The 514185-nt window shown below is 38.7% G+C and overlaps 2 protein-coding genes and 1 non-coding gene across 3 annotated transcripts; 1 reads left to right on the top strand and 2 right to left on the bottom strand.

Annotated features, from left to right (window-relative positions):
• Positions 1-28256: 28256 nt before the first annotated feature.
• On the top strand, positions 28257-28439 carry LOC150082348 (U2 spliceosomal RNA). Its single transcript, XR_016547331.1, has one exon. It is a non-coding gene; the product is annotated as a U2 spliceosomal RNA (small nuclear RNA).
• A 13495-nt stretch (positions 28440-41934) lies between these two features.
• On the bottom strand, positions 41935-60700 carry LOC150082347 (zinc finger protein 593). Its single transcript, XM_090379231.1, has 3 exons — positions 60449-60700; positions 51283-51345; positions 41935-42124 (listed from the first exon to the last, which is right to left on the bottom strand). Exons 1-3 carry the CDS (start codon positions 60643-60645, stop codon positions 41986-41988), a joined length of 399 nt encoding a protein of 132 aa, XP_090235357.1. The 5' UTR covers positions 60646-60700; the 3' UTR covers positions 41935-41985.
• A 24284-nt stretch (positions 60701-84984) lies between these two features.
• On the bottom strand, positions 84985-342024 carry LOC150082346 (protein O-mannosyl-transferase TMTC3-like). Its single transcript, XM_090380488.1, has 21 exons — positions 341759-342024; positions 275966-276159; positions 274332-274468; positions 261884-261965; positions 261442-261541; positions 226002-226117; positions 202781-202953; positions 195439-195694; positions 173104-173252; positions 163030-163113; positions 159902-160039; positions 149900-149993; positions 145908-146042; positions 138968-139050; positions 130117-130189; positions 109686-109772; positions 106219-106292; positions 104346-104466; positions 96678-96779; positions 88045-88128; positions 84985-85398 (listed from the first exon to the last, which is right to left on the bottom strand). The coding sequence occupies exons 1-21, from the start codon at positions 341790-341792 to the stop codon at positions 84985-84987; spliced, it is 2730 nt and encodes a 909-aa protein (XP_090236614.1). The 5' UTR covers positions 341793-342024.
• Positions 342025-514185: the final 172161 nt, after the last annotated feature.

Here is a 514185-nt window from a genome sequence, read left to right as displayed (position 1 = left end):
CAAACAAACAACTTTATCTCCAGATTTATTTTTCTTCATTGTAGTGACATGATTGATTAGCATTAGCAGAGGCATATGATGCAAGAAAGCAAGCTTATTCAGCATCAGCCAAAAAAAAAAACCACACACCACTCCCATTTCATCCCTCCGTTCGTTCGAAATACCTGTCCAGTTGAGCTTTAAATTTGTTTAGGCTATCAATTTCAACAACAACTGATGGAAGTCGGTTCCACCAACCAACCACCCGCTGACCAAAGGCAAATTTCCGCACATCTATCAGACATCCGTCCTTCCTCAATTTGAATTTATGCCCTCTGAGGTGATTATTCTGAGCAAGATGAAGAATCCCATTGGCATTGAGCATGCTCAAACCATTCAAAGCCTTATACACCTCTATCAGATCACCTCGCCAGTGCCTAGTCTCCAGACTGTAATTTGCAAAACTTAAGCCTTTCTTCGTAAGAGCACCCCTTTGTCCCATTCACCAATCTAGTTGCCCTTCTCTGTACCCGTTCCAGCAGCTCTAAATACTTCTTGAAATAAGGCCTCCAGACCTGTATACAGTACTCAAGGTGTGGTCTGACCATTGCCTTATACAAGGGAATAATCACCTCCTTATCCCTGCTAGAAAAATTCCTGTATATCATTCACAAGACACCATGAGCTACTCTTGCAGCTCGTCTGCACTGCTCAGAGAACTTCATATCTGCCTGCACAATTACCCCCAGGTCCTTTTCATTCTCCACCACTGTCAGTGTAGTACCGCAGAGTTGATGCGTTGCTCTGGGGTTACTGTTTCCCATATGTAGTACTTTACATTTGTCAATGTTAAACTTCATTTGCCACCTCTCAGCCCATCTGTTCAACCTTTCCAGATCCTGTTGCAGCAGCACAGCGTCAGTAGTGTCCTTAACGACCCTGCCAACCTTTGTATCATCTGCAAACTTGGACATTAAACTTGATATCCCATCATCAATATCATTCATAAACACCGAAAACACCAACGGACCCAACACTGAACCTTGAGGAACTCCACTAATAACATTAGTCCACGTTGAGCAGTGTCCATTGATTACCACTCTGTCTTCTGCCACTGAACCAACCCCTTATCCATAGCAGCAATTTGCCTCCAATGCCACACTGCTCCAATTTGTGCAGCAGTCTTCCATGTGCAACAGTATCAAAAGCCTTTCTAAGATCCAAATATATAATATCAAAGTTATTCCCTGCATCCAGTTCTTTTGTGACTACATCATAGTATCCAATCAAATTGGTCAGGCAAGACCTGCCCTTAACAAAACCATGCTGCGTCTGAGCTATAACTGAATTCTTGTCTAGATGATCCTGCAGTGCTTCTTTAACCAGTGCCTCCATTAATTTACCTGGAACAGAAGTTAAACTAACAGGTCTATAATTACTTGTGTCAGCCTTTGATCCTCCTTTGTGAATTGGGGTTACATTTGCACATCTCCAGTCTATGGGTACCTCCCCTGAGTCCAGAGGAGCTCTCATAATTATGGCTAGGGGTTTGCATACTTCCTTTGCTGCCTCCTTTAATATAACTGGATAGATCCCATCCACCCCAGGTGCCTTTTTTATGTTTATCCTCAACAATCTCTCCTCCACTTTCCTCTCAGTTATTACAAAATCATCCAGCTCACTGCCAATGTTTACTTTACCTACATCATTCTCCTTCCTGAATAACTCCTCATGCGTGAATGTAGATGCAAAATACTCGTTTAGATTGTTAGCCACCTGAGCAGGATCCTCAACTGTTGAACCATCAATATCCAGTGGACCAATCTGATTCATCCCTTTCCTTCTCGAGTTCAAATATGTAAAGAACTCTTTTCTGTTTTTCTTTGCATCCTTTGCCAAGGATTTTTCGTAGTCTGCCTTTGCCTGTCTAATCTCCTTTGTGACTTGGTTACAGACCAACTTATATCTATCATAGGCTTCCATGTCACCCATTAATTTGTATGTATCCCATGCATTTTTCTTCTCTGCCACATGTCTCATTAGTTCATCTGACAACCATTTAGGCCTAAACCTTGAACAATATTTCTTAGTTGGTATGTAAAGCCTGGTAGCCTCCAAGATTAGTTCCTTGAATGCTTCCCATTTTGAGTTTGCTGTTGGTAACATCATCAGTTGGTCCCACTGTATAGAATTTAAATACTGTCTCAGACCATCATAGTCGCCTTTACGAAAACAAAAACCCTTCCCTTTACCTCTGATGGTAGTTACCTCCTTGAGTAAATCCCACTTCAACACACTGTGATCACTGCCACCTAGTGGTTCATTTATCTGCAGATTCTTAATGCATGAAGAAATTGATTAGTTGTGTATAAGGCACTCACAAAAGGACACACTGTGCTTTCACTTTATTAGGTACACCTACCTAGTAGCGTGTTGAGCCTCCTTTAGCTTTCAAAACAGCCTGAATTCGTATAGGCATGGATTGAAAAAGATGCTAAAAACGCTGTGCAGAAATGGAGTACCATGCAGACATGAGTGCGTCACGCAGTTCCTTGAGATTCAACGGAGGTGTAGGCGAGCACCGAACAGCCCTTTCCAGCTCATCCCAAAGATGTTCATTAGGATTGAGATCCGCGGACTCAGCGGGCCACTGCAGAAAAGAAAAGTCATTGTCATGTTCCTGAAACCATTCCATAGTGATTCGTGCACCGGCGCATTATCCTGCTGTAAGTAACCATCTGACTGAAGATAAACTTGGTTGCTGACCAAGTGCATCCGTTCATCAACATGAACGGATGCACTTGGTCAGCAACGATGTTTAGGTACGATGTGGCATTCAGATGTGAATCTATGGGTATCAAAGGACCAAACGTGTGCCAAGAAAACAAACATTCCCCACACCATAACACTGCCCCAACCACTTTGCACAGTAGTCGTCAGACATGACGGGTCCATGGATTCATGTTGTTTTCACCAAATTCTGAACCTTCCATCAACATGATGCACCAGAAACTTGGACTCGTCAGACCAAGCAACTGTTTTCCAATCTTCGATAGTCCAGTGCAGGTGTTGCTGTGCCCACAGGAGGCGTGCTCTCTTATTCTTCATTGATAACAAAGATACGCGATGTGGCCGTCGGCCGCTGTAGCTATTTCGCGACAAAGTGCATCTAGTGGTCCGTTGCGATATTTTGTTCTGCGCACTAAGGCTGTATTCTGACGTGATGTTTGACATTGTGGGCCGTATGTTTGCTTGAACAATTCTAGCTATCCTCCTCTGACTTCTCTCATCAACAAGCGATTTTCTTCCACAGGAGTGCCGTTTAGAGGATGTTTTCTCTTCGTTGCACCATTCTCGATACACCCTTGAAACTGTGGTGCGTGAAAAGTTTAGGAGAACTGCCGTTTCAGAGATGCTTTGTCCAGCACGTCTTGCAACTACTACTACCATGCCACGTTCGAAGTTCGTTTGGTCACTCCTTTTCCCCATTATTGGACTAATTTCCCCATTAGTTCAGGAAAGAGAAAAACTTTTCTGACAGTGCAGACAGTCTACAAGAGTAGCTCACGGCGTCTTGTGAATCATATACAGAAATTTTGCTAGCAGGGATAAGGAGGTGATTATCCCTTTGTATGAGGCAATGGTCAGGCCACACCTTGAGTACTGCATACAGGTCTGGAGGCCTCATTTTAGGAAGGATGTAGAGTCCTGGAACGAGTACAGAGAAGGGCAATGAGATTAGTGAACGGAACAAAGGGTCGCTGTTACCAAGGCTCAAGTTCTGCAAATTACAGCGTCTACAGACTAAGCAGCTGGGAAGGGATCTGATTGAGGCATATTAGGCCTTGTATAACTTGACCAAGCTCCATGCTCATGAGATTCCAACTCTTGCTCAGATTACTCACCTGAAGGGACATAAATTCAAATTGAGGAAAGACAGTTGTAGAATAGATGTGCTGAATTTGCCTTTAGCCCAGGGCTGGTGCAAGTGGGTAGGCAAAGTAAGAGTTGCTTACAGGGGGCAGTTCAGGAGGGCGCCGAAAATTTTTTTGTTACATACAAGTTGGACCTCTGTTTAACAACTCCTTAATAGCGAAATTTCTATTTAGCGATTTTTTTTAAAATTCCCTTTAATAATTATATTTAATAAATATTGACCCAATATGTTAGTATCAACTGATTGAGGTCATTGGCCAGAAAACCTGTCAATGAAACAACGCGATTATTTGATTGAAAATTATCCTACTAAAATTAAAAATAGAGAATATCCTTCCGATTAAAATCTAAGAAAATTTTAAGATGTTTATTATAGGGAAATTCTGATAAAATAGAGAAAAAGGTCGATGGTCAAATTCTTTATCGCCAAATTCTGTAGTTTGCTTTTGTTGCAAGATATTTTGGAGATTGTGAAAACCAATTAAGTGATCAATTTGAATTCAGTAATTGGAAAAAATTTATCTGCTATTATTATTATCATTAGCCATATGGTGCAAGGAAGCCTGAGGCTTATCCAGCCAAAAAAAATTCCTATTACCCTGAGAGAGAGAGAGAGAGAGAGAGAGAGAGAGAGAGAGAGAGAGAGAGAGAGAGAGAGAGAGAGAGAGAGAGAAGTAGAAAGGAATCACCAAGAAAGAGACTCAGGGCCCTGGGTGTGCCAAGCCCATACTCTCCAGATGTGAGCCCCGGGGGGTGTTTTAGGTAAGAATGATACAAGTGCAGTACATATTAAAAATCATAAAAAATGGTTAGATCTGGCACAGTCACTAAAGATAAACAGTACAATCTACGCTACAGAACAGCGATTATATGATAAAGAAAAAAAAGGTATTGTATTCGGTAATTGAAAGAATAATATATATGATACTATTTTTAGCAAGGCAGGTGTATACCGTTCGTGGGATTTTCAAAAGATTAATACGAAAATAACAATGGTAACTTTTTAAAACTTACTGAAACAATTGCTAAATTTGTTTCAGTTATGGCCGAACATATCAGCCGTATTCAGAAATCTAAATCGAAAAATATCAGCATTATTTGGGTGATCAAATACAAAATGAAATTATTGAAGTAATTTTCACAAAATGTTATAGATAAAATACTAGAAATTACTAGATATTTTGCTATAATTTTGGATACAACGTCCGATTTAATTCATATCCCAGGGGGCTCACGTCTGGTGAATATGGGCTTGGTACACCCAGGGTCCTGAGCTGGATATCATCACTATTTTCTTCTTTGGTGATACTCTTCTACTTCTGACTCTCTCTTTCTCTCTCTCAGGGTATATATATATATATATATATATATATATATATATATAATGTTGGAAAAGAAATATTACTTAAAAAATAAAAAGGAGGGTACAGCACACATCAGAGGCAGCAAAAAGCATGGACTCCTCTACATGACGCTTGAAATATAGTCATACAAATTAGAATAAGGTTTAAAATAATGCCAGCAGTACGGCAAGACAAGAGCGAAAAAACAAAATTAAACCTAAATTCAAATCTAACAGGGAGGGAAGAGAAAGGTAACGAAGAATAAAAATATTGCAACAGAAACTCTAAATTAATTTAGAAAATCAAATTATACGAATAATTCATAAAAATTTAAAGCCAATTAAATAGAAATTTAGCGGTGCCCCCTCTGATGGGCACCAGGTCCAAATTTATGTGAAATATCACCCAACAGAGATTTAAACCATTCACAATAAAACAAAACAAAACAAAAATAAAAAATAGACTGACCATTATGCCCCATCTCAACAGAGGACCACAAGGCCAATAATGGTCAGGGAATCGCTGCATTTCGAACACTGAACAAATCGCCGCAAAGGCGAAACGATCGCAAGATCAGTCCGCCACACCGATCCCCAGATCGAACCGCCAATGCAGAGAATTGAACAGCGGTGGTCCTGATGCAGCGAAAATAAAAAATAGGACAGACAAGAGCACTCCAGTGCAAAGCCACACTACTGACAAAAATAAACTTAACCCGTTTATATAGCCCCAAGGGGTTAATCTTGGGGACTTGACTAAGTGACTTATCTAAAGTATAATTAGTGAAGTTTGATTTAAATTTCTTATTGATTTGTTACGTTTCAAGTTTTCTGTTGCACGAAGTGCATAGATTAGCTGCCCTACGTTCTCGTCGTCTGGGGTGAGCGGTTAGGGGTTCACCCCCCTAACCGGCTAAACGGGCATTGATTAGGTGGGGTAGAGTGAATTTGGTTAAATTGTATTTGTATTGTAAAGTTAAAAGTTGTAAATAGTTGGCAATTACAGCCCTTTAATGTTCGGTAAAAAGTCGAGCGCTAGCTCTCTTTCCAAGAAGAAAGCACATACTGAGATGGATGTGGATAGTGATTCAGGAGATTCAGAGAGTGAAAACTCTGAAGTTCAGGAAGAAGTGGAAGAAATAGTTCCTGAAGGGACACCACAGGATACAGCTTCTAAAAAGGGAAGGAAGGAGGTATGGACACCAGAAAAGAAAGTTGAAATGATATGCAATATGAAGAAGTTGTTGAACTCTATGATTAAAAGTTCAGGACAAAGACCAGTGGAAACTAGTATGGAAAAAATAGTGAAGGCACGAGAGAGATTAAGGGCTCTCCTGTTACAAAGAGAACACCGAGTAACAGGTAATGTGGCAACGAAGATAATGGAAATATGGGATGACTTAGAAATGGTTATAGTAAAGTTGGAGATAGATCTACAAGTGAGCAAAGTTGAAAAGGAAGGTACTCAAGAACAAAATAAAAAGGAATATGCCACCGTATTAAAAGAAAAGTGTGTTGCAAAGCCTCGGGTAGCAATTATCACCACTAAGAACAAAAAACATAAATGTAGTGAAGACATTAAAAAAGACCTAATTAGAAATGTGAGACCTGAGCTACATAGTGACATAGTGTTTTTTGACAAGCGGCACCGGTGCTTTCGCACAACTCCGCATTTGAATCTCTTGTGAAGTAAGACAGTACAGTACTGTCAAGGCCAGATATCATATGTTAGTGTATGTTCATGTTTGCTTAGTGCGGGTTATGTTGTTCATCTGGCCGCTTAGCCTAGGGTCTGTGGAACACCACAGACTGCTAGTTACCGTCACTGGCACTGGGAGCCGGACCAGGTATGTGGAAAGAGAACTCTGGCTGGCCGACCCTGGGGTTAGCCTGAGCTTCCCAGGGAGGGCCGAGAAAAAAAAAAAAATAATAATAAAATAAAATAAAAAAGAATAATAATAAAATAAAATAAAAATAAAAATAATAAATAATATAAAAAAAATAAAAATAATAATAATAAAAAAAAAAAAAAAAAAAATTAATAAAAAAAAAAAAAATAATAATAATAAAAAATAATAAATAAATAAATAAAAATAAAATAAATAAATAAAATAAAATAAATAAAAATAAAAAAATAAATAAAAAAAAAAAAAAAATTTTTTTTTTTTTTTTTTTTGAAATAGGAGAAGGGGTGAGAGATTGAGGAGAAGAAAGAAGGTAAGCAAAAGAGAGAGGGTGAGGTAGGGTGGGCTCCCCCCTGGGGGGAGCCCACCCTACCTCAGGAAGAAGAGAAAAGGTTGTGAGGTCAAGTGACCCACAAAGTCAGATTGCCTAATAGCATGATCCTGCATTTGAAAGTCAAATGCCAGCCCCACTTCCAGAGGAGTATTTATATGAGTTCCTGCACAAGTAGGAAAATCAGATATTGTCATACACCTTGAAGAGAAGAGGTGCCAGCAAGTGAGTGGGTCCCACAATGGGCAAGGGGCCCAGGGTCAACAATTTAATCTTCTTCATCCAAGGGTGACTTGTAGGCAATGGGCAGTGTCCCACACTGGGACTTGGATAATCTTCTCTTAGGGGATGAGAGGAGGCACATGGATTCATGAAACTCAAGGATTGCTTGGAGTTCTTGTGGCTATTGTAGAAAAGTCCTTTTTGGGTTCGTGGGTTTGTCAGATAGCTTCCTTTGTGAACGTCGAGAGATTCCTGTTAGGTCATGACAAAGATCAATATTCTGTTTGTGTTTTCTTTGATTCCATTCAGGATATGTTCTGTGAATTGAGTTTTGGGTTCATTATAAGATGGGGGTGCGTTGAACAGTTTGCTGTAGGTGAATTTGACGCATTTCAAATACAGTCTGGGCAAAAGTAGTGAAGGCTTTGTAGTTGGTTTCGTCAATTATGTAGAGGTGTTCCTGCCCACTGGGTATATTTCCAGTTTTGGTAATTAGGAGACTTCTGGGTAAATCATAAAGAGGGCAATTATACATGAGGTGAATCCAGTCTTCATTGTCACCGCATGTGCAGAGAGGAGAATCGGTGAGACCCAGGGCATGCAGCTTGGCCCGAAACGATCCATGACCAGTGAGGAAGAACGAGACGTGAAGGCCTGGTGAGTACCACGGAGGAGGTTTTGGTGCGGTTATCATAACTTGTGGAAGAAATCTTTTAGTTGTTTCACCTTTGGTTGTTTGCTCCCAAGATCTTTGCCAATGCTGGAAGAGCTTAGTGTAAATCTGTTTCATTTCGTTTTTTGGATCATTAGCTAGATCGAGTGTTATATCCAGAATGGTGGTGGCAATTCCTCTCTTTATGCGGTATGCAAGGCCGCGACGAATAACCTCCAGGTCCAGAGGAAGAGTGCCTGCTAAGACCTGCAGGGCAGGATTACTGACTGTGCGGCATGCTCTAGTCACAGTGAGTAGGATATTGCGTTGAATTGTATGTAGCTTTGCTTTATTACGTGCAATGATGGCACGAGGGAACCATATGGCTGCACCATAGCACACAGCTGGTAAGAAGATGGTTTTATAAAGTAGCATGAGAGTCCTCCTCTTCAAACCCCAGTCTGCTCTGCTAATTCTTACGATCATGGCAGTATAACGACGTATTTTATTGGAGAGGTAATTAAGATGAGGTAAGAATGTTAATCGGGAGTCAAAGGTTACTCCTAGATATTTTAGTTCTGTTTTGAGTTGCAATGTCTGCCCAGAGATTTTAATTTGGGGTGGTCTTCTTATGTCCAAGGATCCTTTGAGGAGGATTGTCTTCGTTTTTTCCCCAGAGATGACTAACTTGTGGTTGTTTGCCCAATTTTGGAGGATCGTTAAGGCAGGGGAGGCAATTTGCTCAAGCTGAGTTCTAGAATCAGCTTTGATAAGGAGGATGAGGTCATCTGCATAGGCCATGCAGTCCACAGGACCCAAATCCATAAGAAGAAATTCATCTAGTATCAAGTTCCAGAAGTAGGGCCCAAGAACCGAGCCCTGTGGACACCCTCTAACAACTGGTCGGGAGGTTTTCTGAAAATTTGTTTGAACAGTGACTGAGCGGTTGAAGAGGTAGTTCTGGAGACAGCGGTAGAGGTTGAGTGGAATATTGATTTGACGTAATCTCCTGACAATGCTGGGCCACCAGATGGAATCGAAGGCACCAGCAAAGTCAATGGAAATAGCCAGTAGATATTTTTCTGTGGTTGAGTTTGCTGTGTTGAGCAGATTGTTCATAGCATCTTCAGTGGAGCATCCTGGCTTAAAGCCATACTGCTTTGGAGAGTCTAAGTTGGCTGTCTGGTAGTAGGTGGATAATCTGGATTGAAGCAGCCGCTCCATTACCTTTCCCAAGACCGGGAGAAGAGCAATGGGGCGGTAAGATTTGGGTAGAGTAGGATCTTTATCTGGACCTTTTAGGATGAGTCGAAGCACTGCCTGTTTCCAAGAATCAGGGAAAATTCCTTTCGCAAGGCATTTGTTGAATAGTGCTAATAGGTGGTTTGGGAGATGTGTTGCTGCTTTCTTGATGACCTCAACCTCAATATTATCATGACCAGGGCATTTATTCATTTTTGTTCTGTCAAGTGCTTTGTTCATTTCCTCAGAGGTGAAAGGAGGTTCTATTTTATTGTTGGAGAAGGCCTGGTTGTCTTGTTTAATTTGCTTTTGTTCATCATTGAGGGGACTCTCATCTGTCTGAAGTAGGGCATTCAGAATATTATTCATGGATTCAGCCCATGTGTGTGTTGGATTGCCATCAGGAGTCAGGGTTGCATTTAACATCTCTCCCCTGGGCAGCTTGTTCATAACAATGCGATAAACGACCCCCCAAGGATCTGCGTTACCAGTGGTTGTCACAAGGTTCTGCCAAAACACTTTCTTTTTCTGCCGAATGAGGCTTGTGTAGTCGTTACGATATCTTCTATATGCTTCCCGTAGAGCCTGGACCTCAGCAGGAGGCCAGGAGTGCCTCGCTCTCTGGAAGGCTTTTCGGGCAGTGTGGACTTGCCGCCTTAGGTTTTCTAGTTCCTTGCACCACCAAGGGACAGCCTTTAGGTGCTTCTGACGTTTTTTCATAGTTCTCTCACATGCTTGTTGGAGTGTGCTTGTTAGGAGGGAGAGGTGCTCCTGTGGATCAAGATGGTTTAGTTGGGATGTATCCATTTGTAGCTTTGATTTTATATTGTCCTTGAAGGCATTCCAGTCAGCTGTTTTGGTGGAGTATCTGATGATATCGTGGTAGGTGGGAGGAGTACTATCAAGTTGTCTAGATAGATGGAAGGAGATGGCCCTGTGGTCTGAGGTGGTCCAGGCCTCATGAACCATCCATGATGAGAACTTTTGTGCTATGGACCGTGTGGCGAGCGTAACGTCAATGTTGCTTTCCCACAGGGTATTGCTGAAGGTAGAAAGGTGATGTGGTTTGTTAAGGACTTCAAATGGGGAAGATGAAAGGAAATCTTCTAATTGCTGTCCATTCTGGGAAACTATGTGGCCATCCACACGGCTATGCCACAAGCGAGATCTACAATTGGCATCCATCGTTACTAGGATTTTGCTGGAAGGTAAGAGGGTTATGACTGACTGGAGATATTCAATATATGTTGCGATATCAGTTCGTGGTCGGCAGTACAACGAGACTACGTGCAGAGAGCCTTGTTGGCAGATAATGTGTGCACAAACACCAAAGGGGGTGCATAAGGAGTCGATCTTTGTGACTGTAATTGTTGTATTCCTAATAATGATGGCTGCCCATGGAGTATCTGTGGTTGTCTCAATGATCCTATAAGCGCGAGGGTAGCCCTGTACCCGTCCCTTGTGGGTGTAGGGCTCTTGAACACAAAGGATATCAATTTCTTCTTCATCCATTTTCATTCTAATTTGTTCGACAACATTTCTAGCTCTTTGGGCATTCAGTTGGAGAATTTTGAGGACGTTGGTGGAATGGCGATTATGGTGTACAGCCATAGTCGGTTTTGTTATGGATGGTTCTCAATACCCTTAAATAGATTGGACATTTGACATCCCGGACGGAGTGATTGGGATCCATTTTTGCTGCTTTGCAGTTGGCGCAGTTAGGGGCTCGATGTTTGTTTGGACAATTGTTGTAGGTGTGTCCGCGTTCAGCACAGTGGCCACAGGTGAAGTCTTGTCGGGCACAGACATGGGATGTGTGTCCAAATCGGAGACATTTAAAGCACTTGATGGTAGGTATGTGCTCCTTGAACCGGCAAGAGCTCCAGCCAATAAATATTCGTTGTTGTTGGAATAATATTTGCCATATCTTCGGGGAGAGTTCGACTACCCAGTTGCAACAAGTACCCGATCTGGATTTGGTGGAGTACTTGACTTTAAGTTCACTTTGAATTTCATGTCTAGTGATATGATCAGCAAGGTTCCTGTCATATATTTCCTCAAGGAGGTCATCTTTGGAAATTCCTTTTTCGACATCGAAGATTACAATTGATGGGCCTTTTGGTTTGGGTATCTCAGCGCTAAGACCCAGTTCATTTATCTGTGGGATTTGAATAATGTTTTCTGCATCTTTTTTGGAAGCAGTCTCAATGATGATTCCAGAATTACGGATTTTTCTGAGGCTTTTAATTTTTATGGTTTTCATTTGAGGTTTCAAGTTGGTAGTAACAACCTCCTTGACAGCCTCGCTTGAAGTAAAGCAACCCTCTTGGGTCGCACGAAGGATGACTAGGTTTTGTTCTCTATTCTGTCTGGTGTTGGGAGGGGCAAATAGCTTATCTGCCATTGGTTGGATCCTCTGCGCATCTGAATAGGACCGGGGGCGCTGTGGCATTTCACTTGGTTCCCGGTTCTTGGTCTGGTGATAATCATTAACTGTGATATTCGGTTCACTGTCCATAAGGTGGCAGTCAGTGTGATTGGGAGGATGGGCATTAATTTTTGGCCGCTGTACCATAGCAGCATAGGTTGATTCTGGGATAGGTGTAGGGAGAAGTGCTGGTCGTGTCTGGCGGTTTGATTGTGCTGTCAGATCTGGGAGGAAAGAGTTCTGAGTGCTATGGCTGGTCCAAGCTGGACTGCTGAGGGCCTTTGTCAAAGTATAATTTGTTTCCCTCAGTTGTTCATTGATTGCAATTAGTTGTTCATTCTGTAGTATTAGGTCATGTAACATTTTCTCGAGGGTACCCCAGCAGCCTGTAACTTTTTGGGCAGCTGGCTTGGTTACTCTACTTCCTTCAAAGCGAAGGCAGCATTCCATCATGGACCTGAGGATCATAATTTTCTCCAAGTGAGAGCAATCCTTATCTAGTGAGGACTGCATGGAGTTCAGTTCTTCTTCTAGGTTCTCCCAGAGAGTAGCTGAAGGAGAACAGGTTTTAGTGGATTTCTTGACCTTTTTTTTGGGTTTTAGCCGTTTTCGCTCAGCTGGAGGGGTGGGGTTATTCATATTGGTGTCCACACCCGCGACCTCCTCATCAATAATAATATTGCTATTATTTGGATCCCGTTGCGAGGAAACATCAGTGCCTAACTTAGCTGGTTGTTTGTTGAGCTGTTTAATCAGAGCTGAGTTTGGGCAGGTGTTTTCAAGTAGTTCCTGGTTGCTTGAGGTGTGCCGTGCTCTGCATGAAGGGCGCAATAGCACAACTACGGGAGTACTGTTTCCCGTTTGGGATTCGATTTTTGACATATTTTCTTTAATTTTATTTTTGTTTATTATTACTATTTTATTTATTATCAATTATTTATTATTATTCACCTATTATTATTTATCCATGTATTATAATTATTACTCATTTATTTATTATTATTATTTTTTGAAGTTGTTCAAAACAGCTAGAATTTATAGCCAATTAGCAGGAAGCTTCTTAATGCCAACTCGAAAAACGTAGGTTCGCTAAGTGAAACAATATGGTGGCGAACAAAGGAGACTGGCGATAAACATGGTAAAAGGTAAAATAAACTGCTAGGATCTAAAATAAAGACGTTGTATGTGAGGTGACCAGTTTAAAAGTTTCCTGGGAGAACTCCGTTCCCAGTCAGTTTCACAGTTTACAGGTTTCACTGCCTCAGTGACACTATCTCTACGGCGACCACGTGGGTTTCCATAGGGAAGATACGACGATATATTTCACTTGCTTGTAAAATGGCCTTCCCACATCAAATAAAAGATAAAATTTTACCTGCAGGTAGAGAAAGCGATGCTGCATCCACTGAAATGGTCGTCACAGTCCAGGGAATTGATAATCCAAAGTAGAATCCGTATTTTATGGGAACACTCTAAACATCGTTGCAACACAGGGAATGAACAGTAGCGCCACCGACCTGAGCTACAACATGTTAAAGTCCAAAATCTAAGAACTGTTCTGGATAATAAGATCGTCCTCGAAGTAGAAACAGAAAAAGATATAGATATGCTCGCAGAATGTCCAAAGTTCAAAGAACTAAAATTATGTGTAGAAAAGGTACCAAAGAGAAATCCTAAAGTTTTGATTTACGATGTAGATCTAGATGTGAATGAAGATGAGTTAAAAGAACAATTATGGATCAAGAACTTAAAAGACTATGGTGTAAACCAAGAAGTGTACCAAGAAGGGTTCAATGTGGTATCCGTGAACAAAGCAAAGAGCAAGAAGTTAAATAACTGGATAGTGCAGATAACAGGTCCTGTCCACAAACAGTTGATCAGAAAAGGAAAAGTGTTCATCAATTGGTCCGCTTGTCGGGTCCGTGACATTGTCACGGTAACCCAGTGTTACAGATGTATGAATTATGGCCATATTGCGAAGACCTGCAAAATGAAAGCGTTCTGCGGACATTGTTCAACCGAAGGTCATTCATATAAAGATTGTGAGAACAAGGAAAAGTCACCGTGCTGTATAAATTGCAACCGTAAAAAACAGACAGCTGAACATAGTGCCATAGACCATGCCTGTCCTGAATATGAAAAGGCTATAGCCTTAAATCGAAGAAGAACAGATTATGATTAGAGATAGTGCTGTGCTTGGAGAGAGACCTAGTGTGAGACTACAATTTTATTATGAAAAATTTTTTAGCCGCCTTACGAGTAGAGGTCTTCCTCCACGAGGAAGGGGCGGTAACTGTGGTCACACGGGATATTTGCTTATCTCTGTGTGACCACAGGCTGAAGACCGAGAAAAAATAATAAACTGTTTAATCAACAGAAACGTTAGAACAATTTTGGCCTAATAACCATAGTAGTGATGATAATTCACACAAATAATAATTGTAATAAAACTAAAAAGATTAAGACTTTTGCGCAGATAGGCTATTGCCTGGGTGGCGCACTGAAGGTTATGTTGCTTAAATGGAACCCGTTTATATAAACGAACAATAAACTATAGATGGCAGTACAGGCGCAGCGCTAACAATTCGCCCAATACTATCATGTGACATAATTATATTTAAATAATGTTGGAAAAGAAATATTACTTAAAAAATAAAAAGGAGGGTACAGCACACATCAGAGGCAGCAAAAAGCATGGACTCCTCTACATGACGCTTGAAATATAGTCATACAAATTAGAATAAGGGTTAAAATAATGCCAGCAGTACGGCAAGACAAGAGCGAAAAAACAAAATTAAACCTAAATTCAAATCTAACAGGGAGGGAAGAGAAAGGTAACGAAGAATAAAAATATTGCAACAGAAACTCTAAATTAATTTAGAAAATCAAATTATACGAATAATTCATTAAAATTTAAAGCCAATTAAATAGAAATTTAGCGGTGCCCCCTCTGATGGGCACCAGGTCCAAATTTATGTGAAATATCACCCAACAGAGATTTAAACCATTCACAATAAAACAAAACAAAACAAAAATAAAAAAATAGACTGACCATTATGCCCCATCTCAACAGAGGACCACAAGGCCAATAATGGTTAGGGAATCGCTGCATTTCGAACACTGAACAAATCGCCGCAAAGGCGAAACGATCGCAAGATCAGTCCGCCACACCGATCCCCAGATCGAACCGCCAATGCAGGGAATTGAACAGCGGTGGTCCTGATGCAGCGAAAATAAAAAATAGGACAGACAAGAGCACTCCAGTGCAAAGCCACACTACTGACAAAAATAAACTTAACCCGTTTATATACCTGGTGCCCATCAGAGGGGGCACCGCTAAATTTCTATTTAATTGGCTTTAAATTTTAATGAATTATTCGTATAATTTGATTTTCTAAATTAATTTAGAGTTTCTGTTGCAATATTTTTATTCTTCGTTACCTTTCTCTTCCCTCCCTGTTATATTTGAATTTAGGTTTAATTTTGTTTTTTTCGCTCTTGTCTTGCCGTACTGCTGGCATTATTTTAAACCTTATTCTAATTTGTATGACTATATTTCAAGCGTCATGTAGAGGAGTCCATGCTTTTTCCTGCCTCTGATGTGTGCTGTACCCTCCTTTTTATTTTTTAAGTAATATTTCTTTTCCAACATTATTTAAATATAATTATGTCACATGATAGTATTGGGCGAATTGCTAGCGCTGCGCCTGTACTGCCATCTATAGTTTATTGTTCGTTTATATAAACGGGTTAAGTTTATTTTTGTCAGTAGTGTGGCTTTGCACTGGAGTGCTCTTGTCTGTCCTATTTTTTTTATTTTCGCTGCATCAGGACCATCGCTGTTCAATTCTCTGCATTGGCGGTTCGATCTGGGGATCGGTGTGGCGGACTGATCTTGCGATCGTTTCGCCTTTGTGGCGATTTGTTCAGTGTTCGAAATGCAGCGATTCCCTGACCATTATTGGCCTTGTGGTCCTCTGTTGAGATGGGGCACAATGGTCAGTCTATTTTTTATTTTTGTTTTGTTTTGTTTTATTGTGAATGGTTTAAATCTCTGTTGGGTGATATTTCACATAAATTTGGACCTGGTGCCCATCAGAGGGGGCACCGCTAAATTTCTATTTAATTGGCTTTAAATTTTAATGAATTATTCGTATAATTTGATTTTCTAAATTAATTTAGAGTTTCTGTTGCAATATTTTTATTCTTCGTTACCTTTCTCTTCCCTCCCTGTTAGATTTGAATTTAGGTTTAATTTTGTTTTTTCGCTCTTGTCTTGCCGTACTGCTGGCATTATTTTAAACCTTATTCTAATTTGTATGACTATATATATATTATGTAAGGTAAAAGTTAGGCAAAAGTAACAAAAATAAATAAATATGGCTATGTAGCTATCATTAGAGGCAGCAAATGTATATATATGTGTGTATATATATATATTTGGCTGGTGCAGGATAAGCCTCAGGCTTCTTTGAACCATATGACTAATAATAATGCTCAATAGATGACAGTAAAACTTAGATTTATATTTAGAGACATAACCACTATGAAAGTTGAAATAAACGAACATTTTCTTGGATTTTGTCCTGCGCATGATTCTTGAGCAGGACACCTTCTACCAGAGAGGGATTGTTTGAATGTATACCAAATTTAATTATTGAATAAATGCAAATATTCAGAGTTTACGTGGCTAGGGTTCGAATGTGCACGGAAAACGCAAAGGTTTACAAAAAAAAAATTACTTGAAGTTTATCCTAGACCACTTTTCATTCCGTGTGCCACCACACCTAAATCTTGTTGAAAACGACGCCACTGAGACTCCTTTGAAATGCAGTAGTTGATTATTTTTTTCAGATTTGTCCAGGAATTATATGTTTTTTTTTTTCTCATCATCAACCCATCGTTGGAAAGTACTTCAGAAATATATATCTAATTAACACTTAAATCTTTGTCTGACACTCAGTTGGAAAGTAGAACAGAGGCCAAAACTGCTGAGAAACCAAATAGAAGAAATTTACGATGCTTTGCTTGAAATCACTGAAAATAAAAATAGATATGGATACAAGGAATCATGCTAAATCAATAGCTTACAAATAACATCTTATGTTTCTTTATTCAATTATAATTTGGCATGATATTTTAAATAAAATTAATCCGGTAAGTAAAATGCTCCAAAAAAGGAATTTTGATATAAATGTAACTTTTGAATGCCTAAAAATTATTACGGAATATTAAAAAAAAAAAAAAAAAATAGAACACAGGAAGCATTCCAAAAAATTCTCGATTCGTCTAATAATATGGCTACTATCATTAGCATCGATGCCAAACAGAATTTCAACATTAATTTTTTTCTTTCAAATTATGGACCAAACAATTTTCTCGTTAACTACAAACATGATTACATTACAAATATGTTAACTACAAATAGGATTACAAATACGAAGGAGCATGTGGAAATATTTACATATTAAATTAAGTGACATCGATTGTAATTATTATTATTATTAGCTATATGGTGTAAGGAAGCCTGAGGCTTATACTGCACCAGCCAAAAAAAGAGAGAGAGAGAGAGTCAGAAGTAAAAGGGAATCACCAATATTATTCCATTTGAAGCATTACAATACATTTTTAAAAACCATTTTACAGATACTTTTCCAAATGTAGCAGTTGTAAGAATTTTTCTAACTTTACCAGTTTCAGTTGCCTCAGTTGAACGGAGTTTTTCAAAGTTAAAAATTAATCAAGAATTATTTAAGATCGATAATGTGTCAACAACAAATCTCTAATTTGACAATAATTTCAATAGAAAATGATCATTTGGAACAAATAAACATAAATGGAATAATTAATAAATTCGCATTTCTTAAAGTAACAAAACATAAATTTGTATATATATATTTTTTCAATTCATAATTTTCCTTTAATTTTATTATTGTGATACTTTTACGTGTGTACGATTACTATGATTTAGAATTTAAAGTTTATTTCCAGAATTTCAGAATGATTTTGTTATTTTTGTTTGTTACTTCATTATATTATATTATATTATATTATATTATACTTTTTAAATAAAATAATAATTATTATTTATGCCTTATTTTATTTTTTAATTTAAATATTTCGGGATGACAAATTTGATTTCGCTTACTCGCGGCACAAAAGTCATCAGTCGTACTGCATGATGGAAGAGATGGGGTAGGGTTGACAGGAACTTAGCTCTGGAGACTAAACATGGATTCCACCACTTCAAGGCTCCAATAAGCAAAGTGGTGGTATTGTCAAACTAATAGAGTAAGCTTATCTGCGAAAAGATCTAAACCTCCCAAACACTTCCTAGTTCATTTCGCAAATATACGTGGTCTCAATTCTAATCTCAAAGACGTCCATTTCCACTTGCAGTCTGCCAAACCTCATGTACTTTTTCTGACAGAATCTCAGTTATCGGTTGATTCAACTACAACACCTACAAGATTTCTACATGAATTCTTGTCCATTCCTAAAAGAATAATTTCATTGACACGATCTGAGTGAACATTGACATCAGAAGTTTTGAAAGAGTAGTCCGACCAATGGTTGCATATGGTTTCAGCGGCCTGCTTTAGCCAGCTGGTGGTTAATTGTTGGAACAAACTTCCACCTATCGTAGTCTGCGCGGGTAGCAAAGTGGTATTGTCACCTTCCTCCCCACACCAGGTGGAAAAGGCCAGGGTTCGAATCCCGTCGATAACGCGAGGAACTTTAGTGGGCTTTTTTCACTCCGTGGCTGAGTTAGTCGGTCTGAGGCGTAGATAGCAAGGTTTTTCCCCCAGAACCTGGAGTTTTTTCGTCCAGCAAACAGGCAAATCGACCAGAGAACACACGCAATTCACAGACAAAATAAATATATGGGTAGAGGTAATCATTTAAGGTTGACTCTCACATCATAAAATTCCACCGGTCATAGTGGAGGTCGAGAAGTTAAAGGAAGAACTAGACAAACATGGATACTTACCTGGCGCTGGGGGTCTCTTTGATCAAAATAGACAAACATGGATGAGTGAAATGGAACAACGATCGACGGCCATACCCTCCTTCATGTTTTTTGTAGGGGTACCCTAACTGCGCAAAGGTACCGAGAAGAGATCACGAACCCAATGTGCGACTTCATAGAGGTGCAGTTGACCTAGATTTTCTTTTCGCTCACGGTAACGTCACAGTACATAGGGCTCAAGTGGTGGAAGAAACTGAGGGACCCATCAAGCTCTCAGCTGCCCACATCAATGCCAGAGCTTGTACTTGAACATCACGCAACACAGCGGCAACCCACAAGGCAGAATGCGCTGATCCCAAAGGAACTAGTTGTTGTACGTGACTCTCTTGTCAGGGAAACGGGAAGCATATTGTGCAGAAAGGATAGATGGAACAGGACCAGGGTATGTCCGCCAGGGGCAAAGGTTGACGAAGTTGTAGGGCAGATATCATCCTTCAAGAGCACAAAGGGTGATATTCCCGTACACGATAGCACTAATGATATTAAGATTAGGAGACCGGCGGAATTACTTACAAAGTACAAATCATTGTTGAAAAAAAGCTGTGAGTTAGGGTTGAATTTGAAAGTGTCTGCAATTCTGCCCAGACTCGATAGGAGGGAGTATATGATGAGAGCCTTATCGATCAATTCGGCCCTGGACAGATTATGCAAGGCTCAAGGGGTAGAATTTTTCTCAATCTGGTCTGTGCTTGTTAACAGGAGAGACTGCTTCTACAGGGATGGGATACACTTAAATAAAAAGGGTGCAAAAATATTTGCTGATGCTATCGAGGCAGAGTTAGGTGGGTCGGAAAACTGCTAGCTTGGGGGGGAATACACGGACTAATAGATTAACAGTAGCCGCTGGGAGATCTAAAAGTGATTCTTGCACTACTTCTGTTGAAATGCAATTGAGCAGCAGCCTGGATAGCAAGGCAATGGGGATTTCCAGGACTGCTGGTAGTCATTGTGGAACAAGTCAAAGTGAAACATGGACAGTGTTAGGGTAACTAAGAGTAGAAACAGGAGCATGTATACTTGCATGCACACCAATGCTAGGAATATAGTTAATAAATTCGATGAGCTTGAAGTGCTAGTCAAGACATCAAAGGCAGATCTTGTTGGGATATCAGAGACATGGTGTCACACAGACATAAGAAGTGCACAACTCGAATTTGGGGAGTACAATGTGTATAGAAAGGATAGATAGGACAGGAAAGGAGAGATTATGCTATTAGTTAAGAAACACATAAAATCTAAGGAAGTGCATCCAACTGATGTTGGTGGACAACGCAATGTTGAGTCTGTTTGGTGTGACATAAGCATTGGGAAAGGAAAAATGAGAATAGGTATGTGCTATAGGCCTAATGAACCTGATGAGTATAATGAGAACTTGTGCAGAGAAATAGAGTAGGCCAGTAAATTAAAGTGCCTTATAATGGGGGATTTTAATTTCCCGCATATTGACTGGAATTTGTGGGTTGGTCACTCGGCTTTAACAAGGCTTTTGTGGATTTATTGTATGATCGTTTTCTACATCAGCATGTTGGGGAGGCAACTAAAGGGAGTAATACTCTTGATCTGATTATCAATAGTGATAATCAGATCAAGTATGATAATCAGATTCTTCATGTATCAAGAATCTGCAGATAAAGGAACCACTACGTGGCAGTGCTCACAGTGTGCTGAAGTGGGATTTACTCAAAGGGGTAACTACCATCAAGGGGAAAGGGAAGGGTTTTTGCTTTCGTTAAGGTGACTACGGTGGTCTGAGACAGTATTTAAATTCTATACGGTGGAACCAACTGATGATGTTACCAACAGCAAATTAAAAATGGGAAGCAGTCAAAGAATTAGTCTTGGAAGCCACTAGGCTTTTCATACCAATAAAGAAATATTGTTCAAGATTTAGGCCTAAATGGATGTCATATGAACTAATTAGACATGACAGAGAAGAAAAGTGCATGGGATACATATAAATTAACATGTGATACAGAAGCCTATGATAGATATAAGCTGTTCTGTAACCAAATTACAAAGGAGGCTAGTCAGGCGAAGGCAGATTATGGGAAATCTTCGGCAAAGGATGCAAAGAAAAACAGCAAAGAGTTCTTTACTTATGAAACTCTAGAGGGAAGGGGATGAATCAGATTGGTCCACTTGATATTGATGGTTCAACTGTTGATGATTCTGTTCAGGTAGCTAACAAACTGAATGAATATTTTGTATCGACATTCACACATGAGGAGTTATTTAGGGAGCGGAAAGCCGGAGATATATTCAACTCTGGCAATAAGCTATATAATCTTGTGATAACTGAGAGTAAAGTGGAGGAGAAATTGTTGAAGATAAACACAAGAAACAAAAGAGACGGCAAAGGAAGTAAGCAAACCCTTAGCCATAATTATGAGAGTTCCCTGGACTCAGAGGAGGTACCTATGGACTGGAGAAGTGCAAATGTGACCCCAATCCACAAAGGAGGATCAAAGGGAGACACATGCAATTACAGACTTATCAGGTTAACTTCTGTTCCAGGGAAATTAATGGACGCACTGGTTAAAGAAGCATTGCAGGATCATCTAGACAAGACTTCAGTTATAGATCGGACACAGCATGGGTTTGTTAAAGGGAAGTCTTGTCTGACTAATTTGATTGGATACTATGATGTAGTCACAAAGGAACTGGATGCAAAGAATAACTTTGATATCATAGATTTGGATCTTAGAAAAGACTTTGATACTGTTGCACATGGAAGACTGCCGCACAAATTGGAGCCGTGTGGCATTGGAGGCCAAATTGCTGCTATGGATAAAGGGATGGTTGAGTGGGAGGAGACAGAGAGTGGTAATCAATGGACACTGCTCTTCGTGGACTAATGTAATTAGTGGAGTCCCTCTGGGTTCAGTGTTGTGTCCATTATTGTTTTAGTTATTTATAAATGATATTGATGATGATGGTATATCAGGTTTATGATGTTGATTGTATATGAAGTTTTCTGACAGTGCCAACGGTCTGCTAGAGTAGCTCATGGTGTCTTGTCAATGATATACAGGAATTTTTCTAGCAGGGATAAGGATATGATTATGCCCTTGTATAAGGCAATGGTCAGGCCACATTTTGAGTACTGTATACAGGTCTTAAGCCTCATTTTAAGAAGGATGTAGAGCTCTTGGAGCGAGTACAGAGAAGGGCATCAAGATTAGTGAGTGGAACAAAGGGTTGCTCTTACGAAGAAATGCTTAATTTTGCAAATTACAGTGTCTGGAGACTAGGCACATGCGTGGTGATCGGAATGAGGTGTATAAAGCCTAGTTTGTGCTGCTTTGAGTAATTGTTTGAGCTGCTTTTTTGTGAAAAACCATTTTGTGCAATGGCTTGAGCTGCTCAATGCTGATGGGATTCTTCCTCTTGCTCAGAATAATCACCTGAGAAGGCATAAATTCAAATTGAGGAAAGACGGTTTTAGGATAGATCTGCGGAAGTTTGCTTTTAACCAGCGGGTGGTTGATTGCCGGAACAAACTTCCATCTGTCGTTGTAGAAGTTGATAGCTTAAATATAATACTAATGCTAAGAATATCTTGAAACTAAAGATATCCAATGGCTGCCATAGCCAGCGCGATCACAGACTTAAATCCGATAAACATGTGTGGAACGCCCTTCGTCGTCGCATTACACGGCGACAGCCAATCTCTTGGTCACTTGGGGATTTGTTTCACAGGATCTTACAGATACCCTTATATACTCTCATCCGTGTTTTCGGCAATTGTAATCTTTTTCTTGCACCCTCACAAAAAACATGCAAAGAGAAAAAGGCACATTTTGTGAAGGGACAACAACAAGATTACAACGACTGAAGAAAATATAAGCAGAATACGTTAGTTTTATATTTTATTTAATAATAAATATATTCTAATACCTCATGTAGGTGAAGCCCTTTCATTTTCGGCATTTAGATGAAAGATAATCTAAGCATGCCATTCAAATGTTAAAGCAGGTAGGTTAGTAAGTTTTTGCAGTTGCAAGATTTAAAATTTCTTTTAATTATTTAATTATCGAAAATGTTGTTCAATATTTTTATTCAAAAGTTCCCTTCTTGCCACGTTTTTCCCTGTGTCTGCATACCTGCGTAGTTTCCACATTGCAGTTCGGCCTTTTTTTTTCTCTTTTTTTTTTTATCTAGTATGGACGGACGTAAATAACTTTACTAGTTAAGAAGCAAGGAAATTAAGAAATACAATTTTTTTTTTGGTTTCACCAAAAAGTTAATTCTTAATAAGTTTAAAACATCATTACAAGAAATTTTAGGTTCAAAATAATTTAGAAGTTATGCACAGCATCCATTAAAACGAGTTTTCAGAATCAACAATATATATATATATATATATAGAAGAGGAACATACCACTGAAGTGTAAGATGACTATATATCAAACCTATTACGTACTAATTGTGTATGCATCTGAAACTTGGACTATGAGGTAAAAAGCTGAAAGCAGAAAGCAAGGGGTAGAAATGAGATTCGTGAGGAGCATAGCCGTAAAGACAAGATGTGACAAAATCAGAGATGATGTGATTAGGGAGAGAATTCAGGTTGAAAAACTCCAGAATAGGACTGAGAGGTCCCGTTAGAAATGGTTTGGACATATCAAGAGGATGAACGAGATGCGTTTGCAAAGAAGAATGTTTTATTTACAAAAGCCCAAGGATGAGGTGGCAGGACACGATAAAGACCGACGTCATTAAGAAAGGAGGAAACTGGGGTGAAATCAATGATGTATAGAAGTACACGGTCAGCGCTTGGTTGCAAGGCTTCATACGTCGACTCGTGGAATAGTGGAACGATGATAGATGATGATATATTCCAAAACCTGATAATAACGCTTAAGGATTGTAAATTAATCACAAATTTCATAATCGTGAAATGATCACAAATTTCATAATCGTGAAATGATGGAGAATATTAATTATAATAGTTAATATATATTTTTATTATATATATATATATATATATATATATATATATCTTCTTCCAGTCACATAGTTCCCTGAGGAGCTGTTGTGGTCACCAACAAAATCCTCCAACTGCATCGATCATATGCTATACGAGCGGCATCGCAAAATGTCACGCCCAAAAGTTCACTGATCCCGTCCTTCTACCTTGTTGCAGGTCTTCCTTTAACAGCAGTTTTTGGAGTTGGTTTTGTTATGGTCTCTGTGGCATCAGATAATGTGGTGGTATGCCATTTCCTACCACATGGCCGATTTTGAAAGGGGCCGGGGCTTTACTCATAGGAAGAGTCATCATGCATCCCACGAGATGCTCTTGAAGAGGAAAGGTGACTACAGCAGAGCCCCACTTAGTGCAGGAGGCTGATTACAACTGGTTTTCGCCTGATTTCCAGAGGTCGTCTGACTGTATTATATCAAAGCCTCTTTCCCTTCAATATTTCTTCTGCTGAAATCTGTTGTTTGTTCATCTTTTGATGCCGTCTCGTATTGGAGGTTGGTGATCACCACGCTGTACTTCTCTCTGTCTTGAGCGAAATGAAAAGAACCCTCAGCTGATCTTCTAGTCCACTACTAGCCATGGTGATTATTCTTGGGAAGCATAATGCAGTAGATTCCCCTTACTTACTGCACCGCAATAATTCAGCTGTGTCCGCTGGTTCAACTACGCCCGAAGTAATCTGAAAACGATTCGGAATATATATACATATGTATTATTCAATTAGTTTTGCACTATTTATTTTATTATTATTATTTTAATCTTCAGTGAAGTGGCACATTATCCCTCTTCCCCTCTCAATCTCTAGCTAATAATGTCCAATATTATATATATATATATACAGGGTGTTTCAGTTAAACGTTTCAGAACTTCTAAGAGGGGTAGGGTACATCCTGACAACTCGAAATCATATAGCAATGTGGGGTCGGAAATGCTTTCCTGAAGCGGTGTTGTACACAGAAGCACCATAAAGAAAAGAGACCGTAAGTGAGAAATCGTTTTAATAATACATGAAAAGAAGCAAAAGGTACATGGATTAAAGTAAGTGTTCGAAGTTTCTTCCACAGGCTACAATGCACGCCTCACATCTCCGACGCATGGACATCCGAACATTCTGGAATACTCCAGGCAGCGTGTCCAGACACAGCAACCGGAGGATTATGCACCTCGTTTTGCTTTCGCACAGTGGTACCTTGGAAAATGTGCTACAAATCCCCTTTTTCCTGCTGAAGTGTTGTTTTCCGATGAGGCATCCTTCACAAGGGAAGGAATTTTCAACACGCATAACGACCATATCTGGGCGGTCGAGAACCCGCATGCAATACGACGTCGTGCAGCACAGATTCGATTTTCGGTCAATGTATGGGCCGGTATTATGGGAGATCACCTCATCGGACCTTACCTGTTACCGTGTCGTCTAACCGGACCTATCTACTTGATCTTTCTGCAGCAAGTATTGCCACAACTTTTGAGAGATGAACAGATTTCTGCATCGACGCAACAGACAATGTGGTTCCAACACGATGGAGCCCCTGCCCATTATAGCGGAGATGTTCGTAACTACCTGGATGTCACATTTGGTCAACAGTGGATCGGACGTGGTGGTCCCGTGCGTTGGCCTGCTCGGTCACCTGACCTATCATGTCTTGATTTTTATTTCTGGGGTCATATGAAATCGCTAGTTTATGACACCCCTGTTGACAATGCTGAGGAGCTGGTTGCAAGAATCGCAGTAGCTGCCGAAGAAATTCGAAATTCGCCTGGAGTATTCCAGAATGTTCGGATGTCCATGCGTCGGAGATGTGAGGCGTGCATTGTAGCCCGTGGAAGAAACTTCGAACACTTACTTTAATCCATGTACCTTTTGCTTCTTTTCATGTATTATTAAAACGATTTCTCACTTACGGTCTCTTTTCTTTATGGTGCTTCTGTGTACAACACCGCTTCAGGAAAGCATTTCCGACCCCACATTGCTATATGATTTCGAGTTGTCAGGATGTACCCTACCCCTCTTAGAAGTTCTGAAACGTTTAACTGAAACACCCTGTATATATATATTTTTTTTCATAGTTTCTTATAATTATTATATTTATATAATTTTTATATAATATTTATAATAAAGCACAAGTTTTACTTTTCTGTTATCCTGGCGGTTAATTATTTTTATTAGTGAAGTTTTAAATTCAGACGATATATTTGACCAGCGTTCTATGCAACATTTGAAAGCGTGCAGCCATGGTGAATAATAATTAGTGTTATAATTTACTTCCGTTACTTTTTTTTTTTTTTAATTCAAGGGATATGATAGTTAATAATTAATTTATTTGTTTTCAGTAGCGGAATTATGTTACTAAGTAAGTAGTGAAATTATGTTACTAAATAAGCTTGACAGCCAGTATGATGTTGACATCTCTGAAACAAGCGAGGATGATCTAGACATTTGCAGTTTACCTGGAGAACTTTGGGACTCTCACGAAGATAATACTTTTATTAAAGAAATAAGATACACAAGCAGTGTATCAGATATATCCCGTTATATAAGGTACTACAATCATATTGACGAGCAGTACAAACGTTACGGAAAGCGCTTTACTTGGGCAGAATATGTTTCATCACATCTTAAACTTTTTGATTACTACGATAATTTTAATTCTGTTAAGCCAAAATTTGTTTCACTAAATCGCTCTGACAACAGTGTGTCTAGTAATTCTACAGAAGGCCTCAGTGAAGTTAATTTTGCAACAGATGAACAAAGAGAGGAAACTTATAACAGACAAAAATCTCCGATACGGTTTTCGTTGAAGAAGGATTTCATTAAGAATGAAAAAGCGGATTTTTCGAAACCCGAACTCGACCTCACAAATGTAACTCTTTTGGATTGTGACTCAGAAGACACGAACTCTTTCGCTACAGCAGCAACTACTTTGCACGGTTCATCGTCTTCTTCGTCATCTTCTTCCTCCAGCTTCTCCAGCTTGTACTTATCGGACAGATCAAATGAATTAGCGCCTCATAAAATGGGACATGTAGGAGGAGTAGGATTACTTGGTGGCAGGCATATCTCAGAAATAATTAAATGTCCTCACTGCGGATTAGACATCGAAAACGAAAGAAAAAATCACCATCGCACCACAAAGTATCGGCATAGCAGGGTAAGGGACATTGTAAAATCTCTTACGTTTCCATTTCAACGGATTTCTGCACTGAGAGGTAAAGGGAAAAAAAACTCTGGTATGATAATCTGCATTTAGAAATAGTAATTTATTGTCTATTCTTTTAACGTTCTTTATTCTAAAGTCACAATAAGAAAAGATGCTGTAGTTAAAATTAAAAAAAAAAAAAAAAAAAAAAAACTTTAATACAAGTTTTCGTTTATTTGATGATAATATAGCATGGCTTCCCAAAGTCCCAGCATTCCCAGCGAGCGTGAACCTGTGATTGCACTGCAAACTGGCTGTGACAAGAACTTGTTATTCTGAGCTGAATTGCTCAATGTGGTGCATAAGAGATTTTGTTGCATTTTCAGTAATTCATGATTTGCCATATTTTCAGTCATTTTGACTCGTTCACAAATAGGTAAAGCGCCTAATGCCCATCTATCCGCATGGATTTTCATATTTTATATTTAGGTTCTTTAGATAGATTTATTGGAACCATGCGAAATTTCATTAAAATAGTACCAATCGGCTCTTTTTTTTTTTAATTTCCAGTTCAAATCTATGTACATAAATGGAAAATATGTTTCGGATGTTTGAACCATTACTTCCTTAGCAAAAATCAGGTCGCCCCCCCCCCCCCCCAAAGAAATGCTGAAAATTAGGTGTCGATCTGACATTTCTTCTAGGATTATTTTAGTAAGAAAAGTCAAGAGCCATACAATTTTCAGAATGTTTTACTAGTCTCCGGAATGCCCTTAAGCCAATTACCATTCAATGTCTTCCCATTCTCCCCCCCCCCCCTTCCCCAAGGAAATGTCTATGTATATGTGAAGCTTTCGGGAACTATTTGGGAGGGGAAAATAACGAAAATCGTAAATTACTTAGCTTATTAATGGATTATCATTAAGAAATAAATTTCTTACTAGAATATCATCGAATCATGTATCAGAATAATATTTTTTACACAACTGGCAATAGCTTCAGTTGGTTATCGTTAGTGTTTTTTTTTTTTTTTTTTTATATAATTCATCCATGCTGGATTCTATTTATCGATATTCATTTTTTTTTTTTTTAAGTATTATCTGTTATCAGCTTAATATCTGATACGAGGTCCAATGGGCCCTGAGATATTAAACTGATTTTTGGAACCTGGCGAAGAGACCGGGGCTTACACCACCTTTGCCACGAGTTGACTTGGTATGGCACTACTTCCAGTGTCAGCTCTAAACATTAATTCAAGAATAAGTAATTATTTGGGTTATTGTAGTCAAATAATTTATTATGGCCGGCTATTGTTTATATATTACAACATATATATAATTTCGACCCATAACATTTATGCCTTGTGCATTTAGTCTAAATACAACAGACTCTCGATTTACCGGGATCGGATTAACCGGGACCTTCAAGACTCCAAATTTTTTAACCTGAGGGCAGCCCCTAGTTACATATCTTGTGACAGAACAAAATCCTGAAGTGACTGTGATGCTGCGAGAATTAAAATATTTCGAAAGAAGGTGGTAAATGGGAGCAGAGACCCCAGCCTCTCTGGACCTCTCAGGACACAGCCACCAAACAGCATTGAAATTCCCCTTTGAAGTCAACAAAGAGACTCAGGACATATTTAGAAGTGGAATTTTGAACAGTATTCAGAACCTGACGAATAGCATCAACAGAAGACCTTCCATGGGTAAACCCGAATTGAAGTGGAGAACTTAGATTTCTATCTAAATAGTAATTTAGAAAACGAGAAACAATTAATTTTTCTAGGACTTTGCCAAGGATGGGCAGCAGAACGATGGGCCTGTAAGAGGACAGATCATTGGAGAGTTTGTCAAAGGACATAAGCAGAAGTTTAAGTCTGGCCTGTTTCTAAGGCAACGCGAAAAACCCCGAAGACAGACAAGCATTCATAAGATTTAATATTATTAATGGGCAATTTTTCTAGAATCTCTTAAGAACAGAAACCTCAAGGAGGTCCAGGACACTTTCCATCCTTTAAGGTTGAGATAGCAGATTCCAGCTTAATATCCGAAAACGGAGCCTCGGCACGGGGCCCTTGGTATGATAAATGATCTAATCTCATTGTAATTTGGATAGTGTTTTCACAGGGGGCAGTGTGCTCATGGAGCAACCCGTCCAAAATGGCATTAATTAACAAGCTCCAGTCCAGGGTTTCATTACATTCACAATAATAGATGAGAAAACATCACCGGGATGAATCTTGTTTGTAGGGTAATCCCCATGGATCTTTTATGTTGCGCTGGACAAACCTTGCCCAGGCGAGTTTTTTCTCGTGGTATATGGTATTGAAGTAACTCCTTCTGTTGGATTTATACAACTCACCAAATCTGTCAATCTCAGCCCTGAGCCTGTTAGCTCCCTGAAAAATACGACAAGCATTTTATAAGTTCCTTTTGAGAATAGTGAGATTTGGGGTCCACCATGGAACACAGTTCATTTTTCGTTTTTTTCTTTTTTAGAGTGGTCTCACAGACCGTGTTTAGAATCTCTTGGACCCTGGTAACCTGCATATCTGCAGGAAGAGAGCCAAGTTGGACGATTATTTTTTCAGAAATAAGCTCACTAATCTTTACATCTAAGCTATTCCAATCAACATGTTTTGTTTTAAACCATGGGAAGTCAAAACAGCACCTGATAGCCCTAGGACTGTTGCTGTGACAGATCGTAAAGGTGATGACATTGTGGTCACTCGAGCACCATGATGTATGGCTAAGCCAGCTGGAAATGCCCTTACCAAAAGCAGAGTTTGAATGGGTAATGTCAATATAGGATTGACCAAGAGACGAAACGAAAGTTGGCGGATGTCCTGGGGTATTCCACAGAGTGAGGTTATTGGACTGGATAAGCTCTTCCAATACCTCCCCCTTTTAATCTGTAGTATCCCAAAGCTGATCTTTTTTTTTATTATTATTAGTTTTGCTTTGTTTGCTGGCATCAGTAGAATTTACTGAAGCGGAATTATTCCCTGCTGGCTGGTTAAAGAGAGGTGGGGATTTGCGGAGAATAAATTTTTATTTATTTATTTATTTTTTATTATTATTTTATTATATATACTGTATATATATATTTGTTTGCTCTTAGGTTTGGGCAGCCTAGAAGTGGGAGACGCTGGCACCCATCAGACTTGCACAACTGCTGGTGGGTGCGGGATTTTTGTGTTACTTACACATACAATATAGTAGACCCGTGTGCGGGGACGGACCGGGATGTACTTGCCTGTGTGTTGCCTACTTCCTGGTGGATAAGTGGTCTGCCTACTGTTTTTAATATATACAGGGTGTCTCAAAAATATTGGTACAAACTTTTAGGGGAGATAGGTAACATCTAAAGGAATTTGTATCGTATAGGAACCCATAACCTGAAACGTAACCGTAAGTCGATAGACAGCACTGTTCATCAGTTCGCGAGAGGGAAAATTTCTGGTTTACTCATTCAAGCAGTAGTCGCCGCACGAGGAGCATGCATCGATATATGAACTGTGAGCTGGCAGACATGCACCTAGTGTATGAATTAGCAGAGGGCAATGGACGAGCCGCTCAACGAATTTATGGAGAACGCTTCCCAGACAGACATGTATCGGACCACCATTTGTTTGCGCATGTGCATCAAAATTTGTGCGATTATGGGTAATTTAGAGGTAACAGGAGTAGTGCAGGCAGCCACATTCGACGTAAACTCCCGCCATGGAAGAAAGTGTGTTGAATGCCGTCCAGAATAATCCTACTACCAGCACACGTGCCGTTGCCTCTGCCTTAGGAGAGTCTCGTTGCAGTGTACAGCGTGTCTAGCACGACGATTCCTTACACTCCTTTCATCTCCAAAGGGTTCAGTTACTGCTCCCCCAAGATCATCCTGCACGTGTGGCTTTTGCGCAGTGGTTTATCCAAGAAAGTGTTCAAGACTTGAATTTTCCAGCCTATGTTTTGTTCACGGATGAGGCTTATTTCACTCGGGAAGGCTTATTCAATCAGCACAATGCTCGTGTGGGCTCACTACAACCCACACGGTGTGCGCCCCCATGCGGCACAACATCGCTTCGCAATAAATGTGTGGGCAGGTATGGTCGGTGACTGCTTAGTCGGTCCATACCTGTTACCATCCCGCATGAACTCTGCTAAATATCGTCTCTTTCTTGAACAAGTTCGATCAGGGTTACTTGACGATGTTCCAGCAAATGTGAGACGCAACATTTGGTTTCAACATGATGGGGCGCCCGCCCATTATGGAAGGTGTGTTTGTGACCATTTGAACAGGCGTTTTGGGCGTCAGTGGATTGGCTGTGGTGGACCCGTTGTCTGGCCCCCACGCTCACCTGTTTTATCGAGCCTTGATTTTTCTGTGGGGGGGGACCCTCAATTCTATCGTATATGAATCACCTGTGGAGACGGAAATGGATCTCGTGGCGAGACTCGTCTGCGCTGCTGCTACTGTCAAAGAAACTCCAGGTGTGTTCGACCATGTCTGCCAATCCATGCATCGCATCTCATGGTGGAACCTTGGCGCATCTGTTGTAACATCATGAAATACATCCATGTCGTACTCCATTGTTAATATTATGTCAAATAAATGTTTGCCACTAATTACTGTCGTGTCATTTTTGCTTCTTGTGCGTCTGCTACTACTTTCCCGTGACGTTTACGGTTATGGGTTCCTATGCGATTCACATTCCTTTAGCTGTTACCTACCTCCCCGAAACGTTTGTACCAGTATTTTTGAGACACCCTGTATATATGGGGTTAGCGTTTTTATTGTTTTGGCATGAAACGTTTACAGCCGGATGCTCTTCCTGACACTAACCCTCACCCTTCATCCGGGTTGGGGATATGCGGTGGTCATTCGCTGACCTTCCGCATCCTCCGTATTTGATGGTCACGGGCTGGAACCCCGGTTTAATCAAGAAGCGTGCTACGTACTACTGCCTAAAAACAATGATTTCTACTGGTAATAGTCCAATAATGGTTTATTTCAAAGTGGAGAGTTGGTGTTATAAACCAATTTATTTATCGTAGTTTTGTAGGTGAGATGTACATGACTTGTATTCTGTAGGCAGTGAAGAACTCGCTGTGCTTATTGATTAATTTTGTCTGCTCTGTATTCTGTTAAGTCTCGACTTATAAATTCACAAATAAGTCCTTATAAAATTAACCTTAATTAGATTATCTGAAATGTGGAAAAACAGTTTACCCTGTTAACGTTTGCATTTTGGAGTACACACTGATATTACTAAAATAAGTAATTTAAAGGATTTTTTAAAATACTTTTTTTTTCTGATAAAGATATTTTTTCTGATATTTCTCACTAAATATACTGATTTAGTGAGACCCCTCTGATCATGCACCACCATTACAGAAGTCAATGTGTTATTTTGGCTACTAAATCTATAACTGCAATTTCAGAATCACTTGCATCTAAACAGAGACATTCTGAACTTCTCTTGCTTGTGAATGTGAAATTTACATTTTCTTCCATACGCACGTCTATTGTGGGGTATAAAGTCCCATCCGCATATCCCCGGAGCAATATGGCCTTAGTTGCTAATGTTCCTAAAAACCAAAAAAATAACAACAGCCTCTCCTGTGCCGTAAACTCTTTCACAAATTGTAATTACAATGTTTTTTTTTTAATGAGAATTCACTTTGGTTTTATGAAGAAGGCCTACACTAATTACCAGCATTTTGGATGAAATATCAACCGATTTTGAGAAGTGCCCATTACGTGAAAATTTCATCTGGGTTTATTCTGTAGGGGTTTGTATACGGATATTTCTCCTTAAGTAGGAGGAGCAAAGCCGGGATTGACACGGCATCAAAGGCTGCGCTTATGTCTAGATACGTGGTTGCTAGCTCAGCTCTTTGTTCGAATGCTGAGAGAATGCGTTCAGTGGTGGCTGCCAAGTTAGTGATTGATGATTTTCCTGCGATGGCATAGTGGATTTCAGGTGGTTTCGTCTGGAGGATTTGTTGAGTGATTGTGGGTAGCAAAGCCTTTTCAAGAGTTTTTAACAGACAAGAGGCAACTGATATGGGTCTGAACTGGCTGACGTTTGTGGCAAATTGGTTTTTAGGGATGGGGTACACTCTGTACTTATTCCACTGGGGTGGGAAATAATGCTCCTCGAGGCATCTGTTGTAGATCGAGAGAAGAGGGTCTATGATGAATGTGCTTAAGCATTTGATCATAAATTGCAGAATTCCATCCTCCCCAACAGTGGCTGTTGTGGGAAGGGAATTGATGGCACGTATGAGCTCCTGTTTCGTGATCTGGATAGTCCCTAGGACATCTGAAGGGTTTTCATAGTCGGGCTGGACAACTGTAGATGGGACTGTGGTTATATTTGAAAACCTGGCGATGTATTTGAGCCATTCTTGAGGATCAAGCATGTGATTGAATCCACCATGTGGGGCAGCATAGAATGGCTTTCCTTTCCTCAGAGTGCGGTTAAGATTTACTTGGATTGCAGCAGCTTTCTTTCGATTAAAGTGGGCCCTGGCGCGGGAAAAGGCGATTCTGTCTTGACTGCCATTCGTTTGCTTCCATTTCTTATGTAAGACTTGTTTCATTTTGAAGCTGTTGTTGAGGTCAGCGGTCCACCACGATCTGGAATGGGGAGTTACTGTTACTCGTTTGGTGGCAGCATAGTCGGTGACGGATTTAATCCAGTTAGACAAGAGTGTCACTGCGAGGCTGAGGTCACAGTCAATGAGGACATCCCAAGGAATGCAAGATGCTGCTTCTACACAGAGTTGAGGATTAAGGTATTTAGGTGCTGAAACGTATTTGACTATTTTGTTGTCGGGGATGTTGAAGTTTGGCACCTGCAATGACCATGTCAAAACTATGGGCTGGTGATCAGACAGGAAGAATGCGATGGGATCATCCTCAGCTGTGCATGGTGTTGAAGCAAAAGCGAGATCCAGTAGGTTCAATCCCCTGGTGGGGTTCTCATTGACCCGTGTCATGTTGATAGATTTGAAGAACTCGCAGAGCCTGATAAAGAGGTGATGTCGGTTTGGAGGCAGGTTAAAATCACCACAAACAAGGCGTTGTGCAGACGGACGAAGATGATTTAAGAGCCAGTTCCCTAGATCTTCAATAATTTCAATTGTAGGCCCTGGGGGAATATACACAGATGCGATATCAATGCGGCTGGAGTGGAAGCATAGCGAGACTATGATCGCTTCGAAAGCTTGAGTTGTAGTTGAGGTCGAATTCTCATATGAGAATAGGGAGGTGTTGTACAGTATGGCTACTCCATCGCCTCTAGATTGCTCCCTGGAGGCAGACAGCATGTGGTAACCAGCAATAGCTGAGCAGAAGAGTGTGTCTTGATTAGGTTGAAGCCCTTTTTCTGTGAGGCAGACCACGTCAGCGACCTGGGAGAGGAAGATCTGTTCTGCTGAGTCTAGTTTGTTCCTGATGGACCTGATATTTTGGAAGTAAACCCTGATGACAGGTGTTCGACGAACTTCCGTCCTGATTGGAGGTGTTCTGATTTGGCCTGTTCGCAAGCGAACGCCACGACTTCCTAACGAAATATGGACTGGTATTTTATGCGGTCCATCACATAGGGGACTCACGATACTCTTATCATGGCGGGATGGTGCTTTAACTGTGGGGCTTGGCAGAGCAGTGGTATGAAAGGAGGACTGTTGAGATCTTTGAAAGTTGTCCGGGAATGAGTCCAGTCAGCTGTCGGTGGTGATGTTGCAGACTTGGTTTTGGTGCAGAGGTGGAGGTTGGTGAAGGTGACTGGTTCTCCTATTATAGAAGGGTCAGATAATGGTGCCAATAGGCCAGATAGATTCGGTTCCAATTAAATTGAACAGGTCCTGTGCGCATTCAACCCTGAACGATGCGCAGCAGGGGTTCCTGGTGTGAAGTTGCTGCACCTTTAGTCGAAGGTTTAGTTGATCACGTAGAGCCTCAGAAACATGATTTGCTGTGGTATTTGGGGCTAAGCGAGATATGAAAAGTCCACTAGAGGATCTGGACTTCTGCCGTCTGGGAGGTGTGTGGGAAGGCTGCAGTTTGGAGTTGGTCGATGTGCCAATTCGAAGCCATTCACGTGAAGCCGTACTTGTTCGTTGGCTCACTCTGAAGTTCATACTTGTTCTTTCCTCTGGTTGCATGGGGTAGGATGGATTTGCAGTGGGGTGAGCTGGGAGTGGAAATTGTAATGTGGAAGAATCCGCTGGTTCGAATATTGAATTCGCTCCGACACTGAGTCCCAGGCCTTGTGAAGATGAGAAGTGCGAGTGAGGCATGACAGGACAGGCATTGCGAGAAGTTGGGTGTGAAGGTGGAAATAATGACTTTTGCCTCATTGGCATAGAGGTAGAGAATTCGTTATTGCAAGTAAGAGAGTTTATACATGCGGTGCCATTGACCGTTGGTGGAGCCTGCTTCTGTAATTGTGGAAACCTCTGTTTCGTTGAGTGGTGATTAACATCAGTTGCCCTTTTCAGGTTCTTCTTGAGGGTACGTGAGTGATGAGCTTTTGTGGGTGGTTTTTGCCCTTTCCCATCTGTTTTTAGAGGCTGGCTGGGACGAGGAGATGGCGCTCGACGATGTCCAGTGTTTGGCCGTTTTTCAGATTCGTTCCTGCCTGGAGCTTCTGATGGAGGACTGGGGATCGATTTTTTGCTACATTCGGGGAAGACTGATACTGTAATGGCCTTTTGGTAATTTTTTATAATCTACGAAGATCGTCTGAGTTCAGAAGGTTAGTGAGTTTGCTCGGATCTGCTAGCTTACTCATTTCGATCTTATTATAGATATCAAGGAGTATAAATTTCATTTCCTTGTTTCTTTGTGTAGCACTATGATGTCGTCTTGTAGCTCTGCCAGTTGTGCTTTTGAGATTTCATTTCCATGATCTATTTTTGCTATTGCTTCTGATGGTGTCCTGAAGTTTAATAATTCATTTTCAAGCTGATTAATTCTGGAGATCAACCGCTCGGTACCCTCAACAACTGCGTACGTGGTTCCTGAACATGACACACCTGGTTCAGGTATCGTCAGTTCTAGAAGTTCATCAGGTTTAGCACCTGTGATGTCGGTTCTCTGTTGCCCTGAGTCCTTTAACTTTGTAAACTCAGCAGAAAGTTGAGAGATTGCGATCTGAATTTCGTTGACAGAATCCCTTAGCTGAATAAAATCATGGCGGGATACGCACTCCGGATCAGTTTGTAAATTAGGTGAAGTGTCATCGACATTCCTCGAGTCATTTTCTGCTTGTTTGCAAAGTTGACATTTCCAAGAATTTTTGATTTTCTTTGCGAGTCTTTTCAGTTCAGCGTATGGGCTACATGGCCCACAGAGGCGAACGGCTTTGAACGAAGTGCACACGAGGACATAGTCAACTTGATAACCACACCCTGTGCAGGTAGTAGGTTCGCTCATGGCTGCAGAAACCGTAGGTATTTGCGATTTAAAGGATTAGCAGCGTCCTTGAAGACAGCGAAAAACTGAACGGCAAATACAGAATACGTGGAAAGTCGCTGAAGGCAACGTGAGTGAGTGAGGAGTGGGTCAATGAGCCCTGAGGCGTAAATTCCAGGAATGTTACGGACAAGCTTAGTGTCGGCAGCTCGTGCAGGCAGGGAGTTCTGTATGTCGTCATACAATCCGGAAAAGCAACGGACAATTGCCTTTATCACTGAGACCAAAGTAATATTCAAAATTCCTAAGTTAACCCGAATCGAATTAAGAGCTGCTTGTAGTTACAGGTATAAGTGCGCTTTACTCTCACAGAAAGTTACGGCTCTCTTTCAGCCTGGATTTAGCATTGATGGGGCACCCTCCCCAGTCAAGTGCAGGGTATTTACGTGGCAACTGCGAGATAGCGACGCCTCTCTATATCCCTGCTGCCAGCCACATGGTGACCACTGCAGTCTGGCAAACAAAGGATACAGATATTAACGCAAATAAACTGCGAATTTCCCAACAGAAATTTCAAATTTTCTTACCGGAGAAGTCCACTAGCTGACATCATTGAGTGAGAACACATTTTGAGACAAGAACTGAAGTTAAAGCACATTTTTTTAAACAAATTTCTACGGAGCGTTAAACTGCACGTCTTCACTATACGTTAACAAGAGAGACTGCTTCTGCAGGAATGGGATACATTTAAATATAAAGAGTGCAAGAATATTTGCTGATGCAGTTAGGTGGGTCGGAAAACTGCTAGCTTGGGGGGGGGGGATACAGACTAATAGATTAACAGTAGCCGCTGGCAGAGGTAAAAGTGATTCTTGCACTACTTCTATTGCAATGCAATTGAGCAGCAGCCAGAAAAGCAAGGCAATGGGAATTTCCAGGACTGCTGGGAGTCATAGGGGAACAAGTAAATACATGGGCTGTGTTAGGGTAACTAAGAGTAGAAAAAGGTGCATGTATACCAATGCTAGGGGTATAGTTAATAAATTCGCTGAGCTTGAAGTGCTAGTCAAGACAACAAAGGCAGATATTGTTTGGATATCACAGACATGATGTCACACAGACATAAATGCAGAACTGGAATTTGTGGAGTACAACGTGTACAGAAAGGATAGACGGGACAGGAAGGAAGGAGGGGCTATGCTGTTAGTTAAGAAACAAAATCTAAGGAAGTGCATCCAATTGATGTTGGTGGACAATGCAATGTTGAGTCTGTTTGGTGTGACATAAGCATTGGGAAAGGAAAAATGAGAGTAGGTGTGTGTGTGTTATAGGCCTAATGAATCTCATGAGTATAATGAGCAATTGTGCAGAGAAATAGAGTGGGCCAGTAAATTAGTGTGTCTTATAATGGGAGATTTTAATTTCCCGGAATTTGTGGGTTGGTCACTCACACACTAGCAAGGGTTTTGTGGATTTATTGGATGATCGTTTTCTACAGCAGCATGTTTGGGAGGCAACTAGAGGAAGTAATACTCTTGATTTGATTATCAGCAGTGATTCTTCATGCATTAAGAATCTGCAGATAAAGGAACCACTATGTGGCACTGATAAGTGTGCTGAAGTGGGATTTACTCAAAGAGGTAACTACCATCAAGGGTAAAGGGAAGGGTTTTTGCTTTTGTAAAGGTGACTACGGTGGTCTGAGACAGTATTTAAATTCTATACGGTGGAACCAACTGATGATGTTACCAACAGCCAATTCAAAATGGGAAGCATTCAAAGAATTAATCTTTGAAGCCATTAGGCTTTTCATACAACCAAGAAATATTGTTCAAGATTTAGGCCTAAATGGATGTCAGATGAGCTAATTAAACATGTGACAGAGAAGAAAAATGCATGGGATACATATAAATTAACATGTGACACAGAAGCCTATGATAGATATAAGCTGGTCTGTAACCAAGTTAAAAAGGTTAGGCAGGCGAAGGAAGATTACGAGAAATCTTTGGCATCAAGAATCTGCAGATAAAGGAACCACTAGTTGGCACTAGGCAGATTACGTGAAATCTTTGGCAAAGAAAAACAGCAAAGAATTCTTTACTTATGTAAACTCTAGAAGGAAGGGGATGAATCAGATTGGTTCACTTGATGTTGATGGTTCAACTGTTGATGTTCCTGCTCTGGTAGCTAACAAACTGAATGAATATTTTGCATAGACATTCACACGAGTCGTTATTCAGGGAGGGGAATGCCAGAGGTGTATTCAACTCTGGCAGCAAGCTAGATAATCTTGTAATAACTGAGAGTAAAGTGGAGGAGAAACACAAGAAATGCACCTGGGGTGGACGGAATCTATCCAGTTATATTAAAGGACGTGGCAAAGAAAGTAAGCAAACCATTAGCCATAATTATGAGAGCTTCCCTGGACTCAGGGAAGGGACCCATGGATTGGAGATGTGCAAATGTAACCCTAATCCACAAAGAAGGATCAAAGGGAGAAACAGATAATTACAGACCTGTTAGTTTAACTTCTGTTCCAGGGAAATTAATGGAGGCACTGGTTAAAGAAGCATTGCAGGATCATCTAGATAAGATTTCAATTATAGCTCGGACACAGCATGGTTTTATTAAGGGGAAGTCTTGCCTGACCAATCTGATTGGATACTATGATGCAGTCACAAAACAACTGGATGCAGGGAATAGTAGTAGTAGTAGTGGCACATGATGCAAGAAAGCAAGTGTAGGAGCTTATGCAGCATCAGCCAAAAAAAAAAAAAAAAAACACACCATTCCCTCCAAATGCCTGTCCAGTTCCTCCTTAAATTTATTTAACCTATCAACTTCCACAACGACAGATGGAAGTTTGTTCCAGCAATTAACCACCCGCTGGCTAAAGGCAAATTTCCGCACATCTATTCTACATCTGTCCTTTCTTAATTTGAACTTATGTTCCCGTAGGTTCGTAATCTGAACAAGTGGAAGGATCCCATCAGAATTCAGCGTGCTCAACCCATTCAAGGCCTTATAGACCTCAATCAGATCACCGCACAGGTGCCTAGTCTCCAGCCACTGCAATTTGCAGAACTTAAGCCTCTCTTGGTAAGAGAATCCCTTCATTCCCCTCACCAATCGTGTTGCTCTTCTCTGTACACGCTCAAGCAAATCTACATCCTTCCTAAAATGAGGCCTCCAGATCTGTACGCAGTACTCAAGGCGTGGCCTGACCATTGCCTTATACAGAGGGACAATCACCTCCTTTTCCTTGCTAGCAAAATTCCTATATACCATTGACAAAACCCCATGACCTGCCCTAGCAGCCTGTCTGCATTGCTCAGAAAACTTCATATCTGACTGCACAATTACTCCCAGGTCTTTTTCATTTTCTACTACCTTAAGTGTAGTACCACACAGTTGGTACGTTTCTCTGGGGTTACTTCTACCCATATGCAGTACTTTGCATTTGTCAAGGTTGAACTTCAGTTGCCACTTCTTAGCCCATCTGCCCAAATTATCTAGATCCTGTTGCAGTAGCACACTGCCATTAACAACCCTGCCAACCTTTGTGTCATCTGCAAACTTCGACATTAAGCCTGATATACCTTCATCAATATCATTGATAAATACACAAAACAACAGTGGACCCAACACCGAACCCTGTGGGACTCCACTAATAACATTAGTCCACGAAGAGCAGCACCCATTGATTACCACCCTCTGTCTTCTCCCACTTAACCATCCTTTTATCCATTGTAGCAACTTACCCTTAATACCATTCTGCTCCAATTTGTACAGTAGTCTTCCATGCGCAACAGTGTCAACTTTGATATTATATACTTGGATCTTAGAAAGGCTTTTGATACTGTTGCACATGGAAGACTGCTGCACAAATTGGAGCAGTGTGGCATTGGAGGCAAATTGCTGCTGTGGATAAAGGGGTGGCTGAGGGGGAGAAGACAGAGTGGTAATCAATGGACACTGCTCTTCGTGGACTAATGTTATTAGTGGAGTCCCTCAGGGTTCAGTGTTGTTTTCTGTATTTATAAATGATATTGATGATCGTATATCAGGCTTAATGTCAAAGTTTGCAGACGATACGAAGGTTGGCAGGGTTGTTAATGACAGTACACTACTGCAACAGGATCTAGAAAAGTTGAGCAGATGGGCTGAGAGGTGGCAAATGAAGTTTAACATTGACAAATGTAAAGTACTACATATGGGAAGCAGTAATCCCAGAGTGACGTATCAACTCTGTGGTACCACACTGACAGTGGTAGAGAATGAAAAGGACCTCGGGGTATTTGTGCAGGCAGATATGAAGTTTTCTGAGCAGTGCAGACAGTCTGCAAGAGTAGCTATGGTGTCTTGTCAATGATATACAGGAATTTTTCTAGCAGGGATAAGATGATTATCCCCTTGTATAAGGCAATGGTCAGGCCACACCGTGAATACTGTATATAGGCCTAGAGGCCTCATTTCATGAAGGATGTAAAGCTGTTTGGAAGAGTACAGAGAAAGGCAACAAGATTAGTGAATGGAACAGAGAGTCGCTCTTATGAAGAAAGGCTTAAGTTTTGCAAATTACAGCGTCTGGAGACTAGGCACCTGTGAGGTGATCTGATTGAAGTGTACAAAGCCTTGAATGGTTTGAGCATGCTCAATGCTGATGGGATTCTTCCTCTTGCTCAGAATAATCACCTGAGAGGGCATAAATTCAAATTGAGGAAAGATGGTTGTAGGATAGATGTGTCGAAGTTTTCCTTTAGCTAGCAGGTGGTTGATTGCTGGAACAAACTTCCACGTGTAATTGAAGTTGATAGCTTAAATAGATTCAAGGCAGAACTTGACTAACATTTGGAGCGAGTGGATGGGTGAAATAAGGGTTTTTTTTTTTTTTTTTGGCTGATGCTATGTAAGCTTGCTTTCTTGCATCATGTGACTTTGCTAATGTAAGATAGTACAGTAAGATATGCTGAGAAGGAACATTTACCTAGTAACTTTAAATGAGAGAAATTATTTTGGTAATATATATTGAAGTTGTACAAATGCATGTTAAGATGACATTCATTTTACAATCAGGGCAGCCGTATGACCAGAGTTTGTATTAATCAGTTGCCAAGCAAAATTATTTACAAACTCCAGAAATTGCAATTTTAGCACTAACATGACATTCTTTTCTTGAATGCTACCATTGGAATCATCTTTGATTTTAATTTTATCTGTTATAGATATATAATAAATATGTTCTAAAGTTCATTTCATCTGAAACATATTTCTAAAGACATGTAATGAGTACCATAAACAAGAAATCATGTGAAAAGGAATATGTTTTAACTATTTTATTTTGTAAATGGAGTCTGTACAAAATTTTACATTTATATCTTGCTCATAGAGGTTGCAGCCTTTGGATGAAGAGTTTCCACCTTCCTTCGCTTAGGTGCAACATAATTACCAATCCCAGCAGCAGCTTCCGCTTCTTTTTGGCTATAAGGTTCCAATTCTAATGCTTTTAACCTGTTTAAAAGTATTCAGATATATGATAAAGGTTTAGTTATACGTATTACAGTATACAAAATTCATTATTTCTGTTAATATGAAATTCAAAAAAAAATACTTAATTTTCAATCATCTTATCAAGCAAAAAATTCAAAAATTGAATTTTTTGAATTGAACTGAATACAATTAAGACTAGCATTTCACAACTTTTTAAACCACAATGACCCATTGCCTAAACTTTGATAAATTTCTTTGTCTACCTACAAATCATATCACAACCCAAAATTATTTTAATGCATTAAAGATTATTACTGTAGGGGGAAGACGTACATCATAAACAACCTAAATATTATTTTTAATTATTAAGGTACAGTGTACAATGAAATTGTACTGAAGAATAATAAAACCTTTTGGGAACTCACCTCATTATCAAAATAATATACCGTATTATGGCAATAATGAAATCAACAAAAAACTTAGTTGATACTACAGCACAATATACAAGTATACTGCACTCTACTTTTACTGTAATGTAGTATTGATGTATTTTATTTCAACTAAGGGTAGTAAATTTCACCCCAACAACCTCACTACTCTCACTGAAAAAGATTTTGATATGCTGTTTAACTGTTTGACACCACTGCTCTTAAATTTCTCTGTGGCTATTTCAACCCTTCATTTCTCAACATCAACATGGATTAAGGCAAATCAGTTATTACCAATTTAATGCCCTACTGTCAATTTATCTCGCAACCTCTGGATCCACAAGCCAAAGTCTATGTTATCTACACCAATATCTCCAAAGCTTTAGTGTTCCTCAAAATCCTATATAAATTTAAGGTCTATGAATTGCATGGTCCCATTCTTTCCTAGCTTCTAAGTAACATCAAAAATCATGCCCTGACATTTATTATTAATCACTATTCAATGTGGAGTCCTCGAGTGGATCTTCTCTGGGCCTGCTTCTCTTCAAATTTATGCTTAAATAAAAAACAAAGAGGATGCTTCAAAGCATCAATTTTTCCTCAATAAGTTCTGTCACTGGTCTAGTTTGAACGGAATGACCATAAATTCTTCCAAATGCCAGTTTATCTCTATTTCAGCAAGTGGCTCATTCTTTATCAATAATACTTACTTCACTAACTTCCAGTCTATCTGCAGGTGTGATCATGTGAAGGACCTGTGCATTACTTTCTCCTACAATGGCTATTTAATCAACATATTAGTGAAATTACAACCAAGACTTTAAAAACTACAATTATACTGTTATTTTATACAAATCCCTTTGATTTGTACAAAACATCCTCAATAACAAAACTGAAGCTGTCCAAAAGAATTTTGGGCTAAGGTAAGGAAAGCCAATGCTAGAACTACCGCAAATTTCGAGAAACTTTCTCAGAGAAACTGGTTTGCTGCTACTGCAGTCTCGGTAAACAGACGGTGTATGTTATCGGTAGTGGCAGCAGAAGTCGATAACGATGTATCAATTAGTTTTTTCTCATTATTAAAAGCAGATTATTGGAGTTCATGAGTGTTTTCGTGGCTGAAATGTACTTACAGGTACACCCTCCAGACTGCTCCAGTCTTAGGATGTTTATCACCCCCTTCACTGTTTTAAAATAGGAAAAAATGACTTCTACTGACAATGCGCACTGTCTGTTTGCCGAGAATGCAGGCAGAAATTGTGGTAGTGGCAAACCAGTTTTTCTGGGTAACTTTCCCGAAGATTGCGGTAGTTCTCGTGTTAGCTTTCTTTACCTTCACTGAATTTTGTATGCTGCTTAATCTTCTGGAATCCCCCACTATTACCACAACATTTATTATGAATTCCTCTGTGTATATTTCAATCTCCAGCCACTTCACTCAATATTTCCCATCAGGAATATGTCACCTGATATCTTGCAAAGTATAAACACTGATGCTCCACCTAGAACCAACAGGAACCACAACTCTTCACGCCTCCAAGTCAAATATGGATGTTATAAAATATTCTCCGCTAAACAGGCTCTTCCACCTTGCAAATGAAACAGATTGGAAAAGAAGTCAACATCAAAGATATACTGACCTCCATCCAGAAATACACCTGTTCTCACTCTCACTCTCTCTCAGATTCAAAGATATAGGGCATATATTCGTAATAGTCTTTTTTTTTTATTCTAATTTATTTTTCTCAGTATCCTAATTATCCCTATTGCCCTATATTACTTATTGTATTCCATAATTTTTATTGTCAGACCACTGCATATATTTTTGTTATCATACACTATGATTGGTTTTGATATTGTGTATCTTTGTTTTCAATAAAAACATATATAAAATAATTTTTTTTATTTAATGCAATACATCCATTAAATAAAAAATGCATCATTTGTCCATTTTAACACTACCAATATGTAATAAAGTTGCAAAAAGATTTTCCTCTCTTACTACACCATTCTATGTATGGGAAATTCCTCTCAATTTAAAAACTATTTTTCAGGAATTCATAGATTTTGCAAATTGTGTTCTCCCTATAACACTTATCAACCATGTCTGAGATTTCAGATAAATGTTTTAAGATTTTAAAAATTAATTCCATTTATTCACTGATCAAAATGCAGTATGTACAAGGATAGTTCAAATGAAAATAAACAGCTGCTTGATAAGCCACAATAGCAGCAGGCTCTGTTGTAAAAAAAACTTCATTACTTTTGTTTGTTGGAGGGGCTTAATTAAAGTTACATTATGGCACCAGATTGTTAGGGGGGGGTGAAGAGTTATGTCACCAAATGTTGGGGAGAGAAGTTAAAAACTCTTCAGGAATACCCCAGTGTTTTTTTTTTTTTTTTTTTTTTGGGGGGGGGGGGGAGAAGAAATCCCTGAAACTCAATCCTGGGTATGTTTTGGAAAAAGGACATGATTCCAGAAAATGACCTCTTCCTTTACATTATCAAATTATTTAAGTAACATTGTTGAGTTATTAAAGTTTAGCATTATCATATTAAATTAGCTATTAGACCAATACGACAAAATATATTAAAGTTATTACTTTCTTTAGTTCACTGTCCTTAACCACATTTGGATCCAATAAAAAAGTCTATTTATCCCACTTGCTTCAGCCTTGATTCTGTGTTAGTGTTTGTTCTGTGTTATACTAGTCCATGGGCATACATCTTTGGTTTCACAAATCACTTTCATTGTCTTCCAATTGACTCAGAATGTACAGTTCGTGTAAAAAAAAACAAACATTAGTATATGTTCTTTCAGCACATATATAAGCAATGAATCATAGAATTACAAAATCCATTTAATGCTAAATAACAGTAACTACTAAATACTCAGCTTAAATTTCACAAGGTTAATACATCTCCACACACTACTTTACTTTTCTAAGTCTTTTGATCTAACATAGGTTTCATTAATCTAAATAAATTTTCATATTACTAACAAGTCTTCCTAGGCGGTCCAAAGTTCTAAATATGGTAATTCATTTGAACATTTCTTCTTTTTCCTGTGGCGATGAAGTTTAACATCGACAAACTTTTCATCCTTCACATAACCAAAGTCGAAGAAAACACATCACGACTGGCGAAACATCCGATGATTCTGGTAGATCAGAATTGAAGATCTTTGTAGCATAAGGCACGTAGCATAACACTGTGTTATGAGTATTATGTGGGTACACAAAGAAAAACACCAGACCATGCCTTATTAGTAGGACCAGTGACTAAGATCAAGATACTCACAGAATCAAAATGATTACTGATGAAGTGGCAGTCCATTCTGTCCAAAATGAACACTCCCTGTCACAATATAAGGTTCCTCTTCTTCTATTCTAAGCTATTGATGCTTTCTTTGTCAATGTCGTTTCCATTATAATATATTTGGTATGTGTTGTGTGTTTGACTTGGGTCTTCTGTGTTGACATAGATAAATGCAGTTTCCATAACACAACTCCTAAGGTTATAATGATCAACAATATGGATGGGATTCCTAATGTGAAGTAGACTGCTTCCTTTGACCAGTCTCTTTCTAACTGTATGGTCAGTTTCACATAACCCCATGGGTTTCACGCATGACACTGATAATAGCTAAAATCTTTAACTCGCACTGATTCAATCATAAGAGAACTATTGAGATCTCTTAGTCCTTGTACTTCTATATGTGTTGTCAAATTAATCATAGTTGGTCCTTTCCAAGTTAAATTTCCTATAGGAGGAACATTCTTGAAAATGCACTGGAGTCAAACATCGTCTCCTAGGCTTGCTAGCTGTGTTTTGCAATTACCCTCTGGTGGTCCTTTCACATAAATCAATGCCTCATCCTTCACAAACAGATAACCCAGAATTGTTCCTACACAAGTATGATGTCTGCGGTGACATCTTAGGGATTGTTAAAGTGGAGATAATGCCATCTTGAATAAGCTTATCTTCAAAATACTATTTCACTGTAGGTAGTGGAAAACCTCTGACATCGCACTGTAGCAAACCTGGGTTTCCAATCGTTGTTGCAAACTCACTAAGTTCAGTTTTCAAGGAAGGACCATAAGATACTGTCATTAAAAAAGAAGCTTGGGCTGATCCCAATTCATTTTGTACCATACATGTGAAGTTGTTGTTATGGTTTTCCCTTCAAACATTTTTAATTACAAGCGGCGTTTCTTTCCTTCATTAACTGTTCTCCTCCCTTAAACCGCTGATATATGAAAACGTCTGGATTTGCTATCGCCTCACACTTCAATTTAAATTCATCATACTCACGTGCAATTTTTGAAGTTGCTTTCGTGGTAACTCTTGGTTTGTATTTCATAATAACTGTTACTGAAATCATCATGGGATGAGAATAAGTTACATGATTAGCAATATGTGTGAATGCCTTTTTGTCATATTCAGGTATCAAAGTACCCATTTTAAATATGAATTTATCCTAATTCTGTCTGACCATAATTCTTGGCTAGATTGAATTAACCCTTTTATAGTACAACCATCATAACTAATCCAGCCCAATAAAGCAGGTGGTTTCCCTGCTAGAGATCTGCATATAAGAGTAGCTTGATCTCCTTCATTTCCGCTGAGAAATGAACCTTCTCCTATCAGAGGCGGTAGGGGTGTGACATAGACTGTCAGCTTAGCTGTATTGGACCGGAACTGATGTTCATCCTCTGTACAGACCTGACAACAATATTCACCCTGATCCGTTAACTGCAACTGAGTAATCTGTAACAAAAAATCATTCTCTCTAGGGGAACCAACAACTTTATAGTCAGGAAGCCCCCGGGGTCTGAAGTAACTGTCTATGTTCTTTCCATTGAAAAACCATACTACATAAACGAGTCTGCATGGGAAAATCACAGTCTGCCCTGCTATGGCCTCTCTATCAAGTGGCTGAAGAAATATGGCCTCTCTATCAAGTGGAAAGAGAATCTTCCAGTCAGAAGCTGGTTTCTCTTTGGGCAACCCAAATCATCCAGGTTTACTATAGTTTTGTTAGGCAACCAATATTTTTGCCAATTCGTCTTCTCCGATCCCTTTACAAAAATGTAAAAATATGGCCAGGTAAGGGGCCTTATTTATTACTATTAATGCCATTAAGCACATTGTACACTAGCAGAGAGTTAAGCTAGATGCATAGCTTGACTTTGAATCTCATCTATCAAAGCATTTGCCAATTACAACACTTAATTAATAATTAAAATGCTTAATGAAACCATACCTTATTTAGGGCTATCATGTAGCCATAACAGCATAAAAGAAATTGCAATAAGTATGATAACATGCTTTTATTTGGGGAAATTTTATAAAAACAGTTTGAATAATAAATAAATAATACCTATTAAACTAGTTTTGTCTAATTTATTATACTCTTGTAACTTAATGCCAAATTAGCACTTATGATGCCATTATTTAAAAGCATCACTGGGGAACGAGAACCGTAACGCTTCTCTAGTAGAGAAGACTGCTGTTCCTATCACTTAATTCAATTTCCTCAACTTCTGGATCAGAATTTGAGAAATTAAAAAAAAATTTTTTTTTATTTTCAGTTTTTTGGAAGTAAAAATTGGACAACAATGGCTGACAGGGTATAATATCAATCTCTTGATTTTAGAGAGAACTTTACTGTTGCTGCCTAAACTGTGTACACTATTAGAAATATAAGTAAGAGATAACAGCAAGTACAGGTCGAGTATCCCTAATCTGAAATGCTTGAGGCCAGAAATGTTTTGGATTTTGGAATACACGGTATGGTGGAGTTGAAGCAAGGTGGAAATAAAATTTAGATTTCGTGCAAAAAATTCATTTAACAAAAAAAAAAACTGCTTCCAAAAGAATATAAATGCAACAAACAAAAAATATAAATGCAACAATTACTAATTCAAAATTCATATTTCATCCATAAAAAAAATTCATTTTTATCTACCATCTTGAGGCGGAACATCACAAGCGGTTGAGGGACCAGGAACTGGGTCCTTCAGGGATGAGGAGACATTGTGCTGAATGGCCTTTTTAAACGTTTCTTCCAGGTCATTTGCCTCATTAACAAAGATTTTTGTTGTAGAAGTCTTTCTTATATTTTATAAACTGACATTATTTCTTGTTCTGTTATAAAAGCATGCTGCTCTAGTCCTTCAATGAGTTCATCACACTTTTTCACCATATCATCTATAGGCATTTTTACTGCAGTTCTAACAATGTCATCTTCGTCACTTATCATGACCGTCTTGATTTGGCATTTGGCAAATTAACCATTTGATTTGGCATTAACCATTTCAGCAATTTCACCATCAGTCATTAAATGGATAACTGGAGCCTCATTATCAATGTTAAAGTCTTCTTCAATATCCACTTTTTCCAGCTTACTGACAGACTCTGAAGGCACTGTTTTTGCATATGTAAGGAGTTCAGACATATTTTTCTCGAAACCATAAGCTTCTTCATAATCATCACTCAGCATAGTCACTGAGGTCCAAACTTTTGCAACAGCATATATGGTATCCTTCAGGTTAAACTCCTGGAAATCTTCTACATCCATGCCTCTGTTCACTGCTGCCAGCATGCTGTTCAAGAAAGTGTTTTTATATTTACACTTCATTGATCTAAGGATATCCTGGTCACATGGCTGAATTAATGAAGTCAAGTTTGGGGGAAAGTACATGGCATAAACATTATTTTTGATGAGCATTTCAGCTGGATGATGAGCAGAACAGTTGTCAAGAAATGACAAAATCTTGCAGTCATCATCCAGTCCGGCTTCCCTGCAGTGAGCACGAGCTGCTGGTACAAAATGTTTGTGAAACCAATGAGAAAAGATGTACTTGATGATCCATTTCTTTTTGTTAGCATAATAATGGATTGGTAAGAAATCTACTCCTTTAAAACAGCGAGGATGCAAGCTTTGGCCTATCAAAGCAAGTTTACATGTGTGCCTGCTGAATTAGTACATCCCAGCACAGTTAATCTGTCCTTGGCATCGTTAATTCCTGTTGTGACTGTCTCATCAGTTAAAGTTAGTGTCTTCTTAGGGCAATAATGCCAAAACAATGTTTCATCAGCATTATAGACTTGTTCTGCCATCAGATTTTCATCAACAATGACCTTGGCAAACTTGTCAATGAATTTCTCCACTGCCTCGTGATCAGCAGATGCTTTATCAACACAAATCTTTAAAAATTTAATGCCATGTCTTTTCTTGAATTTCTATAACCAGCCTGTTGAATATTCACAGTTCACTTCAATTTTCAGTTCTTTATGATAGATCTTTGCTTGTTCCATGATCAGCTGACCAGTAAGTGACATGTGTTAACCGTGATGCTGATGGATCCACTCTTTTAAAACACAATCGAGATCTTCATTTTTAGCTTTATGCAGTGTTTTTCATTAACTTGTGTTCATCACTTTCCCGCTGGGGCTCCCGGTTTCCAGAACTTTTGAGTATTTTTCAAAAAGTTTCAGTTTTTGGAATTTCGGATCGGAGATACCTGTATTGCACAATTTGAGTCATTTGTATATGAAAAACTTGAACAGTTTATCCTTCTCTTTCTTCAGATCACAGACGGCTATCACTCCAACACCAGACTCTTCTGTAAGATGTCTCACACTTACACTGCTGCCAAGTTTCTTCAAACAAATTCACTTTCTGTTCTATAGATAAATTTAGATACCCGGGGTATCAGGTTTTTTTTTTTCCTTTTTTTTTTTGACACCGCAGAGCAAAGAATAAACTAAACAAACAGTGAGTAATGGACATAGACATCTTGCGCTGATGATAACTGGTTCTTTACTGACGTCAGCACACCACTTCACAGCTTTCTTGCCAGGGCTCCCAGTTTCCAGAACTTTTGGGTATTTTTCAAAAAAAAAAGTTTCGGTTTTTGGAATTTCAGATTGGGGATACTCAACCTGTATTGCACAAATTTCAAGTCAACTTATATATGAAAAGATGTTATTTTGAAATATACCTGAAAAAATAATATCTATGTACATTGGAAACCCATATATGAAAAATTTAGATTTACACATGCACTCTAAATATATTTCTTGACTAAATGTCAAAGAGTCCGATAAGGCTGTTTATGCATTTCCATCATTTCTACTACCCAGGTAGTATACATGCATCGTTTCATTATAATCTCATATTGCAATACCTAGGCAACTTGTTGTGAATACCTTCACAACAAGTTGCCTAGGTATTGCACTACTTTGAATAAGTAACGCTTCTCTAGTAGAAGACTACTGTTACTTATTCTCAGATGGGCACCACCACCTAGATGGCAACATTTCAAAGGGTGGCTTCATCATCGGTGGGTGGGCAGGTACTCTGTTGCTATATTGACAACCCAGTTATGAAGTATATAACTTCGATTAAACCATGCTCCTAAAACTCTAACCCTACTACTACTACTACAGAAACTTATGGACCAATGTAAGCTCAAGGCAATTTTGAAGGGGATAACTTGTAAAGTACAAAATATTCCATTATATTGCAACAGTCTCATTATTTAATAGCCACACCTTGTACATTAACACTAACCTTATTTTTTTACAACTGATTGAACAATTTTTAATTTTAATAAAGTTAACCCTATAAAATAAATTCTCATAATTTTTGGCTGTCAATAAAAGCTAATCTGGATTATTTGCTCTAAAAGTTTAATATAAATTAAAAGCATACTTGCTCAAATGCTCTGAAATTAAACTTACCTCCTTTTATGAACTTTACTCTTGAAGTGATCACTCAAAGCTTGGTTATCAACAAAATGCCTCCTAAAAGGAAAAATATCTTTGGTGAAAATTCAAAATAACAAAATTATAATAGAGTAAGGCTCTGATAAAAGTTGCAGAAATATTAACAGCTGCTATTTTTAATAACTGAATAACTGGTGCACTTGCCTCATTATTAACTATTTGCACATATCGTAGCATACTTGCTAATAAATGGATTACTATTTCGATTTTCCAAAGTTATGGTTCAGAAGGTTTCAAATTATCCAAACACTAATAAGAAATATGTTTAGAAACTTCTTTTTAAACATATTTCTATCCCATTTTCTAAATTATAGCCAGTATTGACTATAATGTTCTAATAATAGATAATTATATGGTAGCAATATCTTAAGTGGTCAGGACAGACACCTCACATTTTAAAACAACCTCTTCAGAGCATTTTCTCGGGTTAAATATAATATGCACTAGACTAAACCGAGAGATAGATGCTTGTCTTGAGGTATGCATTTTTTTCTAGAATGCTACATTTAGCTAATCTCCAAATCAAAATGTCTGACAAGATATCATTAAATTCCTAAGGCTGAGGAACTATCAATATTCCCAAAAATATATTCCACTCAGTCTCAAACATTGATGTACAGTTTTTCACTTTTCAGCTCAACCAAAAAGTTGCCATTTTCAGTGGGGCACATGATGTTGGCCCTTCTGGATATCTGATATTTCCACGCAAATACAAAATGTAAAAATCTGAACCTATATCGTTCTGTGAAATTTTATGATGAGTATCCCTTCGCATATTTCTTCAGGTAATAGAAACCTAGCCTTTTCAACTTTTCTTTACGGAAGTTTAGGAATCATTTATCATTCTATAGTATTTATTAAGTAAAACGTACAGTACATATAGAAAGTGATTATAAAATAACTTCCAGGATTTGAGGCCTTACATCACATAAGAATGGTACATTTCCCAAGGTACTAGGGTTGAAATTTTGGAATATTCCTATATTAAGCCAGGTTTACACCAGAAAGACAAAACAAGAATGCTGTCTTTTCTAACAAAACTGACAAAATGCAGTGACATTAAGAGACATTTGGAGACACAAACGTTGGCACCAACAGTTGCTAATAATCTTGTACCTTCAAACTTTCTCTCACTAAATAGTGATGTTGCACCTTCTTTGCCATGGAAACAGCAATAACAATCTGCTCAGAACCATTAAAAAAAAGTATTGTCACTAGAACTAATTTCAGTACTTGTGCTTCAACTACAAAATGCAACTGTCTTTTTAGTACAAACAGAAAAACAAAATGACAAATCTGGGACCTTAGTGCAAACTAGTCTCCCTTTTGTTGGCTATTGAAATTGTCAAGTGGTTTCAGTTTTTGGAGACAAAAAAAGTCAGTCATGTCTCTCTGGTGTAAACCTGGCTTTCGGATTATGTTGGAGAAGTATCCTATCCTAAACTTGCATTATTACATACTTTTGAATTTGTGCTACCAGGTACACAATGACTATTATTAGAAAAAATAAACAAAAAAGAACAAAACTGTCAGAAAAGTTTACAATACTCCTCCATTATGGCTGCCACCACTAACACCCACAACACTGCTAATGAAACTATTTCATCTGGAATGTTTGTTATATCTTTAAAGCTGTTTTCAGTTCTCATACTGGGCACACCTAAAACTGTGTTTTAGGGATCCTATAACCAGAAATCTTCTGGTATTAGGTCTGGCTAACTTAGAGTTATATGTATGGAGAAGGCCAGGATATTACCCTACCAGGGAAATATTAATTAAGAATTTTCCTGAGTCGTCAGCCAACGTGTGGTGGAGCACAAAGACAGCTTGTGATACCATGCTTGTGATGTACATGTTTCTATTTCCTTGCAGTGTTAATTCCACAATAAAGCATGGACAAGAATGAAACAAAAAAACTTAAGCCGAACTTACTTCCATTTCATGGTGAAAAACTTTTATGAATGAAATTTGGGTTTTATTTTGATCAAATGACAAAATTATGTGTCCACTTGATAGAGTAGAGTAAAAGCAATGTTTAGGAAAATGGCAAATCCTGGAAACCACTGGAAAATCAGCAAATTTAATTCTTGGATTGAGATTTCACCTCAGTATTTGATATCTACACTCTCCTAGGATATCAAAAAATTTGTGGATCAGGGTTGCCTATTTGTGAACAAGATTAGCAAATCATTGATAATAGATGAAGCTTTACTCATTTTCTGAGTTTCATGATTCATATATGAAGCATGAGACTGAGAAAATGATTCACTAAACATGTTTACAGTTTCATCAATGCTTTTAGACATTCTGTACTCTTCTCTGAGGCAAAAAAAAAATCGCTTGCATGAACGGCACCATGAAGCAGAACCCAGACCCCTCCTTTCTACTATAATATGACAACCAAAATCTGGAAAATTTCAAGATTCAGTAAGAATCACGTCCTCAGGTTGCCGGATTTGGGAGATTCCACCATATACTTCATTCATCCACATAATGTGGCTATCCTTCGATCTTTTCCAACATGTGAAGACATTATAGCAAAGTCAAGGGCCATGCTACAATCATCTGCTTGAACCTAGGAAATCTTTATAAAAAAATAAATTTCAGGCTACATGTTTCACAAAGAGCTTTCATACCATGAATAGATGTGCCTCCAGTTTATTAATTTTTTCTTGCTCTTATATAGCAGACTTTGGCAACAGTTTCTAAAGGTTATCCTTCACGTGCCGGTTGTGCCCCCAAATTTCTTTATGAAATTAACTGCTCACAGCATTACTGGAATATGTATCACAATGGAATTATGCCTACATCAATATCCCTACAGTGCAGCCTCAACACCATATACCTGTATGTACCAATACCATCTTTACTCTTTGAAGATATTAACAAAGAGTCATACTACACTCATATAATGCTGCATACAGACTGTAATAGTATTTGTCATATGGGGGGGGAAAACCCAAGTAGCTAAAAAATACAAATTATATGCTTCTCTTCTTGTATAGGTAACTATACAGCTGATCTGAATTTATTCAAACTGAAAACCTCAACTACCTGTGAGGACAACTTGTTCCAACAATCAGTGACACTCTGGCTAAAAGAAAACTTCCTACAATCTAATCTAAATCTCAACCACTGTAATGAGAATTTACCCCAGAGTTCTAAAATTTTCTATAACAGTGAAAATGCTACCATTCATTTTACTAACCCCTCTCAGAAGCCTTACAAACCTCAATAAAGTCACTTCTAAGGTGGCCTGATTGCCAAGCACTGTAATTCACATAATTGGAGTTTTTCTCGTATGTTCATTCTTTATGTGTGTGTGTAACTAACATTAGCATTAGTAAAGGCATGATGCAAGAAAGCAAACTTATATAGCTTCAGCCAAAAAAAAAAAAAAAAAATCTAATTTCACCCATCCACTCGCTCCAAATGTTTGCCTAGTTCTGCCTTGAATCTATTTAAGCTATCAACTTCTACAATGACAGATGGAAGTTTGTTCCAGCAATCAACCACACACTGGCTAAAGGCAAACTTCTGCACATCTATCTTACAACTGTCTTTCCTCAATTTGAATTTATGCCCTCTCAGGTGATTAGTCTGAGCAAGAGGAAAAATTCCATCAGCATTGAGCATGCTCAAACCATTCAAGGCTTTACACACCTCAATCAGATCACATCGCAGGTGCCTAGTCTCAAGACACTGTAATTTGCAAAACTTAAGCCCTTTCTTCGTAAGGGCAACCCTTTGTTCCATTCACTAATCTTGTTGCCCTTTTCTGCACTCGCTCCAGAGCTCTACACCCTTCCTAAAATGAGGCCTCCAGACCTGTATACGGTACTCAAGGTGTGGCCTGACCATTGCCTTATACAAGAGAATAATCACCTTTTTATCCCTGCTAGAAAAATTCCTGTATATCGTTGACAAGACACCATGAGCTACTCTTACAGATTGCCTGCACTGCTCAGAAAACTTCATATCTGCCTGCACAATTACCCCCAGGTCCTTTTCACTCTCAGTATAGTACCACACTTTTGATACATTACTCTGGGGTTACTGCTTCCCATATGCAGTACTTTACATTTGGCAATGTTAAACTTCAGTTGCCACCTCTCAGCCCATCTACTCAACTTTTCTAGATCCTGTTGTAGCAGCATACTGTCAGTAGTGTCATTAACAACCCTGCCAACCTTCGTATCATCTGCAAACTTGGATATTAAGAATGACATACCATCATCAATATCATTTATAAATACAGAAAACAACAATGGACCCAACACTGAACCCTGATGGATCCACTAATAACATTAGCCCACGACGAGCAGTGTCCACTGATTACCACTCTCTGTATTCTCCCACTCAACCATCCCTTTATCCATAGCAGCAATTTGCCTCCAATGCCACACTGCTCCAATTTGTGCAGCAGTCTTCCATGTGTAACAGTATCGAAAGCCTTACTAAGGTCCAAATATATGATATCTGTGTTATTCCCTGCATCCAGCTCCTTTGCAACCACATCATAGTATCCAATCAAATTGGTCAGACAAGACTTCCCCTTAATAAAACCATGCTGTGTCTGATCTATAACTGAAGTGTTGTCTAGATGATCATGCAGTGTTTCTTTAACCATGCCTCCATTAATTTCCCTGAAACAGAAGTTAAACTGACAGATCTGTAATTACTTGTACCGCCCTTTGATCCTCCTTTGTGAATTGGGGTCACATTTGGACATCTCCAGTCCATGGGTACTTCCAGTGAGTACAAGGAAGCTCTCATAATTGTGTCTAAGGGTTTGCTTACTTCCTTTGCTGTCTCCTTTAATATAGCTGGATAGATCCCATCCACCTCAGGTGCCTTTCTTATGTTTATCTTCAACAATTTCTCCTCGACTTTGCTCTTAGTTATTACAAAATTCATCTAGCTCACTGCTAGAGTTTAATTTACTGCTGGTATTCCCCTCCCTGAATAACTCCTCATGTGTGATGAGTGCTTACTAAGAGTGCATGCATTAAGTTTGAAATTAATTGTGCAAAATTCTGTCATTCTTTTACCATTATCGATAAACTTACTGTTCTCCCAAACTAAAAATCTCTGTAATTTCCTAATTTACTATTTAAATCTCGAACCAATACTAATCTTTCTTTGTCATTAGTTTCTACTACTCTTAAGTAAATTAAAGGCTTCTTCTATTTCATATTTTTTTGTGAGTTCAGTTTAGCCATAACTGGAATATCATCAGCCAACTTTCTATCTTAAATAGAAGAATTGCACAAAATATGCAATGAATGCATTAAAACATCAAAGCAACTAAGGCTATGGCCATCAGCATGTTTATACTCCAGAATGATCACATAGAATCAGAGCAATACTGGAAAGTCATGTAAAAATTTCCAAATTTTGGGAATTTTGCAGTCACTTGCAGAATGATTAAAAAAAAAACAAAGAATAAGTGACGGCAGTAGAGCAAAATATCTGATTGTGATGACTAAACAATGCAAATGATAATTTGGTATTTACCACTAAAATCAGAAGCGAATTTGCATCCAATCAAACAATCAGAAAGGCAAATTATGCATTCACAGTAATCATTCAAAAAGAGAATTTGACCGGACGATCATTCCGTTCTTTGGCCACGCTAGCAAAGCAATGACAAGGTGTCCCTGTAATCTGGAGTTCAGCCCTATTTTTATTATTATTAGCTATATGGTGCAAGGAAGCCTGAGGCTTATGCTGCACCAGCCAAACAAAAAAATTCTGAATTACCGAGATAGAGAGGTCAGAAGCAGAAAGGAATTACCAAGAAAGAAAGAAGAACGATGATATCCAGCTCGGGACCCTGGGTGTGCCAAGCCCATACTCACCAGATGCGAGCCCCTATTTTTATCTGGAATATACCGAAAAACAAGAAGTACAAAAGTTCAGGAAATTTACCAACAAATTTTAGATCCATCTCTAAATCCTACCTTTTGTTTCTAAAACGTGTTTTGCAGCAATTCAGCAAGTTTATTGCTTTGTTTAAAGATAAATATTTTAATTTATTGCCTAAAAACTGAGTATCAAGAACTTTTTAAGGAAGTTTCTGGTAACTACCTGCAAGCAAACATTTTGAATGGAGAGCTCTCAAAGATAAATCTCTATAATTCATCTTTTCTCTTTTTTTTTTTTTTTTTTTTTTTTCTTGCCTTTGAGAAACATACATACTGGTCCAGAGAGCCAACAGTGTCTTTTGTCATTAGATCAACATGTATCAATTGAGATAAGAAAAACAATCCAAGATGTATGGAGATGCAGCAAAAACTTTCCATCACACTTGGGGTTTTAGCAGAGACATCATTTCATTTCTTGATCCACTGTTGGCTCTAAATGCATCTGTACCCACTGGAGAAAAGGAGATAAAAAAAAAGCTGTGGTCTACTTTTTTTCTAACAAGGTGGCGCCTGCATTTAGAATTAGAATGAAGAAATTAAAAATTTATGAATTTTGGTGTGAGTTTATTAGCATTAGCATTAGTAGAGGCATTTGATGCAAGAAAGCAAGCTTATGCAGCATCAGCCAAAAAAAAAAAAAAAAAAAAAAAAAAAAGTAACATAAATAAATAAAAATAACCACTTCCACTTCACCCCTCTGTTCGTTCGAAATACCTGTCCAGCTGAGCCTTAAACTTATTTAGGCTATCAACTTCCACGACAAGGGATGGAAGTCTGTTCCACCCACCAACCACCCGCTGGCTAAAGGCAAATTTCCGCACATCTATCCTACATCTGTCTTTCCTCAATTTGAATTTATGCCCTCTCAGGTGATTTTTCTGAGCTAGAGGAAGAATCCCATCAGCATTGAGCATGCTCAAACCATTCAAGGCTTTGTACACCTCTATCAGATCACCCCACTGGTGCCTAGTTTCCAGACACTGTAATTTGCAAAACTTAAGCCTTTCTTCGTAAGAGAACCCCTTTGTCCCATTCACCAATCTAGTTGCCCTTCTCTGTACTCGTTCCAGCAGCTCTACATCCTTCCTGAAATGAGGCCTCCAGGCCTGTATACAGTACTCTAGGTGTGGCCTGACCATTGCCTTATACAAGGGAATAATCACCTCCTTATCCCTGCTAGAAAAATTCCTATATATCATTGACAATACACCATGAGCTACTCTTGCAGCTCGTCTGCACTGCACAGAGAACTTCATATCTGCCTGCACCACCACCCCCAGGTCCCTTTCATTCTCTACCACTGTCAGTGTAGTACCACAGAGTTGATACGTTGCTCTGGGGTTGCTGTTTCCCATATGTAGTACTTTACATTTGTCAATGTTAAACTTCATTTGCCACCTCGAAGCCCATCTGCTCAACCTTTCCAAATCCTGTTGCAGCAGCATAGTGTCAGTAGTGTCCTTGACAACCCTGCCAACCTTCGTATCGTCTGCAAACTTGGACATTTAGCCTGATATACCATCATCAATATCATTTATAAATACAGAAAACAATAAAGGGCCCCAATACTGAACCCTGAGGGACTCCACTAATAACATTAGTCCACGATGAGCAGTGTCCATTGATTACCACTCTCTGTCTTCTCCCCCTCAACCACCCCTTTATCCATAGCAGCAACTTGCCTCCAATGCCACACTGCTCCAATTTGTGCAGCAGTCTTCCATGTGCAACAGTATCAAAAGCCTTTCTAAGATCCAAGTATATAATATCAAAGTTATTCCCTGCATCCAGTTCTTTTGTGACTGCATCATAGTATCCAATCAAATTGGTCAGGCAAGACTTCCCCTTAACAAAACCATGCTGTGTCCTAGCTATAACTGAAGTCTTGTCTAGATGATCCTGCAGTGCTTCTTTCACCAGTGCCTCCATTAATTTTCCGGGAACAGAAGTTAAACTCACAGGTCTATAATTACTTGTGTCAGCCTTTGATCCCCCTTTGTGAATTGAGGTCACATTTGCACATCTCCAGTCAATGGGTACCTCCCCTGAGTCCAAGGAAGCTCTCATAATTATGGCTAAGGGTTTGCTTACCTCCTTAGCTGCCTCCTTTAATATAACTGGATAGATCCCATCCACCCCAGGTGCCTTTCTTGTGTTTATCTTCAACAATTTCTCCTCCACTTTGCTCTCAGTTATTACAAGATTCTCTAGCTTACTGCTAGAGTTGAATACACCTCTGGCATTCCCCTCGCTGAATAACTCCTCATGTGTGAATGTCGATGCAAAATATTCATTTAGTTTGTTAGCTACCCGAGCAGGGTCATCAACAGTTGACCCATCGATCTCAAGTGGACCAATCTGATTCATCCCCTTCCTTCTAGAGTTTACATAAGTAAAGAACTCTTTGCTGTTTTTCTTCGCATCCCTTGCCAAGGATCTCTCGTAATCTGCCTTCGCCTGCCTAACCTCCTTTGCAACTTGGTTACAGATCAACTTGTATCTATCATAGGCGTCCGTATCACGTGTTAATTTGTATGTATCCCATGCATTTTTCTTCTCTGCGATATGCCTCATTAGTTCATCTGACAACCATTTAGGCCTAAACCTTGAACAATATTTCTTAGTTGGTATGTAAAGCCTAGTAGCTTCCACGATAAGTTCTTTGAATGCTTCCCATTTTGAATTGGCTGTTGGCAATATCATCAGTTGATCCCACTGTATAGAATTTAAATACTGTCTCAGTCCATTGTAGTCGCCTTTACGAAAGCAATACCCCTTCCCTTTACCCCTAATGGTAGTTACCTCTTTGAGTAACTCCCACTTCAGCACACTGTGATCACTGCCACCAAGTGGTTCATTTATCTGCAGATTCTTAATGCATAAAGAATCACTACTGATAATCAAATCAAGAGTATTACTCCCTCTAGTTGCCTCCCGAACATGCTGATGTAGAAAACAATCATCCAATAAATCCACAAAAGCCTTGCTACTGTGTGAGTGACCAGCCCCCAAATTCCAGTCAATATCTGGGAAATTAAAATCCCCCATTATAAGACCCCCATTATCAAAGTTAAGGACTTCAATAGACAAGAATTCAACTTAGCCAGATGAGAAATGTTTCCCAAACATTATATTTTTATATCATACAAACACATTTGAACTCAGACTAGCAAAATGACGGAAAAAATACTTACGCACAGTGAACGCAATAAAACTGAGCACTTCCAGGAAGGTCATAATCGATAGGTTGGTTTAAGAGTTTCTCGGCATTTTCTGGTTTCAGATCTTCACTAATCTCATCTAAATCCCGTTTTCTTTTTTTGGTTTTAAGCTGTTTACTACGTGCGGTATTGCCAGAATTCTGCCCTTTCTTTCTTGAGTATCGAGTCATTTCTTATACAGTATTTTCAATCAGCAACAGTACAAATCGACCACACGTGCACGTCTCTGATTTAAAAGACGTGAATCGACACTAGGTGGCATTAGATAGAAACAAAAAGCTAACAAAAATCTAAGAAATTAATGCAATATAAAAAATTGCTCGGACAAATCTCTTTGAAATAAGATTTCATTACTTTACCAAACCAAACAGTACACAGATTTAATAACCTTACACAAATAGTAATTAAAGAGAAAACAAATTTCAGCAACCATCTTTTCACACTTCTAAACCAATTTTACTCTCACACCCATATGCTCTATTTTAAGGAAGACATCGTTCTCCCTATTTTTAAAACCATCTGACTACTTCTATTGAAATGCAATTGAGCAGCAGCCTGGAAAGCAAGGCAATGGGAATTTTCAGGACTGCTGGGAGTCATAGTGAAACAAGTAAATACATGGGCTGTGTTAGGGTAACAAAGAGTAGAAACAGGTGCATGTACACATGCTAGGAGTATAGTTAATAAATTCGATGAGCTTGAAGTGCTAGTCCAGACATCAAAGGCAGATATTGTTGGGATATCAGAGACATGGTGTCACACAGACATAAGCAGGGCAGAACTGGAATTTGGGAAGTGCAATGTGTACAGAAAGGATAGACAGGACAGAATGGGAGGAGGGGTTACACTGTTAGTTAAGAAACATATAAAATCTAAAGAAGTGCATCTAGTTGACATTGGTGGACAGTGCGGTGTTGAGTCTAGTATGACGTGAGCACTGGGAGGGGGAGAGTAGGTGTGTGTTATAGGCCAAATGAATCTGATGAGTATAATGAGCAATTGTGCAGAGAAATAGAGTGGGCCAGTAAATCAGTGTCTTATAATGGGGGATTTTAATTTCCCAGAGATTGACTTGAATTTGAGGGTTGGTCACACACACACTACCTAGGCTTTTGTAGATTTATTAGATGATTGTATTTTACAGCAGCATGTTTGGAAGGCAACTAGAGGGAGTAATACTCTTGATCTGATTATCAGTAGTGATTCTTCATGCATCAAGAATCTGCAGATAAAGGAACCACTAGGTGGCAGTATCACAGTGTGCTGAAGTGGGATTTACTCGAAGAGGTAACTACCATCAGGGGTAAAAGGAAGGGTTTTTGCTTTTGCAAAGGTGACTACGTTGGCCTGAGACTGTATTTAAATTCTATACAGTGGGACCAACTGATGATGTTACCAACAGCAAATTCAAAATGGGAAGCATTCAAAGAATTAATCTTGGAAGCCACTAGGCTTCCAAGATTAATTCTTTGAATGCTTCCCATTTTGAAGAAATATTGTTCAAGATTTAGGTATTGTTCAATATTTCTTCAAAATGCTTCCCATTTTGAAGAAATATTGTTCAAGATTTAGGCTTAAATGGATGTCAGATGAACTAATTAGACATGTGACAAGGAAGAAAAATGCGGGGGATACTTATAAATTGACATGTGACACAGAAGCCTATGATAGATATAAGCTGGTCTGTAAACAAGTTACAAAGGAGGTTAGGCAAGCAAAGGCAGATCATGAGAAATCTTTGGCAAAGGATGCAAAGAAAAACAGCAAAGAGTTCTTTACTTATGTAAATTCTAGAAGGAAGGGAATGAATCAGATTGGTCCACTTGATATTGATGGTTCGACTGTTGATGATCCTGCTCAGGTAGCTAATAAACTAAATGAATATTTGGCATCTACATTCATACATGAGGACTTATTCAGGGAGGGGAATGCCAGAGGTGTATTCAACTCTGGCAGTAAGTTAGATAATCTTGTAATAACTGAGAGTAAAGTGGAGGAGAAATTGTTGAAGATAAACATAAGGAAGGCACCTGGGGTGGATGGAATCTATCCAGTTATATATCAAAGGAGGTGGCAAAGGAAGTAAGCAAACCCTTAGCCATAATTATGAGAGCTTCCCTGGACTCAGGGGAGATACCCATGGACTGGAAATGTGCAAATGTGACCCCTATCCACAAAGGGGGAAAAAAGGGAGACAGGTAATTACAGACCTGTTAGTTTAACTTCCGTTCTAGGGAAATTAATGGAGGCACTGGTTAAAGAAGCATTGTAGGATCATCTAGACAAGACTTCAGTTATAGCTCGAACACAGCATGGGTTTGTTAAGGGAAAGTCTTGTCTGACCAATTTGATTGGATACTCTGATGTAGTCACAAAGGAACTGGATGCAAAGAATAACTTTGATAACATATATTTGGATCTTAGAAAAGTCATAGATACTGTTGCACATGGAAGACTGCTGCACAAATTGGAGCAGTGTGGCATTGGAGGCAAATTGCTGCTATGGATAAAGGGATGGTTGAGTGGGAGAAGACAGAGAGTGGTAATCAATGGACACTACTCTTCGTGGACTAATGTTAGTAGTGGAGTCCCTCAGGGTTCAGTGTTGGGACAATTGTTGTTTTCTGTATTTATAAATGATATTCATGATGGTATATCAAGCTTAATATCCAAGTTTGCAGACTATACAAAGGTTGGCAGGGTTGTTAAGGACACTACTGATGCTATGCCACTGCAACAGGATCTGAAAAGGTTGAGCAGATGGGCTGAGAGGTGGCAACTGAAGTTTAACATTGACAAACGTAAAGTACTGCATATGGGAAGCAGTAACCCCAGAGCAACGTATCAACTCTGTGGTACTACACTGACAGTGGTAGAGAATGAAAAGGACCTGGGGGTAATTGTGCAGGCAGATATGAAGTTTTCTGAGAGTGCAGATGGGCTGCATGAGTAGCTCATGGTGTCTTGTCAATGATATACAGGAATTTTTCTAGCAGGGATAAGAAGGTGATAATTCCCTTGTATAAGGCAATGGTCAGGCCACACCTTGAGTCTGGAGGTCTCATTTCAAGATTAGTGAATGGAATAAAGGGTTGCTCTTACGAAGAAAGGCTTAATTTTGCAAATTACAGTGTGTGGAGACTAGGCACTGGCGAGGTGATCTGATAGAGGTGTATAAAGCCTTGAATGGTTTGAGTATGCTCAATGACGATGGGATTCTTCCTCTTGCTCAGAATAATCATCTGAGAGGGCATAAATTCAAATAGAGGAAAGACAGATTTAGGATAGATGTGCAGAAATTTGCCATTAGCCAGTGGGTAGTTGGTTGGTAGAACAGACATCCATCCCTTGTTGTGGAAGTTGATAGCCTAAATAAATTTAAGGCTCAGCCGGACAGGTATTTCGAATGAACGGAGGAGTGAAATTGGAGTGGATTTTCTTTTTTTGGCTGATGCTGCATAAGCTTGCTTTCTTGCATCATATACCTCTACTAATGCTAATGCTAACAGAGAGTGGTAATCAATGGACACTGCTCTTCGTGGGCAAATGTTATTAGTGGAGTTCCTCAGGGTTTGGTGCGGGGCCCGTTGTTGTTTTGTGAATTCATCAATGATACTGATGAAGGTATATCAGGATTAATGTCCAAGTTTCCAGATGATCCAAAGGTTGGCAGGGTTGTTAACAACAGTAAAAACAGTATGCTGCTCAACTGGATCTACACAAGTTGAGCAAATGGGCTGAGAAGTGGCAACTGAAGTTTTTTATATTGACAAATGCAAATTACTGCATATTTGTAGCAATAACCAAAGAGAAACGTACCAACTGGGTGGTACTACACTCAGGGAAGTGGAAAAGACCTGTAGGTAATTGTGCAGTCAAATATCAAGTTCGCCCTACAGTGTAGATGGGCTTCTAGGGCAGGTCATGGAGTCTTTTCAATGATATATAGGAATTTTGCTAGCAGGGTCAAGGAAGTGATTATCCTGTTATACAAGGCAATGTGGAACATTGGATAAAGGAATGGTTGAGTGGGAGACAACAACTGTTGTCTCCCACTCAACCATCCCTTTATCCAATGTAACAACTTACCTTTAATGTCATACCTCTCCAATTTTTACAGTAGTCTTCCATGTGCAGTAGTATCAAAAGCTTTCCTGAAATTGAAGTATATGATATCAAAATTATTTTTGACATTCAGTTCCTTTGTGACCACATCATAGTATCCAACCAAATTGGTTAGACAAGACCTCCCTTTAACAAACCCATGCTGTGTCTTATCTATTACTGCAGTCTTGTCTAGATGATCCTGTAATGCTTCTTTAACCAGTGACTCTATTATTTTTCCCGGAACACAAGTTAAACTAACAGTTCTATAGTTACTTGTGTCACCTTTTGAACCCCCTTTGTGAATTGGTGATACAATTGCACACCTCCAGTCCATGGGGACCTCCCCTGAGTCCAAGGAAGCTCTCATAATTATGGCTAAGGGTTTGCTTACTTCTTTTGCTGCCACTTTTAATATAACTGGATAGATCTCATCCACCCCAGGTGCCTTCCTTATGTTTAACTTCAGCAATTTCTCCTCCACTTTGCTCTCAGTTATTACAAAATCACTTAGCTCCCTGTTAGAGTTTGATAAACTTCTGGCATTCCCCTCATTGAATAACTCCTCATGTGTGAATGTAAATGCAAAATACTCATTCAGTTTATCAGCTATCTGAGCATGATCATCAATAGTCAACCCATCTATGTTAAGTGGTCCAATCTGATTTATCCCTTTCCTTCTAGAGTTTACATAAGTAAAGAACTCTTTGCTGTTTTTCTTTGGATCCTTTGCCTAAGATTTCTTGTAATCTGCCTTCACCTGCCCAAACTCCTTTATGACTTGATTACAGATAAGCTTATGTCTGCCATAGGCTTACATATGATAGACATGCATCCTATACATTTTTCTTCTCTGCAATTAATTCATCTGACATCCATTTACATTTTTCTTCTCTGCAATTAATTCATCTGACATCCATTTACATTTTTCTTCTCTGCAATTAATTCATCTGACATCCATTTAGGCCTGAACATTGAACAGTATTTCTTAGTTGGAATGAAAAGCTTAGTAGCTTTCAAGATTAAGTCCCTGAAGGCTTCCCATTTAGAATTCAATGTTGGTAACATAATCAGTTGACCCCACTGGTCAGAATTGAAAAACTGTCTGAGACCCCTGTAGTCACCTTTACAAAAGCCCTACCCTTTAGCCTTGATGGTAGTTATATCTTTAAGTAATTCCCATATCAGTACATTGTGGTCACTGTCACCCAGTGGTTTCTTTATCTGCAAATTCTTAATTCATGAATAATCACTGCTGATAATCAGATAAAGAGTATTACTCCGTCTGGTTGCCTCTCGAACATGCTGCTGTAGAAAACAGTCATCCAATAAATCCCAAAAATTCTTGCTAGTGTGCAAGTGACTAACCACAAGTTCCAGCCAATATCTGGAAATTTAAAATCCCTCCATTATAAGACATTCTGATTTACTGGCTCTTTTCTCTGCACAATTGCTCATCAGATTCAATTGTCCTATAACACATACCTACTCTCATTTTCCCTTTCCTAGTGCTTATTTCACACCAAACAGACTCAACATTGCATTGTCCACCATCAATTGAAAGCACTTCCTTACATTTTATGTGTTTCTTAACTAACAGCATAACCTCTCCTCCCTTCCTGTCTTGTCTATCCTTTCTATACACATTGTACTCCCTAAATTCCAGTTCTGCACTTCTTATCTCTGTGTGACACCATGTACTCCCCAATCCCAACTCTGATAATCTCTGATATCCCAACAATATCTGCATTTGATATCTTGACTAGCACTTCAAGCTCATCAAATTTATTAACTATACTCCTAGCATTGGTGTACACGCACCTGTTTTTATTCTTAGTTATCTTAACACAGCCCATGTATTTATTTGATTAGTTCAACTGTATTACTTCAACTCTATCATACACTTGTTCATTCTAAACTAGATTATGCATCCCTGGTGTCCGCATCGACTAGAAACTGCATGCTTGATAGCTTGACCCAGTCAATATCAGGCTATTCGTATTACTACTGGAGTATTTTGAATATTTCCTGTCCAGACTCTATACATCGAATGGACGTATAGACTATGTGGGAAGCAACCAAACCATTTTTGCAATTTTTATTACGGTACACGTTTAAACTAAAATCCCTGCCAGGATGACCCTGTTCCACATGGACATCCATTTTTCAGCAACATAAGGAAAACTGCTATAATAGATATAAGATTGCCAACTGTCCCTTTAGTATTCATGTCCAAGAGCTATTAAAAGATTTGAACATCATGGTAGACAGTGTTTTGGAGTCAAGGCAACCTCTTCTGCCATGGCATGCTTGAGTACCATCATTCAACTTCTGTATTAAAAATTGGGGAAAGGTCACAATCCACCTTCTGTCTACTTACAACTTTATGCTACCTGTCGAGCTGAATACTCTGACCTTGACCTTACCTCTGAGAAGAGGCAAGATCAAGCAGCAGAGTTGTATGCTGTGTGATTAGTCTTGGACCATATTAAAACCCACAATTACTACACAAAAACCCACAATTACAAAGGTGTACAATGTACACCTTCGTAATTGTGGGTTTGATTATGATTATAGGACTTATTAAGGATGAGATGTAATCCTCATTCCATTGTGACCTAGATACAGTAGATGGGACATTGTTTCTGAACATTCATTCAACGTCCATTTCTATTGGATTACGAGCCATTTTGAGATGAGGGTGGAAGGGATAATGAATTGTCAGACACTGCAGCCAGACCAACACAACCCCAGAATAATTGCAGCCCATAAGTCTCCTATGTGGACTACAGGAAATATTTGCAGTAGATTACTCTCCCAGTGGCAACAACCATGATAGGGATAGGTCACAAACAAGCCATATCAGATAAAGCTTGTAATCAAATGCTGGTGGTCTAGAGAGGAAGTTGTTCTTCCTTGCCTCCATGTAGGACATTATTATTATTATTATTAATGGCCATATGGTACAAGGAAGCCTGAGGCTTATGCTGCACCATCCAAAAAAATATAGTCATCTTACACATTAATTTCTGCTGAGAGAAGATGACTCCCCTATGTGAGAGAATTATGATAGCTTTTTAACCATTCAACATACTTTATATATATAATATGACCACTCAACATATTTGAGTGGTCATATTATAGACACAAATGTGCTTTATATGAGGGCTGTTCAAAAGTTGATGACGCTGTAGAGTAGATATCTTTTAAGGACACAAAAGATGTTCTACACGTTGGCACTAATGAGTAAGAGATCTGCAGATTTAGTTAACAAATACCAGTCAATGTTGAAAAAAAGTCGCAAGTTAGAATTAAGAATGATCATAATTTTTTTTTAAAAACACACATTTATTAATCATCCATATTTTGATGGTCCTTTTCAAAGTAGTCCCTCCCCATTTGATGAAATGCACTTACTCCAATGTTTCTGTCATTCTTCAAAAACATGGTAGAAGCCATTTTTTGATATGCATTTGAGAATTGCCTCTGATGTCTTTATAACTCGTTCTGATGACTAGAAACTTTCCTCACAGCTCCTTCTTTACCTTTGGAAATAAAAAAAAAATTGCAAGGTCAGAGCTGTAGGGTAGATGAGAGACACATTTGACTTTAATGCTATCTAGGTACTTGTTGACAGTATGAGCAATGTGAGGTCTTGCATTGTTGTGATGCAGCAATCACTCTTCTGTGTACAGTTGTGGTCGTTTTCTATGAATGTGATACTGCAAAGTGAGCAGTACAGTTTTGTAGTAAGGTCCCGTAACAGTTGTATGATGCAGCACAACATGCTGGTAAATCATTTCTTGATGTCAAAAAAAAAAGAGATGATGTAATGTTTCTTGAAGAAGCCACAACTTTTGCTTTTTTGGCGTTGCCGATGACATAGACTTACAGAGTTTTGTTGCTTACTCTCTGGGTTGAAATGATGAAGGCATGTCTCATTCGCCATTATCACCTAGTGCAGAACCTCACTATCTTCAGTAACCATCCATTACAGCTCCTGATAAACTGGCCTGCAAAATTGCTGTGGCTGTGAGTAGGCTTGGAACACAGCATGCACAAATGTGTCATATGCAAATGGTCATGGAGAATGCTGTGTGTGTGCTTCCTACTGATATTCTCAACATCTCTGCCAGTTGCCTTACTGTTATACAGCAATCTTCTCTCACAATTATAGATGCAGTGTTTATGGTTTCTGTGGTGACAGCAGTGGTTGGAACTCCAGTCCATCTTTAAAGCACCTGTGAGCTGTACTATATAGAAGCATAGATTCATCATAAGCCTCTTTTAACATTTCGTACACTGCAGCTGATGTTTTTTTGAGATAGAAACAAAATTTGAGAGCAGCATACTGTTCCTTGCATGTCACATCCATTGTTATGTAGGTGAAACTGAACAGGCATAAACTTGACTGACTGCCAGGGTAACATCATGCACACAAGTCAACTGTTCAGTTGCTATGTGATGTAGCTTGGTTTGGTCTTAAATTCTGCAGCTCACCTAGAAATAGCAAACAGTATGGTCATTCATGAAAAATTATGATCATTCTTTATTGAACAGCCCTTGTATTTTACTGCTTTTAGTCATCTGAGCTTTATACACTTAGATTTTATCTAACAGAGACAAAGTGTCAGCTGTTCTTTGTTATTTAAAAACACTAAATCTTTTCACTCTTATTTCAAATGTACCTTTTTTAAAGTATTTTTATCGTTATACATTTTTGTGTGACTTAATTCATTTGGTCACGGAAACGTTTTCACTGTTGACCTGGCTTTTGCACATCAGCCTTAGTTGGGAATTTGTCAACAAAACTCAAATCAGATATTCAAATGAGTGACAGTGGTGAAACCTCCATACAGTCATTAATAAAGCAACTTTCAGAAAAATATATTTAGAATCAGCTGATAGGGGAGTGAAATGATGTCTTCTTCCTACAGTTAGTAGTTCGTCGAAGATACCTCCTTTTATACCTATTCGTGACATGAGAATGATTTCATTTTTCTGAGTTTCCCCGGCATGTTTTTTGTAGGACTTTGTGCTAGGCAGTGTAACTTGCCTAGCACAAAGTCCAACAAAACTCAACCCACTTGTAAACATGTAAAATTGATATTATTTTACACTTGAAAAATATTTGTTTTGAAGTAAATGACACAAATAAGGATAAATAAATAAATGAAACTGTGGTGGTTGGTATTATTTTGTTCCCCCCCACTAGTTCTAAATATATGTGTGGCATCAATGGTGGAGTGGTGAGCAAGAATACTTTTTGAGACAGATCAGCAAGGCTGTCTTTGGTGAGAAGAGTGGAGCAATTGCAGCAGTGCCCTAAAACTTTTCAGGGTTCCAGAAAAATCAAATTGTTCATTAAATTAAATATACCTTTTGTTTTTGAGTGTTGGCAAAAAATGTGTACCAGATTGTATGGGACCTTAACCTGGAATTTTCCATGTAGTATAAAAATACACAATTATACACACTATCCTCCAAAAAGTATCTGGACATATTTTGGTTTCACTTTGATGTCATTGCCATGCACTTTAATAGCATGTACTCCTCTTTGACTACTACGGCATACTCATGCTTTATGCTTTTCATCAATGAATGATAGATTGCAGCAAGAACAGTCCTCCATTCCTTCTGGAGAACAGGGACCAGTTGAATTACTTATGTGGGAAGTGTTAATCTGGCCCTCACCCAACAGTACAAAATTACTATATCTAAGCCATATTGTGTCTTAGATATGGTAATTTAGGAACCCTTATAATCTTAAAACCCTTAAATTAGATTTTAGAGTTCGTGAGTTCATTGAAAGTCAACAATCTCAGATTGACTTTCAATGGATGAAATTTAATGACTTTCAATAGCCATGATAGATTGCTGTGAGGTTGTTCACATCCACTTCCCCAGACAAAATCATCACTACAATTCCCTTCTGTTATGTGTGTACTTTTAATTTTGTGTTCCTGTTTTATTTCAAGAGTCTGTGGTTATTTTTGTTAAGAAGTATATGCATATTTCTATCTCACTATCTGATTACTATTAAAGTAGTTATAGCCTTTCAGTTATACAGAGAGTAAGGGAAGCCCTAAATTTTTTTCCAGAAACTGGTACTTGAGGCAAACCATGAAATTGATACCCAGGGGAAACTATGGAACTTGCTGTTGTTATGGGGGTTTGATGGCGCATAAGCTATGTTGGCTATAATGTGCCACTATGGAACTGGAATTCCCCCCAAACCATAAGGACATATATAGGCTGAGGTTTTTTATAAACCAGGAAACATTTCGCTGAGTGGCGATTCATTATGACTGAGTTATTGCTTATAAAAATTGTGGAGTGGGTCTCCTTGACTTCATTTCACCAATTAAAAATGAATCTTGCTAAAATCATTTATCTTTGCAGTAAATAAAAGAACTGAAATATTTATAAATTCTAAGAAATGTAGAGAAATGAATCAAGTCATATTCCCTCCACTGATGATTAGGAATTGAAATAAGGACATCTTTATTTTATTTGTATTTTTTTATTTAAATTTTTTTAAAAAACCAACATCCCATAGTGGTTAAACAGAATCCCATAGTGGTTTAAAACCAACCACTATGGCAGTGGTTTTCAACCTTTTATTAATAACGGCACCCCTAAATAATTTATTTTATTTTGCGGCACCCTTGCTCAATCTACTCAATACTCAATAATCTGTCTGTTAGACTCTCTCTCTCTCTCTCTATATATATATATATATATATATATATAAAATATTAAAAAAATATATGTTATATGATAGTTATTACAATAACATAATTATAAAAATTACATTTCATAATACAAATTATATATATACAGTATATAATAATTTTATTCTTTTTATAGAGGTACTAAGTAAACATCAATTATAGATCACCACAAAATTAAAACGATACTGTACAACTTTTTATAATGAAATAAACATATAAATTTTAAAAAATAATAAGTTTAAGTAATTTAAACCCAAATTACATGGCACCCCTGGAATGTTGTTGCAGCACCCTAAGGTGCCGCGACACTGAAAACCATTGCACTATGGGATTCTGCAAACAAGAACATAAAAGTCAGCTGGAAACAGTCTCCTTTTATTCAGAAACACCTGTAAATAAATATTTATGTATTCATGGCAATTGCAAACATCTGAATTAATTATTAAGGTCAGCCAGTTAAAAAAAAGAAATGTTCTTGTTTATACTCCGACATGACCACCAGGTCAGTGGAGTTTACAATAAATCAAATGTTAATCGTATTTAGTAGTTACAGGCTTGAACCCCAGCCTACTCAAAGAGCATATGCTACTGCACTCGTGCTGCTGACAAAACACCACAGTTCACAATGGGTCATACATTTTCCATGGCAGCCCCTTTACTTGTGGCCATGCTCATTGAACCATGACTGGCCAGTATTCAACATACTTAGCATTAGCATTAGCATTAGTAGAGGCATATGATGCAAGAAAGCAAGCTTATTCAGCATCACCCAAAAAAAAAAAAAAAAAAAAACCCCACTCCCATTTCACCCCTCCGTTCGTTCGAAATACCTGTCCGGTTGAGCCTTAAATTTGTTTAGGCTATCAACTTCAACAACAAGTGATGGAAGTCGGTTCCACCAACCAACCACCCGCTGGCCAAAGGCAAATTTCCGCACATCTATCCGACATCCGTCCTTCCTCAATTTGAATTTATGCCCTCTGAGGTGATTATTCTGAGCAAGATGAAGAATCCCATTGGCATTGAGCATGCTCAAACCATTCAAAACCTTATACACCTCTATCAGATCACCTCGCCGGTGCCTAGTCTCCAGACTCTGTAATTTGCAAAACTTAAGCCTTTCTTCGTAAGAGCAACCCTTTGTTCCATTCACTAATCTTGTTGCCCTTCTCTGTACCCGTTCCAGCAGCTCTACATCCTTCTTGAAATGAGGCCTCCAGACCTGTATACAGTACTCAACATATGGCCTAACCATTGCCTTATACAAGGGAATAATCACCTCCTTATCCCTGCTAGAAAAATTCCTGTATATCATTGACAAGACACCATGAGCTACTCTTGCAGCTCATATCTGCACTGCTCAGAGAACTTCATATCTGCCTGCACAATTACCCCCAGGTCCTTTTCATTCTCCACCACTGTCAGTGTAGTACCGCAGAGTTGATACGTTGCTCTGGGGTTACTGTTTCCCATATGTAGTACTTTACATTTCTCAATGTTAAACTTCATTTGCCACCTCTCAGCCCATCTGTTCAACCTTTCCAGATCCTGTTGCAGCAGCATAGCGTCAGTAGTGTCCTTAACAACCCTGCCAACCTTTGTATCATCTGCAAACTTGGACATTAAACTTGATATCCCATCATCAATATCATTCATAAACACCGAAAACAACAACGGACCCAACACTGAACCCTGAGGAACTCCACTAATAATAACATTAGTCCACGTTGAGCAGTGTCCATTGATTACCACTCTCTGTCTTCTGCCACTCAACCATCCCCTTATCCATAGCAGCAATTTGCCTCCAATGCCACACTGCTCCAATTTGTGCAGCAGTCTTCCATGTGCAACAGTATCAAAAGCCTTTCTAAGATCCAAATATATAATATCAAAGTTATTCCCTGCATCCAGTTCTTTTGTGACTACATCATAGTATCCAATCAAATTGGTCAGGCAAGACCTGCCCTTAACAAAACCATGCTGCGTCTGAGCTATAACTGAATTATTGTCTAGATGATCCTGCAGTGCTTCTTTAACCAGTGCCTCCATTAACTTACCTGGAACAGAAGTTAAACTAACAGGTCTATAATTACTTGTGTCAGCCTTTGATCCTCCTTTGTGAATTGGGGTTACATTTGCACATCTCCAGTCTATGGGTACCTCCCCTGAGTCCAAAGAAGCTCATAATTATGGCTAGGGGTTTGCTTACTTCCTTTGCTGCCTCCTTTAATATAACTGGATAGATCCCATCCACCCCAGGTGCCTTTTTTATGTTTATCCTCAACAATCTCTCCTCCACTTTCCTCTCAGTTATTACAAAATCATCCAGCTCACTGCCAATGTTTACTTTACCTACATCATTCTCCTTCCTGAATAACTCCTCATGCGTGAATGTAGATGCAAAATACTCGTTTAGATTGTTAGCCACCTGAGCAGGATCCTCAACTGTTGAACCATCAATATCCAGTGGACCAATCTGATTCATCCCTTTCCTTCTCGAGTTCAAATATGTGAAGAACTCTTTTCTGTTTTTCTTTGCATCCTTTGCCAAGGATTTTTCGTAGTCTGCCTTTAGCATTAGCATTAGCATTAGTAGAGGCATTTGATGCAAGAAAGCAAGCTTATGCAGCATCAGCCAAAAAAAAAAAAAAAAAAAAAAAAAAAAGTAACATAAATAAATAAAAATAACCACTTCCACTTCACCCCTCTGTTCGTTCGAAATACCTGTCCAGCTGAGCCTTAAACTTATTTAGGCTATCAACTTCCACGACAAGGGATGGAAGTCTGTTCCACCCACCAACCACCCGCTGGCTAAAGGCAAATTTCCGCACATCTATCCTACATCTGTCTTTCCTCAATTTGAATTTATGCCCTCTCAGGTGATTTTTCTGAGCTAGAGGAAGAATCCCATCAGCATTGAGCATGCTCAAACCATTCAAGGCTTTGTACACCTCTATCAGATCACCCCGCTGGTACCTAGTTTCCAGACACTGTAATTTGCAAAACTTAAGCCTTTCTTCGTAAGAGAACCCCTTTGTCCCATTCACCAATCTAGTTGCCCTTCTCTGTACTCGTTCCAGCAGCTCTACATCCTTCCTGAAATGAGGCCTCCAGGCCTGTATACAGTACTCTAGGTGTGGCCTGACCATTGCCTTATACAAGGGAATAATCACCTCCTTATCCCTGCTAGAAAAATTCCTATATATCATTGACAATACACCATGAGCTACTCTTGCAGCTCGTCTGCACTGCTCAGAGAACTTCATATCTGCCTGCACCACCACCCCCAGGTCCCTTTCATTCTCTACCACTGTCAGTGTAGTACCACAGAGTTGATACGTTGCTCTGGGGTTGCTGTTTCCCATATGTAGTACTTTACATTTGTCAATGTTAAACTTCATTTGCCACCTCGAAGCCCATCTGCTCAACCTTTCCAAATCCTGTTGCAGCAGCATAGTGTCAGTAGTGTCCTTGACAACCCTGCCAACCTTCGTATCGTCTGCAAACTTGGACATTAAGCCTGATATACCATCATCAATATCATTTATAAATACAGAAAACAATAAAGGCCCCAATACTGAACCCTGAGGGACTCCACTAATAACATTAGTCCACGATGAGCAGTGTCCATTGATTACCACTCTCTGTCTTCTCCCCCTCAACCACCCCTTTATCCATAGCAGCAACTTGCCTCCAATGCCACACTGCTCCAATTTGTGCAGCAGTCTTCCATGTGCAACAGTATCAAAAGCCTTTCTAAGATCCAAGTATATAATATCAAAGTTATTCCCTGCATCCAGTTCTTTTGTGACTGCATCATAGTATCCAATCAAATTGGTCAGGCAAGACTTCCCCTTAACAAAACCATGCTGTGTCCTAGCTATAACTGAAGTCTTGTCTAGATGATCCTGCAGTGCTTCTTTCACCAGTGCCTCCATTAATTTTCCGGGAACAGAAGTTAAACTCACAGGTCTATAATTACTTGTGTCAGCCTTTGATCCCCCTTTGTGAATTGGGGTCACATTTGCACATCTCCAGTCAATGGGTACCTCCCCTGAGTCCAAGGAAGCTCTCATAATTATGGCTAAGGGTTTGCTTACCTCCTTTGCTGCCTCCTTTAATATAACTGGATAGATCCCGTCCACCCCAGGTGCCTTTCTTGTGTTTATCTTCAACAATTTCTCCTCCACTTTGCTCTCAGTTATTACAAGATTCTCTAGCTTACTGCTAGAGTTGAATACACCTCTGGCATTCCCCTCGCTGAATAACTCCTCATGTGTGACTGTCGATGCAAAATATTCATTTAGTTTGTTAGCTACCCGAGCAGGGTCATCAACAGTTGACCCATCGATCTCAAGTGGACCAATCTGATTCATCCCCTTCCTTCTAGAGTTTACATAAGTAAAGAACTCTTTGCTGTTTTTCTTCGCATCCCTTGCCAAGGATCTCTCGTAATCTGCCTTCGCCTGCCTAACCTCCTTTGTAACTTGGTTACAGATCAACTTGTATCTATCATAGGCGTCCGTGTCACGTGTTAATTTGTATGTATCCCATGCATTTTTCTTCTCTGCCATATGCCTTATTACTTCATCTGACAACCATTTAGGCCTAAACCTTGAACAATATTTCTTAGTTGGTATGTAAAGCCTAGTAGCTTCCACAATAAGTTCTTTGAATGCTTCCCATTTTGAATTTGCTGTTGGCAATATCATCAGTTGATCCCACTGTATAGAATTTAAATACTGTCTCAGTCCATTGTAGTCGCCTTTACGAAAGCAATACCCCTTCCCTTTACCCCTAATGGTAGTTACCTCTTTGAGTAACTCCCACTTCAGCACACTGTGATCACTGCCACCAAGTGGTTCATTTATCTGCAGATTCTTAATGCATGAAGAATCACTACTGATAATCAAATCAAGAGTATTACTCCCTCTAGTTGCCTCCCGAACATGCAATCTGATTCATCCCTTTCCTTCTCGAGTTTAAATATGTAAAGAACTCTTTTCTGTTTTTCTTTGCATCCTTTGCCAAGGATTTTTCGTAGTCTGCCTTTGCCTGCCTAATCTCCTTTGTGACTAGGTTACAGACCAACTTATATCTATCATAGGCTTCCATGTCACCCATTAATTTGTATGTATCCCATGCATTTTTCTTCTCTGCCACATGCCTCATTAGTTCATCTGACAACCATTTAGGCCTAAACCTTGAACAATATTTCTTAGTTGGTATGTAAAGCCTGTAGCCTCCAAGATTAGTTCCTTGAATGCTTCCCATTTTGAGTTCGCTGTTGGTAACACCATCAGTTGGTCCCACTGTATACCCGGCAACCCAAAGGTCGCGGGTTCGATTCCCGCCTCGGGCTTGGATCAAAGTACTGCAAAAAACCTTGGGAGGTGCAATATGGCCACAGAAGCCGATGCGCCAACAACTACCAAATCAATCAATCCCACTGTATAGAATTTAAATACTGTCTCAGACCATCATAGTCGCCTTTACAAAAACAAAAACCCTTCCCTTTACCTCTGATGGTAGTTACCTCCTTGAGTAAATCCCACTTCAACACACTGTGATCACTGCCACCTAGTGGTTCATTTATCTGCAGATTCTTAATGCATGAAGAATCACTACTGATAATCAGATCAAGAGTATTGCTCCCTCTTGTTGCCTCACGAACATGCTGATTAGTTACTTAGTTTAGTATACTGAATGACTGATTTCTCGACATTAGTTTAGTACATTGGATATGTAGTTTCCGAACATTAGAGTGAATTAAGAAACTGTTGCTTTTAAAATGCAGGGTTAACTTTACCAATAAACATATTGGTATACATGTATACTTGCATATATACCAATGCCAGAAGTATAGTAAATAAATTTGATGAATTTGAAGTGTTGGTCAAGACATCAAAGGTGGATATTGTTGGGATATCAGAGACGTGGTGTCACACAGATATTAGGAATGCAGCATTAGCATTAGTAGAGGCATATGATGCAAGAAAGCAAGCTTATGCAGCATCAGCCAAAAAAAACAAAAACAAAACACACTCCCATTTCACCCCTCTGTTTGTTTGAAATACCTGTCCAGCTGAGCCTTAAATTTGTTAAGGCTATCAACTTCCACAACAAGGGATGGAAGTCTGTTCCACCAACCAACTACCCACTGGCTAAAGGCAAATTTCTGCACATCTACCTTACATCTGTCTTTCCTCAATTGGAATTTATGCCCACTCAGGTGATTATTCTGAGCAAGAGGAAGAATCCCATCGGCATTGAGCATGCTCAAACCATTCAAGGCTTTATATACCTCTATCAGATCACCTCGACGGTGCCTAGTCTCCAGACACTGTAATTTGCAAAACTTAAGCCTTTCTTCGTAAGAGCAACCCTTTGTTCCATTCACTAATCTCATTGCTACTCTCTGTAGTGGTTCCAGCAGCTCTATTTCCTTCTTGAAATGAGGCCTTCAGACATGTATACAGTACCCAAGGTGTGGCCTGACCATTGCCTTATACAAGGGAATAATCACCTCCTTATCTCTGCGAGAAAAATTCCTGTATATCATTGACAAGACACCATGAGCTACTCTTGCAGACCATCTGCACTGCTCAGAGAACTTCATATCTGCCCCAGGTCCTTTTCATTCTCTACCACTTTCAGTGTAGTACCACAGAGTTGATACATTGCTCTGGAGTTACTGTTTCCAATATGTAGTACTTTACATTTGCCAAGGTTAAACTTCATTTGCCACCTCTCAGCCCATCTGCTCAATGTAGTGTCCTTAACAACCCTGCCAACCTTTGTATCGTCTGCAAACATGGACATTAAGCTTGACATACCATCATCAATATCATTTATAAATACAGAAAACAACAATGGACCAAACACTGAACCCTGAGGGACTCCACTAATAACATTAGTCCATGATAAGCAGTGTCCATTGATTACCACTCTCTGTCTTCTCTCCATCCCTTTATCCATAGCAGCAATTTGTCTCCAATGCCAAACTGCTCCAATTTGTGCAGCAGTCTTCCATGTGCAACAGTATCAAAAGCCTTTCTAAGATCCAAATATATAATATCAAAGTTATTCCCTGCATCCAGTTCTTTTGTGACTGCATCATAGTATCCAATCAAATTGGTCAGGCAAGACCTTCCCTTAACAAAACCATGCTGTGTCCGAGCTATAACTGAAGTCTTGTTGAGATGATCCTGCAGTGCTTCTTTAACCAGTGCTCCATTAATTTTCCTGGAACAGAAGTTAAACTCAAAGGTCTATAATTACTTGTGTCAGATTTGATCCTCCTTTGTGAATTGGTGTCACATTTGCACCTCTCCAGTCTATGGGTACCTCCCCTGAGTCCAAAGAAGCTCTCATAATTATGGCTAAGGGTTTGTTTACTTCCTTTGCTGCCTCCTTTAATATAACTGGACAGATCCCATCCACCCAAGGTGCCTTTCTTGTATTTATCTTCAACAATTTCTCCTCCACTTTCCTCTCAGTTATTAGAAAATCATCTAGCTCACTGCCAGAGTTTACTTCACTTCTGGCATTCCCCTTCCTGAATAATTCCTCATGTGTTAATGTAGATGCAAAATACTCGTTTAGTTTGTTAGCCACCTGAGCAGGATCCTCAACTGTTGAACTATCACTATCCAGTGGACCAATCTGATTCATCCCTTTCCTTCTACAGTTTACATAGGTAAAGAACTCTTTTCTGTTTTTCTTTGCATCCTTTGTCAAAGATTTCTCGTAATCTGCCTTCGCCTGCCTAACCTCCTTTGTAACTTGGTTAAAGATCACCTTATATCTATCATAGGCTTCCATGTCACCCATTAATTTATATTTATCCCATGCATTTTTCTTCTCTGCCATATGTCCCATTAGTTTATCTGACATCCATTTAGGCCTAAACCTTGAACAATATTTCTTAGTTGGTATGTTATTGTTTGTTATTTGGTTTTTAGGAGCATTAGCAACTAAGGCCATATTGCTCCGGGATATGCGGTGGTCATTCCTTGACCTTTCTGCATACTCCGTATTTGGTGGTGACGGGCTCGAACCCCGGTCTAATCAAGAAGCATGTGCTACGCACTGCTGCTCCTTCCCACCTGGCTACGGAGGCGCCCAGTTGGTATGTAAAGCCTAGTAGCTTCCAAGATAAGTTCTTTGAATGCTTCCCATTTTGAATTTGCTGTTGGTAACATCATCAGTTGGTCCCACTGTATAGAATTTAAATACTGTCTCAGACCACCGTAATCGCCTTTACGAAAGCAAAAACCCTTCCCTTTACCCCTGATGGTAGTTACCTCTTTGAGTAAATCCCACTTCAGCACACTGTGACACTGCCACCTAGTGGTTCCTTTATCTGCACATTCCTAATGCATGAAGAATCACTACTGATAATCAGATTAAGGGTATTACTCCCTCTAGTTGCCTCCCAAACATGCTGATGTAGAAAACAATCATCAATCCACATGTCTTGCTAGTGTGTCAGTGACCAACCCACAAATTCCAGTCAATATGTGGTAAATTAAAATCCCCCATTATAAGACTCTCTGATTTACTAGCCCACTCTATTTCCCTCTACAGTTTCTTATTATACTCATCAGAGTCATTAGGCCTATAGCACACTCCTACTCTCAATTTTGATCTCCCAATGCTTATGTCACACCAAACTGACTCGACACTGCACTGTCCAGCGATGTCCACTCCTACTCTCAATTTTGATCTCCCAATGCTTATGTCACACCAAACTGACTCGACACTGCACTGTCCAGCGATGTCGACCGTCTTCACTTCCTTGGATTTTATGTATTTCTTAACTAATAGCATAACACCTCTTCCCTTCCTATCCTGTCTATCCTTTCTGTACACATTGTACTCCCCAAATTCCAGTTCTGCATTCTTTATATCTGTGTGACACCACGTCTCTGATATCCCAACAATATCTGCCTTTGATGTTTTGAGCAATATCTCAAATTCATCAAATTTATTTACCAAACTCCTAGCATTGGTGTACACACAAGTATACATGCACCTGTTCCTGTGTTTACTTGTACCGCAATGACTCCCAGCTGTCTCTGAAGGTGCCTCCATAGCCAAGTGGGCAGGAGCAGCAGTGCGTAGCACACGCTTCTTGATCAGACCGGGGTTCAAGCCCTGACCACCAAATACGGAGGATGTGGAAAGGTCAAGAAATGGCCACTGCATATCCCCGGAGCAATATGGCTTTAGTTGCTAATGCTCCTAAAAACCAAATAACAACAACAACAACAACAACATTCTCTGAAATACCCTGCTTCTTGTTTTCCAGGCTGCTGCTCATTCCAATAGAAGCAGTGCAAGAATCACTTTCACCTCTGCCAATGGCTACTGTTATTCTATTAGTCCTTGTATCCCCCCCAAGCTAGCAGTTTTCCGGCCCACCTAATACTGCCTCGATAGCATCAGCAAATATTCTTGCACCCTTTCTATTTAAGTGTATCCCATCCCTGTAGAAGCTTGTTTGTTTGTTTGTTTTTTGGAGCATTAGCAACTAAGGCCATATTGCTCCGGGATATGTGGTGGTCATTCCCTGACCTTTCCACATCCTCCGTATTTGGTGGTGATGGGCTTGAACCCTGGTCTAATCAAGAAGCGTGTGCTATGCACTGCTGCTCCTTCCCACCTGGCTACGGAGGCGCCTCCTGTAGAAGCAGTCTCTTCTGTTAACAAGTACAGATCAGGCTGAGAAAAATTCTACCTCTTGAGTCTTGCACAATCTCTCCAGGGCCGAATTGATCGACAAGGCTCTGATATATTCCCTCCTATCGTGTCTAGGCAGAACTGCAGACACTTTCAAATTCAACCGTAACTCATGGCTTGTTTTCAGCATTGACTTATACTTGTTAAGTAATTCTGCCGGTCTCCTACTCTTAATATCATTAATGCCATTTGGTTTCATAACCATTAGTATCATTTGGTTTTTAGGAGCATTAGCAACTAAGGCCATATTGCTCCGGGGATATGTGGTAGTCATTTCCTGACCTTTCCACATCCTCTGTATTTGGTGGTCATGGGCTCGAACGCCGGTCTAATCAAGAAGCGTGTGCTATGCACTGCTGCTCCTGCTCACCTACCTATGGAGGTGCCCTCAGCTATGTATCGCAAAACAAAACTGAACTGACAGCACTGAATCCAACCACTAATCACTCACTATGCTGAGCAACGAGTGGATGATTAATGGTTGGATTCAGTGCTTTTATATTGCCAATGAAAAAGTTGGCAGTCTTTGTCCGGCTTTTTCTTCTTCAGTCTTCCAGCTGGTAGCATTTTAAAATTTGGTGATATGTCTAGTTTTTCTTTCTAGAAAATGCATTGATGGCTCCTTCTATATATTACATCAGCGGTTCCCAAAATAGGGGTTCCAGGGGGTTTGCACTAAAAATTCTGTAATGGCATCTGCTTAGATTTACATAGGTATATTTTTGTAAACTACAAAATAGTTTAATATTAATTTATGCAATTCAGTTCAAAATTTATATTTAGTTGTGGTTTGGGTCACCCTCCCTTACATAGCGAACATTTGCGACAGGATTTTAGGGGGGGTGCAAAAATGCCGATATGTATTGCACCATTTGGCTGTGGTAAAAGGGTTATGAAAATTATAACAAATAATAAACAAATATAGAGTGAAGTAAAATAAAATTAAATATAAAGTAAAGAATTGCCAACGAAAGAAACCACATCTCCCACAATTTCTTATAATTAGTTTACTATCTTACAGTATATAGTGTTAAATAAATGTTTTCCATACAATTTTTTTTTCATTCTTAAAGACCATTATTATGTATAGGTACTTAATAATTTTATATTATTATAATATCACTTATAAAACATAATACTGGAAATATTTTATAATAAAAATTCGGAACTATTATATGATTTCAGAGAATATAAGGCTTAATGGTTCGCGACAAAAATATTGTTGAGGGGGTTTGTGAGGCAAAAAAGGTTGGGAACTGCTGTATTACATTAATATTTATCACTTAAACATGGTTGAAAAGCTGGTATACAAAAGGTAGGAGAGTTCTTTCAACAATCACTTCCACTCTGAAATTTCCATACAAGGTATACCAACCATTGAATGCCTATTCTTGGTGGGATGTTGTAAGTTTTTCTCTACTGGGTGGCTCTGTAGAGTAAATTTTTTCATGAAATTTCAAAAATTAAAACTTTATATATAAATGCTTTCGTTTTTACCTGATTTCCCAACATTACAGTGATATTATTGCCAAAAAAGCAAATCAGAATTTTACCTCCAATGTTTACATGGCCTCTGATAGACCATTTAAATTTCTGCTTATTTTATTTTAATTCAAAAATAAAATAAAATTCGGCAATGTGTTTTTTTTACACCGATATTTCTTTAAATCAGGGGTGAGCAACCTTCTTCCTGCAGCCATTTAGGCAGCCCAATGTATCCCCAAGTCTAAAACTAGCATACCACAAAATGTCTAGAAAATAAACTCATACACCGACCATTGAACAAAATTTTACTGTAACTAAAATTTAAGGAGATGTTGCAGAAAGTCATATTACTGTTGAAGAAGAGAGCTGACGCTCTCGAAAGCTCCAGGTTTTTAGCGCTTTTAATTTTATATTTTAGCTTATTTTATGGTAAACGATCTTTTATTACAGTTTTTAGTATTTCGCAATATATAATTATTAGTTTATTGTAAATAATTTGTTTTTATACTATTTGTAAAAATTTTAGTTACAGTAAAATTTTGTTCAATGGTCGGTGTATGAGTTTATTTTCTAGATATGAGTTTTCCCGACCTCAGAGGCCTCTTTCAGGATATACCACAAAATGGTTTCACATCAACCTTTGGAAATATCTATTATTAGTAATACTGAATTTTTCTGTATTGCTTTCTTATGTATCTTCCTCAGTATATAAAAATATCGTTACAACCATAAACTGTGCTAAAAATGGCATTGGTGTTATGTAATAATTTTTTAGTGTCTTCGTCTTCAACTTCTTCAACTATTAAATGTAAAAAAAAAAATTAAATATAAAAGTCGATAACAAAAATTAAATTCTATTTTGTAAAAATGAGCAATTAGCAGTAATGAACTGTCTCGTGGCCTGTGATTACTTTCCCACAAGAACCCATACTGCCTGCAACCTACAACATTTTATCTGTTTTTTAACTCCCCTAACCAAAAAAGATTGCGCACCTTGCTCTTTTATACAGTATTTTCTGTTTTCATTTCAATATACTATGAATTACGAGAAATAAATTTTTGTCTGTCATTTGACAGATGCCAGCAGAAGCTGCCTAATCTTGCTGTTTTATTTTTCCAGCTTTGCAGAAACGAACTTGAACAGGTGGCAAAAAGATACTCAAGGCATATGGCAGATGACGTGAGATTCATTTCAATTCGGGGGAAAATGAATGACCTTGAAAATTCTAAGAAATAATGATAAAAACATTAACTTTTATTATTATTATTATTGCTCTTATATTATTTCTCCCTGATTGGGGGGGTTCCACCCCATGATGGATATTGCTACCAAGTACACAGGGTCTTTATTATATCTGGTGTTAATGTTGGTTGAAGAACTCTCTGACTATTCTACAGGTGTTCAAGGATTGCGACTTTCTGGAGTTCCTTGTAGGCTTTGTCTGGGAGACCTAATGCTGCGAGGCTGTTATGTAAGGTCTTTGTCACCGCACTGGTAATTGACATGATGATCAGGATGGTCATTATTTGTTGCTTGTTATTATAATAATTATTAGCCATATTGGTGCAAGGAAGCCTGAGGCTTATGCTGCACCAGTCAAAAATAAAATAAAAAAATCCTGCGTTACCCTGAGAGAGAGAGAGAGAGAGAGAGAGAGAGAGAGAGAGAGAGAGAGAGAGAGAGAGAGAGAGAGAGAGAGAGAGAGAGTCAGAAGTAGGGAATCACCAAGAAAGCAAGAAAGAGAAGAATGATGATAACCAGCTCAGGACCCTGGGTTTGCTAAGCCCATACTCACCAGATGTGAGTCCCTGGGATAAAATGCCACATCTCTCATTATTATTATTATTATTAGTTTTTCTTTTGTAATCTTATTATTAGATTACAAAAATTTGTAATCATAAAAAAATCATTAAAAATTATAAAGAACTTGTGATTCACATTGTTTTTTTTTATCAGTAATCTCCTATATATCTATTTATTTATTACATAATTCAATTTCATCAATTTCCAGATTTAATTTGAGAATTTCAGCTATTTTAAGCTCAAATCATACAACAATGATGAAAAGCTATGATCATCTGCTTTGATTTTCAAAGCTATTTTTTGCAGTGCCATCTATTAAAATTGTGTCTACTTATTAGTTGAAAACAAATAAAAGATGGTATCATGAACTCAAAGATTTCAAGGTGATCTGTATGTTACCATACACACATTATTTTGAAATGTACTTAAAAAGATCTTGAACAACATAAATATATGCACATACTCCCCAGAGCTGGCATACAAAAAACAAATTTATGTATGTGTTCTGAAAAGTGTTCAAATTATTGAAAATAACTTCCTATTAGTGATAAGATTGGTGTGTTTGTTTATATTATGAGATAAAAGGCATGGCAGATAAGGAGATCTGACATTAATAAACTTATAATCCTGAATGTTTGTCACCAATTTATTAAATTATTGCTATCACTATCTACAATGTGGTCCCGCCGTGGTTTTGGATGTCTGTCGAGTTCTTTACTGGTTTTCCATTTGCCATTTGGCTGTAATATGCCTTGATGGGTTTTTGTACACCTAGTCATATCAAAAGTACATTCAGTATTTTGTTGAACAAATTCACTATGTTCGTTGGAGGATTCAGAAGACTGAAATTTGCCGATAACAGTTCTTTGCATTGCAGGATGTTGGTAGTCAGATTGAGGTGCAAGTAAGTTTTCATTGGCAGAGGTGAGGTAAGTGGCTTGAACTAGACACTGCTCCGCTTCTTGCAGATATCCCTGTTGCATGTAAACTGCACACAAATTGTGGAGAGCCTGGAAGTTTGGTGGCTCCACCTCAATTATTTTTTCATAACACTAGAAAAGAAAAGAAAAAATGACTCCGTTATTGTTTATTATACAACCTGACAAAGTAATAGTCTCCATTAAAATTCCTTATGTTTTTTTTCCTCTAATCTTAATGCAGTGAAGGAAACATTGTCCCCCCCCACTCGAAGTGCTGCTATGCCAATAAGTTGAGTGGTGGGATAACATCAGACCAATGCTACAGGTGGGAAATCTAAAAGTTTCTACTTTAAAAATAAATTTTTTTTTCTGATTGGTAATGCAATATATTAGACTGATTTATTTATTAATTTATAGAATCGAATTAGAGTTGACCATTCTTACATTAACCCTCTGGCAGGCATGCCTGTTTTCTTCAAGGATTACTCAAGCACTCAAGAAATAATTCAAAATTTTAATTTTTGATGGTACCTTTTATTTTCAATCTATTAAGAACATGACACTGAAAAATCCATTTTTATATTAAAAATGTATATTTTTAATTTTTTAAAATAAAATTCCTGTAAGCATGTTATTATTTTTTTTAATAGGCAAACTTCTTTAATAATAAAACTAATGACATAGATCAAAAGACAAACTAATAATGAAGGAAAACTAAAACTGGCATCGATGTTACTCATATATATATATATTATTATTTTTTAAAATTTAAATGACACTGCATATGCTCCTGAGGTGCATCCATCACTAGGTTAAGTATACTAGTCAAAATTACACATTACTCATATCTAATTTATCATATAAAAAGTTACCTCAAATTAATTGTTCTTATGTTGCATTGCACTGCACTGCATTGAATTTACAGGAAATTATGAGAAGAACATGAAAATAAACAATAAATACAACTGTAATTTCTGCATATTGCCCTCTTCAGTATATGCAGAAATGTTTATACAGCAGAGCATCAATAATCTGAACTAATTGGGACTGGGAATAGTTTGAACTTCCGATTTGTTTGGATTTTCGAAATTATCTTTTTTTTCTTTTTGTTTTTTGTTAGTTATTGGTACATCGGCTTCTGTGGCCATAATGCACCTCCCAAGGTTTTTGCAGTACTTTGATCCAAGCCCGAGGCGGGATTCGAATCTGCGACCTTTGGGTTGCCAGGCAGACACTTTACTCACCTGGCTAGCCTGGTCGGCATTTTGAACTTATCAAGAATACTGTTCTGGAGACTAAAAAAAAATGGTTTAGTAACTTTAGAAATAAAAACACTAAGTTGTACTTACATATTTTCATTCATTGGTAACAAAACAAGAAACTTTCAGCCACAATAACACATATGTATAGGCATTTAACAAAAATAATTACTTATTTTTTACTGCACAGTTTTTGAACTTTGTTTCTTTGGTGCCTGATCTCTTAATCTTTTCAGCAAGAGTAGTTGAGTTGGAACTTGGACAGCATTATTCAGTTTGTTTATCGATTTTCACATATCATTTAATTTTGTTAATTGGTGAGGTAATAAAAGTATAAATTTGTGCTTTATATCTTCATCCTCAGATTTTCACTTATTAGAATTGCCATTTAATAGAATCAAAATTCAATTTGGAAACACGATCACAATAACTGCCCCTTACTGTAATTATTTTATAGCACCAGCATAAAAAAAAATAATTGCTGGCTCGTTCGGATTATTGATGTTTTGAATTATTGACGTTTGGATTTTCAACACTCTATTGTATATCCAAAATTAAGTTTTATGTTATGATGGCTTCACCAATCATTGGTCACATGCAATTGCAACCCTGACTGCAGCAGATTAGAGAGCTTATGAACTACCTCTGTGGAATTACTGCATGTGTTTTTGCAGATGTGCATCAGACATTTCTGAAGCTGCACAATTATAAGATGGAATAAGAAGTTCAAAAAGGTTATTTGTATACTGAGAATCATTAGTGCCTGATATAGTCTGAAATAGTTTCATACTTCTATATTTAAAATACTTTATCATATTTTCATTCCATATTCTTATATTTGTCATTCAAATTCATTATCATTTTTCTTTTGGCTGATGACTTTCTGCATTCAAAATGGCTGGAATCCAATACTGCAGAAAGTGAATCTTACATTCAAACTAGGTAACCAGATAATTCCCAGTGCAGTGCTCCATGAATTTGTTTTCTTGGTAAACTCATCTCCCCAGAAGGTGAGTTTACCAAGAAAACAAACTGGGGAAAGGTTTAATGCAGTTTATTCTTGGTAAACCCTTCTTCCCAGAAGATGAATTACAAGCACAAACTGCCTTAAACCTTTCATAAATGAGTTTCTGGACCATATGCATGTGACTTGGGGAGAATTTTTTTTGAGGAAATTGAAATTTTGTAAAAGTTGAAAAACTACATACAAAAATGCTTTTAAATATTTTTTTCCTATTTTAACTTTATAGTCAAACATCAGATAGGATTATTATAAAAATAAAAATCAAAATCTCGTAAAAAAAATTAAAAGAAAGAAAAGAAAAAAGAACCTTCAAAACATATACAATTCATATTCTATTGGTTCCGTTCCTTACATGAAAAAAATGCATGTTTTCATAGTTTTTTTTATAACAGGACTTGGATACTATGCTTATTACTCATGTTGGTCCAAACAAAAAAAAAAAAAAAAAAAAGAAAAGTTAATAACGAAACCACCAAAAAAAAAAAATTGTCTTACCTCTTTTGCTGCTGTATAATTCTTGAGAATGGTGAAATAAGTGTTCCCTAGCAACATAAGGCCCTTTGTGTGTTGAGGATGGTACTGCAACAAAAAAAAAAAGAGGTAAGAATAGCTGATCCAGCTTGGCAACAGAATAACAATTTTATAACTAGCATTTGGATATTTATACTTGACTATCTCAGGACAAATTATTTGTCTTTAATTTCTTTAATCAAAAATGAGAATTTGATCTAAGTGGCAATTGGATCATTTAATCTCAACTATTAGTTTTTTATAAAAAAACTAAATCTCTTGAGTCATTTAACTGTTTTGGTTAAAACATCTATCCTGGCTAGTCAAAATACACTGAAGTTCGGTTTCTAATAATTAAATTCAGGACTTCCATAGGACTGAATTACAATTTGAATCAATGAGATGATCTTTTGTAAGTATAGTGGTTGAAAATTTTTGTATCTATACAAAAATTTTCTACTGCTATAACAACAATATTATCAATATAATATAATATTACAGTATATAGATAACATTATAATACAATATAATTTTATCTATATTATATTGTAAGATGTTGATCTGAACAGATTTCATTAAAAATAAGGGATCTTAAATGGGAAGGAGGCAAAGAGAAGGGTCCTTAGAGCAGTGGTTCTTAGCCTTTTTTTTTTGGGTTACAGAACCCCCTTTCAGACCATTCTTTTTTTGGATCATGGAGCCCCCTTTAAGAATCTGATGAAAACTAAGAACCTCCTCCCCAGAAAAATGTGCAAACACATACACAAAAAATTTTGCATCCACTTTATTTTATTACGTAGGAAACTGATTTCCTTCTCATAGACAAAATATAAAAAGATTGTTTATAAAAAATTGTTTCTCTCATAATTGTTTTAAATCTTGTTTTTTCATGCAAAAATTAATGACCACTTATTTAAAAACAAAACGCATTATGAAAACGAATCTAATAAATAAAAGCCAAAAAACACCCCCAATATTTTAACCCTGTGGTGGTGGCACTGTCCCTGAGAGAGTCCCTTTAAGAAGCCTGTATTAATTGATGGTTGAAGATAAAAATCTGTAATTTTCTGTGCATTTCTAAATATTAACAAATTCTACTTGGTAGTTTTTGAAATTATTTTTATGGCTTTCCCAGAGTTATTGCACATGAGAACTTGTTTGGGCCATTGTCTGCATTCAAGCTGTATTGTCCTAGCACAAGTTTTCTTTACTTTTAGGCTGTATGTAGTTATTTAATAAATGGGAGATTAACCTTTTGGAGATTAACCTTTTGGAGATGTCATTTATTTGAAAGTAGTGCAATACCAGTGCAGCTCACTGTGAAAGCAAAGTTTTTATGCTACGAGTATAAACATCATTGCATTAACACTACAAAGCCTGCAATTATGTTTGTCTGTAGTTCAAGTTTTACTTTCTTTGATGCTGCTCATAGTTATTTATTAAATGTGAGATTAACCTCTTTTTCATGAGGCCATTCTTTAGAAATTAGCGACATATAACAACATCATGAAGGCAATATTTTTTTTCGCTGAGTGAAGGAAAAAAAAATTTTTTTGTCCAGTTCTCAGACCCCCGGAGCTCATCCAAAGAGTTCCTGAGTCCCATGCACCATAAGTTAAAAACCCTGCCTTAGTGGTTGATATGTTGAGTGAAAGGTATGGCATGAGAATTAACAAATTAAAATTAAACGGATAAAGTTAATTCCACATTTTAAATGTAACAAACTGTTTACTGAGACTGTAATGAGGAGAAATCCTATATCCAGAATATTTAATAAACTAGAAATAAATATATGAAAATATTATATAATATATGTAAATACTATATGCAGGAATTAACTATTATTGTACTTATTTACATATAACATTCCTAAACCTATTTTGGGATTCTGTTTCAAGACAATTCAAAACTCTAAAGGTGACTACACCTTTTGTCTTTATCTGAAAACAGTCATACAAAGGAGTTTATAATTAATGAAATTGATTACAGAATCCCAAAATGGATTCAGAAACATTGTCTATAAATAAGTAACTAATGGCTTGGTAATAAGTAATACTGAATGTTATGGATGTAAGATTTCTCAATATTACAGTCAATAAATGAACTGCAGCATTCAAAAATTCCCTTTTTTAATTTTTTAATAAACTAATAATATTTATATTAAATGTTATTTAATTTAATTAATTTTAATCTTAAGAGATTTTTTAAATATAAAAAGCATAGGACAGAAAGTCATATTGGTATACTGAGCTAACAGAGGGGAGAGTTGACAACAAGAATTGAGAAAATAAGACAGAAATATTCTTAATTCTAAATATTCTTATTCTTATTATAGCCAAACTACAGGTTTTGCTTTCTATAGCCGAATTACCTGATTTAAACAGCACTGTTATAAGCTTAAAGGAATTTATATTCTATAAATTACAAATTTGAGTGCATTTACCAACAATATTCATCTAATTAACATTACTAGACAGTAAGCTTATTTTCAGGAATATAACTTGTATTAGGACTGTCTGTAGAGGACACCAAACATTCAAAAAATGGAATAAATTAAGGTTATTACTATATAAATGGGTGTAATGGCACCCATTCTGTGGGATGCCACTACATCTATATTAGTATTAGCATTAGTAGAGGCATATGATGCAAGAAAGCAAGCTTATGCAGCATCAGCCAAAAAAAAAAAAAAAAAAAAAAACACCACTCCCATTTCAGCCCTCCGTTCGATCCAAATACCTGCCCAGCTCAGCCTTAAATTTATTTAGGTTAACAACTTCCACAACCATAGGATGGAAGTCTTCCACCAACCAACTACCTGCTGCCTAAAGGAAAACTTCCGCATATCTATCCTACATTTTTCTAGCAGGAATAAGGAGGTGATTATTCCCTTGTATAAAGCAATGGTCAGGCCACACCTTGAGTACTGTATACAGGTCTGGAGGCCTCATTTCAAGAAGGATGTAGAGCTGCTGGAATGAGTACAGAGAAGGGCAACAAGATTAGTGAATGGAACAAAGGGTTGCTCTTAAGAAGAAAGGCTTAAGTTTTGCAAATTACAGTGTCTGGAGACTAAGCACCGGCGAGGTCATCTGATAGAGGTGTATAAAGCCTTGAATGGTTTGAGCAAGCTCAATGCTGATGGGATTCTTCCTGTTGCTCAGAATAATCACCTGAGAGGGCATAAATTCAAATTGAGGAAAGACAGATGTAGGATAGATGTGTGGAAATTTGTCTTTAGCCAGCAGGTAGTTGGTTGGTGGAACAGACTTCCATCTCCTGTTGTGGAAGTTGATAGCCTAAATAAATTTAAGGCTCAGCTGGACAGGTATTTCAAACGAACGGAGGGGTGAAATGGGAGTGTTTTTTTTTTTTTTTTTTTTTGGCTGATGCTGCATAAGCTTGCTTTCTTGCATAATATGGCTCTACTAATGCTGAGCAAGAGGAAGAATCTCATCAGCATTGAGCATGCTCAAACCATTCAAGGCTTTATATACCTCAATCAGATGACCTCGCAGGTGCCTAGTCTCCAGACACTGTAATTTGCAAAATTTAAGCCTTTCTTCGTAAGAGCAACCCTTTGTTCCATTTACTAATCTTGTTGCCCTTCTCTGTACTCGTTCCAACAGCTCTACATCCTTCTTAAAATGAGGCCTCCAGCCTGTATACAGTACTCAAGGTGTGGCCTGACCATTGCCTTATACAAGGGGATAATCACTTCCTTATCCTTGCTAGAAAAATTGCTGTATATCATTGACACAATACCCCAAGATCCTTTTCGTTCTCTACCACTGTCAGTGTAGTATGACAGAGTTGATACATCACTCTGGGGTTACTGTTGTTGTTGTTGTTTTTGGATTTTAGGAGCATTAGCAACTAAGGCCATATTGCTCCGGGATATGCGGTGGTCATTCCCTGACCTTCCAGCATCCCCCGTATTTGGTGGTGACGGGCTCGAACCCCGGTCTAATCAAGAAGCGTGTGCTGCGCACTGCTGCTCCTTCCCACCTGGCTACGGAGGCGCCTGGGGTTACTGCTTCCCAAATGTAGTACTTTACATTTGTCAATGTTAAACTTCATTTGCCACCTCTCAGCCCATCTGCTCAACTTTTCTAGATCCTATTGCAGCAGCGTACTGTCATTAGTGTCCTTAACAACCCTGCCAACCTTTGTATGGTCTGCAAACTTGGACATTAAGCCTGATATACCATCATCAATATCATTTATAAATACAGAAAACAACAATGGACCTAACACTGAATCCTGAGGGACTCCAGTAATAACATTAGTCCACAATGAGCAGTGTCCATTGATTACCACTCTCTGTCTTCTCCCCCTCAACCATTCCTTTATCCAAAGCAGCAATTTGCCTCCAATGCCACACTGCTCCAATTTGTTCATATGACATCAAAGTTATTCCCTGCATCCAGTTCCTTTGTGACCACATCATAGTATCCAATCCCTTTCCCTTAACAACACCATGCTGTGTCTGAGTTATAACTGAAGTCTTGTCTAGATGATCATGCAGTGCTTCTTTAACCAGTGCCTCCATTAATTTTCCTGGAACAGAAGTTAAACTAACAGGTCTATAATTACTTATGTTGCCCTTTGATCCTCCTTTGTGAATTGGGGTCACATTTGCACATCTCCAGTCTATGGGTACCTCCCATGAGTCCAAAGAAGCTCTCATAATAATGGCTAAGTGTTTGCTTACTTCCTTTGCTGCCTCCTTTAATATAACTGGATAGATCCCGTTCACCCCGGGTGCCTTTTTTATGCTTATCTTCAACAATTTCTCCTCCACTTTCCTCTCAGTGATTACAAAATCATCTAGCTCACTGCCAGATTTTAACTCACCTCTGGCATTCCCCTCCCTGAATAACTCCTCATGGGTGAATGTAGATGCAAAATACTCATTTAGTTTGTTAGCCACCTGAGCAGAATCATCAACAGTTGAACCATCAATATCCAGTGGACCAATCTGATTCATCCCTTTCCTTCTAGAGTTTACATAAGTAAAGAATTCTTTGTTGTTTTTCTTTGCATCCTTTGCCAAGAATTTCTCATAATCTGCCTTTGCCTGCCTAATCTCCTTTGTGACTTGGTTATAGACCAGCTTATATCTATCATAGGCTTCCATGTCACCCATTAAGTTGTATGTATCCCATGCATTTTTCTTCTCTGCCATATGTCTCATTAGTTCATCTGACATCCATTTAGGCCTAAACCTTGAACAATATTTCTTAGTTGGTATGTAAAGCCTAGTAGCTTCCAAGATAAATTCTTTGAATGCTTCCCATTTTGAATTTGCTGTTGGTAACATCATCAGTTGGTCCCACTGTATAGAATTTAAATACTGTCTCATACCACCGTAATCGCCTTTACGAAAGCAAAAATCCTTCCCTTTACCCTTGATGGTAGTTACCTCTTTGAGTAAATCCCACTTCAGCCCACTGTGATCACTGCCAGCTAGTGGTTCCTTTATCTGCAGATTCTTAATGCATGAAGAATCAGTACTGATAATCAGATCAAGAGTATTACTCCCTCTAGTTGCCTCCCAAACATGGTGATATAGAAAACAATCATCCATTAAATTCACAAAAGCCTTGATAGTGCGTGAGTGACCAACCCACAAATTCCAGTCAATATCTGGGAAATTAAAATCCCCCATTATAAGACTCTCTGATTTACTGGCTCACTCTATTTTCCTGTACAGTTTCTTATTACATTCATCAGTCATTAACATACTCCTACTCTCAATTTTGATCTTCCAATACTTATGTCACACCAAACTGACTCGACACTGCATTGTGCAGCGATGTCGACTGGCTTCACTTCCTTGGATTTTATGTGTTTCTTAATTAATAGCATAACCCCTCCTCCCTTCCTATCCTGTCTATCCTTCCTGTACACATTGTATTTTCCAAATTCCAGTTCTGCATTCCTTATATCTGTGTGACACCATGTCTCTGATATCCCAACAATATCTGCCTTTGATGTTTTGAGCAATACCTCAAATTCATCAAATTTATTTACCAAACTCCTAGCATTGGTGTACATGCAAGCATACATGCACCTGTTCCTATTCTTAGCTATCCTAAAACCACCCATGTGTTTACTTGCACTGCAATGACTCTCAACAGTCTCTGAAATACCCTGCATCTTGTTTTCCAGGCTGCTGCTCATTCCAATAGAAGTAGTACAAGAATCACTTTTGACTCTGTCAGTGGCTACTGTTAATCTATTAGTCCTTGTATCCCGCCCCCCAAGCTAGCAGCTTTAGCAGCATATATACTAATTTAAAAAAATCTGTATATACTTCCATGTCCACTCAGTTAGAGGAGCTTAAAATTAATCATTTTGACAATGAATAAAATCATTAATGTATTTAGCAGTCACACTGGCTTCAACCACTGCCACTGAGATGTGTGAAATATGTGCTGTACACTCTTTCACTTGACCACTTAGCTATATCAGGCTATAGATAGCCCTTACTTATCATAAAATGAATCCTTATTGACAGTACTAGCTGCCAGAAACTCCTCTTACTAAGCTTTATGTCTAACTAACTTATAAGTACCTGACTGAATTTTTCATGTAAATGAAAAATGTCAATTTATAGATGTATTTTTAAACATATATGGGCCACTGCTCTACTGTGACTAGTACAGTTTGGCCACAGTATTCCTCATGCAATGAAAAATCTATAACAATGCATAAAGACTCAATAATTTATGGTAGCATTTCCCAAACTGTGGTCCATGAAATGGATGCTCTGGAACTGGTCAAATTATTCATTCTATGTATAGCAAATTGATGATAAATGAAGTTATTATTATATATTTATGTAAAAATAAAAATGAAGTTGAGTTGTTTTAAACATAAAACTTTGAATTTTCTTTTCAGAAAACTGAGTGTTCACACAGACACAGGCACACAGACATACACACACATATATACATATATATATATATATATATATATAGGAGTCTGCAAACTTTTTCGATTTTTGAAAGGGTCCGTAGATCTGAGTAGTTTGGGAACCACTGATCTATGGTAAACAGAACCAGAGATAGCTGAAACCATATAAATTTATTTATTAAAATGCCTAAAAAAGCCTTTAAAATTTTATTTTCTATATAATAAAATTATGTGATTATTGAAAAAAACATATTTTAATCAAAGTAAAAATGGATACTTTAGCTCTATGACAAGTTATACAATTAAAAGGTGTTTCAAAATTTCTTCAACAAGTGTTAAAATAGTTTTAATGAAAAAAAAAAGCTATTTATTTTTGAGATAACCTTGGATTAAGTAGAATTTTGGTTAGCAATGTTCAGCTTATCAAGTACTTTGCTGTATAGGATTAGTAGTGGCAATTGATTCAAGAAAGCAAGCTTATATATCATCAACTAAAACAAAAAGAAAAAAAAAAATCCCATTTCACCCATCCATTCCCTCCAACAGCTTGTCTAGTTCTTCCTTCCTATCAACTTCCACAACAACAGATGGACGTTTGTTCCAGCAATCAACCACCTGCTGGCTAAAGGCAAACTTTCATTCATCTACTCTGCAATGTCCTTCCTCAATTTGAATTTATGCCCCCTCATGTGTATAGTCTGAACAAGAGGAAGAATCCCAACAGCACTGAGATTGCTCAATCCATTCAAAGCCTTAAACACATAAATCGGATCATCTCACAGGTGCCTAGTCTCCAGATGCTGCAATTTGTAGAACTGAAGCCTTTCTTGGTAAAAGTATCCCTTTGTTCCCCTCACCAATCTTGTTGCGCTTCTCTGTACTCATTCCAGCAGCTCTACATCCTTCCTAAAATTAGGCTTCCAGACCTGTATGCAGTGGTCACAATGTGGCCTGACCATTGGAACCTTATACAATGGAATAATCGACTCCTTATCCCTGTTAGAAAAATTCCTGTATATCATTAACAAAACCCCATGAGCTGTCCTGGAAGCCTATCTGCATTGCTCAGAGAACCTCATATCTGACTGCACAATTACTCCTCCCCTTGGTCTTTTTCATTTTTCACTGCCCTGAATGTAGTACCACACAGTTGGTGTGTTAGTCTGGGTTACTGTTATCCATATACAGTACTCTGGATTTGTCAATGTTAAACTTCAATTGCCATTTCTCATCTCATGCTTATCTGCCCAATAGATACTGTTGCTGCAGCATACAGTTATTACTGCCATTAACCACCCTGCCAACCTTTGTGTCATCTGCAAACTTGGACATTAAACTTGATATGCAAAGCATCATTTTAGTTCATAGTAAATCACCAAAGTAGGTGAAATGGCATTGTTTTGTTGTATCTCATATTATGAATGCTTTCCAAGCCCCAAACCCTTTTATAAACTGACATGCCTTCATCAATATCATTGATAAATATAGAAAACAACAATGGGTCAACACCAAAATCTGAGGGACTCAATTAATAACATTGGTTGAGTCCCCTAGGGTCTGGTGTTGGGCCCATTGTTGTTTTCTATATTTACAAGAAGGCATATCAGGCTTAATGGTATATTAAAAAAATGGTATATCAGGTATATTAAAATAAAATATTTGTAAGCTTTGTTTTACTTTGTCATTAACAAACTTACCATTAGAAGCCTATGAAGTAAGGGAATGGCCTCCAGAGATCGCCTTGTATCAGTAAGTAACAAAGCAAGGTTGAAAAGTGCACTTTTGAAATCTTGTTTTAGCTAATAAGTAAAATACGCACATTAAAGTTTGAATTAAAAAATATATATTTTTTTATATTATTCTGAACATATAGTGAACTTATTCTACACAATGAACATGTAGAAAATACAGCAGCTGAATTTTTAGTTTTCTGCTGCCAGCAAACTAAAAAAAAAAAAAAAAAACACTGGCACCTTCAATATTCTTTTTTTTTCAGTACATCTCTTAAATAAATCATACAAATTCTAAATATTAATGTAGATAATGTTGCTCATATAACTGATCAAGCAGAATAGTTCTTCAAATGTTGGAAATGGACACTATCCTACAAACTCTAAGGGCATAATCTCAGAATAGGACTCATGAATATCTCAGAAGAGAAAATCTGACAAGAATTAAGATTAGCGAGTTACCAAAATAAAAGTATTCACATCACACAGGATAGTATTCTAGTTCCCACTTGTAGCATTATCCTCGGCATTAACAAATGAACTCTGCAATGGCTCATTACAAAGAATAAGCCTGCAGCACTATGTTACTAATCACTGCAGTAACATCCCAGGTGCCAAGAAATTTATGCAATTAAGTGATTCTTAGTGACTTATACAGAGTGTTTTGTACAATAAGTAGACTTCTTGTTATGAGATCCAGTTACTTGCATTTAAGCTGCTCTTTACTTTCAAAGCAGTAAGTAAAAGTCCAAAAAGGAAAACCCACCTTTCTTTTTAATTGCTATCTGGACATTAACTTCTGTTTCCAAGTGGTGGGACTGGAAACCTGGGCAACAGAACCAACTCCCAGGGCAAAGGATGAAAACAAAGATCATGAAAATTACTCTTCATTTGAGTGTAGGGACTTTTTATACTTTGAATTTGACCAAATTGATTAAGGCACATCTCAGTATGAAAACAATGTAAAGACATAAGGCAGCTCAATCTATGAGTATTCTCCCTAATTCATTCAAAATGCTTAGAAAATGCAGGATCCACTCAAAATAGTGAGATGATTGCAATCTGGACACAAAGTTACCAAAACTACAGTCACAATCATTCAGAATCTATGTTTTTGATATTTGGCAGAGTCCTCATACAGGTTATCCCAATACCACACTAAATACCTCCAAAAGGGGATCTGTACAGAATGGGACAACTAATGATAAAGTGCACAAAAGTGCTAGCATCTCATAAACTTCATAGAACACAAGTTTATCTTGTATGATAAACTTGTGATATATATGAGAACAATTAATAATTACAGGAACACCAAGTCAGCCAGACTATTGAAAGATGACTATTAACTAACTTATGAAAAAGTTTTACAACTTCCCTATGTAGCCAGTTCAATGCTGATTGGCACCTCCTCAATGGGGAGATAGCTACTCTTATATGGAATATTGAATCTACAAATTAAAAAAAACTTTCCTTGACAATGACCTTTCTAATGACATTTCCTTTTAAATATTCCACATACATTTTCATACATTTTCTGCCATTGATCTTTCTTATCTGCTTTCTATCTGGAAATCAAATTGACCCATATCTGTTGATCTACTTTGCAACCTGGACAATATAAACACATTCCCTTCAAACACAATAGTGTTCTTCAATATACTGGGCATAGATCCAAGAAGATTCCATGATGAGAAATCATACAGAACACAAATATTGTATGTGTGCATGTGTGTGTGTGTGTGTGTGTGCATGCATGCATGCTCGCGAGCGCAGTGGTGAACTATACTGGGCTCGCGAGAGCCCACTGTTATTTTTTTTTAAAATTTGCAAGCTCATTGTTGAAATGATCATTTATTTTACAAATGAAATCCTGAATTCAATTATTGAATATCCAGAGCCAGAACTACGGTGGGGCGAGCGGGGGCCCCATCCCCAGCATTTTAATGGCACAATTAACCAATTATGTATTTTAAAATTGCTTCATTTTTGAGTTAATTACAGTAAGACGTCTGTTTAATGAACTTCTTTATAACAAATTTTTTTGAATGCCCCTTGGTAATTTGATTTAAAACAATTTCCGCAGAACAAATGGATTAGAGAGACAACTTTGTACACATTTTCACCTCTGACCTTTAGGCAATTTAGGTAATTATAAAGCGCAAATTAAGGGTGAAAGGGATTACCGTTCCACAACGTTAGTGGTGTCTGTAAAACCTATGGAGCCACATTCCAAGAAGTTGCACTAGTTAATATGCTTTCCATATCCATTCAGAGGATTAAGAAGAACCCTGTCACGGATAATAGCCTCTGGTCAACCTGTGTTGTGGTTCCCCTTTACTCCGACAAGAAGTCATATGTTTTTCGGAGAAGTGAGTGATCCATGCTTTCCAGTAAATTTCTCCTGTCTATGTTTATATGGTCACAGTAGCTGAATATCCGAGTAATTCCAATATTTTTCACAATATTCAAAGAACTAGCGACGTCAAAGGGGGAGATGAGGCAACTAAGAAACTTTCCGAAGATGAAATGTTGGCAGATTTGGAAACTGGGTCGAGGCTTTCAATATGAATAAAATGTTCCAAAATATAATGGCATAAAGGCAATAATTAAAAAAAAAAACTGTATGCATTATATAACCAATCTCCAAAAAACCAGCGCAAATTACGGATTATTGCTAAAGAACTTGATGTCAAAACTATAAAGATCGGGCGTGTGTTCGGGCCATGATGGGCAGCTTATAGCTTGCAGATGGCAATTGGAGGTTGGAGGAATCATCCCGCTTTGTGCAAACATTTTAAATCAGAAAGCTTAATATTCTAGATTATTAAACTGACTTTTTAATCTGGAATTTCTTAAAGATTTAACACTTATGATCGATAACCTGCAGGAGCTCTCTTACCATTCAGAACTTTACAAAGTCACAGCATCACTATAGTAAAAGCAGATAAATTAATTATTCTAACTATCAATGCTATCGCTAATTTGAAAAATTCTGAAGGAAATTATGAAGCTAAAATTGAGAGCATGTTGAAGTTGAAAGAATGTGAAGGAATCAAAATCGAAAGTAAGAACACATTTAAAAAAATTACCTTGTGACAAGTTATTAACAGAGTAATATGCAACAGAGTAATTTTAAATTAAATAAAGAAAATAATGATACTATTGACGATGAGGAATTGAAAGAAATTTTAAACATATGGTACCCGGAATCATGGAATGTGAAAGAACTTTTGTCTCCGTGGTAAGACGGTGAAAAATGAATAAGAAATTTAAGTTTTCTGATAAAATACAAAATAAAAATGAATGATTTTAGAGATTTTGTCGAAGATAGTTTATCTTTAAAATCGAGTGAGATTCACTTTTCAATTAAGAAAGCCAGAAATATCTTTGAAACCATTGCGGTTAGCAGTGCTGAAGCTGAGCAAGCTTTTGGCATAATGAATAATATTGTGACAATTAAACATGTTGCAGATTATGTTGATCATACATCTAAATGGAAAACCATTGCTTCAATTTGATCTGGATCAATACGTCAAATCATTCCTCTGTAATCATCGCTATTGAGCAAAGCAGAAGATCGACAACAAATATTAATAAAGAAGTAAATTCTATATGGCAATTTTTAGAATAAATTTTTCTTGAATATTTGTATAATATTTTTTTCATGTAATCTGATTTTTGTACCTTTTCTAGAAGAGTGCATTTTTTATGTAATATTTGTTTTTATATTGTAGAATGTTTTGTGATAGTTTTTGGTATTTATGATATGGAAAATATTTCACGTTATTTTTTATTTGAAATATTAAAATTTTATCATGAAAAAAAAAAAAAAAAATTTATCCATTATATTTCCATAGTTGTTAAAAAAAAAAGAAATATGAATAAAAAAGTGGCGCATATGCCGAGAACGTGCGGTAGATTGTTTTATGTGAATCCTTTGCGTTTCTTTTAGATATTTTGATTTGTATATTGATTATGAAATAAAAGAGTTTTTGTATTGTAAATATTTTATTGAACATTTGCAAATTCATAATTTCTGAAAGACAAGATACAATGGATTTATGATAACTAAAGTAAAAGATGTATATCTGGAGACTAGGCACCGGAGAGGTGATCTAATAGAGGTGTATAAGGCTTTCAATGGTTTGAGCATGCTCAATGCCAATGGGATTCTTCATCTTGCTCAGAATAATCAGCTCAGAGGGCATAAATTCAAATTGAGGAAGGACGGATGTCGGATAGATGTGCGGAAATTTGCCTTTGGCCAGCGGGTGGTTGGTTGGTGGAACCGACTTCCATCACTTGTTGTTGAAGTTGATAGCCTAAACAAATTTAAAGCTCAACTGGACAGGTATTTCGAACGAACGGAGGGGTGAAATGGGAGTGGTGTGTGTTTTTTTTTTTTTTTTTTTTTTGGCTGATGCTGAATAAGCTTGCTTTCTTGCATCATATGCCTCTGCTAATGCTAATGCTAATGCTAATGCTTGCAATTGCAACGTATCTAAATGTCTCTAGAAAACAGTGTCGATTGAAGTACCGATCTTGTAGTTGAAACAACATACGCAGCTGTTAGGGGCTCCTAACAATGGAATGTTACAAAAATGCAAGGCAAAAAAATAAATTGCTGACAAATATTTGTATTGTTGCAGTCATATGACTGTATTATTGCAATCATACTTACTTCAGGAAGTATGATTGTGACATCATACTATTCAAAAATTCTAAAAAGTTAGAACTCGAGACACTATCGTATCCAGGTATCATTGTAAAAGGGGGAGGGGGGATATGATGAAATCAGGCTGACTTGCAATATCGGTCATGAAAAATGCATCACCGCTCTAATCACACTACTAGTGAGTGCTTGGCAGAGACTAATAGCGTGAACGTGGGAAGTGCCTCTGGCAGAAGCCATGGATAATGTCACTTCCATGACCAATCAGATTTACTCAGCAGGAATCCCCAAGGATGTTTCACATTATAAAGTTGGAAAAACTGTGAGCCCATTATTAAAATATTCACAGTTCATCACTCTCTCTCTCTCTCTTTCTGTGTGTGTGTTATTTATGATCAACCCCTTTTACTTTACCTTATTTGTGCATCTTTATTTACAAATAAGGTAAAGTGTTATTTGTGCATATTTATGGTTTTCATGCTATTTGTGCATTTTCTTACATCTGTCTACTAATAAAGCTGCCCTGATGTAACCACTTTATATAAGTTGGGAGTATTTATGTACATATTTCTAACCTTGTGTAAGATAGTCGTCACAGAAAATGTTATATTTCTCTGCACACTCTCCTAGCCAGATGGCTGTATAATGGTGAGACCAAATGTTGGCAATAAACAGACATAAAACATGTGCATCTTTTCATTTAGAAGTAAAGCGGAAGGGAACTGATACATAAGTGATCAGTCCCTTTTGATAACCAGCTTAGCAGTGTTCTTCAATATGCTGGGCATAGGAAGATTCCATGATGAGAAATCATACAGAACACAAATTCTGCAAATTCTGTGTGTGTGCATGCGTGCGTGCGTGCGAGTAAGCGAGCGAGCGAGAGAGAGAGAGAGAGACCATGAGAGGCAGTCATGATCCCAGGATTTTTTAAAGAAAGAGCTAAAGCTGTTAAATGGAGGGTCTAAAATAGTGTTTGGTTAAAGCTTGGGATTAAGCTTTAATCATTGTGCAACAGTAAAAAATTGCACATTATTTTGACCATGAGGAGAGCTACAGTCCCTTTAGTCCCTACTTGCAAATGCTACTGATGGCACCTACTCAGGATATCACAGGAAGATCGACCAGACTGGAACACCTGCAAACACCTTCAGTGTGTGTGTGTGTTAAGCACCAAAACAACCAAGGCTATGAGGTGTCTATTGTGTCTAGAAACTGCATGTATTCTATGGATGATTTTTTTTGTTGGACAAAAAAAGCCCGAGTTTAGGAAAATCTACGTAAACCTTGACTGAGACTGCTAACTCAGTCACTTTGTGAAAAAAGCCTATAAAAATGAACCCAGGCCTTTTCCACCTGGCGTGGGGAGCTTCACTGCACTACCTGTAAGGCCTGCAAATACCTTTTTGTGTTTAAATATTACCACTGTCAATTGGAGCCTATTAACGATGCTGCAGCAGCACATCTCTCATTCCAAAACACCTACCATTTTTCTGAAACTGTAGTGGAATGCAGAATACACAGCGGCAAATAAAAGAAAGCATAAAACAAGGGGGATATTCTGATGATATCCCACCAAATATGACCTCAGTGACCACTTTAAACCAATACCACTTTAAACCCCCTTCGTTGAGCCTTAAACAATGTTTTCAGATAAAATCTGCTTCAAGGTGTATGAAATTTTAAAATTTTTACAAACTATAAACCAGTATCAATGTATATAAATTAGTTTTATGTTATTTTAAAATATTTGCAAATACAAACATTTATTCTTTGTCTTGTCACATCTTGTTTTAATTAATGTTTACTGCCTAATATTTTAATTCACATTCTTCTTGGACCTGATGCAATAATAATGCAAGGTTGCCAATGTGCCATTAAATATCAACTCAACCAAAACATTAGAGCAAGATGTTTTGGTTAAACATTTAGTTAAAGCAGGAGATATCATTACTAGAGTACACATTGGTCATACTCATAGTGTACTTTTTCTTACCAACAGGAGATGACCCTCCATAATGCTTACCCTATGATCACCTACTTCCCAGAATATACTTATAAAATGTGCAGATTATCAAAATAAAAGACTAATAGCCTTAGGGGCTCACATCTGGTGAGTATGGGCTTGGCAAACCCAGGGTCCTGAGCTGGACATCATCATTCTTCTCTTTCTTCCCTTCTACCTCTCTCTCTCTCTCTCTCTCTCTCTCTCTCTCTCTCTCTCTCTCTCTCTCTCTCTCTCAGGGTAACATGGGAATTTTTTTTTTTTTTTTCTTTTTTGGCTGGTGCAGCATAAGCCTCAGGCTTCCTTGCACCTTATGGCTGCTAATAATAATAATAATAATAATAATAATAATCTATTTTCGGCCTCCTTGAAAATAGCCAACAACTCTTTACACAACATATCTCGGAGAATTCTGCAAATGCATTCAATTACATTTTATATTAAAAGATGCTTACATCAGCAGTTGGTTGTGTTTCAGTTCAGGAGATGTGACCTTGAAAATTCTAAGAAATACAAAAAATATTCTTTATTATTATTATTCTATTCTTGGTTTCCCAATTTATTTATTTTTGATAATTTGTAATTGAGTTTGGCAAATCATAATTAGTAGAACACTGTTTTCACTTTACTGAAAAAACTAAAAATTTATTTTTTATAATTAAAAAAGTGTTTCTCACAGACATGATTGATTTGTTCCATTTAGAGTGCGAGAAATGAAGATTAATATAAAATTATGACCTATAAAAATATACTTAATGTAGAATACATTGATAAGTGTAATATGGCCAAGTGTCCCTTGCATTAATAAACTCCAAAACAACAAAATTAATAAATCACTAATGAATAGGATCAAAATGATCCTCTGCAAACTTGTGGTTTTAAATGCAAATACCACTAGTTATTTGTTTTCCTATGTCATGATAGCAGTGTCATATAGGAGATATTGTGCTACACTCACCTCTATTGCCTTTTTGAAGCAGAATTCTGCTCTGTAAATATCCTTGTCTTCCATAGCTATCATCCCCATATTGAAAAAAATTCGTTCATTGGCTCGGCCTTTTTTCTGCAACATATCTAGTCTGAAATGTATGCATAAGATAAGAAGTGCGGTAAGTAATATTATACTGAGAGAATCTGAAAACTGATTATTATTGAAATGTAGAAACTTTCAAACAAATTCGTTTCATAACTCTCCTGATTCTTTCAACCACTCTTATATCGGGCTCTAAATGGCAAGTGATAGCAATGATTTTAACATCAACAGTGATTATAAGTACATACCTTTTGTACATAAATTTTTTAAGGTGTTTTGAAAGTCCTTAAACTGACAAAATTTTCTCTCTCTCTCTCTTTCTCTCTCTGTCTCTATATATATATATATATAATTAAAATGAAAATAAAAGTAAATGAAACAAGTGCCAGTGGCATAGCAAACCAGTAGAGTGAAAAATAAAAATAAAACACTACATAATGAAGTAAAAGGGGGAGGTGGGGGGTAAAGGGTATTGCAGAAGAAACACTTCTAAAATAATTCAGAGAAAGCCAATTAATAAAATACCAAATAACATAAATTTATAAAATACCAATTAATTGTCATTTTATAAAATAGTCAAACAACTTTTATAAAATAGTTAGACTATTTTTTTGACTAAAATAATCAAATGACTTCAGGAGATTCCTTGTGGAAACATTTCATCTCATTCATTTGAGGCAGCTTCTGAAGCAAACAACCTTTGGAAGCCTTTCCATTTCTGCAACCCCACACAGAACTTGAAACATTTCTGAAGGGGTCATTTCAAAATGAGATGTCCCTAATATTCCCAAAAAAGAAATTACTGAAGAAATTAAAGCAAAACATGTCATTAATGCCAAAAGAATAATGACCAAACAGGATGGTGCTCTTACCTCCCACAAGAAACATTATTCTTACCTTCGGCATTCCAAATTGCCCTGTAATTATAGCTGGCCACCTTTTTTGTAAGATGTGTCCATAAATCCCAAATCTATTTAGATGTTTCAAATGCCAGAAATATGGACACTCGCAAGCAGCATGTCAAGATATGGTTATTTGTCCCTTGTATGGCTAAAAAGATGACTTCCAATCTGAATCACCTTAATGTGGGCACCTGTGCCTGGTGAGGGGACTTCCCAGTGACCCTGCTGGATTTAGAAATTAGCATCACTGGATCCAATGTCCACACCTTCCCTTGAAAACTTTCACTAATGGCATAAGAGAAAACCAAGAATGTGAGGAGGGGAGAGGGAGGCAGAATAACTAACAGACAATATGAAGCAGTCCAATGAAATCTGTAGTAGGGAAGCTGGACTGTGGATGTCTCTGCCGAGAATTCTAACTGTTTCTCTCTCAGTTCAAGTTATTGGTTCTAGATCGCCATCACTAGAATCTGACATGTTTGCCATGTGCTGCAACCTGTGGACTTGCCAGTAAGGGGTAGCCTGGTGGTTGAGGAGCCCAGCCTTAATACACCATTTTAGTTCCTACTTCGGCCAAGACAGGAGGTTCAGTGTTGACCCATTAATTTTCGTATTATATTTTGTACCATTTTTTATTTTTTAACTACTTCATTATGTTAATATATGTATATATATATATATATATACCTAAGTAATATAAAAAAAATCCAATATTCACACATTAACTTTCTCTTTAAAAAATGTTTTTGGTATTTTTGTAGCCAGTCCTCTAAAATTTCTTTTATAAATTACTGTGGCATTCTTCTTATGTAAAACTAAGAAGTAATATTTGCTGTTAGTCTTGCATAAAGATGATTTCTGTTAGTAAGGAAGTTATTTTTTACAAAATATCTTACCTTTGGTATGCTAATTTTCTTAATCCAGCATTTCCAGTTTCCTGAGAAAGAATGGCAAAATTGACCAAGGATTGCTGTTAAAAAAAAAAAAAAAAAAGTAAAATGTTAAATGAAAATATAAATCACCTATATAGACTAAAAGTTCAAATATATATAGACTATATAGACTAACAGTTTTCAGTGTATGATATATCTAAGGTAATGAAAAATATTCAGCCATTTTTCTGTGTGATGCAGAAATACTTTCATTGCAAGCCCCTTTACTTGATTCTAGTTTGTAGTCAACGTTTCTTTCAAATATATGTTGGATGGAAGTACTGCAGCGGAGTTACTGATATGATATTCCAGTTAGCAAAATACAACCTTGAAAATATCAAATATTATTATTATTATTATTAGTTACATGGTGCAAGGAAGCCTAAGGCTTATGCTGCACCAGCCAAAAAAAAAAAATATTCCCCAAATAACACTGTGAGAGAGAGAGAGAGAGAGAGAGAGAGTCAAAAGTAGAAGGGAATCACCAAGAAACAGAAGAATGATGATATCCAGCTCAGGACCCTGGGTGTGCCAAGCCCATACTCACCAGATGTGAGCTCCTGGGTTAATTTTTTATTAGAAGCATGTTATTCAAGCCAAAGGCTCGCTATTCTGCCATATATATTTCCATTCTGTAAACAGATATGGCAGAATCAAATCTATAACAAACACTTTTAAATCAAGCAGGGCCTCCAACCTTGTATATCAAATCCAGTATATGATTAAATGCACAGCAAGAAGTTCTTGCTATACTATAAATTGGATGAACTCACTCCTATCTACTTAGGACAGATCTGACACACTGCAGTACTCCTCATGATACAAATCAGGACCAATCTATGATACTTGGCACCTGTATGCAAATAAAATCAATGTCCCCAACCTCCAATTCTCCAACAAAAATTTTGCATACCTCACATTTATGTGTGAGTAAGAACATGAAAATTACATTTTTACTATTAATTGTTAATGCAATACTTAAATTATTTATTAAATTACTTGAAAATGTTACTTAAATTACTTGAAACATATAAATATTATAATATATGTATTACTAATGATAAGAAAAATACTCAGATATGAAGTTCTCTGAGCATTGTAGACTGGTTGCAAGGAGGGCCCATGGTGTCCTTTCGATGATTTATCGAACAATTGAAAGTAGAGATAAGGACGTCATAATTCCATTATATAAGGCTATTGTTAGACAACGCTTGGAATACTGTGTTCAAGCATGGAGATCGCACTTAAAGAAAGACATTGTGCTTCTTCAAAGGGTCCAAACACGAGTAACTCGTCTGGTGAGATTGGAAAAAGGGCATCCATATGTGGGTTACAGAGCTTGGAAACTAGGCACCTTAGAGGAGACTTGATTGAGGTGTTTAAGTCTCTGAGAGGCATAAGCAAAATGAATAAGGTTGAAATTTTCACAGTTATAAATGATTCTAGAATAGGGGCCATAATTTCAAGTTACAGGGGGAATAGTTTTATTTTAACCAGCGAGTTATAAATTACTGGAATAAGTTACCTACAAGGGAGGAGGGAAATGCATAGCTTGTCCATATCCTTTTCTCTTATTAATTATTATTATTATTATTTTTTTTTTTTAATTTCTTCTTTTTATTATTATTTTTAAATTTCTTCTTTTTATTATTATTTTTAAAATTTTCTTCTTATTATTATTTTTGTAAAATTTTCTTCTTATTATTTTGTAAAATTTTCTTCTTATTATTATTAATTTGTTTTTATTATTTTTATTTTATTTTATTATTTTTATTTATTATTATTATTTTTTTGGCTGGTGCACCATGTGGCCATTACTAATACTAATACTAATTAAAAAACAAATTTTACAAAAATTGTATTTTTCTGGTTTTTTCAGTAGCAAACATTCTTATTATATTATCTACTTCCATTTCATCTAATACTTCATATTCAATAATTATCTACATCAATTTTGTCTAATGCTTCATGCATGCTAGACCTAGACATCCGTGGCAGCCACCGCAGACATCTGGGTCTGGCATGGCCAGATGTCCTTATTGCCTAGTAGTGTCATCACACATACCTTGAACCAGCCCTGATACATATCTTACCTCTTGAGAGTGATTATATCACTACATTAAATTATAATACAAGCCATTCAAATATGAAAACAAAGAAATATTTTTTTTCGTATTCCTCATTAATTGCTCTCACATTTCAGATCTTTCTCTACTGTAAGATCATCAAACGAATGGTTGTCATATCATAGACCCATCAGCTCTTTTTGAATTTTTCACTCTGCTTGAAAAATTCAAAAATCCCTTTCTTTATAGAAGCAGCTGACTAAGAACTTGATTGCAAAACAGGATGAAGGTCTGAACTCAAGTGAGATTTATGTCTTAAATTCCAAACATTGCTAAATTATTGTTAACAGAAGGGCAGGCTATGCCTGGCTCTCAGCATTTCAATGTCTATCAATTACAAAGACAGTAGAAAGGACAATAGACAAATACATGGAGACATTCTATCTTTACAGACCAACACACATACAAAAAATTTATTTTCTCTGTGGACAAAAAAATAAAAGGTTAAAATATACAAATTATGGCATGAAATACAAATGGAAAACATTTAAGATAGATATGGCAAGGTTAAAGAGGGCTGTCCAGGTGCAAATTAATATTATTTTCAAGTTGTCTGTAAATGTTGTCTGAAACTGCCTGTCACCAATTGTGACAGGCAGTTGATATTAACATGTGCTTTTGTTTATTGTATTTATTTTGCTTTTGGTAGTAAACCTGTTACAAATACCAATATAGGGACTACAATTTGTAAGGGCTTTTTCCAGTGTTTTTTTCCCTACACATTAATTTTCCATGGACAACTACATTAGATCTAAGCAATAGTCAACTTCACAGATATGTTGTTACTTGGTTTTTTAGGCTAATATAAAAAACTTGGTTTTTTACATTAGCAATTAAGGACATATTGCTCTGGAGATATACGGTGGTCATTACCTGACCTTTCCGCATCCTCCATATTTGGTGGTCACGGGCTCGAACCCCGTTGTAATCAAGAAGCGTGTGCAATGCACTGCTGCTCCTGCCCACCTGGCTATGGAGGCACTTCAACTTCACAGATATAATTATATTTTGATATGTGTATATAATTTTGTATTAGATAAAATCTCCACTCAGAATTAGATGACCAGAACATCCCACTGAAGCTACAAGTGTGTGTAATTTTTAGCATTAATACTAGACCAGAAGGTCAAACTTGGTATATGGTTAAACTGCCTAGTAAATTAAAAAGGAAATAAATAAAATAGGGTTTTTGATGTGTATAATGTTTTTTTTTTTTTTTTTTCAAAGCATGTGTAACTTTTAATTATATTTTTATTGACAGATGTATATTACAAACCATTTTTATGAACTATTCATTCAATTTACCTCATGGTCTGGATCCATTCGAAGAGCTTTATCAAAGTAGAACAATGCTCGATCTGTTCTTCCTCGTTCTAAATATATTACACCCAGCTGAAAGTTTTAAAAATAAAAAAATAAAATAAAAATAACTATCTTGACCTCTAAAGAATATATATCTTAATACAAAATTTAAAAAGTCTTTTTTATATAGTTTAATTACAATGACCCATACTATTACAAGAATGCAAATTCAAAGTTTTTTTGGAAGTATATACAATTTTTTTAATATTTCAGACAAATTTACAATTAACAACCTGAACTTTAGGGTGTTAAAATCATAGGCAGGGACAGGAGATATGGTTGACTACCAATGACAAAACTCTTTCCCACTCTTCAAGATCCAGCTGCCAAGTATTTAGTGACAACAATGGATCTTTACATTGATCAACTAATGCTTTCTGTGTATAAATAAACAGTATAATCTATGAAAGTACACGTACTAAGTTTCTTTTTTATATATAATAACTGTAAAATTTATATATAACACATATATTTTCCACTAACTAAGAAAGAAAACTGTAAAATTTATATATAGCACATATTTTTCACTAATTAAGAAAGAAAAGCCATCTTTCTTTCTTTCTTATTTTATTTTTAGTCACCTTTTCTTCTGTGATTGGGTCAGCAGTGGTATTGCTTTTGGCTCCAATAGCAGAAAGGAAATCTGGGTGGGAAAGACTGTCCCTCTGGGCAAAAAAGAGCATAACTTGATTTTTGCAACACTAACAGTCCTTGGGTTGCAGTCCAAACATTCAGGAAAAAAAGAGGAACTGTGCAGCAATGCAGTTGTAAAGTGCTAAAAACAGGACATGAAATGAACCCAATTTCAACCTTTATCATTATTTGTAGTAATAGTGAGCAATCCACCATAATTTTTATTCTTATTACAGTATTTGTAGTTCTTTAAGAATGAACATGTAAAGAACACTTCTCTGAGAACATTTCGTGTTATTATTTGTCCAAGGAGATTTTGTTCTACTTTGCAATTTAATTGAGGGGGGTTTCATCCAAGTTGGTTTTGTCCTATGGGGGTTTTGTCTGGACCAAGCTGCTCCCACATCCCCACTTATAAAGAGACCTGACACTAACAACTGATACAATTACTGTAAAAAAACACCAAATTGTCATGAACAAACTTGAGAGATAAAAAAAAAAAACTCACCTCATCAGTCCTCACACGCCCACTGGTACACTTCATCAACCATCCACACCGAAAACACTTGTATTACGAAATTATAAAATTCACACTTGTACACCATTCAATTACAGCCTTACATCCATCCTTTTGCAAATGGAACAACAGCACGATAATTTCATATTTCCCACTAAAATCAGAACCGAATTTGCATCCAATCAAACAATCAGAAATGCAAAATGAGATAAATTACATGTTCCCAATAATCAGCCAATCGCAGAACTTGATCGGACAATCACTCCGTTCTTCTGACACACCCCCAACGGAGATACCCATGTTCTGTAGTACAGTGAGAATAATATATATGATACTATTTTTAGCAAGGCAATACATAGCATTCAGGGGATCTTCAAAAGATTTATATGAAAATGACAATGGTAACTTTTTAGAACTTAGTGAAACAATTGCTAAATTTGATTCAGTTATGGCAGAAAACATTTGCCGTATTCAAAAATCTGAATCGAAAAATATCGTGCATTATTTGGGTGATTAAATACAAAATGAAATTATTGAAATAATTTCACAAAATATTACAGATAAAATACTAGAAATTACTAGAGAAGCTAAATATTTTGCTATGATTTTCGTATAATCACTGAAGATGAAAATAAAGATATGGATACAAGGAAACATGCTAAATCAATAGCCTTAAAAATAACATCTTATAAATTTCTTTGTTCGATTATAATTTGGCATGATATTTTAAATAAAATTAATCCGTTAAGTAAAATGCTCCAAAAAGAAAAAAAAAAAAAAAAAGGATTCTGATATACATGAAGCTCTTGAATGTCTACAAAATATCACGGAATTTTTAAAGAAAATAGAACATAGGAAGCAGCTCAAAAAAATGTCCAAAAAATATGGCTACTATAATTGGCTAATTGGCATTGAAGCGTCATTTTCAGAAGTAAGTAAGTAAGCACTGTAAGAAAAAGATTGAAAAATGTCATTTTGATTATGAAAGTAGAGATGAAGCTATTCATGATCTGCAACAAAATTTCAAAATTAATTTTTCTTTCAAATAACAATTTTCTCCTTAACTGAAAGGTTTACAAAAATGAAAGAACATGGAGAAATATTTAAAATGTTTATCAGTTCAAGGCACGAACCGAGCAAGGGACTGGACAGTAACTGGAACCAGCAAATTCCACCAGAACTGGCCATAGATCAGCAACCCTGACAACAATCAGCAACCCTCTGTGACAAAGGTGCAAAGAATAAGTAAAAGACAGTGTTCCCCCCCCACACTCGCTCCTGAAATCCTGAAGGAACCTGATCACTGCATTTGATATGGATCCCGGACTTGACATTTATCAACACAGACCTTCACTGACTTGACTAAACTGGACGGGACCTGGTCCCATGAGTGATATCCCAAATGGGAACACCAATACCACTGAAGACCAACAGCAGCTTGCTGCTTGCCATTTTGGCTCTCCAACCATGCTCCCTTGCATGGTCCTATATTTTCTCCTCTCCCCTGGCAGGGAAAGGGGAGGGGACGGTCTTTTCCATCCTTTGCCCTCCTTTCCACTCCTCTCTTCACCTGGTGGGGCATGGGCTTGCCCCACTGATTATCTGGGGTCACCTTCTCTATCATTCCCATATTTCTGTATTTTCCCTTAGCTTTCTGTCTCCTCCCCCACTCTACCTAATACACTAGCATATACCCCACATAACTTGAAAAATTTAATAACGTCTAAATTTAATTGCATTCACACTAAACTCATATGGCATTTCTACTCAATTTTCGTAACCCCCACCGAGCGAGAATTTTTTTTTTTTTAATTAATTAATTTATTTTTTATTTTTTTTAGGTCCAAGCCACTGAAATCTCAGGAAATTAGGTGGCCGAACCTACCAGAGTAAATATCTAAATACTAGTGTACTTGGTCTGCCTCCACGAGGCATAGTGTGGACAACATTGGGCCCCAGCAGGGGTTTAGCGGCTAAATGGCCAGAATGATACACAACACTACACTTACAAAATTCATACACTTTTAAATCTCTGGCCTTTACAGTGAACTGTCACACCCACAATGAAAGAAACACGGAGATGGAGGACACCCCTGGTGCTGTTAGACATGAATACACTATACACTATACCAGTTGTTTTCAACCTTTTTTTAATAACGGCACCCCTAAGTCAATTATTTTATTTTGCGGCACCCCTACTCAATTTTCTGCCTGTTAGATCCGATTCTCTCTCTCTCTATATATATATATATAATATTAAATATATATATATATATATATATACAGGGCTTTTTTTGTGAGAGTACGCAACGGTATGGCGTACCGGCACCTTTTTTACAGCGTGCCAGCAGGGGTGACATGCCTGGCACGCAGTCGGTGTCAGCCATGCTAGCTGCTTCCATCTATTAAGGAGATCACGTGACAATGGGCAGAGTCAGCACCCGTCAATCACGGCTGTATCGCTAGCAGTCTGGAAGGGGCACCTGTTTCTGAATCTCGACCAAAACTTCATTATGAAATTATTTTTACTTATTTTTTTACTTGGTACTTACCGTATTTTTACATTTTACTTATTTATTTATTAAATAAGACTCACCTTTGACTTATTTTTAATATACTTGTATAATAAATTTATGCTTAATAAAATGTGTGTTAATAAAATTAATGGTCGAGATTCAGTATCGGATATAGCGTACCAACTGCTAGCGATACGGCCGTGATTGACGGGTGCTGACTCCGCCCAGTTGTTGTTGTTGTTTTGGTTTTAGGAGCATTAGCAACTAAGGCCATATTGCTCCAGGATATGCGGTGGTCATTCCTTAACCTTTCCGCATCCTCCGTATTTGGTGGTGACGGGCTCGAACCCCGGTCTAATCAAGAAGCGTGTGCTACGCACTGCTGCTCCTTCCCACCTGGCTACGGAGGCGCCTCTCCGCCCAGTGTCACGTGATCCTTAACAGACGGAAGCATGGCTGACACACACTGCGTGCCAGCCGTGTCACCCGTGCCGGCACGGAATTTTTCTTGATAGCAAAGAATGAGTACCGGCACCTATTTTTTTACAAAAAAAGCACTGTATATATATATATCATATTATAGTTATTACAATAATATAATTATAAAATTACATTTCATAATACAAATTATATATATACAGTATATAATAATTTTATTCTCTATATATAGAGGTACTAAGTAAACATCAATTATAGATCACCACAAAATTAAAAAGGTACTGTACACCTTTTTATAATGAAATTTTTTTTTTTTTTTTTTTTATGAGAACCCCAAACACGAGAGGTATTAGAACCTATAGTACTTAGTACCGTGCTTGGGTTGGAGGTTGAGAAGACGAAAGAAGATATTTGTTGATATTGGACTTGAACTTCTGTAGATTGTAATTTTCAGGAAATACGTATGAAGGAAGGTTGTTCCAGAAAACGGCAGTTGAATGAATAAATGAGGAAGATGAAAAGTTGGTTCTGTGGGTTTGAAGTTGGACAGTAAATGGATGTTGGCTGGTGGCAGCACGTGTTCGGACTGTTTTGAAAGAGAGAACAGGAATTATAGAAGCCAATTCAGAAGAACAGTGCCCACGGAAGTATCTGTAGAAGAGGCATGCAGCAGAAACAGTGCGTCTATGAGAAAGCGAGTGGAGAGACTCTGTTAGAGATGAATCATTAATTAACCTAACTGCCCTCTTCTGAATGGAATCAAGAAGCCTGAGAGAGGTTTTGGGGGCACCACCCCAGATGTGGGAACAATATTCCATGGCAGGGCGGATTTGCGATTTATACAGAGTGAGCAGCTGTTTGGAAGAAAAGTAACGCCGAGAGCGAAAGAGAAAACCAAGTTTTTTAGATGCAGAGGAAGCAATATTTGTAATGTGCTTGTGCCAAGAGAGATTAGAAGTCAGGGTAATCCCCAAAAGAGATATATCATTTTGCCTAGAAATCGGAGTGTCACTAAAGATAAGCATAGGAGCAGAAGAATCCTTTTTGCGAGATATGACAAGATTGAGTTTTAGAAGGGTTGAAATCAACTAAGTTGTCTTTGCCCCACTGGAGAATTACCTGAAGATCAGCATTTAAGGAATTGGCAGCAGATTTTCGAGAACTTGAAGCTGATTGAGCTGGACAAGGTTTCTCAAAATGGAAAGTTGAATGCAATGTGCTATCATCGGCAAAACTATGGATAGGATTTCCAGTCAATGGAAGAAGGTCATTGATATACAAGAGGAAAAGAGTGGGGGAAAGAACTGAACCTTGGGGGATGCCAGCATTAGTGGAGAAGTTAGAAGACAGAGAGCCATCTACCATCACCCTCAGTGAACGATCAGAGAGAAAACTGGATAACCAATTACTAAAAACAGTTGGCAAACCATAAGATGGAAGCTTGTATAGAAGACCTTTATGCCAAACACGATCAAAAGCCTTTGAGATGTCAAGAGCAACTACTTGTGTTTCACCGAACCTTTCCATTGAATTAGTCCATAAATGGGTAACATAAGCCAGAATATCACCAGTGGATCGACACCGACGGAATCCACACTGGCGATCGTTGATCAGATGGAAGGTTTCTAGGTAGTTTAAGAGTTGGCGGTTAATTGATTTCTCCATTACTTTAGAAAGAGTAGAAGTAATTGCAATGGGACGATAATTGGATGGGAGGGATTTGTCACCCTTTTTAGGAACTGGCTGGATATGAGCAAATTTCCAAGCAGAAGGAAAAACACCTTTGGAATAAGAAAGTGAAAAAAGGCGGCAAAGAATAGGAGTAAGTTCAGGAGCACAGGTTTTGAGAACAAGTGGAGAAATACCATCAGGACCTGGAGCTTTCTTAGCATTAAGATTCATCAAAATCCTTCTGATATCCTTTTGACGGAAGACCACAGGAGGCATTGAATGGAGGTGTTAGGAATGGTGGGAGGTGTTTTACCAAGATCATTAATACATGAGCTGGAAGAAAAATGGAATGCTAGCAGGTCAGCTTTATCCTTGGCTGAAGTGACAACAGAACCATCTGGTTTGGACAGAGGTGGGAGCAGAGATGGGCAAAAGTTGCGGCCAATAGCTTTGGCAAGAGACCAGAATGCTCGGCTGCCATTAGGGCAAGAAGCAAGTTTTCTACTCTTAGCCTGTTCAAACTCTAGTTTGGACTGATTAATAACTGCTTTACAATTGTTGCGAGCTTTGGTGTAGGCAGAAAATGAAACTGAAGAATTAGCAAGAAGCCAATTACGATATGCAACATTCTTCTCTTGGACAGCCTTAGCACATTTATTGGAAAACCAAGGTTTAGATAAAGGACGAGATTTTAAATTGGAGTGTGGGATAAAGGATTCCATTCCTGCAAGAATAATTTCACTGACACGATCTGAGCAAATGTTGACATCAGAAGTTTTGAAACAGTAATCAGACCAAGGAAAAGAAGAAAAGAAGTCTCGCAGGTCATCCCATTTTGCATTCTTGTAATGCCAAACAATATGAGGTTGGGAATAGGCATGAGATAAAGGTTCCATTGGAGAAGAGACAATCACCAAGTTGTGATCTGAAGTGCCTAAAGGACCTCTCACTTCAACCTTGTACTTAGAAGGGTTGTTTGTGAGAAAAAGATCAAGCGTATTGGCTGTATGATTAGGATTGTCCGGTATTCTTGTAGGTAAATGAACAATCTGTGCTAGGTCATTAGTAATTGCAAAAGCCTCAGCATCTCGACCTGCTGGGTCGGTGTGACTAGAAAACGGAAGCCAGCTGGAGTTGTGAACGTTAAAATCACCAAGGAAAATTACCTCACTGTTAGGAAAGTTGGACTGGAGAAAGTCAAGTTGAAAAGAGAGGAAGTCAAAGAGCTCCAAGTGATTAGTGGAGTTGGGAGAACGGTAGAGACAACAGATGAATTTTACACAATGAGGTAGAGAGATTTTAAGCCAGAGAAGATCAAAGAGAGGAGATTCCAAATTGCTAAGTCTCTGACAGGGAATATCAGAACGGACATATGCACAAGTACCACCTTTGAGGCGAAAGGAATCATACAGAAAATAATTTGGACATCTGAGATGAGCAGTAGTTGAATCAACTGATAACTGAGATTCAGTCAGAAAAAGTACATGGGGTTTGGAAGACTGCAAGTGGAAATGGACATCGTTGAGATTGGAATTGAGACCACGTATATTTGTGAAATGAATTAGGAAGTCCTTGGGAGGTTTAGATCTTTTCGCAGATAAGCTTGCTCTATTATTTTGACAATTCATGGTATATTCAATAGTAAGAAAAAGTGAGTGGGACATGCTGTATGAAGTAATGAAATTTTTGGATATGGCGTACATGTGGTAAGAATATACCCAGATCCTTGACATAATGTGGCCTCGACAATGCTCCCCGCATACACACTACTCGGACTCCCTCCAGTCACTATCTGGCAGAGTAGAGGTAGCAAGATTATACACTAGCTGATCCGGAAGCCTCCTAGAGAGTTACCAATAGGTTTGGTCCAGTGTACTATCTAGCGGCCGGCCTGCGAACACCATTTTAGAGCTGTACCCTCGAAATGTAAGGAATATTGGATCTCGCCACGACATTCATCATAACCTCAAAAATCATCAATCATACTGCATGATGGAAGAGATAGGGAAGGGTTGGCCGGAACTTAGCTCTAGAGACTAAACATGGGTTCCACCACTTCAAGCCTCCAATAAGCAAAGTGGTGGTATTTCACCGGTTGATGAGTCATCTACCACCTAGTACTGCCTGGTAACATAGAGGGGCGGCGTTCCTCCATGTGGTGTGGGCGCCACACCTCGACCCCTGCTTACGTTGGTTCACACCTGGGTGGTCACCCACCATGTACTTGTGCATGAAGGTTATACCCAGGATTACTAACAGTCCCACCATCGTGAAGGTGCAAGCAGAGGATTTGGCTGTCATAGACCGTCCGGACTTCGCTGAAATTGGGTCCACTTGACTTGAGTGTCACCCGAATATCAGTTCCATCAGCGTTTTAGACTCCCAGGTAGCAAGAACAGCTTGTCTGGCATATCTGAGAGAATGTCTGAGACAACCTCAAGGACCAATAAACATATAAATTTAAAAAAATAATAATAAGTTTAAGTAACTTAAACCCAAATTATGTGGCACCCCTGGAATGTTGTTGAGGCACCCTGGTTGAAAACAACTGTACTATACCATACCTTGAATAAACTTCCCCAAGGGGAAGTCATTGCCGCCACCACCACCATATTGCCCCAAGGAGGCATGTCCACAACCTGGGATCAGACCATTTCCAATTTTCTGGACAGTCTTCCTCCTGGCTATACAACCACTGACAATGGAGCAGATCCAACTCTGCTTAGAAAATTAAAGCTATCAAACAGTAATGACAGAATCTCACTTCACCATGGAGGAGCTCAACAGTACTGCCACCCTCATTAGGGGGAAATAAATGTTCTGGACCAGACCTTTTGGAGCCAGAAATCATCAAAAAGACAGTAGAGTGTGCCCCGAACCTGTTGCTCAACCTCTTCAACCTCTGTCTTCACTCTGGCACCTTCCCAACCTCATGGACGAAAGCAAACGTCAAACTAATTCTGAAAAATCTGACCAAACCACCATACCTCCCGGACTCATACAGACTGATCACACTTCTCACAGTTGCAAGTAAACTACTCGAACGCCTCCTCTATGGATGAATACAGCAATATTATGACAGGGCTGGCCTGGCCTCACCCAACCAATTTGGTTTCAGGTGGGGTTGCTTAGCCATGGATGTCTTAATGCACCTACAAGAACAAGTAAGAAGATGCACCAAGAAGTATTTCCTCATGATTGCCGTGGACTTTGCTGGAGTGTTCAACTCACTTTGGTGGCCAAGTGTCTTGGTGAGGTTTCAGGTTGCTGGGATCCCAGGCAACCTCTACAGCGTCAAGAGCTACCTCACAAACAGATCTATCAGGATTGTTGCTCCCTATGGGACCCTCTCCAAGAATACATTTCGTGGCTGCCCACAGGGTTCAGTCCTTGGACCACTACTGTGGAACGTAGTAATGAACTCCTTCCTAGCCATAGACCTTGACAAGGTAAAATCACAGGCCTTTGCTGACCACCTCATACTAACAGTGTCAGCGGACTCAAAGGTACAACTGGAAACATTGGCAAACCAGGCTCTGGCCACCCTTCAGGAATGGGCAAAGCAAAATCAACTTAGAATATCCCCTGCAAAGACAAACTCCATCCTACTCAAGGGATGCCTCAACCTCAGGCAGCCTCCACAAATCAAGATTGACCAGAAAACAATCGAATTCTCAAAGCAGCTAAAGTATCTAGGCATGATCCTAGACCTGAACCTATCATTTCAGAACCACCTGAAATACTTGCGCAAAAAAGTCAGACGGTACACCGCACTGGTTGCCAGAGTCACTCGCAGAGGCTGGGGCCCTAGACAAATGGGTGCTACGTCTTTTCTATAAAACCATCTTCACCCCAATAGTCACGTATGCATCTGGCATGTGGTATCACAAAGCCACAACTGTTGTCAATAAACGAATCATTGACTCGATTCACCGATCAATCCTTCTGACCATTACTCGAGCTTGCAGCACAGTGTGCATGAATGCCCTGCAAGTCCTTGCTGGCATCCTTCCACTGGACTTAGGGATCATTCAATGGGGCCTTACGCACCACTTGGAGAAGGGTATCCCACAGACATGTTTGGGATTCACCACCAACATCACCAATAGCAAGACTATGGAGAAGAAAAAGCTGCATGCTCACCTGCTGCAGGTGTGGTAGGATAGATGGACCACCTCGCAAAAAAGGCAGAATCACCAGAAAGTTTCTGCCCAACACTGGCTGGGTTTTTACAAACTCCCCACCCTGGTTCTCCCTGGGCCTATAAGTAACATACCTTCTGACAGGACATGGAGCTTTGAATGCAAAACTATCCCTACTCGAAATACAGGAAGATCCCACGTGCACCTGTGGGGGGCTGGAGAGTTGGTAGCACCTGATGCATGATTGCCAGCTCTATGACGACCTCCGCAGTGCATTCATCACCAAAATACAGTATCTACCATATGGACAGGAGCACCACATCTTGGACACAAGGGAGGAATATTAGGCTTTCTCCAACTATGCACTGACTTTGTTCACAAGATGGAGAGCTCTGATTGCAGCGAACCGCAACCAACCACTGACACAATAAGGAACTGAACAAACTTGGAAGGCAATCGTCCCACAGAAGATGCCTGGAACCCAATGGCCTCCGATGATCAAGGCACAAAACCCTGAAGTGGATCTAAAGTCGAATCAATGAGAAATGACTCTATAAACAAAAGTGACGCAAATACTACATGGATGGGAAATGACACAAGGAAGACCCCCACAAAATGCCAACAAGCGAACCTGGACCTTTTGACTGTAAAGACTGCAGAACGGATGGGAACCATCCCATGAATGATCCCACTCTGGTCTGAATGGCCTCCGATGATCAAGGCACAAAATCCTGAAGTGGATCTAAAGTCAAATCAATGAGAAATGACTCTATAAACAGAAGTGACGCAAATACCACATGGATGGGAAATGACACAAGAAAGACCCCCACAAAATGCCAACAAGCGAACCTGGACCTTTTGACTGTAAAGACTGCAGAACGGATGGGAACCATCCCATGAATGATCCCACTCTGGTCTGATCTCTGCTGGGAATAGTCTAGGACCACCAGCAGTTCTGCTGCCAAATGCTATATGGCGATCTGAATGGGGTAGGTACCCTAACCCTATTCATCTTTAATTCCCTATCACAGGCAGGAGGGAGAGGAGACAGATGCTCTGTTTCCTCCCTTCCCTGCCGACCCATCTCTTTGCCTAGTGAGGCATGAGCCTGCCTCACTGACCACCTGGGGGTTGCCTTCTCTATAATCCCCATACTTCTGCCTTTCATCCCCCAGTCTTCAGCCTCTCCCCCACTCTACCTGTATACTCTATCCATGGCAGGGGGAGGTAACTTTCCTTCGTCTCCCCACCTGCCATCCAAACAAACTTCCCTCTGGTGTGGCATGGGCATGCCACACTGCCTAGCAGGGGTCATCTCCTCTATTAACCCTTTACTTCTACTTCTACCTCCAGTCTTCAGCCTCACCTACCTCCCTCCCACTATTATCTTTCATCTAGCCCACACGTCTAAATTTAATAACAACAAAATTTTGCCTGGCCTATTAGGCCTTTTAACACATCTCTCTAGCATTCAACCCCAACCAGCGATTTCCTAACAGCAATCTCATTAAGAATTAACGTCAAACATGTGGAATTTTTCTATTTTTTTTTAGGTCCTAGTCACTGAAATCCCAGGAAACTAGGTGGCAGGACCTACCAGAGCAACTTGTTGTGATTCTGGACACACCCGGCTAGCCTCCACATGGCAAGGTATGGGCAACGTCGGGGCCCACTAGGGGCCTGGCGGCCAATAAGCCGGACAAACAATGGGCACAACGCATCACACTGCACAGACATGGCCTGCACAATTTCAAGTTTGGCTTGACAGTGTACTGTCCTCAATACAGTGAACACACGGGGAGATGGGAGAAATCCCAGGTGCTGTCTGACACAAACATACCTTATACCTTATATACCATACCTTCCTTGATCCTTGGGGGCCACACTCCTGACATTACACCTATTTGAAGAATATCCGTTAATCACGACACTCTGCCTTCTGCCTGCAGCCACCCAGCAATCCATCTGAGAATTTTTCCAGTAATCGCGACATGTTCCAGCTTATACAGTAACCTCTCATGAGGGACCAAGTCAAATACCTTGCTAAAATCCAAATAAATTATGTTGAAATTGTTCCCTACATCCAGTTCATGAGTTACTGTGTCAAAATAACTAAGTTAGTTAAACATGATTTTCCCTTAACCAAACCATGTTGTGTATTATTCAGAATGCCATATCTATCTAAATGTTCCTGGATTGCACTTTGAATCATTGCCCCCTAAGATTTTCCCTACCAATGTAGGGAAAATCTGTAGTTTGCTCTTAGAACTGCCTGTATGTATTGGTGATATGTTGGCACTTCTCCAATCAAAAGGAATCTTTCCCAAGTCCAAAGATGCCCTCATAATTAATTTCAATAGTTCAATACACTTCCTGGCAGCCTCTCTCAAAATTACTGGGTATATGCCATAAGCTCCAGGAGCTTTACTTGCCTTTATGCTTGAAAGTTTTTTTCAAGCATAATAAAGAAAATTTCTACAATTTCTAATAAACAGTCATCTGTAATTTCTAAATCACTAATTTCATATGACTCAGCCTCACTCACAACAGCCTCTTCTCAGTATAAAGGGCCTTTCTTCAGTAAAGAGAGATGCAAAGTACCTGTTCAATTCATCTGCAACATCAGCTAGGTTGTCTAAGACTTTTCCACATTCAGTGCACAAGGGTCCAATCTGATTCACTTTCATCTTCCTTGTATTCTTGTTGTACATAAGGTAAAACTATTTATTCCGAACCGATACAGTGTTACAAATGTCAGAAATTTGGTTACTCACGGACAACACATGTGCCAGCTGGATTAACAGAGAATGTTAATTCAGAATTTACTGTGTCTCAGTCAAAATGTCCAAACCAAAAAAAAAGGAGCATTTGGCCTATTCCAGAAATTGTGAATGGTGGAAAATGAAAAAACACATTCAAAAATATAAAGTTGAAAGCAATGTTACTTACCAGGAAAACAAGGAAGAAGACTCCTGTTACTATCTTCAAACCACCTATTTCCAAATCATACACAAATAATGAGTGAGATGTAACAATAGCCATTATGGAACCTTTCTCTCTCTCCCCCCTACAAACAAATCTAGAAGTTGTAGCTGCTCAGTTATTTCTGCATTTTACTGTTACCATAACTGCTTTATGTCTTCTCCATAATCAAAAAATTTCTTGCACTGACCTTGAAAATATATTATCTCGAACCTTTTCTCCTTTCTGCATTATTAGAGACTTTAATGCACATAATCCCTTATGGGACAAGCAAGGACTTGACAAATCAGGGCAAGTTTTAGAAAAGTTTAACAAAATATATCTTGTTCTGTTGGATCTTCAGCCATACTGCCAAGGAAAATGAAACAACCAATAAAGCCATAATATCAACAGTACATTCCAACATCCAAAACCCTCTTAGTCCACTACAACAAAACAATTCAAAAACTACTATTTAACACAATGCAATTTTCTGTTACATTCCAACATCCAAACCCTATCAGTTCCACACATGCACTACAGCAAAAAAATTCTATTTCACACAATGCAATTTTCTGTTACATTGCAATTCTAACAGAGAAGAATAATACAAGTTTTATTAAGTTCATAAATTTATTTATGTTACACTAGTCTTTATAATATTGGCAGGGTTGTTAATGACAGTATGCTCCTGCAACAGGCTCTAGAAAAGTTAGGCAGATGGGCTGAGAGGTGGCAACTGAAGTTTAACATTGACAAATGCAAAGTATTGCATATGGATAACACCAACCCCAGAGTAACATACCAACTGTGCTGTACTGCACTCAGGGTAGCAGAGAATGAAAAAAACCTGGGGGTAATTGTGCAGTCAGAAGTTTTCTGAGCAGTGCAGATAGGCGGCAAGAGTAGTTCATAGAGTCTTGTCAATGATATATAGGAATTTTGCTAGTAGGCATAAGGAGGTGATTATCCCCTTGTATAAGGCAGTAGTCAGGCTACACCTTGAATACTGCATGCAGGTCTGGAGGCCTCATTTTAGGAAGGATGTAGGGTTGCTGGAATGAGTACAGAGAAGGGCAACAAGATTGGTGAGGGGAACATCTTGGTGCTCTTACCAAGAAAGGCTTAAGTTCTGCAAATTGCAGCATCTGGAGACTAGGCACCTGCGATGTGATCTGACTGAGGTGTATAAGGCCTATAATGGTTTCAGCGAGCTCAATGCTGGTGGAATTTTTCCTTTTGCTCAGATTATGCACCTGAGAGGGCATAAATTCAAATTAAATATCCATCTGAGGAAAGATGGTTGTGTGAAACTTTTCCTTTAGCCAGTGGGTAGTTGACTGCTGGAACAAACTTTCATCGGTCGTTGTGGAAGTTGATAGTTTAAATAAATTCAAGGAAGAACTAGACAGACTTTTGGAGTGATTGGATGGGTGAAATGGGAAGTTTTTTTTTTTTTTTTTTTTTTTTTTGCTAATGTTTTTTGGCTGTATAAGCTTGCTTTCTTGTATGATATGCCTCTACTAATGCCAACTGCATAATGTATAACTGTATAATTGTGTTAAAAATGAAACTTGGTGAACTTTGTATGTGAGAAATTTAATTTATCCATATAAATAATTTTTGAAATGAGCTACCCTTTTACCATGTGGTTAGTGCAAAATTAGTTTATTAAGTGCTTTTACTTAATTCAGAGACTGCTGGGAGTCTGCTGGGAATTCAGAGATTTCAGAGACTGCTGGGAGTCTGCTGGGAATTCAGAGATTTCAGAGACTGCTGGGAGACATTGTGGAACAAGTAAATATGGAACATGGGCTGTGTTATATATACAAGGAACATGGGCTGTGTTAGGGTAGCTAAGAATAAGAACAGGTGTATGTATACTTGTGTGTATACCAAGCTAGGAGTGTAGTAAATAAATCTGATGAATTTGAGGTGCTGGTCAACACATCAAAGGCAGATATTGTTGGGATATCAGAGATGTGGTGCCAGAGAGATATAAGGAATGCAAAATTGGAATTTCGGGAGTATATTGTGTACAGGAAGGACAGGCATAATAGAAAAGGAGGAGGGGTTATGCTATTAGTTAATAAACACAAAAATCGAAGGAAGTGCATTAAGCTAACATGGGTGGGCAGTATAGTGTTGAGAGTATTTGGTGTGACATAAGCACTGTGAAAGCAAAAATGAGAGTAGGTGTGTGTTATAGGCCTAATGAATCTGATGAGTATAATGAGCAATTGCACAGAGAAATAAAGTGGACCAGTAAATCAGATTGTCTTATAATGGGGGGTTTTAATTTCCCAGATATTGACTGGAACTTGTGGGTTAGTCATTCGCACACTAGCATGGAGTTTGTGGATTTATTGGATGATTGTTTTCTACAGCAGCATGTTCGGGAGGCAACCAGAGGAAGTAATATGCTTGATTTGATTACCAGTAGTGATTATTCATGAATTATGAATCTGCGGATAAAGGAGCCACTAGGTTGCAGTGATTACAGTGTGCTGATGTGGAATTTATTCAAAGAGGTAACTACCATCAGGTGTAAGGGGAAGGGTTTTTGCTTTCATAAAGGTGACTACAGAAGTCTGAGACAGTTTTTAAGGTCCATACAGTGGGACCAACTGATGATTTTACCAACAACAAATTCTAAATTGGAAACAATCAAAGAATTAATCTTGGAAGCTACTAGGCTTTTCATGCCAACCAAGAAATATTGTTCACGGTTTAGGCCTAAATGGATGTCAGATCAACTAATGAGACATGTGGCAGAGATGAAAAATGTATGGGATACATATAAATTAACAGCCTACGGAAGATATAAGCTCGTCTGTAATCAAGTTACAAAGGAGGTTAGGCAGGCAAAGGCAGATTACGAGAAATCATTGGCAAAGGATGCAAAGAAAAACAGCAAAGGGTTCTTTAATTATGCAAACTCTAGAAGGAAGGGGATGAATCAGATTGATCCACTTGATATCGATGGTTCAACTGTTGATGATCCTGCTCAGGTAGCTAACAAAGTGATGAGTATTTTGCATCTACATTTACATATGAAGAGTTATTCAGGGAGGGGAATACCAGAGGTGTATAAAACTATGGTAATGAGTTAAATGATTTTTTAATAACTGAGAGCAAAGTGGAGGAGAAATTGTTGAAGATAAACATAAAAAAAGGCACCTGGGGTGGACGGGATCTATCCAGTTATATCATAGGAGGCAGCAAAGGAAGTAAGCAAACCCTTAGCCATAATTATGAGAGCTTCCTTGGAATCAGGGGAGGTATTCATGGACTGGAGATGTGACCCCAATTCACAAAGGGTGACAAGGGTAGATTAAGATCAGTTTAGGCACTGCCTAAACTGATCTTAATCTACTACTCAATGTATATTTTAGCTTTAGCATTAGTAGAGGCATATGATGCAAGAAAGCAAGCTTATACAGCATCAGCCAAAAAAAAAAAAAAAAAAACCCTTCCTATTTCGCCCATCCATTTGCACCAAGTGTTTGGTCTAGTTCTACCTCGAATTTATTTAAGCTGTCAACTTCTATGACAATATATGGATGTTTGTTTCAGCAATCAATCACACACACACACTGGCTAAAGGCACACTTCTGCAAATCTATTCTACAACTATGTTTCCTCAATTTGAATTTATGTCCACTCAGGCAATTAATCTGGGCAAGAGGCAGAATCCCATCAGCATTGAGCTTGCTCAAGCCATTCAAGGTCTTATACACCTCAATCAGATCACCTCGCAGGTGCCTAGTCTCCAGACACTGTAATTTGCAAATCTTTAGCCTTTCTTCATAAGATCAACCCTTTGTTCTATTCACTAATCTTGTTGCCCTTCTCTGTACTCATTCCAGCAGTTCTACATCCTCCCTAAAATGATGCCTCCAGACCTAAAATGATGCCTCCAAGGCGTGGCCTGACCATTGCCTTATACAGAGGGACATGACCTCCTTTTCCCTGCTAGCAAATTCCTATATATCATTGACAAAACACCATGAGCTACTCTTGCAGCCCATCTGCACTGCTCAGAAAACTTCATATCTGCATGCACAACCACCCCCAGGTCCCTTTCATTCTCTACCACTGTCAGTGTAGTACCACAGAGTTGATACGTTGCTCTGGGGTTGCTGTTTCCCATATGTAGTACTTTACATTTGTCAATGTTAAACTTCATTTGCCACCTCTCAGCTCATCTGCTCAACCTTTCCAGATCCTGTTGCAGTAGCATAGTGTCAGTAGTGTCCTTGACAACCCTGCCAACCTTCGTATCATCTGGAAACTTGGATATTAAGCTTGATACATCATCATCAATATCATTTATAAATACAGAAAACAATAATGGACCCAATACTGAACCCTGAGGGATCCACTAATAACATTAGTCCACGATGAGCAGTGTCCATTGATTACCACTCTCTGTCTTCTCCCCCTCAACTACCCCTTTATCCATAGCAGCAATTTGCCTCCAATGCCACACTGCTCCAATTTGTGCAGCAGTCTTCCATGTGCAACAGTATCAAAAGCCTTTCTAAGATCCAAGTATACAATATCAAAGTTATTCCCTGCATCCAGTTCTTTTGTGACTGCATCATAGTATTCAATCAAATTGGTCAGGCAAGACTTCCCCTTAACAAAACCATGCTGTCTCTGAGCTATAACTGAAGTCTTGTCTAGATGATCCTGCAGTGCTTCTTTAACCAGTGCCTCCATTAATTTTCCAGGAACTGAAGTTAAACTAACAGGTCTATAATTACTTGTGTCGCCCTTTGATCCGCCTTTGTGAATTGGGGTCACATTTGCACATCTCCAGTCCATGGGTACTTCCCCTGAGTCCAAGGAAGCTCTCATAATTATGGCTAAGGGTTTGCTTACTTCCTTTGCTGCCTACTTTAATATAACTGGATATATCCCATCCACCCCAGGTGCCTTTCTTGTATTTATCTTCAACAATTTCTCCTCCACTTTACTCTCAGTTATTACATGATTCTCTAGCTTACTGCTAGAGTTGACCTCTGGTATTCCTCTCGCTGAATAACTCCCCATGTGTGAATGTCGATGCAAAATATTCATTCAGTTTGTTAGCTACCTGAGCAGGATCATCAACAGCTGACCCATCGATATCAAGTGGACCAATCTGATTCATCCCCTTCCTTCTAGAATTTACATAAGTAAAGAACTCTTTGCTGTTTTTCTTTGCATTCTTTGCCAAAGATTTCTCATAATCTGCCTTTGCCGGCCTAACCTCCTTTGTAACTTGGTCACAGACCAGCTTATATCTATCATAGGCTTTTGTGTCACATGTTAATTTATATTTATCCTCCGCATTTTCTTCTCTGTCACATGTCTCATTAGTTCATCTGACATCCACTTAGGCCTAAACCTTGAACAATATTTCTTAGTTGGTAGGTAAAGCCTAGTAGCTTCCAAGATAAGTTCTTTGAATGCTTCCCATTTTGAATTTGCTGTTGGTAACATCATCAGTTGGTCACACTGTATAGAATTTAAATACTGTCTCAGTCCATCGTAGTCGCCTTTACGGAAGCAATAACCCTTCCCTTTACCCCTAATGGTAGTTACCTCTTTGAGTAAATCCCACTTCAGCACACTGTGATCACTGCCACTTAGTGGTTCATTTACCTGCAGATTCTTAATGCATGAAGAATCACTACTGATAATCAAATCAAGAGTATTACTCCCTCTAGTTGCCTCCCGAACATGCTGATGTAGAAAACAATCATCCAATAAATCTACAAAAGCCTTGATAGTGTGTGAGTGACCAGCCCCCAAATTCCAGTCAATATCTGGGAAATTAAAATCTCCCATTATAAGACTCTCTGATTTACTGGCCCACTCTATTTCCCCGTACAGTTTCTTATTATACTCATCAGAGTCATTATGCTGAATAAGCTTGCTTTCTTGCATCATATGCCTCTACTAATGCTAATGCCTATAGCACACTCCTACTCACAATTTTGATCTCCCAATGCTTATGTCACACCAAACTGACTCGACACTGCACTGTCCAGCAATGTCGACTGGCTTCACTTCCTTGGATTTTATGTATTTCTTAACTAATAGCATAACCCAGATAAGCACTGACCTTGAAGTGTTGAACAATGAGGACTTATACCCAAAGTTTGATGCATTTTTTCGAAATACTGGCTATAATGATATAAAGAATTACTCCAGAGCTCTGCATGCATTTAGATGGTATCACATTTTGTGGTACCTTCTAGTTTCTGGTAATTGCAAGCAATCATGCATGCCACTTTTCTAAGAAGATTCATTCAAGTGGGCAACATGCAACTGCACGCTGCTCAATATTTCTTAGAAAAGTGGCATAATGCACAAAAAGTGATACCATCTAAATACACCTAAATACAACTTCAAATATGTCACAGTCCCCTTATTCGTAAATACCTTTTAAGAGTAGAAGAACCCGTTCCCGCCACCAACTCCCAATGTGGAAAATGCATGCTTTTCTGACAGTCCAACATATATTAATTGGATGCAGTGACAGATTAAGGATAGTTGGGGCCCCTAGGCAAATTATATTTGGGGGCCCCCAAAAAATAATAATAAAAAAAAAAAAGAATAAAAAATAAATAAAAGTTAGGTGGCAAAAAAATGAAATTTTGTACTTTTGAATTTTTGCTTAAATTAATCAAGATTTTTATGATGTTTACTGAAAACATTAATCTATTTTAGAACACTATAGGAAAATGTCTTGGCTTGGGGCCACCAAAGCCTGGGGCCCCTAGGCACGTGCCTCATTGCCTTAATGGGTAATCCGCCACTGATTGGATTCCCAGTTTTTGATAATGACTATGTAACCACTGATGGTCAAACCATATATACTGAAATGAGTGTTAGCAAACAAAACATTATCGACCAGAGATCTTTAGATTTACACAGAAAATTATTTTATTTCATGCCTTTTAAAGGATACAAAAATTACAGTACCTTGAGACCTCAATAATTCTTGTACAAATTATTTTCTTCAAATAAATAAAAATCAAAACTAAATCCAAACTCACTCAGACTTCTCATTATGGGACTCAGTGAAGAATGTTATCTTATATGTGCATTATATGCCAAACACTATTGAATAGCTAAAGATTTGGATTGCAAAAGCTATAGCTATAACCAGAACCTGCCAAGATGGCCCTAAGGCAGCTACAAGTTGGTTGAAATACAGATGTTAAATGATAATATAAAGTTAACTATGGATGCTTCATGATAATGTTGTACATATAGAGTAAGTGGGCAAGGACATGACTTTCAGTCCGAAAAACTTAAATACCACTGGGATATTTGCTTACAATCCTGCCTTGAACAAAACAAGCTTGAATAAAATCAGAGCTATAAATCTTTTAAGTAAAGTAAGTTTATAATCACTCTGCACATTGCAACTTGTACATGAATTGTAATATAGTGGCTTATTTATACATATTGGTAAACAAGATAAACTTTAAACTTACATTGTAAAAGATGTCTGGATTACTGTTGTCATAAAGTAAGGCTTTGTGGTACATATTTTGAGCTTCATCTGATCTGAAATATATAAGGAATATAATTAACAGATGTAATTAATTAACATTAATAAATATGGGATGAGCATAAAATGACTTCCTATGATAAATTAAAATTTTTTAGGTTGATATTAGCTAATCATCACAAAACAACTCATGAAAAGCTTTTTTTCTCTCTCTTTTTTTTTTTTTTTTTGTGGGGATGCATACAGAGAAAGCTGAGTGACAGATTTGATCAGCATTAATTCCCACTATTTGCAAACTGGCAATCACGGAAAGAGCAGACAAATATCAGTTTGTTTTGTCAGATATGTTCATGAAGACTAAAGGAAGATTGGATTAAGAGTAATTTTATAAATTTTATTTAATTTTGTGAAGTTATTTTCTATAATATTTTGCAAATTAATTCTTATCTTTTCAAAAGCTAATATTGTTAAGCTACATTCTTTTCAGAATCATGTAAGCTTGAATTTAAGTTCAGTAGTAGATAAAGTTTTGGTAACCAAATTCCTCTTCCGATACTTCCTCCAAAGACATCATGATTCAGATGGAAATGGCCACAGGCAATTCCCATATTAGTTATGAGGGCACATCTTGTATTTTACACCAGGGGGCTCACATCTGGTGAGTATAGGCTTGGCAAACCCTGGGTCGTCCTGAGTAGGATATCATCATTCTTCTCTTTCTTGCTTTCTTGGTGATTCCCTTCTACTTCTGATTTTCTCTCTCTTTCTCTCTCAGGATAACACTGGAATTTTTTTTTTTTTTGGCCGGTGCAGCATAAGCTTCCTTGCATCATATGGCTAATAATAATAATTATTATTATTATTATGCCGCTGTTATGGAGCAAGTTTACAAGAAGTGCTGCAACACGTACACAGCCTACATCGATTACCGAAAGGCCTTCGACTCAGTGCCTCATAGCTGGCTAATAGAGGCGCTGAACATCTACAAAGTCAATCCGATAGTGACAAACTTCCTAGGAGAAATGATGGCAAAATGGAGTACCACCATTAAGGTCGAAAACATCACAACCAGGCCAATCCCCATCAGGAGAGGAATCTTTCAGGGAGAGGCCCTGAGCCCATTGTGGTTCTGTCTAGCACTTAACCTGCTATCCACAATGCTCAACAGTAGCAAGTACAGATATAACCTCAAAGAAGGAAGGTAGAACCTGTACACCTCATGATGCACATAGATGACATCAAACTGTACGCGGGAACCGAGCAGCATCTCCAGCAACTACTCCAGATCACCGAAGAATTCAGCAATGATATTAGGATGGAATTTGGTATAGACAAATACAAGACCCATGGATTGCACCAGGGAAAATTAGTCAACCGAAACTATCAGCTGCAGACTGGTAAAGAGATCGAAGCCATGGCAGAGGGAGAGGCCTACAAATACTTAGGGAGAATGCAGCCTCAGCAGTTACAGCACAAGGAAATTAAGGCCTACCTGACCGAAAAATACCATCAGAGGCTCAGAAGCCTGCTGAAAGCAAAGCTGAATGGAGGGAACACAGTTAAAGCCATAAACACCTATGCAGTCCCAGTGCTAACATACTCCTTCGGGGTCATTGATTGGATTAACACCGAGCTGGAGGATATCACAAGAAAGACAAAGACAATGATGACCAAGAGCCACCAACACCACCCAAAATCTGCAGTGAAGAGACTGACAATTGCCCAGGAAGAAGGAGGAAGGGGCCTGATAGACCTCACTGAGCAACAGATTGTTTGTTATTTGTTATTTGGTTTTTAGGAGCATTAGCAACCAAGGCCATGTTGCTCCGGGGATATGCGGTGGTCATTCCCTGACTTTTCCGCATCCTCCGTATTTGGTGGGCACGGGCTCGAACGGGCTCTAATCAAGAAGCGTATGCTACGCACTGCTGCTCCTGCCCACCTGGCTACAGAAGGCAGTGATAGTTAACCTGAAAGATTACTTCCAGAAACACACAGCAGTACTCCACTAGGCCATAAGCAAGATAGATAAGTGGTATACCCCTCAAACTAAGCAAGGAGTCCACCCCAAACAGGAGGTACAAACGAAGCTAGAAAGATGGGCAGAGAAGACACTGCAATGAACTCTATCAAGATCACAGATAAAATTGCTTCCAATGCATGGCTCACGCGTGGAACGCTCCTCCCCGAGACTGAAGGATTCATGCTCGCCATCCAAGACCAGGTAATCAACACCAGAAACTATAGAAAATACATCACCTAGGAGCCTGGAGTGTCCGATGACACATGTCGACGATGCCACCTGGCTTCAGACATGACCAGGTAGCTAGAATAATACATCAAAAGCTAGCAAGGAAATACCAGCTGATTGAAGAAAGTGTACCGCACTACAAGTGCAAACCCCAGGCAGTACTAGACCCAGACCCGAACCCACAAGCTGTACTGGGACCGCGCCATAATAACGGATAGGACAATCCCGCACAACAGACTGGACATAACACTTATGGACAAGAAGGAAAAGGCTACCTATCTGATTGACATAGCGGTATTCAACACTGGCAACCTGCAGAAAACCCATGGGGAAAAAATCAGGAAGTACACAAACCCAAGACACGAAGTCAAAGAGATGTGGCATATTCAACAAGTAACGACCATCCCAATCATCGTGTCAACCACAGCTATGGTGCCAAAGACCCTACACAACAGCATAGCAGCAATAGGTCTCCCAGCGAACACGTACAAGGAACTCCAGAAAGTTGCAATCCTGAACACCTGTAGGATAGTGAGAGAGTTCCTCAACCAACAGTAACACCAGACATAACAACAACCACCCTGTTTACTTGGTAGTGATACCTGTCACGAGGTGGAATCCCCAATCAGGGAGAAATAAGATGATAATAACAACAACAATAAGGGGGCACGATGGCCCAGTGGTTAAGACACTGGACTACCAGCCTGATGGACCCAGGCTTGAATCCCGCCTTAGTGGAACAAACGCGGCTCTATTACACTGAGAGACTGATATAATAATAATATTAAATGGTGATTAAAAAACAAAAAAATATCGCGCAAGTTACCTCATTGGACTTACCTTCCCCAAGGTTGGAGCAACAGCTGAGGGAGATAGCGGCACCATCTGGTGTCACTTGCGAGAACTAAAAAAATAAATTAAATAAACCACTGGACATAAGCCGAAGCTAAAACAAGTCCACCTCCATAGATGGATGATGTCGCAGAGAAATATTATTCATACTGCATCGAGTGTGGCGCAGGATAAAGTGACTTGTGTTCAGGCTTTAGGCATAAGGGTTGGTTCGAAAAGTTGGAGACAGTCTCCCGAGCAAGACAGTGGAGAAAGTGGTGCTGTTCCCTGTAAGGCTACCACAAGAGAAGGGCAAGACCATCCAGCCCCACCAACTGGAAGTGTTTCCTGTGCAAGTGCGCTGGTGATCACCCAGGAAGGAAGAAAACACCAATGCATGAAGTGGAGCATTGAAATGAATACATACATCATGCGAGCATACTATGAAATAACCAGGCTAGAGACCAATATGACAATGTATAGGTCACGACTACATACCAAGTGGTTGGAACAATACCTGGATATTCAGGTTACTGAACAGTGATTAGCAGACCAAAGAAGGATCATTGTTACGAAGAACATAATAGCGTCTGCCATCTTGGAAAAAATCAAGCAGGATGTCAGCAATCAACTACAAAGCACAAAGAATATGGTCAATATGGAACCAGAGGAGGAACATCATACCATGGAACAAGAGGAGGAACAGCAAGAAGAAATACAACCCAGAGTAGCTGAAGTGGAAAGAGACGAAGCCATGATATCTAGAATAGAAGACTAGTGGAAGAAAGCCCCAACAGAATTCGAAGGAATGGAACCCCACAAGAACCCATGTGATACCTAAGTAGAAGCCAAATAAAATCCTGTGGAGAGTAACAGACCGCCTCAATCGGCAAATAATGCCACATTACCTTGACAACAATGGTGCAATGCTGGAGGCTATCCACACAGCCATATACTGTGCTGCCATAGCAGCTACTAGGATTAGTGGAAAAGAAACGAGGGACCAGCAGCAGAAGAACCGAAAACAGAAGGAATCGCCAGCTTTGGAAAGAAGACTTGAGCAGAAGATAGAAGAATTAAGAGTCAAGATAGGTCAGTTGACCCAGTACCAACACGGTAATAGAAGTAAGAAATTGATTGGAAAGGTGAAGAGCATCATCAAGAGAGACAACGTCCACAGCAAACATGAGACCAGAAATCAGAGAAAAGGAGAATACTTGGACACATTGAAGCAGAACCTCCTCGCATTCAGAAAGAGACTATGCAGATACAAAGAGAGCTCCCAGAGGAAAATAAACAACCGAATCTTTGATGAGGACCAAAGAGCCCTGGAAACTGGGTGAAGATGATAAAGCAGGAAATGGACCACCCGAGAAGAAGACGATTGAGGAGTTCTGGGGAAATATCTGGAGCAGTGAAGTAAGACATAATAGCAGAGCACCCTGGATAGAAGTAGAACAGAAGAAAACCAAGGACATACAAGAGATGAGAGGTTGGGAGATTTGAGAAGAAGAAGTAAAACAGTCGATCAGGAACACCCACAACTGGTGAACCCCAGGAATTGATAACATCCACAACTACTGGTACAAGAAGCTCACCTGCACACACAAGCACCTAGCAGAGCAGTTCACTCAAATGATAAGGCACCCGGAGACAATCCTGAAGTTTCTCACCAAAGGAGTCACATATCTGAAGCCTAAAGACAAAGATACAAGAAACCCGGCGAAATACAGGCCAATCACCTGCCTCCCAACGATGTACAAGATCCTAACCAGCTGCATAACCAAGAAGATATCAGAACACTTAGAGAGTCAGAACATAATGGCCAAAGAGCAGAAAGGATGCAAGCGGGGGAGCAAAGGATGCAGGGAGCAATTAACCATAGATTCCGCAGTTATGGAGCAAGCCTACAAGAAGCACCGCAACATGTACACAGCCTACATCGGTTACCGCAAAGCCTTCAACTCAGTGCCTCATAGCTGGCTAATTGAGGTGCTGAACATCTACAAAGTCAATCCGATAGTGACAAACTTCCTAGGAGCAACAATGGCGAAATGGAGTACCCACTATCCACCATGCTTAATGGCAGCAAGTATGGATATAATCTCAAAGAAGGAAGAAAAAACCTGTACACCCTCACCCACATGATGTACATGGATGACATCAAGCTCTATGTGGCAACCGAGAAGCAACTCCAGCAACTACTCCGGATCACTGAAGAATTCAGCAAGGTCATCAGGATGGAATTTGGTCTAGACAAATGCAAGACCCACACACTGCACCAGGGAAAGTTAGTTAGCCGAAACTACCAGCTGCTGACTGGTAAAGAGATCAAAGCTATGACAGAAGGAGAGACCTACAAATACCTAGGGATGATGCAGGCTCAGCAGTTAGAACACAAGGAAATCAAGAAGTGCCTAACTGAAAAATATCATCAGAGACTCAGAAGCCTGCCTAAAGCAAAACTGAACAGAGGGAACACAGTTAAAGCCACCTATGCAGCTCCAGTACTAACATACACCTTTGGGGTCATAGATTGGTCTAACACCGAGCTAGAAGATATCATGCAAAAGACAAGGACAATGATGAACAAGAGCTGCCAACACCACCTGAAGTCAGCAGTGGAGAGACTAACAATAGCTTGGAAAGAGGGAGGAACCTGATAGAGCAACAGAAAACAGTGATAGTTAACCAGAAGGATTACTTCGAGAACAACACAGCACCACTCCACCAGGCCATAAGGAAGATAGATAAGTGGTATACACCACTCAACCTAAGCGAGGAACCCCCACCCACCCAGACGGCACAAGAAACAAAGTTAGAAAGATGGGCAACGAAGACACTCCATGGCAGACACTACAATGATCTCCATCAAGATCATATCGATAACACTGCTTCCAATGCATGGCTCACAAGTGGGACACTCTTCCCCGAGACTGAAGGATTCATGCTGGCCATCCAAGACCAAATAATCAACACTAGAAACTACAGAAAATACATCGCAAAGGAGCCCAGAATGTCAGATGACACATGTCGACGATGCCACCTGGCCTCAGAAACGATCCAACACATCACTGTGGGTTGCAAGGTGATCACCCAGACTGAGTACACTCATAGACATGACCAGGTAGCCAGGATAATACATCAGAAGCTAGCAAGGAAATACCAGTTGACCAAAGAAAGTGTACCATACTACAAGTACGAACCCCAGGCAGTACTAGAGACCTGAACCCACAAGCTGTACTGGGATTGCGGCATAATAACGGATAAGACCATTGCGCACAACAGACTGGACATAACTCTTGTGGACAAGATGGAAAAGGCTACCTACCTGATTGACATAGTGGTGCCCAACACTAACAATGTCCAGAAAACCCATGAGGAAAAAATTAGGAAGTACACGAACCTGAGACATGAAGTCAAGGAGATGTGGCATATGCAAGAAGTATCGACCATCCCGATCATCGTGTCAACCACCAGTATTAGCATTAGTAGAGGCATATGATGCAAGAAAGAAAGCTTATGCAACATCAGCCAAAAAAAAACACCACTCCCATTTCACCCCTCCATTCGTTCTAAATACCTGTTCAGCTGAGCCTTATTTATTTAAGCATTTATGAGCATTTATTTAAGGCTCAGCTGGCTATCAACTTCCACATCAAGGGATGGAAGTCTGTTCCACCAACCAACTACCCGCTGGCTACACGTATGGTGCCAAAGACTCTACATAGCAGCCTAGCAGTAATAGGTCTCCCAGAGAACACCTACAAGGAACTCCAGAAAGTCACAATCCGAACACCTGTAGGATAGTCAGAGATTTCCTCGAGCAACAGTAACACCAGACATTACAACCACCCTGTGTACTTGGTGCAGTACCCATCATGGAGTGGAATCCCCCAATCAGGGAGAAATAATAATAATAATAGCCTATTACATGTATTCAAAAGTTGGTCTAGTAGATAAGCCTAGCTCAACTGGTGATTCCTTTTCCTGTTCCTGATACAAGGAAATGTATTGATCTCAAATTAAAACTTGGTGCATTATTAGTGAATTTAAGTGAACAACATGAATACTGAACAAAAAATACACAAAAAAGTTTTTAATCACTCAGAGAAAAATTTAAAGAATAATATTTGAAATCACCATTCAAGATTAGAAAACAATTTGAAAACCATTAAAGATTAGAAGTGTGTGTGCATGTGTGTGTGTGTGTGTGTGAGAGAGAGAGAGAGAGAGAGAGAGAGAGAGAGAGAGAGAGAGAGAGAGAGAGAGAGAGAGAGAGAGAGGGGGGGGGGCAATTGGGACAAAGGAGATAGTAGAAAAGATTAAAAATGGAGATGAGCCGGACACATAGTAAGAATAGTAGACAACAGGTTAACATGAGGAGCAATAGAATAAACACCAAGAGGACTAAAAGGGGAGAGAGAGAGAGAGAGAGAGAGAGAGAGAGAGAGAGAGAGAGAGAGAGAGAAATCAAATGGTAAGATAAAATCCAAAGAATAGCAGGACTATACAATAGATAAGAAAGACAGAAAGCAAATCATGTTGGAGAGACCTGAATCCTGAAATGGATTCAGGCTTAATTATGACCAATGAGGATGACTAAAGAGTTGTTCAGAAATTACTACCACTAATCAAATATATATTTTAAAATTCCTCGAGAAAGCATTGCTTTGTATTCCTAAATACATCAATTACATGAGATGTATGAGATGTATTTATGGATACAAAGAATATAAAAAGAGCCTCTCATATGTTTGCACAATAGTGCAAAAATTACAGCAGTACAGTATCGTTAATAAATTTGAAGTACTGGTTAAAATAATAGGGATATCAGAGGCACAGCATGGTTCCATTCTGATATATGGAAGAAGAACTTGAATATGGTATGTAAAATGTTTACAGGAAAGACATCATGACAAAAGGGGGGGGGGAGACGGAATTATGCTTCTGATCAGAGAGCACTAGATTCAAGAAGCATGAATCCAGAGAATGGAGATCATCAGAATAACATAGAATATTATTTCAACAGGTTTAAGAATGATCAGATACAACAGGAGTGTGCAAGAAAATCATAATGTTTTATGGGATTTTAGCTAACTGGACATAATTCAGAATTGTGAGAAGGATACTTGCCTAGGAGCGCAATATTCTTGGTCATCTAGATTACTGCTTCTTACGTCAACTTATTAGAAATGCCACTGATATTGGGGGAGGGATGGTATCACTATTCTTGACTTGGGCATGACTAAAGATTCATTAGCTAATAAAAATCTTTGAAGTACAGAATTAGCAGTTTCTTTCTAATGGTGTTCATTAGTATAAGAGATATCCAAGGAGATTACAACTAACAGTAAAGGGAAGGGTTTTTACTTTCTTAAAGTAGATTTCAGAGGAGATATGGAAGTTCCTATGATATATGCTTGCTAAGTAGGAAATGTTTCAGAAAATAATTTTATATGCTATACACCACTTTATATCTTTAAAATGACATGTCACAAGGTAAGAAGATATAAAAATACTAAAACAAAAAAAACAAAAAAATTTTAAATATTTAATGAATTTTATAATAATTTTTCTTTGCACTGTGACATGCACTCATCGATTATTTATTAATTTGTAAGGAATGTTCTGGAATGCTATTCTGATGTATCTCAACTAGAAGATGGATGTGTATTAAAAGTTTTTTGGATTTAAATTTCTAAAAGTTGTCAAGAATGCTTATGCTTTCTTTATAATGCAAACATATTACCTGTTAAGTTTGATGAGTAGATCAGCCCGACTCATATAGGCAGGAATGTAATCCACTTTCATACTAATAGCTTGTCGAAAAAGCTAATAAAATTGAAAACACTGTAATCCTTTTAATCATTGTCCAATGATAGCATAATTAAAAAAGCATGATTCAACTAAATTATTAGAGTATTACAAAAATTAAACACTGAGTTATTTTAGTATTTAATTCATTTTCTGTTTATACTGCCCATGTTACAACAAGCTTACAGAATTGTAATATGCATAAAAGTTATATTATTAAAAGAGTAGTGGCTAACACTAAGAACTGTACAGAAGAAAAATGACCTCATTATATGCAGTTTAATGAGGCACATAAAATGAGAGACTGAAAAAAAGGGTAAGCAGTTTGCAAACTGAAAATGTATAAACTAAAAACTATAAAATCCTAAAACTAAAATTTTGCCATAAGACTATGACAAATATATTATATTATATTTCATAAATATATTAAAAAATTATATATTTTATTTTAGAAATAAACAAGGAGTTATCTTTTATTCAGTCAGTAGGATTTATTCTTTACCAATTCTCCTTATGCAAATAAATTACGAAATTATATGTTAAAACAATATTACATAATTTAAAACTCAATGTATTCCTCACTATTGACACACGGGCAGTCCAACATACCAGGATCACAGTGGTGAACCCCAACCCCAAAAATATCAAACTCTCCATGCAACCTTTAGAGAAGGAAGACATTTTGTCATAAACGTGAATTTGAAATATGAATGAAATACTATTAAAATGAGATAAAAGTATGATAAAACAACAAATTTAAAATCAAGACATAACAAGAAATAATTTAAAATAACGACAGACATGTTTCGTTAGTTTCATTCCACCCTGTGAACAACACTTGTTTTCAACACTTGTTGAAAAGTTTTAGTCCATTTAAGGGAGGAAATTTTAGTGGATTTTAAATTCATTATTTTATCGTACTTTTATCTCATTTTAATAGTATTTCATTTGGACAAAATGTCTTCCTTCTCTAAAGGTTGCATGAGGATTTGATATTTTTCGGGTTGGATTGGGGTTCACCACTGTGATCCTGGGGTGTTGGACTGCCCATATGTCAATAGTGAGAAACACATTATGAGTTTTAAATTATTTAAAATTATGTAATATTGTTTTAAAGTAACATTTCGTAATTTATTCACATAAGGAGAATTGGTAAAGAAGAAATCCTACTGACTGAATAAAAGGTAACTCCTTGTTTATTTCTAAAATATTAATAGAACATAGGAAAAATTGAGCATATGTAAGCCCTCATTTATGTATGATATATTTTAGGAAATTCTTTATTAATAGATTCTTTATTATTAATATATGGTATTTAGAATGCTAACAGTGAGAGACCTGTTTGTAGCCAAAAATGTTATGCAATTATTACACTGGTATACATTTTACACTATTTATATATCTTTTTGAGTTAAAAAAAGAATAAATTGATATTCATTATTTAAATATTATTTCCATTTTTTAAATTAAAATAAATTGTAAAGCAGTTGTATTGTAGTATTTCACACATATCAACAGTGAAAGATACGGGTTTTTTTATAGCCATGCTGACTGAATGCATAGATATTATTCAGATTGAAAGCAAAAATTATAAAGGAATATGAAACTTGATATGGTGATAATTTTATTTGTAAAACTATTTTTTAAATAATTTGATTTTCTGGGCTATCTGTTCTCTGAAATGCTAAGGGAATAAGCAATATAGGCATAATTTCCTCCTTTGTACATAAAATTTTAATTTATTTTTTTTCAGTCGATAAATTTCACTAATAGCATTAGCATTAGCATTAGCAGAGGCATATGATGCAAGAAAGCAAGCTTATTCAGCATCAGCCAAAAAAAAAAAAAAAAAAAAACCCACTCCCATTTCACCCCTCCGTTCGTTCGAAATACCTGTCCAGTTGAGCTTTAAATTTGTTTAGGCTACCAACTTCAACAACAAGTGATGGAAGTCGGTTCCACCAACCAACCACCCGCTGGCCAAAGGCAAATTTCCGCACATCTATCCGACATCCGTCCTTCCTCAATTTGAATTTATGCCCTCTGAGGTGATTATTCTGAGAAAGATGAAGAATCCCATTGGCATTGAGCATGCTCAAACGCCCAGTTTGCAGTTAATCACACTGATAGAATTAACTGCAATTAGCATTAACATTAGTAGAGGCAAATGATGAAAGAAAGCAAGCTAATACAGCATCAGCCAAAAAGAAAAAAAAAAAAAAACCCTTCACATTTCACCCATCCATTCGCTCCATTTGTTTGTCTAGTTCTGCCTTGAATTTATGGCTAAGGTAAAGAAAGCCAACACAAGAATGATGAGAAACGTCGGATAACTTATGCGGAAAATTAGTTTCCGAACACTGGACTCTAGCGCTGCTCGCTTGGTAAACAGACGGTAGGTTTTATCGGTCTGGAGCCGAAATCGAGAAGGATATACTGATTGACAGGTAGGTGTGGCTTATTGTTTGTTATTTGGTTTTTTTAGGAGCATTAGTAACTAAGGCCATATTGCTCCGGGATATGCAAGGCGCCTCCGTAGCCAGGTGGGAAGGAGCAGCAGTGCGTAGCACACGCTCCTTGATTAGACTGGGGTTTGAGCCCGTCACCACCAAATACGGAGGATGCGGAAAGGTCAGGGAATGACCACCGCATATCCTGGAGCAATATGGCCTTAGTTGCTAATGCTCCTAAAAACCAAATAACAACAGCAACCGGGATATGCGGTGGTCATTCCCTGACCTTTCCGCATCCTCCGTATTTGGTGGTGATGGGCTCGAACCCCGGTCTAATCAAGAAGCTTGTGCTACGCACTGCTGCTCCTTCCCACCTGGCTACGGAGGCACCGGTAGGTGTGGCAAACGATGAAATGATTGGTGGTGTGCAACAGACGACAAGCTACTGTGTAGTCATTGGTTGGCATTATAATGTGTATTTATGAGTAAAGAACGGTGCATAATAGTTTTGTGATGAATGGTAAACAGGTAATAGTAGCAATGAATCTTTTAAAGATGGAAGAAATTTGTAAGGAAAATAAAACGTTGGTTGATTTTTTGATGAAAACTAAATTAATAAAAGTTTCATTCTGTTCATTTTTATATTCTTCATTATGTTTTTTTCTCATTATTAAATGCAAATTTTTGGAGTTCATGAGTGTTTTTACTATATTGTTGATTTAGGTTTGGTTATGAAAAAGGAAAAGGTTTCTTTATTTTTCGTTATATTTCGTAACCTGACCTTAAATGGTAGGTTAGGAAATATTAGAAAAGGTTCAATTATATTTCATGACCTAACCTTAAATGTTAGGTTAGGAAATAATAGGAAAAGAAAGAAAGATTCTTTATATATTATATATATATGTATAGTGAATAGCTATTGACTATATATATATATATATATATATATATATATATATATATATATATATATATATATATATATATGAAATATGAAAACAAAGATGTGGAAAAACAGGAAAAATAAGGAAAAAACAAATTGGAACTCGAACATTTCGATTAAGGTTCATAAAAATATTATCTGCACACAGATTATCCGTTTAGCTAATATTAGTAGCAATCAATCACTTTTCGCTGGTGCATTAAATGATCTTTATACCAAACTTCGCAATAATGACATTCCTATTAATTTCTTAAATTTTATTATAAAAATTCTCTCTGATTACATTAAAGAAAAATTCGGTTTCACCATGTTCCACCTTGATTAGGGTTAATTCGATACTTGTATAGTTGTATAGTTGTACATTTGAATGGTGGTATTTCCACCACTTGGAAAGTGATCACACATAATGACTTCTATTATAACTTCTATTAGAACGATGTTCGTGTTCTTTCACTTCCTAAGTTTTCTTTTCATTTTCGTAATTTAATATCAATAATTATTTATGTCCAATCTTTTATTTTCTCTATTTTATTTTGACCACAGAGGGCTCCCATAGTTCTTCTCTTCTGAGCAACTCCACCATCGTTGTCATAGTTTTCCCTCTGTTTGCATTCCATTCTTATTAATCATATTCACATAATTGTACCTTATTAATCATGATTGCATATTTTATTGTCATTTCTTAATTATATTTCACTCAACTTGTTTCTGCCAGTTATCGTATGTATTTAATTTTCCTCCTGTTCATATTTTTATTTTATTTTATTTCGTAAAATATACAATACAAGCTAGCGGTATTAATTTCCACTTCTACTAACACTCTCACAGCCAAGGCCCTCTCTATAAGGTTGGGTACTTACACCCCCAGCTTGCCTAGTATCCTTTAAACTCTTTTCCTTCTCTTTACATCTTTCTACTTTCTACTCTTCGTTTTTCCGTCCGTTGAACTATTAGTGTAATACGAGGGTGATTCGGACATTCTCACTTTCCTCTTTCTCACTATCTTCGCCTCTGTATTTTTAACTTCTTTTCCCTCCCCTACCTTGCATTGCTTCCTTTTTCTATACAGCTACCTTGTTATTTATTTATTTATTACATACTTTCGATTTAAACTGGCGTTCTTACATACTATCGACTCAATTTATTTCCAAATACACTGCGTTACTCAATTTTCTTAATTTATTAATCTAAATACACTGCGGTTGCGTTATTCAATTTATTTCCAAATACACTACGTTACTTAATTTATTAATCTAAATACACTGCGTTGGGGCTACCTCACTCATGTTTCTGGAGCTATAAAAATTTTTATAAAAAAAAAAAAAAAAAAAAATTTTATATTTTTTATTTCCTTTTTATTTCCTTTTCATTTCTTCAGCTTCTCCATCAACATGAGTTTGCATAGAAACACAGTGTTTGGTACATGATCAGGTGTAGCCCCCTGATGAAATACCTGATCTATGTACCAATTTTTAATTTTTATTTTATAATTTTTATTTTATAATTTTTATCTCTATCACCCTCCCCTCTTTTTCTTTCAGCTTTTGTACATATAATTGGCCTGTTAATTCGGCATTAATTCGGATTTAATTCTACTTAATAATTAATTTTTTTTTTTTTTTTTTTTATAGGATCTTAACATTCTTTTTCTCTTTTTTCTTCAACTAGGCTCGGCATTTTGTGTTTAATAACTTCTCCATCTATATTTTTATTTTATTTTTATATATTTTTATTTTATATTATTTATATATATATATATATATATATAGTGAATAGATATTGACGTTATGATATGTGTGTATCTGCACGAGTGTCTTTAAAAATAAAAGTACAGTAATAAAAGATTGATATTTTCTTAATAAACAATTCATGCACTAGTCCACCCATGATTCTAAAAAAAAAGGTTGGGTAATCCCCGCCATTTTGGGAGGGGTTCAAGCTCCCATGGGATTCAAGTGTTTGTGAATCCCATGGAAAAAAGGTCAGGTATAACCTGACCTTTTTTCACCATTAGGGCATATTATTGAACAAGATAATAAAAATACAGTCTTAAAAAAATTATTTTTTATGACTGTATTTTCCTTTCTTTACCTGCGCCCTAATGAACGCTTTCCCAATATATATATATATATATATATACAAGCATTCATTAGGGCAAGTTACCATTAGTGCTAAGTGCAACTAAAGTGATACTAAATTGATGTTATCGTGTGTTGTCTTCGCACACCAATCAGCACATCATTTTCCACGCCTGCCTGTCAATCAATATATCGTTCTTGACTTTGCTCCAGACTGATAACATCTACCATCTGTTTACCGAGCGAGCAGCGCTAGAGTGCCGTATCGGCAAACTAATTTTCCACGTAAGTTATCTGATGTTTCTCATTGTTCTTGTGTTGGTTTTCTTTACCTTTGCTGAATTTATTTAAGTTGTCAACTTCTACATCGACAGATGGACATTTCTTCCAGCAATCAACCACCTGCTGGCTAAAGGCAAATTTCCACTCATCTATTCTACAAACTGTCTTTCCTTAATTTGAATTTACATCCCCACAGGCAATTAATCTGGGCAAGAGGAAGAATCCCAACAGCATTGAGCTTGCTTAAACCATTCAAGGCCTTATACGACTCAATCAGATCACCTCGCAGGTGTCTAGTCTCCAGACACTGTAATTTGCAAAACAAACTTTTCTTTGTAAGAGTAACCTTTTGTTCCATTCACTAATCTTGTTGCCCTTCTCTGTAGTCATTCCAGCAACTCTACATCCTTCCTAAAATGAAGCCTGCAGACCTGTATACAGTACTCGAGGTGTGGACTGACCATTGCCTTATACAAGGGAATAATCACCTCCTTATCCCTGCTAGAAAAATTCCTGTATATCATTGACAAGACACCATGAGCTACTCTTGTAAACTGTCTGCACTGCTCAGAAAACTTCGTATCTGTCTGCACAATTATCCCCAGATCCTTTTCATTCTCAACCACCCTGAGTGTAGTACCACAGTACAATTGATATATTACTCTGGGGTTACCCCATATGCAGTACTTATGCAATAATCAGGAACATATCACAAGTAAAATTATTCTCCTCAATAATTGTCTCTGTAACACTGTAGCCAGCAACAAACCACCAAGTTATAGAGTTTGTTCTGTACGTATTATCAGTGACACTGATACAGATGCACATTGATACAGTCTTGAGTCAATTCTGCTTAAGCTGTTGTCCATAATTAGAACACAGAAAGCTAAAGATGGATTCAATACAGCAATTCAAAATGTTGCCATATTTTTTTCTTATTTTATGTGGAATGAAGTTTATTATTAACTTATGTTTTCATTATAATCACTTAATATATATTAGCTGAAAAATCACATATTAATGAAATCTTGTGATTTTGTATGTTTAGCAAACTTTAATTAACTAATCGATTTTAATTTATTAGTATAGTACATATAAAGTTTTTGTACTAATACTTACAGCATCAGCCTCTTCTAAACGAGATATATTACGGGATAGTAGATTTCCTAGATTCAGAAAAACATTGAGATGACTTGGAGCTATTCTAGCTTTATACACCTCTCCCTGCCGAGGATTTGGTAGTAGTTCCTTTGCCTGTGGATTATAAATAAAATTAATGCAAACAGGTAACAAAATAATCTCATAATTGTGATAACTGACACTTTTCATTTTTCAAGAGACAAATTTTTAAGTGATAGACAACAGAGACCTTCTGTAGTGAGAATATGTATATGCTGTAAATGTATAAAGTCCAGTTCTGATGAAAAAATGTGCTGCAGATAATGACATTTACATAATAATTCAGGCAACATAACAGTGGTTTTAATGTTGCAAATTTTAATGACCTTACTGCACTGCTCAACTGGTAAAATGTGAATTATTGAAAATTATAGTGGATCCTGTTTAATAACTGTAACATTTATCTGTAACATTTAATAACTGTACCAATATCGACAATGCCTTTTGGTGAGGTGAAATTAATATTACAGAGATTGTAATCTCAGCTCTAATTCTCTTGATATTCCGTAGACTGGACATTCCATAGATTACAGTGACTTTAGGCTTCACAATAACAAAGTAAAGTCACTCACTATTAGCAGTATAGGAGTAACTGATTTACGCAGATTATAAGCATACTGACTTACTGAATTAACAGTGTGTGACTGGATAAATGGGAATTAAAGAATATTGCAGTGGATTTTGTTTCATGAGGTTTTATTAATGCTGACTGTTTACCTGACAGTGGCTCTGACAAGGAGAAATTAATATTGCATTGGTCCTCACTTTGGTTAAAATTCTCTACACATTTCAAATAAGAACTACGGTTAATTTGCTCACATGGGTTGCAGTTGTATTTAATCTCAAGTACTTTCAGCTTTAATTTTGAAATGTGTGTTAATAATCACCTATTTTGTTGACACAATAACTTGAGCCATCACTAAATGTTTTGAATGAACTTTAGTCACTGCAGTCATCATAACAATATGCAGAAAAGCATATTACTCAGAGGTAGACTGGCCATAAGACTTACCGGAAAAACCCCGGTGGGCCAAAGGCCGGAGCCGATGAAGGCTGGTGTAATTTTGGCCATAAACACTAGTATGAGGCCACTACAAGTTTTCCCTGGTACGAATTTTTTGCCAAGTCCACCTCTGATATTACTCAACTAAACATATCCAATAATTTTATTCCCATTGAGTGCAAAAATGTTAATATTATTTTCTTCATATAAATTATAATCTCATCAAATTGTACATAAATTGCTACTGTTTCTTCTGAATTCTCCTTAATGGATGCAGAATTTATATAAACTATGTTATCTAGCATTCCAAATAGGAAACTCTGGTTAATCTGCTCTCATGGCATGCAGTTGTATTTAATGACAACCTCATTTCATCTGTTCCACAGATTGTAACAGTGACTTTTGTTGCTGTCGCAAAGTATAGTATGTGTTCAAATAAATAGGAGGAAGTAAAACTTGTAAGAGTCAGAACTGTGCATGCATATTTAATTCACATGTATATCTGACTCTTGATGATTTTCCAGCTTACTTCAGCTTTCCTACTCCATCTACAGTCAAACATATTTTTCTTGACTGTTCTCACTACCAACAAAGGCAAACAGCATTTCCTTTGCTCAATAACATGTACATAGTTTGACCTAACAACAAATATAACAGGAATGATTTTGATATTCATTGTATGGTCTTGTCACTATTAATACTAATACTAACTTCAACCTTTATCATGTATTTCTTCTGGTACACTATGAATACAGAAACCAATGCATCTCTAAACACCAAACCAAACCTATGAGGTGTGGGTTATTAAATAACAAGACTGCACACAGCTACTACATTCCAAGTGCCACCTATGAAACAAAGGCACAGCAGTTGACCTTGAACCTTTTCCTACTTGTCTAACAAGTTCCAACACACTCATTTGCTTTGTAGTGACACAGGTTTTCATTACTTTGTGTTTTTGCAGTTTGCCAGAAAAATGACAAAAGGATTGAACAATGAATCAATGTCAAATTTCTAACAAAACTGAAAGTTATGAGTTGTTAAGCCAAGTTTTTTGTGAAGATACCATCTCAAGAGCTTGCATGCTTGAATGTCATAAAAGATTTTTAGAAGGAAGAGAAAATGTGGAAGGTGAATGACCAACCTGTCTGATATCCACGAAAACTGGTGAAAATGTAGACTGGGTAAGGACACTGATTAGAAGTGATCATCATTTAAGCATTGGAATGGTGGCATAAGAACTCAATATGGACAAAGAAACAGTTAGACAAATTTTAACTGAAAATTTAAGCATGAGAAAAGTGTGTTCCACGACGGTGCCAAAACCTTTGAATGAACATCATAGAATGAGAAGACTCCAAATTTGTGAAGAGGTTCTGAAAAAAACTGAAGGAGATCCACACTTTCTGAGTACTGTAATTACTTGCAATGAAAGTTGCTGTTCCAGAATGACCCAGAAACTAAAATGACATCAATGCAATGGAAGGCAAAACAGTCTCCTAGACCAAAAAAGCAAGAATGTCGAAATCAAATATGAAAACCATGCTTCTTGTTTTCTTTGATATTAAAGGAATTATTATGGCTGAATATATCGTACCAAATCAGGCTGTCAATCAAACATACAATGCTCCAGCACACAATGCACACTCTGTTCACTAGTTTCTGGCCAAAAAACAAATAACTGTATGTGAACTTGCATCCTACTAGCCATACCTAACCCCTTGTGAGTTTTTTCTCTTCCCTAAACTGAAAAGTATACTGAAGGGAACTCATTTTCAGTCCATTCTAGATATTCAGAAAAAAAATTACCAAAGTGTTAAAAGAATTTACAGTAGATTTCCAGAAATGTTTCTGTATTTGGAAGAAATGTATGGAATAGTGTGTATAAGCCCAATGCAATTATTTTGAAGGGGATAACTCGTAAGGTACAAAATATTTCGTTATATTTATTTTATTGCAACAGTCTCCTTACTTAATAGTGACACCTTGTATTTCTGCTTTGTATGTCTGTTTTTCTTCTATGTTCTGTAACCTCTGTAATCTACAAATATGCTAGCATTATTCAGAGCTGGCTATCTACTGTAGATAAATCTCTATATTATTTATACCCTGTAGAGAACTCCCATAAAGAGGTTAAAATGTTAGTTTGTTAAAGCAATCTTTTTTCACAGTGACGTATTCATTTCATTATTATTTGTTACTTGTGACAATGCCTTTTGAACAGGCATATATTACATATGCAAATGATTCTCACTTATGGATACTGATATAAAATAAAACAAATTCAGATTTTATAAAAATTAATTTCAGTTCAATTGATTTTAATATAACCATGATAGTTTAATCAGATTTTGCTAAAATTTTATTATTAACATCTCATTAAAGGGCAGTGTTTCATAAGTTGCTGAAGGTAGAGGAGAAGCAAGATTCATGATACCAGATTACAGAGTTTGGAAAATAAAATGTTAAGGAAAATACCACATGTAAATGGACTGCCAAAATTGTTAGGGAGAAAAAAAAAAAAAAAAAAGGAATACCATTGATTTTTAATTAACTTAATAAGACTCCTACCTCAGCCTTTATTTAAAGACTGGAAGGTTGGGGACTATGGTATGGAAAAAAAAATCTAGAAAAGGTAAAGAGGGAATCCTATCCTATCCTAGATACTTGAATAAAAACAGCAGAGATGATCTAGAAAAACTAAATATGACTAGAAAAAAGCACAAATTAAAGCAAAGCATGGTCACTTGGTCTATTGTGTGAAATAAATAAGTAATAATTATTTTAATATTTTCCAGAAAAGTTATTTATTTCTTCCTTTGTACAAGGATATTGGTTTAAAAAAATTATCTTCAATTTTGTTTATTTATTACTTTTATAGGAGTTTAAGGAGTCATTCAAGGACATTATTAATAAATGGTAAAATTACCTTCCAGAAGGCTTTCTCTGCTTCTTTTAGCATTCCCAAATTGGTATAGGTTCGTCCAACATTTAAATATGCTCCAATATCATCTTGCTGAATCCTGAGCAAGTATAAGAAATTGGTTTAAGATAAAAAAAGAAATGAAATAAAGCTAAATGACACTAAAAAAAATAGAATGTAAATAAACATTTAGTTATTAAAAGAAATTATTACACACACACACACACACACACAGAGAGAGAGAGAGAGAGAGAGAGAGAGAGAGAGAGAGAGAGAGAGAGAGAGAGAGAGAGAGAGAGAGAGAGAGAGAGAGAGAGAGAGAGAGAAATAGAAATATACAGAAAGAGAGAAATAGAAACACAGCATACAGTGCAAGGTAGCTGCAGGTTTTTGCAGCAATAGCTATATAGACAAACAAATAAGAAAATAGACAAATTATGCATTTCCCTTTTCACATAGGTAACTATCCAGTTGACTTTTGAATTTCTTCAAATTGTCAGCTTCAACCACCTTGTTAGCTAAAATAAAACTTTACAGAATCTAGTTTAAACCTCTTCCCCTGTAATTTGAATTTATGATCTTTAGTTCTGGAATCCTTTATAACAGTGAAAATTTTGGTTCCATTCATTTTACTAACCACTCTTAGGGCCTAATAAACCTCAATCAGGTCTCCCTCTAAGGTGCCTTGTTGCCAAGCTTAGCCCACATAATTAATCTTTCTTTGTATGGTAATTGTTTTGCCAATCTAACCATGTTGACTTTGGAGCCATTTAAGAAGTGCAGTGTCTTTTTTTAGATGAGGTTTCCATACTTGGACACAGTATTCCAAGTGTAGTCTTACAATTGCCTTATACAGTGGAATTATGACTTTCCTATCACTATTGGATATTTTTCAATAAATCACCAATAGGACACCATGGGCTTTCCTGGCTGCTCAGAAAACTTCATATTTGACCATATGATAACTCCCAAACATCCCTTTCTTTCTCTACAGTTTTTAATTCAACCCCACCAAGTATATAAGTTATTTTAGGGTTTGCTATTCCCCAAGTGTAAGACCCTGCATTTTGCTGCATTAAAATGCAGCTGTCACTTTTCTGATCAATCTTTAGCTTGTTAAGGTAAAAAGAATAGATGGAACAGGAGCAGGGTATGTCTGCCAGGTGCAAAAGTTGATGATGTTGTAGAGCAGATATCATCTTTTAAGGGCACAAAAAGGTGATATTGTTGTACATGTTGGTACTGATGACCTTAAGAGTAATAGATCTGCAGATTTAATTAACATGTACAGGTCAATGTTGAAAAAAAGTCGCAAGCTAGGGTTGAATGTGAAAGTGTCTGCTATTCTGCCCAGACACAATAGGAGGGAATATATGATAAGAGCCTTATCAATCAATTCAGCCCTGGACAGATTGTGCAAGGCTCATGGGGTAGAATTTTTTTCAGCATGGTCTGTGCCTGCTAACAGGAGAGACTGCTTCTACAGGGATGAGATACACTTAAACAGAAAGGGTGCAAGGATATTTGCTGATGCTATCGAGACAATGTTAGATGGATCGGAAAATGGCTAGCTTGGGGAGATTCACAGACTAAAAGATTAACAATAGCCGCAGGCAGAGGTGAAAGCAATTCTTGCACTGCTTCTATTGTAAGGAGCAGCAGCCTAGAGAGCAAGTTGCTGGGGATTTCAAGAGCTGCTGGGATTCATCATGGAACAAGTAAATACATGTGCTGTGTTAGGGTAACTAAGAGTAAGAACAGGTGCATGCATACTTGCACTTACACCAATGCCAGAAGTATAGTAAATAAATTTGATGAATTTGAAGTGCTGATTACGGCATCAAAGGCAGATACTGTTGGGATATCAGAGACATGGTGTCACACAGATATAAGCAGTGCAGAATTGGAATTTAGGGAGTACAATGTGTACAGAAAGGATAGAAAGGAAGGAAGGCAGGAGGGGTTATGCTGTTAGTTAAGAAACACATAAAATGTAAATAAACAAATTTTCTGTTTATACTCCAGCGCGAAAACCAAGTCAGTAGAGTTTACAATAAATCGTCAATACAAATATTTATCATATTTAGTAGTCACGGGCTTGAACCCCAGTCCACTCAAGGAACGCGTGCTATGCACTCTCGCTCCTGACCACTGGGCTACGTCAGGCCTAAGGAAGTGCATCCAGTTGATATGGGTGGACAGTGCAATGTTGAGTCAGTTTGGTGTGATATAAATTCGGGGAAAGGGAAAATGAGAGTAGGAGTGTGTTATAGGCTTAATGACTCTGATGAGTATGAGAGGCAACCAGAGAGGGTAATTACTCTTGATCTGGTAATCAGCAATGGTCATTCGTGTATTAAGAATTTGCAGATAAAGGAACACTAGGTGGCAGTGATCACAGTGTACTGATGTGGGATTTAGCTAAAGATATAATTACCATCAGGGGTAAAGGAAAGGGTTTTTTCTTCCGTAAAGGTGAGTACAGTGGTCTCAGACAGTTTTTAAATTCTGTACATTGGGATCAACTGATGATGTTACCAACAGCAAATTCTAAGTGGGAAGCATTCAAGGAATTAATTGTGGAAGCTACTAAAAGTTTCATACCTATTAAGAAATATTGTTCAAGGTTTAGACCTAAATGGTTATCAAATGAACTAATAGACTTGTGACAGAGAAGAAAAATGCACAGGATGTATATAAATTATCAGGCGACGCAGAAGCCTATGGCAGATATAAGCTAGTCTGTAATCAAGTCACAAAGGAGGTTATGCAGGAGAAGGCAGATTACGAGAAATCTTTGGCAAAGGATGCTAAATAAAACAGCAAGGATTTCTTTATTTATATAAACTCTAAAAGGAAGGGGATGAATCTGATTGGTCCACTTGATGTTGATGGTTCAACTGTTGATGGTCCTGCTCAGATAGCAAACAAACAATGAGTATTTTGCATCTACATTCACACATGAGGAGTTATTAAGGTTTGAAAATGCCAGAAGGTTATCAAATTGTAGCAAGGTGCTTAATGATGTTGTAATAACTGAGAGCAAAGTGGAGGAGAAATCGTTGACGTTAAACATAAGAAAGGCACCTGGGGTGGATGGGATTGATCCAGTTATATTAAAGGAGGCGGAAAAGGAAGTAAGCAAACCCTTAGCCATAATTATGAGTGCATCCTTGGACTCAGGGGAGGTCCCCATGGACTGGAGATGTGCAAATGTATCCCCAATTCACAAAGGGAGTTCGAAGGGTGACACGAGTAATTACAGACCTGTTAGTTTAACTTCTGTTCCGGGTAAAATAATGGAGTCACTGGTTAAAGATGCATTGCAGGATCATCTAGACAAGACTGCAGCACTAATTCAGACACAGCATGGGTTTGGTAAGGGAAAGTCTTGTCTGACAAATTTTATAGGATATTATGATGTGGTTACAAAGGAACTGGATGCAAAAAATAATTTTGATATTATTATTATTATTATTAGCCATATGGTGCAAGGAAGCCTGAGGCTTATACTGCACCAGCCAAAAAAAAAAAATTTCCTGCTTTATCCTGAGAGAGAGAGAGAGAAGTAAAGGGGAATCACCAAGAAAGCAAGAAAGAGAAGAATGATGGTATCAAGCGCAGGACCCTGGGTTTGCCAAACCCATACTCACCAGATGTGAGCCCCTGGGGTATATCATATACTTGGATTTCAGGAAAGCTTTTGATACTGTTGGGCATGGAAGACTTCTGTATAAATTGGAGTAGAATGGTATTAAAGGTAAGTTGCTACAATTGATAAAAGGATGGTTGAGTGGGAGAAGACAGAGGGTGGTAATCAATGGGTGCTGCTCTTCGTGGACTAATGTTATTAGTGGAGTCCCACAGGGTACGATGTTGGGTCCACTGTTGTTTTGTATATTTATCAATGATATTCATGAAGATATATCAGGCTTAGTGTCAAAGTTTGCAGATGATACAAAGGTTGGCAGGGTTGTTAATGACAGTAATGGAGTGTGCTACTGCAACAGGATCTAAAAAATTTGGGCAGATGGGCTGAGAAGTGGCAACTGAAGTTTAACCTTGACAAATGCAAAGTACTGCATATGGGTAGAAGTAACCCCAGAGAAACGTACCAACTGTGTGGTACTACAATTAAGGTGGTAGAAAATGAAAAAGACCTAGTAGTAATTGTGCAGTCAGATATGAAGTTTTCTGAGCAATGCAGACAGGCTGCCAGGGCAGGTCATGGGGTTTTGTCAATGATATATAGGAATTTTGCTAGCAGGGAAAAGGAGGTGATTGTCCCTCTGTATAAGGCAATGGTCAGGCCACGCCTTGAGTACTGCGTACAGGTCTGGAGGCCTCATTTTAGGAAGGATGTAGATTTGCTTGAGCGTGTACAGAGAAGGGCAACGAGATTGGTGAGGAGAATGAAGGGATCCTCTTACCAAGAGAGGCTTAAGTTCTGCAAATTGCAATGGCTGGAGACTAGGCACCTGCATGGTGATCTGATTGAGGTGTATAAGGCCTTGAATGGTTGAGCACACTGAATTCTGATGGGATTCTTCCACTTGTTCAGATTATGAACCTAGGGGAGCATAAATTCAAATTGAGGAAAGACAGCTGTAGAATAGATTTGCGGAAATTTGCCTTCAGCCAGCGGGTGGTTAATTGCTGGAACAAACTTCCATCTGTCGTTGTGGAAATTGATAGGTTAAATAAATTTAAGGAGGAACTGGACAAACATTTAGAGGGAATGGTGTGATTTTTTTTTTTTTTTTTGGCTGGTGCTGCATAAGCTCATACACTTGCTTTCTTACATCATATACCACTACTACACTAGCAAGACTTTTGTGGATTTATTTGAGGATTGTTTTCTACAGCAACATGTTCAAGGGGGCAACCAAATTCCGAATGCATGAGTCATCAGCAGTGATGACTCGTGCATTCGGAATTTGCAGATAAAGGAACCATTAGGTGACAGTGATCACAGTCTATTGATGTGGGATTTACTTAAAGTTGTAACTACCATCAAGGTTGTTGTTGTTGGTTTGTTATTTGGTTTTTAGGAGCATTAGCAACTAAGGCCATATTGCTCTAGGGATATGCGGTGGTCATTCCCTGACCTTTCTGTATCCTCCATATTTGGTGGTCACGGACTTGAACCCCGGTCTAATCAAGAAACGTGTGCTATGCACTGCTGCTTCTGCCCACCTGGCTACAGAGGCACCATACCATCAAGGGTAAAGGGAAGGGTTTTTGTTTTCATAAATGTGACTACAGTGTTTTCAAGCAGTTTTTAAATTCTATTCAGTGGAATCAACTGATGACATTAAAAACAGTAAATTCTAAATGGGAAGCCTTCAAGGAATTAATCTTGGAAGCTACTAGGCTTTTCATACCAACTAAGAAATAGTGTTCAAGATTTAGGCTTAAATGGATGTCAGATGAACTAATGAGGCTCTTGGCAGAGAAGAAAAATGCATGAGATGCATATTAATTAGCAGGTGACATAGAAGCCTATGGAAGATATAAGCTAATCTGTAATCAAATCACAAAGGAGATTAGGCAAACGAAGGCTGATTAGGGGAAATCCTTGGCAAAGGATGCAAAGAAAACCAACAAAGAGTTCTTTACTTATGTAAACTTTTAAAGGAGGGGGATGAATCAGATTGGTACACTTGACGTTGGTGGTTTGACTGTTGATGATTCTGCTCAGATCACTGACAAACTGAATGAGTATTTTGCATTTACATTCACCCAGGAGGAATTCTGTAAGGAAGGGGAGGCCAGAAGTTTACTAAACTCTAACAGGGAGCTAAATGATTTTGTAATAACAGAGAGAAAAGTGGAGGAGAAATTGTTGAAGTTAAACATAAAAAAAACACCTGGGGCAGATGTAATCTATCCAGTTATATTGAAGGAGTCAGCGAGGGAAGTAAGCAAACCATTAGCCTTAATCATGAGAGAATCCTTAGATTTGGGGGAGGTCTCCATGGTCTTGAGATGTGCAGATGTATCGCCAATTCACAAAGGGGGTCAAAGGGTGATGCAAATAATTATAGACCTGTTAGTTTATCTTCTGTTCTGGGGAAAATAGTGGAGTCGCTGATTAAAGAAGAGATGCAGGATCACCTAGACAATACTGAAGTAATAGTTCAGACACAGCATGGGTTTGTTAAGGAGAAGTCTTGTCTGACCAATTTGATTGGATACTACAATGTGGTACAAAGGAACTGGATGTAAAAAATAATTTGATATCATATACTTGGATCTTAGGAAAGCTTTTGATACTGTTGAACATGGAAGTACAAATTGGAGCAGTATGGCATTAAGGGCAAGTTGCTACAATGGATAAAGGGATGGTTGCATGGGAGATGGCAATAAATGGACACTGCTCTACGTGGACTAATGTTATTAATAGAGTCTCCCAGGGTTTGGTGCTGAGTCCATTGTTGTTTTGTGTATTTATGAATGATATTGATGAAGGTATATCAGGGTTAATGTCCAAGTTTGCAGATGATACAAAGGTTGGCAGGGTTGTTAATGATAGTAAAGACAGTATGCTACTGCAACAAGATCTAGAAAAGTTAGGTAGATGGGCTGAGAAGTGGCAACTGAAGTTTAATATTGACAAATGCAAAGTACTGCATATGGGTAGCAGTAACCCAAATGTACCAACTGTGTGGTACCTTTTGGCAAAATTTTCATATTCATCTGCACAATTACCTCAGATGGAATCTGAGGTAATTGTGCAGTCAAGTATGAAGTTTTCTGAGCAGTGCAGGTGGGCTGCCAGAGTAGGCCATGGAGTTTTGTCAATGATATATAGGAATTTTTCTAGCAGAGACAAGGAGGTGATTATACCTTTGTATAAGGCAATGGTCAGGCCACACCTTGAGTACTGCATACAGGTCTGGAGGTCTCATTTTAGGAAGGATGTAGAGTTGCTAGAATGAATACAGAGAAGGGCAACAAGATTGGTGAGAGGAACAAAGGGGTGCTCTTACTAAGAGAGGTTTAAGTTCTGCATGTTGCAGCATCCAGAGACTAGGTACCTGCGAGGTGATCTGATTGAGGTGTATAAGGCCTTAAATGGTTTGAGCAGGCTCAATGCTGATGGGATACTTCCACTTGCTTAGATTAAGAACCTGAGGGGCATAGATTCAAATTGAGGAAAAACAGTTATAGAATAGATGTGCGAAAGTTTGCCTTTAACACCAGCGGGTAGTTGATTGCTGGAACAGAATTCCATCTATTGTTGTGGAAGTTGATAGCTTAAATAAATTTAAGGCTGAACTAGACAAATATTTGGAGTGACTGGGATGGGTGAAATGGGAAGGTTTTTGGTTTTTTTTTTTTTTTTTTTTTGGCTGATGCTCTATTAAGCTTGCTTTCTTGCACCATATTATTATTATTACTAGCCACATAGTGCAAGGAAGCCTGAGGCTTATGCTGCACCAGCCAAAAAAAAATTCCAAGTTACCCTGAGAGAGAGAGAGAGAGAGAGAGAGAGAGAGAGAGAGAGAGAGAGAGAGAGAGAGAGAGAGAGAGAGAGAGAGAGAGAGAGAGAGTCTGAAGTAGAAGGAAATCACCAAAAAAGAGAAGAATGGTGATATCCAGCTCAGGACCCTGGGTGTGCTAAATCCATACTCACCAGGTGTGAGTCCCTGGGGGTAAATATGCCCCAATCAACTAATGCTAATGCTAACTACTTTACTAATCTTTATGACATCTGCAAATTTTGACACGAAGCCTGCTATTCGTAGTGGTGGTAGGTGGTATTAGTAGGTGGTAGATGACTTTCAGCAACCGGTGAAATACTACCACTTTGCTTATTGGAGGCTTGAGGTGTTGAAACCCATGTTTAGTCTCTAGAGCAAAGTTTCCGGCATCCCCCTTCCCCATACTTCTCCTTCAACCCATGCACGGTACTAAGTACTATAGGTTTTGATACCTTTCGTGTTTGGGGTTTTCATAAAAAAAAATTCCATTGTCGATGTTGTTTATGAAAATCAGAAACAGTGGTTTTCCAAGAAGTGATCCTTGGGGGACCCCACTTCTGATTTTACATCAATCTGAAGAATATCTATTTATAACAACTCTCTACCGTCTGCCCTGTAACCACCCAGCAATCTATGTTTGAATTTTTTCACTAATCCCCCCAGCATGTTCCAGCTTATACAGTAGTCTTTCATGACGTACTGAGTCAAATGCATTGCTAAAATCCAAATAAACAATGTTGAAATTGTTCCCTAGTTCAGTCAACTCATGAGTAACTGTGTCAAAATAGCTTACAAGCTGAGTTAAATATGATTTTCCTTAAAAAAACCATGTTGTGTGTCTTTCAGAATGCCTTTTCTATATAAATGTCCTTTGTTTGCACTCTTAGTCATTGCTCTTAAGATATTCCCTACCAATGAAATCACATTAACTGGTCTGTAGTTACCAACTTGGCTCTTAGAACTGCCTGTATGATAAGATTGGCAAAGCTGTGCCACTCAAAGTGATGGTGGCATGTGGTAAATTTTTGAATTTCTTTGTGGCACACTGCAGAAAATGGTTGGCTACCACTGAGCTAGACAATGTATTCCAAACTCCCATTGCATACAGATGGATCGAAAACAGAAATGACTGTAGGTACAGCAGTTGTCTTTCCTACTTTCACCATATCTACATCATTTTCATGCAGCGTGTACTTAATTGCATACAGTTCAAGCACTGCTGAACTGTATGCAATGAATTAGCCCTTGATCATATCATCGATTCTCTTACTCCACAGATCATAATTTATACAGGCTCCCTGACTGCAATGACTGCACTACAATGCAAATCTCTACCTTCCCATACCCTTATGAAACAAATCCAATCTTGGTTCAACATGATGCAACTTCCCAATCAGTGAAATTCTGTTGGATTCCAAAGTACAGTTGAATTCCTGGAAATGAAAATGCAGATGAAGCATCTAAACTGCTAAACATCCTATCAGCCAGTATTATACAAAAGCACAAGTCCCATATCCAGATTATAAATCTCTTGTGCAACAAGCATGCCACAATTAATGGAAGCAACTATGGTTATCTCAGAGAAACGATAAACTGTTACAACTTAAATACAAATCACAACTGTGTAACTCCAGTTTTGGAAAAATCAACATGGAGAAGTTGTTCTTACTAGAACATGGATTGGCCACACCTACCTAATGCATCTCTTTCTGCTTGCAGAGGAAGATCCTACACAGCATGTACACTATTATTAACTGTGAAATACATCTTTATACACTACCCTCATTACCATTCTGACAAGACTGTAGCCTTCAAATCTTTGTCAACCTTATCTAAACTATTAATACTGTATCACCCTATAAGAAACAGTGCTAACTTTGACAGAATTCTACAATTATTTGAAATGAATTCATTATATGACTGCTTTTAATTAACTTCCTATATCAGTTCCTACCAATAAAATAATGAACAAGCCTTGTGCCATTAAATCCTATTAACAATAGCCAAAAGTATTAAGGATGAATTCTCTAGCCTGCTCAACCACCAGATCTCAACACAATTGAGCATTTGTGGGATGAGATAGAATGTGCTATTTTGCAGCAAGGATCTGCTGTCAATCAGAGGCAAATGTCTGCATGGGCCAGCACCACTGTGGAAAGCTTTTGATACCATGAGTAACAGCACCACTGAATCTGCAAGATCTAATAAATCTTGCAGATTTATCAGATCTTATAGATCCAGTGGTGCTGTTACTGGGAAGAATTATCATGAAATGTTAAGAAATTATGCAGTACTCAATAACAGAAGCATGTTTTCAGATATGATGGTGCTTTTCAACAGGATGATGCACTTCCAAATGGTGCTTCTAAGGAGTAAAGGAGGTGTAATTATAGGTCAGTGTACCTAATAAACTGTTCATTCAGTATATATTGATATGTATTTAATTTTTTTGCATTGCCATTTTTATCATCATTAAGTTAATTATGCTTTATTTTATAATCAGCATATTTCTGCAACTTACCTCACAGCTTGTACAAAGTATTCCAAAGCCATATGGTAATTATTCTGTGTTTCAAATACATGACCTAAATTGTTATAGAGTTTTGCATTCCTTTGATTTACTTTGACACCTGCTGTGAAAAGTGTGTAGTCAGATTTCCTAAATATACAAAAAAAAAAAAAAAAAGGGAGTCAATGAATTCATTTTAAAATAAATATACTTATTTACATTTGATAGCTGTACATGTACAATTAAGAAGAGTGGAAAATCCATTATTATAAGTACTGCCTATAATATATACTATAATATTATAGTATATGCTATATATAGTGCCTATAGCAAAGTCTGCTGTAACAATCATTATTACTCTTCTGTCAGTTTAATAATATTAAATGTAGGGAAATACTTTAGATAAAAATGGGAAATGCATAAATGTGAAACTTTTTTGCTATGATGAGTAAGTTGCAGCAATAACTGTAATTTTAATGCCACAGAGTTCTGTGCTAACACATTTATGAGAATTTCTGGAGTGGTGCCAGTGACAGGTTTCTGCCACTACCCAAATTACTTAGCAACTTTCCTCGTGGATGAATGGTACTAGATCCCTGTAGAGCAGCTCCAGATTCCTTTAGATTTCATGCCATCTGGTTACACAAGGAACCATACAATGCCATACAAACTGACTTTTAATAGGTATTTCCATTATTCTATCCACCACCCTAAACTGCTCTTTTGGATATTAGTAGTGCAATACCAATAAAACTCATTTGGTAGATTCACTTTATGAGACATTAATAACATTGTATGAAGACTGTGCTAATTGACCAAACAACTACTTTAAGAGATAACCAAAAATTAATACACTATTACACCAAAATTATTACCTTTGTTAACAGCAACATGTTCGGGAACAAATCCCAGTCCCTGGTCACATATACCACTCCTCTCAGTGATCAGGATGTTCAGTTTACTGAATCGGTGGAAATTCTCACCTCACTTTGCAGAAATATGTTAACTTGCAAGGGATAACTGTGTGGATGGCAATTTCCTCTTGTGGATTTATCAGATCTTATAGATTTAATGGTGCTGTTACTGGGAAGAATCATCATGAAATGTTAAGGAATTATGCTTGCTGGTTGTTTGGGAATTTTTTAGGTGCATTGGTGTCTATGGCCATAGTCCGCCAAGGAATTATGCAGTACTCAATATAAGAAGCATGTTTTCGGATAAGATGGTGTTTTTCAACAGGATAATGCACTTCCAAATGGTGCTTTTGAATATCCTCCAAGGTCTCCAGACCTAATTCCCTTAGATTTTTTGCATGGGTGTTAACTGAAAGATAAGGTGTGCTCAAAAACCATAAACACTGGTTGATTTGTAGATGAAGATACAGCAAGAAACACACAGAATTTCAACTGACTTAAGCACCTACAATGTATGTAGGAGCATTAAAAAAAGATCATTTATGCATGCATACCAGAGGATGACATTTTGAACATCTTAATGAGTTTCTTTTAAACAAAAGTCAAATATGCAATTCAGTTGTTAAATAAAAAATTTATTTAAATTTATTATCAAATTTGCAAATTATGGGATACATAATTTTGACTTACCTTAATTAACTTACCCTGTATATATAAAAATACATTTTTTCACTCAAGGATTAAAATCAATGTATACAATCACTAGAGAACTGATCATTAGCAGGTCGGGTGGAGTCAGTGGACCTCTCTGCATAATCAGGGATCAATTACCCTTAGGATGTTATCTCCCTTCTCTTACTATCTTGGACACTAATTTGTTTCCAAAATTAAATTTTTATAAACAAGAACTGTGTTGCTTAAATTCACCCAGTTAATCAGAATGACCATGGCCAGAAGTGTGTTAGTTGTCTGACGACACCGGCAAAAGGGCATAAAGCTGTCTGACAGCAAAGGGCATAAAGCTGTCTGACAGCAAAGGGCATAAAGTTGAATCTTTTGAATGTTGACTGGAAGTCTAATAAAAAAGCATGGATGACACGAGATATCATGAGCGAATGGATAAGTCACTTTAACCAAAACATGATTCGTCAAAACAGAAAAATTATTCTTTTCATGGATAATGCTGCATCTCACCCGCACATTGAATTGTCCAACATTCAAATCGTTTTTCTGCCACCAAACACATCTGCAGAATGTCAGCCCTTGGATCAAGGGATAATAAAAAATTTTAAACTTCACTACAGAAAACGTGTTTTAAGACATATCATTGCAAACATGAACGATGTAACATGTGCGAGTGACCTTGCAAAGAAAATCAGCATCCTAGATGAATTAGCATTAGCATTAGTAGAGGCATTTGATGCAAGAAAGCAAGCTTATGCAGAATCAGCCAGAAAAAAAAAAAAGATGCGATTCAATGGATTTCCTCTTCAGTAAACGCAATTAGAAAACAAACTGTCGTGAACTGTTTTGTAAAGTCTGGCTTCTCAAACGCAAAAATTGAAGTTGTGAACAGCAATGTGGAGCACCAAGAAGAACAAGAACTTCAACATCTATTGATAATGTACGATACTTCAGCTACAGTGGCCCTGGGGGGGTCCCCCATCTCCGCATTGTATTCTTTGTAAGTGACACAGAACTCTTTGGAGGCCAGAGATTTAAAAAGTGTGTGGGGAGTGGTTTGCTGTGTAGTATTACATTCTGTTGTTTCTCTGACCATTTAGCCATTGGGCCCCTATTGGGACCCACAGTTGCCCACACTTTTCCATGAGGAGGCAGGTCAGGCACCCAGTAATTATTTAAGTACTCTGGCCAGAAGTGTGATGGTATCTGAAGTATAATTTTAACACAGTTCTACTCATTTCTAATATTTTAATATTACTTTTAATATTTCTCACCTGAGGGTTTCCACATCTTAAAGGCTCAAAAAGGTTTTATAATTTTCAATAATGCTGTTGGCTGAGTCACTGGGCTATATTTGGGTCAAGATTTAACCAGATGTGGCCTGTAACCCCCTCCCTTCCCCTCCCTCAATCTTTATTCCTACCATAACCTTGGAAACTAGTTTATCTACTGTATAAACAAATATTTCCTGCTATTAGAAATATGATAAACACAGTAATAAAAATTAGTATTATAGTAGCTTTTACTTCTGTTTACACTTACCAATCTAGATTCCGGAGTATGGTTTTCATTATATTAAGGCACAAAAGGAGAATGAGTCCTGCAGCTAGCATTGGTTTTTGTTTCCTGAGAGAAACAAAATGTCATGAGCCAGACTAATAGTTTAACAAATACATATAAAGATCAACAGTGGCAATCCCAGACAGGAGTTAAACGGGCTGCAGCCCTCTTATGATAAAAATAAGGATTTTTATTAGCATTAGCATTAGTTGAGGCATACGATGCAAGAAAGCAAGCTTATAGAGCATCAGCCAAAAAAAAAAAAAAAAAAACCTTCCCGTTTCACCCATCTGGTCACTCCAAATATTTGTCTAGTTCAGCCTTAAATTTATTTAAGCTATCAACTTCCACAACAACAGATGGAAGTCTGTTCCAGCAATCAACTACCCACTGGATGAGTTATCATAAGGAGGCTGCTACATGATGATTAAAACTCAATAATTCCTCAATATGCTGCTGTAGCCTTCCTTCAGACAATCTTGGGACTGCCACTGATGATAAGGTACTATTCATAATGGGCATATCTGTAAGCAGTATTACAAAATAATACTGAGTAGTATAAAAGAATGAAGAATTTTCATGTGTTAAGAAATATCCTCAATCAAGATACAAGAGTTTTTTGTATACATATAGTAGATGGTGACAAGTAAAAATGACCACAATATAACTTATGATAAAATTAGTTATTCAAAAAATAGTGTCTTGGTTTGAACCAGTTCACTCGGAATTGCTGGATTACTATGGCAAATAACACAGGCCTGCAAACTAAAACTTATAGAATGGAGTCTCGATTCTAGTACGTTACCTTCTGTAAGTTTGCTACTTTTTTTTTTTTTTTTGTATCATGTGATGACTGTCTGCTTATTGGGAAAAAGTAAGTATGTTTTTCTGCAATTTGTGCAATTTTTTGTATCATGTAAGGATTGTCCACAAACAACTGGGAAAAAGCAAACACATTTTTTTTTTTATTATTTTGTAAATTTTATTTTATTTATGCAATTTTTTATAACACAACAACGAATACTCAATTATAGAAAATAGAAGGAAAATAATACAAAAGTAAATTTCTATGCAGATTCATCAGATTACTTTAAATAAGTTCAAAGTCTCTTGATCTCAAATGACTGCTTTGTGGTTTTTTTTTCTTTTATTTGTTATGACACATCTTTTCAAAAACTAACAGTAACTTTTCACACTTTCTTTGGTATTGTCTATCCATCTCCTTTATATCTTGGCAGAATCATTTGCCATTTTTAAGTTCATAGCTCCTCACTGACAAATGAAGATCTTATGGAAAAAAGTGAAATAAATTAACCATCAAGCTTATCTTTATTGTCTTTATTTATAATGATAGTTTAAATCATTGTAAATGATTTAAACTATCATTGTAAATGATAGTTTACAATCTAACTGTACCATTCATCATAAAATATTCTTTCAATGCTAAAAGACCTAAAAGAGAAAAATATAAGGAATACAATGAACGTCCAAAGAAACCAACATTGATAAAATAGAGGAGAAAAGATTGGAGTAGTTTGGCCATGCAAAGAGAATGGAAGATGACAGATTGCCCAGAGGACCCATGGAGAAGGAAAAAGAGAGGGAGTTCAAGAAGGACGTGGATAGAGGATGTGAGAGCAGCTATGAGTAGAAGAGGACTAGTGGACTATTGGGAAGATAGAAGAAAATAAAATAAATAAATCAGTCAACTACTGAGTGCTAGGCACTCAGGATGAAGGGTCCATAGCCACAAATGGTCATTAGTGTAGTATCTCAAATAGAGAGCTTTATGGTAATTGAAAAAAGTTTCTAGACCCCCGGCTTGGCCTAAAACTGAGGAACTAATGAAAACATCTATTTGATTCTTTCCAGTTGTTGTGAATGACATGGGTGGGAGAAGCGACTGGCAGGTGAGGGCCATGCAAGACTCCGTTCAGGTGCCTCCCCACCATCGCTGCCTCAACACTGGCTCTCTGAGTACTTCCTTGCTGGGACAACTCCAGCTTTGAAAATTGTTAAAAAATACTTCTCATCACAAAATTTATAAATGACCTTTATAAATTATTAACTAACTATTTAGCAACCTTTTTATCACCAAAAGGAGAGTTACTTAGTACAAAGAAGCATGCTATTGAAGTGCAATAAAAAATTGTTTTTTTAATTTTAACACAAAAAGTAAATGATAGATTTCAATTGGAATAGTTTTTCCTATATAAGCATCGAATAATGCATAGCTAATGTGATTTTTAAAATTTTAGCTCCATTAGCGACGGAAATAAAAGGGGGACACGAAAATTACTCACATTTTCCTGTCTGGCGCCGCTATTTTTAATTTTAAAAATATTTTAAACCTACTCGTTGAGCTCTTTCCAACGATGTATAATAAGCTATTGGTTGTTCAACAACATTTTTTGTCCATCCCCCCCAATCAAACAAATTTTTGTCAACAACGATCAATATGCCGTTATGTTGGCGCACATGATTTACAAACCCATGCAAAATTTCAAGTCAATATGTTGAGTAGTTCCAGAGATACAATGCTGTGACAGACAACCGAGTGACATTATAAGGGTCCTTTGTTAGACTACGGACTCTAAAAAGAATAAAGGAATGACTTTTTGATAGCACACTTGATCTTAGCCAAAGGCCGAGAAGGGATAACGTAAACTGGTTACGATATTATACAATTCAAATATGTAATAATTTGGTAGTTTAAATACAAATTCATTAAACATCAATAGTTTTGAAAGCTATGAAAAACATTTAGCTATTATTTGCTTTAAAACTATAGTTCTTCAAATTTTCTTAAGAAATTACTTAGGAGAAAGGAAGGCAGATTTTTAATGTCATAAGAAATTATTAATTATGGTGTATACATTCTATCCAAGGCGAGAGAATGGGATAACTAAGGAATTAGCGCCATTCTAAATTCTACATTCTAAATTTCCAACTACCCAAATATAAGTTCAAGACTTTTGGACTTCTAACATCCTTACCCTCAACAAATGGTCGCCAACTGAAGCTTGGGAAATGACGTGATATAAAAATATTAATAAATAAAACCCAATACTGATGAATCATAGAAACAAAAAAAAAAGAAAAAAAATTAAATATAATCGACCCAAGCAAATCCAATTGCGTGCAAAATTTCAGTCTTATTATCTGACGTTATGGATCGTTATTTACTTTAAATAACAATTTAAATAACAATTTTATTTAAATAACAATTAAATATGAATTATAGGCTACTGAATTTGCCATGATTGGTACGATATGTTAAATTAAAAATAAGTGCTCAAAAAGTTAGTCCAAAGATTCCCTCTCATAATAGTTTAAGAACCTTTAATTTAGCCACTGTGCGTAAATTTAAATTATAAATAAGTTAAATTAGAGACAGTTTAAATCTCTTCTCTTCGATTTCTCAAACAAAATGGTGCAGTGCAATTGTTTCAATTATTTAATGTTTTTTTTAAAATTTATTTATTCAAAATTCGAGATCAGTAAATAATTACAAAACTTCGCGGTTATTTAGTTTTAAAATGGCTCGGATTTGATTCCCATCTCATGTGTGTACTTTATACGTTGTAGTATACAGAGTTGTATGTATCCGTGTACATACTCTGTATGCGGAACTGAATGCATTCGACTGTGATGTGCTGCCATCTATACGAAAATGTGAAGTATTTCCAATATCGAACCCATAAGGCTTCCAGGAATTAACATTTGATTTTTTATTATTTTCCTTGCTTTCAATTAAAATATAGTGGTACGAATTTAAAGAGACGGGACCCCCACTCCCAACACTCCACTTAAGAAGATTTTCCGATTTTGAAAAATAAGCAAACGTACACCTAGTATGAATACGCATTTTACCAGTTATATGTCTGCTCATTCTTATTTATTAGTTTCTCTTATTTTAAACTTTATTATTTTATATTTTTTATTTTATTTATTATTTTGATTATTTTTGTATTATTTTATTATTTTTACCATTGAAAACTACATAGCCGCCATGTATTTAAATTCAAACAGCCATAGTTCTGCAACCTTTTAGAATTGGACACTTGTTCATATATTTACAATTACTATAATTTTTAGGCCGCCCGAATAATTAAATTCATTTACAGTGCTGTGTGTCTTATGTCCGTTAATTGTGTGTGTTCGATGGTCGATCTGTCTGTCTTTGCTGGACGAAAAACCCCAGTTTCTGGGGGATAACCTTGCTTCTACGCTGAGACCGACTAACTCAGCCACTCCAGTCTCAGCGTAGAAGCAAGGTTAGCCACGTAGAAGTCGGTCTAAGCCACTCCGTGGCCGAGTTAGTCAATGGACTTTTTTCAAGTGAAAAAAGTCCATTAAAGTTCCTCGCGTATATAACACTGATCCTAAACGCAATCGACGACGCACTGCACCAGAAATCAGACTTGATTTCAATAGGAAACAGAGAAACTCCCGTGTCTGTATCCACTCTAAAACTTCGTCTTAAAGAAGCAGCACTTCATGGTCGTGTAGAAGTCCCAAAACCCTTATTAAAACCGGAAAATCGAAAGAAATGGTTGGCTTGCTAAGAGTCATCAACATTGGACAATTGAAAAGTGGAAAAACGTGCCGTGGACGGATGAATTCAAATTTGAAAATTTTGGATCCAAGCGTAAGAGAGACAATTAAAAAGTAAAAAAAGTAAAATGCAGCTATTATCAACCCACTGCAGGATGGAAGCCTCCTCAACTTTTCATACTGAGGGAAATGGACCATAATCTGCCACGCTGGTCCAGTGCGGGTTGGCAGATCGACCGTATGCAGCAGTCAGGGGCTTGAACCCAGGTCGACTCAAAGAGCGTGTGCTACTACACTCCCGCTCCTGCCACGTTGTTTGGTGCCTACAGTGGTGGTTGTTCCATCATGATCTGGAGTTACTTCTTGTTTTCTGGAGTGGGCAACATCATCAGAATTGAAGAAATTTTAAGAAAAGAAAGTTATAAAGACATAATGCGATGTCCCCATGGACTTCGACTTTGTGGAAGAAATTTTATATTACAACAAGACAATTAACCGAAGCTAGCAACTAAAAGCAGGAAGAAACGGGTATTGCAGATTTGGTGTAGTTACCTCAACTGCTTGACTAAAACCCAATAGAGCTTTTATGGGACCATCTAGACCACAATCGGTGAAGTCTGCCCATCTTCACAAAATTTATGGGAAACCCTGCAGATTGCTTGGAATAATGTCAAGACACTGTTATAAAGTTAAACGCCCGAAGACCATGCCTGTTTAAGGCAGTGATAAAATCTTGTGGAGTATATTTTGATGAAAAATTCAGTATAGTTGTTAATATTAATCATTTCAATATTTTTTGCTGTAAATTTTTCAATGCTTAATAAAAAAATCTTAAAATACTTTGTAGTGTGTTGTTTGTTTTATATTAAAACTTACATTATTATAGCTAATTTCAAAAATAGTTTTTGTCATACTCTGTGATTCCAAACTTTTAGATGTGAGTGTATGTTCATTTCCACTTACAAATTTTGCCTCTGTGAAAATATTCCGGAACTAGATTCAGAACTGTAATTTGGGTGGAGAAGGCAGCAAATTTTCTCCAGATCAAAACCGGGGATGTAAAAACATACGGTGTTTTAAAATAATATATTTATTATTATATTTTTATCTATAAAATAACGAAAATATGAATGAGTATGACGTTTGTAATGTCTATTTATGAGGGGCTGGTGGATGAAACACTACATTGTTTTCTCGGGCTCAAGGGTTCATTATTATTATATTAGGGTTACCCGTAATTGATTACATTAACCCATGTTTGTGTCTGTAAATTGTGTGTGTGTGTTCTCTGGTAGATTTGCCTGTTTTGCTGGACGAAAAACCCCCAGTATCTGAGGAAAAAATCTTGCTATCTACGCCTGGGAGTGACTAACTCAGCTACGGAGTTAAAAAAGCCCATTAAAGTTCCTCGCGTCATCGACAGGATTCTAACCCGGGCCTTTTCCACCTGGTGTGGGGAGGACGGTGATGATATCACTGTGCTACACGCGCAGACTGGGGTCAAGAGTTGCAGCTTTGAATCAAAAGTTTTAGGTCAGAAGACTGTCCAATCCACAGACTATAACCCTCGTAGGTAGCACAGTTGGTAAGATCGCCGTCCTCCCCACACCTGGTGGAAAAGACCTGAGTTCAAGTCCCGTCGATGACGCGAGGAATTTTTAGGGGTCTTTTTCACAACATGGCTGAGTTAGTCGGCCTCAGGTGAGGGTAGTAGGGTTTTTCTCCCAGAAACTCGGGTTTTTCGTTCAGCAAACATCGACCACAGAACACATGCAATTTACAGACAATATGGCCTTAGTCGTTGATGCTCCTGAAATCCTAAAACAAAACAACAACAGACTATAGTAGTTGGCACGAAAGAGTGGAAACGGCGTATGCGTAACTCAAAAACTTCAACCACCAATCAGGCAGTTGCAGGACTCATTTCTTCCTGAAATAGAAATAGCAAGTTGCTATTTCTATTTCAGGAAGCGATTTAAAACAAAAATGTGTAAGTTTATTTTACGAAAAACAGTTATGTAAAATCACTCACATTTTAAATGAAAAGAAATAGTAAAAATTACGAACAAGGTTATTAAATCATTAATTAATATTTACAGTTATTTTCGAATATGTTTTGGTCAATTAAAAGTATACCAGCTCAAAGCTTTGTGCTAGTATACTAGCACTAAGCAGATCATATTTAGAGATCGGCATAATTTGTATTAAAAATCCGTAATCCGATTTCTACATAAAAGAAATCGTCCTGAGAAAAGTTAGAAAAGTCAAAAGTGAAAAAAAAAAAAAAAAAAAAAAATTGAAGGTATACAGTATGTCCACAGGGACAAACAAACAAACAAAAAAAAAAAAAACATGCTATGAAAATCTAATGTCTATCCGACTTTTCCTTCTGAAGAAAGCATGAAACATATTTTAGGTGGAAGGTTCCCGAGAAACAACAACAAAAATTTATGGGCCTTTTTCACAATGGGGCTGAGTTAGTCGGTCTCAGGCGAGGGCAGCATGGTTTTTTCTCCCGGGGACTCGGGTTTTTTGTCCAGCAAACAGAAAATCTTCAGAACACACGCAATTTACAGACAATATACAAAGAGCAACATGGCCTTAGTCGCCGATGCTCCTAAAACCCAACGACAACAACTCCCATTTATGGATAGGGATGACTGTATACTGAAAAAAATTGTCGAATTTCTATTGTCTGATTTTATGAAATTTTATGTTATTTTAATTCGATTGGTCCGATTTTGCAAAATTTTATGAAAATCTATCCATTAAGAACTTTATGAGTGAAGTTCAAAAAGTTCGTGGCCTGAGTATAAAGCGTTTATTTGAGGAGTCTGGTAACATATTACTTTTCAACACAGTTCCCTTTGGAGTCAATACACTTTTGCCACCGATGCTGCAATGCGATTCCAGCTGCGAAGAAAGTTTTCTCTTCGGCCTCCAGGAAAGCATCCATCGCAGAAATGACATCACTGAAGATGGGAAAAATGATCCAGCCAGGTATTTTTTTTTTTTTCCAAATTAGGAAATAGGGGAAAGTCCGATGGCGTTAGATCCGGTGAATGTGGAAATGGTCCAAGATTTCAAAGACGCACTCATGCAGCGCAACCAAGGCAATGAGAGGCTTGTGAGCAGGCGTGTTGTCCACGTGTAACAAGACACATTTGCTGAATTTTCCTCATCGCTTGCCTTTGAGTTTCGCGAAAACGTCTGACAAGGTCTGCGTAATATGACCCTGTGACTGTCTGACCTTTCTAAAGGTAATCCACTAGCAACACTCCATCAGCATCCCAAAAATCAGAGGCTATCACCTTGCCAGCAGAAGCAATCGATTTGGTTTTCTTTGGAGGGAGGGAAGAGCTGTGCTTCCACTGTTTGGATTGCTCCTTTATCTCTGGCTGAAAGTGATGGACCTATATTTCATCCATGGTCAAAAACGTCCAAGGAAATATCCTGGATCTGCTCCAAAACGATACAAATGTTCACTTGACGTGACAACTCTTTGCGTTTTTGATCTGCTGTCAACAACTTTGGGACCTGTCGTACTGACATCTTTTCTCATAGCAAGAACTTCTGTTGTTATGTGGTGCACGTGGATGGGATGTTCAATACTGTGGTATTAGATGCTGGCAATACTGTCACACAGTATTGCCAGCATCTTGGGCATCTCAGTATTGCTCAGTAATATCATTCATTACTGACTGTACCAAACTGTCACTCATCGATATCACTAGACCAGGCACACTGTCAACAACTTCTGAAGCGATGGAAGTTTCAGGTCTCTGACAACATGGGTCATCGTTTAAATTCTGCTGCCCATTTCTTAAACATGGTATAAGAAGGGACATGCTCCCCCAATGTTATAACCATATCCTTATGAACTGCATCTGACGTCAGTCCTTTTCCCTCCAAATATTGCATGACTGCACGGTGATTGATTTTTGTCCATCTTTCCTCATTCACACAATTTTGTTGACTCCAAGTCCTGTAATTACAAAAAGACCTCATTGAAACTGCATGAAACTTGATGGGTTATTATTTGAAATGTTAAGTACAGAAATTTTTAACACGGTACTACTACGCTTTCATACTCAGGCCACGAACTTTTCAAACGCTCCTCGTATGCTTATCAAAAATAAAAATAGTTGCTACTGAACAAAACTAACCTGACTATTTCGGTGAAATATGGGAAATTTTAGTTGTTTTTACTTCATCACAATAGAAGATTTCTAACCTCCCCAAACAGTTCCTCTTCTAAATAATTCAGCCCTTTACTATACTTTTGAGCATATGCCATTGCACTTGGGTTATAATTTTAATCCCCTCGTTTAGAAAATTAAAACTAAATATATATTCCACCAACCTAAGATTGGCATTGAAGATGAATAGCGCATAGTCACTGGCATTGAAGATGAATAGCGCAGTGAACGTCCGTCAGTAGCAACCACTCCAGAAAATATATCAGTAAAGTTCATGTCATGGTGGTGGATGATGGCCGATTAACCGTTAGAAAAATGGTAGAGGCTATAGTCATTTCAATTGAAAGGATGCAAAATATTCTGTCAAATTAATTAGGCATGATAAAGGTTTCTTCAAGATGGATCCCCCACCCTTTGACAATCGATCAGAAAGGTCGTCGATTCAGATTTTCAAAGCTTATCGCCACAGAAACTGAAGTGTCAACAACTAACAAAGAATAAAACTTCAAAGAAACTTTTTGCTGGTTATCAAACAGACACTGAAAACCTTCTGGGTGGATATGTAACTATGGATGAAACATGGCTTCATCAATACCAACTGGAGCTCAAGATACAATGGAAGCATGGTAATTCACCACCCTCCAAGGAAGGCCAACTCAGTCCCATTGGCAGGCAAGGTCATGCATGCCATCTGGGACTCAAAAGGGATAATAACATTAAATTATCTTCCAAAGACACAGACAATAAATGGGCAATATTATGCCAACTTAGTAACTAAATTACGAAATGCAACGAAGTCAAAGAGGTCAGGAAAGCTTATTTATTTCCACCAGGACGATGTACTTGCAATTCATTAGGCTGACTGTCAACTATGGCTGCACACTTTTTTTCAGGACATTCAAGGAAGCTACTATAAAACTGGGATAATGAATCTGATCATTGCTGGAGAAAATGTATTGAGTTACAAGGAGAATACATCGAAAAATAGTGCAAAATCACATCATATAAGAATTTATTTTATGCTAGGCTAGAAACTTATCGAGAAATTCTCGTATTTACTGCTACCATCTTTTACCATGCATTCTCAATACTTCTGAAAGGTTCTCAGTTTATAATCATACTAGAAAAATTGGTATGCGGTTCTCATGAATCAAGAAACAATATCAGAACACCATCAGTGAATGAACATTTTAATGAATGCATTCATTATACTCCCATTAAAATATGCGTGGTTATTAAACATTATCTCCAAAGCCATCTATTTCATAAATTCTTTATTTCGTTTATGATTTGAACATACCTTCTAGTCCAAAGAAGGTCCCAGCCATATGATACTAGGAGGCAGAAACCCATGCTGGGGAGATAGAGAAGTCTTTCAGCCACCACCAGTCCTACTGGGAAGAACAAGTTGGAGGCAGGTAAGAAGGGAAATGACATCAGGGATAGACTCTATCAAGGGGGAAAAACATGCACACTATTAAATGTTTAATTTAATATTTCCTAAATAAGAATTTATTTAAAAAATTGGTTTATCCAACATATAGCATTTACGAAGTCTAATTTTTTTTTTGTATTTATATAAAAATAATAAAAAAACAAAACGGCATAAAATGTTATATAAAATTACGGGTATTAAAAGCATTATTCAACAAATTGGTTAATTCATTGATTGGCCAATTTGTTGAAAATTCATTGAAATTCAGCTCGCATTAATTATTTGACTATGTTTATATGTAATTCTATGTGTTTGTTATAGGAGTCTCAAAATTAATTAACATGGAAATAGTCAGAATACATCTTGCATACTATATACACTGCATTTTCATTAATATACGGACACCTGCACCTCTACAAATAATTTTTATTTACAGGAAAACTATTAACGAGTGCAAAACTTTGGCCTTTAGGACAGCCTTTGGTCTCCTTGGAACATTCTCCATAAAGTTTGTAAATGTCCTCCGATATTTTCCACCATTCGGCCTTCAAAGCGGAGACCAGTTCAGTTCTGTTTCTTGGGCAGTCTCTCTCACAAATACCCGAAGATCCAAATGACTCCACACATCCGTCTGGGATGATTTGGATCCATCCACCAGAATGCGAGCAGTATGACATGGAGCGTTGTCCTAATACAGGTATGGGCCTTCAAAGCGGAGACCAGTTCAGTTCTGTCTCTTGGGCAGTCTCTCTCACAAATACCCAAAATCCAAATTTTTTATTTTATTTTTTTATTTTTATTTTTATTAATAACAAGATACACAACAGGTAACCATTAACAGTGTATCTGAGATCAGAACAATAAACATAATAACAATAATATGAAATCCAACAGGAAGATAGACATTGATATAGATTCAAACATTAAAATCATATGTACAAAAGAGGATTGCATTATGTTAAGTTACCGGTAAAACAAGTAATAATTAATCAGTTAGAGAATAGAAAAATAATAAAACACATAATAATAATAAACTACAATAATTAAATGAGAGCTAGTCATTTGGCATTTGAAGTGAAGAGGCAAACTTGTGGATGGAGTTCATCAGTGACTGGGAGTTGTCAAAGAAGTCAATGAGAGAGTGATTTGCTGATTCTGTTCAGTGGACTGAACTTCATAAAGTCCGTTGTGGCAGAGTCAAGGCGAAACGGTGTAAGATTCCTGACTTGTCTACAAGGAGCACTGAAGTTTATTTTACTCAGGATATCAGATGCTTCATAAGTTCCAGTGATTACTTTGTCTAGAAGGGTGATGTCAGCAGTAACTCTTCTGGTGCACAGAGGCCTCAGATGAAAGTAATCACACAGCGATTCATAATACACTGAGTGATAGAATAGAGGATTGCGGTACGTAAGGTAATGGATAAATTTTTTTTGGATTGCTTCAATTTTGTTAGTTAAAGTCTTTATGTGAGGATTCCAGATGGGTGAACTGAATTCAAGGATTGGCAGAACAATAGTTTTATAAAGGATATCCGCATATCTGTAGTTTTTGAACTTGTATGTGTTCCGTTTGATTAATCCCAGTGTTTTGAATGCTTTGCTGGTGATTTTAAGAACATGAGCATCGAAATTAGCACTGCTGGAGAAGAGAATCCCCAAGTCGTTAACTTGGTTACACCTTTCGATGATCACAGAGTTAATACTGTACTCCGTATTTATTAGTTGTGGAGATCTGCCGGATGAGAAAGAGATTACTTTGCACTTAGAGGGATTAGCAGACGAGCCATTCAGAGATAGCCACAGAGAGAATTTATTGAGAGCACATTGAAGCTGTTGAGAATCGGTAATCTCCTTCACTGTAGAGTAGATCTTAAGATCATCTGCATAGAGAGCAACTTGAACATTGGAGGTGTAGATGAACGAAGGAAGATCATTTACGAAAACAATGAAGAGAAGGGGACCTAAGGGGGAGCCTTGTGGTACTCCACTTAGTGGTATAAAACAGTCTGAGTTCACTTAATTGATGATAACGCTGAAGGGACGATGCGTAATATAGCTGCGTAGCCATGAGAGCAAAGGGTCACGGATACCATATAGCTTAAGTTTTTCCAGAAGTTGTTCGTGCAGGACTTTATCAAATGACTCCAGACATCCGTCTGGGAAGATTTGGATCCGTCCGCCACAATGGGAGCAGTATGACGTAGAGCGTTGTCCTTCTGATACAGATATGGGCCTTCCCCAACCTGCTGCCACAACGTATGTAGCATATTATTGTCCAGAACGGCTAGATAAACCTCAGCATTCATGGTTTTTCCCCAAACAACCAACCAATGGTCTCAAGCCAAACCACGAAAAACAGCCCCCGATCATCACGTTTCTTTCAGCAAACTACATTGTCGGGACGATACAGCCCGGCATACAGCTCGGCTTTCTCCAGGCATCTGCGACACCCAGTCACGATTGTCAGTTTGGAAGATCATATACAGTGACTAGTCACTCCAAAGCACGGCGTAACATTTGTATACGGCATAAGGATGGCGGGCAATATACAGGGTGTTTCAGTTAAACGTTTCAGAACTTCTAAGAGGGGTAGGGTACATCCTGACAACTCGAAATCATATAGCAATGTGGGGTCGGAAATGCTTTCCTGAAGCGGTGTTGTACATAGAAGCACCATAAAGAAAAGAGACCGTAAGTGAGAAATCGTTTTAATAATACATGAAAAGAAGCAAAAGGTACATGGATTAAAGTAAGTGTTCGAAGTTTCTTCAACCTCGTATTGCTTTCGCACAGTGGTACCTTGGAATATGTGCCACAAATCCCCTTTTTCCTGCTGAAGTGTTGTTTTCCGATGAGGCATCCTTCACAAGGGAAGGAATTTTCAACACGCATAACGACCATATCTGGGCGGTCGAGAACCCGCATGCAATACGACGTCGTGCAGCACAGATTCGATTTTCGGTCAATGTATGGGCCGGTATTATGGGAGATCACCTCATCGGACCTTACCTGTTACCGTGTCGTCTAACCGGACCTATCTACTTGATCTTTCTGCAGCAAGTATTGCCACAACTTTTGAGAGATGAACAGATTTCTGCATCGACGCAACAGACAATGTGGTTCCAACACGATGGAGCCCCTGCCCATTATAGCGGAGATGTTCGTAACTACCTGGATGTCACATTTGGTCAACAGTGGATCGGACGTGGTGGTCCCGTGCGTTGGCCTGCTCGGTCACCCGACCTATCATGTCTTGATTTTTATTTCTGGGGTCATATGAAATCGCTAGTTTATGACACCCCTGTTGACAATGCTGAGGAGCTGGTTGCAAGAATCGCAGTAGCTGCCGAAGAAATTCGAAATTCGCCTGGAGTATTCCAGAATGTTCGGATGTCCATGCGTCGGAGATGTGAAGCTTGCATTGTAGCCCGTGGAAGAAACTTCGAACACTTACTTTAATCCATGTACCTTTTGCTTCTTTTCATGTATTATTAAAACGATTTCTCACTTACGGTCTCTTTTCTTTTTATGGTGCTTCTGTATACAACACCGCTTCAGGAAAGCATTTCCGACCCCACATTGCTATATGATTTCGAGTTGTCAGGATGTACCCTACCCCTCTTAGAAGTTCTGAAACGTTTAACTGAAACACCCTGTAGATGCTCGAGCTAGATGACGACTGATAATAGTCGGGTGATTAGTAGCTTTTGGACAGCTGCACGACCGTGGTCATCCATATCATGCAGCGTTTTGTGCACGGTACTTGTGCTAACATACATCCCGATCTTCTCACTGAGGACCTGTGCGTGTGCTGCGACAAAATCGACTTCGGTTCCGAACGGACGATTCTTTCCAGGACTCTTCTCTCACGTTCCATCAGCTCGGTGGTTTTCCGGACCGCTTACATGCAGATCTCTTCATCAGTCATTGAACTAGGTATCATCAGCGCCGTTGAAATGTCACGTACAGACCAATTATTAATATGACACCCTATTATCAAGTGTGTTAACTCTGTAGATTGCGGCATCTGGTGCCGCGAGCGGCAGAGTTAAAAAAAAAGGCAATAAAAAAAATAACGACGCAACTTTTAAATAAACAGCAAACATGCTCCTTCAAGAAGAGTGCTTTTTACAATATCGAGGCTACCCGTGATGATTACTGTTAATTTTTTTCTGATGAAATAAAAATGAATGATAGCTATATCGATGTCAAGTAACAAAAAAAAAAAAAAACACTTCGTCTAATATAGTGGCACATAAAGACAAACTTTTCTGAAAAATAGCAGCACCAGGTCGGTCTTCTGTTAGTAATTAATTATACTGAGAGGTTTTGTAAAAGTAGTAGTTTACCAATAGGATTTAATGTAATGGAAGACGGAATGGGCTTAATGGATTTAAAAGCATAGGAGTAATTAAATGTAATTTCTCCTAAGCGCCTAAATTATCTCATTAACCTTCTCCAAACAATTACATTAAGTTAAAAAACAAAAACTAAGAAAAAGGTTCATTAATGTGTCCCAAAGTCTTAAAGTAAACATTTTAGTTTAACAGGGGGTGAGGGATTTGAACGGTGCGGGGTCCTTATGTGCAACTTAGTCACGATTATGGAGGAATTAATACGTAGAGAACAGGACACCGATCTCTACCTCCAAGGCAACTCGTGTCGAAGTGCCTTCACAATATGGGATCGATGCACTAAGTAGCAAATCCAGTTTTTTCATAGCCATGTACAGAAAAGGCTATAGGAAATATGTACAATAACTTGCTCTCTCACCTTGGAAAAGTGTTAGAGAGACTAATCGCTAATAAAATAACCACACTGCAGGAAGCTACAAGCTCCACATCCTCTCTTCAATATGGTTTTAGGCAAAGGCTTGGATGCGAACACGCCTTCACTGACTTATTGAAAGCTCCATTTCCAAGTACGTTATGGCTATCTTTATCGACTTTGAGGGCGCTTTTGATACCTTATGGTGGGAGAGCGCTCCAGTAGACTTCATTCCAATCATTGCTCTCTTCAGTTTTAAAAACTTGTTAGAAATTACTTTACTGATCGCACTGTCACCGTCATCACTAAAAGTAAGAAGATTCACAGATCTGTCTCCCGTGGTTGACCCCAAGGATGAATTTTGGGTCCCTTAATTTGGAACCTAGTTCTTGATGATTGGCTGCTTAGGACGACTGAATTTCAAAATGTGCAACAACTTGCATTGGCAGATGACCTTGTCATTTTGGTGAATGGAAATTCAAGATATGATTTAGAACTCTATACCAATAAAGTATTCCTTGAACTATCGTCCTGATCCTGTAAGAATAAATTGAAATTATCTCCAATCAAATCGAAGATTATGGTTTTTAAACACAAATTAGACTATGGCCGACGACCGGTTGTAAAACTTGACAAGAAATCACTTCCACTTGTCCGAAACAAAATTTTTAGGGGTCATCATCGACAACCGCTTTTCCTTTACTGCACATATTCAACACCTGTCTGTCAAAGTTAAGAGTTTTACTGCAATGCTGCTCCGAATTACCAGACAAGACTGGGGATTGAACACCAAAACCCTACATCTATTTTATAATGCTGCCATAATCCCAATTACAACCTATGCTGCCAGTCTTTCGTTTAGACCTACTGCACTCAAAACTGTACAAACCAAGTTATCCGCTGTTCAATGTTGTTTTCTCCTTGGCCTACTTCATGTTTGCCAAACATTATTATTATTATTATTTTTATTATATTAGTTTTACCCGTAATTGATTACATAAACCCGTATTTGTGTCTGTAAATTTCGTGTGTTCTTTGGTCGATATGCTTGTTTTGCTGGACGAAAAAACCTTGCTATTTATGCCTGAGATCGACTAACTCAGCCACGGAGTGAAAAAAGCCTATTAAAGTTCCTCGCATCATCGACGGGATTCGAATCCGGGCCTTTTCCATCCGGTATGGGAAGGACGGTGACGATACCACTGCGCTACCGCGCTGACACGCTTATCGAACGGTATCAACTCCAGCTCTACAGACTTGTGGGCACTATACCATTTGGCCTGCATGTTGTGTTTAGAGGTCTTTGTTTTTACATCCGCAGAGGCATTCTACGGAATTTTAGGGAATCATTATTAACTCTCAGGCTGATCCCAAAACTGAACGAACCCGATGCTGGAATTTGTTAGTCAACACTTGGCAGAGTAGATGAAATTCTACGGAAAAAGGAACCATTACAAAAAAATTAGTTCCTGACGTAACTACACTACTTTCATCATCCACCAGAAAATGCTTTTCACCCTCACTGTTTACCTCCTATATACTAACTGGACATGGTTCTCTTAACGCAAAACTTTACCAATTCAGACTTTCTAATACGGTCTCCTATCGATGTGGGCTACCGGAAGTCTCTTCTCACGTCCTTTTTGAATGCTCCATTTACGAGCACCTAAGATTGGCTCTTAAGGCAACAGTTCCAAACTTGTCACCTGGATGTGAGGAGATACTCATATCTATCAATAATTTCCAGGCCCTTCAAACCTTCTGCAATGCTGCTTTTAATCGCAGGAAGGCTTTCAATCTCAATGTTAATTTAAGAAATCAAACTGAAAACACATGATAAATCATAATACAGCCTCTTACTTGTCTGTCGTCCTGATGACGTCATATACTAAATTTTTGTCGTATTCAAGGACATGCAAAGGTTTTAACAGATGCTGCACTTTTCTGGCTCATCCTTTATCAAGACTCTCTACAACTAAATCCTTCCTCTGCTCAGTGATACCGTCATCAACCAGTGACTTCTGATACCACTCTAGATTAACAGAACAAATTTATATCTAGAACTTGTGCCTTGCTGGTCTTGGTTTTTTGGATGAGATTACTATTGCTGTTTGACTACACACCTTTTCTTTTGTGGAGTACCTTGAGCGGCACTGGATAAGGACATGGACAAAGACATGGATAAAAACATTTATATTTTAATTAAATTTTTTTTTTCGGAAATGTGTGTGTGTGTGTGTGCTGTTGCCGGCACGGGAGTTCTTTTGAATGATTCCAAACTCGCTGTGGACATTCAGTGCCCGACTGTTGAGGTTGGCCATGGTACATGCGTAATTGGGGCCTACTTTCCCGTGATGTAGACAGACACTGGACAGGCTTTCCAGATGATCGCCTGCCTGGTGGCAAAACGGCCAGAAACAACTAAACAACACAACAACACGCACGATGCACAAACATACACTGGTGTGCAAAATATAAGGATCAGTCAGGTTTTCACATGTAGCTTCTCATAAGAGTGGCCTGTATATGGAAAAAGCATACCAAAGGAACCCTGTGAAGTACAGAAATGAAGAAGGAACCAACACCGACACAACAACGGAAACAAAACGGTACAGAGGGATTTTATTCAAAAATGGCAACATAGCACTGGCTACCATGATACAGATGCATCACTGCCAAAGATGGAACAAAGGGAACAGGTGGTCCTCAGTAGGAGATATGGCCACCCCTAATATCGATGCAGGCTTTGCAATGCCTGTTCATACTTAGAACAAAGTTGTTGATAAGTTCTTGGTAACATCGTCCATTCCTCTGTCAGCGCCATCTTCAGCTGGTGAACATTTTCTGGTGGGTATGGACGTGCGGCTAGGCGTCTCCCCAGAGCGTCCAATATGTGTTTGATGGGATTTAGACCGAAAGAACGGGCAGACCAATCCATACGTACAATGTCCTCACTTTCCAAAAGCATATCGACAACTGTAGTGCGATGGGGTGTGGCGTTATCATCCATAAACACAAACTCGGGGCCAATGGCACCTCGGAACAGACGCACATGGGGAAGGATTACCTCAGTACAGCAGCTTGAACCGGTTACAGTACCGCCTTCCAGTATCTGGAGTTGTGTTCGTCCATCCAAGATATCGCCTCCCCAGACGAGAACACTCGACCGCCATATCGATCCCTTTCAGTGATGTTTGCGGGGTGATACCGTGTGCCAACCTCTCTCCAGATTAGCTGACATCCAGAATCGCTGCTGAGACTGAATCTACTCTCATCAGTAAAGAGTACCTTAAGTAAAGATTTTGTGGTTGTAACCTTCAGAAACAGTGTTGGTCCTTAGGTTTTGCACACCAGTGTAATATTATACACATTTTTGGCCTTTTACAGTGCTCTGTAATCATCACAGTGTACAAAGGCGAAATTGAACTTTCGTTCAGGTGCCGTCCTACATTAAATACTATACATGTCAACACGTACACTGGTCTGAAAAACTTAAGGACTAACACTATTTCTAAAGGTTACAACCAAAAAATATTTACTTAAGGTACTCTTTACTGATGAGAGTAGATTCAGTCACAGCAGCGATTCTGGACGTCAGCTAATATGGCGAGAGGTTGGCACACGGTATCACCCGGCAAACATCACTGAAAGGGATCGATATGGCCGTCGAGGTTTTCTCGTCTGGGGAGGCGTTATTTTTGATGGACGTACACAACTCCAGATACTGGAAGGCGGTACTGTAACCGGTGCAAGCTGCTGGACTGAGGTAATCCTTCCCCATGTGCGTCCGTTCCGAGGTGCCATTGGCTCCGACTTCGTGTTTATGGATGATAACGCCATACCCCATCGTACTGCAGCTCGATATGCTTTTGGAAAGTGAGGACATTGTTCGTATGGATTGGCCTGCCCGTTCAACCGCTCTAAATCCCATCGAACACATATGGGACGCTCTGGGGAGGCGCCTATTTGGCACGTCCACACCCACCAGAAAATGTTCACCAGCTGAAGATGGCGCTGACAGAGGAATGGAAGATGTTACCACAAGAACTTAACAATATTGTTCTAAGTATGGACAGGCGGTGCAAAGCCTGCATCCACATTAGGGGTGGCCATATCTCCTACTGAGGACTACCTGTTCCCTTTGTTCCATCTTTGGCAGTGATGCACCTGTATCATGGCAGCCAGTGCTATGTTGCCATTTTTGAATAAAGTTCCTCTGTACCGTTTTCTTTCCGTTGTTGTGTCGGTGTTGTTTCCTTCGTCATTTCTGTACCTCACGAGGTTCCTTTGCTATGCGTTTTCCATATAAAGGCCACTCCCATGAGAAGCTACAGGTGAAAACCTGACTGGTCCTTAAATTTTGCACATCAGTGTACAATAACTTTATATTTTATGCATATTTAATGGCCAAAAAAATTAGAACTCTATTCATTATCTAGTAGGGTTGCATTTTGACTGAATTACAGCCTGTGCACGTCGTGGCCCGAAGTGTCTCAGGAAGTCCAGCGTTATATTTGATCATTCTTCCATCTGGATATTTGCCAGCTGCTGTATTGTGGTCGGTAGGGAATATGACGCCGAATTGTATTTTGCACAATATATCCCAGACATTCCCAACTGAATTCCGATCTGGAGAATTAGGCAGCAAGGGTAGACGTTGGAAATCTTGGGAATGTTTCACGAACCATTCACATACAATTTTTGCGCAGTGGAAAGTCAAAAAATGAAGCATTGCAAGGTGAAGTTCGTCCGGTACGACAGAAAGATATTTAGTGGAGGTAACATGACCTTCTAACGGTATTATTATTAACTATATGGTGCAATGAAGCCTGAGGCTTATGCTGCACCAGCCAAAAAAAATTCCCGACTGCCTTGAGGAGAGAGAGAGAGAGAGAGAGAGAGAGAGAGAGAGACAGAGAGAGAGAGAGAGAGAGAGAGAGAGAGAGAGAGAGAGAGAGTCAAAAGTAGAAGGGAATAGAAGAATTGTGATATACAGCTGAAGACCCTGGGTATGCCAAGCCCGTACTCACCAGATGTGAGCCCCTGGGGTTATCAGCGGATCCAGTCTGTATCAAGGGAACATACCCAAAATAATCCTTCAGCCGCTTGAATGGTGGATACCAGACAGTCTGGATATATGGTTTCATGAAGTTCATGCTGCACTTTTACTTTATTATTGGTGCAAAAAATTGTAAATCGAGACTCGGCAGACCGCATGATCCTTTTTCGATTGGTCTTCGTGTTGGTGGCATCACTCTAGTTGAATTTTTCAAATTTTTACAGTAAGAAGTGGCTTTCTAATGTTGTTGTTGTTGTTTGGTTTTTAAGGAGCATTAGCAACCAAGGCCATATTGCTCCGTGGATATGCGGTGGTCATTCCCTGACCTTTCCCCCTCCTCCGTATTTGGTGTTCACGGGCTCGAACCCCGGTCTAATCAAGAAGCGTGTGCTACGCACTGCTGCTGCTGCCCACCTGGCTACGGAGGCGCCCCGGCTTTCTAATAGTACTCGATACCAAATCACAGATTCTTCAACTTCCACCCTATAGTTTGATTGTAAATGGGTCATTCTTTGCCTAAATTGAATTTTTAAGTCATTTGCTGCACACTGGATCTTCTATTATCACACAATTTGCTTTAAGCTCCTGCTATCTCGTTCTTGGAGTATCGATTTCTGCCGCATTTCTTCCTTTCAGGCCCTTGTGGGTAGCAAAGTTGGCAGAATCTCCGTCCCCCCCAACACAGGTGGAAAAGACCTAGGTTGGAATCCCGTCGATAACAAGAGGAATTTTTATAGCCTGGCCACGTTTTTCAAAACGTGTTTAAGTTAGTCGGTCTTAAGCGAGGGTAGCATGGTTTTTCTCCCGGAAACTCGGGTTTTTCGTCCAGAAAACAGAAAATCGATCATAGAACACACGCAATTTACAAACAGTATATGCAGAGAAATATGGCCTAAATCGTTAATGATTCTAAAACCCAACAACAACAACAAAAACTTCCTTTTAGAGTTGCTTTCTCATTTTGTCGTCTTCTTCTTAACCCTCGTGAGTAGTACAGTTGGCATAATCATCGTCCTTCCCACACCGAAGGAAAAGACCCGAGTTCGAATCGGGTCAATGATGTGAGAAATATTTATAGGTCTTTTTTCCCAAAGTGGCTAAGTTAGTTGGTCACAGGCGAAAGTAGCAGGTTTATCGTTCAGCAAACATCAAAGTGGCCATAGAACACAAAATTTAAAGAACATAATACAAATATATGGTCTAAGTCACTGATGCGCCTAAACTCGACAATAACCTTTCATCTTCCAATCATTAAATACTTTTGAAATGGCTACTTTCAACACACCAGTGATTTCCTTTGTTTTCTCAATTATGGCTCTTGCTAAATGTGCTCCAAGAATAACTTCTTTTTGAAAACTGAAAAGATTACATTTTTTTCTCCATTACTGGATCAACTAAGAAGCCCCACGAAAGTGTACAATATTAATATAACACTAAGGAACTTCTGATCATAGTGTGTATCAACTTATATTTGCATATCGTACGTTTAATCATCTGTTGAAGCCAATTGCAAAAGGTTTTTAATATTTAGGCCTAACCTATAATTATAATATATAATTATTGTTTTAAATTATACTTTATAATATAAAACTATACAACATAATACGTTGGCATTCGAGGTGAGCGGACGCGCTTAGACAGGGCTCCTCAGTTAAGTGGTTTACTTTTGGATAGTGCTTTTAAATATTTGATTTATTTAAATATTGTTGGATTATTTTGTTATAGGTTTTCCTGTAACTGTTTGATTTTAATAATATTATAGATATAATTTTTTAAAGTTACTTTCATTGATATTTATTTAATTTTATAATGGTTGTTACGAGATCTGCCTTAAACACGTCACAGGGTATCGTGAGTCACACGGAAATAGCAGATGGCGATTTACGGGTGAGTCATGATTTAATCCTTTGTGGAACCTGTGGAATGTTTTCCAAGGTCGACCTGGTGACTAATCCTACCTCACCTGGGGATTCTTTTCTTTGTGATCGATGTAAGGAGTGCACCGATCTTAAATTACAATTTGGTGCACTGATGGAACAATTTGAGTCCCTGAAAAAACGAGTGCTTGCCCTCGAAAATAATGCTTCTGGGAGCTCGTCAGGGACTCAAAACTCCAGCAATCTACCAAGTGATGCACACCCGATTCGAGCCTCAAAACAGAAAAACCAAGTGCAAACTACCCTGGTTAGAAAGGACATTGTTTTATTAGGAGACTCCATTGTCAGGGAAACGGGGAATATTTTTTGTAATAAAGATAGGTGGAGCAGAACCAGGGTATGTCTGCCGGGAGCAACTATTGATGATGTCACCAACAGAATGTCAGATTTTAAAGGGGGTAAAGAAAATATTATTATTCATGTGGGGACAAACGATATTAAACGTACACGATCTGACGATTTGTTGGAAAAATACAGGACCATGCTGAGGAAATGTCGCGAGCTAGGCCATAATGTCTATGTGTCTGCAATTCTGCCCAGACACGATAGGAGGGATTATATGTTAAGAGCCTTGTGGATTAACTCAAGACTTGAAGGAATCTGCAAGGCTTTAGGGGGTAAATTTCTATCAGCATGGCCCACACTTGTAGGTAGAAGGAATTTGTTTTGTAGAGACGGGATACACTTAAACAAAGGTGGTGCAAAAGTTTTTGCCAGTATTATTGAGGATACCTTAAAGGCTCAGGGAAACTGCTAGTTAGGGGGGATGTGGGTAATACTGACACGCGTTTATCTGATAATATTGGTCAATGTAACTCTTGCACATACCTTAAGAGTTCTTATCTGTTACCCCAACTGGACGTATTATCTAGATGTTCTGGGGGCAAAGACGTTTCACGTGAGCAGGTAGCTAATATCAGGGAAGAGAGCCTAAATAACTTCAAGGGTTGTGTTAGGGTTGTTAAATATACAAGAACAGTAAATCTTAATTGTTTATACAGTAACGTTAGAAGTGTCGTCAATAAAATGAGCGAATTCGAACTGCTGGTTAAAACAAGTAACGCGGACATAATAGGGCTTACGGAGACGTGGTGCCACCCGGAAATTGGGGATGATGAGTTTCAGTACGGCTTGTATAATGTATTTAGGAAGGACAGAGTAGATAGAAGGGGTAGTGGGGTAATGCTTCTTATCAGAAGCAGCCTGAGTGCGACGATAGCTTTCCCAGATTCAGACATTTCACATGCTAGTATAGAGTCTGTATGGTGTGAGATAGTTGGAAACAAAGGTACAATGCGAGTAGGCGTAATCTACAGACCAGGTGATTGTGAAGACTATGACAAAAGCCTCTACATGCAAATGGAATGGGCAAGTAAGCGTCAATGCCTTATTATGGGTGATTTCAATTTGCCTCTAATTGATTGGAGTAAATGTGAAGGAAACTCGACATGGGGAACAAAATTTTTAAATCAACTAGATGACTGTTATTTGTATCAACATGTCAGGGAAAGTACTAGAGAAAAGAATATCCTAGACCTCATCATCACACATGAATCAGATGACATAACAGGGCTGACAGTAGAGGAACCAGTAGCAGGAAGTGATCACGGAGTTCTACGGTGGATGATGACGAGAGAGGTAGCAGAAGTAAAAGGCAAAGGAATGGGTTTTAATTTCAGAAAAGGAAATTACAATGCCTTAAGGTACTACATGGCCTCTATTAACTGGGTAGATATTGCGCAGAGAATGAATACAGTTGAACTGTGATACGCTTTTAAAACATTAATCACAGATGCCTTGAATGCGTATATACCATTAAAAAAATACTCCACGAGAAGGGTTCCAAGTTGGATGAATAGTGAAGTTGCCACATTACTTGAGCAGAAAAAGGTGGCATGGAAACGTTACAGAGCAATAAAAAGTACTGAAGCCTATAACAGCTACAAGGTGGTGTGTAATAGAGCCACAGAAAAGGTTCGACAGGCAAAGGCAGTTTATGAGAAATCACTAGCAAACAGAGCAAAGAGGGGGGATAAAGAATTCTTCACATATATAAATGCCAAGAAGAGCAGGACAAACCAGATCGGACCTTTACGTAAGGGAAAGGGGATAGTAATAAATACACCAGCTGCCGTTGCAGATGAACTCAACAGTTATTTTGCATCGATATTTACAAATGAAAAGCCTTTTGTGGCAATGGGAAATTGTGGGAGCAAAGTTAAAAAATATGTAATTAATGATATTGAAATTTCGCAAGATTATTTAATGAAAAAACTTTCAAGCCTACAGACTAGTAAGGCTCCTGGAGTTGATGGAATATACCCTATAATCTTGAGAGAGGCGGCAAGCGAGTGCATTGAACCACTGAGGCTGGTTATGCGAGCATCACTAGACTCTGGGGAGATTCCCTTGGATTGGAAAAGTGCAAATGTATCTCCCATACATAAGGGTGGCTCTAAAAGTGAAGTGGGAAATTATCGACCTGTCAGTCTGACTTCAGTAGTAGGGAAAATCATGGAGACATTGATCAAGGGTGGAATTCAGGATCATTTGGATAGAATTGAAATTCTCAAGGATACTCAGCATGGTTTTGTAAAGGGAAAATCATGTTTAACAAATCTGGTTCGCTATTTCGAAAGGGTCACTCACGAGCTGGATTTAGGGAATAATTTCGACATTGTTTATTTAGATTTCAGCAAAGCTTTTGACTCAGTCCCACATGAGCGGTTGCTTTATAAGCTGGAACAGGTTGGAATCACTGGGAAAATCCTTAGATGGATAGAAGGATGGCTTCAGGGCAGGAGGCAGAGGGTTGTGATAAATGGCTATTCCTCAGATTGGGTTGATGTAAGAAGTGGGGTTCCCCAAGGATCAGTATTAGGACCACTGTTGTTTTTAATTTTCATAAACGACATTGATGAAGGGATAGAGGGCGTGATGTCTAAATTTGCAGATGATGTTAAAATTGGTAGAGTAGTTAATGATCACTGTCAAGCTGAGCTTCTTCAGAGAGACCTAGATAGACTTCAAGAATGGCCAGAAAAATGGCAGCTGTGCTTTAATCCAACAAAGTGTAAGGTATTACACCTGGGAAACAGTAATCCCAAAATAACTTATTCACTTGGTGGAGTTCAACTAAACCCAGTACTGGAGGAAAGGGACTTGGGTGTTACGATACGGTCAGACATGAAATTCTCTGAGCATTGTAAACAGGTTGCAAGGAAGGCCCATGGTGTCCTATCGATGATCTATCGAACTTTTGCAAGTAGAGATAGGGACGTGATAATCCCATTATATAAGGCCTATGTTAGACCACACTTGGAATACTGTGTTCAAGTATGGAGACCGCACCTAAAGAAAGACATCGAGCTTCTTGAAAGGGTGCAAAGAAGGGTAACTCGCCTGGTGAGATCGGCAAAAGGGCGTCCTTATGAAGAAAGACTTCGAATATGTGGGTTGCAGAGTTTGGAAACTAGACACCTTAGAGGAGATTTGATTGAGGTGTTTAAGGCTCTGAGAGGCATCAGTAAACTGAATGAGGACAAAATTTTCAAGATTATAAATGATGCTAGAACTAGGGGACATAAATTCAAGTTACGCGGGGAAATGTTTAGATTGGACTGCAGGAAGTTTTATTTTAGCCAGCGAGTTATAAATTACTGGAATAAGTTGCCTTCATGGGTGGTAGAGGCCGACAGTTTGGGGAAATTCAAAGGTCATCTGGATAGTACTTTCGGGTAAGGGAAGCGCATAGGATGATAGGATTAATTTCCTTTTTATTTAATTTTTAATTTCATTTTATTATTTTTATTTCTTTATTAATTATTATTATTTATTTATTTAATTTTTGTTTTTATCATTGTTTTGTTCGGATTTTTTTTTTTTTTTTTTTTTTTTTTTGGCTGGTGCAGCATAAGCCATAGGCTTTCTTGCACCATACGGCCGTTACTAATACTAATAATACTAATACTAATACTATAATGCAAAATAATAATTGAATAATTTTTATAATAATTTCTCAGTTACTACAAAAAACTCTAATTTTATTATCGGAGCTACAAACAACTGAATAATATTTTAAATATTTATAAACCAAAAGATTTGATTATTTTATAAATATATCAATATATTTATCAAACAAACAAACCAACCCCGTTTAATCTCAATAAGACCAAATAGCACCAATGCTATTTGGTCTTATTGAGATTAAACGGGGATTATTGGATTACTGTAATTCACACCTGTTGTGTGAATTACAGCAATGTACGTGGTGGTATGTATTCCATCAGGTGTCTGAGGGAGTCTAGCTCCAGGTGTGACCATTCTTCTATCAGGATATTTAGCAGCTGCTGTATTAATGTCGGTAGAGTACTGCAAAGCCAAACTACCCTTCCCGGCATATCTCGGACATTCTCAACTGGATTCAGATTTGGAGAATTAAGCAGCCAGGGATTATGTCAGAAATATTTTATGAATGTTCCCCGAACCATTCGTATACAAATTTCGCACCCTGGACAGTTGCGTTGTTGTCTTGAAATAATCCATTGCAACCACGGTAAAAATGAAGCATTACTAGGCAAAGTTGCTCCAATACAACCGAAAGATATTTAGTGAGATAGCACGATCTTCTAATGACATGAGTGGATCCAGTACATATTAACAGAACATACCCCCATACAACGATACCACCTCCAGTCGTTTGAGTGGTGGATACGAGACAGTCTAGATGTGTGGCTTTATGTGGTTCATGCCACATTTTCATTTTACCATTGGTACAAAAAAAGATAAATCGAGACTCGGCAGATCACATGTTCTTTTGCCATTGTTCCACAAGCCAGTCTTGACCTTGGCAGCATCACTCTAGCCGCATCTTTCGATTTTTTACAGAAAAAAAGAAAGAAAGGCTTTAGTATATGCATTTCCTATGCGCAATTACGAAATCTCAGATTCTTCGACTCCTTTCGCATAATTAGGTTGGAAATGGGTGTTTGTTTGCTAACCTAAAAGTTCATTGTGCAGTCACTTGCTGCACACTGAACTTTCTGTTCTGATACAAAATTTGCTTTATTTCTGTGGTTTCATTCTTGGAGTACCGACTTTCTGTTGTATTTCTTCCTTTTAGAGCTGCATTCTTCTTTCCTCTTCCATTCATTGTAAACTTTTGAGATGGTTGCTTTCGACATCCCAGTTATTTCTTTAACTGGACAATAACATGACAACTTAAAGTTATTTAAAAACCTCTTTATTTATGCTTTGTATTGTAGTAAGGTTTTAGGAGCATCGGTGACTAAGGACATATTGCTCCATGTTTGCTGTTTGTAAATCGCGTGTGTTCTGATGTCGATTTTCTTTCTTTCTCAGTTGTGGATCTTGCTAAACATGCTCTATCAATAACACCTTTCTGAAAATCCATGGAAAGATCACCTGCCTTCCCCATGATCGAAACGATCGAAGAAGCTCCAGGGAAGCGTACAGTATTTATCTAATACCAAGGACCTTGTGATTATATCATGTGGAAACTTATATTTGCATATAAGTTTAATTGTCTGCTGACGCCAGTTGCAAAAGGTTTCTAAGTTTTGGCCAGTGACTTATTCCTGGGCCTCTTGAGTTGACGTGTGAAATTTGCATTAACAAAGTTTGATGCCCCACTAATGAAAGGTTTTGGTTTTATGTTCGAACAGTCCAATGCTGATGTACGCATACATAAAGTGCTAGTGACTTATGCAAGTCACCCTACAGTTTAACACGTTACTTAAATGCTTTCTGACTTTGTCTTGATTTACATGGTCCTACATGTCGAATTCATAATGTCGTTCGTTAATAATTGGACATGTCATCCTCTAATTCCGCTTTTAAGGAAGAAGCTGTGGTAATTTTACCGAAGTATTTTTATTTTATAGGCAGCAGTAAGTTTAATAAACCGATTCCATTTTATAGATGATTAGGAAAAAAAAAAATAAATAATAATATTTCGGAGTTTTCTGTAATGCGTAACTGGTTTGAGGGTAGCAGGATTTCAATGCACATGCGCCAAAGCCAGAACATCTTCGTGGGTTTCAAACACGAAAATTCCCAATAAGAAAGTTCAATAAAATGCTGTCGGTTGATATTTACCACCAGTTGAGAAATCGCTCTTTTGTGTGCGTAGTAAAAAATTTCTTTCTTCCTTTCATAGCGCATTTCAATAGTAACTTATAGATGCCTTTTCAATTTTTTTCCCTTTTTGTTGAGAATGTCTTTTGTCCCACTGTTTCTAAGTTTCCTGTTTTTTTTTTTTTTTCTTTTTCTTTTCTCTCCTTCGTACGCTTCCCATATTTTGTCTTTATCTCTCGTGCTTTCCGTGCAACCTTCATTCCCTTCCTTATCTTTTACTTACTAGCTTTTGGGATACAGACTACAGTTCGAGTTTTAAAATATTCATCACTTTTACCAATAGAGTTTCTTATATCATCACGATACTCGGCCATCCATGCTATTAAAAAAAAACAGAAAAAAAAAAAAGCAAACTTTTGTGATTATAGAAGCATTTCAAACTCCTTTTTATATTTTGTTACGTCATTAAGGTTCTCCCCAGGAGCTATTTTTATCGATAAATGTGAACAGCTCCGTTGCCAACTTAACAACTTAAGTTGACATGACAACTTAACATGACAACTTAAAGTTATTTAAAAACCTCTTTATTTATGCTTTGTATTGTAGTAAGGTTTTAGGAGCATCGGTGACTAAGGACATATTGCTCCATGTTTGTTGTCTGTAAATCGCGTGTGTTCTGAGGTCGATTTTCTTTCTGTTTTACTGGATGAAATTCTCGGGAGAAAAAACCACGCTACCCTCGCCTGAGATCGACTAACTCAGTCACGTTATGAAAAAGGCCCACAAAAATTCCTCACGTTATCGATCAGACCCAAACTCGGGTCTTTTCCACCCGGTGTGGGTGGACGCCGATCCTACCAATCATTCTTTTCCTCATAACTATAGACTGATTTCACCTACCAGCTGCTTGAGTAAAAACACTAGAAAAAATAATACAGCACCTGGTATCCTGACTTCCGAAACGTGATCAATAACAATCAGTTGGCTTTAGAAAAAATAGGTTATCTTTAGATCTCATGATAAAGGCTGAATCAAACATCAGAAACAACCTCTAGTCGTGGTATGCCTTGATATAGAGAAAGCTTTTGATTGATGCTACGTAGCGCTGTAGCATCATAAGAGATTTCCATTCTGTTGATCCGAGAGATCATTTACCATATTTTATTCAAAACTTCCTTCAACTAGGTCCTTCCAAGTTCGCCATCGGAAGATTCTCTCCCAAACCTATATACAAAACGAAAAATTTCGTCTTTATTTACAATAAGAATAACCAATATTACAAACTCTATTCATACCTCTCTCCTGACGATCTTACCACATCCTGTCAATCCTATAATATGAACCAAATCGTAAGGCAACTGCAAATCTCAATAAATTATATTGAACGATACAGATTATCTCACTAGAAATCTAGGACCATACATTTCTGCAAAAAGCGCAAGGTACATCCTACAATTAGCCAACCATCTTTTGTAGACAGAGTTGGTTGCTGTTGTAGAATTTTAGGCGCATCAGCAACTTAGGCCATATTGTGCCGTGTATAATATCTGTAAACTGCGTATGTTCTGTGGTCGACTTGCAGTTTTCAGAACAAAAAAAAAAAAAAAAAAAAAAAAAACGAGTTTTCGGGAGTTAAAACCATGCTACCCTCGCCTGGGACCACTGACTCAGCCACATTATGAAAAAGTACTTTCCTCCTTGGTCTACTATTGACAAGTTAAACTTCTAGACTATGGAGCAGTTCTGTGCGTTTTCTTTAAACTAGTTCTTGTTTACTTTTAAAGGTTTTCATACGTTTACATACCAATAGTAAACTTAGTCGTACGAATTGTAAGTTTCAGAAAGGAAACTACCTTTCCTTTTTTCCCATTTAAATAATACACTAATTATGGAATACAACGATTATCCTCCACTTGAGCAGACTAGGCGCTCATCATGCACGGGCAACAAAACTGATCATGATACATCACAGTCCAGAAGATTACGCACTTCCAACAACAGGAACATCCATCGTTCCTCATCTTGCATTCGCTATCGGACAGATCGATGAGTATTCTGTCTCCATTTGTTACACAGCAATGTTTAGAAAATACGTGGGATTCATTCAAAATGGTGAGAAAACTCAGATCTGGCGGTTTATTGGTCGAAATTGCGAGTCGTAAGCATTCTGAGTCCCTGCTAAACTATCAAGCTTTGGTGAAATAACCGTACAGGTTGCTCCACATGCAACGTTAAATACCTCGAATGGGGTAATTGCCAAAATAGGACCTGATGAAAGTCACAGAAGATGAGCTGCTCCAGGAACTGAAAATGCCAAAAGGTTATACAAGTAAACGCATCATGATTAGGAAAGACAGATTTTACTCCCACACGAAACATGATTCTTCCATTCGGTACATCTATCTTACCATCCAGTGTTAAAGCCGGCTATTGTTCACAATTTGTTCACACTCACTTCACTCATCTGTTTTTGCTAAGAGGAAATGATCCTCCGCAGTGATTGACACCGCTCAAATAGTGCGTACACTGCGCACTGTTTGAGCGGCGCTCGACACTCTTCATTCAGTACCTTGTCAGATCTACAACAACCTTTGTCATTCTCCCATTTTACAAGACTGCTTCCCTAGCAGGCATCTATGTATTTTCAATTATTTAATCGGCGCAATATGAGTTAATACAATATGAGCTAAAACTAGCCATTGCGCCAGAAAATCCCATAACAATAGCTCTCGTGGGTAGCACAGTTGGTAGAATCGTCGTTCTCCCCACACCTGGTGTATAAGACCTGAGTTCGAGTCTCGTAGATAACGCCAGGAATTTTTATGGGCCTTTTTCACAACGTGGCTGAGTTAGTCGGTCTCAGGCGTAGCATGGTTTTCCTCCCGGAAACTCTGGTTTTTCGTCCTGCAAACAGAAAATCGACTTCAGAATACACGCAATTTACAGAAAATATATACGGAGTAATATGGCCTCAGTCGCTGATGCTCCTAAAACGTTACTACAACAACCCATAACAATAACTGTGGTCGATTTTCTTGGTTGCGGCTGAAACCAGATTTTTTGGGAGAAAAAATAATGCCAGCCGCGCCTGAGATCGACTAACTCAGCCACGTTTTCAAATTAAGAGGTAACAAAAACATCTTCCAACTTCCTCCTGTTGCAGACAGCAGTGCTGTTCGACCTCATTCCATTTCGTCCGGATTTTTTTCCTTATTCAATTTTTATTTTCGTTGCTCATACAATTGTTCTTCAAGTTTTCCTCATTCAGTTTCTTTTGGCCACCGTTTTCAGTCTGGGGAATGGGTGCATAGCACCTGACTCCTAAACCTCAACGAATGAGAAGAGAGGTATCACTTTATTCAGGCAAGAACTGCTCCTGCTGTCGCTTTCCCAACATTAATTATTTCATCCGGTTTCCCCTGAACTCTAGAAACCTAATTGGCATTTATAATCGCCATCATTACAAAATTTCCCACTGCGGCCGACTATGACAGTCTCTCTCCATCCCCCGGACCAGGATGGGCAGGATTTTCATCCAGCGAATCAGAAGACTGTTTGTTTGTTGTATCGTTTTAGGCTCATCAGCGAGTAAGGCCATATTGCATCATATATATTGTCGGTAAATGGCGTGTATTCTGGGGTTCATTTTCTGTTTTGGAGCTTCTGGGAGAAAAAAAATTATGCTCCCCTCGCCTGAGAACGAATAACTCAGCCACGTTGGTGAAAAGGCCATTAAAAATTCCTGGCGTCATCAACGGGATTCGAACTCAGATCTTTTCCACCGGGTTTGAGGAAGGGAGCAATTCTACCAACTGTCCTACCCGCGAGGATTCGAACCAAACGAGTTGACATGAAGCATACACAATTTAAAGACAAAACGTACTGAGCCCCCATTGTTTTAGTTACTTCAAGCAAATTGAAAACAAACATGTTTCAGGGGATGAAAAACCCAGTGTTCCTCACCGGAAAGCAGCTTGTGACTGTGGCAAGTTAATTGCAACTCAACTGAAAATGTCTTAGAAATTTCTTCAGACATTATTGGATTTGAGTCCAGAGTTTTCCAAACGAGTGGCCTGGAGTTGGAACTTGGACTGTATAGTGTTCAAGTCACCCAATCGCTCGTGAGCATCACATAAAGCTAAGTAATTTAATGAGAATTAACAGTTTTATATACAATTTATATAAAAAAAGTAGGACTAGACTAGGACAAGCAATGGATAAACCAACCAACAGAACAATGTACAGTGTTTGTACATTGCTCATGAAAAACTCCATATACTTTATAACGCTTCATTGTTTCCAGTTATAGAATGATAAGTTAAACTTCTAGAATCCTTACCATAAACACAACTTGACAATGAGCTTGATTCTCTGACCGAAGTCCACTGTAAACTAAGGCACCGATGCAGGTATAGAAGGCTACAGTTGCTAAGTTTCTAGGATCCCTGAAGGATTCTACTAAAGGTATGGTTCCCATTGTCCAATCGCAACACAGATCACAGGGAAACAAAAGGAGCCAGGCATTGACTGGCAAAAGAAAGTTGTAAGTCAGCTGACGGGTAGGGCTTTTGGCTACCGCTGCCGGATTGTCAAACCTTAAATGGAAGAAAGAAGAAGAATTCAATATGAGCATATTTTAATATACAGTATTGCGAACAAAAAGTATAACAAAATTGACAAGTGATATGTAAATGTTAAATAACGTATATCTACATTCATTAATACGTATGTCTACAGTAATATGCAAGTAAAAAGGTATCTGTCTGTACGATGAACCCAGTCGTCGAAGCGTTTCCGGAAGCTACTCCTTAAAGTTTCTGTGAGTGGTCGTTGTGGCCACAGATTCTCGACCTTGTTTGACGTCTCTGTTCCATTTGAAAAATTGCAGTCTTCTTATCTCCGTAAACTTTTGACCTTTAAATTACAGTTTCTCTAGCATTCATACCACATTGAACATGTGGTTGTATCGTGGTCCTGCCGTTCCGCGAATTAAATGATTAGCCCGTGTATTTTCTGTACTTTCTGTCTGACAACTTTAATGGTTTTGAGTTTTGCAGCATCTAACACTGAATGAATCTCTTCGTCCTTTCTGGTTTAGTTATATGATGTCAAAACGTTGGTTTGACTCTAAATGCTGGAAACCGTGATCCTCCAGTAGCTATCGATATAGTTACCATTTTAGTTCTCAGTTGCGCCGACCGGGCTAGACAGGTGGGTAAAGTGCCTGTCTGGTAACCCAAAGATGAATTTTTTTAATTGTAGTTGTTCGACGTTAAGGTTGCATTGGAGTTTGTGAACTATGCCATTGCTTGGGACATCTGTGTTTGTACGCCCTCTGTTGCATGAGCAACATTCCTCTGAGAAAAATCCATTTAGTATCCGTGACTACTGATCCTGCTGGAGGAGAGTTAGGATTCAACTCTTCCTTCTGTTTACTTTTCAGATGAGAAATGGATGGAAGGAAGAGTTGAAGTTCCGATTTCAAATAACAATTACGGTCCCAGAACTTTACAACGTCCCTCGTACATTTTTCATACTGTACAATACAATATAATATCCATATATTAAATCATATCTTTGAAACTTATATCTTTTCCAACGCTATCAAACTGTGCTTTAATACTTCAGCAGTTTGTTGCACTACACCTCTTACGTGTGACTCATTCCACTCATGATCATATAAAGCAATAACTGTCAAAAACCGTAGTTTTCAAAGGGAAATGTGGTTAAGTGTCCTGTCTTTCTAACATCGCTTTTAAAAATTAATTTCGTGTCAAACGTTGTCCTAAATTAGTCTCTGAAATGAATAATAAATATTAGATTAATCTTAATGGTTGTATAACCATTGTGGGAATTCTTATGTCTGTTTTTTGTGACTCATCGGAGAACCACATTGCCATTTATTGAAGTCCATTAACTCCAGAAATATCTCCGAAAAATTCCCTCAGTGCGGTAAGAACACGACATGGCTGTCAACCAACCTAGTGCCGACAAGGACCACAGTAATCTTAGCGAATTATATAATTAAATTTCTCTAGATTACCTCACTTTTGCTTTTCAACTTATAAGATCCGTAGAGAGTTTGATAGAAATGTAAATAGCTACTGTGGTAAGTAATTTGCGAAGTATGGCCCTTCATTTTAATGCTAATTGATTTGTGCAACGTGTGCTTCTTCCTTAGTGAATAAGGAACGCCTTATCGAAATCTTTGAAAGTGGAACCCTTCCCCCCATTCTGGACTCCTCCCCTTTTCCAACTCCGGCAAAGTTGTCAATTACATTTTAATTAAAATCCATGCCATTCATGGTTCCTAAGGAAGTTCCAAGAATTCAGCTTTTGTTATGTGTTCGCCATCGCTGCTATGATGGTCCACTGGAGTCAATAAATACTCTCAGATTATGCGTACGAAATTTATTGTTTGATTGTAACGTTAGAAATGTCTTTCATGGACACTTTGCACAACGTGATTGAAAATACTTTTCCCAAATAAAGGAGAGGGGATGGATGGAAAGATATTTAATAACGGATGAAATTAGTAACAAATACTATATAAAAGGAAGAAATTAAAAGGTGGGGAAATCTGCAGCTTTATTCAAAGACATACAATGCATGATGAAGGTACTTATAAATTACAGGGTTTGGAAAAATACATTGCAGTTTACGTCAATAATAACACTATTTACGTTAGATAATCGAGGAGGGGTGAACGTTAACTTACACGCTTGTTCGTTTGTTGTAATAGGATTTTAGGAGCCTCAGCGACTAAGGCCATATTATTATCTGTAAGTTGCGTGTGTTCTGTGGTCGATTTTTCAGTTTGCTGGACGAAAAACCCAAGTTTCCGGGAGGAAAAACCACGTTACCTTCGCCTGAGTCCGACTAAATCAGCTACATTGTGAAAAAGGCCCATAAAAATTCCTCCCGTCATCGGCGGGACTTGAACTCAGGTCTTTTCCACCCGATGTGGGGAGGACGACGATTCTACCAACTGTACTATCTACGAGGGCAATATGGTGATGGACGAAGTAATATGAAAACGTGGCTTAGTCCGACTAACTCAGCCACATTATAAAAGAGACCCATAACAATTCCTCGCGTCATCGATGGGAGTCGAACTAAGGTCTTTTTCACCCGGTATGGAGAGGATGGTGGTTCTACCAACTGTGCTACCCATTAGGGCAACTCTTACTCTAGTTAGTTTGTCTAACAGTAAGTTAAGCATTAGTAAGGCCAAATGAGGTAAAGAAACGGCCGTTTTCTGCATCATCCAAAAAAGAAAATCCAAATATTCATACTACTCCCATTCTCATAAGGTAACCATTCGATTTCACTTTGCACTTAGCCCGATTTTGCACTGCTTTAGCCACTTTGGAAGTAGCTGATTCCAGCTTTCGATTCCAGCGTTCGACAAATCGCTGCCCACAAACGAGATCAGTCTTCTGTTATTCTCAACGGTTTTATATTTGTACCTCCCACGAGGGAGAATGTGTATTTTGTGTCAGGGCGGCAAGCAGAACGTTGGTTCAATTCCGCCTCGTGTCACTGTGAAGATTCAATACACTGTAAAAAAGGCCAGATTTGTGAATAGCATTGTATTTGTCCCCCACCACGGGAAGGTAGACCAGTTCTACTATTTGCGCCACTGTTTCAAGATGAGACACTACCACGTGTGGGTAGCACAGTGGTAGCGTCACCGTCCTCCCCACACCGGGTGGAAAAGGCCCGGGTTCGAATCCAGTCGATGACGTGAGGAACTTTAATGGGCTTTTTTTCACTCCGTGGCTCAGTTAGTTGGTCTCAGGCGTAGATAGCAAGGTTTTCTCCCCAGAAACTGGGATTTTTCGTCCAACAAAACTGGCAAATCGACCACAGAACACACGCCATTTACAGACATAACACATAAACGGGTATATGTAATCTTTTACGGGAGACCCTAATATAATAATTTGAGACCCTACCACAGGAGGGGGGGTAGTGCTCAACTAGTGACAGAGAAACAGAATCTGGTGGCCTAGCCAGATACTGTGAGAAAAAAAAAAAAAAAAAAAGATGATGATGATGACTGTGTACATAGCAATAACACTGGTCGGCATCAATTTCCTCCCTGAAATAATTTCAACAGATTCTCGTAGGAAATATGTTCAAAAACTCAGATATTAGAAAGTTCTCATCACTCTCAGTTTTCAAATATCGTAGGTTAAATCGAAAACCAAGACCGGTAGTTGGTTTAATAATCTTTTCCATCTATTTCATCTATTATTTTATTTTATTTTTTCTAGAATATTCGGGGGGTTTCTAGAGCACTAGGGAGATTTCTAGAGCACTCGGGGGATTTCTAGAGCATTCGCGACTTCTATTAACTTTTCTACACGAGTGGCTTTTACATCAAGCAAGAATTTTCGTATTTCAAAAAGTGTATAAGTTTCAGAGAGTGGTGAACAAAGTGAACTGCTGTTTGTAAACAAGTGTTAGGCGCATTAGTGTAAATCGTGAACTTTAAATTAGAATATGTAAGGTCGAAGATCAAGATAAAGTAAGGGTTCCAAAGAGTTCTTGTAGCTCATGTTCAAGGAAATTAACAGGCTGGCTTAGAGGTAGTCACAAATCGATGCCTTTTGCTGTTCCAGTGATATAGCGGGAACCTCGAGATCACATAAACGATTGTTACTTTTTGCATGACCAATATTTCTGGTTTTTCTGGGAAATCCAAGCATAAAGTAAAGTATCCCACCATACCTTCTGCTCTAAGTCCGTTTCCTCACGATGATACAATGCCAGTGTTAGAGCCACCAGAAACTTATTTACTTGACTCTGATTCAGGATCGGAAAAGGAGTCTTCAGAAGTTGCAGCACCCAGAACGAGTACAGATCCAGACTTTTCAACTCTTGATACTGCAAAGCTGCATCTAATCACTCGGGCAGAATCGAGCGATTTAGTCAGAGATTTGGACCTTTCCAAACCAAGGCTGAATTACTAGGATCGCGGTTCAGCAGTGGAATCTCCTTGCAAAGGGTGACGAGAGGTTTCTTTTTATAGGAAAATGCAATCTGACGTAACGACCTATTACTCCATGGATGGTGCTTTGGTTTATTGTAACAATATCCAGGAATTAATGACAGAGTTGCATCGGGAGCACGTTCTCGAGCAGTGGAGGCCTTTCATTGATTCATACAAGATCAGTTTCAAAGCTGCTTTACTCCATAATGGAAATAAGTATCCATCTATGCCATTGCAGTTCACATGGAGGAAACGTACGAGAACCCACAGGTTCTTTAGCAAAAAATATGCTATCAAGAATACAAATGGAATATCTGTGCCGACCTGTGGTCGGCTTTGCTGAATGGGTTGCAAGGTGGATACACCAAATACTGCTGCTTTTTATGCGAGTTGGACAGCCGATCGAAGGATTGCCACTACAGGGTAAAAAAATGGCCAGATCGTTCAGAAACTACACCAGGCCAGAAAAATGTAGCACCTCCTTTGGTGGATAAGTAAAAAAAAATCTATTTACCTAAATGGCACACCAATCTAGGTTTGATAAAAAAAATATTTGTGAAAGCGATGGACAAGAAAGGAGAAGGATTTTCCTGTTTGAAGCAAAATTTTCCTCGAATCAGTGAGGTCAAGATAAATGAGGGAGTTTTGTGGGTCCTAAAATCAAACTGGTATTCCAAGATGAGGAATTCACTAAAAATTTAACTGCTACAGAATAAGAGCCTGGAAAGCATTCGAAACCGTCTGCCGGAATATTTTAGGCAATGAGAAATCACAAAATTGTTTGAAATTGTGGATGAGCTAATTTTAGCATACAGAGAGATTTGGTTTGCAACATGTCGTTAAAGCTTCATTTCCTATATTCCCCTTTAGACTTTTTTCCTGAAAACTTGGGAGGGGTCTGTGATTAACACGATGAAAAGTTTCACCAGAAATTTCTCAAATGGGAAAAAGATACCAGGGAAAATGGAGTTCAAATATGTTGGCAGACTATTGTTGGAATCTCGTACGGAGGGCACCAATGAACGATTATAAAAGGCAAAAAAATATGACAAATAAGTATTTTGTTATCAGATAAACATTTTTGAAAATAAAATATGGTTAACAGACCCATTGTTCAATATTTAGTACTGTCTGTAACATTTTCTTAAAATATATGAAATCTTTTTTTACTAGAAATTTAGTGTTTGCCTTTAATCCCTTCTTCCTTGAAACTGGTGGGTGTTACAGCAATACGCTTGCCATATTTGAATTCAGCAACGTCAAATCTACAAGAATCATCCTAAATGTTAACAGGGAGCGAAAAAAAAAATGATTTTTTTGCCGACCAGTGAATTAGATCTAGAGACTGTACACTTCTAGTTGTTGGCGTTATTATTCTAGTGAGGGCAAAGGTCCGAAGTGTGACCTCATAGTCCACCAGAGCATCCTCATGCTTAGGCAGTGACAAGGTGAAGTTTCCCTCGACCTTAGTCGGAATTTCTGATACCAAATTTGTTGCTAACCAAGTGAGGAGCTCATTTCTGGCATCTTTATTGTGATCTGGAGGTGGGGGGGGGGGTATGAATTCCAGGCAGCATCCTATTCGATTTGTGCTTCTCAGCGTGGTACTGACTGCTTCGATTGTCTCGCTCGTATCCTGGTCGGCAGTAAGGGATCATTAAAGAGTATTTCAAAATCCTCATCCCGTTGACTGCTGTCTCTAAAATTTCCAATGTGTTTGTAGAAGGTGTTTATAGGAATAAGATCCAGCTGTCCATCCATTGAAAACTATGTTTCGGTGAGACAGATGATATCGAACTCTGCAAGAAATAGGAGGAACTGGAGAGAGTGAAGCTTATTTTTCAGGCAGCAGACATTCTGCATAAACCTGAGAAATTTCCTTCATGCGATCTTGATTGCAAGAGATCCTTTTGTTGCTATGCTTGTATATCCCGACTGGGTTTGCATGTAGCTTAGTGCTACCCACGAGGGCTAATGTCCTTAGCCCTCGTGGGTAGCACAATTGGTAGATTCGCCGTCCTCCCCACACTGCGTGGAAAAGACCTGAGTTCAAGTCCCATCGATGCCGTGAGGAATTTTTATGGGTCTTTTTAACAACGTGTCTGAGTTAGTTGGTCTCAGGTGAGGACAGCACGGTTTTTCTCCCCTAAAGTCGAGTATTTCATCCAGCAAACAGAAAATCGACCAGAGAACACACGAAATTTACAGACAATATACACGGAGCAATATGGCCTTAGTCGCTGATGCTCCTAACATCCAATAACAACAACTGATATCCTTAGTGTTGAAAATGTGGTGAGGCAGGTTCACTACCTGAGCACTGGATTTTTCCTAATCCCTTCCGCTAGGTTGGCAGATTATTATGATCATTGGGAGTCGTGCCTCTTATCCTGGGTACAGGGATTAATAACACCCGACAAATGGTTACCCCCGGAGGATAAGTTTGGAACAGATGCATGCCTAGTAGATTCATCATCTATGTCTGCAGATTAACGCTGCATGCAAATAGTAGCGAACATTTTGTATAAAAATGTTTGTATTTGTATAGTCATTTCATCATTACTCGGGGTAATGCTGAAATTGTACAAATCATTACCCAGTATAATCTGGTCATACACAAAGTATTAAAACTTATTTACAACATTTATGTGTTAATTAAATGAATATATAAATATTGACGTACTTGTTAAACACTGGAAGCTGAGAGCCCATTATTTTAAGTCTGACAAGAAGCAAACACAGAATTCCCCCAAATAAAAGAAGCAGTCTCACAGACATCTCCCGTAGTGCTGGCTGAGACGGGCCCTTAAATGACGTCCACCACCTTTGAAGACGAAGTACTTTGGAGATCTTGAGCTGGAATAAAAACAATTTTTTAATAACTCGAAATGTATTCCGAAAAATACTGCCAATATAGTAGTAGCAGTGGCATGTGATGCAAGAAAGCAAGTGTATGAGCTTATGCAGCATCAGCCAAAAAAAAAAAAAAAAAAAATCACACCATTCCCTCCAAATGCCCTGTTCAGTTCCTCCTTAAATTTATTCAACCTATCAACTTCCACAACGACAGATGGAAGTTTGTTCCAGCAATTAACCACCCGCTGGCTAAAGGCAAATTTCCGCACATCTATTCTACATCTGTCTTTTCTTAATTTGAATTTATGCCCCCTTAGGTTCGTAATCTGAATAAGTGGAAGGATCCCATCAGAATTCAGCGTGCTGAACCCATTCAAGGCCTTATACACCTCAATCAGATCATCGCGCAGGTGCCTAGTCTCCAGCCACTGCAATCTGCAGAACTTAAGCCTATCTTGGTAAGAGGATCCCTTCATTCCTCTCACCAATCTTGTTGCCCTTCTCTGTACATGTTCAAGCAAATCTACATCCTTCCTAAAATGAGGCCTTCAAACCTGTACGCAGTACTCAAGGCGGGGCCTGACCATTGCCTTATACAGAGGGACAATCACCTCCTTCTCCCTGCTAACAAAATTTCTATATATCATTGACAAAACCCCATGACCTGCCCTGGCAGCCTGTCTGCATTGCTCAGAAAACTTTATATCTGACTGCACAATTACTCCCAGGTCTTTTTCATTTTCTACCACCTTAAGTGTAGTACCACACAGTTGGTACGTTTCTCTGGAGTTACTTCTACCCATATGCAGTACTTTGCATTTGTCAAGGTTAAACTTCAGTTGCCACTTCTTAGCCCATCTGCCCAAATTATCTAGATCCTGTTGCAGTACCACACTGCTATTACTGTCATTAACAACCCTGCCAACCTTTGTATCATCTGCAAACTTCGACACTAAGCCTAATATACCTTCATCAATATCATTGATAAATATACAAAACAACAGTGGACCTAACACCGAACCCTGTGGGACACCACTAATAACATTAGTCCACGAAGAGCAGCACCCATTGATTACCACCCTCTGTCTTCTCCCACTTAACCATCCTTTTATCCATTGTAGCAACTTACCCTTAATACCATTCTGCTCCAATTTGTACAATAGTCTTCCATGCGCAACAGTGTCAAAAGCTTTCCTGAAATCCAAATATATATCAAAATTATTTTTTGCATCCAATTCCTTTGTAACCACATCACAATATCCTATCAAATTTGTCAGACAAGACTTTCCCTTAACAAACCCATGCTGCGTCTGAATTATTGCTGCAGTCTTGTCTAGATGATCCTGCAATGCACCTTTAACCAGTGACTCCATTATTTTACCCCCGGAACAGAAGTTAAACTAACTCGTCTGTAATTAATCGTGTCACCCTTCGATCCCCCCTTTGTGAATTGGGGATACATTTGCACATCTCCAGTCCGTGGGGACCTCCCCTGAGTCCGAGAAGGCTCTCATAATTACGGCTAAGGGTTTGCTTAGTTGCTTTGCCGCCTCCTTTAATATAACTGGGCAGATCCCATCCACCCCAGGTGCCTTTCTTATGTTTAACTTCAACAATTTATCCTCCACTTTGCTCTCAGTTATTACAAAATCATTAAGCACCCTGCTACAATTTGATAATCTTCTGCCATTTTCAAACCTTAATAACTCCTCATGTGTGAATGTAGATGCAAAATAGTCATTCAGTTTGTTTGCTATCTGAGCAGGATCATCAACAGTCGAACCATCGATATCAAGTGGACCAATCAGATTCATCCCCTTCCTTTTAGAGTTTATATAAGTAAAGAAATCCTTGCTGTTTTTCTTAGCATCTTTTGCCAAAGATTTCTCGTAATCTGCCTTAGCCTGCCTAACCTCCTTTGTGACATGATTACAGACTAGCTTATATCTGCCATAGGCTTCTGAGTCGCTTGATAATTTATATGCATCCCATGCATTTTTATTCTCTGTCACGAGTCTCATTAGTCCATTTGATAACCATTTAGGCCTACACATTGAACAATATTTCTTAATAGGTACGAAACTTTTAGTAGCATCCACGATTAATTCCTTGAATGCTTCCCACTTAGAATTTATTGTTGGTAACATCGTCAGTTGATCCCACTGTACAGAAACTAAAAACTGTCAGAGACCACTGTACTCACCTTTACAGAAGCAAAAACCCTTTCCTTTACCGCTGATGGTAATTAAATCTTTAAGTAAATCCCACATCAGTACACTGTGATCACTGCCACCTAGTGGTTCCTTTATCTGCAAATTCTTAATACACGAATGATCACTGCTGATAACCAGATCAAGAGTATTACTTTCTCTGGTTGCCTCTCGAACATGCTGCTGCAGAAAACAATCATCCAATAAATCCTCAAAAGTCTGACTAGTGTGTGAGTGCCCAACCCACAAGTTCCAGTCAATATCTGGGAAGTTAAAATCCACCATTATAAGACATTCCGATTTACTAGCCCACTCTATTTCTCTGTACAATTGTTCATTGTACTCATTCAAGTCATTAGGCCTATAACACACTCCTACTCTTATTTTTGATTTCGCAGTGCTTATGTCACACCAAACTGACTCAATAGTGCACTGTTCATCTATATCAACTGGATGCACTTCTTTTGATTTTATGTTTTTCTTAATCAACAGCATAACACCTCCTCCCTTTCTATCCTGTCTATCGTTTCTGTAGACATTGTACTCCCCAAATTCCAGTTCTGCTTTCCTTATATCTGTGTGACATCACGTCTCTGCTGTCCCAACAATATCCGCCTTTGATGTCTTGACCAACACTTCAAATTCATCAAATTTAATTACTATACTTCTAGCATTGGTATACATGCAAGCATACATGCTCCTACTCCTAGTTACCCTAACACATCCCATATACCCACCTGTTTCATGATGACTGCCATCAGTCCCTGAAATCCCCAGCACCCCCTCGCTCCAGGTCGCTACTTATTCTAATATAAGTTGTGCAAGAATCACCTTCACCTCTGCCTGCGGCTACTTTTAACCTTTTAGTCTGTGAATCCCCCCCCCCAAGCTAACAGTTTTCCGACCGACCTAACACTGCCTGGATAGTATCAGCAAATATTCTTGCACCCTTTCTATTTAAGTGTATCCCATCCCTGTAGAAGCAGTCTCTCCTGTTAACAAGCACAGACCACGCATATAAATGTACCCAGGTAGGACATTTATATGCTAGGAGTCCTCTGACTTCTGGCAGTGATGAGTCAGTTGCAACACCCTCTCTCTTTCCTTTTCTATCTATCTATGTACACTTAATATATATAGGTTGGCTAGTTTCAATGTTCTGCTGAATGTCGTCTTCGTATTCTAAACAGCCACGGGCTGCTGGTATTGTTGGATCAGTTCGAGTGCCAACAGCAGCCATTTCTGCTTATATCTGAAGACGAGGGCTCAGCAGAATCTTAACCAACCTTCATTAAGTATAGATTAACGTGGTAACAGTTCAATAAATAACTTGAAACAAATTCTATAGTGTTATAACCTTTTCTGTAGTTTTAATTTAACTTCTAAATGCTAATTTAAGAAAACAACTAAAGTATTCCTATATGTTGAGTGGCCACTATTAGGTATACCTACCGTTTTCTTGAAATAGAACGGTCCGTCAGTGTGAGAATAGGCAAATCGAAAGATGGTTTTGAACGTGCGCATAGTAGTCGGTGCAGACGCGACGGTGTAATTATCTCGGACCCTACAACCCTGATAGTGTTTTCATGTGCGAATGTGCCTCGGATGTATCAAAATTGCACCAAACAACATTCAACCAACGACGATCTAATGGCTAGAAACAGCTCGTTGATGCTAGAGGCCAAAAGGAGACTTAGAAAACTGGTGTAGGGCAACAAAAGAGGCTACAAGTTAGTTAAATAACAACTTAATTCAACGGTTCAAATCAAAGAGGCTTTTCAACGTGCGAATCGTAGTACCATTTTACGGATGAGGTATTACAGTCAACGATCGAAGGGTTCCACTCCGCTTAGCAAAAAACAAGGTAGTATAATGGGCCTAGTTGTAAGATTTTAGGCGCAACTCAGGCCCTATTGCACCATACAATGTCTGTAAATTGCTTGTGTTCTGTGATCGATTTGCTGTTTGCTGGACGAGAAACCGGGAGAAAAAAATGCAATCCTGGCCTGACACCGACTAACAAGGCATTTTAATGGGCCTTTTTCACGTTGTGAAAAAGGCCAATAAAATTCCTAATCTCATTGACGGGATTCGAACTCAGATCTTTTCCATGCAGTAGTGGAAAAGACGGCGATTCTATCCACATTGCTACCCGCGAGGGTCTCCTGTTACTCTTCATCCTTCCATATCTTTCTCCCTCAACCTGCCGGTTAAACGTTTATCAACAGCGACCATACTCCGGTTTGTATGCACCCTTTTGGGGGAAGCCCAGCTGTACTTTTACTTCATAAACAGGAGAAAACCTGGACATAATACTTTTTGTTGTTGTTGTTGTAGGGTTTTTAGGAGCATCAGCAACTAAGGCCATATTGCACCGTGTATTCGAATTTCCGGGAGAAAAAACCATGCTTCCCTCGCCTGAGACCGACTATCTCAGCCAGTTGTGAAAAGGTCCATAAAAAGTTCTCAAGTCATCGATGCGACTCGGACTCCGCACATCGGGTGGAAGACTTTTCCGCCTGGTGTGCGGAGGACGGCGATTCTACCAACTGTGCTGCCCACAAGGGCTGACTTGATACTTGACTCTGGATTTGACAAACCTGGACACTTATCTTCATGGATTCTTTCCTCTACATTCAGCTCCATGGACTCTCTACATTCAGCTCCATGGACTGTGGCTCTTCGTACCTGTCATTGACTTGTAACTGCTACCCGGCTTTTGCTGGGTGGGATTTCTGTTGCCAGCAGTCTCTGACCATTCATGCCACTGGCGATCTACACAGCAAACTTGCTGTGTAACTTTCATACCCATCCCTTGGGGTTCCCCCAACTCTGGGGCCTCCATCCTTCGCTTGGTGAAATGTTCGGGTCTTCATTGTTAATTGTGGATATGTTCCTCTACATCCACCAGTTTCTCTTCCTTTTACTGGCCTTTTCTTTCACTGTTTCCTCCCACTACTGTAACTTTTTTTTTTTTAACTTCGTCGCCGTGCAGGACGCTCAGGCGACCCTGGCGGAGACCAGCCAGAGAAGCAATCTCTACTGCTTGGTTCAACTCTTTATGGTGTGTATAGGCGTCTCGGTCCCACCAGGGGACAAGCGGCTGAGTAGCCAGAAGAACTACAAAACACGACACAAATCTACATAAACTCCACAAGCACACACACACACTTCTGGCATTTGCGAGTACTGTTTTCTTCACAAGAGCTGATAAGTCAGTTATGGGAAACCACCAATTGCGCTTTAGCAGAACACCATGTATACTATGTACTCCGGTTTGTAATAATTACTCTTCATGTCGTAGCTTCGAACCTTGAGATTTAGGCAGCGTAGCTAGTCAAGAGCCAAATTAAGCAACTGGAGTACATAACTCGCTATCGTCGATCTGATGTATTTGGTATAACCAAAATTTTGTACTAAGATGTCCTTTACAAAAAAAAAAAGTGAAGAATCTTCCTCCTTTTAATCATTAAGGTAGTCTGCGCAGATTTTTCTACATCTATTTCAAGCCTGATTAGCTGAAAGTAATTGCCATTATCTCAGATTCATCTAATTACACACTATACTGCCACTTTATTAGGAACACTTACCTAGTAGGGTGTTGAGCCTCCTTTAGCCTTCAAAACAGCCAGAATTCGACTAGGCATGGATTAAACAAGATGCTGAAAACGTTGCGCAGGAACGAAGTACCATGCAGACATGAGTGTTTCACGCATTTCCTTGAGATTCGACGGAGGTGTCGGCTTGCAGCAAACAGCCCTTTCCAGCTCGTCCCAAAGATGTTCAATAGGATTGAGATCCGTGGACTGAGCGGGCTACTGCAGCAAAGAAAAGTCATTATCACGTTCCTGGAACCATTCCATAGTGATTCTGGCTTTGTGCACCGGCGCATTATCCTGCTGGAAGTAACCATCTGACTGAGGATAAACTGTCAACATGAACTGATGCACTTGGTCAGCAACAATGTTTACCTACGATGTAGCATTCAGACGTGAATCTATGGGTATCATTGGACCCAACGTGTGCCAAGAAACATTCTCCACACCATAATACTGCCCCCACCACCTAGCACAGTAGTCGTCATACATGACAGGTCCATGGTTTCATGTTGTTTTCGCCAAATTCTGAACCCTCCATCAACATGATGCACCAGGAACTTCGACCCGGCCCCGAGTGCCAAGCGTTTCTAGTGATCAGGCGATATCTCTGCGATTATAAAGCGATTTATAAAGTGATAGTGATACACATTTATAGAGTTTAAAGAAAATTCTATATTGTACATATATATATATATAGTTGCTGAAAAGTACCAGGACAAAGAATCCTAAGAAAGGAAAGACATCTTTCTTTTATTTATTTTCTAGTTCTACTAACTACTAATCAACTTCTGCTTGGTCACTAGGTGGCACCGCTCCTGCCTCCCCGTGGCGGGGCCGGAAACCTGGGAGGAAAAGCTCTCACTCCCAGGGCTAAAAGGAGCAAACATGAATGATCCAAATATCACAACCACAGATCCCAAAGATCCGACTCCTTTGAGTCGGAAAAATGAATATAATGAGACAAATGTTACCAAAAGACAAAAAAAGGACATAACATCGCTTCATGCACCTACCTTTCTAGTCCTCCATTCAACATCAGAACAGCCATTGGGAAAACTGTCGCCATTTGTATAATTAAATGCCTAGAAAGTGTAGCTGGAACATCAAAAAATGTCGAGACTGAAATCAGGCGACATTTTAGTCGAGACAGCCAGTGCCAAACATGCAGAAAGACTGCTTCAGATGAGAACTTTTGGAGGGATCCCAGTAGCAGTCTCTCTCCATAACAGCCTAAATACATCAAAAGGAGTAATTTCTGAATGGGACCTTATTAGTGTCTCAGAAGAAGAAATTAAAAATGAGCTAGAAGATCAAGGTGTCATTGCTGTGAGAAGGATTAATGTAACTAGAGATGGTATACTTACTCCAACCAGAAATTTGATACTGACCTTTAACACTCCCAAACCACCTACATCGGTAAAGGCCGGATATCTAAATTGTAACATCAGACCATACATTCCGAATCCTTACAGCTGCTTTAAATGCCAAAAGTATGGTCATTCACAAATGGCATGCCGTGGAGTTCATATCTGTTCCAACTGTGGATCTCAAGATCATACCAATCAGAACTGTCCAGCCGAGCAACTGAAGTGTCCAAATTGTAAGGGGGATCATTCCGCCTATTCTAAGAACTGCGAATTCTGGAAAAGAGAAAAGCAGATTCAACGATATAAAGTAGAACACTCCGTCACATACCAAGAAGCTAAGAGAACTGTACTGCCGACTATTTTAAACAGACCTTCCTATGCACAGGTCATAAAGAATCGGCGTACAATAGAGACGCAAACAGATTTCACGATTCCCCCAAAGAAGTCTATTTCGGATTGGGCACGAGGTCTTCTACTTATCACATCCCAGCCAAAACGAAAAGAGAAAGTCACAAACACACCACTATCTGTATCTCCAAATGCAAAACACTCAGAAACAAAAGCCACAGAAAAACGTAATATCATAAGCCAGAAGCCAACGGAACAAATGGATACAGAATTGACCAATCAAGCAGAGGAATCAGTACTAGAGATTTTTGCGGAAGAAGAGATGGATACCGGCAAACCATATTTTCCAAAGGAAAAACATAAACTTGAAAAGCTTAAAGCAACAGCTAAGAAACAGTCTGACACTTTCTCCAAAACCAAATAATGGGGATTATAATCCAATGGAACTGCAGAGGTTTCCGCAATAATATACATGATATATATGATCTGATTGCACAGCATACCCCGCTGTGTCTTTGCCTGCAAGAAACATATCTCAGACCTCAAGACTCTCCCACAGTAAAGAACTATATCACATACCGTAAAGACAGAGTAACAGGTGGCACGACCCATGGTGGTGTGGCAATTTTGGTAAATTCACACATTCCTTCCCAAGTTCTTCCACTAAACACAACCCTTGAGGCGGTTGCAGTACGCATAGCCATTAAATCTCTCATAACCATTATAACAATTTACGTTCCCCCAAACCAAGAATTACAACAACAAGACTTGGAAGATATATTAACTCAGTTACCTCCACCCTTCTGTATACTGGGAGACCTCAACAGACACAGTCCTATGTGGGGAAACACAGCCATAGACCGGAGAGGAAAACAGATCGAAAAATGGATAGAACAGAATGACTTAACCCTGTTGAATGATGGCACACATACATACACGCATCTTCCATCGGGAAGCAGCACAGCTATCGACCTATCATTATGCTCCCCAACATTATTTCCAATACTTGATTGGTCTGTACACAGAGATCCTCTCAGCAGCGATCACTATCCAATAATCATTTCCATGATATCAGGAACCACATGTCAGTCACGTAGAAATCCCAAATGGAAAGTAAATGAAGCGGATTGGGAAAAGTATAAATCCATTGTAAAATTAGATGCAGATATTATCAAGCAAAAACCGTTAGATGCAGCAGTACAATATGTAACAAATAAACTAATCCAAGCTGCTGAGCAGACTATTCCAAAAACATCACCACACCTTCCAACACATCCAAAACCATGGTGGAATGAAGAATGTTCACACGCTAAAAGAGAGAGAAATAAAACCTGGAATAATTTCCGAAGATGTCCCACTACAGAGAACCTAGTATTATTCAAAAAGGCACGAGCGCGAGCCAGGTATGTTAGAAGAGCCAGTAGCAAAGCATCCTGGATAAAATTTGCATCCACTTTAACAAGTTCCACACCATCTCAAACTGTCTGGAATAAAATCAGCAAAATGAATGGCAGATACCAGATTAATCCACCTCCAATCCTAAACTGGAATGGACAAATCACCGCACAGCCTTCAGAAATAGCCAATGCACTGGGCGAAACCTTTGCCAAAATATCAGCAACCACATCATATACTCCTAATATATCAAATATACAAGGCAAGAATAGAAAAACACAAACTGAATTTTTCCACAAGAAATGACGAACAGTACAACCTTCCGTTAACTTTCCATGAATTAAGAACAGCTCTGTCGCAGACAAAGCAAAGCGCTGTAGGACCAGCCTAAATTCACTACATGATGATAAAGGAACTTGACCACCAATCCCAAATGGCATTACTTGAACTGTTCAACAAAATCTTTCTAGAAAACCAGTTTCCAGATAGTTGGCATCAGGCAATAATTCTGGCCTTCCCAAAACCGGGAAAGGATCTTTCTAATCCACGCAACTACCGTCCAATTGCTTTAACAAGTTGCCTAGGCAAAGTTATGGAAAAAATCATCAACGCTCGCTTAATGTGGTATTTGAACAGTAATAATCTTCTCGACTCGGCACAGCATGGTTTCAGGAAAAATCGCTCAACACTAGACCTACTCATAAAATTAGAAAACAGTATACGGAATGCCTTCATCCGAAAGGAACATCACGTCATGATCTGCTTTGATATAGAAAAAGCTTACGATACGGCATGGCGTTATGGAATCCTTCAAAACCTATACCTCCTTGGTTTACGTGGAGATCTTCCTAAATATATCCAAAATTTCTTGCAACACAGGACATTCCAAGTTAGGCTGCAGACAATCCTTTCAAAGGTTTTCATCCAAGAAGAAGGAGTGCCTCAGGGGTCTGTGCTTAGCACGACCCTGTTCGCTATTAAAATAAATACAATAACCGAGCAAATTCCAAGAATCGTTGACACAGCTTTATACGTTGACGATTTCAGCATTTCCTATCACTCTCAGAATATGCGAAGTATAGAACGGCAGCTACAAGGAACAGTAAACAAAATAAGCAAATGGGCTCAAACAAATGGCTTCCGGATTTCCACACAAAAAACTGCGTGTATACACTTCTGTAGAAAAGGAAACCTACACCCTGATCCTGAATTGAAACTTGACGGACATATTATCCCAGTAGTACCAAGCATAAGATTCTTAGGACTTCTTTTGGATAAGAAACTAACATTCCTTGATCACATTAAACAACTCAGGCTTTCTTGCTTAAAGAAATTAAACATTCTCAAAGTTCTTTCCGCACCAACTTGGGGAGCAGATCGATATACACTTCTCAAACTTTATCGATCTATAGTTCGTGCCAAACTAAATTATAGAGCAGCTGTTTACGACTCAGCTAAACCAAGTGCTTTGAGATGGTTAGACCCCATACACCACAGTGCACTCCGTATAGCACTCGGCGCTTTTCGAACTTCACCTATACAAAGCCTTTATGCAGAAGCCCATGAACCTTCATTGGAGCTTAGACGACAGAACTTGTTATTGCACTATGCCGTCAAGATAAAATCTATCAGTGATCATCCAAATAGAGATTTTCTGTTTTCATATAACTGGGAAAACATATACCAAGCCCATCCACGGATGAATCGACCTGCCAACATCCGTCTGATAGATTTACTACTAAGCCGAGAGCTTGATTATGACAACGTAGCTACTGCAATTACACAGACCATTCCACCATGGTGCATAGTTCAACTCATATATGATATGTATTTTCAAACCCTGGGGGAAAAACACTCTATCCAGAAAAAAACTACCAGCAGTTATATGCAGCATACAAAGAACAATATCCACATCACACTTTCATATATACAGATGGGTCTAAATCAGAGACTTGTGTAGGCGCTGCAATTCATTTTGAGGATCGTACCTTCATCCAACAACTCCCAAAAGAATGCAGTATTTTTACTGCTGAATTACAAGCCATTTCAATGGCTATAAACCAAATCAAACATAAACAGATAGCAAACAGCATTATTTTCACGGACTCGCTTAGCTCTGTTACTGCCTTGCAGAACGCAAATACCAAAGGACACCCAATCCTACATCATATCCAATTTTCAGTATCAAAGGTATTACAAAGAAATCACAATATCAGAATCTGCTGGATCCCAGGCCACACAGGAATAACTGGAAACGAAAGAGCAGACAAAGCAGCAAAAGAAGCTTCCACATCTGATTATGCCTTTCATACAATGCCATATACAGATTACAAGTCCTTGATCCACCAAAGCAGTATAAAACAATGGGAAAAACACTGGCTAGATCAGACTAACAACAAACTTCGCCTAATAAAAGAAACACTTCGACCATGGTCTACTTAGCTTCCGATCGAATAGACAGGAAGAAGTGATCCTCGCTAGATTGCGAATCGGGCATACACATATGACTCACTGTTATCTACTCAGAGGTGAAGACCCCCCCTCAATGCCAAAACTGTCAAGTTCCGCTGACTATACAACACTTCATGGTGAACTGTCCAAAATTTCATAGAGAACGTCAAAGAGCCTTTCAATCAATAATGAATAAACAAAACAATCTAATGCTTAAAACAATTTTAGATGACCAGCCAAATATAACCGAAGTTTTCTACTTCCTTAAGTTAACTGGATACTTTCAAAACATAAAATTAATAGTACACCTTTTATAGAGAAGCTACACAAATATATATAGCAAAGTCTTGGTTCTGCCATAACCCACAAGTAAAGTAAAAAATGCTGATATACAAAACTCTCCTACCTAGGCTAGGCGCATTATAGCCTAAGCTGCTCTTGCGCCAATAGCTTGCAAATAACAACAACTTCGACTCGTCAGACCAAGCAACTGTTTTCCAATCTTCGATAGTCTAGTGTTGGTGTTGCTGTGCCCACAGGAGGCGTGCTCTCTTGTTCTTCATTGATAACAAAGATACGCAATGTGGCCGTCGGCTGTTGTAGCCCATTCGCGACAAAGTGCGACTAGTGGTCCGTTGCGATATTTTGTGCTGCGCACCAAGGTTGTATTGTGACATGATGTGTGACATTGTGGCCCGTCTGTTTGCTTGCACAATTCTAGCTATCCTCCTCTGACCTCTCTTCAACAAGCGGTTTTCTTCCACAGGAGTGCCGTTAAGAGCATGTTTTCTGTTCGTTGCACCATTCTCGATATACCCTTGAAACTGTGGTGCGTGAAAAGTTCAGGAGAACTGCCGTTTCAGAGATGCTTTGTCTAGCACGTCTTGCATGTTACTACCGTGCCACGTTCGAAGTCCGTTAGCTCACTCCTTTTCCACATCCTTGCTACGGTTTGTACGCTTAACTGATACTAGAAAGGTTGTTCTGCTGCATTTATATCCACAACTGTGGTTATGTGACTTGTAACGTTATGTGACAAACCGTGTCCACATCAGGGGTGTATAAAGTGGCAGCACAGTGTATTTTAGAAGACATCTGAACGCCTGTACTGATGAAAACATGCAACTTTGTTTACTTCCATATCTTTCTCCCTCAACCACCTCATAGATCTTTGGCAGTTTTGCATTTCATTGCATTGATACCCCCCCAAACAGGTGAAATCTGTATAGATTTCCTGGAATATTCTCTTGCAATTATTATTTAATAACCTTTGAAAAAAATAGGGTGCTGTGACGATTTCAATCCCTTTTATACTGGACAAATACTGTTTGTAAAAGTTCAGGGTGTTTTTTGTGTAAATTCATAAACCGGGATGAAGATTACTTAGTTTAATGATTCCTGTAATGTTTTTACTGCTATAGTACACTGAGTGGACATAAATCATGGAATACCTACCTACTAACGGGTAGGCCCAACTAGCGCCCGGATAAGGGCAGTCACACGGCAAGGCATTGAGTCCAGTAGTTCACGAAAGCGTTCCACAGGTATTTCCATCTATGGTTGCTTCCCCGCTGTCCATAATTCGTCGCATTCCTGGATGAAGGATCCAAAGTTCGAACGGACCTTTCCACAGCATCTCAAAGATGCTCCACAGGTTCATGTCCAGTGAACAGTCAGGCCATTCCATGGTGGTAAAATCTACGGAATGCTCTTTGAACCATGTTCTAGTCACCACTGCTCTGTGGGGAGGAGCATTGCACTGTGGGTGCACGATGACCATGAAGGGATGCAGATGGTCTGCAAGGATGGATACCTAACCTGGACCGTTCAGAGATGCGTCTAGACGTATCAGAGGTCCCAACAGGTGCCAGTTCAATACGCCCCAGACCATTACCGACTATCCACCTGCCTGAATGACGGGTGCATAGCTTCGTGCGGTTTCCGCCAGATACGCACCCTCCCGTCCGCTCGAAATAACTGGAAACGGGACTTATCGGACCAGGAGACCAGTCTCCAATCATCCAAGGTCGTCCAGTGCTGATGTTCTTTCGCCCAGTTGAGGCGTACAGTGCTGTCGTGGTGTTAGGAATGGTACTCTGGTGTTCGGCAACTCCCATAACCAATTGCGGCTAATGATTGCCTGGTGGTCTTGGTGGAAATGTTTCTGGCACCTCCCTCGTTGAAGTCGGCGGTGATTTGTGCCGGTGTCACTCTCCAGTAGGCTATATATATATATATTTTTTTTTTTTTTTATTATTATTTTATTATTATTTTTTACTTTTATCATTATTATTATTTTAAATTTTTTTTTATTTTTTATTATTATTATTATTATTTTTTTATTTATTTATTATTATTTTTTTTATTTTTTATTATTATTTTTTATTAATTTATTTATTTTTTAGGTCCTAGCCACTGAAATCCCAGGAAACTAGGTGGCAGGACCTGCGGAGCAACTCGTCATGATGCTGGACACCCGGCTAGCCTCCACGTGGCAAGGTATGGGCAACGTCGGGCCCCACCAGGGGCCAGGCGGCCAATAAGCCGGACAAACAATGGGCACAACAGATCACACTGCACAGACATGACCCACACACTTTCAAGTCTCTGGCTTGACAGTATACTGTCCTCGATACAGCGAACATACGCGGAGATGGGAGAAATCCCAGGCGCCGTCTGACACGAACATACCTTATACCTTACTATACCTTCTCCAGTAGGATGAGAGAGAAAAAAAAAGCTTTAGGATCACTGCAGGTGTGGCAGCAGGACAGATGGGTAAACCCCCACACCGGGAAGCGCACCAGGAAGTTTATCTCAGATGTCGGCCGAGTATACCCTAGAATCCCGACTTGGTTCTCACCGGGCCTGCAAGCAGCATACCTGTTTACTGGACATGGTGCAATCAATGCCAAGCCTTCCTTACTTGGAATCGAAGACGAGCCTTCTTGCGCCTGCGGCAGTTTAGAGAGCTGGCAGCATCTAATGTGGCGCCTCCGTAGCCAGGTGGGAAGGAGCAGCAGTGCGTAGCACACGCTTCTTGATTAGATCGGGGTTCGAGCCCGTCACCACCAAATACGGAGGATGCGGAAAGGTCAGGAAATGACTACCGCATATCCCGGTGCAATATGGCCTTAGTTGCTAATGCTCCTAAAAACCAAACTACAAACAAACAAACAGCATCTAATGTACGACTGCCAGCTCTATGACGTCCTCTGCAGCATATTAATAACAAAGATAATGTATTCACCCAGAGGACAAGAACACCACATAAGTGTAAAGTGTAAAGTGTAAAGTGTATTCGTGTCAAACGGCACTAGGGGTTTTCCCCCATCTCCGCGTAGTATACATTGTCATGTGAAACAGAACACTGCTGAGGCCAGGGATTTAAAAGTGTATGGATTTTGTACATGTGTACTGTCGTGTACCGTTGTTCATCTGGTCATTTAGCCGCTGGACCCCTACTGAGGCCCAACGTTGCCCACACTTGGCCCCGTGGAGGCAGACCAGGTACACCAGTATTACATTATTTACTCTGGCAGGCCCTGCCACCTAATTTCCTGAGATTTCAGTGGCTAGGGCCTATAAAAAAAAAAAAAAAAAAAAGGGGGATAGACACTAGAGGTTTAGATAAGGCCGAGATATGTTTTAAATGAAGGTTATGTTTAATTTTCCACATTGAAGTTTAGTAGCTTGCAGTGGGACATTCACGGTCGGTAAAGGTAGAGTGGGGGAAGACTGAAGATTGGGGGGAACAGGTAGAAGTATGGGAACGAAAGAGAAGGCGATCCCAGGAGTGTCAGTGGAGCAAGCCCCACCAGGGAGAAAAGGGGGGGCAGGGGAGGGGATGAGACAGAGGCCCATCTCTTCCCCTTCCCTGCCTAGGGATAGGGTTTTAAAAGAAGAAAATCTTTATTGTACAGTAAAGATACAGATACAATAAGTGAACTGGGAAAAGGTGCCCAGTTCAGAACGCCAGGCGACGTGCTGCAGCAGAGTTGCTGTGGTCATGTGGTCCAGTCGTTGCGTCGCACATGGGAGAAAGAGTCCCGTCCAGAGAGAGATCATTGTCTAGTAGGAGTCCGCATATATGGTGTCGGATCGTTATCATTTGCGATGGATGTTAAATCCTAGGAGAGAGAGTGAGGTCCCACCAAAATGGCCATAGTCTGGTTCAGTTTGGATGCTCATGTGCAGGGAGCTTTGGGCTAACGGCGTGCATTATTGATTGCAATTTGTGTTCTCCTTCTTGCAAATAAGTCTTGTGCAAATTTGGCGAGCGCACTATATTCATCGAAGCTGTCCAGGAGATGGTGTTCCCGGTCCTGAGGTAAGTAAGTTAGTCTGGTGATTAGGATTCCACGTAGGTCGTCGTACAGTGGACATTGGTGCATCAAATGTTGCCAGCTCTCGCGTTCCCCACATGGACAATGTGGGTCCTCCACAAGCCGAAAGGCTGCAAGTTTTTCATTGAAAGGTCCGTGACCCGTCAGGATGTAAGTGGAGTGCAGTCCTGGGTGGAGCCATGGCGGTGATTTAGGGTACACTTTGTGTATGTCCGGAAGAAATTTCCTTGTCACTTCTCCTTTGGTGCTGTTTGTCCAGCAGGTTTGCCATTCTTGTTTTAGATGCGCCAATAAAACACCACATACTGCACATGAAAGAAGAATACCAAGCCTTCATCTCCTATGCCCAAGAGCTCTTCACAAGAAGACAAACAATCATCGCGATGGAGCGCCACTGATCTTGTGCCACCACACAACTCACAAATGGCAAATAGCCTGACAAGCAAAATGACAAGGTTGCAGACAGCAGCTTTCTAGGACTCGACTGCACAGCACTATGGCTACCCCAAGTGGTGGAATTCCAACTTAAAGTGACAACAAATACGGACTTGACAGACTCTATATCAACCACCGATCAAGACTATTAACGACTTACCAGTGGGCTCACCAGGATTTGACATTAACCACCGATCAAGACAAGATGCAGCCTGCTGCCAACGCGCCATTAGGCGACTTGCACCACGCTCCTTTGTGTGATTCCTTTACTCCCTTTTCCCTGGCGGGGGAAAAAAGGTTCTGTGTCTCCTCCTCTCTTTCCCTGGTGGGGCCAGTCCCCAATGACTTTTCTGGGTACGCCTTCCCTATAGTCCCCATATTTCTGCCTGTCCCTCCAGCCTTCAGTACTCGAACTGAACTGACCGAGGACGCCTCACACTTAATGTTGCACAATTTAGCTAAAGCCAAAATTTTAATCTCACCTTCGCTTAAATTCCATTTCGGCCTTTTCTGACCTTCAGCGTTCAGCCTCATTTTTTTTTTTTTTATATAAGGCCCTTGCCACTAAAATCTTCGGAAACTAGGTGGCAGTGTCTGCCAGAATACCAAAATAATCTATCTACTGGTTGTACCTGACCTGCCTCCGCGTGGCTGAGTGTTGGTCCCACTAGGGGTCCAACGGCTAAATGATCAGAGAAACAACAGAACATAACACTACATAAATAACCATATCCATAATGCTAGGTTTGTTAGTATATATTAAATTTATTATGAAACTGATGGATGAATCACACAGGTGGCAGATGTGGCAATTATATTCACACAAAATTTTACAGTTTGGAGCATTTAGCAACCCACCTGTAGGTCATTTCACATACAGGGCTAGATATCCAGAGATCCACTGGTGGATCGCTGGATATCTAGTCAATAGCTGCCAAAGTGAACTATTGACTACTGGGTACCTGGTCTGCCTCCACGGGGCGAAAGTGGGGCAACGTTGGGCCTCAGCAGGGGTCCAGAGACTAAAGGACCAGAAGAACAACGGTACATAACACTACACATATACAATGTCCATACACTTTTGAATCTCTGGCATTTCCCCTCAACTGGTACACCCACAATGTAATCAACGCGGAGATGGGGAAACCCCCTGGTGCGGCTTGACACTAAACACACTTTACACTTTTAAATCTCTGGCCTCCACAGAGTAGACAACGAGAAGATGGGGAAAACCCCTGGTGCCGTTACACAGTTAACACACACATTCTCCGGTTGGTTGGAACAATGCGAGACGTCTCGACGACCATGTTCATCCACCACCTTTCTCCGCCCACGATGAGATGTTATTCTGAAAAAGATGTATTCCCGATAAACTCTTGATACTGTCGAACGGAGATAGTGCAATTTCTGTACCACATCCGCGATAGAGTGGCCCATGCGTCGGATACCCACTATCATTCCTCTTTCAAAGTCGGTTAACTGACGATGTTTATCCATACTGACATCGAATTACCGTCTACGTAAAGCAGTGTACCTGCTAAGCGGTGGGTTCGTCCACTAGCGAGAGGGGTGACAGCGTCGCGTTACCTAGGAACCAGGTATCTCACGAATTCTGTCCTTTCAGTGTACAGTATACCAAGCATTAACAGTAAGTTGGAAAACATGTATATATTCTTTGAAGAGCCGAACTATGACCCTCGCTCTTAGCACAGCAGTTATAATTACTGTTCTTCCAAATCATATCTTTGACTGAGTTTGAGTTCCATCTAGACAGAAGAAACTTTTTGTGGCTCATTTCTCATAGCTTGGCCCCATTAGTCGACCTCAGGCGAAGTATCCATTTTGTTTCTCTTCGACTAGGAAGTAAGCAAATCGATCAAAGAAAATAAACTATTTGTGGCATCCAAGTTAAATCTGGGGTCTCATAAACGAGACCCTCCTCGTGAAGCGAAGACTATTAAAGTTGCTATCTTCAGCGTTGAGATCAAAATGTGCAATCTTTATGAAGTACATAAATTGAGGTAAATAAAGATGGGAGACAAAACTTGTAGGGAATTTTATCATATTAAAATAAAAAGACAATGGGTTTCTTCATGTGCCTAAAAATATTACAATTCTATCATCAGCCAGAACACCATCACATAAGAACTGCTTTTCGTTTGTTTGCTGTCTATTTATTCTTAAAAATTATCCACAGATGCAAAGCTCATCTATTCCAGTTCCTTCTCACTGAATGGCTCACTTTGAAATTTAAAATTTTCCTTTGCATGAGTCCCTCTCTTCTGAGCTTCGATCTCGGCATGGCTATGAATGTGATTGTCAATGTACACGACAATCTAATGCCTAAGGCATCTGTTAGAACGGTGCTTGCATAATTCTAAATGGCCTTTTTATACAGATGCGCACGTGAGTCATGGTGTACCACTAAGGCGCTCGCCTTCCTAATGACAGACTCGAACGTCATCTTGCAACAGAGATAGCTCAGAGCGTTATACCTGCACTGCACTGAATTGACAGGCACCAAAACTGCCTCGTTCGACTGCGGTGAGTTTCTCTGCGATGAAGAATCGATGGTGCCCTCGCGGGTAGCGAGGTGGTCACAATCACAGTTCTCCCACATCAGGTGGAAAAGATCTGCGTTCGAATCCAGTCAATGACGCGTAGGACATTTATTGGGAATTTTCACATTGTGGCCAAATCAGTTGGTCTCGAGCGTGGGATGCATGGTTTTATCACACGGAAATTGCTGTTTTCCGACTAGCAATCAGCCAATTGATCGAAGAACACACGCAATTACAGACACAATATTTTTTTATGTATATTTGAACTTTTGAGGCCCTGTAATTTTAGGTACCTAGGTGCGCATCTAGTGCTTTTGTTTAAACGTTCCACTGCGCTGTGTGCCACTGAGTTACTGGAAGTTAGTTGGCTTGGAAAGATATGCTACAATATTCTCAGGCATAATATTCCCTCACCCGCACAGTAGCACAGTTGGTAGAATCGCACAATTGGTAGTATCGCCACAACACTGAGCTGAAAAGATCTGAATTTGAATCAGGTCAATGACGTGAGGGATTTTTATGGGCTTTTTGCCGACCGGGCTAGCCAGGTGGGTAAAATGCCTGCCTGGCAACCCAAAGGTCGCGGGTTCGAATCCCGCCTCGGTCTTGGATCAGAGTAGAAAATGCAAAACTTTTGGGAGGTGTATTATGGCCACAGAAGCCGATACGCCAAAAACTAACAAAAAAAAAAAAAAATAATAATGGGCCTTAATGGGCCTTTTTTCACAGTGTGGCTGAGTTAGTCGATCTCAGCCAAGGGTAGAATGGTTTTTCCTCCCGGAAACCAGGGTTTTTCGTCCAGCAAAACAGAAAATCGACCACAGAACATATGCAATTTACAAGTAAATTATTACTGGGCGATACAGCCTAAGTCGCTAATGCATTTAAACCCTACAACAAACAATTTTGCTTTCAGTTAGGTGAACGCCCTTAGCAGAATCACATCCCAATAAGATAAAGAGCTAACACATTTCCATTGAGTACAAATAGTCATAAGTTCTAGTCTTGGGCATGAACTTCAATTTTGGGACCAGTTAGCCATTTGTGAGTAGCATTAATATAATCCCCGTTCTCCCCACACCGGTGGAGAACATCTGAGTTAGAATTCCTTCAATGATATAAAAAATTTTTATGGGTCTTTTTCACAATGTAAGTGACTTAGTCTGTCTTAGGCAAGGGCAGCATGGTTTTTTTTTGTTTCTCCAGTACACTTGGGTTTCATTCAGCAAATGGCGCCTCCGTAGCCAGGTGGGAAGGAGCAGCAGTGCGTAGTACACGCTTCTTGATTAGACCGGGGTTCGAGACCGTCACCACCAAATACGGAGGATGCGGAAAGGTCAGGGAATGACCACCGTATATCCCGGAGCAATATGGCCTTAGTTGCTAATGCTCCTAAAAAAAAAAAAAAATAATAAATAAAAATGAAATAACATTCAGCAAACCGACTACAGAACACATGCAATTTACTGACATTTTGTACAGTGCAATATGGTCTAAGTTGCTGAAGCGCCTAGAACTCTATAACAAGTGCAATAACGGGACCCACTATTTAATAAATATAGAAATATAAATTGAAACAGAAACTATTCAATTCAAGCTATTGAATAGTGAATTCTCCAATTTATGGAAAACTTTCTCCACTCTCTATATGACAGTTTTCAATGCTGAATCCCACTTCCTCAGTGGAGAGTTAAGCATATGAAACTTGAGTACAATAAATAAAATCTTCGTCGTTCTTGTTTATAATGAACGGGACAAAACCATTTAGTTTGTTGACCTACTTGTGCTCAAATGCTTTCCACTATTTTTGCAAGCAGGATGGTTGTGGATCTCCACTCCAAGGAGTTCGTTCCACCTCCCCCATGGGTTCACAATTGGATTTGGATCTGGCGATTGGGGAAACAACTGCGGTACATTGCATTTACTTTCATGCTCCTGGAACCAGTTCTATACAATTCTGGCCTTGTGACGTGGCAGATTATCCTGTTGGATGGTTAAACTGTAGCGATGAAGGAATGCCCTGGTTGTTAAATTTCCAGATAACTTGTGGCATCCCAATGTTGTCCCACTGATATCAAGGGGCCCAATGTGAACCATAAAACACTACAACAATGAGCGGGATGGTGCATGGATTCATACAATTTTCAACATAATCTTGTCGTCCCGTCAGTGAAACAGCAAGAACCTGGTTTGTCAGACCATACAACGTTTTTCCAATCCTCCACTATCTATTGTTTGTGTTCCCCAGCCTCCTGTAACCTTTTTTTATTTTTCTAAAAAGAATATAACCGGGTCAGGTCGTCGGCTACGATACCCCCCCTCAATCACAAGGTATGACAAGTTGTGTGTTCTGAAATGACCTTTGGTTACCGCTGTTGCACTGGGTTGTTATTTGACTGTAGCATTTCTGTTACCTTGAAAAATCATTTCCATACACTGTTGGCCCGGACATGTTAGGCACTTCCCTAAAAGGCGCAACCAGGACGAAGTCCATTAGCGTCCAACACTGTTAGCCTATCATCATCTAGTTGTCTCCGATAAGATCGCTGTTGATTGAATGTTATTTGGTTATTGGACCCATCTCAATACACCTGAAACACAGCCGAATCTCAATAAGGTTGCAGTTTCCGAGTTATGATATTGGCTGAGTATTACGTGAATGGCCACCTAATAAGGTGGCCATTCACGTATTACTCAGCCAATTCGTCATCATAATCGCTTCCAACCCTACTACAGTCCCTACAATATGACGCTTAAGGCCACTTACTCCACCGTGTGGGCCCTCGTGGGTAGCACAGTTGGTAAATCGCCATCCTCCCCACACAGGGTGGAAAAGACCTGAGTTCGAGTCCCAATTTAACGTGAGTAATTTTTATGGGCCTTTTTTTTCACAATATTGCCGAGTTAGAAGAAGAACTTTATTGTATACACAAGGCACACGCCGTACAGAATACCCTTAACGGCTACAAGCCAGGAATTTACGTGGATAACACAACGTAATAAACAAGGATGAAAAAAAAAAAATCCAGTATTATTATTAATTATACAACCGTATGATTTAAGACTGGAGCACAAAACATGACAAATTTACGTATAAAAAATATATTGCCAAGTAAAATTATTTTACAGGAAGAAGTGCTTTTATAGGGCAGGACAGTAATTTGAGCAGGCGCAGAAAAGTTGGAATACTGGAGTGATGGGTCTATGGCAGTGATGGAGGGATCCTCGGGAGCAGATTTTAATGTCCTGTGACGTGTCTGAGAAGGAAGTCGATGGAATAAGTTCTGCCTATAATTTTTATCGACTGCAAACATGTAAAGGTCGCCGTCCAAGGAGTATATTTACAGCAGCATTTGCACGGATAGGAACCGATCTCATAACTTTAACTGGTTTGGGGTGGCCTGAAGGACTGGGATCCTCCATCCGCAGTTAGCCCAGAAGTCTGGTTCGGAAATAATGCCAACCATCATTCCTTGGTGTAGGGGCAAGCCGAAATTTCCATATGGCCCACTTCAGTTGCCAGAATTCTCTCGCGAAAATCCGTCTAAGATGTGCCGTAGCAGTTGAATTCCAGACTTAGGAAGCGCACATACACTGAGCTTAATCTTCACCCAACAGCTTGGTAATAGACTTGGGAAAGTTGTTGCTTAAGCATCCACCGGAGTCGGTGGATGCTTAAGCAACTTTTTTTGAAGATGGTGTATAAGTGGTAGAAAGGAGAGTTTTTGGTCAAAAATAACGCCCAGATCGATATGTTGTTGGACAGCAGAAATTGCGGATCCTCTTAAAATGGGTTGCACAATTGTTAGGTTCGGTTTGAGCTAGAAAGTAAACTGTTTCGACTTCTCAGCATTTATGTGAAGACCGAAAACAGAGAGGAAGGCCTTGATAGTCTGGATTTTCTGTAGGATTAAGGCACTGATATAATCAGCAGTGCTTCCAGGGTTGACAGGAGTCTCAGGCGAGGGGTAGCATGGTTTTTTCTCTCCCGGAAACTCGTGTTTTTCTCCTAAACCCGACAACAAAGACGCCACCGTGTGTGTGTGTCTTTTCTTCTCCGGTGAGAACCTTTCGTTGATAAACTTTGAATATATTGACGTGATATTGTCCATTGCTGTGGCGTTCGATTTAACTTTTATTTCCAATTCTTGTATTAACCTGAAATTTTATTTGGTTACTTAAGTCATGAAATTATTAGTACTTTTATCACAAATCAGGAAATATGCGACGAATACCTCCTAAGATACATAACATTCATATATCTCATTTTAACCTGATCTCTATCACAAGAATTTCATTTTTTTTAATAATTCAAAGACATCTTATTTTTTCTTACCTTTTGTACAACGCATACTTCATAAACACCACATATTCCAACAACAGTGATTCCCTGCTCTTTGCACATCGTAGCTAAACATGTCATCATTATAGAACGCAGGAGACTCCAGTAATCTGTTAAATGCAATGGTAACGCGTTACTAAACAAATCAAATCTATACTCAAGTATTCAACCTTATTATTACATAGCAAGGCATGATTTAAAACTTATTAACGAAAAATTCATTCGGGGATACCACCGTTCAAAAGAGACCTTTAGCTTTTAAAATGAAACGCCTTTTTGTAGCGCATTGAGAATAAAAATGTCCATCTGTGTGTATATCAATTCAATGGCTAATGAACTTGTGTATATTTTTATTGTTTGAGTGTTCTAGCTTTATTGATTGAATAACCAAGTAACCCACCAATTATACTCGGTACAACCGGGACCAGAGGAGTTTACCAATTCATTTTAATGTAGCCGATATATCAGCGCAACAATTTGCAGTGGGCCATGTATTTTTTTGTGCCAACATACTACAGTTCGCAATATGCGTACTAATGCTTGCAAGCGTTACCGTAGCTAGCTCAATTTTGAAAAACAGGATCATTCTGTGAGTTCAGATGGTGGTAGACCAATTAAAACCAGGACCGTTACGCAAAATCAAATTCAAAGATCAAAAGGCCTTAATGAAGTTAATTTTCTGTCATGTATTTGGCTCCTACAAGAGTAAGTTCACGATCCTCATTTTCTAGCCTTGGTGTTGTTTTCTGATGAGATTAGCTTCGATGGAAATGGCCTGATTAATTTTTTCAAAACTTACGACTGGGTAGAAGAAAATCCGAAAGCAATAATCCAGTCAAGGCAACAGTGACTATTTTTAGGATTAATGTATGGGCAGAAATTATTGCTGACTGCTTATTGTAGAGTTCTTTTCTTTTGGCTGGAAGATTAAAACGGGGAGTCTTGGTCCGAATTTTTAAGGATAGGCCGTGGAGGCGCTCTTGTGGGTAGCATAGTGGATGTAATTACGGTTTTCCCCCACAACAAGTAGAAAAATCCTGGGTTCCAATCCAGTCAGTGACGCGAGGAATTTTTATGAACTTTTTTCACAATGGTTAAGTTACCCGGTCTCAGACGAGGGTTGCATGGTTTCTTCTCCCAGAAACTGGGAGTTTTCGTCCAGAAACAAGGCAAGTCGACTACACAATACACCCAATTTACAGACACAATATAATGACGCCTCATACCCTTAGTTGCTTTGGTGTTTAACATATATATAGGCACCTCATAGGCCGAGGAGATCCCGAATCCGAAGCCAATCGTTTTCTCCGCTACACCTATTGATAACACTGAAATGCGTCGGCAACGTGTAGAACAAGGATTTAAGTAAATCTGAACAATATCAAAAAGTTTAGGATGCGTCAGCAGTCCATGGCAAGATATCTGAAGTGTTTATTCTAGCGCAAGGGTTAATATGAGCACTTCCTTTAAAGATTGGGTGGACAATTGTAAGAACACACAATTGTCTTAACTCGGAAATAGAGAAATTTCAGACATATTTTTGTATAAATATGTCTGATTATCTGAATCGATCCTGAAGGTACGGCCAACATTTTATGAAACACGTTGTGTATATAAATAATTTAGTACAGAATAAAATAGACAATATCCTCCAATACGTGTTGGAATGCTAAATGAAAAAACATCTGGTCAGAATAAAGAAAATTTTAATATCGTGCATGAGCTCTTAGGAGATAAAAAATCCGTCGGCAGACACTTTCTACAAGTTTTTTTTTTTTATGTGGAGAGTGGAATCTTGGTCCATTTCTCCCGTAAGGCTATGGCTGGTTTTTTGCAATTCGTAACCAGTACAAGACGTTCTTGAAATAGAACGTCTTGTGCTGGTTATGAATTGTTGTTCCAAAACATACCAAAGTTGTCCAGTTCGGCTCTGAGCTGGAAATGGTAGGACCTCTACATTATTATGACACGGAGCATGATCACGCTGATATAATGACTGCCCCTCTCCAAAGAATTGCCACAATGCCGGTAAGGCTCAGAATTGTTAGGAATGTCATGTAGTGGCTACATGAATAGGTTCATCGATGACGACCAAGTCCAAACCATGTAAAACAGACCAATACACCACCATTAGTATCACCACATTACAACCACCAAATTTCATTGTTACATGGTTAAACCATTCTTTGCGTACACTACATTCGCGTGCACCATTCTGATGCCTGGCTCGTGTTGAATGATCCATCACTACCACATGGAACAAAATAGCGTATAACGAAAAGTTGCTCTGCCTGCAAATGCTCCATTAGTAGTACACAAAACGGTTCACCCTAACAGCACATAACAAATGTCATTTTGCAAGACGTGTCAGAACTTAAAACTGTGTCAATGTATTCTTGGACATACAATTTCCTCTCATCTACTGGCCAAAACTTGAGCGGCTGTACGGTGGTGCTGCCATTCTGTGAATTAAATGATCAGCCTGCGTATAAATTGATGAAAACCTATTTTAGAAGGAGACAAAAATTAGCATTTTTAGTGAAAAAGCCAAGTTAAAAAACTGAAACTGTACTCAATAAAGCAAGGCAACTCAGCTCATTAAGTGTCAATTAATCGTTCCTCCAAAAACTGTGTACATTTTGCTGGTGAGGATTAAATGACCAGTGGGAAATGCCAAGGAAAGTTCTACACCACTACTGCCTGAGACCGTTTAATTTAAACTTCAATAAAAAAAGGGAGAAAATTCGCCAATCTCTTTATTTGAAGTTTAACCAACTATCTAACGAAAAATGGCCTTTGGCTAAATAATAAATGAGGTAGACCATGCAATGAACTAAAAAGAAAAGAAAGGCGGAATATCGTGCCTAATTATTCAGGTGCCTGCATATAATATAAGCTTAATTAAAGTTAATTTGTAATTTTCGATGTTATAAATATCGTTGAACATAACCTTTTAATAGGAAACTTTTTCTTAAAGCTTGAAGGCTAAACTTTCCTTTGAAGCTTATATGGTTAACTTTGGTCTTAAAATTCAAATATATATATATTAAAAAAAATCCTTCCATGGACTGCATACTACAAAATTACCAATTTTTATCTCCTTCAAGAAATAAGCTTCATGTTTTTAAGTTTGAGCACCTAATTTAAGTTGTCGCACTCTTCATTTCGAGTTATAACACGCGAAGTCTAAAAAACACGTTCTATTAACGTTTTTGTGAATATAAATAAGTTATATTCATGATTATAACTATCGTTGTACCTGCTATATAAACAAGAATTTTCTATATTTCGTTTTTATTTTCTGAAATTCCAGGTGGCACGCTTTACTTGACGTAAAAAAAAAAAAAATTAAATAAATAAAAAAGGAATTCTTATAAACCACAGTTGAAAGAGTAGACGACAGAAGAGCAAAGAAAGGTGGCGTGATACTTCACTGTTCTCTTATTAGAATGGCTTAAAAAAACTGCGCTTTGATTTTAATAGAGTTAAAAAAAACCCTCATTAATTAGCAAATGCTTTGATATATTCTTAACGATCTAAAACTCTTTGACTAATTAAAGAGAATCGGTGGAGAAATTTCTCATTAAGTTGATGAAGTTGTTCTCTGCCATTACTAGCGGTTGATTTTAATTTGCTTTGTAGAAGGCAGGCATTTGCATTTTGAACAGCACAAAAGTAGCCAACGTGGATGCAAACACGATAATGTTTTTCACCATTTTCTCGTTGTTTTTTCAGCAATCCTAGCAAATCGGCGATTTTTATAATTTAAAAGCTTCCCTCTAGACGTGGCAAAACATCTTTGATGATTGAAAACGGAATGAAAGAATGTGGACTGTATTGTACTTACGATGGCCGATTACAAACTTTTAAAAGCAAGGAACTCCAAGGCAACACACTGAGTTTATTAGTCACTTGAGAACAATAAACTTCATTGATGCTTGCATTATTAATTTGCGGCTATTAATTCTAAAATATAATGGAATGCCATTGGGCTCCCTAGGCATGGTGTAATTTACTTCTGGTTTGATAAATGAACAGAACAGCCTTCAAGAATGGGGTGAATCTTTAAAGCTCCCTGCCATTGACAAATGCTTAAAAATGTTCGTTATTTAATTCGATATGAGGCAACGCTCTCTACACTCATTATTGCATTCCTGAAAGACGTTTTCAACCGCTGCTGGATCGTAAGCATCCCTCACCTCTTTTCGCCACCCCTTTTCAGAAGTTGTTTTTATCAAGAGAATAATTTGCATTTTTTTTTATTGGAGAAATTCTGCCGGAAATATTGGAGAAGGGTCGGTTTTCTTTTGAAACCTGTCAATTTTCTCAAGGTCGTAGACATAAGATGTCTAAAAGATGGTCGGGCTGGTCATACCACTGTTTGAGTGAATAAAACTGATCGATGCTGTGAGAACGTTGAATGCTATTATGCAACTTCGTATTTTTAACTTTACTGGAAAAACAAACTCAGTAGACTGAAGTTATCAAATTCTTCTGGAGTTTTTCATTTCTTGCCATAATTAAAATATGAAGCATTCAGAAACAGAGATACCTGGACGGCCTATTTGAGCACGAATTTCGTAATTTTTAAGGAGCTTCAATTTTGAAGTTGTCAAGAAAATTATTAGGAACTTTTATTATTAGAATGAATATGGGAGGGGGTGAAGAGATACACTCATGAGCCAAAAAATTATGACCACCCTTGCCTCCAAGTGCACATCCAATAGCACCTAGAAGTGATGTTACCGACCAGCAAAGCATATGTGGTGTCTGTCAGTTCGTACGTACGAAGCCTGTGCAATAGGGAAAGGGAAGAACCTAATGGAGTTTGAAAGGGGATGATTTGCGGGGCTAGGAAGGTGAGGACTCCGTCTCAGCAGTCGCAGGCATTGTTGGCTGTTCGAAGGCCGCTGTAATGAAGGTGTGGCGTAAATGGCTCGAAGGGGAACATAACCACCCAGGACGGGGAGATCACCACTGTTTGACAGTCGAGGTGGTTGGCACGGGCTGTTGGGACAACGACGGCTCACGATCCCTGAATTAACGGCAGACTACAACCAAGGTTCACAGAGAAACGTTTCAGAGAACACCATCCAGCGGACGCTCTTGAGGATAGGCCTGCGGAGTAAGCGACCTGTTCCGGCATCCATTTGACAGACCGCCATCGACACTTCCGCCTGCAGTCGGCACGGGAACACTGTTCCTGGACATTGGAAGCATGGTCTAATGAATCACGGTCACAGCCCCGTCATGCTGATGGACGGTTGCGTATTCAGCAGCGAGCAGATGAACAGTTGCAAACATTCAGCCGTGCAGTCTGGTGTTCTGAGGAACACCAAACTGCACGGCTGAATGAAAACAGGCCGGTGGCGGTGGTATCATGGTTTGAGGAATGTTTTCATAGACGTCACTAAGTTCCCTCAACTCCACTGAACACCCTAGCCACCAGATCATATCTCGGTTGTTTCACACCAAGTTTTGCCCTACATGGTTACCGTGAATCCAGATGGCACTGAACTCTTTCAACAAGACAACACGTCACGAGGTCGGAATTGTGCAGAATTCGTTACAGGATCATGCCCAAGCATTTCGTATGCTCCCAGACATCAACCACATCCAACATTTATGGGATGCGGTGGAATGTGGCATTCACCAGTCCACGTCAGTGCCATGCTTCGGTCGTCCTCCTATTCAGTTTATCCGGTACACCTGCAGACACCTTCCGCAGTCGAGTAAAGTCGGTGAAGTGAAGTCGGACTGCAAGAGGTATCACGGGAAAAGATAAAAAAAAAAAAAAATTACTGTATTAGGGTTACCCGTAAATGAAATTACATTAACCCGTATTCGTGTCTGTAAATTGCGTGTGTTCTCTGGTCGATTTGCCTGTTTTGCTGGACGAAAAAACCTCAGTTTCTGAGGGAAAAAACCTTGCTATCTACGCCTGAGACCGACTAACTCAGGCACGGAGTGAAAAAAGCCCACTAGAGTTCCTCCCGTCATCGACGGGATTCGAACCCGGGCCTTTTCCACCCGGTGTGGGGAGGACGGTGGCGGTACCACTGTGCTACCCACGCAGACACGGGAAAAGATAGGTGGTCATAATGCTTTTGCTCATGAATGAATGTATGGAACAAGCCCATCTTTCCATACATGGTTAAGCAGCCCACTGTTACGTGACGCTAATAGCGTGTTCGACGGCCATTGGTCCTAATTACTGCTTCGATAAGAAGAGCCATGGTGATTTGAGGAATACCAAAACAAAACATAAGAGAATTGTCCTCAGTCTCTGGAATGACAATAAGTAGAGGACTGTGTTCACGAAGACACCTTTCAAATTCACCCACAGTTGGTATGGGATTGAGATCAGTGGTTTGGTCTAGGGCAAATGCTTTAAGTATTCCTCATGTTCCTCAAACCACTCACACATTTAGACCGGCGAATAGCTGTATTGTCATCTTGAAAGAACCCCCGTATATAGGGCCCTCGTGGGTAGCACAGTTGGTAGAATCGCTCTCTTTCCCACACCGGTAAAGCCAACAACCTACAAACCGACCAATTGCTGGGCTGCACACCGGATCACCACCAACGTGTAATAACAAATGCCATAACAAGTGCTGCAAACCAGACGATCAGGACAAGGACCCCACAGCCGGGAGCAGTCCCGTGGTGGTCACGAGAACTTGAAGTACTGAGACGGGAAATGAACCAAAAGAGACGAGCCTTCCAGAGAGCTAGACGGACCTGGCCCCCACCTGAGGTTGAGTTTCTCAGACAGCAGTACAGGGATGCCAGGAATACATATACCGCGACCATCAGGCAGCGAAAGAAGCTGTCCTGGGAGCACCTGGTGTCTACTGTAGGCAACTCAAGCCCATGGAGCATAATATATCGCATAACCACGAACAAACTGCCCAGAGGGGAGGTGACATCCTCCACAATTACCCCGCAAGGCACTATGACAAAAAATTGGCAAGATTCAATCAACAACATCCTAAATACCACCTTCAAACCACTAAACGGAAATGATACTCCTGAACAACAACTACTTTGTCTGGCCAACGAAGCTTACCAAACCACTCGAATGGAAGAGCCCTTCACTCACCATGAATTACAAACAGCCATAAGCAAATTAAAAAGCAAAAGAACTCCAGGTCCGGACATGCTGGAGCCGGAAATAGTAAAGAAAGTTGCCGAATATACCCCTAACCTCCTCCTAGACCTGTACAACCACTGCCTCAGCTCTGGCTGGTTCCCCTCAGATTGGAAGGTGGCCAGCGTGAAACTTATACTTCAAAACCCATCTAAACAGCCACAGATACCAGAATCATATCGATCAATAGCCCTACTTTCGGTGCTAAGCAAAGTATTTGAACAACTGCTCAAACAGAGGATAGTAGGACACTACAACACAGCAAATTTAACTGCAAACAACCAATTCGGCTTTAAACCTGAAAGATCTACCCTTGACGCTCTGGAACATATCCTGGACTTAGCAGAGAGTTGTGACCGAAAATATTTCCTCCTCATCTCGATTGATTTTGCGGGGGTGTTCGATGCTCTATGGTGGCCGAGCATCCTTGCAAGACTCAGAGCAGCCCAATTACCAATGAATCTCTATGGCTGTATGCGGAGCTACTTAAGTAACAGAAGAATCTTAGTAGATGCTCCCTATTGTAGGGTGGAGCGCCGGGTCTGTCGGGGATGCCCCCAGGGCTCGGTACTGGGTCCCCTCCTATGGAACTGTGTACTTGATGAGTTCCTCTGCAATGATCTAGGGAACGTCAAATCATTGGCGTTTGCTGATGATCTCGCCTTGGTACTGGCCGCTAACTCTAGGGCTCAGATGGAGATCATCGTAAACGAAGCACTAACCACCCTCCGAGACTGGGCGGAGGGACATCACCTGACCATTTCGTCAACCAAGACGAAATCCATATTCCTAAAAGGCTTCCTGACCCCAACCAGACCGCCCCAAATCAGAATCAATGATAGAACCATTAAGCTTGTCACTGAACTTAAATACCTTGGAATTATACTAGACAGAAACCGATCGTTTACCCCCCACCTCAACTATATACAGACAAAGATGAAAAATTACGTAGCCATGCTTGCCAGGGTCACCCGCCGAGACTGGGGGCTGAAGAGGCGCACCCTTGCGCTCCTCTACAAGGCAGCCATCATCCCAGCAATTACATATGCCTCCGGCGCCTGGTATCAAAAGGCCTCAACAGTGGTTAATCGTCGACGATTGGAAATAATACACAGACCGATCCTCCTAACCATCACCCGAGCATGCAATACAGTATCAACACATGCACTGCAAGTTATCACGGGAGCCTTGCCTCTCGACTTGGAAGTAATCCGCACAGGAATGCAGCAGCAACTCAGGCGTGGAAAAGCCACAACGTATCTAGACCTTACCACAAATCCGATAAATAACAGACAGGCAGAGAAGAAAAGACTGGAAACATACCTACAAACAATCTGGCAGCAACGTTGGACTGACTCAACGAAAGGTGAAATAACTCGAAAGTTTCTACCTAATCTCCAACAGGTCTACCCACAATATCCGCAATGGTTCAACCCCGGACGCTACACTACTTACCTCCTCACAGGACACGGAGCGATTCGCAACAAACTGAACCTCCTTGGCATCACAGATAATCCCATGTGCGCGTGTGGCTCTCTGGAGACATGGGACCACATAATGCATGAATGTGAGCACTATGAAGATCTACGTGGTCACCTGATCACACAGATGCAATTCAACCCCAAAAACCAGGAGCATTATCTACTGGAGAATGAAGCAAATTACAAGCAATTCTCTAAATTTGCCCAGAGCCTCTATGCCAGACGGCAAACCCTTCCGCCACCAGCAAACCCTGAGCAACCAGAACCAACATAGCTCACTGCTTGTACGACCACACCAAGCCGCACTGACCTGCGGAATAACCAGCACAACAAAAACAGGAGTCTCGAATCCCTATTTTCCCAAGTGACTGAATCCAAACATCCCGACTTTCACTCCCGGACAGGCCATAGGGCCTATGGAGAAACCACGACTACCAAAGACAAGTCCAACCCATAGGGTGCAAATGACTGTACATACCCAGGTTGGGACCAAAAGCACAGAAATGAACATGTAAAGACGGCCACTATGACGAGAACAGATCCCACAAACAGCGATCGTAAAGATATGACTCTTTAAACCCACAGCTGGGGCGTTGCCCAATCTATAAATACTAACGACTAAGCAGCTGTCGCGCTGCACAGAAAACAAATGGACATGATTGGACCTTCAACCCTGATGAAAATCCTTCTCTACTGACACACGAACGGGACTCAGTCCCATGAGCGACTCTCACCAAAAGATGAAGAAGAACCTGCACAGTCGTTGTACGGACCTGACAAGAAAGCCTGATAGAATTCCATTAGCCCTGGATGGTAGGCCACTGATGATAGACGACCACTTCGCAGCCACAAGCGTTCACGCCCTATTGGCGTTCTGAGTCAGCTCCCTTGTCTGGCCCACTATTACTCCCCTTCCCTGGTGGGGGAGGGAGATGGCTTGCCATCTCCTTAACCCCCACCACCCTTCTCTTCTTTCTGGTGGGGCATGGGCATGCCCCACTGCAAGCTGGAGCTACCTTCCCTATCGGCTCCTTTTCTGACTATGTCCCCCCCAATCTTCAGCCTCCCTCCCCCCACTCTAACTATATGCAAGCGAAAGTCCCACACAATCCAAATTTAACCATCAAAATAAATTTCGCCCAAAACTCTCGGCTTCTCATTCTAGCGCCTTCACCACGCGAACTGTATGCATATGCATTTTTGTATGTCGCATATGTGCATTTTTTTTTTTTTTTTTTTAGGTCCTAGCCACTGAAATCTAAGGAAATTAGGTGGCAGGACCTGCCAGAGTAAATAATTATAATACTGGTGTACCTGGTCTGCCTCCACGGGGCTAAAGTGGGGCAACGTTGGGCCTCAGTAGGGGTCCAGCGGCTAAATGACCAGATGAACAACGGTACACGACACTACACATGTACAATATCCATACACTTTTAAATCTCTGGCATTTCCAGCAAACTGGCACACCCATCACAATGTAAACAACGCGGAGATGGGGGAAACCCCTGGTGCCGTATGACCCTAAATACACTTTACACTTTACCGGTAGAAAAGACCTCAGTTCGAGGTCTTTTCCACCTTTTAAAAATTTCTCACGTCATTGACGTGAGAAATTTTTAAAAAGTGGAAAAGAAATTTTTATGGCCCTTTTTCATAACGGGGCTGAGTTAGTCGGTCTCAGGCGAGGACAGCATGGTGGTTTTTTTTTTTTTACCTGAAACACCGGTTTTTCGTTCTGCGAAACAAAAAATCGACCCCAGAACACACGCAATTTACAGACAATATACACAGAGCAATATAGCCTTAATCGCGATGCTACTAAAACCCTAATACAACAACTGTATATAGGAGTAATTATGCAACAATGCTGGGTGTAACAGACCCACAGTGATGTTTAGAGGTGCTCTGGTATTCCAGCTCGGATCAGGGAACCAAAGGTATGTCATGAAAACAAGTCCGACGTCATTACATCAAGTCCAGTAGCCTCTACTGTCGGTGCACATCAGGATGGTTCCGTGCTTCGTTTGGTTTCCTTACGTTAATTCTTCCATCGATGCAGAAGATTGTAAATCAGGATTCTTCGGACTACATGCCTGCAGAGCTCTCGGGTCCATCCTTTGGATTCCTATCATGAAACCCCATAAATTAACGCCCAACCACCATATGCCCATAAATTGCATGCATTCTATAGTCCAGGGGTGGCCAACTTAATTTGTGATACGATCTACTTTTTTTCTTCAAAAAATGCCGCGATCTACCCTCTCAAGAATTTCTTTGCACGTGGTTAAAAAAGTTAATCAACACATATTGAAAAATATTGTTTATAGATTTTAAAATGTAATACAATTCAGGATTCTTATTTTTAATTAACATATATTTAAATTTTTAATTTATGCAAAGTTTGTGTCTTCATGTCATCTGCCAAGCTTTCAAAATCGGGGATATTCTGTGATAAGGCCAACTTAAAGAATCTCCTGAATGCAAGTACGTAAGAGTAGAGCGATTCTTCATCTTTGTTTGTTTCAAATACGAAAAGGGCCGATTCACATAGATATGTGGAACGAAAACAGGAATTTAAAAGTTCACTGCATTTTTTTTTTTTCATATTTGGGTACTTTTCTCGGCAAATCGAGGATCCAAACTGTTTCCAGAGTTTAATAACGCAAGAACCTATAGGTAGTAGTGCTGTTGGTTTACCAAAGAGATTTCTGTGGTCAAAGGAAAAGAAGACGGCTAGTTTCGAGAGAGGGGACTATAACGGATTGAGGTGATTCTTGGGCTCTGTTAACTGCAAGACAACTATATAACCTGTTGGTGAAGTTCGTTATTGGAAGTACTCAAGGGATTTATCATGGAGCTACAAATGCATTTGTTCGAGTGAAGTTCTGCAAAAGAAAGTTGCCCAAGTGGACGAACAGAGAGATCAAGGAGTTAACTGAGTAAAAGAAAAAAGCACGGGAGAGTAATTATATATAAACAAAACCACTGAATGGCTTTGTTGCATATATCAGGGGAAATCTAAGAAATCACTAGCAAAGAGAGCCAAAGATGGAGACAGTTTTCGTACGTGAATGCGAAAAAAAGGAGAGAGCGAATCAGATACGCCCTTACTTTATCGAAGCGGGAGAGTTAGAGAAAGCCCAATTGAAGTGGCAGACTAGTTGACACCGATATTTAAATATTTGTAGAACTGATCTGGATTTGAATCTGGTCTTCAGCGAAAACGTTTGTATGGCTTTGTTTCTTTTTTTATACAATGGCCTTAGGCGATCTTCAAAAAGGAATCTATAGCTCTTTTCCCTCACAGAAATGTGGGTTTCTCATCCAGAAAAACCATAACTATGAGTCGCGCAATTTACAGACATTAGCGCCATATTGCCTTACTTGACTCTGGGCTTATTATAAATAATCAAACTCAATTATTTTTAGTGACAAATAGTGACAAATGGGCCTGGAGTACTGGGGTCCATAGTTTCAAATACAGATAGTACAGTTAAACCCAGTTATTTATTAACAAATATAAGTACAAAAACCAGTAGCTTTCGGAACACGTGTCCCTTTATCAACTGATAAGTTAATATAAAATTTGAATACATTACAAGCAAAGTGTGGTACGTTAATCATGCGTCATTGTTGTAGCACGGACGTGTGCTGCCTTACGCCAGTGATCATCCATCAATAAAACGGTTGTCTCTAGGATGGGATGTAAACGCATGCCTTTCTGGCGATTTAATGCCTTAGGATTATTTATTATGTTTAGTGACTCTAGCCATAGGCGGTGGCGAGAGTGTCGCGCGTGGTCCACTATCTCAAAGTCGCGCTTGGGGTCAAGATCATGGTTGGTAGCCCAAAAATGTTCAGCGAGCGCGGACTGGTCAGTTTCGGCAAGCCGGATTGCTCTGTCGTGTTCCGTGAGGCGATCCTGGAGACGTCTCGATGTCTCACCTACGTAGCAACTGTTACAGGCCCTACAGGTGATACGGTACACTACATTGCTGCGTAAGACAGGTGTGACAGGGGTCTTCACACTGGAGACAAGTGAACGTAGGTTCCTACCGGGTAATTGCACACATTTGATGTTGTAACTTCTAAGGATCTTCGAGATACGTCCTGACACTCCTGGACAGTACGGAATGTAGGCGGACGATATGCCGACTTGCTTCGGAGGTCTTGGGTTGGATGTAAGTTCTTCTGCCTGTAACAGGCATCTGTTTAGTACATGGGATGGATAACCACATCTGGTTAGGTCCGCCTTCACACGGGAGATCTCGTTACGTCTAATTGTGTCGGTGCTGGAATGGCTCCAGGCCCTGGAGAATAGGGCGCGGTCTGTGCTATTGAGATGGCTTGGAGCGTGGCCGGACCCGTAGTTGGTGAATTGACCGCACCACATGGGTTTGAGGTATACTGAGGTCTCTAGACGTGGGCCTACGCGATGCACTAGCACGTCCAGAAACGGGAGCGAACCGTTCACCTCTGATTCTACGGTAAACTTGATGAAATTGGATAGGGAGTTGAGGTGTTCTAGTAGTACCGTTTCAGAACCACGTGGTATTATGGTAAAAATATCGTCGACGTATCTACACCACGTTGTAATAGGTGTAGGTGGGTTCTGGTGTATCTGCTCCTCCAGATCTTCCATGGCGATGTTAGCTACTACGGAACTGACAGGGGCACCCATAGCAGTGCCATGTACTTGTTTGTAGAGTGAGTCTTCAAAGGTGAAGATGCTGCTAGAGAGGCATAGGTTGAGGGCGGTACAGATGTCATCAGTGGATAGTGACGTCCTGGATTGGAGGCTTAAGTCGCTCTCAAGGAGCCTTCTGGCGCAGTGCACGGCCTTTTTGGACGGGAATCGAGGTGAATAAAGAAACCACGTCAAATGATGCCATGACAGAGTTGTCAGGGATTGAAATGTCCTTAATGATGTTAATGAATTCACTGCTGTTTTTAACGGTGTGAGATGTATTACCTATAAGAGGCGAGAGGATGCTCGCGATGTGTTTGGACAGTTCATACGTTGGGGCACTGCAGCAAGACACTATAGGTCTGAGAGGAATACCCGGTTTATGGATCTTTGGTAATCCGTAGAATTGCGGTAGTTGGCAGCCAGTAGCACGTAGAAGATGGTGAGTCGCGGTCGGGATCTTCTTATCTTTAAGCCATGCGTGGACAAGTTTATTAACATTTGCTTCCAGACGTTTCAAGGCTTTAATGGGAGGATCAGGTAGAGGTTCATATACGTTAGGATCGAGTAATAGGGCCAAGGCTTTCTCTCGGTAGGCTGATCGGTCCAACACAACGGTCCGGCGCCCTTTATCCGCAGGAAGTACAACGATGGAGTTGTCTTTTCTTATAGATGACAGGGCGGCACGCTGGCGGTGGTTGAGGTTTGAGTACGTTTTTCGAGTGTTGCGGAGGACTGCGGCAGTCTTGAATCGGATCTCATTGGCAGTTTCTTCGGGAAGGTTGGTAATACTGGCTTCTATACCCATAGCGAGCTGTGTGATGGGAGGTTTCGATGGTATAACGGCGAATTTCATACCGTTTGATAAAACACTCAGTTTCTCGTTGGACAGTTGTTTGTTACTTAGATTCAAGACGAAAGAAGTCGTGTCGCTTGAACGAGTGTTCGCCTTTAAAGAGTTGGCTTCTATGCTTAAGTTTATGAACTTGCGCTGTTGGCGTAAGCGGTAGGTATCCGAGGTCTGACTAGCCCGATGGCAGATGGTATGTATAAGGTTTGTAAATACGATAGGCGAGACCTTACCTTGTAGATGTTGTAACAGTCTGGACTTGTTGTAGTCAGCGTTCCTGATTTCACGGTGGAGATGGGATATCCACAAATTTAATGTGCGTAGGCTGAAGTTAAAGCAGGCACGATCCATGTGAGAGTTGTGGAACGGGGCTTTGTAGCGGAACCCTTTAGGTATGATTCGATTGCTTTTGCATCTGTGTGCGAAGCGTAAATGTTGCCTGTTGCGGGCTATTGAGAGGAAGGACTTCGTCCACCACCATATTGCCCTCGTGGGTAGCACAGTTGGTAAACTCGCTGTCTTCCCCACACCGGGTGGAAGAGACCTGATTTAGAGTTCCGCCGATGATGTGAGAAATTTTTATGAGCCTTTTTCAGAAAGTGGCTAAGTTAGTCGGTCTCAGGAGAAGGTAGCATGGTTTTTTCTCAGAGCAACTGTGTTTTTCATCCAGCAAACAGAAAATCGACCACAGAACATACTAAATTTACAGACAATATATATAGAGCAATATAACCTTTCACACAAGGAATATAATCCCGAACCCTTTAGGTTTGGGATTATATTCCTTGTGTGATTTTTTTTTTATTTATTTAATGACATGTGCAGCACCAATCAAACACTGGCAAGGGTGTATATGCGCAGATACTAGAGATAAAGCTGATTGGCCTTTATTTGTACTACTGCTTGATAGAATCGCACTATAAATGGATTTAAAATTATTAGAAAGGTTAACGTGGGCTCAGCATCCGCTGCACCTGAAATTAATCGATTTTCCTTCAACAAGCTGTCAACTGTGGTCCAACTTAAATGTTACCCTTCCTTCGTTCAACTTTCGGATGTTGGCCAATCGGCGAAGTTCAATTTCATTTAATACAAACTCCGACATACTTTTGCAGCCCCAAGGAATGTCAGACACGCATATGCACGTCGTCAGATTAATGAGATCACCCGTATGCTGTATGTTTACACACGTCGGATTCGCTTAGCAGAAACTCCAACATTGCAGTGCGAGCGTGATGTGTTTATTGGAAGAGGGCATTATATCGCTGCAGCTGCCATAGCACACAATATGTGCAAACACATTGAATATAATTTCCATAACCAATGTCTTATGTGGGTTTTCGGCGAGTAAAATTGATTTCTAGTTATATTTAGACCATTTTATCGGCTCTCTGTATAATTTGTCTCGTAGGATTTATTTCCATGTACAGAACATAAAAATTATCTCATCTAGTTTTTGTTGCAAACCTGTACTTATTCTCTCTCAAATTAACATAAAATTATATTTTATCTATAGAGTTACGAGGATGTTCAAGAAAGAATAATCATAATTTTGTTTCACAACAATCTTTATTAATAATCCACATTTTGATAGTCCTTTACAAAGTAGTCCCCATTTGATGAAATGCACTTATTCCAACGGTTCTGTCATTCTTAAAAAATATGGTGGAAGCCATTTTTTGATATTCGTTTGAGAATCGCCTCGGATGTCTTTAGAGCTTCTGGAAACGTTTTCCTCGTAGCTCCTTTAACTTTGGAAAAACAAAAAGATCACAGGGTGCAAGGTCAGGGTTGTAGGGTGGATGAGGAACACATTTCTAAAGACCTGCGACCAATATCCATCAGTTGTTCTTTACTCAAAATTTTCGAAAAAGTAATTCAGCCAACAATTGTCCAGCATTGCTTTGCACACAGGCCCGAGTACCTGCATACCGTTCTACAAAGGAGATCGACAACTACCAATCTTCTTGATACCCTCTTCAGAATTCAGCGCACCCTTAACAACAAATCACAGATTGATATCATATTCCTCGACATAAAATCGGCTTATGACAGAATACACCTCCCAGCTCTTTTTACCACTCTGAAACACTACTTCGGCCTGGCGGATACCTTACTTCAAATTTTGAAGTCTATTTTACTCCCTAGACATCTGTCTGTGACCCACAATGACTTTCAAGTAACTGTTGACGTCTCTAGAGGCATCCCACAAGGAAGCGTACTGTCAGCTATCCTGTTTGCAGCGGTTTTGGAGCCTTTCCTTGCTCATAGTCCGAACTTTGTCTCTTATGCCGATGATCTGAAGTTCTACGTGATCTCAGATTATAATCATCAGATTCATGATATCAACCAACAAGCTTCTAGGCAGATATTGAGCTTGGAAAGTTATCTTGCCACAATAGGGCTACATCTGAGCCCTTCCAAATCAGCACAACTGACGATAACCAAGAAGAAAGTCAAAACTGATATCCAAATCTTTGTTAGTGGGGAACCGGTGCAAAAGGTGACCCCTCATACTGATCTTGGCCTCACCTGGAACGTTGGGCTCACATTTCAGCCTCACTTTGTCAGGATGAGGCAGAAAAAGTATGCTGCTCTCTGGGCAGTGCGTCAAGAGCTCGTTGGTGTGCATCAGCCAGCGCTGCTTGTTCGGCACATCCTGAGGTGTATTGCGCCGATTCCTCTCTATGCTTCAGAAATTTGGTCATCTGCCCCTGCCTCATACCTTCAGAAGTATCTCAGTTTAGAGTACTGGTTGCTTAGATGGATGAACAGGGTGGTAGGCCACCCCCTAACTATCTCCAGATCTGTCCTACAAGCAAATGTGGACACCACTCCCTGGAGACATATCATCATGACAAAAAATGTCCTCACGCTTGCACGGCTTATAACGAGGCGAATTGATGCTCCATCGGTATCCACATTAATCTCTGGCCCTAGGAGGGCTAGAGGGGAGCACCCCAACTCCTGTCTCCCTCTACGTCTTACGCTGTCAAGCATTGATTCCCTGAGGAACATGTTTCCAGCCAATTGTCTTCGGATCTTCAATAAATTTAGGATCCACCCTGATAGGTTCTGTGAAGACAAGCCCTACAGGAAGGAAATCCTCAAGAACTGCTACCAGATTATGAACTTATAATACTCTCCTGCTCCTGGACAGACTTTTTTTTTTTTTTTTAACTTGCCTATTTGTATATGACAAAGACTTTTTGTCTTCATGCAATCATATATTTTGTATATTACTGTATATTTTGTACATTATTGTATATTTAATCCTGTAAAAGTCTCGGGTCGAGCACGCATGTACTCTTGTTTATTGTACATTGTGTTCCTCGCAATATTCACACCCTTCTGGCACAGAGCCGTCCCGGGGTGACCCAAGGTTTCTTGGGAGATAAACTTATTTTAATAATAGTAATAATAATTTCACATTAATGCTGGCTAAGTACTCGATGACAGTATGAGCACTGTGAGGTCTCGTATTGTCGTGATGCAGCATCCACCCGCGTGCAGTTGTGGTCATTTGCGACAAATATGATCCCACAAAGGGCGCAGTAGAGTCCTGTAGTATGGTCCAGTAACTGTGGTTGTTATTGTTGTAGGGCTTTAGGAGAATCAGCGACTAAGGCCATAGTGCTCCATGTGTACTGCTTGTATATTTCTCGTGTGTTCTGTGGTTAATTTTCTGTTTGCTGGACTAAAAACCCGAGTTTCCGGGAGAAAAAAACCATGCTACTCTTGCCTGAGACCGACTAACTTAATCACGTTGCGAAAAAAAATCTATAAAAATCCCTTTCGTCATCGACGGGACTCGAACTTAGGTTTTTTCCACTTTGTGTGGGAGGACAGCGAGTCTACCCACTTTGCTACGCACGAGGGCACCTGTAACAGTCGTATAACGTGGCGCAATATGCTACTAAACCATTCGTTGAATATCAAAAAACGAGATGACCATAACCTTTCCTGCTGAAACCAAACTTTTGCTTTTTCGGTGTTGGCGATGACATTGACTTTCGAAATAGAAATGATGGGTCCAAATGATGAAGCCATGTCTCATCCGCCATTATCAACTTGTGCAGAACCTCACTAACTTCAGTATCCATCCGTTGTGGCTCCCTCCATGCGAACTTGACGTTGCTCAGGTGTGTCATTCTGTCATTCATCAAAAATATGGTGGACGCCATTTTTGATATTCGTTTGAGAATCGCCACGGATGTCTTTAGACCTTCTTCTGGAAACGATTTCCTCATAGCCCCTTCTTTAACTTTGGAAAAAAAAACAAGATCGCAGGGGACAAGGTCTGGATTCCAAGGCATCAGTAGACTTGGAACCCAGCGTGCACAAAGTCCCTAAATTTTTTGGGCCTTTGGCATAAGTATAAATGCCTATTGTCTTCACTATGCCCATTCGTCCCAATCTCATAACTCTATTCCACTGGATGGAATTTTATTACATATATATATTTTTTGTTCATAAAAGTCGTTGCTCTTTGGTCATTTTTTGTTACAAATTATGATTATTCTTTGCTTACGCATGAAATGTGACGCACTATATGCATTAACCAACTTGTTTCTAATCCGTGTGCTAAATTCATGAATTATGAACTATTACTGTTTCCTTGTTAGAAAAAATTCAATTTAATAAAAATCCAATGCGCCTGAAATATAACACACTGCGTATATTATCTAACTAGTTTGTTATCAGTTTACTAAATATCATCATCATCATCATCAGCCATTTTCAATCCACTGCAGGATGAAGGCCTCTCCAGCAACTTTCCAGTTCCTTATGTTTTGAGCACTGGCCATCCATTTACTACTCAAAAACTCATGAATTTCATCTATCCATCTCCGCCTTTGTCTTCCAGGTTTTCTTCTAGCTCCTCTTGGGTACCATTCTGTTATTTTCTTAGTCCATCTGCCATCGTGTCTTCGAGCTATGTGTCCTGTCCAAGACCATTTTAGTTCTTTAGTTTTGATAAGAATGTCCTTTACTTGAGTTTGCTGCCTAATCCATGTGTTTCTCTTCTTATCTAACAGTCTGATTCCCAATATAATTCGTTCCATTCTTCGCTGTATAGTTCTTAGCTTCTCTTCCATTCTTTTGGTGAGTGCCCAAGTTTCACTTCCATAAGTCATGGTGGGGAGTATACATTGATTCATTATTTTACGTTTCAGACAAACTGGGATATTGCTCTTCAGTATGTGACTATATTTCCTGAATGCTATCCATCCAAAATTTATTCTTCTCTTGACTTCCAGCCATTTTCATTATTACAGCTAATAACTTGTCCCAGATAAGTATATGACTCCACCTTTTCAATTACTGCTCCTTCAATAATTATTTCCCTTTCCGTGGCATACTTGTTCATCATTACTTTTGTTTTAGCCATATTCATCTTTAGTCCAAAATCCTTACTAACTGTGCATAACTGATTAAGATTTTCCTCTAATTCTTTGGGATCGTAACTTATGACCACGTGCAAATCTTAAATGGTTTAGGTATTCTCCGTTCACATTGACTCCTTTCTGCGACCAGTCTAATCTTCTGAAAGCATCCTCAAGGGCAGCAGTAAACAGCTTTGGAGATATTGTGTCTCCTTGTCGAACTCCTTTCTCGATTTTAAATTTCCTACTGTCTTTGTCTTGTCTAATAAAGGAGGTAGCACTCTCATATATTTTCTTCAAAATCATAATATATGGGGTATCTATGCCTTGTCTTTCCAGTGCCCGAAACATTGCCTTATGCTGTATGGAGTCAAATGCCTTTTCATAATCCACAAATGCCAGGCATAATGGTGTTTTATATTCATTTGCTTTCTCCATTAGCTGTGATATTACTTGAAGGTGATCCATAGTTGAGAATCCTGTCCTAAAGCCAGCTTGCTCTTTCGGTTGATTCTCATCAAGTATTCTTTCTAATCTGTTAGTAATGACCCTTGTGAACAACTTGTAGATGTGGGATAACAAGCTAACTGGTCTATAATTTCCAATTTCTGATTTATCTCCTTTCTTATGCAGCAAAACTATGATTGCATTATTCCACTGCTTAGGCATCACACCTTTTCTAATGCACTTTGTGAAGAGCCTTGCCAGTTTTTGTGTTATGTCTCTTCCTCCCAATTTTAACAATTCTACAGTAACTTCATCTTCCCCCGGGGCTTTCTGATTCTTCATTTTCTTCAATGCATGTTCTACCTCATCAGGAAGAATATCGGGTATGTCGTATGTGTTGCTACTTTGCAATCCATGTTCCCCACTGCTGGTATCATTCCCTCGCTCCTTGTATAATTCTCTATAGTAGTCTTCTGCTATTTGAATTATGCCTTCTCTGCTGTTTATAAGTACACCATCGCCATTCTTCAGTTTCAGTATCATTTGTCTTTCTGTATTACTGCTCATGGCTGCTGATTTAAATCCTTTGTTTTCCCTTAATGCTTGTTCTACTTTTCTTGTGTTAAATCTTCTTATGTCCTCTCTGAGTCTCTTTCTAATGGCTTTGCATAACTCAGTATACTCAATTTTCTCCCTGTCAGTGTTTTTCTTGCTCTTCATTTGTCGTCTTTGGTTCATCATGACAAGCGTTTCTTGACTAATTTTTTCTTCTTTGGATTTCTGTTTCCCTATAGGTTTCTTGGGCTTTATCACTTTCAGAAAGTTGTAATATTCCTCGTCGATATCTTGGTCCTGAGCAGTCTGCAGAAGCTCAAACTTGTTCTTAAGTTCCAGTACATACTGCTTTTTCTCTTCCTCTGTTATTTCAAAGAACTTTGTATTATTTACTCGAGTCAATTTTTTCCTTTCCTTTCCTACATCTATATCAAGTGTACATCTTACCATTCTGTGATCACTTCCAACATTTACCTTATTCAGGACGGTAACATCATTCACAATATATCTTCTGTTAGTGAGGATGAATTCGATTTCATTAGTTGTCAATCCATTTGGACTCTTCCATGTCCACTTTCTGTTCACCCTTTTCGTGAAAAAAGTGTTCATTACTGACAGTCCTTGAGATTCTGAAAATTCCACAAGTCTTTCACCTCTTTTATTTCTTTCACCAATTCCAAAATTTCCTATAGTTCCTCTTTCTGCGCTGTTTTGCCTTTTTCCAACCTTAGCATTGAAGTCCCCCATAATAATAGTGTAGTGGGTTTTCTGCTCATCTAGAAGACTCTGAATTTCAGTGTACATTTCTTCAACGTCTTCATCATCATGGCTCGATGTTGGTGCATAAATCATTATAATCTTTAGCTTGTACCTCTTAGAAATCTCGAGTATTAGTCTTGACACTCTTGGTGATGTACTTTTGAATTCCAAGATGTTGTTTTTAAAATCTTTATGGACCAGAAACCCAACTCCACCTTCACTCCTTTCACTGTTTCCATTGCTGTACAGCAGATTTCCACTTGATAAACTTATAAGTGATTCATTTCTTCTTCTTGTTTCAGCCAAACCGATGATATTCCAATTCACATTTTCTAATTCCTTTCCAGCTCTAATATCCTGTCTTCACCGATGAGTGATCGTACGTTATAACAGGCCAAGTTCAATTTCCGTGCATGGCAGCCTGGTCGTACCCAGAGATTCTTAGCACCCTCTGCTTCCACTCTGATCCTCTCGCTGCCGTAAGAGGGAGAGTGAAAGCTGCTGGGGACTGAGGGCCATTTGTATTGTTGTGCTCTCATTGCTGGAGGGTTTGGTCTTTTCCTCTTCACGCTGACCAGGCGTCTTGAAGAGAACCACTCTACACGTTCGTTGCCACCTAAGTGACGTAACAAGAATAACCATCGAGAAGGTGTGCATGAGTTGATTTTAGGGAGGCAGGCCAACCGGACTTCTCCTAAATCTTCTGCAATAGAGAGATATTGGATCCATCAGTGTTTTAGGCTGAGTGTCTGATAACACACAGGATACCTGTTCCCCTCTAAGCCCTCTAAGTTATATACTAAATATATAACTCGCCAATTATCATAATTTGCTAATTATCTGTGATTAATATATTTATATTATATTAATCCCAGCAGAAAAGTCAGCATTCCAAGTGTGCAGTGCCACCATTTTCTTCAAGAGAATAATAATCTCCTTTCCCATAGTGACACAACTCAATAAATAATTAATATAACACCACACGCTCTACTCGTTGCCTGCGTACACTTCAGGTTGAACTTCATATCATTCTGATTTATATGCATAAAGTACATATTGTTTACACCCTGTCTGTCGGTCTGTCCGTCCGCACGTAATAACTGGATTCTCAGTGGATGGATTTTCATGAAATTTTATATATGACTTTTAGAAAGGTTTATCGAATCATTTGAAATGTATCGTGTATCGTAATCTTCAAATCTTTCTCTATTAAATTGCATATAAAATCATCCGCATGTTAATGCATAAATTAAACGGACATGTCTCCTTTCTTTTTTTTATTGATAATGTTGATGGAGCTGCCAATTTGTAGTTATCATAAGCACAAAAAGAACACATCTGGTGTTAAGTAAATTGATTTTGAGAAGAAAACTAAACGTTATACATGAGAAACCTAAATACTTCATAGTTTTAAAGACGTTTTCAAAGAAAGAAAAAAACTAACAGCTTTAAGGACCGGCAAAACGCCCATGAGAATATGTATAGCGTGCGAAAGAGAACAACTTGAAACAGTAATCTCTCTGACGATTGAATTTCTGTTTTCTGCTAATGGAAAAGTATTCTTTGGAGAACGGTTCTTGTTTGGAATTAAATAGGCACACTTCTGTGTGTCTGTCTGTTCTAAATTTTATTTTAATCGTACTAAAAGCATTTCTTTTAAGAGATCGGCTTCATTGTTTACGCTTTGGTGCTTTCGTAAAGGGGGGAAGGAGTGGGTGGAGACTGAATCTGTTTTCGCCTTTATACAAACAAAGTTCTCCGTAACTGTTGGGCCCTGAGGAAGAATTTAATTTTCTTAATGCCAATGCAATGCACAAATAGAACTCGCAGTCAAATAAACACATGCATTCTTTTATGATATCCATTATTGCTTTGGCTGAAAATAATACCTATACGGGACGGGGATTTTCAGCAACGAAAATAAAAAAATAGAAAGAAGATCTCACTACAGAAACCTATTAAACTAAGTCCTACTATCAGAATTACTCTTTTTTTTCATTGTTCTCCAATAATCTGGACGTGACTTCTTCTCTTTTAATGGCATATTTCATTAGTTCTGATTCCATATTAATTAGTGTCTTCTTTTTAACAGGGAGCTTTTCATCCTATCAAGGGATTTATTAGCACCTTGCGAATTTTGCCTGCACATCAAATTAGATTAGTCCGTATTCATTTTTCTTCAGAGCGTTAAAGCAAACAAGGGCACACCAATCACTACGACATCCACGACAAAGAGCAAACGTTTGTTTGTTTATTCATCTGACTTAATGATTTTAAGATAGAAATTTGATTTGCAACTAACTTTGCTTTAATTGCTAAGCTATCAGATTGAATCCGAAGGTGTCACCCTTTTGTTTTCAATAATACGGGATTGATATTATCGATAATATCATGTTAGCACATTAGATGATGGATGGTGACACCATGCATCGAGAAAGTTCCATTTTTTGGTCTACAAAAATGGTCTAATATACAAAAAATACATTGGTCAAAAAATCTGGGGATCACTATTAGACAACCATCACAAAGTGAAATAATTGAAAGACATAATTTCAATCATGGTTGTTGTAGGGTTTTAAGAGCATCAGTGACAAAGGTCATATTCTCCGTGTATACTGTCTGTAAATTGCGTGTGTTCTGTGATCAATTTTCTCTTTGCAGGACGAAAATTCGAGATTCCGGGAGAAAAATACCACGCTACCCTGGCTGAGACCGACTAACTCAGTCACGTTGTGAAAAAGGCCTATAAAAATTCCTCACGTCATAGATGGGACTTGAACTGAGGTCTTTTCCACCTGGTGTGGTGATCCTACCCACTATGGCGTCGAATATGGAAATCATTGCAAACGATAATACAAGGTGCGGCTAAAATGAAACGAGAATCGTTGCTTACTAACCTCTTACTACTGCGCACATATCAACAACATTCATTATTATTAACATCAGTTTATTTACCACACGCAACCGAGGGTCACCCCGGGACGGAAATGTGCCTGAAGGTGTGCAATTTACAAACTGAGGTGGAAGGAACACATGTACAAGAGCTCGACCCGAGAAATATACAGAATTCAACTTACAAATGCATGAAAACAAAAATAAAGTTTGTAGAAATATACAGTTAGGTAAAAGTTAAAGGAAGATAAATGCAGCAGTCCAGGAGCAGATGATCATCAAAGGTTCATAAGCTAGTAACAGTTCTAAAGGATTTCCTTTCTGTAGAGCCTGTCCTCACAACTTATCTGGGTGGATGCCTAATTTGTTAAATATTTGAAGACAATCTGAAGGCCGAAAGATGTCCCTCAGGAATCAATATTTGTCAGCTTAAGCCGCAGAGGGGGACAAGAGTCAGAGTGTTCTCTTCTTGCCTTCTTTGGACCAGAGATTAACGTGATACCGAAGGGGCATCAATTCGCCCCGTTAAAAGCCGCGTAAACGTGAGGGCATTTCTCGTCGTGATGAGAGATTCATATCGTGCTGTATTTTGTTTTTTCCTGTAAAGATGGATTTTGGTTTCGATGCAGTAAGTTGTGATTGAACTGCCCCTCTTTAAGTGAATAAGCGTTTTAACCCTCTGTCGGAAAAATGAGTGATCGTAATTTAGAGCTAAGAATTGTTATTTTTTTAATGAAACTCGCTAAAAATGGTTCAGAAACGTTGCAGTGTATGGTGATGAAACCATGAGTTAGTCATGTGTGTACAAACGGTTCAGAGAGGGACAGGAAGATGTCCACGATGACACAAGACCGCCAACTTCAACGACAGACGAAAATGTTGAAAACATTCGAGAGATCGTGCGCCAAGACCGTCGATGAGCATTCGACTGATCGCAGAACAATTACACATTGACCAAAAAACAGTAAGAACAATTTTGACACAGCGGTTGAGCATAAGAAAGGTGTGTGCGCGAATGATTCAGCGGGAATGGTTCACAGCGAGAAAGTTTAAACAAAAAACAAGATCACAATATTAGAGCACCCGCCTTATTCTTCAGATCTGGCACAATGCGACTATTTTCTGTTCGCGAAAATTAAAATTCACCTCAAAGGAAAACGATGAGGAATTAGCAGGCATTCAAAAGAACACAAAACAGCAATTAAAGGTGGTATCTTCCAAGGACTTTCGCTGCTGTTTTAGATCTTGAAAATCGTGAATAGGTGCAGCTGGAAAGTACTTTGAAGGAGGTAAACATTGAAATTGTTCTATTTAAAATAATAAATGATTTAAAAATATTTCTGATTTCTTTTCAGCCGCACCTTGTATCATTCGAATAAAATAATGGAATGAATTGTCATAATCGAATGAATTGTCATAAATAAATCATTCAAATGATATGAGTAAAATCAAAATAACAGAATGATTTCCTATAATCGATTTGGACCTCTCGATTGTGCCCATCACTAAGTGACAGTACATGTTCACGGACTGAAGAAAATGTAAATTAATGGGTTCTAGCGTGGTGTGAAAGAGGAGCCCGAAAGAACTCTGTGAACGTCTCTGGAGTCTTAAAGATTCCACACCACCAGGAGGGATACCCTGAAGATATGCAGGTGTAGAGATGAGATTCTGCGAGCCATAATAGTTCCTAATGGCAGAGCTTTAAGCTAAGAGTCCTTTCTAATGGACAATTAAAATACAGTAAAATATACCAGGTTAAAAGCGATATCTGAAGATAATATCGGAAGCTTTCAAAGGCTCAGCCTTCTTTCTCAACAGTACGCTTTTTTACTTTACAGTGCAACTTTAAATACCCGCAGGTTCACGGCACATGTCACGTTATTTGATGGCACGTGCACTGTTCTCGTGCGTGTCGGAACCGGAAGTGGCAAGGGAGCGCGTCAGGTGGAAACGTTCATCCCCTCTAAGGATCACTGCCTCAAAGAGGGGATGTATACGCATACCCCTGTCTCTATTAATATTGTTCTCAATGGAACTAATCCGGAAGCTCTCGAGCCATTTGCGGTCCCCAAACCTATGCGCCCGGTCAATGATAACTGGGGAGATATGGTGCTGCTCTTCCCAAAAGTGTTCGGCTACGGCGGATTTTCCGTAGTCCGCATTCCTTATCGCCTTTGTGTGCTCCCCCAGACGATCCTTGAGACGCCGCTTTGTTTCTCCCACATAACATTCCCCATAATCCGGGCACTTAATGCTATAAACGACCCCACTTGTATTTTCGTTTGAAATGGGGTCTTTCACTTGTGACACGACTGTGTGCAGCTTCCGACCTGGAAGCTGCACACAGCGCGTCTGGTACTTTCGTAAAACCCGAGCTATACGCTCGGTTAAACCAGGATAATAGGGAATGTATGCTGTGGTTATCGGCGTAAAAGACTCACCTCTCCTCTATTCTACTCTAATATATTTCTCTATGATCCTCTGGGGGTAGCCACACTTCAGGAGATCCGCCGTGATGCGCTCACACTCTTTCTTTCTATCCTCGGAGGTACTACAATGTGACTTTGCCCTGTCTGTTAGTGCTCTAATTACACTATTCTTGTGATGGTTGGCCCCGCTGAATTATAATGTGAATATTGGCCTTTAAACATGGTTTTTCTATAAACTTTGGTCTTTAAACATGGGTTTTCTATAAACTTTGGTCTTTAGACACGGGCCTTCTTTGTAGACCAACACATCCAAGAACGGCAAAGCCCCTCCTTCTTCTACCTCCGAGGTGAATTGTATGAACGGGGAGAAGCCATTAAGAAAATTTAGCACCTCATCTTCCCTCCCCTTTCGAATAATTGAGAACGTATCGTCCACGTATCTCTTCCACGGACGCATAGGGGGAACCATGTCACTAAATAATTCGGGTTTAACCGAGCGTATAGCTCGGGTTTTACGAAAGTACCAGACGCGCTGGATGAACGTTTCCACCTGACACGCTCCCGAGCCACTTCCGGTTCTGACACGCTCCCGAGCCACTTCCGGTTCTGACACGCACGAGAACAGTGCACGTGCCATCAAATCACGTGACATGTGTCGTGAACCTGCGGGTATTTAAAGCTGCACTGTAAAGTAAAAAAGCGTACTGTTGAGAAAGAAGGGTGAGCCTTTGAAAGCTTTAGATATTTTAATTGTTTGTTTTATATTCACTGTAAATAGTAATTTATTGTAAGCTTAATTATGAAGTTATCAAAATTTTGGCTTTCGTTTTATTTCGTCATTTCAACATACGGTTGGTGAAAAATACTTAAAATTATATTATGAATATACCCAACCCCAGAGGCCTATTTGGAAAATTGTATTTTGTTGTGCAGCTATGTTACCAGAATAACAGCAACTCCATGACTGAACTTAAGGAATATAAACGGGCTATGCAAAATGGCTAGAAATTCCAAGGACTGGGGGGGGTAGGGACTCAGTCCTTGTAACTTTTGGTGATGCGGATATCTCAAGGACGGGGAGTATCGAAGACATATCTGATCGTTGGCTGATTGAAGGCAAACATCAAAGGGCATGCTATGCTTCGAGTAACAAGTTCACTATGCCATACTGTGTTTCCAGCATATAGGGGACAGAAATGGTCATCATCTCAATCTTCATATCTATTAGTTCATTGAAAGAGTACTCTGTTCTCCGTGATAGTACAGGAGGGGTTTTGCCACTTGTCACTCATCTAGGTTCAATACCGTCGGCGATTACAATAATTTATAATGTCACCTGAGATGGAATAAATTCGTTATTCGATCTCGGGTGGAGGCAGTAAGGTTTCCCCGTGAGTTTCAAATTTCATCTTTCTACCATTAAAAGTTTTCCACCTACAGCTAGATAAAGTGGAGCATTGTAATTATAACCACCATGTACAAATTTCGTGTGGATGATGGATTTCTTTCATTTGATTATTAGAATCTTAATTGTATCCACATTGTAGGATTTGTATAATTTTCTGTATACTAAAACCTGATTTAGCTGGAAGAATATTCTTAGACCCACCAAGCGGAGAAGGAACCTCTTGGCAGCTCTACCACAACCACCATAGTAGAACATCCAGCTACTGGAACCAGATATATCACAATCAACTCCGTGGACTGAAATCTCCAATCAGGCGACCTTCAACTAGACATCGACTCATCTCACCACCATCTTTCACGGAGAACTACTTTGACCCTCTCGAGGATGAACCATCACCAACCTTGTTCCTTTAGCCTAGAAACCGCCTGTTAGTGAAATAGCTCTTGATCTCCAGCATGATGCTGCTTCAGAAATACTCCATAGAAGTCTATCCATTTATGCTTAGACACTTTTGCTCTCTTACCCCTCCCCACCCTTCTTTAGAGCACCCCAACTACTATAGGTTTACCTAGCTCCTACTCGCCTCAGCAACATCTCTTGGTGTCCCCCTTTCACCTTCACCTTTGATTTTCCCTCTTCCACGTCTCAATTTTTCTCTTCATTTGGGGCTTCCCCCTGGCTCTGCCTGAGGTCAGTCTCTTCAGACGTTCTTATCCGCTCCTGGTTCGGTTCCTGGTGCTGTGGACGGGAGGTGGCTTCCATGGCGATCGCACATCTCAGTAACTAAGAGGCTACATGAACAACACATAACTTACGGTACCCAACATAATTCACACTCATCTGGCTTTGCATAGTCTTGCTTCTTCACAGTGCCACTAAGTTTTGTGGGGAAACCACTGGCAACGCCTAACAAAGACACTAAATAATGTCCACTATCCACATTGTACTCGCACGCTGTAAAATGTATGAAAAAAATTTCCGAATCTCTATTCTAATGAAATTTGGAGAAGCTGGACAAATGGTTCTAAAAGAGCAAAATATAAAATTTCATGAAAAAGCCATCCACTGGGGGATCGAGTTATTACATGCGGACGGACAAAGAAACAAGAATTATCGAATTCTCTTGGTCCAATATTAATTAAATTTGGGGCAGGTGGGCGAACATACAAATTTGTATCTTTCTAATAGGCTCAAATATAAATTTTCAAAAACCTATTCAATGGAAATCGAGTTATTAAGTGAGAATGGAAAATATATTTTTCGGGTTTCTATTGGTCCCATTTTAATGATAATTGGAAATGACTCGAGAAATCTCTTTAAAAGGCCTAAAGGTAAAATTTTATAAAAATCTGTCCACTGAGACTCGAGTTGTTACATGCGGACGGACAGATAGACAGACGAAAGGCATGGTGAAGACATCAGGAGCATTATGAGGGAGAATACAGACATTCTGTTTTAGAAAATTGGTCTATGGAATTATGGCTATGAGGGAGCAGCAATATCGCGTATAAATTAATATGTGTAATTTCTGGACAATTTTTCTTATTGTAGAATGAAAATCAATTTCTGGGGGGGGGTCCCTTTTTCTTCTAGACACGATAATTCAGCCACGATGCAACCCCCCCCCCCCCCAAAAAGTTCCTCAGTTTCGGTCAGCTTTAGGAATCGAAGCTAGACTAACATGTGAACAAGCAACAGCGCTATCCACCTCGCTACACACGAGGACGCAAGATAAAAGGATTCAAGGGTTTCACGAAGATTGTTAGCCTTCGGCATCAATCTGTTAATTAAGTTTAAAGTGGATGTAGTCAAGTTTCGACTTTATTAGGTTACAGAATGAAGTTATTTTCAGTACAGACCCTAAAGCAAATCTAGACTTAAAATGTTGGCAGTCTCTATACAAAAAGGTAGATCATAAATAATTCTACAATTTCATTCGGATATAGCTTAACTGCAGAAGAGCGCACTAGAAGAGACGAAATACTATTCATAAGACATAAATATATAATTAAGTCAATTTTGCACGATCACAATGGAGAAATAAGAATACTGTTGAATGAAATGATCCTGGGGACAACACAGTCGGTTTTCCTCTAGTCTTTTTTCATTTACAGGACTATTCAAATTAGACTAAATTATAGGAAGTTTTCTTTTAGCCAGCGAGTTTTTAATCACTGGAATAAGTTACCTTCGCGGGTACTTAAGGCTGACAGCTTTGGGAAATTCAAAAGTCCCAGAATTTCTTTGTTGTCCCGCCTCACGCAGGTGAGAAGGGCCAACAAAGGTTATTTATTTCATTTTATACATTTATTTTTATTATGGGGGACCGTGTCAAACATTGGTTATTAAAATATTTGAAACCGCCTCTAAAAGAACGCATCTCTGTGAAAGTTTTTCAGTCCACCGTCAGGAGACGCTGTGGTCTCTCAGGAACTGACAGCGCTCGGGCTTCTGCTCTTCAGAAACGACTACAACCGTCCAGGTAATCAACTGAATCTGAACTTTTTAATGGACAACGGATTCGACTAATGGGCAATGGGATTAAAAACGATATTAGTTACTTTAGGTTGACCACGTGGACAGCTGTAGTCGCTTCTAAAGAACACAAGCCCGAGCGCTGTAATCGTCACTGGAGAGATCACCTCTGACGGTTGACTGCAAAAGCTAACAGAAAGAAGCCTTATTTTAGAAGCTGTTTTATTTTATTTTTATTGTCTCTATATATTTTACCGCGATTGCCTCAGCGGGTACAATTTGCAGTTTAAGATTTCAAATAGCTTCATCAGTAAACTTCTGTAATCTTACCACTTTTCTAAATAAATAATCATCCTTCATAAAGTTTTTTTCATGCCGGATACAAATCTTGCATCATTATGAGCCGAGAGGTATTTAAAACTTAAATTAATTTTTTACTTCTTAAAAAAGATCAATTTCTTAAACGTGACTTTAACTTAATTCACGTAATTCAACCATAATGTCATTTAATTACGTGAAATCTGTTATCCTATTTCAACATTAAAAACTTCTCATTTTTATTAATAAAATATTGCATAAAATACCGGTGATGCATCCCTAAAACTCATAACTTATGTGCCATTTTCTAGTTACTTTTTGTGGTTCTTAATGAATTCGCAAATGGTTTTCAAACATGCTTCCCCCATAACATTTGTAAGTCCCCCACTATTACTCGAAATTAAAATTTCATGAATTTTTTTCTCTCCCTACAGCATATTAATAATTTTTCAGCTGCATGACAACTATATAAATATTTTTAGAGAGGAAATTGCAAGCACTTTACAAAAATGCACAGTGTCAATAGTTTATGAACTTAATTTACATTTCTAATAAACATTGCGCTCAGTTTTTTCTTTTGTTTCTCTATTCAGGAAGTTAATCGCCTTAATATCTTCTCCGATGTTTCCTACATTACACTGGTAAAAAAAAAAACAATAATACATTAGGAACTCTTTTTAAAATATCAAACTAGAGTCCATCCGCATACGATAGTCGTTTAAGTGGCAACAAGCCAGGAATATTCCATTTATCTGGTGAGAGGAGTCGCATTACAGTGCAATAGTAAAGCTCGGTGTCATACGCCTTATTATAGTACACTGAAAAGACAGAATTCATGGGATCCTGGTTCCTGGACAACGCTACGCCGTCACCCCTCTCGCTAGTGGAAGAACCCACCGCTTCGCAGGTATATAGGTACACTGCATTCACGTAGATGGTAATTCGATGTCAGTATGGATAAACGTCGTGAGTTAACCGACTTTGATAGAGGGATGATAGTGGGTGCTCGACGCATGGGTCACTCTATCGAGGAGGTAGTACAGAAATTGCACTATCCCCGTTCGACTATATCGAGTGTATCGGGAATAACATCTCATCGTGGTGTGGGTGAGGCAGAAAGGTGGTGGATGAACTTGGTCGTCGATGTCTGTCTCGCATTGTTTCAGCGAACCGGTAAGCGACACTAGAACAAATCAATACCATCAAGCGATCATTAGCAGCAATAGGTTATGAGACCCACCAGAGTTCCACTGCTAACACTACGACACAAGACTCTACGCCTCAACTGGGCGAAAGAACATCGGCAGTGGACCTTGGATGATTGGAGACCGGTCTCCTGGTCCGATGAGTCTCGTTTCCAGTTATTTCGAGCGGACAGGAGGGTGCGCATCTGGCGGAAACCGCAGGAAGCTATGCACCCGTCATGTCAACAAGGAACTGAGGAAGGTGGACGGTCAGTAATGGTCTGGAGCGTGTTGAACTGGCACCCGTTGGGACCTCTGGTACGTCTAGACGAATATCTGAATGTTCCAGGTTACATCTTCATCCTTGAAGACCGTCTGCATCCCTTCATGGTCATCGTGCACCCACAGGTTAATGGACTCTTCGAGCAGGACAATGCACCTCTCCACAGAGCTGTGGTGACTAGAACATGGTTTGAAGAGCATTCCGCAGATTTTACCACCATGGAATGGCCTCCCCATTCACTGGACGTAAACATTTTGGAGCATCTTTGGGATGCTGTAGAAAGGCCCGTTCGAGCTTTGGATCCTCCACCCAGGAATGCGACGGAATTGTGGACAGCGGTGCAGCCAGCATGGATGGAAATAGCTGTAGAACGCTTTCGTGAACTAGTGGACTCAATTCCTCGCCGTGTGGCTGCCCCTATCCGGGCGAAAGGTGGGCCTACCCGTTACTAGGTAGGTATCCCATGATTTCTGTCCACTCAGTGTACACTCACTGGCCAAAAAATTAGAAAACGTTTGCAATTGCTGTTCACAGATTTGAATTAAACATGCGGTACGCAAATGTAAGTTACCACGTGCTATGACCTCAAGTTCCTTGATATCAGGGGAAGACAGGTGATCTGAGTTTTTCAGAGGGGTGTTATTTGTTGGAGCTCGTTTAGCAGAAGCCACAATTGGGAAAAATAAAAGAAATTACTGACGTGTCGAAAGTAACCACCTCAAAGGTATACGATGAGTGGCAGATAATAGGAGAATGCAAGAACGAGACCGCAGATATTTGAAGCCAATGTGCATCAGAATAGAAGGTCCAGTGTGCGAAAATGAGAAATATTCAATTTAGGGAAAGAAAGACCAAGTTCCAACCGAACTATGCAGCAGGAGTTGAAAAATCCTGGATTCGGTAGTTGTGTGCCAATACGAAATCTACTTTGTTTCTGAAAAAAATCAAAACTTTGACTGAAGTGATGCCGCTTGCGCTAAGTTGTTGTTATAGGATTTTCGGAGCATCAGCGACTAAGGCCATATTGCTCCTTGTATACTGTCTGCACGTTCTCTGGTCTGTTTTCTGGATGAAAAACTCGAGTTTCTCGGAGAAAAAAGCATGCTACCCCCACCTGAGACCGACTAACTTAAAAAAGATGTGGTTTGACAAGACTCGATTTATACTTTTTTTTTTTTTTTTTTTTTTTGCACTAATGTTAAGGTGCAAATATGGTTTAAACATCATGAAGCCATGCATCCAGAATGTCTCGTGTCCACCACTAAAAGGAACTGGAGGTGATATCCATGACATGGGGTGTTTTGTTGGTAACATTGGGTCTGCTCATACCATTAGGTAATGTTGTTTCCAATGAATATTACTCTGTCGCATCGGACCAACTTCATTCTGCAATGCTTCATTTTACCAGATTGCGATGGATTCATTGAAGACGACAACGCAACTATCCGCCGTGCAAAAACTGCAATTGTATGGTTCGAGGAACATTCCTAAGATTCCCAGCATCGACCCTGATGGCATAATTCTTCAGATCTTAATGTAATTGACAATGTGTAGGGCAGGTTTCAAAGTGCAGTTTGGCTTAGCAGTTCTCCACCAACCGCAATACAGCAGTTGACAAATATCCTGATTGAAGAATGGTTACATCTAGAACTCGACTACCCCAGAATCTAGCGGGATCCATGTCACGACGTGCACGGGCTGTTATTGGCGTAAAAGTTGCCCCTACTAAATACTGAATAAAGGTTTCAGTTTTTTTATTTTATTTTGTTATTTTTTTGCCAGTGAGTGTATAAGTTGCAAATATATAGAGTTAAGCAACTTTTGAAGGGTCCGCGTTAATTGTTGGTTGAGAATTAAAAAAACTGTGCCTTTCTGTGTCTTCCTGAATGAATAAATAGACAAATTTTCACTTGGTAAGGTTTTGAATTTTTATTTATTGTTTTCCCAGAGTAATAACGTGATTGCACCTATCAGGTATAGCGCCACCGCCACCGCCACCGCCACCACTCTGTTCTACTTTTAACCAGTAGTAACGTATAGGAAACTGGCTGCTACCGATTCTACTAAGCTTAGAATTTTGTGTCTATTTTCAGTCCAAGTTATTTATAAACCTATCCCACGTGATCTAACGTTTATGGATGGTTTATAACGATTTTTTTTGGAGAGATTTTCACTTGAAATATTCATTGAATAATAAACACGGAAAGGAATAATCGGAGATATGCAGGCTTGCGTGAGCTACAACAGGGATGGGAAGTGTGCGACATGCCTAATATTTAAATTTCGCGTGCTTCACGGCGCGAAAAATTATATAAAATATGCATATTTTTATTTCAAAAAAAACCAAAAAAAACCTACTATACATAAACAGAAATACACGCGTATGCCCAGTTTAAGTTTAGTGTTTTCGAAGTTAAAAATGGAAGAAGCTAACACTTCTCTATATTTTATGCGGCTTTATTTTTATTTTATTTATTTATTTTTTAACAGTATTAATATTTTTTGAAAATAAAACGCACAAAAAACACAGCATTTTTTAATTTATTTTATTAAAAACTAAAATAATGCATACAGTAAGTATTGCTTGCAATCCATTACGAAAAGATGAATAATCCATTACAAAAAGAAAAGGTTACACCTCTCAGGTGTAGATTAGGGGTGCAGTATTAAATAAACCACTAAAGATTAAATTGGAACTTGATTTTTGGACATTTATAATCAACCTCCAAAGCATCTAGTGATCTACTTGGATCACAGACAAGTATATCGCGGTAAAGTAAAATGACTAATATGCATATGTTTTGTAGAAGTACACTACATTTTTAATCATAATACAAACTAGCAGCATTCATACGAATTCTTATGTATCTCTGAATAAAATGAACTTTACATAAACATTTATTATTTAATATAATAATGTAATGCTTTGAATTGGTGTATGAGTGTGTTTGTACTGCTATTTACGTTAACGTTTTTATAATTATATTTATGTTTTTAATGTTTTTATAATTATATTTATACATTTCTTTATATACGAGTATATAGTACTCATTCTCTACGTATAGACAGATCTAATAATCGATAAAAAAGTCAGTAATTATTTATAAAATCAAAATTATAACTTACCACTGGTTACCTTGCTTGTAGTACTTTGTGTGTAAGAAAAAAATGCAAGCAGAAAGAACACAGACGATAATGTTTCTGCTCTTCCAACAACTCCTGTTACCTGCAATAATATTGATAAAATTATACTTGTATTATGCTTCATTTACCACAAAATAACTTTTGATCTGTTTAAAAATGTATATAATCGAATTAAATAACGCTGAAGAAAAGTAAACATTCCATATTCAGATATTAAAATATCAGAAAAGTAATTCAATAGCCGTAAACAATACAGTACATCGGTTATATAAGTGACCGATAGATGTCTCTGATAGACTATATCTGCTAATATGTATGTTTCGATATTATTTGTACTATGTTGCTTTTGAGCACAGAATAAGCCCAACATTCCAAAGTTGGTAAATGCCATATAAACAACACAGTTCTTTGAAAAGGTACTTACGGCTTCACTATGAACTGGATGTACTGCAAAGAGCATACTAGCAACGAAACTTGGAGTCATCGGAAGAAGAGAGAGACATAATCTAAAAAAAAAAAAAAAAACAATACCTTAATAAGAAAGAGTATTTTTTTTTAAACTCGTGCATATTACTAAGCTTAATGTAATCCTAGGGAAGATATTAAATTTCTTTTGTGATATTAAGCTTAATGGAAGAATATGATACTCTAAATTTTGCAAGAAATGTGGCATAAAATTCGCGATGTTCATTTTAAAATCCCTGACTGTTCTTTCGATATATCGAACCTTACTCGACACATAATTCAACGGCATGGATCAATACTTGACGTCAAACACAATTTTAGAAGATAATGAAAAATCTGACAAAATTTGCCCAGTCAGGTGAGAACAAACTACTCGCAAGTTTCATGAAAATTCAATTTCTACGTCTCTGTAAGTCATGGCTAATAAGAACTAAGTTCCGATCATATTAAGACTACGTATTCTTCAAATAATGTATCGGCATAGCGAGAAAGAGTGGTTGATTGAAGCGGAACTCAATGCAGTTGAAAATTACTAAGGTGTGAATGCTCTATTGTGTAAGTTCTAGTGTTGGTCATCAAAGAGAAAAAAAAAGGGGATGCACGTGAAGGAGATCTCAGACCATGATATGAAAAACAGTTTCGTATGAAACTTTCTGCGAAGGGGTTTATTATGTTGGAGAGTTTTAAATTCACTTTACTGGAGTGATATTTGTGCATTAAGGGAGTAGTTATTGGTGTGGATCGATTTAATTTTTGAAAGCATATTTCATGCTAATCATAATTTTAATATGTGGTAGCAGCTAATAAGCTTTCAATTTATATGAAATATTGTCTCTTAAAAAAATAAAAAATACAAACGGCACTTGGATACACCACGGGTTTTGCACAACATTTTCTACGATTTTATTTTACTAGCATTATCGACCAAAAAATATTCGAAATTATGTTTTAGCTCTTACGTTTCTACTGTTTTATGCTAATTATGTTTTATGTTTCCACTAATCATTCATTCGAAGATAGTTTCTAAGCAACTGGTGGTTATTTACTGCTACACTCTATTGATGCATTTAGGGTAGAAAGTGCTTTAGTGGTAAAATGATAAATAAATACTAATTAACAGTACAGTTCGCTAATTTAGTTCTTTAAACCGTTGTGCTGTTTTTTTCTTATGATTTTTTTGTTTTAATGCCAACAAATACGAAGAGAACATTTCTAAAAAAAATGCTTAAAAGAAGATGTTGTCAAATTAGTGACTGAAAAAAAACAGATGTATAGAAAGGGAGACCTATATTTTGATTAAAGAATTACTTTCAACGTAAAGCGAGTGAGAACTTTTCTTTAACCAGAATTTGTTTTGTTTTTTATATTTAATCTAAAATCCATTGCAAGTCATTGAAACCATCCATATAGTATTAGTATTATTAATGGCCGCATGGTGCAAGAAAGCCTATGGCTTATGCTGCACCAGCCAAAAAAAAAAAAAAAAAATAAATAAATATAATAATAATTAACAAAAGAAAAGGAAATTAAACCTATCATCCTATGCGCTTCCCTGACCCGAAGGTACTGTCCAGATGACCTTGAATCTCCCAAAACTCTTCCCCCGTAACTTGAATTTATGTCCCATAGTTTTAGCACCATTTATAATCTTGAAAATTTCGTCCTCATCCATTTTACTGATGCCTATCAGAGCATTAAAAACACCTCAATCAAATCTCCTCTAAGGTGTCTAGTTTCCAAACTCTGCAATCCACATATTCGAAGTCTTTCTTCATAAGGACACCATTTTGCCGACCTCACCAGGCGAGTTACCCATCTTTGCACCCTTTCAAGAAGCTCGATGTCTTTCTTTAGGTGCGGTCTCCATACTTGAACACAGTATTCCAAGTGTGGTCTAACAAAAGCCTTATATAATGGGATTATCACGTCCCTATCTCTACTTGCAAATGTTCGATAGATCATCGATAGGACACCATGGGCCTTCCTTGCAACCTGTTTACAATGCTCAGAGAATTTCATGTCTGACCGTATCGTAACACCCAAGTCCCTTTCCTCCAGTACTGGGTTTAGTTGAACTCCACCAAGTGAATAAGTTATTTTGGGATTACTGTTTCCCAGGTTTAATGCCTTACACTTTGTTGGATTAAAGCATAGCTGCCATTTTTCTAACCATTCCTGAAGTCTATCTAGGTCTCTCTGAAGAAGCTCAGCTTGACAATTATCATTAACTACTCTACCAATTTTATCATCGTCTGCAAATTTAGACATCACGCCCTCTATCCCTTCATCGATGTCGTTTATGAAAATTAAAAACAACAGTGGTCCTAATACTGATCCTTGGGGAACTCCACTTCTTACATCAACCCAATCTGAGGAACAGCTATTTATCACAACCCTCTGCCTCCTGCCCTGAAACCATCCTGCTATCCATCTAAGGATTTTCCCAGTGATTCCGACCTGTTCCAGCTCATAAAGCAACCGCTCATGTATGTCTGAGTCAAAGGAAAGAGGGCGCTGACTCTATTTAAAAGTTACAGCTGACAGTTACAGGCTCCGCAAAAACGATAAGTGTTTGCCTTTTATTTACATGATTGTTGTTTTATATTGTACTTAATACGTAGTCATATAGTTATAGTTACGCTGGTTATTTTTTATTTTAATTTAGATAAAGAGTTTTTGTGGATTTTACTTACGATAGGTAAAACCGTTATTTTTGTTCGATTTTTGTAGCCATTGTTTTTGTATATAGGGAATTCAAAGTTTTTGTAGGGAATTTAAATTTTTTAATTGCGGTAGCTCTAACGCATAATTATATAGTAATACGCTTCACTGTTTCTATTTCATAGTTTCTATTCAAATACTACTGACATTTAATTTATTGATTTTATTAATTTAAACTACCATGCCCCGAACTAGAGCAGCAAAGCAACGGGCACAAAGTGACAGGAGTGTTGTGACTCGGGGGAGAACTGAGGGGGGCGATTCTCCAACGCGTCACAGCCTAAAAAAATGTGCAACTTGTGAAATGTTTGCCGAACTCTCTGGAACGGAACATGATATTGCCATGGGGGATGTCTTTGTGTGTGCGCGATGTAAGGAGTGTAAGGAAATCAGGCGACAACTCAGCGTTGTTATGGGCCTATATGAGAGTTTGAAGGACAGGGTGGATGCCCTCGAAGGAAATAAATTGAGGGGCCCATCAAGCTCTCAGCTGCCCACATCAACGCCAGAGCTTGCACTTGGTCATCACGCAACACAGCGGCAACCCCCAAGGCAGAATGCGCTGGTCCCACAGGAACTATTAGTTGTTGGTGACTCTATTGTCAGGGAAACGGGGAACATGCTATGTAAAAAGGATAGGTGGAACAGAACCAGGGTATGTCTGCCAGGGGCAAAGGTTGATGACGTTGTAGAGCGGATATCATCTTTCAAGGGCACAAAAGGTGATATAGTTGTACACGTTGGCACTAATGATATTAAGAGTAGGAGACCGGCAGAATTACTCAACAAGTACAGGTCACTGTTGAAAAAAAGCCGAGAATTAGGGTTGAATTTAAAAGTGTCTGCAATTCTGCCCAGACACGATAGGAGGGAGTATATGATGAGAGCCTTGTCGATCAATTCGGCCCTGGAAAGATTGTGCAAGGCTCAAGGGGTAGAATTTTTTTCAGCCTGGACTGTACTTGTTAACAGGAGAGATTGCTTCTACAGGGATGAGATACACTTAAATAGAAAGGGTGCAAGAATTTTTGCTGATGCTATCGAGGCAGTGTTAGGTGGGTCGGAAAACTGCTAGCTTGGGGGGATACAAAGACTAATAGTTTAACAGTAACCGCAGGCAGAGGTGAAGGTGATTCTTGCACAACTTCTATTAGAATAAGAAGCGACCTGGAGCGAGGGGTGTTGGGGGTTTCAGGGACGGATGGCAGTCATCCTGGAATAGTTGGGTATATGGGATGTGTTAGGGTAACAAGGAATAGGCATAGGAGCATGTATGCTTGCATGTATACCAATGCTAGAAGTATAGTAAATAAATTTGATGAATTTGAAGTGTTGGTCAAGACATCAAAGGCGGATATTGTTGGGATAGCAGAGACGTGGTGTCACAAAGATATAAGGAATGCAGAACTGGAATTTGGGGAGTACAATGTGTACAGAAAGGATAGACAGGACAGAAAGGGAGGAGGTGTTATGCTGTTAATTAAGAAAAACATAAAATCAAAAGAAGTGCATCCAGTTGATATAGATGGACAGTGCACTGCTGAGTCAGTTTGGTGTGACATAAGCACTGCAAAAGCAAAAATAAGAGTAGGAGTGTGTTATAGGCCTAATGACTCGAATGAGTACAATGAACAATTGTACAGAGAAATAGAGTGGGCCAGTAAATCAGAATGTCTTATAATGGGGGATTTTAACTTCCCAGATATTGACTAGAACTTGTGGGTTGGTCACTCACACACTAGTCAGACTTTTGTGGATTTATTGGATGATTGTTTTCTGCAGCAGCATGTTCGAGAGGCAACCAGAGAAAGTAATACTCTTGATCTGGTTATCAGCAGTGATCATTCGTGTATTAAGAATTTGCAGATAAAGGAACCACTAGGTGGCAGTGATCACAGTGTGCTGAAGTGGGATTTACTCAAAGAGGTAACTACCGTCAGGGGTAAAGGAAAGGGTTTTTGCTTCCGTAAAGGGGAGTACAGTGGTCTCAGACAGTTTTTAAATTCTGTACAGTGGGATCGACTGACGATGTTACCAACAGTAAATTCTAAGTGGGAAGTATTCAAGGAATTAATCGTGGAAGCTACTAGACTTTTCATACCGATGAAGAAATATTGTTCAAGGTTTAGGCCTAAATGGTTATCAAATGAACTAATGAGACTCGTGACAGAGAAGAAAAATGCATGGGATGCATATAAATTATCAGGCGACGCAGAAGCCTGTAGCAGATATAAGCTAGTCTGTAATCAGGTCACAAAGGAGGTTCGGCAGGCAAAGGCGGATTACGAGAAATCTTTGGCAAAAGATGCTAAGAAAAACAGCAAGGATTTCTTTACTTATATAAACTCTAAAAGGAAGGGGCTGAATATGATTGGTCCACTTGACATCGATGGTTCGACTGTTGATGATCCTGCTCAGATAGCAAACAAACTGAATGAGTATTTTGCATCTACATTCACACGTGAGGAATCATTACAGTTTGAAAATGGAAGAAGGTTATCAAATTGTAGCAGTGTGCTTAATGATTTTGTAATAACTGAGAGCAAAGTGGAGGAGAAATTGTTGAAGTTAAACATAAGAAAGGCACCTGGGGCGGATGGGATCTATCCAGTTATATTAAAGGAGGCGGCAAAGCAACTAAGCAAACCCTTAGCCATAATTATGAGAGCATCCTTGGATTCAGGGGAGGTTCCCACGGACTGGAGATGTGCAAATGTATCCCCAATTCACAAAGGAGGTTCGAAGGGTGACACGAATAATTACAGACCAGTTAGTTTAACTTCTGTTCCGGGTAAAATAATGGAGTCACTGGTTAAAGATGCATTGCAGGATCATCTAGACAAGACTGCAGCAATAATTCAGACACAGCATGGGTTTGTTAAGGGAAAGTCTTGTCTGACAAATTTGATTGGTTATTATGATGTGGTCACAAAGGAACTGGATGCAAAAAATAATTTTGATATCATATACTTGGATTTCAGGAAAGCTTTTGACACTGTTGCGCATGGAAGACTACTGTACAAATTGGAGCAGAGTGGAATTAAGGGTAAGCTGCTACAATGGATAAAAGGATGGTTAAGTGGGAGAAGACAGAGGGTGGTAATCAATGGGTGCTGCTCTTCGTGAACTAATGTTATTAGTGGAGTCCCACAGGGTTCGGTGTTGGGGCCACTGTTGTTTTGTATATTTATCAATGATATTGATGAAGGTATATCAGGCTTAATGTCGAAGTTTGCAGATGACACGAAGGTTGGCAGGGTTGTTAATGACAGTAATGGCAGTGTGCTACTGCAACAGGATCTAGATAATTTGGGCAGATGGGCTAAGAAGTGGCAACTGAAGTTTAACCTTGACAAATGCAAAGTACTGCATATGGGTAGAAGTAACCCCAGAGAAACGTACCAACTGTGTGGTACTACACTTAAGGTGGTAGAAAATGAAAAAGACCTGGGAGTAATTGTGCAGTCAGATATGAAGTTTTCTGAGCAATGTAGACAGGCTGCTAGGGCAGGTCATGGGGTTTTGTCAATGATATATAGGAATTTTGCTAGCAGGGAAAAGGAGGTGATTGTCCCTCTGTATAAGGCAATGGTCAGGCCACGCCTTGAGTACTGCGTACAGGTCTGGAGGCCTCATTTTAGGAAGGATGTAGATTTGCTTGAGCGTGTACAGAGAAGAGCAACACGATTGGTGAGGGGAATGAAGGGATCCTCTTACCAAGAGAGGCTTAAGTTCTGCAAATTGCAGTGGCTGGAGACTAGGCACCTGCGCGGTGATCTGATTGAGGTCTATAAGGCCTTGAATGGGTTGAGCACGCTGAATTCTGATGGGATCCTCCCACTTGTTCAGAATACGAACCTACGGGGACACAAGTTCAAATTAAGAAAGGATAGATGTAGAATAGATGTGCGGAAATTTGCCTTTAGCCAGCGGGTGGTTAATTGCTGGAACAAACTTCCATCTGTCGTTGTGGAAGTTGATAGGTTAAATAAATTTAAGGAGGAACTGGACAGGCAATTGGAGGGTATGGTGTGATTTTTTTTTTTTTTTTTTTTTGGCTGATGCTGCATAAGCTCCTACACTGCTTTCTTGCATCAAGTGCCACTACTACTACTACTACTACTACTACTACTAAACAATGTCGAAATTATTCCCTAAATCCAGCTCGTGAGTGACCCTTTCAAAATAGCGAACCAGATTTGTTAAACATGATTTTCCCTTTACAAAACCATGCTGAGTATCCTTGAGAATTTCAATTCGATCCAAATGATCCTGAATTCCACCCTTGATCATTGCCTCCATGACTTTCCCTACTACTGAAGTCAGACTGACAGGTCGATAATTTCCAACTTCACTTTTAGAGCCACCCTTATGTATGGGAGATACATTTGCACTTTTCCAATCCAAGGGAATCTCCCCAGAGTCTAGTGATGCTCGTATAATTAGCCTCAATGGTTCAATGCACTCACTTGCCGCCTCCCTTAAGATTATAGGGTATATTCCATCAACTCCAGAAGCCTTACTGGCCTGTAGGCTCGAAAGTTTTTTCATTAAATAATCTTGCGAAATTTCAATATCATTAATTACATATTTTTCAACTTCGCTCCCACAATTTCCCATTGCCACAAAAGGCTTTTCATTTGTAAATATCGATGCAAAATAACTGTTGAGTTCATCTGTACCGGCAGCTGATGTATTTAATACTATCCTCTTTGCATTACGTAAAGGTCCGATCTGGTTTGTCCTGCTTTTCTTGGCATTTATATATGTGAAGAATTCCTTATCCCCCCCCCCCCCTCTTTGCTCTGTTTGCTAGTGATTTCTCATAAACTGCCTTTGCTTGTCGAACCTTTTCTGTGGCTCTATTACAGATCACTTTGTAGCTGTTATAGGCTTCAGTACTTTTTATTGCTCTGTAACCTTTCCATGCCACCTTTTTCTGCTCAAGTAATATGGCAACTTCACTATTCATCCAACTTGGAACCCTCCTCGTTTAGTGGAAAAATGATAAATAAATACTAATTAACAGTACAGTTCGCTAATTTAGTTCTTTAAACCGTTGTGCTGTTTTTTTTCTTAAGATTTTTTGTTTTAATGCCAACAAATACGAAGAGAACATTTTTAAAAAAATGCTTATAGAAGATGTTGGCAAATTAGTGACTGAAAAAAAAGATGTAGAAAGGGAGACCTATATTTTGATTAAAGAATTACTTTCAAAGTAAAGCGAGTTAGAACTTTTCTTTAACCAGAATTTTTTTTGTTTTGTATACTTAATCTAAAATACACTGCATGTCATTGAAACCATCCACACAGGAAGAATGGACGGATTTATCATTTAGTCTGTCAAGCTGTTCAGCGCAGCATAATTTTCAATAACGCGTCTGTTACGGCCCTGACAACGGAATCTGATGGCTCTACAAAAACGAGACGTGTGCAAACATTACAAGGCAAACAAAAATGATGAGCAAATGACCGTGTAAGTGTGTGCCTTTAACACTCGTAAGAGGACATTATATATAGCTAATGGATGAACTTTGAAAGGAGTCAGATCATTGGGTTGTCAGAAGCTGGATGGTCAGCATGACAAATCGCCTTTATTGCGGGTCTTCATGCCCGAACAGTCGGACACTCATGGCAACAATGGGTACATTACTTGGACAGGTCGCCAGAGATGTGGTACATCAGAAGACATCTCCGAAGTGCCTACGCGATGGATACATGCTTCCTTGGCCTGCACGTTGATCAGATGTATCGCCCATCGGACACATTTGGGATATGATGGAACGCTAACTGACCACCTCTCAGTCCCAACCACTGTTGCCCGACTCACAGCATAGATACAAGAAGCATGGTTTAGTCTTCATCTTGTTGAAGACTGAGCCATGCAATTGTTCTGTTATAGATCAAGGAAGGTTGTGTGGACTTTTATGCATGTTTGATATATATCCGAATGTTTATTGGCATTTCTTTTAGCATCTCAATAATTTTGATTCCTCAGTTTATCATTATGGTGAAACATGATACTCCGCATTGAGTGCTATGAGACTTCGTGTTTTGAGCAGTTTGTTAAAAAAAACTTTTTATTTGATTAACGTTTGGTTTTTTAGGCGTTCCTTGTATAATAGAAAACTCCTTTTTAAAATTATTCAAAAAACTACTTCTGCTAAAGTAGGATTGCGTCTGAGCTTCTTTTTTCCTATTTCCTGCCTTGATTCTCCAAAAAATTCAGTGATGATCCTACCGGTGATATTATGATCTCTCTCTCTCTCTCTCTCTCTCTCTCTCTCTCTCTCTCTCTCTCTCTCTCTCTCTCTCTCTCTCTCTCTCTCTTTCCTCAACAGCTGAGAAAGGAAAATCTAATAATTTTTTTATGAATTCAACATTATCATTAGCAATTAATTATTTTAAAATATTCGGTTTCTTTCCAGATGAACCTTCAAAAATCGATTATTAAAATCTTTTTTACAAAAATAAATAAATAAAATAAATTTGTTACCATTTCACCAGCTATTGGAAATCAAATTATTCTACTTCCCTTAGAGATCTTGGTTTTTTGCGTAGTTTTCGTTACCTAGATTTTTTTTAACGTTCCGATCAATAATCTAAAATCTGTTTCCCCTTAAAAAAATTTAGCAGCTTAGACAAAATTTAATTTGTGTCCTGCCCATCTACTATATTAAAATATATTAATTCACATTTGATTACTCCAATGTTTTAAGCTTTCGAAATTGGGACAGCACGCAGTTTTCTGACTTTTAAAGTATTTTTCTGTTAAATATAGAATACTGCTTTGGGCCAATCTAAAATAGGACTTCAGTTTTCCTTTTCCACATCATAAATATATAAAAATCTCAATTTAGCACCATTTAATTTTCTTTACTGCAGGTTAAATCTGTGGCTTATTTATTTATCAGTTTAATATAGGATTTTCATCCCTGAACAGCAATTTTGCTAGAATGGTGTTCATTCTCCGACAGTTTTTCAATTATGCAATATATCATTTAAATAATGCCCAAAATAACATATTATTAAAACGTATACACAATTTATATATAGGTTGTTAGACAAACATCTCTTCAAATATTGACAGTTCATAGGAGATAATCAATATCATGCAATACCATGGCAACTTGTTGTGAAGGTATTCACAATATGGGATATATTTAATGATGCCAATTTGTAACTACTTAAGTAGTTGGCTGTGCACAGAAATGATGCAATTTTTACATGTGCTAACTTGTGCTGACGCTAACTTCTACATTAGTCTGTAGTTATTTATAACGCACGCTTTTCTACGTAAAATGTAGAGGTATACGGTGTAAGTCAAATCTTTTCTACGTAAAAGACACACCTGTTGAAACGCACTGATCGATATCTAATCAGGAAATGATTATTTACCTGTACATTTGTAGTGCGCGGCATTCTCAAGGTCGAATAAATATCAATATGTAGTTATTTACTTGCTTTTACATAGAGAGAGAGAGAGAGAAAAAAAAAATCTTTATTGTACACTAAAGATACAATAATATGCCCGCCACAGCTAGGAGGCCAGGGGCTTGACTTAAGAAAATGCCTTTTGCTTCCAGTTCCATAATGCACGAGGAATATTGTTGCATCCGAAAGAGCAGGACTAAAATATTTAACTGAAATATTTACAAACTATACAAAAATTTAAAATATTTACAAATATACAGTATTCATTAATGTACAAAAAACATTACAATGGAACATCAAATGGTAGACAGTAAAGCACGTACACGAGGTAGGTGAACGTTATGGAGGCAGTTGTCAACAATTAATTGCATTTGTAGTGACGTAATTGCCTCGCCCTCTTCTCCATTGGCTCAATAAATATCACTATGAAAATTATATACAATGATAACCCAGTTTAATATAATACAATATAAAGAATATAAAATATAAAGAATCGTTACAATGGACACAAGTACCTTCTTTTTTTTTATTAAATTCTGTTCCTATTTTTTTTTTATTGGACACAAAGCAACACACGATTTTCAAAGAAAACTCGCAAATTAATAACACGTTAGTTTGACCTAAGAAATACACTCGCACCAGTAGCAGATTGTGAGCTCTTTTTGTAAAAACATGAAGAGGGGAGAAACTTCTATCCAGCGTCATCGATCCAAAAAGTTCTTTCTCGAAGACACCCAATATCTAAGTACAGTCATGTTACTCCATCATTGTTAGCAAAAGAGCCCATTGTTATTCCGAGTAGCGCGGTTCGCATCTATTTTCCCAACCCTCCCTTCAAATTCTGAATTTTATGGTCTTAATACTCTTCAAATACAATGCAAGAGTTTTTATTCAAAATGTCGCTTTAAGCAACTAAATCGTGTATCCAGTTTGAAATTTTTTTTCTAATTTTTTTAATAACTAGTGCTTATATAAGAAGTATTTTCTAACGTTGTATATTACAAATATTTTTTTAATCTTTACTTGCACTTAACGTAACCCAAGCGACCCCCATCTTCCTCTAATTTAAAACAGTTATAATCCAACCAATCGTGCAATTTTAATTATTTTTTCTAGTTTTGTATAAAGTTCATCGATAAATGCCTCCAGGTAACTACAGTAAATGCATTTTAATTTCTGGAATTCTTTTCAGTTATTCATAATGGGTACTCATCAAAGGTTGGTGAGATTATATGCTTCTGCATATTGCGCTTGAATAGGCCGTTTCCTTTGAGTCTTCCTGAACATGCAACAAGAAAAATGGAAGGAAAGAGAATAGTGAAGCAGTGAACATACACTGAGTTTCCACTTTATTAGATACACCTATCTAACAGTGAGTAGGACCTCCACTTTTGCTCTCATCATCCTCGATTTGTTTTGGCATGGTGTCAAAGAGCTGTCGAAAGCGTGTTATATGGATCCTAGTCCATGCTGACTCAATTGCTTCCTGTAGTTGTTGCAAATTGGTTGATGGCGCATCCCTGCTGAGACTAGCTGATTCCTCCTCATCTTACAGGTTCTGGATTGCTGAATTGAATTGAAATGTGGTGGTTAGGGAGGCCACGGCATGAGAATGAATGCAGAGTAGGTCAGAATTCACTCTCGTGTTCCTAGAACCAGTTTTGTACAATTCTACCTTGCATCATTCGCAGATGGATACACTGCAGCTATGAAGGGGTGCGCCTTGTCGGAAACAGCTTCCAGATAACCTGAATAATGACATCTAGATGTTATACCAACATCAAGGAGCACAATGTGATCAGATTAGGTGTGTGTGTTAAGCGCCAAAGCAACTACTATGGTTGATTATAACCACTGTGCTACCCTCGAGGGTAGCGGGTGATTATAATCGCCATTATATCGCCACTACCAGTCTGAATTATTGATACCTGGCACGATGAGTCTATGGACTCATGCTGTTTTCGACATATTCCGGCTATGATGGCGCGAAACAATAGTAACCGGGATTCATCAGACCAGGCAATGTTTTGCCAATCCTCCACTGTCCAGTGTTGGTGTTCCTGCTATCACAAAACTATCGTATTGCCAGGTCGTACGCGAAACCCCAGCAACCTGAAGATTCCCAGATACTCATGCATGGACAGGACCAAAGATTTAAGTGACTTAAATCTTTGGTTGGCTCCATTCTCGTGCAGAATTGAACACACACAGAACACATTAATCAATATTTAGAATTAAAAAAAAAAACTTACCTGAAATACAGCAGAGAAACCAATGCATGCAAGATTACATTGATCAGATGGTAGCCAACAGGATTCAGCTCGTGCAAATAATAGTTCAGACGAAAGGTGAAGACGCATAGTGGTCTATAAGACTTATGACTGTGTTCCTGAAAATAGAAATATTGCAATTGAATTTTGAACGTTTTGGATTCATTTAAATGGTGTGTAGTATTTCATAAAAACATTGTATTTTTATATTAGCAATTTTCCGATGTCGGTTTGAAGAAATAAGTTTTATCTTCCAGCAGACAGGCTAAAATAAATTTTATCAACTGTAAGGAAACCATATTTTATGGGAAATGTTCGTATACCATTCCCTAATGGGTATTACCTTCAACCAATGCTGATGGTGTCTTATGTTCAATTTAATCCAAACCCACAGAGAAATCAAAGAAAGATATTTTATTCACGTTAAGAAAGAGAATTTCCAGAAGGCACAACGGCAAACAAGTTAATGAGCTTTGACAACATATATTCGGTGAGCTGATTGAGGCTAACGAAGACATCAGGGAAAGTGCATCCCCTAGGAATAACACTTTACTCGATCCGATCGACTGGGATAATAGCTAGAAAATCCCGTCTGAACAACATCTCTTTATTCTGGATATAAAGTTCAAGTTGATTCATGTATTAACCCTATTTAAACCATATAAAATATCAAATTTAATTCACTGATCATAAATTCGGCATTATGTATCCTTCAAACAAGGAACAGAGGTCCTCAGGACATATCCTCGTCCCTCTGTTCTTCAGCATTAAATCATTACAGCAGCAGCAACCTGAATGGGAAGTTCTTTCTCTTGTTGGTGAAGTGTAAGTACGTGCTGTAGGTGCTTTGAACTATGTTCACGAAGCAAGAGCTGTGCCCTTGGATGAAAGAAGCATGCAGAAATGGTAAAGGCCCTGGTACTGTGATCAAAAAGATGGGGAAATGAAATGTAACCAAAAAAAGCGTAATAAAATCTGATTGTTTTGTGCAACATGCCACTACTTTTTGAACAACCCTTATACGGGTTTTGTTCCAATTTTTTCTTACAAAATGCATGCTGTGTATCCAAATTTATCGAAAATTTAACTTCTTTTTAAAAGTATTCATAATTAGCGCGCAATGATTGTATTTAATATGTATCCTATGGATAAATAAAAAAAAAAAACAACAACTACTTAATAGCTTTTCGGGTCAGCTGTGAATATACCATATACACTATTGATGAATCACGTGCTGTTCGTCAATGTATATAGTATGCATAAAATATTTATCTCCAGAAGAATTCGAACTGGGAATTAAGGATAAAGGATATCTTGCTTAAAGATATCTGAAAGCTGAAGTGTTATCAAGTGAAATTGTGTTATCTACTACTGTATCAGACTAAAGTACTACATATGGGTTCTCTCCTTTTTTATTATTCAAACAGACAAAACTGCCTTAGTACACACATAATTTACAAGTGGCACCCCGATGGCTCGTGACTTAAGTGGCTTTGATGCTGATGGCCGAAAGCGCGAAGAGAATTCGTTTTATGCAGAATTCCATAGATGCGCCATCCCATGAGACCATAGTCGGCCCTTTTTAGCATCAATTTTGCACAAATAAAGCTCCTTACCTTTTGTAAAGGTGTACCCCAGAAGTCATTCCAGAAGAGATTTGATATTGGAGTTGAAGGTCGCAGATCTCTGTTCTGTTGTATTGCTGAAATATCATCAAAAACAAAATCACACCAGAGGGAGTTGAAGTAGCACACCCAAGCAGCAGCTGCTACTAGAAAATATAATATGCCTGATGGCTTCTTCATCGTTCCTAAAAGAAGTAAAAGAACGTTTTTATATTTTTGTTTTCATTTATTTTTGAACTATACATAACAAGATTAAAAATTTCAACGAAAACTCAAGTCCAGTATGCATAAATACGAGTTAATTATTTTCTCTTTAAAATAATAAACTGTGAAATGGATAAGCGTATTCTTATTTATTTTATTTGAAAATTAATTGCATCCATTGCTAATTTTTCTGAAATTTCTTAGGATTTTATCTTTCAAACTGGTTGATTGTCCAAAGTATGTTTTGGAAAAACAAGTGACATCGAAAATCTCTGTAGAAAGAAATCAAGCAGCGACAAATCGGGAGTTTAGGGGTGGCCAGTCAACCGTACCAGCATGTCCCATCCATCTTCATCTGATATTCTCATCAAACTGCTCTCTGACTACAAAGGCGAAATAAAGGGAGCGTTGCCTGTTCGTATCGAAGTAATTTCCCAACGTGCTTTGTAAAATGTTTATCACCATTAATGGATTCAACAAAAAAGAATGAATTGTAATGGCTTGTTCATGAATGGGTGCCCACATTATGATCTTCAGACAGCTTTCAGAAGAGGCATCTTCCATCCTATGCAGATTCGTATCGCTACACGTTGGTAATTGTGTTTGTTAACGTTTCCGTTCAAATGGAAGGGTGTTTTATCACTGAATCAGATGCCTGGAAGAATATTCTTGATATATATCTACATTAACGATATCCACTGGTAAAATTCAACTGTTTTATCATTGCCATCTCCTCTTGGTTCGAGAACCATGAATAATTTGTAAGAATGAATGTAATCTACGTACGTATATCGATAACTCTTATTTAATGACTTTTGGTATTTGTATCGAGCTTGTTGCTGAAATAGCTGATGCGTAGCATTTCCTGCGAATGTTCAAAAATAAGGTGGGTCTACTCTTCTAGTATCTTTTAAACATCACGGTAAATTTCCATCAGAAAATGAAAGGTTGCTGTATAAGCTGAGCATGTTGGAATCACAGGAAAAATCCTCAGGTGGATCACATGATGGGTGCAGTGTAGGAAGCAGAGGGTTGGGATTAATGGTTAACCTTCAGATTATGATAACGTAGGAAGTGAGGATAAGAGGATCGATACTGGACCATCGTTTTTGATTTTCATAAATCTATTGTTGAGTAGGTTGTATGCTGCTCGACAAAACTAACAAACCAAACTATTATATTAGGGTCACCCGGTAATTTCTTATATATACCCATTTGTATTGTGTCTGTAAATTACGTGTGTCCTTTGGTAGATTTTCCTGTTTTTGGTGGACGAGAAAATCAATCCCAGTTTCTGTGGAAAAAACCTTACTATCTACGCACGAGACCCACTAACTCAGCCAAGGAGTGAAAAAGCCCATTAAAGTTCAACCAAAAACCAGTCATCCACCTCCGAGACCCGCTAACACCTCCATGGAGTGAAAAAAGCTTAAAATTTCCTCGTGTCGTTGATAGGATTCGAACTCAGGCCTTTTCCAATCGATGTGGAGACGATGGTGAGTATAACCACAGTGCTACTCGCTCTGACAATGTTATTGAGCCAATCTTGTTACAACCCAGACAAAATCGAACGTGATAACCTCATCAGGGCTCCAGTTTCCCAGATACCCTAACAGACGCGTTGTACTGACTTGCCCATTCTCCACTGAACCGTCCAACTGTTTTATGTCGCTTGGTACGAGTTATTACTCAATTTCACGAAAGGTTAGGTCTACATAATAAAGTGGCCACTCAGTGTAAGTTGTCATAAGAATCCCGAGTTCGAATCCCGTCATCGACGGGATTCGAACTCGGGCCTTTTCTGCCCAGTGTGTCAAGGACTTTGACGATACCTGTGCTACCCGTGCAGACTGACAAAACTAACAGAACAAATTGTTTTGTTAGTTTCGTCGATTATTTCAGACGGAACCCTACGATGACTTATCAGCAACTGTCTCTTGAGGTTGCTATGCCCATAGGTTAAAACATTTCCAACCGGACTGTGTTAAGAAGACTCAATTCAAGTGGACTGTACGCAATAAGGTGTGTCTACTCTTCTAGTATCTTTAAAACATCATGGTAAATTTCCATCAGACAATGAGAGGTTGCTGTATAAGCTGAGCATGTTGGAATCACAGGAAAAATCCTCAGGTGGATCACAGGATGGGTGCAGGGTAGGAAGCAGAGGGTTGTGATTAATGGTTAATCTTCGGTTTGTATCCCATTAACCCCAAATCACCGCAGAGCTCGTCAAAACTGGTGCTATGAACATGTGACTTGGAACACTGACAAATGGGGTACAGTTCTATTCTATGATGAGTCCCGTTTTAGCCACAAAAGATTATAGACGTTATTTCATCTAGGTACAACGAGGAATGCGATACCATTGCTCCAACATCAGAGAAAGGTACGCTTACGGTGGAAGTGGTCTTCTCGTGTGGGGCGGAATAATGATCAAAGGCCGTATCCCCTTCATGTTTTTGATAGGGGTTCCGAACTGGGCAGACGTATCGAGAGCAGAACCTCGAACCCTATATGCGACTTTTTAGGGGTACGGTTGGCCCAGATTTTTCTTTTCATGCACAGCAACGACACTGCACATAGAGCTGAAGTGGTGTTGGAATACCTCGAAACTGACGGTTTCCAACGACTGCCGTGGCCAGCCCGATTACCACACTTAAATCCGATGGAACATTTGTGGGACGCCGTTGGGCATCGCATTGCACTCGGCAGCCAATTAATCGGTTACTTGGTGGGCTAAGATTTGCGCTGGTAGAAGAATAGGATTTGTAATTACAGAATCTCGTAGACACCCTTATATCGAACATGGTTCACCGGTGTCAGGCCTGTTTAGCCGCTGGACGGGATCATACGCCCTATTGATGGAAAGTGACCATAGTTTCGAGCATCTTGTCTCGACTTCTGTAATGCGACCTTTTTTGGTAATTCTTATATAAATAAATGCCCCTTATAAATGCCCCTTATACCTATCCAGAGTTTCTCGCTGCTCTTCATTTCATCAATCTTCTATGGTACACCACCATAACAAATTCTATCCCGCTTCATCGCAAGCTGCACGAGTTACACCACGTTTTCTACGTGTTCTGTTAATTTTGTCGAGGAGTGTATATCGGACAAACATGTATCTGGTTATCTGATATATAACTTGTAGAAAACAGTTTCAATTACATGTAGAAGTTCGTATTACTGTATGGTTCGGATGAGTGAAAAGAGAAAAGAAAGTGAAGGTGCTCGTGGAACTGGTGTCCCTCATACGTGGGTTACTGTATCCAAGTATGTACAGTAACTGTATTTATTAATATTTCGTTAAAATATTAATTAACTCGGATTTTTTTGGGGGACTTGTCTCGACAAGTCAGATCCCGTTCGAATTCGATCCAGTTCGAATCCCGTCAATGATTCCAGGAACTTTATTCGGCTTCATTCACAACATGTCTCAGTTAATCAATGTCATGGTTTCTCGTCAAGTAAAAGCAAACCGACCGAAGATTTCATGCAATTACACACACAAAATATTTGGGGCTGAATTAAAAACAGTAGAGGAATACAAGAACTGGGAGTTTCGATACGAGCAGATATGAAGTTCTCTCTCTCTCTCAGGAGGCCAGGAAATCTCCCATGGGGACTTTCCTGGCCGCCTGAGGTATCGATGAATTATCGCACTGTACAAGGCAATTGTAAGACTGCATTTGGAATACTGTTCCAAGTGTGGAGGACCTCATATGAAAAGGACATTGAGCTTCTTGACGGATCCAAAGACGGGCAACATGCATGGTAAAATCGGCAAACGGCCACCATACGAGGATAGACTTCGATTATGTGGGCTACAGAGCTTGTCAAAACCTTAGAGGAGACCTCTGAGGGACATTGCAAAAAAAAAAAAAAACTGTCACTGAAGTATGAATGATAGATTTTTATTTTTGGAGATGCTTGAAAGAGCCCGTATCCTTGCATCATTTAGCCATAATAATATTTTCACTTCGGATTGAATTATGACTTGTTCTGCAGAAATAGCATTGAACTGCACAGAGCTGCCAAGGTCATTTTTGAAAATTTGGTAAGAAATATATTCCTCCGTGCGTATCACAGTTGGTGGAATCGCTGTCCTCCCAACACCGGGTGGAAAAGACTTGAATTCCGTCAATGACGTGAGAAATTTTTATGGATCACTGGGGTTTTTCATCCAGCAAATAGCAAATCGACCGCAGAACACAAGCAAATTACAGACATATGCTCTGAGTTGTTGATGCGTCTAAAACCCTATAACAACAAACCAACAAATAGGGTTTTAGACGCATCAACAACTCAGAGCATATGTCTGTAAATGGATTCAAATAGTGGTGTCCAATTTACGCATTAAATTCTTTTCACCATTATGAAGTACAATGTTTTTTATTTTCTTTTTTTTATGAACAGTGAGATTCATTAAAATTTCTAGTGTGTACTGATGATCTAATGAAGTCGTTTTTCGAAGTTAAAATTACTCGGAACATTTCGCTGTTTTTTCCATAATTAAAAACGTTGACTGCTTTATTTTTGTACCATTTTTGTGGAACACGTTTTAACAGTAGTTTTTATTTACAAAAACTCCCTCTCCTCTCTCTGAACATTTTCGTACAGGGTATTCAATTCAGAGCTCTTAAATCACCGAGAGAGGCGAAACGCGTGGCTAATTGGGATGAAACCATGCTTTGTATGTCTTAGAAAGACATGAACAGTGAAGTGTTGTCGTTGCAAAAGCGGTTCTTTTCATTTAGGTACTTCATTTAGAAAGACTCCCACTGTGAGAATTTGAAGCACATTTTTCTAAAAGCAACTATCCTGACTTAAAAGTTCTCAATTTAGGAGTTGGAAAATCAACTCAGTTGTGTGAAGTGTATAAATTGCAAATTTATTTCTTCAAGTAGACTTTTTTTAACAACAAAAAAGGCTTCATGAAAGCCATGACGCTCCCTTTTATTGGCTTTCTTTTATTGTACTTAGGTTTTTTTTTCTTTATTTTGGCCTCATTGCTGACTTCTGACAGTTCATTTGTCAAGCATTCTCTTCTCGGTCCTGGTTTGACGTAATTTGCCTACGTCCCATGCGAATTATCCAAAAGCGCTGTTGAAAGTATTGCGAAAGATAAAGACAGTTATTTAGAAATGTTCTTGGGACGTCAACACCACCTAGTGTCAAAAACCGCTAAAATTAAAAGTGATTTAAATTATATTCTTGAATAACGCTCGTGACATGCGTTTGGAACAACCAAAATGAATTTAATATTTTCTCATATTGTGAATAAAACGGTAAGTCATGAGAAAAAAGAAGATTCAAAAAAAATAGGCTTAAATTATTCCTTACAATGAATGCAAATAAACAATGTTGGCGATCATTTGAAAGGCTATTGGAGAAACAGCATCCCATGCATCTAAATGCGAAAATTTTGTAAGGAAGCGAAATACGTCCTATGATAACGAGTGAAGAAATGGTTCTCATGTCAGCGAAGATATTAGCATGCTGGCTTAGAGGGGAAAAAGCAAAAAAATAAAAAAAAAAGAAGGAAAAAAAAAAAAAAAAGGCAAATTGATAGCTTCTTTGGCAGTGGGACATTCTGTTTCGGCTCATAACTCAGCCATGAGAAATTCCAATCTCTCCGCGGGCCATAAAACTTGCCATTCTTATTGGAAGAGCTTGCCGAGTCATAAATCTGAAGATAATGATCATGACGCTGTAAAACAGGCTCATAAGACAACCAGATCCATATTTTAATATGGTTTTATGACAATTCTACACCACGCGGAGGTCTTTTGCGAGAAAAAGAAAAAAAATATTCTAATGATCTTCAATAAGAATCTCTGGCATTATTTGGAGATGCATTTTTATGAGGTATTCTGTGTTTCATTTAGTGTAATGCCAAGCACGCACTGATTATAATTTATAGAGTCCTTTAATAGGGGTATCGTAGTACTAAGATGGAGTGCAGTTGTTATGTGTTGACTCTATTGATCTGAATGTTCATTCTCAGCTACGTTACTGGTCATTACTGGAACTCATTCGACAGTTTATGTGCAATTAAAACTCTCCCAGATGTTATAATACATTCGCGATTATCTGACCGTAATATTTGTTTCCTTGGAACCCTTATTTCAGATTATGTAGTAGAAAATGGCTGACAGGTTGTAAAACACTAAGTTGTTGTTTGTTTTAGCTGGAGGATACATTGTTTTGGTGTGTTTTGGCTGTTTTTAGCAATGTCTGAGGCCTTGAGGAACCAGGATATCGGTCTATAAATAATTTCATTCTTTTGGAGTAATTTACTGCTTTCGGGATGAAAATCCGAAGCTTCCTAAGATAGAAATAAACAATATCGTTTTTACAAAGATTTATTCATCAGAGAGTGATGTAGAAATCAGATGTAGTGGATAAAGAGTTACCATGACGACTCGTTGCAGTGTTTAAGTGAAATATTTCACGCTCAAAAATTGCGCATACAGAGTTATTACAAAGATTTTTTTGCTTCTGTAAATGAGCGATCTCTCGGGATCAATTTGTATAGAAAGGTACGCTTAGCGACCTCTAGGGATCAATTTGTGTGATCTTTATTATTAAAATTTCGGGCGAATCAATATCTGGAAGGGAATTACCTCCTTTTTTGAAATTGAAAATAAAAGAAAGGAAAACGCTGACCCTATTTTTGACCAGATTTTTCCGACATAGTCAGTAACTTCGTGGAAAGAAATAGCTCAAAAAAAAGAGATCCTTTCTTTTGTGGTTAAAATAATTCATGACCAACTTTTCTGCAATGTTGGAGTTTATTCGAATGCTGATCTTTCTTCGAGAAATTTCCCGTAGCTCATCCGTTTTTAAAATTTGTACCACGGCTGTAGGACATGAACTACTAATCTCTTTATCAGTCATAAACCCTCCTTATATTGCTCAAACGACTTTTCTTGGCCATAAATCTCGAGATAATGGCAGCAGTCGTGTGTATCAGATCAATCACTGTATAGCATTCATATTTAACCATTCAATTTGTCCATCGCTATGTCATATCTGTGAGATCATTTGTCTTCGACTAAGAATGTCATTCCTGTGTGGACAGGGGTGGTTTGAAATAACAGAGATACAAAAATGAAGAGATTAAAGAAACGGGGATCACAGGAGGAAACGATATCATTATGTCGCAAAACTGTCTGTAAAAAATGTTATAGTTCTGTGAACAATAGGTGAAGAGTATCACCAGAAGGGTTGGACCGATTTATTATTGCACTGAACGATATCGTTGCCTGGCCGCTTTGCTTTCAAACCAAAGTCCTAGGCTAATTTAATTTTCCCACTACTATACATAAGTGGATAAGCTATAAAATAACTGAAGAATTCTAAGGGAAAATATAACTGAATAGGGCGGTAATAGAATAAAGTAAAATAAACGAATGAATCTGAAAGGGAACCTGCAGTGATATAAATTCAAAGGGATCCTGCTGACTTGTTGGTTCTTTTGGCTATGAAGAATAAAAATAAACTACAATGGTCTTGAGTTATCGATAAGAATTTATAGAATTACTATTACTTCTGTGGCCCCCGTTTTGTTGTAAAGGAATATACATATAACCCCAGGGGCTCACATCTGGTGAGTAAGGGCTTGGCACACCCAGGGTCCTGAGCTGGATATCATCATTCTTCTCTTTCTCAGGGTAACTTGGGAATTTTTTGGCTGGTGCAGCATAAGCCTCAGGCTTCCTTGTACCATATAACTAATAATAATAATAATAATATTGCTCTAATGGAAATTGCTTTGGAATTAATGAACTCATGCAATCAAAAGAATCATTATTCATTAGTTTAATTAATAAAGTTAATTTTAACTTTTAGTCCAACTGAATAAAAAAAACATTTAATGGAAATTTGTGATAAGATAAATGTTGAGGCACACACTGTAATTTATATTTCACCGCTGAGATTACAAAATTGGATCCCCCCATTTCTAATCTAACCACTGACCAAGAAATTTCATCATTATTTCCGATTCGATGGATTGCCTTGCCTTGCTAATAAACGAACCAGAAAGATGTTCTGGTTGTTAAAATTTTCCGGTTCGAACAGTGTTTATATGGACAGTTTGAAGAGACTCGTGGGTTTTCAGTTTCACATATTCATATACTGTGACCTTGACTGACTGAAGCAATTGAAGTCTGTACGGTTTCATCAGCAGACATATTCTGAGGATGCCCACCTTTGCGACATATTAACTATTCCACAACATGCGATAACCATTTCATAGAACTATAAGGAACATTTGTCCAACACACTCACCAAATTCGCTTGCATAAAATTATGTAAAGTACAAGGACTATCCTAATAAACTTTCTGCCTCAAATACTGCAATGGTCTTAGTATTCATGCTATATTATAATTTCTGAAGTGACTCTTCGTATATTCCGCATGGCAGCTCATATCGAATAACTTCAGTTCCATTGGGATGGCAGGTAATTGCTATTAGAGACCACTTGCAATCTGATGAGAGACCATTAAGTATCGAAACAGGCTGTTGTAGCGGTGGCTAATATTTTAAATGAAGAGTAGATGGGCCTCCTTTGGGGATGATGATATTCGTTTAAAAGTAGTGCAGCCCAAGGCAACTCCTGGAAACACGAAGTTTGTTCTGTTTTAATTACTGAGAGATTGTACTGTAGTCTTAACTGATACATACAGAATTTGCCATATGAGAATTTCTGAAGAAGTTCGCTTTTTGAAACACATTTATTTCAAGATTAAGGATTCTCATACTGTTTTTTATACAATGATTAAGAATTAAATGAAAAAAAATTAAATCGAATGTTTTGTTTACACAGTTTACTAGATACGTTTAAAACAATAATTCAACAATGATGCTTTTAAAGTTGAAGGGTGTTAGCATTTAGAGTAGTTCTGTCCTTTTTTTTTTTGCTGCCTGGTAAGAAGCTAGAACATGACAGTCTTGTATTAAGAAAACGCCACACAAGAGGCAGCGCTGTTTAAATAACACTTTCGTAAATTTAATGTGTTCTGTTGTCGGTTTACCTGTTTTCTGGATGAAAAACCAGAAGAGTTTCAGAGATAAACGTAAAAAGCCCATAAAGTTCCTCTTCTTGAGACAGGATTCGAACTTTGATCTCTTCACATGTTGTGTAAGGTCACAAAACAAGGCCAACCAAGTCATGTCAAGTTTAATATTTAAATTTGCTCATGATTCATAGGTGGGTAAGATGGTAAATTATAATAAACGGGATATGCTACTCCAGCAGGATACAGATAAATTAGGTTGAAATTGTAAATTGAAGTTTAACAATGATAAATGCAAGGTACTGATGGGCAGCAGTAATTCTAGAATTACCACACCCAAGGAGCTGGAGAATGAAAAGACCTTGGGATGATTGTACTGCTCGATATAAAATTCTCTGAGTAGTGCAGATAGGCTAACAGGACGCTCATGATGTACTGGATATTTTCCCAACAGGAACAGAGAGGTGATTATACCGTTCTATAAGCCAATGTTTAAGCGTCATCTTGAATACTGCATATAGGTTTGGAAGCCCATCTTAGGAAGGATATAGATCAATTGGAAGATGCAGAGAAGAGCAGCAAGGTAAGATGGGCAAAAAGCTATTGATATGAAGAAAAAAAACTTGAATTCTGTAAGTCGCAGCGTGTAGAAAATAGACATCTAAAACTCAGCATCGAATCCTTGACACTTGAGGCTTAGTCTTATGTTCAACTTAAGAGAAAAATCCAAGCTTCTGCCTAAAGTGCTTTTATCTTTTTAAATTTCAAGGACACAAAAAAGTACACTTGCCATGAAAGACTTCATTTCTGTAAATTACAGTACTTGGAAATTAGATACCTGTGAGGAGACCTCATTGAACTGTTTAAGGCTTTAAACAGATTTGGTAAACTATATGTGTGTTGCCTGAGAAGGAGGCTGATGGCCTCCTTACTTTTTCTCAGGCAACACACATGTAAGGGGGGGGGGTATAAACTGAAAAAGGATGGTTGAGGATAGATGTGCCGAAATTTTGCTTTCGGCCAGAGAACAATTTATTGCTCCATCCGTCTGGTGGCGTGTAAAAACTTTCATCCATCTGGTGTTGTGTAAAGGAAAAGCTTCATGGAAGTGGACAGTTTGAAGAAGAGATGGACAGATGAAGTGGGTAGTTTGTTTTGCTTTTCTTATGGCTGATATTGTATAAGCTTGCTTCTTTGCATTATTGCCCACTACTATTGCTAGAACTAATTCCAATCTGCGAGAGGATCTGACAAGTGTTTAAGGCTTTATATTTATTGAATAAACTTCTTACTGATAGTATCCTTACTCTTTCTTGAATGATACAAACGATACACACAATCGAACATAAATTTAAATTGGAAAAAGAATGGTTGCTGGACGGATGTGTGAAAATTTGCTTTCAACCGGTGGATAACTGATTGTTGAAACAAACTTCCTGCAGTGTTATGGAGATGGGTAGCATATTTTGGCTCTACTAATGATAATACTAATTGGAAATTAACCGTAATTAACGGCAGTTCGGAACTATTAATGCATAAAAAAAAAGGTTTGTTTCTTCAGGCGATGGAATCAGCAGTAGTCGACATCAGGCATCTGCTTGATTCATGAATTAGATTGTTTTGTGTTATCGTGCAAGAAACGGAAGCCATGAGGCGTAAAGTTTTTCAAAGTATTTGTCTCTGAACTCAATGAACTAGTCTCGTCCATGACCAAAGGCATCCTTTGATATCTTTTTGAATTTAAAGTTTTCACGGCCTTCATAGTCTCTTTATAATCTACAAGAGGAGGTCGCAAAGTTTTCGTTGGTAAAAGATCATGGTTGATGGTGTTTGAAGTAAAGACAACGTCTTTTGCAACATGGGGTGTAATATTACCTTAATGAGACATCGACATTCTCTTTGAAGTTCATTCTTACTGATAAGTTTTATCACCATAAGCTCCTTTCAAATCTTGTAAACATCTAACAAAATTTTTAAACGCAGTACAGTTTTTCTGAACTGCGTTTAAACTTCAGAGACACGAATTGTTCTGCGTTTACGTCCATAATGAATTTGGGGATCAATTGAAAGCAAGGTTAATTTACAGAAACAGCTTCAAAAGACAATATTTTTCTTTTAAAGCACTATTATGAAGAAATGAGAGAATTAGAAAAAAACTAGGTGAGAGATTCAGAAGAAGGAGTTCTTTTATACAAGGATCATATTTTTGCTAGGAGAAAACAATCTTTGTGATTTGTAGGACTGTGCCTCCTCCAAGTTCGGTAGATTCATATAATCAAGGGACAGGTATAAATCTTCTCCGATTGTTCCATACCTTAGCGATCTATTTGATCGTTAGACTGTAGTGTGCCCGGTCCGTGATAACAAGAAAGAAGAGGGAGAAAAGTTAGATTCCAGGACAAATAAAGTCGATAACTTTACAAAGAAAGAATAAAAGAAATACTTACACGCATACAAAAGATTGAGCGAAGTATAGCGGAGACAAAGATTGTAAAACCCAAGTTAAGGCGCTTGACATTTACGTTATGCTAGAGAAACCAGACACCATGCATGCACGAGGACAAATGGTGGTTTAAATTTCCTCCTGTATCTTTGAGAAACGTGAAGTTTATGTTCAGTTCTTCCGGGCTAGTGATAAATACATTTCTGGAGACATAAACTACCTTTAGATGCCGACTGATAGCGTACGTCATGGCAGGGTATTTCGCTGTCAGCTTAGTTGAATTACGATCTCGCTGTTTGATCGTCGGAGTGCACCGTGTGTCCTTCATATACACGAAAACACATTGTTCCCATTTTGCATGAATGAGTTCGTAGTGGCACGGTCCTATATCTCAAGACCACTTTAAACATCTATAATATAAACTTGGCAGTCTTCACAGAGGCAATCATTTTACAAAACTCGCTGCAATAAATATCAAATAATGGCTTTGTATTAGATACGACTTTAGTAGGTAATATTTCGTCTTCTCTGTTTTGACATACTGGTAACGCTTTATCGGACCTTACCAATCTCCTTTCACAGAACAGAAACATTTGGATATTTTTCCAACAGATGCCTATTTAAATAGCTGTGATTTAGATAACTTTTCCAACAAATAATGGCTTATTCCAACCCATAGAATCCATACAGTGTCTATGGTTATCAGATACACTGGTAAAACTGAAGAATAAAAAAATAAATCATTACTGCTAATAATATAAAATGGTAATTTAATACACCATCTTTCGAATTCAGTTGTTGTTACGTTAGACTAATATTCAGGTTTTATTGTGGATATATCTGCAAATTTTTTTCCCAACAGATCATTTTTATGTAGCTGTAATTTTTATATAAATTTCTTAACGACATATTCCCTCCTCTTCATGGTTTCTATGGTTACCAGAAAGATTGAAACTAACGTAAAAAAAAAACAAAAAAAAAAAACAGGCCATTCCTGATAACACTGGTGTTCAAAACTTAAGGACCAACACTATTTCTAAAGGTTACAACCACAAAATCAAACGAAACAGCCTGTGGCGATTTGCATAACTGTGGCCGTTCAGTAGAAAGCTGGTGCACATGCAAAAATTTGAATCCTGATGAGAGGGCTCACATAAACAGATAAAAGCAGCAGTTCAGCAGTTATGTGCAAATTACCGAATGGTGAGCACGATTGCTACAGATGTTCGATTGTTTCATACAGTGCTACAGACAACGAATGACCAGTAGACAATATCTGGATGACGTTACCCGGGGTAGGTCGAATAATTGGGAAACTCGAAGTGCGAGGAGTATGGCTGCAGAGTTCGGTTACGCCCATAGCATTGTCTCACATGCGTGGTCAGCCTTCAGAACAACAGGTACAACTGTTCGAAGGACCAGTAGTGGTCGTCCACGAAAAACAACGCCCAATGATGACCGCTATATACTCCTACAGGCCAAGAGTGACGGACACCAGACAGCGGGATTCATTGCAAACCAGCTGCACAAGAGCACAGGACGCAGATATTGCGGTTTACTGTGGACAGGCGACTCCACAAAGGTGAACCGTTTTCCCGACGGCCAGTACGCTGTGTCCCTTTAACACCTGTGCATTGGAGACACCGTTTACAGTGGTGCATCGAACACAAGGACTGGACAGCAGCGCAATGGGGTAAGGTACTCTTTACTGATGGGAGTAGATTCAGTCTCAGCAGCGATTTTGGACGTCAGCTAATCTGGCGAGAGGTTGGCACACGGTATCAACCCGCAAACATCGCTGAAAGAGATCGATATGGCGGTCGAGATGTTCTCGTCTGGAGAGGCGTTATCTTGGATGGACGTACACAACTCCCGATACTGGAAGGCGGTACTGTAACCGGTGCAGGCTAGTGTACTGAGGTAATCCTTCCCCATGTGCATCTGCTCCGAGGTGCCATTGGTCACGAGTTCGTGTTTATGGATGCTAACGCCACACCCCATCTCACTGCAGCTGTTGATATGCTTTTGGAAAGTGAGGACATTGTTCATATGGATTGGCCTTCCTCGTCCCGCCGATCTAAATTCCATCGAACACATATGGGACGCTCTGGGGAGACACCTAGCGACACGGCCACACCCACCAGAAAACGTTCACCAGTTGAAGATGGCGCTGACAGAGGAAGAGACGATGTTACCTCAAGAACTTATCAACAACATTGTTTTAAGTATGGACAGGAGGTGCAAAGCCTGCAGCGACATTAGGGGTGACCATATCTCCTACTGAGGACCACCTCTTCCCTTTGTTCCGTCTTTGGCAATGATGAATCTGTATTATGGCAGCCAGTGCTATGTTGCCATTTTTGAATAAAGTCCCTCTGTACCGTTTTGTTTCCGTTGTTGTGTCGGTGTTGTTTCCCCCATCATTTATGTACCTCACGAGGTTCCTTTGGCATGCTTTTCCCATATCCAGGCCACTCCTATGAGAAGCTACAGGTGAAAACCTGACTAATCCTTAAGTTTTGCACACCAGTGTAGAATAAAACTGTAACTTAATGCGCCATCTTTCGGTTTAAGTTGTCACTACGTTAGCGTATTTGTTCTTATTTTACTATGGATTTATCTGATAAACATTTTTCCATCAGATATCTTATTAAATAGCTGTGATTTAGATAACTTTTCCAACAAGTAATGGCATATTCCAACCCATAGAATCCATACGGTTTCTCTAGTTACCTGATACACTGCTAAAACTGAAGAATTGGAAAAAAAAGGGATTTTTTTCATTGCTGTTAATAATATTAAATGGTAATCTACTACGCCCTCTTTCGGATTCAGTTGTTATTACGTTAGAATTATTATGTTCCTGTTTTATTATGGATATATCTGAAATTTTTTTTCCACCAGATGGCTGTAATTTTTAAATAAATTTCTTAATGACGTATTCCCACCTCCTCATCGTTTCTATGGTAACCAGAAAGATTAAATCTAACGTAAAAAGAATAAAAAAAGAAGCCATTCCTGCTAATAGAATAAAACTGTAATTTAATGCGCCATCTTTCGGCTTAAGTTGTTACTACGTTAGCGTAATTGTTCCTGTTTTACTGTAAATATATCTGAAAAACTTTTTTTCCCCTCACATGTCTTTTTAAATAGCTGATTTACAGATAATTTTCCTACCAATAACGACACATTCCAACATCCGCACTGTTTCTATGGTTACCAGACACGGAAACAAAAATAATTTTAAAAAAAGAAATTCCTGTTAATAAAATAAAACAGTAATTTAATGCGCCATCTTTCTGTTTACGTTATCTTAATTATATTCCTATTTTGTAGACTGTATCTGTAAAAACTTTTCAAAGAGATATGTGTTTAAATGTTTGTGATTTTTAGATAATTTTGCTTTTACCAATAACTACATATTCCAAACTGCGCTCGGTTTCTGTGGTTACCAAACAAAAAAATAAAAGAAAGAAAGAAAGTTTTTACCATTCTTGCTTTAAAAAAAAGCAGTAATGAATCTAACGTTACTACGTTAGCTTCATTATGTTCCTATATTACTGGAGATACATCTGCAAAACTTGTTCCGACAGATCCTGTTTAAATGGCTGTAATTTTTGATGAATTTCCTACAAAAACGACGTCTCAATGTCCATTCTCAACTATGATTTCTATGGTTATTCATCATTATCAGCCATTTTCAATCCAGGATGAAGTCCTCTCCAGCAACTTTCCACTTCCTTCTGTTTTGTTCAATGGCCATCCATTTACTGCCCACGAACTCTTGAATTTCATTGTCTATCTTCGTTGTTGTCTTCCAGGTTTTCTTTCAGCTCCTCTTGGATACCATTCTGTTATTTTCTTCCATCTGTCATCATGTCTTCGAGCTATGTGTCCTGCCCAAGACCATGTTAGTCCTTTACTTGAGTTTGCTGTCTAATCCATGTGTTTCTCTTCTTATCCACCAGTCTGATTCCTAATATAGCTCCTTCCATCCTTCGCTGTGTAGTTCTTAGCTTCTCCATTCAGTGAGTGCCCAAGTTTCACTTCCATAAGTCATGGTGGGGAGTATACATTGATTCATTATATTACTTTTCAGACAAATTGGGATATTGCTCCTCAGTATGTGACTGCATTTCCTGAATGCTATCAATCCGAAATTTATTCTTCTCTTGACTTCCAGTCATTGACTTCTCTTGACTTCCAGCCACCTTTTCCATTACGGCTCCTTCAACAATTATATTCCATTCTGTTGCATAATTTTATGAAAATCCATCCATTACAAGTCTATTCGTCTGTCCATCCGTCCTTATATGCGATATTATTAGATGTAATGCGGACAGACTGACAGGTATGGTGCAGTTAATAGGAACTTTATGTATATATCCTAACGCGGTTAAAAACGGTTTTGTTTCTTGCTAATAAAACAAATTAGTAATTTAAAGCGCCATCTCGCTCAACTTGCCAACATCCGCTTGATTGGTTACCAGACTTGAGGCTGTAAAACAAAAAAAAAAAAAAAGCCATTCCAGCAAATAAAATAAAACACTAATTTAACGAGTCATGTTTTGGCATTAGTTGTTGCTACATTAATCGACTTTCTTTCTATTTTTATTATGGAAATATCTGTAAAAAAACATTCCACAACAGATGCCTGAAAATTTTTTAAATAACTCTCCAACCAGCATCTACAAGCCGTGGTTTCTATGGTTACCAGATTGACGCGTATAAAAAAAAAATCCTTTTTGTGAATCCTGCCAATAACAACGAAACAAATACATAATTTAAGGCGCCACCTTTTGGCGTTACTTAGTACTACACTAGGCCTAATCGTCTGGCTATTTTTTTTTTTAGTGCAGATATAAAAACACCTGTTCTGGAAGGGAACAAACACAATCCCCGATGAGCAATTAGTTTTACAATTCCCACGAGTTCGTCATCAAAATTTTTGTGTGTTCTTGCGTTACTGGATGTCAGTTTTATCCATATCAGCTACGATAGTAAGACTGGCTCATTCCCGAAGGTCTAATTAAGCTTGGAACAATGGATGGCAGCGGACAACAAAATATAAAAGTCGCAGGGGTAGATAGCTTCCGTTTGGCGGTTAATTAAATCTGCCAGTCGTTTCCTGGTGGTATGTTCGGAGGAGCACTTATCTTCTTCAGTGTGCAGAACAAGTCTTATCTGCTTCAGTTACTGAACTCCTTTTCTCTTTATCTTTCTTGAAAGACAGAATGGATGAAATTGAGAGAGAGAGAGAGAGAGAGAGAGAGAGAGAGAGAGAGAGAGAGAGAGAAGGAAGGTTGAAATACTTAGACAATCCCTCTGTTGATAAATATCCCCTCTCTAGCAGCACACTTCAGCAGTAGACTTAATGAACTCATTTTGCCCTGGTCACAAAAAAACATGAATTTTCACAACAGATTCTATTGACTATCCTTTGCTGCTGCTGCTGTCGATCGTTAGCTGGATTCTTTAAAAAACAGGTTACTTAAATTTACTTTTTCGTGTTTTTATTTTCTTCGTTTTTTTTTTTTTTCAATGGAGCTGATCCTGCATGGCTGACAGCGACATTATTTTTCACGTCATTAGAACGAGGCATTGTAAGTATTATTTCACAGTGGTTTAAAGTAGGGATAAAACTTAAAATAAGATAAATGCGCTGTCATCAGGGGGAGGAGGGGTACCGAATAAGGCTGATATATCTGCAGTTTATGTATATTCATGCAAATGTTTTTATTAGATGTAAATATTTGTTCTAATGAATGCATAACCTTAGATATTTATCCTTCATGTACGAGTATGTCTTGATACATAATTTAATACCCTCGTGGATAGCACAGTTGGTAGGATTGCCGTCCTCCCCCACACCGGGTAGAACACACTTGAGTTCGAGTCCCATCGATGACGGGAGGAATTTTTATGGGTCTGTTTCACAATGGTTGTGTTAGTCGGTCTCAGGCGAGGGTAGCATGATTTTTCCTCCCCGAAACTCGGGTTTTCATCCAGCAAACAAAAAATCTCCTAAAACTTTATTACAACAGCAACATAATTTAATATTGATAGACAGAGATAGAAGTGGAAATGCTGAGTACTTTGCAATCTTTCCGTTGACAAACATTCCATCTCCAGCACGCTTCAACTGTATACTTAATAAACTCATTCTTCACTGGAAAAAGCCCGGTTCGAATCGCTTCTTTTTCTTCAACTGAGACTGTATTATCGGTCTCTGAAGAGGATTACGTATTTTATTTAATTTTTTTTCATACTAAGTCTGCTTTTCCGTCCTTCAAATCCTGGAAATCGACCGCATCTGCTCTTATTCCAAACTCCAGCTGAACATTTTGGTTCGTGGGCGAGTTCTTGAAGAATTTCGTTAATCCGAGGGAGATTTTGGCTTACATAATTTTTTTTTCAGTTATTAAAAAATGTTCCCGTGCTAAATGCAGATCCTGAAATTCTCTTGGAACACCATGAATCATTGTTTATTTATGCTATTGTTACAGAAGTCAGCGGAAGTCTGGAGCGAGTTAAAACTGCCATTCAAGCGCTCTGCACGCACTCAACGATGGAAAGTTTTCCGTCGTGTTCTCAATCAATGAAAATTTCAGCGCCGCTCTTTTTGAAACTTCTTGAAGTGATAGAAGGTAAACATTCCAGAACTAAGAACGTTTTGGATAATCGGCGAAGAATGGGAAACCAGTTATTGAATTCGATGCTTTTGATGACGCTGGTGTATTAAACGTCAAATTAAGCCCACAAGGTGCCGGTATATTGTGCCTGTTTACCCGGCTAAGGGCAATGACCCAACCTCCCCAGGCCTGATGCAGGACCATGACCACGACCAAACTGGATGAGACCTTTGTCCCATGACCAACGCCGGCATTCAACCGATCTGTGAACAAGTCAGTAGAGACCTTGTCCCTAGATGTACCTCCTGGTGGGGCCAGTGTTGTGATGCTGTCCTGAACTTGCTGGCCTAGTCACCACTCTGCAGCCAGGCTGCAAACACGTCCTATTGGCGACCTGTGCCGGCTCCCTTGTCCGGCCCGTTCTATCCCACCCCATCAGGGGGGGTGGAGACGGTCATACTGTTTCCTTCCCTCCACGCCACCCCCATTCTTCCTTCTGGCAGGGCATGGGTATGCCCTGCTGACACCAAATTGAGGCCTCCTACTCTATTGGCTTTATCATTCCTCCTTTAACCCCCCAGTCTTCATTCTTCCCCCCTCTCTATCTTTACACAAGCGAATTCCCCCACACACATAAATTCAATGAATCCAAATTAACTTACGGCCATATTTCGGTCTATCCTTATTCAAGCGACATCACCCTACGCAATCGAGAGATATCACACATAATTTTTTTTTTTTTTTAAGGTCCTAGCCACTGAAATCTCAGGAAATTAGGTGGCAGGACCTGCCAGAGTGAACTAAAGACTATCGGGTACCTGGTCTGCCTCCACGGGGCGTAAGTGGGGCAACGTTGGGCCTCAGAAGAGGTCCAGCGGCTAAATGGCCAGGGGAACAACGGTACAAAACACCACACTTCCATAATCCATACACTTTTAAATCTCTGGCCTTCCCAGTGAACTGGTACACCAACAATAAAAGCAACGTGGAGATGGGGGAAACCCCTGGTGCCGTTAGACACTGAAAACACTTACACTTATATTGTGCCTATAAATGAATGCGTCATTCAATTAATTTTCCTATTTGTTGGAAAAAAAAGCATGCACCCTTATCCGATACCGGTTAACTTGGCCAGGATCCAGTCTTCCTCTAGTTGCATTATTAAATTGGTTGGTTGTAGGGTTTTAGGCGCTTCGGTAACTTCGGCCTATGTATTATGTCTGTAAATTGCGTATGTTCTGGGGGCGATTTGCGGGCGATTTGCTGTTTGCTGGACGAAATGCGAGTTACTGGGAGAAAAACCCTTGCCTGAGACCGACTAACTTAGCCATTGTGAAACAGACTTATTAAAATTTCTCGCATCACTGACAGCATTCAAGCTCAGTTCTTTTCCACCCTGTGTGCGGAGGACATTGATTATACCAACTGTGCTACGCTAGAAGGCAACTGAGTTATAATACGTGCACTATATTTCTATGTAGCTGTATTCTAATTGTTCATGTTGTCGTGTAACAGCAGTGAGAGGAGGCACAAAAACATTCTCTTTCAGTGCGGGACATTTTGAAGAAACTTAGCTCAGGAGAAGTTGGAACCAAATTAGGGTTGAGTATAATGTTAGGGAGTCTGCTCTTAGTGACAAAAACAAGATAATTTAGGGCGCCTCCGTAGCCAGGTGGGAAGGAGCAGCAGTGCGTAGCACACGCTTCTTGATTAGACCGGGGTTCCAGCCCGTCACCACCAAATACGGACGATGCGGAAAGGTCAGGGAAAGACCACCGCATAACCTGGAGCAATATGGCCTTAGTTGCCAATGCTCCTAAAAACCAAATAACAAACAACAAACAAGTTAATTTTTTCTTGGTTTCATCTACTCATCAAGCTTTGAGTAAGGGAGAAATGCTTAAAATGGACCAGTATCGTTTAGTGTAAACTGTCTGGTATACCTTGCTACACTGGTGTGTAAAATTTCAGAACCAGCCAGGTTTTCACCTGTAGCTTCTCATAGGAGTGGCCTGGATATGGAAAAAGCATACCAAAGGAATCTCGTGAGGTACAGAAATGATGAAGGAAACAACGCCGATACAACAACGGAAACAAAACGGTACAGAGGGACTATATTCAAAAATGGCAATAAAGCACTGGCTGCCATGATACAGATGCATCACTGTCAAAGATAGAACAAAGGGAAGAGGTGGTCCTCAGCAGGAGATATGGCCACCACTAATGTCGATGCAGGCTTTGCACCGCCTGTCCATACATAGAACAATGTTGTTGATAGGTTCTTGCGGTAACATCGTCCAGTCCTCTGTCAGCGCCATCTTCAGCTGGTGAACATTTTCATGTGTGTTTGATGGGATTTAGATCGAGGGAATCCATACGAACGATGTCCTCACTTTTCGAAAGCATATCAATAGATGCGATGCGATGGGGTGTGGCGTTATCATCCATAAACACGAACTCGGGGCCAATGGCACCTCGCAACAGACGCACATGGGGAAGGATTACCTCAGTAGCGTGCACCGGTTACAGTACGGCCTTCCAGTATCTGGAATTGTGTATGTCCATCCAAGATAACTTCTCCTCACATTAGAACACCTCGACCGCCATATCGATCCCTTTCAGTGATGTTTGCGGGGTGATACCGTGTGCCAATCTCTCGCCAGATTAGCTGACGTCCAGAATTGCTGCTGAGACTGAATCTACTCTCATCAGTTAAGAGTACCTCAAGTAAAGATTTTGTGGTTGTAACCTTTAGAAATAGTGTTGGTCCTTAATATACAACAGTATATTAAGGCTCTTAAAATATACACCAGTATATTTGAAGAGCAATTGCGTACCAGTATCTGGAAAAATTTTACGCGAGAAGACAATTTTTTCCAAATTCACAAATTTCAAAAAAAATAATGAGTTCAAGTACTCGTGTAATACAGAATCGCAGGATTCTACATTACACAAGCAATTTCCCAAATTAATCCGATTCAAGCCATAATTTTTTTGTATTATCCTAGTTTATTAAGACCTCCATAAGTATATCTTAGTTGAATTGCATCATTTATACACAGCGAAATATAGATTAGCATCATTTAAGTTACATCTCATATTGTGAATACCTTCACGACGAGTTGCAATGACATTGCACTACTTCGAATAAGTAACGCTTCGCCCGAAGGAGAAGACTGTTGTTACTTATTCTCAGTGGATACCACCACCCAGACGGTACTTTTTCAGGGCTATTTGGCCCTTCTTCGGTGGGTGGGTACGTACCAAAGTGATGTAATGATGACAAAACAGTTGTGAAGTATATCTCCACCATATGAGAGATGTTTGCTAATCTATAATTGGCTGTGTATTAATGATGCAAGTGCACTAAGATATACATAGTCTAACTCTTTCGCAGCTTGAGGCATAAGCCCTTAATGCATTAGAGACCTCCATAAGTTTGCGTAATGCAGAAAAAATATGGCTTGATTCTGATCGGATGATTTTCTAAAAGACATGCAGTGGGTGGATAAGATGTGCAGTGATATGGTGTTGGGCCATCCTTTGCTTTTCAAACAGCCAGTATTCTACGTGGAATAAATTTAAATAAATCTCCAATTGTCTTAAGAAGAATATTCGACCATTCTTCATGGAGGATCATTTCAAGTTCTTTGAGTGACGAAGGCGGAGGATATCTGCTTCTCACTCTCCTCTCCAAATATACCCACAATGACTCAATAATGTTTAATTCTGATGATTGTGGAGGCCATGGGAGATGCTTAGCCTCAGTTTCATACTCTTCAAATTCAGTTTGGACACATCTGGCTGTGTGTATTGGAGCATTATAACCTTGAAACATGGCATGTGGGAAACATTGTTTGCACCATGGGATGAACCTGGCCACTCAGAATATTAAGGTAATCAGTGGAAGTAATTCGCCCATTCAGGATAATGATAGGACCTAAAGAATACTAAGATATTGCTGTCCAAACCATTGCTGATCCTCCTCCATCTTTGACAGTTGGCACAAGACAGTCAGGATGATGGTCTTCCTTTGGCATTTGCCAAATGTAAACTCCCCTCATGTTGGAAAAAATATGAATGACGATTCTTCTGAAAATACAACACGTTTCCAATCATGTCCAGTTTTTGTAGGCCTTACACCATTGCATACTCTTACTAGTATTACCATCAGTAAAGAGTGGCTTGGCAATAGCGGCTCTGCCTTATGACGTTCTCGCCGAAATGGGGAAGTGAACAGGATGTGCCTGATATGGATTACTACGTTCATTCTACCGTCCACAAGCCACTAATCACCACGATAATGCCAGACGCCGTCTAACCTAGTGTAAGTTCTCCCGTTCTTGGACTATATACCAATGGAAAGCTGTACTTTGGAGTGACGAGTCAGAGTACATGACGGCCTTGTCTGGGTATGGCGCATGCCATACCCAGACAAGGTTGTCACAATGAGGTTTGGCGGAGTCAGCATGCTGGACTGGGATGACCATTGGTTGTTTTGGACAAACCATGAATCCTGAGACGCACCTAAGGCATCCTGAGCAATAATGCAATACCTATTGTGGCAACACGTCGATGAAAGTTCATACTATCAGAAGGAAAATTCTCCGTGCCAACGTTTAATTCGCCAATCCAGAGACCTGACCTCAGTCTTATAGAGAATCTCTAGGAAGAATTGGATTGTCGGGTGCGTGTGAGAAGAGACTGCCCGAAAATCAGACCTGAACTGTTCTCCGCTTTTATGGCCGATAGGCAAAAAATATCGGAGGACATTTACAAAAAAAAAAAAAAAAAAACTGTTGGAAAGGGTTCTACGAAGACTACAGGCTATCATAACGGTTAAGGGTTTCAGCGTAATTTTTCTGTAAATAAAGGTTATTTGTCGATTTGCTTGTGCCGGGATATTAATGGTAGGTCAATGGATCTTTCAATAGAGCTGTTGAGTTGCTGCTCCTTAATTATTAGCGAGTCTCATACTTAAGGTCCTTAACTGTTCATCGGAACTTATGGGTAAATTCTCCTCATCAGCATTTGGTTGTTCTCGATGGCCACGAGGAGTCATATATTAACTCAGGCCAGAGAAAATCGGCTTTGCCAAGAAGAGTTTTATGCCTGCTCTAAATACACTGTTTATCACTGAAATTGCGCACCTAGGAAGAAATGGGTGGAGTTTGATATCTTGGAATTGTGCAGTATGGCATAACTATTTGCCTGTTTCATGAATGATCACTGTTCCCCTGAAAGTCAATAATTTCTAAGAGGTGGTTGAATCTCAAAGGAACAGTAAACACGATCGTGTGAACGTAGCCCGATTATGAACCACACCTTTAATCTGAAAGTGATTGTCACACAGTACGCTACTACTGGAAAGGTGTTAAATCTCCATGGGGGAGCTGAAATGTATTGAATTGTAGATGTTCGCTTATCACAGGTGTTTTCCGTGCGATGTCATTTCCATTCTTTGCTATTTAAAGGCGAAATACAGTTTGGGAATACAAATTACCTCATACAGATTAGCTCTAACATTATTCTGATTTGCTAAGTGCCTGCAGAGTTATTTCGCTTCAGAAATTCGCAGCAAGGAGAGGGCTTTAGTGCCACTACGAGGAAATGGGCAGCTTACAGTTAGGCTATTAATTATACTTGAACGTTTTATTGAATGACAGAATGCTAATGAGTCACCGGCTAATTTGAGAAATACTCAGTTTAGATGGAAGGAAGCTCTATAAGTTTTTCTGCACCAGGGCCAAAACAAGAGCAATCTCGGACGATGATTACATGGATTTTCATCTCATCCTACAAAGAAGTCAAACAGACCACGGAATGATGCAATTTACAGACGCGATAATATTGATGTTTATTAAACATCAATATTATTGATGTTTATTAATCGATAATATTGATGTTTATTAAACATCAATATTATCGAATATTGAGCAAATTAAAAGCAAACCAAATTAAAGATGTGAAATATTTAATTTGCTCATCATATTCTAAGTTTTTGATTAATTATAATTTTTTAATTAAAAAGTTTTGATTAATTTCAGTATTAGTAAGGGCAAATGATGCAAAACTGCTTATACTGTCCTCAAATATTCATATTATTCCTCTTCCCTCAAAGTAACCATCTAGTTCTGTTTCTAACTTAGCCAGACTCACTGCCTCTGCCACATTCAGCGGTAACTTTGCATTTAGAAGCATTAGTTAGCATTTCTCGGACCATATATACAACCGATCCAAGCTTTTTTTTTTTTAACTATCATGGTCTGACTCGAATTGTTTAATTGTCTTTCGTACCTTAAAATCATCAGCAAAATTTTTTTCTGCATCAGACTATAAACACAATTTCTAACGAGGTGGTGCTGATAATTTCATTGACAACCGTTTTATTCCTACATAACAGATCTAAATAAAATAAAAATACTCATTATCGATATCCTACCCCCCCCCCACAGACCCACATGTATGGTGTGGTTTTGATTGGACTATAAATATAAGTTACTGATTGCGACCCGCACATATGGAATCCTTAGAAACCCAATCTCCTTTAAGTTGTTGTTCTAATAGGGTTTAAGGAGCAACTCGGGCCATGTTGCTCCGTGTATATTATTTGTAACTTGCGTGTATTCTGAAGTCGATTTTCTGATTTCTGGATGAAAAACCTGAATTTATGGCAGGAAAAACCCTGCTACCCTCGTCTAATATCAACTAATCCAGCCACGTTTTGAAAAATACCCATAAAAATTCCTCCTGTCAACGAAGGGATTCGAACTCAGGTCTTTTCCACCCGGTGTCAAAAGGGCCGCGGTCTTACCAACTGTGCTACCCCACGAGGGCTTTCTTAAGTTAAGCAACCAAGTTTACTGTCCTTATAAAATTACTATAGGGAATAAAGACTGATATGACTATCACATTCAAATGTAGCTGTGCATTATAAAGACCTATTTGAGTCAGTAAACGTATGTTCCAAATCTCCTGGAAAATTGTTTTCCGATTAAGGTATCTTCTGTGTGGGTAGAATGGTAAATAGAAGCTAATTTTAAGATTTGAGAGGAAGAGATTGTGTTCTTTTTCTCTCAGCGCACTGTGTATAACTATTGGTGTCGATTATCACAATATTGCCTCTCTTTCGTTGCTCACCTACTGATTGGTTTTGTACGTAAGAAACAAATGGAAATTTCGAAATTGCATAGTGATTATTTGCGATTTCAGTTTACGCGCTGTGCCATCTACTGAGTGATCACAATCCATACATGCTATTAACCCAAATAAACACACCGGTTCGATACATTGTTCAAATAGACAGAAAAGACGAATGCAAAATCATAATTTCCATGTTTGCCGACAAATGGATACTTTTCCAAGTGAAGTTTGTTATTATCTTCTCCATCAACAACGATTTGATTCGTGCTGTTTCTGTTTTGTTTAGATAACGCTTTCTTTCCTTTTTTTGATTTATTTGTACCTTCCATACTAAATACAGTAATTAGTTTACAAAAAGTAGAGACTCAATAGGGACTACTCTCTCTTAGGCTGATTGCTAACTTTGTTCAAAACATATAAAATATTAATACAGATGAAAGGAGAAGAGCTGTTATTTTAAAAAGTAGGTAAATATTGGCTGAGAGAGGGCATTGATCGCTAATTTTTGACAGAGAAACCAGCGTATGAGAAACAATTGGAATCTGTCTTATCTCATATAAGAGAATCCACTGATTCGTTCTTCGTATCTGGTCTTCCTGAACATCTGTCCTAGAAAGCAAGGATATCGATCATACGATTGATCTCATTCCCTCCAACAGGTCTTGTGACAGTTGCATTATAGCCTGCAATGGGAGAACAAATAAGGATTTAAGTTGCTTCTATTGCAGACTTTATTCATCTGCTCTTATTAATTTCGACAATAACATTAAACTTTATGATATGAAACTGTTGATTTCTTTAATTTTGGTAGCTGTACGCAATTCTTAAAAAAAAAAAAAAACACCTATCTAGTCCTTGCCTGGGGCCCTTCTGGGTAGCACAGTTGGTAGAATCACCGTCCTGCCACACCGAGTGGAAAAGACTAGGCTCAAATCCCATCAAATGGAAGGAACTTTTATGGGCCTTTTTGACAGTATGGCAGAGTTAGTCAGTAACAGGCGGGGTAGTGGATTTTTCCGGGAAATTCGAGTTTTTCATCCAGAAAACAGCAAATTGTAATAGAGCATACGCAATTTTATACACGGCGCAATATGGATTAGTTTGCTCACGCGCCTGAAAACATGCCACTCCCTTTTCCTGGTAAGGCAAGTACGATCAAGTAACTCAGCCACGTTGTGAAAAAAAAAAAAACAACCATGAAAGTTCCTCGCGTATTGACCGTATTCGAACAGCCCACTGTGGGTGAGGACGGAGAAATGCAAATGTAAGTTTTCTCCGTCCTGGTTTCGCGCCTTTATTGATTCGGATGAAACTGGCATTTTGGTCAGTGTTTTCTTCAGTAACAAAAACAATAACCACTTAAGTGTTATGTTTATAACCAAAACAGCAGAATTAAAGTAATAAAAAATCTGATTTTTTTCAGGAAACTTTTACAGTCTCAAAAACTGGGTTGTGGTGTGCCATTTGACGCCACCGGATCATTGGAACTGTCTTCTTCGAGAACCCCGTTGAGAAACTATATCAGAATTTAATACAGCAATTTGTTGTGCAACTACACAGTGACTAACGTTGTTGGTTTTAGCTAGATAAGGCGACTCGTCACACGTCCACTGAAGCAGCGTTCAATGGTAAGCGACTTTTTCCGGTAATAGTTTTATTTCTAAAATTTATGGTCCCCAAATTGGATTTCAGTTTCCTCCAACGTGCGGGGATTACTTTTATCCAAAGTGGATCAAAGTAATCCCCACACGATGGAGGAACTGAAATCCAATGTACAGAATGAAACTGCGAACATAGACATTCAAACATTACGAAATAATTTGAACCCAGGCCTTTTCCACCCACAGTAGATGGAAAAGATACGGGTTAGAATCTCATAAATGATGCGAGTAATGTTTATTGAGGTTTCTTCATATGGCTCAGTAAATCGGTCTCAGGCGAATTGGTATTGTGTTTTGTCAATGAAGCTGGGATTTTTAATCCAGCAAATAGCGACCACAGGAATTAAATGCAATTTGAAGACACAATATCCTAATGTGATGAAGATTGTGTGAATGTATTCAAGAAGGAAGTGGTAATTTTAACCACATCATAATTTTTTATAATTACGCTGTTAAAATAGAAATTTAAAGGTTTGATTTTTCACTTCATTTTACCAGTTAAACTCAAGTGTTATATAGTGGCATTCTACTGGTGTGTGTAAAGGAGTTTGTGCCTTTAAGAAATATACGTGGGTTGGAATTGTTATCTCCTAAGTGCCTGAAATGCTTTTAGCTCTAGATTGGGATGTGTTCGCACTTTTGAATTCTGTCTTCTTCTTTCACTGTCGTATCTATAAAATAAAACTCTGAAAACACCCAGATCTACTCTCACAAGTGCGCTCTTTTTATTGAGTAAGTTGAAAAACTAAAGTAGTGTGATGGGTGCCTTTTAAAGCTGTTTTAACGTTTTTTGAACCATCTTAATATTATTGTTAGGGGTTCTTTTGATACCGGGTCACGTCCCTGCAGGGTGTGAAGGTTGAATATCACTTTTAGGGAAACAAAACTACTTACGTTAATCGTTTCACCATTTTGTAGTCGGATATTTATTATCTTTTGATTCTCACTCCTTTTAACGTATTTTTCTGTACCATGTTTTCTAAAAATTTCCTTTAGTTCCTGGCAAATATTCTATTGCCTTTATCAAAACCATTAAAAAATTGAACCCTTCGGTTGATTTCTGTGGTACATGAATTTAAAAGATTATCGATGGGCGAGTTTCGATATTTTGGGCAACTTCATTGCTATAGATGTGGGAAAGATTACTTCACGACAATCAGGAAACCATTAATTGCGTATCTGAGAGCAGAAAAATGAACAGAGTCGATAATGCTGATAAGAGAGAAATCCAACAGGATTTCTCTCTTATCAGTCTTAAAATGGATTCAACGATTACAAGTTGAACAGTGAGTAAACTGTTGGTATGAGGATTCCAGGTGGGCGAGCTGAATTCAAGGATTGGCAGTACAATGATTTTATATAATAACAGGATATCTATAGTTTTTGAACTTACAGGTGTTCCGTTTGATAAATTTCAGTATTCTGAATGCTTTGCTAGTGATTTTAAGGACATGGGTATCAAATTTAGCAGTACTAGAGAAGAGTACACCCATGTCATTGACTTGGTCACACCTTTCTATGACCACATAGTTAATAGCATGTATTTATTAGTTACGAGGATCTGCAGGATGAGAAAGAGATTACTTTTCCACAATATAATGAACTTTAAAAATAAAACAGGATCTCGAGATTAAGTTACTACAATTTTTTACATTATTTCTATTTGAAATAAGTTACGATAGTTATAGATTTTTTCACTTGTAAAAACAGATTAAGTAAAATTTGAAGGTAAATTTAATAGACTTAGTGATTGAAAGACAATTCTGAATCGTAGATATTTTTTAATTTATATTAAAATATTGTTAATTTATCTAAAACCTCTTATCCTAGCTTTTTTTTTTAATGAAATCCGGTATGAGGTTTTAAAAAGTCGATTCTTTGAGTTATAGACAAAGAAATGACGTTATTAAACCCGAGATGAAACCATACTGTAATGCAGCAAAGCTGCAAGTTAAAGCCGTGCCACAACTTTATGAAAAAATCACTTCCGAAAAAAAGAAAATAAGTATTTAATCTCAAGAGCTAGTAGATCAACAATTTCTTAAATTGACTTGGCAACTTTATTTAATTTGTTCACGTTTCGACTCGGAAGAAAGTTGGACATTTGTTGAACCTTTGTCTGGGGCTTGATAGTTATTATTTAATGCCCAACCTTCGTATCGGCCATTTCTCGCTTTGTTGGTAACAAGGCACATTAGTATCCATTAACTTCCTTTCCTTTTTTTCCGTACATTTTGACAACATTTCTAATTTTCAACTTTATGAAGAGAAATGTTTCTCCACACACACACGCGAGCCCGTATTATCTTAGGAGGTGATATCTTTATACATATTACCTCTTTTAGGGTGTATGTGTGTTGCTTCTCTGGTGCTGCATTTGTCGGACTAACTCCATAATCACTTTATAAGATTAACGTCATCCCAGCCTTTTCAACCATGTCCTGCAAAACACAACGCAGTCTCTCCGGTCTCCTTCCCATAACGATTTTGAGCATCACTTTGCAGCATTCCTTCAGAATATTTATTGCTATCTCTTAAAAACAAAAAAGAAAGCCAGGCAACTCTGGATCCTAGAATTTCGGAGTGATGGAGTGAATTCCTCTTCGTACAGCGGCACAAGACACCACAACATAAGTTAAAATACTTTCGGAGGAGGTCATAAATATTCCGGCTGACGCAGCAGTGGTGTATGGTTGGCTTCGTCGGAACAGAACATACTGAAGAAATGCCGGGAAAGCTGTTGTATGTGTCTGCTGTCACGCAATCGGCAACAGTCCTTCTGAAAGATGAATATTCAGTAATTATTTATTCGTGAGCGCTTCAGTGTCCTACCGGATAAGCAAATTCCCTTTGCAACTGCTGCCGCTGGTTCTCAAACAGTTCATGACCCTAAATGTGGTCTATCAAACGTGGAATGCAGGTTTATTTACTGCCTGTCAAACGTTACGTTCAACTACCATTCCCTTTTCTGTTAAATGTCTCTTAAATTGAAAGAAACGTTTAGGATATTTGTATAAGAAGAATCAACACTTTAATAATAAATTTCCGAGAAATTTTTGTGCTGTTTCCAGAGTTAAGCTAACTTAAATATTTATGGATTTTTTTAGTAAATCGACTAGGATTCAAAGAGAGCCGTTTTACGTATTATGAGTAGCTTAAGTGAAATTAAGGAAAATTCTAGGACGCGGAGTAAGAGATTATTTGGAGGAAAATTCGTTGATGGTCCATTTTGCATTCGTTCAGTTTTTAAATAATGTTTTATGGTAGCTATACCTACTTGCAACTTGGCATAGTTACAGTACCAATTTATTATTTAACAGCTCAACCTTCTTAATGGCCAGTAGAAAGCTTCAGGTGTTGGGGTTTAGTATACATTTTTGTTCAAAACTCGTTCTTTGCTTTTATAAACAAATGAGTTAACTTTTAAATGCTGGTTCGATACGTAATTGATTTTGCTCTATGAAGTCAGTTTTTTTAATAGAACGTATTAATAGCAAAGTACAATTTGTGATATATTCTATGTAGGAACTGAATGCACTTCAGAAAACACTGCAGTGCCAGTTCTTGCAAAATCTAAGCTGCAGGAAAAGAAGCACAATTTTTGATAATTCCATTAGATATGAAATAAAACTGAACACACACTCACTGGCCAAAAAATTAGAAACCTTTAAGCAATTGGTGTCGACAGATAATTAAATGTAATGTATGCAAATGTTGGCTGTTACATGCTATGATCCCTGATATTATGTCAAGACGCACTGTTGAGGACATGAAGCTACTACAGACAGAGAAAAATTTAAATTTTTGAAATTTAAAAATTTAAACACATTGAGTTGCCGTGCGTTTAGAATGTCTCTTACTACTATGAATCGAACATAATGGAGCAAAGGCTATATTACTTTGTGTATATTGTCAGTAAAAATTGTGTGTGTTCTGAGATCAGTTTTCCTGTTTGTTGGATGAAAAACTCGAGTTTCCTGGAGAAAAAAACCATGCTGTCCTCGCCTGAGACCGACTAACTCAGCAACGTTGCAAGAAAGGTCCATAAAAATTCCTCCTATCATCAACGGGACTCAAACTGAGGTCTTTTCTACCCGGTAGGGCAAGGACAACGATTCTACCAACTGTGCTACCAACGAGGGCGAAAAGTTTAAACAGCACAAGGATACACTAAATGTATTCCAATCCAACGCAGTGATTAAACGTTGCTTAGTTGTTAAGAAATAAATTTTCTAGATTGACGTTGTTATTGTAATACAGTACTTTGTATTACAAAATACTGTACGAAAACTCTATATCTTTCAGTCTCCAGCAAATATTTATGATGTTGCAACAGAATGCTACATTTTGACATTCTTAATATAATTGGGCTGTGATGGAACTTCGCTTTAATTGCTAAGGCAAAACTTTTAGAAATTTAATATGAAGGTAAGTTTCTCCCCCTCTCATATTTTGGCCCTTATTGTATTTCGCTCTTCGTTAAAATGCCAAATGAAGCAATTTCTTACTTTTTTGACATTTCTGAGTTACCACGTTTATAAATTAAGATACAGTCATTAGGTGTAGAGGGGTTGATTGTCTTGTATGTTGTTTCTGGTTAGCCCTAACGATCCATCAGCTAGTGTAGTCTGCGTAGTATCATTAGATTAATCCATGCATTTTAATGTTAGCCGAAAGCAATTAGTGAGTTTTTAATTAACACACGATCGTTTTGCCTTAATGAAATTCAATTAATTCATTACATTAAAATAGATGAATCGCTTGTAATGGGATCGATATAACGAACCACGGATACTACCCAGATACTGGTGTCAACACTCGTTTGCCTCCTTTTTTTAAATATTCAAAAATAATTTAAGAATTTCATCTTTTGTAACCAAACAGACAATTTAGAAAAGATTGCTGCGAAGGGACTTTTCTACCAGATCTGTCAAAAATATTTCTACGAATGGTCTGCTCGAATTAAAAAGATAAAAACACGCATTTCTGTAAAACTTAAAAGAAAGAAGTAATGTTTGTGAAGGGGCCCATTTAAGCGAAAAATTTTGCATTCAAAGATAGTCAAAGTAATTGTTAGCGAACATAATTGTAAACGCCTGCGATGATGGCAGTAGTCACGCATAGCGTGATTGCTGAAAGTTAAGCTTTAAAAATCATTTTCTGTTTTCTAGTTAACAGAACAGAAAAACGAAGTAATTTCTTCTCTCTCTTAAAACGCTTATTTGAAGAAGGAATGTGTCTTAGGAGCTACTTTGCGTATATTAAGAAAATGAAAAGCACTCGACGGAAAAGACCTTCAGATAACCGCCAATTTCGTTATAGAATGCCGTCTGTGTGGCGAATGTGTTTAACAACATCCCATTAGGGGGGTACGTGGAAGCGTATCACACAACTCTATGAATGCAAAGAGTGAAGCAATAAACGATGTTCGTATACCAACTTTCTGTAGCGAAAACAGCGCAGTTTTTAGCTCACCATTACATTTACTTTGCAGTTAGAAGTTTTAGAAGTGTAAAAAAAAAATGGCTGGCAGTTTTCGTGTTGAAAATAATTTCCTAGCAGATGGGATTTAATAAAGTATAAAGTGGGGTCAGTCTCATTTAAGAAAATTTTGATTTTCCTGGAATTCACACACTGTCTTTAAGTAAACAAATAAAAATAGATTATTTTCCTTAACGATAATTGTGAAATTGCAAGAGGGCGCTACTGCGAATTGTTCCTTAAAAGTTTGGAAGAACAGTTCGTTTGTTTCACCAAGTCGTGAATAAATACAAAAATGGAATTATTTTTACAATAATTATTTTAAATAATAATTTCAGGGGGCGCTAGTATGGATTCTTACTTAAAATTTTGAAACAAGCATTCTATTTCACAAACGGTGAATATAAATTAAAAAAAAAAAATGATTATTTTAATAAATATAGAGGGAGCTAGTGAGAATTCTTGCTTAAATTTGAAAGAACTGTCTGTTTCATATAGCGGACAAAATATACAAATAAAATAAAAAAATATTCCTTTTAAAAAATAACTACGAATTGAAGAGGGCGCTAGTGCGAATTCTTGCTTAAAAGTTTGGAATAAGAGTTGTTTCACCTAACAACTTTTGAACACATAAATAAAAAAAAGATTATTTTTATAATAATTATTTTAAATAATAATTGCAGGGGGCGCTAGTGCGGATTCTTAAGTTTTCAAGAAGCGTTATCTGTACATAAGTAAAAAAAAGGATTATTTTAATAATAATTACAGGGGGCACTAGTGTGAATTCTTGAAACTATCCTGAAAATCTTAAATTTGAAAGAAGTGTCATTTCATCTAGCGGTGAAAATACATAAATAAAAAAATATATTATTTTCAGGATAGTTTCAAGAATTCTAGAGGGCGCTCATGCAAATTCTTTCTTAAAGGATTGGAAAAAGATTTGTCTGTTTCTTTCAATAGTGAACAGATACAAATAAAAGTTTTTTTTTTTAAAGTTATTCGTTGTTTTAAATAATAATCACAGGGGGCGCTCGTGCGAATTCTTGCTTAAAAGTTTGGAATAAGAGTTGTTTCACCTAACAACTTTTGAACACATAAATTTAAAAAAAAGGATTATTTTTATGATAATTATTTTAAATAATAATTGCAGGGGGGGCTAGTGTGGATTCTTAAGTTTGAAAGAAGCGTTATCTGTACATAAATAAAAAAAGGATTATTTTAATAATAATTACAGGGGGCGCTAGTGTAAATTCTTGCTTAAATTTGAAAGATGTGTCATTTCATCTACCTGAAAATAATATATTTTAAAAAATATATATTATTTTCAGGATAGTTTCAAGAATTCTAGAGGGCGCTCATGCAAATTCTTTCTTAAAGGATTTGAAAAAGACTTGTCTGTTTCTTTCAATAGTGAACAGATACAAATAAAAACTTTTTTTAAAAAATATATTCTTGTTTTAAATAATAATCACAGGGGGCGCTCGTGCGAATTCTTGCTTAAAAGTTTGGAATAAGAGTTGTTTCACCTAACAACTTTTGAACACATAAAAAAAAAAAAAAGGATTATTTTTGTAATAATTATTTTAAATAATAATTGCAGGGGGCGCTAGTGTGGATTCTTAAGTTTGAAAGAAGCGTTATCTGTACATAAATAAAAAAAGGATTATTTTAATAATAATTACAGGGGGCGCTAGTGTGAATTCTTGCTTAAATTTGAAAGTGTCATTTCATCTAGTGGTGAAAATACATAAATAAAAAAAAAATTATTATTTTCAGGATAGTTTCAAGAATTCTAGAGGGCGCTCATGCAAATTCTTTCTTAAACGATTGGAAAAAGACTTGTCTGTTTCTTTCAATAGTGAACAGATACAAATAATTTTTTTTTTTAAATATATTCGCCGTTTTAAATAATAATCACAAGGGGGCGCTCGTGTGAATCCTTGCTTAAAAGTTTGGAATAAGAGTTGTTTCACCTAACAACTTTTGAACAAATAAATAAAAAAAAAAAGGATTATTTTTGTAATAATTATTTTAAATAATAATTGCAGGGGGCGCTAGTGCGGATTCTTAAGTTTGAAAGAAGCGTTATTTGTACATAAATAAAAAAAGGATTATTTTAATAATAATTACAGGTGGCGCTAGTGTGAATTCTTGCTTAAATTTGAAAGAAGTGTCATTTCATCTAGCGGTGAAAATACATAAATAAAAAAATATATTATTTTCAGGATAGTTTCAAGAATTCTAGAGGGCGCTCATGCAAATTCTTTCTTAAAGGATTGGAAAAAGATTTGTCTGTTTCTTTCAATAGTGAACAGATACAAAAAAAAGTTTTTTTTTTTTTAAATATATTCGTTGTTTTAAATAATAATGACAGAGGGCGCTCGTGCGAATTCATGCTTAAAATTTTGGAAGAAGACTTGTTTCACCAAGTGGTGAACGTACATAAATAAAAAAAAATGATTATTTTTATAATAATTATTTTAAAGAATAATTTCAGAGGGCGCTAGTGTGGATTCTTAAAGGTTCGAAAGACACGTACTATTTAACAAGCGGTGAACACAAATAAAAAAAAGGATTATAACTGTCGATTACGTTATTAATAATTACAGGGGGCGCTAGTGAGAATTCTTGCTTAAATTTGAAAGAACTGTCTATTTTTTTTCTAGCGTAGAAAATACATAAATAAAATAAAATAAACTAATGAACTGATGAAACTCATGACAGAGAAGAAAAATGCATGGGATGCATATAAATTATCAGGCGAAACAGAAGCCTATGGTAGATATAAGCTAGTCTGTAATCAGGTCACAAAGGAGGTTAGACAAGCGAAAGCAGATTACGAAAAATCCTTGGCAAAGGATGGTAAGAAAAACAGCAAGGATTTCTTTACTTATATAAACTCTAGAAAGAAGAGGATGAATCAGATTGGTTCACGGGATATTGATGGTTCAACTGTTGATGATTCGGCTTAGGTAGCTGACAAACTGGAGGAGTATTTTGCATCTACATTCACACATGAGGAGTTATTAAGGATTGAAAATGCAAAAGGTTATCAAATTGTAGCAGAGCCCTTAATCATTTTGTAATAACTGAGAGCAAAGTGGAGGAGAAATTGTTGAAGTTAAACATAAGAAAAGCACCTGGGGTGGATGGGATCTATCCAGTTATATTAAAGGAGGCGGCAAAGCAACTAAGCAAACCCTTAGCCATAATTATGAGAGCGTCCTTGGACTCAGGGGAGGTCCACACGGACTAGAAATGTGCAAATATATCCCCAATTCACAAAGGGGGGATCAAAGGATGACACCAGTAATTATAGACGTGTTAGTTTAACTTCTGTTCAGGGTAAAATAATGGAGTCACTGGTTAAAGATGCATTACAGGATCATCTAGACAAGACTGCAGCAATAATTCAGACACAGCGTGGGTTTGTTAAGGGAAAGTCTTGTCTGACAAATTTGATAGGATATTATGATGTGGTTACAAAGGAACTGGATGCAAAAAACAATTTTGATATCATATATTTGGATTTCAGGAAAGCTTTTGACACTGTTGCGCATGGAAGACTATTGTACAAATTGGAGCAGAATGGTATTAAGGGTAAGTTGCTACAATGGATAAAAGGATGGTTAAGTGCTAGAAGACAGAGGGTGGTAATCAATGGGTGCTGCTCTTCTTGGACTAATGTTATTAGTTGGGTCCCACAGGGTTCGGTGTTAGGTCCACTGTTGTTTTGTATATTTATCAATGATATTGATGAAGGTATATCAGCCTTAATGTCGAAGTTCGCAGATGATACAAAGGTTAGCAGGGTTGTTAATGACAGTAATGGCAGTGTGTTACTGCAACACGATCTGGAAAATTTGGGAGGATGGGCTGAGAAGTGGCAACTGAAGTTTAGCATTGAAAAATGCAAAGTACTGCATATGGGTAGAAGTAACCCCAGAGAAACGTACCAACTGTGTGGTACTACACTTAAAGTGGTAGAAAATGAAAAAGACCTGGGAGTAATTGTGCAGGCAGATATGAAGTTTTTTGAGCAATGCAGACAAGCTAGAATAGCAGGTCAATGATATACAGGAATTTTGCTAGCAGGGAAAAGGAGGTGATTGTCCCTCAGTATAAGGCAATGGTCAGGCCACGTCTTGAATACTGCGTACAGGTCTGGAGGCCTCATTTTAGGAAGGATGTAGATTTGCTTGAGCGTGTACAGAAAAGGGCAACAAGATTGGTGAGAGGAACAAAGGTGTGCTCTTACGAAGGGAGCACTCCTTTATTGCAGCTCCTGGAGTCTAGGCACCTGCGAGGCGATCTGATTGATGTGTATAAGGCCTTGAATGGGATGAGCAAGCTGAATGCTGAGATTACGAATTCGAGGGGGCTTAAATTGAACTTGAGGAGAGATAGTTGTAGAATAGATGTGCGGAAATTGGCTTTAGCCAGCGGGTGGTTAATTGCAGAAACAAACTTCCATCTGTCGTTGTGGAAGTTGATAGCTTAAATAAATTCAAGAGGAACTGGACAAACATTTAGGGGAAATAGTATGGTTGCGTGGACTTTTGGAAAAAGACTTGTCCTTTTCATTCAGTAGTGAACATACATAAATAAATAAAAGGTTTTCTTTTTTTAAATAATCGTTTTAAATAGTAATTGCAGGGGCGCTAGTGCAATTTATTCCTTTTAATTCACAGACTATAAATTGACTACAATTTCACTGACTATTACAAAAAAAAAAAGAATTATTTTTACAAAATAGCCGCAACAAGCAGAGGGTGTGAATAAGAATTTCCTCTTCAACATAGCCTATTCCACCAGCCGGCATATTGTTTTCTAATTCTTCAACAGCGCTTCCTATCGGGGAAAATGAAACAAAACTGTTGATCAGTCCAGAGTGGCAAAATAATGACAGATAAGTGCTTTTAGAACTATATTTCAGCCGAACAAAAAAAAGTGATTAATTTTCCTGCCATGTCTCGCAGTAAACATCTGTAAATATTCCGTGAGACATTTATGTGTGAAAAGGACAAATTTCCTTCGCCATAAAATACGTATAAAAATGGATTATTTTCTGAACAATAAAAACTTAGCGCCTTATTTGCTTTCTCCTCGTTGTGTTTGCTACTTTCGACGAGTAATGATAAAAAGCTGCATCAATATTTCACACACGACGTGTAACTCAACCTCCCTGCTCAGTGTGGCGTGACAGGTCTGTCAGTGCTGCATTGACATGCAAGACGTCGTTTGCAACTCCTAACCAGAAAACTGTCTCCACTAATGGATTTTATTATTTTAATTTCCGGTAACACATTCTGGAGACATGTTGCTATTATTTAGGGGTCTTTTATTTCTTTTTGCAGCAGCGCTGAAAGCTTGCCGAGAAAGACTTTCATTTCCTAGCCTTGATAATTATCGATTACAGCACCCTGGTAAATTTTGTCGACTAACATAGCCCGGTAATTCGTTCTTCTGCTCGCAAACGAATTCGAAGTACTACAACGACCATGTTGCAATAATACCTGATTATCAGAAACGTATAAAAATACTTAAAGTGTCATTTATCCTTTTTCGATGTGTCCATTAACGTAGATTAAATTTTAGTGCCATTATCTATCCAGGCATGAAAGCATTTGTTTTTCTTAATTGATATAATTCTTCCACGATGGTTGTATAATTAAAAATGTGTAGGCGCGCGACAGCACCTCCAGAAATGTTGCTTCTTTTCGACAGCTGAACTGTCTCTTAAGCAAAGCATTTGGGTTTTTATTATTTTATTAATTAAGGTGCTGAAAAAGACTCCTTTGGAGTCTTTTTTTATTTCCAATTCTCATTTTCAAAAAAAAACCCCATAAATTATTGAATAAAATCGATCTGAAAAGCTTGCTTGGCCTTGGAATTGAATCCGGTTAACCCATCTTTCACCTTTGTCCAATATTTTCGCTCTTTTGGAGCCATTTATCACGAGAAAGGTGTACCGGTCAAACCTCTGCCCTCCTAACTCGAGCAGATACAATTTACTAATGGATCCACACCTGTCAGGCTCGCCATCTGTCGTGGTTGCCCCTGGCAGCGGTCCAACAGAGAATATCCCATCTATTAAGAGTTAATTCAGACACAATAATTACTTCTCATTTCACATTATGGTACCACAGACCAACGCCAAAAACGTCAAATAATGTTACTTTAATGCTTGGCTGACTTAGCGTTGCTATGGAAGCACGTGGTACCCGGTACAGAAACACGACAGTTTGATTTTTAATTTACTTACCTTCCTAACAGTATTTGTTAAAATGGTTCCAAACGATCATAAGGAAAGGTGCTAATGACGTCATAACTTTCCAACAATGTAAGTAATAGAAGCGATATCGTCTGCAGCGGTCTCTACTAAATATAATCAGTCTGCAGCTAATTAGTATCAAAATGGCTTCTGCTAGATAGTTTTATTGACAGAAACGTTCCCTATAAATCGTGGACCCGCGATCGAATGGCCTAGTGCTGATAAATATTGGATTACCACGAGGAAAATAAATGAACGCCGAGTCCCTAGATGGCGCATCACGTCATCGCCTTAAACCCAAGTTACAAATGTCCCCAAGCATCTATTTCAGTCTATAACTCATTTGGGTGTGGCTTTTTTGGTAATACTCAGGCCATTGACTTGGAAAAGTTAAATCAAGCTAATAAACCTATAAAGTCACATTGAGCTAATACCTAAAGCAATTTCCATTTGGCTTCGCCATTTAAAGCAATCTCCTCCCAACCCCCCATCTCCAAAATAAAATGATTCGATAAAATTTCCAATATTTCATCAAAATCAGTCAGCAAGAGGTTAATGTGCCGGATGATGTAACAATTCTCCATTGCTATGACAACACGTTAGCATCCAGAGCAAACGTCCACCCAGATAATTCTTCCGCATCTTCCTTTTATGGAGAGATGCATCGGATGGCGAGCAGACGTAAAAAAATGCTCTGTGACAAACGCAGCACCATCGTGCCTTTCTGAAGGGCCCAGATTGTGAGTTCGAGGATGAAAAATCATCTGATCTATCCATCTACTTTTTTTTTATCCATTCCTGGCTTTTAAGTCTTTCTGCTTCAAGCTAATCCTCCTCTTTGTAGATACATTTCGCACATCGTGTGACGAGAGTTCGCCGTAGCAGCCAAATATCGAATTTTCGCTGCTACGGGAGTTAGTACGAAGTCTACGACATCTGCCAACAATGTAACTTGTGGTCTCTTGGCAGCAGGCAGATGGCGTGCACGACTGCCGAGAGGTCAGCTGTGGTACTAGTTGAAAGAGGTCTGGAGGAGGCGAACATGGGGTGGGGAAGAAGAGGAGGAAGAGGAGGAGGGGGTCATAGGTCAAAAAGCCAACGTCACGGACAAGGGCGAGACGTGTCCGCCCGCAATAGCGATAATGCTGTCAAAATGCAGCGGGAGTGGATGAGATGATCAAATTGATCGATGAGTCGGAGTACGTGACCTCGTGGCTGCGATAGGCCAATGGAACGCTGTGCTCGGTGCGTGTAATCATTTACGACTGCGATCTTCAAATTCGTGGGAGTTAGTCGACAAACGGTGAGATTTGCGAGTGATTGCCGGGGCAGGGCTATCGTTGGAATGGCATGTTCCACTGCGAGGTGATTGAGCATTGATCTTTGCCCAGTCTAGCGTTATGTAAATTGCATTTTGCGCACGTAGCTTCTTCATCTTCGTAATGAGAAATTCTGGAAACATCCCTACGCCACTTTGTAGATTTTAGTAAGTTCGGTGGGTAAAAATCGAAATATTAGAATTATGAATATTTGAAGAAGAAGTGAAGAGATTCTTGGAAAAAGTTCGGGTAATTTGATAGGGAATTCATAGGAAAAAATTCGATATATCTTCGTGAAGTAGTATTGGGAAAATGCACCCTATATTGGGCGCGAACTATTGGGAAAACTTCCATTGATATCTTCGAATAAAAATGCACGGGAAGGGAAATTTCCACCAGGGCGCTGGGAACTCTCTACCATAACCTTACCTCGAAGAGTACAGAGATCTGCGTGTCTCAGCTTTAGGTTTGCGCTTCATAAAAAAAGTATCGAGTCGAAAATCATGATGGGAGGGTTACAACGAGTACAAACGCCAATAATTATATAAAGAGCCCTTGCCTATCTTAATACCAAATCCTTTTGGACACATTTATGCCTTTACAAAATTGCAGTACTGGGACAACGCCTTTTGAGGGAGGGTGGACTCTTCTTTATGGAATTCTACGAAATTTATATGAATTTTAAGACGTTTCCGGTTATAAGACTCAATCAGATCGTGTTTATATGCTTCTGTTCATGAATCATAATGATGAGCTCATTATTGGCTTTTGTGAAACCTAAATGGGTAACAAACCCCATCCATTTCAAGAACAGAACTTAGCAAATGTAGGGTTCTAGGAAGAGGCCAATATTTCTCCATTGCTATCTTTAAAACATCCCAGAGATGTCACTCAAATACGAGTGGTCTCTTCTGGTCTTTTGTTCTGCTGGAAGCGGCCAGATACTGTCAAGCGACCACTCTGGGAGTTTCTTTTCCTTCATAAGACAAAGTGATCTCTGTCATAGCAGCGGCCGTAACAAAAGTCGCTTTCCCTGATGAAGATCATTCCTTGGTACGCAATTGCTTCCATACCAAAGGAATTCCTTATGAAGTTGTTCTGGTAGTATTATAATCATCTTGGAGAGTGGTATGCACCGAGTGGCCAATTTAGACGTATCCTTTTCACGTAATGGTGTGTTTGTGTGATTTTGAGGCATTATATGTATCTGTGACTAAATTCATCCAGCAGGATAATGCGCCGTATAAAAAGGCCCGAATTGTATGAAACAGGTTTCAGATCTCAACCTCAGCAACTGTACGATGAGGTGAAAAACGAGCATCCAATTTTCAAAATCTGTGGGAGTCAGCACTTCATTTTCTGCATACCAACATGAATCCAGGCTGTAATTCATTAATTGTTCCTAATAAAGTGGCACCTCGGTGTTTGTAATAAGATTACCACTTTTGAAATCCAGCAATGGACTTGTCCCATGAATCTCACATAACTGGTACCTCAGTTTGTAAAAGAATAATACAAAGATGGCCTTTTATAGGAGATCTTTTTGAAATCTGGTTGAAAATGTTAGGAGAGAGAGATGATTTATTCATATGAAGTTAAATCCCCTCTTCGGACCCCCTTTATTCATATAAATCAAGAAGAGGAGGCTCTGAGGAACAACCTTAGAGCAGATTAGATCTTCATTAATCCTGTTTAACTGACGAATCCATTTTGTAATACCAATTATAATATAATGACGCTCGGATGGTAGATTCACCTTTTGTAGAGTTGGGCAAAGGAATATAAGCTTTTTCAACGAGGATTTGTTGTCTACGGTGAGAAATTGAGTTTTTGTATAGTATTCCTCGAAAAATTGTGATGGTATGTTATCTGATATCCGATTAATCCAGCATTGGATCCAATACTCATTAGCAGTCCTTGTACAATATGGATATTGAGAACCGTCACCAGTACACGCGAACAATAAAACAAATCGATATTACATGTAGCAAAGTACAAAGCCATCTGAGGGCAAAACAATGAATCACGAGTGAGAAAATTTTAATTTACCACAATTTTGCTAACCTAACGATTCTGTCGTTTGGAAGCATTCCAATTTTTTTCATAATTGAGGAGGGGAATGATCAGTCGAGCGCCAAACTCATCACCACAGTGAACAGAAAAGCCATTAAGCTCCAAATGGCCCACTCATTCTTTAGCTTACAACGGATTGTGGTGGGGAGATTGCTTACCAAACATCGTAAAAGATCCTTCGCCGACACTGTATCGACCACTTCTGTAAACTTTGATTTAATGTAAACGCCGGAAACACATACGGCAAACAACACCGTAAAGAACAGCGGGGCCTCGAAATATTGTTAGACCCGTGGCACCCGTTTAGTGAGTCTATTACGATAAGCCTAATGGAAAGCCGATGGTGGCCTTGGAGCTAAACTTTCAATTAAAAGTCGAGAGTGTGTACATCGGTCTTTCATTCCCCCCCTTCGCTAGGGAGCCCGAGCGTTATCTCGTCATCCACGTCCGTCTCACGAGCGTCACATAAAACCCCGAAGGCCACTTCACTTTTTCACGAGCGTAAAGTTACTGTCTGGACAGCGAGTAATGCGACTGCTAGTAAGGTTTATGGTCGGCAGCGCAAGAGGCAAGATAGATGCCACTGTGACGAGAGGTGACCTTTCGACATTTTTGTGCAGGAGGACTGTTGCTCTTCTTCCCTGTCGGCAGAACCCAGTTCGCAATTTATATCCCAGTTTAATCGAACTTTGAGATCCCTTTCACGCTTCTCATATGTTAATTATTACTTGTTATAACTCTTTGTACACTCCTTGAAGAATCCTATCCTATTATGGATTTCTTCTGTGGACTCCTGATCACAAGCTATTATCCAAGTCCGGTGTTAAGAAGTATTTTCTTCTTCTCAACCTTATGGTGCCCAAAGTACCATATATGGGTTGAATGTCGAGAAGAAAGAAAATATCTGTTCAAACTGGACTTCAATTTCTGTAGATTGCAATTTTGAGGATTGCAACTTTGATCTCCCTATCGAAAGGGGGACCTTTTCCTCTTGGAGAGATAAAAATGCAAATTACATACACGCACTGGCCAAAGATACGAACTTTTGATTTTAAAGACTGCAGTAATCTGAAGCCAGAATGGGGAAAATGCTTATCTATCAGACTTTGAAAAAGGTCTTATCGTGGGTGTTCGTTTAACAGGGAGGAGCCACGATTCTAGAGACGAAAGACATAATTGGAGTCTCAAAAGCATCCATCTCAAAGGTTTCTAATGAATGGAAAGCAAGCGGTTCTTCCACATCCCAGAGGCTTAAATATGGTAGATAAACAATACTTCAAGAACCAAGCAGTCGTACTCTAAGGAGGACTATAGGGATGGGACATCCAGTCTGCAGTAAATAACATCTGAATTCAACCAAGCCCAAATTGTTCTATTTCAACCAGTACCATGTGCAAGGAATTGCAGAAATTGGATATTGGTCGTTGCCTGCCTATTCGGAAGCCACTTGTTTTGAGAGAAAAACAGAAAAATCTGCTTGCAATGTTGCCGAGAACATCGTGATTGGATAGTGGAACAAAGTCATGTGATCAGACGAATCACGATACACTTTGTTTTGCGCCGATGGTAGGCAAAGGGTAAGGTGAAAACCTCACAAGGTGATGGACCCTGCTTGCCTTGTTAAGACAACCCTTACATCTGGAGGTGGTATAATGGTATGGTGAATATTTTGGTGGCACGAAATGAGTCCGTTGAGACCGGTAAAAGGTCAAATGTTATCCAGGGAGTACCTGAATCTTGTATGAGATTTGTATTTATTTGTATTTTTATCTCGAAGGCGATTGCCGCTTTATGGATGACAATGCAACAGCAGCTCTTCTTGCCGGAATCGTGCAAGAATGGTTCAGAGAACATGAGACGGATTTCCACAACCTTTCCTGGTCCTCACATTCACTTGATCTCAATACTATTAAGAATGTGTTGGGTATGCTGGAGAGAGCTATTCGGCAATGATATCTTCTTCCTTAAACTTTGTCGAAGCTGTGCCATATTTTGCTGAAAGAATGGTTACAATTAGACCAATCCGCACTAAAACTCCTTATAGAATCCATGCTGCGCTACACACTTGCTGTTATTCGAAAATGTGGCCCGATTCGATACCGAATAAAGGTTCGTATTTTTTTGGCCAGTGTGTGTGTGGATTTTGAGGCTTAAGAATATAATGCTTAAATCCAGCACTGGTTGTTATGAAGAACAGACGTAGAAGGGATAAATGAGGAAGAGAAAAAGTTGATTCTATGAATTTGGAGTTAGACAATGATGGAATATGACTGGTTTAGATTGAGTTGGAAGATAATGGGGGAATTAGAGATGCCTCTTCAGGAGAACAGTGCACATTGAAGTATCTGCAAAAAGGCATGCATGATAATTGAACGTCTATGAGGCAAGAAAGTGGAGAGACTTTGTAGGTGATGAGTCATTAAGCAATCTGACTGCTGTCTTTGGTACAGAATCAAGGAGCTTTAGAAAGGCTCAAGTGGCACCTCGAAACATTGTCCTCAGATGTGGGAAAAAGATTCCTGTTGATTTGATATTTGTATAGCCATATTTGTGATATTCATTTTTATTTTCTAATACGTGATCTTGTCAAGATATCTACGTGTTTTTGCAGATGAGCAGACAGTTACACCGTTTTCCATCTACCGGTTCCCACAAGGTGGAATAGCCTACGTTCACCACGACTATCGATGAGGCATGGCCCCCAGCCATTGGCCTGCTCTCTCCACTGTCCTTCCACTCTTGGAACACCTTAACAAAAGCACTCTGCGAACATCCCACAAGATTCGCATTTTTTCTTAAATACTGACGCTCTTCAACCGGTACCCAATGATGATCCTTTGTGTCGAAGTCGGTCAGATGACGTTCCTTGCCTATATCGACCAAGTACTTCATATAGACCACATGCCGCGAACGCAGTATCGCATTTCCCGGTTATCACCGCGACACGTGTGCCACCAGGCGTGGAGGAACGGTCAATTGCTAAAACACGGTGGTGGTGGTCATAATGTTTTCATCTGGACGGTGTATACTAAGTGTGGCAATAAAAATTCCCGAGTGGTGTTGCGGCCACGCTCAATGAGGTTTAAAAATAAACGGATGTGGAAGTTTTACCCTTAGAATGATGGCTGGTGAGCTGGATATGAATAAGGAGACGATTCATCAAATTCTTCATGAAGATTTAGGGAAAAGGAAGGTCTATGTCACACAGCCTCACGGTTAAGCAGAAGCCTCGAAGACTTCATCAAGAAATCCTAATTTCCTCGACTGTACTGTTACTGGAGATGAGTGTTGGATATTTTAGTACGACCCAAGGAAGAAGCATCAGAGCATGTAGTAAAATAACCATCAAGGACCAGAAAGTTTCGTTTATTTTCGTTAGAAGTCCAGGATGAAGACGATGGGAAAGATATTTCAAGATGTTTATCATCTTTTTGGAGGCTTTTGACTCTTGAAGTGTGTTCAATCAGGTGGTGATTAGTTTGAATAAAAATAAAACCATTTTTGAGCTCCTTTACTGTGTGTTCTTTTTATTGCACCAGTCCAGGAACTTTATTGCCGCATCTCGTATATGAATGTGTTTGCATCTGAAAACAAAAAGATCAGGGCCAGTTTGAGCCAACGTGAAAATATTAAATGGAAGATATAACCTTTCCAAAAGTTTTTAAAGTGTTGGGCGCATAAAAAGACACAGGGGGAAACTCAAGCGAGTATGGATGTCCCATTAACTTAAAATGCTGGCCTGAAGGTATTATTTGGCATGAATCCAAAAATGTAGCCCAGGTCAAATTTAGCGTTGTGTTCTCGATAGTATATTGGTCACAAGACTGGTTCCTCAATAAACTTAACGTCCCTAAACCTCGAAAACCTTAGCTTTCGTATATTTTTTGAATGCAGTGTACTTTTCAAGAATTACTGATTTTTCTTTGCCCTAAAAACAGCTATTACTCATTTTTATAACAAAAATAGTTCAGTTGTGCTGTTTGAAATATTCGCAAAGGAAACTCGGGTCATGAGGATGCCCTCAGTAGATTCAACAACTGAATGAACAACGAACGACCCGATTCTTTTTGTTTGCTCTTTGTCACAGTCGCTCGTGTAATGTTTTGTTTGGAATTTTCGAAGTGTATTTAAAGCGGATTAGTACCCGATTCAGACCTTGCTTCAACAGATACATTGGGAGGTATTCAAATGCGCTTTGATTGAACAGCGAGTTAATATAACACAACAGGATATTGTCTCTCGATAAGAGATTTTTTAAAAGTGAAATTGTTTTTTGGACTTTCTGTCATATACAAATAGCTTTTCGAATTTCCTCCAATCCTCTCGTGTAAAGGGATTTAAAGTCAATTGAATCAGTATGCAACTGCGGGCAAACTACAGCCAACGTCTTTATAGAAAAGTTAAATTGATGGTGTCCTAAGACAGGAAAAGAAAAGAGTTTAGAAAACAAGCCAGTTGACTTTGATGATAGTCAATGTATACTTAAGACATTTGTGGGTCCATCAGGCGAGCTGTCTGGAGACACACGATGAACAACAAGGCAAAGATCGATAAACGCAAGCACTCCAAACTAGATAGTAAAAATTTAAAGCGATGGACAGTCGCTAAATAAAATTTCAGTAGGACCTTATCTTTACTGGCTCAGCATTTCTTAAAGTGTTCTCTTATTACTTGGCACTTTTCCATGGAAAATATTCCACTTCCCCAATCGTTTATTCAGTCACGGGGGTCCTTACATTGCAAAGAAATTTTTTTTAAAGTGAGTAAGCTATTTTTTGTTGACTGGATTTAGCTGCAAGTAGAAGGTGGGGGAAATCTTGTTTGGTGGTCATCTCCTTTGAATCAAACGCTAATCTAGACTGCAGATAATAGTTCCCTCATGATAGGTGACGTGGTCTGAGTTCCGCCTTCGTCAGCACCCCATTCTGCCGTCCACCATCACTCTCCAGCTGTACGAATAACCCCTTTTTGCTAGTAGACAAATCGGTAGAGAAAAAAAGAGCAGAAAATCAAAGTTGGAAAGAAGAAACCTTGGTTTTCTTTTTTTCTGGAAAAAAGTTTCTTGGTTCAATTTAATACTGGAGAGACATGAAACGACATCAACCAATTTGGGCATAGTAAGTATAAAAAACAGCTGCACAGAACACTTCCGATAAAGTATAGCTTCTTGTCTGAAACACTTAGTAGCGAGGATAAAATATGGTGTGGTTCGAAACTTCCAAATGCGCCTCAGATTTATAAAAGCTCAGTGTTAGATAAAGCTGTGATGTGTTATTCTTCAAAAAAGTGGCTTTGCGTTCTTCTTTATTTCCCTATTTCAAAGGCAGTCTTGAAAATTTAACCTTGTAAGCTGTTCGGGAGTAAATCAAATATTTTTAGGTGAAGCGAATGAAAAAAATAAAAACAAAAATAAAAATCGATATCAAGTTTAGATTGATCCGAGGATAAACAAAAAATATTGTTTGCTGTGGTACACAAAGCAAGCTTTAGGCACAGCAGAAACAGATATTAAACGGTAAATCTTAGATATTTACGAACAGAATCTTGAAAATTGTAAAATTTCTTATTTTTTAGCCAATGAATTAAAAGGTTGAGTGCGTTCTTTGCAGAGAAATTCTTCAGAGATAAATCCTTGAGGAGTAGGAGCGTCAATCACACCAGTAGGCATTTGAGAAAGAAGAATATTCCTGGATGTTTGCTGAATTCTCCAGGGAGTGATCTTTAGGTTGGTATATAAATAGCCCTGGAGATGGTGAATGGGTTGCCTGTGACCCTATTCATCCATGCCAGGAAACTGTTTATACGATGGAGGAGCAGAAGATCAGATGCGTATAGCATACGCACCGCTGGACGTTGAATAACTCCATCAGTTCTTGTTGAATGGCCCACATCACCGAGTAAGCCTTCGTTTTCATGGTTGAAAAATCAAGACTAGGCGAACCTTGAAAAATCAGCGAACGAGGAAAGGTTCAAGGGCAGCAGCAAACAGCAGACCAGAGAGGACACCTCCATGCGGCACTCCCTGAGTTATAACGCACTCCCGTTGGAAGGATTTATGGCTGATGATGAGTTGTCTCTGTGTAAGAATGGGGATGATGGTTTTTAACGGGCTTCCTGTAATGCCAAAGTATTTTTCCAGAATGTAGACGACAGCGGGAATTGAGAACTTATCATAAGGAGATGAAATATCAAGGAAGATGACGTCCAGCTGAGATTTACTGTTGAGAGCTGCATGAAATTTAAATAGGGTTTCCAGCAGGTTAGTATATATAGGTCTTTCGGGGAGTTCTGTGAGAGAAGCATTGGTAGACCAGTGCTGGTAAGATGGTTTTCTCAAACACTTTTAATTGGTCTGAAGTCCTTAGGCTCTTTAAGGTTTCTTCTTTTGGATATGGGTTGTACCCAATAGTGATTCCATATTGTCGGGATTGTTCCGAAATTTAATATCTGGTTAAAGATTGTTAAAAGGGGCTCCAACGAAGGCTACTTTAGCGTGAAATATTATTATATTTTTTAAATGAATGCTCTGAAATGATCGTGAAGAAACTAGCGTCATTCGAAATGCTAATTTATTATATTTTCTATATCTCTATCGTTTAATTACAGTCAAAAGTGAAAAGAGCTTACTGAATCCGATATTTATTGGATTTGTGGGATGCCTTCATTGGTCTTAATTCAGCTGCCAAAATACGTAGCTTATGTTTCTACTGTTCATAACTTACACAGACTCCTTTATTGGGAAAATGATAAATGATCCGGGTTGACTGTTCGGAAGGAAGCGAAGCTTAACGTCTTGGGGGGTAATCTCAGTTTTACTGATGTGTCCCATATTGCTTCAGAAGTACCACAGGAGGTGTGGACACAAGGTTCGCGCTGACAATCGTCCGGTATCCAATTAAATATCGTGAAGACAACCGAGGCCGATGCCGTTAGTTTTTTACCACCGTAAAGCGCTAACGCTCTTAACGTCTGTCGCAGTACGTTATCCCTTTGAACTCTGACCCACATCCGGGGAAAAATACCGCAAAAAATAAATTCGTCCAAAGACAGTCGAATTTGTTTTCCTCAAATTCAACCTTTTTTTCCTCCCCTTTCGCCATCCATCACATATGGATGAGGGGTTACTAAAATTGCTTCCAGGTCGTTAATGCTGACGAAGAAATAGCAATAATCATTGAACACTAAATCGAATTATTGATTTACGTGTGCTCGCAGGAGGAATGCCTTTATAGCCCGTTCGCGTGCGAATTCCAGTTTTACTACTGCTTTAAGCATTTCTTGTAGAACTTTCTTGGCAGCCGCAAGTAGGAGGGAATCTATTTAAACCCCATTAAGTGCTCATCTTCGTGGGCGAAAAGTTTTCCCCGTGTAAGGCAAAGCTAAAACAGGTGATTAAATGTTCATCTCGGATGGAGAAAGACAAGCTGTAGGGGTGGCAGGTTAATGGTTTGGTTCGACCACGATCCAAACCAAAAATCACCATTAACTTGGTGATTTCTGGCTGCCAGCCCAACTCACATTTGATGCCATTAAACGACTGAAAGACTTTGATTACACTGTATTTACTGATAGTTCTTAACTTTTGGGTGTTTGTGTACATACGTTTGAAATTACAGCCGGGACTATTGGATTATGTGTTTTGGGTGTATGTCCAACATTATTTTGACCGAAATTTTGTCCGTTCAACTTTCATTGGTCGCGTTTTCCCCTTCCACGATCATTGTGACATATATAAAGGCAAAAACCGCTACTGAAAAGTATCGAATTACAATTCCTGGCTTTCTTAGGTAATAAAAGAAACTGCCTTCCGAATCTGTACCAAGAAAAAGAAATTATTGATCGTTTCTTGGGATCTAATTCACATACCTGCCCATTTACTTTTTCCCAGAAACCAACCACTCCCACGCATTTGTTGCTTTATCAGCTATGGACGGGTCTATTGACACAACCTGCCAACTCCAACAGCTCATCAAAGTTTGGTACTTCAAATATCAGTTTTTGTTCCTTGGCAGGACCTCGCTGAAACCAGACACGTTTTCTTTATAGGAACCGTAGCAGACATGTCAGTAAAAATCTATTATGGAACAACCCATTCGATGTCTCCAGCAAACTGAGGCTGTCACCAAAGGATTTACCATAAAAAATGCAACACCCAGGGATAAAGAGTGGGATATTGGCTTTACACGAGGCGTTTGGTTAAGTTCTTTGATTCTATTGAGAAAAAAAAAAGATTGAGCTCAAGCCGAGGTGTAAATAAAATAGCTACGAATGCCTCCTATTTTCGACAGGATGGAATGCCATTATAACAAATTCAATGAAATTTAAAACTGCAAAACCAATAAATATTAAACTCTGTTAAACTGGTTAAATGTCTGATCTCAAAAACTACGATATACTTCTTGAACCATTTCGTTTCCAACCGGAGTTTCTCAAGGATCATTTTTAGGATGGTCAAAATGCAGAGTTCAAAAAGTTGATAATCATTGTTTGTCCCTGGTCTCCTATTTTCCTCTCCAAAAAGTTGGGATTTTCATCCCTTAAAGCAGCCATACGTAGAGTAGTCTCAATTTACAGACGTATTACGTTGTCCGATACAATTTGCTTAGTTCGATCGGCCAAAAACAATTCTGAGAAAGACTGCATATGGATCTTGGTAATCGAAAATTCTCAGTTCAGTTACTGAAAGAAGAACTCGCGAGTGTAATTACCATTATAGTTCTTGCGCTATCACAAAGACGCTATAAATTTTTAAGTAAGATAGTGGCAGGAGAAGAATCTTGGCGCCATCATTATGAATTAAAATCTAAGCCTTCCAGTGGAAATATCTTCAGTCCCCAACAGCGAAACGATATTGAGAAAAAAAGTTATGGCAACTGTTTGTTAATGCATTAATTGATCTTTTTGATTTTTCTCCCGAATTCTTAGCTCGCTTGCTAGAATACAGAAGGCTTTGGGGTTCTCCATAAAAGAAAAGGAACCTATCTTTATTAACTTTCTTGTGGCTTCCATGCAAATGAGTTTCTTCTGGCTTCCTCAACAATTCATGCTCCTGGAAAAGCATAGGATTCAACGGAGTAGGTTATAACACTTCATAAATAAAATCTTATCTGTGGATTAAAGGCGTTACAATATAGATGGAATCATGCTGGAAGAGGCACGTGGAATCATGACCTAATTTAACAGACTTGCGTATCCCAAACTCTGAAGATTTACAGAGATTCGGTCATGTCTGGGATTTGTTTCTCGTGGTTTGGACTGGGACCATTGGTTGTTGTTCCTGGAACAATGAATGCTGTGGCATGCTGGGATAGATCCGATCTTAACCCCATTGAATCCGTTTGGGGCGAAATTGAACAGACTTCGAGGCCAGTTAGTAGCTGAACTGGCAGCTGTGCTAAATGTGAACCTGATCAAAACACAGCCTTCCTCTTTCTTTGAAACACGCAAGTGTCCGGATACTTCTGACAATATAGTGCATATTTCTTATTTACCGATATCGAAACCGGAAGATCTGTTTAGATACATTTTCTAGATAATACCTCTTCGAAACACTGCAGACCTATTTTTCGACTATCCCCCACCCCCCAAACATTGACGATTTCATTTTTGAGTACACATATAGTTGAGTGCGTGGATTGGAGAAGAGAAGAGCGAAGAAAAGAAATACGAGGGAGTGGAACATCTCTACTTTTATTTATCCAGTAGAACTATACAAGTCCATCTAACCAGAACAGCAATTTCTTACTTTGGCTTGTACAGACTTACATCTCTACAACAACTTAATGCATTTTACTTCCGTCTTCTCTTTGGCTATTCAGTTTACGAGCTCGACAAGACAGCGGATCCATTAGATTTTTATGGAAGCAGAATTATAGGTTTGTGTTCTTACCCAACATCAAATAACCATTAGTGGTCGCTGAAGGCGAATGTGATTTATCCTCCTAAAGCAGGTTTATATTTACCGAAGCCACAAAATGCGACAAAGAACACCGTGCCTTCTCCACCAATCATGAAATCGGATGACAAATTCCGAGCCTTTTTTTTTGTGTGTGCGCGCGCGCAATATGCTACGCAAAGGTGGTGGGGATAAAAGTATTGGGTAACTGTAGGTGGAGTTGATTCCAATATTTCGCATTCCTTTTTTATAAGATTTAACAACGCTCCCTGCTTCAAACATTTCACCACCCCATCTTTGTCTGCCTAATACCCTCTTTACTGCTAAGCCTCGTCGCAGAGAGGAGTGCATTTATCAGAAATCAGTTAGAGGGTTCCATTCGGAATCTCGGTGCTTTCTCGGGTATAAAAGAAAAATAATTTCGCTTGTTTTTCATTTTTACCGCTAGATGGCAACACGTGTAGAAGTCGCATATTTTTCGCTTTGTGATTCTATCGAAATTATTTCGAACCCATCGTGGTATTCTACAATTTGGTGTAATTACTGCTCGGACAACGTTGCTAACTGATGCGTGCCAAAGATTGAAAGATACAATCTATGTCTTGTGCACAACCGTGACCACTTTTTTACTTGTAACTTAGTTCATATGATCCTCTTAGTAGAATATGAAAAACTGTCTAGGAATCCATAAAAAAGTATAAATTTCAAGTGATATTAGTAAGAGGGCTGTTTGTAAAGTAAGGTAACCAGGAGACTGTTTGTAAAGTAAGGTCATAAGGACAGCATTGGTAATTGATGGTACCAAAGATTGCAAGATACAATTTATATCATGAAATTTTGTGCACAACCGTGCCCACTTTTTTACCTGTAGCTTAGTTCATATGATCCTCTTAGTAGAATATGAAAAATTGTCTAGGAATCCATAAAAAAGTATAAAGTTTAAAGTGATATTAGTAAGAGGGCTGTTTGTAAAGTAAGATAATGAGAGGGCTGTTTGTAAAGTAAGGTAATAAGAGGGCTGTTTGTAAAGTCAGGTCATAACGATAGCATTGGTAACTGATGGGTACCAAAGATTGCAGGATACGATTTACATCTTCAAATTTTGTGCACACCTGTTCCCACTTTTTTACCTGTAGCTTAGGTCACATGATCATGTTAGTAGAATATGAAAAATTGTCTAGGAATCCATAAATAGTATAAAGTTTTAAGTGATATTAGTAAGAGGGCTGTTTGTTTGTTTGTTATTTGGTTTTTAGGAGCATTAGCAACTAAGGCCATATTGCTACGAGGATATGCGGTGGTCATTCCCTAACCTTTCCGCATCCTCCGTATTTGGTGGTGACGGGCTCGAACCCCGGTCTAATCAAGAAGCGTGTGCTACGCACTGCTGCTCCTGCCCACCTGGCTACGGAGGCGCCAGGGCTGTTTATAAAGTAAGGTAATAAGAGAGCTGTTTGCAAACTAAAGTCATATAAAGTCAGGTCATAAGGACAGCATTGGTAACTGATGGGTACCAAAGATTGCAGGATACGATTCACATCTTGAAATTTTGTGCATAACCGTGACCACTTTTTTTTCTTGTAGCTTAGTTAATATGACCCTGTTACTAGAATATGAAAATTTATCTAGGAATCTATAAAAAGTATAAAATTTAATTTGATATTAGTAAGAGGGCTGTTTGTAAAGTAAGATAATAAGAGGGCTGTTTGTAAAGTAAGGTCATAGGGATAGCAGTGGTAACTGATGAGTACCAAAGATTGCAGTGTACAATTTACATCTTGAAATTTTGTGCACAACCGTGACCACTTTTTTTTACTTGTAGCTTAGTTAATATGATCCTGTTAGTAGAATATGAAATTTGTCTAGCAATCCATAAAAAGTATAAAGTTTAATATGATATTAGTAAGAAGGCTGTTTGTAAAGTAAGCTAATAAGAGGGCCGTTTATAAAGCAAGATCATAAGGAAAGCATTGGTAACTGATGAGTACAAAGATTGCAGGATATCATTTAAACCTTGAAATTTTGTGCACAACCGTGTTGACTCCTTTTTTTTACTTGTAGCTTAGTTAATATGACCATGTTACAAAATATGAAATTTGTATAGCAATCCATAAAAAGCATAAAGTTCAATGTGATAATTGTAAGAGGGCCGTTTTTAAAGAAAGGCTAATAACAGGGCTGTTTGTAAAGTAAGCTAATAATAGGGCTGTTTGTAAAGTACTGTAATGTAACATTTGTTACTTTTGCTTGCCAAAAAGCTTAGACTTTTTGGCAAGATACGATAATACTTATGAGATTGCAGATAAAATGTGTTTGCCAATTCACTACATTTCCTCAAAGCCTTCATTACCTTGGTACTTATTGTAAACAACAAAACTGACATCTCACGGTGAACATCAGATATATATATATTTTTTTAGGGAGCTTTGCTTGGATACCTCTCCCCTATTTGGTGTTTATTGGTTTTCAATTAATGAGATCTTTTGAATTTTCGAAATTTAAACGATCAGTCTTGGGGTGGAGGTTATCTACAAATTGTGACCAAGAACCAACGGTATCCCTCTGGTGCGTTAATAATAACTGCGCACTCTCCCTGATGGCTTTCTGAAGTACGAATTTTACTAGACCATCTTGAATAAAACGTGTCTTCTGCGCAGCTCCTATAGGACATTCGGAACAAACGCGTTCAAGGACCTTCAGCGAAGAAGTGTACACTATCTTACCAAAAGTCATGGGACACTTGAAGTTATAAACAAATCAAAAGAATAATTGTCCCATTTTTGGAAGTCATGACTACATTCGTGCGTCTTGAAGACCATCCGGTGCCATCTAGTGGTTCGTAATCGAGGCTCCCACCCCTCATTGTAGCTGACGAGAGAGAGAGAGAGAGAGAGAGGGGGAAGAAGAAGAAGAAAGAGGAAGGCACAGAGTGAAAGAGGAGAGAGACAAAGAAAGAAAGAAAAAAGAGAACGAAAGGAGAGAGAGGGACATTGACAGACACAAAGAGGGAGTGAGAAACAGACAGAGAGAGACAGGAGAAACAAAGACTGAAGGAGAGGAAAAGGGAAGAGAGAGAGACAAAGAAAGTGAGGAAGAAAGAGAGAAGATAGAGGGGCAACGAAAGAAAAAGGGAAAAAGGAGGGAGGAAGAGGGAAGTAGAGAGAGAGAGAGAGAGAGAGAGAGAGAGAGAGAGAGAGAGAGAGAGAGGGAGAAAGAAGTGGGAAAAACAAGGAAGACAGAGAACAAAAAAAGGAGAAAGAGTGACAGACACAGAAAGAAACTTACAGACAGAGAGAACACACAAGAGAGTGTAATAGAGAGAGAGAGAGAGAGAGAGAGAAAACAAACAGACAGACAGAGAGCACACAAGAAATTGTAAGAAAAAGAAACAGCGAGAGAGATATAATAAGAAAGATATAAAAGAAAGAGGGAGAGACAGAAAGATATAGAAAGAAAGAGGGACAGACAAACAAATAGAGAAAAAGAGAGTGTAAAAGAAAGAAAGAGATGAAGAAAGGGACAAAGTAAAGAGATAGAGGTTACTGTGAGAAAGAGAGAGTAAGGGAAAATGAGAGAGTGACGCAGAACTAAAGAGAGAGAGAGAGAGAGAGAGAGAGAGAGAGAGAGAGAGACGAGTTATGTTATAAACAAATCAAGGGAATAATTGTCCCATCTTTGGCCATGATGGTTCCATCCGTGTATCTTGAAGACCTTCTACTAATTTCTGGTGGAAAGCTGGTTGTCTTTCAGTTATTCAACGCATTCGTGAGTTCCACTAATGAAGAGAACAATCCAGGTCTTTTATCTTATTTTCCCTTCTAATTCACCCCAAAGATATTCTGATGGGTTGTTGTCGGAGCTGTGTGCAGACCACACAATGTCCCGATATTATTCTCTCGAAGCCAGGTCACGATGGTGCAATTCCACCGTGGAAATTTTATTGAAGTCACACGAGACATCGATGCAGGTGGCAACATTCGAGGTTCCATGCACCGCAACCAGTAGCCACAATGTCCTCAAATAAGGCAGGGTGCCCTCTGACTTTTGGTAGGATAGTATACTATCGACAGTCCATTATCAATCTCCGCTAGTAATCTCGGACATGTTTGAATATTATCTGCGAGGGAGGGAGGGAGGGAGGGTCGACGACGGCGCCATCTAGCGGTTCGTGACCGACGCGCGCTCTCCCGCCCCTCGTTGCGGCTGACGAATGTCCAAAAGAGAAAATGCAGTCCTCACAATCGCATTTGGCAAATGCGTTTTTACCCAATTGGATGAGAAACCAGTCTTCGAACCCACTTAACTTTTGCCAATTATATCTAAAATAGAGCGAGAAATAATCGTCTGCTGAGAACGAGGCAATTACTGCACTTTGCGATATTAGATTCAAAGCGAGCACTCAACCACACCCATCTGCCCGTGCGCGGATTTCATTTTGCCCCAGTCTTAATTCGTTTTTATAACCGAGTTACAGGGCCGGATAATCCATAGCCAATTCCATTAGTCCCAACATTCGTCTGGCGGCGCACGTGGCCTTCATTCCGTCCTAACAAGACGCCGCTATTTCACCTTCGCACTCGCACCGCGCACGAGCGTGCTAATATACGTCGTAACGTGTGAAAGTTCGCAGGGCACGGACCTTGTTAAAGATTACAATTTTTTTTTTTTTTTTTTTTGCCCTCATGAGGAGAAAAATACACCGGTTGACAAAAGTTAAGGTACAGTTTTCGTTTTCAAACAACTGAAATTGCGCGCGCGGATCGAGTGACCCGTGCTGATGCGACTGAACACGTGTGCGCCATGTGTGTGAACGAATTGTTTTTGAAAGGAGTGGGCTGACCGTGCGTAATTGAGTTAGATTAACCCGGATGCCAACCTTGAAACTTGCTGTCTCCACTAATGATTCATTGCAGTACAGAGAGAGAGAGAGAGAGAGAGAGAGAGAGAGAGAGAGAGAGGAGAGAGAGAGAGAGAGAGAGAGAGAGAGAGATTTAGTCCTGAATGTCTACCGGAAGAATACAGACAGTTCCGGAACAGGAGGAGTATCCCGATTGGATTGCACAGTTAATTATTCATTGTTTCAGAATAATCGAGAAGGTAACTAATGACATGAGGGGCTGCTATACTGGGTATGTATATTTCTTGTCTTCTCTTGTTGTCTGTTTTGCGAGATAAAAAACGAGAGAGAGAGAGAGAGAGAGAGCGAAAGACAGCAAGAAAGACAGAAAAAGTGACTGAGAGAAACGGACGTTAAAAGAGAATAGTGAGAGAGAGAGAGAGAGAGAGAGAGAGAGAGAGAGAGAGAGAGAGAGAGAGAAGGGGACAGGAGAAGCGAAGACAGAGAGAGCACTCAAAAGAGTGTAAGAGAAAGAAACGATGAGATGAGAGAGAGAGAATAAGAAAGAAAGAAAGAAAGAAAGAGGGAGAGGATCAGACAAAACGAGACAAAAAGAGAGTGAAATGAAGAGAGAAAAAGAAAGAGAGGAAGAAAGGGACAAAAAGGAAAGATAAGAGAGAGAGAGAAAAGAAAGGAGAGAGACTGACAGACACAGAAAGAGGAACTGACAGACACAGAAAGAGGAACTGACAAAGAGACAGAGAGAGAGACAGGAGAAACAAAGACAGAAAGAGAGAAAAGTAGGGTGAAAGGATAGGGACAGAAAGACAGGAAGAGAGAGAGACACAGAGGAACGAAAGAAAATAGCAAAAAGGAGAAAGAGGGAAGCAGAGAGAGAGAGAGAGAGAGAGAGACTGAGAGACACAGAAAGATAAACTGACAGACAGAAAGAGACAGAAGAAGCAAAGACAGACAGGGCGAAAGCACGCAAGAGAGTGTAAGAGAAAGAAAGTGAAAGAGACAATAAGAAAGATATAAAAAAGAGGCAGAGACAGAAAGAGGCAGAGGTGAAAAGGGAAAGATTAAAAGAGAGTGAAAAAGGAGGACAGGAAGAAAGAGACAATGAAAGAAAGAGAGGAAGAAAGAGACAGTGAAAGAAAGAAAGAGACAATGAAAGCATGAAAGAGATAGAGAGGGACCGTTAGAGAGAGAGAGAGAGAGAGAGAGAGGAGAGGGCAAAGAGAAAGAGAGAAAAGAGGGTGAAAAAGGAAGAGAGAGAGATAAAGAAAGGGGAAAGAGAAAACTAGAGAGCAAAAAGAACAGAGAGGAGAGGGACAGAAAGCGAAAGGGAAGAGAAGCAAAGACCCAGAGAGAGAGAGAGAGAGAGAGAAGGGGACAGGAGAAGCGAAGACAGAGAGAGCACTCAAAAGAGTGTAAGAGAAAGAAACGATGAGATGAGAGAGAGAGAATAAGAAAGAAAGAAAGAAAGAAAGAAAGAAAGAAAGAGGGAGAGGATCAGACAAAACGAGACAAAAAGAGAGTGAAATGGAAGAGAGAAAAAGAAAGAGAGGAAGAAAAGGACAAAAAGGAAAGATAAGAGAGAGAGAGAAAAGAAAGGAGAGAGACTGACAGACACAGAAAGAGGAACTGACAGACACAGAAAGAGGAACTGACAAAGAGACAGAGAGAGAGACAGGAGAAACAAAGACAGAAAGAGAGAAAAGTAGGGTGAAAGGATAGGGACAGAAAGACAGGAAGAAAGAGAGACACAGAGGAACGAAAGAAAATAGCAAAAAGGAGAAAGAGGGAAGCAGAGAGAGAGAGAGAGAGAGAGACTGAGAGACACAGAAAGATAAACTGACAGACAGAAAGAGACAGAAGAAGCAAAGACAGACAGGGCGAAAGCACGCAAGAGAGTGTAAGAGAAAGAAAGTGAAAGAGACAATAAGAAAGATATAAAAAAGAGGCAGAGACAGAAAGAGGCAGAGGTGAAAAGGGAAAGATTAAAAGAGAGTGAAAAAGGAGGACAGGAAGAAAGAGACAATGAAAGAAAGAGAGGAAGAAAGAGACAGTGAAAGAAAGAAAGAGACAATGAAAGCATGAAAGAGATAGAGAGGGACCGTTAGAGAGAGAGAGAGAGAGAGAGAGAGGAGAGGGCAAAGAGAAAGAGAGAAAAGAGGGTGAAAAAGGAAGAGAGAGAGATAAAGAAAGGGGAAAGAGAAAACTAGAGAGCAAAAAGAACAGAGAGGAGAGGGACAGAAAGCGAAAGGGAAGAGAAGCAAAGACCCAGAGAGAGAGAGAGAGAGAGAAAGAGAGAGAGTAATTTTGAATTTTGACAAAAGAAGGGATCCCTACTAATGAGCGTCAGTAGTGCCCCCTGATGGTGGTGTTGCAAATTGCTAAAATTACTTTGCTTGTCGATTGAGGATGGTTCGTTCTCAAATGGCCAACTCATTCTTCCTCGAATTTTGATCACTTTCCGCAGTGCCAGCTTTAATCACATTTTTCCCTAAAACAAAAGTGCGAGTGCCGATTTTGAAATAAAAAAAAACGTCTACCAGCCACAAGTGGAACATTTTTAATCTCGATCCTTCTCGCTACAGAAAGAAAGAAGAAAAAAGCACTCTCCGATCAATAGATAAGGAGAGAATTGAAATTATAATTCTATTTTTCAGCACCAAGTCATGGCCCGAGAGAAACGGAAAAACAATTAGGAGTGTTCATATGATTTGGCAGCGCCAAGGCTTTTATTGTTGAAATGCATAATGGCAAAAACTCTTAATGGATTTTACGCAAAAAAACAAGTTGTACTTATGAGAGGAAGAAAGAGAGAGAGAACGAATTTGTCATTTTAAACATCCTGTTTGATTTTCCTTAACGACCTCTCACTATTATTCTACTTTTTATGAAATGTTTCCACTTTTCTTTGTTGGATCGTTCAGATAAGGAAAGTAGGAGCCCAAAGATAGATAGACAGAGAGTGAGCCTGCACTGTGGCTTGCTTTCTTTCATTGTTAACTGTATTTATACTCTTTATGTACAGGGTGTGTAAAATTAAAGTTCACCTATTGAAGAACTGTAAAGAAACCTATATACGAGGAAATTTCTGTTTCCGTGGTTACAATAACCATGGATACAGAAACATAACCATGGCTAGCACTGGTGGTGGTTTATGGAACTAAATATGGCCAATCGTCGCCGGACAAACATGGGGGGGGGGGTTCACTTAACTAGATTTCTCTGTAGATGTGTCGAAGTAGTTGAACTTTAATTAGCTACTCCGTATACACTGCAGGCCTCTCTTAATCTTCTCTTGACTTCGCACGAGACTATCAAGAAAAGCTGTCAGACTGTTAGCTGAAAATTATCTTTAAATTTCTTCACGCTGACCAACCAAAGGATAAATTCTTCATCATTCATTAATTAAACAGTTTCATCCCATCTTACTTAGCCAATCAAAAAAATAGATCCTTTAATCCTTTCTTTTTCTAAGAGGAAAAAAATTTTTAATCTGCTGTCCAAAAACGTTCAGCCGAAGATAAGACAATTTTTTCTGACGGTTAAAACAACACTTTTAAGTAGAAGTGGTGGTCTCCATGTATAAAAACACAGAGCGTTCCTTAAATCCAATAAAATTCTGTGCTGAATGCACATATAAACTCATTTGAATTTTAAATTTTTTAAAGATTCGCTGAACACGATTTTTTGCTCATATATCATTTATTGAAACGTTTGATGGCAACATTTAATTATATAAGTTAACATACACTACCCTACCATAAAGATCTGGCGACACTTTGTGCTGCGACAACGTCGACCAGCTTTCCAAGTGGTCGATTCTTTGCTCTCACGTCAACATTCCATCAGCTTTGGAGGTTTTCCGTGTCGACAATCATTTGCAAATCACGTCAACAGTCTGCGGATTCATACACTGTCCCACCATTAATATTTGGACACTTGCATATCTATAAATAACCTTTATTTACATGCAAATTAATAAATATTGAAACCATCAACCTTTATGACAACCTCTAGTCTGTGTAGAAGTCTTCACCAGTGTTGAAGTCAGGGCTCTGGGCCGGTCAGTTCAACTTTTTGATGCTCAGCCTGTCACATCGCAAGAAGTATGGCATGGAGTGTTGTCCTACTGATACAGCTGTCCTGCGGACTATTCTGACGTTGATATATATTCCAATCATTTTGTTGTGTGTTGCGACAACGTCGACCTGCTTTCCGAGTGGACGATTCTTTTCTCTCGTGTCACATTCCATCAGCTTCAGAAGTTTTCCGGGACGTGACGGTGTCAACACTAGTCTGCTATCATTTTCAATCACCAGTCTAGGGATTCATACCAGGACACTTGCATGTCTATAAATTTACATGGAAATTAATAACGTGTGCTGAACCGGAAATGGAAGATTCACCAGTGTTCATACAAAGGTTGACGTCAGAACTCTGGGCCGGCCAGTCCTTTTCAATGCTCAGCATGTCCAAGGAGTATGACATGGAGTGTTGTCCTGCTGATACAGTTGTTCTGCGCACTGTACTAGTAGTAACATATAGCCCAATCGTCTTACTATGTGCTGCGACAACATCGACCTGCCTTCCGAGTGGGCGATTCTTTGCTCTCTTGCCACATTCTACCAGCTTCGGAGGTTTTCCGGGTTATGACGGTTCCAGTCAGCTACCATTTGCAAATGAAATCACCAATCTATCGCCAGTCTAGGGATTCATTGACTGCCCCACCATAATCTTTTTGACAGCCTCTAGTCTCTGTGGAAGACTTCACTAGTGTTTTCGCCGGCCTCACTATAACATGGAGTGTTGTCCTGCTGATATAGCTGTCCTGCGCACTGTACTGGTGCTAATATATATCCCAATGGTCTTATTATGTGCAGAGACAATGTCGACCTGAGTTCCGACCGTACAATTCATTGTTCTCTTGTCACATTCCATCAGCTTTGGAGGTTTCTCGGTTTCAATAGTCAGCTATCATTTGCAAATCACATTACCAATCTACCACCAGTCTAGGGATCTCCAATGTTGTTGAAACGTCACGTACAGACCGATTGCTTGTGGCATCCAATAATCATTCCACGCTGGAAGTCTGTTAACTCCAAATTGCTGCAATCAAAACATGTGTCACTATTTGATAATCGTAATGTCAGAGGTGATATTAAGACAAATCCACCACTTATTTAATTCAAATAGCGATCTTCTTTAAATTGTAAAATAAAAAAAAAAAAAAATGGTTGCTATGGTTTCACATCTAATATCTCTTTCTACCACGCCCTCTATCTAAAATGTTTTTAAAAGCGAACTAAAGATAATTCCTTTCTGCGAATTTCATGAAGTTAGCGTATCCATCAGCAATAATTACGAATCTTAGTAAAATTAAAAATTGCTCTCTTCTCTCTATTCTTCTCTCTTCTTTTGAAAAACTTCCAGCCAATTAAGTATTCTGTTGTAATGACTGGTTTTCTGAGGACTGCTAATATTCCTCAGCGATATGATTCTCCCTTAATGATTTTTCTTAGAAAAAGGTGACACTTTGAAAAAAATCAAAAAAAAAAAAAAAAATTGCATTTCCACTCCTTTTCCAATTCCTTAATTTGCATTTAGTATTATTTCCTAATGACGCAGTTAATTTTAATTTTTAAATAACTGCACGAGGAGAGCTGCGTTTTTAATTTTTATTTAATCTGTGAAAAATTAGTCCTCCGAGCCCGATTATCGGAAATACGATTCGTATACGGAGTGCAATTAAGACAGCGACGACTTTGCCCCTGTAAAGGTAGTTGTTGTATAACAAAGAAACCATACAGTGCTGCAGCTTCCAGAAACGTCTTAAAACACATTTTTATAGCTTCTCTTCTAAGAATGGGATTATTAATATTTACAAATGTATGGTTTCATCCAGAAAAGATTTTGAGTTGTATTTGCAAATATCTACACTTTGCTGCCACTTTATTAGGAACACCTACCTAGTAGCGTGTTGAGCCTTCAAAACAGCTTGAATTCGTCTAGGCATGGATTGAACAAGATGCTGAAAACGTTGTGCAGGAATGGAGTACCACGCAGGCTTGAGTGTGTCACGCATTTCCTTGAGATTCGACGGAGGTGTAGGTCTGCAGCGAACAACCCTTTCTAGCTCATCCCAAAGATGTTCAATAGGACTGAGATCCGCAGAATGAGCAGGCCACTGCAGCAAAGAAAAGTCATTGTCATGTTCCTGGAACCATTCCATAGTGATTCGGGCTTTGTGCATCGCCGCATTATCCTGCTGGAAGTAACCATCTGACTGAGGATAAACTGTCAACATGAACGAATGCACTTGGTCAGCAACGATGTTTAGGTACGATGTGGCATTCAGATGAATCTATGGATATCAATGGACCCAACGTGTGCCAATTCCCCACACCACAGCACTTCCCCCATCACCTTGCACAGTAGTCGTCAGACATGACGGATCCATGGATTCATGTTGTTTTCGCCAAATTCTGAGCCTTCCATCAATATGATGCACCAGGAACCTCGACTCTTCAGACCTGTTTTCCAGTCCTCGATAGTCCAGTGCTGGTGTTGCTGTGCTCACAGGAGGTGTGTTCTCTTGTCCTTCATTGATAACAAAGGTAAGCGATGTGGCCGTCGGCTGTTGTAGCCCATTCGCAACAAAGTGCGACTAGTGGTCCATTGGGTTATCTTGTTCTGCGCACCAAGGTTGTATTCTGACGTGATATGCGACATTGTGGCCCGTCTGTTTGCTTGCACAATTCTAGCCATCCTCCTCTGACCTCCCTCATCAACAAGCGATTTTCTTCCAGAGGAGTGCCGTTCAGAGGATGTTTTCTGTTCGTTGCACCATTCTCGATGCACCCTTCAAACTGTGGTTCGTGAAAAATTCAAGAGAACTGCCGTTTCAGAGATGCTTTGTCCAGCACATCTTGTACCTACTGCCATGCCACGTTCGAAGTCCGTTAGATCACTCCTCCCCATTCTTGCTACGGTTTGTACCCTTAACTGATAAAAGAGGTTGTTCCGCTGCATTTATATCCACAACTGTGGTCATGCGACTTGCAACGTTAGGGGACAAACCATTTGTTTGCACAGCAGGAGTGTACTTAATAAAGTGGCAGCACAGTGTATCTTTTCCACCTGTTATGAAAAGATAAGAGCATTTGCAAAATTAGAACTTATATAAAGGATTATCATCATCATCAGCCGTTTTCAATCCACTGCAGGGTGAAGGCCTCTGCAGCAGCTCTCCAGTTCGTTGTTTTGTGCACTGACCATCCATTTACTGCCATGGAACTCACTCTTCAATTTCATCTGTCTATCTTCATTGTTGTCTTCCAGGTTTATTTTAGCTCCTCTTGGGTACCATTCTGTTATTTTCTTATTCCATCTGTGATTATGTCTTCGAGCTATGTGTCCTGCCCAAGGACACAGATGAAATGGACTTGGGCAGGACACATAAGGGTAAATTCCATTAACTACCAACAGATTTATTCATTACATACTTTGTATGCCAAATCTTCCATGATTGTTGCGTCTAATGGGATTATTAATACTCAGAAATATATGGTTTTCATCCAGAGAAGAGTTTGAGTTGTATTTATTCCTTATAATTGCAAATATCTGTCTTTTCCACCTGTTAAGGAAAAGATAAGGGCATTTTCAAAATTAGAACTTATATAAAGGGCAAATTCCATTAACTACCAACAGATTTATTCATTATGTACTTTGTATGCCACGCGAGAAAAATTCGCAAACTCTTGCACGATTGTCGTGTCTGATGGATGACGATAGCCTGGAGTAAAACATTGGGATGAATATTAATCAGCACGGATACTATAGTTCATGTCCAACATTTCCGATTGAGCTCCAACAGAGTGATTGACATCTGTATTTGAAGATTAAGTTGCTCAATTTTCCTGCACGAAAATTAGAAAGATGAATTGTGATGGGTAATGGCTTTCACCACCGAATGGAGAATATTACATCTGCAATTTCCTTTGTTTTATTTTACTTCAAAAAGGATTGTATTCGTACTTGGCTAATTACAAACGGATTTTCATTTCAATGATTGCTCAGTTCCAGACGATTTTCTTTCTAATTTTGAACTTCTCTTGATATACAACCTTCCTGGAACAAAAGACAAATACCAGATAAATGCGCGCAGCTCCATCGAGTTTTTATTTTTCATCCCACAGATGGAACACATTCGAAGTGTTTGCGTTTGGTTGGATAAAAAACGCAAATTTGATCAAGAATATTCTTTTTTATTTCAAAGAAGCACATTCACATATTGAAATCATGAGTATTCTCCAAAGACGCTGGAAAAATTGGATGGAGGAGAAACTCATTTGTTATTCTATTTTTTTTTATCAAGGGATAAAAAAGTAAGGTAAACAGTCTATACCAAAAGGCCTTGGAAAAAAACGAAGTTAACGCGAAGTCCCGAAGACTCGAACCCTTAAGAATTATAACTGATCCACTCCATCGCATAAAATGAATCATGAATGAGCATGAATTGTTAATAAACTTTTAAAGAATTAACCACATTAATCTTTGCGCGCGCTCTTCTCCTTAAAAGAGCATTTGTCTACAGAAATTCTTCTAATGGATAAAGAGTAGAATAAGAAACAGTATAAATGAAGCAGACGATGGTATAAAATGAAGCAGACGATAGAAGTGCGTATTCCTTCTTCTGAAATTTGAACTGAATGATGAACCGGGCGTATTCGATTGATATATTTTAAATACCATTCTTTAAACCAACAAAATATGACACCTACCTGGTGTGGGGGTGGTTGAAAATGGGAGTCGCATCGGATATCTCGAAGACAAATCTGTTTCGAAATACGATTGGAGCGCAATCAATGACTTAACAGATAGTCGCCAGAGTCCTCCAAGGGGGCCTCGCGGTAACAGCTGGATACAGTCAGGTGTCCTTTCCCATCGTTAGCGGACTTCGCTAGAAAAGAGAGAAGGGAGTGGAGGAGGAGAAAGGGGGGGTGGGTTGGTTACGTCACTGTACGAACTTCGATCGGCCGCGCAGAGAGCAGAAGGCCTGCACTAGCGCCGTGAGCTGACTAAAGAGTGAGCAGTCGTCCCGGCGAGTAGGTAGTATATGGGAAACCCTTGCCCGGGATAGGTCCATTCTGCCAGGTAGAAAAGGTGCGGGAGGAAATCAGAGCGAAGCCGTAGATATGTCTGCTGCTACTTTCCTATCCCTTTTGCCATCCCCCCCTTTTACGTCACGCTCTGGTAAACTATTGAATATTTCCTCCCCTGTCAGTTGTTATTAATGTGGATGGAGTATAAAGCGCAAGATTCTATTGGCTACTTCCTGCACCCTTTGGCCAGACGATGACGTCATTTTGGCGCGCTCTGAAAGTTGCGTTTGTTGCTTTCGAAGGAAACAGGAACATCTGCTGCGAATGCTACAGAGAGGGGTCATAAGTTATGCAATGTTCACGCTCTGCAAATGAGGTTGGTTTAATGCAGAATGGTGGAGGAATTATTTTTTTAAAATGGTTTGTTTTCTCAACTTTTGCACGCACTTTTAGGTTGATTTGCCAGTCGGCTGCATACAATCATGCATTTTTCATTTTGGTCTGCATACGAACAAGAAATCATTGGGTGCATGAGCATCCTCCTCCTCCTGTAATAAAACCAAAAAGCAAACCAATCCTCCCGTTGGAATTTCTACATATACCTCAATTCTTATCTTACCTTTCTTAAAACCATCTTTTAAAGATTTTGAAAAGAAGCAAACTCTACAAATACGACTTTACCTCCAGCAGTTCTAATTAACCATCCTGTAGAGGGAGCCACAAGGCCCAGATATCTTGACAGCAGACTTAAATGTGTTTTGACGGATTCATCGAACCATACATCAAGTCTACCCGAGTATATAATATAGACCTCAACAGAGGGGTAGGTCAGGAGATGATAGTGATGGATTTGCTTGCCATTGTGGCAGAAGCAAATGGATGCAGTAACTCTTCTATCGATTGATCAATTATGGTTCAAGTGGAACGACCCTTCCTTTGACAGGTTTCTTTAGTGCCAACTGAAGGTCAATTATCGTCAGTAGAGAAAGTGAAGAGGGGTCACTCTTTGGAACAGCACTGGAGGTCGGGTTATATCACCTTACTCTGAGCTATCCATCAACCCCAGCGTCGTTTAAATGTTTTATAAGTGTATTAATATTCTTTGGAGAGCGCTGTCCAAGAATTGATTTAGGATTACGATTTAGGTGATACCAAATGTTTCCACTTGGATTATTTCTACTAACATCCAATTGATCACAAACTCCATCGAGATTTATGAATATCCCTGCTCAGTAAGTTCGTTAGTTTTCCTCTTTTGATCAACCGGATAGATTTTTCACCATGACAGTGGGCTAGCTCATTGTCATGATGAAGTCTTTCGCGACTTATTTTCTTCTCCTAAGTTTAAAAACTCAAAAAGAAAGAAAAAAAAAAGATTTTCCAGAATGGGGAGTTTGATATATTTGGCTATTATATTCCGAAGGATTTATAAATTCAAATTTATTCTTTCTGGACCATTGTTTATTTACAGTAATGGCATTTATGGCACATCTTGCGTTACCTTTGGCAATGGATCCTGTCTTTGTTGATAGCCGTAGGGGCGGTGCTTCTGTTCTACATCTTGCGCAAAACAGGTCAAATTGTGGCATTGACTGAAACGAAAATATGGTGGCAGACTTGGTGTTTGTCAGTACAACTGCTCACTTCATTAGATCAGTGAACCCTCTTCTCATGCAGTTCGAATACCATTTTTAAATGCGCATGTTCTAATGCTCATGCAAATCGTGTAATGATAGGGTATGAGGGGTAGTAGATGGCGTTAGCCTTTTAGCGTGTAATTTTCCATAGTTTTTAAATTTAAATCAGTTCGAAGGTGGAGCGAATCTCTTTCTTCTAGAACTAAACTTGCTTACCATCAACAACAAAGCAGTGTGGTCAAAATGGTCCAGATTAATAAATATTAACATAAAATGTTTAAACTGTTCTTCAGATGATTTCCAGGTCTGCAGACCATATTCTTCTTATCTAATAACAGAAAGAGATTTGTGTTCTTGTCAACTGAGAATGCGGCTAGAGAATCACAGCATTGATCAATGCCTAGCGAGAGTGGAGTCTTAGCTGCACATGGCTCAGAATCAAGTAATCCACGTGGAATTTTCTACTTGAAGTTTGGTACAATTCGCCATACTGAGACTTGATGGTCAATATTTTTTGATCTTCGACATGGAGGTGGCCAGCAATTGCTTGGATGGCGTAAAAGCCAGTGGAGATGACCCGTGGAGATGACCCGTGGAGATGAGCCAGTGGAGATGAAAACAGATTTATTGAACTCTAAAGAGAACTAAATGATTTTGTAAAAACTCAGAGCAAATTTGAGGAGAAATTGTTGAAGTTAAACATAAGAAAGGCCCACGGGGTAGATGGGATCTATCTACTTATATTAAAGGAGGCGGCTTATATTACTGGAGGTGTGCAAATGTATCCCCAATTCACAAAGGGGGATCAAAGGGTGATACGGATAATTGCAAACCTGTTAGTTTAACTTGTGTTCTGGGGAAATTAATGGAGTCACTGGTTAAAGAAGCATTGCAGGATCATCTAGACACGACTGCAGTAATAGTTAAGACACAGCATGAGTTTGTTAAGGGGAAGTCTTGCCTGATCAATTTGATTGGATACTATGATGCAGTCACAAAAGAAATGGATGCAGGGAAGAACTTTGATATTATATACTTGGATCTTAGAAAGGCTTTTGATACTGTTGCACATGGAAGACTGCTGCACAAATTCGAGCGGTATGGCATTAACGGTAAGTTGCTAAAATGGATAAAGGGATGGTTGATTGGGAGACGACAGAGAATGGTAATCAATGGACACTGCTCATCGTGGATAAATGTTATTAGTGGAGTTCCCCACGCTGTTGGGCCCATTGTTGTTTTGTATATTTATCAATGATATTGATGAAGTATATTAGGCTTAATGTTCAAGTTTGCAGATGATACAAAGGTTGGCAAGATTTTTAATGACAGTCATGGCAGTGTCCTACTGCAACAGGATCTAGAAAAGTTGGGCAGATGGACTGAGAAGTGGCAACTGAAGTTTAACATTGACAATTGCAAAGTACTGCACATGGGTTGAAGTAACTCAAGAGAAACGACCAACTGTGTGGCACTACAGTCGTGGTGTGGTGGAAAATGAAAAAGACTTTGGAGTAATTGTGCAATTAGACATGAAGTTTTCTGAGCACTGCACACAGGGGTATTGTCAGTGATATCCAGGAATTTTAAGGCCTTGAATGAGTTGAGCAGGCTCAATTCTGATGGAATTATTCCTCTTGCTCAGATTACGAACTCAGGGGGCATAAATTCAAATTGATGAAAGGCAGTTGCAGAATAGATATGCAGAAATTTGCCTTTAGCCAGCGAGTAGTTGATTCTGAAACAAACTTCCATCTGTCGTTGTGGAAGTTGACAGCTTAATTAAATTGACGGAGGAACTGAACAAACTTTTAAAGGGAATGGATGTGTGAAATGTTGTGCACCACATGCCTCCTCTACCACTACTACTAGGCAGGTATCAGTTTAATTTTGGCAATATAGTTAACATCAAAAAATGTTTGACCTGGACTGGTCTTTGATAAATGTGCTTATTGAAGACTTCTTCAGTATCGAATGCGACTTCCAGATCTGTTAATAACATGAACTAGCATTGAGTAAATAGTTTTATAATAAGATAATATGGTCATCCTAGAAGGGACTCAATCTTGAAGTTTTTTAAGGATAAATGGATTGTTCGGGCGTTTATCGTTTATGGGCCAGAGCAACCAAGGCTATGAGATGTCATATTGTCTGTATGCAGTGTATATCCTATGATCGCTCTGCATATTTTTGCAGGATGAAAAATTTAGTTTCTGGGAAGGAAACAACACTGGACGCCTTGTAGATGCGGTGTGTTTGTGATCTGCCATGTGTGTTCTTTCAGATATTGGGTGGGAAGCTGATGAGGCACATGTTTTAGTCCCAGAATTTGGGTCAGTAAGCTTTGATTTTTAGGTCCAAGACAATAATTCTTATATTTTTTCTTATAAGAGAGAAGAAATATGGGAAGTCAAGTCTGTTGGCTAGGAGTTACTAATGACATAGAAGGTATCGTGTATTTGCTCATCTTATTAGCTATTTAGGCTTTAATCTGAGATTTGACCACCAGATGTTTGAAAAGTGACATACTGACAAACTGCAAAGGTTGGTCTGAAACGTATTCTGTATAAGTAAATTCTCTGGATAAATCTGATAGTGATTTAACGGGTGTTTCGGATTCTATCAGTACAAGATTGAAATACTGTACATCACGTAGTGTCGTCTGGGCACAATTGAAACAGTTTCAGGAGAGAGGAACCATTACAAGAAGAGCTGGCCAAGGTCGCCAGAGGGCTACGTCAACCAGAAAAGATCCCTATGTGGCTGGAAGTGCGAGATGGAACTCTACGAAGTCCTGTTACAACTGTGTCTTGAGGTTGCTGCGGCCACAGGTGAAAACATTTACAACCCTTCGGTCACTTGGTGAGCAAAGTCTGTACTGGTGGAAGGATGGGATTTGTTGCCACAGAATCTTATAGACACTCTTATATTGAGCCTGGTTCACCGCTGTCAGGCCTGTTTAGCCGTTAGAGGGGATCGTAGGCCATAGTAATGTCATGTGACCATATTTTCGAGCATCTTGTATAGACTTGTGTAATGCGACCGTTTTGGTGATTCTTATACGACCCCTATAAATGTCCCTTATCCCTGTCCGAAGTTTGTCGCTGCTTCCTTATTTCATCGTTATTCCAGGCTGCACCACCATACAAAATTTCCCCCGCTTCATCCCAAGCTGCACGAGATACGCCACGATTTCGACGTGTTCTAGAAAGTCGACGATAATTGAGACAGATAGCGTCCAGGAACATGAGAGTGAATTCAAGCTAAGTTATGTGTCATCTTCGCAGTCTTTCGCTATGTGCACATCCCTTCGGTATTCTCATCAACTGTCGTATTGACCGACTGTCGTGTCTACCAACTGTCATAAATCCTTCTTATCAATGAATTAGCGGATTTCTTTGTGGCTAGGGAAAACCGATCAACAGAAAGATCTCATGTGGAATATTGGGTTAAGGTCTGGAGACATCCAAAGAAATGAGCTCTTGAAACGGTCAAAAGAAGTGTCGACGGTCTGATGAGAATACCGAAGGGATGTGCACATAGCGAAATATTGCGAAGATGACACATAACTTAGGTTGAATTCACTCTCATGTTCCTGGAATCAGTTCTTTACAGTCCTCGCCTTGTGAAATGAAACTTTTGGAAGAATCCTTTCCCAGATGAATACAGTCCAGGTTAGGTTAGGCTAGTGCTAAAGCAACTACGCCTGTATGCATACTTCAGTCGATTTGCTGTTTGCTGGACGCAATGTTCTTTTGTTGTTATGATGGTTGGAGAATGCTATGGTATAGAATATTTTTTTAAATGGTGTAAGCCTGGTCAGTCCCATATTTGCTCAGGTCCATGCCAATGGGATCCATGTGTTGGATTACAAGCAGAATTTGCTAGTAAAAACCGGTCACTGAGTCTTAACTGATATATTATCGGGAACAATCTTGGTGCTGCTTGCAAGGACTCTGATAGAATCATTAGGCAGCATTAGTCCAAGAAGTCCTTGTGGGTAGCACAGTTGATATAATCACCGTCCACCTCACACCGGGTGGTAAACACCTGAGTTCGAATCCCGTCAAAGAACCGAGGAATTTTTATAGGTCTTTTTCACAACGTGTTTGAGTTAGCCGGCCTCAGGCGAGGGTAGTATGGTTTTTACTTCCAGAAACTCGGGTTTTTCCTCCAACAAACAGCAAATCGAGCACAGAACAAGCAATTAACAGACATATTATATACAATGCAATATGGTTTAAGTTTTTGATATGCCTAAACCCATTCAACAACCAACCAGATTCCAGAATACTGGGGGATGGTATGATGCCCGTGTTTTATTACTATTGTGAGTCTTCTTTTTTGAATGTCGTAATTAATAAGGGAAATTTCATCTGTGTAACCATTTCAGTTGCACGAACTTATGACAGAAGGTAATGTTTATGTCTAGCCCATTTGATCAGCCAATATTCTTTCGGAAATATTTTCTTCATTGCAGTTGGGACTACAGAAGCCCATATTTCAGCTCGGAGATTCTGCTTTGCCCACAATCTCGTGGTCGTAATTTTTTTAGCGTGTCAATATGATCGTGTAAAGTGTTTCAAATGAAATATGATTCCAGGGTCCTTGTTTCTGTTTGTTAACGACTGGGATTTGCACTCCTTGTTTTGCCAGCTCCCATAAAACTGTGGCATTCTCTACTAGTATTAAGGAGAGTCCAATATGTACTACGAAAACACACTGCCCCAACAGAATGCATTGCTTACACCTGGCAGAATGGACTCACGTAGTTTCCTGTTCCGTTCCTTCTATTATTCTGTTCCTCCTATCAGCGTTAAACGTCAAGAAGTGGGATTTTTCAGACCAGGCAACATTTCTCCAAGCTTTCACTATCCAGCGTTGGTTTCCTGAGTCCATTCTTCCCATACTTTCTTGGTTTCTCCTTTTTGCTGACAGGAGTAGAATTCGGTTCGGTTATCAGCTGTGATACTCCATTTTGTCACTGCGTTACACAGATGTGCCATTCTGCCGATTAATTTTATAACAGTGTTTCTACAATAGTCTAATTTTAATCTTGAGTAACATTATTCCAAGCGATCTCCAAGGTTTCCCATAAATTTTTGTAGATGGGCAGACATCGCGGACTTGATGGGCTAAATGGCCCCATAAAAGCTCTATTGGGTTTAGGTCAGGCGATTGGGGTGGCTGCACCATAATTTACTATACCCCATCCTGTTGTTTGACCGCTAGAAAGTCCCTGCGTAGTTTGGAACTGTACTTCGGGTCATTGTCTTGTTGTAATATAAATATAAAATTTCATGAATGTTTTTATAGATCTATTCTCTTAAAACTGCTTCTTCTGACGATGCCATCCACCTCAGAAGAACTGAAACAATCCTAGATCATGATGGAAACAGCACCATGATTGATTGTAGGTGTGGGACCGTTTTTTCTTCAGTTTATCGTCTCACATCAACTCTATGTTTAGATCCAAAATTTTCAAATTTCGATTCATCCGTACACAGTACGCTTTTCCACCCTTTAATTGTTCAATGTTGATGGTTCTTAGCTCAAGGTTTCCCATAAATTTTTGAATGAAGATGGGTAGACTTCACGGACTTGATGGTCTAGAATCTAGATGGTCCCATAAAAGCTGTATCGTGTTTAATTCAGGCGATCTGGGGTGGCCACACGATAATTTACAATACTTCATCCTGTTGGTTAGTTCCTAGAAAGTCCCTGCTTATCTTGGAGCTGTGCTTCAGCTCATTATCTTGTTGTAATATAAAATTTCATGAATGTTTTTATAGACCTCTTCTCTTAAAAATGCTTCTTCTGACGATGCCATCCACCTCAGAAGAACAGAAGAAAACCTAGATCATGATGGAACAACCATCGTGCTTCACTGTAGGCACTAAACAATGTGGGACCATTTTTTATCAAGTTGATCGTCTCACAAATTCTACGTTTGGATCAAAAAATTTCAAATTTGAATTCATCCGTCCACAGTCCATTTTTTCACTCTTTAATTGTCCAATGTTGATTGTTCTTAGCACAAGCCAACTGTTTCTCTCGATCTTCCGGTTTTAATAAGGATTTTTGGACCACTACGCCATGTAGACACGGGAGTTTCTCTGTTCTTGAATTCAGCTCTTAGAGCTCTTATTCTCAATTTATATTGTTACAAAACACTCTAGAATCATCTACAATCCTCAATAATACTGAAACAGTACTCCCGCTTTCTAGAATAATCTAGAATCATCTACAATATTCAGGAATCTTGTCCGACGTTTTGGAATATTCTAGAAATTTCTTAAATATTTCTTAAAATATTCCTTTCAAGTATCTTTTACCGAAAAGTAAAGCAGTAGAAAAGCCCCTAGAGGCGGACCAAGTGATCTCTTTTAATGACTTATCTTTATAATGAGATTGGTCATTCTCTCTCTTTCGCTCTCCTCAGATGCGTACGAAGGAAATAGAACAGAAATATCACACGATAAAATATCTATGCGAAGAAGCATTACTGGAAGCAATATTCCAGTTATTAATGGTCTTATTTAAATTATTCAACATTACGGAAAGCACATATTGGGGTTAAGACTCTGTGGGATCGCTTGAACTCTCCTTAGTGGAACTCCACCGAATATTAAGCCTATTTTGAAACTTCAAAGTCTAATAACTTCATCTCTCTTCTGACTCGATGTACAAAGTCTCGTTTGCTTAATTCGCATAAACCCGACTCTCTTTTAAATGCAAAGAGTTCCGATTTAATGTTATTGTGCTCCCCGGATGTAAATTTAGGTTTAGAAAATAACATTAACGGAACAAGGGGGTCCTTATAAGAGTCTTAGACAGAAGATGAGATATTCCATGCGCTTACTTCCAGACAAGGGGATGCTCCTGTCTCATTTTCCAGATAACGAATGACTATAGCGAGTAATTTGGGAGTGGGGGTTCCGTTATCTAAAATAACAAACGTTTTAAATGTTCAACTGTAAGGGAGAGATAAGAGCAATCTAATTACCTCCATCCTTCTTTGCTGAGCAGCGAAAAAACAAAAACCCAACAACTTATAAAACGAAAGAAAAAAGATATTTTCTGGGGAGAGTCAAGAAGACAAGATAAAACGCATTTGGCCACAAGATAACACAGGTAAGAGTAAACACGACTTCTCAAGTGCCCAACTCCAAGAAATTCGACGCTCATTTGTGGATAATGTATGAATAGAGGAACTGTCTGGGGGATAGCGGTTAATACAGATCCGTTTTCTTCTTCCCAAATGTTATTTGAGCAATTGAAGACCGGAAATGAACACGCCAGATTCTTTCGTTTATTAAGATGGTTGTCAGAGAAAACAAAAGAATGCTTGTTGGTACCTCAAAGGAAGTGGATGGGTGGGGGCACAAACACACACAGAAGGGGACTTCTTATCTTCGATCATTAGACAGACAGAGAGCATGAAATGAATATTGTAGATACGCTCCCTATTTGTGGTCCTTTTATAGGGCACATGGAAGATGATCGTGATAAAGAATAGAGATATTTCCCTCTTCAAACATTTAAATGTTCAAAAAACTCTTCCTAAAATTTCCAAGGTAAAAATAAATTTCATATACACATTGGAAATTTTCAGAAGGGTTTTTTGAACATTTAAATGTTTGAGGAGAAAATATATCCCTGACAATCATCAGGGTTTCACCGATGACAACCACTGGAAGAAGTCCAAACCGTCTCAAATCATCACACACTACCACCGTTTCACATACGAGGGGCGTTTGAAAAGTTCTTGGCCTGAGTATGAAAGGGTGGTGGTGCAGTGTTAAAAATTTGTGTACTTAATGTATAACACTTCAAATAGTAACCCTCCAAGTTTCATGCAGTTTCAATAAGGTTGTTTTTAGTTACAGGTCCTGAAGTCATAAAAGTTGTGTGAATGAAGAAAGATGGACAAAATCAGTCACTGTAGAATCATCAAATATTTGGGAAAATGGACTAATGCCAAAAGCAATTCATGAGGATATGGTTACAATATTGGGGGAGGATGCCCCTTCTTATTCCATGGTTAAGAAGTGGGCAACAGAATTTAACCGAGGGAGGGAAAGCCTCCTCACACACACAGGTCTTCCACAGTGCGAAGATGACCCACGCTGTGGAAGACCTGCAACATCCATCACTCCAGAAGTTGTTGACACTATGCATGGTCTGGGTGATGATTGATCGACAAGTGACAATTAGGTACATTGCCAGCGTCTTGGGCATCTCTTCTGAAAGTGTGTGCCACTTAACAGAGTTTCTCGCTATGCAGTTTTTGACAGCAGATCAAAAAAGGCACAAGGGTTGTCACGTCAAGTGAACATTTGCATAGTTTTCAAGCAAATTCAGCAAATTTCCTAACAATGTTCTTGACCATGGTTGATATTTGGGTCCATCACTTTTAGCCAGAGATAAAGGAGCAGTCCAAACAGTGGAAACACAGCTCTTCTCTCCCTCCAATGAAAGACAATTCTATTCGTTCTGTTGGTAAGTTAATTGCATCGGTTTTTTGGAATGCCGATGGAGTGTTGATAGTGGATTACCTTCAGAAAGGCCAGTCAATCACAGGGGAATGTTATGCAGACCTTGTAAGGCGTTTGCGTAAAAATATCAGACAAATGCCTAGATAAACTCAGCACAAGAGGCTTGTTCCATCACGACAACGGGCCTTTCACAAGTCTGTCATTGCCATGGATACATCGTATAAGTGCGATTTTAAAATCTTGGACCATACCCTATATTTATCAGATCTAATTCCATGGGACCTTCACTTATTTCCTAATTTGAAAAGAAATACCTGGCTGACATATATTTTCCCACCGACAGTGACATCACAGTTGCAATGGATTTATTCCTGGAGGCCCAAGAGAAACCTTTCTTCGCACCTGGAAACAACGCATTGCAGCATCGGTAGCAAAAGTGCATTGACTCCAAAGGAGGGCTATGTTGAAAAGTAACAAGCTATCAGACTCCTGAATTTTATATTTCAATATACCAAAGAACAGTTATCGCTATGTTGAAGGTTCCTTTGGATTTATATCCATGAATTAATTTTAATGCTTTATTTATTTTTTTTTTTTTGATTTAATTAAAAACTTTGGCCGAATCATTGAGAATTATTTTTAATAACTTAAATACGATCGATACGTCTGCCAACTGACTATCGAATGATGCACGTATCTCCGCTTTCTCTCAGAACAGTTCGATGAAAGAAAGGATCGCTTCAATTGGCTCAGGTTTCTCACATTTTAAGAATTGGTCGTACAGTTGACATTTAACAAAGAATGGCACTTACGGCCTATTGCAGCTGGGATTTACCGATGTGTGTGTGAAAACATCTTACAGTTGAACGATAAGAAGGAAAGTTATAGCGAAGGGGGGCAAAAGTGTCACAGATGTCAGCACTGGCGTGGAAGAGAGCAATAAACCAGTTTTTTGTACGAATCTTTCAAAACTGTCACTGTGTCTGTTGTTTTTAAATCTTGGCTAAGAAGAAAATCGGGTTTGCTATTCAAGGCAGCGACATCACTCGTGGAAGTCAACAGAAATATTGACACGATGTTGTGAGGCTAAAACTGACTGTTGACAGCAACACCGAAACTTTGGGGATAACAACAAACCCGAGTGACAACTTTTATCCAAGTGCCTGTCTCTGCCTTCTTGATTATCCTATTTTAATGTCCGTATAAGTTTGAACATTTATTGTGTTTGGATTTTGCGCTTCAACCAGCTTTTAGTTTTCAACTCACGAAAAATAAAATCCGTATTGGGATGTTGCGTGTGGCGCCACCTGCCTTCGTTTGTACATAAAGCAATCGGTAATGTCTGCATTTGCGAAATTACCTTCTCTTATTGACGCTAATTTGTTTGAAATACTTCGAAAGTAGAATAATAATTCTACTTATAAAGCTTTTTTTTCAAGAGTGCACCGATCGCAAATATAGTTATGCTAAAATAAACAAAAATAGAAGAGATCGCGTGACGAGATCAAGCCAATGTCACGTACGAGTTGCTAATATCGATTTTACAACTCAACAATAGTCACTGTCACTGTCACTGTCTGCCGGCTACAAATAATAAAGTTACTTTTCACTCTTATTCACTAGCGCCACCTAACTTCGTGAAATACGTTGGCCAACTTTATTCTAATTTGCAGCTAATTATTTGAAGCAAACCGGTAGTCATTTATTGCAACGTTACCCGCTATTAGAATAAAATATTGAGTTATGCAGAAATGTCACGGAATTAAGCGAAATGCCTCATAACTAAATGATCGACTATTATACGTTAAAATCCGATAGCATTACTGAGAATAGAAACGCATGGATGAGTGGCGAATTATTAAGTGTTACCATGCATGATGAATAATTATTTTATCGCCACAGGGTAGTAAAATAGTAAATTGAAACTGTAACTTATAATTAGTATTATTTAGCCGGAAATCTAGCTAATTAGAAAGCATTTGCAGCTTACGCGCTACACAATTACCAGATACAGCATATTTGTTCAATTTCTAAATAAAATCGAAAGAAAATTGCGCCCTCTTTAGTCTGTTTTGAAATGACATTTTTAACAATTACGAGATATATTTGTTGAATTTCTAAATAAATCGTATGAAAATTGCGCCCTCTTTAGTCTTAAATGAATTTTTAATGATTAAGAGATATATTTGTTGAATTTCTAAATAAATCGTGTGAAAATTGCGCCCTCTTTCGTCTGTTTTGTAATGAAATTTTAATTAGAATATTGACCGTGTGCGTGTCTTTGAAAGTTACGTAATGGATTTTTAAATTTAGATTTTAATTAAATTTAATTCATTAAAGTCTGCGTTTGTAACGCAAGTTTATTTTTAATGCGTACACTGTTTTGTGCATAAAGATGTACTATTTTTAGATTCGTGCACGTGTATTACATAGCGTTTTCAGAAAGTTGGGTTTGATGAAAAAGTTCGGTGAATGGTCTTATCGTATAATTATTGAACAGATTATTATTGTTGTTGTTGATATATTATTTCTCCCTGATGGGGGAAGGGGTTCCTTCTCATGATGGGTACTGCTACCAAGTGCATAGTGTGGTTGTTATGTCTTGTGTTACTGTTGGTCCAGGGACTCTCTGACTATCCTACTGGTGTTCAGGATTGTTGCTTTATGGAGTTCCTTGTAGGTGTTCTTTGGGAGGCCAATTGCTGCTAGGCTCTTTGGCACCATACCGGTGGTTGGCACGATGATCAGGATGGTCGTTACTTGTTGCATTTGCTACATCTCTTTGATCTTCTGTCTTAGGTTCGTGTACTTCCTGATTTTTTCCTCATGGGTTTTCTGGAGATTGCCAGTGTTGGGATCCGCTATGTCAATCAGATAGGGAGCCTTTTCCTTCTTGTCCACAAGGGTCTGTTGTGCGAGATTGTCTTGTCGGTTAATATGGTGCGTCCCAGTACAGCTTGTAGGTTGGGGTCTCTAGTACTGCCTGGGGTTCGTATTTGTAATTCGGTACACTGTCATTGATCAACTGGTAATTCCTGGCTACCTGGTCATATCTACGAGTGTACTCTATGTGGGTGGGTCTCTAGGTCAGGTGGCATCGTTGACACGTGTCATCTGACACTCTGGGCTCCTTGGCGATGGATCTGGGTCTGATTACCTGGTCTTGGATGGTCAGCACGAATCCTTCAGTCTCGGGGAAGAGCATCTCCCTCGTGGGCCATGCATTGGAATCATTTTATCTATGTGGTTTTGATGGAGGTCATTGTAGTATCTACCATAGAGTGTCTTCTCTGCCCATCTTTCTAGTTTCGTTTGTGCCATCTGGAAGGAAGAGGACTCCTCGCTTAGGTTGAGCGGGAATCCCTCTTGCCTATCTTCCTTATGGCCTGATAGAGTGCTTCGTCATCTTGTGGTGAGGTAAGTACTTAGGCCGGCCTTTGTGTGTGTGTAGTGTTAGTATATGTCAAGGTGTGATGTTGGGTTGAATGGCCAGCATCAGCCAGGAGGCCACAAACACCAGGTCGTACCCCCCGTCTGTCGTCTCTAATTGCGCAGAATCACGTCAGATTGCTAGGCGTCCCCAGAACCAAGGGTCTGATGAATAGAATAGAGCAGTGGGTCCAGGAATCCCATCCCTCAGTAGGGGTCAACAAGGAAGATTCCACTCCCAGATGGGGGTCAGCAGTGAAGCGCTTACTCCCAGTCTGTAGACGAAGTAAAGTATCCATCAGTGGATGAAGATATCCCCCCCCCCCCGAGCGAAATTAAAAACAACATCGCCAGCGTCTGCGCACTCTAAGTGATGCGCATTTGCGAACGCGCATAGTTCGAACAAGATATTTTTTCGTGATTATAACCACCGCGCTACCAAAGAGGGCAGACGAAACATTAATTTCTAAGTGCACCTGACGACAAAGACCATGTTAAATCGCGCAGACGACTCACATTGGAGTTTATTTTATCAGACGAACGCTATTTACCAAACGAAATTTTTCTACCGTTTGTCGATTTGTTTGAGTCACGCGTTCCGAGCAAGCGAGTCACGTGAAAGCGTATTTAATGTCGGGAATTTGCGACGCACTCTTCGGACGTATAATTTTATCACTCATTATCGTAATGTAATGATTTCGAAGAAGAAAAAGTTATTAGAAATCAATGAAGAAAAGAAAGAAAGAAAAAAAAAAACTTTACCAATAAAAAGACAAATAATTTGGCATCTGTTGAAAGTACACATGCACAAAAACAGACGAAAATCTTCACGAACTTGTGCGTTCAATAAATGTGCATCGCCATTATCGGACGCGAGGAATTTTGCGGCCATTAGCGAATTCCCAATCGACAACAGAAAAGCGGCCAACAGTAAAAGGTAACTGGCCCAGTTACAACTCGCGTGTGTCTCGCGCATTAGCGCGTGCTTAAAAAACCACACGATCGAGCGGCCACTCGGCTTCGTCTGCTCGCACTTTTTGATTATTGAAAACGGACCGAAATGAATACGTCTTAATAAACACGGATCTCGAGACAATACAAATACAGCCGATTTTGCTGTGTCTACACTCATACGCCATATTATTAGGAAGCTAATAATAAAAAACAGCCGATCGAGCTTAACTTGGGTTCGTCTGGTTGCATTTTTGTCCTTTTTACACTCGTATGTCATGTTATTGGGTCTATATTTTGGTATTTACGGTTGGTGTCTCGTGTATTAGCATATGCTTAAAAAACAGACGATCGAGTAGTAAAATTAGTTCGTCTGGTTGCATTTTAATTAATATTTATTAGAAAGCTAATAAATATTAATTAAGCGCTATATTTGGTTGATGACTGCGATTTGTGTCACGTGCATGAGCAAGTGCTTAAAAAAATAGCCGATTATGCGGGAAACTACGTTCGTCTGGTGGGATTTTTGCTGTTGTTTTTACATACAGCCGATCTTGTTGTGTTATACACTCATATGCCATATTATTAGGAAGCTAATAAGTATTACTTAAGCTGTATATTTGGCTAGTGACTACGGTTGGTGTCTCGTGCATTACCAAACGAACTTGAGTTCGTCTGGTTGCATTTTTGTCGTTTTTACACTCATATGTCATGTTATTCGGTCTATATTTTGGTATTTACGGTTGGTGTCTCGTGTATTAGCATATGCTTAAAAAACAGACGATCGAGCAGTAAAATTAGTTCGTCTGGTTGCATTTTAATTAATATTTATTAGAAAGCTAATAAATATTAATTAAGCGCCATATTTGGTTGGTGACTGCGATTGGTGTCACGTGCATGAGCAAGTGCTTAAAAAAATAGCCGATTATGCGGGAAACTAGGTTCGTCTGGTGGAATTTTTGCTGTTTTTGTTGTTGTTTTTACAGACAACCGATCTTGTTGTGTTATACACTCATATGCCATATTATTAGGAACAAATATTATTTAAGGTTTATATTTCGGTATTTACGGTTGGTGTCTCGTGCATTAGCACGTGATAAAAAAAAAAAAGCCGATTGAGCAGTAACATCAGTTCGTCTGGTTGCATTTTTGGTATTTTTTTTTTATTACCCACAACCGATGTTGTTGTTGTTGTGTGTACACTCATATGCATGTTATTAGGAAGCTAATAAATATTAATTAAGCGGTATATTTTGTTGGTGTCTCGTGCATTAGCACGTGCTAAAAACACAGCCGATAGAACGGTAATTTGGTTTCGTCTGGTTGCATTTTTGTTGTTTTTATACACAACAACCGATGTTGTTGTGTATACAGTCATATGCCATATTATTAGGAATAAATATTACTTAAGTTCTATATTTTGTTGGTGTCTTCGGTTGGTGTCTCCTGCATTCGCGCGTGTTTAAAAAAAACACCCGATCGAACTACAATTTGAGTTCGTCTGGTTGCATTTTTATTGTTTTTACACACAACAACCGGTGTTGTTGTGCGTGCACACTCATATGCCATATTATTAGGAATAAATATTACTTAACCGTTATATTTTGTTGGTGTCTCGTGCATTAGCACGTGCTTGAAAAAACAGCCGATCGAGCCGTAACTGCAGTTCGTCTGGTTTTGTTGTTTTTACACACGACAACCGGTGTTGTTGTGAATGTACACTCATATGCCATGTTATTAGGAAGCTTATGAATATTACTTAAGCGGTATATTTTGTTGATGTCTCGTGTATCAGCGCGTGCTTAAAAAAAAGCAGCCGATCGAGACAGACGAACCCGAGGCAACACTGGTTCGTCTGGTTGCAATTTTTGCTTATCGAAAATGGAATGGAAATGTATATATCTTAATAAACAGCTTGAAACAATGTAGCTGATGTTGTTGTTGTGTGTACACTCATATGCCATATTATTAGGAAGCTAATAAATATTATTTAAGCGGTGTATTTTGTTGGTGTCTCGGGGACACCGCGAAAACTTCATTTTCGTCTGCTTGTGCTTCCGGGCTTACGGGATCATCTTTCCCTTGACGAATAGCTTCCTATAGTAGTTACTTGGTCGTGTGATGGACTGGGCTCATATGGAGCCTCCTACATTGACGAATCGCTGATCGATCACTTTTCAATAACAGTCGCTCTCGGACGCTGCTGTTATTATTTTGCTGACCTACATTACGGGCACGACACGTCTTCCTTGTCAGCGGTAATTCAGTCTACAAGTAGGGGGGGTGGATTTGGCGTGTGTGTGGCATATGGGGTACGTTGTTCTATGACGTCATAGAAAGCAACCAGAAATGTGTATTTCCGAGTGGAAAATGTGCACGTGATCTACTTAGATAACTTCCATTTTTTTTTTTTTTTCACATTTTGAAAAGCTTATATAACCTTCATCAAGTGATGAAGATTATAGAAGACTTTTCTAAATGTTCGTTTGGTTGTTTTATTTATTATTCGAAGCAGTCGTCTGCTTTTTTAATGTCTTTTCTGATTTTTTTTTTATGGTATGTTCTGATGAAGACTGCCTGGAGGTACTCTACACGTCATTGATATAGAGTTTAACATTACTGCGTATTCTAACATCCCTGATGAAGGTTTTCTTTTAAGAATAGCCGAAACGTAATATCTACCATATCACCGAAAATTTATTTTAGTTCATTCTATCCATTATTCGTCTGCTTTACAGTCTTTATTGAAAGAGATTTTATAAATTCTTCCAGTCATGGACTGGAATCGAACCTAGAAATGTCTAAACGAGAGGCAGATGGCATTGTATAGTGCCATACTACTAAAGAGGAGTGAAGCTGTATTAAGAATAAGTCATAATAATAATTATTAGATTAAAGAGTAATCTTATTATATTGTCTAACACCCTGATGAAGGTTGTTGAAGAGATCGCCGAAACGTCCAAATGAAAATTTATTACTATTTATTTGTGATGAATTTTTATTAAAATATTAAAATTTAATATTTTAATTAAATATTCTAAAATACCTTGATGAAGCTTTTTAGAAACCATTGAAGCGTAGTACTTATTTTAAAAAAAAAATTCATTTTACTATTTTATAACGATGAATTCTGATAAAGGCTTAATGGAGGGACACTTCAAGTCATCAATATAGTAAAGTTAACCTTGCATTATCTAATATCCCTGATGAAGGTTTTTCAAGAGCTATCGAAACGTCATAACTAATATTCTGGTGCATCATAAGCCATAGGCTTCCTTGCACCATGTGGCCATTACTAATACTGATGTTTCAGTGAATTTTTTTTATTTTATTCTACCACGTGTACTCTGATGAAAATTTTATGAAAGCACTCGGAACGTTGAAGAGTAACCTTTATGTATTTTCTTATATGATGAAGGTTTTAAAAAACCAACGAAATGTCTAACTAATATTCTTTCTAGTGAAAATTGGTTACTGTTCTGATGAATTTTCTTAATTACAATATTAAAATTTAGCCTTTCTGCGTTTTCTAACAAACTTGATGAAGATTTTTTTTAGAAGCTATTGAAACGTCATACTTATTTTAGAGAATTTTTATTTTACCATTTTATAACGATGAATTCTGATAAAGGCTTCATGGAGGTACTCTACAAGTCATCAATATAGTAAAGTTTAACTTCCCATTATCTAATATCCCTGATGAAGGATTTTGAAGAGCTATCGAAACGTCATAACTAATACATTTCAAATATTTCAGTGAAATTTTTTTAGTTCATTCTACTACATGTACTCTGATGAAAATTTTATGGAAACACTCGGAACGTTAAAGATTGACCTTTATGTATTTTCTTACATTATGAAAGTTTTAAAAAACCGTCGAAATGTCTAGCTAATATTCTACTGAAAATTTGTTACTATTCTGATGAATTTTTATTAAAATATTAAAATTTAGCCTTTTTGCATTTTCTAACAACCTTAATGAAAGTTTTTTTTAGACGCCATCGAAACGTCATACTTATTTTACTGTTTTATAACGATTAATTCTGATAAAGGCTTAATGGAGGTACTCTACAAGTCATCAATATAATAGTTTAACTTTGCTTTATTTAATATCTCTGATGAAGGCTTTTCAAGAACTATCGAAACGTCATGACTAATATTTCAGCCTATATTTATTTTAGATTTTTTTTTTCTACCACGCGCTCTGATGAAGATTTCACATTGGCCCTCTGAACGTCATTACCGTACTAAAATCACCGCGCACTTTAAAAGTTTCGTAACTGCATTTTAGACGGGAACAACATTTAATCCAACCCATCAGCTTTGTTTGTGAGTTTAATTTATTTATTGCGGCCTTCCTGGTAGGAACGCTAAAGAAATTGCCGACTTTCTGAGGAACTAAGTTTTATCGTCCTTTTGTGATGCGGAAATGGTAGCCCGATTTCCATCGTAGCTTGCGCACACATTTCCGGCGAAGCGATCGGAAGGATAACACAGTTTGTCATCTGCAGACGATTATGTACGGACAGCGGATATGAGCCATTAATGGACAAGTAACGGTTAACAGCGAATAGCTATTTGAAGTGCATGACCTCCCCAACTGGTAACATCACAGGGACCGACATGTTTGTAATGTTTTCCGACAGCAAATTGCTGACGTAATTGTCTAACAAGAATTAACTTAGAGATGACCGAAGTTTGATACAACAGCTGGCCGAGGAAGGAGGTCGTCGAAGGTCAATATTTAATCCTTTTGGTCCAAACTCCTAAAAATGTAATCTGAATTATCATAAAAGGCGTCCTGAGTGCGTGTTATATACTAAGTTTAACTTTTTTTTTTAATTCTCCAATACCAAAGCTGATGAAGGATTTTCTACAGTTACCGAAACGTCCCTTAAGATTTTGGTGAAAACCGCTTTTGCTTTTTCCATTTATGTTTTTAACATCTTCTTAAAAGTTTTTTTCCATTGATGTCAGACCCTGCCTCTTAGTTTTTGGGGTGCACTTAGCTGATTATAAGAGAAACTGAAGAATTTCCCCTCCTCCTTCGAAAACTCGGGTTTTTCCTCACATAAGCGTGCAAAGAGGCCAGAAGTACAGACAATACAAATGTCAGATGGTCTTTATTCCCCTTAAACAACCTCTTCCCTTTAAATTATCATCATCCCCTGAAGGAAAAGACTGAGTATTTATTATTATTTTTTTTATTTAGATATCTAATTTATAATTTATGTAAAAAGTCACGCCTAAGATTTTTATTTTGCGAAAATTCTTTTTATATTTTATAGTAATATACTCTGATGAAGATGCTACAAAAATACTCGAAACGTAATTAACGTTTGCTACACAAACAACCGCTGTGAAAGTGGTTTTGAAAGTACATTTGAGACCAGAGAGCAGCTAGGGTGATCTGGATTCTAGTCTATTCTAGATGTGAAAACATTTGAAGTCTAGTGGTGTTTTTGAGATGCTTTGAATCGAAAACCGGGGCACGTGCATACACTGAGAAATGTTAGTGTTGTTTGCCTAGAGGGCTTTCCAAATTGAGTTCGTTACGGAGAACAGAATTTGAGATTTTTAAGGCACTTTCAAGTGTTGATAAAAGTGGGGACCACATAAAACGGACGGAGATGGGGGTAGGGAAGAATTCAATACAAAACCGAAGTCCCTTAAATTCCCTCTCTCTGTGTTACATCAGTTTGGTCCTATCTCTTTATTCTACACCTAAAAAAGAAAGTGTTCTTGGAGTTTTTCCACATGTGAGTCGCTTCTTCGCTGCAAGGCCTGCCTCTCTCGCTCCATCCAAAAGTCATTTAGCTGATCATCGTAACGGACGAGCAGTAGGTCATGAAACATGCCATTTTCCCTCCCCATCTGTCGTCAAGGTGTCTCAACACAATTATCTTGCGCTAATAATTTCTTCAGGTGACAGCGAACTCCATCTAATCACTTCTGGACGTGTTTCTGGGCCCTCTGCCGAACGCCCGTTAATTTCTTTGCCAAAAGGGTGTTCAATGGAGAACACAAATGCCGAATGGCAGGACGAACGCCATCAGCCCTCATCATTACCTTTCTTACAACATCAACTAAGGCACAACTTTCCTTGCAAATTACCTGCGTCATCTCCAAAAAACTGCTCAGAGGAAGGGCGTGTCTGTTAGCCAACTCAAAGGAAGTCTATTAAGTGTCCGAGTTACTAATTCTCGCACCAGGACGTCGTCTGCTACTAGGGAACGGGCAAAGGGAGGGAGATGCACAGTGTCGCACGCTGTAACTGGAGATTCTTTTCACAGGTGAACTGTGTCAAATGATCATCGATTTTTCCATTAGTTCCTCCGAGAGCGACAAGCCAGTCAGTTAACTGTGAGGCCAAATGACACGTTAGCCCGGCCGGTCAATCAACGGTCGCCGCAACAAATAAATATTTCACACGTGCCGCCACTGATGACAAAGGTTGTCACCCCACAAAGCCAATCGGCGCTTCTGAAAAGTCCAAAAGGAAACATTTGAAGTTTCTCTCCTTCTCTTGAGTTCTTTTTTTTTTAAAAAAAGGGGGTCTTCAGGGAGGGGGGAGCTCGTTTAGAAAGTGGCGACAGGGGGGAGAATAGTAAAAATTAAAAATGAGAAAAAGAACGTCATAGAATGAAGGGTTTTGTATGCAATTTGACACTTTCACAACAAAACTCTGGAGCTCTCTTTTCAAAGAAAATCAAATCCTTCTGGAGCTCATCACCCACAATAGCCTTCCCTGCTCTCTCTTTCTCTCTCTGTCTCTCTCTTCCCTCTCCCTAGAAGAAGATGTAGCTTTTTTACCAAGCCAAGTAGGGAAAGTTTTATTCTGATGCTGCTATATGGCTAAGTTTGAAATATATTTCTGGTCCATCAAAGATGCTGGCATTAGTGTGGATGGATTGTGGAAAAAAAAGAGAAAAAAAAAATGTATCGAATATTAGCGGGCGTGACGTCATACATTTCGAGTTGTTACTTCGCTCGCGAGATCTCCCCCCACTGTTGTCGCAATGTCGGGCGACACACGAACGCATGTATTATGTAGGAAACCTATTAGCAGACGACATCAGCATGTTGTTAATCTTAATGAAGATTGATGCCACTAAGGGTTGTGTTGGTGGCTCGAGTCGGAGTGTTAAAGTAGTGTGCATTACGCTCGCCAATGGGTGCGTCGAGAAAGGAACAGCCCCAACAGAGACGTAAATGAAAACGGAGAAATTTAAGTCTCCAAGTTTGAAAGCATCTTGATGCGGAGGATGTTAGAAGAGAGGGAGAAGGCGTCTTCCCGTTGGGGAAATACGATATCCATTCGTGTACACTGACCTAGTTCATAGCCATCCACACTGGAGGACTAAATAAAATCAAATAAAAGGATCATAATACTTTTAAGTATATAAAAATAAAATCATAAACAAAAAATTCTCTCATTGGGATTTACGTCTGATTGAGTTGGCTTAACATGGAGATAAAGAGCTCATCCTCAAGCAAATGGAAGAATACTTAGATTTATTATTGAGAATTTTTCTCCTATACCTCCAATCAACAGCGAATTTGTTCAGGTCATCATCAAGGTTTTGTACCTGGTTGAGCATTGGATAAGATAGAGATTTGTCTTAACATCCAACGCTCAACAGTCAAACTCTTCTTGCGTGTCCCACTCCTCACGTAGGTACCGATCCAATTGACTTTTGAATCTCCTCAAACTGTCAGCCTCAGTAACAACTTTTTCCACCAATCAACGACTCACTGCTAGAAGAAAACGTCCTGGAATCCAGCATAAGCCTTTTACCCCCTAATTTGAATTTCTGGCCACTAGATCTAGATTAACTCACAATAAAACTCTAATATTAGGATTACCCAAGAACAACTCACCTGCCCATGTGTAATTGTCCATAAATTGCGTCTATTCTTTGGTAGGGTTGAAAACCAAATTATCCAAGAGTATAATATTTAAACTGTGGAGAAAACCCTTGCTGACTAACTCGCCATCGAGTGAAAAAGCCCATAAAAGTTCCTCGCATCACTGACGAGATTCAAACCCTTTGGTGAGGCCTTTTCCACCCAGTGTGAGGAGGATGGTGATTATTGTGGATATCATTCACGAAAATCAAAAATAACAGTGGTCCTTGAACCAATCCTTGTCGAATTAACTTGTTACTTTAACCGAACTGAGGGTTGGGTTAATCAGACTTCTAGAGTTAAATTCTTTGCTAACTTCCAAATAAACAGCGTCAAAACTACTTCCAACATCCAACTCATGAGTGATTCCTTAAAATGTCTGACCTGATTAGTTAATAAGATTTTTCTTCTACAAAAACGTGCTGTGTAGACTACGTTTTGAAAATGTCCGTGATTTTACCCAGTATTGCCCGTCGATGTTTGCTCGCATTATGATAAAAATCACATCATGAATTCTCAGTGAGATTTCTACTTTTAAATACCTTTCTTCGATATTCACACTGTTGGTCAGAAACTGGCCAGACCTGGGGAAAAAAAAAAAAGTCTGATTTCTGTTTGGCATAGTGCCAACACACTGGGGTTTTAGCGTTCGATGTTGGTGTTGGAATGCATCAATCAGGCGAAGACCAATTACCGCACCCTTAAAGCTTCTGATCAGTGATGGACGACCCTCTATTCTCCAGTCCATTTGGGGAATCAAGGATGCAATTCGGACTCGGGGATCTCTTCGATTTGCGCAATAAGATTGCTTGTCTGTGGTCATGATTCAAAGAGAGCATACAGCTAAGATGGTGTTATATTTATTTTCTATAATGCGATCTTTACAATGGAAAACTCAGCTCAAAGATTGCTTCATTGAAACTGCTGCTTATTGAACACACCAATTGGTTTATTTTCGAAGAGTAAGTTTTCAGAAACTTAATATCCAAGTAAATGTCCAAATTCTATTCGTTGTATATCTGGTAAGCCAATTGGAAGTCGCAGCCTGGCTTGCATCTTTTGCCAAAATACACAAATAAGGCATTTATCATCAAGAGTAGCTAAAGCAATATTTTTAATATTCTGTCAAATTTAGGGCGATGGTTTCTTTCAACAAGATGCTAAGCAATCCCTCCACTATCTAATCGTGTTTAGATCCGAAATCAATAGTATAATATAACTAATGGCTTAGGTGGTAACTAAAATGGTGTATATTGGTAATCCATGTTTTTAATGAAACCAATACATCAAATTTATTGGTTATAGCAGGAAAATCTTTAGAATATCACTCTCTTTTTCTTTTAAAGTGTAGAATTTTGTTTAAGTAAAAGAAAATAAAAATCCACCTGTAGAAAATCATAGAAGTCAGCTAATGAAAGAACTCGGTTTTCATTTAATAAAGAAATGTCAGTTGGAAAGGATTCTCGAAGGGCTCTTTGACCAAACGAATGGAGTATTCATCACGACAATTCTCCAGCTCATATTTTCTCTCAGGGGAAATAGTAGGTGGAAAACAAAGTTCTTGCAACATGATCTACTGCCTTTGATGAGATAGAATTTGAAATTCTCAATTTAGGGGAAAAAAAAAGATTTTACAGCATCTTTTTATATTCGCTCCATGACGAGAGCAGTATTGACTCGAAATTGAGCGTGAAAACTCTAATAGCATTTGGCGTAGTATTGACAAATAAAAAAAAAAAAAGGACACGTGAGAAAATTTTGCAGAGAAGCATCTTCTACAGGGGTATTTGAAAATTGTGATGCGTTGTCGTGTACATCAATACCAGAGAACCTTACAGAGAAGCATCCTCTACAGGGGCATTTGCAAAAACGCTCTCTCTCCTATGTACACCAATATTTGAAGTTGTTTCACACATCCAGACAGTAATTTGCATATTGATGTAGGGAAGAGTAGAAGAACGAACGCTCGAGGATGTAGTAAAAGGAAAGAAAGCGGGAATCGGTTAACGCATATCCTCGAAGATAATCTGCTGCTTTCTTCTAAACAGCTCCCCTGTTCTCTCCTCCGAATAAACAACCCACACCGAATCACATGTAGGAGTTTAACTACGTCGTCAACTGTATTTCGATGATAATCTGCGGACGTTGTTTAATCACAGCACGCGCTGCGGAACTTCTCCATCCGCGGAGTACAACTTCAGGTGTCAGAGGAGCCATTTATCTTTCGTTAAAAATAACCGAGTGCGGTAACAGAAGAGCGTTCGTTCTCTTATCCTGGAACGTGGCGACACCACCGTCATGACACGAGTGTTTAATGATGGACTTTACCACCGTTCAAACATAATAAGAGTTTGAAGTGGTGCACGTAACCACAGACGCTCTCGGTGGGTATAAATAGTGAAGCATTTCGGAGAACTCCACCCATCAGCGACATTAGAATCCGTGCTTGAAGTGTGCGGTTTTTAAATAGCGAGAGGGCTCGTAAATTTTACCCACACTCGATGACGTCATCGATTGCTTTTAGGGGAAAAAAGAAATGCCCTTTACTGGAAGCAGTTAATTGGTAATGGATGGATCCATCTCAGCCTCTTGTACGATTTGTAAATGACAACACATAGAAGAGTATCGGTTACACTGGTTTACAAACGTTTAACAACATATACTATATTGTCAAAAATATCCAGATACCCTTACCCCTTTCTGGAACACAACTATGCCATCCTCTCAAGGGACCGACTCAGCCACATCGTGAAAAAGGTCTATAAAACTCCTCGCGTCATTGATGGGATTCGAACTGAGGTCTTTTCCAGTGTGGAGGAGAGCGCTGTTTACACCAACTGTGCTACTCACGAGGGCATCACTACTCTGAAGCAGTGCAGGGTAAAGTTGGTCGGATATGACAGAAAAGTATTCAATTGGAGGTTACGTGATCTTCTAATGGAATGAGCGGTTCCGGTGCGCAATAACCGAGCATATCATCATATCATGATACCCCTCGAGTTGTTTGAGTGATGGACACGAGACATTCCGGATGGATGGTTTCATAAAGTTCACGCCACACTTTCATTTAAAGTGTAAATTGTGACTCGTCATGGTCTTTTTCCACCGTTTAAAATCCAGCGTTGGCGTTGGTGCACCACTCCAGTTGAATTTTTATAGAAGTGTCTACCAAATCCCAGATTCTTCAACTCCCGCCATTGTTGTAAATGGATCTTTGATTCTTTGTCTAAATTGCAATTTTCAGTCATTTTCTGTACATGGACCTTGTCTTCTGACGCACAATTGGAGTAATACTTGCTGGGCGCATTGTTATTTGAGAGCTGGATTCTCCTTTCGTCTTCTAGTCATTGTATACTTATGAGATGGTTCTTTTCGATCCACCAGTGATTTCGTTTGTTTTTTCAATTATGGCTCCCGATTGTCAGAATGGTGTCATAATTGACACCTTTCTGACAATCGGAAAGATCACCAGTCATGCCCTTAAGCGGACCGATTAAGAAGTCCCAGAAAAGTGTCCAGTAGCTATCTAATACCAAGGTGTTTGTGATCGTATTATACAACTTACATTTATATATCTGTTGGCACCAATTATAAATGGTTTCTAATTTTTTGGGCAGCAATTGAAGAACACTGAAATTGAACTCCTGCTAAAGCTCCCAACTCTGATAGTGATCAACAGAATCGTTCTGTTGATCACTCAACAGAACGATTCTGTTGAGTGATCAGTATTACCAACCAAACCCAGAGACATCCACTGTTTCAGAGAAAAACATAAAAATCCACTTGCACTTCTGAGAACCTCGTGATTGGACAGTGGAACAATGGAAGAAAGTCACTGTCAGACGAATCATGATACTCTTTGTTTTGCACTGATGGTATGCAGAGGGCGGCGAGAACCTCACGAAGCGATGGACCCTGCTTGCCTTGTTAAAACAGCCCAAGAATCTTGAGGTGGTAACATGGTATGGGGAATGTTTTGACTGTGCCAACAAAATACCGGTGGATGGTCAAATGTCGTCCAGGAAGTACCTGAATTTTGTACCAGATCTACTGCACTCTGCAATGTTACACTTCCATCCCAAAGGTGATGATCACATTATGGAAGACAATGCAACAGCGCATCGTGCAAGAATGGTTCGGAGATCATGGCAAGGAGTTTCACTCTTTTTCTTGTCCCCACATTGACTTTATCTCAATCCTATTGAGGAAAGTGAAGTTGAATGAATAATTCTTCTTGGACATCTGCTAAAATTTTTTTGTGGTATGCTTTTTTTTCTGTCTCAAAATAGATAAAAACAACTCAACCATTTTGTGTTTTTCATCCCAAAAGAACACGTAAATCTAGAATGCCTGCAATATCTGCGATTTACAGACAAGACATAACCAAGGTTGGGGAAAATTCAACATTTTGCGCATTAAGAAAGGGGTTATTAGCCCCGTATTTTCCGATAAGATGGTAATTGCTTTGATGAGATCTTTGAATATCTACTAAATGATTTCGGGGATGAAAAACTTCTCTAAATATTTTTATCGCGACTACTGTTTTCTTGAGTCTCTCTGCCAACTTGTGGTCCCTCCCTGTTGGGGGGATGAGAGTGGGCATGGGAAGAGTTTTACGTAATTACATTCATTACACGATACACATCTGATCAAGTTGGTAATAAAAGCATGTTGGAAAGGCGCTCGCTATTTCTAATGATTATGTCCCAAGGAGGGACACACTGCATTATTACCGATTCTAAATGCGCAAGAGAATATATTGACTTTAAGTAACGATCCTCATTTAATGTACTTGCTTGACTTAATGCATAATGAAGAGAATCTTCCATCGATTTTCTCTGCAGCTTGCCGGAGGATAAATTTATCTTGTGGAAATCCAACATTCTTTGATGAATGAAAATGTTTCTCTCCTTTCCACCTGATGTATGTGGATCTAATGAGCCACTTCGGAAAGTGTATCTTTGTGTATATGCATTGGCGAAAAGATTTTACCATAAGTTACACACTGGAGAATGGTTGGTTGGCATCTTCTGGATGCTTTTCGATGTTTTCATTTCTGTGGACGAATATTTTTTTCCATTGGTCACACCTGTGATCCGAAGTTTTTTGTGACTCACTTAAAAGCCTACAATTTGTTGAAGTGAGTGAGGGCTGCCACACCTCGCACCAGGGGAAGTTTTTCAGCTCCCAGCTGGTTGTCAAAACAGAGAAAATCGATTGTCGTCCACTTAAGGTTAGCAGAAGCGAAAAGAAAAAAGCCAAACAGGAATATCCCTGTGTTTGGTAACAAGTAAACTTAGGACAAAATGGGAAAGCTGCGTCCTGCCCGTTGTAGGCAGTTCTGATGGTAAAATCAATACTAATGCCCGTACGCTCTATTTACCTCACTCAATAGACCCTTGCAAACATGTAAAATTTCTCCCGGCAAAGTTTGCCAGCTGCTTTCTTAATCAATGTGACACATCTCTCTCTTTCCGCACCCTGTGAATTGCACCTTTCTTTCTCTCTAGCAACACGTCATGCGATGTAAACTCCCTCCCTCCCCACCACCACCACCACCGAGGTTGCAAATATGTTAAGGGTTTCACAATCGTCTCAAGATAATGGCTAAGAAACTGCATCGTGCCGCGCATTTCGCATTTTTTATGATAGGGGATTAACTCCAAGCGCCTCAGTATTATTCGACTTCCACGTGATCTGAGAGAAAGGTGTTTTTGTGTTCTAAAACCCCACAGCTCCATTTAAGACTGATTCCTGGAAATTATTTTCACTTTTGAGTTTTCAAAATTAGTTATTGATCTCCAAAACCATGAAAATTTCTGAGTAGTCAATAGTTGAGTCGAAGGCTAATGAATCCTTTGTTTTAAACCAGCGAATGAGAAAGAGCAGAATTTGCTAGCATTTATTGTGTCAGTTGACCAGCAAGTCCACTGACACAATAACAACAGAGAGAGAGAGACATTGTTCAAAAGCCTGAAAATTGTCAACCGCGTAGATCAAGATCTTAACTTCATTAGTAAGAGGGAAGGGAACCAAGCAAAGATTTTGATTTAGTTATTGGTACTTTTCATTGAGTTTTTCAACTGAGGATAGGCAATTAACTATCATGTAAGAAATTTTGGACGTCGACTTCGTAAATCAACCTTTTAGGTCTACCAGAATCCATCATCATATTTTACGATGATGGATCCCGGTAGGCCAAATTACAGCCAAGGAACCTTGGCCAATATATGGAGGAGAGGTTAAAATCTGAATCAGAAGATACTATAAGTCAGCCATCACCATTCTACCATCGCCATCACCACTACCAGAATTCTTAAGAGAGAACCTTTTGAGGATGAAAGAAGATACTTGAATTTCTGTAGATTGTAATTTTCAGGAAATACGTGCAAAGGGAGAAAAGCTTTCCAGAAAGCAGAATTTCAAAGAATAAACGAGGAAGAATAAAAGTTGGGTCTGTGAGTTTGAAGTTGGACATTAAAAGGATGCTGACTAGATGTGGCATGTGTTTGGACTGCTTTGGAAGAGAGAGCGGGCATTATGGAAGCCAATTCAGAAGAACAGTGCCCATGGAAGTAGCTATAGAAAAGGCATGCAGCAAAAACAGAAGGTCAGTGTGAGAGAGAGAGAGAGAGAGAGAGAGAGAGAGAGAGAGAGAGAGAGAGAGAGAGAGAGAGAGAGAGAGTGGACGCATTTTTTACGAGGTTGATTATTAATTAACATTGCTTAGAGAACAGCACTGTTTTTATCAAGAGATCAATACCTAAGATTTACCCTACTGTTGCTCCCTACCATTTTATACATGCACCCTCCGGTTCTTAAATCACTTGCCATGGAGAACTTCCTCCCTCATTAATCTTACTAATGTCTGCCACCTCAGGGAATTATAGATTTCAATCAAATGCCCTTTCATCAAGGTTACTAAGCTCTGCAGACCGAATCTTCTAAGCCATTGCAAAACTTCCTCATAAGTGCAGCACTTTGCATTTGATACAAATATAGCTACCAGTTTTCAACTTATACTTGAAAATCGGTCCACGTCTTTAGGAGCAGTATAGCCTTCTGATGATTAATCATCCTCCAAACTTTAAGTCATCAACAACCCTCGGCAGCTTTCCCTCTATTCTCTCATCATATCATTTAGGAAGACAAGAACGAAGAGAGGCCCGGGCACTGAACCTTGAGAGATCCTACTTGCTACTCCAGTCCACTCTGAACAATACCCATTTATGACCACCCTCTGTCTCCTGCCCTTCAAACAGCCCTAATCTACCGATGGATCTCCACTGGCATCCCGATCTGCTTTGATGACTGTAACTTGTCATAGTAATTTACCGGATTTCACAGCAAGATCACCCTTTCAGGCTGAGACCCATTTATTGTTGAGTTGGTCCATCTATAACCATAGATTCCATAATCTTACGAACTACAGAAGTCAAACTCATTGGCTCATAATTGCCCTTCACTTCTTTGGCTCCTCAATTATAGACTGGACACATTGGCACTCCTTCCATCCATGAGAATAATTAACACTTCTTCAGACATTGGTACTTCTTAAGTCCAAGAGAATAATCCCCGAATCTAATGACAATCTCGTTAAATTTACCACTGTCTGAGAACACCTGCCTCGTGTCAACTGTACCTTAACGTTCGTGCGCCAGTGTAGGAATTGGTTAGCAGTCGTAATCCTTGTTCAGCCGCTATTGGAGTACGAGACAAGAATAATCCCAAAGACTTCCTCAAACATTACAAAATTTTCTCAAATATCGCGTGTCTCATGAGCTGTACAGAGAGTATTCACTTTCTTCGACACGTTCAAAAGTTCCGACACCTCCCCACGTGAAGCAGAAAGTAAGATGGGCACCACCAAACCTTTCCAATCAACTTAAACCCTTTAGGAGAAGTTCTAATCCAATTCATCTTTCTTTTTCATCTCCCTTTTAACTTATATTTCATCGACAATGTCGGGTGCACCCAAGCCGAAGTCACGTGTCATCCACGGAAAAGTTTCAGCCAAATCCCAGTCAATATGTGTTTACTTTCTTCTGCCACAGTGTGTCGCGTCAGGTGACAGGGCTTATTACCAGCCCTGCTTACACATCTGAGGCAATTTCCAGCAGAAGCGAATTGGAGAAAGCCATAACAAGTTTTTGTGTGGCCACTTTGCCGGGAGGATATTGACTGAGGCATAGATCGCCTGTCACAGATTCCCCAGATATGAAATTTCGTATTGGAGATCGCGTCTGCTAAGACGCTGGCGTTAGTGCAAGAATTGCTAACCACAACCTCTATTGAAACAGCTGAGCAATTCATTTTAGTCCCAGAAAAGAAATAAAGAGACTTTACCAAACGTGTCTAAATTCAGCTCTGTCTTATTGCGCCATTTCAAGAAATGGCATTTTTCATTTCTGACAACTCACAGAGAAAGTGCAGGTGTCGTCTGCGGTAAAATATTTAAGGGCCGGGTCCGTTTTACATTACACAGCGTTTAATAATTTTAAGTAAACTTCCGGTATTTTGTGCGGGAGGTTTGAATCCACGAAGACAACGATCAGCATCTCCCATGAGCAAGCGCACGAATTTGTGGTGAATGTTTTAGGAATGAAGAAGGGTTCTTCGAGGTTTCTTGGACACAAGACTTCGACCCTGAAACGAAAGAAGAATTGAAACATTGGAGCTGCAACGCCTGCAAATTCCAGGCTTTAAATCGTCCAACGGACCACCATTTCAAAGAATCATCCAAACGACGATGACTATCCATCCTGAGTACTGGAGATGTGGTTATCCCAATCTCCAGAGAGATGTTGGATCACCTCAGTCTGGAGATGGAGTGTATTTTTAGCAGTCTCCTCAGTGCTCATAAATAAACCAACCAAAGACTTGTCCTCGAACGAATTCCTTTTAACTTAAGAAATCTTGTTTAATAATATACACAATCTACCATCTCTCCAAAAATTCTTCCAAAACGAATTCTTTCCAAAAGGCTTAGTGTGAGCTGGTGCATTGTCTGATAGTTGACAATCTAATTACTTTATCATTTCTATAGCTGATAATCTCTTGCATAAGCACAACTAATGCATGATTAAACATGTTTAGACATGTGGCAAATCTTGTTGAATATTCAAAGTTCCCACATTATTTCACCCTGTCTTCATATATACTCCTGGCATATTTGACATCGCTGAGATTTCAGAGTTTGGTACATTCTTGCGCAGCAGATCAAGTAGAATTCTTGATGAAATTTGTTTAAAAAGATTATCCTAAGAGATAATTAAGAGACTGTGGATGCATCTCGCTGAAAAGCAAATAAAATTAGCACACACCGGTTGAGGAAGGACATCGCGTATATAAATTAATTTACCAAAACAAAACTTTAATTAAAACTTTTTAATGACATGGAAATCTGTCGCTCATTAAAGATTCAGACGAATCATGAGAGACTCTTCTACTCGCACTTGTAGTCTTCACTCTTGAAAATTAAAGCGTGGACAGAAGATAATCCTTTTAAAGAGATGCATCTTTGAGGCTATTGCGATCATGGTGGAGCCAACAGATGCTTGATCACGTCGAAGCTTGTTTTCTATCAAAAAAGGTTCTTTGAAAAGTGCAGGTGTTCAGTTTCTTTTGGCTAAATAGTGTATATGGTAGCCCAGATAAAATGTATTAGCTGAAGTCAGTTACAACATAGCATTAGTATTATTTTATATATTTTTATTATTTTTTTTGTCATAAGAGCTTGCGTAATATTAGAAACCAAACGATTCATAATGATTTCATTCTTGATTTCATTTTAAGAATTAAAGCAGACGTGCCAAATGCTGAGTTCCAAAAGAAAATAATGATGAAGTAAAATTAGAACCAAACGAATCATAACGCTTTCATTGTTGATTTCATTTTAACAATTAATTAAAGCAGACGTGCCCAATGCTGAGTTCCAAAACAAAATAACGATGAAGTAAAATTAGAACCGAACAAATCATAACGGTTTCATTGTTGATTTCATTTTAACAATTAATTAAAGCAGACGTGCCAAATGCTGAGTTCCAAAAGAAAATAATGATGAAGTAAAATTAGAACCAAACGAATTATAACGCTTTCATTGTTGATTTCATTTTAACAATTAATTAAAGCAGACGTGCCCAATGCTGAGTTCCAAAAGAAACTAATCATGAAGTAAAATTAGAACCAAACGAATCATAACGCTTTCATTGTTGATTTCATTTTAACAATTAATTAAAGCAGACGTGCCAAATGCTGAGTTCCAAAAGAAAATAATGATGAAGTAAAATTAGAACCAAACGAATTATAACGCTTTCATTGTTGATTTCATTTTAACAATTAATTAAAGCAGACGTGCCCAATGCTGAGTTCCAAAAGAAACTAATCATGAAGTAAAATTAGAACCAAACGAATCATAACGCTTTCATTGTTGATTTCATTTTAACAATTAAATAAAGCAGACGTGCCAAATGCTGAGTTCCAAAAGAAACTAATCATGAAGTAAAATTAGAACCAAACGAATTATAACGCTTTCATTGTTGATTTTATTTTAACAATTAATTAAAGCAGACGTGCCAAATGCTGAGTTACAAAAGAAAATAATCATGCAGTAAAATTAGAACGAAACGACTCCAAAAACTTTAACTCTTCATTCCATCTTAACAAATAAAGCAGACGTGCCCCATGCCGGCTTTTTCAAGCAAATATTCGTCTGGAACAAATGTCTGTTGAGTAGATGGAAAATGGCTCCACATCATCACACAGATGCTCAGAAGACATCTTTATTTACCAAAGCAACGTAAAATGTCCTATTCCCTCTTTTCAAGATCCCTCTAAAGGAAACAGGACAGCTACCACAACCGCCATCCCAACCACATAAATTACCACCAAATAAAGGGACCGTTGACGTTTCGAGGCGTATTTTGACAACGCCATCTGCTTGTAGAAGCGATCTTTACAACTACGAATATTTGCACTTAACTCCAAGAATATCCACTCTCCTAAATAAATAACCAAAGAAGGGAAATCTCCAGAGTAAACGCCTTATCGCACCCTCGTTAAACCCTCGGGGGGAGGGACGAGAATTGTCAAAGTCCCAGAGGCCCATCAGTTATCACAACGGTTTTGTAGTAAGAGCGACATTACTGTACACTTAATATTCTTCCACCAAAAGACCTTCGACAGTAAGAGATAAACCCGACGCGTCTTCTATTTCCTCGTGCCGCTGAAAATCGTACGGATGGTTTTCCTTCTTGGAAATGAACTCTTTGAACGCAAGATGAATAATATTCGATCACTAGGCTGTAAACACCGTCTTCAATTCAGCCCGATTCACTGCCAGGCTGTGATAAGACGCCAACTCACTAACCCAACCGCCGCTATACAGAGAGTGGAGGGGGGGGGGTGTCTCGTAGCAGGCCGCGGGCAACGCGGTAAATGGAGAGTGCCGGTGAATGCATACATCAAAGTGATCACAGCGGTACAGGCGCTGCCGCTTGGCTCGTGATTACGTGTCACACCGGGGCTTGAACTAAATGGGATTTTGCACCGCAGAAGAACTATCCGTAAGATATTCGATACTGTCGTGGGGGGAGAGAAGGTTGGGGGGCGCACCACTAAACGCGGCTTGTATATCGTCATTTTTAACTTTATCGTACATCGATAGACTGTTCCGGCAGTTATTTTGGTGTAGTGAAATATCTCTTTAATAACACGCCATCCAATGGATTTCTGTGTTTGAGTTGGCAAGTGTAAGAGCCAATTTCTGGAGGAATGAATGTATACAGGACGTCTGCACTCTAGTTTTACGGTTCGATCGAGCGGAAATGAAACTCTGAAGATTTTTTGCTTCGTGTTCGCTTCCAAAAGAAATTGACTGTAAAGCAAAATTAGAACCAAACGAAACCTTGTTTCGTTTGGTTCTAAACGAAAAGAAGTTAATTATGAAGCAATATTAGAACCAAATGAGTCCAAAATGTTTAATTGTTGATGATCTTCTTAATTATAGTTGATATCAATTGTTTAGTTCTAAAAAAAATCAAATTATGAAGTAATATTAGAACCAAACGACTCCAAAGTGTTTAATTGTTGATGATCTTCTTAATTATAGTTGATATGAATTGTTTAGTTCTAAAAAAAATCAAATTATGAAGTAATATTAGAACCAAACGACTCCAAAATGTTTAATTGTTGATGATCTTCTTAATTGTAGTTGATATCAATTGTTTAGTTCTAAAAGAAATCAAATTATGAAGTAATATTAGAACCAAACGACTCCAAAGTGTTTAATTATTGATGATATTCTTAATTATAGTTGATATCATATATAGTTGATATCAATTGTTTAGTTCTAAAATAAATCAAATTATGAAGTAATATTAGAATCAAACGACTCCAAAAAGGTTAATTGTTGATTCCATCTTAATAATTAAAGCAGATGTATCCCATATAGTTCTGAAAGAAATTAATCATGAAGCAATATTAGAACCAAACGACTCCAAAAAATTTTAATTGTTAATTCCATTTTTAATAATTAAAACAAACGCGTCCAATACTCAGTTCTAAAAGGAAATAAACGAAGTAAAATTTGAACAAAACGACTCCAAAATATTTAATTGTTGATGATCTTCATAATTACAGTTCATCAATTGCTTAGGTTCTAAAAGAAATCATATTATGAAGTAATATTAGAACCAAACGACTCCAAAATGTTTAATTGTTGATGTCATTTTAATAATTAAAGAAGACGTGTCTAATTCTCAATTCCGAAAGAAAATAAATATGAAGTAAAAGTAGAACCAAACGACTCCAAAAAGGTTAAGTTGTTAATTCCATCTTTATAATTAAAGCAGACGCGTCCAATGTTCACTTCTAAAAGGAAATAAATATGAAGTAAAATTTGAACAAAACGACTCCGAAATTTTTAATTGTTGATGGTCTTCTTAATTATAGTTGATATCAATTGTTTAGTTCCAAAAGAAATCAAATTATGAAGTAATATTAAAACCAAACGACTCCAAAGTGTTTAATTGTTGATGTTCTTCTTAATTATAGTTGATATCAATTGTTTAGTTCTAAAATAAATCAAATTATGAAGTAATATTAGAACCAAACGACTCCAAAAAAGGCTAATTGTTGATTCCATCTTAATATTAAAGCAGACGTATCCAATACACAGTTCTGAAAGAAATTAATCATGAAGCAATATTAGAACCAAACGACTCCAAAATGTTTAATTGTTGATATCATTTTAATAATTAAAGAAGAGGTGTCCAATGCTCAATTCTAACAGAAAATTAATATGAAGTAAAAGTAGAAACAAACGACTCCAAAAAGTTAAGTTGTTAATTCCATCTTTAATAATTAAAGCAGACGCGTCCAATGCTCACTTCTAAAAGGAAATAAATATGAAGTAAAATTTGAACAAAACGACTCCAAAATGTTTAATTGTTGATGGTCTTCTTAATTATAGTTGATATCAATTGTTTAGTTCCAAAAGAAATCAAATTATGAAGTAATATTAAAACCAAACGACTCCAAAGTGTTTAATTGTTGATGATCTTCTTAATTATAGTTGATATCAATTGTTTAGTTCTAAAAAAATCAAATTATGAAGTAATATTAGAACCAAACGACTCCAAAGTGTTTAATTGTTGAGGATCTTCTTAATTATAGTTGATATCAATTGTTTAGTTCTAAAAAAAAATCAAATTATGAAGTAATATTAGAACCAAACGACTCCAAAATGTTTAATTGTTGACGATCTTCTTAATTATAGTTGATATCAATTGTTTAGTTCTAAAAGAAATCAAATTATGAAGTAATATTAGAACCAAACGACTCCAAAAAGGTTAATTGTTGATTCCATCTTAATAATTAAAGCAGATGTATCCCATATACAGTTCTGAAAGAAATTAATCATGAAGCAATATTAGAACCAAACGACTCCAAAAAAGTTTAATTGTTAATTCCATTTTTAATAATTAAAACAAACGCGTCCAATACTCAGTTCTAAAAGGAAATAAACGAAGTAAAATTTGAACAAAACGACTCCAAAATATTTAATTGTTGATGATCTTCATAATTACAGTTGACATCAATTGCTTAGTTCTAAAAGAAATCATATTATGAAGTAATATTACAACCAAACGACTCCAAAATGTTTAATTGTTGATGTCATTTTAATAATTAAAGAAGACGTGTCTAATTCTCAATTCCGAAAGAAAATAAATATGAAGTAAAAGTAGAACCAAACGACTCCAAAAAGGTTAAGTTGTTAATTCCATCTTTATAATTAAAGCAGACGCGTCCAATGCTCACTTCTAAAAGGAAATAAATATGAAGTAAAATTTGAACAAAACGACTCCGAAATTTTTAATTGTTTATGATCTTCTTAATTATAGTTGACATCAATTGTTTAGTTCTAAAATAAATAAAATTATGAAGTAAAATTAGAACCAAACGACTCCAAAAAAGGTTAATTGTGGATTCCATCTTAATATTAAAGCAGACGTATCCAATACACAGTTCTGAAAGAAATTAATCATGAAGCAATATTAGAACCAAACGACTCCAAAATGTTTAATTGTTGATATCATTTTAATAATTAAAGAAGACGTGTCCAATGCTCAATTCTAACAGAAAATAAATATGAAGTAAAAGTAGAACCAAACGACTCCAAAAAGGTTAAGTTGTTAATTCCATCTTTAATAATTAAAGCAGACGCGTCCAATTCTCAGTTCTAAAAGGAAATAAATATGATGTAAAATTTGAACAAAACGACTCCAAAATATTTAATTGTTGATGATCTTCATAATTATGGTAGACATCAATTGTTTAGTTCTAAAGGAAATCAAACTATGAAGTAACATTAGAACCAAACGACCCCAAAAAAGTTAATTGTTGATTAGAATGAAACGACTCCAAATGTTTAATTGTTGACATCATGTTAATAAATTGAAGCAGACGGATCATTGTTGAGTTCTGAAAGAAATAAATATGAAATAAAATTAGAACCAAACGAAACATAAAAGTTTGATTGTTGATTTAATTTTAACAATTAATGCGACATGCCCTATGTGTAGTTCTGAAAGAAATTAACTATGTAGCAATATTGGAACCAAACGATTCCAAAAAGATTAACTGTTGATATCACCATTGTAACAATTAAAGCAGACGTGCCCAATTCTAAGTTCCAAAGCAATGTAATAATTGTGAAATAAATTAGAACCAAACGACTGTAAAAATTATAACTGAATATGGTATCTCAGTAATCGAGGCAGACGTTTTCCGATATTCGGATCCAAAATAAAATAATTAGGAAGAAAAATCAGAACCATACACTCCAATTGTTGATTCCCTCTTAATAATTAAATCACATCTTTCTCTAAAGTAAAATTAGAACCAAACGAAACATAAAAGTTTGATTGTTGATTTCATTTAACAACTAACGCGACGTGCCCTATGTATTATTTCCAAAAGAAATTAATTATGACGCATTATTAGAACCAAACGACTCCAAAAAGATTAATTGTTGATTTCATCGTAACAATTAAAGCAGGCGTGCCGAATGCTCAGTTCCAAAACAAAATAATTGTGAAAGAAAATTATAACCAAACGACACAAAAAAATAATAATAATAACTGCTGATGGTACTCAGCGATTAAGGCAGACGTGCTCCTATGTCCAGTTCCAAACGAAATTAGGAAGCAAAATTAAAATCATGCACTCCAACACGCTTGTGTTAGAGTGCATGATTTTAATTATTAAGATGGAGTTGTTGATTCCATCTTAATAATTAAATCAGTGTTACTGTAAAGTAAAATTAGAACCAAACGAAACAAAGGTTTGATTGTTGATTTAATTTTAACAATTAAAGCGAAATGCCCTGTGTGTAGTTCTAAAAGAAGTTAACTATGAAGCAATATTAGAAACAAACGACTCCAAAAGGATTAACTGTTGATTTCATCGTAAATATTAAACCAGGCGTGCCCAATGCGCAGGTCCAAAGCAATATAATAATTGCGAAATAAATTAGAACCAAACGACTGAAAAAAATATAACTGTAGATTATATCTCAGTAATTGAGAAAGACGTATCCCGATGTTCATTTACAAACGAAAATAATAAACAAAAATAATTAGAACCAAACAACAACTCCAACAAAAATTTAATTGTTAATTCCATCCTTAATAATTAAAGCAGACGCGTCCAATGCTCAGTTCTAAAAGAAAATAAATATGAAGTAAAATTGAAACAAAACGACTCCAAAATGTTTAACTGTTGATATATTAATAATTATAGTTGACATGTTCAACTGCTCATTTCTAAAAGAAATCAAATTACGAAGTAATATTAGAACCAAACGACTTAAAAATGTTTAATTGTTGATATCAACTTAATAATTAAAGCAGAGGTGTCCAATTCTTAATTCCAAAAGAAAATAAATATGAAGTAAAATTAGAACCAAACGACCCAAAAAATTTTCCATTTGGTAATTTCATCTTAATAATTAAAGCAGACGCGTCCAATGCTCAGTTCTGAAATAAAATTGAAAATTAAAACCAAAGGATTTCAGAAAGTTTAATTGTTGTTTATTTTAACAATTAGAACCAAACGAAACATAAAGGTTTGATTGTTGATTTCATATCAACAATTAACGCGATGTACTCTGTTAGTTCCAAAAGAAGTTATTATGAAGCAATATTAGAACCAAACGACTCCAAAATGAGCAGACGTAAACATGAATTGACATAAAAAATACCAGAAGAAGGTGTATATTTTGATATCAAAGTAAATCCTTCTTATTACGAGGCACCATCCAATATTATTTTATTATTACGTCACTTCTAAAGAGTGATCGGACATCTCACCTGCAAAGACATGTTCTGACATGTTTGATCATGTATTAACCGTATTACTTCTAAAATTGGATTAAGCTGCTGGAAAGGAGCGCGAAAGTGGTTCATGGTTTTTTCTTTGGGCCACGAAAATGAGTGATCGTTTTATCGAGCAGACGATTAATGTGAAAATTTTCGTGCAAGTTTGCAAAATCTAGGGATGTTAAACCATATTTAAAGGATGAGATCGCGTCTGTAGTAGAAGTTTTTTGATTGGTTTATTAGGTTGAAAGATGGCAATGACGAATAGTTAAATTTCCAATGTCAGATTCTTTCTGAGCAGTTTCTGGAGAAAATTAGAATTTGTGATCGATCGTTGGTGTTTTGGTGTGACCTAGAGTTGTGGGGGCTTCAAAACAGCAACCAGTTCATGCCGAAGATATAAGAAGGAAAGCCACGCCGGCCCTTGATTTTGTTTCCAGGAAAAACTGAACGTTTGTAAGGTTTTAGGGCCATCAGTGACTAAGGTCATGTTGCTCTACAATGTCTGTAAACTGCATGTATTCTGTGGTCGATTTTCTGTTTGCTGGATGAAAAACTCCAGTTTCCGGGAGGGAAAACCACGCTACCCTCGCCTGAGACGACTAACTCAGCCATCTTGTTAAAAAAGGCCCATAAAATTCCTCCTATCATCGATGGGTCTAAAAGTCAGGTTTTTTTTCACCTGGAGAACGACGGTCCTACCAACTGTTCTACCCACCTGAATGTTTGTAGAACCTTGCTGAATATACAAGGATGTTGAAGGTCCTGTCTTTATTGTTTTTGGAAGAGCAAGAGGACAGGAATCCTGTTGAGGTGCCATCGGGATTACTAAAAGGTATTTCAACATAGAGTATTTAGTAAGGTGGGTTGAAGTTTGAGAAGGTGAAAGAAGACACTTGTTGACATTAGACTTGAATTCTTGTAGACTGAAATTTTCGGAAAATACATATGAGGGACAGTTGTTCCAGAAAAAGGAAGTTGAAGGAATAGATAAGGAAGAAGAAAAGTTGGTTCTGTGAGTTTGAAGTTGGACAATAGAAAAGGATGTTGACTGGTTGCGGCACGTGTTCTGACTGGTTTGGAAGCGAGAGAGAGAGAGAGAGGGGGGGGGAAGGGTTATAGAAGCCAATTTAGAAGAAGAACGGTGCTCATTATGGAAGATGGGTGATTAATTAACCTAACTGCCCTCTTTGGAATGGAATCTAGCAACATTAGAGAGGGTTTGGGCCTAGATGGAGAACAATATTGAGTGACAGAGGGGATTTAAGATTTGTGTAGAGTGAGAAGTGGTTTGGAAGAGAAGAAAACTCAACTTTTAGATGCAGAGGAAGCAATATTTCTGATGTACTTATGCCGAGGGACATTAGAAGTGGGTGATGTTGTCTAGATGTCTAAGTGCCTTCGAAGGTAAGCAAAAGAGAAGAAGAATCCTTCTTGAGATATAAGACAGGACTAAGTTTCAGAAGGATTGAACTGAACTGCCCCACTGGAGAATTACTTTGAGATCAATGTTTAAGGAAATTGAAGCTGATTGAGCAGGGCAAAGTTTCTTAAACTGGAAAGTGGAATGCAATGTGCTATCGTTAGCTGGATAGAAGTTCTGGTCAATGGAAGTTCTGGTTATTAATATACCAGAGGAAGAGAGTGGAAGTAAGAACCAAACTTTGGGGAGCAGCTGCATTAGTGGAGAAGGTAAAAGGCAGAGAGCCATCTACCATCCACAGAAAACTGGATACCCAATTACAAAAAGCAGTTGGTAAACCATAAGATGGAAGTGTATTGAGAAGATCTTTATGTCCAACGAGAGAGAGAGATCGTTTTGTTTATAGGAAGATTGTAGGTGGGTTGTCGGGGTGATGCGATGTTAACGCATCGTATCCTTGAACTCGGTCTGGATATGACCTTGCAGTCCTTCAAGGAGTTTGTGCGCATTAAAGACACCTCGTTAAGTTGGAGTGGCGTGTTTCTACGATTCCGCAAGTTGCAGTGCAGCAACAAAACACTCCCGCTCGCTCTCTCTCCGTACTAATTATAAACCTCGTGTCTCCTCGTGAGCGAGCTAATTCTGCTCCGACTCGCTCATTCGTTTGCATATTTACGGCAGATCGAAACAGACGAAAATTAAGTTTCTTCGTTTTGTTTTTTCCTTCTTTTGGCGAGCGTCTTTTCTCATCAGGACTTCGGGACTCATTTGAAATCGGATCACGCGAATGTACACCGTAATTAAAGTCGAAGTCTCGCTGCGCTGTTGTACATACGGAACAAGCGATTGTGTCGCTCTAATGGGATGAAGTAGCAATTATGACAGCGGGGGGTCGAGGAAGGAGAAGGGCGAGGCGAGGGCCGGAGCACGAACGGTTTGTACCCTCCAAGACACCGAACACCGCGCTCGAGTTTGTCTCCGTTTTTACCATTTCTTAATTAGTGCTTTACAGGGGCGCGCGATGTTTTCTCCGTTTGTGGTAAAAAAGCCGATTGCTGCGTTGATTGGTTGGCTTCGTAGTGGGGTCCCTCCTTTTACAGTTAAATCCGGGCTCTTGTGGCCCTTCCTCGCAGTGGCCACCGGGGTTTCTGTGGCACAGTGCAACAGCTGAAAAATTCCACTGACTCTAATCGTGTTCACCGTCAACAAGTTTCTTCTCATTTTCCAACCCTCAACCACTCCATGAGATTTCTCCGGACGCGTAGAAATCTCTCTACTGTCTAATTTTTTCTCTCTCTTTCTGTCTGCTTTTTCTCTCTTTCTATATGCTTGTCTGCCTTTCTTTACCTCTCTATCTTCCTTTATTTTCTTTCTCTCTCTCTCTCTCTTTCTATCTATCTTTCGTTCTCCTTTTGCATCTGTTATTATCTCCTTTTACTTCTCTCTTTTTTCTATTCCCAATTGCTTTCTGTTTCTATATCTTTCTTTCTATCTTCTTCCTTTATCTCTTTTTTTTTCTCCCTGTCTTTCTGTCACCTGTCTGTGTGTCTGCCTCTCTCTTTTCACTTCTACACTCCACCCAAAAGTTTGGAATCACTTTTTATTTTTCTTATTTTAAAAAAAATATATTAAAATAGAACCACAGGCTTGAATACTTCTTAAATATTTAAGAAGTCGTTACAATATTCCAGAAAAGTTCTCCTATTCTCTCTCTCTCTCTCTCTCTCTCTCTCTCTCTCTCTCTTATTCTCTCTTTCTATCTATTTTCGCTCCCCTTTTTTCTCTGTCTTCCTTTTCTCTTTCGTTTTCGTCTCTCTCTCTCTGTTTCTCGCTTTCTACTTTTTTCACTCTAATTTCTCTCTCTCTCTCTCTCAATTTAATTTTCGTTCTCCTTCTTTCTCTCTCTTCGTGTTTTTCTCTCTCTTTTCTATTTTTCTCCCTCTCCTTCTCTATCTCTTTGTTTATTTTCTTCGCTCTCCTTTCTTTCTCTCATTCTCTTTCTATTTATTTTTATTTCTCCTTTTTTCTCTCTCTCTTTTTCTAATTTTCGCTCTCTCTTTTCTTATCTATTTTTGTTCTCCCGTTTTCTCTCTTGTTTCTCTTTTTTCTGACTGTTTTTTCGTCTCTCCCTCTCTCTCTCTCTCTCTCTCTCTCTCTCTCTCTCTCTCTCTCTCTGTTCTCTCTTTCTATCTCTTTTGTTTCTCTCTCTCTCTCTCTCTCTCTCTCTCTCTCTCTCATTCTATCTATTTTTCATTCTCTTTTTCTCTCTCTCTCTTTCTGTCTCTCTCTATGTTTGGCTATCTTTTTACCTCTCCATCTTCGTTTATTTTTCTGTTCATATTTATTTATTTCTCTCTCTCTCTCTCATTCTATCTATTTTTCATTCTCTTTTTCTCTCTCTCTCTTTCTGTCTCTCTCTATGTTTGGCTATCTTTTTTACCTCTCCATCTTCGTTTATTTTTCTCTTCATATTTATTTCTCTCTCTCTCTCTCTCTCTCTCTCTCTCTCTCTCTCTCTCTCTCTCTCTCTCTATTTCCTTCTTTCTTTCTGTTTTTCTCTGTCTGTCTGTCTCTCTCTCTCTCTCTCTCTCTCTCTCTCTCTCTCTCTCTCTCTCTCTATTTCCTTCTTTCTTTCTGTTTTTCTCTGTCTGTCTGTCTCTCTCTCTCTCTCTCTCTCTCTCTCTCTCTCTATTTCTTTCTTTCTGTTTTCTCTATTTCTTTCTTTCTGTTTTTCTCTGTCTGTCTGTCTCTCTCTCTCTCTCTATTTCTTTCTTTCTGTTTTTCTCTGTCTCTCTCTCTCTCTCTCTCTCTCTCTCTCTCTCTATTTCCTTCTTTCTTTCTTTCTGTTTTTCTATGTCTGTCTGTATCTCTCTCTCTCTATTTCCTTCTTTCTTTCTTTCTGTTTTTCTATGTCTGTCTGTATCTCTCTCTCTCTATTTCCTTCTTTCTTTCTTTCTGTTTTTCTATGTCTGTCTGTATCTCTCTCTCTCTCTATTTCCTTCTTTCTCTCTTTCTCTCTCTCTCTCTCTATATATATATATATATAGACACTACATTATAGTAGTCTACATCACAATGTAGACACTACATTATCATTCTTTATTTCTTTCTATTTGTATCTATTTTTCCTAATTTCTATTTCTCTCTCTCTCTCTCTACTCCTACATCTTTTAATCTTTCTGTCTTTCTCTATAGCTAGTTATAAGATAAATAACAGAAAGAAAAACAGCAGACGAACACGCTATTAGATCCGAAATTGCTTTCTTTCCGAGTTAAAACTTCTTGAAATTTTTACTCCATCAATATCTATCATTACCATTTAGCATGCGCAGATCGATTATCTGCGTCACAAAATTATTTTACCGACCATCAAGCAGAGTTCAAACAAATACCTCTCTCTCTCTCTCTCTCTCTCTCTCTCTCTCTCTCTCTCTCTCTCTCTCTCTCGTGCCAGCGCAACTATTTTCGTTTTTATACAGCTGATGACGCTGTTCTTTGCAGCAGAATATGCAATTATTTGTACGAAACGAATGATCGTTTGGTCGCTTCTTCACTGCAAAATTAGCAGAAGACGTTTGTGGATCCGCAGTCATCTGAACTATGTTGTTCATTCCCTCCAGTCTGCTGCCGAAGTTTGGAAGAGCAGTTCTCAACTGGCACAAAAATTCGCAGGGACCAGGCCTGATCAAACGATTCATAATTCTGGCTAATCATTGCTAGAATCGCCGCCTGGTAGCGAGTTTCAAAACTTTTTCTGATAATTTTCGTTTGCCTCTTGTAAATGAATCCCCTAATTGCGTTTCTGTGGTGAGCCTTTTTGTTCTGTGGAGATTTAAAAGTAGGCTCTGTCGCGCTTAGGGGGCTAGACACTACACTCCCTCTTGAACTAACAATTCTCTTCGCTAATAAACGAGTTAAATTACTTCTCGGATATTGTGCAGACGATCGCATACCTGCAGGTGGAGAAGCAGACGACACTCATTCCGAAACCATAAAAAGACGATAATGGTATTTACTTTTTCTGCTGGTCCCCCTTCCCCTTCATTAGCATGATTTGGCCATCCCCCCTTCCTCACAGTAAGACACGACTATAATTACCCACAATGAAATCTACGATCTAATTGCAGTCTCCCCACCCTACCCCACCCCAGCCCACCCCCGGTGGGAGCATAAGTGAGAAAAACAAGCGACACTCCCCATTAGCGCGGGTAATGAGAATTTCAATAATTAAACTAAGACACGGGGAACAAGTGTTCTCTAATTATTTTGTAGTGCGTAATTATAGAGGCCGACATTAGAAGTTCTTTTCTCGTGCCCTGCTCACACCTGCAAGAAATTTGCCCGCTCCTCACAAGAGCAAGGGATGCAGAAACATCGCGGAGTACCTCTTTGTCTTTTTTTAGATATAAGGTAATTTGAATGACTGCGAAATTAATTAGCATTTCTTATGGCTTAGAGCGTCTTAAGAAGTTGGCTTTGTCATTAAAAGGAGGGAGGTCACTACCTGTCATCTTTGCAACGTGCAGGGCCTGTAAGAGACATGGGAGACGCCCTAGGCAAGCAGGCTGTGCCGGCATTTCACTATCCCCACTGGATGAAAGTTTAAAGAATATTTTATAAGCAAAATAATAAAAATTGGCACGAAGATCGTTGAGTGGATGAGCATGGAGCGTGGATTGTCTTTTTCGTCTGCTTAATGTACTCAGCAGATGAAATGAACAATGAAGTCACTTGCGCGGATTAGATGACATCAACAATGCAGTCGCCAGCATGGATTGAAAGAAATGAACAATGAACTCACACGCGTGGATTAAATGAAATGAACAATGAAGTCACGAGCGTGGATTAGATGACATCAACAAGAAGTCAAGAGCGTGGATTAGATGAAATCAACAATGAAGTCGCGAGCGTGGATTAGATGACATCAACAATTAACTCGCAAGCGTGGATTAAATGAAATGAACAATGAAGTCACGAGCGTGGATTAGATGACATCAACAAGAAGTCAAGAGCGTGGATTAGATGAAATCAACAATGAAGTCGCGAGCATAGTCATAAAATGAACAATGAACTCAATAGCATGAATTAGATGGAACGAAATGAACTCAATAGCATGGATTAGATGGAATGAAATGAACTCAATAGCATGGATTAGATGGAATGAACAACGTTGTCACGAGCGTGGATTAGATGAAATGAACCATGATGTCGCGAGCGTGGATTAGATTAAATCAACAATTAAGTCACGCGAGCAGATTGGATAACATGTACAATGAAGTCACGAGCATGGATTAGATGAAATCAAAAATGAATTTTCGAGCATGGATTGGATGGCATGAACAATGAAGTCACGAGCATGGATTAGGTGACATGAACGCTGAAGTCACGAATATGGATTAGATGAAATCAACAATGAGGTCAGGAGTGTGGATTAGATGATATCTACAATGAAGTTACCAGAATGGATTAGATGATATGTACAATGAAGTTACGAGAATGGATTAGATGAAATCAACGATGAAGTCAGAAGTGTGGATTACATAACATCTACAATGAAGTAACAATCATGGATTAGATGACATCAAGAATGAAATCAACGAAGAAGTCATGAGTGTAGATTACATGAAATGAACAATGAAGGCACGTGCGTGGATTGGATGAAATGAACAATGAAGTCAAGACAGTGGATTAGATGAAATCAACAATGAAGTCAAGACAGTGGATTAGATGAAATGAACAATGAATCACGCGCGTTGATTATTGTTTGTTTGCTTAAAATACTGAGCAGTCGAAATTAACAATGAAGTCACGAGCGTGGATTAGATGAAATGAAGAATGAAGTGACGAGAGTGGGCTAGATGGCATCAACATTGAAGTCACGAGAATTGATTACATGACTTGTAATCAAAAGTCAAGAGCGTGGATTATTTTTCTTCTCCTTAAAATACTGCGCAGTCGAAATTAACAATGACGTCACAATCAACATTGAAGTCTCGAGCGTGGATTGGATGAAATCAACAACGAAGTCTCGAGCGTGGATTAAATGAAATCAACAATGAAGTCACGAGCGTCGTTTATTTTTCGTCTGCTTAAAATATTGCGCAGACGAATTCAACTGTGCACGAGCAGCAGCTCCGATTACGTCACAAATGCCTTCAGTGTGAAATTATCAACAAAACAAATAAATATTGTTTGTGTACGCAACATAAACTGGCAAATAGTGTAAAATGTAACGATGAATGCTTTTTAAAATCAATTTAACCTCGTCTGTCACAATTTATTTTTACAATGTAAATTAACCCCCACTCCGCGAAAAAACACGCGCTTTTAAAAAGCATCGATATAGTTCTTCCCTTATTTAATGAAGTGTTTGAAAATTCCCGAACCGTGCTGCAGAATCTCATCACCTTAAATTAATTCCTCCTCTTTTAAAATGCCGATTTAATACAAAACGTAATTCGCAGCGTTGAAAGCATTTTTCCGCCATTCTGTCATTCAGCAGCCATATCTACTTTCATCCGTTATTAATCTGAAAAGAAAGTATGAAAGAAGTTCTTTGGAGCAGTAATGGAATTTTGCAATACTAAATTTCCGGGAGCTTGTAAAATGTAATTATCTGACTCCCTCTCTCTTTCTTTCTCTCTCTCAATCAAGAACTGCTATATTTTGATAAATGCGGTTCTCTTACTGAGCGGAAACTGGGATTCCGTTCTGATAAATGTAGCGGCGATTAGTATTATTTTGATGTAAAAAAGGGAGGAAGTATGATCCAAGATTAACAACATTTGCGTCCTTTATTTAATGGGGATGCTTTTCCCCCCAAGCGTTGAAAAGAAACATTGCCTTTTTGTTCTGTTAAAGGTGAGATAAATCTTTCGGCCTTTTTTTATACTTCCTTTTCGAAACTGCGCACGAATAATTTATATCGAGAAATAAAACGGGGCTTCGACTTGGGTTTTCGAATACAGGAAGCAGACGATGGGTGAAAATTCGAAAAGAACTCTGGGAACGTGGCGCGTGACTCCGTGCAGGATTTTCTACAAACGAAAGACACGTGCAAAAGAAATCACAAATGATGGCACGTCAGCAGAAAATAGGTGAAATCGACAATGAAGTCACGAGCGTGGATTATATGACACCAACAATGAAGTCACGAGCATGGGTTAGATGAAATCAACAATTAAGTCACGAGCGTCGATTAAATGAAATCAACAGAACACAAGTCACGAGCATGGTTTAGACGACATCAACAATGAATTCACGAGCGTAGATTAGATGAAATGAACATTAGATGAAATCAGCAGAGCACAAGTCAAGAGCATGGATTAGATGACATCAACAATTAAGTAACGAAATCGACAGTGAAGTCACGTACGTCGATTAGATGAAACCAACAATGAAGTCACGAGGGTGGATCAGATGACATGAACAATGTAGTCACCAGTGTGGATCAGATGACATCAAGAATGAAGCCACGAGAATGGATTTCATTACATCAATAATGAAGTCACGAGAGTCGATTAGATGAAATCAACAACATTAGATAAAATCTACAGGGCACAAGTCACGAGCATGGATTAGACGGCATCAACAATGAAGTCACGAGCGTGGATTAAATGAAATCAACAATGAAGTCACGAGCGTGTATTAGATAACATCTACAATGAAGTTACGAACGTGGATTAGATTAAATCAACAATGAAGTCACGAGCGTTGACTAGATGAAATGAAAAATGAAGTCACGAGCGTTGACTAGATGAAATCAACAATGAAGTCACGAGCGTTGATTAGATGAAATCAACAATAAAGTCACGAGCGTTGATTAGATGAAATCAACAATGAAGTCACGAGCGTTGATTAGATTAAATCAACAATGAAGTCACGAGCGTGGATTAGATGACATCAACAATGAAGCCACGAGCATGGATTAGTTGAAATCAACAATGAAGTCACGAGAGTGGATTAAATTATATCAACAATGAAGTCACGAGGCTGACAAGTTAGATTATAAAGGTGGGAATTACGTCATAAGTTCACGTAATCATTTATAGGAAATTTATATTTGTATTTTGCAGCGTCCAAGTAGGTCATTAGACGAGCAAAAAACTACCATGACACTCGTGATCCTCTAGGAGGAGTAGGGGGAAGGGTATTAGGGCACATTTCAGTTATTTAAGTGTCTCTAAGTATGCCCAAACTGTAAACTATGTTTCGGTTTATAATTGAACGCCGTTTTAAATGGCAATCTAATTAAATATAAGTTGGAATGCAGGGGTCTTATCTCTACTGTCATTCTGTCATCGCTAACGCATGCGTACTCGTTTAATCTTCGCTTCATTAAACTCTTGTGCCATCTAACATACCTGACACTTTCTGTTCTTAGTTACCGTCAGGAAGTGAAAGATAATTTATCCAAATTCTGAACGCTCTTTTCTGACAGGTTTGCCACTGTATCAAAGGAAGGTGTCACACTTAATTTGCATCTACTTCCGGAAGGTGTACACTGGACCGCAAACAACCCAGAAAGCAAACCATATTTGACTGGTAATTAAGGTGTTTAAATATGTGAGCAGCGAGAGAGAATTTTAATGGAGAAACTTTTTTCAAGACTCCATTAAGTTGGATATAATTAATAAAAACAAACTAATTATGGACGCCGGGGAGGATGAACGTAAGTCACTCCACTGCGCAATCTCTCTCCAGTTTTGCCTCGTTTGAATCCTCTTACAATCGACTCTGATAAAGACCCACGATCTTTTCAACGTAGGGATCTAACAATGGGATCATTATGAGTTCACTCCATGACGTCATAAAGTGTACTTAAATCGAAAAAAAAAGTAGTGAGCAGGTGAAATCAACAATGAAAGGCACGTGGTTGACGTCATAAGTGGTACTGAGCAGACGACAATTAAAGGTACCTTGTCGATTTCTTTCCTTTCCTTCCCCACCTCCAGCATGTCCCGGGTGCCATGGCAACCGACAGTGTCAAGTTCTTTACAATATTTCGACCAAACTGGAGATACTTAAAAAGAGTTATTTTCAAGACGGATTTCAGGAAATAAAAGACGAGCCAATTGTTCGTTTGGCACGATTATTTTGTCTATTAGTGGTGGAAAAAATAGGGGCGCTCATTAATAACGGTTGTCGAAGAGTTTCAGGCCGTTTCCTGCAGTCATTATTGCCTGTTGAGTGCACAAAGTCCCACCATAGTCCCGAGAACCCGCGTCACACTTCTAATGGATAATTCTTGTTAATACCTGTACGCATTGTGCTACTTTTTTCTTCTGCACACAAAAAACTTTCTAGATGGCAACCCTAAATGCGTACAGTTCTGATGAAGTATCGGCTTTCACCTAAGTGGAGCACACGTTGTCAATAAATATTCGGATGCGCCTACTTAAGGAACAATTCTTTGGATGTAATAATAGATGAATGTACACTCTGCAAAAAAATATTAGAAGTCTGCTTTATTCGAAAGGATTTTTTTTTCTCAATAAGGGACTTTAATAGAGGATAATAAGGGACAAGGACAATAAGGGCTCTGTTTGTTATCAGATACTGGGATTTGTCGATCGTGTGAGTTCGTTTTTGTGTACGCTTGTTAGGTCTAATAGAAATCCTTTTTGGTGCCAACTTTTGGATAGAGATTTTTCCTTCTTTCTTTTTCTTTCTAGGTTGTTTATTTAATTTCGTACCAGAGTGTGCCTTACTCTCTCTCTCTCTCTCTCCCTGTCAAAAGCCATATCGCAATATGTAGTCGCATTTTAAACAGCAACGCGAGATCAGTCATTCCCAGTTCTCTATCTGGCAAATCCGTGAGATGTATGAAAAGGCAAACTTGACAGATCGAAATGTTTCGTTGACTGTTACATGGATAGGCTTTTAAACTCACTAGCCCGAATAGAGAGATTTCCCGTCCAGCTGAACACGTTTTGGATATTTGCCCATGTTTGTACGAACCCGAAATGCACGCAGACAAAATTAATGTCTTCCATCACGTCATCTTGAGCGATATGCGGACGCCAGCAGGATAACTTAGGCATGCTTGAGAACGGCCGAGTAAACTTTCACGTGCTAAACAACGGCCTACTTGTACCCATGCCGTGTTTACAATTCTCCATGTGCACACACACAACTTCCAGCTTGTGTACAGTGGGCAGATTGAACGTTACTTTGGTTTTTGAGAGCCAAACCTTCAAATGTTAACTAATTCCTTAATTTAAACATGGTTGCTTAAATCTCCATTCGATTCTACTAAACTAAACTAAACTAAACTTCACTAACATTATTCCAAGCGATCTGCAACGTTTCCCATAAATTTAGTGAAGATGGACAGATTTCATTTGCTCTATTTGGTTTAAGTCAAGCGATTGGGATGGCCACACCATAATAGCTAGAAAGTCCCTGAGTAGCTTGGAGCTGTGCTTCGGGTCAGTCATTGTCTTGTAATATAAAACGTCTTCCAAGAATGTTTTTATAGCCTTATTTTCTTAAAATTCCTTCATTTCTGACGATGTTGTCCACTTCAGAAGAACAGAACTAGCCCTGGATCATGATGGAACCACCACGGTGCTTGACTTTAGGCACTAAACCATGTGGCACCATTTTTTCTTCAGTTGATCGCATCACAACATAATCTCTACTCTTGGATCCAAAAATTTCAAATTGGATTCGTCCAATTTGTCCAATGCTGATGGCTCTTAGACCAAGCCAACAGTTTCTTTCGATTTTCCTGTTTTAATAAGAGCTTTTGGACTGCTACACGACAATGAAGTCCTCTTTGTTCAACAAGAAGTTTTACTGTGGTTATAGACATGGTAGTTTCTCTGTTCCTATTGAACTCAACTCGGATTTCGGGTGCTTTTTTCTCCTCAATTTATATTAATCCGAAACACTCTAGAATCTTCTACGATCTTATCTAATATTGGAACAATATTCCCACCTTCTAGAATATTCTAGAATCATCTACAGCGTTCAATCGTATTCATGAATCTTTTGTAGTTCTACCACATTCAGAAGTCTTCCACACCTTTGTGGAATGTTCTCGAATATTTTAGAAATTCTTAAATATTATTTAAGTCTTTTGATTTTTAAACATAATAGAACCAATTTTAATAAGAATTGGTAAAGTTGGTCTTTAATAAAAACTTTGAAAAATGAAAGATGATTTGAGACTTTTAGACTGGATGTATTTACTGAATATTAGGATATACAGGATTTAATTCCGATATCTTGTCTCTTCTCAACCCTTAACCCACACACGCTACTGGGATAAATTTCTATAACCCTTAAGAGTTATCATATTTAGGTGGATTGGAATGTTTATACCACGAAGTCCCAATGGATCCAAAGAGACCAACAGCTTGTTAAGTAGCAATTCTGAAATCCTTTGGTTGTTGTTTAAGATATACTGGAGGATATTAAGGCCGTGAAGAGTTAGAATACCGCGCCATTGATTCGTAATTCAACTTCCAGCGTACATATCTTTTGATAGAACACACAAAGCTGCATTAAAACCCATGGGCTCTTTGATAATTGCCAAAAAACAACAAACTTCCATTTGTGTCCACATTTTAACAAGGCGAGCGGATTTTGCCTGACCCAACCGAAGTAATTATTCTTTCCTCGAAGACTATCTAACAAATTATGAAGAGATTAAATCCTCGTTTCAGTTATGGCAATTATGATGACGCTTGTGGCAATAAAACCATTCTTTCCCATTCTTCCAAATTGTCAAAACATTCAACGGAGTTTTTTTTTTTTTTGCAGACAATTCCTCCCTCCCTCTTCCCCCACAGCCAACCCACCCTACTTTCGACGATGTGTGTCTTTAAGCCCCGGTTTTCAGATCACATTATTCAGACCATCTAAGCCACCTATCACACTATCATCTCGCCAAATGCGTGGTATGTCAGTCCATTTACAACCAGCGAGACAAAAACTTAATCGGAAATCATGATAATAAGCTTCTTTGAAAATAATGTCCCCTATTATTTCCATTAGTATTGATTTTGTAATCAGTTTCCTTCCCCCACCCCCTTTTTGTTCGTTGGCGTGACAGTCGGACCCTTTTTTTTTTATCTTTTAACTGCGCACAAACTTTTCGGATTCTTCTGCAGGTATTATTTTAACAGAGACCCATCATCTAATCTGCGTTCATCTTTATGGTCCAGATGAAAATGTATTAAGGATGGAGCTGGCAGTAGATAACTTTAAAATGGATGCTGTTTCGGCTGAACCGCTGGGAGTGTTTGTTAATGAGGTGATGAAAGTCATCGCTCGATTTTTTATTTCTTTTTTCGCTTTGCCCCCAAAAAGAAAAACCGACCGGCCCTAATTTAAACTAAAATAAAGTGGATTTTATTTTGTAAGATAGTTCTAGAAACTATCGTATTCTTGATCGTGAAGAGCTTCTCCCCCAACTTTATTGGACCACTTCAGTGGGTAATATACCTCGTTAGTCTTCTAATATGAAGCCACTTGTGCATGATTTAAAGGCACGCGCATAATGAGGTTTTTGTTGTGAGGGTATTAACAAGAAAACAAGCCGTTTCCCTTTTCATCAATAGCTAATAAAGTTCGTATCCTTCTTGGCTCTTTAAAAGTCGACAATTTTCCATTCCGGGCTTTTGTAAAGGGTTGTAAAAAGAGGAAATTTGGGCTCAATAAATAGATCTGTCGCCTTTGCAAGGAGTTTTTCTCCTTCCATCGATTCCAATGGTGATCTATAAAAAGCCTCAGGCTCGGTAATCAGTATTAACAGTAAGAATTCCAATAGACTTAATGTACTTCACTATCTTCATTTAAACTCTCGCCAAGGGGGGCCCAAGATATTCTCCACAACATTGTGTGTGCCCGTGCAAGATAATGGAACGAAGAAGGAAGAGCATTTTGTGTCCCCCCTTCCAATGATGCCCGGAAAAATTGATGCCATGTCATTTTATTTGTAGATTTTTTTCCTCTTCGTGTTTTCTTTGCGTCTTCCCCAGGGGGTTTTGAATGCCATTAAGATATTCCGGCTTCAGTCGATAATGATGTATGCGTCTGTCAGACGCTGGGATTAACGAGTCGCGAGGCAAGAAAGAGAGAAGGTTCTGCAATAGAATAATATTCCTATTTGTTTCACATCGCGAGAGGAGAGAAGATAATGGCTGGGTTGATGTTTCTTTCGATAAAGAACTACTTAGGAGAGTTTTTCTTCTTGTCTATCCCAAGGCTGGTTCGAATGGAATGTCCCTCCCCTGTCGAAGTTACTTTTTTAAAGATTATTGAAGTTTAATGGTCGTTGTTTCATGTGGTTAAGCTTGTTTGAAATTGAAAAAGGGGAGGCGAAGCTCTTCGATCGAGAATTGTACTGTTGTGTTTGGAAACAACATATTTTAAACCCAAACGTTGTAATCGAGCGATTGACTGCTGATTTGCCAATCAGGGGTTAATCGCTCTCTCTGGATATCATCTACCTTTCCTTCTTTCCTGGCCATTTTGAACATTGGCAAGAATAGTGCATGTGACCAAGGAACTGGCAAAGTGTCCGAAATGTGATGCTGATCACAAAGGAAATAATCAGTGTAATGATTTATTAATTAGTTGCCTTTTAAATAATCTCAAAACTGCAACTTATCCGAATTTTCGAGACAGACCAATCAAAATATAAATTCAACGAACAATTGAGGTGTGAAAAACACGTAAACAGACTTTAAGTATCAAAATTCCATCTTATCAAAACTTACAAGTATCAATATTGCATCTTACACGAACTTCCTGGTATGAAAATTAAATCTTATCAAAACTTCTACTAAGTATTAAAATTAAATCATGTAAGTATCAAAATTCCATCTTACCCAAACTTCCAGGTAAAAAAATTAAATTTTCTAAGAATTAAAATTCCATCTTATCCAAACAATCCATTAAGTGTCAAAATTAAATCTTATCCAAAATTCTACTAAGGATCAAAATCAAAACTTATCCAAACACTCCACTAAGTATCAAAATTAAATCTTCTAAGCATTAAAATTCCATCTTATCCAAAGTTCTACTACGTATCAAAATTAAATCTTATCCAAACTACTACTAAGTATCAAAATTAAATCTTATCGAAAATTCTCAAAAGAATCAAAATCAAATCTTACCGAAACTTCTCCAAAGAATCCAAATCAAATCTTATCTAAACACTCCACTAAGTATCAAAATTAAACTTTATAAGTATCAAAATTAAACTTTATAAGTATCAAAATTAAATATTATCTAAACACTCAGTATCACTCCACTTAAATCTTCTAAGCATTAAAATTCCATCTTATCCAAAGTTCTACTACGTATCAAAATTAAATCTTATTCAAACTTCTACTAAGTATCAAAATTAAATCTTATCGAAACTTCTCCAAAGAATCAAAATCAGATCTTATCTAAACACTCCACTAAGTGTCAAAATTAAATCTTATAAGTATCAAAATTAAATGTTATCCAAACTTCTCCAAAACAATCAAAATCAAATCTTATCTAAACACTCCACTAAGTATCAAAATGAAATCTTATAAGTATCAAAATTAAATCTTATCCAAACTTCTACTAAGGATCAAAATCAAATCTTATCCAAACACTCCACTAAGTATCAAACTTAAATCTTCTAAGAATTAAAATTCCATCTTATCCAAACTTCTACTAAATATCAAAATTAAATCTCATCCAAACTTCAACTAACTATCAAAATTAAATCTTATCCAAACAATCCACTAAGTATCAAAATGATACTTAGTGGTTAGAATCTTAAAATAAGATACTTAGAATCTTCTAAGTATTAAAATTCCATCTTATAGAAACTTCTACTAAGTATCAAAATTAAATCTTATGGAAACATCTCGAAAGGATCAAAATCAAATCTTATCTAAACACTCCATTAAGTATCAAAATTAAATCTTATAAGTATCAAAATTAAATGTTATCCAAACTTCTAACGATCAAAATTAAATCTTATCCAAACTTCTACTAAGGATCAAAATCAAATCTTATCGAAACACTCCACTAAGTATCAAACTTAAATCTTCTAAGAATTAAAATTCCATCTTATCCAGACTTCTACTACGTATCAAAATTAAATCCTATCCAAACTTCTACTACGTATCAAAATTAAATCCTATCCAAACTTCTACTATGTATCAAAAGCAAATCTTATCCAAACAATCCACTAAGGATCAAAACCAAATCTTATCCAAACAATCCACTAAGTATCAAAATTAATTCTTCTAAGTTTTAAAATTCCATCTTATCCAAACTTCTACTAAGTATCAAAATTAAATATTCTAAGTATCAAAATTCCATCTTATCCAAACTTACAAGTTTATAAAAACGCCATCTTATCCGAACTTCCAGGTATCAAAATTAAATGCCATCTAAACTTCTGAGTACCAAAATTAAATCTTTATGCAGACTTCTACTGATCAAAATTCCATCTCACTCAAACTTCCCCGTATGGCACTTTAGACGTTTAATAATCTCTAACGTATTTCTGTCATTCAAAACGTGACTTTATCCCTGAGCTGGAATTCTGCCGTGTGAGGAAACCCTTTCAGGAGGATAATTTATATCGCTCGGCAGTAATTCACTCTTCAAGGAGGAGGTCAATAAACAAATCCTTCATCCCATCAAGGGGGAAAAAAGAAAAACAAGAGGAAAAATTCAATTTCGCTGCGCTGCCATTTTTAATATGTATTTGCTGCAGTCCCAGTTTTATTTTGCTCAATAAGAAATCTTAAATCTAGTGAATTTCTTTGCAATAGAATCCTCCGGGATATGCTGATAGATTTCTTCAGAGAATTCGCTGTTCTTTTAAGCTATTTGTGCTTTTTTCTTAGTATTAACGCAGGAAAATTTCTTTAAAACCGTCAGGAATTACTTTCCCTCCCCCAAACGCACAAACTCACGGATTGCAGTCAGAGTTGAACTCATCAAGAGTCTTATAGGAATGAAAACAGAGAGAAGCTGGAGGGGGTGGCTTAAATAACTCTTGGAATGTTTACCATCAAATCCTTTTCGCAATAAACTTGGCACAAGCGTTCTTTGTGTTTCAGTCTATGTGGGGAATGTCTTTTGTTCCGCTGTAATTTTAAACTTCCACTCAAACTAACAATGTGATAGCGTTGTTAGTATGCACGAATATTTCTGGATTAATCTCCTCACTCTGAGGAGATTGAAGTTTAAACAGACAAGCAACGTGTCAAATGAGCAAATTGTACACAAACAAAACACTCGAATGCAACAAAAAAAAATCTGTTGTTGGCAAGCTCCCCTCATAAAGATCTAGTGTGGAATAAACGATGGCTTTATTTTGTACTATATTTCTGAGAGCGGTTAACTCGGCCACAGATTGAAAAAATGTATTACTTTATACGAGGTGGGATTAGAAAGATCTAAAACCTATGATGGTGCAAGAGTTTTGCCAATCTCATTGAGGATTCAATGTTATTAGCAAATATCATTGAATCCTCAATGATCTTTACCAGTATGATTTTGATGGGGCCATGCCTCTCATCAGAATTAGCTCGAATGCAACAAGATTCAGAATTTACGCATGCCAATGTACAATCTGTGTAGTGTGAGGCAGTTTGAGCAAAGATTAAATGATGGTGTGAGCGTTCTACCGACTGGGAGATTATGAAGAGTAGGATGAGAGCTTCTATTGTGCATATGGATGGGGAGGGAAAGTTTCAACGTCTTATTATGGGTGATTTCAATTCGTTCTTGATTGCATCAAGTGAGGAGAAAATTCAACATCGGGGATAAGATTTTTAAATGAATTGAATGATTATTTGCACCAGAATATTGGAGAAAATACCATGATACTATTGTTTAAGAATATTCTAGATCTGATTATCACCAAAATTCTTCCACCTTCGCTCACTAAGTGACTGAGGAGGACTTGGCTGTTGGCATGCAACACATGTTCAATCGGATTTAGGTTTGGTGATCGTGCTGGCCACGGCAGTCGTTGGATGTTTTCAGTTTCAAGATGTTCCTCCACCACTTGAGCTCTAGGTTCAGTAAAATTGTTGTGGGCCCACTGCACCTCTAAAAAGTCGCACACACCGACTCCATCGTAAGTTTCCCTTTTTCTGATTTTGGAAGGATGGTACCGGATTCCTCTTATACAAATGAAATAAGGTCTAGATCTCTTTGTAGGCTAAACTAGACTCATCATAGAACAGAACAGTACCCCATTTGTCAGGGCTTCTCGGCACAAGATTCGATGAGCTCTGCGTTGGTTTTTGGGTTATTGGGATACAAAACACTAGCTTCCCTAAGAGACAGTTAATGACAGGACATCGTAGGGTTTCATCTTGCTGTTAGAGCCAGAACTGACCGCTTTCAAAACAGCCTTGGCCAAGGTTCCTCTCTCCTGAAACGTCTTCCATATACGACAGTGGGTGACACGTTAATCAGATCGGATCCTCGTGTAATGTGGCTCGTAGTCTTAGATAACCCAGTTGATGTTGCTGATGAATCGAACAGGTATACATCGATTTTCACATCTTCATAGACGAAAAACCCTTAATGGTGACGAAACTGCCTGGTAGTAAAATCTTTAAAGTTACTGTCCTCCTCAGAGTGAGTGGAAAAGGCCTGGATTGGAATCGAGTCAATGACACGAGGAAATTTAAGAGCTTTTTTTTTTTTTTAACTCTGTACTGAATTAGTCGGTCTCACCGGTGGAGAGCAAGGTTTTTTCACCAAATAAACATATTGTTTATTTGGATTTTAGAAATGATTTGACCCAATCCATCACCAACTCTTATTGTATAAGCTGGAACACGTTGTTCATGGATCAGATTCTAAGATGGAACGCAGATGACCGGTACGAGGCAGAGAGTTGTGATTAATGATTGTTCTACAGATTCTTTGAACGACAGACGAGGGGGATCTAGCATGGATCAGATTAGACAAGAGTAGAGGCCTGCGACACGTCTGAATCTTAAGACAAATGCAGGACTGGTTTAGCAAAAGCCATTCGTACCCAGTAATGTGGTGATCTTCCCTTAAGTTTAATCATTCTCTTGGCCCTCTACCACCACCGCTTCCTTTGTAATAAATAAAGTATGGAACTGTTTGATCAGACTTCGCATATACAATAAACAAATTCAACAGTGATGGCTTCTATTCTGCTTCGTCTAATGCTCATCAAAGAGAAATAGAAACCTATTCAATTATTTCTTCAGTTTGAGAAATTTTGGTACTGCTTCCATGTCAATGATATCGAGGGAAGACTTCATAGGTGTCTGAATCTCTGAGATGATGAAAGTCATCAGTGTTTTCAATTTAATGAAAAATTACTATTTGGGATTCTGGTGTATTTATTCTCGACGATTTTTCTAAAAGTGGAGACTTCTGAGACTGCAAGTTAGCATAAGATCGAAGTCATCTTAGAAGAAAGGAAGAAAATAAAAATACTGTAGATATATATAATGAATTGAACTCTGTTAAGAGGTTAACAAAATCTGTACATAAAAATATAGCATTTTCATGTTTCAATCGAAATAAAATGGAAGATTGAATTTGAAAGGAGGGACGGAATCTCTACTGACTATAGATGTTGTCCTTAAGAGCTTTGCAGATATTACAAGAACATTTAGGTATGTTAAAGGAGATCTAAATTAAATGCAAACAAACCAATGCGAAACTATTTAATCCTATAATAAGATTAATATTGGGAGCCCTTCTGTTGTACTTGAAATATTAAGAGACTTAAAGACTAGCAAGAGAGAATATTTAAATTCTATAAAAGACATCAAAGGGGGGTTTAAAGTTTATGATAAGCAACCCTAAGCCTATGAAGGGTCGGTATATGGTGTTTCTCCACTGAGAGATCACTGTATGACCATTTACCTAATACCGCGTTGGACCGACGTTTGCACGAATAATAGTTGCTATTCGCCTGGGCATTGAATCCACTAGATGTCTAAAGACACCCTTAGGGCTCTCCAGCCATACTGCTAGCAAGGCATTAGCAGTAATCCCCCCATTTCACCTATTCATATCCTCCAAAGTTTTGTCCAGTTCATCCTTGAATTTATTTAAACTCTCAACTTCCACAACGACAGATGGAAGTTTGTTCCAACAATCAACCACCCATTGGCTAAAGGCAAACTTCTGAACATCTATTCTGCAACCGTGTTTCCTCAATTTCTCTTTATTCCCCTCACGGGTGTAGTCTAAGCAAAAGGAAGAATCCCACCAGCATTGAACTTGGTCAGTCCAACCAAAGTCTTAAACACCTCAGTCAGATCACCTCGCAGGTGCCTAGTCGCCAGATGCTGCAATTTGCAGAACTGAAGCCTTCCTTGGTAAGAGCTAAGAGCCAATCTTGTTGCCATTCTCTAATCCTTTCAGTAGCTGGTACATCCATCCTAAAAGAGGGCTCCAGACCTGTATACAGTACTCATGGTGTGGCCTGACCATTTCTTTATATAATGGGACTATTACTTCCTTATCCCTGCTAGCAAAATTCCTGTATATCATTAAAAACCCTATGAGCTCTATATCATGGACCCCATGATACACTTGGACATCTCCAGTCCGTGGGGACTTCCCCTTTGTCCAAGGACGCTCTAATTATGGCTAAGGGTTTGCTTACTTCCTTTACCGCCTCGTTTAATATCACTGGATAGATTCCATCCACCCCGGGTGCCTTTTTTATGTTTAACTTCAACAATTTCTCCTCCACTTTCCTCTCAGTTATTACAAAATCACTTAACTCCCTGTTACAGTTTGATAAACTTCTGACAAATTCCTCCTTGAGTGACTCCTCATGTGTGAATGTAGATGCAAATACTCATTCAGTTGATCATGCGCTTTTCGTCTCTGCCAAGAGTTTCATCAGTTCATCTGACATCCATTTAGTCCTATATCTTGAAGAGTATTTCGAAGTTGGAATGAAAAGCCTAACAGCATTTATGGCTAATTCCTTGAATGCTTCCCATTTAGAACTTGCTGAGACCCCTTTTACCCGTGATGGTAGCTACTTCTTCAAGTAAATCCCAAATCAATATTCTGTGATCATTCAATGGTTCTTTTATCTACATATTCCTAATGCATGAATAATCACTGACGATAATTCTCTTATCTGACGAATTCAGTATTGCTCAAGAGTTTGCCAAACACTTTTCTAGCATTCAAACAAATGATACATTGAGACCTGCCTCATTTCCTGACTTCACACCTGTTAAAGATGATATCCTCATTAATCTCTTTATCACTGATGAAGATTTAAATTCGGCATTAAAAAGCATGAGAAATGACTATACTAGAGGCCCAGATGACATTCCAGGCTTATTTTGGAAAATGACTGTCACTACGTTAAAACCCCTCATACTACGGATCTTCAACCTGTCTCTCAGGCTGGGGAAGTATCCTAAGCACTTTAAGCAGGTCAATGTAGTTCCTATTTTCAAAAAAGGTGATAAAAATGTCGTATGCGATTACAGACCCATAACCTTGCAAAACAGCCTGGCTAAACTCTTCGACACAGCAGTGCACAAACATCTCTTCGAATTCTTCAAGCCTTTTATCGATCAGAATCAACATGGTTTCTGCAGTGGCAAGTCAGTAGTCACAAATTTACTTCCTTTCTGGCAATACACCTCTGAAGCTCTTGATAACCACCTACAAGTTGATGCAGTCTACACAGACATATCTAAGGCATTTGATAAAGTCCCGCACGAACAACTTCTGGAAAAACTTAAGCTATATGGTATCCGTGACCCTTTGCTCTCATGGCTACGCAGCTATATTACGCATCGTTCCTTGAGCGTTATCATCGATCAAGTGAACTCAGACTGTTTTATACCACTAAGCGGAGTACCACAAGGCTCTCCCTTAGGTCCTCTTCTCTTCATTGTTTTCGTAAATGATCTTCCTTCTTTCATCTACACCTCCAATGTTCAAGTTGCTCTCTATGCAGATGATCTCAAGATCTACTCAGCAGTGAAGGAGACAACGGATTCTCAACAGCTTCAATGTGCTCTCAATAAATTCTCTCTGTGGCTATCTCTGAATGGCTTGTCTGCTAACCTCTCGAAGTGCAAAGTAATCTCTTTCTCATCTTGCAGATCTCCACAACTAATGAATACGGAGTATAGTATTAACTCTGTGATCATTGAAAGGTGTGACCAAGTTAACGACTTAGGGATTATCTTTTCCAGCAGTGCTAAATTCGATGCCCATGTCCTTAAAATCACCAGCAAAGCATTCAAAACACTGGGATTCATCAAACGGAACACATACAAGTTCAAAAGCTACAGATATGCGGTTATCCTCTATAAAACTATTGTTCTGCCAATCCTTGAATTCAGTTCACCCATCTGGAATCCTCACACAAAGACTTTAACTAACAAAATTGAAGTAGTCCAAAAAAACTTTATCCGTTACCTTACGTACCGCAATCCTCTATTCTATCACTCAGTGTATTATGAATCGCTGTGTGATTACTTTCATCTGAGGCCTCTGTGCACCAGAAGAGTTACTGCTGACATCACCCTTCTAGCCAAAGTAATCACTGGAATTTATGAAGCATCTGATATCCTGAGTAAAATAAACTTCAATGCTCCTTGTAGACAAGTCAGGAATCTCACACCGTTTCGCCTTGACTCTGCCAACACGGACTTTATGAAGTTCAGTCCACTGAACAGAATCAGCAGATCAGCAAATGACTCTCTCATTGACTTCTTTGACAACTCCCAATCACTGATGAACTCCATCCACAAGTTTGCCTCTTCTCTTAAACTGCAAAGTGACTAGCTCACATCTAATTATTATAGTTTATTATTATTTGTTATATTATTTTTCTATTCTCTAACGGATTAATTATTACTTGTTTTACCGGTAACTGAACTTAATACAATCCTCTTTTGTATATGCTTTTATTGTTTGAATCTATATCAATGTTTATCGTCCTGTTGGACGTCATATTATTGTTTATTATGTTTATTGATCTGATCTCAGATACACTGTTAATGGTTACCTGTTGTGTATCTTGCTATTAATAAAATAAAAATAAAAATAAATAAAATAATCAGATCAATAGCATTACTCCCTCTGGTTGACTCTCTAACCTGCTGCTGTAGAAAAGAGTCATCAAATGAATCCAGAAAAGGTTTGCTAATCTGTGAGTAACCATTCTACAAGTTGCACTTAGTTTCTGTATATCTGATCTTATAATCCCCCATTATAAGACATTCTGATTCACTGGCCGACTTTATTTCTCTGTACAGTTATTCGTTGTACTCTCAGAGTCATCAGGCCTATAATATACTCCTATTCTCATTTTTCCTTTCCCAGTGCTCATGTCACACCAAGCTGTATTGTCTGATGATCAAGTGCATGCTCTGGTGTTGATGTGGGCAGTTGAGAAGAACTTGATTGACCCCCAATTTAAGTCCTTCCATGGCATCCACCCTGTTCTCCACAATCTTCCACTATGTCGGAACAGATGACGATTGCGTGTCCACAAGGCTCACTTCCCGTTCCAAAACATCCCACTGGTTTTCAATTGGATTGAGGTCAGGCGGATTTGGAGGCTAAGATGAGTGATATTTTCACTGTGTTCCTTGAACCACTCGTGCGTAGCGCGCGCCTAGTGAAACAACGCATTATAATCTTAGAAGATCTCGTTTTTGTCCGGGGAAAAATGCAATATTGCAGGATGCACATGGTCTCCTAAGAGTGCGGGTAGACCTCACCAGTGAAACATTGGTCCATGCTTACCATGGGTCCTTGTTCTAGTCAGCAAACCTGCCCCATATTAAGAAATCACAGCCACCTGCCTGAATAGTGGGCACTACCACGATGGGTCAATGGATTCGTGTTGCTTGCGCCACACAAGACGTCCGCGGCATGTTGCACCAGTTATTTGGACTCCTCCGACCAGCACACTCGTTTCCAGTCATCCGGTGTCCTGCCAGCGTGTTGTTTTTTATCTTTCATCATCCGAATTTTTTTTTCATTTTCATATCTTTGACTTCTATGCATCATTTTAATCCTTTTCCACATCTCTGAATCATTTTCATCATTATCACACTTGCTCCTCGTTTCGATCATTGAACATCTTTTATGTTTTTTTTCAACATCTGCATCTTTCCCTCTCCTTTACATTTCTGCATCTTATCGTCTTATTTCTTTAATCATGCCCTTTATTTTGAATTTATCTCTTCCTCATTTTCCATTTAAGAAATAGAAGTACTTTTCTCTGCATCAAAAATAATCGCTTTCGACTTTCCCACTGAAATGAATCAACAACTTGATCTTTTTCACTTTCGTTTCTGTATTTACCCTGATCTGTACTTCGGCGGTTTTTATCTTTTAATATCTGCATTTTTTTAAATTTTCATCCTTTACACTTCTCTCTGAATCATCTTTATACTTTCGACTTCTCTGCATAATTTTCAACTTTTTTGCCCATACGCATCTTATTTCGACTTTTGGATAACTTTCATCACTATTTTTGCCTTCTCTTTTTCTTTCTCTTCATATTTCTGCATCTTATCATCCTATTTCTTTAATTAGTACCTGTCTTTTTGAGCGTCATTCTATCCATCGTTTTCAACTTTTCCATTGAACCAAGTCCTTTAGATTTCATCTTCCAGAAAATCGAACTCAGAACACACAAAATTTATAGACAATATGCACGAAGCAATATAGTCTCAGTCGTCGACGCTCCTAAATCCCAACAACATTTCATCTCCATTGCCTTAGGCTTCATTTTTTCACACCTGCATATTTGTTTTTATCTTTCATCACTTTTATGTCCATTTTCATTCAGTGTATCTTAATTTCCTCTTTTCCACCGATCTGCTTCATTTTCATCTTTTCCACAGATATGCATCATTTGGATCTTTTCCACAGTTTTGCATCATTTACATCTTTTCCTCCCAATTGTCATATTTGCGCCACTTTCATCTTTTCCACTACCTCCTCTCTGCATAATTTACATCCTTTCCCACTCATCACTTTCATCTTTTCTGCTCATTCTCCTCTCTGAATTATTTTCATCTTTTCTGCTCATTCTCCTCTCTGAATCATTTTCATCTTTTCCACTTATCCATCTCGCTGAGTCATTTTCATCTTTTCCACTGATCCTCTGAATCATTTTCATCTTTTTCACATCCTCTCTGAATCATTTTCATCTTTTCCACATCCATCTCGCTGAGTCATTTTCATCTTTTCCACTGATCCTCTCTGAATCATTTTCATCTTTTTCACTCATCCTCTCTGAATCATTTTCATATTTTCCACTCTCCTCTTCTCTGAATCATTTTCATCTTTTCCACTCATCAATCTCTCTGAATCATTCAACTTTTCCACTCATCAATCTCTCTCTGAATCATTCATCTTTTCCACTCATTCTCCTCTCTCTAAATCATTTTCATTTTTTCACTCATCCTATTCTCTGAATTATTTCGTCTTTACCACTGATCCTCTCTGAATCATTTTCATCTTTACCACTCATCTCTTTTCTGAATCATTTTCATCTTTTCCACTCATCCTCTCAATCATTTTCATCTTTTCTACTCATCCTCTCTGAATCATTTTCATCATTCCACTCATTCTCTCTGAATCATTTTCATCTTTACCATTCTCCTCTTCTCTGAATCATTTTCATCTTTTCCACTCGTCCTCTCCGAATCATTTCATCTCTTCTACTCATCTTCTCTGAATCATTTTCATCTTTTATACATCCTCTCTGAATCATTTTCATCTTTTCCACTCATTCTCTCTTTTCGATTCTTGAGCATCCTTCACTATTTTTCTCTATCTTAATTTTTCTTTCTCTTTCACATTTCTGCGACTATCAGTCCATTTCTTTAATTATTCCCCTCACGTATTATTTCGCGCTAATCTCTCTCTCTCTTTTAACATTTCGCCTGGCACGTACCAATATGACGTGCATTGTGCGATTAAATATTGGATGTATAACAAAGCCTTTCCACCCAACCACAATGATACGATTGCAATACCTGTCACTGGCCACATAAGCTATGTGCGGGCACAAATTGCTTTAGAAAAATTCAGAAAGAACGATTTTTTCCTAGAGCAGTAATATGTCCGGAAACCCCGGATGTCCTTGCATTAATGACCTGTCAAAAATGCGCCACGTGGATGTGTATCAGGACGACTCGCAGCACAGGAAACTGTCACTGGTCCACGGAGATCCACGGACGAATCAGAATTGCGCTTCTGACGTCACACGCGACACAAACCAGACTACTTTTATCTTTAAATGTCAAAAGACACACAAGATGCGAACAGAAGAAAAAAAAAAGTAAGATGATGCAAAGAAAAGGAAATTAGAAAGATCGGGGCTGCAGAAAAGAAAATCTCCTTCAAGAAAACGCCAATATCCAATGGTTTTCTCAAGAAAAATGTTTGTTACTTTGTACAACCGATAAAAGACGCTGAGTACGAGCATCTCATGCAAATTGCAAACAGACGTCCCGAAAAATTGCGATTTCATTATCTCAGTGGATGCGGGAAGGTTCGTCTTCTCCTCCCCCTCTTTCCCAAGAGATAAAAACATTTGAGCTAATCTATCTTCAACACCAATATTCGGACTGCATCTACTCCACGTAATTGGCTTACGTTGTTCGTTTAATTAGATGGAAAATTAGCAATTTATGCGAATGTTAAGTCGACCTTTCCATCATTACGCAGTTTTTGCTTGATAAATCTCTTGAGTGCTTCATAATTTCGTCTCATGTTTGATTGCTCGCCATCAATTACCCGAAAGAAAAAAAAAGAAGAACTTCAAATATGTCTAATTTGTCAGTCCACTGGTCATGCAACGTATTTGATACCACGGCTAGAACACCATTAATTTCAAGCGTACAGTACAAATATTGAGACATGAGGGAGCAGGATAAGAAGGGATGGAATAATTCTTTTAAAATTTCTCTACTCAGTTTGACTTGCTTCGTTAGAGAGGATAACTGGAAAACGGTTAGTGTGATTGTGTGTTGTCCTGGGAGGAGCTGTCATGATCTCGAAATATTTCTCACTGTATTGAAGTGAATGAAACCAAGAATGCTGCTTTCTACGTCGATGTACTTGACAATTCCGTGTCCAACATTTTGGCAATTTTATGGAAGCGTCTCTTAAATCTTCCAACACGACAACTGTCCATGTCACAAAGAAAAGATTGCAAACTCTTGGTTTAAAGAGACTAAGATCGGGAACATTGCAATGGCCAGCACAGAGCATCGTTCTCAACCCGAAAGAACATAATTGCAATGAATTGAAAAGTAGAATTAAGACAATGCCAAGATTGTCCCCACTTCTTAGTGGATTTCATGAAAGTGCATTGCCATAATATCAAATATCACCAGATTTCTACCCGAAATTAGTTGAATGCCTGCCCTAATGCATTTAAGTAATTAAGATCAAAGATTTGGCAAAAACGCTATTAAGTTCTTTGATTTTCATCTTTACCATTCAGCCTCCTTTGAATCATTTTCATCTTTTATACTCAACCGCCTAATCATTTTCATCTTTTTCACTCATCCTCCTCTCTGAATCCATTTAACCTTTCCACTCATCCTCCTCTCTGAATCCATTTCATCTTTTCCACGCATCCTCCTTTCTGAATCATTTTCATCTTTTCCACTCATCCTCCTCCCTGGATCATTTTGATATTTTCCACTCAGTATTAGCAATAGCTACATGGTGTAAGGAAGCCTATGGCTTATGCCACACCAGACAAAAAATAAAATAATAAAATAATAATAATAATAAAATAAAATAAAAATAACAAAAAATAAATAATAATAATAATAATAATAATAATAATAATAATAATAATAATAATAAACAAATAATAATTTCTCTCTGTGAATCATTTTCATCTTTTCCACTCATCCTCCTCTGAATCATTTCATCTTTTCCACTCATGCTCTTCTCTGAATCATTTTGATATTTTCCACTCATCCTCCTCTCTGAATCAATTTCATCCTTTTCACTCATCCTCCTCTCTGAATCATATTCATCTTAACATATTCACTAATCCTCTCACAGTCATTTTCATCTTTTCCACTCATCCTCCTCTCTGAATCATTTTGATCTTTTCCACTGATCCTCCTCTCCGAATCATTTTCATCCTTTCCACTCATCATTCTCTCTGAATCAAGCATTTGACTTAATGTTTTATTCATAACCGCAAGTGTCCTAAGACACTTAGGATACTTGTGGTTATGAATCAACTTTGGTTGAATAATGTACCTTTTAATGGTACATTGAACAAAATGTCAGATAATTCCTCAAGATTAGAGCAATTTGAAAATGCTGAACAGATACTGCAATCGTTGGATAGGTTATGGCTCCTACTGGATTTTCTTTGTCACCCCACTACACGTTAGCCTTGTACAAAGGGACCAAGGCAACACCACTAATCATTTTTCCACGCATTCCACAAAGAATACACTAAGTATTCGATCGTTAAAACTTTGTAACAATATCTATGGCACTACTGTACATTTTTATCAAATAATCGATATTGAAAACACAATAAAATGTCTTCAATGGCCATGCCTAAGTACTGTGGGGGCTCGCAGTTCCTTTCTTTTACCAATGAACGAACGACAGTAAGTCGCTAAGAAAACGGTTAAAGAAAAAAGATCGCTTTCTTTATTTGGGTCCAAAAGAGATTTCTGTAAGAAAATAAAACATAAATCTTGGAGCAAATAACACTGCGAACTTATTCAAATTTTCCAAACTTTCTTAATACATCATGAGAGTGGAGAAGCTGAAATTGCTATTTCATCTTTCATCTTTCTTTTGGATAGTTTTCGGCTGCACCTTCTTACTAAACAATGAACATAGCTTTGTTGCCAATTGATCTTTTGTTTTCTGCTTTTCAAATCCTGCAGACATGGGTTGCTGCAACAATGGAAATTCGTCGTGCGTGACATGAGAAATCGACAAGTGCGGCATAAAAATGGCGTTTGCGGATGGAAACACGAAGTGGGTGGAACGGTTTTAACAGTTAGGGAAGGTAGCAACATTTAAATTCAAAGTTGAAAAAGAGATTAAGGCTGTCTGATGTATTTGTGTCTCATTACTGGTCGAGATGCCTCACGTGCAATGCCCGAATGCTTATAATAGAGACAATGCGCCCCTTTATATTATGAGAATGCTCGCATACAAAGAGTTCGCTGGTTGGTCCCAACAGCTGCAGCACTTAAAATCGCCTTTGAACGCTGCGGGGAATAAATCACTTCCATGCGATCGTCTGTTGCTAAAAGCCCAACGGGAAGCTCGGCTAAATTGTGGTTATTTTAGAAGGAAAGACGAGAGCGAAATCCCCATGGATTCGTCTGCTCGTAATGGAGAATTATCCTAAGAATTGCAAGAATTAAGTCTTTAATAGGAATTATATTCCTGCTAATTGACAAGGCGCAAGTTCGCTCTGTGAGCAACTTCGGTCAGTTTCATTCCTGTGAGGAACTGTCACGCGTTATGCGGACTGATTTTAAAAATATTCTGTCGCATTTCGTCGTCTGCGCTGTTTAATCAACTGTTTTTGAACGTTTTGTCTCGTGCGCATTTGTGAAAAATGTATTTTATCGTCTGCTTTGTTTTGATAAAATGTTTTTTTTTACATTTCGTCTTCTGAAAGGATTTTTAAAAATTTATGTTGTTACATTTGATCGTCTGCTCTGTTTCGGCACATTTTATCTCGTGTGCGTTGCTGAAAGATGGATGTATTTTGTCACTTTTTTTTTTTTTTTTTTATCATCTTCCTTGTTTTGGCACATTTCGTCTTCTTGAGGAATTTTAAAAACTGCATTTTGTCATATTTCATCGTCTGCGCTGTTCGATCAACTGTTTTGGCACATTTTGTCTCGTGCGCATTTCTGAAAGATGTTTTTTGTCACCTTCTTATCGTTTGCGTCGTTTTGGTAAACTTCGATTCGTGCGATTCAAATTTTGCCATATTTCATTCTCTGTGCTGTTTCATAATATATTTTGGCCCATTTTGACCCTTGCGCATTTCTGATAAATATATTTTGTCACATTTTATCGTCTGCCTTGTTTTGATAAAATGTTTTGGTACATTTCGTCTTGTATTTTGTTACATTTCATCGTCTGCGCTATTCGATCAACTGTTTTGGCACATTTTGTTTCGTGCGCATTTCTTAAAGATGTTTTTTTTTCACGTTTTTATCGTCTGCCTTGTTTTTGTAAATTTCTATTCGTCCAATTGTAATTTTTTCATATTTCATTCTCTTTGCTATTTTATAAGATATTTTCGCCCATTTTGTCCTTTGAGCATTTCTGAGAATGTATTTTGTCACATTTTATCGTCTGCCTTGTTTTGATAAAATGTTTTGTTACATTTCATTGTCTGCGCTGTTTGATAAAATGTTTCGCTAATTTCGTCTGGTGACCACGTTTACAAAATATATTTTATGGAATTTCACAATCTGCACTCTTTGATAAAACGTTTTTGTATATTTCTTCTCCTGTGATTTAAAAAAAATGTATTTTATCACATTTGTTGTTTAGTTTAACTTTTTTGAACTTTTTTGTAAAATTTTTGGGACATTTCGTCTCCTGCACATGCTTAAAAATATATTTTTTCCACATTTCATCCCTCTTTGACGAAATCTTTTGGTATATTTCTCCTCCTGCGCTTCCTTAAAAAATCTATTTTAAAGGATGCGCAGCATCGGCACTCTTTATTTTATCGTCTGCTCTGTTTTGTCAATATATATTTTTTTAAAAAATGTATTTTGCCACATTTCATCTTCTGTGCTATTTGATAAAATATTTCGTCTCCTGAAATTTTCTAAAAATGTGTTTTGTCACATTTTATTGTCTGCCCTGTTTGACGAAGTCTTTTGGTATATTTCGCTTTTACTGTTAAACATTTTCGCTGTTAAAATGTATTTTGTCGTCTGCTCCGTTTAATGAAGTCTCCGTTTAATTCGCCTCCCGTGCATTTTCAAAAATCTATTTTGTCACATTTTATCGTCTGATCTGTTAAATGAATCATTTTGGTATAGTTCTCCTCTCGCGCATTTTTAAAAATGCATTTTGTCACATTTTATCGTTTGCTCTGTTTAATGAAGCTTTTTCGTATATTTCGCCTGCCGCGCACTCTTAAAAATGTATTTTGCCGTCTGCTCTGTTTAATGAAGTCTTTTGGTATAATTCTCCACCCGTGCATTTTTAAAAATGTATTTTGGCACATTTTGTCGTCTGCTCTGTTAAATGAATCCTTTTGGTATATTTCTCTTCCTGCGCACTCTTAAAAATGAATTTTGGCACATTTTATCGTCTGTTCCGTTTAATGACGCCTTTAGGCATAATTCTCTTCACGCGCATTTTTACAAATGTATTTTGGCACATTTTATCGTCTGCTCAGTTTAATGAAGTCTTTTGGTATAATTCTCCTCCCGTGCATTTTCAAAAATCTATTTTGTCACATTTTATTGTTTGATCTGTTAAATGAATTCTTTTAGTATAGTTCTCCTCTCGCGCATTTTTAAAAATGTATTTTGTCACATTTTATCGTCTGCTCTGTTTAATGAAGCTTTTTGGTATATTTCTCCTCCCGCGCACTCTTAAAAATGTATTTTGTCGTCTGCTCGGTTTAATGAAGACTTTTGGTATAATTCGCCTCCCGTGCATTTTCAAAAATCTATTTTGTCACATTTTATTGTCTGCTCTGTTAATGAATTGTCTGCTCTGCGCACTCTTAAAATGAATTTTGGGATATTTTATCGTCTGTTCTGTTTAATGAAGCCTTTAGGCATAATTCTCTTCACGCGCACTTTTACAAATGTATTTTGGCACATTTTATCATCTGCTCTGTTTAATGAAGTCTTTTGGTATATTTTGCCTTCCGCGCACTCTTAAAAATGTATTTTATCGTCTGCTCCGTTTAATGAAGTCTTTTGGTATAATTCGCCTCCCGTACATTTTCAAAAATGTATTTTGGCACATTTTATCGTCTGCTCTGTTTAATAACGCCTTTTGGTATATTTCGCCTCCCGCGCACACTTAAAAATGTATTTTATCGTCTGCTCTGTTTAATGAAGTCTTTTGGCATTCGCCTCCCATGCATTTTTAAAAATCTATTTTGTCATATTTCATCGTCTGCTTTTCGATAAGATATTCTGGAAGATTTCGTCTGATGCGAATTTTCCAAAATGCATTTTGTCAAATTTTCTGTACATTTTTTTGAAAATTATTTTTAAAAAAATTTCTTTTTAATCAGATTAAAAAAAAATAATAATAATTCCCAGTGAACATTGATTACAGACGGCTACTGATACAGCATAAACTACACTATCAAAAATATTGGGACACTAAACTGGCTTATCGATATTATCCTCCACAGACATTTTCGATCCGAAGAATGTTCCTGAAGACATTCGTCATTTTGTTGTTGTATTTTGGAGTTTCTTTTGTAGCATGCGCATTAAAGAAAGAAAGATGGCAACATTTCAAGAGTGGAGATTTTTCCTAATAAATATCTTGCTGGATTTCGTCTCTCGCGCATTTTTCAAAAAATTAGTGACATTTTTCTCACGTGCTGCGTTCCTAAAAAATCATTCGGGTTTCATTGTTACGTAATGCGCGGAACATTTCTAACAACTTTTTTTCTTATTTTCGGGAGTTAAAAATAAGCGTTCGAGTGGACATTGAAATATCGAGTGTCGTAGGGCCGGCAACTAAACAAATACCAAAAGCGCAAAAGAAAACAGTAAGGGGATGCGCAATAACTGTCAAAGAATATAAAAACGCCAGACCTAGCAACAACGTATCTTTGAATGGGGGGATTTTCTGGCGTGATTTGTCTGTTGGCGGATGTGGCGATAAACAAGCCATTGTTGCCGAGTTGCACGTCTGATGTTTATGTTGAATGGGAGGAAAGTTAATAGGTCAACTCCTTTGATTTATGGGGGACACCTAATGGGGAGATCTACACAGGTGTGTCCTGCACCTCGCCGACTTTAAACTAAACAACAAAATCCGTTAAGCTATCGGCACTCTTTATTGCCTCAACGTGCCCAAGAGCGTCTTATCTGGCCCGTGGTGAACGACAATACCAACCCTTATAAATTTACACTCCTGTCGACTGGAAGTTGAACACGCTCGCAATGAAGGAGAAAGTCTCCTATCGTGCGCTAAATGGGGCTGCCGAACACTCCCATGAAACAAAATAGCGAGCGCGGACATCCGGGTGTGCTTATGTGCCCCCCCCCCATTGCGCATGCGTAATATGCCCAGTGGATTAATTAAACGTAAATTTCCTTTTGAAGTCGATTTCGAATTTATTTTGTCTTTTGGCCAATTCCTAAATATTATAAAGAATGATTTCACGTGTGGCCGTGCACGCAACGTCACTCACAAAATGGCAGATTTTCATCTCCGTGTAGAGTTCGCTTTTATTAATCATGATGACCCAGGATGATTCATTATGATTGTCCATTCTGAATCATGGTGAACCAGGATGGTTCATGATTATTTTCATGATTTTCCAACCTGAATCATGATGAACCAGGATGGTTCGTTATGATTATCCATTTAGATTGTCCATTCTGAATAATTGTGAACCAGTATGGTTCATCATGATTGTCCAACCCGAATCTTGATGAAAACGAGGATGGTTCATCGTGATTGCCTTGATTGTCTATTCTGAATCATGGTGAACCAGAACGGTTCATAATGTTTCTCCATACGGAATTATGATGAACCAGGATAGTTCATTATGATTGTGCATTCTGATTGTCCATTTAGTGTGTCCATTCTGAATGATGATTAACCAGGACGGTTCGTCATGATTCTCCATACTTAATTATGATTATTGCCATCATTATCCATTCCGAATCATGGTGAACCAGGATGGTTTATCATGATTATTGTCATGATTGTCCATCCTGAATCATGATTATTGCCATCATTATCCATTCTGAATCATGGAGAACCAGGATGGTTCATCATGATTATTGTCATGATTGTCCATCCTGAATCATGATGTTTACCATCATGATCCATTCCGAATCATGGTGAACCAGGATGGGTCATCATGATTATCGTCATGATTGTCCATCCTGAATCATGATTATTGTTAGCATTATCGATTCTGAATCATGATGAACCAGGATTGTTCATCATGATTGTCCATTTAGTGTGTCCATTCTGAATCATGATTATTGCCATCTTTATCCATTCTGAATCATGGAGAACCAGGATGGTTCATCATGATTATTGTCATGATTGTCCATCCTGAATCATGATGTTTGTCATCATGATCCATTCTGAATCATGACGAACCAGAATGGTTCATTATGATTTTCTATTCTGATTGTTCATTTAGATAGTCCATTCTGAATCATGATTATTGTCATCATTATCCATTTTGAATCATGGTGACCGGGATGGCTCATCCTGAATCGTGATTATTGTCATCATTATCCATTCTGAATCATGGTGAACCAGGATGGTTCTTCATGATAATTATTATGATTTTCCATTCTGAATGATGATAAATCAGGATGGACAATAATCATGAAAAAGAAGAATAATAGACCATGGAAACTTGAATTTACTACAAGATTGAGATGATCCCGGTCTCCCAGTTTAGTTTTGTGGAGGGTAGAAAGCGAAGATAGGCAAGGCCGCAAGATTTTCGCAGATTGGTCCAGTGAGCAATGTTCAACCTCAATGGTCCCTGATAATGCGGTAATAACAGATTCAGAGATTTTGCAATTACTTTCATTTATTCGCTGAAGTAGTTTGTACTGGTTTATTCAGTACAAAAACAACATCATTGATACACAAAGAAGTGGTAAAAAAATGCAAACGTAATATCGGGGGGAAACGTATAAGGCGGGAACTCTTCAAATGCGTGCTGAGGCAACTCCATAGTAGATGGAAGAATGACGAACAAGGCCAAAAGCATAAAAATCAAATCCCAGTATAATCCTGCGTCTATTTCCAACAGAAGATACAGTTGCTCTACACATCAGCGCTGGAAAGTCGTCTGGAGAGGCTAAACTCGTTGCGCCCGCGCGCGCGCGCGCCAGGGAAGCTGTCTTTAACACCCATTAATCGCATCGGACGACTCCAAATCGCTTCCTCTTCGCCACACACTCGTGGAATGCGTTGATATTTGTATTCTAAAATATCCCCCCCTCCCCCACGCCCGAACTGGAGATGGGGCGAAGCGGAAATAATGCCGGCCACGCAACGCATATACAAGAGTTCGATCCACTCTCTCTTTCTCTCGCACAAGACGGGGTTGTGGGCGTAGAATGCGGCTGTGTTGACGATAAAAGTGTCGAGGCACAAGACCGTGCGACAATGGGCATGTTGTTCGGTTGTGCCGCCGGGTATTCCGTAAATAAAGTGTGGAAGGAATGTTTCGGCGTCGTAATCAGTGTGGCCGCGAGATGATTGCTTGTCATAGAGAGCTAGCAGTTGCAAATAGCGGTGCGCGCGGGCGCGCGCGCAGTGGTACAATGGTGTGCCGGGAGAGACAGAAAGAAAGATTTCGTTTTCATGTTAGAAATGCGAAGCAACCGTAGTTTCCATCTTCTGCCATCTGCGCGGCAGATTCGTCGCCAAATGCGCTTTTCGCAGTTTCCATGACAACCGTTGCCGTCTATCTCGCCGGTATTTTAATGCGTTGGTGCGAAGCGTGTAAAATATTCTTTTCCCTCGAACTTTTTTTTTTCTTTTTCCTGCCCCCCCCTCCTCCTCCTCCTCCTCTTCCTCCTCCTCCGCTAAATGACGTACGCGAAGTTAAGCGTTTCTTTTTTGCCGGCTGACGTTTTGTGCGCCGTTTGGATTTATAGAGCGAAAGCTCGCAATGACACAAATAATTGAAGAGAAGAAAGCAACCCCCAAGAATGTTGTTGCGTATTACGTTTATATTAGAGCGAATGTCTGTTTTTGTTTGCCGGTTGGAGGTTAAAATGCGTACTTGCAGAGGAAAGTGAATTGTGTGAGGGGGAGTGGGGGAAGGCAAAGATTGAAACGTATTGCAAGAAAGGCGTCTTAGATGGGGATATGGAAACATGAAAGTTTCCTGCGAAGTTTATACGTGAATTTACAGAAAGATAATAGATGGGGTTAAGATCGGAGCTGTGTCCAGGCCAATGAAGCTTTTGCACACCGATATTAAAGGAAGTCACTACACGCTGCGCAGTATCAAATTATACACTGCGATGTTGAAATAGAAGAGGACCCTCCCCACACAGTTACTACAATGTTGCAACAGTATGGGGAGGCTACTCTTCTAGGGAGAGTCCCAGTTGCTTTCTTTCTGACACATGGACAGCGATTAAGTTTCATTTCCCCAAATCCCAGGGATGTCAGGATGATTAGCATTAGTAGTGGCATATGATGCAAGAAAGTAAGCTTATACTTTTGGCATCTTAGTGTAGGTAGGTTTTTTAATGAGAGGTATATATGCTATTTTCTTGATAATATGGGGTTTAGATCGTGCTGTGTCCAGGCCAATGATGCTTTGGCACATTAAACGAAGTCACTACAGGCTGTGCAGTATGAAATGATGCATATCGATGTTAAAAAAGAAGCGGGCCCACCCCACTCTGTGGCCACAATGTTGCAACAGTATAGGGAGGGCTAATCTTGGAAGCCTCTAAGCTTCTCTTCTAGGAAGAGCCTTAGTTGCTCTATTTCTAACACGTGACAACCATTAAGGATTTGAAGCTTCAAATCCCCAGGGGATTTGAAGTGGCTTATGATGCAAGAAAGCACGCTTATACTTTTGGAATCATAGTGTAGATAAGAAATTTTTAATGATACATGGGGTTCAGATCGGCGCTGTGTCCAGGCCAATGAAGCTTTTCCACACTGATATCTTAAACGAAGTTACTACAGGCTGTGCAGTATGAAATGATGCACTCTGATGCTGAAATAGAAGAGGACCGTCCCCATACTGTTGCAACATTGTGGCACCAGTATGGCAAGGGCACATGTTGGAAGTCTCTAAGCTCAACGTCTGGAACTTTGTTAATGTACTCTTCTAGCGAGAGCCCTAGTTACTCTATTTCTGACAGCGATTAAGGTTCATTTCTCCTAACCCCCATGGATGTCCGGCTACTTTTTGCAACTTAGTGTAGATAAGAAGTATTTAATGAAAGGATTGGATGCTGTTTCATTTAAGAGAGAGAAAAAAAAAGCAGTTTGTTTATTAATCTGATAAAAATATTTATGTTACAATTTTCTGCACATTTCTTTGCGTTTAGCGCGATCCTAGAGGGCGTTGTGTTCACCTACAGATAAAAGAAACAAAAATCTTAAGGTAATGCGTCTCAACAGTGTTTTAAAACACAGCATCACGACCTTTGAACACTTTTGGAGACTGTTAACCTCCCTCGAAGTATTTGTTTCCTCTATGGCTTTGCCAGACATGAAAAGTGTGATCTGTGCGGGCCATAACTCTAATCCCTCTTTCCAAATATTTCTCTGCGCGCGCTTTATTTATAGAGCGAAGATAATAAATCTCGAAACCCCCCCCCCACCACCACCACCACCCGAACCACCCAGTGCAGGGAGAGCTCAATCGATACAACTGAAACCCGTATATAATACCACAGTTTACAATCCCTCCCCCCTCACCTCCAAGTACCCTTTTCAGGGCCGGCGTAAATACTCACGTGATCACCAACAGCGTTAATATTCATCTATAATAAGACCTTAGTATTGTTTATTACGCTGTATCCGCGCTAAGCCTGAAAGGGAGCGGCTCGTACATCTTGTGGAGAAGGGGTAGGAAGGGTCATAACTAACACGTTCCAGGTGGCAATGCACCACGCTATAGAAACGCCGGAAACTTCACGGGCGTCCATTTGGCCTCTTTATATAGACAACGCGTGTACCAACGTACTTTATGAGCTTGTCAAATTGCGAATAGCCATGTTTTTAATGTTCTCGACACTAGGCGGCAGTAACTGTAAGCTAAAAACAATTACTTGAGAGAGCCAGTGAATGTGTGCGCAGCTGTCAAGAAATACTCGAGCACTAACGGCCCCATCAGGCGTTACGTTTGGCTTGTATTCGTGCCTGCAGATCTTCCGGCCACAAAGGAGCGTTCATTAGGGGGATATCTGGCACAATAGGATACTTATTTCGTGTGTATATTGTCGCTAACAATATAACAGCTGTTACACGTCATTGAGGGCCGGCACAATTGCCGGAAATGCCGTTTTTCATCAATTAAACCGCTTTAATGTATCTATATAGAACGCATTAAAAGCAGTTGATGGGAAATCGTCTGGCAGCATCTTAAACACGCGCTGCCTAATGGTAAGAACTGTGCGCCTGCGCACAGCGAATTTTCCCAAAATATAAACGTCGTTTGGTATTTAAAGACCAAAAGATAACTTTAATGCGTTTTTTTTTTCTCCATTAACAGACGTTCTTTGGAAAGTGTGTATTTGCGCATGCGTAGATCATTAGAAAAACGTTCGTTTGGATTTTGATACGTGTCGTCTGAGAGTATAAAATTGGTTGACTGTTTGGTTTCTAAGAGACTAAGAAAAGTTAAGAAGAAAAAAAATTGATAGAAAAGAAAAGAAAGTCTTGAACAAACTTAGAACAAAGCGAAAATGAAAGGGGGGTAAAGCAAAACGGAAAATAAGATAAGTAGAGCATTTCTTTTTTAACGAAACAAAACACCTCAGGGTGTTCTTTAGATGCGTGACACCTCTGGGGAATCTGTCATGCAATTGCCCATGGCAGTGTACCGTTGCAAAAAGAAAGCCGCTCCTTACCAAGAAACACACAGTGATTTCTTCAAGAAAAGTATCTGCGCGAGAACTTTGTATGTGTGTTTGTGTGGAGAGAGAGAAGATGCTGCCCTTTTTGGAAAAAGGAGCTTTGTGTAGCCGGTATTTCAAAGAAAAATGGAAAATTATTCAGCTGAGGTTAAAATGAAGTTGGAGGAGAGGTACGATTTTTTCTGAAAAAATGAAAAGAGTTCAAAATTTTCTAATTTTGGAAAAACAAACATTGTACGCGAAATTACTCCCGTGTGGAAACTAATTTTTATTTATTAAAATTTAGAGAGAGAGAGAGAGAGAGAGAGCAATAGTAGCTCCAGAGATGGCGAGATGATAAACAGAGAATGAAAGAAAGAGAAACGGATAATAGCTTTTTTTGGCTTCGTTGCATTCTCAAGGATGTGCTCTACAAAGCATCCATGTTCCAATACGCCATCATACACAAGGTATCCAGCTTCTTTAACTGCCTATTGCTTTACACTATACTATTCAGCTCCGATCTGCTTAACACGCTAATCGTTTACGTCCATATATGTCACATTGCGTATTTTTCAGTTATATCTGGCCATTCTTTGTAAGTTGGAATATTTCAATTGCAAGCAGTGTACTTATTTTTGAAAAACATTAAAACGTCTTCTAATTGTCAATAAATTATATTGATTGGTAGATTATCAAGGGGTAGTGGCAATCAATATATATATATTATTTTATTTTATTAAAAAAACATTATTGAACGTATAAGAATCCAAGATTCTCTTGATGAATCTGTGAATCTCTTGGTGAACTATCAATCTCTTGATGAAATGTGAATCCCTTGATGAATCCAGGTACCTTATTCGCTTTCTTAAAAGTTTCCAAAATATGAGGGATAACGGGGGTGGAAGAAAACAACACCCCCACCCCTTAGTCCTTGTAATGGGATTCGCGGATAATAAATTGATTATTTATATTGTAAGGATGATCTTTTTCTTTCAATCCGCACAGGTTGCCATGGTACATTTTGAAAAGTTGAATCAGATTATTGACTCATGCCCATTGTCAGAATCTGATGAGTAATTCAAGGGGTTTATTAATTATTTCATAACATGCTAATCGTTTACGTCCATATATGTCACATTGCGTATTTTTCAGTTATATCTGCCCATTCTTTGTAAGTGGGAACATTTCAATTGCAAGCAGTGTACTTGTAATTGAATTCGAGACAGTGATGTGACAATAGCGATGTAACAATTATTGTTATAACAACTATTGTTGTAATAATTGTTGTAACAACTATTGTTGTAACAACAGCCATGCAACAATTATTGTTGTAATAATTGTTGTAACAACTATTGTTGTAACAACAGTGATGCAACAATTATTTTTGTAATAATTGTTGTAACAACTATTGTTGTAACAACAGTGATGCAACAATTATTGTTGTAACAATAATGATGTAACAATTATTGTTGTAACAATAATGATGTAACAATTATTGTTGCGTCAATATTGTTACAATAATTACGTAACAATTATTGTTACAACAATAATTGTTACGCAATGTCTAATCGAAGTAAAGTTGTCATTTTTTTTATTCTGATAAAGAGGTAGAGAATTGTTCTTCGTAACGTTTAATGATTGTAATGTATGCATAAATTATTTCTTAATGTAATAAAAGCAAGGCGAAGCGTGTATGCAAATAAACAATTATAAGGAAATTAATTTGTAAGTAAAGTTGAAATTTTTTTTTTTTTTTTACTCTGATGAAGAGTTAGAGAATCGTACTACGAAACTTTTAATGATTGTTGTAGTATGCATAAATTATTTCTTATTGAAATAATAGCAAGGCAAAGCAAATAAACAATTATAAGTGCAATAATAAACTTGGGGAAACAAATAACGAATGGACGGGTTTATAAAGGCCGACACGAAGTAAATGTCATGTGACGGGAGGCAGCCATTAATCGTAGAACGCGTCATCTGACTGAATGCGCCACCTGGCCTCGTCTTTAAACAGATTAGCTTTATGGAAATTTATCTTGAGAAGTCGTAAAGACATTCGGAGAGAAGATGCGGACATTACGTCTACCCTTTCCGCTGGTGAGCACGGGGGACATTTCCCTAGCGCATACATTACAGGGGGATCGGGAGGGGGGAAGAGATCGTCCTGCTTGGTGTTTCGTTTCACATGCGTTGTTGCCGTTCGCCAGCAGTTGACGGGCGCGTATCACGCAGTCGGAATTTCTGTTCTTGGCCGAAACTTTTGTCTCGGCACAAAGATCGATTCAGCCGTGACACGAGCCGCCAGAATTGCGCGTCTGCTAACTGGAAATCCATCGGGAAGACGTGAGAAGTTACTCGAAGATGTTCATCCAACTTTTTTAACGAGAAATTTCGTCCTTCGAGACTGAAGAATGGCGCGTCCTACAGAACGATTTTCGGGTCACGTGATCGGACATCTCGCGCGCGCGCGCGCACACACAGACGAATGGAGCAGCGCCAACCTAGACACCCTCTAATCAACTGTTTGTTAATCAAATAATTGCGATTCGTGCAGAGAAGTTTGGCCCAACTTTTCGTCTGGAATTATGCACCATTAGCGAATCCCGCAGTGGGTTGTGTGCTGTCCCGACACCCTTTGCGAATGCGGTTCAACATTCTCGCATTTCGCATTTCGATGCGGGTCTCGGCTGGGTGTGCGTCACGAAGTGGACGAAACCAGTTATTTAGCGTCGCCTTCCTGATTAAACAGGTGCGCTAATGGATTTTTCCTCAGCTCCCTGGCTCCTTGCGCGAGCTGTCATTAATGGGAGGTGTGTCCGTAAGTAGGGGTACAATTACACGCATGGCACAAACGGACGGACAGACACACACCTCGTTCACAGAAATCTTTACCTTCGAAAGGATGCAATCAGACAATTATTAAAGGACTTCCCTCCGGGGTTCAGTGCCAAAAGGGGTGTTTTCGCCCTTTGATATTTCGAATCGAATCTACTGCTTCTATAATTTCTCTATGTGTGTGCCCGTCTTTGTCTTTCTTTTTCAGTCTCTCATTTTCCCTTTTTTCAACACTGTAGGGGCGAAAATATTCGGGCACAAATGTTACAAGAAAGACTTCTTATTCAAAAACCTAACTTATACGACGGGTGTTCAATAAACAATGATCAGAGCATGAACAACCGTACTGCTTGCTATTTCTAAGACCAAATTTATGACCACAATTTAAGACCAAAGCAAGCATCACATAGCAGCAGCGTATTTGGCTTATGATCAATCGACGCTTCCACATAGCACAGCTTGCAGGTGGTTTAGAATGTTTAAAGATGGACGTGGTTCAATCATTTGGTCCTTGCATCTGTCAGATATTGTCTAAAGACATGACAAGCTGAACTTGCTGCCAAGGAGTCTAAAATGCTGATGGAATTGATATTCGGGTGACGCTCAAGTTAAGTGGACTGAATTTTGGCGAAGTCCGGTTGTTCTGACAGTCCAATCCTCTGATGACCCCTTCGAGTTGGTGGGACTGTCAATAACCCTGGAAATAACCACCACGTGCAAGTCCTTAAATACGACACCTAATGTATTGGGGACGACCATTCAGGTTTTAACCAACATGAGCAGGGGTAGACGTCTGGCTCCCACACCACAAGCAGGAATGGCACCCCTCTGTGTTACCAGTCAACATTAGGTGGTAGATGACTATCATCAACCGGTGCAATGCGACCACTTTGCTTATTGGAGGCTTGGCCGAAGGATAAAGCAGACCTGCTGGCATTCCATTTTTCTTCCAGCTCATATATTAATGATCTTGATAAAATACCTCCCACCATTCCCAACACCCTCCATTCAATGCCTCCTATGGTCTTGCGTCAAAAGGATGTCAGAAGGATTTTGACGAATCTAGATGCTAAGAAAGCTCCAGGATTTTTCTCCACTTGTTCTCAAAACCTGCGCTCCTGAACTTACTCCTCTGCTATGCCACCTTTATTCACTTTCTTATTCCAAAAGTGTTTTTTCTTCTGCTTGTAAATTTGCTAATATCCAGCCAGTTCCTAAAAAGGGTGACAAATCCCTCCCATCCAATTATCGTCCCATTGCAATTACTTCTACTCTTTCTAAAGTAATGGAGAAATCAATTAACCGCCAACTACCTAGAAACCTTCCATCTGATCAATGACTGACAGTATGGATTCCATCAGTGTCGATCCATTGGTAACATTCTGGCTTATGTTGTCCATCTATGGACAAATTAAATGGAAACGTTTGGTGAAACACAAGCAGTTGCTCTTGACATCTCAAAGGCTTTTGATTGTGTTTAGCATAAAGGTCTTCTAAACAAGCTTCCATCTTATGGTTTGCCAACGGTTTTTTGTAATTGGTTATCCAGTTTTCTCTCTGACCGCTCACTGAGGGTGATGTTAGATGGCTCTCTGTCTTCTAACTTCTTCACTAATGATGGTGTCCCCCAAGGTTCAGTTCTTTTCCTCTTGTATATTAATGACCTTCTTCCATCGACTGGAAATCCATCCATAGTTTTGCCGATGATAGCACATTGCATTCCACTTTCCATTTTGAGAAACCTTGTCCTGCTCAATCAGCTTCAACTTCTCGAATATCTGCTACCAATTAATGAAATGCCGATCTCCAGGTAATTCTGCTGTGGGGCAAAGATAACTTAGTTGATTTCAATCCTTCTGAACTCAGTCCTATCTTAAATAGTAAATTCGCCCTACCATGGAACATTGTTCTCACATCTGGGGTAGTGCCCCCAAAACCGCTCTCAAGCTTCTAGGTTCCATTCAAAGGAGGGTAATTAGGTTAATTGATGACCCAACTCTAACAAAATCTCTTCGCTCTCAGTCTCATAGAAGTTCTGTTTCTGCTGCAACCGTTTTCTATAGACAGTTCCATGGGCACTCTTCTCAATTGGCTTCTATAATTCCCACACTCTCTTCTAAACAAGTCTGAACACGTGCATTCCAAGACTACTCACACCTGAGCAACAGCAGGTTCGCATTGAGGTTTGTCCCATTGCAATTACAACAGATTCCCATTACAACAGATGGTTAATGAAGATGGTGAGATCCTGCACGTGGACTTGTGTTGTGTCTGTGCTATGGTGGCACGTAAACGTTAGTTCAACTCCGCCATGGTACACTGTGATGAGTAATATGGTAGATGACTTCCATCATGTTTTTGAAGAATGGCAGAAACGTTGGAGTAAGTGCCTTTCATCAAATGGAGAGAACTTCGAAAAGAGCCATCAAAATATGGTGATTAATAAAGGTATGTTGGGAAAAAATTATGATCTTTCTTTATTTAGCCCTCTTAGTTGAATACCTTTGGCCTTTATGACCATCCATGCTGGCCCATACTGGGATTAAAATACTGCTTCGGCACAGGCAGATCAACATTTGGATTAACGTGTCCAAGGTGACAAGTATTCACGAAGGAATTCTGGCACAATGCACAAATTTCGTGGAGGGATGTTCAAATACTTTTGATCATACACTGTATTTTTCCTGGGATTAAAATCTAAAACAGTAGCCAAACAGACATCTATTTCCAGATATGTCATGCAGCCACAGTAACAATATCCTGAACGTTTTTAAATTGGTGGTACTTATCACCCTCCCTATAACTCGTACTTGGCACATTCTGATCATCATTTGTCCGGATCATTAAAGGAGTTCTGGAGCAGTAAACAAAATTCTAATGAGAGAGTCATTAGGTGCAGTTCGACAAAAAATACACAGTTTCTTCAAACTTAACAGATTTCAGAAAACGGCATTCCATAACCAATTTCGTGGCACACCATTTAAGAACCTAAGGTCCTTAAACCCTTTCTTTTTAATTCTTCTCTTCTTCCTCTGGCTCCTTGTGCTTTCTTCTCAATATCAATCTATCCTAAAATCTGTTTCCAACTTATTGGTTTCAGCTCTACTCTTTTCTCTTCTCTCATCTCTGTATCCACTCTAAAATCTATAGTCTCAGTGCTAGATCGCATTTTAGCTCCATCTCTTCCTCTCTAACCTTCTTTGTTCTATATTTCCATCTGTCTATCCTCTCACTGCCGACACCCACCCACAACCTTTCCTGCCATAACGACCCACGCACTTCGATTGAAAAATCTTTCTTTCGAGGAACTTTTATCTGACAGGGAAGAATTTCTTTGAAAGTAGCACTCATGTATCAGTGCGCTATAGCACTCCCAGGACATCGATCTCAGTAAAAAGGGGAGGGTCGCCCCCTACGAGTGCCAACTGAAAGAAGCAATCGACAAACAAACACGGAAGAAAAATTCCAGTTATCAGGTTTAATTCTAATGTAATGAAACGATGTAGGGGCACGTGGTTAGGGCCCCCCCCTTATCAATACATCACGCTAATGGTGATTGGAATCGCCAGGTACATCCGCAAACAGTGTTCTGAGCACACAATATTAGCATGACAATGCCCACTTTCTTTACTTTCAAATATTGTCCACTGGAGTGCGCTGCTATCGGATTCCTTCTAGAAATAAACGTTCCGGATGTTTTTCTGTCGAAATTATGAATTCTCGAATAGAATTGAATAAAAACGAACGTCTTATATAAGACCCTTTTCACCGTGTGACGTCATTTCCGTCTCGCGTTTTTGTTACCAATCGGTTTTAATTCAGTCCGAAATAAATGTTTGGATGTTTTTCGATCGAAATTTCAGTGGTTGCTCAAAGTTGAGGGACGGGCCAAAGTTTTCTACGCATCACTTTAACCACGAGCCGACGGCCGGCCCTTGAGCTGACGTAGACAAAAGAGTCTCGGACGGAGAACTGAGTTGGCGAAAATTTCCCGTCTGTGCTGTCGACCTGCACGATCCATCAAGCGACTCCAAAGAAGTTTGTGATTGACTGCGTTTTCGTTGTGTGTGTGTGTGTGTGTGTGTGTGTGTGTGTGTGTGTGTGTGTGTGTGTGTGTGTGTGTGTGCGTGCGCGCGCGCGTGTGCAGGAGAAGGCGAGCTGACTAATCGCTGTCCCCGATAATGCAACATTGGAAAATGGAAAAGCGAACCGGAATCGGTAGTACGGCGAACTACTGTCGTCAATTACATCGAGTAACTGTTCTAAGTGAGGACCCCCGTAGATCAATTAACCCTCCCTGCCTATCCTCCCAACCCTCAGGTTTTAAATCCACAAAAGAGCCGGCCCTGACAAACATAGAATTGATTAAAAACAAACATCTTGTATTAGTCTAATAAAGTTAATTAATTAATCTGATTGTAATTTTACCACGTCTCTCTGTTTTCACATCTCTCACCATGCTTTTGTAGTTTTAGGGATACAAAGTTGGCAATACCTGCGCTAGCAATCACTTTTCGAAAAAGCAGACGATTTTTCACTTGAATTGCTGTTGTAAACCAAAGTATTCGATTCAAGGGAGTTGAGTATTCCTAAAACATGTGTACAGCGTTGCTAGCAGTATTTATCATCGAAAAAAAATCAGTGCGTATCCTGTACGCACGAAAGATGTTTAGTTTAAAGTGAAAACATCCTTAGCAAACGTACACTTCAGGTTGCATTTTCAACACGTTACACTGATAGTGGACGATAAAAGAATATGAAAACCGTTTAAAATTTTAAAATCGAACAGCTAGAACCGAGGTTACGTAACATTTTAGCTCACGCCCGCTACTTTACTAAATCAACGTTAGTGACTGAATTAGCATCATTTAGGAAGTGACCTACTCATTTCCGTCACCAATATGCCTCACTTCAGCCCAAAACATTATTACCGATCTAAAGTTTGATACTCACGCTCGCTACTTACTCTACCGATAGTCACTGAATTAGCGTCATTTAGGAAGTGACTTACTCATTTCCGTCTCGCATTTTCGTTACCAATCGGCTTTATTTCAGTCCGAGATATTTAGTATAAACTGCATAACGTTTTATACTCGCGCCCGTTACTTACTCTACTAAATCAATGTTAGTGACTAAATTAACTTCATTAGCGTCATTTAGGAAGTGATCTGCTAATTTCCGTCTCTCATTTTCGTTACCATCAATATCTGCCTTACTTCAGCCCGAAATATTTATTATTAGCTATGTGAAGTTTTATGCTCACGCCCACTACGTAATCTACCGAATCAACGTTAGTGACTGAGTTAGCGTCATCTAGGAAATGACGATATTTGCGTCATTTCCGTCTCGCATTTTCGTTACCAGTCAGTTTTACTTCAGTCCGAAAAATTTAGTAGGCTTCGCCAGAGATGCAGTACACATCAAAAATCTTTCAAAAATGGAAGCGCGAGTGTATTGGATGAATATTGGTCTGGTAAGCCCGAGATCCACGTGGAAGAGGCTAGGATCCCATCCCGTCAAGAATGGAGTAACTTGTTTGTGGGATTTTTACGCATCATATGGGATTGCTGAGTCTCAGTCAAGGACTACTGGCTTGTTTCTCCTGAGAATTCAGATTTTTATTCCTCAAATTTGCGATTGCGATCTTTGGAATTTTGGTGAGGAAACCAAGGCCGTGAGGCGTAATTATAACCTAACTGTAAATTTAGTTTATAATCTAGTTGCTTTACGGGATAAAACGTCCAATGAATATTGCATTTCACTTGACAATGCTCAACGTGGGTGAATTAGTCGATGTGAGGTGACTACTGGCTGGTTTTTTCTCCCAGAAACTTGTATCTTTCCATCTATTCCTTTGGCACTTACCACTCTAAAATTAATTAATTGGCAACTGGATACTTTGGCTAAACTCTTAAGGGACGTCACTAGTCGCTAGAATCAATAAGTGAAATGAACAATACAAATTGTTCGAGTCACTCTGATGAAGGTTCACAATCATCTTCGAAACGTAAGGCTGAATAAGTCAATTTCAAAATGGTACATATTGTTAATTTCGTGTCATAGTCATTCTGATGATGAATGTGTAAAATCAGTTTCGAAACGTTAGCCTCAATAAGTGAGTGTCAAAGTGGTGCATATTGTTAATTTGATGTCATAGTCACTCTGATGATGAAGATGTACAATCAGCTTCGAAACGGAGAGCTCAATAAGAGGTACATATTGTCCATAGTCACTTTGGTGAACGTGTACAATCAGCTTCGAAATATAGGGCTCAATAAATCAGTTTCAAAGTGGTACATGTTGTTAATTTCGTGTCATAGTCATTCTGTTGATGAATATGTACAATCAGTTTCGAAACGTTAGGCTCAACAAGTGAGTTTCAATGTGGTACATATTGCTAATTTGATGTCATAGTCACTTTGATGATGAAGGTGTACAATCAGCTTCGAAACTTGGGGCTCAATAAGTCAGTTTCAAAGTGGTACATATTGTTAATTTTGTGTCATAGTCACTCTGATGATGAATGTGTAAAATCAGCCTCGAAACGTAAGGCTCAATATGTCAGTTTCAAAGTGTGCATACTGTTAATTTGATGACGTAGTCATCCTGATGATAATGGTGTACAATCAGTTTCGAAACGTAGGCTGAATAAATCAGTTTCAAAGTACACGCACTGGCAAAAAATATTGGAACCTATTAAGACAGTCATGGATGAGAGAGCTATTCGGCCACGAAGTCCTCTTCCTTTGTCGCTGCTTTGCGATATGCTTCAGTGCATTAATCTGCATTATAATAGTTGGCAATGAAAGTTGTGAAGGCTCCACATCGGTAGCATTTGCCGGCCTATTGTAACGCTCGCTCTGACGTCGGTCGGCATTGAACAGCGGCAACAAATGTATGATTACCGTAATGTTCCTTGCTCACAGCTCATATGGGACTCAGATAATTCCTATATTTCCTCTTAGCGTGCGCACACTAAAAGATCGAAAATCTCCAGAGTCCTTAGATAACTGTTAGCTTATAAAAGACGCGCTTCCCCCACATTGTCCTTTAGCGTAAACCCCATTAACGAGCGCAGGGCCCCAATTGTTTCCGACCTTTGTGTTCATTTCCCAGAGTAACATGAAAATTAAATCGGACAGCTTGTGAGATGCAAAAGGTCGTTCTGACAGCGAAGCTGTTCTCTTTCTCAGGCCCACAGATAAATTGTCTTCCATTTCCTCACTGAACACGTGATGATTTGTCGTCCGGATGGGATGGCGCGAGAGTTAAGATGAATTAAATTGATCGAACGGTAAACCCATTGGCATCCGACAGATAACAACAAATAAAGGATGCTTCGATGTGCGGAAAATTATTCGCGTTTCATAGCAACCTCGGCGGCTGGTTTATAGGTTACAGGTCAATCTGCGGAGTAAGAGTGACAGCGAGAAATGGTGTGAGCCAACTCCAGTTTATTACTTTCATGAAAGTACCTCCGTCTGCATTAAACGCAGCTGAAATAGGTGTCTGAACACCTACACTAACGACCAAAAAAAAAATAGGCACCCCTCGTTGTTCGAATCCAAATTTCTCTGATAGAGGGTCTCAATAGTTTAAGTACTTATGAATATTATCATATTCTCTGTCTGTCTGTCTGTCCGTCCATATACAAAAAACTTCAGAATAGTATTTCAGGCCCTTAAAATCTCTTTCGGCTTTTTCTTTAGCGCCTCCCCCTTTCTAGGATTAATACTAAAGAAATTTTTGATGTCAAAACGTCTTTGGGAGAACCTACTAAATTTTTCGGACTGAAGTAACTCCGATTGGTAACGAAAATGCGAGGCGGAAATTACGCAAATTACGTCACTTCCTAGATGACTTTAATGACGGTAACTCAGTCACTAACGTTGATTCAGTAGATTAAATAGCGGGGATGAGCATCAAACGTTACATCGTTCATACTAAATATTCATGACTGAAATAATATCGGTTGGTAACGAAAATGCAAGACGGAAATGACGTCACTTCTTAAATTACGCTAATTCAGTCACTAACATTGATTCGTTACAGTAAGTAGTGGGCGTGAGCATAAAACGCTACATCGTTCATAACTTCGGTTCTAGCAGTCAGATTTTAAAAATATAAACGGTTTTGAGTTGCTGTCATCGTGGATAAGGAACTCATTGCATTGTCTCATATTTTTGGTTGGGCAGTGTATTATCCCGCCCCCTTAGAGATTAAAGAAGATTAAAGATCTAAGTAAGCTGTGGTCCAATGCCGAAAATAGTACGGATGTTGCTAACTAGAGGTATTTAGTGCTCTTCCGGTACTTTTAAAAGGATTAGAACAGACATATGATCGGAACTAATCAGAAGTCCCACAGGTATCATCTCTAGGACCATTCCTGTTAATATCCACATAAATTACTTTTTTAACATACCCAATAGTTATTTAACTGTAACAGCTGGCAGATTTAGATCAATATATATATATATATATATATACATATATGGGTCCTTTAAAATTTAAGTTCTCCTTTATTTGTTAAGGAGCCAAATAAGGTAAATAGCAGGGTGTAAAGAAGAAGACGCAATTTCTCATTCACCTGAAGGGTTTCCAAAATTTCCTGTTCTGTACCCTCACTTCTGGTTAATCCTGATATCAGCTGCGCGGTCCAACCACTAACATTTCTGCACGTGAATATTTTCTGATTCTCCTTCTCTCCTATGACACATTCCGGTGTCACGAATTACGTGTGTACTCTGCAAGAATATATACGTGACAAATGCCACTGGTTGCAATCATCGAGAGAGTAGTAACTGTCCACATATTTCAATTTATTGCAAATACTCTGCAGCGAAGTTTGGTAAAACTGCTTTTTTTTTTTTTGATGGGGGTGGTTAACAGAATCTTTTACATCCGAAATATAGTGGTTAAGAACAATTCCCTAGAAAGTAATACATTTTTACTCAACAGAATAAGAAGTATGATAGTTATTTAATTTTAAGGGTTGTGTACACTGCGTGGAAAATGTATTAGGGCCAGAACTCTTCTCTTCCAAACAGTGGCGTCGTTCTATCAGTCCCTTCTTAAAGTCTTTCCGCATCAGATCCACAGGTGTGGAATCAGCAAGTGCCTGCTTATCTTCGAAACTTCCAGTTAAAGAAACCTGAGATAATTTTATTCTCCCCACTTTGCTCTCTCGCCCGGCAAATTAAAAAGGGCCCTTGTCTCTGCTCTCATCAACACCTCCGATATGATTTATTGCCTCTCAGTTTACGAGAATTTTCTGATGCTAAAAGCACTCAATGCAAGTCTTATTTCCATCTTTATACAAACATAATTAAAGACCTGGGGTGGCGTATCCCCGGTTACTGAATCTGTTTGTACACGATCGTTTAACACTGGTAGACAGGATAATTAATTGGAACGCCAAAACTCAAGAGTAATTAGCTTTGCAAGCGGTTAATTAAACTGTGGAATTATCATTGGGGGCATCCCGTGTGTAATTTAAAGATGCATTTCCAAATTCGTGTCCACGCAGCAACAAAGAAATCTACTCGCTGTAATCTGTCTGTCCCCCTAATCATTGAGGGGGTGACGGATACTTAATACCCCGTCCATTAGGTATACTTCCCACCTCATTACCTAATTTGCAAGGACAAACGAAGTTCGTGGAGATTAATGTTTGGCCCGGGGTTACATGGCGATGGGCGCCAATGAGGGATCGCATTATGCGCTACATCCGGGATAAAAAAACCATCAGACAATGATCCCTCGCTGACAGCCCCCTAAACACACCTCTGTATCAATGCTCGGACATCCGGGCGTTTATTTATCACGCAAAAAATATTAATTAAAGCAATTATTTAACGTCCTGAACGAGAATTTTAAATCTGTGGCCCGAGTTTGATTAATTTCCAATTTACTTGTGGTCATCGCTAGGTGGCGCTCATTGCTAGCTGGAATTACTTCGCTTGGGAAACTGGCCTAATGATGGATTATTTAATTAAGTTCAATCTATAGAATTCTCTATAGATATTAATTATTAATTGGTAATTAAGCTAATTGAGTTTACTTAATTACTGATTAATAATTATTAATTTGTGATTAAGATTCGTTAAAAAATGGGTGAGTGAATCGCTGTCGGAAACTGGAAGGTCACAGCTGGGGGTCATAACCGAAGCGATTTCATTTTTGCAAGGTCATATTGGTTTTATCACACTTCGATGTACACTCACTGGCCAAAAAATTAAAAACATTTATTTAGTATCTAGTAGAGCCATCTTTTGTTGGATTTACAGCCCAATAATTGTAATGAGATGGATTGCATTACGTATGTGAAGGAGTCCAGCTTCATATTTGACCAATTCTTCCATCTGGATAGTTGTGAGCTGTGGTTAGTAAAGAACTACGAAGCAGAAGTACCCTTTCCAATATCCCAGACATATTGGATTCAGATTTGGAGAACTAGGAGGTTAGTTGTCTTGTCGTCTTGAAAGAATCCATCGGAATCCGAATAAAACGAAGCACTGAAAGGTGAAGTAGTTCCAATACGACAGAAAGACATTCATTGGAGATAAAACAACTTTCTGATGGTATGATTGGACTCAGTCCGTACCATAATACCACCTCCAGCCTATTTAGTAGTGGACACGAGCCTGGATGCAAGCGTTCATGAGGTTCACCCCACACTTTCATCTTTCCATTGGGAAAAAATGTAAATCGAGACTCATTCCACCATATGATCATCTCCCACATTCCAGTCTTGGCGTTGGTGGCAGCGTTCTAGGTGAATCTCTCGATTTATTACAGAAGCAAATCATTTTACAGGATTTACCCGACCCCTACCATCAAATAACGCAGAAACAGCAGACTTGAGTTCACTATCATCAGCAAAGCAACGTCCACGTTCGTTTTTCTTGAGGTGTAGAAACAGGAAATAGTCATTGGGTGACCACATCCGACCTGTAAGGTAGATGGATAAGTTCTGTAAAGCCATAGTCTCTCAAACCAGCAGCAACAACAGCAGGTGACCTGTGCACTGGTGTATTGTCCTGAAGAAGCAGTACACCTCCGTAAAGTTTTCCACGGCGTTTTTCCTTTATGACTCCCCAGTGATTGTCTGCTTGTGTTCCAAGCAGTGAATGCACAAAATTCCCTCAGCATCCCAAAAAATGGTGGCTATAATCTTGCCATTTTGTGTCCGAAATGTTTTCGGTGGGGAAGACCCTTGTATGTCGTTCCATTGATTCTTGCTTCATCTCAAGATCCCAGTGATGAACCCATGTTTCATCACCCGTAACAATTCTGGAGATGAAAGTTTAAGGATACCTTCCATAAAGCTTTAAATTCTTCTCACAACATCGAATCCTCAATTGATTCTGCACAGGGATCAGAACGCTGGGGACCCATCTTTCACTGAGTTTACTCATCCCCAAATGTTCATGGATGGTAGTTATAACTGTTCACTGAAATATGTCACATTCCCTAGAGATTTAGGCCACCTTTAAACGTCTGTCATTCAAAACAAGGGTTTCCATAGTTGGGCACATTACTGGAGTGGTTGATGTCCAGGCCTTCCTGGACGTGGATCATCTTCTATGGACTCTCTACTCCACTTGAACAGAATTACACCTGATACTTTGAAAATGCACTGTTGCCATGCACAGCCGCCATCCTTTCATGAATGGCCTTTGGCCCCATTTTCTTCTTCTTTGATGATAAACTTGATGACAGAATGATGGTTCAATTTCAGCAAATCCATAATTTGATACGTGTCTTCCTTTTTTCTGTTACAGCAGCACAACCTTAAAACATAGTGGGATCATCAAAATTAGCATGATTCAAGTTGCATTATGTAGGACCGTGATGAATCATGAACCATTAGTAAAAGGTTTCTAATTATTTGGACAGTGACTATACAATAAACGGTTTCTCTTTGATCAAACACTCTTGCCCCTGTAAATGTTGCTATTCCGCCGTACAGATATGCTTGTCTGGTACATTATCTTTACATAAGTCATGTAAATTCTCAGTTGCAAAAGACTAAAATAGATCCTTGGGGTGGCCAACCAGAGGTTTGATAGATGTTCTGTTGTTTAGCTGTCCAGCGCGGGGTGGGGTGTTCTCTGTTTATGACGAAGTGGAGTAAAGCGGTACTATTTTATCAAAACAATGAGAGCTGAGGAGGAGTCGTGTCCAAACCACATGTACTCATTTTATTTTTATTTTATTTTATTTTATTTTATTAAGAAAAAGATACACAACAGGTAACCATTAACAGTGTATCTGAGATCAGATCAATAAACATAATAACAATAATGTGAAATCCTACAGGACGATAAACATTGATATAGATTCAAACAATAAAGCATATGTACAAAAGAGGATTGTATTAAGTTAAGTTACCGGTAAAACAAGTAATAATTAATCCGTTAGACAATAGAAAAATAATATAACAAATAATAAGCTACAATAATTAGATGTGAGCTAGTCACTTTGCAGTTTAAGTGAAGAGGCAAACTTGTGGATGGAGTTCATCAGTGATTGGGAGTTGTCAAAGAAGTCAATGCGAGAGTCATTTGCTGATTTGCTGATTCTGTTCAGTGGACTGAACTTCATTAAGTCCGTGTTGGCAGAGTCAAGGCGAAACGGTGTAAGGTTCCTGACTTGTCTACAGGGAGCATTGAAGTTTATTTTACTCAGGATATCAGATGCTTCATAAATTCCAGTGATTACTTTGGCTAGGAGGGCGATGTCAGCAGTAACTCTTCTAGTGCACAGAGGCCTCAGATGAAAGTAATCACACAGCGATTCATAATACACTGAGTGATAGAATAGAGGATTGCGGTACGTAAGGTAACGGATAAAGTTTTTTTGGACTGCTTCAATTTTGTTAGTTAAAGTCTTTGTGTGAGGATTCCAGATGGGTGAACTGAATTCAAGGATTGGCAGTACAATAGTTTTATAAAGGATAACCGCATATCTGTAGTTTTTGAATTTGTATGTGTTCCGTTTGATGAATCCCAGTGTTTTGAATGCTTTGCTGGTGATTTTAAGGACATGGGCATCGAATTTAGCACTGCTGGAAAAGAGAATCCCTAAGTCGTTAACTTGGTCACACCTTTCGATGATCACAGAGTTAATACTATACTCCGTATTCATTAGTTGTGGAGATCTGCAAGATGAGAAAGAGATAACTTTGCACTTCGAGGGGTTAGCAGACAAGCCATTCAGAGATAGCCACAGAGAGAATTTATTGAGAGCACATTGAAGTTGTTGAGAATCGGTAGTCTCCTTCACTGCTGAGTAGATCTTAAGATCATCTGCATAGAGAGCAACTTGAACATTGGAGGTGTAGATGAACGAAGGAAGATCATTTACGAAAACAATGAAGAGAAGAGGACCTAAGGGAGAGCCTTGTGGTACTCCGCTTAGTGGTATAAAACAGTCTGAGTTCACTTGATCGATGATAACGCTCAAGGAACGATGCGTAATATAGCTGCGTAGCCATGAGAGCAAAGGGTCACGGATGCCATACAGCTTAAGTTTTTCCAGAAGTTGTTCGTGCGGGACTTTATCAAATGCCTTAGATATGTCTGTGTAGACTGCATCAACTTGTAGGTGGTTATCAAGAGCTTCAGAGGTGTATTGCCAGAAAGGAAGTAAATTTGTGACTACTGACTTGCCACTGCAGAAACCATGTTGATTCTGATCGATAAAAGGCTTGAAGAATTCGAAGAGATGTTTGTGCACTGCTGTGTCGAAGAGTTTAGCCAGGCTGTTTTGCAAGGTTATGGGTCTGTAATCGCATACGTCATTTTTATCACCTTTTTTGAAAATAGGAACTATATTGACCTGCTTAAAGTGATTAGGATACTTCCCCAGTCTGAGAGACAGGTTGAAGATCCGCAGTATGAGGGGTTTCAATGTAGTGACAGTCCTTTTCCAAAATAGGCCTGGAATGTCATCTGGGCCTCTAGTATAGTCATTTTTCATGCTTTTTAATGCCGAGTTTAAATCTTCATCAGTGATAAAGAGATTAATGAGGATATCATCTTTAACAGGTGTGAAGTCAGGAAATGAGGCAGGTCTCAATGTATCATTTGTTTGAATTCTAGAAAAGTGTTTGGCAAACTCTTGAGCAATACTGAATTCGTCAGATAAGAGAATTCCATCTGCGTTTCGGAGTTGTAACTTTCTACTGGTTATGTTCTTATGCTTCATGAAATTCCAGAATGGTTTGATATCTCTGTGAGTAAGCAGACTATCCTGAACTGACTCTGTATACATGTTGTAGGAGTTTAATATGAGAGTTTTCACTTCTTTGCGGAGTTGGCTGAATATTTCATAGTATTGACTGTCACCTGTTTGCTTATATTTGTTTCTGTAGAATTCTTTGGATTTAATTTTACGTATTAGTTCACTATTATACCAGTGCGGGTAGGTAGAGCGTGCGGTAAGATGGGATTGAGGAACAATGTCAGATATAACTGAATGGACACAGTTAATCAGGTTGTTGGTGAGCACATCGATGTCATCCATAGCGTCAGCGAGCTGCTTGTCTACGTTTCTTAGAGCTAGGTTGAGCAGAGGCCAGTCAGCCTTTCTGAAATTGAATCGAGGAGTACGGGAGCTGCATTTGAAGTTATGAGAAGTCACTGTGATGTCAAAAGTAATTGGTGAATGATCCGAGTGAAATATGGGGTTGTCGGTGTGAACATCTATATGAGTAGAGGAAAATATTAGGTCGAGGTAGGCATTTTCTCTGGTTGCAAAGTTGCAAATTTGTTCCAGACCATAGCTGTGAAGCATATTAAAGAGAGCCCTAGTCTGCAGTGATGGAGAAGAAGATTCTAAATTGGCCATTTGACAGTTAAAGTCACCCAAAACCATTGCTATGTCGGCAGATTGAATTAGTGGGAAGATTGATTCCAGCGAGCTTTCTAAGTACTGGAGGTCTATATTAGTTAAGGGAGGTGGAAAATAAAGCAATACTATTAAAACCTTTAACTTGCCAAGATGAAGAAGGCAGTATACTGATTCAATATTTGTGAAATTTGATGCAGTTTCACAGAGTATATGGTTAGAATGTATAATAGCTACTCCGCCTCCACGAGATCCTCTGTCCTTTCTATGGATTGTATATTGTCCATCTATAATCTCCTGATCATCAGTATCTATGGAGAGCCAGGTTTCAGTGAGCAGGTAAATATCGTAAATATGTGAGCCTTGGATTGCTCTGAAGTGGTTTAGGTTGCTAATTATACTCCTGCAATTCTGAAGGTAAACACTGAACAGTTGGGATCTGGGGATTCTATGACGAGAGGAGAACGTAGTATGTGTAGATAGCAGGGTATCTGATTGCTATGCCGGTGGAGAGGAGATTTTGTGGTGGCACTAATAGGAACTTAATACTTTAAATAAAAAACACACAAAACAAGAAAAGTTTACGGAGCATATCATACAGACAGCCGGACACAATCATCCCCCTAGCGGAGATCATGTATCAAAGCGTCTGCTGGCAGCGGGGCCAACTGCTATTTGTGTCCAGAAAAGAAATACTGAAACAATATTTCCTACAATAAAACATAACTTACGTTCCGTTTTCTTATCGGAGTAGAAGTAAGAAACCTCAAATAGCATCTAAAGAAACCGATAGAGATCAGCCATTGAGAGCATCCTGTATCGGACTTTTTAATATCCGTTCCATCAGCCGATATTTACAGAGCACCCAGAGAAAAATCTTACTTTGCCCCACAGTTGCTCATTGAAGAAGGGTTATCAGTTATTTATAAATAAAGACTGACATCTGTGCTACTAACAGTGAATTAAAACAAAAACAAAAACAAAAACAGTGTGTGCACCCTGTATGCACAAAACATATTTTCAACACACTGCTCACTCCCGCTACTTACTCTACTGAATCAACGTTAGTGACTGAGTTAGCGTCATTTGGAAAGTAATGGCATCACTTTGATGGAAGGGAATTATGTCAGTTCCTATTTAGGAAGTGACGTAATTTGTATCATTTCCGTCTCACATTTTCGTTACTGATTGGTTTTACTTTAGTCCGAAACACTTACTATGAACGATGTAAGGTTTTATGCTCACGCCCCTTACTTACTCTAATGAATCAACGTTAGTGATTGACTTAGCATTATTAGCATCATTTAGCAAGTGACGTCATTGCGTCACTTCCTATTTAGGAAGTGACGTAAATTGTGTCATTTCCGGCTCGCATTATCGTTACCGATCGGTTTTACTTGAGTCCGAAATACTTAGTATGAACGATGTAAGGTTTTATGCTCACTCTAATGAATCGACGTTAGTGACTGAGCGTCATTAGAGGCATCTAGGAAGTTAAGTCATTTGCATAATTTCCGTCTCTCATTTTCGTTATCGTTCGATTTTACTTCAGTATGAAATACGTAGTCTGAACTGTGTAACGTTTTATGCTCACGCCCACTACTTACTCTGCCGTATCAATGTTAGTGAGCGAGTTGATGTCATTTGCGTCATTTCCGTCTCGCATTTTCGTTACCAATCGGTTTTACTTCTGTCAAAAAATCAGCGTTTGTACCCTATAGGCAGGAAAGATGCTTTATTTTTTGTAAAAACAACCTTAGAAAACGTACACTTGAGATTGTATTTTCAACACTTTTTACAATTCGATAGCAGACGCTGAAAGAAAATCAAAACCATTTAAATTTTTAAAATCGGACAGCTAGAACTGAAGTATGCACGATATAACGTTTTATGCTCACGCCCGCTACTTACTCCACCGATTCAATGTTAGTGACTGAGTTAGCCCCATTTAGCAAGTGACCTTATTTGCGTCTCGCATTTTCGTTACCAATCGGTTTTACTTCAGTCCGAAAAATTTAGTACGTGCTGCCAAAGATGTTTTCACATCAAAACTACTGAGTACCCAGAGTAAAACCTTACTACCTTCCAGAAACACGCCTGGCAATTGAGGACGAGTTATATAAAGGGTAAAGATCGGTCTGTTTACAAATAAGGGCTATAGTTTTCTATTTTTAGAATAGCGAAGTGAAGAATTGTAGAATACCCGGAGAAAATTCGTACTGCTGATCCTCTCGTAAGAAGCGAATCACCAGTTGATGTTAAAATTGTGTGAAAAACAATTTAAACTGGATTCAGCCTTCAGAAATAGAATTCCACTAATACTCGAGCATCTTCTTTTATTGCTTAATGGCCGACAAATTCCATCCCACGTTTTCCATTATTCCAGTGTGGTCTGAAGTGTCCCTGGTGGTAGAAGAGCTAACGCATTCTTTCTCTCCCTAAATCCGCGTTGCACATCCGATAAATATCTGAAGGTTTTATGTACATTCCTTCAAACGCGGCGTCTTTTCACGTACAGATTTCTTGTGTTAAATGACGGAGAGCTCCATTTATAGGGCCGGGATGATAACGTCATACGTGTGGGAGTCAGCGTTGAGCCCGGGCAATAGTTAAATGTGGAGAGTAATGTGTCGTTATGAATTTACTAGGGCGGACCTAGTCTATTAAGCAGGATTTATAGTTCCATCTGAGCATGCAAATAACGAAAGTATTTTTACGAGCGAACCAAAAGAGCGAGATTTGCTTTGGCCCCGATGTACGGAACAATAATGCTGTAAAACAAGGGCCCTCATCAGTTTTAGTGCGGAGATCGTCGATAGAGGTCACCCCAACTTACACGAGAAACCTTTTAAATCATTGCCGGATCACAGAATAAAATTTATGTCCTGGGTTTGGTCAAGTAGTTATAACAGCTAAATAAAGGCCCATTTATTTCTACTGCTCTTGGTCACAGTTCTTTTAACAATGTTTAATAGACAGCAGACGAACATCAAAAGAATAAATAAAAAATTAACATAATTTTCGGTTATCGTCTGCTGCTCAATAGTCCCTACTCTAACAATATTAAATGGACAGCAGAAGAACACGAAAAGAATAAATAAAAAATTAACACAATTTTCGATTATCGTCTGCTGTTCAATAGTCGTTACTCTTTCAACAATGTTAGATGGGCAGCAGACGAACATCAAAAAATTGAATAAAAATTTTACATCATTATCGGTTATCGTCTGCTGCTCAATGGTCACTACTCTTTCAACAATGTCAGACGGAAAGCAGACAAACATCAAAAGAATGAATAAAAAATTCAATAATTTTTGGTTATTGTCTGCTGCTCAATAGTCACTACTCTAACAATGTTAAATGGACAACAGACGAACATCAAAAGAATAAACAATTAACATAATTTTCGGTTATCGTCTACTGCTCAGTGGTCACTACTCTTTCAACAATGTTAAATAAACAGCAGACGAACACTAAAAGAATAAAATAAAAGATTAACATAATTTTTGGTTATCCTCTGCCGCTCATAGGTCACTACTCTTTCAACAATGTTAGATCGAAAGCAGACAAACATCAAAAGAATGAATAAAATATTAAATATTTCGCGGTTATTGTGTGCTGCTCAATAGTCACTACTCTAACAATGCTAAATGGACAGCAGACGAACATCTAAGGAAAAAATTAGAAATTAATATAATTTTCGGTTATCGTTTTCAATTGTCACTACTCTTTCAACAATGTTAGATGAACAGCAGATGAACATAAAAAAAATAATAATAAATTAAATAATTTTCGGTTATTGTCTGCTGCTCAATAGTCATTATTGTTTCAACAACGTTAGATGGACAGCAGACGAACAACTAAAGAATAAACAATTAACAAATAACATAATTTTCGATTATCCTCTGCTGCTCAATAGTCACTACTCTTTCAACAATGTTTAATAGACAGCAGTCGAACATCAAAATAATTTAAAAATTAACATACTTTTCGGTTATCGTCTGCTGCTCAATAATCATTACTCTTTCAAGAAAGTTAGATGAACAGCAGACAGATCATCTGCTGCCCAATGGTCACTACTTAAACGATGTTAAATGGACCTCCTGTCCATTAAAGTGACGTCCAAGTACTTGAGGTGTCCAAACTGGAAATAGTGGCTGGGAGCCAAATCTGGCCTGTAAGGTGGATAGTTAAAGTCACAATCTCTCAAAGCAGCAGCAAAAGCATGTGACCTGCGATGAACCCATGTTTCATCACCCATAACAGTTCTGGAGAGGAAAGTTTCAGAATCCCTTCCATAAAGCTCTTAATTCTCCTCACAACACCATACTGCGAATTGCTTCTGCACAGGGGTCAGAAATCTTGAGACCACCTTGCACTGACCTTAGTCATCACCATTGACACTTTATTATTGTTGTATTAATCCAACGTCTATATTATACATTAAATGTCCATTTTATTTTGTCAGGGCCTGTGTATTTATCTTCAAATAGTTCGTATACGGTAGTTTATATCACTTAACCCCCCCCCCACCCCGAAAACAGGCACACATAACATGTCCAAACGATTCCTTCCTAATATTACTAATATATAGAATTATATATGGGCAGTAGTCCAGTACTTGGCAAACAGCCTTCCAGAGCAATTTCCTAAATGTTCCCTCATTATTGGAGCACTAAAATTCTAATTATAGCAGTAATAAAAGACGCAATACGGTTATGGCCCGCCAGTTGGCTGGATATAGTGGACCATCTATACCAGTAGAGACGTCTGCCTATTTACATACCAAGGCGTCCAGAAATTTCATCAATTGGTAGGTAAACTTTTGAATGGCAACGCTCCTAACGGGTCATTACCCACGGCCATAAATAATGGCATCATGCTAATTAACACCACTGCGTAATTATTGTACTGCTAAGCCGAAATTTAACCAAGAAGTGGTACAACAATTATTCGCCAAAGCTAACGCTATCCAGAAGGGCCGGACTGCACGTATTCGGTCGAAGTATTACGCTGTAGTCCATCTTCCCCCCCTCCCCCCCGTTACCTTCTTTGCACTTTATAATGGCGTAATATAGTGACAATAGCGTTTCCTTATGACAGTATACGCACCCCCTAATGATGTTAGCTCGATTAAGGTAATTGAATAAAACCGAATCTGATTGCTGTTAAGAGCACAACACACAATTATCTATAATTATAATGGACGTCCGTAATGAATTTGCGATCGCTCCGCTGAACAGCGAATCGCAAACCGAGCCTCGCAAAAATCCACGGCCGATGAACATCGACAAGCGATGGATAGAAAGAAAAAAAATGAAAAATTAAGACCCTAAGCCAGCAATGACTCAAGTAGTTCTTTATCCGGAAAATAAGAAACATATGAATACATCATTTATTGATTAGTTGGGCCAGGGGAATTAAGAAAAAAGAAAAAAAAACGCGCCAACAGACATTTTTTTTTCACTCTCCATTGCTTTTACTACAATCAGACTTAATCAGACTAGATGCACCCTCGGACCTACTTCAACAAACTTCTAAGAGCTTAAAGAGCGACATCTATCGTCATTTGTGGCAAATAAAATGGGATGGGGGTTTTTGGGATCGATTTTGTAAATACGAATAGCTCGAGTCTCGTCAATCGATGTTTATGGGCGAGTTTATGTGATTACTCCAAAATCAAAAGACCCTTGATATGCAAGAACGTTGTGATGTTTATATAACATCATAAAAGGAGGGTGAAGGGGGGAGGGGAAATGGAGTGAATGCCCGATCAGTCTAGACGATGTCGCCTGACATTCTTTCATCTCGAATTTCTGCATAATCTTCTTTCAAAGCACCCATGAATACATCGTACCTTTGTATACTCAAAGGTGCTCTACGATGGCGCCATTCTCGTCAGGATTTCCTTTACAATATTTTTAGCTTTCAGTTCGTGATTCTGAAAGAAAAAATTTCTTTTTTTTGCGCTTCCCACTGAGATCGGAAGTAACAGAAAACATGTTGGAAGTATAAGCTAAAAATAGACAGCTACTGTCGATCTACCACTCTATGGTACTAAAAGAAGACATTTTAAACATTAATACTTATTCTAAATAACATATTCGACTATCTCCCTCAATTTTACTTTTTCTGGACAAATTTTTAAAAACCAAACGATAAACAAACCAAACGATAAACAAAAACCAAACGATTAAATTCATAATCTAATTCTTACATATTTTTTTTAACAATGCAAAGAAAAAATACGGTTCGCGATCAAGAAGAAATAAACAAATTAAATGTAATTGTTTGATTTTCGTCCATTGTTGCTCGCTTGCGATCCAACAATAGAAATTCTCCAGAACGCGCCCGCCGAAACGTTAGCGAACAATTGTTTAAACTAATTGTTGCTCTTAATCCACTGTCGTCTGCGGTTTTAGACAATGTAGGCTTCATGCCATTGATGAAAAGAGCGCATATAGTACTATATGCGCTAAAAGTAATATAAAGTAATAAAAGTAATATAAAGTCATTTAATACTTATTCTAAATAACAAATTCGACATCAATTTTCCTTTTATTTCAAGCAAATTTTCTTTAAATTCTTATCTGGACAAATACATTTTTAAAAACCAAACGATAAACAAACCAAACCAATGACAAACACCAAACGATAAACACATTGATAATCTAATTGTTGCGTTTGTTTATAATAATGCAAACACAAAAATACGATTAGAAATCAAGTACTAAAATGCGCTAAAAGTACTGTAGTCGACGCTGTATATTACAACCCCCAGGGGAATGAGAAAACGGTCGTTATATTGGAAGATCGTTATATCGATTGTTCATAAAATAGTATTAATTTAATGAGAAATTGGCGGGACCAACCACATAGGACATTATATCGTGAGGGACGTTAAAAAGAGGGTCACTATAAAGAGCTTCGACTGTATAAGTCTTTAAATACTTATTCTAAATAACATATTCGACGATCTCCCTCAATTTCCCTTTTATTTTAAGCAAATTTCCTTTAAATTCTTATCTGGGCAAATTTTTAAAAACCAAACGATAAACGATAAACAAAAACGAAACGATAAACAAAAACCAGACGATAAACGAACCAAACGATAAACAAAACCCAAACGATAAACAAATTGATAATCTAACTGTTGGGGTTTTTTTATAACAATACAAAGAAAAAAATACGGTTGCCGATCAAGAAGAAATAGACAAATTAAATATAATTGTTTGCTATTCGTCCATTGTTGCTCGCTCGTGATCTAACAGTAGAAATTCTCCAGCAAGCGCTGGCTGAAGCATTAGAGAACAATTGTTTAAACTAATTGTTCCTCTTAATCCATTGTCGTCTGCGGTTTTAAACAATGTAGGTTTCACGCCATTGTTGAAAAGAGCATATATAGTAGTTAAAGTACTATATATATATATATACTTTTTTTCATGTAAAAGTACTATTTGCGCTAAAAGTACTAAAAAATACTATAATTTTTAATACTTATTCTAAATTACATATTCGATTATCTTCATCAATTTTACTTTTATTTCAAGAAAATTTCCTATAAATTCTTATCTGGGTAATTTTTAAAAACCAAATGATAAACAAAGCAATAACAAAAACCAAACGATAAACAAACCAAACCAAAGCAATAACAAAAACCGAACCAAACCAAACCAATCATAAAATCCAAACGATAACTAAACCAATAACAAAAACCAAACGATAAACAAACCAAACGAAACCAATAACTAAAACCAAACGAAACCAATAACAAAAACCAAACGAAACCAATAACTAAAACCAAACGAAACCAATAACAAAAACCAAACGATAAACAAATTGATAATCTAATTGTTGTGTTTTTAATAACAATTCAAAAAAAAATGTGGTTGGCGTACAGAAAGTACTAAAATGCGCTAAAGTACTATAAATCTTTTAATACTTATTCTAAATAAAATATTCGACTGTCCACATCAATCAATTTTACCTTATCTGAGCAAAATTTTAAAACCAAACGATAAACAAATTGATAATCTATTTGTTACGTTTTTTTATATAATAATACGAAAAAGAAGAAATAGACAAATTAAATATAATTGTTTGCTATTCGTCCATTGTTGCTCGCTGGCGATCCAACAGTAGAAATTCTCCAGCACGCGCCCGCTGAAACATTAGAGAACAATTGTTTAAACTAATTGTTGCTCTTAACCCATTGTCGTCTGCGGTTTTAAACAATGTAAGCTTCACGCCATTGTTGAAAAGAGCGCAAATTATTCTACATTACCGCATTCTACTTAGAAAATAAGTTCTCCCTCCTACAAATACACTTCTTTTTTTTTTTTTTTTCATTCGTTCTATCTAAGACGCAATAAAGAATTTTTATCAGAACAAAAATTACCCAACATCCATCTTGGGGTAGGCTGGAAATTTATCGTGGTACTGAATCAGGGTGAGTCAAGTAGAAACGTGTGAAAGTTTCGTTCTGTCCTGCGCTCATTAATTTGGGCAGATAGAAGAATCGTTATCAACTCATTTGTTATAAGTTGTACTGCGATTTCGGATTCATTAACAAACACCGCAATTTTGGGGGAAGATAAATGATTGCAGACGACGCAGGGGAAGGTTCCCTCCTAATGACCCTTTCTTGCGAATTACCGAGGCCCTCCTAGCTTAGTCAAAATAATTCTTCGCAGAAATATCTTTTTTTTTTTTTTTCCATTTGTACCGAGAACTGTTTTAATGTAAACCCGTTAAAGAATAAAATACGACACGAGAAAATTCATTTTGGGCGCGAAAGAGCACGTTTGGTTCTCAACCTCGTCGCTTTAAATTCATATACATTACCTCGGCAAAAATTTCAGTTACTCAAGGAAAGTAGTTTGTTTACCGTACCTTTTTTCCAATTCAGTTTCCTTTCACAATAACTGCTTTTTTCCGTTCATCTATACTGATACTGAAAAAGTTAAGAAATTCTAGCTTTGTTTTTTTTTTTTTTTTTTAATTTTTTTGATTTTTTCTAGTTTATGATTTTTTTTTATATTATGCTTTATGACCTTAGCACTATAAATAATGTTACAGTATGTTAAAATCATGTTTCATATGCACTGCTTTTTCTTTATTTTTCTGATTTTTGTTTCGGATTTCATTTTTTTGAATTTTTTTTGGTTTGATTTTTTCGGATTCTTCTCCGATTTTGTTTTTTTATTCATTTTCGGCTTCTTTTATGCTACGCTTTCCGATTTTAGCACTTCATAACAATCATGTTCAAATCATATACCACATCTACACTGCCTCTGCATAATTAATGCACCGGTTACTATATTTTTTGTTCTTAAATTTTCTTTTAAAATTAATACTTTTTCTTTGCTGGCAAATATTTTCTATATTATCCATGTACACTTCCTCTGCAAAAGTTTAAGGTACTACAGTAAATAAGTTCAAATTCCCTTTCGAAGTAACTCATTTCTTGTGATTACCTACACTGCCACTGAAAAAGTTAGGGAGTCCCACTGTCGATTTTTCGGATTTTTTTTTCTGCTTAAGCCTTTTTATGACCATAACACATGCTACAAACCATGTTTCGTATACACTGCCTCTGAAAAAGTTAAGAAGTCCCGTATTATTTTATTATTTGTTTTCAGTCTTCTTGCGTATACGAATATCGATATTTTAAACGGAATTTGAACTGTACTACTCACTAATTATACTTTTATTCTTAGCTTACCCCACCAGTTATTTCCTAATGCGGGGAGATGTGGGCCTGCCCTTCTTTATTATAAGAGCATATATGCAATACCTTCGATCTGAATTTCTGCTGACAGCTCTTCGATCATCTCGAGCGCGCTTTGCTACCCTTAATAATTCACGTTGAAAAAGATCCTCCCCTGATGTTTAAGATGATGTTTCCCTTAGCAGACCAGAAGTGATTGTAATCGCATTAAATCCGGGTTTTCATGTCACGTCTACTCTTACTGGGTAAATAATTATTACAACAACTTTCTTGGCAAAAGAAAGTAAGAATAGCTATCATAGGGATGTAGCTATTAATCACTCCCTACTTACCTCCTGAAGGCTGACGGCCAGCTATCTAAAGACTGGAGAATTTCTTCTGATAGGATACATTAGAGACATCTTAATTATCTTCAGCTAAGCTACCACGTTTCCATAGCTACAGAGATGTTTACATCATTATCGCGGTATATAGTCAGCATCTATTGTGAATCCTTGTTTTCTTTAAATTATCCACCTCAGCTTGCGCTTGCACAATAGGGAAATTACTGGCAGAAGACAGATAGAACGCTCATGATGCGGTTAATAGCTCTTTTTTTAATTGTTAAGCGCGTGCTAAGGTTTTTCGATATTTAACGCGTTGGGATTTTTTTTTTTTTTCGTTTTGTTGTTGGACGCTCGTGGTGGACGTTTTTAATTGTTGAACGCGTGGTGGAATGTTTTTTAATTCTTGAGCGCGTGGTGGAATGTTTTTTAATTGTTGAGCGCGTGTTGGAACGTTTTTAATTGTTTAGCGCGTGGTGGAATGTTTTTTAATTGTTTAGCGCGTGGTGGAATGTTTTTTAATTGTTGAGCGCGTGGTGGAATGTTTTTAATTGTTGAGCGCGTGGTGGATCGTTTGGTTTCATTTTTTATACATAAAACAGTTTTTTTGTGTTTTTTTTTTTCGTTATGGTGTCAGAATCAATGGTAATATGAATACGAGTTCTCTTGCTTTACAATGAAACTGTTGGCAATCTCCTAAGATTGTAATGTGTACACATTACAATCTTAAGAGATTGTCAACATTAAATAGTTGTCAGCATGATTGATAATAAGAGTAGTGAAGTTTTTCTCCGGGGACACCTGAAGAAATCGATCTTATGGGTAATAAAGACAGTTAGGTGGTTAGACATTCAAACGGGTAGAAGAAAACTGGTTACCACACCCGAAGAAACTTTGCTTCACTTCAAAGTAAAGTTTCTTTCGTGTGGAAAAGCACTTTAGCTGGTTTTCTGAACTTGAAGGTAGATGGCACTGGAGGTCATATGAAACAATTTTTCTGAATTAATAATTAAATTGCTCTTTGCTTAAGAGGTTGTCTTTCTTGGGTGTGGGATAGCACGTTAGTTGGATAAATTAATGATAGATACTTTGAGTCATAGATTGGACCAACACCGAGCTGGAGAGGATTATGAGATAGATCGAAGTCCCATCGAGAGACTGAGCATAGCCCTGAAAGAAGGAGGGAGGGGTTTGGCAGATCTCATTGAACAACAGAAGTAGGTGATTAAGAATTGGATTACTTCGAGGAAAACGCAGTGCAATCTACCAAGCCATAAGGAAGATAGACAAACGGCACACACCATATGGAAGAAGACACTCCATGGCAGACACTACAATGACCTCCATGAAGACTCCATGATAAGATTGCTTCAAACGCATGGCTCACGATGGGAAAGCTGATCTCTGAGGCCGAAGGATTCATGTTCGTCATCCAAGACCAGGAAATACTTCACCAAAAGTGACAGATAACTCCAGGCCGCACAAGAGACCAGACATAACCCTCATCGGCAAGAAGGAAATGGCTATCTACCTGACCGATCTAGCGGTGCCCAATACGAGCAACCTCTAGAAAACCTACGAGGAAAAGAGAGGAGGTGAAAGAAATGTGGCGTATGGAATGTAAAGATCATACCGATCACCGTGTCAACCACCGGCATGGTACCAAAAAGCCTCTATAAGAACCTAGCAGCAAGAGGCATTGGAGAGAACATTTACATGGAACTCCAGAAAGCGGCGAACCTAAACACCTGGCCCATCTGGAGGCATTTATAACTATAAACATTTCGCTTGCCTTTATTTTACTCTCCTCTCCTCTCAAAGCATTATAAATCTCAATCAAGAATCTTCTAAGGAGCATGGTTGCCAAGCTCCGGTCGTCCTTTCTGTAGATCCCACCGAGCAGGTTGGCCGTTTTTTTGGACCCTTTAAAGAAGCCCAATGTCTTTTCTTTTAGATAAGGTCCCCGGAAACAGTATTCCAAACTGACTCTTCCAATTGCCTTTTACAGTGGGATTATGACCTTCCTATCACCAGAAGTAAATGTTCGATAAATCATGGACAGGACATCGTAGGTCCTCCTTGCCGCATGTCTACATTGCTCCAAGAACTTCCTATCTGCTCGTATCATAGCACCCAGATCTATCAAGAACAGGTATATAAGATAAAATGCCAAAATATTCCTTGAGACATGCAAGTGTTCGGTTACTTTTGACAACGTAGTGCATATATCTGCTGTACAGCGATTTGAATTGCTAATATTGCGCTTTCTTGCATATCAGCAAGATATTAAACAAATAAAAACATTTGAGAAATGATCCTTTGAATTATTATCTGTTTTTGTTGGTTGGTTTGGTTGGTTGGTTGGTTGGTTGGAGAAATGAGTAATTCGCCTACTCCAAACCATAAAAAAACAAACTGATTACATTTAAATTTTAAAAACTCTTCTAAGCTCATAGAAACGTCTCTTTGTCGAAAGCCTAATTTATTCTTCTCCCAACATTATCTTTCTCTCGAAAAACAGAAATAGCAAATAAATCTCTTTGTACGACAACAGAAATCTTAATTTTTTCCTCCAGAAAACTTATTAAAATCTTCTAGACTCCAATAAATAAAAACAAGAACAAATCATCAAGGAAGAAGGTAAAGAGAAAAATTATATCTCATTAAAAGCCATTTCACACTCTAAAAAATGAATATTTATCTGAATAAATTGGATAGGGTAACTCTTTTGTCTTGAATCTCAAGTTGAGAAGGATGCCGAGTTGATGGAGAAACAATCAAAGCCCTATTATGCAATGGTTCTCCAACAAATCTAGCCAGCATAACTAAATCGCCCCATTGTGCTCAAAAATAATAAAAAAGGCCCCTCTTACAAAAGAGCTCCACTCATAAGCAAAACTCCAGCGGACGTGGTGAAGAGAAAGCGCGAATGTCCACGAGCCATTAAAATGCGGCAATCCTGGCTTAACTCGAAGATAATTAAGATATTTTGGAGTGCATATCCCAAGAGTAATTACTCTTGTGGCCCCAGACAGTTTGTCAGAACCAGGGCTTATACTTCGCAATAATTAATGAATTTCACTGATCCTTTGTACTATATATTGGGTGTTTAATCAAATTGATAAATAAGTTATTTGAGCCAATAGGGATGGATTATACCTAATGAGACCAATCCTTTATCGTATGACTTATAAAAAACGATATTTTTATTCTTCGGTTGACAAAGAGCTGGAAAATATTCAACTTATAATCTATCTTCCTTTGTGCATTCCCCTTAAACTCTTCCGGGATGAAAATCTCGAAACTTTACCACAGGAAATATTCAGGAGTTCGTTCCTTAAATGATTCTTACCATTTTCTTTGCCCTGACAAGATAGTTTATTAAGTTTTCCAACTGTAAATATCTTTTAGTATCGATCCATCAGCGTATTAATTTTGGAAACAGAAGATTAATGACGCTTCTGCTAAACTTGTTTGCAGAATTTTCTTCGTCCGTCTCCATAGAAATAACTGATGGAATGCGAACAGGGTTATAAATACAGCCAAATTCCAAGTCTGTAATTACTTGTAGCAGGCATCTGTGGCAGAAACGTAATGAATAATAGATAGATAATGCGTTGGAAAGTTTGCAATTAGTAAAGCATCTTAAATGGTAACACCTTAAGAAATATGGGTTTACCGATACTCCCCAGATCTCGCTAATTTGAAGAGGCGAAGCAATTTTCTCAAGTTACATTCTCCGAGATGAAGTAATAAAGTAGCTAATCATGTTATTCGCCATTATAGAAACATAATTATTGATATTCGTTTAGTATTTTAATCAAAGTTAACCTTAATAGGCCATCACTTCGTTGGTAGTTTTGTAATTCGTTTATTTGGAGTGCAAAGGGTTAAAGGACGTTGCGCAGATTGGAATAAATGTATTCTTCTTGCTTCTATCGGAGAGTTTTGATGAAATCTGTTGTTGTTGTAGTTAAAAATAATGGTTTTTATGCTTTTCAAATTCGCCATTGAACATTTTGGACATTTGCCAATCTTTTATTTTCTAGAATAACTTTAGGATTCATTGTGGCATTTTGGCGTGTGTCCAAAGATTGTTTTCCTGTCCTATTTTCCATAAACGAACACTTAGTGGACTTATAATTGCGCAGAGCTGTAAGGTAAACACCTATAAATAGTGCATTAATATTCTGCTGGAGGTATGCCACCCTTTTTGTGTACTAAGGAGGTACTGAAGACTCAAGGTTTACAAGCTGATATTCTGTCAAAACCTACACGTATGGGGGTGGCACAATTTTCATCAGCGATCGATAAGGTTAAAATAGTGACTGTAGTATTCTCTGGAAACTTCCACAGATGTAGTATGTTGAAAAGGCACCGGTATCGCGAGGTAAAATCGACAAAAATTAAAGATGGCGTACTGGTAAAACCATGAAAGATATCCCCAATAGTTTTAGCGCAAGAATCCAATAAAGTTGCACCAAGTATTAGAGGCCCCTTTTATTCTCCATTAGCCACCCTGCAGGTCGGATATAACATTTCATTACAGTACATTGTCTTGATTAAACAGAAGTTCTACTGCAACTGGCCCACCTTCCCGTGGTGTGGACGAGTACTCAGAATCATCTCTCCTGGTGACTGATGCTTCTGAGTTGCCAAGTGACCAGAACATTACAACAACAGAATCACCACCTGGTATCTCTGTGAAGAACAGTGGTACAGTTCTTCAAAGAACCATTTCATCATAATACATTGTCTTGATTAAAGAGATGGTCCTTACCAAAAAACCGTCACCTACAAAGACACATATCCACATTACATTATTTTGATTAAAGTATGAGCTCTACTGGGACTGGCCCACCTTCCTGTGGTGTGGACGAATACTCAGAATCATCTCTTCAGATGACTGATGGTTTTGGGTAGCCAAGTGGCCAGAAGAACCCCTCGTATCTCTGTGAAGAACAGTACCACTGGTCTTCACAGAGATATGAGACAGAGTTGAAATGAAGTTCTAGGAGCCACCCCCTTACAAAAACACACGTCCACGTTAGATTATAATACATCCATCCTAGATGCGAATATATTTTTTCCCTATTTTTGAAACTAAATAATTTTCATGGTTCTTTTTCGGTACTGGAAATACCGTTGACTTAAATCTCTTCTTCAAAGTGTCAGACCTTCCATCACATCACATCCCATCCCATATTGTGTTCACTTGGCTTACAGGTTTTCGCTTCCACGGCCTACTGGGGGATATTTCTTTTTAAAGATAATAACTGGAATTGCTGGAGAAGGTGGGTAGAGGGGGGGAGGACAGAAAACAGCACTAGCATCACGCCACCGGGGGAGGGATGATGTCTGTTATCAAATAATGGATTTTCAGTACAGCAGATGGTTTGTTCATTTTGTTCAAGTGTTTTGCGCCCGAGTTGAGCCAATAATATTAATAATACCAACGTACGTTTCTTGTGAAATTCCCATCTGCTACCATTGGTTTTGCTTCTCCTTCTAGGAGGAAAAAAAAAATCGTTAAAAATCTTTCTGATTAAGCCAGATGTTGAAGTTCTAATTTCGCTACTTTTGTATTCTTCGCTGTCACCACGGACAGCTCATTTAATTCGACTATCCTTACCATTTCATTCGATTCTTATACTTAGAATTCATCACCGATCCCCCTTGTGGGTGTTACTCTTAGCAAATACGAAATTATTACAACGTGTCCCTTTATAAGTTCATATTTTATGGCAAAAAGAGTGCCCTCCCCTTGCACAGCCCAGTTGGGAATTCTCTATTATTGAGGATCAATCATTTATGAATTATTTTAAGCACGTTTTCAAAGAGAAGCAGAAAATGTTTCCACTTGGTTTAGCGTGCACTAACTGTAATTTAGGACTCCTACAATCAAAGGTAGTGTTGCATATCCTCTGACGCTCTCCTGCGTGAATTTTAAAAGACATCTTTGTATAATTTAATCCACACCCGAGTGTGGAAAAACTCATTATAAGGTGTCGATGTCCAAAAGCAGCCTCCCACTCGAAGCGAACTCGCTTACAAACGCTTGAATAATTGAAAAAACAGTCCAGACTACCCTCCTTTAAATAGACGCTATTAATTTTACAGGAAATATCGACTCCTTCGAGTAATTGATCCCAAAACTCATGTATTAGTAAATGAGCAGACTCAAGTAGCGGATAGAGTTTCTCTTTTTACCATTTTGAAGTCTTTGGGGATTTCTTTTTCTTTTTCTCTGGGGTTACTTTCCAGCGGTGGGTAGAAAGGTCGAGAGAACAGGGTCGGCTAGCAATTATTCTGTTCTTAGACTCGGTGAAGCCTGCGCCTATAACACCACTCTCCATCTTCTCTTCATAAAATATGCACTGGACTGTAAAACCGAAAAAAAAAGGATGAAAAACTAAGAGAGAAAAAAACCTTCTTTTATCTTATTTGTTTTACCTCTCTCCCCTTTTATTTGCCTTCCCCCCAGTTGGTTTCATAAGACACGTCAATCAACAGTTAATTCAGTGGAAAATATTACGTCCAGCACGCTACATTAGCGTTTATAAATTTTTGTCCGCTAGAGTGAGCTGCACACAGAGTTCTGTTTCTGCTAAAAATCTAACCACGGATGGTCTGGAAGAGTTTGAATAAAAAGGGCTGTTTCTTTGCTTCGCTTAATGTTTCAATTTCTATCAATTGTGAAGCCAGTGGAGCGTGGTTTTAGAGAGAAACAGAAGGAGAGATGGAGGGGGAAGGGAGAAAGAAAGAAAGAAAAACATTCAGTGCAATTGCAATGTTTGATATTTCCAAGGAGACTTTTTCCTAATAGTTATTTTGCGTGAAATCGTCCAAAGCTTTTTTTCCTTAGCTGAGTAATTTTCTCGCGAAAAATGACTTTCGGATAAAATCTTAAAAGTTATCGGAAGCATCCCTTTCCGATAACTTTGTCTTTTCTTTTCGTCTGTAGTTAAGAAAACGTTTCTGGAGTGACATCTGTCCAACCCTCACGTACTTCATATTTCTTTAAAAGATGAAGTCTTTGGAAAATTCGATTAATTCAAATTTTATCCTCTGCCAATCCATTAGAGCTACACCTCATCCTTCGAATTAGCAATGTCGGATGCGTGTGGATCTCCAGAGACCACTGAAAAACTCAAACCCATCATCAATGACTTCCAATCTAAGCGTTAAGACCATATTTGGGTTAAATTAACAAATTGGCGCCATTATGTGGCCCACGTGAGGCAATCAACCTCCCATTGACAAAGTTTTACGACTGCCAGCTGACATTGGTGGTGCATGGACTACGATCTTTGCTCAGATTAACACCGATTAAACTTTTAGAGACAACTTCCTGGTGCGAGAAGTTCAACTCCAATGTGCTACCCTCAATCCCCAACATTATTTAAAATATATGAGTAGAATTACCTCACGTAAACTACATTAAACTTGCCCACTTGGGACTACATCTCTTTAAGTGTCTGAAGACAACATGGCTGGATACAAATCTTCTCTGAGAAAGAGCCAAAAGGGCGTCACTCCGTGAGCACCATTTGAGGAAAGAAACGTGAATGGTTTGGACATAAATAGTAATCGCAGCAAGGTTAAGAAACAGCCCTGGATGAAAAGCCGGTTTATAGAAACACCTCAACTTTTGCCCATGCTGTGTATCATAAAATCCTTTAGCGATAAAGAAAAATGGTAACTTCTAACGTATCATTTACTGCTTCTTCTCTCTCTACCATTTATTAAATGCCTTTTTTTTTCGTTAACAAGGCTAGACCAAAGTTTAATATCTTTAGAAGTTGGCCATCTTAAAACTTTAAGATAGACCACCTCCAGCTACAATTTGTAAATATAATTATACTTCGACTATATCGCGCATATTTGAGAGGCAGTAGTTTCTTCTTTCTCTTTAGCGACTTAGCCGAATATTACAAATAAGTCAAAGGGAAAAAAATCTTAAGTTTTTTTCTTTTTCTTCTTTATCATCTGCGAATAAGAAGAAGAAGAAATATTTAGGACAGCGAAGATTCAGAAAAAGATCTTTAATGCGAGATGAAAACAGTGTTGATAACTCCAGCAAAAACCCTATTCATGGATCATTTAACACCGTAATGCTCATCTTAAAATGTAGCTTTGAAGATGTTTATCTCCTTGAGGCAAGCAAGATCTTGGAGTGATAATGGGAAACCAATATCATCTTTGAGCTACTGAGGCCCAGAAAAAAAGTTCATGTCCTGCAAATATTTTACACTTTGGTTTACAACTGACGCGGACGCCTCTAATGGGGGACCTGCTCTACAATTTCCGACCCTATTATCACATCTACATACACTGAGAGGCAAAAAAAAAGGACATTTAGCATTGTATCGTTCAGTGTGGAATCTGGCCTTTATATCAGACTTTCGATTTAAACTTTTTTCATCTTTTAATAATGCACTTGCGTCCAGGTGGCTCTGTGAGCATTCTGCGTTAAAGTTTCCCACTGCATCTACAGAGAAAATAAACGAAAGCGAGCTTTCATAAACGTTAGGCATAATGGCGACGATGCAGACGACAATTATGCAAAATCAGTACCAAAAGTCACCGCCAGGGGAATGAGTGACGTCATGCTGGAATTTAGTTACCGCAAACATCCTCACTCTTTGATTTTCTATCAAATTGGTGTCTCAGTAAGCAAGTTTCCTTCACACATCCTTCAGGATATTTAAGGATAACCGCCTTTCTCTTTGTTGGCAAAATGCCAATGAACAGAATTTAAATAGCTCGTGTAACTGCCGAAGTTAATCCCTTTTATTGCCAACTTAGCAGTCACATGACCTGATTTGTTGTACACTTCCTGTGTCAAAAAGACGAGAAAATTCTTGCGACCAAACCAGTAATTAGGGCCCCCACTTCGCGCAACCCATTTGTAAGATTATATTAATTGATGTCCAATGTAGATACTCCAATCAAATGAGCCGTTCCTGTCATGCTGTTTTAAGAGATAGCAGAAACCGGGCATCTCCTCTCGAGACACACAGGAAGTTGACAAGGGGGCGGATATTTCAGCTGGCCCGGACTTCTGCGAACGCTTGGAGTTGTCAGATCGCTCACAGGAACTCAGAAAGGGACGGTAAATCAGATTATTTTCTGTTTAAGAAAACGAATGTTCATAATCTATAAACTTTATGGTATTTCTCTGAAATTAGCGTTTTATCTTAACTAATGAACCCGATTAACCGAAAAAAAATTCGATTAACCGAATAACATGTCGGAACATGTTCTTCATTAACTTAGTTTTGTTACTTCGTTATCACACTAGGAGTTTAAATGTCTCCTTTTTATCCTCTTGTTTATCCTACATTTTGGATGAGGCCCACGAAGTTTCTGGAAATAAATTTGGCCATAAAAACCTCTGACGTCATTAATCACATTTTCTGGCCCAAATGATTATAATAAACAGCTCTATTGCTCTTTACGATGTAATGGTGTGTCAGCTAAGTATATTTGTTCCCAGTCTCTTCTACAGCACATTGAGAGCGAGGGTTTATGACATTCGCCTTTTCAAATCGAGGACGCTTTAGTGTTGTCATAACGGGCAACTCGGGGCGCACACAGGGGGCTACGTAGATAATACGACCCACAGTTTTGCTCTGTTCATAGATACGCAGCCATTGGCTACAAATGGTTGGGGTATGTAACTACCTCTCTACCCCTGGAGACACGGCTGTCTGCCCTGTTATGGTCGTTTCTTAGAGAGGTCAACAGTCATGAAGAGATGTCGGCAGAACGGTCGGGTCAACCAATAGCAGACGAGATGGTGTACATCAATCTTTTTATGGAAGCCGTAAAGATGCTGCAGTAATAAGTTTCATAGATAATGCGTGGCTTTTACCCTCGTGCATCTTATAGCTACACGCGCAAAAAAAGAAAAAGGAAACAAAGAAAGAAAGACAGCTTTTATAGGATAATGGGTTGCTTCGGAAGTATTTTCAAAGATATTTCCAAGTGGATCTTAAAATAATGTATTGAAATTAATGCATAATGTTGCCGATAGATGGCGCTGCGCGCAGAAGCGCTAATAGACAGCTTAGTTTTTTTTTTTTTTTTTTTTTTATTGCGCCATAATTTCCTCACTAACCTTGCCTTATTGAGAAACCAGCCCATAAAAGTCTGCGTTAGTTCTTCTAATTCCCGACAGGTGGCGCTACCGGAGGTTCGCACTTTTCGATAGTTTGCGTATATTTTTTATAGAATGGGATTTGAACCAAGCATTTTTAACACAATGGTAAAAGACAGCTATGGTATGGTTCCTTCCAGAAGTTCTTCCAGGAAACTCAAAATTAGCAAACTTTGAGGTCTGTTTTACTCGCCAGGTGGCAGGACCCAGGGGAGAAAAGCAGCCGGTTGCCTCCACTTGTACTGTTGAACGTCTTTATTAACTTCACCATGCGTTCTATGAAAGTGTTGTGTCGATCGTCATGTTTTGTATACATTCTAAAAGGATAATTTTCCATTACAAACTCGTCTATCCTTTACAGCCTTCTACGTTCTTACTTTTAATGAATACGTTATTATGTTGGCATATGGCAGGTGTCTGTTTAGGGGGGCTCAGTTAGACAGTTGATTAGGGGGGGGTTGTTGTTGCTATTTATTTATCACTTAATGCGAAGCCTTTTTGAAAGAGTTCATTCCTGGAATTCTTGTGTATGGCCGTTGACACACACACACACACACACGCACACACACACACACCGAACGCTGACTGCAAGATAACGTACAAAGTAGGTCGCTAGTAAGAGTTTAATTAAAAGCCTCCCGCAAGGGTTCTGTGGCTCTGTTATACCTATAAAGGGAGAAGACTACATTGTGTCTAACAGCCCTGCTGGTGGAAGATAATTCTCCGAACAAATGCAAGCGGGCGTTCATTTTCCGACAAACAAGAATGGGGATTCTTGAGGGCCACCCATCCGCGTAATTTGTGTGCGTGTGTGTGCACGATCCACCTATCCTGATATGTGTGAAACCTTTATTTCATTAAGGATGAAGGGGACCCGAAATAATTTAATGAACGCCCGCAAAATTACACGCGATGTATAATTTGGCAGAAATGCTATGTTAATTTGACCGTCGAAGTGAAAACGTACACTTCAGTCAGGAAAAATTTCGTTTTCGGGAATAGTTCCTGTGATCACCGACAGGTGGCGCATCCGTCGACACTCTCAGAGGTTTCCACTTTTCGCAAATTCGTACATGTATGTCTAGAAATTATCAGATTCTACGTTCTTTCCGCTTTTCCCCTCTAGGTGGCGCTATCTGTTTAGCAAAATGAAATCGTGATCATGATAATAAAATAGTTCTTCCGTTTCCCTGTAGGTGGCAGCAGTTCTTTTGTAAAAATGAATTTTCTGTTCAGTTAGGAAACACTGGTTTGTTGGAGTGGTTCCTCGAATTGCCGTTAGGTGGTACAACTTTTACTTAATTTTTTGAAATCAAAAATTTTTCAGTGTTCTTGAGGCCACTCAAGACTTGTACCAACTGTTTTCCCTAATCGGCGGTAGGTGGAGCAATTATCAACTTTCACAGGTTTCAGAAAGTTCTGCCACTTTGGAAATTGTGTTCTATTTCATTCTTAGAAATCAAAATCTCTAGGTGGCACCAGCCGGTTAGAAAAATAAACCTGCGTCCATTCTTTTAAAATCAACATCTTTCCTTTCCTCTAGGTGGCACCAACTATTTAAAACTAAGTCAGTTCAGTTAGGAAAATTTTTTTTTCAGAAGTAGTCCTGATCGCCAACAGGTGGCGCAACCTGCAACTTTTAGAGACTGCCACTTTTCGTGACAGCAGCTCTTTAGAAAAAAACTAAATAAGTTCCTAAAACTGCTGGCAGGTGGCGCAGCCAACGACTTTCAGAGGATTCTGACTGTTGTCACTTTTTGCAAATATTTGTATATCAAGAAATTGCTTCATTATCAGAAGTTAAAACCCATCAATTTTTCCCTCTAGATGGCGCCAGCTTTTAAGAAAAAATCAATGCTCAATCTTCACAAATGTTTAGAAAATTGAGAGCTTTATTCAGTTCGGAAAAATTGTTTGGTGGGAGGAGTTCCCCGGATCGACAGTGGGTTACCCTTCCAGCAACTTTCAGAGGTTTCAAAAGGTGAATTTGTGTTTTATTGTTTCCAAATTACACAACTGTTAGAAAACAATTGCGTAGTGTTACATAATTGTTAGAAATCGACGCATTGTTACATATTGGTATAAATGGACGCATTGTTACATAATTGTTAGAAATCGATGCATTGTTAATAATTGCCAGGAATTGTTAGAAATCAACGTATTGTTACATAATTATTAGAAATTGACTTATTGTTATGTAATTGTTAAAAATCGATATTGTTAGAAATCGATGCATTGTTACAGGACTGTTAGAAATCGATGCATTGTTACAGGACTGTTAGAAATCGATGCATTGTTACATAATTGTTCGAAAATGTTAAAAATCGATGCATTGTTACATATTGGTATAAATGGACGGATTGTTATATAACTGTTAGAAATCGATGCATTGTTACATAATTGCCAGAAATTGTTAGAAATCGACGTGTTGTTACATAATTATTAGAAATTGACTTATTGTTATGTAATTGTTAAGAATCGAAATTGTTAGAAATCGACGAAAAAGACGATGGCAGTCACTCGGCTGAAGACGAAAGCTGTTCCCTCATGATGCGTCTTCTGTACGATTTGTCCTCTATGAACTTTTTGTAGACTACATCCATCTCCTGGACGTTGTGGAGCATTTCCATGGGCAGGAATCTATCGCCTCTCCTGAGCCTTCGCGCCACAGACTGCAGAGAGGGGAGGGCTATTAAAGGTTTCGGAGGAGGGGATCCTCCAATTACACATCTGCCAAAAACTTGGCGTATTGACTTCATCCGAATTTTAATTGACTCGAGCAAGCGGAGGGCGAATATCCGTTTGGTGACTTTTCTGTAATTTAGAAGATGGGTGATATCTGGCAGTTTATGCTTGAAGAGGACCAACCGAAGAAGCCGATACTCATCAGATGCAATGGTTTTTAGCGTGGTTTTCGTTGCCGATGCCCAGATTTCTGAACCGTAGGTGATGACTGGCTGCAGAAACCGGTATATGTATTGGAGCGTGTACTCAGACCCTGTGGCATGGAGGTGTTGTTTTGCAAGCCATCTGGATCTGCAGACCTTGTTGTGAATATCTGCAACATGGTGTGTGAAACTGAGTTCAGGATCAAAGATAACGCCGAGATCACCGTGCTTGGTTACTGGGGTGATGGAGGTTCCGTGGATTTCCAGGTTTAGTTGCGTTGGGTTTGATTTAAGTGAGAATTACCACTTGTGCAGATTTGTTTGGATTTGTCTTAAGAGAGAACTGTGCCAAGTATGTAATCAGATTCTTAAGGCTGTTAATTATGGTTTCAGAAACAGAATCAGGTCGGGCGGTTCCGTTGATCCGATAGAGGAGCTTCAAGTCGTCTGCAGAACTGACAAATTCTGTTTGCTAGCACAGGAATGGGTGGATGGCAGCCGTAAAGAGGAGCCCTTATAGAACTCCGCCCTGGGGAACACCTACACAAACTTTCCTTGTGAATGATTTTTTATTCACAGTCAGGTGAAGGACTCTGGTCGTAAGTAGCGACTTCAAGAATTCCAGTATATTGCCCTTTATCTGGGATCCCTCCTCACAAAGTTGTAGGAGGGACTGAATGTCTATGCTGTCGAATACAGACTGGAAATCCAGATAAACATTTGCCATCTCAGCCCTATCTTGTAGAACCCCAGAATGGTGTTGGTGGTTTGCAGCAGGGTGGTAATGGTGGACCTGTTATTTGGTTTTTAGGAGCATTCGCAACTAAGGCCATGTTGCTCCGAGATATGCGGTGGTCATTCCCTGACCTTTCCGCATCCTCCGTATTTGGTGGTGACGGCTCGAACCTCGGTCTAATCAAGAAGCGTGTGCTACGCACTGCTGCTCCTTCAATGGTGGACCTGCGTTTCCAGGCATAGTGAATGAATGGTGATTCACATAACTGACTGTTAGAAATCGGCGCATTGCTACATGACTGAAAGAAATCGACGCATTGTTACATGACTGTTAGAAATCGACGTATTGTTACATAATTGTTAGAAATCGACGTATTGTTACAGGACTGTTAGAAATCTACGCATTGTTACAGGACTGTTAGAAATCGACGTATTGTTACAGGACTGTTAGAAATTGTTAGAAATCGGTGCATTGTTACATGACTGTTAGAAATCTACGCATTGTTATATGACTGTTAGAAATCTATGCATTGTTACTGGACTGTTAGAAATCGACGTATTGTTACATAATTGTTCGAAATCGATGCATTGTTACAGGACTGTTAGAAATCCACGTATTGTTACAGGACTGTTAAGAACTGTTAGAAATCGGTGCATCGTTACATGACTATTAGAAATCTACGCATTGTTATATGACTGTTAGAAATCTACGCATTGTTATATGACTGTTAGAAAGCTACGCATTGTTACATGACCGTTAGAAATCTACGCATTGTTATATGACTGTTGAAAATCTATGCATTGTTACTGGACTGTTAGAAATCGACGTATTGTTACATAATTGTTAGAAATCTACGCATTGTTACATAACTGTTAGAAATCTACGCATTGTTACATAACTGTTAGAAATCTACGCATTGTTACATAACTGTTAGAAATTTACGCATTGTTACATAATTGTTAGAAATCGACGTATAATCTAAATGTCGCCAGCTATTTATAAAAAACAATATCTGCGTTCTTATAATAACTACGCAATCCAATTTTAGCAACAATTGGCTTTCAAAATTAGTTCCTCGAATCACCACCAGGGTGATGCTAAGCCTACTTTCAGAGGTTGCCAGTTATCGCGAACTTGCGTTAATAAATTACAATTCATAAATTACTTAATGCTTAGAAATCAAAATATTTCAGCTTTCCTTCCAGGTGGCGCCAGCTCTGTAGAAAAATAAAATCCTCGTTCTCTCTCTCTCTTTAATTATTTAATACGTCGGTTGGTGAGAAACCGGGCAGCCATTACGTTGTGTGTTTCCCTTAATACTCAAATGAATTCTGAATGTGTTCCTCCGCCGAGAATTAATCTAGCGCCGAAGTTAATAAGCGAACCTAGTTGCGCGAAAGAGTATCGAATCTCGTTCACGAAGCCCATTACACATACATGGCCAATTTTCAGTTGTGTATATTGAATGTACGTTTGGCTTGTAAACCCATTAGGTCATATCCAGTAGCAATCTTTTGGCAAATTAATTACTAACGCCGAGATTAAATCTGCGCGTTGCATTATGGTGATAGACGAGTTGGAGAGTTTAAATATGCGCGAGTAATACATCACTAAGTTCGCTCGTGAATGGCTCGATAAATACCCCAACCAAATGGCAGATGAACAGCGAGAAACCATATTAACTATTACTTCCCATTAATATGCTATTAAGATGGCACTAATTAAAAGGATTAGTTTTAGAAGGTGTGAGGGAAGTTCCTGTTATAAGTGTCTGCAGCAACAATTCAAAGTAATCCATCATGGCCCAGCTGACAATTAGCTGAACGTTGCTATGGGAAACAGAGTCGGTACTTTCAGTTAATGGTCCGTTGCTTCTCTTCGACTGAAGCACGCTCTGGTTGGTGTGTTGTACAACGTCTTAGAAAGTGAATCCGTATGTGTGTGTGCAATAGACGGTGGATAAGATAAGCGGTGCTTATTTGTACCACTGCGGTCTTTCGGAGAAAGCACGACGAATTAATGGTATTCAGAAACCTCAGTAAGGCTTCATTATGGGATTTCCTCTCTTCGTTTAGATAATTTATTCGGCTGGAAATTGTTCACAGTTGCGTGATTACGTCAACGAATGTCTGATTGCTGTTTTAATTGTCCGCTCAGGGATTCTGGAGCTTTTGTTACAAGGTTAAGTTGAAGCGGTCTTTTGAGTTTATTGGTGGTGGCGTTGACGGTTTTATCGGATGGAGTACTTTTGTCCCAGTTTTCTTAAACGCTATACACAACGCAATCTCTAGGCTGAATTATATTTCCAAAAGTATCCAACGTGCTTCAAAGGATGGCGTGTGTCTGTTTCAGCCCTGGGCGTTGCACAATTGGTATAATTGCAGTTCTCCCCATACCGGTTCGAAAAGACATGAATGAGAAACCTGTCTTGTGGAACTCTTAGAGACTTAGTTAGCATGCTTTTTCCTCATGAAATCTCTGGTTTTTGTCCAGCAAGCAGGCAAATCAACAAGAGAATGCGTACAATTTATAGACACGATATATACAATGCAATATGATCGAAGCTGCTGAGCCAAACTTGTTTGTTTGTCAACATTTTCAACAAACAAGTTTTTTTTTTTTTTATGAAAACCCCAAACACGATTAGAATCTATAGTACTTAGTGCCGTGCTTGGGTTGAAGGTGGAGAAGACGAAAGATGTTTGTTGACATTAGACTTCAATTTCTGTAGACTGCAATTTTGAGGAAAGATATACGAAGGATTGAAATCAACTAAGTTTTCTTTGCCCCACTGGAGAATTACCTGAAGATCGGCATTTAAGGAATTGGTAGCGGATATTCGAGAAGTTGAAGCTGATTGAGCAGAACAAGGTTTCTCAAAATGGAAAGTGGAATGCAATGTGCTATCAAAGGCAAAACTATGGATGGGATTTACAGTCAATGGTTGGTAGTTGGTTGATTTTTTTGGCGCAAAGGCAACTTTGGCCATATTGCGCATTACGTCAATGGAAGAAGGTCATTAATATACATGAGGAAAAGAGTGGGAGAAAGAACTGAACTTTGGGGGACACCGGCATTAGTGGAGAAGTTAGAAGACAGAGAGCCATCTACCATCACCCTCAGTGGGCGATCAGAGAGAAAACTGGATAACCAATTACTAAAAACAGTTGGCAAACCATAAGATGGAAGCTTGTTTAGAAGACCTTTATGCCAAACACGATCAAAAGCCTTTGATTTGTCAAGAGCAACTACTTTTGTTTCACCGAACCTTTCTATTGAATTAGTCCATAAATGGGTAACGTAAGCCAGAATATCACCAGTGGATCGACACTGACGGAATCCATACTGGCGATCGTTGATTAGACGGAAGGTTTCTAGGTAGTTTAAGAGTTGGCGGTTAATTGATTTCTCCATTACTTTAGAAAGAGTAGAAGTAATTGCAATGGGACGATAATTGGATGGGAGGGATTTGCCACCCTTTTTAGGAACTGGCTGGATATGAGCAAATTTCCAAGCAGAAGGAAAAACACCTTTGGAATAAGAAAGTGAAAAAGGCTGCAAAGGACAGGAGTAAGTTCAGGAGCACAGGTTTTGAGAACAAGTGGAGAAATACCATCGGGACCTGGAGCTTTCTTAGCATCAAGATTCGTTAAAATGCTTCTGACATCCTTTTGATGGAAGACCACAGGAGGCATTGAATGGAGCGTGTTGAGAATGGTGGGAGGTGTTTTACCAAGATCATTAATACATGAGTTGGAAAAAAATGGGATGCTAGCAGGTCAGCTTTATCCTTGGCTGAAGTGACAAGAGAACCATCTGGTTTGAACAGAGGTGGGAGCAGAGATGGGCAAAAGTTGCGGCCAATAGTTTTGGCAAGAGACCAGAATGCTCGGCTACCATTAGGGCAAGAAGCAAGTTTTCTACTCTTAGCCTGTTCAAACTCTAGTTTGAACTGATTAATAACTGCTTTACAATTGTTGCGAGCTTTGGAGTAGGCAGAAAATGCAACTGAAGAATTAGAAACAAGCCAATTACGATATGCAACATTCTTCTCTTGGACAGCCTTAGCACATTTATTGGAAAACCAAGGTTTAGATAAAGGACGAGATTTTAAAGTGGAGTGTGGGATAAAGGATTCCATTCCTGCAAGAATAATTTCACTGACACGATCTGAACAAACGTTGACATCAGATTTGAAACAGTAATCTGACCAAGGAAAAGAAGAAAAGAAATTTCACAGATCATCCCATTTTGCATTCTTGTAATGTTAGACAACACGAGAGTGGAGAAGAGACAATCACCAAGTTGTGATCTGATATGCCTAAAGTACTGTTCACTTCGATCGTGTACTTAGAATGGTTGTTTGTGAGGAAACGATGAAGCGTGTTGGCTGTATAGTTAGTATTGTTCGGTATTCTTGTAGGTAAATGAACAATCTGTGCTAGGTCATTAGTAATTGCAAAAGCCTCAGGATCTGGACCTGCTGGGTCGGTGTGACTAGAAAACAGAAGCCAGCTGGAGTTGTGAACGTTAAAGTCACCAAGGAAAATTACCTCACTGTTAGGAAAGTTGGACTGGAGAAAGACAAGTTGCAAAGAGAGGAAGTCAAAGAGCTCCAAGTGATTAGTGGAGTTGGGAGAACGGTAGAGATAACAGATGAATTTGACACATGAGGTAGAGAGATTTTAAGCCAGAGAAGATCAAAGAGAGGAGATTCCAAATTGCCAAGTCTCTAACAGGGAATATCAGAACGGACATATGCACAAGTACCACCTTTGAGGCGAAAGGAATCATACAGCGAATAATTTGGGCATCTGAGATGAACAGTAGTTGAATCAACCGATAACTGAGATTCAGTCAGAAAACGTACATGGGGTTTGGCAAACTGCAAGTGGAAATGGACATCGTTGAGATTGGAATTGAGACCACGTATATTTGTGAAATGAATTAGGAAGTGCTTGGGAGGTTTAGATCTTTTCGCAGATAAGCTTGCTCTATTATTTTGACAATTCATGGTGTATTCAATAGTAAGAAAAAGTGGGTGGGACATGCTGTATGAAGTAATGAAATTTTTGGATATGGCGTACATGTGGTAAGAATATACCCAGATCCTTGACATAACGTGGCTTCGACAATGCTCCCCAGCATACACACTACTTGGACTTCCTCCAGTCACTATCTGGCAGAGTAGAGGTAACAAGATTATACACTAGCTGATCCGGAATGCTCCTTGGAGAGTTACCAATAGGTTCGTTCCGGTGTACTAACTAACGGCCAGCCTGCGAACACAGTTTTAGAGCTGTACTCTAGAAATGTAAGGAAGATGGACTCGCCATGATGTCCACCATAACCTCAAAAGTCATCAGTCATACTGTATGACGGAGGAGTTGGGGAAGGGTTGACCGGAACTTAGCTCTGGACACTAAACATGGGTTCCACCAATTCAAGTCTCCAGTAAGCAAAGTGGTGATATTGCACTGGTTGATAAGAGTCATCTACCACCTAGTTTGCCCATTTTATCAGAATACCCGCATCCCACTCTTCTTTTTTTTCCGCGCCTGTTCTCTTTCAGGCAGTCATCCAGTATGATCGTTTACCAAACCATCATCTGCCATTCCTATTCATATTTCAAAAGTTCCACGCCTTACGAAAGGTAGATTAAAACCTTGGGCAGAAAACCAAAAATCACTCAACATATACTATCAGAATATTTATAGGCTTCGAAACAAGATCCAAAGAGACTTGGGAGTGTTACTCCCTAGTCTCCTGACTGAATAAACTGTGTACCTCGAAGCTTAGGTAAATCTTTCCCAAAAATCCATCCGCATCAGAGTTTGACAGGGAGGTGTACTTTCTGATCTTCTTTTTACTATACAGACAGACTGAGTTGCTAACCATTAACATGTTGAACGCTCTGATCCAGGCTAGAAAAATTCCTGTATGTCATGGAGAAAACCCCATTAGGTAATACAATGTCTTTTACATTATGCACAACCTGGTCAAAAAATTTGAAACTTCTAAAATTGCATCAACAGATAAACGCACGACATGCAAACATAAGTTGTCACTGGCATGATCACAAGACAGCTGATAGTTCCAATTTTCAGAAAGGTATTATTGTTGGAGAATGTTTATCATCAGCCACAATTGAGAAAAGAAAGGAAACCACTGGTGTGTCAAAAGTAACCATCTCAAAAAAAAGTACACAATGAGGGGAGGGCAAAAGAAGAATGTAACTCTTAAAGAAAGAAACGGGCCGGCAGGAAATTAACCCCTTTTAACATAATAAACTCTGTTAGTATATCTACTTCAGAGATAATTTATCTTTCATTTTACTTTCTTGGGCTATTCCCTTTTTAATTAATTACCAAAAGGGTCACATTACAGAAGTCGAAAGAAAACGCTGGAAAATATGGTCACATGACATTAGTATAGTCCCTCCAACGGCTAAACAAGGCTGGCAACGGTGAACTATGCTCAATTTAATGGTATCAATAAGATTCTGTGACAACAAATCCCATTTTTCCACCAGCGCAAATCTTAGTTCACCAAGTGACCGAGGAGTTGGCTGTCGACGTGCAATGCGACGCCCAAGGGCATCCCACACGTGTTCGATCGGATTTAAGTCTGCTGATTGTGCTGGCCACGACAGTCATTGGATATCTTCAGTTTCAAGATGTTCCTTTAGCACTTGAACTCTATGTGGATGACATTGTGGTGCATGAAAACGAAATTTGGGCCAACCGCACCCTTAAAAAGTGACTATAGGGTCCGAGGATCTGTTCTCGGTACCTCTGCGCAGTTAAAGTACCTCTATCAAAAACATGAAGAGGGGTGTGGCCGTTGATCGTTATTTCGTCCATTGTTGGGACTTTACTGTAAGTGACCCATTCTCTGTTGTTGGAGGGATGGTTCCGCATTCCTCGTTTTCTCAGATGAAATAACGTCTACAGGCTGTTCCTAGGCTAAAACGGAACTCATGAAAGAATAGAACTGTACTCCATTTGTCAGTGCTCCAAATCGCATGTTCATGACACCAGTTTCGACGAGCTCTGCAGTGGTTTGGGGTTAATGGGATTAAAGTTTGCTGCGAGTTTCAGGGTCCGAACTCGCTAATCATACTACAGAAATAATCCTATGATCTTGGGTCAAAAGGGTGAGCAGCAGCCATTATCAATCCACTGTAGGATGAAAGCCTCTTCAACAATTCATGTTGAGGGAAATGGACCATAATCTGCCACGCTGGTCCAGTGCGGATTGGCAGATCGACCCTATTTAGCAGTCAGGGGTTTGAACCCTGGTCTACTCAAAGAGCGTGTGCTGCTGCACTTCCGCTCTTGACCACTCGGCTAGGGATGCCTTCTTCGGTTAATGGGATACAAACCACTGGCTTTCTTTCGTAGAGTCCACTTGAATTGTGCCTTCTTAACACAGTCCGGTTGGAAATGTTTTCACCTGTGGCCGCAGCAACTTCAAGAGACAGTTCATGACAGGGCTTCGTAGGGTTTCGTCTTGCTGTTAGAGCCAGACAGCGGTCTGTTCTCGGGCGACCTTGACTAGCTCTTCCTGTGATGGTTCCCGTCTCCTGAAACTGCTTCCATATTGCCGAGACGACACCTCGAGACACATTAAGCTAACGTGCCACCGCCGCATGCGACTGCCCGGCTTAAAGTCATCCAACGGCCTGCCATCTCAAAGAATCATCTAAAGGACGATGACTTCCCATCTTGAGTACTGGAGATGTGGCCATTCCACTGAGCAAGCCAAAAAACGGGAATGCAGTGATGTGGTCGTAACCCATGTTTTTATAGGCATGAATAATTTTCATTTTGTGTGGCTCTGTAAGATGGAGATCGATTTCTATTGGATATTCGGAAATTGAATGCCAGGATGCCTATTATATCAGATTCGCCTTGGAAGACACTGGTCACAATAAACCATTCATGATCTATTAATTTTGTTGAGCAATGTAGTAAGTAGATTGATCATTTTATATCATTTTGGTTAGAAAGAGAATCCAGATTTTAAGGTCCTTTTCAACATCAACAATCTCTGGTGGAGGACTTATAATTTCCCACTCTCTTTGGAAGCATTTCTCAAACTTCTGCTTCAGTCAACCTCTTTTTAATGAAATAAAATGGACTTACTGATCATAAATTCAGCTTCCTTCATTTGAGACCTGTCTGAAATGGAAAGAATTCAACTTGTTTCAACTTACCAAATCCAGTCTTGTAAATCGGAGACCGAGATTAGATCAGAAGACAACTGGAGGGTTGTGCCAATGATGTGTATTCCATATACACTGTCCAATTAGAGGCGCGATTGAGCAGAAGCATCCCAACCATCCATCGGACGAATCTGAGTTGGACAGTGCTCTAAAGACAATACCAGGACGGACTAGTCTGGCCAAAGAATCAGAAAGAAATCTGTAGGACTTGAACACTAAAATCATTGTCAAAATTTTCCCTAAAGTTTTTATTTCGCAGTTTTAAGAAGAGTTTGTTTTAGATGGAAGGATTCTGGATGCTGACATATGCATTGGTGATTATTAATGAAAATATGCAAATCCAAATAGGTCTATCGTTGAGAGTATTTGAGTTTTTTGCCACACTCTCGACATGCCCTGAATTACAATTTCTTGTAAGAAAATTAATGACGTTCCAAGTTCTTTTTTTTTTTTCAATAAAACTTTCGAATCCTTTTTACACCTCTAACATGAGTTATTGTAATTTATTTTACACCATCTGTCGCGGTCCAACTACTTCAACTCCTGCAGTTTCCTTCTTGGAAAGTTTGACGGAAATAGAACACTGACAGCAGTCTCCGGTGCATCCCAAATCCCGAAAGATTTATTCTGGTAATAGCGGAAAAAGGAAGTGACATCATCAATCTTTCTTTTGATTCGGGAGGTCGTCACAGTTATTAATGGAGTACATTTACGAAACCATAATCCGACTCCAGCTAATTTCTTTACTGAAATATTGTCAAATATCCACATTACCAGCCAAAAGCGCGGCCATAACCATCTCTTAGTAACCGTTGCCAAGGAAACGCTGGTGGTAGATTCACATACCGAAGACTGATGTATATCGAGTAGAAAAATTATTAAGGTCCCAAGTTAAGATTGGGAATTGGTCTGTCGAATTATAAGCCCATGTTGCTGTCCAGAATGGAAAGAAAGAAGAAAAGGAAAACAGAACGCGCAAAGGTGAATTTATCTTGATCCTATTTTAATGATATTCATGAAAATTCGTCCTATGGGTACACAGCAGTCGATTTACTCATTTGCAAACCAAAGTTTGGAGAGATGGAAAACTATGAAATTCTCGTTTGAGTCTGTCTAACTCAATGTCCTGTGGGAGGCCATTAAAAGACAGCTTTTTCATACATTGTATATAAGGGCCTACACTTGTCTTCAAAAGGAGAGATGAACTTCGATCAATCAACTCAAGACCTAGCGTTGTTCTTTTGACTCTTTGTACCTCAGGATTCGTGTACTGAAAAGTTACTTCTAACTATGACTTCTCACAGACTACTTCTATTAGATGGTGGCAATGTCTTGTTATACATTAGAACTACTTTTGGATTTCTACTGCCTCTGAAGATTCTTCTATTTGATCCTTGGGAAAGCTACTCCAGTGGATTTTCCTTTTGGACTTGTATTGTTTGGTGAACTGTTGAAGCTAACTTGGACTTGCTGTTGATTATACATAGTGTATATATTTCTTAATACTGGATCTTGCCCTATTAATGGAGTGTGATGGGGTGAAATTTGGTCCATGATCTTTGGAATCTCTCCTCAAAGAAGACAGGAATATTCCTGACGAGCTTTCTTTGTTTGCTGATCCTTATAAAATCCCAGGATGGGATTTTTTGGTAAGATACCAGGCACGAGTGGCTAATGGAGGAAACCCTGGGGAAAAACACGGTTTTTGCTCAAGGTCGACTTTCAGAAGGACTCAGATTTGAAATTTTAGACCACACTCTATCTATTAATCCAAATCTTGCGCCTTCTGATATTTTAGACCCTTTAAATTATGTTTCCAGAACAAAAGTTGCAGTTGGAGACGTCTTATATTATTTCCAACATTGCGTATTAAATCCATTCTTCTCTGATGGAATCAAAAACCTTTCTGCATTGGGAATGATAAATTGCTGTCCAGATCCTGTACAGGTTTTAGTAGATAGCATCAAAAGTGTTCACTGGCTTTGGATAATTTTCTTACTTCTGCGTGTGTGGCTAATAAATTCGTGAGAGCTAAAAATAGCATCGAAGAAAAGCCATCAACTCATACACTCGTTTCATCATTAGGAGTAGTACGGGAGTGGAAGGGAGAGGGGGGGGGAGGTTGGCTTACACACACGCGCGCATTCCATTTCGGTGGGGTGCGTAGATGAATGTTGTATTGACACCAACATCGGGGAGGAGGCGAGTTCATCAATCTTCATTATCACACATCCCTGTCACGTGACGTGATTAATACATTATGCAGCTCGCATCAAATTTCTGATGTCCGTTGGAGATTGCAGCATCCGCTCTGGAAAAACTCTTGCGCTTCCTTTCTTTCTATTGAGCATTCTAACACTACAACGCAACACCAGAAACGATGCAGAGGACGTAGACGGGGGGGGAATAGGAAAAAGAAGATCCGAATCACACTGGGCGACAGTTGCGCCACCTGCTGGTGGCCATTAGAAACAATAAAGAAACCGAACACTTTGACATCGGATATTCAATGACCTGAATTTATAGCGCAACGTGACTACAAGAATCCATACGGGCGACATGGTATTTGCATAATCAATACGGTAATCTTCTGCGCGGGCCAAATAATCTAAGTTTGCAAGTTTCTGAGAATTGTTCAATTAATTCATTTGCAGCCATTACATCTCTAATCAGTGTGTTAATATTCGACTATTTGTTTCCCATCAATCTTTATTAATTTCGCCCGGTTGTCAGTAAACAGAGGAGGGGGGGCTTTTGCATCGCAGAAGCTACCAGCTGCTTCATTAAAGGGGGAGTCAAGGGAGGGGAGCTTAACATACGATCATCGTTCTGTAGAATCCCTTATAATTACTGCAAACAAGAGAGCCACAATGGGGAATAATTCTCTAACGATTATGTCCGATTTTGCAGGAGAGATTAAAGATTATACAGGAGACATGTAGGAGCGTCACTCTCACTAGGAGCTGTTGTAATTACTGTAAACAAGGGAGTTACAATAAGGGGTTCGTTTACTAACAATTAGGTCTGATATTCCAAGAGACAGATTACGGTTTCCTGTTTTCTAAGTGATTTACATTGATGGAAACATGCACGGCTCATATGTCGATAATTACCGATCGTCCCAACAGATTAAAAGGCTGTTACTTCCCCCTACAAAGCACATCTGAATCCCCCCTCTAGGTCATCAATTAATTATTATAAATACAACTGCAGAATTAAATTAGAAAACTTTAAATTTGTAATTCAAAAACAGTCCAGAAATCGACCCATTTGCACCAAGAAAAAAAGGGGGAGTTTATTAACATTTACCCCCATTAGTAAGCCGACAATGTCCCCTTAATTCGTACGTTTTTATCCTAAAGGAGGGAAAGGTGAGTGAGAAAATACGTGCGGTGATTTCTACCTCCTAGGAAACCAGTCTAGTTTTTCCCTTCCAAGATTAATGATATACTCGAATAATTGGCTACTTCCTTATCAGCATCTTCCACGTGCGTCGAGATATTAATTTCCTAAAAGGAGGTGGATCGTTAGGGAACCACCAGGAGCGCTACAAGATATCTTTAACGAAAAACTCACACTTAGCGAACTTTGATCTTCGCCGTCCAACTTTGCGTTTTTTTTCTTCTTCTTCTTCCTCCTCCTCCTCCTCCTCCTCCCGCATCCCTTAAAATATATTGGCTGCTGTAAGTACAATGGTAGATCGTATCTTGACACTTTTTTGTTGACGTAAAATTTATTAAGCTTTGTATAAATACACCTAACAGGATATGAGATGCTAATTAATATTTGAGGTGGTTGCAATTTGTGCTTTGGATAGAATAAAGCAGAGATGGGAAGATGATAAATGGAGTCACAGATTTTATTACTTTTTCACAGTAATGGTGGCTAAATTTATTAAATAATATTTATCGAGTATGGCCATCGCAGATAAAAGCCTTTACTCAGCCAAGTTTTTATCTAATTAAAACAAAGAATTCGGGTAATAAAACTAACTCGTTAATTAACACTTCTGAGTATAAAATTTAATATCCAAATAAAAAGAAAATGGTTTATCATACGTTGTAAATAATAAAATTGTTCATCGTGTGCCTTATGTATCCTTTAACCTTTATTCTTAGTTATCCTACAGCGTTTATCCTTTGGCATCCGTATCCTTCTTTATTCTTCATCCTTTGGCATCCGTATCCTTCTCTTTGGTATCCTTATCCTATCAATAGTTGTATCTTCACCTTTCAATATCCTTCATATGTCGATATTCCTTACGGTTTTTGATACATGATATATCACGTTATCCATCGGTATCCTGCAACATTTATCCTTCGGTATGCTCTGTCATTTTTTCTTTGATGCTCTGCACCTTATATCCTCTGAAACCTTTAACCTTTTTACCTGGTATCCTATATCCTTCATCTATCAATATCCTATATCTTTAATCTATCGATACCCTATATCTTCACCTATCGATATTCCATATCCTTAATTTTTTGATCCCCCGTATCCTTAATCTATTCATATCCGCTCTGTTCACCTATCGATATCCTTCATTATTCGGTATGCTCTGCCATTTTTCCTTTGATGCACTGTGTCCTGTGCCCTTCGATACTCTGTATGGTACCTTTAACCTTTTCCTTTGGTACCTTATATCCTTCACCTATTGATATCCCGTATACTTAATCTATTGATATCCAGTGTCCTTAATCTATTGATATCCTCTCTCTTCACCTATTGATATCCTTCTTCGTTCGGTATGCTCTGTCATTTATCCTTCTATACTCTGTACCCTGTATCCTTTGATACCGTTAACTTTTTCCTTTGATATCTTTCCCACATCCTTCATCTATCGATACCCTGTATCCTTATTCTATTGATATCCTCTACCCTTAATCTATCGATATCCTGTGTCCTTAATCTATCATACCCTATAGCTTCAGTTATCGATATCCTTCATCCTTCGTTATGCTGTTTTATTTTTCCTTTGATGCCCTGTATCCGTTGATACCTTTAACCTTTTCCTTTGGTATCCTATATCCTTCCTCTGCCGTTATCCCTTATAAATTTAATCTGTCGATACCCTATATCTTAAGTATCCTTAATCTATCGATATCCTATAGATCTCATATGGTTTTTGACACATGATATATCATGTATCGTGTATCTTGTTAGCCATCGCTATCATTTGTCCTTCACTTTCTTGTGTCTTTTTCCTTTGATACTCTGTATCCTTTCACCTATCGATATCCTTTATCCTTTTAACTATTGGTATCATGTATCCTTTATCCTTCTGTATCCTTTTATCTCTCGGTATCATCCATCATTTATTCCTTGACATTCTGCATCCTTTATCCATTGGCATTCTGCATCCTTTGACATCTGTATCCTTTATCTTTTGATGCCGCGCAACCTTTCCTTTGGTATCCTATATCCTACGAATTAATCTTTATAAAAAATACAAAGACAGTATCAATTGGTGAATGTTGTGGTGTTTCGCTTTTTAGGAAGGGTCCACATTCTTGAGTAAGGGTCCTATAGTCCACATTAAAAATGTTAAAAATAAGGCGATTGAAATGCTTAGACCTCGAAGAAAAGAAGCTTATTAGTATCGAAAAAAAAGTAAAAGAAAAACTTCCGAGTCCTTTTTTTTTGTTTGTTCAGCAAAGGAGTTGGTCCAGTTAATATTCTTTGATTTTAGAGATGAGTTATGTTCCCTCAGAAACAAATCGCTCACCTTTGTTTTAATCCACGTGACAGAGTACCCGGCAGATGGAGAAATGCGAAGCCGAGGTGTGCAGACGAATATTATTAAGAATTGGATCGATAAGAAAAAGACAAGAGAGAGAGAGAGAGAGGGGCAAAATGAAACGTCAAATCCCATTCACACAGATTGATTTTAATTGGACGTTTCGGATGCAACTTATAATTCTTCATCAGACTAATCTGAAGTACGAAAGACAACGTAACTGCTCGCGTCTCTCCGTACAATTCTTTGAGACGAACAATAATGGAGAGGGGGGGGGTGAACAAGACTCGAGCGATATGTAATGAAAGAAAAGAAAACTGCAAATCATTCCGGCAGATGGCGCATCCCAAAGACAAACAGACAGAGAGAGAGAATGCATAGATAATGAAATTAACTCCAAATTAAGTGCGATACTTAATTAAATCAACTGCAGTTTTTTTGTCGCCAGATGGCGTTCCGACACCTGTAAAGCCTGTAATAAAATTTAATAACTGTAAACTAATTACTTAGAGAAATATCTTTCATTAGATAGAAGGACAGCGTTCGTTGTCAGCCACGCTTCCCGAACCCCGACAGGGTCGTCGCTAGACCGATTACGGCCTTTCCTTTACACGCTCAGTTGACAGCAGCACTCACCCCAGCAGATGTGTTCACCACCAAAGTGGCGCTTTGGAACAGACAGCGTTATCGTCTTAAGGGAACGCTCGGCTGGTGGGTGATCTAATTAGAGAGAGAGAGAAGACGCGTGGTCACATGACTTCCGATGACGTAGGAGACTTCTTGTAAACGAAGCTAAGCGGAACAACGCTCGCTGGAGTGTCCCCATATTTTTGTCCAGGTACTGTACACATCGTTTTGTTTCTACCAATAGCAAATATCGACATTATTGTCCCTTCCAGCTCGGCAAATAGCATTTAAATTCGATTGTCCTAAATGCAGTCGACCAATTCCTCCTTCAGAAATGGTACGAACTCAATTTCGCCTGCAGGAGCGAGCGAAGATTCAACACAATTTGTAAGTTTTTCGCATCTGTCCGGTTATGTAATAATTTCCCTCAACGCTCGCGCAATATGTACACACCATCGTAGTACCTTCTTCTTCTTAAGGGGGGGGGGGAAAGGGCGAAATCTTCTTCGTTTTCTTTTTTTATTTATATCCAAAATAGAAGAAATCTTTTGCAGCCAGAAAGTATATACACGAAATAAAGTTTGTTTCTTGACAAGATTTAAGTCACCCGGATATAAGAAACACAGAAAAAAGAATCTTTGGGAGGTTCTCCTATTTGCTCAGAACATAACTGGAATACATTTACACTAAAAGGATTACTGGTACAGACACCACGCTGGGAGGAAACAGGCTGAGTTTCCAAGGATGAAAAAGATGCTGTGGAGGAGTTGTTTATAGACTCTGAAGGATGCTGTTAATTATCATATTCTTGCGTAGAACTGGATGTTTTCATACAAATGTAGCTTAATTAAGTTCTCCAACATTTCTCCAGTGAATAATTGAACCGAGGAAAAGAAAGAAAAAAATCGCATTTATGTTTGAACTTAATTAACTTGTTGATGACCTGTATACGCTCGCTATTGTGATCTTCAATTATGATAATATCCCTTTTCCATTGCTTAATTGATATCCTAATACTACTTGTTTATTCTCGCTGCTGGGATGTGAATAGTAAGAAAGATTAAATGCGCTTCGTTATACTACGTAACTTTTTTTGCTTGCTGAATCGAGTAATCTGTCAGGTTGTGGGCTCATTAGACCACCCCGTGGTTTGTTTCTCGGAAAATTCGCGGTAAGTAATCTTACCGTAGCGTTGAATAATAGAGTGGGAATTTTTCGGAAGTATTACGAAGCTCTTCCAAACAATTCTCATTAAAATATGAAAAGGATGAATCTTAGAGAGATTCTTTCTGACTGCCAATTTGTCTACGTTTGTACGACTCTTTATCCATTCATTTACATTATTTTAAAACAATGGGTGGACCGTTTTTTAATTAAGTATAATGTCCTTAGTTAATTAAGAGGTGGAGAACTACATCCTTTTGTTTTTATGGTGCATACTGCAGCACCAAAATAGTAGGAACTAGTACATCAGTGAGAAAATTCTTAAGCATGGGAGGTGACACGTTTATCGCTGCACACTAAGTCGAGGATCTATAATTAGTGGCTTGAAGGGCGTTCTGAATGCTGTATATACTGCTTCTCCTTTTGGCCCAGAGTCCTTGAATGTATTGCAGCATCTGGAATCATGCTAATGAAAATTTCTTGCAACAGTCGACGCGGTTTAAGTTGTGATGAATACAAAGATGAAATTCAAATTAAAAAATTGTTAAGAATTGATAAAAAAAAATTACAACATACCAACATCTTCGCTCATGGGAAAGAAGACTTTGTTCTAGTGCAGCATATTCCATATCAGCATCTTCTATCACAGCAACTTCCATCGCAAAATCTTCCTTACAGCATTTTCAATCGCAGAATCTTCCATCGCGATATCTTCTTTACAGCATCTTCAATCGAAGCATCTTCCATAGCAAAATATTTCTTACAGAATCTTCCATAGCAATATCGTCCTTACAGCATCTTCCATACAATATCTGCTTTACAGCATCTTTCATCACAACATCTTTCTTAACATCTTCCAATACAGCATCTTCCATCGCAATATCTTCTTTACAGCATCTTCCATCGACGCATCTTTCTTACAGCATCTTCCTTACAGCATCTTCCATAGCAATATCTTCTTTACATCATCTTTCATAGCAATGTCTTCCTTACAGCATCTTCCATCACAACATCTTCTTTATGGCATCTTCCATCATAGAATCTTTCTTACAGCATCTTCCATAGCAATATCTTTCTTAGCATCTACCAATGCAGCATTGTCCTTACATCATCTTCGATCGCAATAACTTCTTTACAGCATCTTCTTCTATCGACGCATTTCCTTACAGCAACTTCCATAGCAATATCTTCCTTACAGCATATACCATAGCAATATCTTCTTTACAGCATCTTTCATCGCAGCATCTTCCTTTTAGTATCTTTTATCACAAATATTTTTTAACATCTGCCAATATAGCATCTTCCTTACAGCATCTTCAGTTGGAAGATGCAGCATCTTCCATCGCAATATCTTCTTTACAGCATCTTCCATCGCAGCGTCTTCCTTACAGCATCTTTCATCACAATATCTTTCTTAACATCTGCCAATACAGCATCTTCCTTACAGCATCTTTCATCGCAATATCTTTCTTAGCATCTGCCAATGCAGCATCTTCCATAGCAATATCTTCTTTACAGCATCTTCCATCACAATATCTTTCTTCACATCTGCTAATACAGTATCTTCCATTGCAGTATCTTTCTTACAGCATCTTTCTTACAGCTCTCTACTAGGTGGTAGATGACTCTCATCAACCGGTGAAATACCACCACTTTGCTTATTGGAGGCTTGAAGTGGTGGAACACATGTTTAGTCTCTAGAGCTAAGTTCCGGCCAACCCTTCCCTATCTCTTCCATCATGCAGTATGATTGATGATTTTTGAGGTTATGATGAATGTCGTGGCGAGATCCAATATTACTTACATTTCGAGGGTTCAGCTCTAAAACGGTGTTCGCAGGCCGGCCGCTAGTTAGTACACCGGACTGAACCTATTGGTAACTCTCTAGGAAGCTTCCGGATCAGCTAGTGTATAATCTTGCTGCCTCTACTCTGCCAGATAGTGACTGGAGGGAGTCCGAGTAGTGTGTATGCGGGGAGCATTGTCGAGGCCACGTTATGTCAAGGATCTGGGTATATTCTTACCACATGTACGCCATATCCAAAAATTTCATTACTTCATACAGCATGTCCCACCCACTTTTTCTTACTATTGAATACACCATGAATTGTCAAAATAATAGAGCAAGCTTATCTGCGAAAAGATCTAAACCTCCCAAGCACTTCCTAATTCATTTCACAAATATACGTGGTCTCAATTCTAATCTCAACGATGTCCATTTCCACTTGCAGTCTTCCAAACCCCATGTACGTTTTCTGACTGAATCTCAGTTATCAGTTGATTCAACTACTGCTCATCTCAGATGTCCAAATTATTTGCTGTATGATTCCTTTCGCCTCAAAGGTGGTACTTATGCATATGTCCGTTCTGATATTCCCTTTCAGAGACTTGGCAATTTGGAATCTCCTCTCTTTGATCTTCTCTGGCTTAAAATCTCTCTACCTCATTGTGTAAAATTCATCTGTTGTCTCTACCGTTCTCCCAACTCCACTAATCACTTGGAGCTCTTTGACTTCCTCTCTTTGCAACTTGACTTTCTCCAGTCCAACTTTCCTAACAGTGAGGTAATTTTCCTTGGTGATTTTAACGTTCACAACTCCAGCTGGCTTCCGTTTTCTAGTCACACGGACCCAGCAGGTCGAGATGCTGAGGCTTTTGCAATTACTAATGACCTAGCACAGATTGTTCATTTACCTACTAGAATACCGGACAATCCTAATCATACAGCCAATACGCTTGATCTTTTTCTCACAAACAACCCTTCTAAGTACAAGGTTGAAGTGAGAGGTCCTTTAGGCACTTCAGATCACAACTTGGTGATTGTCTCTTCTCCAATGGAACCTTTATCTCATGGCTATTCCCAACCTCGTATTGTTTGGCATTACAAGAATGCAAAATGGGATGACCTGCGAGACTTCTTTTCTTCTTTTCCTTGGTCTGATTACTGTTTCAAAACTTCTGATGTCAACGTTTGCTCAGATCGTGTCAGTGAAATTATTCTTGCAGGAATGGAATCCTTTATCCCACACTCCACTTTAAAATCTCGTCCTTTATCTAAACCTTGGTTTTCCAATAAATGTGCTAAGGCTGTCCAAGAGAAGAACGTTGCATATCGTAATTGGCTTGTTTCTAATTCTTCAGTTTCATTTTCTGCCTACACCAAAGCTCGCAACAATTGTAAAGCAGTTATTAATCAGTCCAAACTAGAGTTTGAACAGGCTAAGAGCAGAAAACTTGCTTCTTGCCCTAATGGTAGCCGAGCATTCTGGTCTCTTGCCAAAGCTATTGGCCGCAACTTTTGCCCATCTCTGCTCCCACCTCTGTCCAAACCAGATGGTTCTGTTGTCACTTCAGCCAAGGATAAAGCTGACCTGCTAGCATCCCATTTTTCTTCGAGCTCATGTATTAATGATCTTGGTAAAACACCTCCCACCATTCCTAACACGCTCCATTCAATGCCTCCTGTGGTCTTCCGTCAAAAGGATATCAGAAGGATTTTGATGAATCTTGATGCTAAGAAAGCTCCAGGTCCTGATGGTATTTCTCCACTTGTTCTCAAAACCTGTGCTCCTGAACTTACTCCTATTCTTTGCCGCCTTTTTTCACTTTCTTATTCCAAAGGTGTTTTTCCTTCTGCTTGGAAATTTGCTCATATCCAGCCAGTTCCTAAAAAGGGTGACAAATCCCTCCCATCCAATTATCGTCCCATTGCAATTACTTCTACTCTTTCTAAAGTAATGGAGAAATCAATTAACCGCCAACTCTTAAACTACCTAGAAACCTTCCGTCTGATCAACGATCGCCAGTATGGATTCCGTCAGTGTCGATCCACTGGTGATATTCTGGCTTATGTTACCCATTTATGGACTAATTCAATGGAAAGGTTCGGTGAAACACAAGTAGTTGCTCTTGACATCTCAAAGGCTTTTGATCGTGTTTGGCATAAAGGTCTTCTAAACAAGCTTCCATCTTATGGTTTGCCAACTGTTTTTAGTAATTGGTTATCCAGTTTTCTCTCTGATCGCTCACTGAGGGTGATGGTAGATGGCTCTCTGTCTTCTAACTTCTCCACTAATGCCGGTGTCCCCCAAGGTTCAGTTCTTTCCCCCACTCTTTTCCTCTTGTATATCAATGACCTTCTTCCATTGACTGGAAATCCTATCCATAGTTTTGCCGATGATAGCACATTGCATTCCACTTTCCATTTTGAGAAACCTTGTCCAGCTCAATCAGCTTCAAGTTCTCGAAAATCTGCTGCCAATTCCTTAAATGCCGATCTTCAGGTAATTCTCCAGTGGGGCAAAGACAACTTAGTTGATTTCAACCCTTCTAAAACTCAGTCTTGTCTTATATCTCGCAAAAAGGATTCTTCTGCTCCTATGCTTATCTTTGGTGACACTCCGATTTCTAGGCAAAATGATATCTCTCTTTTGGGGATTACCCTGACTTCTAATCTCTCTTGGCACAAGCACATTACAAATATTGCTTCCTCTGCATCTAAAAAACTTGGTTTTCTCTTTCGCTCTCGGCGTTACTTTTCTCCCAAACAGCTGTTCACTCTGTATAAATCGCAAATCCGCCCTGCCATGGAATATTGTTCCCACATCTGGGGTGGTGCCCCCAAAACCTCTCTCAGGCTTCTTGATTCCATTCAGAAGAGGGCAGTTAGGTTAATTAATGATTCATCTCTAACAGAGTCTCTCCACTCGCTGTCTCATAGACGTACTGTTTCTGCTGCATGCCTCTTCTACAGATACTTCCGTGGGCACTGTTCTTCTGAATTGGCTTCTATAATTCCTGCTCTCTCTTTCAAAACAGTCCGAACACGTGCCGCCACCAGCCAACATCCATTTACTGTCCAACTTCAAACCCACAGAACCAACTTTTCATCTTCCTCATTTATTCATTCAACTGCCGTTTTCTGGAACAACCTTCCTTCATACGTATTTCCTGAAAATTACAATCTACAGAAGTTCAAGTCCAATGTCAACAAATATCTTCTTTCGTCTTCTCAACCTCCAACCCAAGCACGGTACTAAGTACTATAGGTTATAATACCTCTCGTGTTTGGGGTTCTGATAAAAAAAAAAAAAAAAAAATCTTCCATAGCAATATTTAGCTTACAGAATCTTTCATCGCAATATCTTCCTTACAGCATTTTCCATCGCACATCTTCTTCACAGCATCCTCCATCGCAGCATCTTCCTTATAGCATTTTACATCGAAGCATCTTCCTTACAGAATCTTCCATCGCAGCATCCTCCTTACAAATTATCCTCTCGACCTAAATTGTTGGGGTAATGTACAACAGAATATGGGAGTAGATTTCGTATCTGAAGTCGTTCGCATGCAGTCGTGTTAGCTTATTGTCTTCCCCGGACTAGTTACGCAAAATCCTCAGGATGGAATAAAACTTTTAAAAAGTTTTATTCCATCCTGACATCTGGTTTTCTTTAAAGGGACTGTCTTGGAACTTAACGACAGGTCATTTAACAAAATTTCCCGATAACAGTACTCGAACGCCATAAATTTCTTAAATATTTCTCTCATTCTCCTCCAAGTGTTTGTGGTTTCGTATTTCGACCTCACAAATACACCAATATTGAGCGATGGCCCTTGGATCAATGAGCAATTTTATAAATATCCTCATATTTGTAGAAATTAGCCTTAATATTCGCTGCCATTCTCAAATACACCATAACCTTTACAACATCGGAAGGTGCTTTACTAAGATCAAGACTTTGCAAAGAGAATTGATAACCATTAGCTTTCAAAGAAATTCTTCGAGATAAAGAAGAGATTAATAGGAATTTTAACTGACGAGCCGCACCTGAGCCCAGTTATTTATACCTCTTTGGCGATGTCACTAATTCCAGCCACCAGTGGTAAATCTGTCTTAGAGAGATTACGCAACCCGAACAAATACACTCTCATTTTTCACCTTAAAGCTGTTTCTCTAAATCACACTTTGCAAACGCCTTCGCTGGACAACTAGCATACCCTTAAAGCAAAATCTTTGGACAGCGAGGAGTCTTAATTAATCTTTGGAGGCAATCGAAGAAAGAGAAATTGAAGAATTTATTTGGGAATCGCAAGAAAAAGAGCGGCCAACTTTTCTTTCATCTCTTTGGCTTTTAATTATGTTTGTTGAAACTTTATTGAGAAACGCATGCGTAATGGACAGTATCCCAGCAGAGAGTGCCATTCTTCGGGTACCTTTGCGCGTACATAAACACGAAACTTTCTTCTGTATTCAGAGGAAGCAAAAAAAAGAAAACATAAAAGTCTACTCTTGCGAGAGAACATCATTAGAAATGGCTGTACGCCCCCCTCCGCAACTAACCCCTACCCCCCGTTCCTTTTAGCGTGTCTTATTGAGAGAACCAGTTGGTGTATTTGGTAGCAATCTAGCTGGCTCACACAAATGCAATTATCTTCCAGCTCTGACTCTTCTGCTGTGGCTTTTAGACTTTTGTTGTCTGTTGCATCCCCTTTGTCTTATCGCTAATTAGAACTGCTGCTTGGTGTCCGGGCGTCTACCGATAGGCGGCAAAATAAAACACTTTACACGCACGCACACACACACACATACGAAGATCCAGGGTAAGGAAATACAATTTTTGTGAAAGGAAAAACAAAAAGCAAGTCCATAAATATACGTCTCTCTTTTGGTAAAACTCAGAAAGTCGTACAACTTCGATAAAGTAGATCAAAATAAAGGAAAAAATATTTTTTATAAATTATTTTCTGTTGTAACTATGGTGGGTAAATGAGAATTTGAATTTAAAAATCAGCAGTCACGTGCCAGTAGCCTTTTTTTTCACTTTTTTAGACAATTAGCCTTCAATTGTCAGGCTAAATAAAAAGTTCTTGCCATTCAACTTTCACACAGGTCCATTTGCCCTTCGTTGGCCTTTGAGGAGCACGAGAGTTTGCCTTATAATATTTAGGGTCGGGCCCTTCGCCTTCGATTGTCATAAGTAAATTGCCTTCGTGTATAAACCTTCGATTGTCAACGCCTAAACAATGAGTTAATTTTCAATTGTCACAAAACAATGCACTTCAATTGTCATAAATCAATTATCCTTCAATTGCTGTAGCCTGTAACTTTCCATTGTCATTAAAAACTTTTAGCCTTCGATTGTCAAACAAAATAAAAAATCTTGCGATTAATCTTTCACTCAGATGCACTTTCCCTTCATGGACCTTCGGGACCTTCGATTAAGGGCAATATAGTCTTAGATTGAGGGTCGAACTCTTAGACTTTGATTATCGTAAATTAACTTCATATATAAACTATTAACCCTCAATTGTCAATGCCTTTGATTGTCATTAAAAATCTTTTAGGCTATTATCAGACAAAATAAAAAGATCTTGTCATTCAACTTACACACAGATGTCTTCGCCTCATTGGCCTTGGATTTAGGACACGAGAGTTAGTCTTAGATTGAGGATCGAAACTTTTAGCCTTCTACTGTCATACGTGAATTACCTTCATGTGCCGGAAAACAATGCGCCTTCAATTTTCACATCTCAATTACCCTTCTACTGTCATACAAAACAATTAACTTCCAATTGTCGTACATGAATAGTGTTTAATTGTCATACAAGATTGACTTTCGATCATCATGCTTTATGCATAATGATCGAAAAATGATCGAAAATTAGCCTTCGATTATCATGCATAAAGCATTAGCCTTCGATTGTCATTAAAAACCTTTTAGCTTTCGATTGTCAGACACAATAAAAATATTTTGCCATACAACTTACACACAGATGCACTTGCTTTTCATTGGCCTTCGACTGAGGTGCACGATAATTAGCCTTCTATTGAGGGTCGAACCTTTAGCCTTCGATTGTCGATGGTTATATATTAGCCTTTAATTGTACGTGAAAATATGTCAGCCTTGCTCTTTTTTAGGTTGTGGCAGTCAACTTTCAGTTGTCACAAAACAATGCGCCTTCAATTTTCATTAATCAATTAGCTTTCTACTGTCATTCAAAACAACTTTCAATTGTCATACAAGAATGAATTTCGATTGTCACGCATAAAACCTTCGATTGTCATAAAAACTATTTTTTGCCTTCAATTGTCAGAAAAATTAAAAATTTTTCGCCATTCAACTTACACACAGAGATGCACTTGCCCTTCATTGGCCTTCGATTGAGATGCTGGATAGTCAGCCTTATATTGCTGGTCGAATCGTTAGCCTTCGATTCTAAATGCTTGTCGATTATCCTTCAATTGTAAAGGGCAGACAGAATAGCCTTACTTTTTGTTTAGGGTTCAGACAGTTAACTTTCAGTTATCACAAAACAACGTGCCTTCAATTTTCATAAATCAGTTAGCCTTCTACTGTCATGCAAAACAACTCTCAGTTGTCAGACAAGAATGACTTTCGATTGTCATGCATAAAGCATTAGCCTTCAATTGCCATACACGAACCAATTAGCTTTTGTTTACTTTTTAGACGGTTACCTTTCGATTTCGTGAAGAATTAGACTTCGGGGTTAATACATATATGCCACCTGTACGAAGTCCAGTTACTATGACTACCACCATTCCAATTGTCTTTCAAAATGTAAGGAGTATTTGTAACAAGCTAGACACCGTCGAACAGCTTCTCTTCTCTAAAACCTTTGATATTCTCTGCATTGCCGAAATGTGGTTGGGAGTGGGCGGGACTCCCTTGCCTGCGCTCCTCAGGCCAGGTACCAGATGTTCTGTTCCTCTAGAGAGGATTGTAGAGGGGGAGTCTAAGTTCCTGCCAGTGAAACATGCCCACACCATACAACCGTGCATGATGGATGAAGATCCTCATGTTGTTGACGCCAAATCCGTACACGACCATCCACGGTGTGGAGTAAATAACGTGACTCATCCGACCAGCACACCTTCTTCCAGTCTTCTAACATCCAACTTGCATGCTTTTTGCACCAGGCGCTCACCTCTAACATTTCGCTGACCTTTGCAGTTTTGCCGTCGGGTCGTTGTTTGACCATTTTGACGCCAGTCCTCGTACGCTCTCGAACACCCCCACCAGTTCAGCCGTTTGGGAAATCGAGGCACCAGCAAGTCGAGCACCCACAATCTGTCCTTTATCAAAGTCCGATAAATCCTTCCTTTTGCGTACCACCCTCGGAATTGTACCACCTACTGAACCGCTGATCCCTTATCTACTACATAGGTCGACTAACTGCGCACTCTCGTACCTCACTTGGTCAACGGGTCACATTCAGCTTTCATAGGGGTGGTCAGAATTCAGTGGTCACTCAGTGTATGTATATTGCTCCAATTTGCCTTTATTTGGTAAGAAAAGAACGGTTTGCCTTCATTTCTTGTAGAAATAAGGCAAACGTTTCTGTCACGTGTCTACCAAAGAAGGTGAGAGAAGCGTTCGAAATAATTTTATTTTGTTTGAAAAAGTTGCGCGAAGCAGAAAAGAATATTTTCAACCGAAGGCTCTTTCTTTATGGGAAACATTTCTCAACTGCATTTGTCCAACACCTTCTGATTCTTCTCAGATCAAAGTACTTTCTTCAAATCAAGTTTCAAAATTGTGTTTCTCGCGCATTCCGACTGTAAATATGCAAACGGGGCCACTCCTCCCATCTCTATAATAAAGCGTACCAGTTTGGGATCCGAGACCATTTTAATACCACAGACGCGCGCTGTTTAGGGGACGGATTTTTGAAAAGGGCGAGCATTAAAGAAACAAAAAGAGAGATTATTTTAAGAGAGCGAAGTTGGAAGTTGAGATAAAGAAAGATCCATTTGGTTTTATAGGATGCCATTTGTGGCTCTGCTAAACACGCTCTTCCGAAGAGTGAAGAAACAAAAACAGAAAGATAAAATTGAAGCCATCCAGCATTATTCGCTCAATTACTGTTATTATGTAAAGATTGGATGATAGAAAAACTCAAAGCGGGAGTCATTTGGACCGCAATTGCGTTCCCTCTTCCAATGGAGTTTTTAACGCGCTATAAAACCAACCAATTGTATTACTGCCATTTTTTTGTCCTAAAAATCTCAAAGAACTGTTATTTTCTTAGAACTTGATTATGCCTCAACAAACTTGTACTTAATTTTTTGAGTGCGGTAATGACTCCTTCACAAACTAACTCTTCTTTTTCTTCTTCTAGGAGTATCGAAGTTGTTTATAAATTAAGCAAGACGCTATTAAGTTTTTTTTTAAAATTCCTTGGATTAATTAGTGGACAGGAACCGTAGGTTGAATTGGATGTACAGATTATTATATGAATATACCGTATTTTTCGGACTATACGAAGCACTGGACCGTATTTCACCGACTATAAGACGCAGCTAGGTTTAAGAAGGCGAATTTTAGTGAACAAAATATTTTTTAACATATATCACAAACAAAATTAATAATGTTCATTAAATAAAATATCACTTTATGCTGAAAGTCATATAATCTCAAAAACATTTACTTTATTTAAAGAGAGGACATCTTCACTCCCGACAACGGCAGTTCTGATGATTCTTGAAACGGGTTTTTCAGAAGGAAGTAGGCTTTTCTTTATCTTTTCTTGGGACTATAAGATTAATTCTTGTGAGATATGCGTCAATTCCTCACTCTCCCATGCTTAAGCAAAAAATACAACCTGATCCCAAAAGAAAAAATCCTTTCGCATGCCTGATTTGCCTTTGAACCATATGATATAGAAGAAATTTAGGTAACATTTTATAGGAAGGAGAAGTACGTCTTTTAGTTCTGAAAATACGGTAATTAATATAATCTTTTGTCGTTTGCTCTATTTGAGCCAAAGATACTAAGGCTAGGAGGCGCTAGTATCTCTATTTTCATATATTCTGCTGATTATTTGTTTGTGTGTTGAAAACCCATAAAACGTAAATAAATCAAACCTTTTATTAGATTATGACATATTGGACTGCTACAGAGCTTGGCAACTAGGCACCTTAGAGGGGATCTGATTGAGGTTTATAAGGCTCTAAGCTCGTTGATTACTGGAACAAGTTATCTTCGCAAGATTAAAGAAACCGGAGTTCGTTTCAGTGGTTCTAGCCCATTGGCCTCCATGTTCCATTATAACAATGCAATGGAAAAACCTTGTTTGAAGAAAACTAAGATTTGAGAAAAACTGATGATGATTCCTCAAAAGATAATTCCAAGATCTTTCGAGGTTGTCATGCTTGGTGTGATTGTTCCTGATTGGGTTGGATGACAGAGGAAGGTTGATTGAGAGAAAAGGTTACTGACGTATATTTCGTTGGGTTTAAGTATAGATTAAAGAACTTTGCCCTTGAGTAAAGGATCTCTGCCATTGCATAAAGCATTTCATTTATGGTAATGACATCTAAGGGTGTGGTCAAATTGATGAGCATTAAAAGCTTAATATTATCTTCATAGAATGCGGTACCACTTTAAGAACTGATGAAAGGGCGCCTCTGTAGCCAGGTGGGAAGGAGCAGCAGTGCGTAGCACACGCATCTTGATTAGACCGGGGTTCGAGCCCGTCACCACCAAATACGGAGGATGCGGAAAGGTCAGGAATGACCACCGCATATTCACGGAGCAATATGGCCTTAGTTGCTAATGCTCCTAAAACCCAAATAACAAACAAACAAACAAACTGATGAAAGCCATGAGGAATTAACTGTGACTATTAATCAAGGGAGTACTTCACCTTGGGAACACCTGCATGGTTCTTGAATGAAAGCCAAGAAACATCCATCTTCCATTAAAAGGCATTTGTCCGGCAGATGGATATTTCTCTTCTACAGTACAGATTTTATAAACCTGAATTTTACCATCGATTTTTTCCAGAAGGATTTTGTCGAATGTGCCACTTTGATGTCAACTTCGAGTGCATTATTATCCTCCAAAGAGTTGAGAGTGGATGTCTGAACGGCAAAGAGGTTTGAAGTGGCGTATCTGCTGGCCAGAGCAGAGTGGAGCTTGAGCCAGGAGCTGATGAGCAAGAATTGAGAGGATTATTTTTTTCATGAGCCTCAGTAAAGTTGATTCAGTTGCGATTGGTCTAAAATGCTTTTGGAGATTTTGGGACCAGGCTTTAGGAAGTGGTATCATGCGATAGCTGTTTCATTGGTCCAAGAAAGTCTGCTGATTGAATTAATTATGTAAACCTGTAGCACATGGGCTTAGGAACTTTACTATAAATGGTGAGACTTGGTGAATTCCATCATATACGATGTCTGCAGTGAACTAACTGCATAGATTAGTCGTTGTCTGAAGGTATTGATAGTAGAAAGAGAACCTGGGTAGAGGAAGAAGTGGATTCGAGATCGGAGTAGTTTGCCTAGTCAGGGCTGTTATAAAACTTTGAAATTGACTTACTCCACTCTTCTGGCCAAAGGTTCGATGGAAATCCTTAGGGGCTGTGATGAAGGTAGCTCTGGACTTTGAATATTGAATTCGGTTATGATCCAATCCCGTTGCTCTTCACTGTTTATGGAGCACTTTTGATGGCAACTGGCGCTGAGTGCCGGAGTCCACCAAACTCTTGCTTGTTTTGCTGATCGAAAAACTCCAGTTTCCGGGTGGAAAAACTTTACTATCTACGCGTTAGACAGTAATGAGATTGATAGCAAGTTTTGGATGATATTCTTCATGGATATTCCAGGGGAGGAGTTGAGAGCGAAGAAGTATTTCTGAGGGTCCAGAACGGTAGTAGTAGTAGTAGTAGTAGTAGTAGTAGTGGCACTTGATGCAAGAAAGCAGTGTAGGAGCTTATGCAGCATCAGCCAAAAAAAAAAAAAAAAAAAAAAAAAAAAATCACACCATACCCTCCAATTGCCTGTCCAGTTCCTCCTTAAATTTATTTAACCTATCAACTTCCACAACGACAGATGGAAGTTTGTTCCAGCAATTAACAACCCGCTGGCTAAAGGCAAATTTCCGCACATCTATTCTACATCTGTCCTTTCTTAATTTGAACTTATGTCCCCGTAGGTTCGTATTCTGAACAAGTGGGAGGATCCCATCAGAATTCAGCGTGCTCAACCCATTCAAGGCCTTATAGACCTCAATCAGATCACCGCGCAGGTGCCTAGTCTCCAGCCACTGCAATTTGCAGAACTTAAGCCTCTCTTGGTAAGAGGATCCCTTCATTCCCCTCACCAATCGTGTTGCTCTTCTCTGTACACGCTCAAGCAAATCTACATCCTTCCTAAAATGAGGCCTCCAGACCTGTACGCAGTACTCAAGGCGTGGCCTGACCATTGCCTTATACAGAGGGACAATCACCTCCTTTTCCCTGCTAGCAAAATTCCTATATATCATTGACAAAACCCCATGACCTGCCCTAGCAGCCTGTCTACATTGCTCAGAAAACTTCATATCTGACTGCACAATTACTCCCAGGTCTTTTTCATTTTCTACCACCTTAAGTGTAGTACCACACAGTTGGTACGTTTCTCTGGGGTTACTTCTACCCATATGCAGTACTTTGCATTTGTCAAGGTTAAACTTCAGTTGCCACTTCTTAGCCCATCTGCCCAAATTATCTAGATGCTGTTGCAGTAGCACACTGCCATTACTGTCATTAACAACCCTGCCAACCTTCGTGTCATCTGCAAACTTCGACATTAAGCCTGATATACCTTCATCAATATCATTGATAAATACACAAAACAACAGTGGACCCAACACCGAACCCTGTGGGACTCCACTAATAACATTAGTCCACGAAGAGCAGCACCCATTGATTACCACCCTCTGTCTTCTCCCACTTAACCATCCTTTTATCCATTGCAGCAACTTACCCTTAATACCATTCTGCTCCAATTTGTACAGTAGTCTTCCATGCGCAACAGTGTCAAAAGCTTTCCTGAAATCCAAGTATATGATATCAAAATTATTTTTTGCATCCAGTTCCTTTGTGACCACATCATAATAACCAATCAAATTTGTCAGACAAGACTTTCCCTTAACAAACCCATGCTGTGTCTGAATTATCGCTGCAGTCTTGTCTAGATGATCCTGAAATGCATCTTTAACCAGTGACTCCATTATTTTACCCGGAACAGAAGTTAAACTAACTGGTCTGTAATTATTCGTGTCACCCTTCGAACCTCCTTTGTGAATTGGGGATACATTTGCACATCTCCAGTCCGTGGGAACCTCTCCTGAGTCCAAGGATGCTCTCATAATTATGGCTAAGGGTTTGCTTAGTTGCTTTGCCGCCTCCTTTAATATAACTGGATAGATCCCGTCCACCCCAGGTGCCTTTCTTATGTTTAACTTCAACAATTTCTCCTCCACTTTGCTCTCAGTTATTACAAAATCATTAAGCACACTGCTACAATTTGATAACCTTCTTCCATTTTCAAACTGTAATGATTCCTCACGTGTGAATGTAGATGCAAAATACTCATTCAGTTTGTTTGCTATCTGAGCAGGATCATCAACAGTCGAACCATCGATGTCAAGTGGACCAATCATATTCAGCCCCTTCCTTTTAGAGTTTATATAAGTAAAGAAATCCTTGCTGTTTTTCTTAGCATCTTTTGCCAAAGATTTCTCGTAATCCGCCTTTGCCTGCCGAACCTCCTTTGTGACCTGATTACAGACTAGCTTATATCTGCTACAGGCTTCTGCGTCGCCTGATAATTTATATGCATCCCATGCATTTTTCTTCTCTGTCACGAGTCTCATTAGTTCATTTGATAACCATTTAGGCCTAAACCTTGAACAATATTTCTTCATCGGTATGAAAAGTCTAGTAGCTTCCACGATTAATTCCTTGAATGCTTCCCACTTAGAATTTACTGTTGGTAACATCGTCAGTCGATCCCACTGTACAGAATTTAAAAACTGTCTGAGACCACTGTACTCCCCTTTACGGAAGCAAAAACCCTTTCCTTTACCCCTGACGGTAGTTACCTCTTTGAGTAAATCCCACTTCAGCACACTGTGATCACTGCCACCTAGTGGTTCCTTTATCTGCAAATTCTTAATACACGAATGATCACTGCTGATAACCAGATCAAGAGTATTACTTTCTCTGGTTGCCTCTCGAACATGCTGCTGCAGAAAACAATCATCCAATAAATCCACAAAAGTCTGACTAGTGTGTGAGTGACCAACCCACAAGTTCCAGTCAATATCTGGGAAGTTAAAATCCCCCATTATAAGACATTCTGATTTACTGGCCCACTCTATTTCTCTGTACAATTGTTCATTGTACTCATTCAAGTCATTAGGCCTATAACACACTCCTACTCTTATTTTTGCTTTTGCAGTGCTTATGTCACACCAAACTGACTCAACAGTGCACTGTCCATCTATATCAACTGGATGCACTTCTCTTGATTTTATGTTTTTCTTAATTAACAGCATAACACCTCCTCCCTTTCTGTCCTGTCTATCCTTTCTGTACACATTGTACTCCCCAAATTCCAGTTCTGCATTCCTTATATCTTTGTGACACCACGTCTCTGCTATCCCAACAATATCCGCCTTTGATGTCTTGACCAACACTTCAAATTCATCAAATTTATTTACTATACTTCTAGCATTGGTATACATGCAAGCATACATGCTCCTATGCCTATTCCTCGTTACCCTAACACATCCCATATACCCAACTATTCCAGGATGACTGCCATCCGTCCCTGAAACCCCCAACACCCCTCGCTCCAGGTCGCTTCTTATTCTAATAGAAGTTGTGCAAGAATCACCTTCACCTCTGCCTGCGGTTACTGTTAAACTATTAGTCTTTGTATCCCCCCAAACTAGCAGTTTTCCGACCCACCTAACACTGCCTCGATAGCATCAGCAAATATTCTTGCACCCTTTCTATTTAAGTGTATCCCATCCCTGTAGAAGCAATCTCTCCTGTTAACAAGTACAGTCCAGGCTGAAAAAAATTCTACCCCTTGAGCCTTGCACAATCTTTCCAGGGCCGAATTGATCGACAAGGCTCTCATCATATACTCCCTCCTATCGTGTCTGGGCAGAATTGCAGACACTTTTAAATTCAACCCTAATTCTCGGCTTTTTTTCAACAGTGACCTGTACTTGTTGAGTAATTCTGCCGGTCTCCTACTCTTAATATCATTAGTGCCAACGTGTACAACTATATCACCTTTTCTGCCCTTGAAAGATGATATCCGCTCTACAACGTCATCAACCTTTGCCCCTGGCAGACATACCCTGGTCCTGTTCCACCTATCCATTTTACATAGCATGTTCCCCGTTTCCCTGACAATAGAGTCACCAACAACTAATAGTTCCTGTGGGACCAGCGCATTCTGCCTTGGGGGTTGCCGCTGTGTTGCGTGATGACCAAGTGCACGCTCTGGCGTTGATGTGGGCAGCTGAGAGCTTGATGGGCCCCTCAATTTATTTCCTTCGAGGGCATCCACCCTGTCCTTCAAACTCTCATATAGGCCCATAACAACGCTGAGTTGTCGCCTGATTTCCTTACACTCCTTACATCGCGCACACACAAAGACATCCCCCATGGTAGATAAATTATCCGTGATAACTGACTTCTTCACAACCTGATGTGGCACATCAAAGTTGGATGTGGGTAGCTGGGGAAGTGATGCTAATGATCCGTCTGAAACACAGTCTTTGATCTTGCAACTTTAAGTTACAAGCTGGAGGATGTTTGCCGAGGAGTAGATCTAGGTGGTCCTTGAGTGCTGGGTTAGATTAATATCTCCCCATATGATGTGAATGGTCGAGGTCTGAAGGTTTGTTGTGAACCAACAGGCGGTTCTTTTATATTATCCGAAATGGTGGATGGTGGTATACAGATCGTGCTGATACCAATTAGTGTGGGTTTTCACTTCCCAGTTAAGTTCCATCTTCGTATATTGGGAACTAGCTGTTGGCATCATGAGTAAACTCAAATTTAGCTTGGTTGATTACTATCAATACATTAGAATGCGGTGGTACTCATCTAGAATGTCTCAAGGATGTAAAACGGGAACATAGTGGCAGTTGCTCCGAGAAGCAATTAGTGGACTAGGTTTAGCCAAATTTCAGAAAGGCATAATATATCCAAAATTAATGGGAGGAGAATCAACTCAAAAGAACCCACGACCGAATTTATAAGCCAGCGTGTATTATGTCCATAAATTACGCACGTTCTATGGTCGACTTGCCAGTTTTGCTGTACGAAAAACCCAAGTTTTCGTTGGGAAAAAAACTTGCTATCCCCATTGGATACGACTAACTCAGCCACACAATGAAAAACGCCCATAAAACTATTGAAGATATTGGGGAAAAATATGCTATCTTCAACGCTACCACATGAAGAAGCCTGATCTCTTATACTAGGCCAAATTGCTGGAGTCACCCTCAAATTGTGTCCAGTAACCACCACCATAGCATTTTGCAAACTTAAATCCGGCTATTTCCTGGTTCTTTGCATCACATCAACTTCAAGCATGCATAACCTGGCCCTTCCCGGATTCGTCCCATGGTGACAGCCAAATTCTTTTAAACTCCAGATCAAAGCTCTTGAGTTCCTCTTTAAGATCAGATTTATTATATTCCTTCTCAATCAACGGAAAAGATCGTATTCCCATTAACTCTCTGGAGAAATGTCTCTTTGTGGTGTTTTGTAAACATTTGTGCGTCACCACCAAATCATCTGGCTCTATTCCAACTGTCACTTGCAGAGTATCGTTGGAAACCGTCCAGCAATCCAGTGGTCACAGCTAATATCGTAGATCTTTGGGTATAAAAAAAGATACTTTTTAAAGTAACTCAAACAATTTGCCCTTTATACCCCATCCCATTCATTTCTAACTATTCGTCTGTATATGAATAGACAACTTGATCTTATTTCCCAAATACTTAGCGTGTGGTAGGAAGCTCAGTCACTGGTCTAGCACGATACCCAGCTTTCGGACCTCAAGAGCATCTCCAACAGACAGTTCTTGTAGTCGTATGATGGCTAGAACTTAGGCCCTTCAACATCATACTCATAGTTTTGTTGGGGGGGGGAGATCAATAACATATGAAATCTTGCTTATTGTTCAGAGATAATTTAACAAACCATCTAACACATAATTCCATAAATAAAGACCCAAAATGGATCCTTGTGGCGCCCCCTTAGATTGTGGCCTGTGATAATTTTACTTTTAAAACAGCTTAGTACCAACTTGTACATATTTCGTGGACAGTGCATCGATTTAAATCTGTACATTGTACCTCTCAACAAAGATAGTCAAATGCATCCTGAAAGTCTATAAAAACTCCAGAAACAGACTTTTCCATGGGCAGATGAACATTATTTATTACATCAATTATAGTGTCCTCAGTAGGTTTTAATTTTTAAATCCATATTGATTTGCTGAATCCAGATGCAAACTGCAATATCATTCTTCAAGCCAGTTCTTTATCACACGCTCAAACACTGACCAGACGTGGGACATCCAAGGGTGATCGGGTTTAAGTCTCGTGATCGTGCTGGCCACGGTAGTGTTGGATATCTTCAGTTTCAAGATATTCCAATTTGACACACTTTTATGTTTTTGTGTATATAGTTATAAAGAAAGCTCGTTCTAAATTAGGAACAGACTGTTTCTGATTTAGAACCCTCAACCTCTAAATATTCTTTTAAACGAATGCAGTCTAGGAGGCAGGCTAACTAGATTTCAATATCCTCGAATACACAATTAAATATTTAATTTGGCTGCGCAGACTGTTTTTTTATTAATAAATTGAACAAGCTAATTACTGGAGCAAAATACATTAAGAAAAAAAAACCTACCAATTTGAGTTTCCGTGTTTAAAACATCATTTCCCTAACTGGAAGATTTCGCATTAGGGAGAAGAAATGTCCCTCCTCAAGAGCGTTGGGAAGGGGGTTTAATTTTGAGATTTGCAGCTGTTTATTTCTCCCCGTTCTGCGAATTTAAATTCTAATTGAACTACATTTTCCCGATTAGAAATTTTCCTTCCGTGCACAGCTGCTGAATATTTATGTATTAACGACGCAGTGCGTGCTAAAACTTGTTAGAGAAACAAATAAATGAAGTCTGCAAAAAATAATTTCAGCCACCTCAAGAAAAAAAGAAAAAGAAAAAACACTTTTCTTACAATAAAAGTAATTATCGCAAACTCAGCGACAAAGGCTTAATGTAGGTGATAAAGGGCTGAACCTTGTTGCGGACTACTACGCCACTTAACGTAGACATCGGCACCGCGAATGAACACTGAGTGGGCAAATTATTAGAAGCACCTCTTCTAATAATCTTCTAATAAGTACGTCAAAAAGCACACACACACAGTACTATTTATTTAAAATTTATTTAAAATACCAGAAAGTGTCTTTTAGCAAAAAATCGAGTTATATTAATAAATTCGTTAATATTTAATTATTTAATTAATTTATTAATAAATAGTCCTAATTTTTAAGACCGTTTGAAGTGTAATTCGTATTTTTGTCGATAGATGGCAGCACCATTCTTCAGTTCGAGTTTATCGAAGCATTAGATAAACTTTTAACTTTAATTATAAGCAGAGCCTCTGCCCAGAGAATTGTAGTGGGCAGGTTAGTAATTAGGGATTAAAGGGATTAAGGATAAAGAATACAGCGCGTATTTTGAAGCATAATTGGATGGAAGATGGTTTAACGCGGAACACTTGATTCCCAAATCTCCATGTGCCTGAGGACTAAGCAGGATTTCCCTCGAGAGACCGAACAACACGTTGCTCCCTCAAGCACCTAATAAACTCGCTGCTGGATGCAAAGAAAAGCCAGTTTGTAAGGCTGGGCTAAGGAAAGCCAGCTAAGAAAATAATCTTAGCGAATATCTCGTGTCCAACACGAGCGTGCTGTGAGTAATAGGATTTCGGAACACGCGGAAAATTATTGTTCTTAGTGAAGGAATTAGCTGCACGTGCTGGAGGTCAGTGGTCCCTGAAAACTGAGGGATATAGATTGAAGATTAAATTGTCCGAGTCGAGTAATTGCACGAATGAGACAGTAACTGCGTATCCTTTTCTGAGATGCACGTTCACTCCAACAACAGGTAGAACAAGAGCGTAAAAGACAGAAGGTGCAATGATGTGTACATCACTGGAATAACGACTTAATACTGAGCCCTACATACGCTAATCCCACCCACCAACGCCCACAAGAAATAAGCAACACTCCTCGTGCCGTGTTTAAACCACACATTCAAAATATTCATAACTCAATCTAGCTGCTGGATAGATTTAGTTATCTAAAAGTGCATTCCTCCTGAAATCTTCAGGAGTTTTACCATGGCCTCATTTGAGGCGTGGAGTGGTTCGTGTAATCGTTGTTGCGCACCCCCTTCCACCTCCTTGGTTAGATGGTGGGGCGAGGAGTTGGAGTGCATGTGTTGTGGATTGTGAAATGGTTTTGGTGGAATCACTGCGTACATTCAAACTATGCATCGCCGTCAAAAATGGTCAATGTGGGTTGGGACCATTTTTGCGTGACCCGAGCTCAGATAAAGTTGCTGATTCTGATATCTTTTAAGGGCACAAAAGGTGATATTGCTGTACTTGTTCGCACTAATGACATTAAGAGTAGGAGATCTGCGGACTTACTTAACAAGTAAAAGTCAGTGTTGAATTGAAGGTGACTACGATCCTGTCCAGACACGATAGGAGGGAGTATATGATGAGAGCCCTGTCGATCAATTGGGCCCGGGAGACGTTGTGCAAGGTTCATGTGAATTTTTCTCAGCCTGGTCTGTGCTTTTTGACAGGAGGGACTGCTTCTACAGGGATCCAATACACTTAAATAGAAAGGGCGCAAGAATATTTGCTGATGCTATCGAGGCAGTGTTGGGCCGGAAAACTGCTAGCTTGGGGGGGGGGATACACAGACTAAAATATTAACAGTGGCCACAGGCAGAGGTGGAAATGATTCTTGTAAATGATTCTATTGGAATGAGCAGCAAAATCCGGAAAGCAAGTTACTCGGGATTTCAAGAGCTGCTGGCAGTCATCATGGAACAAGTAAACACATGGGTTGTGTTAGGGTAGCTAAGAATAGGAACAGGTGCATGTATACTTGCATGTACACCAATGCTAGGAGTTGGAAAATAAATTTGATGAATTCGAGTGCTGGTCAAGACATCAAAGGCAGATATTGTTGGGATATCAGAGACGTGGTATCACGCAGTGCAGAATTGGATTTGGGGAGAACAATATGTACAGAAAGGATAAGAAGGGAGGAGGGGATTATGCTATTAATTAAGAAACACATAAAGTCAAAGGAAGTGAAGCCAGTTGACATCGATGGACAGGGCAGTGTCGAGTCAGTTTGGTGTGACATAAGCATAGGGAAATCAAAATTGAGAGTAGGAGTGTGCTATAGGCCTAATGACTCTGATGAGTATAATAATATATTGTACAGGGAAATAGAGTGGGCCAGTAAATCAGAGAGTCTTATAATGGGGGATTTTAATTTCCCAGATATTGACTGGAATTTGGGGGCTGGTTACTCACACACTAGCAAGGCTTTTGTGGATTTATTGGGTGATTGTTTTCTACATCAGCATGTTCGGGAGGCAACTAGAGGGAGTAATAGTTAGGGAGTAAATGAATGGGTATTTTACATCTACATTCACACATGACAAGTTATTTAAGGAGGGAACTGCCAGAAGTTTATCAAACTCTAACAGGGAGCTAAGTGATTTTATAATAACCGATAGAAGTGGGATTTACTCAAAGAGGTAACTACCATTAGGGTAAAGGAAGGGTTATTGCTTTCGTAAAGGCGACTACGATGGACTGAGACAGTATTTAAATTCTATACAGTGGGACCAACTGATGATGTTACCAATGTTGAATTCTAAATGGGAAGCATTCAAGGAAGTAATCTTGGAATCTACTAAATACCAAATCGTGGAAGGCTTTTTGTTCCAACTAAGAAATATTGTTCAAGGTTCAGGCCTAAGTGGATGTCGGATGAATTAATGAGGCTCGTGGCAGAGAAGAAAAATGCATGGGACGCACATAAATTGTCAGGAGACAAAAATCCTACGTCACAAAGGAGGTCAGGCAAGAGAAATCAGATTATGAGAATCTTTGGCAAAGGATGCAAAGAAAAACAGCAAACAGTTCTTTACTTATGTAAACTCTAGAAGGAAGGGGATGAATCAGATTGGTCCACTTAACATAGATGGGTTGACTATTGATGATCATGCTCAGGTATCTGATAAAATGAATGGGTATTTTATATCTATATTCACACATGAGGAGTTATTTAAAGAGGGGAGTGCCAGACGTTTATCAAACGCTAACAGGGAGCTAAGTGATTTTGTAATAACCGAGAGCAAAGTGGAGGAGAAATTGTTGAAGATAAATATAAGAAAGGCACCTGGGGTGGATGGAATCTATCCAGTTATAATGAAGGAGGCAGCAGAGGAAGTAAGCAAACCCTTAGCCATAATTATGAGAGCTTCCTTGGACTCAGGGAGGTCCCCATGGACTGGAGCTGTGCAAATGTGACCCCAGTTCACAAAGGGGGATCAAAGGATGGCACGAGTAAACACAGACCTGTTAGTTTAACTTCTGTTCCAGGAAAATTAATAGAGCACTGGTTAAAGAAGCACTGCAGGATCATCTAGACAAGACTTCAGTTATAGCTCGGACACAGCATGGATTTGCTAAGGGAAAGTCTTGTCTGACCAACTTGATTGGATACTATGATGTAGTGACAAAGGAACTGGATGCAAAGAATAATTTTGATGATATATACCTTGATTTCAGGAGACCTCCGTAGCCGAGTGGTCAGGAGCGGGAGTGCAATAGCACACGCTCCGTAGTAGACCGGGTTTCAAGCTCCTGACTGCTAAATACTCGATCTGCCAACCCGCATTGGACCAGCGTGGCAGATTACGGTCCATCTCCCTCAGCATGAATTGTTGAGGAGGCTTCCGTCCTGCAGTGGGTGATAATGGCTGCAGTTTACCTTTCTACTTGAATTTCAGGAAAGCTTTTGATAATGTTGTACATGGAAGACTTCTGTACAAATTGGAGAGGTATGGCATGAAGGGTAAGTTGCTACAATGGATAAATGGATGGTTGACTGGGAGACGACAGAGAGTGGTCAATGGACACTGCTCTTCGTGGACTAATGTTATTAGTGAAGTCCCACAGGGTTCTTTGTTGGGTCCATTGCTGTTTTGCATATTTATCAATGATATTGATGAAGGTATATCAAGCTTGCAGATGATACAAAGGTTGCAGGGTTGTTAATGACCTTAAAGCCAGTATGCTGCTGCAACAGAATCTGGAAATGTTGGGCAGATGGGCTGAGAGATGACAACTGAAATATGCAAAATACTGCATATGGGTAGAAGTAACCCCAGAGAAACGTAACAACTGTGTGGTGTCACACTCAGAGTGGTGGAGAATGAAAGAGACATGGGGGTAATTGTGGAATCAGATATGGAGTTTTCTGAGCAGTGCAGACAGGCTGCCAGAGTCGGTCATTGGGTATTGTGAATGTTATACAGGAATTTCGCGAGCAAGGATAAGGATGCGATTATCCCCTTATATAAGGCAATGGTCAGGCCACGCCTGAGTACTGCCTACAGGTCTGGAGGCCTCATTTTAGGAAGGATGTAGAGCTGCTGGAACGAGTACAGAGAAGGGCAACAAAACTGGTGAAGCGAAGAAAGGGGGTGCTTTTTACGAAGAAAGGCTTAACGTTTGCAAATTACAGTGTCTGGAGACAAAGCATCCGCGAGGTGATCTGATTGAGGTGTATAAGGCCTTGAATGGGTTGAACAAGCTCAATGCTGATGGGATTCTTCCTCTTGCTTAGAATAATCGCCTGAGAGGGCATAAATTCAAATTGAGGAAAGACAGATGTAGGATAGATTTGCAGAAGTTTGCCTTTAGCCAGCAGGTGGTTGATTGGTGGAACAAACTTCCATCTGTCGTTGTGGAAGTTGAGAGTTTAAATAGATTGAAGGCAGACCTAGACAAACATTTTGAACGATTGGAGGGTGAATTTTTTTTTTTTTTTTTTTTTTTTTGTCTGATGCTGCATAAGCTTGCTTTCTTGCATCATGTCCCTCTACTAATGCTAATGCAAGTATTGCATCTCATTAATCTCCAAAACCTCGTGCTCTGTGTGCATTCGAGAAATTTTCCATATAATAGTTTTCAGAAGATGTTTGAAAAGTAGATATAATGCGCTTTAATGCAGAATTTGCTTTAAATGTTGCGTATGCTTTATAGGTGGGATTTTCAGTTACGCAATCGAAATGTCCATCCTTTTCATCATTTGAAATCGTTTCTTCTCTGTGCTGGGTGCCATTGTCGCAGAATATGGAAGAAAACTTTCCTGGACAGGATAAAATGTTAACTGAGATGTTGTATGGGTTGGATTTCGGCTGCGGTGGTGTGCTAGGCTATATTAGTATTTTGTCTGTATCGATTGAGTGTATCCCGTTATCGGTTTGCCTCTTTGCTGGAATTATAATCCAATTTCTGGTAGAAAATACTAAGTTCCCGTCGCCAGACTAACCCAGACTGTAAAAGAGCCAATTCAGACCAGAAGTAACAGCCCAAAGCTAACCATTGCTACCCGTGGCAGAAACCTTTTGGTAACCAGAGAAATGGATATCTTGAGGGCAGTGATCTTGGATGTGCTCAGAGTTGGTTGATGCCAGTACTGAGCATATCCAAGATCAATACAGACGAGTACTATAATGTAGTACTATAATGGCGTTACAGTACCTGTCCGTATTACTGAAGCTGTTGTGCTGGTCAAGAATATTTGAATCTGTTCGCGATTGGGAGATAAGAGACTCCAAATTACATGCAGGAGTAGAATCTCTTGCTTGTCATTGGCCATTCTCATTAAATTGTCGAAGTCCTCGTAGGTCATCAAGTATTCGAATTTGTTTGCAATTGCGCTGAGTCGGTTGAGCGTGGCGGAGCTTTAGATCCATGACCGAGTAACATGATCCCACATGATAGTAACATGAATTTCATTTTGGTTTTAAGTGAAAGACAATCAATTAACAACGATCCTGTTGTGTTGCAGAAAATTGAGGCCAGCTGATGGTTGGGTTCGAATCTTTTTCGAAGTTGGAGATCACTTCTGCTTCCACCGCATGCTTTCTAATTTGGATTCACGATCATAAGACGTAGCCAAGTTTTACCACCAGTCACCACTGGAAAAATCTATACTGATTAGCAAGAATTAATTTTAAATTTCTTTTTGATGACTCCACCCTACGATATTTGTTATGAATGGAAAGGTCTCTGGACCCTTGCACAAATCTTTGACATTCCCAATGAGCATTCCCAAATGCTTATGTATTATCGTTAAATTTTGTTTGTGAGAAATGTTAAGCATCACATCGGTCTGCTTTAATATAGAAAAATCGTACTATACAGCATGGAATTCTTCAAAACCTATATCTCTTTGGATTACGTGGATATCCTCTTAAATATATCCAAAGTTTCTTACAACACAGAACATTTTAAGTTTGTCTGTAGACTGTCCTTTCAAAGGTTTACACCCAAGAAGGTGTACACAGGGGTAAGTGCTTAGTACTACCCCTTTCGCTAGGACGCATTTGTTTCTAATAAGAGTAAGATCTAATTGTAACCGTTCTTCCAGAGAAATATCAACTGCGACAATGTTTAAGGAAGAAGACATCGTAGCCGAATAGCTCTCTTCAGCATGTCCCACACATTCTCAACATGATTACGATCAAGTGAATGTGGATGCCATGGAAGATGGTGGAAATCGGTGGCATGGTCTCCCAACCATTATATCCCCTGTAAGGGATTCTGAGTCTAAATAAAAATAAAAGTAGTAGGGTTGCAGTGGTGTTGTCATAACAAAACTGCTAAATTATTGCATTATGACACTAATATTTGGTACGAATACACTCAACCCATTCTATTCAGTCAATGAGAACTTATTTGGGACTACAAAAAGTGATTTTACCACTCGAATTTGTTCAGGTTACAGCAGTAAATCGGGGTCATTGTCAGGGCAGATACTGAAATTCTCCTGCAACTTACCCCTGGCTGAGATCAGACGTCTAACTTACAGTCGTATCCAGAGCAATCGTATATTGTAGCAGGAAAGGAGTTTCCATGAGAACTTGTTGATCAAAAACCACCACAAGGTTGTTGTTGTAGGCTTTTAGGAGCCTCGTTGACCAAGGTCATATTTCTCCGTGTATATTGTCTGTAAGTTGCGTGTGCTCTGTTGTCGAATTTTTGTTTCCTGGATGAAAAACATGAATTTCCGCTACCAAAACCACGATATCCTCGCCTGAGACCGACTAACTTGGCCACGTTTTGAAAAAGCCCATAAAAATTTATATCTTAGATTATTATTGCAAATTTGCTGAACCAATCTCGTAAAATTTTCATTTTTATGTTGGATGGCAGCTCTTAGAATTCTCTTATGTTAAGCGATGTTTAAAAAGTAAAACGTGTACATTTAGTTCACAGAGTCATTCTTGTGGCGCCATCTTACGGGAAATAACAGTACTATTTTCAGTGAGATGGCGCCATTTTTTAAGCTAAAGGAGTAATTAATTTTATTAATTAATTTCATCGAATTTTAACAAAAATACTAACTTAATAATAAAAAAAATAATAATAATAGCGGCCACATGCACATCCTAAGAGCTTCCTGAGTGTGCGTGCAGTTAAAAATATGATTTGCGTTTTTATTTATTATATTGTAATATTATTTATTATTTATTTATTATTTTATTTATTATTTTGTTAATCACCCAATTGTCGAATGCGTGTTCTTACTTTATAATATCTGTCAACAGGGCACTTTATTCTTTAAAAAAAGATGGAAAAAGAATTGGAAGGACTACTATAAGCGAAAATGTCGAATTAAAATTTGAATATTGTACATTCCCGACCGATAGATGGCAGCAGTCTCAACACACTGCCTAAACAGTCAGTATTTCGAATAATAATACGCTTAGAATGTGCTTTAATATAATAATAATAAGAAGAAGAATATGCTCAGAAAAAGCTTTAATAGTATAATAATAATAAAGTGCTTAGAATGTGCTTTAATAGTATAATAATAATATGCTCAGAATGTACTTTAATATAATAATAATAATAATAATAATACAATAATAATAATAATGAAGTGCTTAGAATGTACTTTAATAGAATAATAATAATAATAATGGAAGGTATGGAAGCGGAAGCGGAAAGTATTGATACTCTTAGCCCTCTAGCGGAAAATAATAATATGCTCAGAAAAAGCTTTAATATTATAATAATAATAATAAAGTTCTTAGAATGCGCTTTAATACTATAATAATAATATGCTCAGAATCTGCATTAATATAATAATAATAATAATAATAATAATAATAATAATAAAAAGGAGTTCTTAATTACTTCGAATATGTCATTTATATAGAGGTTGAATATGATTGGCACTGCATGGGTGCCCTGTGGCATTCCTCTCTTTATATTGTATGATTTTCCCTTTGTATTCTCTACTCCAACTGTGATTTTTCTTTTGGTTAAATAAGACCAATATCAATTAAGTCATATGCTTTGGTCAAATCTATAAATAAGACCATTATGAAGTTATTATTGTTCAAATGTAAGTTAGAAGAGTCTACTAAACTCTCTGATAATGTCTGTGTGCTCTTACCCTTCTGATATGAGAAGAGAGAGTTGTTTAACAGTCCATATTGATGTAGATGTTTACTTATATGGGTAACTATATAATTTTCTATTATCTTATTTATAACTGACTGTATTGTTATTGGTCTACAATTGCAAAAGTCATCAGATGGTCCCTTTTTATATATAGGGAGTATTTTAAAGGAAAGTAAGTTTGTAGGATAGACTCCTGACGCCATCATCCGTGGTATAAGCTCCACCAAGAGAACATTGGGTTGTTCTTTATTTCTCTTTATTTCGGTTACTGTAATACAGTCAAGTCCGTAAGATTTCTTGTTCTTTAACTGTTCTATGATCTTGAGAATATCCTTGTACTGTGGAGCAAAGATTACACAGGAGTTCACTACCTGAGGAAGATTATCTTTTTGAGCAAGGGAGTCTTTGGCAATAGTGTATCTGCTGAGCTCTAATACAGCTTTGGCAAATCTGTTTGCAGCCTCAAATGACTCGAATGAGTACAATGAACAATTGTACAGAGAAATAGAGTGGGCTAGTAAATCGGAATGTCTTATAATGGGGGATTTTAACTTCCCAGATATTGACTGGAACTTGTGGGTTGGTCACTCACACACTAGTCAGACTTTTGTGGATTTATTGGATGATTGTTTTCTGCAGCAGCATATTCCAGAGGCAACCAGAAAAAGTAATACTCTTGATCTGGTTATCAGCAGTGATCATTCGTGTATTAAGAATTTGCAGATAAAGGAACTACTACGTGGCAGTGATCACAGTGTACTGACGTGGGATTTACTTAAAGATTTAATTACCATCAGGGGTAAAGGAAAGGGTGTTTGCTTCCGTAAAGGCGACTACGATGGTCTGAGACAGTATTTAAATTCTGTACAGTGGGATCAACTGACGATGTTACCAACAGTAAATTCTAAGTGGGAAGCATTCAAGGAATTAATCGTGGAAGCTACTAAAAGTTTCATACCTATTAAGAAATATTGTTCAAGGTTTAGGCCTAAATGGTTGTCAAATGAACTAATGAGACTCGTAACAGAGAAGAAAAATGCATGGGATGCATATAAATTATCAAGCGACTCAGAAGCCTATGGCAGATAATAAGCTAGTCTGTAATCAGGTCACAAAGGAGGTTAGGCAGGTGAAGGCAGATTACGAGAAATCCTTGGCAAAAGATGCTAAGAAAAACAGCAAGGATTTCTTTACTTATATAAACTCTAAAAGGAAGGGGATGAATCTGATTGGTCCACTTGACATCGATGGTTCGACTGTTGATGATCCTGCTCAGATAGCAAACAAACTGAATGAGTATTTTGCATCTACATTCACACGTGAGGAATTATTAAGGTTTGAAAATGACAGAAGGTTATCAAATTGTAGCAGGGTGCTTAATGATCTTGTAATAACTGAGAGCAAAGTGGAAGAGAAATTGTTGAAGTTAAACGTAAGAAAAGCACCTGGGGTGGATGGGATCTACCCAGTTATATTAAAGGAGGCGGCAAAGCAACTAAGAAAACCCTTAGCCGTAATTATGAGAGCCTCCTCGGACTCAGGGGAGGTCCCCACGGACTGGAGAAGTGCAAATGTATCCCCAATTCACAAAGGGGGATCGAAGGGTGACACGAGTAATTACAGACCAGTTAATTGAACTTCTGTTCAGTGTAAAATAATGGGGTCACTGGTTAAAGATGTGCATTGCCAGATCATCTAGACAAGACTGCAGCAATAATTCAGACACAGCATGGGTTTGTTAAGGGAATGTCTTTTCTGACAAATTTGATAAGATATTATGATATGGTTACAAAGAAACTGGATGCAAAAAATAATTTTGATATCATATATTTGGATTTCAGGAAAGCTTTTGACACTGTTGCGCATGGAAGACTTTTGTACAAATTAGAGCAGAATGGTATTAAGGGTAAGTTGCTACAATGGGATGGTTAAGTGGGAGAAGACAGAGGGTGGTAATCAATGGGTGCTGCTCTTCTTGGACTAATGTTATTAGAAGGGTCCCACAAGGTTCGGTGTTGAGTCCACTGTTGTTTTGTATATTTATCAATGATATTGATGAAGGTATATCAGGCTTAATGTCGACGTTTGCAGATGATACAAAGGTTGGCAGGGTTGTTAATAACAGTAATGGCAGTGTGCTACTGCAACAGGATCTAGATAATTTGGGCAGATGGGATAAGAAGTGGCAACTGACGTTTAACCTTGACAAATGCAAAGTACTGCATATGGGTAGAAGTAACCCCAGAGAAACGTACCAACTGTGTGGTACTACACTTAAGGTGGTAGAAAATGAAAAAGACCTGGGAGTAATTGTGCAGTCAGATATAAAGTTTTCTGAGCAATGCAGACAGGCTGCCAGGGCAGGTCATGGGGTTTTGTCAATGATATATAGGAATTTTGCTAGCAGGGAAAAGGAGGTGATTGTCCCTCTGTATAAGGCAATGGTCAGGCCGCGCCTTGAGTACTGCGTACAGGTTTGGAGGCCTCATTTTAGGAAGGATGTAGATTTGCTTGAACATGTACAGAGAAGAGCAACAAGATTGGTGAGGGGAATGAAGGGATCCTCTTACCAAGATAGGCTTAAGTTCTGTAGATTGCAGTGGCTGGAGACTAGGCACCTGCGCGGTGATCTGATTGAGGTGTATAAGGCCTTGAATGGGTTGAGCATCTGAATTCTGATGGGATCCTTCCACTTGTTCAGATTACGAACCTAAGGGGGCATAAATTGAAATTGAGGAAAGACAGTTGTAGAATAGATGTGCGGAAATTTTCCTTTAGCCAGCGGGTGGTTAATTGCTGGAACAAACTTCCATCTGTCGTTGTGGAAGTTGATAGGTTGAAAAAATTTAAGGAGGAACTGGACAGGCATTTGGAGGGAATGGTGTGATTTTTTTTTTTTTTTTTTTTTTTTGGGTAATGCTGCATAAGCTCATACACTTGCTTTCTTGCATCAAATGCCACTACTACTGCTACTATTATTATTGTTTATTTGTACCAGATACCTGTTCTATGTACAATATTGCATAATAACACAAATAATATAATAATAATGTGCTTTAATAGAATTCACTATAACATAGCTCTCAGTGGTAACAATCCAATCACATATCGAACCATTTATCCACCGAAGTGCCTGCTTACAAGTGAAACATGGTTCCTGGTTATACAAAACGCAGACAGTGAAAGTGCTGCCATCTAGTAAGGCTATTTCAGTGTAAAGAAATATCTATTAAATTCAATATTATAAATTCAGCCACACAGCTGAAGAATGATGGTGATTTAAAAGAAATCTTCGTACCACGGATTTCAACATAAATATACGTGGACATCATCTGATGGAAATACAGAAAAAGGCATCGACTACATCTTCATAAATGACAACTGGAAATCATCTATTCAAAATGGTAGAACTCCAAGAATCTAAAAATACGAACCCAATGGAGAAACATTAAATGCATCAAGATTTGAAGAAGACAAAATAAAGGACATTTATGGGGAAAAATTAAAAGATATAAACTATCCATCATCTGTGGAAAATATAGGACAAATCAAAAACCTCATCGACAAATGATAAGGGAGTCAAGAGACCGACAACAATAGAGCTTGTTATCCAAACAGGGACTCAACCCATTCTAAACGAAGAATAGAATGATGAATGATGATGATTTTACAAAACCCGAGTGAAAGAACAAACAGGCCTTAATGGGACATTCTATTGGCTTCCCTGTATACGGTCCACTTGAACTAGACCTTCTTAACACAGTCTGGTTGGAAATGTTTTCACCTATGGCCCCAGCAACCTCAACAGACACAGTTCATGCCAACAAAACATTCCCCCATACCATGAAACCACCTCCAGGGACAATTTCACTTGGAAGAATCCATTAAAAATTAATAAAACATTCACCATTGTTGAGAGGCACTCTAATTCTGCTTTTGACCGTGCTGCCATCTCGTGACGCAAATTAATTTTAAAGAAGATTTAAAACTGACATTATAACATAATTCCCTTTCCTCCATATGAATTACACTCTAAAAATCCAAATTGTGAAGCTCTCGAAGAGATTTTATTATTCCCTCACATTATTATACACTTCCATATCAATTTATTAGGACATCCAGCTTTCCGATATCCATACGCTTTCCGCCGTACACAAATCAAGTTCCACTAATCGGGAAAAAAAGCTGCGACACCTCCCTCAGTGGAGTCATTAAATGCGTACTATGGGTAAGGCAGGAAACATCAGTGACTACAGGAGGTGGAAGTTGTGATTTTTCGTGGAGGTGACCCAAGGGTGGCTGCAAAAGAATTTCACTTTGTAGATACACCGCCCCGACGCCTCACTGCCTTAGCTGCCTAGGCACAAATGCGAAACAACCGCACTAACCTCTTTTGATTATTCTAAACTCTGCATTATGTATACACTGAGTTTAAAAATATATATATTTAATGGTTTTAGGATCAACTTTAACCTTAACAATTTAGAGTTTGTGGCCTGGAGTTTCTCTGCACGTGCAATGATATTAGGTGGAAGGGACCATTATGAGCAGACAATTCCACGATGGTTGCCGCGTTGTTTTAAATCCATTTCATTTTCTATTTTTGTCTGTTTATCGACGCCCATGACATTGTGCTTTTGCAATTTGCATGAAAAGATTATTACGAACATCGGTAGGCAACGTAATGGACTTCTATAATTGGAAAACTTGAGTTGTTCCAGATGGTTGCTATACAACAAGCTTTTATTTATGATTCGTACATCGCGCTGGATGCTACAGATGAATCTGTAAAGGTCAATTGGTGTTGTCCAGTTTTCTGAAATTCTTTGCTTGATGGCGCCATCTATTGGTGCCACTACTCCCTTCGGCTCGATGGTTGTAGATGGATTCAGATCATTTTCCTCTCAGATATGGCATTTACAACTTTAATAAAGAATATAACTTTAAATTTATATTTGTGTAGCCAACCATTGAGTTTCTTTAGGCAAAAAGAAATCTTGATATCATTTGCACGTTGTCCGAAACAATTCCAAGGTAGGATCTGGGTGAGTGTTCAATGGAAATGAGGGGATACAACGATAACGATGAAAACATCCACCAAATGATGATACCACCACTTCCGGCCTGTTTTTTCCCAACCGTGCAGTCTGGTCGCAGTTATTCACCTGCTGGCCTTCGAATACCTATGAGTCCATTGGCATGATGTAGCTGGAACCTTGGCTCATCAGACCAGGCGACTCTTTTCCAGTCGTCCAATGTCCAGAAACAGTGCCCACTGCAGGCAGAGTTGTTGATGACAGTCTGTCAACGTGGGAACATGAACCAGTCACCTAATTTTAGCCCCCCAAATCATTCCCCTTTCAAACTCCATCAGTTCCTTCCCTTTCTCCTTGCGCTGGCTTCGAACTCAGAGAGTGATAGGCACTACACGTGACGCTGCTATATATGCTGCGCCGGTATTTGACGTTGCATCTAGATGCTGTGGGATGCATCGACTCGTGGAAACAGATGGTCATAATGTTTTGGTTGATGGTCGTATTAAATAAAAGAGGTCAGAGGGAAGAACCTTGATGTGCTCCAGTATAAAACATAAGGTTCCTCAAGAGTGCCCCAGAAAATTTGATTTGATATAATCCGGCCGTAATTATAATTAATTCTAATTCGTATTACTCATGTACAGAACAAAGATGAATTATTGATATTTTCCATCCCACCGAATCCCTCTAGGATTCAAATCTTTCCCTTTTTTGTCAACTTTCTTCAGCAGACCAGGAACGTGTGATCACATCTGAAGATTTTAAGGCACATCAGATCGACAGCGATTTTCTTAATCTGTAAAGAAATCTTCGAGGTTTCTACCTAGGGTGTTAATGGCTTGCTAAATTTTCTCTTCTTTTAAAACTCCTCGGATTCTCTGTCCTATTTATCACTGGAGAAGTCTTTTCCATGCTTTTCATCAACCACTTCAGACATCTTATGAAGACTTTTATAGATTCGAATTTGATCCTTCCTTTTCGGTATAATTAGAAGTGAAGAAAATCTCTTCTTCCATTCTTCAAGTGTCATCGGAGGACCAAACAACGAGTATTAAGGGATCTTCTTGGTTCTTTCTACTGAAAAACCTATCAGTTGTAGGCAGTAATAATTTTTCACATCTTTCGAACGTTGATCCCCTTTTTTCTGTCATCAGCAACTATCGCGCCCTTTGCAAAGTCTTTTAGAAGTTTCGGTGGATAAATGAATCTCACAAGAGCATATCTCAACTAAATGAGGTTGTTTGCAAACTGGGAGTAAATCCCAGCTTCAGAACTACCTTCCATTTGCTCAGACTTTGAGAGAAGTCGAGGGTGATTGCATTAACAACATTTAGACTTGCTAATGGGATGTGCCACGTTGTGGAGTGGAGCACCGGGCGTGCGTTGACGGATTTAAATTTTATTTTGACTTTCTTTCGCCGCAAATTTTTGATGTTCGCGAGAATTCCCTGGAAGTCCAAGGAAGAGAAAGAGAACTCAAAGTGACGTTTAATGACAAACGATCCGCACTTTTCTCCCTGACAGCTCGCGCTGTATGGTTATTTGTCCACCCAACGGTGCCATTATGTTGTCACAAAACAGGGGCTCCCAACGTCACGTTCGCCACACTTAAAGGTAATTTTCTGCCGCTCCGGGGTATTGACGGAGTGGATTGTTTCTGCAGAAGATAATCGAATATTTTGGGCCCCCGCAAAGGGGTTCAGGAAGTCCATAAAAGGCAAACTCTGACATTACTACGGCTTCCAGTGGCCGCGATTATGTACAGCGAGGAATGCGAATGATCATCACTGCTAACGATGAGCTGCTCCCATCTACTGGTAATGCGCAGGCGCAGTAATTCCACGTGATCTTTTTTTTTTTTTTTCCAAGAGAGATATTTTTTTTATATTGAAAGGCTTGGAAAATGATGCGATTTAATTTTCGTTTATTTTGGTAAAAAAATAATCAATTAATTTTGAAGTTTTATTTATTTTAAAATATAGTTTTTTTAATTGTTTTTTAAAAATAAATTTTTTAAAGTTTTTTTTTAAAGTAGAAAATCCTTTGGAAAATTAATTTGCATTGAAGAAAATCAAGTTTTTAATATTTATTTATTTTGTAGAACTTAAGTTTGGAATTTATTTTTTCAAATATTGTTTTTAAATAGTTTTCCGAAAAAAAATAATATTTTAAAATTATTTGAAAAAACAAATCTTTTGGAAAATTAATTTAGTTCGAAGAAATAAAGTTCAGAAAATTTTGTTTTTAAAGAGTCAGATATCGAAAAATTTATTTGTTTTTAATATATTTGGAAAAAGATCAAAATGCTAAATTCATTCGTTGAAAAAAAAATTCTAAATCGTTTGTTTTAAAAAAAACCAAATTTTTAAATATGTTTAAAATTTGTTTTAACTTTGGTTTGTAACAAATGTTAAAACATTTTTTTTTCTAAATAATATGAAAAAATATTTTTTTTAATTTTTCAAACTTTTTGAGTAAAATTTCAAATATTTGAATTGATCAAAAGTGAGCATAATAGTTTGGTTTGAAAAAATCAAGTTTAGAAATTTGATTTGTTTTAAATTTTGAAAAAATAAAAATGTTAAATTTCTATATCATTTGTTTTGAAAAAAAAAATAATTTTTAATTCGTTCGTTTTGAAAAAAAGAAAATTTTTTCACACTGGCACAAACCAATTTTTAAAAAATGTTTTCAAACTTTTGGAGAAAATTTTTTTAAATATTTGAAAATATTTTGGTTTGAAAAAATTAAAGTTTAGAAAATTATTTTGTTTTTAAATAATCAAATATAGAAAATATTTTTTGAAAAATCCATAAATGCTAAATTCATTTTAAAAAATTTCTAAATCGTTTGTTTTAAAAACAACTTTTTGACAAATGTACATATAAATGTTTGAAATTTGTTTTTACCTTGGTTTGCTACAATGTTAACATAATTTTTCCTAAACAATTTTTAAAAAAAAATCAAAATTTTTAAGAATTGTTTTCAAACTTTTAGTGTAAAATTTTCATTATTTCAATTGTTCTAAATAGTGAGCATAATATTTTCGTTTCAAGCAATCAAGTTTAGAAAATTAATTTGTTTTAAAAAATGAAATGTAACTTATTTGTTTCGAAAATTGGATTTAAATATTTTTGGATAAAAAATCAAAATTTCGAATTCATTCGTTTATAAAAAACAAATTTTGGTTTTGAAAAGCATCCTTTTTAAAATTCGTTCGTTTTGAAAAAAGAAATCTTTTTTAAAATTCGTTAATTTTAAAAAAAAAACCAAATTTTTAAGTCTGTTTAAAACGTTGAAAATTTCTTTTAACTTTGGTTTTTAACAAAAAAACATTTTTTTCTAAACAATTTGAGAAAAATCAAAATTTTTAAAAGATGTTTTCAAACTTTTTGAGTAAAATTTTAAATATTTGAATTGAACAAAATAGAGCATAATAGATGCTTTGAAAAAATCTAATTTAGAAAATGTTTTAAATATTTTTGAAAAAAAAATTCATTCGTTTTTAAAGAAATTTAATTTAGAAAAAAAATTAAATTTATTCGTATTAAGAAAAATTTTCACGCCGCAACAAACCAATTTTTAAAATTCGTTTTAACGGTTTTACAATGTTAAAACATTTTTTTTAAAACAATTTGAAAAAAAAATT

This window comes from Mastigoproctus giganteus, chromosome 8 (assembly GCF_048544385.1).
Source record: "Mastigoproctus giganteus isolate SK-2022 chromosome 8, ASM4854438v1, whole genome shotgun sequence".
NCBI classification, from domain to species: domain Eukaryota; kingdom Metazoa; phylum Arthropoda; class Arachnida; order Uropygi; family Thelyphonidae; genus Mastigoproctus; species Mastigoproctus giganteus.
Note: the sequence above shows the minus strand (reverse complement) of the source record. Positions and strands in the feature narration are given on the sequence as shown.

Bases quoted from the DNA above. Each gene is read 5' to 3' on its own strand.
- LOC150082347 (XM_090379231.1), bottom strand. From the start codon at position 60,645: ATGACTCGATACTCAAGAAAGAAAGGGCAGAATTCTGGCAATACCGCA. The intron at 51,346-60,448 runs GTAAGTATTTTT...TTTTCCTTTTAG, and splicing joins TTTTATTGCGTTCACTGTGC to GAGGCATTTTGTTGATAACC. The intron at 42,125-51,282 runs GTAAGTTTAATT...ACTTTTAAACAG, and splicing joins AGTAAAGTTCATAAAAGGAG to GTTAAAAGCATTAGAATTGG.
- LOC150082346 (XM_090380488.1), bottom strand. From the start codon at position 341,792: ATGCGACTCCCATTTTCAACCACCCCCACACCAG. The intron at 226,118-261,441 runs GTAAGTTATAAT...TGCATTTAACAG, and splicing joins TACAAGCAAGGTAACCAGTG to ATTACTGGAGTCTCCTGCGT. The intron at 202,954-226,001 runs GTAAGAAAAAAT...TTTTTATTCCAG, and splicing joins AAGTATGCGTTGTACAAAAG to CTCAAGATCTCCAAAGTACT.